This window comes from Magallana gigas, chromosome 7 (assembly GCF_963853765.1).
Source record: "Magallana gigas chromosome 7, xbMagGiga1.1, whole genome shotgun sequence".
In the NCBI taxonomy this organism is placed as follows: Eukaryota; Metazoa; Mollusca; class Bivalvia; order Ostreida; family Ostreidae; genus Magallana; species Magallana gigas.
Genome location: NC_088859.1, coordinates 22,916,880 through 23,452,858, shown reverse-complemented (window position 1 = coordinate 23,452,858; position 535,979 = coordinate 22,916,880). Strand labels below are relative to the sequence as shown.

General features: G+C 34.4%; 6 protein-coding genes and 8 long non-coding RNA genes across 37 annotated transcripts; 6 read left to right on the top strand and 8 right to left on the bottom strand.

The window, feature by feature from the left end:
• The first annotated feature begins 1,110 nt into the window (after positions 1 to 1,110).
• On the top strand, positions 1,111 to 5,509 carry LOC136270130 (uncharacterized). The gene is made up of 2 exons (XR_010707840.1): positions 1,111 to 4,736; positions 4,906 to 5,509. It is a non-coding gene; the product is annotated as an uncharacterized lncRNA (long non-coding RNA).
• Positions 5,510 to 46,056: 40,547 nt separating this feature from the next.
• LOC117690844 (uncharacterized) lies at positions 46,057 to 58,516 on the bottom strand. Of its 2 annotated transcripts, none has more exons than XR_010707821.1 (4): positions 58,369 to 58,516; positions 55,642 to 55,795; positions 50,581 to 51,031; positions 46,057 to 46,676 (listed from the first exon to the last, which is right to left on the bottom strand). It is a non-coding gene; the product is annotated as an uncharacterized lncRNA (long non-coding RNA). The 2 variants fall into 2 exon arrangements; XR_010707822.1 differs by lacking the exon at positions 58,369 to 58,516 and adding an exon at positions 56,943 to 56,960.
• Positions 58,517 to 70,223: 11,707 nt separating this feature from the next.
• On the bottom strand, positions 70,224 to 85,585 carry LOC105333816 (uncharacterized). 16 transcript variants are annotated; one of them, XM_066065120.1, is made up of 21 exons: positions 85,446 to 85,585; positions 85,036 to 85,111; positions 84,155 to 84,235; positions 83,979 to 84,059; positions 83,303 to 83,383; positions 83,125 to 83,205; positions 82,949 to 83,029; positions 82,773 to 82,853; positions 82,597 to 82,677; positions 82,420 to 82,500; positions 82,240 to 82,320; positions 81,704 to 81,784; positions 81,398 to 81,498; positions 77,916 to 78,009; positions 77,645 to 77,766; positions 77,391 to 77,541; positions 76,495 to 76,632; positions 76,278 to 76,373; positions 72,365 to 74,483; positions 71,586 to 71,741; positions 70,224 to 70,987 (listed from the first exon to the last, which is right to left on the bottom strand). In XM_066065120.1, exons 7-19 carry the CDS (start codon positions 83,010 to 83,012, stop codon positions 72,817 to 72,819), a joined length of 2,838 nt encoding a protein of 945 aa, XP_065921192.1. In that variant the 5' UTR covers positions 83,013 to 83,029; positions 83,125 to 83,205; positions 83,303 to 83,383; positions 83,979 to 84,059; positions 84,155 to 84,235; positions 85,036 to 85,111; positions 85,446 to 85,585; the 3' UTR covers positions 70,224 to 70,987; positions 71,586 to 71,741; positions 72,365 to 72,816. The 16 variants fall into 16 exon arrangements, with proteins under 16 accessions (XP_065921192.1, XP_065921193.1, XP_065921196.1 ...); XM_066065121.1 differs by lacking the exon at positions 83,979 to 84,059; XM_066065124.1 differs by lacking the exons at positions 82,597 to 82,677; positions 82,773 to 82,853.
• Positions 85,586 to 104,691: 19,106 nt separating this feature from the next.
• On the top strand, positions 104,692 to 516,361 carry LOC105340715 (multidrug resistance-associated protein 1). 6 transcript variants are annotated; one of them, XR_010707346.1, is made up of 32 exons: positions 104,692 to 104,846; positions 126,994 to 127,170; positions 163,765 to 163,890; positions 169,201 to 169,338; positions 188,367 to 188,486; positions 191,225 to 191,286; positions 229,581 to 229,712; positions 268,648 to 268,878; positions 285,377 to 285,554; positions 321,537 to 321,791; positions 322,044 to 322,109; positions 336,749 to 336,886; positions 337,908 to 338,054; positions 350,462 to 350,546; positions 359,750 to 359,822; positions 370,614 to 370,740; positions 379,279 to 379,455; positions 399,112 to 399,279; positions 406,039 to 406,228; positions 409,903 to 409,978; positions 412,554 to 412,779; positions 417,889 to 418,129; positions 432,045 to 432,355; positions 444,726 to 444,925; positions 469,406 to 469,532; positions 486,912 to 487,013; positions 488,338 to 488,484; positions 491,246 to 491,404; positions 497,054 to 497,220; positions 502,449 to 502,581; positions 506,853 to 507,125; positions 509,619 to 511,576. XR_010707346.1 is itself a non-coding variant. In XM_066065104.1 (31 exons), the coding sequence occupies exons 1-31, from the start codon at positions 104,799 to 104,801 to the stop codon at positions 516,283 to 516,285; spliced, it is 4,701 nt and encodes a 1,566-aa protein (XP_065921176.1). In that variant the 5' UTR covers positions 104,692 to 104,798; the 3' UTR covers positions 516,286 to 516,361. The 6 variants fall into 6 exon arrangements, 5 of the variants coding, with proteins under 5 accessions (XP_065921176.1, XP_065921175.1, XP_065921177.1 ...); XM_066065104.1 differs by lacking the exons at positions 432,045 to 432,355; positions 502,449 to 502,581; positions 506,853 to 507,125; positions 509,619 to 511,576 and adding exons at positions 443,289 to 443,599; positions 513,868 to 514,062; positions 516,174 to 516,361; XM_066065103.1 differs by lacking the exons at positions 502,449 to 502,581; positions 506,853 to 507,125; positions 509,619 to 511,576 and adding exons at positions 513,868 to 514,062; positions 516,174 to 516,361.
• Positions 169,350 to 172,425, top strand: LOC105342167 (uncharacterized). 2 transcript variants are annotated; one of them, XM_066065135.1, is made up of 7 exons: positions 169,350 to 169,673; positions 169,905 to 170,002; positions 170,212 to 170,331; positions 170,903 to 171,167; positions 171,321 to 171,460; positions 171,758 to 171,954; positions 172,157 to 172,425. In XM_066065135.1, the coding sequence occupies exons 3-6, from the start codon at positions 170,283 to 170,285 to the stop codon at positions 171,832 to 171,834; spliced, it is 531 nt and encodes a 176-aa protein (XP_065921207.1). In that variant the 5' UTR covers positions 169,350 to 169,673; positions 169,905 to 170,002; positions 170,212 to 170,282; the 3' UTR covers positions 171,835 to 171,954; positions 172,157 to 172,425. The 2 variants fall into 2 exon arrangements, with proteins under 2 accessions (XP_065921207.1, XP_065921208.1); XM_066065136.1 differs by having other exon boundaries at positions 169,355 to 169,669.
• Positions 172,819 to 174,548, bottom strand: LOC105342168 (uncharacterized). The gene is made up of 3 exons (XR_010707350.1): positions 174,360 to 174,548; positions 173,826 to 173,944; positions 172,819 to 173,559 (listed from the first exon to the last, which is right to left on the bottom strand). It is a non-coding gene; the product is annotated as an uncharacterized lncRNA (long non-coding RNA).
• On the bottom strand, positions 234,900 to 241,621 carry LOC109620294 (uncharacterized). Of its 2 annotated transcripts, none has more exons than XR_010707349.1 (5): positions 241,201 to 241,621; positions 240,881 to 240,955; positions 240,469 to 240,606; positions 239,032 to 240,346; positions 234,900 to 238,598 (listed from the first exon to the last, which is right to left on the bottom strand). It is a non-coding gene; the product is annotated as an uncharacterized lncRNA (long non-coding RNA). The 2 variants fall into 2 exon arrangements; XR_010707348.1 differs by having other exon boundaries at positions 240,469 to 240,603; positions 241,201 to 241,620.
• On the bottom strand, positions 254,057 to 261,789 carry LOC136269816 (uncharacterized). Its single transcript, XM_066065126.1, has 2 exons — positions 260,740 to 261,789; positions 254,057 to 256,116 (listed from the first exon to the last, which is right to left on the bottom strand). The coding sequence occupies exons 1-2, from the start codon at positions 261,374 to 261,376 to the stop codon at positions 255,050 to 255,052; spliced, it is 1,704 nt and encodes a 567-aa protein (XP_065921198.1). The 5' UTR covers positions 261,377 to 261,789; the 3' UTR covers positions 254,057 to 255,049.
• On the bottom strand, positions 263,395 to 266,433 carry LOC117684839 (uncharacterized). Its single transcript, XM_034458587.2, has 4 exons — positions 265,444 to 266,433; positions 264,968 to 265,346; positions 264,533 to 264,883; positions 263,395 to 263,710 (listed from the first exon to the last, which is right to left on the bottom strand). The coding sequence occupies exons 1-4, from the start codon at positions 266,053 to 266,055 to the stop codon at positions 263,490 to 263,492; spliced, it is 1,563 nt and encodes a 520-aa protein (XP_034314478.2). The 5' UTR covers positions 266,056 to 266,433; the 3' UTR covers positions 263,395 to 263,489.
• Positions 279,442 to 280,886, top strand: LOC117682136 (uncharacterized). Its single transcript, XR_004596632.2, has 4 exons — positions 279,442 to 279,897; positions 280,141 to 280,215; positions 280,482 to 280,616; positions 280,737 to 280,886. It is a non-coding gene; the product is annotated as an uncharacterized lncRNA (long non-coding RNA).
• On the bottom strand, positions 280,739 to 282,292 carry LOC136269818 (uncharacterized). Its single transcript, XR_010707355.1, has 2 exons — positions 281,852 to 282,292; positions 280,739 to 281,805 (listed from the first exon to the last, which is right to left on the bottom strand). It is a non-coding gene; the product is annotated as an uncharacterized lncRNA (long non-coding RNA).
• On the top strand, positions 323,116 to 329,337 carry LOC105325092 (uncharacterized). Its single transcript, XM_066065128.1, has 2 exons — positions 323,116 to 325,319; positions 327,577 to 329,337. The coding sequence occupies exons 1-2, from the start codon at positions 324,761 to 324,763 to the stop codon at positions 328,635 to 328,637; spliced, it is 1,620 nt and encodes a 539-aa protein (XP_065921200.1). The 5' UTR covers positions 323,116 to 324,760; the 3' UTR covers positions 328,638 to 329,337.
• On the top strand, positions 393,274 to 396,366 carry LOC109619686 (uncharacterized). Its single transcript, XR_004598581.2, has 2 exons — positions 393,274 to 393,556; positions 395,229 to 396,366. It is a non-coding gene; the product is annotated as an uncharacterized lncRNA (long non-coding RNA).
• On the bottom strand, positions 465,130 to 468,758 carry LOC136269817 (uncharacterized). The gene is made up of 2 exons (XR_010707353.1): positions 467,706 to 468,758; positions 465,130 to 465,426 (listed from the first exon to the last, which is right to left on the bottom strand). It is a non-coding gene; the product is annotated as an uncharacterized lncRNA (long non-coding RNA).
• Positions 516,362 to 535,979: the final 19,618 nt, after the last annotated feature.

The window sequence follows — 535,979 nt, the reverse complement described above, 5'->3', positions numbered from 1 at the left end:
TGAGTATTTTCTCTTCATTTCTCTCGTTCTGCTCTAATTTCAGCCTTACTATCTCTGTTTCAGTTAGGTGTTGAATCATGTCGGAGTTACCGTCGTGGGTTAATGATCAGATTAAGAAGGGGGCATCATTGTCTGATTGTTTAGAAATGTTGAAGTTGTTGAGTGAGAAGGACAGGGAAAGAGAGAAAGATTGAACGGGAAGAGAGGCAGGCTGAGCGTGAGATGAAGAAAGCTGCGTTGGAGCATGAGTTAAAGGTTAAGGAGTTAGCATTGAAAGAAGAAGAGTTAAAGGTAGCTAGAGCTAATGGAAGGAAATCAATTGGTAGTTCATCTGTCCAGAATTCTCATGTAAGCTTCTTAAGTTGGAAGAAGGTCAAGATATTGATGTGTTTTTGAGATCATTTGAGAAACTTGCAGCGTTGCATAAATGGGATAAGTCTGAATGGGCTATTCATTTGGTACAACTATTGACAGGTAAGGCAATGGAAGCTTACTCTCGTCTAAGCGATGGTGAAAGTGGTAAGTATGGTAAGATTAAGGAGGCAATACTCAAACGATATGAGTTAACTTCAGAAGCTTATAGAGAGAAGTTTCGACAGGCAAGGCAACAATCTGATGAATCGTTCAAGGATTATCAGGTACGTACGGAAAAGTATTTATCGCACTGGTGTGAAAGAGAAGATATTCATGGGCAATATAACAGTCTGTACGATTTGGTGTTGAGAGAGCAATTGCTTAAGTTTTGTGATAAAGATTTGCAGGTATGGGTTCATGAACATCGACCAAAGAATGTTAAGGAAGTGATCGATTTGGTTGAGGCCTATCAAACAGCTCACAAAAGGTTGACGTTCGGAGGGAACCGCAAAAATGGAACAGATCGAAATTCTCAAGGTAATTTCAATGTAAATCAGGGGCAAGTTAAAGCTGAACAAGGAGAAGGCCCGCATGTCAAAGACAGAGCCTGTTACTATTGTAAGAGGCCTGGGCATATCCAGAGAGACTGTTCTCTTTACAACCGAAGACAGTATAGAAAACCCGAGGACAAGAAGATTGGTAAGCTTGGGTTGTGTTTGTCAGAACACGAAAAAAGCAACATACAGAGGGGGGGGGGCTGACTTGTTTACAAGTGCAGCGTTGGTCAAACTCCCTGGTGTAAGTACAGGGAATACAAAAGATATAGATGATAATTCAGTACCAGGTTTGGATATTTCTAGGGGAAGTGTAGGAGGTAAAGAGGCAACAGTTTTGAGAGCTACTGGTTGTTCAACTGTATTCTTCCACAGTCGTCTAGTCGAGAAAGAGCAAATGACCGGGAGAGGAAGGAAGATAATTCTTGCAGATGGGTCAGAGAAACAATGCCAAGAAGCGTGTGTAGAGATAGATACGCCATTTATAAAAGGTAAATTGTTTGCTCTTATCTTAGATTCTCCATTTGCTGACGTCATACTTGGAAACGTAATAGACAAAATCGAGAAAATGGAAGTGGAGAAACCAGCTGACTGTTTGGCAGTTCAGACAAGAGCACAGACTCGATTGGAAGCAGAGGAAACAAAGCCTAGACCAAAGAAGACAGATGATGGTGAGCTAAAATTTAACATTTGTGATACAGAGACATTGATCAAATTGCAGGAAACTGATCCTAGCCTGACACGTGTGAGGGAAATGGCATTTGAAAAGCCAGACGAAGGTCAGTCATACTACTCTCTCAAGGACAAGATTCTCTACAGGGTATTTCCTCGTGAGGTAGGAAATGACATATTTCAGATTGTCCTTCCCCATAAATACAGGTTGTTGGCACTTGAAATGGCACATGACATTCCTATGTCGGGTCATATGGTAGTAAAGAAGACCAGAAACAGGATTTTACAGCATTTCTTTCGGCCTGGAATTTTTTCAGACACATCACAATAGTGCAGATCCTGTCCAGAGTGTCAAAATGGTACGGCGAAAGGAAGAGTGAAGAAGGTACCACTTGTAAGTATACCTACTATCGACGAACCATTTCAGCGAATTGCACTAGATTATGTAGGTCCTTTGCCATTGACAGAATCCAAGAACAGATTTGTTTTGGTATGTGTAGATTATTCTACAAAGTATCCAATTGCAGTAGCTCTAAAAAAAAACAAGAGGCGGAGACAGAAGCAGAGGCTTTGATGGGGATATTTGCTGACGTGGGTTTTCCAAATGAAATCCTCACAGATCAAGGCAGTAACTTTATGTCCGAGTTGATACAAGAACTATGTAGATTACTGAAGGTGAGTAAATTGGTAAGTTCTCCGTATCACCCTCAAACAAATGGCCTGGTGGAAAAGTTTAATGGCACTTTAAAGAAAATGTTGAAGGCATATGCGGTCAAAGAACCTTCAAAGTGGGACCAACATCTTCCTTATGTTCTATTTGCTTATAGGGAGGTTCCAAACGAAACCACTGGATTTTCTCCTTTTGAAATGCTTTTTGCAAGGCAGGTACGAGGTCCTTTAGCAGTCCTGAAAGATCACTGGGAAGAACCAGAGAATTGTCAGTCATCTGTTCTGAGTTACCTACTCGAAACAAGAGAGCGATTGAAGGAGTGCACAGAGCTCGCAAAAGAGAAGGAAAAAGTCGAAAAGCACAGGCAGAAAGTGTATTACGACAGGAAAGCTAGAACAAAACAATATGAGGTAGGTGACAAAGTTTTAGTATTGCTACCATCTAATACATCAAAATTACTTGCACAGTGGAAAGGTCCATTCGAGATAACAGAGAAAGGTGGTAATGTTGACTACAGAGTTAAGGTGAAAAGGAACAAAGAGTATTTCATGTCAACATGCTGAAAAAATGGTATGATCGTGAGGACAAATGTGAACAAGACTTGTCGGAAGAACATTTATCACTTATTGACATACTGGGAGGTGTGTATGAGAGTATGGACTACGATTCCGAATTTAACGACAGAGCATCACCTTCGTTAGAACTTCAAAAAGGGGCTGAAGATGTAATATTTTCCGATACACTGTCAAATACTCAGGTTTGTGAGTTAAGAGGTTTGTTGAATGAGTTTTCTGATGTTTTTAGCGATATACCCAACAGAACAGATGTAGTTCAGCATTCAGTAAAACTTAAGTCAGACGATCCCGTCCATAAGAAGCCGTATCCTGTGCCCTACGCACTGAGGGAACGCATGCAGAAAGAGATAGATAATATGACCGAGGTGGGTATTATTGAACCCTCAACTAGCCCTTATGCGCCACCAGTGGTTTTGGTAAGAAAAGATGACTCTTCTATCAGATTCTGTTGTGATTATAGAGCGTTAAACAGTATCACTGTATTTGATCCAAGACCTATGCCGCGCATGGATGACTTTTTGAACGAGGTGAGTAGAGCAAAATTTATCAGCAAAATTTATCTTACAAAAGGCTACTGGCAGATCCCGCTAGATGAGGACGCAAAGCAGAAGAGCGCATTTGTGACCCCAATGGGCCACTATCAATTCACGGTAATGCCGTTCGGTATGGTAAATGCGCCTGCAACTTTTGTCAGATTAATGCACAAAGTTTTCGATGGTTTGCATTCATTTGTTCAATGTTTTATAGATGATATTGGAATCTAGCTACAGTGAGACTTGGGACGATCATCTCCAGCATTTGAGAGTAGTTTTCCAGCGATTGAGGGATGCAAAGTTGTCTGCAAAGCCATCTAAGTATTGTTTTGGTTTGATCAACTAGAATTTCTGGGACATGTGGTCGGAAAAGGTATTGTCTCTCCTAAGCAAAGTAAAGTTCAGGCAATTCAGAAATTCCCTGTTCCTACTACAAAAAAGCATGTTCGATCATTTTAAGGACCATAGGCTTTTACCGGAAATTCATTCCACATTTTTCAGAACTAGCTTCACCTTTGTTTGATCTTACTAGAAAGAAAGGTTGTTCTAAGATAGTTTTGGCTTCCCGTACATCAGAAGGCTTTTGATTCGTTGAAGCATGCTATAGCTAGTAACCCAGTGTTCCAAACCCAGTAGTCCAGATTTTAGTAAGTTGTTCTATCTGCGCACTGATGCATCAGATTGTGGAGTTGGGGCGGTATTAGAACAGAATTTTGAAGATGGTAGACATCCAATTCTTTATCTCAGTAAGAAATTGTCAGATACTGAAAAGAGATACGCAGTGATTGAGAAAGAATGTTTTGCAATTATCTGGAGTATTAAGTCGCTCAGTTTTTCTTGAAGGTCGATCATTTGTGGTTGAGTCTGATCATGCTCCACTGCAGTGGCTAGATAGAATAAAGATGACAAATCAGAGGTTACTTCGTTGGAGTTTGACACTTCAAGAGTTCAATTTTGATGTTGTTCATGTAAAGGGAAAAGATAATGTAGTTGCAGATTATTTGTCGAGAATAGATTCATCCTCTTGAAATTGTGTAAATATTTAGAGATGGTTTGTTATTTTGATTTGTATGTTTGACCTTAAGTGTTATCAAGTTCGTTAGAGTTTTGGTCGGACTAATGGCATTAGTCTTCTAAATGGGGACGTTTGTAACGTACTTGATATGGTTGTAAATATATATATGTTTGAATTTCCCGCTTTTCTTTTTACTCTCTAAACCTGTCACTGGAGTGACGTGTTTAATTTTAAATACCGCACTCCAGTCCGTGCAGTCCAGCAGAGTGGACGTGTGCCTGTTTAGAGGCACGTGGTAGTCTCCAAGATTGGGAAACTTCTCCCTACTTTATACATTTCTGTGTGTTTGACACCAATTTCAAGGTATTTGTTGTTTAATGTTATGTATGTTTAATTGTTTTGTTTGCTATGTTAGAAAGCTTAGTTTTAAAAAACACGTGTTCGAATGGAAAATTGTCATTTTAGAACTGAACACTAACGATAAATTGTTTCAAGTATATTCCATTCTATTTGAAAAGAAATTGTGTTAAAGGGGATGACGGTTTATACAAGCTGAATTATGACAACAACTTCGGAGACGAGTACGGAGCGCCAGACCCGCCATTTTTCATCCATATCGGGGACACGTGGCGTCGATGTATGGTGACCGGGAGCGGTCTACGCTGGAGACGTTTGTATATGTGTATTGTGTTGTGGTGTCCTAACTGTCTACGTACCGGAACAACGGTTGTGTCATCTGTCCGTGTGTCCGTGTGTTTGTCTATGTGATGTCCGGGGTTTGGGTGTAAAGTCACCGGAAATATACCGAGGAGCCAGGAAAAGGAAAAGTGACGAAATTTATTGAAATTTCACTTTCATTGTTTTGAATATTTGTTTCTCATATAATTGAAGTGATATTTTTGTGAAATCAATTTGAAAGTTGATAAACGAGTTTAAGGAAGTTATTTGAAAATCTAAATATATTTGAATCAATTTAAGTGTTTAAATTTTGGAAAGAATATTTTGTTTTGAAGTCAATTTAAAGATTTGTTGTTGAAATTAGAGTCGACTCTCTCTTTTAGAATCTGTTTTAATATTTCTTTCATTTATTTTTTTCTTATATGTGTTTTTTTTCTTATTAAATATTTGTTTGTTTATTTTGGTGTTTTGGTTGTTTCTGATACGGACATCGGGCAAATTGTACATTTTCTTTGCCAATACTTTCGATTTCCACTAACATAGAGTTAAGTCCCTTATGGCGCTCTTCAACCACCGGAGTGAAAAAACGTACAGATCTCGCGAGATTTTCGGGACAAACATTCCTTGTTGCGAATGACGCTACTGGCAGGAGGATAAAACGTACGCTCAACTAGGACCCCAGGTCACCTGCTTATTCACAACTACCAAATCTGTGCACTCCGCTACAAAATGTAGTACATTACAACCGCAAAGTGAAAGTAGAATAACTAGTACCACTACTTAGCCTTTAGAAATGATATACAACAGGCAGAAATGTATATTTTTTTTAAAAAGAATAACCCTTAAAGTATTGGAAATACACTATAGAGGATAAAAATTTCAACATTGACTGTTATTTGAAAGATATATGATATACGTTATATAGACATAAGGTGACCTGTGGTCCTCCTAAGGATAAGTTAAATGTAACACAAAATCCTCCTCATTAAAATATCAAAGTACTTCACCTTCTTACTCTGTATACGTAGGTGTAGCCTGTAGAAAGATGTAGCCCCCCCCCCCCCCCCCCCCCCCAGCCACCAACCCATAGACTTTTTACTGATACTTTAATATAATGGTAAAATGATTTGATAATGAATTACATTAGATGACCTCTGGTTTCCGTAATGGATGCATGCCAAAACAGGTTTGTATAAAAAATATCTGACGTTTTCGAGCCCGTTAGTGATGAGAACTGTGTGATATTTTTTTTTTCATACAGAGCTGTTTTCGGCATACATCGTACTTAAAACACTGCTATTGAATTTCATTGTTGATTTACCGGAGACAGTCTGATTTTGAAGGATATCAGTACTGTAACCACGAGTAACGGTCTTATTCTAAGAAGCTCACTAAAATTAGTCTGCTGCATCAAAGGAATGACATCAAATTTGTGTTCTAACTAAAGTTCCCCTGTCTACAGGTGTTGCATGAGGGTTGGAGTTCACCACTCCCCGCTCCACCTACCACTTCCCTGGACTGGATTTTTACTCTTCAAATTAAAAAAAATATATATTTGAATTGCAAAAATAAACATAGTAAATGCGGACCTACTGTGAAATGCATCTGAGAAAAAAATGAAGACGAGCAATTCGTCACCCCTTTAACCCCCCCCCCCCCCCCTAACTTCCTCTGACGACAAAAAATAAGGAATAAATGTGATCGAAATGTGTACCGTTTTTGCTTATTTATAAAATCAAAGTCTGAACTTTTTTGTTCAGTAGATTAGAGTATAATTTTTCACACACCACATTTTTAACCTGTTGTCTCCTTATAAGTTATGCAATCTCTGGTCTCTCCAATGATGTACAATATATGGCGAACTCTGGTTTACGTACATGTATTTATTATCATCTTTATGTGACACCTGTTCCCTCAATTATGTTCTTCCTAATAAACAATATAAATATAGTGCATGATTTTCGTCTTTTAAAAAGACATAAGACAACCTCTGGTATCCGTATTGATTTTCTAAATATTACATTGATTTAGAAGCTAAGGTGACCTCTGGTCTCCTAATAGACATTGGTTTCTTTACAGTGGATGAATTCTGCATGGTAATTCTCCATCTTGTAAAAGAAGGTGGCATCTGGTCTTTGTATTGATGAACAATTTACTACAATAATTTAGGTCTAACGGTGACCTCTCATATCCTTATTGATAATTCATAAAATTTTATCCCTAGTCTCTCTACCGTGGATTACTTTGGTCTCTCTACAGTGGATTACTTTTGTATCTCCACCTTATAAAATGAAATAAGGTGACCTCTGATCTCAATTAACAAAATTATTACGACACATATCCAAGACCTAAAACGAACTCTGGTTTACCTACAATAGATGATATTTTATGATTCTTCATCTTGTAAAATAACATTAACGGATCTCTGATCACCGTATTAATTTACAGAATTAATAATTACTACATCAATTTAGATCATAAGGTGACCTATGGTCTCCTTTTTGGATATTTCACCTAAGGTGACCATTGGGTCCCCTACAGTAGATGACTTTTTTGAATCTCCATCTTGTAAAATGACATTAAGTGACCTCTGGTCTTCGTTATTAGTTAACAAAAATATCACGACATAGATCGAATACCAAAGGTGACCTTTGGTTTTCCTACAGTGGATGGCTTGTTGGGAATCTCCATCTTTTAAAATGACATTATCTGACCTCTGGTTAACGTATTAATCTTTGAATTAAATCTAAACCTTTTTGAAGCTAAGGTGACCTCTAAATTCCTTTTAGATAGTCCTCTTATAATTACCACTTGGTTTCTCTACAGTAAATGACTTCAGGTAAATGTCTATTTTGGAAAAGAAGGTGACATCTGGTGTTCGTATTTATCATCAAACTATTACATTGATTTAGGACATATCGGGACCTATCATCTTGAAATTCCATTCAAGCTGACCCATGATCTAACAAATGGATGACATCTAGTGAGTATACATCTTGTTTAATGACATTTGGGGACCTCTGGTCTCCTATTGATAAACAAAATTATTGCTACATTGTTGTAGGACATAATGGGACCTCAGGGCTCCTCATGGATATTTTACTAAATGTGACCTCTGCTCTCCCTACAGTAAATGACTTATTTGAATCTACATCTTGTAATATGACATTAGGTGACCCCTGATTTCCGTTATTAATGGACAAAATTATAACGACAGACATCGCTTTCCAAAGGTGACCTTTAGTGGATGGCTTCTAGGGATATCCATCTTGTTATGACATAAGCTGACCGTTTCTATATTAAAATTATTTTATTGATGAAGGACCTGAGGTGACCTCTGGTCTCCTTGTGCATATTTTCACTTCAGGTGACCCCTGATCTCCCTACCATGGCCGAGTACCTATCATGTAAATGACATAAGGTGACCTCTGGTCTCCCTTTAGATAAGGAAAATGATCAATAGGGGACATGAACTGACCTCTGGTCTCCTTATGGGTGTTTCTGTAAATGACATACGTTGACATCTGGACTTCATGTCATTTTAAGAAAATTAAAATGTCTTTAGACCTAGGTTGACGTCTGGTAACCTTTTAGATATTCACTTAGGGTGATCCCTGGTCTTCCCACCGTAGATGGTTTTGGTAAATCTTTACCTTGTATATTGATATTTTGTTAAAACTCAGGTCTCAATATTGAATCAAAGAATTGCAACGTCAATCTAAAACTACTGGTGACCTCTGGTCCCAATATCCATTTTTTACTTAAGGTGACCCCTGGTCACCCTACCGTGATTAACCTTAGTGAATCTCCATCTTGTAAAATCATCTGAGGTAACACCAGGTAGTCAAAGAATGGATAAAGACTGATTAATCTCCATCTGCAAGATGCATCTGCCGACCTCCAGTTTCCGTATTGATTTACAAAATCACTACGACATTTGTGTAGGAAATACATGTAAGGAAGTGACTTCTCTTTCTCTCATGATATTTCAATTACTACAGTGGATGACCGGTAGCTCTCAATCCTGTAAAATGACATAAGGGGACCCCTGGTCACCCTACAATGGATGACCAATGACTCTTAATAGTGTAAAATGACATAAGGTGACCCGTGGTCACCCTTCAGTGGATGACTGGTGACTCTCTATATTGTAAAATGACATTAGGGGACCCCTAGTCACCCTACAGTGGATGACCGTTCACTCTCCATCGTGTAAAATGACATAAGGTGACCCCTGGACACCCTTCAGTGGATGACTAGTGACTCTCTATCCTGTAAAACGACATAAGGTGACCCCTGGTCATCCTACAGTAAATGACCGGTGACTCTCTATATTGTAAAATGACATACGGGGACCCCTGGTCACCATACAAAGGATGACCGGTGACTCTGCATCGTGTTAAATGATATACGGAGACCCCTTGTCACCCTGCAGTGGATGACCGTTGACTCTCCATTGTGTAAAATGACATAAGGTGATCACTGGTCACCCTGCAGTGGACGGCCGGTGACTCTCCAAATTATAAAGTGACTCCTGGCCACCCTGCAGAGGATAACCGATACCTCTCCATTGTGTAAAATAATATAAGGTGACCCCTGGTCATCCTACAGTGAATGACCGGTGACTGTCCATCGTGTAAAATGATATACGGGGACCCCTGGTCGTCACCCTACAGAGGATGACCGGTGACTCTCCAAAATGATATAAGGTGACCTATGAGCACCCTACTGTGGATTACTGGTGACTCACCATCATGTTATATGACATAAGGTGAGAGTCACCGGTCATCTACTCTAGGGTGACCATGGGTCACCTTATGTCACTTTACAGGATAGTGAGTCATTAATTAGTCATCCACTGAAGGGTGTCCACGGGTCACCTTATGTCATTTTGCACAATGGAAAGTTACCGCTTTCCACAATAGGGTGACCAGGGGTCACCTTAAGTCATTTTACACTATGGGGAGTTAGCGGTCTTCTACAGTAGGGTGACCAGGGGTCACCTTAACAGAAATATCATGAGAGAAAGAGAATTCGCCTCTTTACCTGTATTTCCCAAACAAATGTCGTTATGATTATGTGAACCTTATGTTATATTACACGATGGAGAGTGACACGTCATCCATTGTAGGGTGACTAGGGGTCCCCGTATGTCATTTCAAAATATAGAGTCACCGGTCATTTACTGTAGGGTGACCAGAGGTAACCTTATGTCATTTTACAGAATGGGGAGTCACCAGTTATCCATTGAAGGGTACCCACGGGTCACCTTATGTTATTTTGCACAATGAAGAGTTACCATATATCATTTTACACAATGGAGAGTCACTCACCGGTCAACCACTGTAGAGTGACCAGGGGTCCCCGTATGTCATTTTACACAATGAATAATTGAAATATGCCTAGGGGGACCAGAGGTAACCTAAGTTATTTTATCACTGTTGTATTAATTTTTTATATCATTACGGAGATCGCGGCTCACCTTATGTCATATAACAGTATGGAGAGTCACCAGTTATCCACTGCAGGGTGCCCACAGGTCACCTTATATCATTTTACACAATGGAGAGTCACCGGTCAACCACTGTAGGGTGACCTGGGGTCCCCGTATGTCATTTTACACAATGAATAATTGAAATATGCCTAGGGGGACCAGAGGTAACCTAGGTTGTTTTATTCACTGTTGTATTAATTCTTTATATGAGTACTGAGCTCTCGGGTCATCTTATGTCATATTACAGGATGGAGAGTCACCAGTTATCCACTGCAGGGTGCCCACAGGTCACCTTATTTCATTTTACACAATGGAGAGTCACTCACCGGTCAACCACTGTAGGGTGATCAGGGGTCCCCGTATGTAATTTTACACAATGGATAAATGAAATATGGCTATGGGGACCAGAGGTAACCTAAGTTGTTTTTTTCACTGTCGTATTATTCTTTATATCAATACGGAGATCTCGGGTCACCTTATGCCATATAACTGGATTGAGAGTCACCAGTTATCCACTGCAGGGTGCCCACAGGTCACCTTATATCATTTTACACAATGGAGAGTCACCGGTCAACAACTGTAGGGTGACCTGGGGTCCCCGTATGTCATTTTACACAATGAATAATTGAAATATGCCTAGGGGGACCAGAGGTAACCTAGGTTGTTTTATTCACTGTTGTATTAATTCTTTATATGAATACTGAGATCTCGGGTCATCTTATGTCATATTACAGGATGGAGAGTCACCAGTTATCCACTGCAGGGTGCCCACAGGTCACCTTATATCATTTTACACAATGGAGAGTCACTCACCGGTCAACTACTGCAGGGTGACCAGGGGTCCTCGTATGTCATTTTACACAATGAATAATTGAAATATGCCTAGGGGGACCAGAAGTAACATAAGTTGTTTTTTTCACTGTCGTATTATTCTTTATATCAATACGGAGATCTCGGGTCACCTTATGCCATATTACTGGATTGAGAGTCACCAGTAATGCACTGCAGGGTGCCCACAGATCACCTTATATCATTTTACACAATGGAGAGTCACCGGTCAACCACTGTATGGTGACCTGGGGTCCCCGTATGTCATTTTACACAATGAATAATTGAAATATGCCTAGGGGGACCAGAGGTAACCTAGGTTGTTTTATTCACTGTTGTATTAATTCTTTATATGAATACTGAGATCTCGGGTCATCTTATGTCATATTACAGGATGGAGAGTCACCAGTTATCCACTGCAGGGTGCCCACAGGTCACCTTATATCATTTTACACAATGGAGAGTCACTCACCGGTCAACCCCTGTAGGGTGACCAGGGGTCCCCGTATGTCATTTTACACAATGAATAATTGAAATATGCCTAGCGGGACCAGAGGTAACCTAAGTTTTATTAACACTGTTTTATTAATTCTTTATATCAATACGGAGACCTCAGGTCACCTTATGTCATATAACAGTCTGGAGAGTCACCAGTTATCCACTGCAGGGTGCCCACAGGTCACCTTATGTCATTTTACGCAATGGAGAGTCACCGGTCAACCACTGTAGGGTGACCAGGGGTCCCCGTATGTCATTTTACACAATGATGTAATACAGTGATCCTACGGTGAATAACTTTAGTGAATCTTCATCTTGTGAAATGATCTGAGGTAACACCAGGTAGTCAAAGAATGGATGAAGACTGATTAATCTCCATCTGCAAAAAGCATCAGCCGACTTCCAGTTTCCATATATATTGATTTACAAAATTATCACGACATTTGCGTAGGAAACACGTGTAAGGAGGTGACTTCTCTTTCTCTCATGATATTCCACTTAAGGTGACCCCTGGACACCCTACAGTGGATGACCGGTCACTTTCCATCGTGTAAAATGACATAAGTTTTACAAAATTATAACGACATTTGTGTGGGAAATACATGTAAGGAGGTGACTTCTCTTTCTCTCATGATATTTCTGTTAAGGTGACCCCTGGTCACCCTACAGTAAATGACCGGTAACTCCCAATAGTATAAAATGACATAAGTGGACCCCTGGTCACCCTACAGTGGATAAACGGTAACTCTCCATTGTGCAAAATAACATAAGGTGACCCGTGGGCACCCTACAATGGACGACTGGTGACTCTCCTGTAAAATGACATAAGGTGACCCCTGGTCACCCTACAGTAAATGACCGGTGACTCTCTATATTTTAAAATGACATACATGTAAGGAGGTGACTTCTCTTTCCCTCATGATATTTCTTTTAAGGTGACCCTGGTCACCCTACTGTGGAAGACCGGTAACTCCCCATAGTGTAAAATGACAACTCTCCATTGTGCAAAATGACATAAGGTGACCCGTGGACACCCTTCAGTGGATGACTAATGACTCACCATCCTGTAAAGTGACATAAGGTGACCCCTGGTCACCCTATAGTAGATGACCGGTGACTCTCACCTTATGTCATATAACATGATGGAGAGTCACCAGTAATCCACAGTAGGGTGCTCACAGGTCACCTTATATCATTTTGGAGAGTCACCGGTCATCCACTGTAGAATGAGCAGGGGTCACCTTATCATTTTACACGATGGAGAGTCACCGGCCAACTACTGTAGGTGACCAGGGGTCCCCGTATGTAATTTTACACAATGGAGTGTCAACGGTCATCCACTGTAGGGTGACCAGGGGTCACCTTATATCCTTTAACACGTTGGAGAGTCACCGGTCATCCACTGCAGAGTTACCAGGGGTCCCCGTATGTCATTTTACACGGTTGAGAGTCACCGGTAATTCACTGTAGGGTGACCAGGGGTCATCTTATATCATTTTACACAATGAAGAGTCACCGGTCACCCTCTGTAGGGTGACCAGGAGTAACCTTATATCAGTTTACACGATGAAGAGTCACCGTTCATCCTTTGTAAGGTGACCAGGGGTCCACGTATGTCATTTTACATGATGGAGAGTCACCGGCCATTCACTGTAGGATGACCAGGGGTCACCTTATATTATTTTACACGATGGAGAGTCATCGGTTATCCTATACAGGGTGGCCAGGAGTCACTTCATGTCATTTTACATTTTGGAGAGTCACCGGTAGTCCACTGCAGGGTGACCAGTGGTCACCTTATGTCATTTTACACAATGGAGAGTCAACGGTCGTCCACTGCAGGGTGACCAGGGGTCTCCGTATGTCATTTAACACGATGCAGAGTCACCGGTCATCCTTTGTAGGGTGACCAGGGGTCCCCGTATGTCATTTTGCATGATGGAGAGTCACCAGTCATCCACTGAAGGGTGCCCACGGGTCACCTTATGTAAATTCACACAATTGAGAGTCACCGGTCATCCACTGCAGGGAGACCAGATGACACCTTATGTCATTTTACACGATGGAGAAACACTGGTCATCCATTGTAGGGTGAACAGGGGTCACCTTATGTCATTTTACACGATAGAGAGTCACCGGTCATCCTCTGTAGGGTGACCAGTTGTCACCTTATATCATTTTACGCCAGGGAGAGTCATCGGTCATCCTCTTGAGGATGATCAGTGACTCTCCATTGTGTAAATTGACATACGGGGACCCCTGTTCACCCTACAGTGGTTGACCGTTGACTCTCCATTGTGTATAATGTTATAAGATGACATGTGGGCACCCTGCAGTGGATTACTGGTGACTATCCATCCTGTTATATGACATAAGGTGACCCGAGGTCTCCGTATTGATATAAAGAATTAATACAACAGCGATAAAAAAAACGTAGGTTACCTCTGGTCCCCCTAGGCATATTTCAATTATTTATTGTGTAAAACGACATACGGGGACCCCTGGTCACCCTACAGCGGGTGACCGGTGAGTGACTCTCCATGGTGTAAAATGATATAAGGTGACCTGTGGGCACCCTGCAGTGGATAACTGGTGACTCTCCATCCTGTAATATGACATAAGATGACCCGAGATCTCCGTATTGAGATAAAGAATTAATACAACAGTGAATAAAATCACCTAGGTTACCTCTGGTCCCCCTAGGCATATTTCAATTAAAGGGGGATGGTCACGATTTTGGTCAAATTCTATTTTTCTATATTTATTTTTTTAGAATGCTTTAGACATGCATTACCAATGATCAAATGAAATTTGAGAGTCATTCGTGGAGTTGAAAGCAAGATACAGAGCTGAGAATTCTTTGTAATGTAAACAACGCCCGTGCCCTGTTTTTGTTTACATAGGTTCAATATACGAGTAAAAAAAATTGTAAACCTGATCTGTCTTTCTTTTAATTTATATTTTAAGCATAAATAAACAGTTTCATTTCATTGATTTAGGACCTTAGGTGACGTTGGCTCTCCTTATTGAAGTTCCACTTATGGTTAAGGTAGTCTCCTACAGTGGCGAACTTTTAGTGATTATCCATCTTTAAAAATGGCATTTGGTGAACTTGGTCTTCCAAGATATTACCAAAATTATAACAACACTTGATTCAGGACCTAAGGTGATCTATATTGATATTGTATTTATAATGATCCCTTGTTTCTCTACAGTGAATGGCTTCTGGTGAATCTGTATCCTTAAAAATCTATAAAGGTGACCTTAGGCACGTAGCATCGTTTTTGAAAGTGGGGGGGGGGGGGGGGGGGAGCGGCAAACTCATCCAAAAAATCTTGAAAATCGTGACAAGCAAAAAAAAAATTCCCCAGTCTTCAAAATCCTAATCCGTGGGGGACTGGGGGGAGCCCCCCCCCCCCCCCCCCCCCGATGCTACGTGCTTGGGCCTCTAATTTCCCTATAGATTAATAGAATTCATAGGTCCTAATATAATATGACCTCCAGGCATATTATGAATATTTCACTTAAAGTGACACCTGCTCTATTGATTACCAAAATTATTTTTCTCTCTTCATATTTAGGACCTAAGGTAACCTCTGGTCTCAAACGAACATTCCACTAAAAAACCCCTGTCTCTCTAAAATGACTGACTTCAAGTAAATATTAATCTTGTAAATTGTCATAAGATAACCGGATGATATCTCCCCATTGATATTACACATTAGGTGACCACTGGTCTCCCTACAGTGGATCACTTCTGATGAATCTCAATATTGTAAAACTGACACTAGGCAGATGTTAGGTAACTTTTGTAACCGTATTGATTAACAAAATGATTACGACATTGTTTTAGGACGTAAGGTGACCTGTGGTCTCCCTATGGATATAGAAAAAAAGAAAATAGATTTACATTCTTATCTTCACTTGTAAAAGAGTTCCATAAGTGCTCATTAATACACTCATTTTGGAGAACTATTTTCGGGGACCCAAGGTCCTAGTTGAGCGTACGTTTTATCCTTCAGCGAATTTTGCACTATTTTTTAAACCAAGAACGCGGCATCAAAATTTCCGGAAAACTCCATTTTTAAACCCCAATTTTTCTGTAATGCATCGTCCGATTTTAAAACGGATTTCAGTTTTAAATTAAGCTTAATAAAAGCTTTTTTGCTGCTTTATGAATAATATCAAATTTTTGGTCAGAAAAGAGTTAATATAAAAAGAATTAGTAGCCCTCCTGACCCCAAATTTGAGGAGTCAGCCCCTTTTTCTTCATATCAAATAAAAGGTCTCGCTAATATAAACATATTTTGTTCTACAAGTGTTCACGTATTGTAAACCGTTCTCGAGATATCTAAACAACTGTGTTTTAGGGGCCGACCCTTTAACCCCTTACCGGGGCCACTAACGACCAAATTTTTGTTATCATCTTGTTAAGAACATTATTTTGAACAATTTTTGTTCTACATTGCTTTTCAAAATATTTATCCTTTTTCAGATTTTAATTATCTACAATCTACATACATTCATCTACAATCCCTGAAAATTTCAAGCTTCTATCTTGATTAGTTTTGGAGGAGATGCATGGACCCTTAAAAATTTACAAAATCGTCAATATCTGAAACCGGAAGTGGCGTCATCATTTGAAAATTTAATATGTTGCACCGATCATGCTTTATCAGTCCTGATAATTTTGCGCATACTGGTTGTTTAGTTTTTGAGAAATAGCGCTCCAAAAAAGTCAGAAAAAGGGGAAAAAAGAATAACTAGAGCAAAGCTCGTTGCAAAGCAACGAGTGGGTCTTCCGTTAATATCGAGAGTAAAGCTATATGTTCCTGTAAGAAGCAGAGTTTTTAAACCAATAACAAGATCACCTAAAACGAAAAGAACAAAAATCGAATAATTCTTGGTACGACTTAACAAAATCCGAATGATTTTGAGTACGAATTAATAAAAACCTTTTCGATTTCAAGAACGACTTAACAAAAAAATCCGAATGTGTTCAAGTACGACTTAACAATTATTTTTGGTACGGGCTAATTTAACTTTTAACTTTGGTGGCAGGGGATAGTTTTTTTGGTCGAGGAAATGTGAGGCAGATAGTGCTCATATATGTGATTTAATTTTTCAGTGGATTTTTAAATTTGCTAAAATTGGTTTGCATGCAGGGGACACATGGTCCCGACTCTTGAGAATTTTTAAACACTTCAGAATAAAACAAGTACAACTTACAAATAGCACTATGTAGAATAGCCAGGGATGGTCTCAAAAATTTCTGAAATTTTTTCCTTTTTTCACATTTTCACGGGTCCAGCACCACGCTCCAGTCCCGAGCAACTGCCATAAACTACTTAGCTTAATGTATACCCATGCAAATAATCACTAGTTGATAGGGGGTCAATCACCTTCTTTTCGAGTGACATTTCGTGTTCTGAACCCACCCTACTTTTCAAGCACAAAACCGAAAGTGAAAATTTTGGCCACAGTTTCGCATTTTCATTCCATATCTGATGAAAAGTGCTACCAGCATTAAAGTGTCATATATCAATGAAATTGACATGAGCTCCTCTATCCACAAAATGAATGCAATAAATATTCTAGCAATTTATACACCTCAAATAACCAGCCAAACCTCAGGTTCCCCCTTTATTTCAAAATTTTGACCGGGACTTTCGTTCGAAACTATCCCCTGCCACCTTTACGCTATTTTTTAAACCAAGGACGCGGAATCAAGTTTTCCGGATAAATCAAATTTTAAACCCCAATTTCTCTGTAGTGCATAGTCCGATTTTAAAACAAATTTCAGCGTTAGATTAAGCTTAAAAAGTTCTTTGTGTTTGCTTAATGATCTATATCAAATTATCGCTAAGAAAAGAGTTATTATAAAAATACTTAGTAGCCCTTTTAGCCCCAAACTTGAGGGGCCAGCCCTTTTTTCTTTATATCAAATGAAGGTCTCGCAAATATAAACATATTTTGTTCAACATGTATTCACGAATTGTTAAACGTTGTCGAGATATCTGAGCAGTTGTGTTTTAGGGGCCGACCCTTTAACTCCTTACCGGGGCCACCAACAAAAAATGTTTAGTTGCCATATTGTTAAGAACATTATTCTTAACATTTTGTGTTCTACATTGTGTTTAAAGATATTTCTCCTTTTTCAGATATTATTTATGATCAAAGTTTTGAACTTCTGGCCCCTTGAAACCCCTAATTACGTAATATATGACTTAGCTATGATACTGTAAAGATAAACAGCTGTACAGTGAACATTGGCCCCTTTGCCCCTAATTTGAGGGGCCAACCCCTTTTTCTTGATATCAAATTAAAGGTCTTGCAAAAATAAACATTTTTTGCATTACATTGTTTAACAAAATATGTATAGATCAAAAGATATTTCAGAAAATGTTCAAAAATTTCGTGGAAAAATTTGGTGCTTATTTTCAGAATCAGGCGAGCTTCAAAGCCTTGCACAATTTTCCTAAGTGAAGGCAATGGGGTACATCTACATACATTCATCTACAATCCGTGAAAATTTCAAGCTTCTATCTTGATTAGTTTCGGAGGAGATGCATGGACAAAATGACCCTTAAAAATTTACAAAATCGTCAATTTCTGAAACCGGAAGTGAAGTCATAAGTTCAAAGTTTGATAACCTTGAGTATTTACGATACCAAAAAAGTTCTAAAAATTTCGTGAAAATCGGTTGAATAGTTTTTGAGATATAAGCCACCAAAAAAGTCAGAGGAAGAATAATAATGATGAACTAGAGCAAAGCTCGTTGCAAAGCAACGAGTTGGTCCTCCGTTAATGTCAAGAGAAAAGCTAGAAGTATCTGTAAGAAGCAGAGTTCTTAAGCCAAGAACAAGAGTAACTAAAACAATTTAGTATAAAATCGAATAATTCTTGGTACGACTTAACAAAAACTTTTTCGATTTCAAGAATATCTTAACAAAATAAACCCGAATGTGTTTATGTACGACTTGACACGATTATTTTTGGTACGAATTAATTTTTCATTTAACTTCACGCTTTCTTTTAAATCAAGAACGCGGAATCAAAATTTCCGGAAAAATCTAATTTTAAACCCGAACTTCTCTGTAGTGCATGGTCCGATTTGAAAACGAATTTCAGTGTCAGATTAAGCTTACAAAGTTCTTTGCTTTTGCTAAATGAAAAATACAAATTATCGCTTAGAAAAAAGTTATCATAAAAAGACTTACTAGCCCTTTTAGCCCCTAATTTTAGGGGCCAGCCCTTTTTTCTTTATATCAAATAAAGGTCTCGCAAATGTAAACATATTTTGTTCACATGTATTCACGAATTGTTAAACGTTTTCGAAATATCTGAACAGCTGTGTTTTAGGGGCCGACCCTTTAACTCCTTATCGGGGCGACCAACAAAAAATTTTTAGTTGCCATATTGTTAAGAACATTATTCTTAACATTTTGTGTTCTACATTGCTTTTCAAAATATTTCTCCTTTTTCAGATATTAATAGTCAAAGTTTTGAACTTCTGGCCCCTTGAAACCCCTACTTACGTAATATATGACTTTGCTATGGTACTGTAAAGATAAACAGCTGTACGGTGAACATTTTTGCTTCTATAATTAATAACAAATTTTTGTTCAGTAAAGAGTTATTGTAAGACGATTTTAGAGCCCTCTTGGCCCCTAATTTGAGGGACCAGCCCCTTTTTCTTGATATCAAATTAAAGGTCTTGCAAATATAAACATATTTTGTTCACCAAGTGTTCACAAAGAGTTAACCGTTCTCGAGATATCTGTACAAATGTGTTTAAGGGACCAACCCTTAAACTCCTTAATGGGGCCATCAACAAAAAAATTTAAGGTGGCATATTGTACAGAACATTATTTTGAGCAACTTTTGTTCTACATTGCTTTTCAAAATGTTTCTCCGTTTTCCGATATAAATGATCAAAGTTTTGAACTTCTGGCCCCTTGAAACCCCTAATTACGTAATATATGACTTAGCTATGGTACTGTATAGATAAACGGTTGTACAATGAACATTTTTGCTTCTATGATTAATAACAAATTATTGTTCAGTAAAAAGTTATTGTAAGAAGACTTTAGAGCCCCCCTGGCCCCTAATTTGAGGGGCCAGCCCCTTTTCCTTGAAATCAAATTAAAGGTCTTGCAAAAATAAACATCTTTTGCTTTACATTATTTAACAAAATATGTATACATCAAAAGATATTTCAGAAAATGTTCAAAAATTTCGTGGAAAAATTTGGTGCTTATTTTCAGGTTCAGGCGAGCTTCAAAGCCTTGCACAATATTCATAAGTAAAGGCAATGGGGTACATCTACATACATTTATCTACAATCCCTGAAAATTTCAGGCTTCTTTCTTGATTAGTTTCGGAGAAGATGCGTGGACAAAATGACCCTTAAAAATTTACAAAATCGTCAGTTTTTGAAACCGGAAGTGACGTCATACGTTCAAATTTTAACAACCTCGAGTATTTACGATACCAAACAAGTTCTGAAAATTTCGTGGTAATCGGTTGAATAGTTTTTGAGATATAAGCCTCAAGAAAATTCAGAGGAAGAATAATAATAATGAACTAGAGCAAAGCTCGTTGCAAAGCAACGAGTGGGTCTTCCGGTGGTGTCGAGAGTAAAGCTAGAAGTTCCTGTACGAAGCAGAGTTCTAAAACCAACTACAAGGGAAAATTAAAAAAAATAATTTAAAGATATCGAATAATTCTTTGTACGACTTAACTATATCTGAATGATTTCAAGAACGAATTAACAAAATCCTTTACAATTTCTAGAACGACTTGATAAAAAAAAATCCCGAATGTGTTCAAGAACGAATTTACAATTTCCGAATTATTTTAGGTACGAGTTAATTTGACTTTGAACATAACACTATTTTCTTAACCAAGTACGTGGAATCAAAATTTCCGGAAAACTCAATTTTTTAATCCCAATATTTCTGTTATGCATCGTCCTATTTTAAAGCGGATTTCAGTTTAAAATTAAGCTTAATAAAGGCTTCTTTGTTGATTTATGATTAATATCAAATTATTGGTTAGAAAAGAGTTTTATAAAAAGACTTTATAGCCCTTTTGGTCCCCTAATTTGAGGGGTCAGCCCCTTTTTTATATCAAATTAAAGGTTTCGCTAATATAAACATATTTTGTTCTACAAGTAATCATGAATTATAAACCGTTATCGAGATATCTAAACAACAATGTTTTAGGGGCCGACCCTATAACCCCTTACCGGGGCCACTAAGAACAAAATGTTCGGTATCATATTGTTAAGAACATTATTTTGAACAACTGTTGTTCTACATTGTTTTTCAAAATAGTTCTCCTTTTTCAAATATTAATGATCCAAGTTTTGTATTCTGGCCCCTTGAAACCCCTTATTGCGTAATATATGACTTAGGTATGGTAATGTATAGATGAACAGCCGTACAATGAACATTTTTGCTTCTATAATTAATAACAAATTATTATTCAGTAAAGAGTTATTATAAGAAGATTTTAGACCCCTCTTGACCCATGATTTGAGGGGCCAGCCCCTTTTTCTTGATATCAAATTAAAGGTCTCGCAAATATAAACATATTTTGTTCAACAATTGTATACAAAATGTTAACCGTTCTTAAGATATCTGTACAAATGTTTTTCAGGGGCCGGCCCTTTATTTCCTAAATGGGGTCACAAACAAAAATATTTAAGGTAGCATATTGTACAGAAAAATTTTTTGAGCAACTTTTGTTCTACAATGCTTTTCAAAATATTTTTCCTTTTTCAGATATTAATCAAAGTTTTGAATTTCTGGCCCCTTGAAACCCCTAATTACGTAACATATGACTTAAGTATGGTACTGTATAGATAAACAGCTGTACAATAAACATTTTTGCTTCTATAATTAATAACAAATTATTATTCAGTAAAGCGTTATGGTAAGAAGACTTTACAACCCCATTGGCCCCTAATTTGAGGCGCCAGCCCCTTTTTCTTGATATCAAATGAAAGCTCGTGGAAATTAAAACAACTCTTGTATTACATGTTTTAACAAAATATTTATACATCAAAAGGTATAACGGAAAATGTGCAAACATTTCGTGAACAAATTTGATGCTAATTTTCAGGTTCAGGCGAGCTTTAAGGGCTTGAGCAATTTTCATAATTGAAAGCATGGGGGTACATCTACAGACATTCATCTACAATCCCTGAAAATTTCAAGCTTCTATCTTGATTAGTTTCGGAGGAGATGCGTAGACAAAATGACCCTTTAAAATTTATAAAATCGTCAATATCTGAAACCGGAAGTGACGTTTACAAAAAATTTTACTAAACACATTTATCCCCTTCGATGTCCTATAAGTCCGGAAAATTTCGTGCAAATCGGGCGAATAGTTTTCGAGAAATAAAGCTTTAAAGAAGGCAGAAAAAAATGTTAAGAATAATAATAATAGAAAGAAACAGTAGAAAAACAAGAGGGTCTTCCGTTGGAAACGGAAGACCCTAAAAAGAATCCGAAGAAAAACAAAAGGGTCTTCCGTTGGAAGCATAAAAAGAATCTGAAGAAAAACAATAGGGTCTTCCGTTGGAAACGGAAGACCCTAATAAAGAAAAAGAAACCGTAGAACAACAAGAGGGTCTTCCGTTGGAAACGGAAGCCACTAACTAGACACGATCTCGTTGCGAGCAACGAGGAGGTCTTCCGTCCGATTTTTAGAATATGGAATAACCTTGCTCTTGATCATCGTCAACGAAACATATCAGGAAATGGAGGCGGGATCTAAGAGTTATGGATGAAAGACTATCTACCCCTTTGGTGTCCCTTATTTGAGGGATTAGCTCGTGTTCCTTCATATCACTTTAAAGGTATTTTTGTGTACCGCTCATAAGTGTTTAGAAATTGGTTACCGTTCTTCAGATGTCTGGGAAAGATCGTTTTGAGATCCGGTCATAAAACTCCTTGTAGGGTCCTGATAACAAACAATATATGGTTGTAAATTGTTAATCACATTAGTTTTAGCATCTTCTTTTTGATATTGCTTTACAGAATTTTCCTCCATTTCGAGATATTGAAGATCAAAATTTCGGACCAATGATCCCTAAAAATCCTTATTACGCAACGAAGGATTGAACATTTGCCATATTTAGATAAATTACGTTATGATTAATATCATTGCTTCTCTAACGTATTACAAATTATTTCAAAGTTAAAAGTTATCATTTAAAGACTTTACAGTCACCTCGGCCCCTAATTTGAAGGACCAGCCCCTTTTTCTTCAGTTCAAATACATGTTGTTCAACAAGTGTTTAGAAATTCTGTACCGTTCTCAAGATATATGTAGAAGGTCTTTTTAGGTACTCTGTAGCTCCTTGCTTTTCAGGATTTTCCTCCATTTTGAGATATTGAGGATCAAAGTTTTGGACTTCGGCCCCTTAAAGGGACTTGGACATGATTTGGCTTAAAATTTTCAAATTTTATTTTTTCATTTTCAATGTTTATACTGATAAATATAGAAGTTTTTGGTGCTATCTCAATATTTGAAAGTCAAATATCAAGTTATAAGCAAGATACAGAGTTCATAACTCTTTGTTTTGTAAACAAAGCTCGAATATTGACATTTTTTACATATGTGTTGTATTGGTGTAAGTTTCCATCAAATGTATCTTTCTTTTGTTGATACTTGTATTCATGAAGATATTGAGTTAGTTTAAATTGTTTTTACATGTCATTTTGTCTAAGAAATGGTAAATCTCTACATTACATATTTTGTAAACAACTATTAGACTCGAGCTTTGTTTACATAACAACAAAATCTTACTTCTGTATTTTGCTTGTAACTTGACTGTAACATTAAAAATTTTGGCTAATCATTTAAAATGCACCACTAAACTTCCAAGGAAGACGGTATTAAGAGTTGAAATAATTTACGGTCTCCGGGTTGTGCACTTCCTTTCCTTTGTGATTGGTAGAAAATACATGATTTGAAAATTTACATTTATTTCATTGGTTGAAAAACTGTTCGGCGCAAGGGAGATAATTTTCTGATGATCTTTTTCATGTACGACTTAACAAATTTCGTAATTTCAAATCTTAAAAAGTTAGAAAACGAAAAAGCAATACAAAATTGCTATGAATGGAATTCAGCCTTTGGTTTTCAGGTCCAACTAGTTTAAAGTAACATTCTATAATATCTACTGAAATTATTGTTTTTCTTTTAGCATTGTTATTCAAATATTTATACAAAATAAAAAATAAAATTGATGCGGTATGCCTAATATCGGTAAAGTTATTTGCACCTTAGATAGATAAATGCAGTGGTATAACTTTGATTTTATAAAAATAATACGAGTCTACGACCCTACCTAAGATCTCTTTTACCCTATAGTCGATCTCAACTTACAAGCTCGGGTACGCAGTTCTCAATTTTAGACACGAAGGCTTAAACGACACATGACATAAAATGTTCCAGTCGCCATGCTATGTAGAGGAAGGTGACATTTATATAAAAAGAATTAAACTGTCTTTGATAACCAATTGCTGTTTAGGGTTTGTTCTAAAGACGGTAAGCTTTTAAAAAAAAGCTAAACTTGTTAAAATATGCATTCACTATTCGAGTGTACATGCAACGCTTATACAGAAGTCCAGTCGATTTGAAAATCTCCGGAATCTACTACGTAGTATTTTTAACCATGTGTCCTCTACTCGCTCTTCTACTGTCCGAATCTAAACAAAACTTTTGCTCACCGAGTGTTAATAAACTTTTTTTTAAAACTCAAATATTCTTTTATATTCAATAACAAAAAAATGTAATTTAATTAAATGAAAGAATGAAATCAGCAATGAGTATGCATTTTATTGAATAGGAAGAGGTTAAACCAATAGTGTTATTTTTTAAGGCCTGAATGTAAATAAAACTTGTTCAAAAATTCATGGGTATATTAAAGAATTCGAAATAATCGCTGATTCCTTCCATTCCTTCCGTGCTAGCGGGCATCGGTTAGTGTTATCGTGCCTGCACCTACTGCAAGCTTGTAACATTGTAATACTTAAACTGCCATATCTCGAACGCTTTTTAAATGTATATCTTTTTAACTCACTTTACTTACTACACCTTGCTTAGTTCATGCTCCCCACCCCCTCTCTCTTATAACTCAAAAAAGACTTCTAATATTTGTTAAACCTACATTAATTATAACAGATTACAGATACATAAGATGTGTGTGTTGGTATAATCATGCTATGAATATCGCCTAGTAGTGGGTAGTGTAATGCATTAAATTCTCAGCACCAAAATGTAAGAAATATACAGATGTATTTATCTTTCAACTCGTACAAACGTTGTATTACACTCGTTGATGACATTTTTTATTTATTTTGATACGTACTATGATTTAAATCAATGCTTAATTAAAGGTGTGATGTGCCTATAGCCCATATAATTAAAAAAAACAATTTGACAAAGAATAAATGAATATCCAAATGAAACATGAGAAGCCTGTGTCTTGGACTACAGCAAATTGTTCGTCCACTAGCGCGGTATCTCTTCGGCCTTGTGCGAGTGATGTTGAACACCCAACGTGGTGGGTTTTAAATGTTTGCAGTTTGATAACATAACTGAATTCTATTTCCCAACAATAAATTATTTTCTGACATAGACAAGATCACAATGAACACCTTATTTCATAAACATTCGTACTAACTATCCTTCTTAAAATAGGAGACTAAAACAGCATAACTTCTTAAGTTAAGGTATAATCTTTTAGACTTACTCCTTAAAATCGGAATTCTTTGTGCTTTCGGCTAAATAAATTAACCAATGTGTGCATTACAGCAAGACGCAAATCTGGTGTATTGCATAACAGCAGCCCGCTCGCTAGTCCAGTTGCGACCTATTTCTTCGGCTGCGGGCAAGGAATCGTATACGCAATTGGTCACATACAAAGCTCGGAATCCAGTTAGATTTAAAATGCGACTCAAATGCATTGCATAGCTGCAATTCGTTTATCCATTATGTGTTTCACTATAGAAGAGGATGAACATGTTTATATTGTCCTTTTGATAAGATCAAGGAGGGCACTCTCATAGATAAGGAATCTTCTTTCTCTTAGAAGCTTCTGCTCATCATTGATGTCCTCACTAAAATTAACGAGGCCAGGTCTAATTTGTTCTGCCCTAGATTTTTTAATGAAATTTTTTACATGAATTTCTACTGATATAATTATTATTTTAAGATAAAAAATAAGACATTTACCACACCGTTTGTTTAAGGGTTCATCTCAAAGTTGGTTAATTTTTATCATAGGACCCTATGGGATTTTGCTTGAAATGTATCAATTTTGCACATTTTTTTTTTTTTTTTTACATTTTTTTAAAACTTCTACCCTATAGGGATTTTTTTTCTGTTCTACATTTTAAAGTTATTGCTTAAAGGCATCAAATGGTCAAATAAAAATCCTGGTTTGTTCCAGGGGTCTTATCAAAGTTGTTTTTTGTATGCCCAATTTCCCGGTTTGCCAGATAATGGCTATTTTTTATTTGACAAAGACGGAAATGGTGATCTTTATAGTATTATTAAAACATTCAGACTCATTTAAGTATTAAATAAATATATAAGATCACATACTAAGGGTCATTAATATAAAATACATGGTTACTGTCTTGAAATATATGAATTAAGCTATATTTGGGCGGGTTAAGAATACGTGACAGAGGGCTAGGCTTGCTGAACCCTCTTCACGTTTTTCGACCCGAGCCCAAATATAGCTTATACATCAAGACATTTATGTCTATTCCATAATATAATATCAATTTTACACATCAAATGAGCTATTTTCAACAAATTTCGCCGAATATCTGCAGTTAAAACTATCACGCCATGGGGTCAACAAAGCAAAAAGATGACGTCACAATACAAATGAAACGCTGCGCGAAAGCATGCGTACTCGTTATGTACTCAGCCACGTTAAATAGAATTCTTTGAAAGCGTCATATCATTAATATTTTGTTATATTTATATTTGCAAATATGCTTCCTTACTGCTAGCGCTGTCGAGCGCTAGCAACTACGTTAGTGCTTTTCACTGGAATACGCATGCTCGACTCCATAGTAGGGGATTCTGGGAATACTGTACTACTGTAGATAAACTGTACCATTTTAATTTTGTTTTATCATCTTCACGTGAAGTTTTGTGTTTTATCGTTAATGTCAAAAAGTAACAGTAGCTTCGGTCTTATAATGCAAAGTTATTTTCAATATTATAATAAATAACATGTAGATAGCTTTATCTTAAATTCCTAAAAGCTCGGAAGACAACTTCGGATATGTTTTCCGAGCTTGCCGGAAAGGCCCGAGAAGATACGATTGTTACAAAACAGTACCAATTAATGGTTCCTGAAAATGTTCACCTCGAATTTGAAATTACAGTAGATACATAATGATAAAGGCACAGCTATTGAGCTATGCCATTGCCGATGTGCAGCCCACTCTAGATTCACAATTCTAAATTGAGACCAACTCCAGCACAATTCCAGTACACCACTGTGCCTTCCTATTGTTAATTAATCGATTCAGAAATTTAAACCAATGTTTTAGAAATCTGCTTCTGTGTTTTATGATTGCTACAGCGCTAGCTCACCAATCCTTTTAAAAGATAAGCTTGTATGAACCTATAGAATAGCAAAATGTTCAATTCTGTGTGAACTTTTTCATGACGTCACAATGCTTATGAAACGATTTGCCTTTCTCAAATGTATATAAAGTAATAAACTGCAATGTTATGATATTTAGATATTATAGGATATATGAACTTCATTGGTGTGAGATCAAATCTTCTGACAACTTTGCTAAGCTCTATATAAAAATAGAAAGTTGATATACACATGAATGCTTTTTCAATCATAATTGTAGATTAAAAACAACCAATACAAAATTACTACTAGTAAGCATATATTACTTGATTTTCTATCATTTTGTGTGAATAGGGATGCCGACTTTGCTGTAACTTGCATCTATTAGTGACAAATCTATTACTTTATTGCAGGCACGTAGGATCAGGGTGGGCCGGGGGGGGGGGGGGCCTATGCATGTGCTTGGTTTGTTTTTTTTTGTTTTTGTTTTTTTTTTTTGCCTTGTCATCATGTACTTATTTCTAAGACAATCAGATACAACATTTTAATTACAAACAGTGAATAACACGTTTAGCATGACACATTCATAGAGCTGTCAGTGTAAAACGCTGTAACTCTGAGCTGAATCCGTCATCAAAATCCATATCTTCCTCGTGAGAGTTCTCCATTTATATCTGATACAGTAAAATATTTAACAATTAGTGAAACCAAAATTACAAAAAAATAATAATAATAACACTCTAAACAGAAATATAATAAGAATTTCAAAAAAAAGTATATGTTTGAATAAGCCTACCATCAGCTGTTTCGAAACAAAACATATATGGTGTGCAGCAAAGAAAATAAAAACCCTTTATAACACATTCCCATGGAAAACTCCATATAAAATAATTTTTAGTTCTTATGACCATGTAAATACACGAAACTTATATTTCTTGACCCAAACTTCTCCCCCATACACAAGTTTTACTTTCACTTTCTTTTATTCCGGGCATGCGCACTTCATACTTTGAGTATATTGTGCGGAAGAAAGAGGCCATGCGTTTTCTTCTTCTTCTTCTTTCAGTACAAATTCGGACTCTTCTTGAGTATATAAATGACTCTTGCTCGTTCAATCATGAGGCCTTCCCTCCTCACTTAATAAAAAAACTATTTACAAGAAAGTTATTTACAAATAAAACTATGAACATCTGGGGTCAAAGGAGTTCAAGGTGTGTGAAGCTCCTGTCAAGGCCTCTGGCAGGATGGTAAGGCTGGCCTTGAATTCTTCTAGTGTAGCTGCTGTTGTGGCTCCGGGTTTGTAATAATTAGAGGGGTCAATATCCACCAATCTATTGCGGATCATGTATGCCATGGTGAGTCGGTCTTTGCAGCGGCGATCTTTAAGAGGCTCCCATTTTAGTCTATCCATTAAGGAGCTGACACAGCCTGGGGATATGTCTTGGTATTCATTGTACACGAACCTAGCTGCCCTTCTCTGTACTTGTTCTAGGTTTTTTTCAAGGTTATCTTGATAAGGGTCCCATACAGTGGAGGCGTATTCCAGGGTTGGTCTGACCATGGCGATGTAGGCGTTGGCTTTGACTTCTGGTTTACACCGTCCTAGGTTCCTTCTCAGAAAGCCTAGTGTCCTTGATGCTTTGCCTACTGTCTGGTTGATATGTGTCTTCCACTGTAGGTCATGGTTTATGGTGACTCCCATAGCAGCATGCCTGTCGCGCTATACTACTGCTTTAGCATTATTTTCAATGGAGTAAATGTGTTGTGAAAGTAAAAAAAATACTTACTGCCTTAATATATGCAAGTTCGGAAAGGCTTTGCTCAGGATGGGAAAATACCGACTTCTCTGTTTATCTCGTGATGTGACACTATGACTGGCGATTCGAACGCGAACGTAGTCCAAGTAAAGAAATTTTATGTCTAAAATACTGCTTTTTATACCAGAATTTTGCTTGTCAGCATAAAATGCGTGTAATTTCATTAAATGTCTCACGTGACATGACTTTGTTCGTTTCGGAATTACTCGGTAATTTTTGGCCGTTTACACGTATAACGTTATACATGTATTTACATTCCCCAGTGTCTTTGCCTGTGATAACACTACGTATCGATTTTGTACTATATAACCCATAATACAAATGACGCCAAATTGAGGCGCCAGCGGGGTTTGCTTATTTATATTTATATATTTAATCATACGATGGCTTAAAGTTATATAGGTAATAAGGAATCATTCTTTGAATATTATGAGGTGATAATTTCGGTCGGGGCGTGATCAAATCTATCGTAAAGCCCTTCGGCCTTTTTTGGATTTGATTACGCCCCGACCGAAATTATCACCTCATAATATTCAAAGAATGATTCCTTATTCCTTATATACGTGACACTTATGTTTACACATGTACGGACAGAGCTGGAAATCATTCGTGCGTATCAAACCCGTTGGGTATACCCCGTTGTTTAACAGGTCGGGTACACTACCTTTTATGGATAGCAATTTTTAACACGAGACAGTATAGGATTTACGTCAAACAGATCCTCCAATCGAGTGAATGAGTTGCAATGCATGACGGTCTACAACGTGTTTAAGATTCAACAAACGCACGTGGTTTTTGTCTGTTTTATTCACAATTTTTAATTGCTTGCCGGAATGTTTGTACATCTTGAATTTTACTTTAGAAGTTAAAAAAGGAAAGATTACGTACCATTAACTTTGTTCCATCCTCACGTGGGAAAATACCGTTGTTTTAGTTGATCAATTGTTGCTTCAAAAAATGATCAGTATCAAACGACTGACAAACATACGCATACAAGTACAAACATATTTGGATAAGAAAAACCTCTAATTGTGTTTTGGTGACTTTATCATTGTACACTAGAAATAAATACAGGTAACTGTACAATTTTAACATACGTGAATAGCCACGGTAGTAGAAATGCACAAATATACAAACGCAGAAGCGCAAGCTATGTAGCATATAGTATTTTATTAGGCTAAGCATTCTGATGAATGTCCCAAAAGAAAATATCAACGCACATTCTACTAATGTTGTCCCAAATATTGGGTATCACGTGAAAAAAAAAACGGTACTCACTGCTTCAAATTCAATAGGACGTACCTCTCTTTTGAACATTGACAATGGGGTACCGGTATTTAAATAGGTTGATATAAGTCCTCATGTGCAATATTTTTTAAAAGTGAGCATAGAAATTAAAGTTCAGACATAATTGTCCAAATTAATTTCATAAATTCTGAAAAATCATTCAAAATGAGTTTCCAAAGGACAATTCAAAATGGTATATATTTTCAATACACTTTGTATACACTGAAACTTGTGGTAGACAACAGTGTCTTGCAACTAATTCACTTCAGTGATTGGTTTGTCGATAAAAGTAAACAGTTGGCTAATTTAGTATGCAAATTTTTGCCGACGTCACTAAAACGGCTAACTCGGATAACAATAAACTTGACAGCAGTAAGTTATCAAAGAATATTTCATTCTTTTATATATAAATGTCGCCTTCTTCATGCCATGGCTTCTGAATCTTTTTTTATGTTGGCCCTAAAATTGAGAAATATGTACAACGTGCTCGTTAGTTTAGATCGTCCATACTAGGTAAGAAGAGATCTAAGGAAGGTCTATTATTTTAATAAAATCGAAGTTATTACCACTACATTCAGCATGTTTAACTGATATTAGTTTTAACTGTAACTAATATGCAAACTTGTTTACATCACGCACGCACGCACGCACGCACGCACGCACGCGCGCGCGCGCGCGCGCACACACACACACACACACACACACACACACACACACACACACACACACACACATACATGCATTACCGACCATTCGAGGACTATGACACCCCACCTTCCTCCGAGGACCATACTTTCTAATTGAGCTATTGTTTCAAGATTCGGTACTTTAATAGGATATGGCTCTAGTTACACTATGGGAGGTTGCAGCATGCAGTATTTAGGTAATTAAAGCATGGTATTTTCACTATGCTTTAGAGGACGTTCCGGTTTCGTGAGAGTACGTTGTGTTAACTTGAGAGGACGGTGTGTTAACTTGAGAGGACGCTGTGTTAGCCTTGAGAGGACGTTGTGTTAACTTGAGAGGACGATGTGTTAGCTTTGAGAGGACGGTGTGTTAGCCTTGAGAGGACGTTGTGTTAACTTGGGAGGACGGTGTGTTAGCCATGAGAGGACGGTGTGTTAGCAATGAGAGGACGGTGTGTGTTTTAACCATGAGAGGACGTTGTATTTATCTCCCACAAAGCAATCAAAGTTTTTACTTTTGATCAATCTTACTATGTACTGTAAAAACGTGCGACATGTGTTCGCAATGATTTATTATTTTTCATGCACAATCGGGAGGTGGTATCAAAATGCGTAGGTAATATCCTGAAGTAGAAGGCACTTTTATTATTTCCTGAGAATTTTTTTTATAAAAATTGAATATACCTTAAAATGAACTAAACATATGAATGTAACCAATCATGGAAAACATAAGCTATGAAGGACAACAGTTCTGGAAATAAACTTAATAAATTTCTAAACTTTAAACAGAAAATATTCTTAAAATTACTTGTTTTAGGGGTTATTTTCCTATCAAAAAACAGTGTCGACAACAGTCGTCAATTTCAATTTTTTTCATAAAATCTTTGCAATGCATGTAGTCTATATTGTTTGATAAGAAATTCCTCTGAAATTGGTGTTGGAACTGAGCTCATTACATCAAAATTAGCATTTAGGATGCATGTCATATGCTAAATGTCATATGCAAAAAAAGCTTACATCATGAGATTTAACAATTCAGTGTATTTGATTTTAGAAAAGGAAAACCTCCAACATACTAGAAACCGATATGCTAAATGGAGTGGGTTTTTTTTTGTATGTTACTAGTACTTGTTGTATTCATGACTGCATGCCAATGTAAAATAGTGGATAGTAAATAGATATTCCCCTAAAAAAAACTCGATAGAGAAGTATTTCTCTCTGAAAACTGGCCCCAAAAAAGTAATCCCCGGAATAAATTGCACAAGAATTGTATTTTCCTTAAGTAAATCCAAACAAATGATTTTTATTTTTAAACTTTCCAAAAAAAAAAAGACAAAAGATATTCATATCCTATGAACAAAGAGGATGTTGCAGAAAATACTGCTAAATTAATCGAGAGTATGGGAGTATGGTGTTCCAATAGAGCCACTTTAAAACTTCGTTGTGTTAGCCGTGAGATGACAATTTGCAGTAACCTTTAGACGTTTTATCACATCCTTTATATTCTGCTTAAACGATAAAATAGCTACTATTTTCACAATACTTTTAGTACATCATTTTTAGACGCATGACGTTAAAATAAGAAAGTAAAATTGGTAAGTAAAATATGGTACTAACGAACGGTGTTCAAAATCAAATGTCCAAAGGAAAAAATACAAAACAGGAGCAGAGCAAACAAAAATCTCTACAAAAATTAAAGAGAGGATCAGGTGGTGATAACGAACAGTGTTCAAATTCAGAAGTCCAAAGGAAAATTACAAAACAGGAGCAGAGCGAAAACGGGCCTCTATAAGAAATTAAGAGATATGATCAGTTGCCATGGAGGAGTGAGCATCCTCTGCTGACCGGTCACACCCGCCGTGTGCTCTTTGTGGTAATCGGGAAAACGAAAAAACCCGTAGACAATTCGGTGATTAATAATGGTCTTACAATACGTATTTTAAAAAACCCTCAGTCAGCATTCGAACTAGCGGAAGTATTTTATCAAATTGTTTGTAAGTAGCTAACCTCGTTTTAGAAATTGTTCATAAGTAGAGCATGCCCTTGCGTATTGAATCAAATGAGAGACAAAAATTCCATATGCTTTTTTTCTTTCTATCTCTCGTATATAACTCTTTTGCAAATTATCATATATTTTTTTTTTGCACCAATACCATATATATGTGAAATTTTAAAAAAGCTTCAATAAAATGTTTCAAAAAAGCAAGTAAGCAAACTCCATATGCAGGTGATAAAGGTATATTGCTACGTAACTAAGGTAAGTTAACGATAGAATAATTGATGCATCATGTTTCTCATAGAGAATTGTTGTTATGTTATTATTAACGTCTTTATCTGGTAAAATATTTAAATATGAAATAGATGACTCAGACTGAATCCGGCAAAGTATAAATTGATCTGACAACCTAGTGTCTGGCTAGAGAAAGAGAATATATGCATGAATTCATGCAAAGCAACTTGAAATCGTAATTCTTTCCCGTTATCTTTTCTCTGACGGCCCAGATACAATATATTCATCACGTACATTGTCGACTTACACTGCGACACAACAATGTTACTGCCACTGCCAAATTATTTCTTGATTCAACCTATTGATATGTTGTTAGCTTTTATTAATGATTGATGAATATAAATTCACAAGTACAAGATAAATTACTACAACTGAAATAAATGATGAGTGACAACAAATGAATATACATGCATGTATCTCTGATTCACAAAAAATGGGTGCATCTTATTCAAGATATTTAAATGATACGTATATAAGGTCAGATAATCAAAATAATACAAGAGAACGTGATAAAACGTATTAACTAGACCGCATATTTAGATGGGGATAGGAGTGGTATGAATCCCTTCCCCCGCTTTTTAAGAGAGAGAGAGAGAGAGAGAGAGAGAGGGGGGGGGAGACCTTTCGATGCAATATTTAGCTACAGTGGCCAATGTTTCATCTTTTATCTTTCATGGTTTTTTTGTCCTTAATTGAATTATAGCTTATAATAGATGAATATTAAAATAATAACTTTCCTCCCTAACTACTAGTTACAATAAAAAATGTTTAATTTTCAATAATAAAAACAACAAGAGCAAAGCTCGTTGCACGTTGGTAATGGAAGACTCTAATAAGCGTGCGCTATTTAAGAATTTGAAAGAAAAAATGGGACTATTCGTATAGAATCAAAATAAAATCAATGTAATCTTATCAAATACATACAGTACCGATCAGACCCAACCTTACAAAAAGTAAACCCCAACTAAACCCTGGGTTTACTTTCTGGGTTTACTAGAGTGGAACCAGAGTAAACCCAGAGTAAACCCCAAGTAAACCCAGAGTGGACACAGAGAGTAAACCCCGATCAGAAGAATACCCCGAAAGCAGACGCTACATGTGTATTCGGAATATACAAGGGACAGGAATTACAGGCAGTAGGATGATAAGATAAAATACATGTCTGCTTCACACTTAAGTGCGTATAGTTGACTCCAAAAGCAATTTTCGAGTAAACCCAAAGTAAACCCCGAGTGCACCCAAAGTAAACCCCGAGTGCACCCAAATTTTCAAAAAGTAAACCCAAAGTACACCCAGAAAGTAAACCCGGGTTTAGTTGGGGTTTACTCTGGTGTTAGGTTGGGTCTGATTGGTACTGTAGTTGGGGTTTACTCTGGTGTTAGGTTGGGTCTGATTGGTACTGTATATAAGTCAGTGTAAAAAAGTACATGTACAATGTACATGTATTCTAGTTCATTGTTGTATCAATTAAAAATGTTTTTACGCCCAAGAATTCAGACACGTAGCAGAAGGGAAGGGGGGGGGGGTATGGGGGACTGCCCCCCCCCTCCCACTTTTTCTCGCAGCAGACACATTTCTTAAGTTACATATATAAAATTGAATTAAAGTGGTGTGCCCCCCACCCCCACTTTTTGGGGTAGCATATAGAAATAAAAGAGAATATAAGGACATCAAGAGTGAAAATGAAGGTAAAGGAATACAAAGTACCGCCCCCCCCCCAAAAAAAAAAAACAAAAAAAAAACTACGCAACCCCCCCCCCCCTCCCTCCAACGAATTAAGATTATCAAGATTTTGAGATTCGAGAATTTGCTTCTTCTTTTTTTCTTGTCAAGGTTTTTTTGATGAGGAGAAATCTTAGTATAGATTATTCTTATGATAGCTTTGGTTTTTGCAAAGTTTGACATGATGGACTTAACTTTTTCCTAAGATATTTCTAAGCGTATAAACTTTCTTAAGAATAATCTTAGCCTGCCTGACGGTCTTTTTTACAATTGACGACTACATTTGCAATTTGTGTGCAATTCTTTTTCTGCGATCGTGGGGGCAATATAAGAGTGTGTCATCTTAGGCGTTTACTCAATATAAGGTATGAGAATATTCACAATTATTTTACGAAGAAGCTCTCGTAAACATTAAAGAAAAACAAGGATGATGTCCTGTGGACGATTGCTCGAACACCGTCAATTGTACATACGATGATCAATAACCAGTGGTATGGAAATCACAGGGCTTCCTAAACCTAAGGTGGTATGGGACATCTGTCGATATTAATGTGGATTAAAGTACATTATGATTGAAATACTTTCACCGGTTTAGAATTTTTATATTTTACAATACCTAACCAAAAATACCTTTAAAAATATTTTGAAAGGTAAAAATTGCAAAACCCACAGTGGGATTCGAACTCATGACTTATAGAATCATAGTAAATCCTCTAACTCACTGCGCTACGCACTTAGATGACAAAATTGGTAAAGAAACTACTTATATAACTGCACTAAATTTTATTGTTTATTTCGATAAACAATACGTCACAACATGGAAGTGTCCCATACCACCTTAATTGAAAATGCCAAAGTGTACTGTACTCTTCCGGCACGGTCATCGCAGACCGATAAGGTAAAAACAAAGAAATTATATTCACAGTACGAATAACGGCTTACGAATCTTATATTAGAATGTGTATTAATTACAGGTATAAATAAACAAATCTGTCGAATGTCGAATAGCCAGCACTAGTATTACATGTGCGGTTCCAGGGGGGGGGGGGGGTCGCCCACCCCCCCCCCACCCCGAAAAAAAAATCTTGAACCGCACAGAGGCGAAGACTTCAGTGCGAAGTTGCGAAGGAGAAGGAGCGATAGTAGTATTGCTCCTTTGCCTTTGCAACTTCGCACTCTCGCCTTCGCATCTTCTCGCTTCGCCGTCGCATCTTCGCACTTTCGCGCCTTCGCCTTCGTACTTTCTCTTTCGACTCTTCGCATTCTACCATTTCGTCCCAGAGGCAAAAGTGTGAGGGTCGAAGTGGCCCCATCGGAACATCATTAAAAAAAACACACCTATTTAAACAAGACGATAAAAAAAACGTACGGTGTCGTGAGAAAAAAGGAACCATTCAATTTACTAGTTAAGATTCCAATTGAATTTAAACTGTTTGACAAAACAAGCTTACTTGTCTTATAATACGGATGCGAAGTGTGAAGCTATAAAATAAAAGTCTACAAATTATAGTACGCATCCATTTAATATTTTTGAAACATATATTTCAACTTAAAAGCTTCACGTCGTCATTGATGGTCAATGGAGAAACTGGTCGCTAACCTCTTTATATTTATGTATTTAATAGAATGGTTTCGTTTTGGAGATGCGAAGGCGAAAATGCGAGGGTGCGAAGGCGAATAAGCGAACTATTATAAGCGTATTATCGCTCTTTCGCATCTTCGCAATTTCGCCTTCGCCTTTCAAGTTTGTGGAGCCCTCAATCGTGCGGATCCAGATTTTTTTTCTAGAAGAGTGTTGGGGGGGGGGGGTAGGGGGGGTAGGGGGTGGGGGGGGGCGAATGATTATTGTATTTGCCGCGGTTAGGAGGGGGGTCCGAGGCATATTCTTAGTAATTTTAATTTGCGAAATTAATAATATTGAAATTTCCAGAGAGGGGGAGGGGGGTCCGGATCCCTCTTATCCATAAAATTTCGTGCATGAGCAAGGAATTCGAATGTCGTATAATAAAGTTCAATGTTACTGTGTTTGAACCACAGTATTGATTTAAGGTAAGAAGACAGCTGATAAGTGATAGAAATCTTGAAATCACTACCTTTTATAAGGAGAATATAATGATTAGACGTAGCCAACACTGGTAAACAAAAAAAAACCGCATTACCCAGTAAAATATTAATGAACATCCATTGAAAGCACTTTTGCTTATTATGATAATATGCATGCGTACCAATAACAAATTCATCGGCAAGCCTCGGGTGAGTACGGTATCCATACCATCACTGATGGTCAATGGAAAAACTGGTTGTTAACCTTTTTATATTAATATATTTACTAGAATGGTTCGTTTTTGGGATTAATTAAAGACGGCTCAAGAAACTTTAATTATAAATGTTCATATACTATATAAACACGTGTGCACACTGTAGTTCGTATACTACAGTTAACCTGTGGTTGTACTTGATCTGTACACATGCAGTCAGAGGACCCTGTGTTTGTACTTGAGCTGTACACATGCAGTCAGAGGACCCTGTGTTTGTACTTGAGCTGTACACATGCAGTCAGAGGACCCTGTGTTTGTACTTGAGCTGTACACATGCAGTCAGAGGACCCTGTGTTTGTACTTGAGCTGTACACATGCAGTCCGAGGACCATACATGTGTTTGTACTTGACCTTTATACATGCAGTTTGTGTTTGTACTTAAATTGTATACATGCAGTCAGAGGACCCTGTGTTTGTACTTGATCTGTATTCACATGCAACCAGAAAAGTACTCCATGTTGAATGTATATACCATATAGATAAGTATTCAAAACTAAAATAATTTTATTTAAAATTGGTAAGTAGATAAAAACAACAATAAAAACGCGTTTTGGTACAAATTTATACATATTGCAGTAATAACACTACCAACTACCACCAACCACCAAAATATTTAAATGAATCTCATTTTATATAAATGCTGATTTCCTGGTGATCATGATAATTTGGTTAATTCCATATCAGGTTCTTTTTTCAAAGCCCCCAAAACGGTATTCGATGTGGCTACTTTGATCTTCGCATTTTCGCCTACAGGGCGTAGATCTATGCGAGAGTGCGAAGTTGTGAAGGCGAAAGTGCGAAGTTGCAAAGGCGAGGAGTGAAGGTACGAAAATGCGACGGCGAAGCGCGAAGATGCGAAGGCGAAAGTGCGAGCTTGCAAACGCGAAGAAGCGAACTACTTTCGCTCCTTCGCACTTTCAAGTTTGTGGAGCTCTCTATCCTGCAGATCCAGATTTTGTTGTAGGAGAGGGTGGGGGGTCCCGAATGATTACTGTATTTGCCGCAGGGGGGGGGGGGGTCCGAGGCATATTCTTGGTAATTTTACTTTGTGAAATTATTAATATTGAAATTTCATGAGGGGTGTTGGGGGGGGGGGGGTCTTCCCCATCAAAATCCGTGCAAGAACAAGGAATTCGAATGTCGTATACTAAAATTCAATGCTACTGTGTTTGAACCACTGTATTGATTTAAGGTAAGCAGACAGCTGATAAGTGACAGGAATCTGGAAGTGCATATGTACACATTATGGCGAGCATTACCTATTATGTAGAGTACATAATGATTAGACGTAGCCAACACTGGTAAACACAAAAAAAAAATCCAATGCCCCAATAAAATATTAATGAACATCCATAGTAAGCACATGTGCTTACTATGATAATATGCATGCGTACCAATATCAAATGTATCGGCAAACCTCGGGCGAGTACGGTATCCACGCCGTCATTGATGGTCAATGGAGAAACTGGTCGCTAACCTCTTTATAAATGTATTTACTAGAATGCACACATCTGTAAACATGCAGTCAGAGGACCCTGTGTTTGTACTTGAGCTGTACACATGCAGTCCGAAGACCCTGTGTTTGTACTTGAGCTGTACACATGCAGTCCGAGGACCATGCATGTGTTTGTACTTGAGCTTTACACATGCAGTTTGTGTTTGTACTTGAATTGTATACATGCAGTCAGAGGACCCTGTGTTTGTACTTGAGCTGTATACACATGCAACCAGAAAAGAACTCGATGTTGAATGTATATACCATTTAGATGAGTATTCAAAATTAATCTAATTTTATTTAAAATTGGTAAGTAGATAAAAACAACAATCAAAACGCATTTTGGTACAAATTTATACATATTGCAGTAATAACACTACCAACTACCACCAACCACCAAAATATTTAAATAAATCTCATTTCATATAAATGCTGATTTCCTGGTGATCATGATAATTTGGTTAATTCCATATCAGGTTCTTTTTTCAAAGCCCCAAAAACGGTATTCGAAGTGGCTACTTTGACCTTCGCATTTTCGCTTACAGGGCGTAGATCTATGCGAGAGTGCAAAGTTGTGAAGGCGAAAATGCGAAGTTGCAAAGGCGAGGAGTGAAGGTACGAAAATGCGACGGCGAAGCGCGAAGATGCGAAGGCGAAAGTGCGAGCTTGCAAACGCGAAGAAGCGAACTACTTTCGCTCCTTCGCACTTTCAAGTTTGTGGAGCTCTCTATCCTGCAGATCCAGATTTTGTTGTAGGAGAGGGTGGGGGGTCCCGAATGATTACTGTATTTGCCGCAGGGGGGGGGGGGGTTCGAGGCATATTCTTGGTAATTTTACTTTGTGAAATTATTAATATTGAAATTTCATGAGGGGTGTTGGGGGGGGGGGGGGTCTTCCCCATCAAAATCCGTGCATGAACAAGGAATTCGAATGTCGTATACTAAAATTCAATGCTACTGTGTTTGAACCACTGTATTGATTTAAGGTAAGCAGACAGCTGATAAGTGACAGGAATCTGGAAGTGCATATGTACACATTATGGCGAGCATTACCTATTATGTAGAGTACATAATGATTAGACGTAGCCAACACTGGTAAACACAAAAAAAAAATCCAATGCCCCAATAAAATATTAATGAACATCCATAGTAAGCACATGTGCTTACTATGATAATATGCATGCGTACCAATATCAAATGTATCGGCAAACCTCGGGCGAGTACGGTATCCACGCCGTCATTGATGGTCAATGGAGAAACTGGTCGCTAACCTCTTTATAAATGTATTTACTAGAATGCACACATCTGTAAACATGCAGTCAGAGGACCCTGTGTTTGTACTTGAGCTGTACACATGCAGTCCGAAGACCCTGTGTTTGTACTTGAGCTGTACACATGCAGTCCGAGGACCATGCATGTGTTTGTACTTGAGCTTTACACATGCAGTTTGTGTTTGTACTTGAATTGTATACATGCAGTCAGAGGACCCTGTGTTTGTACTTGAGCTGTATACACATGCAACCAGAAAAGAACTCGATGTTGAATGTATATACCATTTAGATGAGTATTCAAAATTAATCTAATTTTATTTAAAATTGGTAAGTAGATAAAAACAACAATCAAAACGCATTTTGGTACAAATTTATACATATTGCAGTAATAACACTACCAACTACCACCAACCACCAAAATATTTAAATGAATCTCATTTTATATAAATGCTGATTTCCTGGTGATCATGATAATTTGGTTAATTCCATATCAGGTTCTTTTTTCAAAGCCCCAAAAACGGTATTCGAAGTGGCTACTTTGACCTTCGCATTTTCGCTTACAGGGCGTAGATCTATGCGAGAGTGCAAAGTTGTGAAGGCGAAAATGCGAAGTTGCAAAGGCGAAGGAGTGAAGGTACGAAGATGCGACGGCGAAGCGCGAAGATGCGAAGGCGAAAGTGCGAGCTTGCAGACGCGAAGAAGCGAACTACTTTCGCTCCTTCGCACTTTCAAGTTTGTGGAGCTCTCTATCCTGCAGATCCAGATTTTGTTGTAGGAGAGGGTGGGGGGTCCCGAATGATTACTGTATTTGCCGCAGGGGGGGGGGGGGACCGAGGCATATTCTTGGTAATTTTACTTTGTGAAATTATTAATATTGAAATTTCCAGAGGAGTGTTGGGGGAGGGAGGGGGGTCTTCCCCATCAAAATCCGTGCAAGAACAAGGAATTCGAATGTCGTATACTAAAATTCAATGCTACTGTGTTTGAACCACTGTATTGATTTAAGGTAAGCAGACAGCTGATAAGTGACAGGAATCTGGAAGTGCATATGTACACATTATGGCGAGCATTACCTATTATGTAGAGTACATAATAATTAGACGTAGCCAGCACTGGTAAACACAAAAAAAATCCAATGCCCCAATAAAATATTAATGAACATCCATAGTAAGCACATGTGCTTACTATGATAATATGCATGCGTACCAATATCAAATGTATCGGCAAACCTCGGGCGAGTACGGTATCCACGCCGTCATTGATGGTCAATGGAGAAACTGGTCGCTAACCTCTTTATAAATGTATTTACTAGAATGGTTTCATTGTTGGGCTTAACTAAACCCTGTCACACCAGGCTGCGTCCCCACGGCGTTGTAAAATTTTACAACTGGAGAAGTCACGGCGTCCTGACGGCGACCTAGGCGGTCTTACGGAGCTCCCACGGCGTATAACTGCGTTTCACGGAGTTCTACTTGGCGATTAACTGCGCTCTCGCTGAGTCTCCGCCGAGCGCTCATGACGTGCTAGGAGTTTTTACCGCGCGTCCACGGCGTGCTCTGTGCGCTGACTGCGCTCACAAGACGTTCTTTACTTCTTGGTAGGTTAATATTAATTTGTACAATTGTATGGGAAACAAATAAGAATTTACAACTAGTATATAAATGATTTAAAAATTGTTGTGATTTTATGATAAGGTACATTGTAATTGAAACATAGTGACTTCTAAACAATTTGTGAAGGACTAGCATTAAACTCTTAGTAGTCAGGTCTACAAAAAAGATCCGTTATTAGTTGTTAGAAAACATTGAAAAGATGTGAAAACATCAAAACCAAATGGCGTGAATTCCATCTACGTCCATCGATTGGTCTTGGAATATTAGCAAATGCTGCTTTTTACATAGTCATCTACATCCAGTTTGATACTGTAAATTCCTAATTAAACGCGAGGAATTAATATCAGCGTAAAATCGCGAGAAGCTCGTCTCGCGAATTTTAAAATCTCGCTTTTAATATTTCGACACATGTAAACTACATGAAACTATGATAAAATTTCGGCATTCGCGATTTCATGTTCTCGCGATTTAATGGAGAATCGTTGAATCGCGGAATTAAGTACTCGCGTAAAATAAAGAATCTACAGTAATTATTACATCGCTTGCTATTGTAGAACAACCATTTTTCGAGTTTTCGTGGTCCTGATGACAACGCACTAGAAACGCCGTGGGAGCCCAGTATAAACGCAGAAAAAACGTCACGAGAGCGCTATGAACCAGCAACAGCTCTTTGGGGTCGCTGAGTGAACGCAGCCAAATGGAAAACAACTTGTTCAAACGCTTTAGATGCGCAGTGAAAGCGCATTGAGAGCGCGATAGAGACGCAATGAGATCCCAAAGGACTCCGTTAGGTCTCCGTGCAAGAGCAATTAACTTATCACTGCGTCTACACTGCGATTAGCTGCGTTCCTTGAGCGCACCGACGGAGCTCTCGTGGCGCTGTTGGAGATCTTACGGCGCTGTCACGGCGACCTCACTACGCTTTTACGGCATGTTTAGAACGCCGAGCCACGGCGCGTATTTTGTGCATGTTCAAAGTGCGCGCCGTCGCATGGCGTTCTTAAATGATCAAGGCGATCCCACCGCGACGGACGAAGATGTAGTTATGTTGTTACAGCGCTGAAGAAGACTCTACTGCGTTTACCTTGGCGTTTTACATTATTTAAGGACGCAGCGGGATCGCCGTGAGAACGCAGCTCCTGTGTGACAGGGGTTTGAAGACGGCTCAGGAAAATAAAATTGTAAATGTACATGTACTAAAAAAAAATACTTGTGCACAGTGTAGTTCGTATACTACAGTTAATCTGTGGTGATCAGTACACATGCAATCCGAGGACCCAGTGTTTGTACTTGATTTGTACACATGCAGTCCGAGGACTCTGTGTTTGTACTTGATCTGTACACATGCAGTCCGAGGACTCTGTGTTTGTACTTGATCTGTACACATGCAGTCCGAGGACTCTGTGTTTGTACTTGAATTGTATACATGCAGTCAGAGGACCCTGTGGTTGTATTTGATCTGTATATGTATATGCATTCAGAGACCCTGTATTTGTACAATTACAATTTTCAGACCTACTGTGGTTTCATCAATATTCGTTGAATACCAATTTTCGTGGATTTCGTTGTTAAGTTGCTCCACAAAATTAAATGTTTATTGAAGTGCAATTTCTATTAACATTTTGTATTGATAGGTTCATTGGCCACGAATTTACGTCTCCTTGAAACTGTGATTTTTACTATATCCACGAAAATTGATACCCTTGAATATTAATGAAACCACAGCATATATTTACATTTTCCAGTGTCTTTGCTTGTGATAACACTACGTACCGATTTTGTACTATATAACCCATAATACAAATGACGCCAAATTGAGGCACCAGCGGGGTTTGCTTATTTATATTTTTACAATGTATATTTAATCGTACGATGGCATAAAACTATATAAATATAAGTAATAAGGAATCATTCTTTTAATATTATGAGGTGATAATTTCGGTTGGGGCGTGATCAAAGCCTTCGGGCTTTATTGGATTTGATCACGCCCCGACCAAAATTATCACCTCATAATACTCAAAGAATGATTCCAAGTTTAATAATATTCCTTATATATTTTCGAGAAAAAAAACTCCTAACTATACGTAAGAAAATCAAAGGTGGAATAACACATCATAACAAAATGGCTGACCTCTGAACGAAAGGATATTTCGTTTTATTAAAAGGATTTTATCGACGGCAACATGTAAGTTATCCAATAGCCGAATAGATAAAAGGTCGGACTTAAGATGAAGATAAGTGATAAATGTCCGTACATCACGAGTTCGAATCCTGCTGGGGCTTTTGTTGTTAACTTGCATGTACTTACTGAATTTTTTAGATATTCAATTTGTATCCCTAAACTGTAAATATTTCGCTTATTTGACATATGTACAGTTTATTTATCATTATATCTTTCATAATCAAATAATTCACTGTTTATTTGAATGACTGTTTCCATGTGGGTTATTCGACCTTATCTATGCTAAATTTTCTCATATTGGCAAGCGTAAATCGTCTTTTATCTTACATACTCGTTGAAAGTTTTCATTGCGTTCGTTAATGCTAAAATTCGTAGTTATCGCACAACCATTGTATATTTTCAAATATACATGCATGGTCTGGTAGATCGAGATTACAAATGAAAATTCGCTATAATACAAATACAATAATGAAATTACAGGCGTCGTTTAGATGAGTTATTGAATGGGCTTTCTTCTGCTATTACATGTACAGTATCATATTCCTACATGTACAGTACATGTACCTATTTCAACTCTACATTTAACTTCGGGTGTCCACGTTTTCTTTCGGGGGGTAGGGAGTAGGGGTACATGTACAACATACGTATGTTTAATATTCACAGGTTCACTGAATATTTAACACTGAGAAAACTTTAGATCAGCTTGTCCTTTGGTTGTAAATATATGTACATTTTCAGTAAGGGGGAACCTGTTGTTGTACTTAATATGTATACATTCAGTCAAAGGACTCTGTCTTTCTACTTGATCTGTAAACATACAGTCAGAGGACCCTGTTGTTGTACTTGACCAGTCTGTACATTTGCTATCAGAGGACCCTGTGTTTGTACTTGAGCTGTACACATGCTATCAGAGGACCCTGTGTTTGTACTTGAGCTGTACACATGCTGTCAGAGGACCCTGTGTTTGTACTTGAGCTGTACACATGCTGTCAGAGGACCCTGTGTTTGTACTTGAGTTATATAAATGCAGTCAAAGGACCCTGTGCTTGTACTTGATCTGTAAACACATGCAATCAGAAGAGTACTCGATGTTTGCATATACATGCCATTTAGATGAATATTCAAATTACAAGTTATAATTAAGAAGGCTTAATAGTCAGCAAATTACCAATCGCATATACATGTACCTTAAAAGTTGGATATAATTATATTAGACAGAAGCCATGATGACTTTACATTGTTTATACAGTACCGATCAGACCCAACCTAACAGAAAGTAAACCCCAACTAAACCCTGGGTTTACTAGAGTGGACCCAGAGTAAACCCAAGGAAACCCAGAGAGTAAACCCGGTCAGAAGTATACCTCTGAAAGCAGACGCTAAATGTGTATTCGAAATATACATAGGGCAGGAATAACAGACAGTAGGATAGTAAGATAAAAGACAGGTCTGCTTCACACTTCAGTGCGTAGTTGACCTCAAAAGCAATTTCCAAGTAAACCCAAAGTAACCCCAGAGTGGACCCAAGTTTTCAAAAAGAAAACCCAGAGTAAACCCCAAAAGTTAACCCGGTGTTAGGTTGGGTCTGATTGATACTATAGAGCTCCTTCTAAAGAAGATTAATAGAGTCCAAAAATGGCCATGACCATCGAACCCTCTTAAATGTTCTCCCACAATCCAACCCCTTAAGGCTATTTTTTATTAGTTGTTTTTCAAGACCTTTTTTTTTTAATTGGTCTGTAGATCAAAAAACATAAACATTAAAGACACATTTTGATACAAATTTATACATATTGTAGTATTTTTTTAAATTTTGGTCAGTCGTTCTTGAAAAACAACTAATAAAAAAGTGGCCCAATATACAATGAAAATGAACCTTGTTATTAGATTACATGCTTTTATTCTCTGTAACAAATTCATTCTTAAACAAAATTTAAATGATTTCAAATAAATATATTTCAGACATGTTCATTTTTAGAAGCTAAATTAATTATGATAATTTCTATGTACATGTAGTACTGTGGAATCATTTTTATTTGTGGGGGTCAATGTCTGTTGGTTACCAAACTATTCCTAGTTCATGGGGAGGTAATTTCTTCAGTAGCAAGTTCTATTTTATCAATAAATACTAAATATTTGCTTGTGTATACATTCAAGGGGATGTAAATTTGTGTGCAAGCCAGTTACTCACGAAAGCCATGAACATTGGTCCCCCACAACCACGATGATTCCACAATATAATATGTACTGACTACATACAAAAATAAACATTCACATGCAATTTTAAATTCAGCTTTGATAAAATTTCCCAAAATTAAATTAAGTTATATGTATGGACTGAAAACTTATCATTCCAATTTATCAAGCATGCAGTTATTATAAATTGCACGAAAGTGTTCAACTTCAAGTTGCATCTAGTATGGGCCATGGTGATTCTTTTCCATTTGTATTCCATTCATATCTTTGGTATTATGTCCAACTCTTTTCTTGAGATTTCCTAAAAAGAAATATTACAAACATTTAAACATAGTATTTTTACATCAACTTTAAAACAATAACTAGTAACAAATACATGTAACTATTAAAAAATAAAATTCTAGTTTTAGTCAATGTACAAATAAAAGGCCGTGTAGGGGTAAAAAAAGAAGAAGAGTATTTAACATTTGTACATGCAACTGAACTCAGGTTTTCAGTGTAATTTTGAGATTGGCTAAACATTGAATATAATTGACACATTTTCTTACATGTACTTATATGTAAATACATGTAAGATCGATGTATGTATACATACATGTAGTTGTATCCCAAACAGCAGAATTGTAGATGGTGAGATTATAAATTCAGGGATTCGGAAACTAACACAAAGTAGGAATCCTGACAGATGTTATCTTTTTAATCAATTTACTGTAGATTCCTACATGTAATTAAACACAAGGAATTGATATTCGCATAAAATGACACGAGAAGCACCCAAAGCGGATTTTAAAACCTCACTATTATTTTCTGAGAGTTTTGAACTATAAGAAATTAGGATAGAAGTTATTTTGCACTAGCTATTAAATACACAACTGCAATATCATGGAATTACATGTAAGTACTTGCATAAAATAAGAGGGGTTTGCACTAATAAGGAATCAACGGTATATATTTGAAAATACAACTAGATACAAGGTTTATTTTGAAATATTAACCGACTACAAAAATTTTCCGATACAAGTTTTTAACCAGTATACAAAATATCAGTTCTAGAATCAAATTAAGAACAATATAAAAGAAAGAATATAGAATGGTATTATATTGTACATGTATGTAATTGTATCATATTTGATACACAATACTAGCTTTATGTATAATTTGATACAATATTGTATGATATCATATGTTGTTATACTTTCATGTTAAATACTGAAATCTGATTGGTTAAGACGCAGTTCATAATATTTTCTATTACCCTCAGCGTTAGCAACGCACTTAGCAACGGGTAACATTAAAAATTGTTACATGCGCGAAAATAATGCGCGTACGGTTCGCTGTAGAATTCACGTTATTCCTATATAAAAGCAGTAAAATTTTCTTACAATTTTTAAAAAAGACATTCAGTATAACAAAATAAATAGTGCCTGTTTGGGAGGATAACAGTTGAAATAAACACCCCTCGAAAACCATTGTCAACCTCCGCTTCGCGTCGGTTGACTATGGTTTTCTCGGGGTGTCAATTTCAACTGTTACCCTCCCAAACAGGCACTATTTATATAATATCATATCATGTGACATAGTAATTCATTATATATTGTTATACTTTCATGTTAAATACTGAAATCTGATTGGTTAAGACGCAGTTCATAATATTTTCTATTACCCTCAGCGTTAGCAACGCACTTAGCAATGGGTAACATTAAAAATTGTTACATGCGCGAAAATTATGCGCGTACGGTTCGCTGTAGAATTCACGTTATTCCTATATACAAGCAGTAAAATTTTCTTAAAAATTAAGACATTCAGTATAACAAAATAAATAGTGCCTGTTTGGGAGGATAACAGTTGAAATTGACACCCCTCAAAAACCATTGTCAACCTCCGCTTCGCATTGGCTGACAATGGTTTTCTCGGGGTGTCAATTTCAACTGTTACCCTCCCAAACAGGCACTATTTATATAATACAATATCAAATTATAAAATTCTGTATCATATCTGATACAATAGCGGGTTTCGAACTCTTGCCACTAAAAGCATTGCGTCTTGAAGCCCAACGCGTTACTGTTATGCTACAGCATCCGATGATGCATCTGACGGTATTTATATATATAAAACGTACTAGAAACTTACGATTGACATCAAGCAATTGAAATTATTAATCTTTCCAAAAACATCTCATTATTGACGATAATTTTATAAGTTATATAAGTTTTGATAAACTTTTGAATAAATGGATTAAACAATTTCGAAAGAAATTCAACATGAGAATCACAAAAACGCTTTTTGGAATGACGCTTGATAAAGAATGTACAAGAACAAAATTCAATGAGATTTTGTCTGCTAAACATTTCGAGTTTTCTCGGTAAGGTGAAACGTTTCTCGTTTCTTAATTAAAAAGAACATAATCCTTTGTTGATTTTTTTTAATTGTACAACAACTTGTTGATTAAATAATCGATGAATTTGAAATCAATTGATTAATTTGAAAGAACAAACGCTAGCTTTTCCGGTGATTATTTTTGGGACAGGACAACACTCAAGCATCACAGCTACTTGTAGCAAAGCACGTCAGTATATACAACACTTGGCATAATAATTAATAACAATAGTGTTGTGTTGTGCATGTAACTATGCCTAAATAGTACCCTAGTCAGGGTTTGATACATAGTGCACTCGCCTCCGGCTCGTGCACTATGTAACAAACCCTGTCAGACTACTATTTAGGCATAGTACATGCACAACACAACACTATTATATAAATATTGTATCATATCATACAATACTATACATAACGATATCATGATACAATATCATATCATAATGTACAAACATTTGATACAATATCATATTGTATCATATTACTTTTTACAATATAATAAATAATATAATATTGCATCATATAAAACAATAGTGTATCATATCATACAATACTATATCATAGGAATCATGCTATATCATTTAACAGAAAACACATCCATCAAGCAGTTTGAGTGAGGTAGGAGCTTTTTTAAGCATCTTTGATAATGGAGATCAGGCTCTGAAGTTACCTCTGTGATTCATTTATATTATAGCTAAATCAACTATGCAAGCTATAACATGTATCTATAACTAAAACATGTGACCTGTTCCAAAAACTAAACTTCATCTCACATCTAAAACCTATGGCTCAGATTCAGCATTCAAACCTGTCAGGTGAATCAGCATCATAAGACACATCATCGATACAATTTTGGTGAAGTTAGGACCAGTAATAATAAATTACAAAGATATATTTTGTCAGCATCCTTGATAATAGAGATAAGGCTGCTTCCTCTGCGATACATTTGTATTAATAGTTAAATCAACTATGCAAGCTATTATCTATAAAACATGTGATCTGTTCCAAAAACTAAACCTCACCCTGCATCTGAAACCTATATATATGGCTCAGATTCAGCATTTAAGGCTGTCAGGTGCATCAGTATCATAAGACCCATCATCCATATGATTTAAGTTTGGTGAAGTTAGGAGCAGTAATAACTAAGAAAAAATCATCAGAGGGCACCTGATCCAAAAACTTTAACCAGCTATTAAAAATTAATCTCCTCCAGCATCCAAAACTAAGGCTCAGATTCAGCATTCAAGCCTGTCAGATGCATCAGTATTACATGTATAAGACACACCATCCATTCAAGTTTGGTGAAGTTAGAACCAGTAGTAACTTAGAAATGGCTATCAAAGGGCACCTGCACCAAAGACTTACACCTGCTCTACAAATCTTAACCTCATCCAGCATCTGAAACCTTAGTAATGGCTCAGATTCAGCATTCAAGCCTGTCTGGTGCATCAATGTAGCTCAGTGGTTAAACATTTTAAAGTACATGTATCTGCAGGCTTGTGAACTGCAGATTGTGACTTTTGTTCATATTTACTGAATTAGGTAATCAAAATTTTTAAATCATAATTTTTCATCAAGTATATTACATATTTTTTTGCCCATTTGTCAATCTTAGACTAATATCAGGGGTAGAAACTTCTTAAATATACAACTTGCAAATAATTGCGTGTACCAAAAATGAACCTGACGTGTATGAATTTGCTACGTACTTTTTAGATTAAATCTTAATAAATTAATGTAACGTTACCAATTAAGCAAGCTAGCTACCTTGATCAATTTAACTAAAATGGCATATTAAACACGTTAAAATATATATATAAAATACGTACCTCATAAGTTGATGTCTAATCCAATATCAGTCGCATGTTGCCATATTATTGATAAATTGTTTCACACTATTGATGAATCTTGACACTGTATGATTCTTAAATCTGTATCAAATTTGCATCCTAATCAATGCATTTTTGTGTATATATATATATTCAACTTTTTGAACACACTGAATATCATCCACACTTTTAACTGGTGAAATGGCTTTTTAGTTCTTTTATTGGAATCATTTTCTTGATCCTTCAGCATGTAATTTTTTTAGTCAGTTTCCTTAATTTAAAAAATCCACATCAACAAGAAAAGGTTGGTTACAAGGATTCCATGATACTCTGTCAATTATACTTCTTCCATCATCAGGTCATGATGAAATTCACCTCCCATCACACAGCTATAGATATGGTCCTATCGTCATATCCCCCAGAAAACAAATAGACTGGTCTGCTTATGTTCCTAAAAAATAAATTGAAAAGTGTTTTTTTTAATACGATCGGTATCTAGATAATAAAATTACAATTATATTACTTTATATGAATGATCTCCAACAAAAAGCAATATGTATAGGCAGTACTGTGAGTATGCCCTGGATCAAGTGTTTATATATTCATGTGTCATGCATCACAAGAATAAACATATGCTACTCAATAACTGTAAAATAGTTTCTTTGCTATCTGCCCAATGTGAAAAGTCATAGAAACCATTCACTGGCAGCATTTGATTTCCCTCATTTTTAATCTCAGAACACCTCTGTTGTAAACCCAGTTGCTATGTTAAATTCAAAGTCTGTTGATTGACTCTAATTTGTTTACCATCAAGAAAATCTGCATCACCGACAAATAAAGTTTTCTTTGGTACAATGTATAACAAGATATCTACAGTATTTACCGACTATATTCAGACTATAGCGAGTTAATATTGTCCCCCTTGACAGAACTTATTTCCCATGGCTTCACCTCAGGATATAGTTACTGTCTCAAGAGACAATAAACTTTTTTACCTTAATTTTCATTGCAAGTAAATGCAGTCACACTTAAAAAAATAAGTGGTTGTGATTTACAAATCACTTCGACATATCCATAATTGTATTTGAGATATCAGTGTATCGAAGTTCAACTGTAGGTATATTTTATCTAAACGATTTATTGCTTTCTTTTGGTGCTTCATTCTGGCTATGAAGGTATCTAGCGTTGCAGAAAAAAAAATACATGTTAAGGCAAGTTGTGTTTTTTATCAGCAATGCTAGGCTGTGTTATAACTTTTGCACAGTACCTGCAACATATTTTTTTACAATCCTATCCTGTCTTATCCTATCCTGTACAGTTTATCAATCCTATTGTATCGTTCGTATATATAACCTTCTACCGTGCGTTAATCCTAGTATCCTATCGTGTGTTAATCTTATCAGGTTTATATATTGTTCAATTCTAACAGTTTTTCCATTTATTCGATCGCGTTAAACCTTTGGTACCATTTTACATGCAAGTACTTTACTTTGAAGTTACAAGTCGTTCAGTGCACCGTATACGATAAGTTATCAAACAATTAATATACAATATACAATCCAGCATTATATCATACTAATTTCTAAATTCTTTAGACTAAAATAAAATAAAATATTACATGTAAATCACATTTTAAGCAATGGAAATGAAAGATTAATGTTAGCAATCAAAGTTCTTAGGAACAAGGTAACATATTTACCTATAGGTTGAATATATTAAATCGTACGCAGTGTATAACTGATCAGTAAGCATTAACTTGTATGTAATACAATTCGATCGTTATTTGATGCATTCTTTTTACAACAAGAAGGTACTTATAAACAATTTTATACTTATCTAAAACAAGAGTTTCATTTTAAGGTTCTAAGATCGTCAGCCTCAAAGTATTTTTTTCATATCATAACAATGATATTTTTCTATCAACCTTTATAAATGAAATAAAATGAATTTTTAGATGGTGTCCATGCATTTTACAAAGTTATTGCAAATTTGCCTAGCATGATGGATATAATAAAATGAAGAAAAAAGTTGAGCTAAAAAAAAAGTACTGGTGCATCAGTGGCATGCATGTACATGTATATTAGTGGAAGTGCTCCGTGGATCCACTACGCCATGAAGCATTTAGTTGTGTGACTAATGGTTATACTAGCCCACTAGTTGAATACTAATTAACATTGTGTGTAAAAAAAGTCAGATTTATGGTACAAATAAAAGAAATCCGGATAATTAAGAGTTATCGAACATATTGCTGAGGATCGGAGGTTGTTTACTTAAATAAACCTGCTATTTTCCATGTGATTTGATGTCGAGATGAGATATGTTTGCGGTGATTGGCTGGGGTGTTTGGTAATGAAAACAATGTTACCAATATTGATAAATTACTGATCATTTAAGCTCATATTTTTCCTTAATAAATTTTAACTTGTTATGTTTGTATATTCTATAAATGATGCAGCTAGGATTAAAAACTCAATAAATGTAAATAAAATTCTGTACAGTAATTATAAGGTATATTGTGAAGAGCATTTGAAGCAATTATGAACATCATTAATTTTATCTTTTTCTATCATGAATCAATCCAATCGTATCATGCGAGTATATACTGTTCTACCGTGCATTATAATCCTATTCAGAATCTATTATGCGTGAATACTATCCGTCTGTTAATCTTGTAAAAAATAACGTTGCGGGTATTGTATCCACATGACTCAGCACCAAAGAAAACATTTTATTGTTTAGAAATAGCATCCAACTGAGATCATCTGATTTGATATCGGACATGATATACTGTTTAAATCACATGAACGTCTTATATAATTACGTACCTTTTTTGTAATCATTTTATATTTATTTTAATGATTCCTTTACAATATCTGCACAAAATACAGTGTTAGATGAAAAATGAGTAACACAGAAAAATGAAAATACCAAATGCTAGTTATAACTATGGAATTTTTATAATAACAAATAGAATTTAAAGACCTTTATGACTATCAGTAGTATAAATTGGATAATTTAATCCTGAAACAAGGTTAGCTTTTTAAATAGCTAAGAAAGTCAGCCAGCGGAATTTTTGTTTTTTAGGTCCAAAGAGAATACACAATCTATTAAAATACAAGATAAATAGTTTCCAGAACAATAATAATATGCGGGTTCACTTTTAGTTTGCACCTTTATTTTTATATGGCTGTACATGTAGGTGAGGAGATAAGCGTGTAGTGGTGAAAATGCAATGTATGACTGCGCACCTACTTAATGCTTAAAGTTGTCACATTGCAAACATAGCTCTATGAATTTCATGGTCTCGTCGCAAACCACTACCAATATATTTACTTTCCAATCTCACTAAGAGGTCGGGAAATATACGGTACACGGAGTCTGGACTGTGGGTGCAGACAATTCCCATTGGCAGTCTTCCGATGCGCAATTTGACCTAGAAACTGACCAGTTTCATAACTTCTTCGAATTTCTCTAACACGAACTGTCTATATAATTCCTTCCCAGAATACCAATTTAAGCAAGCGCAATTGAAGTTTCATCCTAACTTAATTAGTCAGCCTGCGGGCTGACTAATAATAACAATTGGGTCATTGACTAAGATAATTTAAATATCTCTCTCTTCTCTCTCTCTCTGCTGCTACCCTCCCAAACAGGCTCTATATAATGTTCATTTATCATTTTATAGGGATCAAGTCATTTGCCATTATAAAAATCTTTAGTTACAGTTGTATCATATAAACCTTTCAGTTAGGTACAATTAGTTCGCCAATTTATTTGTTACCAATGAAACAAGATTTTATATAAAAAGGTTGAAATAAGGAATGCTATATATGTATATAAATGTATATATGTCAGAGGTGTTAAGTATGGACAACATCATTAGACAATGTTGCTTTAGAATATGTTTACTTTCTTTAATTAAAAAAATTATATTGGAATTTCATTTTTTCTGCATTGGATACTCGAGTGACCAGTTGAGTGTGTTACCAGTAAATACAGCTTTAATAGCTTATAAGTTTTTTTTAAAAAAGAAACTTTATATGTTTTGGGCTGCTCATTCATCTTTGTGGAATTTATTAGGTAATATACATTCAACATGATTCAAATATAAATTTTGTATTTTCATTCAATTACTGAATAATTATTTTTTTTAAAACAATGATTATACCAGTTATGTAAAAAATTTATATGTGACGGAAGATATCAAAGATGACGTTGTAAATTGCTAGTAAACAGAAATCCACGGACCTGGACCTGGCCAGATCACGCTCGGACGATCACTGCAATCAAACTTCATGGGTGCGATTGCTTCAAACTTGATTGACAAGCGGCATTATTTTGAAGTTTGTACAGGTAAAAAAGGGAGCGTTTGTAAAATGTTCGGCCTTTAAGTGACCAGCCGACTGAGTCTAGTGAGCAGCTGACATAATTAATCATTGACTCTTGCCAAGAAGGAAAATCTGACAGTATTTTAAAACAAGTACTGGCGTGCGACCAGTTCTCGTCGAGTACCATTTCTCGCCAGTACATTGTGATGTCATTTTTCGTCTATAATTTTATGTGTTGATAAAATGACGTCACAATGTACTGGCGAGAAATGGTACTCGGTGAGAACTGGTCACACGCCAGTATATGTATAAATTGCCTCACCCATGTTCAACAGCTGTTCAACATGTTCAAAGCATAAAAAATCATGTTTTATACACAGACATCTTCTATCAAATATGATTTAGGTCTAAAATATTAAGCCTTGAGGTTGAGATATGCTAACCTGTTTATGGATAAAGTTAATTCATGATTGGAAAATGTTTAAATTCATTCTGTTTACCGGTATTTCTTAATTTCACATTTACCAAAACCTGCAATTACATTACTCATACACTGTCATAGATCATGCATGTGTAGAAGTTCGTCTTGCACAGTTCAACATGGAATATATTATATTAACTGTTATTCCCTAGTAAAAAATGCAGGAACTTGAACAGCTGATTAACAAATATCATAGTATCAAGTATGTGTAACAGCTGAATATTGTAATCTGACCGAGTCTGACCTGCTTACGTTGCGAATGTAAACATGGCACCCGTCCTCCATCCCTAAATAATACACGAAAGTTCTTCATGATTTTCACTTTTAAAATAACCAGAATCCACAGTAACTTGTGATGCTATGGTCAACTGACAGTTTTCTCTCCCGCTGGACAGTGGCGGCGTTTCTGACGAAAAAAAAATTAATTCGTACTAGGGATGTTTCCGATATGTAAACAAACATGGGGATTGATATAATAATCAACTCGCCATTAATTCACAATATATATCTTGACATTTACATAGATGTAAATCTTTTACTTAATAGCATTATGTTAAAACGAATGTTTGTTAAAAGATTCGCGAAAATTCGGGCTGACAAACTATCGAGCCATGCACGGACCCTGCATTTTTCCACAATCAGGGGTGTAAGAGAATTTTTTTTGTGCAGTGGGAGTAAAAGAGTAAAATTCAATTAAAATGCAGAAATTTCCAGAGGTAGAGGGGGTACCCCTGATTCACTGTAGATCCGCGACGCACATGAATGATAGCCACAGTTTACAACTACAATAGGCTAAATTTTAAATAAATAAATGAATATAAATATATCTACATGTATTAAAAAATATTGTGAAATTAGTTTGTGAAATTAGTAAATTAAACGGTTCCGTTTTCTAAACATTCCCATGATGCATTTTGGTTTGTGTTTTCATTTGCCCAAAAAGAAATTAATTTTTTTACTTTGAATATTTCTAACTTTGAAAGGAGACCGACTCTGCTGGTGTAAATAGGAGAAAGTGCATAACTTTCTAAGATAATTGGTTTGTATGGAAAACTATTTGATACTGTAAAAACCAAAAAAATGGACAAAGCAGCTTTAAGGATTTTATATGACCAATATTTCTTTGAGATGCGTTAGAATTCATGATACTAACTAATTTTTAAAAAAGCACATGTTTTTCACTATAATTGATAAATTCTATAGTTTCTGAAAACAAATAAATATTAATGCCTTTATATTAATTATTAATGATATTAAAATAAATGAACATGTTTGTATATTATTTTCTGGTACAATATCAGTCACAGTATGATAGTGTTTTATTATTTATTTATTCAGGGGGGAGGGGCAGGAGGGTAGATGTCAGATCTTTTGTGAAATAATCCAGTTAATATTCTGTTTCTAACTCTGTTTTATCTTTGCTGTTTCGTTTTTAACACAAATTAACAGTTATCAGGGTTTGATACATTAGAATTTGTTTAAAAAATAATTACATTTTGAACTCGGCGTTTAATATGTAACCGAAATCATGGCTTGATATATGTTTATATAACTAGGATTTGTGAGCTCTCTATCACTTTATAATCCGACGAGTGAATCAATTTTTTGCTGGCTATGAAAACTCTTCAAAGAAGTATTCTAAACATCAAAATATGAAAATATTTAGCTAATGTAATGACCATGCCCTTCAAACAGCACATTTTCTCTCGTTTTGTAACTGAAATTATGGAATTAGTGTTTTGTAATTAAAAAAAATAAAGAAATGCTTTGTATGGTATATACTAATCTAATCGAATAAAGAATTTGAACTGGATAAAAAGATTTTAAACGATAGACTAAGCACAATGAAACTATAGATCAATATAATCATAGAGAGTATGTAGGTTTCAAAACATTTCATTTGGATGTGTTTACGTTCGCGGGGGTGTTAAGGAAGCATATGGGCAATTTAGCGTCTTATTTTGACTGTTATATTCAAAATCGTGAAATTTAATAATTATTTTGAATAAGATCAAACACTTAGTATTATCCTTTAAAATAGATGTCAGTGCAATAAAATCGGGTTGTACATAACTGCCACATTGGTGCATTATCACGTGACAACTATAAATAGCTTACGTATATTCCTTAACATAAAATGAGATAGAACAACACTACCCCGCGGTTTCAAAAATAAAATAAACATAACAAGTGAAAGCAAAACATCTTAGTTTAATCAAAACCCCTGCTAGAATTCTATGTTCTTCCTTATTAAAAAGTTATTTATCCGGTTCTCGAAAAACCTTCCCAACTTTTTTATAGTTTGCACGGAAAACGGCAAATTGCATCAAAACAACACACAACATGGGATTCTAGCTATTTTCAATTTAAGCATTGATCAAACTAACGATACGTATAAAATTTCAAGTTCAATATATACGGGGTAGTGTTGTTCTAGTCGGATTTTTATATCGTAAACAACGACAGAGGAAAGCCTGGCCGAGAAATAAAAGCAAATTTACATACCTTTTAGCGAATGATTGATAAAACTAACATCTCCCCAAGTATTCTTATGTTCAATTCTCAATAAATCACACCACAATACTTTATTAGAGTTCTTAGATTAGTTATATTTTGAATATGTTTACAATGTTTTTCGATCAAATTCACACGACATTCAACTTTTAGTCATGACGTCATCAATGTGTAAATCTACGTAATACAAACTAATTTCTGGAAAAAAAATTGTCTTCAGTATTTTTTATTTGTTTTTGATCTCCGTTTCGTTGCTTAGATATTTAAATATGTACATAATAACTAAGATTTGTGATTTCACGGAATTACATGTAACTCAGATTCCATATGCTTCCTTAACACCCCCGCGTTTGAATTACAACTAAACATGTATAAGAATATTCTAACTATTGTTAATTATCACTTTCGCTTCTTAAACCATTTATAAAACAATCTATATTATATAAAAATATTGTAAATACTTACTACGACCTCCAGAGATCTTGATTGATCATCACTTCCGCCGCCGAGATGCGCGCGCATCGAAAACAACAAGTGTGTGTTATGGCGTCCGATAAAACTGTGTGACCGGGAAACGCACATTCACATTTTACCGACCTTCTGAGGACTGTCACCAAATTTCACCACATGATATATTTCGTCATTTTGAGTTGATTGGGACAGAATCTTTCCGAGGACCCGAAAAAAGTCCTCGGGAGAAATTTACGTCCTCGGAGTAAAGGTGTTTTTATACACTCGCGTCCTCGGAGCATCGGTAAAACCAACACACACACACACACACACACACACACACACACATACGTGTAAGCGGTGCCAATCCAACACCTGTATTCCCCACCCTCCAAATGGACACTACCATTTATACTCACTCAAATAAAAAACGAAAAACACCATTGAACTCATTTTTGTTTCTGGATTTTTGTAATCGGTTGCAATTTCCTCTATTTTTACTTTTATTTTACCTTGACTTAGAACCTGCTAATATTAGAGTTACACATCCAATTGAACACCTCTTAAACACACGTTCAAGTGAACATCTCATATACACACTTTCAATACAACTCCACAAATTCATATACACCCAATCAACTGAACACCAATTAAAATTCGTCGAAAATCTCTTAATCACATGTATTTCGGAGTATTGCTTAAAAATAAACTTTATTTATTTTACAACGATTGATAAACAATTTCAACAACATGAATAAGTATCTTTTGTTGTCACCTATCTTAGTTCGAGTAGGTCATTGACATGGGAGCAAGCCGGAGACCCACGCGTCCAAGCGGGAAACCACCATATACATGTACCCTTTCACATACAACCACCTGTCGATCACACTGTTGCAGCGGTGATAAGCGAGTGCAATGTCCACTGCGCTACTTGACACCCAAGTACTTGGACAACTAAGTTTTCAATTATCAACATCAAGAGCCGACTAGATGTACATGTATGTGTACTCGTTTATGCTCCCTACATACATGTAGCATTAGAAAAAAATATTTCATTAGCTACAGCTGTACTTAAACATTCGGTTTTTGTTTTGTGAGGGAATTTGCTACACGATAGAATTTACTTGCATTGACTATTGTATACTAGTATATCTTTTAACACCATTTGCATATAATCATTATCTCAGTTTGAATATCACTGATAAAATAAAACAACTGTATCAATTTAATACGGAAAAATAAACTGTGTTGAATAAAACATTGATGGCCATTCCGTATGCCTTTAAAGTCCGTAAAATATTCTACCTTCCAAATTAAGTTGTGAACAATATACAATAAAAAACTCAAAACTTTCAGTGAGCAACAATTAATGGGTGAACGCTGAACGAAGGACCAAACTAAACAGCGATGGCCGTTCCGTGTACATGTACATGTTCAGTCCCTGAAACATTCTACTAGCCCAATTGAGCTGTGAGCAGCAATGAACGAACTTTTAATTTCTGTAAGCACACTGTTTGAACCCTGAACAGAATTTGATGAGCGCTTGGTAAGTGAACGGTAAGCGAATGAACACCGTGAACTAATAAGCGCAAAGTGAGCCTCTAACGCACAGTGAATGCAAGATGAAGCATTTGTTCGGAGTTATTCCGGATCCATCTCTAGGTTGAAACTAAACAAGAATTGATAAAATATTGAGTTTTGTTCACAGAATTCAAAAACAATATGCTTTCATTAAAACTTCGGTCCTGTCCAGGTTTATCAATGGTTGAAAACCCTTAGCAGACGTTTAAGTTATAAAAGCATATACTCAAGGCACAGGCACGTAGCATCGTTTTTGAAAGTGGAGGGAGAGGGGAGACTCACCCCAAAAATATTGAAAGAAAAAAAAAATAACAACAAACTTTCCAAAAAAAATTATCAAAATCCTAATCCGGGGGGGGGGGGGGGGGGGGCATATTTTACCTATAACTACAATTTCACAATTTCACAATTTCACTTTAACTTTTTTTTACTTTCATTACAATTTCTTGCATAGTCACAAAAAGTGAAGGGGGGGGGGGCTCCCCGATGGATGCAGCACCGTGCGTGAGGCATACTAGTATTGATATAAGGCAAATTCAATGTTCCTATTTTGACTTTATCTTGGGTAAAATGTGATTTTAAAAAGATACACTTTCAAATGAGCACTACAAATGAGCACCACTTTTACACACGCTCAACTAAACACCATTTATATGCAAGTCTAATTAAAATGCCTCTGGATATAATCAAGATTATCTATTTTTTGTTCATATCAGATTGTGAATCGTGTACCAATTTAAGCATACTCAAGTCATATCAATATTAAGCAAAGTTTCCAATTAATTTTAAAATGACAAATTAAATTTACACCTCCAAATGAACACCTGCTATACACACGTTCAACTGATCACCATTCACACACAGTCCTAATACAACACCTCAAATACACACTCACAACTGGAACACTTCAACGTCAAATCTATTCACCATCAATGAAATTATTAAAATTGCATGAATTTTAAAACTTATATAGCTCAATAATCCACTGCTAAAGCTCCACACAACTCACAAAAAGTCCGGAGAAATATTATTTTTACAGTGTATATGCAAATTCATGAGATAAATATCGCTGTCTAAAATTACATATGGGAATGTGTTATCCTCTCCAATAGATCAATGACAAATTGTTTGTTCTTGTCATGCATGTTCTTTGTTATTTGATAGATGCATCATCCAATATTTAATATCTTTAAAACATAAAATTTAGAATTTTTCGCTAATTTTATCAAATAATGGTTGTTGCCTAAACAAAGATGAAGCAATTCTTGAGTAGATGATTGGTACAAAAGAAAAATACTTAACAGTTTTCGTAACATTATGCATACCGTATACGGAACACTTATGGAGTTGGCTATTCTGTATGGTGTTCCGATGGGGCCACTTCGACCTTCGCACTTTCGGCTTTAGGGCGAAGATGCGAGAGTGCGAAGTTGCGACGGTGCAACGGCGAAGGAGCGAAAGTGCGAGGATGTGACGGCAAAGCGCGAAGATGCGACGACGAAAGTGCGAAGTTGCGAAGGCAAAGAAGCGCCTTCGCAAATTTGCACTATCGCCTTCGCATCTTCGCATCTTCGCGCTTTCGCCTTCTTCTTTTTATAAATGTGAAGCTCTCTATCGTTGAAAGACAATTTTAGCTGTATAAAATGACAATCTGAGACATAGACGAACTTTTTTTAGAATTTATTTTCAACAACCTGCGCAGATCCATAACTTTTTCGAGGGGGGGGGGGGGGTCGAGGGATAATTGAATTGGTCCAGGTGAGACTTCCGATGCTTATTTTGGAATTTTATTATATTTAATTAATAAAATTGAATTATCCGGGGGGATGGGATCCGGACCCCCTCCCCCTTTACTGTGTAGTTTTTAATATTGAATTTACCGGGGGACCCCTCTTCCCCTCTAGATCCATACATGAGCAAGGAATGAAATTAGAATGTAACTGTGTTTGATCCACGGTAAACAGACAGCTGGTGACAGGGGTCTGGAAGTGCATATGTATACATTATGGCGGACATTACATTTATGTGGAGTTTATAATGATTAAGCATTGCCAGCACTGGTAAACATATATGTCACGTGTACACATTAAAATATGCATCAAATTCTATGCAATGGACCGAGACTTTCTGAGTGCAATAAAAAAAAGCAAAGGCGAAAGTGCGAAGAAGACAAGAATGCGAAGTTGCGAAGGCGCGATAGTAGTATCGCTCCTTTGCCTTCGCACCTTCGTACTTTTGCCATCGCATCTTCGCGCTTCGCCGTCGCATTTTCGCACTTTCGCTCATTCACCGTCGCACCTTCGCCTTCGCACTCTCGCATCTTCGCCCTATAGGCAAAAGTGGTACCTCACTACAGCTACACTTTAAATGTTTTGTTTAAGTGTTTATATCGTTCGATTGGGTTGTATATCGTTGTAGGTCAGTGGTTAAAGTATTGGGTTTCTGAACCGCAGATCATGAGTTCAAATCCGCCTGGAGCTTTTGCATTCAGTTTATTTTTTATCCAAAATTGCACATTATTTGCCTATTTGACTTAAATACTTCTTATCCATTATGATATTTATCATAATCATGTAATTTTCTGCTGATTTGAGAAAATATTTCACGGTGTAGTGAGCCACCTTATTAAATTCCACTTGTTAACAGCATTGGGTACAAATGATTTTTTAAATACAGCGAATTGTCGTCAGCAAATGGTCTACACATTGAAAACATATAAACAGCCACATCATTGATATCTATTAAAAATAAAGTGGTCCTAACACTGATCCTTGTGGTACATCAACAGATTATTCTGATTTACTTCATGAAAGCGCCTTATAAATCACTTTCTGTGATACTAGAAAAACACGTAAGAAGATCACCAGATAATCCATAGTTTTGTAACTTGAATAATAGGCCGCTACGCCATACTCTTTCAAATGCTATTGACAGATCACAAAAAATCATGCATGAAAATTTACCTTCATCAATATTTTGAGCAATGCTATGATACGTGTCTAATAGTTGATGAACAGTGGAATGACTGGGTAAAAATTCGGTTTGATATTGATAAAATAGATTGTTTGGATAAAAATAGTTGTACAAATGACTTTTTACCGAATTTTTACCCAGTCATTCCACTGTTCATCAACTATTAGACACGTATCATAGCATTGCTCAAAATTGTTTAAAATTAATTCATTCTATAATCTTACTAACTCACGACAACAGAGATACCGGTGTCTATGAATAGAAACCAAAGAATGTAAGATTACAGTTATCATTTGCATGGTCTGATAATTTCGGAAGTTTTCCCCAGCTTGTATTTTAACAATGATATACCGGTATGTTAAAACCTTCTGATTTGTTTCTTTCATTTCCGGATTTTAGCAAAAATATGGGCTTTAGATTTAATAAATAAATTGGTCATACCTATGACAAGGTATATCAATTTGACTTCACAAATTACGAAAACAAAGTAACACTTACAAATGAGCCTTCTTTTACACACGTTCAACTAAACACCATTCACATAGTCCCAATTCAATTCCTCAAAATTACATTCACGAAATAACATTTTCATTACAAATCGATTCACGATCTCAGAAATTTGATGATTGTCTGATTGTTTGTCCACACGGTATACAGACCCCTTGAAACATTGCATTTTCCCATATGATCATCATCTGTGAGCAACGTTAGACAAGCAAACGGTGTCTGAACGCTGGACAAAATTTGATGAGCGGTTGGATCACGCAGAAGGGCGAGCTGAGTGGAAACACGAGCGAAATTTTGAAATACTAGTAATTAACAGTTAGTTGATAAATTTGACAATTTGATAGGATCGGGACGAAACACATTGCATAGATATATACATATAATAAGCACAAACATTGCAATAACTCTCAATTTGACATATACCTGCCCATAGTGAAAGATAAAGATATACATAAAGCACAGAGAAATTCACCTTATTGGAGCTCCACCTCTGCCCCGGCCGGGGCTTGAACTAACGACCTCTGGAACCCATTCTCCTAGCAGTGAGCGGCCACCGCGCTTACCATTTCATTTACTTACGAAAAAAAATTCCTAATTTTTTATGCATAAATATAATATCACACATGTGTTGTGAGTTCTGTGTAACTGTGTTCACACGAGTGGGTGACAGTCTGGTACCTTTACAAAAGCAAGCAGGAATGCTTTTTACGGGCTGACAGCTTGTGTATTAAATCCAGGAAGGTGTTATGTTTGTTGTGCATTTCCAATGTTTACTATCAAGTGCTATTTAAACACAAGCAGGCATGTTCACGAAGGTGTACAAAGTGCATGTATGTCTTCGGATACGTCTTACAGTGTAGTCTCAAGTCTGTTTCTCGAAGCTCTCCTAAGTTTAGGAACCGACATAATTTTGTCCTAACTTTAGGACATCACTTACTTTAAAATTTCCTAAAACCATCCCTATGTTGTAAAATCACGTGTTTTTTTTTATATTAGGACTTTAAATGTTAGTTTTACGTAATTTAGTGCAATGAATGTATACATTAGATTATAAATACGTCATAAAATGATAATTTGAAATAAAAAAAAATTATGAATTAAGTCCCGTGGGTCTAGATACTTGGGGTGGGGGATTATAAGGGGGGGGGGGGGGGGGGTTCTGTCCTCAAGCACCTGTCGTTACATGCCGGTGTGTTCCCCGAACGGCTACTCGCCAATTAGGCAATTGGACAAATTATGGGACCCTCTGATGGGGCATAGTTATAGAGTATGTCTATATTAACCTGGATCACAGGGGCATCGTATCCGCTCTACACTCTATGACATATATATAATAATACACAAGGGAAGAATCGAAAGTAGGACACGATTTGTAAACAATGTCAAAAAACAACTTACTTCACAAAAGTTACGCAAGTCCTCGCACACAATGTTGCAAATGTTGTCAAAAAACACGTTCACACTCAAATATTCCTAATAAACTCGGTTAAAAGCGTTTTTATAACATTAAAACAGCTGTCTGCTGCAGAAACCTAATCTCTTCGCCCAAGAAAAGATAACTCTGTACTTTCGCCATCCGAAAACTCTCGGGACTCTCTATATGTTCAGTAATGATACATAGTAAAATTCATCGAAACATCGAAATAAATTTTATACATCTGCAGATCTGAACTTGCAGCACGGGTAGGGGTGAATTTTGAATGATGGACAATCTTATTTTAAATAAATAAGTAAAATTCAATTTAAAATGTCAAAATATATGTATATTTTTTTAAATAATGCATATCTGCTGTCACAATTTATATTTATGGTGTATATATTTGTGGTCTTAAAGATACATGTAATGATAGGAAATAAGAGAACAATGAATATTGTTCGACCTGCCACTGCAATTACTTTATACTGACCACTAGAGAAAGACCATTTGATTTAGAAGAAAAAGACTCGTATATTTTAAATTTAATTAAGGAATTATTTTGTAATTTTAGAATGAAAATTAATGATGATGAAAAAGGGTTGAAACAGTATTTAATTTTAGATATTTTTTCTTCTCTAAAATGAAAAACTACGTTGGTGTTGACATATAATTTTTTTAATTATTTTTTTGTATTCAACAATTAAAATACTCATAATAATTCATTTATTGTCTTTGCAACTTATTCCTTCAAAATTAATTGTCGTTGCCTAGAATTTCAGCATTGTTTTATTGTCAATATCAAATATTACTAGTATATTTACATTTCTACATGAAATGATAGGAAATAGCCAATGTTTGTTTTTAAACAATTGTATATCAAATTACGCTAGTTAAAGTACATGCCAAATATATCGGAACGAATGTTATTATGCTTACGGTAGTTACATATTTTATTAGGACAAAAATTTCCCCAGTTTACCGCCGAAATTTCTATCATTACTGAACATATATATAGAGAGAGAAAGTACAGAGTTATCTTTTCTTGGGCGAAGAGATTGGGTTTCTGCAGCAGACAGCGGTTTTAATGGGATAAAAACGCTTTTTACCGAGTTTATTAGGAATATTTGAGTGTGAACGTGTTTTTTGACAACATTTGCAACATTGTGTGGGGGGATTTGCGTAACTTTTGTCAAGTAAGTTGTTTTTTGACATTGTTTACAAATCGTGTCCTACTTTCGATTCTTCCCTTGTGTATTATTTATATATATGTCATAGAGTGTAGAGCGGATACGATGCCCCTGTGCCTGGATTGTACAAGAGCTGATTATTTATTATCACATTCATCATACGTTGGATTTATTTTATTTCACTGTAACAGGTTAAGAGGAATAGACATTTTCTTAAACTAAGGTATTCCTTTCCATGTTAAGTGCTTTAAGTGTAGTATACGATAAAAGATTGGATATTTGATTATTTAAACCACTCTAAACCAAAGAAATCCGATTAAAATTGTTTTACAGGTATTGTAGTGCACGTTTACATTGAATTAGTTTCGGTTTAACGTGGTCTTCGTACTGAAAGAAGATGGGGAATAAGATGGCGCAAATGCCCATTCGGTTTAGTAGTGAAATACAATTTTGAATTTATTTTCCCCCAATAAAATCTATTCAAATATATTATAATACAACTTTGCAAAAGCAAAATTTCCAACTATAGTCAGTTTTTAATATATTTAACAAAAAATAAGAAAAAAAAATATTGTCGGAAATTTTGGTGGTATCGAACCCGTAACATTAAAACCCTAGATATATAAGGTTAGCTTATTCCAGGGACTCACTGAGCCATTTCAGACACAACAAAGGCGGCTTTAGAAATATTATGTGTGACTTAGGCCACGAACTACCGGACTTGTATTATTTTTTCAAGACGTTCAATTGTTAGGATACAAAATGATATTTTTAATGTATAGTGGGTCATCTCTCCACGTTTTTGTTGATTGAAATTGGTTTGTTTTCCAATAGACCTTAATTAGATTATGAGAAAAATATGGAGCACAGACCCACTCTATGAAAGAAAATGCCTTGAAGTTCTAAAAAATGACAGTATTTGCAGGTTTTGATACGTGTACGCCTGTTTGAGTCAACATATTCCAAGTATTGAACATACCTACAGGTTAAAAATCAATGATTCGTTAAATATATATTGTTTCAAATGATTTTTAAAAAACCCATCAGATTTACTGATACTTTAATTTTTCAGTAGCCTGTCCGACCGCGTATGGGCATTTTACACGCCTTATCCACCCATCTTCTTAGACAAATTTCTAATACAAACATGTATACATGTATAGCCATAGATAATGAAAATACATTTTCCGTAATTGTTAGATGCGTTGCCTAGGAGGTCTTTTTGATTTTGTGGTCGCTGGATCGAATCCACCAAGTAGCAAATTATTTTTTTTACATGAAAATAATAGAGAGATTAAGAACGATGTATCTTATCTTCTGATTTTTTAAGAATTATCTTGACTGTTTAGTTCAGTCCGAGTATAAGCATACCCAATATAAACAGTATGCATGTACTCAATTTACACTTTGATCCATTGATTTTTTTTAACTTATCACGGTTCAAAATATCAATAAACATTATACACAGAGTTTCCCGACTTTGTGATAAATCAGTTGTTACAGTTACCATTATAAAACCAGTATCTAGGTTTCGAAAATCATATTGCGACGACAGCTAGGTACCTGAAGCTATTTTTAGTAACAGGTACTTTCCGTCAAACACAGGTGTAGGCGAAATAATGGGAGAAGGCGCTATACCTCTTTATTATTCAAATTAAACATTGATGTCTTTTACACATATTCTACTCAACATTTTACATACCCACTATCAATATAACACCTCAATCACAAAACTATGTACATTCTTCCCGTAAAATGAACTATAATTACTGTATGACGATATCTATTTTGACCATGATATAATATTTATATAAGGCAGCAATACCGCTATTTATGACCAGCTTAGCTTCCAATGCATGCCTGTAATAATGATGAATGTGTTTACAAAGAATATACATGTATTCGCATGCAAATTGTATAACATGTATAATATTTATACTTGTATGTTGTAAGTACATTTACATGGTTTACATGTTGGTTTTCATGCACGTGTCCCCTGGCTGCATGTTTCTTTTATCATTAGCTGCTCATTTATGATATTCAATGCACTTCTTTAGATTATTGAAAGTCAGTCAATCCATCAGTCTGTGAGAGAGAGAGAGAGAGAGAGAGAGAGAGAGAGAGAGAGAGAGAGAGAGAGAGAGAGAGATATCCTTTACAATAAGTTCCAACAAAGATTACAAAAATGAATATTTATTAAACGTATAAGAATTCATTACTTATTGTACAACTTGAAATTCCTTGCACAGACAATTATACAAATATTGTAAAAATGACTAAATGACATAAAAATCAATGATTAGACTATTTTGAATTTTTCGTAACATTAATGTCATTACATAATTGTAACAACTTATATATCATAAAATTTTATAATATACACATTTTATACCTATAATGAAAATAGGCACTTCAGATTGTAAAACTGAATACATTACATATTTCGGCTAACTTTATAAACATGTACATGTATAAGTGTAGTACACGTATTGATTCCTAAAAAAGAGACACATTATGTGCAGTCTCTTTCACTACATTGATAACTTGTACATGTATGCCATAGCTTTGTAAAGCAGCAAAGGGTAAAATACAGTTTCTTTGTTAAAAAGGAAAAGACTAAAGACATGTGCAAGATCACTTACATGTAAATAATTCAATCATATAAATCTTTTTATCAATTTCATAGATATATATCAATTTCATAGATATATATATATATATATCTATGATATCCTTGATATATATATATATACCGTATTTTCCCGACGATAAGTCGGTATTTTTTTTCTCTGAAGCAGAGCACTCGACTTATCGTCTTGATCGACTTTTCTAAGGCTTGAGGTCAGAAAATTGTGAAAAACAGTAGTAAAAATCTTGGTTTTAATCATCTTGAGCTGGCTGTGTTATTGAAAATTACGTTGTAGAATTCAATGTTCATATTTTATTATTATCATTTTCACTCATCTGTTAACACTAGAATACATATTAATAACAGTTATTGAACAATGGTGCATTGTTTTAAATCAATTAAGTTTTACCGTTCTGTTTTTATAAACACATTGTCACATGATTCTATATATCACTCTAGTGGGAAGATAATATGGCGCAGTAAAATTGAAACCAAACTTGGATAGAAAAAAATATCGCAGTAGGTCCGGGGAATGTTTTAAAGTTTTATTATTTTATTAGTAAAGAGTTGTTAGTGGAAAGTATAAATAAGAAATATTTTATGGTCAAAATCAATCTTAAAATACGTAATCGGCAATTATCAACTCTATTGTTTATACGGTAGACTGATCCCGGTTGTGTTAATAATCTTGCTAAGGCTGACATCTATACGGCAATTTCATTCCCCGTGTACATAAAGAGTACCGTTATAAGAGTGATTATAGTTCATTAATTCATTATTGTCCAATTCTTTGATTATTGTTAAATAAAATTTTTAGGAAACGTATGTATGTCGTATATCGTCATTATCAAGTCGTACAAATGATCGATCTATTCTAACAGTGTCTCTGTAAAATAATAGCGTGTAACTGTATTACTGGATACAAAGTAAACAAGTTTCTCAAATCATAGTAATTGCTAAGCTTTCTGCACTTGAGATCCCCCTTTGAAGTCCGACACGAGACAGGTGCATGCCTCTGACACCGGAAATTGTTAAACAAACATTGACCACGCGCCGAGTCAACAGGTGGCTGGTTACGTAATGGCGAATACACTGGCGATGGTCAGAGTGGATAATTATTTTAATGCATGGGAATAAAATATTTCTGTCAAAGTAAGTTTAGTTTTGCATAACACGCGATATCGGGAATTGTTTACAATGCAAGCGACTTTGTAGATGTTGTCGGTATTTGAAAATATGATGCATAAGTATAAAAAGTAATTGTTTAAATGTTAATCATTAACAAGAATTGGTAGCAATATCGGGGACATTGTGGAATCATACACTGATAAAGTTACTGCAGTTTTATACACCATTTTGAAGCGATAAGTTCGACGTGTCGTCTGAATAGACGTATCGTAGGATTTTGTTAAAATTTTGGCTAAAAATGAGCAATTCGACGAGTCGTCCGCATCGACGAGTCGTCGGGAAAATACGGTATATATATATATATATATATATATATATATATATATATATATATATATATATATATATATATATAATTATATATATATAAATATATATTTATTTATCAAGAATCTTTATAAAATATTTAGTTTGCTATGATCTATTTTAAGATACATGTATACAAATTTTAATTTCAATAGACGTGTTTATTTGAAGAAAAAAAACCCCAAAAATGCATGTACGGTACGTACAAGCCCTGAACAAGAAAAGAAAGTCATACTTTTTAGTGGCATAATCACCAAGACCAAAACTATCTTATATACTTGAGTTCAAGTATGATTCTGCATGCAATATTGAATTCAATAAACTATACAAAATACAATTAATTGAAATAATAAGATTTATGTGCTTTGAATCTAAAATCAACTGATAAATGCCAAAGTTCAATTTCATAATAATTGTTACACTGGATTGCAATTAGAAGTTTGACAAAGCATTTTCATTTTCAATTGTACTGTATTCATTTTGATCATATTACATAAATGTACATATGCAGATAAGTACACTAAATCATAACAAGAAGAAACTCATATATACATTCAAGCAAAGCAAATAAATGTTGCAATTTAAATGATGTAAAATTAATGAAAACATTTAGGCCTTCAGTTCAAGTCTTGTATTGTTTCCTTTTTTGTGATGTTATCATATTTCTAACAGCATGCTTTATCTTGGACCAGTCATGTTTTGAAAGTATTGGTTCTTTGGCAATTGCATTTAAACAGGCTAATCGACCAGGTGTTTGTCCAGATTTGAAATATTCAGAAAACTGGCGCTCAATGGCATTCTTCTCACTACTTAACCAATGATGCCGTCCTCCATTGCTGCTAGTACCTTAAATATGAAATCAAAGTATGAGTATTTCAAAGACAAAATTTCATATTTAATATGTCTGTCCATCTGTCTGTCTGTAATGTGTTGTAACAGAAAAAGAAGAAATATGACGGTCCAGACCAGGATTCAAACCCATGACACCTGAATCTATTCAACTGAAACATCTATCCACAGGCATTCAAATTCTAGTCTGGTCTGTCATCTCTTTTTCTGTTACATTTGAACAGGACTGACTGTCACATTCCATCCCCTATAAATTGATCTTCACTCTAGAAGATAAACCTAGGTTATTTCTCTGGTAAGAGTTCACCTGTCAGTTCCAGGGGTTGGTCACGGCATCAAATGTAAATGAAAATATAACAGACCAGACCAGGCTTTGAACCAGGGACCCCTGAATCTCTAGTTAGGCGCTCAGCCAAACTGAGCTATCTGGCCACCAGCAAACAAACCAGTCTGACAGTCATAATGTTATGTAATAGATGCATATCAACAAAACGGTCTAATATTTTGGAAATGGTTCTCCAAAACCATGTAAAGTTATGTGTAATTAAGACAATTGATAAATGAAGATAAAAAATTGATATTTCTCAAAATTTACCTTTCTTTTGAGTGCCTTTTCTCTTTTTTAATGATATACAAGGGTCAGAGAATTCATAAACATCTTCATCCAACTCTTCATCCTCCATTTCAACATCATCATCATCATCATCATCATCAGACTTGTACTCGTCATCTTCTTGGATATCAACTTCAGCTACAAATTTTGACAATATGTATATTGATAAATTTTTGTCACTAGTAGAGAACTGTTTTTGTCTCTCATTACACTAATTGTTTTATTACTAACAGAGGTGTATATATTAGTGATGTCACAAGTAGTCCTGTACTCGACTATCACTTAGACATACAGATGATGGACTAAATTTTTCTTAGTCGATTACTTGTTTATAAGTAAAATCATGATGCCAAACATCTGAAACCAATGTCATAAAGCAAGGTTGTGTTCAATTTTCAAAGTGTAGAGCAGGAAAATGAAAATACAAGTGCATTTGATTAGTCTGTGTTACCATTTTATTTTCTAACGCTGTCATTTTGATATAATTTACTAGTAAATAGTGGCGATTATATATCCTGAGTTGGCAAATTAAATGGATAATGTGCATGCATGTATTCAAGAGATTTACATGTGTATTTCTTCTGATGTAATCAATTTAGTTCATTACAGAAATAAATTTATGTTTGTTCAAGTTTACATTTTAAAAAATCAAAAAGTACTTGACTATTGCTCGACCAAAGACCCAAATTAATCGGGTAAGCTCTCTGAGTAAAATTGACATCCCTGGTATATCTGTATTTGTGAACACATGAAATTATTACCTGCATTATCAAACTCGATCTCATCGAAATCCTTGTTTTTGTACTTGGCAATCTCACCAGTGTTGATTAAGTGTAGAACTTTGGCAACTTTGGCCAACTCAAGTGTAGAGTCTGGTAAACGATAAAATTCTCTATGGATTCTTATGTCGTGTCCCATGAATTTTGCAAGAATATCTTGGTTGGATTCGCTGAGTTCCAACACCTGACACATTGTTGCCAGGTGTTTTCTCAATTTGGTGGAAGTCAAGAGCTTGGGACATTTAGCACCACAGTTTACTGAACATTTTCTTAAACAGTCTGATCCTCTAATCGGTTTTGAATTTCTAGGTTTAATGAAAATGAACTCAGAGTCTATTTTCAAAGCCTTTCTAGCTTTCAGTAGAATTGTCACTAAATCTTTCAAAGTGCTTGTGAGAAGAATTGGTACTTTTGATCCTCTTTTTCCCTTGATTTCAATTCTTGTGTGGCTCTTTACATAGCTCATTTTCGAATTTGGACAAAGATTTTTCAATCTCCTTGTTCAAGGGTTTGTTGGTCAGTCCTTCGTTGTACTGGTTGATTGTTATACGAGCAGCCTCACCGCTTCTCTTTCTGTTAAATAATATGATCTGAGCCAAACAGACTTCCGCGAGCTCCGAGTATTTGGTTTCATCGACTCCATTCTTCAAACTTTCTTTCAGGGATGCAGCACTTGTACAGAGGTAGCTATTTAAAAGAACTACATCCTCTGCCAAAGGAACTAGTAGTGGCTTGTTAAATTTTTCATCATGCAGAGTTGCTAAGGCATGGGCAGATATTCTTTCTTCCCAGTCACTCTGATATAAAGTCAGAAAATTGTCCGCAATTTTTCTGTCAGCATCATTCTCTTCTATTATGGCGTTTGTCTTTAAGATCTTGGCACATTTACTTAAGCTATGACCTAGCTTTAAAGGAAGTGAGGGAGTCTTGTAGGTATTTTTTTTTTCATCAAGGCCAGCTAAAGTTTTTATACCATGAATAAGGGTGTCCCAATTGATTGGATTAATTGCAGTCCTTATTGATGTTATTTCTGTTTGATCTGACTTCAACTGAATAAGCAGCCTCCTCAATTCTCTCAGTCTTTGGGAAATGTACTGGTGTTGATGGAGATTGGCTCCATTTTTCTCATATAGCCTTTCTGCAAACTGCAGAACTAGAGGGTCCTTTTGGATTTCAAGTTTTACAGCATCATCTCTCATTTTGATGAAAATGTTCTCATAGAATCCTTTGCTAGTTCCGACAATTGGTAGGAGAAGTTTTCCCATCTGAATTGGGTTTGCTTTACTTCTTTTTTCACTACTCTTCAGTTCACAGTTTTTTTGGTATTTCCATGGGTCTGTTTTCTTGTAGGAACCTAAACAGAATTCGCAGGGTGCATAAGATGAAAAACAATTCTCTGGTTCTGGATTGTTTGTTGTATTTCTTGGCCTGTATTTTGGTACTTTCTCTCCATTACCATTCTTCATAACATCATAGTTGTGCTTGTAGTTTCCTTTATTAACAATCTCTTTCCACAATGTTTTCCTTTCCTTGCTCTTTTTTGGAAATGATAGAATTTTAGCTATTTCCATTTCTTTGTTATGCACTTGAATCAAATGTCTAGAAATTCTACTATATGGTTTCTCGCAATAATAACAAATATTTTGTTTTGCACTACGCCCTTTTGTTGTTTGTCTAGCCATCTGAAGCAAAATTTTGTTGTTACATGTAACACCAATGTTGGGAACGACGACTTCATTTTCAAAATCATCATCATTGTCATCATCTTCTTCACTGGTTCCAGGGATCCAATCCTGTGCAATGTCCTGTTTGTTCTTTTCACGCATTCCAACAACAAATGCTCCAACTAAATCTTCAGTTTCTGTTATATCATTATCTTCATTGTTTTTTCCATCATCATCTTCATCGCTTTTCCCTGGAATCCAGCCTGGGTCTTCCGTATTCTCATCACTGTCATCATAAGCATAGGCACCATCCTCTTCATAACACTGCATTTCTTCACTATCCTCTCCAATGTCACCATCATCTTTCTTGGGAATCCAGGCAGAGTTTTCATTATTTGGTGTGTCTTCATTAGCCCTTTTTTCAACATCACCTGCAGCTACAAAATCAAATCCATTCATTTTATTTTCAATTTATTTTCCTGCTTATGTCTCATCAGATATTCTGTCTCAATAATTATACTGCTTGATGGTATTTTCAGATGTCTAACTTATTTTAATCACCGTTAACTAAATAATATAAATACTGTAGATGCAGAAATATTCGTTGGGGATTTAATTTTGTTATTATCGTTGGTACAGTACCGATCAGACCCAACCTAACACCATAGTAAACCCCAACTAAATCCCGGGGTTACACTGGCTCTGCTTTGGGTATTGGGAATTGCTCTTGGGGTCAACTGCGTGCACTGAAGTGTGAAGCAGAATGGTCATTTATCGTACTACCTTTAATTCCTGCCCCATGTTTATTCTGAATACACAGTTAGCTTCAGCTTCAGGGGTATACTTCTGATCGGATTTTACTCTCTGTGTCCACTCTGGGTTTACTTTAGGTTTTAGGACAGACCCTTATATAACCCGAATTGATTTTTCAAAGATGAAAGACGATGATGCAATGTTGTGTTATGCGGTTATTGTGACCTTGAGCAATACAATTTAGTATGTCATTTCTTATATAAATTTAACTGTTTTGATGTAAAGTTTCACTGAAATAAACCTTGAAATAATTTTTTAGCTCTAAATAATTTTTCTTAGAGCTTATTTTCTTGATTAAATAGAAATACTGATCAGAAGAATTGAATAATCAAGTTTGTTGACATACACAAAGTTGGGAATGCTCGTTAGTTTGAATTGACTCGAATGAGGAACAGTTGTTGATGTTTTATAAAACAAACACTAGGCCTAGCCTAATGATAGCCCAATAGAAATAGTGAATAAGGATGCTTACTGCTGGTGGAATAAAAGTCTAGTAAACATTATTTCGGTAAGTTCTTGTATATGAACACAACCTTCTTTGCGTCGTTAGGATGAACTCCTTGATAGTTAACATAATTTGCAGTTTTATAAACTACACAAAGCAAATTGAAAGTTGGAAAGGGGCTAAACTTATAAATAAAATCTTGACAAACAAGAAAAAAGGGTCTTTTGGTTACGGTTATGTATAACTTTGCAAAGAAGTGGGGGGAGGGTGCTAAGCTCCCCCCTCCCCGGTTCCGACGTCTGTGCTGTAAATTTTTGACAAAATCCGTTTTATATCAATTTTTGTAGTAGATATAGTTATTTTGAAAGTATTAGCAAAATCTTCTAACTTCAAGATGGGTCTCTGAAGCGTTGAAGCGAGGGGCTGTGTCAAAAATAGTTCGGACCGGAAGTATTTTATAAAGCATCACCCGTTTGAAATAGCAGAGGTTTATCACATGGGTAATATACACCACACGTATGAAATAAAAAGAATTTACAGTACTTGAGAGACTATGATATGACGAAATAAATGCCAACAAAATTCTATTTGGTTCATAAAAATAACAAAATTTTAACCCAACAAATTTATTTGCTTCTACAGTACAACTAGTATTTTACTGTTTACAATCAATGTATAAAAATCAACAGTTTGTTGTTTTGTTTATTTTGATAATCTCTCTCATCTGGATAATCAGAGAACTCACATTGTATATATCTTGTATCATATCTTACGAAATATTTCATACAATAGTGCATTATATGATACAAGACAATACTGAATCATAGGATACAATACAATATCATATTATACAATACAATATCATACTTTACAAAACAAATAAGTTCTTGTATTTACTATGCTCATATGTTTATGATGTGGTCAAAGATTTTCCTAATTCAATGTCATTAAGGTGAACTTATATACAACATACCTAAATAGTCTGATGGGGAGTGAAGCTTCTGCTCAGCTATACAATCCATCAGCCAAGACAATGTTGTCGTTGAAATACCATAGATTTGTTTACAACCTGAATTTAAAGGAAATGATTAGTGAACTACAGACCCAAATCTGTAACGAATATCACAATGATTGACAAGGAAAATATGTAGCTGTACCAAATCTTGTATTTTAAAAGGTGTACTACTTACAGCAAAAGTACTTAAAATCTAGCTCAGAAACATCCTCCATTGTTTCCTCCGATGTTAACATGACAGCATTTGACAAGTTTGGGCTTAATGAATTCAATAATTGTCCTCCACTACAGTAAATGAGGTCCTCAACTTCCTCTGTAAAAGAACAATAGCTGCATAAATGTTGTAAAGTCAATTTGTATATCTTGAGGTGGCTTTATATACCTAGAGCTATTTTTTTTTCAAATCAATTAACTGAATACTTCTTGATTATGAACAATTGTATGATACTTGAACTCTGTATAATTGGTTAAATGGCCCAATATTTGAAATACATGAGTGTTTAATATGCATTCTGTGATCAGCATCAATGTACTTCATGTATAGAGCCATCAAGTACTTGGGATGAATTACTTTGCAACAAATGTCAAACAACAGATTATTTGCGAAAGTAAGTGCCAACTTAGTGAGTCACATGTCTCTCAACCTTGCTTTTTTAGTCCCAGATAATATCATGAAGCTAAATGACAGAGGGTCAGCAATATCTGGTCATTAACAAATTACCTATTCTAGTATCAATACATTTATCTAGGGGTAAGTTACTCTAACATCGTACTCAGTAAAACATGTTTATAGCAAAGTGCAATGGACAACCAAAAAATGTAATTTGTTATGACCTTTGCAATTCTAATGAGTTTAAGAATTAATGAAAATCAAACTTGATTCATCATAAGCATTCATTTGCTGAAAGCATATAATTATCCACATATGCATTTGTAATAACTTTGATGTTGGACCTGCTCCAAACACCTATAACCAAGCTCGAACGCTGATGCCAGTGGTAAAGCATAAGTAAGCTTCCCCCGATTTCATCTTAATAAACAAATAAAATCTTATATCGTAGTATTACCTACCCCTGGATATTTTTGATCTTTCATTAAATCCATGTAGATATATGGACATTGCCTGCAAAACTCCTGTTGCTGCCTCTGATGCTGACATTGGATTCCTTGGTCCAATAGCTTCTTCTCCAGAAACTGTATCTCCTCGAATCACATATTTCTCCTAAAATTAGTATAAAGAAAAATCTGAAATCAAAATATTTAACTTCAAAGGGGTGCCAGATATATAAAATCAGAGAATGAGTGTTGATTATCTTTTATCATACCTCAGGCAGCAAAAATCCTGCTTCTAACGACTTGTACAACCATTCACTACTCAATACCCAACATCCATGTGCAATGCCTTGAATATATTTCATTGTTCGATCACAGATAAAGTTTTTGCTATCTGAAAAAGAAATATGGAAAGATACAAAAAACTTTTCCATAAAAAGGGAAACAGAATATTATTTTTTCGTAAAAAAGGAAAATAAAATATTTTCTGTTACATAAAAATGATTAATTGCTCCAATTTTGATTTAGAACCCTCAGTGATACCTGTTATCATGACAACATGAGTAATGGTCTTGCTGAATTTCATATGACGTTTTGCCACTTCCTTGAAAAATCGGAAAAACTTGCAAATTTCTCTCTGCAAAAGGAGAGCACAATGTCATTAAACAATTTTACTTTCTTTCCTTCTTTTTTTTTTTTTGAAATGTGCATACTAATCTTGGTTTAAAAAAAATAAATTGAGAGGCCCAGGGGCCACATAGCTCACAGAGCAACAATTGTCTCTGGAATACATGTACATGTAGGTGAGCTAAATGACAAGCTAAATAATTTATACATTACATTACACATAACTTACAATAAGGCTTGGAGTAATGCTAAATCTAATGGTAATGCAATGCATTGCATGTTTTTGAAGTAATGCTAGTAATGTGTAATGCCAAAATTTTAACATTTAGTTACAAGATATAGTATTATCATGCATTACTTTCCCAAATCTAGTGTAATGCTGATATTGAAAGGCATTTCTTTCCATCACTATGCTTATTTATTTTTAACTATGAAAAATGTGTGTCAACAACAAAAATGTCCTCAGGATAATCTAAGTATCAAAACACTCTATTGTTTTAAAAAGTGCTAAAAACCCCCATCCCATTCTGCTGGCTGTGTTAAAGAGTATAAAAGACAGAAATGCACCTTTAAAAGCAAAAATGAATGCATTGTTCAACCATAATCTCTGGAAGCTTGAAAATCACTTCCAACATTAAATCCAATCTCTCTCTCTCTCTCTCTCTCTCTCTCTCTCTCTCTCTCTCTCTCTCTCTCTCAATAAGTTACTGTCGTTTTATACTTTACAGTCTAAAATGTAAAGCTACTTTAGCATATCAATGTTACTTGTTTCTATGGGAAAATGTATGTATGCATGCATGTTTCCATATTGAATACACACTTAGTTTTGTGATCTATGTGTTCTTTTGATAGTGTGTATGTGAAGTGTTCAGTTGAATGTGTGTAAAATGTGTGCATGCATAATTGGAAATTCATTAATTACATGTTTGCCTGATATCTACAAATGATACATGTAAGTACATGCATATGTATTTAAACTAGAAATCCTGATTAATTTTAAATATTCATTATTAAATTAAATGGTAATGTTGAAAGAAATATCTCTCTTTCTCTCTCAATATATTGGTGTTGTAAATTTAGTACAGAGTTTGGACCAATAGAAAATACAAGATTCAAGTATTTGTTCATTTTCTGCATGAACACTTCATATATCCTATAACTATAAAGAGAAAGACTGTCAAGCAGAGTATCTTTCAGTCTTAGCTTCCATTGCTCTTGTTGCTAGCGCTCTCGAGCGCAAGCAACTACGTTAGTCCTTTTCACTGGAATACGCATGCTCGACTCCATAGTAGGGGATTCTGGGAATACTGTACTACTGTAGATAAACTGTACCATTTGAATTTCGTTTTATCATCGTCAAGTGAAGTTTTGTGTTTCATCGTTAATGTCAAAAAGTAACAGTAGCTTCGGTCTTATAATGCAAAGTTATTTTCAATATCATAATAAATAACATGTACTAGCTAGCCTTATCTTAAATTCATTCAAGCTCGGAAGACAACTTCAGATATGTTTTCCAAGCTTGCCAGAAAGGCCCGAGAAGATACGATTGCTACAAAACAGGAGTACCAATGGTATCTGAAAATTTTCACCTCGAAATTGAAATTACAGTAGATACATAATGATTAAGGCACAGCCAATGAGCTATGCCATTGCCGATGTGTAGCCCACCCCCTCCAGCACAATTCCAGTACACCAGTGTGCCTTTCTATCGTTAATTAATCGATTCAGAAATTTAAACCAATGTTTTAGAAATCTACATCTGTGTTTTATGATTGCTACAGCGCTAGCTCACCAATCTTTTTTAAAAGATAAACTTGTTGAAGTTTATTTAATAAATAGCTGTGGGAGGTTTTTCAAACCTCACAGGATGCAGTTAAAAGTAGAACCTTTGAAACTTCAATGATCATTAAGTACAACAGCAATCTTGTTTAAGTCATTAAATTTGAACCTGATAGTGAACATGAACCTGTAAATATGTTTAAGTGTGTTTTATATTTGAAATATTTGAAAAACTCTTTAATTATTGTATAGTAGGAATTTAGCTCGAGGAGTTAATTTTCTTCGTGGAACCATAGCAATTATTTCCTTTGAAACATAAATTTGTCCTATATACGAGTACAAACAAAAGAAAACAAAGCATGTATATACTTCCTTTAAACAATGATGTTGGCCTATGTGTTTTCCCCTTAGGACAATTTTTAGTTTGCAAGCGTGTTATCCTATTTAAATTAAACATGCAAATGTAAGGGGATCGTGAATGACAAACATAATACGTACACTTACTACACGAATATATTTCAAATTAACCACTGTTATGCATATACAAAATCCAGATGGATATGTTATTAAGCAAACAATAATGGCCACCTAATTTCATGCGGATGTGCGAAATGAGGCCGGTTTCACTCTTCCTTCACCAATATTCATGAAATGGCATTGCTTTTCTGCCAGAAAATAAACAATTAAATTCTTTATCTTTGTAACAAGATGGAATTCACCATTGTAATTTTCAGAATATAGGTAACTTTTATAAGTAAACAAACACATGCATTTTCACTGTCATCCAAAACTGACAAAAATTATAGCATGTATAGCTTTATGTGGTCTATCATAATAGCCAACTGTAGCTATAGCTTAAATTATTAGTAAGCTGGAAAAACTGCATGATCCACCAACAGACTTTGAATTAGCAGACATGTTTTCATTTTGGGGTCTTTTCCTCAACTTATGGATTTGACTAAATCTAATAAGGCATACATAAGACAATTCATTCTTTTATGACTTCTTTAAATACAATTATCAAATTATCCACAAGAATTGTGCAAAACCTTTTCTTATTATGCACATTGTTCAAACTTCCTATTACATAAACTTTTAAAAAGAACTGCAGTAATCAAACATGACACTTTACAGGTACCCAAGCCACGTGCGGTAATACGCGACTAAATTCTGTCTGCCCAGTACTATTGGTAAATTTCAAAGCAATTTGACGGCTCAGAGTGTTTATACAAACTACTCATGAGTATCTGGCATGTGAAAAGGTGTGAAACTCAATTGATTATGCAAATTAATAATTTATTTTGTTGTTGTCTGGTTTAGATCTGCAAACATTATTACTTTTAAGCATTTTGATTATTAACACATGAATTACAATGACTTTTCGAAAATTTCTTCATTTTTGGGGGGTGCATATTATACACGGGAGAAGCATGCAGTCATTTCAGCATTTGAACCCAACTTTGGGGTGCGTATTATATGTTGGTGCATATCATACTTGAGACTTTAAGGTAAATAGATCAACTGACATTTTCAGAAAATCTTCAAATGCATAAAACATATCCTAATCTACTGCAAAATTTCAAAAAAACTTTTATTAAATGATTTTTTAAGAAATTTACCTTTTCTGCCAGAGTGGACTTGCCCGACACTATTATATGAATGTCATCAAGCTGACTACCAGTAGTTCCATTGTCTTCTTCTGCTATGCAAGAACAAGGGCCTTGAATTAAAATTTAGTACTTTATAATCAATGGTGGGGTGATTTACCTTTAATTTCAGTTGATTCATATAACATATTACATGTAATAGGTCTTCCACCAATCCTCTTCACCATATTAACGTGAAAAAAGGACAAAATGTCTTATATGGTTAACAGAAGTACATGTATCACAAGAGTTTTATAAATAAACTAATATTGTACATACCAGCAACTTGTCCACAGGAAGAGCTATTGAGGAATGGTGGGTCAATGCAAGAGGTGTCTTCCACCTGAATATCCTCTTTACCTTTATTGAAAAGAAAAAAGGACAAAATGTCTTATATGGTTATCCGAAGTACATGCATCACAAGAGTTTTATTAATAAATTAATATATTGTACATACCAGCAACTTGTCCACAGGAAGCGCTATTGAGGAATGGTGGGTCGATTCGAGAAGTGTCTTCCACCTGAGTATCCTCTTCAGCTTTATTGAAGAGAAATAAGAACAAAATGTCTTAAATATTAAACGGATGTACATGAATCATAAGAGTTTTATTAATAAACTAATATATTGTACATACCAGCAACTTGTCCACAGGAAGCGCTATTGAGGAATGGTGGGTCATTGCAAGAAGTGTCTTCCACCTGAATATCCTCTTTATCTTTATTGAAAAGAAAAAAAGACAAATTTAATGACTAATATGGTTAACAGAAGTACATGTATCACAAGAGTTTAATTGATAAACTGATATTGTACATACCAGCAACTTGTCCACAGGAAGCGCTATTGAGGAATGGTGGGTCAATGCAAGAAGTGTCTTCCATCTGAATATCATCGTCAGCTTTATTGAAGAGAAAAAAGGACAAAGTGTCTTATATGGTTTACAGATTGAAATACATGTATCACAAGAGTTTTATTGATTAACTGATACTGTACATACCAGCAACTTGTCCACCGGAAGTGCTATTGAGGAACGGTGGGTCAATGCGAGAAGTGTCTTCCAACTGAGTATCCTCTCCATCTTTATTGACGAGAAAAAAAGGACAAAATGTGTAATATGGTTTACAGAAGAACATGTAGCACAAGAGTTTTATTGATAAACTAGTATTGTACATACCAGCAACTTGTCCACAGGAAGCGCTATTGAGGAATGATGGGTCGATTCGAGAAGTGTCCTCCATCTCAATATCATCTTCAGCTTTATTGAAGAGAAAAAAGGACATAATGTCTTATATGGTTAACAGAAGTGCATGTATCACAAGAGTTTTATAAATAAACTAATATTGTACATACCAGCAACTTGTCCACAGGAAGAGCTATTGAGGAATGGTGGGTCAATGCGAGAGGTGTCTTCCACCTGAATATCCTCTTTACCTTTATTGAAAAGAAAAAAGGACAAAGTGTCTTATATGGTTAACAGAAGTACATGTATCACAAGAGTTTTATCGATAAACTGATAATGTACATACCAGCAACTTGTCCACAGGAAGCGCTATTGAGGAATGGTGGGTCAATTCGAGAAGTGTCTTCCATCTCAATATCATCTTCAGCTTTATTGAAGAGAAAAAAGGACAAAGTGTCTTATATGGTTAACAGAAGTACATGTATCACAAGAGTTTTATTGATAAACTAGTATTGTACATACCAGCAACTTGTCCACGGGAAGAGCTATTGAGGAATGGTGGGTCAATGCAAGAAGTGCCTTCCTACTACGTATCATCTTCATCTTTATTGAAGAGAAAAAAAACCAAAATGTCTTATATGGTTAACAGAAGTACATGTATCACAAGAGTTTTATTAATAAATTAATATATTGTACATACCAGCAACTTGTCCACAGAAAGCGCTTTTGAGGAATGGTGGGTCGATTTGAGAAGTGTCTTCCATCAGAATATCATCTTCAGCTTTATTGAAGAGAAAAAAAGACATAATGACTTATATGGTTAACAGATATACATGCATCACAAGAGTTTTATAAATAAGGCCTAACAAAAAAATAAGTTTGTTTCCGCTTTCCCGACCGAGCCTACCTTAAACCCGCCGACCCAAATTTTTTTTCTCGATTTTTTTTCGTAAATTTCCGTTTATATCCGTTTTTTGTTAAAATTTCGTTTTTATCCGATTTAAAAATTTAATGTGTCCTGTAAATCTAAGTCGTAAAAACGCTTATAGAACTTAATTAGATGTCATCAGTGTTTTGTAGATGTTTGTTATTTACAAATGGCAGCACATGTTGTTCCAGTTGAGCTCGAGAAATGTAAGATTCAGGGTGAAAGTAAATATTGTAATTTCTTGCACAGACAAAATTAAACAATGACAACAAAAACTTGGTTTTTTTTTTATCTTACCCAGTTTAATAAATAAATGGTTTAATATGCACAACTGAACAGATGGAGAGAGAGAGAAAAAAAAAGCCGACCTACTGACCCTAATTTTTTTCAGCCTGAAAGCGGAAACTAACCTATTTTTTTCCTAGGCCTAAACTAATATCGTACATACCAGCAACTTGTCCACCGGAAGCGCTATTGAGGAACGGTGGGTCAATTCGAGAAGTGTCTTCCATCTGAATATCATCTTCAGCTTTATTGATGAGAAAAAAGGACAAAATGTCTTATATGGTTAACAGAAGTACATGTATCACAAGAGTTTTATTGATAAACTGATATTGTACATACCAGCAACTTTTCCACAGGAAGCGCTATTGAGGAATGGTGGGTCAATGCGAGAAGTGTCTTCCACCTGAATATCCTCTTTACCTTTTTGTTGTAAAAAAAAATATAAACTAAATGCCTGGGCTTTTTATCTTTACAATGATCAAAACCAAAATAGTTTTCTTTAAGCATAGAGTTTGTTATGATATATTTGATCTTGCTTGGGACATTCCAGTTTATAGACAGACAAACAAAATGAATCTGTTTTACTTATATTTATAACAAGTGCAGTGAGGCTTAATGGTAAAAAATTGTATATAAGAACCAGTGAGAAAAGAAACTTTAAATGGACGTTTTAATTTTTATTGCTTCTTTGGGAACAACTAATTCTTTTCAAGAAGTTGATTTGACCATCAAATATATGTATCAATTGATGTTTTCAATGAATATTGCCATGTGCTTTTTCTGGACTCAAGAAATTGAAAGAAAACTAAAAACTTTTAAAACAAACAAATCGATACATATTTAAGCACTACAGGGTTAATTTAATTTGTCTAAAAATCTTTGATAACTCACCAATACTGATTACATTACAATTGAAAGAAGTTACCAATATTTTTTTCTAACCTTAAAGGTAAAATATCAACTACTGTACACAAAGTAACAACAATTTTTAAAAAAAAACACATCTTGATAAAGTTCAAGAATGGCAACAAAAAGAAGTATGTGTATTAACAACCTGAAATTGACTTTTATGCAACCAAGATAAACCAATTATTTGAAATGTTATTTTACTTACCAGAACTTTTGCCCATCTATACAAGAAGTTCATTTTAGAAATATATATCTTTGAAAGATGTTGACATGAAATAGCCAAATTGTGTATGTGAAACTTAAAAACTTACCAAAGTCAAATTGGAATTCCATGGGTAAGATTTTAACCCATAATCGTACAACAGTTCTTCTCCTTGCTGGATGTCTCTATAAAATAATTGAAATGATATTTAATTATCTACACATGAAAATATGCAACCCCCCCCCCTCTCTCTCACTCTCTCTATCTCAAATACCTTGTAGCAAAAAGACAAAGACAATCCCCACAGAGTTTCATTTTGCAGTTTATCTCTTTTTTAGTCCCATGATTGATGAGTCTACATAATCTTCCATCGTCTTTTGTTGCATCAATGCTAAAACAATTATATAAATATTAATGTTGCATCATAGATTAAATTGTATTATAATAATTATTATTAAACAACACTTGGGCTTAAGCTTTTTAAAAAACTAAAGTACCTGTCTACCTGACACATCTTACCATAAATCTCTGTAAAAATATCGGTATCCTGATGATTTTTTTCTCTCTCTTCTCTCGCCCTCTTTTTTGGATATAATTTGTCCTGAATACACTAGTAAAAAGTCTCCCCTTTGTCTGGGAATAGTACTCCTAACTCCTCTTCCTATATGAATGTTTATCATAATATTCATTTTACTACAGCTCAACATACATGTACATATATAGAATTTTTTTTTATCATGGTATTTAAGAACACTTGCAATCATGCGTGACAAGAACATATGGAGCATAGTTTTAGCAGATTGACAGCTAGAAACTCCATGGGCACATTCATCTTGATTTCTTGCTTCATTTAGAAAATACTCAGTCATAGAGATATATAGTCAACTGAGTTAATATGCAATAATCTGAATCACAAAATCATAAAATAACTGCTATTTAGTGTAAGTAAAAGTCAAGATGAAACATACAGTATATATGTCTAAATTTTATCAGCATATATCTTCATCGCATTCTAAGAAATCGAATAATTCTAACCTTTGTTTTCAAACACATCAATTTCAAATCCTGGTGGATCTGTTTTTACCCAAAGCTGGGATTCTTCAAAGGGATTTACCCTTTTTCTTCGCATTTTAGCTGTAACAAGCAAAAATTAAATAAATCTTTAAAACTAAGATGAAATGCAGCTTTTTATAAATTAATAAATTCCAGAAATATATTTTTTCTGAGAAAGAAGAGGATACATAATTTTAAAGGAGGGGACAGTTCCTTCATAGATACTTCCGGCAAGCTCATGAAAAAAAAACCCACCCAGGATATCTTTTCATAGTATGTTGGAAAGACATTAGAAGCGATTGATACAAATAATGGAGTACCACACCAGTATGAAAATATAATTTTTTCTCCTTTTTTGATGGAAAAGCCTGATTGTTATAAACACTGACACAATATTAAAGCGGGAAAATTTTACGTCACAGGGGCTTCAAAGCATAAACTTAAGAAAGATAATTTCTCATCATGCTCATTGGTCAACTTGGCTTGAGGATATCATACAAAAAAATTCAAGTTAATTAAGAAACATCATAGTTTCAAGTGAGAAAAGTTTACAAAATAATTCAATTGATAACGAAACCTCCCTCTGCGTGTATAAAAATTGCTACAACACTAGTTCACCTATCTTTTTTTAAAATATACGCTTGTATAATATATTTTTTCTTACTTCTGTTGCCTTTTTTTTTTCAACATTGATCCATTTGATAAATTAACCTTCATATTTAATTTTCATTTAATTCTTTGAATCATAAAATGATTGCACTACTCAATTACATTTGTAGATGATTTGAAAGCACCTTCCTTACATGGTGACATTTTTGAGCTCTTAAATTAGTCTCATCGTTTTATCAACAGTTACCAAGTCAAATTTGCTGCAATTGATCATAATGATTGAATGTCCATCTGTCTTTCATTTTGCCATTGCAAGTTAAATGCATTTGTTTTATCTACAGCCGACTTAGATAGACTGTTCAATTGTTAAAATGACAGATGTCCTAAGAACCCACTTTAAAGAGACAGTACAGCGCATCTTATAAAAAAACGACTTGAAAAAATTCATCAAAATTGATAACTACGTATAACCCATACATTTTTGCATCACTATGTGTTACATGGTTCAGCCTTCTATACTATTAGGAATAAGTATTGACAGTAACAAAACACATGCAGGGCTCGCGAAGATGCTTGTGGACATTTTTGTTGATAAAAATATGTCTCCTCTACTTCTCCTAGGTAATAATTGCTCAAAGTGTAAAAAATAACCACAGTTATTGTTTTGTAAGCAAGAATTTTGCGTTTTTATCAAACAAGTTGCTACAACCTAAATTCATTTTTGTAAATGAGGCCTCTTGAGATGTTATTTGACAAATTTATGTATGTTCATTTTATAATGAACCGAAATTGGTAAACCATTAATAAATTATTGAGAAAGTGATATTATGTTCCGTTTAGAGAGTCCCTTTAACCTCTTACATGATGACCGTAGTCGGACGAAGATCTTGTAGTGTTCAGCATGTGTTAATTACTGTCAATCAAAGTCCACGTGCAAATCAATGACATAAGATTATTCCAGTTTGTACGTCCATTAAATTTCCAGAAGCTTATAATTACGTTAACTAGGTATGTGAAAGGGATTTTTACGTATTTCACCTATTACAATAAACGATATATCTTATTTCCTAACAATATAATACTAGGTAAATCTAAAGTTATTCACACATGTGTTTTCAGCTGTACTGTCTCTTTAACAATAGAATTCGTCCCATATACTTGCTTCCCAGCGAATAACAAATTATATTACACTCTGTATCTCGCCTTAAATTTCATATGATATGTCTCGAATACCTACAATGTTGCTCTTTTATAATCCCATTTTACCATATTAACTGTTTTTACAACGAAATCACTGCCACTTTTAACACCTTGTTTACTGCCACTTTTAACATCTTGTTTGAAAATTCGCTATTTTCGGTCACCATGTTGATGATAAAATTGGAGACATTCCGAGTGCGATTTCCAAAAAAATGTCAGGCAAATTCAAACATAATACACATACTGCTTCTTTTAACATCATGTTTGAAAATTCGCTGTTTTCGGTCACTATGTTAACGATAAAATTGGAGACATTCCGAGTGCAAAATGGCAGGCAAATTCGAACATGTATATTAACAAAATGCCTTGGTACAACTCATTAAATGGATATTATGTAGACTTATCTACAAATGCATGTTCAAATAGGTTTATGTTCAAAAATGTATTTTACCCCTGCAGATTATTTTAACAGACTTAAAATCGACACGAAACAGATCCGCTTCACGGCTGCTACATTGAAAGTATATAGGACAAATTCTTAATGTGACCAGAGCGTAGCATGGTCACGGTAAGATTTTTCTTTCTACAGACGACTGAACCAGTGCTAGTCTACTGCAAAACAGATTGATTATAATATATATATTATATATGACTAGAGAGAATACATTTAGTGATAATACACATACTGCAAATAAATAAAAAATTACTTTTATAGTATATATGACTTTCTGTATCCTGTTTCTTGGGCATGTAAATTATTGCTTGGGTTGGTTCAGCTCATTGATACACCTGCCTGGAATTACAGTCAACTCGTAACCAAACTGACTCGTACCCAAACAGACTTGTAATCAGATTGTTGATTAAAAAATGACTTAAATTATAATATTATTATGCCTGCCTTCAAAAAGTGAGAAGAATTTATAAATTTGTCAACCTAATTAATCCGTTTTATAAGAAAAGGTTGCATGTAAACGGAAGTTTTCTATCAAATGTTGATATAGTGACCTCCATGGCAAACTTATAGGAGATCTCAAAAATTTTACATTCATTTATCTCATAATTTCTTAATTATTGTGATCATATTGAAACCTAACGTTAACATGTTATCTTTTACAGTTACAACCTAAGTATCATTGTTTACCACTGGAGCAATGGATCATTTGACTGTTTTGGTACGAGTCGGTTTGGGTAATCGACTGTATCACTGTTTATGTCCTCATTTAAAACAATATCATCATAGCCAAATATATGGCATTCTGCTGTTAAGTAGTTGCTTGAGGCACCATACACGTAGTAGAGAAATTTCGAACTGAGTAAATGAAGGTTAGGCCTATATACAATGACATTCGCTTATTTTAACTCGTCTTACCTTGTCTATTAATTAAAACATTTGCATGACATTTTATGAAGAACAATTTTTTTTAATGAATAACAAACCTTATTTCTTTAACATGTTCAAAACTTAAAACGTTGAAGCTGAAAGCACGTTGTCTGGTATTTTCACTACGGGTGTTTTCGTCCAACCTCATTTAGCCATAAGAATTGTTAATGTTAGATTAACACTCACATAAATTCCATAACTGTGTGATATGTAAAACGAATTTTAAAAAAAACCCAAAATAAAACAAATCCACACCAGCGACACTGCACTCCGCAGTCCGCTGCTCGATTTACCTAGCTTAGGCCTACTTGTACATATTTAGGATTTATTTAAAGTTAAAAAAACGAAAAATTTGTAATATTAATTTTGCTAAATTTTCGTATCATGACGTGTAGAAATATTCAAAACAATTGTATTTCTAAAAATCTATAATATATGTGTTTCTACAACAAAACAATAAATAAAAAGTTAGACCTCTTTGATTGGGTTCGAATACCGGAACAATATTGGAATTTTTTTTACTACATATTTCTTTTAATTACAATAAAAAGAATCTGTATATGGTTAATTTAATTATGACAGAATAAAGTTTTTCAAACGCTTGTTTATGTCATAATTTGCATGCATGTTTAATTTTTTCAACAATACTTAGTAGTGATGTCCCCGTTATAGACTTGAATTATAAACATTTTCTACTGAACAAGGGATTTCAAAACAATGTACACATCAATGTAGAAAGTTGTTTTTATAACCCCTTTTTAATGAAATAACAGGGTATGACGTTTTCAAAGATACATGCACATGTACAGGTTGTTAAAAGCCAAAAAAAAAAAAAAAAAATACACACATGTACATGTTTTTGTACTGATAAATCTGTTCCATCTTTTTATGTAGACGTTTATCTAGATACTAAATTCATGTCGGTATGTTAATTCAAAATACAGAATATATGGTCAGCTAAAATTCTTCCTAACTTTATTTATAAAAATTAAATGGTGGCCGCCATGTCCGATAGAAGTTCGCATAAAATGTGTATTACTTTTGCGCAGCAAAGATAATTGTCCCTAAATTTACCTTGAAAGAGTGAGAAGTTGGAGTCATATGCATGCTAGCCCCCCCCCCAACCCCCCCCCCCCCCCCCCCACGGATTAGGAATTCCATAATTTGGGGGGAAAAAATTTTGGTAGGTAAGAGTATCTGTTTGGAAGTATAGGTATAACCCCCCCCCCCCCCCCCCCATGGATTAGGATTTTTATGATTTTGGGAATTAGTTTTTTTTCCTCAATATTTCTGAGGATATTAGTCTAGCCCCCCCCCCCCCCCCCCCACACACACTTTCAATTTGCTTCCAACGCCAGTGAAATTTGACTCTCCAAGCGATACGGATTTTTGGAAGTTGATTTTAATCAACTGTCCTATGCAGTTACTCTGACAAACTGAAAGTGAAACAGTGTTTGGACCTAAGCACAAATCACCACCACTGACAAGACTTACATGTAGTTCTTGAAAATAATAGAAAAATTCGATGTAATGTATGCTGAAGCATTATTTTTCAAGGAAACTGATCTATAAACACTTTGAATATATAGCCAGATTTTATATAATACGAACAAATTAGATATTTTTGTAGTCTCATGTATTCCTACGCCAGAGTTAGTCTCGTTCAACCAAACGCTCGGCTGTCTCCGTAAATCTCCGACAAGCAAAGAGGCTCTCTTGCTTGTCGAAGATTAACGGAGACAGCCGACCGTCTTCGATATGAATAGTGCTTGGATCTATACTATTTTTAGAATTGTTTCAATTACTAATACATAGTTTAAAATCCATCTTTAAATATTACACAACATGATTCATATGCATGGGGTTTCTCGAAATTCTTGTCAGAAAAGTCTAAAAATCCATATTATAAAAAAGTGCGTAATTCAAATACAGACTAGAAACTAATTGCCATGCAAGATAAAATGATTTTTAAAATAAATGATAATCGATAAAATCATGCAACTCCCGTCAGTACTTCAGTACTTTGATTAAAGGTCGGTTCCACGTTAGGGAATCATTCCGCCTAGCTTTTTGCAACACCCCCTTTAAAAAGTGGATGTTAAAATTTTTAGTAAAATATTACACCCCCCCCCCCCTCCCAGCATTTTGTGAATAAAAAATATAATCATATGTGCCAATGTCATTCGGTAATGAGGTTTTTATGTGTTTTTATATTCATACATACAGACATACGACATTTTAGTAAACATAGTTACATAATGATTCATCTCACTAGTCTGAATTACATGCACCTGAAGTATGGATGGTGCTAACACCCCCTACCATCATATGTTTTTTTCTGGCCGGGGTATTTTTATGAAAAGGTGTGTATTTCCTGCTTACACATTCCCATTATATTGATTAATGTAGTTATTTAAATTTTTTTATCGTGTTTTAAAAAATTGCCATATACCGATAATAAAAAAAACACACAAGATAAATATAATATATATATATATATATATTATAATAATCAAACAAGGGGTCCCTTCTTATTCTCTAAGTTATTACAGCATAACCTAAGAAATTTTGGCGAGCGGTACGTCAGGACGATCGTTAATACAGGTCTCTTCGCCTTAGATTCCACATTTTGCCTTTTATTTGTCGCAGTGACGCGTTAACTAACCCGACTCAGCTTCACGTCTAAAGAAGGTCGCGACCTTACAAACTTGCATTTGTATTACTGATCGTGTAATAGAATTCTGTCCTTATTTAATACACGTATTTTTTAAATATACAATATTATCTGTACAAAGACTTTATTATCATAATACCAAAAGATATGGTGTAGAGTAGTAGCTTGAGGCGCCATGCATGTAGTAGTGTAGAGAAAATTCGAACTTTATAAGTGTCAATACATTAAATCAAAGATTGGCCTAATATACATGCATAGCGATTATCGTCCATTTTAGTCCGTCTATTCTCAGCTATTAACTATAAAAAAAATTGCATGCTACTATAAGAAGAACAATTTTAAAATGAATATCGCGTATCAAATTTTTTTTTTAATATATACTAGTAGGTGTCGACTTGTCAATCAGTAATGAGGTTTTATGTGTTTTGAAACTCAAGTACATGTACTATGCATTTCATACATTCATTAAATACGATATTTCAGTGAACATACCCTTAATTCTTTGATACATCACAGTGTCATCAGAAATGTATCCTAAAGGTCGTTTATAAATCACCGCGTATATCCATTGCACAATAACATCCGGTGTTCCGTTTACGCATGCGCGGATTTTTCTGTGTAAAGATGGAAAATACAGCAGAAAAATACACACACACTGTGTAAAAAAAATCAGGAAATCGGTTCCAAAGTAACACTCATATTTTTTTTATTTTTTCTGATGTAATTTAGTGAGAGGAACACGAAAATGACGTTATTTCAACTGAACACCTGAGTTCGGGTGTTCATTTGATTTTCAGGTGATAAGTTGATTGGTGTGTAAACTTGGTATTCGGCCAACTTCACTGGGCTTACACACACACACACACACACACACACACACACACACACACACTTGTTTCAAGTTATATATAATTCTACTACAGTTATTGCCGAGATCAAAGAGATGCCGCGGACATTATTCTCCAATATACCACGAACGTCATCAGTAAATTATCAGATCAGAAATACCTATTTGTCTCGCACTGACTATGAAAGTACAACTTCAAACCGTAAAAAGTTTTAAAACCATGTCAGTTTCACGTGTTAGTTCCAGTCAAAACGATGTTTATTGCCTCAAATGTTTATTTTTAAGAGATCAATGCGGCTGTTCCTTGCACCTCCCTAGCATTTTTTCACTGCATGTTTTTACATAAAATATATATCGTGTAGTAGTAATAATCGTATTAAATTGCCTTTATAATACTAGGAACATGATTCAAAGATATTTTATAAATAAGATAAGAGTATTAAAAAACCAAAGAAATTTCTGTCGTCTGCATGTGATTCCTTTGATCGATACACATGTAAACATTACCAACAAAACCATTGGGGTTACACGGAACAGCCGTCAAAATGACCTAGATCGTCCCTTTATAGGAGAAACGATCCGTAGAAATACTGGGCAGTTAGTAGAATAGAAATAAAGTTCTTGTTATCGTGAATGTTGCAGGATAACCTCCTCGGTCTCGAAATGTTGTTTGAAATATAAAAGCCTCGGCTAACGCCTCGGCTTTTATATTTCAAAACAACATTTCTCGACCTCGGAGGTTATTCTTCAACATTCACGAAAACTCGTACTTTATTTCTTAAATATATATATAATTTCCCAATGCAACAAAAAATAAATCGGCACAGTTTTAAATAATTTACGAATAATTTAAAAATAATAAATATCCAGAATAAAATCACAAAATGATCCTATTTACTGCAAACATTTTCGCCATTCCTGGCTCTTCAGGCAGTTATGTACGCCATTCCTGGCTCTTCAAGCAGTTATGATTAAATTTCGTAGTTCATCACTTATAGGGGCATGGTCACGATTTTGGTCAAATTCTATTTTTTTGTTTTTAGCTCACCTGAGCTGAAAGCTCAAGTGAGCTTTACTGATCACTTTTTGTTTGTCGTCCGTCTGTCTGTAAACTGTTCACATTTTCAACATCTTCTCAAGAACCACTGGGCCAATTCTAACCAAACTTGGCACAAAGCATCCTTAGCCTAAGGGCATTCAAATTTGTGAAAATTAAGGACCACGCCCTTTTGCAAAGGGAAATAATTATGAAATTATGAAAATTTTCGAGAAAGAATCTGGGGGAATAAGCCGAGGCAAAAAACCACATAGGTTCATTAAAAAAAATATTTTATTTCTAGCAAATTTCACTTTCGTTACATTTATTAAACATATGTGATCATATACATTCAGTGCTGCCATAACCCACAAAAAGAAACTTCACATTTAATTGATATTAAGACAACAAAATAGTTATATGCTAATTTGGCAAAAAAATGATATAGAAATCGGATGTTCAAATTATATTATTTCATAGAGTGGGTCATCGTACCATTTTTTAGAGAACGAATAATGCTAACACATATCAAAGTCTATCTTTTTCAATTTTCCAAAAAATGGTACGAAAACCCACTCTGTATATGGTAAAAAGTAAGTTTTCTTCTTTTAATTTTTAAGATTGGTCTTTAAATGACTAAGTCCAGTCGTTTGAGTAAAACTGATAACAATAGAATCAGCTATATTATATCATCTAAACAAGAGAATCGGTGGTGTAGCGGTAAGCGAGGAGTTCTTTAAACAAATGTAATTGAAAAAGAGGATGTTCGAATCGTACGCGTTATGGTTTTTTTTTATCTTTTTGTTTACATTGTTAGAATGTAATTTTCTTTTTTTACTTAATAATATACATTGTTAAAATGTAATTTTCCTTTTTTTCTTAATAATAAAAATTTGCTTGTAATAACTTGAAATTATTTGATATGTGTTTTCTACTACTTTTATAAAATATAAAATGTATGTTATTCTCTTTGAGATTGCACAATTTCATATTGTAAACAAATGTTTGTTGTGCATGCAAGAAACAATTAAATGGCAAGATAAAACGTTCCATCTTTTAATCCTTGAGAGTTTTGTTAACACAACAAAGACATACGCTGGACAAAAGCATGTAATTGTGCACAAAATGCAGAATACAAGCTAAGTCAAATGTACAGTATGCGCCTAAAGAAAATTCAACGATTAACTAGGCATGTATTTCACTTCCAATTGTATCGGCAGGAAAATCACTTTACAAATGCGTCTTTTGTTGTGGAAGAAAATAGCATAGTAGTTCTACCAAAAGACACAAAGACCACTAGGACCAATGACCAACACAAAGTTTGACCAGTGACATATGCAAGCCCCCTTGTTATACGTTACTGGTTTGACTATCGCTGTCTTCCGTGTGGTATATATCAACCGGGAGGGGGTGGGCTTAGGAGGACTATGCCCCTCCCCCCACTTTTTGCAAATTAATACATAGCAAAGACTTTTTTTTTGCTTGTCAAAATTTTTTATATGACAATACTGTCCACCGTTTAAATGCCCAGTTAACTCGTTCGTTTATTACTTCTTACAAGACGTATGAGAGGGTCGTGGGCATTTGCAATGGCTTATCCCCCCAGATTCTTTTCAAAACTATTTTTCTCACGAACCATAAGACCAGGAAAGCTGAAACTTGTGTGAAAGCATCCTCAGGTAGTGTAAATTCAAAGTTGTAAAAATCATGACCCTGGGGTAGGGTGGGGCCACAATGGGGGGTCGAAGTTTAACATAGGAATATATAGAGTAAATCTTTAAAAATCTTATTCTCAGAAACTAATCAGCCAGGAAAGCTGACACTTGTGTGAAAGCATCCTCAGGTAGTGTAGATTCAAAGTTGTGAAAATCATGACCCCCGAGGGTAGGGTAGGGCCACAATGGTGGGTCGAAGTTTTACATAGGAATATACAGAGTAAATCTTTGAAAATCTTCTTCTCAGAAACTAATCAGCCAGTAAAGCTGAAACTTGTGTGCAAGCATCCTCAGGTAGTGTAGATTCAAAGTTGTGAAAATCATGATCCCCAAGGGTAGGGTGGGGCCACAATGGGGGGGGGGGGAGTCAAAGTTTTAAAATGGAATATATAGAGTAAATCTTTAAAAAGTTTCTTCTCAGAAACTAATCAGCCAGATATTCTTTATAATTGTTAAGACTTTGGCCCCAGGACAATTCTTTGGCCTCACAAGAAGGTTCAGAGTTTGATGTAGGTTTATATCCCATATATAAACTATTGTTAAGGATCTTTTTGAGAACTGCAATACTCATCATGTGATATGACTATAAAATCATCTCCTGTTAGAAAAGGGACTAATGATTATAAACATAAGAATATACAGGGGGGTGGATTTTATTTATACAGGATCTACATGTATTATTGTACATTGTCCAGATAGTTTGCATTGTGACTCCATTAAGCTGATTTTATCATACCTATTGTTCCTCAGGTGAGCGATGTGGCCCATGGGCCTCTTATTATTATTTACAAAAATATGCCTTTCTTATGAACAAATAAAATTTGAGAGTCGTTCGTAGAGTTACAAGCAAGATACAGGGCTCACAATTCATGTAAACAAGGCTCGTGCCTGTTTTTGTTTACATAGGTTCAATTTACCAGTAAAAAATCTTTTTCCAGCTCGTTATAACTCAACTAATGACACTCAAATTCCGGTTGCCTATTAAAAATGCCTTTCTGAAGCATTATAAATATTAAAACCTGAAAATTAATATTTGACCAAAATCGTGACCATGCCCCTTTAACAAGATATTGATGTTTATAGCATGATATATATACGTAACATCGCCGCGTCGTGAATTTACGGGGTTTTTTTTGTTTGTGAGTTGATTTTAATCAACTCTCCTATGCAGTTACTCTGGCAAACCGAAAGTAAAAAGGTGTTTGGACCTAAGCACAAATCATCACCGCTGACAGGTCTTAGTTCTTGAAAATAATACAAAAATTCGATGTAATGTATGCTGAAGCATTGTTGTTCAAGAAAACGTATCTATAAACACTTTGAAAATAGTCAGACTTTATTTAATACGAACAATTTAGCTATTTTTGTAGTCTCATGAGCGTACGCTCTGAAGGAAAGTTAAAACAAGGTTCTTACGCCATGAGCTACTAGTATATATATCATAAAGCTACGTTCATGATTTCTTGAAGAGACCTCGACAAACTGATAGCATATTAAATAATATCCAATATATTAATCAATCGATTACAAAAAAAGTAATTAGTTACTTTATGAAAAAAAAGGAAAAAATGTAAAATAGAGCATCGTGGCTAATTTTCATAGAGTACTAAATTACGATATTCTACTAGAACGCCAAAGATCTAGAAATGACGTCGCTAGCGTGCGGCGGCTATCCTTGTTTCACGCTCTACAAAATATATTATCTTCAATAATATCTATCATAATGCATTAAAATTTTCAGATTTGAATTGAATTAGGTAAATATCTCAAAGCACACGTTTTTGTCACTTTACGTGAATTTTTAACGATTTTATCGCATCCGTGACATTACTTTTGGATCAACCCTCGTATAAGACGTTTTGAACTCGTGTTTGAACTCGTAGAAATTGTGAGTATTCTTGCATTAATCGTAAATTTTCGATTGATGGTTTGCCTTTTCTGCCTAAAATCCCAAAAATTTCAGAGTTTGTGGGGTGTATTATTCAGTCCATGTTAGATCTTCTTGAAATCTTCCAACTTTTAGATCGCTTTTTAGCATCACCCGAAGACGCGCGCCAGGATGTTTTATAATGACGAATACTTTTGTTTTCCCTTTATTTTTTAGTCATTCGCACGTTTTCCCCCTAAATTTGCGTAAATAAATGAAAAATTTCATCTGTGCTGTTTTTTTTTAGAACAGTGAAATAAAAGACTAACGTACAAAATAAAAAATATTAAAATTAGCCATCAAGTAAACGGCAGGCGTTTAGATTATCTAGGTACATGGTTTTTACTGATTTATTGTTTATCAGGTTTTTTGATGAAAATGATCATTTCTCTAGTTAGAAAATATGAAATATAAAAGAAAATATTAAAATCACCCATCAGGTAAGCGGTAGCTATTGTCTTGTACAAAGGGAAAGGTACATTTAACAATAGATAATAGTAATATTATTAAAATACTAATACAACTATGTTATATTTCGAGACTGGGCGTCTACCCTTATATCTTATTCGTATATATCGAATGTTGAAGTTCTGGTTTAAATTATTACAGACAGAAAATTGTATATTAAGAGCTGCTTATGGCTTGTCATATTGTATTTGTGAAAACGAAAAGCAAAATTATCAAAGCTGGGCAAAATTTATTTAGGACCAATTATGTAATCTGGGACTTGGCTACATGTGGATTGGTCAAAGTAATTTAAACAGTCGTATTTGTCTACCAATTATTCAGAAAAGACTTAAAGACAACTTTATTCAAACGCTGCATGGCAAGATGCAAATAGAAACAAAATGTTTTATTTACAAGCACTTAGTTGATAATTTTTGCTTACAATATTATTTAGAAAAATCAATACCAAGGTTGTATAAGAGGCCCAAGGACCACATTGCTCACCTGAGCAACAATTGCCTTAATTCTGATCAAATTAGCATTACAGTATCAAAATATCTTGACATTGAACTAAGTACAGTAGATCTTGCTAAAAATTTGAAAATCTGCCAATTTTTATCCACCTCTTTTTTTGGGGTATATACCAAGCCCCTTTTGTTGTTGTACCTGTAAGAAGATTTTTCTCTATTCCTATATACCCCCCCCCCCCATTTCGTGGCCCCACTTTTCTCTATGGAATCATGGTTTCATCAAACTTAAGGTAACTCCATACTCATAAAACCCTCTGATGAAAGTTGAAAAACAGATTTGATTTCAGTTTAATAGACTTAAATATCAATTATAAGAAAAAATATACATGTCATCACACTTTTTGAGATGTCAGATAAACATGAACATAAGCATAATTTAGCATCAGAAAACCGTACTTTTTTGTTACAAGTAAAATATTTGTAGGCAGAAATGTGTTTATCTTGTTTAATTTTAACTGTGTCAGGAAAGTAAAACTACAAAAACATTTTAAAATTAATTGTTGGGATAAGAAATTTTATAGCATTTAGACATACAATTGAGAGAACAGTCAGAAAAAGAGTTATTTCCCCTTAGCATAGATAAAATGTATAAAAAATTGGAAATTTGGGATAAAATTAAGCTGCAAAAATATCTTGAACATAACAATATTTCTAATTGCATCCATGCGATTATGTTCACATAAAATAAATAAAACTATCTTGCACAAATTTTATAGAATTTAAAGTTTTACAATAAAGCATGACGTCACAGAACACTGGATCTACTTTAAATCTGCATAACCTGTGCTTTCACACTAAGTACTGAGTTTAGGTCCAAAAACTTTTCCAGAATATTTTTATAAAGATTTTCTCTATGTAAAAATTCAAACCGCCATCACGGCCCTGCCCTACCACTAGGGACTGTGATTTTGCAAACTTGAATTTACACTACCCGAGGATGCCTCTACACAAGTTTAAGCTTTTCTGGCCAAATAGTCTTTAAAAAGAAGATTTTTAAAGATTTTCTCTATATTGGCCACACCCTACCCCTGGACAATTATTTAAACAAACTTGAATCTATACGATCTGAGGGTGCTTCCACTCAAATTTGGGCTTTCCTGGCCTAAAAGTTTTGAGAAAAAGATTTTCTCTATATATAAAATGTTATCCCCCTTTGTAGCCCCGCCCTGCCCCCAGGGACCATACTTTGAACAAACTTAGATCTACACTACCTGATGATGCTTCCATTTTAATTTGAGCTTTCCTGGCCTAATAGTTTTTGAGAAGAAGATTTTTAAAGATTTTCTCTATATAGTCCTATGTAAAACTTGATCTTCCAACTGTATCCCCACCCTACCCCCAGGGGCTGTGATTTGTACAAACTTGAATCCATACTACCTGAGGATGCTTCCATTTTCATTTAATCTTTTCTGGCCTGATAGTTTTTGAGAAGAAGATTTTTAAAGATTTTCTCTATATTTCCTATGTAAAACTTGCTTCGCCAATTGTGGCCCCTCCCTACCCCCGGGGACCATGATTTGAACAAAATTAAATCTACACTACCTGAGGATGCTTCCATTTTAATTTGAGCTTTTCTGGCCTAATAGTTTTTGAGAAGAAGATTTTTTAAAGATTGTCTCTATATATTCCTATGTAAAACTTGATCCCTCTATTGTGGCCCCACCCTACCCACAGGGACCATGGTTTGAACAAACTTGAATCTACACCACCTAAGGATGTTTCCACTTTAATTTGAGCTTTCCTGGCCTGATAGTTTTTGAGAAGAAGATTTTTAAAGATTTTCTCTAAATATTCCTATGTAAAACTTGATCCCCCATTTTGTGGCCCTACCCTACCCTCGGGGGTCATGATTTGAACAAACTTGAATCTACACTACCTGAGGATGCCTCCACACAAGTTTAAGCTTTTCAGCCCTAATAGTTTTTGAGAAGAAGATTTTTGAAAAATACCAACAAAGAACTATATATGATAAGAGTTCAATTTGGCCCCCATAATTCGCCATTTTTTAAGTGTTTCGGGTACAATAAAATGTAAACTAATTTTTTCAAAGAGTTGATATAAAATATATTTAAGGTCTTCCGTTTTCAACGAAAGACCTTGTACTGATTCTGTTGGTAATTCTTTTTATTCTTTTTTTCTTCTAGACGTTTTTTAAAACTCAAATATCTTGCTTGTTTGTTGTCCTATAAAGTTCAAATTTGCAGAGCTTATTGGTAGTTACTATTTGTCAATATCTAAGGAAAATCGTTGATATCGACACTTACGGTACCGAGTTATTCCCCTTTTTCCCCAAATATAGGCATTCTTGTGCACGCAAAGGCTCTGAAACCGCTCACAGCCTGTGTTACAAAGTCACAAATCTTCAAAATAGAGAGTTTGAACGTTGTCCTCCGAGTTTTGTTTTTACAATTTTCCTCCTTTAAAGTTTCAAGAAATCAATTTGAATTTGTGTTTCAAAAAATGCTGATTTTTTGTTTTGTTTTTGTTATGTAGCTCTTTAGTTTAAAATTTTCTCTAAACACATTTAGAACAAAATATGTGCAAAATGTCAAGGGCTTTCACTTGACACCATTGAAAAAGGGCTGGCCCCTTAAATTAGGGGTCTAGAGCCCTTAAAAGTCTTCGCTTTATAACTCAAAAATGGTTGATATTTCGCTATAGCTGTCGATAGAAAAGTTGTTCATTATTGTGTTATCAATGTCGTTACAAAACTATTTTGTACCGGTAATGCGTATTATGAGTGTAAAAAGCTTGTCTTGTTAACATGTACCTGTATTCATTTGGCAAGTAAGCGAATCGTCTTCGTGCGAATAACGTACATATATTAACAGCTGAAAGTGTACCAGCATATACGGGATGCTTTGATTCATTTGAAGAAGTGTCTAAAAAGTATACGTGTACATGTTTTTCTTACAGCCTTTTTTTGGAGTAACCTCTGTTTAGGTCCTATAGTGAACAACCGTTAAGAAAAACAAAAACGAGAAAATATAAACGTTCTTTTTCTTATCTAGTGAGATACATAAACTAGATTTAAAAAAAAATAACTTCCATGAAATAGATTTGAGTCATTTTACTGCAAGCATTTCAAATCGACCTAAATTCTTAGTTGTGTGCGTCATTACATAATCCATCTCGCCCGCGGCCGAGAAAATCAATCGCCAAGGTCGCGGCTGGACTACCTAGCGGTCAGCGGTTATCTAATACACAAGAATCACGTCTGTCATATGTGATTTTACTTAGCAGCAAACACAAGAATCGTACACAATGACATTAAAACTTACTCTTCTTAATTTGAATTAAACGATAGAGTGTCAATAAGAAATCGTTCTGTTTAATCATAAATTCGAACTGAAGCAGTATCAGACAGATAGATCAACAAATATAGGAAAAAAACTTATATTAATTAGAGTTTATTCATCATACTGCAAACATTGTAAATCTTCCTGGGTTCTGAGCTTTCTATGTGTGTTTTAACTTTACGTAAGTTATCCGATCCCTCATCCGCGGCCGAGGAAATCGGTCGCGGCTGCACTACCTAGAGGTCAGCGGTTATCTAATAACAAGATATATATACAAGAACTGTTTCAATTTTATGTTCTTTTTGTTCACCTTCAATTTATTGAATTAAACATTAGAATGTGAATTGAGAAGCCGTTCTAAAAATTGAGAAAAGCGATATTGTTCCAAATCAGAAACATCATCAGACATAAATCAATAGTGAATTTGTAATTCTAAAATGTTCTAAAAACTATACACGTACTAATAATGTTATAGATAAACAACGAAAAACCACAAAGATTAAACCTTCAAATGATGATCACCCCTAGAACATACCCAAGGAGATCCCGCGCGAGTGGACAAGTGATCCGCGGTAGCTTGTGTTCTTCTGCATGTACTTTATCACACGTGCATGTTTATTGATATTTTGTACGATTCCAACTATTTGTTTATTCGAGATTTTGACCGGTACATGTAAGATTGACTTGTGTTTCAATTTAAGATTTTTTTTTATTTACCCACGAATATTTCCGCTAAATACTGCTGAGAGGTTTTATAGATATCGTAGAAAGTAGTTGACGTCTTCATGAGGTTGCACATAAAATGAGAGAGAGGGGGGGAGAGAGAGAGCGCGCTCAAAATTTGAAGCATTATTTAGCCGAATTAAGAAAATGAAACAGTCTCCAAGCTTTCAAGGCAGGATAAACAAATCAAATATCAAATTAACACATGCGGTAGAGGCAATTGCAACTTCTCTGGCCTTTCTGGCAAGTTTGGAAAAACACCTCGAATGTATTAACATCACCGGATGTTAGAATATTATACAAAATGGAGTCGCTTCCCATTAAAATAAGTATCGGCAAGAAGTTTTGTATGTCGTTTCTGTGTTATATTTTAGTGTATATTGATACCTTTAATGAATCATAAAAAGATCATAAAATGTGTTGTAATTATATCAAGTTTTTAAAAAAAGGGGGGGGGGGGGTCGTCATGGACGCCTAGGTAATACATTCGATATATATATATATATATATATATATATATATATATATATATATATATATATATATATATATATATATATATATATATATCGAAAGTGTTTTTCCGAGCTTGCCAGAAAGGCCCGAGAAGTTGCGATTGGCGGTAGAGGCTGACACGATAGAATTGAGGGATTTAGTGATTATTTTTAGAATGTTCACATGAGTTTTTAAACAAAATTTGTTTAGATTTTATCGGTTTCATGATCACAGTGCAAGGGATTTTTTTTGTTTTCAAAATGTGGCGAAATTTTTTCATTTTCATATCTATTTACGAATGGGAAATATAGAGCGCATGCTTGAACAAGGAAATTTTTTCTGTCACATATCAGTCTTGGCTAGATACATCTCTGATTAAAATATTTTATTTGTTCAAGAATGCGCTCTATGTTTTCGGAAGGAAAAACTGCTTGAAAACAAGCTGTTTTACGCTAAAAATGCAAAAATGGCGGGAAAAGGTTCTCTTTACAATGTCATATTTCTAAACTGTGGGCACTTGAACCAAAATGATTATTATGTAAACACTTCACATACATATCTGTACTAAGAAAACAAAGAATGATAGTAAAATGATGATGTTCATTTTAGTGGGCCATTTTAGGCCCTTATCATATATAATCCTTTTCAATAATTCTCAATTATCTCCCCTATAAAGAGGGCATGGCCCTTCATTTGAACAAACTTGAATCCCCTTCACCTAGTGGTGCTTTGTGCCAAATTTGGTTGAAATCTGTCCAGTGGTTCTTGAGAAGAAGATGAAAATGTGAAAAGTTTACAACGACGACGCCGACAACGACGACAACGCCGACGACGACGACAACGACAGACAACGGACAAATTGTGATCAGAAAAGCTCACTTGAGCCTTTGGCTCAGGTGAGCTAAAAATGTATTTCCAAAATGAGGTTGTCCTCACATAATCTGCTTATTGAAACAGGTCGACATAAAAATATACCAAGAGACAAAAGATTTTGTAAAACTTGTATATTAACAGATATTGAAGACGAATATCATTTTATAGTTGTATGTCCAATGTACTTAGCATTACGATCAAAGCTTATAAAAAAAGTATTACTGGTGTAAACCATCCATGTACAAATTAATACAGTTACTAAGTGTTTTAAAACAATATTAAAGAATTGTGTAATTTAGGAAAATTCGTTTACAAAGCCCTCACACTCAGAATGGTTTGGCTATATCAAGAGTCATTTGCTGATTTCAATTGTTATTACTATCAATATATTAATATATATAATTATTTGTTATTTCATTCTCCAAATACAAATTATCCTATAAACATTGGAGTTTGTGCGCACGAGTCAAGATTTGTAAGGACTGACCGTTCATTATTGCCTATATATATTCATGTATTGTTCACCATTATAAGTGCTATAAGACGTATGTCTTTTGCAATGAAGAAATTGAATAGTAACTCAAATTTCACTGCATGATAGCTGTGTACTCTATATGCATTCTGCGTTTACAAGAGTTATCTAACTTGACCAACATTGAACATCTTTTGCTAATTTTGTGCTAAATAATTATATAAAGTAAACTTTTTATTTCTATGATCATTAATTTACTTTAAATAAAATATCAAAGAAAATATTAAAATTATCCATCAGATAAACGGCAAGCGCCTAGATTTTCTCGGCAGGCGTGTTTTCAACGCCAGGCGTATTTTAGTCAGACCCTTTAATTTTTCGTCGATAAATCCGTAATTAGATTTTAAAAATATTTTTTTATGTGAATTATGATTATTTAATCATATTTAATCACAATAAATAATTATTGTATCGATATATAGCCGCATTTGCCGTGGGACTTACGTGGGACTTGTTTTCTCCGTTGGACTTGTTTTAGTATCACCCTGACCAGCACCTTCCTTTTAGAATCACCCGGAGACGCGTGCCAGGATGTTTTATAGGCCTAACGACGAATACTTTTGTGATGGCGCATTTTGGGTATATTCTAGTCACTCTAATTATTACACAAACATTGATACTTGTTCAAATAATTATTTAAAGATGCATGTGCATCCTTCGAGAACGGTGTCATCTCGGCCCGACGGACGACACCTCGGACCAGGGCGGTTGACTCCTCGGCCAAGACGGGTCGGCCCAAATTTATTGACACGTTCGGCCCATGTAAAAGACACCTCGGCATAATGAAACATTTTGTTATAAATGTATGAAACAGTGATGGTCTTGCATATATCAAGGTTCAGGACGTCCTTTTATCAGCTCACCTGAGCTGAAAGCTCAAGTGAGCTATAGTCCAATCCACACTTTGCAAAAGTTGTTCCCATTTGCGGGGTCAACCCAAAGGTCAAAAGGGAGAAACACAACTTTTCCCTTCTTTATGCAATCAAATATTTGAGCGCCCTGTGAAGAAATCTCTCGGAATTTAATTTTTTCCTTCGATGTAGTGTGGGTTGCCCCAACTTGGGGCAATCCAAATTCATCGGTACATAGAATTACCGAAATACCCAGGATTTACCGAAATACCCGGTGAAAACACCGAAATACCCTTCAAAAACCCCAAAATGCCTATTATTACGCTTAAAAGAGTGTATGTTAAGTATTGTATATAGATATTGTATATAAAGTTAAAAGTATATGTGGCGTATTTGGAGTAAATTTTTTGACATGAGTTTTAGTAAAAATATACGCCGTGCTTCTTATAATTAGATGGTTCACAAACTCTAGGCCCGTAAAACATGTTCTTTCTTTAGTTATTTATCTCTAAACTTTGCTACACGTCTGATGAATATTAATGTGATCGGCCATTTGTAACGCCACTGCGCATGAGTGAGGGAAAACCTTTTATTGAGAACAGTTTGTTTACGAATTAGAACCACGTTTTTCATGTCTTAAATTAGATAATTCTTATATCAAGTAATACCTGAAGCAATATTATTCCGTCATTCATTAATGTAGAACGATATAAATTGCTAATCATGTGTAATAAACATGATAAAGATGGGGTGCGTCTTTTAACCCCAAGGAACCCCAAGGAAACCCCAAGGAACCCCAAGGAACCCCAAGGAACCTCAAGGATACCCCAAGGAACCCCAATGACAAAAATTAATAAATTTTAATACCCAAGGGGTCTTATTGGACTTCAAGGGTCACCTCTTAGTACCCCAAGGAACCCCATGGAACCCAAATGATAAAGTTATTAACCAGTGATACCCAAGGGGTCTCATTCAAATCAAAGGCTCACCCCAAGGTACCCCAGTGATAGAAATTGATAACTATTTATACCCAAGGGGTCTCATTTGAATCCAAGGGTCACCAAGGATACCCCAAGGAACCCCAAGTATACTCGTTAGAACCCCAAGTAACCCCAATAATAGAAATTAGTAACTAGTGATACCCCAGGAGTCTCATTATACCCCTATACCCCCACAAATGAAGTTTAGGGGGGTATATTGGTTTCACCCTATCCGTCCGTCTATCCGTCTCTCTGTAGATGCAACTTTGTCCCCCCTATAGAATTTTTTACTACTGCATGGAACAGTCTGAAAATTTGTACATATGTTGATCACCATCTGAAGATGTGCACCTGTAATTTTTTTTAGGATCAGACAAGATTTAATGATTTTATGACAGTTTTCATTTTCCTCATTCTATTTTTTGTTCACTGATGTTAGGTAATCCTTACAGATTTTATTAATTAATTTATAGCATTAAAACACCCTAAAATATATTTATATAAATACATTCAAATGAAGGTTTTTTGTCTTTATGCGTTAACTAAATTTATCTTTTATAAGTATTCTATCAACTGACAATGCAGATTTTTTGTTTGTCAATGATAAATTCTTAGGAGCTGGCTGAATTCATTTGTCCCAAGGGGGCCATTATCTGAGCCATGGTTTAGATGGAGCATGTGTGTATGGAAAATTGATAATCTGTAAAATGGGCAGTGGCTTTCGGGCTAATTTAAAAGGAAACAAATAATATCATTATTAGAATAAAGAAGTGAACTATTTTTAGAAGTTGTTTAAATTTATTAGTCATGCAAGTTGATGAAGTGACCCTATAGGGAATTTAATTTAAATTAGATTTAAAATTACTGTCGTGATATGATTGTAGTGTTTCTGCAATTTTAAAATTGTTTGTAATAATAATTTTCTTTCTTACATATTTTTACATAGTATGGTAATTATGGTAATGTTTTGGGAGTTTATTAAATTTAACTAGCCTGTCAAAGAAAATCATATATAAAGTCCTATGGGATCAATTTTCTGATATGGAGTTCCATTGAACCATAGCAGAAAGTGAGGAAAATTTGAAACAACTAACTGCATCTGTTAAGACTCTTATTAGAAAGATATTCAAAGTTTTATCAACAGAAGAGCATTGCTTGGCTACCGGTATTTCCATTTACTGCAAAGGGTGGGATTATTGTCATTTTGTTGGTTTTTCATTAAAACAATTAAATAAAAAAAAATATCATCAGATACATTAATTTGTAAATATATTACTGTTATACATATGTATTTAAAGTGATAAGTACCCCAAAGAACCCAAATGAATCCCAAGTATACCAATGAAAACCCAAAGGATACCCTTGAGAACCCCATAGATACCTCAATGTTGGAAAGTAAATTTGATGACCAAGGCTGGTCTCATTAAAAATCAACGGGTCACTCCTGATACCCCAAGGATACCCCAATTATAAAAATTGATAACTATTGATACCCCAGGATACTCATTGGAGTCCAAAGGTCAACTATTGGTACCCCAAGGATACCTGTAGGAACCCCAATTGCAAGGTACCCAATTGATAAAATTTAATAACCACCCCAATGGTTGTACTGTAAAACATATTACTAATTAATACCCAATTACTCAATGGAATATCATAAAAACATCTGGGCAACCCAAGGAACACTTGTGATACCCCAATACATACTGGTATGATAAAAATAATGTTTCTCCTGACTTAAAATATCTGTTCACTTTGGATGAATTTAACAATTAATGTTGTCAAATCGGTTGAAAATCATAATCGAGTACCGTTAATCGGCAGAATTTGTTGTCTCTTACCAACTGATGATCAGCCAATATTGAATCAGTAACAAATTATATCAAATTCATGAAAATAGGGCACTAAATTTCATGTCACCACAAGGAAGTCTGCAATTCTTCCGGTGAACCATTCATATGAACACTTAATATGACAATGTTTCTTCGGTGAAATTTTCAAATGAAGTGGGGAAAGATATTGTTCAGTTACAAAGACCCAAACTTGTTTTACTATTGACATAGGGGGTGTTACCCTTATTGGAGTACTTTTGAGAAAAGACAAGAAGTGATCATGGAAGTGTGGAGTGGGGCTATCTCCCCTTCGTGGGTACAACACAATGGATTGACCCATTATGCGCGCAGAATGTTCACCTGAGAGGCACCAAAATACCTGTTAATTGCAGGTAGACACCCGTTGTATATTGGTGGTAGCTCTTGGACAGGGATTAAAGGGCCAACATAACCCTTTACATGTAAACACAATGGCTTCACCATCACTGTTGCAATATATTTACCTACACCTACATCTCCTTGTTTATTGGTAGACAACCCTTGTGAATTTTGGGTGTCTTCCCACTTTGCTATAATTCTGAAATTTTTATGGGTGACTGTGGGAATGGTGCTCAGGTAAGGGTTTCAAAGAACAAAGGAAATTAATTACAGGTAAATTATAGTCTGTTCAATTATTGACCTTAAGCAAATTTTTAATAAAAAAAAATCACAGGCAGTTTTTTGAGATTATGTTTAATATAAAGTTTAAAAAATTAATTAGATACTTGTAATAGAAGTAAATTTTCATAATTAAAAAGGGTTTGTTCTATCATGTCCCAGAATTTAGAAATATGACATCGTAAAGACAACCTTTTCCTGCCATTTTTGCATTTTTAGCATAAAACAGCTTGTTTTCAAGCAGTTTTTCTTTCAGAAAAAATAGAAAGCATGCTTGAACAAACAAAATATTTTAATCAGAGATATATCTAGCCAAGGCTAATAAGTGACAAAAAAATTTTCCCTGTTCAAGCATGCCCTCTATATTTCCCATTCATAAAAAGATAAGAAAAATGTAAATTTTGGACTGATTTTGATTGAAATATAGAAATAGCGTCACTTCTGACATCATTTTCTGCCAGTGAGTGCAAAAAAAATCAAATAAATAGGTGAAAAATAAATTTTACATCAACTCTTCTAAAATATAACATAACATATTATTGTACCTGAAACACTTTAAAAAATTGCGAATAATGGGGGCCAAATTTAACTCATATCATATATATAGTTCTTTCGTACTTCAAATCACCATCTACCAGTTGAAGTGGGAAGATGGGAAGGTATCCCGGCCATTAAATGAAAGATTTTGTCCTCTCTGTTACAAAAAACGTATAGCCGATGAATTTCATTATATTTTAGAATGTGATGCAATATCACAAGTCCGAAACAAATTTATAGACAAAAATTTTTCGGCTAGACCAAATGTGTTTTAAAGTATTACATATTAGGGTATCCTTGGGGTTGTATGGTGTATCAAGAGTTATAAAATCTGTATGATTAGGATATCTTTTGGAGTTCCTTGGGATTTCTGTGGGGTTCCCTAGGGTTTATAGAGGTTTTTAGAGGCGTGTCTGGGATACCAATGAGTCCCAAGTGGTATCAAGAATTTTTAATTTGAATTATTAGGCTATATCCTTGGGGTTCCATTGGGTTCTATGGGGTATCAAGTTTTATGAATCTGTATTATAAGGGTATCCTTTAAGTTCCTTGGGGTATCCATGGGGTTCCGTGGGATACCTAATGGTGTCTGGAATATCAAAAAGCCCCGAGGGTGTATCCAGATATATAAAATTGTGTTATTAGGGTATCCTTGGGGTTCATTTGGGTATCAAAAGCTATATTACTGGGTATCCTTGGAGTTCCTTGAGGTATCCATAGGGTGTGTCAGGGATAACAATGGGGTATCTGTATTATTACTATTAGAGTACTATTAGGGTATCCTTTAGGTTTCTTGGGGTACCCATGGGGTTTCCTGGGATACCTTGTGATTTGTCTAGGATATCAAAGAGACCCAAAAAGTATCAAGAGATATAGTGTATCCTTGGAGTTCCAAAGGATATCAAGAGTTATAAAATTTATATAACCAATACATGTAAAAGAATATCCCTAAAGTTCCTTTGGGTATCCGTGGGTTTTGTCTGAGATACCAATGAGTCCCTACGGGTATCAAGAATTTAAATTTGTATTATTAAGTTATCCTTTAAGTTCCTTGAGGTATCCTTGGGGTTCTGTGGTGTATCAAGAGTTATGAATCTGTATTTTTAGGGTATTCTTGGAGTTCCTTGGGATATCCCTGGGGTTCCCTGGGATTCTTAGAGGTGTATCTGGAATACCAATGAGTCCCCAGGGTTATCCAGAGTTTTAGATTTGTATTGCAGCGTATTACGGTATCCTTGGGGTTCTATGGAGTATCAAGATTTATGATTCTGTATTATTAGGGTATTCTTGGAGTTCCTTGGGATATCCCTGGGGTTCCCTGGGATTCCTAGAGGTGTATCTGGAATACCAATGAGTCCCCAGGGTTATCAAAAGTTTTACATTTGTATTACAATGTATTAGGGTATCCTTGGGGTTCTATGGAGTATTAAGAGTTATGATTCTGTATTATTAGGGTAGTTCCTTGGGATATCCATGGGGTTCCCTGGGATTCCTAGAGGTGTATCTGGAATACCAATGAGTCCTCAGGGTTAATAAGAGTTTTAAATTTGTATTATTAGGGTATCCTTGGGGTTCTATGGAGTATCAAGAGTTATGATTCTGTATTATTAGGGTATTCTTGGAGTTCCTTGGGATATCCCAGGGGTTCCCTGTGGTTCTTAGAGGTGTGTCTGGAATACCAGTGAGTCCCCAGGGGTACCACGAGTTTAAAATTTGTATCATTAGGGTATCCTTGAGGTTCCTTGGGATTCCTATGGTGTATCAGGAGTTATAAATCTGTATTATTAGGTTATCTTTGGGGTTCCTTGGGGTATAATTGGGGTACCAAGGGTAAGGGGTGACCCTTGCACTCTAATGAGACCCCCTTGGGTATCAATAGTTATTCATTTCTGTTATTGGGGTATCCTTGGGGTTTCCTTGGAGTTCCTTGGGGTTTCCTTGGGGTTCCTTGGGGTTCCTTGGGGTTAAAAGACGTGCCGATAAAGATGAAACTATTTTAACATCAACGACACGGTAAAACGAGTTAATACCCCCTCTCCTGAGGGATGCATGTACCGAGAGTGTTTATTTATTCTTTATTCAAAAATTTCTCTAAACGAAAATCCACTTGGGGTTCATAACTTATAATTAAAGTAAAGACATGGAACACATTGAGCACGTACGAACCTGACTAGCAAAACTTAATTCTACAACTTCATGATTAAAACTTAAGTTTTATTCGGCTTTAATTCCTATTCCATCAATCTACATGGTCTCCGATGACAATCTTCCCTTTGTTCATATCCTTGTCAGTCTGTCTCTTTTTTCTTTCTTGGCCAAATCTGTCAAACTTAACGGTATTACGGGTATACCTATCTTTTTCTTCGTCGCCATTGTTGTTGTGATAGACTGAGCGTGATATCACGTGGTCGATTTAAGGCGGGGTTTATTCAAATGCTGTATTTATTGTGGACACGAAAATAATTATAAAAATTATTTATTAATTTCAATATCTTTTTAACCCGATTGATATAAACTGCGTAATTTATTGTGAAGATATGTCTTTATGTAACATATTTAAATAAATCAATCAATCAAATATTTCTTTGCATGAAAAAATACGCCACATATACCTTTAATTTATTGAATAAATCAGCCGATTTTCGTGGTTATTGATTAAAATGCAATTCTTCCGAGAAAGACAACTCTTTCATTAAATTTAGTTTTTAACCTGTTGATAAAAACCCAATGTAACTAAATCTATATAAATCTTTTTATTAATTTATTTCTTGTGAATAACAATAATTAAATTTATTTTGAATAATTCATTTGAACTGGACATAAATGTTTTCATCTCATTAGTTAACAGGTTAACAGGGTATATGGGAGGAAATAAAGATAGAATGAAAGGAATATTTATGGTATTATCATGTCAAATTATTATATTATATTACAAAATAAAAGCTGATGAACTGTTATTTTTAATTCTTAGTTATTTTATTCTGGGAATAAAATTTCACACCTCTATTCGAGTGAAATGCAATTCATGCAAGAGTTATCGTTCTTAATCCAATGTCTACACATGTTAAAAATTGCTATTTATGTCAAAATACTCACATTATCAAACTGAAAGTTGGGGAAATACATTTAATCACTTAGATTCAAACTATGATGTTAAATATTTGTGCTCAAATGAGGCATTTTGGTGTTTTTGAAGGGTATTTCGGTGTTTTCACCGGGCATTTCGGTAAATCACAGGTATTTCAGTAAATCTAGTTACCCCAGGGGAAACTGATTTCTAATGTCAAATGAGGAAGTTACAACCCTCTAAACTACAAAGGCTACTGTGAGAAATATATGGGTTTTTCCCCAAAGATGGCGGCCAAGGGACATACAAATACAAATATTTTATTGGCACAAACACAATTACAATAATTGGCAAAGGCCCAATGGATATCTAGGAACATCATTGTATGTTTACAATAATTGCATGTACAGTATATATATTTTTACTGATCTATATAGATCAGTTTAACATTTCCTTAGACTAATTGACATCTGTGTTCAAAGCAGTCATTAATGAATTTAACAATAATTTTTAAAATAGTATGTATTTCACTATTTAAACATACATGTAAAATGTATCTTTCTTTGTCCAAGTCATTGACAATATTTATTTTAATTATCTTATAAAAATTACTAAAAAAGCTGTTCCTTAGATGAGAAATCAGAATAGGCTTTACATTGAAAAAGAAAATGATCGAGTTTCATCTTCAATTGCACCAGTTTTACAAGCATTACAATATCTTTCATTCCTAAAGGTGGACATAACTTTTGTAAAGTGTGGATTGGTCTATTCTTATCACATTTTGTCGTCCATCTGTCTGTCCATCTGTCTGTCTGTAATTTTTTCACATTTTCAACATTTATAACAAGAACCACTGGGCCAATTTCAACCAAACTTGGCACAAAGCATCCTTAGGCAAAGGGGATTCAAAGTTGTGAAAATTATTGGGGAGTAAGGCTGGGACGATTCTGTACTTAGCCGATTCGTTACATATCACGATACATGAGATGCGATTCGATACATATCACGATACATTGCAACTAAATGAAAACATAAATAAGAGTTAAAAATTTATTCAATCTGTCGATGTATTACTGCATGTCCAGTTATTTTGATATATTTGAAATGAGCATTGCACAATTTACAAATTACTTAAGTCTCATATACACTACTTTTTCATAAACAAGTAATCCAAAAGTTGTCCACACTCCAGATTTAGCTACCTAACAGTTTTGACAACTTTACGAGGTTTTCCGCCATCTTTTTACTTTCATATTAGGCACGCAGACTAAAAATAGCCGATATATGAAGCTTGGATATTTTGGAAAATAAAAAAAGTTCGCTTAGGTATCGTTGTATTAATGGTAAATGTAAATGTATCGATCCAAATATCGTCAAAATAAATACCGTGATGCACCGGTGCATCGGTGGATCTTACCATCCCTATTGGGGAGATGATTAGGAAATATTGAAAATTTTTGAGAACTTTTTCAAAATTCTTCCAAAGAACCATTTGGCCAGGAAAGCTAAAACTTGTGTTGAAGCAGAGACATAAATAGCAGAGATTGGCAACTGATTGAAATCTTGCTAAATCTCGTGGTCCCTATTGTAAGGTACAGTGGCCTACGGGTATAACTAGATGCTGGGGACATCGTTTTATTTTTTTGTTACTGGGGTTTCATTAAAATTCAAGGGTATCAATTTTCGTGGATAAAGTCAAAATCACAAACTTCTGTCTTGTCATTACCGTATATACTCGCCTATAAGTATTGTTCGCCTATAAGTCGGTTGCCATTTTTCCAGTTTATTTTCAAGATTTTGCCATTGACCCTCTTATAAGTCGGGTAATTTTTTCTGGATAATCTGAGTCTACAGATTGCCAATCAAATAAACACATTTTATCAAGCATGACTATATTCTAGATAAAAAATATTGGTGTTTGACCCCTCTGTTATCATTTCTAGATGCAATGCATTTTAAAAGTGTGTTCAGTTAAGACATCAGTATCCTGGATGAATAACTTTCGATTTTGGACGCCATTTTTTTTTTATTGATACACTGATGAAAACTTGGTGTAAGCTATAAAAACATTTAAAATACTATTGAAAATAAAATGATAGTGATTTTGATCCCCTGTTGACTGATTAAGATGGTATAGCCCCTTTTAAAAGTGGTGTGTTAGCTTGTGTTCTTTTAGGTGACATGCCACCTACAGCCACCAATATAGCTATTATCACCTCATGTGTAATTTATTATGAATAAATATAAAACAATTTTTTTCTTTTTTAACAGACCAGCAATTATTCTTGTGTTTAATTCTTTAAGTATAAAACAGAAATTGGTGTTTTGTAATCCCACTAGATCGCTTTTAGACGCCATGTTTTTTAATAGTTTTCTGTAAACAGAGTTATCTTTCTTGAAGTTTGTAACTTACGATTTTGGACGCCATTATATTTTTTAAACACTCATTTCAACTAGATTATAGCTCAAAAACTATTTAAAATGCTACTGGAAATAAAATGACAGTGATTTTATCCCCTATTGACTGATTAGGGTTGGTAATTAGCCTCATAAACTCAGTGTTGGCTTGTGTTGTTTTAAGTACAGTTATACCTACAGCTATTATCACCTCAGGCGTAAATAATTGCCTGTTTAGATAAAAAATACTATTAAATACACCTTGTTCATATTTTAAGAAATACAGTTGAAACTTTCAATGTATCTATTAAGTGTTTATCTTTTAAGTAATTAAAAAATAAAAATGTCAAGTATAGGGATCGCAAGTCAAAAGTTGGAAGCAAAATGGCACCCAAAAACGAAGTTTTACTCAGTGGAAAAATTATCTGATTGTATGTCATGCCTATAAGTCGGACCCCTACTTTTTATTCAAATTTCTACTCCCAAAATACCGACTTATAAGCGAGTATATACGGTATCTTTAATTTCACCCCAAATTTTACTAAATTATTATCTCTGTCGAAATTTGATACCGTAACTAGGAATTGACACCGACTTATTGGGAAGGCCCAATGTCGGTAACGCTATATTAAGAGTCGCACGCTTTTCTCAACTAGACCGCTAACTCTCCCAAGCTTTCTAAATCTTGTTTTTATGGCGTCGAGTGAAGCTCGAAAGCCATCTAGGGATCGTACGTCCGGAAGTTTGCAAATTTTTAAGGAGCCAAACAACTCAAATGAGTGCAAAGTTTTCGTATGTGTTTGAAGAAAAATAGATGACATACTTCAATTTCGAGCAGAACTGTACGTCAACAAAACAAGTTTGCAGATTCGAAATGGTTGCCGTCTTTAAAAATGTTCACATTTTATTGAAAACAACATGTCTCGGTTTCAGCGGATGAATACATTAGCACCGAGACACATGCGATAGCTGGGCTTACATACTCAATTTGGTTATGAAATGTACTAGCCTGCAAAATAGATTATTTTGTATCCATATCGAAAATTGACAATGCACAAATGTTTGATCTTGTAGAAACAAAACTTCCTAATCTAGCGATAAGTACATCTACAACCAAAAGTTATTTTAAACCAACTAGTGAACTACTTTCACTTTGTAAACAATGTGAATGGGTGCTTTCTTTTATCTACCCCTGATCTTTTCGGACCGTGTCATTTGGACCCTTGTGAATTTTAGATGAAATTGATAATAAGAGACAGAGTGGTTATCAGCAGTATACAATATATAGAATTAAACACAATAATAATTTTAATATTTATTTCCATATAAATAGAGAAAAAAAATCTAAAAGTTTTTTAACTCCTAAGAAATTTCTATATTAAACTTCAATTTTCAATTGAAATTCAAAACTTTTAAAGAATTAGGTGAGCAAATTTTTAATGAATTGTAATTTTATTAGTTATGTGGTAAATAACATTTTTTATTTTTTTTCAAAGTTGCTAATGAATTTTTTTTTTATTTTCTATAATTAATGAAAAAAAATACCAGCTTTGGTCATTTTTTGGCAAAATATTGCATATAGGGTACCCTCATTGTACGGATAAGTCCTCCTACAGTTTTCAAAATAGGAAGTTGTTCTTTTGCAGATCAATTATACATATATCAGAGGTATGCATGTTGCTAGGATTTTGATTTTCGATAACTTATGAAAAAAAATACCAGCTTTTAAACTTGGTCATTTTTTGGCAAAATATTGCATATAGGGTACCCTCATTGTACGGATAACTCCTCCTACAGTTCTCATGATAGGAAATTTTTCTTTTGCAGATCAGTTATACATATATCAGAGGTGTGCTTATTGCTAGGATTTTGGTTACTGATAATTTATGAAAAAAATACCAGCTTTTGAATTTAGTCATTTTTTGGCAAAATATTGCATATAGCGTACCCTCATTGTACGGATAACTCCTCTTACAGTTTTCAAGATAAGAAGTTGTTCTTTTGCAGATCAATTATACATATATCAGAGGTGTGCATATTGCTAGGATTTTGATTACTGATAATTTGTGAAAAAAATACCAGCTTTTGAAGTTAGTCAATTTTTAGCAAAATATTGCATATAGGGTAACCTCATTGTACGGATAATTATTCCTACAGTTTTATAGATAAAAAGTTGTTCTTTTGCAGATTAATTGTACATGTATCAGAGGTGTGCATATTTCTAGGATTTTTATATCTGATTATTTATGAAAAAAATACCAGCTTTTGAACTATGTCTTTTTTAGCAAAATATTGCATATGGGGTACTTTATTTCACTGGATATGGGTTGACATGTATACAGTTCACATATAAAAAGAAAACCCGGTTAGCTGTCACATTGACAGCTTTTCACTTGTTTAAAAAATTATTTAGGTTTTTACTCTTCAAATTAACTTTAACTCGACGCCATTGTGGCCCTTCAGGCCTTTGATTTTTTTTTTTAGAATCTTACTCAAAGATATTCCATAGTCCTTTGCAATTACACTTTTTATTTTTAATTAATTCTTAACTATTTCTAAATAAGTCCTATTGTTTCTAGCGAAATTACTTTCCTTTTCTATACTTCGAAGCCATGACTGTTAATGTTGCAATAAAAACAACTCATCATTATTTCTGAATACTTTTAATTCATTGTCGTGTGTATACATACCTGTGAAAATTACATGGTCTTACCGTTAGTTACCTGGAACCAGCATGTGCAATCAAGCGTGCCGTGAGTACCTCGTTATATCCGATAGCGCTTACAACTAATGGGCAGAAACGTTTACATTGTAATATTCAGAGTCCCGTTATAAACGATCTCGTATCCAGAATTTTTAAAAAGGAAATAGTAAAGAAACTAGACCGTTCTCGTTGCGAGCAATGAGTGGGTCTTCCGTCCGATTTTTGAGTAAATGAGATAAAGTCCTTCACTTTTAAGACTAAATTGTTAATCAACGCCAAAAAAATTAGGAAAAAATAATTTCGGCACCCAGGGCTTGAACCCAGGTCGCCTGGGCACATGTCCACCACTGCTAATCGGACTCTAACTTTAGGAATTTGATGCTTAATATCTCGGGAACGCATCAATCGATTTTTAAAAAAATTTCATATTCTTAATCTTAATTCTTAAAGAGTCTCTATCAACCCGTTAGAAAAATTTATATCAAGCAAAAAGTTGAAAAAACCGATTTTTTATCTTTCCTTCTGGTGACGACCGGAAGTGACGGCCGACGATTTTATGACCATGTTGCAACAGGTTAAGTGGATGTCTATCTTCACTAAAAATTTCAGCCCTATATCTTTAATCGTTTTTTTTATCTCTAGCCGACAAAATTGACTTTTAAAAATCGTAAACGGACGATAACTTTCGACCGGAAGTGACTATCAAAAAATTGAAACAGCGGTACAAACTTCAGATACCGACACATCAACCCTCAAAATTTGAAGAAAATCGAATGAGTCATCTTCGAGAAATCGCCTGCACAAAATTTGTAAGACAAAAAAAGAATAAAAAGAATACCATATTTTTCGGGGCATAGGCCGGTATTTTTTTCCTCCGATGAGCGAGCCCAGGCCTATCCCCAGTGATCGGCTATTCTTAGACTCAAAGTTAAAAAAATTTAACAGTAAAATATAAAATCCACTGTTTTTATCCTTTGTACTGTTGTAGCAATTTATTATGAGGGTTGGTTTTTTTTCATCCGTTTGAACTATTGTTCGATAGTTGTCCCGTTGATAATTTTTGTAATGACATCGTGAGTAATAAAATGTACAGTACTGTACAAGGTATTTCTTTACAATCCCAATCAAAAGAATTTTTTCCCACGTTCGTGTATGAACCCTGGAAACTATTATTGCGTAGTAAAAAAGAAAACGAAACCGGGTAGAATGTAATATGACGGAATTTTGGTGAATTCTTCATTTCTGCGTTCGTAGGAATCGCTGGTCTTGGGTGTAGAATAAATCAAATGCTATGTGTTTTTACAATTAATTTTCTGTTGGATGAAATAACGGTATTCTGGTGTCGTGTGTATATACAAAGGTGTGAAACCCGTGACTAAAACACAGCCTGGGGGCACGTAGTGTACACCGTTACACTTCATTGCATTAACTGTGTTTTTAACATTACAACTTCTCTGCATAACGGCAAGTCACTATTTAATTAATTAATGGAAAGAACACAAATTTAATATTTTGTGTTTGGTATTTCGTTTTCTCATTCATAGCGATTACGGGGGATAACTCTATTTGGATATGAAACCACGTGTTGAGCTAATGGGCGCCATACCCCGTATTTACAAGTAGCTTTCAAAGTATAACTTGATTAAATGAGATTTAGCAATAAGGTATTAATAAAATATAAAAGGTTTGGTAAAATATTATACTTAGTTCTACCAGACAGAACCACGGAGGTTGGTGTTGCAATTAAATTTACACTATGTAAAATTACGATACACAACGATACACCGACGAATATGGAAGAGACCAAACAGCCACAAAACACAGATTAATTTTTAAAAATTGCTTGAAATATATATGTTAAGCAAATTTAATAACTTTAATTACTCTTTTGACTTTCTACATCGATATTCTGAAAGTATATACTTAATACGGTGACTTTCTTAATCAGCGGTCATACTTTCACTATAGTAATCATCGATTGAAAATTGGGTTATCCCCCAATTAGGCTAGTCTAAGGATTTTTCTTGAATTTTGTCTAAAAATTAGCAATTCGGCCTATGCCCCACATCGACATATGCCCCGAAAAATACGGTAATAAGAAAAGTGAAAAAGAAACAATAGAATAATAGTAGGGTCTTCCGCTGAAGACGGAAGACCCTAATGATTTGGGACCAAAATATCATCTCGTTTTAAGCTGTACCTCATAATATCCGAGCTCGTTATACCAGGATGCCACTGTATTTCCAGATTAAATCAGTATATAGGAAATAAACCATCATCAAACTCAGAACCCTAAGAAATGTCCAGGGGCAAAAGTCTAAAAAATTTAAAAGAATTAGCAATATGTCAAAATGATTGCGTGTACCGTAAGTAAAAATGTATATTATGACATTTCAGCTTTTGTGAATTTTAAAATGTTAATACCAATCACCTATATGGGATATAATAACGCTGATACTAAAACAAATATGACGGAGAAAACAAGTTCGCTATATTCGTAAATTTGTTATATCCGAATTTGTTATAACCGTAAAATTTTGCAAAGATTTGTTAAGCATTATACCGGAGACTCAAAAAAGCTTCGCTATATCTGAAAATTCGCTATATCCGTGTTCATACTAAACGAGTTTTTACTCTGTGTGTGTGTGTGTGTGTATATATATATATATATATATATATATATATATATATATATATATATATATATATATATATATATAGCGACTAGCGCACTAGTTTTCCTTCGTCATCGAAAGCAAGATTTTTGTCTTGCCTAGATGGCCCAGTGGTTAGTGCGGTGGACGCTCACTGCTAGAAGATAGGGTTCCAGAGGTCGTGAGTTCTAGCCCCGGCCGGGGCGAAGGTGGAGCTCCAAAAAAGGTGAAATTATCTGTGCTTTATGTATATCTTTATCATTCACTATGGGCAGGTATATGTCAATTTGAGAGTTATTGCAATGTTTGTGCTTATTATTTGTATATATCTATGCAATGTGTATCGTACCGATCCTCTCAAATTGTCGTTTAACTGCATTCCACCTGTATCTCAAACGACCGTGTAGTGAGCGACCAGCGCGCTAGTTTCCCTTCGTCATCGAAAGCAAGATTTTTGTCTTGCCTAGATGGCCCAGTGGTTAGAGCGGTGGCCGCTCACTGCTAGGAGAATGGGGTGGAGCTAAAAAAAAGGTGAATTTATCTGTGCTTCATATATATATATATATATATATATATATATATATATATATATATATATATATATATATATATATATATATATATATATAAAAACACACACACACACACACAGATTGCTTTATAACAAGGTTTTCACTAGTACTACTTCTATTAGTTGAAGTTCAATATACTTTGATTAATGCTTTAATTAATATTCTTTCAAAAATCACTCTTAAATTACTAAGAAAGTGCAAAAGGATATATTAAATTTGCTAAATTACAGTGTAATACCAGTAATTAAATATTAGCACTTCTGTTATGGTTAGAAATAAATAATGTTAGCTTACCTATATACGATGAAGTAAAGTTAAACTATGTATTAAAGGTCTTGCTAACTGTTGTCTCCTTTGCTTCAATATCAAGAATGTCTTAAAACACAAAGAACTTCTGGAGGGAAGTCCACAGACCAATAAAACCCAACTACACAAACTTAAAAACCAATAGATTCCCTTCATAAAAACACACCTTTTAACTGACCATATAAGGATCATATATCCTAAGGGCCTTAATTAACTTTAGCCAGGTAAACCTAGCTGTTCTACCTGGGTGATTTAATTTAGAAATACATGTATTGCCAAAATATATTATATCTTAACTTATCAATACTGTAATTAGATTTAATAATATAATAATTAATAAATCCCATGCTATTACATGTATATACTGTCTAGGTACTTAATAAATATAAAACATTTACTTTTATTATTAGCTCACCTGAACTTAAAGCTCATTGAACAAGTGAGCTTTCTCATCACATTTTGTCCGTCGTCCGTCTGTCCGTCCGTCCATCTGTAAACTTTTACATTTTGAACTTCTCTAAAACCACCAAGCCAATTTCAACCAAATTTAGCACAGAGCATCCTTATGGTAAAACAAATATTAATTGCAAGAAAGAGCGGACTTTTTTCTAAGCGGAGAAAATGTCGAAAATGTAGAAAAAGGGGGGTGCATTTCTTCTCAACTGAACTTGAACTTACAAGAAGATCAACGATCCCGCTTGATTATTTCAATTTGTTCATCAAGGACGAAGATAACCAGACAATAGCAGATGAAACCAATCATTATGCCGACCAGTTTCTTCAAAGAAATTAAGGAAACTTGAAGCTGTCTTCCCAATATCAACACTGGGTCAAAACAACAATGGCGGAAATGAAAGTGTTCATCGCAATGACTATCGCAACAGAATTAGTGGAACATCTGGACATTTTCGAGTACTGGACTACATCTGAAGTGAATTCAACGCCCTTCTTCCCTTCTATGATGCCCAGAGACAGGTTTTGGCTGCTTATGTGCTTTTTTCATCTGGCTGACAACAACCAACAGGTGCAGCGAGGAATGGCGGACGGTAATACACTTTTCAAACTCGGATGGCTTTACAAGAACATTGTGAGTGCCTCTGGAAGTGTGTTTTCGCCCCATCAGCATTTATCCTTGGATGAAGGAATGGTTCCATGTAGAGAAAATCTTTTCTTCTGTGTTTACAACCCTGACAAGCTGAAGAAATACGGAATCAAGGCTTACATGCTGTGCAATGTTGTGACTGGGTATTGTTCACGCTTCAAACTCTACACCGGAAAATCAGACATACCTGCAAGTTTGAATGGAGCTACATATAATCTTGTTATGGACATGATGCGAGGGTATTTTGGCTAGTGCTACATTCTTTACATGGACAATTACTACAGTTCACCACACCTGTACATGGACTTGCTCGTACTTGGATGTGGCGCAACAGAGACATTCCAACTTTTGAACTTAGTCATTTTTTAGCAAAATATTGCATATAGTGTACCCTCACTGAAGAATATAACGAATTAAATCAATTCACGAATAGGTTTATTCATGACACATGTATACAAATCCACATCATCCTCTCACGCACACACATATCATCAGCATGGCTATTTTCCTGTGCTCAATTCCCGGATGATACTCTCAAACAATACACACAAAGAATCATAACTCTTACTCACATCATACTCATATATTCATACACAAACAGTTACTTCCCTTAGATCATATAAATATACTACAATACCCCCCTTTGCAAGATTTAACTATTATACTGAAAAACATATTTATAATCAGATTTCTCATTCTTAATAAGATTACTGTCCAATATTTCTGAAAACATTCACAATTTTTTTACATTTAGTAATGAGTCACAGTTCACAGTCCATGATACAAATAATTTCACACGGAAACACACGGACACGGCTCACATTTTAAAGTCCTTAAAATGTTGCGGAACTGTCTTTACACGGGTTGACCTTCTCAAGACTGGCTCTGTTGGTTTTCTTGCGATAGGTTCCCTCACAGAAGGCTGTCCTTCATCACCTGTATCAGTGGATACAATGATCGGTTCACTGTAAGTCTCTGGAATATCGGACACATCACTTTCGGAAGTTCCCGGTTCTTGATACTTTTTCACAAACTCGCTATACCTCTTCAATGTGACTCCTTCTGGTGATTCAACAACACAGCTGTTTCCAGTTTTCTGTACCAAAGTATATGGCTCTGCATGGTACGGAGTGTCAATTTTGTCTTTGACTGCTTTCTTCAAAAGGACTGAATCTCCAGGCTCTAAGCTGCAATCCACTGCACCACGTTTCTCATCAACATACAGCTTGTTTCTGTACTTTGAATACACATCCTTATCTCGCATTTCTTCATCAAACACATTTTCTTGTAGATTCTCTACTTGCGGTAATTTTGTCCTCAGTTTACGGCGGAACATCAATTCTGCAGGTGACACCCCAGTTGTACTGTGTGGAGTTGTTCAAGATGCAAACAAGTATTTCCGGATTTCTTTCTTCCAATCCTTAGATTCTGCTTGTGCAATTCTAATCCTTTTCATCTGTAGCAGGTCAGTGCCGTATAGGTTTTTATCAGTACTTCGCGTTGTGTTTATTTTTGTTTTGTGACTGAATTTGACCTCTACATTACTAAACTTTACTAAATTATAAATAAGGTATGAAAACGACTTTACTCTCACTATAGATAAACCAGATATAATAAACCAAACCCAAAGTAAATGAAAACCAAGATTAACAACCCTTTATAAATTTATTATAACAAAATAAGAACACAAGGCAATAGCATATACTTAAAATCCCCCAACCCTAAAACCTAACTTTAACAGGGACCTTAAATAGACAGACGAGACGGGCCGGGACTCAGGAGAAAAGTAGCTAGCGAAACCAGCTGTCTCCCTCGTCAAATAAGGACTTACATGGGTTTATATATGGGACAGAACAATAGACAAATGTCATTAAAGTTATTGGTTATCGTATAAAGTGGGCGTTACCAAAGTAATAGAATAAATCACATCGGGATCGGAATACTAATAATAATAAATAGAAACGAAATCCCGATCTACCACACATCAATGACCGGTTTTGACGTTCAACTTCCCCGTTTGCAGCCGGATGTAATGGTGTAACTGCTCTGTGTTTGATGCAGTTATCTGTCAAATAATCCTCAAATAACTTAGACTTGAATTGTGGTCCATTATCAGATGTAATTTGATATGGCATTCCATGTCTACAAAACATTCCCTCTAGAGCATCAATGATTTTCTCACTTGTAATGTCGTTGGTAATTTCAATTTCATAATAACGGCTGAAGTAGTCCACTACAACTAACACATAATGTCCTGATGTTAATGGTCCCAGTAAGTCAATTGCCAATTCTTGCCACGGTCCCGTCGGTAAAGGTGTTGGACTGATTGACTCGGGTTTTGAATATGCACTAGTAATCTGACATCCATGACATGATTTCACGTACTTTTCCACTTCTTTGTCCATACCAGGCCACCAAACTTTCGTCCTAAGTTGTTGTTTTGTTCCAACAATGCCCAAGTGCCCCTGGTGTGCTAACTGAACACACTGTTTTCTCAAACTTCTCGGAATCACAATCCTAGATCCATGTAACACAATGTACAGTACTCTCAACGCGGATCCCGTATTTGACCGCGCTCCCCCCGCGGTTATTTAATCCTTTCCGTGTTACACCATCGCGGTTAATTCATCGCGGTCCTTGCTGCAGCCATGTTTAAACCGCGGTGGTGTGACCTACCGTTGAACAAGGTGATCAGAGATTTTTACCTGTATGCTTATAGACAATAAGACGGTCACCTAACACTGAGAGTCATTCTATACTGGCCATGTCTGATGTATTGTTTTCATTTCACATATTAAAATGATTGCGTATTTTTAATGCACGTTTTCAAAACTCCTTATCAATTATTTTAGAGATATTTTAATTAAAGAATCATCTGCACCCGTAATAATTTTCATGTAACTGTTGATATACCTATTATTTCAAAAACATTTAATCATTAGCTCACCTGAGCTGAAAGCTCAAGTGAGCTATTCTGATCACATTTTGTCCATCGTCCGTCTGTCCGTCCGTGCGTCCGTCCGTCACTCTTTTTTGTAAGCGCTCTCATGCCTACAAATTTTGACGGATTTTCATTAAATTTATACCAAATGTTTATATCACTATAACCTTGGTCAAGTTCGAAAATCAGCGTTAGTCGATACTTTTTGTTGGAGTTATGGGACTTCGACCACAGTAATGACTCAGTTTTATCCAAAAATTGACCTTGTAAGCGCTCTCATGCCTACAAATTTTGACAGATTTTCATTAAATTTATACCAAATGTTTATACCACTAATACTTTGGTCAAGTTCGAAAATCAGAATTGGTTGATACTTTTTGTTGGAGTTATGGGACTTTGACCACAATCATGACTCCGTTTTTTTCCAAAAATTGACCTTGTAAGCGTGCTCATGTCTACAAATTTTGACGGATTTTCATTAAATTTATACCAAATGTTTATACCACTAATACCTTGGTCAAGTTCCTAAATCAGCCTTGGTCGATAGACTCGATACTAGTATACTGCTTGACCGACGGGGGACCCTGGAATTCTATTCTTGTTGGATCCTGGGATGCAAGCGCATTATTTCATCTTTCATTCACACTTGCATGACTTGAAGTATGGAGCTTTGAAAACATAGAAAATATAGAATTTTAAATTTTAAATTTTTTAAGCACTTACTGAATAAAAAAATGACAATAGCAAACCGTCAACCATCTCAAAAATCCATAAAACGAAATACAAATTCAAAGCAGAACAACACTGACCTTCAAAAAGATAGAGGTAGGATCTGGAATTTTTACATATGAATATATAGAAAAATATCTTTCAAACTTTTTCTAAAAAAAATATTTGCCTAGGAAAGCTGTAATTTTAGTGAAAGCAACTTCAGAAGATAGTATAGATTCAAATTTGTTCAAATCCCTATCTTTAGGAGTAGTGTGGGGCCACATTTGGGATTCAGTTGTACAAAGGAAAATATTTTGATTATTCACAAAAACTAAAATGTTATCATATATGCTTTTACTAATATGCAAGCATTTTTATTTATTGCTGATTCTTTAAAATAATTATTGTTTAAACTTTGGCCCCTGGATGATTATTGGGCCTCAGAAGGGATTCAGAGTTTGATGTAGGTTTCTATCCTGTATATAAACAATTGCTAAGGATCTTTTAAATCATCCAGTTAGAAAAGGGACTTGATTATAAATATAAGAATATCCAGGGGGAATCAGATTTTGTTGTATAGGATCTACATTTATCATACCACATTGTCCAGATATTTTGTATTATGACTCCATGAAGCTGATTTTATCATGCCTATTGTTGCTCAGGTGAGCGATGTGGCCCATTGGGCCTCTTGTTTTAATGATGAAAGGGTTATGCAACACCTTCACCATACTTCAGATCGCACTCGTGTAGACTCTGTTTATAAGTACAGTTTTGTGCACTGTTTGCTGCTATGTACATGAAAAATTATGTTCCAGTTTCTTAACAAGTTCAGTGATTTTAACTGAGAGATCGGCCGAATCATCACAACGCAACATGGACTAACATGACCATTGCAAAAACCTTTTATCTAAACATGCTTCATCTCTTGACAAGTTTGTCTTTCTTCAACATTCAATTTATTTACCTAGGGTATAATTATGCTTATTGTTAAATTATTGGATAGTTCCAAGTAAATGAATTGAAGCAGAATTACGATCATAGAAACTGTTCATAGAATTTTATTAACCTTTGAAGGCAAAAATGACACAATCTGTAGATGCATGTGCACATTTACAAGAAAATTTGGATTCCTTTACTTTTATGGGAATTTTGCCCATTTTGAACGTGGAATTTTGCGATTTATTAAACAGTTTGTCAGAACAGCTCCTCTTAAACTGTTGCATAGAATTTCCAGAAATCTTTTACTTGCACAGTAATAAGGACACTATGTGTAGATGTGTATATTCCCAGGAAGTTTTTGTATTAATGCATATAACCTAAAATTTATAATTATGTGAAGCATTGTCATGTAATGTTGGAGCATGGGGTACTACAATGATCTTGTTAACTTTTAAATCTGTTTTGTTTTGCAGGATAACAATCAAACCTGGTATACAGAAGATCCCGATTTCACCAATTGTTTTCAAAAAACTGTTCTGCTGTGGATTCCCTGTGCATACTTGATTGTGTTTTCTCCATTTAGAGTGTACAAACTGTCTAAATGTCATAAAACACCTTTGAATTTTTCAAGGTTGAATGGAATTAAATCAGTAAGTACATTTTACTTCATTAGCAAGTTGAACTCACTATTGCAGAGTTTGTGTTCCACTTAATTTGATACTCACTAAGCTGTTCACCTTGTATCTCAGTTATTTGAGCCCCAAATGAAAATTTGAGGAAACACCATGTATACCACAACATGTGTGATGTATACTATGTTGTACATGGGGCATATGCTCTCAAGGTGGTGGAATGGAGGTCAAGCCACAAATTTTGTCTTATTTGTTAACTTATGGACTTATTTCACTGGTCAGAATGAGCTTACTGTATACAGAGGAAAGCATTTATTTAAGAATACATTGACACATTCGATTCCATCGTACATGTTCTGATTTTCTCAAACACCTCAACGCAATTCCGACGAGCATAGCAATTTTGACCATGCCAAATGTTTATGATCAAATTACTGGACAAAGCTTTGATTTAATATATATAATGTTTACATTATTTTCAAATATATCTCATCTGAATGTGTTTATGATCAAATAACAGGACAAAACTTTGATTTATTATATACAATGTTTATATTATTTTCAAAATTAATAAATCTCATCTGAATGTGTTTGTGATCAAATAACAGGACAAAGCTTTGGTTTATTATATATAATGTTTATATTGTTTTCAAATATCTCTCATCTGAATGTGTTTACGCATAAATTACATTCTTATAAAATCAATCGAATATAAAATTATTCGTAAAAAAACTGATGTTGTGCATGGGGTGTATACAACCTGTTGTACCAGGGGTGTATATACTCAGATTTTTTAACAAATGTTAGTGCAAAATTAAATGTTAACGTAAATTGCTACGCAAGGGTCAATAAAAAAATACGAAGACAATGTGGCTGTCATATATTTTTCATTAAAGTCATAACTAATAGATTAATTTATGTAACAATATTTATTTTATTGATATACAAATTTAAGTTTCATGCCATATGATGAAGAGGTATTTTTGTTACCCGATTTTAAAATCAATGTGTTTTGTCACCACGGCACACGGTAACGTTGAAAACATAATGCCAAGATGACGCACGCACAGGTAATAGAAATATCCAACGTTTATATCGCCTTGAGTCTTTTGTGCTTTTCACAATACAATTTAAATTGGCACTATATCACTTGATATCTAATTTGTTCACATTTGTTTGAAAATCAGAAGTTAGTTTCTCGAAGTTTTCTTTTTTTTTTACCACATGTCTTTTCGTTTACACTAAGAAAATTCCAGAATGTCAGATGACATTTATTCTTTTGATCAAATATCTAAGGATATTCTACTCTCTTTCGTACTGTTTGATGTTTAAAATACATTTACCGCAACCCCCACCAAATGTTTTGGAGTTAAACACAAATGTGCAAATTATTTTTGACTTATCTTTTTCACCATTGAGCAGTTTTAATTGGGTTTTTTCCCGAGTGTAATCCTTACTATTTATACTTTTAGGATTAATATTATTTGGTTTAAAGCCCAATTTATGAAGAAATTATTTTCAACATAATATGGTTTTTTATTACTGTTTTACCCTTGTGTGTCTGTCCATCTGTAACAAAAATTTCTGTCGCATTTATCTTACCAACTATTTATTGCAGATGCTTGAAATTTTTACACAGTGTTTGTTAAGGCATGCCATATTGTGGGATATATTTTTGTACCAATCGGACGTCAACTTCCTGTTAAATGACGACTTTGATTATTTTTTAACCAAAATTTTCAAACAAATTTTCATCAAAGATTTCTCAGCAACTATTTATTGCAGATGCTTGAAATTTGTACACATTATTTTTATAGGCATGCCATATCGTGGGATATATTTTTGTACCAATCAGACGTCAACTTTCTGTTAAATGACAACTTTGTTTATTTTAAGCAAAAATTTTCAAACACATTTTTGTCAAAGAATTCTCAGCAACTGTTTATCGCAGATGCTTGAAAATTTTACACAGTATTTGTATAGGCATGCTACAGTACCCGCAAGGTTAATAATAACAGATATTATTAGCTGAAATGATCAATCATTTGTATTGTTAACGTTGTTTTCAATACCGATCGGACAACCCAGCCGATCTTCGCGAACATTTTAGCCCGAGAGCAAACATAACATGTAAATTGCGGACTCAATGAAAATAAAACTCTTGCTCTTTATAAATATAAAATCTTTCGTAAATATATTTATTTCTGTATAAGAAATGATGCATTAAAAATAAATTACGTAACACGGATACACATTCCGCCTACGATTTGTTGACATTGTTTTCATTACTGCACACCCAAGGCGATCGCTGGGAACATTTTAGCCCGAGATCAAATATCACACAGACAATATAGCGGGTTCAATTAAGATAATACTTTTGTTTTAAGTAAATATTAATTATATAATAATTACTTTTGTTCCTATAAACAATCATGCATACAAAACGAATTATGTTACATACAAGTTAATGTTTACACAGGTATATACAGTTCGCGTACGATTTAATATAATTGATATACAGGTAAATATGTTACCTTGTTCCTAAGAACTTCGACAGTTTACAATCATTTTCACTTCCACTGCTTTCAGATATGATTTTCATGTACTACTGGTTAATTTGATCTTAAGAATTGAGAATTTAGTATCAGGATAGAATGCTGGATAGGAATTCACATTTTTTGTTCGATAAATGTCCCTATACGGCGCACTGATTGACTCGTAACTTTGAAATAACTGAACTTGCTTATAAAAAGGCATAAAACGATTAACACGATAGGATAAATGGAAAAACTGTTAAAATTAAACGATAATCCTGACAGGATTAACGCACGATAGGATAGGATTAACGCACGATAGCACAGTATACACGCACGATAGGATAGGATTGATACACGATACGATAGGATTGTAAAGAATAATGTTGCGGGTACTGTATATCGTGGGATGTACTTTTGTACCAATCGGACGTCAACTTCCTGTTTAATGAGTACCGTATTTTTCGGGGCATAGGCCGGTATTTTTTCTCTCCGATGAGCGAGCCCCGGCCTATCCCCGGGGATCGGCTAATCGTAGACTCAAAGTTTAACAGTAAAATATAAAATCCACTGTTTTTATCCATTGTACTGTTGTAGTAGAATTTTTTCCCACGTTCGTGTATGAACCCTGGAAACTATTATTGCGTAGTAAAAAGGAAAATGAAACCGGGTAGAATGTAATATGACGGAATTTTTGTGAATTCTTCATGTCTGCGTTTGTGGGAATCACTGGTCTAGGGTGTAGAATAAATCAAATGCTTTGTGTTTTTACAATTAATTTTCTGTTGGATGAAATAACGGTATTCTGGAGTCGTGTATATACAAAGGTGTGAAACCCGTGACTTAAACACAGCCTGGAGACACGTAGTGTACACCGTTACATTTCATTGCATTAACTGTGTTTTTAACATTACAACTTCTCTGCATAACGGCAAGTACCTATTTAATTAATTAATGGAAAGAACACAAATTTAATATTTTGTGTTTGGTATTTCGTTTTCTCATTCATAGCGATTACGGGAGATAACTCTATTTGAATATGAAACCACGTGTTGAGCTAATGGACGCCATACCCCGTATTTACAAGTAGCTTTAAAAGTATAACTTGATTAAATGAAATTTAGCAATAAGGTGTTAATAATTAAAAATATAAAAGGTTTGGTAAAGTATTACACTTAGTTCTACCAGACAGAACCTGGAGGTTGGTTTACACTATGTAAAATTTGATACGTAACGATACACCGACGAATACGGGAGAGACCAAACAGCCACAAAACACAGATGTATTTTTAAAAATTGCTTAGAATATATATGTTAAGCAAATTTAATAACTTTAATTACTCTTTTGACTTTCTACATCGATATTCTGAAAGTATATACTTCATACAATGACTTCCTTAATATATAACTCAAACCTAGCAAAATTTTGAGCTCATCTTGCTTATAATTCTATGATTGACGCTGAAATTATGGTTGATCATTAGAAATTCTATATGAATTAGAGTATGTTAAATACTTGTACACAAAAAAAATTAAAGAATGATATGCTGTATATAACTACTCTCTGGGGTCCCTCTTTATACAATGAATAATGTGAAATGTGAGTAAATAAAAACAACATCGTTAAAACAGTTTCCATAGTTCTGAGTCCAGGCTTGGTGTAATGCTAAATTTAATGGTAATGCATTACAATGCATTACATGTTTTCAAAGTAATGCTAGTAATGTGTAATGCCACAAAATTAGCATTACAAGTAATGGTAATGTAATTCATTACTTTCCAAAATCTAGTGTTATGCTGGCATTACATGGCATTACTTTGCATTACTATGCATATTTATGCATGTTCACTTTAAAAAATGTGATGAATAAATGAATAGTTGAAATTGAATTTGATTGAATTTATTTTCAAAGAAGAAAGAAATAATTCTTGAGACAAAAATGTTTTAATTGTACATGTATTATTAAAAAAGGTTTTAAAAAAAATCATTTTTAGCTCACCGAGACGAAGTCAGGGGGAGCTTATGCTATACCCTCGGCGTCGGTGTCGGCGTTGGCGTCTGTGTCCGGACGTGGTTAAAGTTTTTGTTGCAGGTCCTGTATCTAAGCTATTACTTGTCCTATCTTCACCAAACTTGCATGGATGATGCATCTGGACCTACTTATGGACTTGAAAGACTTGGATGCTGAATCTGAGTCCTAAATTTTAGATGCTGGAGGAGGTTAAGGTTGTTGGACCAGGTTAAAGTTTTTGTTGCAGGTGCCCTTTGACAGCAATATCCAAGTTACTGCAGGTCTGTACTTCACCAAACTTGCATGGATGGTGTGTCTTATGATACTGATGCACCAGACAGGCTTGAGTGCTGAATCTGAGCTATAGGTTTCGGATGCTGGAGGAGGTTAAGGTTTTTGGGGCTGGTTAAAGTTTTTGTTGCAGGTGCCCTTTGATAGCAATATCTAAGTTACTGCTGGTCCGTACTTCACCAAACTTGCATGGATGGTGTGTCTTATGATACTGATGCACCAGTGCTGAATCTGAGCTATAGGTTTCGGATGCTGGAGGAGGTTAAGGTTTTTAGAGCTGGTTAAAGTTTTTGTTGCAGGTGCCCTCTGATGATTATATCTTAGTTACTACTTGTCCTAACTTCACCAGACTTGCATGGATGGTGCGTCTTATGATACTGATGCACCTGACAGGTTTGAATGCTGAGTCTGAGCCATAGGTTTTAGATGCTGGATATGGTTAAGTTTTTTGGAACAGGTTACATGTTTAATAGATAATAGTACTTTTTCAAACTTGCATAGTTGATTAAACTGTAGTATGAATGAATCACAGAGGAAGCTTCAGATGCAGAGCTTGATCTCCATTATCAAGGATGCTAAAAAATATATCTTAGTTATTACAGGTCCTAACTTCACCAAACTTGAATGGATGGTGTGTCTTATGATACAGATGCACCTGACAGGCATGGATGTTGAATCTGAGCCATAGGTTGCGGATGCTGGAGCAGGTTAAGGTTTTATTGCTAGTGCCCTCTGATCATGATATCTTAGTTATAACTGGTCTGAACTTCACCAAACTTGCATGGAGATGCGTCTTATGTATACTGATGCACCTGACAGGCTTGAATACTGAATCTGAGCCAAAGGTTTCGGATGCTGGATGAGGTTTAGTTTTTTTGGAACAGGTCACATGTTTTATAGATGATAGCTTGCATAGTTGATTTAAGTATATTATAAATGAAACGCAGAGGTTGCTTCAGATGCAGAGCCTGATCTCCATTATCAAGGATTCTAAAGAAATCTCCTACCTTACTCAAACCTGCTCGATAGATAGATATGTTTGTTGATAAATGATATAACATGATTCCTATGATATAGTATTGTATGAAACAATATTGTTTAATATGATACAATATAATATCATATGTAATATTATAAAAAGTTATATGATACAATATGATATTGTATCAATTTTTAGCTCACCTGAACCGAAGGTTCAAGTGAGCTTTTCTGATCACCCGTTGTCCGTCCGTCCGTCCGTCCGTCCGTCCGTCCGTCCGTCTGTCCGTCCGTCTGTAAACTTTTCACATTTTCAACTTCTTCTCAAAAACCACTGGGCCAAATTTAACCAAATTTGGTACAAAGCATCCTTATGGAAAGGGGGTTATAAATTGTAAAAATAAAGGGCACAGCCCTTTTCAAAAGGGAGATAATTGCGAAACAGTAAGTATAGGGTGCATGTCTTTAAAAATCTTCTTCTCAAGAACCACTGCACCAGAAATGCCAATATTTACACAAAAGCTTGTATATATAGTGAAGATTTAAAATTGTAAAAATCGTGACCCTCGGACCAAAACTGGGGCCCCAGGCGGGGTTCAAAGTTTAACATAGAAATACATAGGAAAATGTTTTAAAAATCTTCTTCTCAAGAACCACTGCACCAGAAATGCCAATATTTACACAAAAACTTGTATATATAGTGAAGATTCTAAATTGTAAAAATCGTGACCCTCGGACCAAAACTGGGGCCCCAGGCGGGGTTCAAAGTTTAACATAGAAATACATAGGAAAATGTTTTTAAAAATTTCTTCTCAAGAACCACTGCACCAGAAATGCCAATATTTACACATAAGCTTGTATACATAGTGAAGATTCTAAATTGTAAAAATCGTGACCCTCGGACCAAAACTGGGGCCCCAGGCGGGGTTCAAATTTAACATAGATATACCTTGGGAAAATGTTTAAAAAATCTTCTTCTCAAGAACCACTGCACCAGAAATGCCAATATTTACACAAAAGCTTGTATATATAGTGAAGATTCTAAATTGTAACAATCGTGACCCTCGGACCAAAACTGGGGCCCCAGGCGGGGTTCAAAGTTTAACATAGATATACCTTAGGAAAATGTTTAAAAAATCTTCTTCTCAAGAACCACTGCACCAGAAATGCCAATATTTACACAAAAGCTTGTATGTATAATGAAGATTGTAAAAATCGTGACCCCTGAATAAAAAGTGGGGCCCCAGTAGGGGTTTAGATTTTAACATATATAGGAAAATGTTTTAAAATCTTCTTCTCAAGAACTATAGTGCAACTGTTTGGGATATTACTATGCATACATGTACATCCTTAAATAATGTAGATTCAAAAAATTGTAACTCCCGGACAATTGATGGGCACCAAGAGGGGTTCAAAATTTAAACATTTTAAAAAACATAAAGGAAAAGTTTAAAAATTTTCTTCTCAAGAACTACAATGTTTTAGTTTGTGGAATTTCTATGCCTTCGCTCATGTAGATTCCTAATTGGTAAAATCGTGACCCCCGGACCAATACTGGGGCCCCAAGATGGGGTCAAAGTTTATTATAGAAATATAAAGGTAACGTTAAAATATCTTCTTCTCGAGAACTACAATGCCTCAATTTGTGAGATTACTATCATGCATACAACCTTGGATAATGAAGGTTCGACAGTTTTAAAATAGTGACCCCTGGGCTAATACTAGGGACCCAAGATGGGTTTAAAGTTAAATGTAGAAGTATCGGTATATATGGAAAATGTTTAAAAATCTTCTTTTCGAGAACTACAATGCATCAATTTGTCAGATAACTACGTAAGCACCCTCAAATAGTGTAGATTCGAAATTATAAAAGCCGTGACCTCAATCTAATACTGGGGCCCCAAGAGGTGTTCAAAGTTTAGCATAGAAATATAGAGGGAAAATGTTGAAAAATCTTTTTCTAGGGAACTATAATGCTTCAGCTTGTGAGATAACTATGCAAGCATCCTTAAATAATGTAGATTCCAAATAATTAAAACTTTAGCCCTGGACTAATACTGTGGCCCCAAGAGGGGTTCAAAGTTTAACATAGAAAGATATATTGAAAATGTTTTTTTAAAAGTTTTTCTCGAGAACTATAATGCTACAGTTTGTGAGATTATTATGCAAGGATCCTCAAATTGTGTAAACTCTAATGTAGTGGAACCAAGAGTTATCTTTCTTGATGTTCTGTACAGTCTGAGAGTTATTTCTCTTGAAGTGGAACTCTGCTACTTTCAGTTTTTCAGGTTGTGTACGTGCGGTCCTACCGCAGTGCTACACATTTTCATTCCTATGTTACTGTTTATGTTGTTCAAGCCAACCATAAACCTCGGACCATAACTGGGTCCCCAGAAAGGGGTTCAATGTTTAAAATAGAAAAAGCATATGCTACGAAATGTAATGTTACAAGGAACTGCTGTTCAGGTGAGCGATGTGGCCCATGGGCCTCTTGTTTTGATATGTTATGTTATGATATTGTATCATGATATCGTTATGTATAGTATTGTATATTATGATACAATATTGTATAATATTATATTGTATTATTAATTTATTATTTAATCACATGATACTATTATATAAGATATTGCAAAATATAATATTGTATCCTATGATACTATATTGTATATTCTATAATATTGTATCATACGATTTTGTATAATATGATATTAGTTTCTGTAATATAGAATTATATCACATGAAATTGTATAATATGATACTGTTGTAATATATCATATCGTATCGTACGATATTGTATAATATGATATTGGTTTATAATATGATATATTATCACATCACATGAAATTGTATTGTATGATATTTTAAAATATATTATTATATCATATGATACAATATGTTTAATATAATATTGTATTATATAATATTTTTACTTTATCACATAATATTGTATCATTTGATATGATACAATGTTGTATCAAATAATATTGTATCATATGATACAATATCATAAATGATACAGTATCATACAATATCATACTATATTATACAATATAATATCATATGTTTCAATGTTATGATGTATTATGTAATATGATATTGTAATATAATACTATATAGTTTTATATATTATGATATTGTATTATTTGATCAAATACAATAACGTATAACACAATACAATGTCATATCATACGTTACAATATCATATCTCATCATTGTTTATTATGGTATTTTATTGTATTATATGATATATGTTGTAAATATGATAGGATGCAATATTTATTTTTATATTATTGTATTGATTAACATATGACATATGATTATCATACAATTTTTTAACAGATGATATACGATATTGTGTCAAAACAGAATCCATGGATATCCAAGATTATAATGTATGATTTTCATTTAATATGATAAAGGTGGTCTCATAACGGTGAAGTCTCATAAGGGTGATGTCTTGTCTCGGTGAGCTTTGTAATCTGTGATTACCTATGTTTGAATTGTTAATATTACTAAAGATAACAGCACAATTTCATAACATTTTTAAGAGTGTTGTTATTAAGAGTTTTTAATCATTTAAACAATTAGTTTGCACTTCAATAAGAAATGTGTCAACAACACACTATGCCCCCAGGATAATCTAAGTATCAAAACAATCTATTGTTATAAGAAGTGCTAAACACCCCAATCCCCTTCCCTTCGCTATGTCACAATAGAATAGGAGACAGACATGCACCTTTAAAAGCAAAATGAATGCACTGTCCATCCATGATGAAAATCAATATCACTTCCAATATTATAACCCATTTGAAAATAATCTTACTTATTTTCTCTGTCTGTCTCTCTGACTCTGTCTCTGTCTCTGTCTCTCTCTCTTTTGTATATTAATTACACTGTACATTAGTTTGGACTGATAGTAAATACAAGATTCATGTATTTAATCTATTATTGCACTTAATATATCCTAAGATAAAGATCGTCAAACAGTATTTTCCAGTCCAAGCTGGAATAGCGATAATTCTTTTATCCCCCCCAACAGAAATGTGTCAGAACTTCTGACACATTTCTGTTGGGGGGATAAAAGAATTATCGCTATTCCTAAGAAAATATTACAGCGGAAAATTATGCTGGTTTGTAGCCATTTGTTATTTTCAAATAAAAATGAAAATAATGGGTGGGCCATAGTAAATTAGAGTGATGTGCCTGTCAATACGGTAACATTGATTTTTATAGCTCTTTAACTCTTTACCCCTTAATGCCACCTTTTGACGCATAGGCCATATCCTTAACACTCTACCCTGGGCTACCCTTAGACTGTTTTCAGATGAACTGAAAACAGCTGGTGTGTGTTTTTGAATAGACTTATTAAAGGTCTTAGCAAATCCAACACATAGAAAATTATATATCAATGGATTTGTAATAAATTAAAATTTTAATATTCATTGAATTTTTTTTTTTAAGTCACTAATAATGCAATACAGGTGCTAACAGGTATATGAAAATAAAACTGAGTGTTCTACATTAAAGTTTTATTAAGAATAATTTCACAACAGATACTTGATAAACATATTTAAAAATGTATGTATTACAAATAATTATTTAATAATTTTTATAGAAAGATTCCATTATCATCATGGAATTCGTTTTTTGTACCTGTGGTTGACTTTTCATTTCATGTCTATCGTTTTCAGACTTATATTTACATTTTCCAATAAACATGATAAATGGTGTAAGAGGATTTGATAAATCTAGCATGTGAACTAAATAAGTGTGTTGACTTTTTGAAAAAATACAAATTTACCGGTATATTCATGTAGGGGTTGCAGGTAATGCACACCTTGTGTTCCGTTTTCTGTAACTACACAGATTTTTCCACAAAATTATGTCTCCCCTTTCAAAGGGGAGACATATTGTTTTTGTCGACTTTCTTATTCTTCTTATTAAGGTCTTCCGTTTCCAACGGAAGACCTTATTGTTTTCGTTCGGTTTCTTTTTCCCTATTATTAAGGTCTTCCGTTTCCAACGGAAGACCTTATTGTTTTCGTTCGGTTTCTTTTTCCCTATTCTTCTTCTTATTATTTTTCTTTTTTTTTCTTACAAATTTTGTGTACAGGATTTCTCAAAAACCACTCGACCGATTTACACGAAACTTTCAGATTTGATAGATAGTGGCCTGAACCTTATTGGAAATTTTTTTTTACCGATGACGTCACTTCCGGTTTGGAGTTATTCAAAATTTAACGATTTTCAGAGGGTCGGCTTGTCCAGGGGTAAACTCCTAAACGATTTAAGATATTGGGTTCAAAATTTCAGGGATTGTAGACAAAAGGTTGTAGATCTGACATGTGGTATATATATATTTTCCTGTGACCAAAAGCGCCGAAGCTCGCCCGAGCTCGAAAATCACGGTTAAAAAAGCGTCATGAATTTTCGTGGTTTTCTTTCAATATCTCTTTCCTCGATAATATTTTGTTATAACATGTAGAACAAAAAATCTTTATAAAGTCAAGGGCGTTCATGGGACATCAAGAAAAAGGGGCTGACCCTTCAAATAAGGGGCTGAGGGGGCTCTAAAGTCTTTTGATAATAACTTTTTACTGTGAAATATTTTGTGATACGCTATAGAAGCAATTATCTTCATTCTAACGTTATTCACCTACACATGGCAATTATTTACTCCTTTGTCACGTAATTAGGGATTTTAAGGGGCCAGAAGTCCAAAACTTTGATGCTCAATATCTTAAAATGGAGGCAAATTTTGAAAAGCAATATTGAGCAAAAGATGCTCAAAATATTGAGCTAAACAATATGCAGCCATAATTTCTTTGTTATGCGGTCCCTAAAAGGAGTTACAGGTTCGGCCCCTAAAACGGCCCTCTCCAAATATTTCGAGAACGGTACAAAATTTGTAAACACTTGTTGAACAAAATGTGTTTGAATTGACAAGAGCTTTCATTTGAAATCATAAAAAAGGGGCAGGCCCTTCAAATAAGGGGCTGAGGGGGCTCTAAAGTCTTTTTTTTGATAACTTTTTACCGTGAAATATGTTGTTGTACATTATAGAAGCAATTATGTTTATTCTAACGTTATTTACCTATACATGACAGCCATTTACTCCTATGTTTCGTAATTAGGGATTTTAAGGGGCCAGAAGTCCAAAACTTTGATGCTCAATATAGTAAAATGGAGGAAACTTTTCATAAGCAATATTCAACAGACGATGTTCAAAATATTGAGCTTAACAATAATCAACCATAATTTCTTTGTTATGCGGTCCTTAATGAGATTTACAGGGTCGGCCCCTAAAACGACCCTGTCAATATACCTCGAGAACGGTACACATTTGTAAGTACTTGTTGAACAAAAAGTGTTTGAAGTGACAAGAGCATTCATATGAAACCAAGAAAAAGGGCCCTTCAAATAAGGGGCTGAGGGGGCTCTAAAGTCTTTTAATGATAACTTTTTACTGTGAAATATTTTGTGATACGTTATAGAAGCAATTATGTTCATTCTAAGGTTTTTTTACCTTTACATGGCAATCATGTACTCCTTTGTTATATTGAACAAAAGATGCTCAAAAGATGCTCAAAATAATGTGCGACCGTATATTGTTTGTTATCTGGACCCTAAAAGGAGTTTTAGGACCGGATATCAAAACGATTTTCCCCCGATATCTCAAAAACGGTAACCAATTTTTAAACACTTTTTAGCGGTACACAAATATACCTCTTTACTAAAATGAATGAAAAGGAGCTGATCCCTCAAATAAGGGACACCAAAGGGATAGATAGTCTTTCACTCATTACCCTTAGATCTTTTATATCCCGCCTCCTTTTCAAGATACGTTTCGTTGTCAAAGATCAAGAGTAAGGTCATTCCATATTCTAAAAATCGGACGGAAGACCTCCTCGTTGCTCGCAACGAGATCGTGTCTAGTTATTATTATTTTTATTTTTTTTCCAACCAATTTTGTGTACGCGATTTCTCTAAAACTACTCGACCGCTTTACATGAAACTTAAAGGTCTGATAGATTATGATCGGAAGCTTATTGGAAATTTTTTTTAATGATGACGTCACTGCCGGTTTTGAGTAATTTACAATTTAACGATTTTCAGAGGGTCGGCTTGTCCAGGGGTAAACTCCTAAACGATTTAAGATATTGAGTTCAAAATTTCAGGGATTGTAGACAAAAGGTTGTAGATCTGACATGTGGTATATATATTTTCCTGTGACCAAAAGCGCCGAAGCTCGCCCGAGCTCGAAAATCACGGTTAAAAAAGCGTCGTGAATTTTCGTGGTTTTCTTTCAATATTTCTTTCCTCGATAGTATTTTGTTATAACATGTAGAACAAAAAATCTTCATAAAGTCAAAAGCTTTCATGTGACATCAAGAAAAAGGGGCTGGCCCTTCGAATAAGGGGCTGAGGGGGCTTTAAAGTCTTTTAATGATAACCTTTTACTGTGAAATATTTTGTGATACATTATAGAAGCAATTATGTTCATTCTAACGTTATTTACCTATACATGGCAATCATTTACTCCTATGTTACATAATAAGGGATTTTAAGGGGCCAGAAATTCCTAAACTTTGATGCTCAATATCTTAAAATGGAGGAAAATTTTGAAAAGCAATATTGAACAAAAGATGCTCAAATTATTGAGTTTAACAATAGTCAACCATAATTTCTTTGTTATGCGGTCCTTAAAGGGAGTTACAGGGTCGGCCCCTAAAACGACCCTCTCAAGATATCTCGAGAACGGTACAAAATTTGTAATTCCTTGTTGAACAAAAAGTGTTTGAATTGACAAGAGCTTTCATTTGAAATCATGAAAAAGGGACTGGCCCTTCAAATAAGGGGCTGAGGGGGCACTAAAATCTTTTAATGATAACTTTTTACTGTGAAATATTTTGTGATACGTTATAGAGGCATTTATGTTCATTCTAACGTTATTTACCTATACATGGCAATCATTTCCTCCTATGTTACGTAATGAGGGATTTTAAGGGGCCAGAAGTCGAAAACTTTGATGCTCAAAATTTCAAAATAGAGGAAAATTTTGAAAAGCAATATTGAACGAAAGATGTTCAAAATATTGAGCTTAACAATCTGCAACCATAATTTCTTTGTTATGCGGTCCCTTAAAGGAGTTACAGGGTCGGCCCCTAAAACGACCCTCTCAAGATATCTCGAGAACGGTACACAATTTGTAAAAAACTTGTTAAACAAAATGTGTTTGAATTGACAAGAACATTCTTATGAAATCAACAAAAAGGGGCTGGCCCTTCAAATAAGGGGCTGAGGGGGCTCTAAAGTCTTTTAATGATAACTTTTTACTGTGAAATATTTTGTGTGATACGTTTAGAGCCAATTATGTTCATTCTAAGGTTATTTACCTATACATGGTAATCATTTCCTCCTATGTTATGTAATTAGGGATTTTAAAGGGCCAGAAGTCCAAAACTTTGATCTTCAATATCTCGAAATAGAGGAAAATTCTGGAAAGCAGTATTTAACAAAAGATGCTCAAAATAATGTGCTTAACAATGTACAACCATATATTGTTTGTTATCTGGACCCTAAAAGGAGTTTTAGGACCGGATATCAAAACAATTTTTCCCAGATATCTCAAAAACGGTAACCAATTTCTGAACACTTATTAGCGGTACACAAAAATACCTTTTAACTAAACTGAATGAAAAGGAGCTGATCCCTCAAATAAGGGACACCAATGGGATAGATAGTCTTTCACCCATTACACTCATAGATTCCGCCTTCTTTCCGGATAAGTTTCGTTGACGAAGATCAAGAATAAGGTCATTCCTTATTCTAAAAATCAGACGGAAGACCTCCTCGTTGCTCGCAACGAGATCGTGTCTAGTTCTTCACATTCTTCTTATTCTTCTTCTTCATCCAAATTTGTCCAGGCCGTAACTTAAATACCCTTTGACATTAAGACTTCAAACTTGGAACATAGGTAGATGGTATTGAGAAAGAGTGCACGCCACCAAAAGTTTTGACCTTGACCTATTTTGTTCTTCAAGGTCAAGCTTTTAATAAAAAAATATTGTTCGGACCATAAAACAAGATTCCTGTAACATACAGACTTTTAACTTGTATCATAGATAGATGGTATATAACCTAGTTGAACCTTACCAAAATTTTTGACCTTGACCTAGAATTTTTATTTCAAGGTCATATTAGAAAAAACTTCATTGTTCAACTTCTGAATATACTTTGACAGAAGGACTTCAAACTTTAAACAAAGAACAATAATAATACACTTAGGTGTACTATTAAATAATATTTGACCTTGACCTTGTTTTACTCAAGGTCAAGTTAAGAAAAAAATAATAAAATTTTGTCTGGGTCATAACTTAAATACCCTTTGACATTAAGACTTCAAACTTGGAACATAGGTAGATGGTATTGAAAAGGAGTGCACACCATCAAAAGTTTTGACCTTGACCTATTTTGTTCTTCAAGGTCAAGCTTTTCATAAAAAATATTGTCCAGGCCATAACACAAGACTCCTTTGATATACAGACTTTTAACTTGTATCATAGATAGATGGTATATACCTTAGTTGAACCTTACCAAAATTTTTGACCTTGATGTAGAATTTTTATTTCAAGGTCGTATTAGAAAAAACTTCATTGTTCAACTCCTGAATATACTTTGACAGAAGGACTTCAAACTTTAAACAAAGAACAATAATAATACACTTAGGTACTTTTGAATAATATTTGACCTTGACCTTGTTTTACTCATGGTCAAATTAAGAAAAATATGATAAAATTTTGTCTGGGTCATAACTTTAATACCCTTTGATATTAGGACTTCAAACTTGGAACATAGGTAGATGGTATTGAGAAGGAGTGCACGTCACCAAAAGTTTTGATCTTGACCTATTTTGCTCTTCAAGGTCAAGCTTTTCATAAAAAATATTGTCCTGACCATAACATAAGACTCCTTTAACATACAGACATTTTTAACTTGTATCATAAATAGATGGTATATAACCTAGTTGAACCTTACCAAAATTTTTGACCTTGACCTAAAAATTTTATTTCAAGGTCAAATTAGAAAAAACTTCATTGTTCAACTCCTGAATATACTTTGACAGAAGGACTTCAAACTTTAAACAAAGAACAATAATAATACACTAAGGTGTACTATTTATTTATATATGACCTTGACCATGTTTTACTCAAGGTCAAATTAAGAAAAAGATAATAAAATTTTGTCTGGGTCTGGGTAACATATAGCTGACATCATTCTTTTTCAATTGTTAAATTTGCCCCATTTTACAATCCTTGGGGAGAAGGGGAGACATGTGTTTTTTGTAAAAAAAAAACAATACCCACTAGTTTTGCATGAATTTGACATCTGGCTTTCATCTTTTAATCTCGCTACCAATAAATCTAGAAAATTCTGCCTCTAAACTTGATCATAAACAAAAAGTGAAAACATATGCGATGTCCGCATCGTAGTCTGCCATCTTTGTTTATTGTAGTAATGCATCACGACACCATACACAGGTAAATCACGTGATATTTTTATTTAGAATGAGTGAACAACCATCCGTATATACCGGTCAATGTTTATAAAAAACAACAGGTGTTGAGGGGTCTAATTAAAAGCTGTATATAGGGTGCGTCAAAAGTCGTCATTAAGGATATGGCCAGGGTCGTTAAAACGCGTCATTAAGGGTTCGATAGAAGGAATCGATAGAAACCTCTAACGGGAAAAGAGTTAACATGTCACGTGACAACATTTTTCATTCCAGTGTATTCATCAATCAAGTGTGAGTAAAGTTATAAAAGTCACGAGTTTACGCGAGGTAAACAACGGTCATTTAATTATAATTATAATGGAGAAGACAAATTGTTGAATATTTTTGATTTGAGAAATTGAGCGCATTGAGGTGCAATTTTCTTCTTCACATATATACATGTAGGATTTTTTTGATAAAATACAATAACTATAATATTTAAAAAAAAAAAATAGAATAACTAGTAAGTAGTTGAGGAAGAAAATGCTCTCATATATTTTGATTGCTTTATTAAGTGGCGGAGGGGGGCAGAACGAAAATACAGGGAATTAGAAGTTATATAACAGTGTACCCCTACCAAATATTTAGTTCTATATCTTGCGTAGGATTTTCTTATTCTGTGGGAAAACAGTATTTCATGAAGGTACAATGTCAAAGATTATGTGTATGCAAAAATGAGTGTAAAATTCGAATACTTTACAATATTTATTTTTAGCTCACCTGAGTCAAAGGCTCAAGTGAGCTTTTCTGATCACAATTTGTCCGTTGTCTGTCGTTGTCGTTGTCGTCGTTAACTTTTCACATTTTCATCTTCTTCTCAAGAACCATTGGGCAGATTTCAACCAAATTTGGCACAAAGCACCACTAGGTGAAGGTGATTCAAGTTTGTTCAAATGAAGGGCCACACCCTCTTTAAAGGGGAGATAAATTGAGAATTATTGAAAATTTGTTGGTATTTTTCAAAAATCATCTTCTCAAAAACTATTTGGCCTGAAAAGCTTAAACTTGTGTGGAGGCATCCTCAGGTAGTGTAGATTCAAGTTTGTTCAAATCATGGTCCCTGGGGGTAGGGAGGGGCCACAAGAAGGGGATCAAGTTTTACATAGGAATATATAGAGAAAATCTTTAAAAATCTTCTTCTCAAAAACTATTTGGCCAGAAAAGCTCAAATTAAAATTGGAGCATCCTCAGGTAGTGTAGATTTAAGTTTGTTCAAATCATGGTCCCCGGGGGTAGGGAGGGGCCACAAGAAGGGGATCAAGTTTTACATAGGAATATATAGAGAAAATCTTTAAAAATCTTCTTATCAAAAACTATTTGGCCAGAAAAGCTCAAATTAAAATGGGAGCATCCACAGGTAGTGTAGATTAAAATTTGTTCAAATCATGGTCCCTGGGGGTAGGGTGGGGCCACAATTGGGGGATCAAGTTTTACATAGGAATATATAGAGAAAATCTTTAAAAATCTTCTTCTCAAAAACTTTTCGGCCAGGAAAGCTCAAATTTGAGTGGAAGCATCCTCAGATAGTGTAAATTTAAGTTTGTTCAAATCACGGTCCCCGGGGGTAGGGTGGGGCCACAATTGGGGGATCAAGTTTTACATAGGAATATATAGAGAAAATCTTTTAAAATCTTCTTCTCAAAAACTATTAGGCCAGAAAAGCTCAAATTAAAATGGAAGCATCCCCAGGTAGTGTAGATTCAAGTTTGTTCAAATCATGGTCACCGGGAGTAGGGTGGGGCCACAATTGGGGGATCAAGTTTTACATAGGAATATATTGAGAAAATCTTTTTAAAATCTTCTTCTCAAAAACTATTCGGCCAGGAAAGCTCAAAGGACTATGTGCGGTATGGTCAAATATCTGCCTACGATTTTAACCAATTTTTAAATAGTATTGTATATAAATCAAATCTTCACAAATCATTGTATGGAGGATGTCTATATCTTCAATCTTGATTTTAGTCATCATTGCTCATTCACTGTTTATCTATGACTCACCTAAATGACCTAATTCCTGCAAATTTGCAAACAAATGAAAATATTCTCATTTTTGCTCTATATTTTGTATTTGGAAGTATAAAGCGCAGGTCTGCTCAAGTGCGATTTTAACATATGTTTTTCTTCAGATAGTTATACACATTATGCTAAAAAATGGTACTTGAGCAAGCCTGCGCTCGGTGTTTCCCAGTCGAAAAACCATCGGAAAACACCCATATGTTGATACAAAACATCAATTTATCAAAATAATGCAATTTTCATGACGTCATTTCTACATTATGACGTCACTGTGGCGATAGCCTTTTACACTTTTATTTCCAATCTGATTTTAACTATCTTTCATCTTATTTTTAAAGCTCTTTCTAAAACTTTAATTTTTGGGGCAAAAAATGCATAAAACCGCACATAGTCCTTTGAATGGAAGCATCCTCAGATAGTGTAGATACAAGTTTGTTCAAATCATGGACCCCGGGTGAAGGGCGGGGCCACAATTGGGGAATAAATTTTTATACAGGAATATATAGAGAAAATCTTTATAAAAATTTCGTATAAAAACTATTTGGTCAAGAAAGCTCAAATTGGCGTGTAAGCATCCTCGGATAATGTAGATTCAAGTTTGTTCAAATCATGGTCCCTGTGGGTAGGGTGGAGCCACAATGGGGGATAAATTTTTATATATAGAGAAAATCTTTAAAAATCTTCTTCTCAAAACTATTAGGCCAGGAAAGCCCAAATTTGAGTGGAAGCATCCCCAGATCGTATAGATTCAAGTTTTTTCTAGGGGTAGAGGGTGAGGCCACAATGGGGGATGAATTTTTACATAGGAATATATAGAGAAAATCTTTAAAAATCTTCTTTTTAAAGACTATTTGGCCAGAAAAGCTTAAACTTGTGTAGAGGCATCCTCGGGTAGTGTAAATTCAAGTTTGCAAAATCACAGTCCCTAGTGGTAGGGCAGGGCCGTGATGGCGGTTAGAATTTTTACATAGGAATATATAGAGAAAATCTTAAAAAATATTCTGGGAAAGTTTTCGGTCCAAAACTCAGTACTTACTGTGAAAGCACAGGTTATGCAGATTTAAGTTTTCCTTCGAGAAAAGTGGGGCCTTAAAATGGAGGAGGGGGGGGGGGGGGGTGGGGGTAATATAGGACTAGAGAATAATCTTCTTACAGGTACAACAACAAGAGGGGCTTGGTATTTACCAAAAAAAAAAGGTGGATAAAAAATGGCAGATTTTCAATTTTTTTTTAGCAAGATCTACTGTACTTATTTGTCAAGATATTTTGATACTGTAATGCTAATTTGATCAGAATTAAGGCAATTGTTGCTCAGGTGAGCGATGTGGCCCCTGGGCCTCTTGTTGACATAAGCAATGGCTGTTGTATTGTCACATTTCACTCCAATGTGAACATTATGTTTCTCTTTAAAGAAGAATTTCAAAGCTAAATATATTGCTAATAATTCAAGGTAATTAGTGTGAAATTTCTTCTCCACTGATGACCAACTTTTTCTGAAATTCTTATCTCCAAATACAGCCCCCATGTCTTTAAGAGAGGCATCTGTCGCTATCTAGTAATCTACATGAGATAGTCCAATACGTTTGCCATTCTTTACCTCAATAATTTCTATCCATCAGGTTAGATCAAGTCTCCTTAAAGTAGATAAAATCGCCTGACCTTCATAATCTTTGTCATTTTCATTTTATGCCTTAAATTTATCCCTTTCTAAAGATCTATAATAAAGCTGACCTAGCTTGGGAGATGGCATTACATGCATGAATAATTAAACCAATGAGAGTAGCTAAATCTCTTATTTTGATATACCTTAATTTCTTCCATTATTTTTGTTGCTACTTCTAATAATCTATCAATTTTTTCATTTGGTAAAAATACCTTGAAACTTCTAGAGTCTATAATCAACCCCAAAAATTCAATAATTTGATTGGGTTCTGACACAGATTTATCAAGATTCACTTGAAATCCCAATGAATTTAATGTGTTCAGAAAAATCTGTGTATTCTTTCTACAATCATCTATATTTTTGTTCATTATTAAAGAATCATTTAGATAATATGCACATCTGATACCCATATATTGGATCTAAAATAAGCATAGACTGGCTTTAATATCTTTGTAAAAATTCTGGGTGCTGAAGACAATCCAAAAGGAAGTATGACAAAACAATAGAATCTTTCCTTCCATTGAAAACATAAAAATTTTGATATTCATCTGCAATAGGTACACTTAGATATGCATCTTTCAAATCCACACTACAAAAATGATCTCCTTTCTGAATGAGATTTAAAATTTGACACAAATTTTCCTGTTTAAACTTCTCATATGTAACAAATTCATTTAAAGATCGTAAATTGGTAACAGGTCTAAGCTTTCCATTTTTCTTTGGAACCACAAATATATTAGATAAAAAAAATGACTATCACAAAGGTGAATTTCTCTAATTGCCCCCTTTTCCCACAATTCAGTCACTTCTTCATCAACAAAAGATGTTTCGTATGATTGGGGATTGCGCATGCGTTAGGAATGGACAGTCAGAGTTTTTGAGAGGAGATTTATTTCTTATTTTACGGGGATATATCTGTGTCCGTGTGATACAAAACTCTTAATGCATGTCCCATAATGTCGGAGGATAATGAGGATAGCAAGAGACGGTTATCTTCGGATGGTTCAACACCAAAACCGGACAGTAAGTCAGCCAAAACAGGGAGGGGAGCCAATGGCTGGCAAGTCGGCACGTTCAAAAATACTCCACCGCCCGCACATTCGAACACTGCGCAACCAGCATGGGTGGATCAACTAATGATTCGAATCGGAGAACTTGACGCGAAAATTGACAAAGTAAGTACTGATTTGACTGCATTGTGCGACCGCATTGAAAATATACAGTCTAGAGTTGGCAATCTAGAGAAGTTTGCTGGTAACTTGGGGAACTCGATGGGGGAAATCAAGAAATCTCAGACTAACCTAAAAGGAGACGTTGAGGAAACAGTTAAGGAAATTAGAGAACTAAAGTTAGCGAATAAACAATTACATGGCCAAATTACAGATCTGCAGGCAAGAAGTATGAGGGACAATTTGCCTTTTGTTTGGACTCGCAGAATACCGCGGCAGTGGAAAGGAGAACTGTGTAACAACGATCAACGAGTTCTGTGAAGCAGAACTAAACATTGTTGGCATTAAAGATAATATCGAGCATGCCCATAGGATTGGACGATTCCAGTATAACAAAACAAGGCCTATTGTTGTGAAATTCTCCAACTTCAGGGTCAGGGAAAGTGTCAGGACATCTGGATACAAGCTCAAAAACAAGCAGTACAATATCCAGGAACAATTTCCTAAAGAAATTGTCGAGAAACGAAAGGCTTTAATGCCTGTATTGAGAAAAGCATTGGGAGAAAATAGAAGGGCTGTATTGAAATATGATAAACTATCATTGACGGCAAACTATACATGGAAGAGACAGGAAACACCATTAACACAGAGGCTGGCAGAGACGATCCCGAGGATGACGAACCTGGGGACATACTTACAGAGGACGCTGGAAACAGCAGAGGTGAAGCTTAGGGGCAATTGGAGGATGATTTCGTGAAGATAACCAGCTGGAACATAAACGGGGGTTTTGCCAGAAAATTCAGCGATAAAAAATTTCAGTGCTACATTCTCTCATACGACATTGTTCTCCTTACGGAATGTTGGATAGAAAATAATTTCTCAATTGACGTGGAAGGATTTCATAGCTTTGTTTTTCCAAGAATGCGTTCAAAATCAAAACAAGGAGGTTGTTGTGTTATTCTAATTCGTGAAAAACTTAAGCGTTATGTATCTTTTCTTGAAATTATGTGTGACACTATAATATCATTATATGGCTTAAGCTTGATAAATGTCTATTAGATAGTTCTGAAGATTTGTATTTAGCATGTATGTATATACCACCAAGCAGTTCAACTTTTTACCAAGCTTATGATTGTGATATATTTAGTGAGCTAGAAAACCAAATTGTTAAATATTTGACTTTTGGAAAAGTGATGTTGATTGGTGATACTAATGCAAGAACTGCAAATGCAAATGATTTTATATTGCATGATATTCTACGTTAAATGTATTGAGAGATTTAAGTGAAGTTTTATTTTATGGTTTAGACACGCGTCTTCAAAGTAGAAGTAATCCTGACATGGTCGTCAATGATTTGGGTAACAATATAACAACAAGTAATCTTTATGTAAAAGTAGTGGATTAAGAATTTTAAATGGGCGTCATATTTTGGGTATGGATAAAGATTATAAATTTGTTGGCCCAAGGGGCATGAGCGTTGTGGATTATGTTATAACTACCCCTGATATATTTTCAAAAATTGATCAGTTCATTATAGCAAATTTTACTATGTACTCTGATCATGCGCCTCTTCATATCAGACTGAAGTCTAAAATAGAAATTATTAGCATTTCAACTGTGCTTAGTGATAGTGAAAACCAATTGTTGTCGAAATTCGTCTGGAACCAGGAAATGATTCACCAAGCCCAGTTATCTTTAATAGCGAATTCTGTTGACCATGTGTCATGTTGCCAGAATACCCTGTGTGATACCCAGTCTAGTATTGACGAATCGGTCGATTTGTTTACATCACGCCTGAGTGACCTTATGTGACCCTTTTTCGAAATCAACAAAAGGTCTTTAAACCCAGTTCAAGACTCAAGTGGAGCAAGATCTCATTCATGCGTGAAGTCACCTGACAAACCTTGGTTTAATGAAGATCTCGGAAATAAACACAGGATATATCGATCAGCACTCACTCGTTTTAATAATACAAAAAGCAGAGTTAACCATTTAAACTTGATCGAAGTTAAAAGGAACTACAAATGTTCAGAAGCAAAACTTAAATGCCAGTATTTACGAAAAGAAGGCAACCTTCTTGATCATCTTTGTACTAAAGACAATCCGAAAATATTCTGTAAACATTTCCAGAAAAGAAAACCTATAAACCATACATCAATTGAACTGGACCTATTCCGAAAACATTTTGAAGATTTATCTACATTTACTACCAATATGGATAATGATCCCCCAGTGAACACCGGAACTGCCGTGTTTGAAGAATTAGATATTGAAATTTCTGTAAAAGAAATAGCAGATGCTATAGACAATCTTAAAAGAGACAAATCGCATGGTCTTGATTATATTTTGAATGAATATTTAATAGAATTCAAGGGTATACTTATGCCATATTTACATAGTATTTTTAATCGTATATTATCATCCAGTTATTTTCCTACACAATGGTCAGATGCAGTTATTGTCACTGTCTTTAAAAAGGGTGACCCAGTTGACCCCAACAATTATCGAGGTATAAGTCTTATCAGCTGTTTTTGTAAACTGTTTACCTCAATATTGAATCGTAGACTTATATTATGGGCATCTTCTAATAGTATTGTCACAGTTGCACAGTTTGGTTTTCAACCTATGTTAGGAACTACGGAAGCAATTTTTGCACTTCACTGTCTGGTTTCACAAGCGCTTCAAATTAAATAACGGTTTTATTGATTATAAGAGGGTCCTTGACTCTATCAATAGGGAGAAGTTGTACAGAAAATTAAAGTATTACGGTATACAGGGAAAGTTACTTGCAGTAATTCGTTCAGTGTATTCAAGAATTAGAACGTACATGTGTTAAATCTTCTGGTCGTATTTCTAATTTCTTTTAAAATCATGTTGGTCTTTTACAAGGAGAAGTGTTGTCTCCCATGTTGTTTGTATTATATGTTAATGATCTTGAAAATGAATTTATAAAAAAAGGTACTGCCCCTACTGACCTGCAATTATTAAGTCTTTATCTACTTATGTACGCAGATGACATGGTATTGTTTTCTGAATCAATTGATAAGCTACAGAGCATGTTGAATATTTTACAGTTCTATACAAATGAATGGAACCTTGATGTCATTATTGTATCTAAAACTAAAGTCGTTATTTTTAGAAATGGTGGGAATTACTGCACCAATGAGAAATGGCTTTATAACGGTGAATATTTACAAATTGTGGACAAGTTTGTTTATCTAGACATTATGTTCAATTATAATGGTAAATTTTTACCACTCAAAAACAATTAGCGGCACAAGGTCGCAAAGCCATGTTTGCTCTCAAATCAACAATTAATCAGCTTTATTTAAACCATTGTACTTTTTTTTCTGTTTTTGATACTTATGTGTGTAGCATTTTAAATTATGGATGTGAAGTTTGGGGTTCCCACAAGGGACAAAATATTGAAAAGGTCAACCTTGAGTTTTTATGCTTTGTGCTTGGTGTTCGTAAAACTACAAATACAACTATGTTATATTTCGAGACTGGGCTTCTACCCTTATATCTCATTCGTATATATCGAATGTTTAAGTTCTGGTTTAAATTATTACAGACAGAAAATTGTATATTAAGAGCTGCTTGTGACTGGTCATATTGTATTTGTGAAAACGACAAGCAAAATTATCAAAGCTGGGCAAAATTTATGAAGGACCAATTATATAATTTGGGACTTGGCTACATGTGGAATGACGAAAGTAACTTAAATAGTCGTATTTGTCTACCAATTATTCAGGAAAGACTTAAAGACAACCTTATTTAAACGTTGCATGGCAAGTTGCAAATAGAAACAAAATGTTTTATTTACAAGCACTTAGTTGATAATTTTTGCTTACAATATTATTAAGAAAAATCAATACCAAGGTTGTATAAAAAATGTATTTCAAAAATGAGGTTGTCCTCACATAATCTGCTTATTGAAACAGGTCGACATAAAAATATACCAAGAGACAAAAGATTTTGTAAAACTTTGTAAAAACTAAACTTTTTAAAAAAAGAAAAGAAAAAAAGATGAATATCATTTTATACTTGTGTGTCCAATGTACTTAGCATTACGATCAAAGCTTATAAAAAAGTACTACTGGTGTAAACCATCCATGTGCAAATTAATACAGTTACTAATGTTAACAATATCAAAGAATTGTGTAATTTAGGAAAATTCATTTACACCTCACACTCAGAATGGTCATTTGCTGATTTCAATTGTTATTACTATCAATATATATATAATATATACAGACCCTGAAACGTACTACTACACCAAAAAAGCGTGCGACTTTCGTGCGAGAAACGTTTCGTGTAAACCGTTTAGCGTTTCGTGTAAACCGTTTAGCGTTTCGTGTGAATCGTGAAGCGTTTCGTGTAAACTGTTTAGCGTTTCGGGCAAAGCGTGCAGCGTTTCGGGCAAAGCGTGTAAATCGTTTCGGGCAAAGCGTGCGAGAACCGTGTGAAACGTTCATCAGATTTCATTCGGAACTCTCTGACAATTTAATTGTTTCAAAATAGCGCTCGTGTTAAACATTACTTTAAACTGTTTGTGATTGGCAAAACTCCTTTGAGATATTCTCGTGAAAAAAATCTATAAGAAATAATATACTTATCTGTTTACAAAATTGAATTAATTCTTAAAAAACAAAAGAAAAGTACGCATATTGAAGAATACTAGTTACTGAGACTATTCGGCTGTGTACAACCAGTACACATAACCTCGGACATCGGGTAAGACCTGCACCTGGCTGAACCTGTCAATCAAACTCTGTGTATTCGTTTTCATTGGATGGTCACGCGTCTCTTTTTTGTCAATAGCCAATAGAAATTTAATGACTTCAAGGTAGTCGGAATCAGTATTTGATGATGCACACAATTTCAATGATAGATTATTTAACATTAATTTAACTTTTCATTTCTATGAAATGGGGAAGAAAATTCTTCTGAATCCCAATTAAGAATATTTCTACAAGTTATTTTTTTAATTATTTAAACACTGATTACGGAAAACAACAAGTAATTAACACACTGAAATTTTCCTAAAATGTACACATGCAATTAATTATTATGGGAACCTATATGGCTTGCATGGTACATGTACTTCATTCAAATAGATTATGATAGATATATTTTACGCCGTTATGCGGGGCGCCGGTTATGTATACGAATATTGATACAAAAATTTAAACCATTTTTTATGTTTTGTTCTTTCCGAAATCTGAAATAGTAATGACATCTTTCTTTATTGTTTAATCGATTGATTTTTTTTCTGTGATATTATGTATGGAACATTTATTTATGCGAATGATTCGACATAAGAAAAAAATTAATCGGTTGTTTTATAGCATTTTCTAACTTATGTGACTAATTTTATTTTACATAACTTTCAAAATTATCAATGTAAATAATTACGGATTTATTTACTGTTAGTATTTTTACATCGTATTCTCTAAAACCAATAAAAATATTAATGTGAGAAGAAAAAACAAATCCCGCCGATTACTGAAAAACCGATTTCAGTTTGTGACATGCGGATTTTATTTTTGGTATTGAATATTGTGTTACGGTAACTTTTTTCTTTGGAATTTCTATTATTTACGGCACTAAAAAGAATCATGGACATTTCTTTTGAGCAATAAATATATTAATAGAAGTAATATTGTTGGCTAATTCTGTGAAAAAATATTTTTTTGCTTTAAATATAAGTACCAAATTAATTTAAACTAGATGCTGTCATTAGACAGTAATACCCGCACCATGTGTTTGCCCCTAAATAACACTGTTTTATACCAGTTTAATTAAAAATGAAGGCTACATGCAAACTCCGGTAATACATTTAAAAATTATAATTTTCATAACTGAAGGATGAGATCCCTGCCCATATGATAATACACATCGTGACATGAGCAGCACTTTATGTGCAATTTGGGGTAGAACTGTTTGCAGTGAATTTTCAGTTAATCAATAATCTTAACATTTTATGTCATAGGAAGTATAATGGTCTATATAATTATTACAAACAAAATTAAAAATTAAATTATGCCCCCTCCCTGTGGCGGTTGCCGGTTTTAGATTTGCTTCTGTGTGCCTACATAAACATCATCGTATGCACAGATTTAGAGAAGGGGTGGGAGTGAGGGGTCCAGACCCCCCCTCCCCATGAAAATTCGTAAATTACCAAAAATACACCTTGGACCCCAATGCTCTTACAGACATGTAAACGCTCTAACCCATTGCGCTTCAATGTTAGGTAACATTATTTGGGGGGGGGGGGGGGTAAATATTTAATCAATAGTCAACATACTTTATTGTTTATCTCAATAGGAAGTATACATGTACATCACAATATGCAGGTGTCCTGCACCACCTTAAAGCTGTTATTTACCTAATAAAATAGTGCAAGTGGATTTGAAGAATAGGTCATAAAAATACATGCATGTTACAAATGACTGATCTTTGTCTGAAGTTACGTACACAACACAGGTTTGCATGTCTCATTAGCGGGTACTAGTTTTACCCAGCTCTTCGATTAGATGGGTTCACGTGTATACATACATGGGTGTTGCTAAAACGCGGAACGGAAAACGGAACAGAAGGAAAACGGAAAATCTTATCTAATGTTATTTACCTCATAGATTTGTTAAGTATGCTAAAACGATATACTTTATGTACCTTTTTAATTTTTTTTGAAAGATTAGCAATATTAGATTATTTATTCAAGAATATTTATTTCCTCAAAATTAACAGTACATGCATTGACCACTATATTCTGTCCCAAAATATCCTCGATTCACTTTTTGCTGTATATTTATATATACCTCAGGGTTCAAGCGATTCTCTTTTAGAAGCATTAAACATTCTCATTATTCTTTCTTTAAAACGTCCTCTCTAGCTTATCAGCTGGTATAAATACACGGCTAAACTGAAATAAAGAAGTCTACGGGGTTTTGCATTTTAACAGACCCGGATGATGGTGTTGAAAAATTGTGCAAGGTCTTCTGAGTGACTTCCAAATGGAGAAAAGATGTCAACATTTTCCAATATAAATCGTCCAAATGTGCTGCATGAATATTTTGGGATCGACAGACTATAGTCCCAATATATAATCGGAAAATCAAACCAGGCAACGTCTAGAGCTCTCTATTCGGATCATATGCATATAGCTGCTGGAATAAACAACTGCATGCTTTGTAATGCAAACGTAAACAAAATTGCATTGCTAAAAATACTAGTTTCACAAATTACCGGGTACTAGTTTCACAAATTACCGGGTATTTTAATGTTTACTGTATTTTAATTTTTTAATGTCGTCAGTCCTACAGTTTTTTTCTTCCATCTCAATGATACTGTATCGTCTGTATGATAAAAGATCGTCTAGAACACCGAAAATTCAATTTTGATGTAAGTATATACATGTACATCATATTTGAAAATAATATAAAAATACTCAAAACACGCATAAAACGCTTTCACTAACTGCGTACGTTACGCTAATATGCCAGCAATACCATATAAGAGAAATAAGTAAAAAGTTATAGCTAATTTGCTCGTTTAATTATGTTAATGTTTCACAATTCGTATACATTTGATTTTTCCGTTTCGTACACAACTAAAGCCGAATGAATACAATGCTATAATTGATAGACATTCATATGAATATTAATAAGATAGCAACATGTTGATAATCATTCATTAGATATAAATAAAAGATACAAAGTAAATCGTTTCTGGCCAGTCTATACCCTTTTTAAGGGATAAACGTGATGATATTTTCCATTCCGTTCCGTTTTCCGTTCCGCGTTTTAGCAACACCCATACATACATGTCTGTGTTTTCCGTATGCAGAAAAGGATTACGGTAGTTAAGATCAGCTAAAGGAATTCATTATTGTGTTTTAATTGGATTATCATTATGATGTTGACCAATTTAGGTAAGCATAATACATGTAGTAGCAGTAGCACAATATAATAAGATGCCAGCATGGGATTCCTGCCAGCATACATACACATGTATATAAGTTCTACTTTCACTTTCTAAATGTAATCTCCCTTTGACAGCATACTGTATCATCATCTTTTAATATTTAAATAAGCTTATCATCGTTACCTATCCTATCGCATTTGTAAAATTTCTGTCATTTTAGTTGCAAAAGTTATTTTTTTCATTTGTCAGACTGCATGCACTGTTGAGTTGACCCCATATTGACCCTGTATAAACAATTTCTTATTAAATTTGTGTATTTCATATGTAAGTAAGTGTAGACACTTATATTTTTTATATGAGTAATAATAGGAAGGAAGGAGTATTTCTTTCTTAATGTATTATAATGCATCAAATACAATGTAGGTCATGACCTTATGGGACTGTTAATTCTGACCCCACGAAACAGGAAAATACAAAATATCTTCTAAAGTCATTATGATGCATCAACTGGTGTAAAGTACATTAATGACCCCCAGGTGTTGTCTTTAACCCCCCCCCCCCCCCCCCCTTTATGAAATAGGAAATTATATGATACACTGTATATTTTGTTAACTTCTGAGATCTGAGATCCTCATCCCTAAACCGTTTAATTTATTTTTGCTCTTTGTGTCATTGCGCGTAAAATTGTATTGTAAGATTATGCCCCCTTGGAGACACCCTGACATTTTAGAACTAGAGATAATAATGTATTTTATCTTATTCATATGTTATACAGTAGTGTTTGATCCATGTGGGTAATTCCTAGCAAAATGATGTCACGTACTGCTTTGTTTAGGAGACTTTACAATTGCCCCAAATAGGTGAATACACATGGCAGTGATGCATATAACATTTTGTTTATAAATCTTAAAAATTGAATTAAGCAATTTCCAAAATGTTAATGTGAATCACGAGAGAAAAAGCAATCAAGAAATGATTTAAAATTTGCTACTGTACACATGTAAGAATGTATTAAGAAGACTGAATCTTTATAAGCAGGTTAGATTGGGGGGGGGATGAATGTGGAGTATAAACATTTATAATTTGAATCATTTATTGTTATTAATTAATTTTAACTTGTCAATGAATACTACTTATTGATCCCAAGGTAGAAATATGACCTCTGATCGTATCTCAATAGATCATTTGTCAATTATGCAAGGTGTAATGTAATTTTTTTTAAGAATAACATTTTTTACCAGTTTATAAAAGTTTTTAGACACCCAAATTATATTTTGATTTTAATAGATTATTCGACAAGGAAGGGGGGGGGGGGGGGGGGAGAGAGAGAGAACAGTTTATATTTGAGTTTGTTTGGGAGTGGGGGTTCCAAGTCATATATTTGACAATTTTTTAATGTAATTTAAAATAAGACTAAGCCATACTACAGTCATGAACATGAATAGTATAGAACAAAACACAAACTAATACATGTACATGTATATATACATAGGAAGTATTACAAAACAGATGATTGATCTATATCTGGGTTCTTAAATTGAATCATATATCATGTACATATTATATTATTGTTTCTTTGTTCAAGGCATTTAAGATGGTATGTAGGTCATGATCCCAAGTGCTCTTCCTGAAATTATCAAATATCATAAAAACCATTGAGATCCCCACCTTAATCCAAAGATATTATTCCTCCTTAGGTCATGCAGGCGCATCAGATCATTATGGCATGTAAGTCATGACCCTAAGGGGTCATCCTGACCCCCTTAGAATCAGAAATTGTCAATTATCTTTAAATTATTGATGTTTGATGATCCTATCTCTATTTAATCTTTATTAATTATTAAGTCTCCTGAATGAAGTTTGGAGACTTATTGTTTTTGTACGGTTCTTAATACATGTATATATTCTTCATCTTCTTTTTCTTCTTTCCCGCTCTGAACTTGTTTCTCAGAGATGGCTGAACATAATTGTACAAAACTCTAGGATATGATAGGCCTGCAAATCTAGTTGTGCACCCTGGTTTGATTTTTCTCATTTTGGGTTAGACAACCACTTTTCGGGGGAGGGGGGGGAGGGGGGTGTCAAAAGGGTGTGGGGTCTAACATTGAACCTTGTAGAAAGAATCATAGACTCTATTGTAAATGGTAACTTGAAAACGGACAAAGATAATAATATAGGGTTTTCATAATCATATATTGGCTGTTACTGGCAATATATAGGGTTTATTAGATCTGACCCCTGGGGTCATCCCCACCCCCCAGGAATTTGAAATTACCATATATCTCAGAAACTGTTATAATCATGACCCCTAAACCATATATATTCATGTTTCTGATGTCAAGGGGCATCAAATGTTATGTAGGTCATGGGCCCTGTGGGTGGTCCTGACGCCCTCAAACAGCAAGTCCCTTAATTTCTTCAAAACAGTTGAGATCCCCACCCTTAAACCATATATATTCTTGTACCTTATGTCAAGGGGCATCAAACGGTATGTAGGTCATGGGCCCCAGGGGTTGTCATGACCCCCCTTGAACAGGAAGTGCACGAATATCTCGAAAACGGTTGAGATCCCCACCCCTTAACCATATATATTCTTGATCCTTAAAGGGCATCAAAAGGTATGTACCGGTAGGTAATGGGCCTCAGGGTTAAATTAATTTTTCAAAACCGTAATGCACATCTATGGAACAGTTCCTTTCATATCCCAAGATATGATGTGTCTATCCATTAAATCATAAAAGGAGTTCTAGGATCTATGTTTTTTTTTAAGTGATAAACGTCAATTTTTCTGCTACATTTTGACTCCCTGGATGAAATTTAAATTTTGAAAACCTTACTGCACATCTATAGAACAGTCCCTATCATATCCCAAGATATGATTGTCTATCCATTAAATCATAAGAGGAGCTCTTGGATCAATGTTTGATTTTTTAGTGATAAACGTCAATTTTCTGCTACTATTTGACTCCCAGGATGAAATTTAAATTTTTAAAACCTTATTGCACATCTATAGGACAGCCCCAATTATATCCCAAGAGATAATGTAGCTACTCCAAAAGTTGTAAGAGGAGTTCTGGGAACCATATTTTTTTTGCCAAAAAACGTCATTTTTTGTTGCCCACTGATCCCCTTAATTAAAAAAAAAATTCTGGAACCTGATCATGCCTCAATATGACACCCCCAATCATATTCTAGAAGATCATTTGGCTACTGCTTAAAAAAAATGACGTTTTTTAAACCAGTTTTTTTGTAAAAAAACGTCATTTTTTAGCCATTAAATGACCCCCAGGACAAAATTGAAAATTCCGAAACCTTATTGCGCATCTATAGGATACCCTTAAACATATTCCAAAAGATGATTTGTCTACTTTTGAAAATGTAGGAGGAGTTCGAGGAAGAAGGTTTTTTGTGAAAAAACGTCATTTTTTACCAATTATTTGACCCCCAGGACTAACAGAGAATTTTTGAAACTTTTTTACAAAACAACATGATACCCCAAATCAAACTCCAAGAGTTCAGTTTGCTGGTTTATAAGATGTAAGAGCAGTTTGAGAAAGTAAAACGTGACAGACGGACGGACGGACGGACGGACGGACGGACGGACGGACGGAACAGGGTAACAACAATATACCCGAACTTTCTTTAGAAAGTGCGGGTATAATAATCAATTCAAAACTTATGTACATATATTTTTCTAATATCAGTATTTCTATTATTTCGTGTTTTCTTAAAATTATTTCTTACTAACAGAGTCAGGGTAAAATCCGAGAGGACCCGAATCGATCAGAATAAAAGCGTGTCCAAAGCGTGTGAAAAGCGAGCAAATCGTTTCGTGCGAGAATCGTTTCGTGTAAACCGTTCAGCGTTTCGTGTAAATCGTTTAGCGTTTCTGGCAAAGCGTGCAGCGTTTCGTGTAAACCGTTCAGCGTTTCGTGTGAACCGTTTAGCGAGCGTGTAGCGAGCGTGTGGTGTCAGGGTCTGTATGTGTTATTTTTGTGTGTATATTTCGGTAACCTGTATATCATTCGCCAAATACAAATTATTCTATAAACATAGGAGTTTGTGCGCACAAGTCAAGATTTGTAGGGACTGACCGTCCATTATTGCCTATATATATTTATGTATTGTTCACCAATATAAGTGCTATAAGATGTATGTCTTTTGCAATAAAGAAATTGAAATTGAAAAATTGTATGTATCAAAAGCTATTTGAGAAGGTTTATTTTTCTGATATGGTATTCATTAAAGGAAATTTAATAACCTTGAATTGTTTTCAACACCCATTGATCATTGGTTATATATATATATATATATATATATATATATATATATATATATATATATATATATATATATTTTCTTCCATTCATGAACGAAATTTTTTAGTCTCTCTACCTTACTCACATCTTTCTCTAAAATCTGTTCTTTCCTCTTCTGTCCACATTTCTCATCTCTCTGCCATATGCATTTCTTCCCCCTAAAAAAGGTCTGTCTGATCCTCTACCTCTACCATTATTATAATTGTAAGGGAAATTCTTTCTTCCTCTTGTGTTAGTATAAAAAGAGTTGTTCTTTGGCCTGTCTCGCTTGTATTTATCAAAGTCTGACAATTCTTTGATCTTTTTCTGAATATCGCCCCCAAATAATAGTTCTGATACGGGCTGAGATGTATTACATATGTCTTGGAATCTACTGGGTAAAACCCTTCTCATCAAAAATTGTCTCTTTTGAGAAATTTGGTAGATTGAATTACACAATGCGATAATTGACTGTTTTAACAGATTTCTTATCTCTTTGAACTTATCATTTGTCTTCATCATTTCTGCAATTCTGAGTAGAGGTGTAATACCACATCAATGGTGGTTTTTTGCACTGCTTGAAAACCAGAATCACGACTCTGGGCAAATTTTGGTAAATTGTTCCATATGTCTGTATTAACCCTTAGGTGCTACTAAATTAGTGCAATTAGCTGGCCTTGGATTATCTTCAATTATTTTTTATGTCTGACCTCCTTTAATACACAAAGTATTGACCATTTCTGCTAGACAGTTTAGAATCAACATCTTTCCCTTTCTGTGTCGGTAGGTATGTGTTCCTGACGAATATTACTGAATAAAGGAGTGGAGTTCATACTGTATGAAGGTTTATTAAATAACGCAGTGTCAAGACGCAATATTTTGACAATTTTGAACTTCAACACACACGCACGTTCTCATCACCTTGCACCTCTCATTCCTTCAATACGTGAAACTGTAATTAAACAAAGACTATAACTAATACTGTGCATTAATATAAACGTTACTGAATTATATAATAATAATATTTCATGTTTACACATATCTATATCTATACATACCTCCTTGCGCCCACTTATAAACAAAGGAACACATACACTGATACAGCTCTTTTGCACTCGCACATTCAAAATTCTCCAACACAAAAGAGTTACAATCACTCGTACGTATAATTAATCGTGAAATAACTTTAACCGTAACACTATCTTATCTGAACTTAACCAATCTTATAATGCCCAATCACTTAATTCCATGTCTTTCTCTGATTCATTATCAGCAAAGAAATGAAACTCGTTTTGATTTTCATTCTCACTAGAAATGCTCTCATGTTCTATTGACTGATTTGTACTCACTATCATGTTGTAAATTGTAAATACAACCAATTAAATCATTTATGCCCATGAGTTCCTTAAATTTATCTATCTCATCTTGACCCATGTTTACTAGGGCATTGGTAATATCTTAACCAGATAACTTGTCATCTTTCTTCGTTTTCTTTGTCTTATTTTTATTGCAATTTGCTTTCTTTCATTTTGTACCTTTAGAACTCTCTACCAGCCTCGCCAATGCACATTCACTCTGGTCATTATCATTATTGTTCAAGTCTTTGTTCACAGAACCTGTAGCAGAATTAGCTCTAGTAACTGCTTTAACTTCGTTCAATTTCTTAGCAAGCATTTTTTCTGCTTCTCAAATAGCGTCGCTATCGAAATCCTCAAACGTATCATTATGAGAGTCTGCTATTATAGAGAGGACTTCGTCCCAGATTTCGTTACAAGATGACATGTAAATTTGTCAACAAAGAAATTCACACGTGAACCACGTGTGTATAAGAAATATACACCAGCATGAAATTCAAGCAGTTAAGTCATTAAAAACGAACAAACACGTGAACCATGTGTTAACAAAGACAACGTCTCAGTTTTAATATGATAACAAACCGTAAGTTGAGCTGAGCCCGCACTTTGTGCGCCAAGAAAAATATGAGTGATAGATACATGGCAGTGCAATATATACAACTGACGTCACATGGTTTGAATTCTTTGAAGAGCGAGCCCGAGTATAATTAGTCAAGAATTATGCTATTGATACTCCGATATGCCAAAGGCTGTATGAAAAGAATGGCTTTAAAGGGGCATGGTCATGATTTTGGTCAAAAATTATTTTTTCGATTTTAATGTTTATAATGCTTCAGTAATGCATTTTCAATTGGCAACCAAAATTTGAGTGTCATTTGTTGAGTTATAAATGAGTTACAGAGCTTGCAATTCCTCGCTATGTAAACAAAGCTTTTGTTTACATTTTGAATGTTGAAGTGAAAATTCCAGTTTAAGACCTAAAATGAATGTGTTAATCGTTAGGAACTGTTTATTTATGCTTAAAAAGAATAAGAATATAGACAAATCATCTTGAAAAAGATTTTTACTGGTATATTGAACCTATGTAAACAAAAGCAGGGCACGAGCCTTGTTTACATGACGAAGAATTTTGAGCCCTGTATCTAGCTTAAAATTCATCGATGAGCACCCAAATTTCATTTGATCGTTAGAAATAATTTATTATTGTAAATAATAAAAACAGAAAAATAGAATTTGACCAAAATCGTGACCATGCCCCTTGAAAGCAACGGTACACAAATATTCCATACTCAAACTTAATTTTTACCTTCCCTTTGCTTTTTCATTAATTCTACCTGTGTATCAATAAGGTGACAAAAATAAAAGTGTGGTAATTTTTATTTTAACGTAAACTTACTAAAAATGCATTCTTATTAAAAGTTAAAAACCATTTCAGTTGACTTGAGTAAATAAAAACGACACCATTAAAACAGTTTTAATAGTTCAGACACATTTTTGTTATGGGGATAAAGAATGAAAATAAAGGCTCGAGCTTTGTTTACAAAACATAGAATATTAAACCCTGTAGCTTGCTGATACCTCAATTATTGACTTTCAAATTTTGACAAAGCATAAAATTACCCATATTAACCATTTTAGCATTAAAAATGGAAAAATAAAATTTTAACATTTTGAGCTCAGATCATGTCTAAGTCCCTTAAACACCCAATGCAAACGCCTAGAAATGGATGTTATTATGGAAATTCCAGAAAAGAATGTCGCATATTTTAATGAAATCAATGAACAAAGACTTTAAATTATACATTTTAGGCACTTGCAGGATGGATAGCTTTTCTTGCTGTTTTGGAAATTGGAAGAAGTGTTTATTTTTTGGGAACTGGTGTGATAGTTCCAATAGTAGACTTTGTATCTCCACTGATATTGTCTCTGACAATGGTAAGAAATTCATTTTTAGCTCACCTGAGCTGAAAGCTCAAGTGAGCTATTCTGATCACATTTTGTCTGTCGTCCGTCTGTCCGTAAACTTTTCACATTTTCAACATCTTCTCAAGAACTACTAGGCCAATTTCAACCAAACTTGGCACAAATCATCCTTAGGCAAAGGGGATTCAAAGTTGTGAAAATTAAGGGCCACACCCCTTTTCAAGGGGAGATAATTAGAAATTAATGAGAAATTTTCAAAAATTTTCTTCTCAAGAACCAGAAAGCCAGGAAAGCTGAAACTTGTGTGGAAGCATCCTCAGGGAGTGTAGAATTAAAGTTGTGAAAATCATGATCCCTGGGGGTAGGGTGGGGCACAATGGGGGGTCGAAGTTTTACATAGGAATATATATAGTAAATCTTTAAAAATCTTCTTCTCAGAAACTAATCAGCCAGGAAAGCTGAAACTTGTGTGGAAGTATCCTCAGGTAGTGTAGATTCAAAGTTGTGAAAATCATGATCCCTTGGGGTAGGGTAAGGCCACATTGGGGGGGGGGGGGTGTTGTGTTAAAGTTTTACATAGGAATATAAAGAGTAAATCTTTAAGAATCTTCTTCTCAGAAACTAATCAGCAAGATGATTCTTTATAATTGTTAAGACTTTGGCTCCAGGACAATTCTTTGGCCTCACAAGAAGGTTCAGAGTTTGATGTAGCTAAATATCCCATATATAAACAATTGTAAAGGATCTTTTTGAGAACTGCAATACTCAACATGTGATATGACTATAAAATTGAAGCAGGCAGCTATTTTTTCAATAGAATCTTTTTGTATTACTGTATTGAGTTATTGCCCTTGATTTATTGATTCTTGATTATTTTAATTAATGCATCCACTGTTATCCAATTATTGTGATGATTATTTTTATACAATAATAAATATTCAATGTATATAAGTTGTTCTGCATAAGTAGTTTTGGGTTAGGCCGGATTAGTTTGTTTATTTTTGATTTCCAATTTTTAGATACTATGAATTATTTTAGGCCGGCACATATATAGCGACAGTGTCTATTGAGTTATGTCGAGCGACTGTTTGGGGTTAAACTTGAACAGGTACCGATAGATTGAGTGTGCGGTCATCCCTGCTCTATCTAATCTTCGTGATTTCTAACCTATGATACAGAGTGTGCGGTCATCCCTGCCCTGTATCGCATTTATACAAATGTGCGGTCATCCCTGCTTGTATTGGTGGTGGTTGCGGTGGAGCACTAGTGTGTGATCATCCCTGCTGGTGTTCTGTCCTTTCTAGCACAAGTGTACGGCACTCCCTGCTTGCGTTAACATTGGTACCTGTTGAGTTGCGTAGGTGTGCGGTCATCCCTGCCTGCGTAACGTTGAGTCCCTATATATGTGCAGAAGCGGTGATTAAAGTCTGCTCTTGTAAAAGTCTGCTCTTGTAAATATTGGCAGCAATCAGGGCTATCCCAGTCTATCTCGGGTACTGGCCCGCGGGGATCACAGGCAGTGACCCCCTTGCACGTTACAAAATCATCCTGTTAGAAAAGGGACTAATGATTATAAACATAAGAATATCCAGGGGGAAAAATGGATTTTATTTATACAGGATATACATGTATTATTGTACATTGTCCAGATTGTTTGTATTATTACTCCATTAAGCTGACTTTATCATACCTATTGTTCCTCAGGTGAGCGATGTGGCCCATGGGCCTCTTGTTTCAAGTGACCAGAAAATACAGTAAAACCTGATTTAAAGGGGCATGGTCACGATTTGGGTCAAATTTTATTTTTCTGTTTTTATTATTTACAATGCTTTAGGAATGCACTTCTAATGATCAAATGAATTTTGAGAGTCAATCCTAGAGTTATAAGCAAGAAACAATGCTCACAACTCTTTGTCATGTAAACAAGGCTCGTGCCCTGTTTTTGTTTACATATGTTAAATATACCAGTAAAAATCATTTTCAAACTGATTTGTCTATCTTCTTATTCATTTTAAGCATTAACAAAAAATTCCTAATGTTTAACACATAATTTTTGGTCTAAAACTGTAATTTTCACTTTAACATTCAAAATGTAAACAAAGGCTTTGTTTACAGCAAAGAATTGTAAGCTCTGTAACTCGCTTATAACTCGACAAATAACACTCAAATTTTGGTTGCATATTAAAAATACCATACTGAAGCATTGTCAACATTAAAATCGGAGAAATGATTTTTGACCAAAATCGTGACCATGCCCCTTTAACATGCCACATTGGGGAAATTTGATAAGTGGCTACTAAAAGGGGCATGGTCACATTTTGGTCAATTTCTTTTTTATGTTTTTATTATTTACAATGCTTTAGAAATGCATTTCTATTGATCATATAAAATTTGAGAGTCATTCTTAGAGTTAAAGGCAAGATAAAGGGCTCACAATTCTTTGTCATGTAAACAAGGCTTGTGCCCTGTTTTTGTTTACATAGGGTCAATATACCAGTAAAAAATATTTTTCTAGCTTATTTGTCTATCTTTTTTTTTATTTTAAGCATAGATAAACAGTTTCTAATGTTTAACACATTCGTTTTAGGTTTAAAACTGAAATTTTTACTTTAACGTTTAAAAAATGTAAACAAACTCTTTGTGTACATAGCGAAGAATTTCAGGCTCTGTAACTCGCATATAACTCAACAAATGACACTAAAATTTTGGTTGCCTTTTAAAAATGTCTTTCTGAAGCATTGTAAATATTAAAATCAGAAAAATAATTTTTGACCAAAATCGTGACCATGCCCCTTTAAGACAGGTGGCCTTTAATTTTAGTTTGCACACAAAATCATGTAAATCAATCCATAAACACAATGCATAAAAGGATATGTTTTGTTATTACACATTTATGTACATATATTTAGCTGAAAGCTCAAGTGAGCTATTCTGATCACATTTTCTGTCGTCCGTCTGTCTGTCCGTCCATCTGTCTGTCTGCAAACTTTTCACATTTACAACATCTTCCCAAGGACCACAGGGCCAATTTCAACCAAACTCGGCAAAATGCACCCTTAGGCTAAGGGGATTCAAAGTTGTGAAAATTAAGGACCACGCCCTTTTGTAAAGGGAGAAAATTAGGAATTATTGGAAATTTTCAAGAAATTTTCAAAAATCATATTCTCACAAACCATTGGGCCAGGAATTTCAAAGCTGAAACTTGTGTGGAAGCATCTTCGGGTAGTGTGGATTCAGTGTTGTAAAAATCATTACCCTTGGGGGTAGGGTGGGGCCACCATGGAGGGTCAATTTTTTTACATAAGAATATATAGAGTAAATCATTAAAAATCTTCTTCTTAAGAACCATTCCACCAGGAAAGCTGAAACTTATATAGAAGCATCCTCAGGTAGTGTAGATTCAAGGTTGAGAAAATAATGACTCCGGAGGGTAGGATGGAGGTTGAATTTTTACATAGGAATATATAGAGTAAATCTTTTAACCTCAAAACCATTAGGCCAGGAAAGCATCCTCAGGAAGTGTAGATTCAAAGTTGTGAAAACCATGACCCTTGGGGGTAGGTCAGGGCCACATTGGGGGGGGGGGCACATTTTTACATGGAATATATAGAGTAAATCTTTAAAAAAATCTTCTTCTCAGAAACCATTTGGGCAGGAAAGCTTAAAATTGTATGGAGGCATCCTCAGCTAGTGAAAATTCAAAGTTGTGAATATCATGACCCTCGGGGGTTCGATTGGGCCACAATGGAGTGTTGAATTTTTACAAAGGAACACATAGAGTAAATCTTTATAAATCTTCTTCACAAGAACCGTTTGGGCAGGAAAGCTGAAACTTGTTTGGAAGCATCATCAGGTATTGAGATTTCAAGTTTATTCAAATCATGATTCCCAGTGGGTAGGATGGGGTCACAAGGGGGGAGGGGGGAGAAAATTTTTACAAAGGAATATATAGAAAAATATCTTTAAATCTTTTTCTAAAAAATCATTTGCCTAGAAAAGCTGTAACTTTAGTGAAAGCAACTTCAGATACTGTAGATTCAAATTTGTTCAAATCACAATCTTTAGGAGTAGTGTGGGGCCACATTTGGGATTCAGTTGTACAAAGGAAAACATTTTATTTATTCACAAAAACTGAAATGTTATTATGTATGCTTTTACTTATATGCAAGCATTTTTATATATTGCTGATTCTTCAAAATTGTTTGAACTTTGGCCCCTGGACAAGGGGTTTAGAGTTTGATGTACAATGTAGGTTTATATCCTGTATATAAACAATTGTGAAGGCTGTTTTTGAGAACTGCAATGCTGAATGTGATATGACTATAAAATCATCCTGTTAGAAAAAATGACTTGATTATAGATATAAGAATATCCAGGGGGAAACGGATTTTTTTGTACAGGATCTACATGTATTATACCACATTGTCCAGATATTTTTTATTATGACTCCATGAAGCTGATTTTATCATGCCTATTGTTGCTCAGGTGAGCGATGTGGTCCATGGACCTCTTTTTTTTAACCTGTGTACTGTGGTTTCATCAGTATTCATTGAATACCAATTTTTGTGGATATCGTTGTTAAATAAATGTTCATTGAAGTGCAATTTCTATTAAGATTTTGTATTGATATGGTCATTAGCCTTGAATTTACGTATCCTTGAAACTGTGATTTTCACTTTATCCACGAAAATTGTTACCCTTGAATATTAATGAAACCACGGTATAATAGTCCAAAATGGTTTTTTGCTTTTTCATGTTTAAGTCTTGGTGAAGTTTTAAGACCAGTTGTTTTGTACAGTTCTTCTTCTTTTTCTTTCTTGTCTCTGAACTTGTCCATCATGTTTCTCAGAGATGACTGAACAAAATTGTACAAAGTTCAGGATATGATAGGCCTGCATATCTAGTTGTGCACCCTGAGTTGATTTTATTTTATTAAGGGTTGGCCAACCACTTTTGGGGTGGTCAACCATTTTTTGTGGGGGGTCAAATGGGTGTGGGGTCTAACATTGAACCTCATAGACTCTATTGCAAATGATTATATCTTGAAAACGGATGAAGATTATAAAAAAGGGTTTTCCGAATCATATATTGACTGTTACAGGAAATACATGGGGTTTATTTGATCTGACCCCTTGGGTCATCTCCACCCCCCCCCCCCCCCCCCCCCCCCCAGGAACCAACATTTGTTTCAACGTGTTCTTGTCACTCAACACAATGCTATATCAGCCGGAGTGTATTCTCGCAAGCAAGATTTGCATTAAAAAAAGGATAAATGTTTAATGAAAATCTGTTCATTTGATGTATTTCATTTTTATTTTGTAGGTCACTTGCATTGTTTTGCTACAGTATGAAAGAAGAAAAGGGGTTTATACCTCAGGATTTTTGCTCATCTTCTGGCTTTTATTATCAGTTGCTGGAGTAATGCTATTTCAATCTAAAGTCAGGACAGCTATTAGAATGGTATGATTTTTAGGTCACCTGAGTAAACTCAGGTGACCTATTGCTATCTGTTTTCGTCCGTCATCGTGCGTCGTCCGTTAAGGCTGATAGGGGCTGTAAGTCTCGTTTTTAGTAATTTCCGGTGAAGCGCTTCCGGTGACAAACAAATGCAGAAATGGCGATATCGATACAGTACTGGGCTAATTATACTACAGACAAACCGAAGTTTATGCGAAAATCAGAGAATGCTGTATATAGCAATCATGTTTTGAAGTTTCTCTTCGACAACGAGACGAATATAGTTAATGCAGTGGTTCAGGCGTCGATGAAGAACAAGTCATACAAAGTAACAGTAAGTAAAGAAATACATGTCTACCTTTAATTTCGTGATTTTAATGTATGATAATGTGCGTAATTATTAATGTAACGTACGTAGTGTAATTTGTGTATTGCTTCCTAAAACGTTCCAAACTTAAAAGTTCAATTTTATTTCCAATAAATTTTGTCACACTGGAGGATAATCGGGTTTGATGGGGATATTACAATTGCAAATTTTATATTACAACCCGTTTTGGACATATTTGTAGGCAGCTCTAGGCGATGGCTATGCCGTATCTTCGACAAATTGTGAGTGTCCTTTAGGGAAGTTTGTCTGTCATCACGTTGCAGCAGCACTGTTGTATGGGTAAGTTCAATCAGTTGTCAATTGAAATGTACTACTGTGACTAGTTCAAGCAGGTAAATATGATGTGAAAATAGGAGGCGATGTAAATATGTTGCTTGACTTAGTAGTACTACATACTGATGTTCATTGAATTTAATGAAAATGTTTAATAACATGTGCCTGATTTACTATTAATTGTGAAATATTAATTCGAATACATAATTATACAGGTACAAATGTGTTAGTAAGACTGATGTGAAATGTGGATGGCTAAAGAATCCAAAGACAGCCATTAAAACAGATGTTAAGACAATGGAAGAATTATTTCCACCATCTCAACCTGATTATCAGTAAGTGTGAAATATTGGATTAACAAGTAAAAAAAATATGGATTAATTGTTCATGCTTTAAGAAGTAATTTTCTTGAATTTTAAGTGCTCTGCGCAGGCCATTCGATGATAACGACAGAAGTTTTTTTCAACAAGAGTTAGCAAAACTAGGCAGATTTATTGGTATAATTGATTGTTGCCAATTTGCAAAAAATGTTTTTACTAATCTGTATTCTGATCTATATTTTGTTATATCTTAGTGTTGATCATTTCATTTTCTGACAGAGTTGCTTTCATTTGAATATACTTTTTTTAAATATCAGTATTAAGTTTTTATGTTGTTTGATTGTTATGCATGTAAAATGAAAGAATAATTTGTAATATTTGATAGAATATTACAGAATTAGTGTATTTGATCACTGAAATTTTGAAATATATAAAAAATTCTGTGATGCTTACTACCTGTAGATAGGTGTAGACTTATTGTAGAAACTTCTAAATGTTTTACAATTACAAAACTTTCATAAATGTTTAGATACATGCATATTCATATATGCACTAGAAAAACAATAACATGTTTGTATATATACAGCTATGGAATGGATTCTTCAGCCAGAACCATGTGAGTCAGGCCCCCCTGCTCCCATCATAGAAGATCTCTTGTCCAGTGCAGAATTTGTTCATTCTGATATGCCCATGGTATGGTTAAGACGAGCTCTGATTTTGTCTGAAGAAGTCATAACAAATACTGCACTGGCAACCAAGGGTAAAAGAAACAATCCAATGTGGTCAATCATCAGAAAAAACAGGATAACAGCATCCAATTTTGGAGCAGTGCTCAGAACAAAGAGAAGACAGTAAACTATTATTATTATATACTTATCCAGCATGATTCATGAATTTATGCATCATGAATAGCATTTGATAATTCTAAAACTAATTATGTACAGGTTTCAATAATAACTGTGTACTGCTTATAAATGGCTAGTAATGGATGTTTTTAACTGCAGAATTACCATTTCTCTCAAGAAACGTCTCATGGCCTCATACAACTTAGAATCCATCAAAGCAGTTGCTTGGGGAATTACACATGAGGAACATGCACTGAAGAAATATGAACATGAATTTAGTGCTTCAGTGCAACAAACTGGTAATTTTTGTTCTTTAATATTGATCATTTCCGAACAGATGGCATTGTTCTTAAATTGACCATGACTCCATTTTTGAAAGGAACTTTTACCCAAATTTCTCATGAGAATTGTCCATTCTCATATAATTTTCAAGAAATGAAATCAATATATATTTTATTTGTTTGAGGTAAAAACCTAATTTACTTTATATCGATTTATCGATTTTATAAATATTAAATGAATATGAAATATAACAACATTTTCTTTAATATACCCGTTTCAATAAAATTGCAAATTTAAAATTTATTTTGATTCAGGGATTTGGCTGCACGAGTCAGGCGTTTTAGGTGCATCTCCAGATGGTTTGTCCTGCACCCACCAACATGTGATGTGAATTTCCAGACACCAGAGGCTCAAGATGCTGTTCCTGATATAGTTGAAGTGAAATGTCCTTACTCTGCAGCACATTTAACAATATATGAGGCAGTGCACAGTCTAAAGGATTTTTACCATGGTAAGTACATGTATATACCGATGTATATCAATCTAAATTCATGAAAGCACTCAAACTATAGAGTTCTGTGTTCTATTACTCTTTCAAAATATTTGTATATGAACCTCTATTAACTACATTTCCCCTGCTGTTCCAGTTATTGATATAAAGTTGTAAACCGTATTTGAATATATGTTTTATGCAAACTCTTTGTTGTATTTAGAATACAGAGAGGGCTTTTTCTACCTCAAGTCCAACCATCCTTACTTTCACCAGATACAAGGCCAGCTCCATTTGTGCAATAAGAACTGCTGTGATTTGATTGTTTGGACTACTAAAGACTGCAAAATTATCCGGATCACCAAGGACTCTGAGTGGACAAAGAACATTGCACAATAAATAGAATTTTATTTTAACACTTTCATTCCAGAACTAATTAAAAATTAACAAGATGTATTGAAATAACACATCTAATAAAACAAAAGAAATCAGTGCAGTCCACTTCTTTATCATTTGATTTCACATTCAAAACATAGATCAATTGTTCCAGTTATTGATATAAAGTTGTAAACCGTGTTTGAATATATGTTTTATGCAAACTCTTTGTTGTATTTAGAATACAGAGAGGGCTTTTTCTACCTCAAGTCCAATCATCCTTACTTTCACCAGATACAAGGCCAGCTCCATTTGTGCAATAAGAACTGCTGTGATTTGATTGTTTGGACTACTAAAGACTGCAAAATTATCCGGATCACCAAGGACTCTGAGTGGACAAAGAACATTGCACAATTAATAGAATTTTATTTTAACACTTTCATTCCAGAACTAATTAAAAATTAACAAGATGTATTGAAATAACACATCTAATAAAACAAAAGAAGTCAGTGCAGTCCACTTATTTATCATTTGATTTCACATACAAAACATAGATCAACAGCAATGCTAATTAAGTTTCATAATAGCATAAAAATGTTAACATGCATCCCATTCTACTTTAAAAGTGAACAATGTTGCATGAATAATTTGTTTCAGAAAAAATAAAAAATCAGATGGATTCATAATTGTAAATGCTCTATGAAATTTCTTTCAAAAGGGGTGCTTGCAAGTTGACCAAGGAGGAACAAAGTTGAAATATCTTGGTTGATAATGGCCTGTAGGTTGCTGGTATGTGGCGAAGTATTTCAAAGTTCTTTATCCTCTCATTAGCCCGTTCCACGTGAATTCTTGCTCTGGCTATTTTGTAACACAGTTCTGCTTCTTTCTTGGTAAACTGCCCTCTTGAGGATAAAAATGCTGGAATGTTCAAGCACACACCTTGGGGTAATTGATCATGGATTGTGAATCCCTTGTCAGTTAAAATCAGGTCTCCAGGTTTGAATTTCTCAAGAACTCTGCTGTGACGCACAATCGCAACATCTGATGTTGATCCTGGATATAAAGGAGAACAGTAAGTGATGGCACCATTTGGGGCGACACAAGTCACTGCTTTAACAGTGTGACGGCTCTTATATGAACTGTATGCCATGGCCTGTGTATCCAGGTGTCCAGGAATATCTTGGGTTGTCTCAATGGCATCCATGGAAGCCCTTGCAGAGGAAAACTCTGCAAATGACTTAGGCATAGAGCCTAAATGAAAATGGGTGTAAATCAATTAATTCAACAGTACTTTAAGTAAGATGTAAAGTTGGCTAAATATTTTCTGAATTATAGGGAAATAATTTAAGTCTACAATATAGCAACATTCTATAATTATTACATGTATATTATGTTAAAGCAGTCTGCATGATTAGATAGCAAATCAATGTTTGCAATATAGATAAAGAGTATAATGCATCAATATTTGCTTCATAATAGGATTTTCTATTCATGTGAATGTAAATCATCATACAAACCTTTGCATTTAAGCTGACTGGGGAAACATGTGTCAACAACACCCACATACAACATTTCATGGAGGGCATGAACCAATGTGTTAAACATGTTGGAAATTGTAGATCTGCTTACACAAAACCTGCGAATTGAGAGATAAAATGTATATTGTTATCAAAATATTACCATCCAAGAAAATAAGTACAAAAGGTCCAAGGGTCACATTGCTCACCTGAGCACTCTGCTTCATAGAGATGATCAGAGGTTTGGGATTAACAATATGTATATATTGAAGGGTATGGACAAAAGTAAACCTTTGTCATCTTCCAATATCCATGAATGAACATTCATCAATAGGAAAATAAGATTTAGATCTTGATACAAAAAAATATATGGTTTTTAGGGCGGGGATCTCAATAGCTAATGACAGACAACAGACAAATTTGATCAGAAAAGCTCACTTGAGCCTTTGGCTCAGGTGAACTAATATATACTGAATATAATTTATTATTTATTTCACATTCAAAAATTCATTAAATTAATGTAAGTTATTATACCTGTGAGCCAAGTCTATGTCTCTTAGGTTGAGCTTCAGCTTCATCAAAACAATCAGAAGCTGATTTTCAATATTTAGTGATGGTGACCAACCATTAAAGTAATTTAATTCAAAGCGACCAAGCAGTCCCACAAGCACTTCAAAGACATCATATTGTATTGATGTGTAAAGCAGCATCTGCAGAATAAGTCATAAATTTCACAAGAAAGAACCTTTGATAATTTTTTTTTATAGTATGTAAATTTCATTTTACCTCATCAACAATAATATATATTAACCTTTTCTTTGCTGTCCCTAATTTCCGCTACAGTCATGGGTTTTCTTTTATTGCTGTTGATCTTTAGAGCAACTAACTCTTCTTCCAACTTTTTAATCTCTGAAGAGAGTCGTTGCATTTCTATTGAACAGTTTCTTGAGCAAGATACTGTGTAGCTGTGATCTTACATCAACCTTAAGATAAATATATTTTCATTTCACTATAAGTATGGATATTGTATCTACTTATTTTTTATATAAAACACCATTTTAAAAAAGATGATTAAAAATATTTGCAAAATGATTGAGGAAGTTACATGTTCTACATCTTCACAATCAACAGCATCTTGTATCTGCTCTTTCTCACAGGATGGACGCTGGGTTATTGTTTTAATAGCTTCACAGGACTGGGACTGACACGTCTTCCTCCTTTTCCTGGAAGCATTTTTAATTAATATATTAATATATGAATATTAATGAATTGTATCTAAATAGCATAACTTTGTACATAATGTTTATTTTGTAATATCAACCACATCTAGCATTCAATGTTTGACAAATTAATTATAGGAAATATTAGAATTAGCCAATTTAGTAAATACTTCCATGAAACAATTTCTCTCACCTATCTGATTTTTCTGGATCAGGAAAATCCATGTACTTTTTGTTGTTCCATGCAAAGTAGACAGGGTCTCCTTCCTTTTTCCCCTCTTTGAAATGGCAGGAACAAATCCTGTCATTTTGATTTTCTGGTTGTCGATCAGCTCTTCTAAATAAAGAAAAGTCAGTTGTCTGTATAGTTTCAAAGCAACAGCATATACCGCAACTGTTATCTCTCATTGTATACACGAAATAGAGGTGCAATTCAATATACATGTATTGAATTTGACGGACAAAATTTATATGTACATCAGTATTACTAGTAGACTATGTACATCATGATGTGTATCAGTATATTTCAACAAGTGTTTAATTGATTTTAATCATGATAATAGACTATGGGCTCCGCAATTTACAACATGAATTCTCTTTATAACAGCTGAATAATGACTACTTAGACTATTACGAGTACATGTATTAACAATTCTACTTGTACTATATTAGGCATAAAAATATAGCAGTATTATAATTTACTAAATTAATTTTAATTTTTCATCGACAGTATCACTATGCTTATTGAACTTCGCAGGTGATGACACATGCACTTGTAATGGTCCAGTCTGTTTAAAATCAAACCTTCTACTAGCTCCTACTAGCTGCATTAATACTGACCTGCAGATCTTTCCCCATAACGTCCTTTTCTTTGTGTCAATCGGAAAACGATAGAACTTGCAACTATTTGCGCCACTTCTATGATTGCATGCAAACGCAGAGCAGATCACCATGTTTGTTTGTCACCGGAAGTATTTAAATCTCGCGCGCTCTCGTTTGCGAGCTTACAGCCCCTATTGTTACCAGTTTTGTTGTGAGGCTGTTGCGGTCTGGCCGATAGGCTTCAAAACACCTCCAGAATTTATAAATAAAAACACCAAAAGTAACGTTTTCACAATTTATGTAACATGAAATTTGAGAACAAATTCATGGGCCGATAGTGGTTAGGACACTGGTAGGTTGAGAAGACACCAAACTTCACTAGTCACTCCATTCCTGTACACTATTCACTATTCGGGACCTGCATACACAGAACATACACTTTAAGTTACACATACACATAAAGTTCCATACAAGTAATGACCCACATGACCACCATACATAACAGTGAGACAACATAGTACACGTGGCAGTGCTGCATTACATTTACTTGCATTTCACGATACATAATGATAAACCAAATTACTTTAGACGTAACTTAAAATACTGTAACGACATTTACTTGCCAATTACACTGTTAGAGTCACTAAACACAACACACACATTTACTACTCAAATTATGGCAGCCCTTTGAATATACTCTACTCACGACAATAGCTAACTAAAGAAATAATGAACTATATAACGAACATAATAAACGAATGACTTACAAAAGGGACATTCAAACAAACAAATTACAAATAAAACACATTGAAACAAAAAGTTATCCCAGGGCCATTTAATAAACAAATAGAATGAGACTGAATAAGTACATTGATTTACTCACCTTAGAGGCCATGTCTGTATTTATTAAATTAGACAATTAAACTACAGAAACTGACAATATCAGGAAGATCGTGTAGGTGATTTTACCCGGTCCAAAGAGAGCAAAAAACCTAAACTCAGTAGATATATACAGGTATTGAGGAGTACCAGAAAGGGTAATAGATTCAGAGGTCCAGTACAGGATAACTAAAAATAGAAGACAAATTAAAACAGCATCGTAAATGTAACAGAGGCACCTCTATGGTATTGTGAAATTCATGGCTCTACCACCTCTGGGGCACCCTATGTGGGGCCAAATAAGCACAAAAAAAAAAAAAAATTCAAAACAATTCTTCTCTACTCCCACACAAGTGAAGAAAAAAAGTGGTTGCATAGTTATGATGTCCATGAGGCCCTCTACCAAAATTGTTAAATTCATGGCCCTTGTGTCAGGGGTTCTGGCTCTAGGGTGGGGCCAATATGGCCATATAGTAAAAAATATATTAAATCTTAGAAAATCTTCTTCTCTACTACCATGTATATTTGTTAAAAGCTAAATGCATGCGTATGATATCCATGAAGCCCTCTCCCTAAATTGTGAAATTCATGACCCCTGTGTCAGGGGTTTGGCTCAAGGGTGGGCCAATATGGCCATATAGTGAACATATTAAATATTAGAAAATATCTTCTCTACACCTATATATATTTGTTAAAAACTATATGCATGATTATGATGTCCATGAGGCCCTCTCCCTAAATTGTGAAATTCATGACCTCTGTGTCAGGGGTTCAGGCTCTAGGGTGGGGCTAATATGACCATGCGGTAAAAACTTATGAAATCTTAGAAAATCTTCTTCTCTACTCCCATATATATTTGTTAAAAAATAAATGCATGATTATGATGTCCATGAGGCCCTATCCTAAGATTTGAAATTCATGACCTCTGGGTCAGGGGTTCATGCAGCTCTAGGGTTTGGCCAATATGGCCATATACTGTGGTTTCATCAATCTTCGTTGAATACCAATTTTAGTGGATTTCGTTGTTAAGTTGATCCACGAAATTTAATGTTCATTGAAGTGCAATATCTATCAACATTTTGTATTGATAGGGTCATTGGCAACGAATTTACATATCCTTGAAACTGTGATTTTCACTTTATCCACGAGAATTGAAACCCTTGAAAATTAATTAAACCACAGTAGTAAAAATGTATTAAATCTTAGAAAATCTTCTCTATTCTTATACTATACATTTGTTAAAAACTAAATGCCTGGTTATAATGTCCATGAAGCTCTCTACCAAAATTGTGAAATTCATGACCCCTTTGTTAGGGGTTCAGGCTCTAGGGTAGATTCAATATGGTCATACAGTAAAAATGTTTTAAATCTTAAAAGATCTTCTTCTCCTCTCCTACACATGTGGGCAAAAAACTGAATACATGCGTTATAATGTCCATGAGGCCCTCTACCAAAATTGTGAAATTCATGGCTCCTGGGTCAGGGGTTCAGGGGGGGGGGGGGGGCATTATGGCAATATAGTGTTAATGCATATAATGTTTTAAAATCTTCTCTATTCTCACACATCTGTATAAAAAACTGACTTACAATTACTGTATATACTCGCCTATAAATATTGTTTGTCTATAAGTCGGTTCCCTTTTTCAGGTTTATTTACAAGATTTTGCCATTAACCCTCTTATAAGTCCGGCAACTTTTCCTGGATTATCAGTCAACAGATTCTCAATCAAATTAGCACATTTTATCAAGCATGACTATATTCTAGATAAAATATATTGGTGTTTGACCCCTCTGTTATCATTTCTAGATGCAATGCGTTTTAAAGGTGTTGTGTTCAGTTTAGACATCTATCCTTGATTAATAACTTTCGATTTTGGATGCCATTTTTTTTATTAATACACTAAGAAAACTTGGTATAAGCTCTAAAACTATTTAAAATACTATTGAAAATGAAATTATAGTGATTTTGATCCCCTGTTGACTGATTAAGATGGTATGGCCCCTTTTAAAACTGGTGTGTTAGCTTGTGTTGCTTTAGGTGACATGCCACCAATATAGCTATTATCACATTAGGTGTAAATAATTAATTATAATTATAAAACGATCTTTATTTGTTTTAAACAGACAAGCATTTATTTTGGTGTTTAATTTTTAGCTCACCTGAGCTGAAAGCTCAAGTGAGCTATTCTGATCACATTTTGTCTGTCGTCCGTGTGTCCGTCCGTCCGTCTGTCCATAAACTTTTCACATTTTCAACATCTTCTCAAGAACTTCTTGGCCATTTTCAACCAAACTTAGCATAAATCATTCTTAGGCAAAGGGGATTCAAAGTTGTGAAAATTAAGGGCCACACCCATATTCAAGGGGAGATAATGAGAAATTAATGAAAAAATTTCAAAAATCTTGTTCTCAAGGACCATAAAGCCAGGAAAGCTGAATTTTGTGTGGAAGCATCCTCAGGTAGTGAAGATTCCAAGTTGTGAAATTCATGACCCCCAGGGGTAGGGTAGGGCCACAGGGGGGGGGGGGGGTCAAAGTTTTACATAGGAATATATAGAGTAAATCTTTAAAAATCTTCTTCTCGGAAACTAATCAGCCAGGAAAGCTGAAACTTGTGTGGAAGCATCCTCAGGTAGTGTAGATTCCAAGTTGTGAAATTCATGATCTCTGGGGGTAGGGTGGGGCCATGATTGGGGGGTCGAAGTTTTATTTAGGAATATATAGAGTAAATCTTTAAAAAATCTTCTTCCCAGAAATTTATCAGCTAGGAAAGCTGAAACTTGTGTGGAAGCATCCTCAGGTAGTGTAGATTCAAAGTTGTGAAAATCATGATCCCTGGGGGCAGGGTGTCGAAGTTTTACATAGGATTATATAGAGTAAAAATTTAAAAATATTTAAAAGATATTTTTGTAACTTGGAAAATCATAATTATATAAATAAAACTATCAAAAAATTAGAATTAAAAGGAAGTGGTATGATCTATGACCAGGCAGAAATTCTTAATGAAGTTAAAACTTTTTACAAAAATCTCTATGCAAAAAGAGATTCTGAACTATTGGACCTAGACCTCGAAGATATTATTCAAATCCATTTTCCAAAATTAGATATATGTCTCTCAGAATCATTGGACAGAAGTACCGTATTTTTCCGACGATTAGTCGGTATTTTTTTTCTCTGAAGCAGAGCACCCGACTTATCGTCTTGTTCGACTTGTCGTAGGCTTGAGGTCAGAAAATTGTTAAAAATAGCATTAAAAATTTTGGTTTTAATCATCTTGAGTTGGCTGTGTGATTGAAAATTACGCTGTTGAATTTACTATTCATCTTTAATAATAATCATTTTCACTCATCTGTTAACACTAAAATACATAATAATAACAGTTATTAAAAAATGGTACATTGTGTTTAATCAATTAAAAGTTTTACCGTTCCGTTTATATAAACACATCGTCACATGGTTCTATGTATCACTAGTAGGAAGATAACATTGCGCAGTAAAATTGAAACCAAATTTGAATGGAAGAAAATATTGCAGTAGGTCCGGGGGATGTTTTTTTAATTTAATTATTTTATTAGTAAAGAGTTGTTAGTGGAAAGCATAAATCAGAAATATTTTATGGCCAAATTCACACGTAATCGGTAATTATCAATACTACTGTTTATACAATAGGCTGACACCGGTTGTGTTAATAATCTTGCCCTAAGGCTGAGATCTTTGCGGCAATTTCACTCCCTGTGTATATAAAGAGTACCGTTATAAGAGTGATTATAGTTCATTGATTAATTATTGTCCAATTGTTTGATTATTGTTAGATAAAATTGTTAGGAAACGTATGTATGTCGTATATCGTCATTATCAAGTCGTATAAATGATCGATCTTATAATTTCTAACAATGTCTATGTAAAACAAAAGCGTGTAACTGCAAAACTGGATACAAAGTAAACAAGTTTCATCAAATCATAGTAATTGCTAAGCTTTCTGCACTTGAGATACCCCTTTGAAGTCCGACACGAGACAGGTGCATGCCTTTGACACCGGAAATTGTTAAACAAACACTGACCACGCGCCGAGTCAACAGGTGGCTGGTTACGTAATGGCGAATACACTGGCGATGGTGAGAGTGGATAATTATTTTAATGCTTGGGAATAAAATATTTCTGACAAAGTAAGTTTAGTTTTGCATAACACGCGATATCGGGAATTGTTTAAAATGCAAGCGACTTTGTAGATGTTGCCGGTATTTGAAAATATGATGCATACGTATACAGTGTAATTGTTTAAATGTTAATCATTAATAATAATTGGTAGCAATATCGGGGACATCGAGGCATCATACACTGATAATGTTACTGCAGTTTTATACGCCATTTTGAAGTGATAAGATCGACGTATGGTCTGAATCGACGTGTTGTAGGATTTTGTTAAAATTTTGGCTAAAAATGAGCAATTCGACGAGTCGTCCGCATCGACGAGTCGTTGGGAAAATACGGTATATCTGAAAATGAAATTTATGAAGTCTTAAAAATATGAAAAACAATAAATCCCCAGGTAGCGATGGATATACTGTCGAGTTTTTTAAATTCTTTTGGGTTGACCTAAAGGAATTTATTCTGAAGTCAATAAACTGTATTTTCTCCAAAAAGGAACTTCCTATTTCTCAACGTTTGGGAATTATATCATGTTTGTCGAAGGGAGATAAACCTACTCAGTAGACAATTTTTTAAAAACTGGCGACCGATTACACTTTTGAATGTTATATATAAACTTATTTCAGGTTGTCTTAGTTCGAGAATTAAATCTACATTAGATTATCTTATTTCTGACTCTCAGTCGGGCTTTATTAAAGGAAGATACATTGGAGAAAATACCAGATTTATATATGACTTAAAGCATTTCACTGAAGTTAAGAAAATACCAGGACTATTATAGATTTTGAAAAAGCCTTCAATTCAATTTCTTGGTCTTTTATTTACAAAGTCTTGAAGTTTTTCGGATTTGGTGAATACATTATACAATGAGTTAAGATTCTTAACACTAATTTCAAGGCAGCTGTTTTACAAAGTGGTTTTTTATCAGACCAACTTTGTGTTGAGAGAGGATGTAGGCAAGGAGACCCTGTTGCACCTTATTTATTTCTTCTTTGTGCTGAGATTCTATCAGCCTTGATAAAGGAAAATAATGATATTAAGGGCATTCTGATCGATACATGGTAAGGAACATAAAATAAGTCAATATGCTGATGATACATCTTTAATTCTTGATGGCTCACCTAATTCACTATTTACAGCTTATGATACTTTAGGATTTTTTTCAAAACTTTCTGGGTTGAAAGTAAATAGCTCTAAAACAAAAATAATTTGGATAGGATCGAAAAATTTTTCAAATCAGGTGTTTCATCACTCTAGATGGAAACTTGATTGGGGTTCAACAACATTGAACTTATTGGGTATCTGTTTTTCTGTTGATTTAGAACAAATTACTGACCTAAACTACTCTATGCAGATTCCTAAAATAAAAAGTATGATACATAATCATTCCAAAAATTAACCACTTATTTATATCATTGCCGACACCCAGAACGGAGACAATTTTATCTCTCAATAAAGACATTTTTGAATTTGTTTGGAATGCAAAGTGTGACAAAATAAAGCGTTCAGTTATAACTCAAGACTAATCAACAAGGAGGGTTAAAAATGTTAGAAATGAACAAATTTATTATGTCATTGAAATGCTCATGGTTGAAAAGGTTGATTATAGGTAAAAAATCATGGATGGATATTTTTGAAGCTATTAATGGTGTACAAATTGTTAACAAATTACTTGATTTTGGTGATGCATTCATATCAGAATGTGTAATTCCAAAAAATAATGTTTTTTGGCAAGATGTATTCAATTCTTTTCTCTGTGTTATAAAATCTTTTAATGGGAGTTTCGTCAAAGAAAACATCCCTAGTATTCCTGTTTGGTATAACACAAATATTAAAGTGGGTCTGAAAACACTATTTATAAAAAGCTGGTATGGAAAGGGTGTCAAAATAATCAGTGATTTTCTTGACGTGGATGGAAATCTTTTACCACATGATATTTTTCAACATAGATTCAATATGAATGTCTGTATTATGCAGTATAACAGTGTAGTAAGTGCCATATCAAGATATCTTAAATCTTTTCTTACAAAAAATTCATACCAAGGGTTTATTACTCCATACTTTCCAATATTATACATCTTTGTTGTTGCATAATAAATGTACTAATGTAGTGTATAGACAATTAAACTCTTGTAATGTAATTCCTACTTCCATATCCAAGTGGGAATCAGAGTTAGTTCAATATGGAGCCAAAATATGTGTTAATGATGCTTTTAATGTATGCTTTACAACAACCAAAGACACTCAGCTACAATGGTTACAATTTAGATTACTTCATAGAATTCTACCTGTGAATCATTACTTAAAGAAAATTAAGGTGGTGTCCTCTGACTGTTGCTCATTTTGTAAACATGAAGTTGAGACAATTCAGCATGTCTTCATAAACTGTGAAAAAGTATCCACAATATGGAGCAACCTAAGCTTGCATATTTACCATGCAACTTCCTTGGTTAAGACTTGATTTTAACGTAGTTAATATTTTGTTCGGTGAACTTCCAATGTCTAAAAACATTGTTTATTTATTAATTTGATTATTCTATGTTCGAAACATTATTTGTTTACTTGTTTAAAAAAAGGCAAACTGCCATGCCTTTCTGGTCTTTTATCTTATTTATTCAACAAATACAAGGTTGAAAAATATATAGCTTGTAAAAATTTCAAAATGCATAAATTTGTCAATACCTGGCAACCCTGGTATTCTATCTTTGACACTATGATTCAATCTTAGTCATGTTATTTGTCTTAATTAACACTTTGTTCATTAATTACCAATTTATGTGCTTTCATCCGTTCTAATATTCTTACTCTTTTATATTTACCTTATGATTTTGTTAGGGTCTTCCGTTTTCAAAGGAAGACCCTCTTGTTATTCTTCGGTTTTTAGCTCACCTGAGCTGAAAGCTCAAGTGAGCTATTCTGATCACATTTTGTCTGTCGTCCGTCTGTCTGTCTGTCTGTCTGTCCGTCCGTCCGTCTGTCTGTAAACTTTTCACATTTTCAACATCTTCTCAAGAACCACTGGGCCAATTTCAATCAAACTTGGCACAAAGCATCCTTAGCCTAAGGGGATTTAAATTTGTGAAAATTAAGGATCACGCCCTTTTGCAAAGGGAGATAATTAGGAATTTATGAAAATTTTCGAGAATTTTTCAAAAATCTTCTTCTCATGCACCATAAGACCAGGAAAGCTGAAACTTGTGTGGAAGCATCCTCAGGTAGTGTAGATTCTAATTTGTGAAAATCATGACCCCCGGGGGTAGGGTGGGACCACAATGAGGGGTCGAAGTTTTACATAGGAATATACAGAGTAAATCTTTAAAAATCTTTTTCTCATGAACCATAAGACCAGGAAAGCTGAAACTTGTGTGGAAGCATCCTCAGGTAATGTAGATTCTAATTTGTGAAAATCATGACCCCCGGGGATAGGGTGGGACCACAATGGGGTGTCGAAGTTTAACATAGGAATATATAGAGTAAATCTTTAAAAATCTTCTTCTCATGAACCATAAGACCAGGAAAGCTGAAACCTGTGTGGAAGCATAATCAGGTAGTGTAGATTCTAATTTGTGAAAATCATGACCCCCGGGGATAGGATGGGGCCACAATGGGGGGTCGAAGTTTTACATAGGAATATATAGAGTAAATCTTTAAAAATCTTCTTCTCATGAACCATAAGACCAGGAGGACTGAAACTTGTGTGGAAGCATCCTCAGGTAGTGTAGATTCTAATTTGTGAAAATCATGACCCCCGGGGATAGGGTGGGACCACAATGGGGTGTCGAAGTTTAACATAGGAATATATAGAGTAAATCTTTAAAAATCTTCTTCTCAGAAACTAATCAGCCAGAAAAGCTGAAACTTGTGTGGAAGCGTCCTCAGGTAGTGTAGATTCATAGTTGTGAAAATCATGACCCCCTGGGGCAGGGAGGGGCCACAATGGGGGATCGAAGTTTTACATAGGAATATATAGAGTAAATCTTTAAAAATCTTCTTCTCAGAAACTAATCAGCCAGTAAAGCTGACACTTGTGTGGAAGCGTCCTCAGGTAGTGTAGATTCAAAGTTGTGAAAATCATGATCCCCGTGGGTAGGGTGGGACCACAATGGGGTGTCGAAGTTTAACATAGGAATATATAGAGTAAATCTTAAAAAAACCTTCTTCTCAGAAACTATCAGCCAGGAAAGCTGAAACTTGTGTGAAAGCATCCTCAGGTAGTGTAGATTCATAGTTGTGAAAATCATGACCCCCGGGGGCAGGGTGGGGCCACAATGGGGGATCGAAGTTTTACATAGGAATATATAGAGTAAATCTTTAAAAATCTTCCTCTCAGAAACTAAACAGCCAGTAAAGCTGACACTTGTGTGGAAGCATCCTCAGGTAGTGTAGAAACAAATTTGTGAAAATCATGACCCCTGAGGGTAGGGTGGGGCCAAAATGGAAGGTCAAAGTTTTACATAGGAATATATAGAGTAAATCTTTAAAAATCATCTTCTCAGAAACTAATCAGCCAGGAAAGCTTAAACTTGTGTGGAAGCGTCCTCAGGTAGTGTAAATTCAAAGTTGTGAAAATCATGATCCCCAGGAGTAGGGTGGGCCACAATTGGGGGCCAAAGTTTAACAAAGGAATATATATGGTAAATTTTTAAAAATCTTCTTCTCAGAAATTAATCAGCCAGATGATTCTTTATAATTGTTAAGACTTTGGCCCCAGGACAATTCTTTGGCCTCATAAGAAGGTACAGAGTTTATGTACGTTTATATCCAAAATATAAACAATTGTTAAGGATCTTTTTGAGAACTGCAATACTCAACATATGATATGACTATAAAATCATCCTGTTAGAAAAGGGACTAATGATTATAAACATAAGAATATCCAGGGGAAAAATGGATTTTATTTATACAGGATCAACATGTATTATTGTACATTTTCCAGATAGTTTGTATTATGACTCCATTAAGCTGATTTTATCATACCTATTGTTCCTCAGGTGAGCGATGTGGCCCATGGGCCTCTTGTTTTTTATTATTATACTTTTTTTTTTTCTGACTCCTTTTCGGCTTCATAACTCAAAAAGTTTTTAACCGATTTTTATGAAAGGACTAAGTGCAGTTTTATGCAATTTTTGCCCCCTAAAATCAAAGTTTTAGAAAGAGCTTTAAAATAAGGTGAAAGATAGTTTAAATCATATTGGAAATCAGTGACGTCATAATGTAGAAATGACGTCATGAATATTGCATTATTTTGATAAATTGATGTTTTGTAGCAAAATATGGGTGTTTTCCGAAAATTAAATAAAGGTAGTGAAGATTCCAAGTTGTGAAATTCATGACCCCCAGGGGTAGGGTAGGGCCACAGGGGGGGGGGGGGTCAAAGTTTTACATAGGAATATATAGAGTAAATCTTTAAAAATCTTCTTCTGAGAAACTAATCAGCCAGGAAAGCTGAAACTTGTGCGGAAGTATCCTCAGGTAGTGTAGATTCAAAGCTCTGAAAATCATGGTCTCGGAGGGGGGGGGGGTAGGGTGGGGCCACAATTGGGGGGGGGGTCAAAGTTTTACATAGGAATATATAGAGTAAATCTTTTAAAATCTTCTGATGAGAAACTAATCAGCCAGTAAAGCTGAAACTTGTGTGGAAGCATCCTCAGGTAGTGTAGATTCAAAGCTCTGAAAATCATGGTCTCGGGGGGTAGGGTGGGCCACAATGGTGGGTCGAAGTTTTACATAGGAATATATAGAGTAAATCTTTAAAAATCTTTTTCCCAGAAACTTATCAGCTAGGAAAGCTGAAACTTGTGTGGAAGCATCCTCAGGTAGTGTAGATTCAAATACCGTTATTTCATCCAACAGAAAATTAATTGTAAAAACACAAAGCATTTGATTTATTCTCCACCCAAGACCAGTGATTCCCACAAACGCAGACATAAAGAATTCACAAAAATTCTGTCATATTACATTCTACCCGGTTTCGTTTTCTTTTTTACTACGCAATAATAGTTTCCAGGGTTCATACACAAAGGTGGGAAAAAAATTCTTTTGATTGGGATTGTAAAGAAATACCTCGTACAGTACTGTGCATTTTATTACCCACGATGTCATTACAAAAATTATCAACGGGACAACTATCGAACAATAGTTCAAACGGATGAAAAAAACCCAACCCTCATAATAAACTGCTACAACAGTACAACGGATAAAAACAGTGGATTTTATATTTTACTGTTAAATTTTTTTAACTTTGAGTCTAAGAATAGCCGATCCCGGGGGATAGGCCGGGGCTCGCTAATCGGAGAAAAAAAATACCGGCCTATGCCCCGAAAAATACGGTATTATTTTTTTACATCCGTGCAAACAAAGTTTGGGGGGGGGGGGTATATAGGAATCACTTTGTCCTTCCGTCCGTCCATCTGTGTGTGCAAAATTTGCGTCCAGTCCATATCTTTTTTATGGAGAGACATAGGAAGTTTTTACTTCACACAGAGATTGTTTATGACCTGAAAGTGTGTCATGACCTTGATCGGAGGTCAAGGTCATTTTGGCAGAAAAAGTGCAAAATTTATGTCTAGTCCATAGCTTTCTTATTGAGAGACATTAGAAATTCTTAATTCACTTAAAGATTGCCTATGACCTGAAAGTATGTCATGACCTAGACTCAAGGTCATTTGGACAAGTTCAAAGTCATTGTTTAAAAAGTGTTTAATTCTTATATATGCCATGTCTTGTACGAATGGAAATGATTAGAAAGTAAAATTTTACACAAAGCTTGCTAATTGTGTAAGGCGAAATTAATTGTATCATTCTTATCCTCGCCCATCCCTCTGAAAATGCATAGCGACACATTACACTGTGTGCATTTGTAGCTGGTCATATGGCCACATCGTCTTTTCCGCTTCTCTCCTGGTCTTAATGGGGGTAGCATCTTCCTCTCTACTGGTTCACAAACAACACAATGGCAATGAAGAGGTTTTTCTCCTTCCATCTGCTTGTCCAAAAAATGTCTCCCTGTAAGTCTCTCCAGAACTCTTGGGGCAGGTCGTCCAAGTGATGTTGAAATGCTCCCTCTAGAACTCTGGATGAGCTGTTCAACGAGCTTTCTCGAAATGGCGCTGCACCATGGCATTGTTGAAAATGCAATATTTTTTGTACAGTATGTAAGAATTTACAACTGCAATATTGATAATGTGAAAATATTGCAGATTCACATGTATTTAATGCTTGAAATCTGCCATCAAAAACTTTGAAACTTTAAAGCATTATAGAGTAAATGTAATATGTGTTCAGATATTCCCATATTGATATACTCAGTATACCAGTTGTTTACAATTATAGTAAACAAATGATATTGTCTTATACTGTCCATCTAGATCTGTTTCTGCTTGCAACGAGGCCATTGTGGCCCTTTATGCATTTGATTATATAAAAGATATCTGTTTACTTGTGAATATGCTTTGAATTTGTTTTTTTGTAGGGAATAGATGACTTGATGGCATTTACAACATTTAGCCTGTGTTTCCCTGCTGTTTTATTGGGGTTTATACTCTCTGCACTTGTTGATGGAAGGCAAATTGAAGATTACAATCATGACAAGGTAAAACACAATGCATATCTGTTAACCCTTCTGCATCTTGCAGGAGACTTCTGTATAAAGACTTGGAGCTCATTTCACTAAAAGTTGAACTTAAAACAAAACTTAAGATAAGCCTAGGGTGCCAATATTTAGTTTGGCGTGTAAATTGATGTATCAAATTAAGTTAAGGCCGGTCTTATTCCCTTGACAATTAGCCAGTTCACATGTGCATTCACATTTCTAACAAAGAAAGAGAGAAATTTGAAAATTGTTTGGATATGAACTTCAGTATATTCATTTATGTTACAGTACCTCTTGAGAGTAAGATAAAGCAAAACACAAATACATTTATTTGTATTGTTAGATAAATAGTATGTGTCTACTTTACATTACTTATATTTCTGTTAAGTCTCATGTATAGTACACACCAGTGTATAATACGCACCACCAGAAGTTTGGTTTAAAATGTGGAAAAAACAGCTGTTCCTATGTATAAAATGCACCCTAAAACTATAAATTTTTGAAGTCATCAATGTGCATGCCTTGATAATGTTTTTCAAGTTCTTAAAAGTAAATATGTTTGCAGATTTATCCAAAACAACTACAAAGTAATGTTTCAATTGATAATTAGGGCCCCGCTCTGTGGGCGCTCTATAGTGAGCAGTCTGTATGTCTATCCTTCAAACCGTCCGAGATCACTTGTCCAGATCATATCTTCTCTCCCCTTGGCCCAATCTTGCTCATGCTTCACACACAGAGGGCCTTTGGGTAAAGGGTTTGCAGTGACCTTGAACCATGTTTCTAGGTCTAAGGTTAAGGTCATAGCAGAATTATATATAAAATCCTTGCCTGGGGCATATCTTCTCTCCCCTTGGTCAAATCTGGCTCATACTTCATTTACAGAGTGTCTATGGTCAAAGGGTGTGCAGTGACCTTGAATGAAGTTTGTAGGCCAAGGGTCAAGGTCATATCAGAACACCAACAATTTTTTCAGAGGATATATTTTTTCCACTTAACCCTATTTTGTTCTTACATTTCAATCTCATAAATAGAGCTTTTGTGTAAATGGTGTGTTGTGACTTTGAACCATTTTGAAGGTCAAATGTGAAGGTCATAGCAGAATTATAGGAAAAATCCTTGTCTGGAGCATATCTTCTTTCCCTTTGCTCCAATCTGGCTCATGCACCACCCAAGTAGTGCTTTGATCAAAGGATATGCAGTGATCCTGAATGAAGTTGGTAGGTCAAGTGTCAAGGTCATATCGGATCACACAAAAATCCCTTTTAAAGAGCATATATATACTACTTAGCCCTATTTGGCTAATACTTAAACAGAGATTTTTGATTAATGGCGTGCAGTGACCTTGAACCAAGTGAAAGTGAAAGTCGTAGCATATCTCTTTATAATCAGTTTTAGACTTTAGATTATTTACCATTTGATTAATCTTGCTCAGATTGAACAAAAATGCTCGATGTAAAGGGTAACGAGATTGAATTAAAAGTTCTATGCCAGGTGGAAAATTGCTAAGTTATAGGTCAAGGTCAAAGCAAATTCTCTGAAATTCTTTTCATCCTATTGTCCATTATTTAATTGGGGACCATCTCAATGTTGTCTAGTTAGTCCAATTAACTGATACATGTAATTGTAAAATAAACAAGCACTAAAAACATTTTTCTGCTGTATTATGTCTTTATTAACTCATGCAAATCGTCAGTCTATTTTAACAGTGAATATTTCTAAAACATCTTAATTGGTAAATTTTCCTGTTCATGCAATTTAACTGTAAAGTCTGACACGAGACAAGTGTATTCTTCATCAAAATTTTTTAAACAGACATTGACCATGCCACAAGGTGTCTGATTACCTAATGGTAATTAAATACACTGTCAAGATCATTCATTATGCTTGGAATGATGAATATATTAAAATGCATGGGAGTTTTTAAGAATTTAAATATGAATCAAGCATTTTTGATGGAATAAAGATATAACTCTATATATGAATACTCATACAACTCACACCACATTAAATAACAGCTGTTTTACTTGTGCTTTATCCATAGATATGCCTTTATGTAATATGCACTTACTACTTTTGATTTGATTTTTGGCTGAAGAGAGTGCATACTAAACAGAAAACTTTATAGTAATTAATAATGCTTTCAAACCCAGTGAACAATTTTACGATATTAATTGTAAATAATAAAATGCTTTCTTTGGTGAATCATGCTGGAATGAGGGTAGTGACTTTGCAGAACAAATAACAAATACATAACCCTCTAATGCTACCATCATATCCCGCATGAATAACCAAGGAAAGCATTTAATTGTTTATGTGTACATTTTTATTATAACAAATTGATGAATAGATCGCAATTGAAAGAATAAGTAAAAGTAAGTAAATAATTGTTACGGTACATCAGTATTTTAGATAAAGAAATAGCCAAGTTGTCTTAAATGGGAATTAGAGTCTGACATCATAACAGGATTATTTCATGCAGTATGTGATTTTCTTAGGTTGCCAACCAATCGATAAACTGGTTAAAATAGGTCTTGAAGATGTTAGTCCTTTCATTTTTTAATAGGGCTATGATTCACAGTCGCTTTTCTTAAGAAATAGAGGAGAAAATACTTGGTAGATGTTAAATATTGAACAATGACTTTCACCCACTTTACATTTATGATTTTAAATCACACCTATTTAATCCAACTATGAAAGTACATTTTCCATAAATTAGGTAATCTGTCTGTTTTTTGTAGCACAGAAGTCCAGAAATGATGTCATCTATTTTATCCAGGTTAACTTTCTGGTGGTTTACAAGGTATGATCTCTAAAATGCTTGTGCTGTTATAAAGGCTCCACATCAAAATTTGGAGATTTATTTTTTTTAGCTCACTTGAGCTGAAAGCTCAAGTGAGCTTTGCTGATCACATTTTTTCTGTCGTCCGTCTGTCTGTCTGTTTGTGAACTTTTCACATTTTCGACATCTTATCCAGAACAACTTGGCCAATTTCAACCAAACTTAGCACAAAGCACCCTTAGGCAAAGGGGATTTAAAGTTGTAAAATTAAGGTCCACACCCTTTTTCAAGGAGAAATAATTAGGAATCGTTGAAAAATTTTAAGAAATTTTCAAAAAACTTCTTCTCAAGAACCATTAGGCCTGGAAAGCTGAAACTTATACGAAAGCATCCTCAGGTAGTGTTGATTCAAAGTTGTGAAAAATCATGACCCCCCTGGGTAGGGTGGGCAGTAAGTGGGACAAATTTTTACATAGGAATATAAAGAGTAAACCCTTAAAAAATCTTCCCCTCAGAAACTAATCAGCCAGGAAAGCTGAAATGGGGGGTGGGGTATATAGGAATAGAGAAAAATCTTTTTACAGGTATAACAACAAAAAGGGCTTGGTATTTACCAAAAAAAAGAGGTGGATTTTCAAATTTTTTTTTTAGCAAGATCTATTGTACTTAGTTGTCAAGATATTTTGATACTGTAGTGCTAATTTGATCAGGATTAAGGCAATTGTTGCTCAGGTGAGCGATGTGGCCCCTAGGCCTCTTGTTAAATCTTTTTCTCAGAAACTAATCAGTAAGATTTAAAGAATAAATCAAAAAAATTTTTTAAAAATCTTTATTATTAAGGTCTTCCTTCTTTAGTGGAAGACCTGACTGTTTTCATGTTTCTTATTCTTCATTAAGATTTGGTTGACAGCCCCAGTAAGGTGTTAAACTGTTAGCCCCTTAAACATTATTGTCCATATATCTCTATATGACAGCTGAAAAGCTATAAACACTTGTTGAACAAAATATTATGTTTATACCGTATAACGGGTTATTTTTACTGCTGTGATTTTTTATGAATTTGTCTTAAAATAGGGCGATTTGAATTTTTACGCGTAATTTTTTTACGAATTGGACATGTCTGTAAAAATTAAAATCATCTGTGGTAGAGTGGAACATTTCACTGTGACTTTGTTACAGATAACACTAATACAAATCATAAAATCGTTTTTCTGTTAACAAGTCCATTATGATGATTGTGTTTATTCATTTACCTTTATTTCATATTTGATATACACTTAACTCATTCCTATTAATCTGGGTATCATCATTGATGTACACCATGTGCTCGTCTCAGTTCGATTTACCGCGAAAAAAAGACAACACCATTTTAAAATTTTTCTCTCTCTCGGCACGATCGGAATCGGTGTATTTCGTATATATTTCCCCTTTTCAGTGTTCTTGGTGGAGAATTAGTTGTGGCAACCGATTTATTTAAAGCAGTTATAACTGCCTTTGGAATCAATTCACTAATCGATCCATTTGGATTTGGCATTGTAGATACTGGTTTAAAATAGCTTCGTATCCCCTCCATAGTTATTGATTGAGTGATTGAAATCTAGCTACTTACGTGGCATTATACATAGTTTTAAAAATTACTCAAGACTAAATAGAAATATCTGAACTGTTATCACCACATGACCAAAAACGCTCAAATATACCTACATTTACAGCCGTCAGGGACTGAACTGAGTTTTCATGAACATTGCTCTCATACATACGATGTAGAAAATTAACGTGCAGTGTTTTTTTTTTACTTCTGTGAAAATTTACGCGTTTAATAATTTTTACGGATTTATAAAACTCTTAAAAATTAGTAAAAATTAGCAGCATGTAAAAAATACCTGTTATACGGTATTTGCAAGACCTTATATTTGATAAAAAGAAAAAGGACTTGCCATTCAAATTAGTGGTGAAGAGGATTCAAAAGTCTTGCAATGGTAGCTTTTAACTGAGAAATAATTTGGTATACCGTATTTTTCGAAAATTAGGTCGATACGGTTTATTGCATGAAGGAGGCCGTTTTTAGCCAAAAAATAAAAAAAAGTATAAATAGATCGACTTCAAAGAATTGGTCGAAAAATTACCGCTAGTTCTAATGAATAAATGGTTTAAACCAATAACGTTATCATATAGTAACCTTTAATCTTATTTCACAGTTTTAAACAAAAGGGAATTAAAATGTATTTTTTGAAAACATCGTAAGAAAATGTCTGAAATTGCATCAAAATTTTCAAACCAATTAATTCAGTACGGCCGGTTTTAATTTAAGATCGTTTTTTATTACTTCCCTGCCATGTGTGCAAACTGTGTTAACCGGGGGATAGTAACCTAGCCTGGAGGCATGACTACGGTAGCACATGCCACCCTGTGTCTCTGTGTGACTTTTTACTGTGTACATACACACGAGTCATCCTCTGATCCTATTGAAGCCTGCGGGCATGAGTAGCACGTGCCGAGAGACGAGAGTTCAACTGTGTATAAACAAAGTAAGCGCTACCCAGACTGATTTCAGAGACACCTGGCTAAAATTTCATCGAAAGTTTTATGTTGAATATACAGAAAAAAAACTTGTTCATGTATTCTATTATGAAAACAAATTGGTTTTTTTTTTATTTCTTCCCGACGATATTTTTCCCCCGTAATTACCCTTTGTACGGTTCTCATTTTACTTTTACCGCGCGAAATCAATTTCCTGTTTATCGTAAGCATAGATCAAAATGCATGACTGCATATAATAATGATCAAAAGATGATTCAGTCAGTGATCTAAGTAAGAAATGTAAGAAGAAATAAATCTATTTACATTTAATTTTGTTTAAATGATAAATTACTACAGTATATTGATTAAAGGGGCATGGTCACGATTTTGATCGAAAATTATTTTTTCGATTTTAATGTTTACATGCAATGCTTCAGTAAGGCATTTTTAATAGGCAACCAAAATTTGATTGTCATTTGTTGCGTTATAAGCGAGTTACAGAGCTTACAATTCTTCGCTATGTAAACAAAGCTTTTGTTTACATTTTGAATGTTGAAGTGAAAATTCCAGTTTTAGACCACAAATGAATGTGTTAATCGTTAGTAACTGTTTATTTATGCTAAAAATGAATAAAAAGATGGACAAATCAGCTTGAAAAAGATTTTTTACTGGTATATTGAACCTATGTAAACAAAAACAGGGCACGAGCCTTGTTTACATGACGAAGAATTGTGAGCCCTGTATCTTGCTTAAAACTCATTGACTGGCACCCAAATTTCATTTGATCATTACAAATGCATTCCTAAAGCATTGTAAATAATAAAAACAGAAAAATAAAATTTGACCAAAATCGTGACCATGCCCCTTTAAAATCCATACGAATTTTACACAGAAATTCAAGCAGTATTATAGTATTAAACACTCATGATTTTATTGGACAGTTGCATTAATTTTTTCAAAATTTCATGTCAAATTTTCTAACCAAAAAAAAAAATACATAAATTGAGCGAAGCGATGAATTGGGCGAGGTCCACGTGTCTGGGGAAAAAAGTATCGACCTAATTTCCGAAAAATACGGTAAATCTTAAAAGCATAGAATGAATGTTTACCTTGAAATTATCCACCTTTACGATACCTTAATTTACTCATATCTTTTGTTTGGTAATTGGGGGTTTCAAGGGACTAGAAGTCTAAGTTTTGATCTTTAATATCTGTAAAAGTTAAAACTTTTGAATAGCAAAATAGAAGAAGAGAAACTAAGATTGAAGTTCTTAAAATATGCTGCCATTTAATGTGTAGTTAAAGGTCATATGAAACGATATCCTGACATATTGAGTTATATACGGGAATGAGTTCATAAGTGCCTATTTAATAAGACTGGCATTGTTTTTTGGATATTTTATGCAAAATATCAGCGCCACAGTCGATCAAAATTACTCAATCGGGAAAAGAAACATCAACCTATGCGGCTTACGTCCCTTACTTATGATGTCAGTAAGACCCAATCGCCTTTAGTTATAAAGCTCTGTTGTGAATACAAATATCCGTGTCATTTTGCAGTTGATTAAAAGAAAAAAAAATACTATTTCAAATAAAAACTTATATAATTATACAACAACCAACAACGGCAGTATATTTTCTCTCAAGAAATTAAACCTTGAACTATGCGTTTATTTTTATGGCTTACGGCCATCTAGTTGCCGGATAATCTTTACAGCAAAGAGTTCAGTTATCTGAACATGCGCGACAAAAAATAGTTCTATTCGAATGTTGCAAAGTTAACTGTTTGTTGTTCATAATAAATATCTTTAAGCAAGATTATATTTTTCATATGTTATTATCACTTATGTTATTGTAACCAATATGAATTGACTTTATTTAAATAAACTCGAAATCTAACGCGAATGAATATTAACTGCAGTGTTTTTGCATAGAGGTATAGGCCCCCGCCATGCATCACACAGTGCCGCCATGCTTTCCGCTATGCATACTTACATGTATTATAAGCAAATTATTTCAGATCCTAACAGTGATAAGTAAATGTAAAGTTGTCGTTATTTCGTTCAATCTTCATAAAAACGTTTGCACCCGCAGAGAGCGTCGCTTACTTCGATCGACATCGATCTCGGCAAGGGAGAAAGTGTTTAACGGTTAAAGAACTGAACTTATGATTGAGATATATTGAAACTGGGATTATAAATCGGTAATAAATGCATAAATAGAGGGGCAATTACTACTTGTTTTAATATAATGTGCCTTCTTCGACACCTCTGCCATTATCGAATGTTGGGGATTTTCCAAGATCTAAAAATAGCACAATGTTCCCTTGGTTGTGCTATGATTGAACTGTTTATTTGTCGTAAAAATATTGGAAACTTGAGACCAAATGTACTCAAATAAGAAAACAATATACAGTTAATGTTAAAATATATGACTTGCAATCAAGCTTTAATAATAACAGTTATTATTAAAGCTTGATTGCAAGTCATATATACGGAAGCGATGTCACATTACTATAACATAGAGACATCGTATAGTATGCCTCTGAAAATGACTGTGTACACATGTCATGTGAAGAGAGACTGACTGCAAAGTTATAGTGCAGTAATTAATTTTAATTAAATTTGGTGTCAAAACAAGTTTGCTGTAATTGCATAGTTTTGCCTTTTTCTTGCCCTCCCCCCTCCAAAGAGTTTATCTCTGTACAAAGGGAAAAAAATAGAATAGAAGGTGTTAGAACTGCCTTGTGAGTCTATATTTCTTATAAAAGCTTGTGAAGGTCAGCCTCTTAAAAAAGTAGAAAAAAACCCAGAAAAATATGAATAAATAATACAAATAAAATGGAATAATACTTGTTGGTGTAGATTTCATGAGAATTCATTAATTATAGTACATAACATGCAGTACATTTCATCATTTGGTTATATTATTTTTATGCGCAATGATTTCGCGCCGGCTGTGGCACTGTTACATCGCACCGTGCACCAACTCTTGCGCAAGTTCATAGTGCGTAGGAATACAAGGTATACTGATATTTGAGAGCATGTTGGTTTTAAGTGTTTTTGTGTCCTATATAGTTGAATGAATTTACAGTTAATGTACTTCAGTCGTTGGATAAAAGAAAGAAACACATTGTCTCATATTGGAGTTTGAGTCTGACATCATCATTATTATTTTATGCAGTCAGGGATCGACATTAACGGTTGCCCGATTGCCCGGGGCAAGTAAAATCTCTATTCGGGCAAGTGAAACTCTGGGTAGACTTGTCCGATCGGGCAAGTAAAATTTCTGATTAGAAGTACGTCTTTTGTTATGGTTACAAATAAATTTTATCATAAAATCAACATCCTTTCCGAATTGGAACTCTTTAGTCTTCTGCCTTAGCGTTCAACTTTAGGTAAGTCGTTCCATATGACATTCTTGTTACATTGATTTACAGATCGCGCAAATATATATCCATGTGCTCGATGACCGTTCTTTATCGTACAAGTTTAGCTTTTTAAAAAAGCTTACCGTCTTATGAGCGAACCATAAACAGCAATTAGTTATCAAAGACAAATTAATTGTTTTGTTATATAAATGTCACCTTACTCTACATACATTGTACCATGGCGTGTGAACACGGTGAAGCATTTTTATGTCATTATGTGTCTTTTAAACCTGCATGTCTAAAATTGAGAAATGCGTACACGAGCTTGTAAGTTGATATCGTGTATAGTAGAGCAAAAAAGATCTTAGGAAGGGTCGTAGACTCGAATTATTTTGATGAAATCAAAGTTATTCCGCTGCATCCAGCAATTTGTTTAACAAAAAAAACATGTGGTTTAACCTGTCTAAGATGCAAACAACTTTACCGATATTAGCCTATCCGCATCAATTTTTTTTTTTACATTTTTATATTTGAATAAAAATAATAAATGAAAAGCAAATAATTTCAATAGATATTATACATGTAGAATATTGCCTTTAACGAGTTGGACCTGAAAATCAAAGGCTGACTTTCATTTTAAGCAATTCGTATTGCTTTTTCGTTTTCTCACTTTTTAAGATTTGAAATCTACGAAATTTGTTAAGTCGTACGTGAAAAATATCATCAGAAAATTATCTCCCTTGCGCCGAACAGTATTTTAACCAATGATTTAAATGTACATTTTCACATCAATGCATTTTCTACCAATCACAAAGGAGAGGAAGTGCACAACCCGGAGACTGTAAATTATTTCAACTCTTTATACCGTCTTCCAAGGAAGACGGTAATTATGGTATGTGCTGTCACGATAAAGACCCAAACCATGTGCATGTCACGATATTCTGAAATGCATTTGTAGTACGACTTAATTATTTCACAAACACGTATGTTGATGGAAACGGAGAAAGTTCGGTTTTATTAAAAGTCATGGCATCGCAGTCTTCTCTTTTTAAATTATTTCGGGGGAAACAAAATGAAAGTAAATCAAAAGATTCTACTGAAAGTAAAAAAAAATACGAACTTAAAAGAAAACGGGGATTTTTTGTTTTTTGGAAATCTGAATTTGTAGGTTTATCTGATACTGACACAGGTATGGTCACAGAATTAGAAAACAACGAAAATTATGATATCATGAATGACAATCTGATTATCAAGATCCACTTGCTAATGTGCTGTAGAATAACATTATTGGCATATTACTACTTGTTTATATCAATAAAATTGATTTACAGTGTGTTTTTCTTCTTACTGAATTCGGGCAACCAATTTTAAGATTCGGGCATGTCAAAATTTAAGTTCACTTGCCCATAGGGCAAGTGAATTTTAAAGTTAATGTCTATCCCTGGCAGTCTATGATTTTCCTAAAAGCAATGGTGGTTTCAACCAATTGATAAAAGCGGCGTCTAGATTTCAATCCTGTCTGTTTCTGTCACTAAGGTTCAACCAATCAACAAATGGGGCATGTTTTTATGGGTCCTGTTAGTTTCTATAGATCTATGAATTACATGTAGCTAGTTACTTTCTATAGAGCTATAAATAAACTAAAGTTTCCGTAAGAAATAGAGGGAATCATACTCGATCCATGTAAATATAGTCATATCAAACCTGTAAGCCATTATGGCCCTTCAGTCCTTTGATTTTTCATTTGACAGTGTGTACATATTCAGTTTAGAGACTCTAGAATAAGTGATTTTTGCCATAGATCTACATGCATGTATAATATTCTTTGTTTCAATTTATAGTTTTAATGTAATTGTAAAATTCAAATAACCGATCGTTTTTCATCATTTGCATGTTCATGCAATTCACCATTTAATTTAATTATTTTTGGTAACAGAGAAATATCTTTAAATGTGTTGATTTTGAAACATGTACTAGTATGTGTGGTGTTTTGATTTTACAACGTTTATACTAGGGATGGGACGATCCACCGATGCACCGGTGCATCACGGTATTTATTTTGACGATATTTGGATCGATACATTTACCCTTAATACAACGATACCTAAGGGAACTTTTTTTTATTTTCCAAAAATATCCGAGCTTCATATATCGGCATTTTTTAGTCTGCGTGCCTAATATGAAAGTACAAAGATGGCGGAAAACCTCGTAAAGTTGTCAAAACTGTTAGGAAGCTACTTTTGGATTACTTGTTTATGAAAAAGTAGTGTATATAGTGTATACACTATAGTGTATATAGTGTAAAGTAATTTGTAAATTGTGCAACGCTCATTTTAAATATATCAAAATAACTTAGGACATGCGGTAATACATCGACAGATTGAATAAATTTTTAACCTTTATTCATGTTTTTATTTAATTGCAATGTATCGTGATATGTATCGTATCGCATCTCATGTATCGTGATATGTACCGAATCGGCTAAGTACAGTATTGTCCCAGCCTTAGTTTATACGTGCGGTGTTTACTCACAGATACCTTGTAACTCTCTTCTGCATTTTTCTTTCGGTCTTTTATTATCATTATACCCCCGCTCCGAAGAAGGGGGTTTGCTGTTTTACCCTTGTCTGTCTGTCCTTCTGTCTGTCTGTCCCTAACACAAATTTTTGCCAAAGATTTCTCAGCATCTATTTATCGCAGATACTTGAAATTTTAACACACTTTTTGTTTAGGCATGCCATTTAGTGGAATATACTTTTGTACCAATCAAACCTTCTGTCAAATGACAACTTTGTTTATTTTTAGCCCAAATTTTCCAACAAATTTTCGTCAAAGATTTCCTAGCAACTACTTATTGCAAATGCTTAAGATTTTAACACACTATTTGTTCAGGCATGCCATATCTTGGTATTTTATTTTTGTACCAATCAGATGTCAACTTCCTGTCAAATGACGACTTTGTTTATTTTTAGCCTAAATTTTCAAACAAATTTTTTGTCAAAGATTTCTCAGCAATTATTTATGGCAAATGCTTAGAATTTTAACACACTATTTGTTTAGGCATGCCATATCATGGGATATATTTTTTTACTAATCAGACGTCAACTTCCTGTTGAATGACGGCTTTGTTTATTTTTAGTCTAAATTTTCAAACAAATTTTCATCAAAGATTTCTCAGCAACTTTTTATCACAGATGCTTGAAATTTTAACACACTATTTTTTTCGGAAATATTTTTCATAAAACTCAAAATTGAATTGAAAACAACTCTGGTTGTTTTTGTTTGTGTTTTTACGAATTTTGTGAGGTTATTGATTACTCATTCACATTTGATGTTTTGCGAGAAAATTCACGGATGACTGTTTAGGTATTTTATTTCTGATTCACTTTCAGTGCTTTTATTGAACCTGTCTTTCACTGAATTTCAATTGGGTGAAAAACACGAGCTTTTTGATGAGCATGTTTCAGGGTTTTAAGTTTTGAAGGTTTTGTCATACCCGGAGTCAACCAAGGAGCCTTCAAAGTCAATTATTTTGTAACGTTTAGATACACAAGGTTCACATGTTTCAACTGCAATAGGTTTTAAAGCAGGTGTACTATCTGATGGACTTCCATCGTCAAAATAATCAAGCAGCAAATCTGAATTTCTGTGCATTTTGAATTTGTAATAGACAAGAATTTTATTAAAGGAAAGTTAAGAACTTGATCCTAGGTAACACTGAACCATTCTGTAGGAGTCAAACCCTACATTATAATGTTTTTTACCCAGGTTCGCTCTGCAATTTATTTATTCTGGACCAAGGTTAACTCTCCTGAAATAACTTAAAGCAACTTGTAATGTGTTCAACAATTTATTATGAAAAGACTTACAAAAATACTGAGACTTGCATGTAATACCTGATTCAGGTGGTAAAAGGTGTTCAGTAAACCTTGGCCTTGAATAGATACACTACTGATGTGTTAAAGCTTTGTCATGATTTAAATAGCCAAAAGAATAAAGAACTGAAAGTGACCAAAAAAACCCTTTCATGCTTGACTGACACCGATAGCCAGAGTATATCCCTCAATACAGCTGTATCTATACTGTCTACTGTATTAAAATAATAGACTCGAGTTTTAGGGCTTTAATACCGAGAAATTGAAAGAGAACTGTCTTTTGTTTTATATATTTTAAACATCAACAAAACAAGTTTGCAGATTCGAAATGGTTGCCGTCTTTAAAAATGTTCACATTTTATTGAAAACAATATGTCTCGGTTTCAGCGGATGAATACACTAGCACCGAAACACATGCGATAGTTATAGGCCTACTTACTCAACTTGGTTATGAAATATACCAGCCTGCAAAATAGATTATTTTGTATCCATATCGAAAATTGACAATGCACAAATGTTTGATCTTGTAGAAACAAAACTTCCTAATCGAGCGATAAGTACATCTACAATCAAAAGTTATTTTAAACCAACTAGTGAACTACTTTCACTTTGTAAACAACGTGAATGGGTGCTTTCTTTTATCTACCCCTGATCTTTTCGACCCGTGTCATTTGGACCCTTGTGAATTTTAGATGAAATTGATAATAAGAGACAGAGTGGTTATCAGCAGTATACAATATATAGAATTAAACACAATAATAGTTTTAATATTTATTTCCATATAAATAGAGAAAAAAAATCTAAAAATTTTTTAACTCGTAAGATATTTCTATAAACTTAAATTTTCAATTGAAATTCAAAACTTTTTAAGAATTAGGTGAGCATTTGTAATGAATTGTAATTTTATTAGTTATGTGATAAATAACATTTTCTATTTTTTTTTAAAGTTGACTAATGTATTTTTTTTTTTTTTTTTTTTTTTAATTTTCGATAATTTATGAAAAAAATACCAGCTTTTGAACTTGGTCATTTTTTGACAAAATATTGCATATACAGTACAGCTCACGAGTATCCCGACACCCACCGTGTAAAAAACACGGTGGAAAACGGTCTGTGTCGCACCGTGTACACGGTGTGACACTGTGTATGTGAATTGGAAAATTCAAGAAAAAGCACCGTGTCGCACCGTGGCCGCCTGTGTAACTCAGTGGCCACTGTGTTACTCCGTGGATATCGCTACCTGAGACGTTGATAGAAGTAGCGTATGTTTAGGAATAAATAAATTATGGCTAAACAAGGTTTAAAACATATAGATCCTTTTCATATTAAAAAAAAAAAATGTCGACTTAAGTTGCACGGACCCAGAAAATTGTTGGGGCTTTCAACGTGAAGTTAATTTTTTGTGATCTGAAAACTCAACGTACATGTAAATGGGTACCTTTTAATTCATTTGTTCTTAAATAAATTGAAATAAATTCACCAAATATATTTAATAATCAGTTGATATATAATCAAAATTCAAATCAATTTAATCGAGGTTTTTTTCTAAACACATGTGATGTTGTAACTGACGATCCGATTAAAATGTCGGGAGCTTAAACATCTTATTTTCTGTTATCTGAAAACACATTCTGATTTATTAATTAATTTACTGTCTTACTATAAACCAATTAAAAATGAAAAATGATAAACATTTCAGATCATGTTTTTTTTAAAAACACGTTGATGTGCTGTAGTAAATAACCCCATATTACCGGTGACTCGAATAATTTGGACTTCAGCTATTTATGTAGCAATAAGTAAACAAAAAATCACTTTTATATTATAGTTTATAGTTAAATACATGTACAAACCCTTGTTAAATTATATTCAAGCATTGTACAGGTACTAAAAATATACCCGCATTTCATAAAATAACTTTCAACTTTATTTCCGTATAGCTGGTAATGGCCTCGTGATTTCACATGAAAAATCACTCGTGCGATACACCTGTACGGAAGCTGATCAGATACACAACATTGTCTTTCATCTTGGGTTCTATACACAACAGGTGTTATTGTCTGTCTTGTTAGGTGTCATTGTAATTTACAACTAACTGTGTGTATATTTGGACGTCTGAACAGGTGTACACGAGATGCCGTTATTCACACCTTTCCACGGACACCTGTTGGGTAACTCATCACAACCCGTCGTGTGTATGGTCTGAATATATTTAACTTTTACTTTGATAGTTCCATGATTTTTCTAATCTCTAACAAACAAAAAAATTGTCTGTAGATATGTACACAAACAACTACACGTAAGACTATCGGCGCGTGGATCCGGAGAACAATTCAGCAACTCTATAAATGCGGGAATTTCACTAAGTATTAACTTGCGATAAGAAATTATTAACTGGGTACACATACATGTATGTTCGAAAAAACTTGATTGATTAAAAAGATGAATGAGATAATATCGGTAACGTTTTGCAAGCATTTAAAACAAACACAACTTTATTTACTTTATAACCAATCTAATATGTGTGATGTGAAATAGCGTCGAAATTTTAACGAAAAATCTTAATATTACATCGTGTACTTTACAAACTTTTAGTCATTGTGTTAAAATCGTTATTAAAATTATGGATCTAAAATAAATGAATTAAATTCATACAAATAGAACTCTTATAATTCAAAAATTGCACAAAAGTACACACTAAGAGAGAGAGAGAGAGAGAGAGAGAGAGAGAGAGAGAGAGAGAGAGAGATTTTACAACGCAATATTCCAACCCTCATACATGCAATATAAGAAGGAAGAAACTAAACATTTCAAACACTAAATACTTCATTGCTAAACATTTTTCTATTTTGCGGACTTAAAAAAAATAATAGAACGACATTTTTTCCTTATCATGGAAGGAGCACGTGGTCTATCTCGCGGGCTGATTTGATTGACAGGGATAGCACGTGGACTCTGCCTGCATAGATTCTATCGCAATTTTAGGGAAAAGGGTTCAATATAATGGAAACTATAAATCTAACTTATTACACTGAATTACAAGTAAAATGTACTTAAAATTAAACTCATGCCGGTATCTCTCTCTCTCTCTCTCTCTCTCTCTCTCTCTCATATGGCGATCATTAAACAATCAAACGGTAATTATTGCAATACTGAGTAGTTTCTTGGAACACTAATAATTTCTAAACCCAAGTTGCTTATAAAGATGAAATAAAAAAATTATCAAGTACCGATCCACGGACTCTAGGCGCTATGAATATGTACTGTGCGATACTACATGGACAAGTACATCACACATGTCTAAAAGAAAGAAAATTTGAAAATATATTAAATATAAAGCTGTATAATTATATATTTAGAGAAAGTACAGTTGCTTTCAACAACCCGTTATATTTGTTATCGTTGAATAGAGTAAAAGTGAGAGAAGATCACAGTTATGATTCTATGCACTATTGAAACTGCCAAACTACAGTAACTACGATTACTACTACGTTTAAAAACGGACTGAAACAAAAACTTATGGAACCGTGTATTTGAATTTTAAAAAGGAAAAGAAAGTGTTAGTGTTTTAATTGATCAAACCTTTATGTGGGCGATATCGATTTTTTTTTGTTCTTAATATCAACAAAAATCAACCGTAACAATCGCATACATCTGAAAATTGCGTGCCTAAAAATTTCATTTATTTATATATTTCTATTTTTTCTTTCTTTTTCTTTAATTCTCTTACGAACAGCAATAAATATTTTATTCTTTATAAGTTTTATTCCTAAATCCTCCTTTTTTTCACAGGTAAATACCGCGTGTTACACCGTGTAACTGTCCGTGTTGCATCGCGTTGCATCGTGTCGCACCGTGTTTTTTCTCGTTTCGTGGCCTCAACAGAGAACATTAGATCAAAGGTACCGACACTTCCACGCTCAGCGTGGACTTTCAAACACGGTGGTCGGTGTTTTTGTCGGGATACTCGTGAGCTGTACTGTAGAGTACCCTCATTGTACGGATAAGTCCTCCTACAGTTTTTAAAATAGGAAGTTGTGCTTTTGCAGATCAATTAAACATATATCAGAGGTATCCACATTGCTAGGATTTTGATTTTCGATAATTTATGATAAAAATACCAGCTTTTGAACTTCGTCATTTTTGGCAAAATATTGAATAGGGAACCCTCATTGTACGGATAACTCCTCCTACAGTTCTCAAGATAGGAAATTTTTCTTTTGCAGATCAGTTATACATATATCAGAGGTGTGCTTATTGCTAGGATTTTGGTTACTGATAATTTATGAAAAAAATACCAGCTTTTGAATTTAGTCATTTTTGGGCAAAATATTGCATATAGCGTACCCTCATTGTACGGATAACTCCTCTTACAGTTTTCAAGATAAGAAGTTGTTCTTTTGCAGATCAATTATACATATATCAGAGGTGTGCATATTGCTAGGATTTTGATTACTGATAATTTGTGAAAAAAATACCAGCTTTTGAAGTTAGTCAGTTTTTAGCAAAATATTGCATATAGGGTAACCTCATTGTACGGATAACTATTCCTACAGTTTTATAGATAAAAAGTTGTTCTTTTGCAGATTAATTGTACATGTATCAGAGGTGTGCATATTTCTAGGATTTTTATTTCTGATTATTTATGAAAAAAATACCAGCTTTTGAACTAAGTCTTTTTTAGCAAAATATTGCATATGGGGTACTTTATTTCACTGGATGTGGGTTGACATGGATTATGGATACAGTTCGCATATAAAAAGAAAACCCGGTTAGCTGTCACATTGACAGCTTTTTACTTGTTTAAAAATTATTTAGGTTTTTACTCTTCAAATTAACTTTAACTCGACGCCATTGTGGCCCTTCAGGCCTTTGATTTTGATTTTACAATCTTGCGCATGCGCATTACATTCACGCTAAATCATGGGAGGCTCTTTACTTTATGTTTCCACAATATCACATTTGAATGGATAAATTCAAATGATATTAAAAATACGTGTAAATTTTCATTGAAAATTTGTCATATATTCTGTTCATCAAAGGAAATACGGGAGATAACTCTAACTCAGTGCATTTAATATGAAAAATCCTGATATCCGAATGTCAACATGGTGTGTAGATTTGAAGCGAATTAAAAACGTTGGTGAAAAAGTGTTGAATTCTTCATTAATATGAATTAAAGTTTTAGATGAAAGTTATGTACAGCCTCAAAATGGTTTGTTATGAATAATATGACTGTTATTTTCAATGCAGCTTCATTAATTTTCTCAAAAATCGTTTTGGAGCAATTCTGCATTTTTTTGCTACATTACAGGTATATGGGAGGCGTTTTAACTGTGGTGAAGGCCCGTCCCGAGACACACTTAGATTATTCTTACTAAGCAGAGTGTATAGTGAATTTAATAGTATTATTGTAGGCTTAAAGCTTGGTTATGTAAATGTCAACAGTACGTTAATTAGTGTTCGATGTCATATGCAATGTCAACCCGTGCATGCACGGGTCAAAGTCTAGTTAAACAGAATACCTTTAATTCTATGGAGCGCCAAAAGTGAAATCTACTACACTCTCATTTTTGCTATTTCGGGCTTGTTTATCGAAAATGAAAGAAGGTTTTAAATTTATTTCTCAATAATTACTTATCAGATAAAATTCAATTATACCTTACAGACAAGTACATCATCTCATATGTGTTGAAATACCAAAGGTGTAAGCAAGTACTCTTGTGCAGGCATTTTGTAGTTTATTAAATTTGCAAAATGCCTTAATTTATAAGTATAGATAATAGGAAGGAAGGGGTCTTTCTTTCTTAATGTATTATATAATGCATCAAATACTATGTAGGCCATGACCCTATGGGATTGTTCTGACCCCATGTGGAGTATAAACATTTATAATTTGAATCACTTATTGTTATTAATTTTAACTTGTTAATGAATATTAGTTATTGATCCTAAGGTAAAATATGACTTGATCATATCTCAATAGATTCTTTGTCAATTATGCAAGGTGCAAGGTGTGATTTTTTCAAGAATAACATTTTTTACCAGTTTATTAAACTTTTTAGACCTCAAATTATATTTTGATTTTATTAAATAGATCATTCAACAATTAAGAAAAGTGTAAATGTAAGGTTATTTTCATTTTAAGCATAAATAAATGCAAGTTTTTTAAATTTCATTTTATTTATAGTTTGAGGAGGAATACATGCTCGGATTCAGAAAATTTTCCAGGGTGAAAGGGGGAAGGGGGCAAAAGTTTATAGTTGAGTTTGTTTGGGGTGGCATGGCTCTACATTTACTTTTTTTCCTACTTGTCCATTCGGACAAGTGACCAAGACATTTACTTGTCCGAACTTCAACTCCACTTGTCCGAAAAATTTTCAATATTATAGATCAAATATTGTCAACTTGAAAACTACAGTTCTGTATTACTAAAATAAATTTAGTCATTTATTGATTATTCTTGCTATAATTAATAACCTGACTTTTTAAATGGAAACTTAAAGTGTCTTTCTTAAATATATTTGTTTCGTATAACATTAAACATGCTTTGTCAGCTGTAGCTTTGTCATGGAAAATTACAAGATATTTTAAATTTAGCATCAGGTTTAAATATACATGTAAATGTTATATTGCATTCTGAGCTGTTTTTTAAACTAAACATGGAAAGTCATCATAGTCTATCAATGATGTATGAAACCTAATATAAATTACATTTTTTTCCATAATCCTTTATATTTGCTACCGTAGTTAATTTCTTCCTTTCTTTTTATTAACATTTGTGTTTAGTACTTTGTAAGAACTAAGATCCACACCTTAACAGTTGTTTGAAATTAGTGAACCTCAATCCAGATCAAGAGTAACTCAATTGCATTGCAATTTAATGTCGGGATCGAAATTCAAAATAACTAATCGATAAACTTGTAACGAGACTACGGATAAACTTATCACAAAACTTTCTTTTCTTTTTTTAATGTTGGAGACTTCTTTACATAAAAATGCACCTGTCCAGTCGTACAAGTGGCCAGCAATATTCACTTGTCCGTATATTTTTAGCTCACCTGAGCTTTTCTGATCACTTTTTGTCCGGCGGCCGTCTGTCTGTAAACTTTTTACATTTTCGACTTCTTCTCCTGAACCACTCGGCCAAATTCAATCAAACTTGGCACAAAGCATCATTGGGTACAGGGGATTCAAGTTTCTTAAAATAAAGGGCTACACCCTATTGTAAAGGGAAATAATTGGGATTTATTGAAAATTTGGTGATATTTTTTAAAAATCTTCTTCTGAAAATCATTTGGCCAGAAAAGCTGATACTTGTGTGGAAGCATCCTCAGATAGTGTAGATTCAAGTTTGTTCAAATCATGGTCCCCGGGGGTAAGCCACAATGGGGGTCAAAGTTTTATATAGGAGTATATAGAGTTAATCTTTAAAAATCTTCTTCTCAAAAACCATTTGGCTAGAAAATTGATACTTGTGTGGAAGCATCCTCAGATGGTGAGATTTTGAGAAGAAGATTTTTTAAAAATACATGTATCACAAAATTTTCAATAAATCCTAATTATTTCCCTTTACAATAGGGCGTGGCCCTTTATTTTACTCAGAACACGACTGGCCAGAAAAGCTATAACTTGTGTGAAGTATCATCAGGTAGGGTAGATTCAAGTTTGGTTAAATTATGAACCCCAGGGGTAGGGTAGGGGCACAATGGGGACCGGTTAAATCTTTACAAAGGAATATAATGAGAAAAACCTTTTTCTTAAAGAAAAAAACAACATTTTCTCAGAAAAAGTGCAACATTAGTGAAAGCAATCTTAGATAGTGCAGATTCAAATTTGTCAAAATCATATTTTGAGATATAAGAAAATATTGCAGTAGGTCCGGGGGATGTTTTTTAAATTTAATTATTTTATTAGTAAAGAGTTGTTAGTGGAAGGTATAAATCAGAAATATTTTATGGTCAAATTCAATCTTAAAATACAATATTTACACTTGCAAATGTTTTCCCTTATATAACACTGTTTGAGCAATCCGCCGTTATTTCTGCATAACATCATTATGGGTCAAGAGGTCAAAGTAGCGCATGAATAATATAGGTCACTACTTTTTCTATGTACACAAACTAATCGACTTGTGCTGAAACACACCCATTAGATATTGTAATGAAATTAACGTAATTTAGGCATAAAAAATAAACGTATTTGTATTTTGTTATACATTCATTCTAATAAGAAATATATCATTAATTGCGGGGATAAATGATTCATGTTAAATAACACGTTAGGCATGTAAACAGAATGTTTATGGTTCGACATCGAAACGAGGCGTTCTTGAAAATTACAATCGTAATTTGTCAAAGGAGTTAATTCAGTTAAAATTTATTTCTGATTTTATAACAAGCCTCGGTCAAAATTGCAAATGCAATATTACAGACCTTTCGTGTGTAGTACATTCACGGATCACGGTCAAATTTAACTCCTTGTGTTTTCTGTCCGATATGTTCCGTTAAAAGAACATCGAAGTTAAAATCGCTTTCCTCTATAATGTCGGAGGAAATCATTATGCTCTCGAAACTGATTCTGCGATAGATTTCCCCCTGAAAATGCCCAAGTATAACTCTAACTCAACTTCCAATCGCTTGTTTTTAAATTTCTAACCGCTCTGCGACTTCAACACAGGTGGTACTATTCCGCCAAGCTTCAATCAGTTTTTTCAATTGTACAAGTGAATTTTCTTTTCTGTTTCCCTTTTAAATGATAAAAAAGTGGTGTCTCCTCAAAAGTAGTGTCATATTCATTTATCACAATAATCAAATGCTTGCAACATTGTTGGACTATTTTTTGTTACGTCATTTTAATCGAGGCGGCTTTCTAGGTCATCACAAAAGAGGAAGTATGGAGCATTGTTATTGTCATAATTTGCAACAAATGTAAATATAAGAAATAAGATATCATTTTTGGATATCTATCGGGATATAGATACGGGTTGGTACATGATCAAATCTTCCATAAAGCCCTTCGGGCTTTATGGGATTTGATCACGTGACCAACCCATATCTATATCCAAATAGACATCCAAAAATGATACCTTATTTCTTAATAATCGGCAATTATCAATACTACTGTTTATACAATAGGCTGACACCGGTTGTGTCAATAATCTTGCCCTAAGGCTGAGATCTTTACGGCAATTTCACTCCCTGTGTATATAAGGAGTGAGTACCGTTATTGGAGTGATTATAGTTCATTGATTAATTATTGTCCAATTCTTTGATTATTGTTAGATAAATTTTTTAGGAAATGTATGTATGTCGTATATCGTCATTATCAAGTCATACAAATGATCGATCTATTTCGAACAGTGTCTATGTAAAACAATAGCGTGTAACTGCATTACTCAGGATACAAAGTAAACAAGTTTCATCAAATCATAGTAATTGCTAAGCTTCCTGCACTTGAGATCCCCCTTTGAAGTCCGACACGAGACAGGTGCATGCCTATGACACCGGAAATTGTTAAACAAACATTGACGTTAAACAAACATTGACCACGCGCCGAGTCAACAGGTGGCTGGTTACGTAATGGCAAATACACTGGCGATAGTCAGAGTGGATAATTATTTTAATACTTGGGAATAAAATATTACTGACAAAGTAAGTTTAGTTTTGCATAACACGCGATATCGGGAATTGTTTAAAATGCAAGCGACTTTGTAGATATTGCCGGTATTTGAAAATATGATGCATAAGTATAAAGCGTAATTGTTTAAATGTTAATCATTAATAATAATTGGTAGCAATATCGGGGACATCGTGGCATCATACACTGATAATGTTATGCAGTTTTATACGCCATTTTGAAGTGATAAGATCGACGTATGGTCTGAATCGACGTACCGTAGGATTTTGTTTAAATTTTGGCTAAAAATGAGCAATTCGACGAGGCGTCCGCATCGACGAGTCATCGGGAAAATACGGTAATTGAATTAAACACATCTTAAAGTTCTCAAATCTAAAATTTTATGGCTATAAGCTTATTCTAAGTAGATTTTTTTGCCCATTTACAGTAATGCTTTTTCAATAGGAAAATCATGACAACGTGTTTCACATACGCAACGTCATCAATCATTATTGTGAATTAGACGTAAAATACAGCACTTTGTTATCAGATCTTTTCACATTGCTGCATATAGTTGTAAGCTTGCATCTATGCTATTCATTTATTTCAGAAACAAAGGTTTGTTGTTATTTCTACTGTCAGAGCAGTTGTCTGCCAGTGAAAAGTGATTATTCCCCCCAAAAAATGGCGGTTGTTTAGTTTCAGTTTATTTGAGGATATCAACGAGAAACTAGTTAGTGGCGTATTCTACGTGATCATTTTTCATTTACATAAACACTGTCTTTTCCATATAAACAATCAATAGCTAAAATATATAAGTAGCTTTTGTTCTTAAACAACATACCGTAATCCGGTGAATATAATACGCACTTTTTTCCAAGCATTTTTTACCGTGAGAAAGGGGTGCGTATTATACATCCCTATAGGATTTGGACATATTTTTTCCCTAGCTGAAGCACGGGGTATCATACTGCCGTATTACCTATGCTGTTCACAGACAGGACCGCTACCCCTCTATACATCGTAACATTCCTTCATTATCACATATATGTTACTATGTAACCCTTAGGAAATCATTGTTATAGCATGTAATTAAAGAAAATGTACACTTTAAGTTTGTTAATAAATAAACTGTTTCAAAATGGCCTTTAAAAATTAATTTGAACTGCCTATTCTTTATCTCTGTGTACGCCGCCATTACAGCTGTTATTAATAGAATGCGTACTTCGATGGCCACGTGCTATTTGTAGCCGATCTTTGAAAACAGCTTACACATCATTTGGCTCAATTTTAACCATTTTCAAGTAATGCTAATTAATTTATTGCAAATAATTATGAATATAAATAATTCTATAACCTATTCCGTTAATTGAAGCCAGTGAAACAGTTGTGGTCCCCCACCGCTAACGCTTGACACCTTGGGTATCTCAGACACCCCCTTAGGCTATGTGTACTATACACAACACAACTATTTGTGCATATATTTTATTATGTTCCAGGCCTCTAATTGATCACTTTGATTGGAGTCATTTAAGAATTTAATTAGGTCCGTTATCTCCATACCTGTACATCGTCTGTTTTTCACTTCACAGGGATTGTAATGACTAAACAATTATATCACGCTTGTTAAAAGTAGTTGATTTTTTCACGGTAGAATATTTAATACAAGGCCTATTTCAAACATTGATTATGAATTAAAGATATTACTACGATGTATTAGTTACAATAAATCCGTATCTAAGAAAATATTGTGTTTTTCTTATTTACAGTAGCGTATTCCCGCGATGAAGTTGAGCGTGCATACAAAGTATAACTGCTTTGTTGATACTCAGGATAACTGTTTGGTCAATTTTTTTGATGCGTATTGTACATCCCAACAAGCTTTTTTTCACCACTTTCAGGCCCAAAGTGGGGGGTGCGTATTGTACACTACTGCGTATTATATTCACCGGATTACGGTAAATTATGCGTTTTTCGTGACATTATTCAATATGTCATATTTTAGTAATGAACTTTGAAAACAATATAAGAAGTAACGTATTATACATATTTTTTAATCATGATCTGTTGTACAACTTATTGATGCAATTACAGTAGCACTGAACTATTCTTTTGAAGTTTTCAGCACGGTAACTAGACTTTAACCTGTATACTCACAGATAAACACAATAAGAAAAAAGTATAGTTAATAATTAAGCTACCACTGCCAGGATCATGCCCTTTACACCCCACCAACCTTCCTGTTCAAAAGATTTTTTTCATTCGACTTTATGGAAAAGGGCACCCATTTCCTGGATCGGATGATATTCACCCCCATCCAATATTGATAAATTTCACATAATTTAAAAAGGTATTTTTTTTTTAGTGTATGTGGGATATTTTTACTTTCCTAGACACATTTTTTTTGGAACAACTGTGATCGTTTTTCTACAATTTTTAAGCCCCCCCCCCCCCCCCCCCCCCACCGCCTTTGCTTATTCACATTTCCGGCGTGCCCACACCTGAAAAAGAACATCCATCCACTTTTCATCTGTGTGTGTTGCTATTCCACTGCAAATATGTAGGTTTAGTATCATAGAGAAAACATGCAGTATGCAGAGATTGATTCGGTGTTTTGAATGTATATTTCACCATCGGTTTAAGATTACTATCAACCGTCCATTACCCATAATACAAAGCTTATGCATGCATATAAATACACTGTCAGTGCGCTGTATTCAAGCTGTATAATAAGTCTTTATGTATCCTACATGTACATATTTCAAAATCATTTGTAAACCTTACACACTTCATCAAAGTCGTAAATAATTTAATGAAACGGCTCTATCGACTAAAATAAATATGAAAATGAAGCCAAGGTTCTGACGGGATCGTGAAACTGTCTGATATTCTCAAGTTCTTCAGTAATTGTCACAAGAAAATGAAAATATATTGAGATTGGTCTTGACGATTACAAAGTTATTGATTAATTAATGCTAATCGAATTAAACATAAGTTCCAATAAAAAATATGAGGTATATTCAACGTTAATAATATTATACAGTTTTTTCGATCATGATTTATCGGTATTAATTAAAGCAGAAAATAGCGAGTCAATAATGTTATATATATGGTAGTAAAAATATGAGCTGTAATTATGATGTCAAACATTTTTAGTAATACATTATCACTAACTACTCATGTTTGAAAAAATATTCCGAACTCTTGCGACACCGTAGGTACTGGCACGATAACAGTTTCTCACTTTTTTTAAGCATAACGCGTGCGACTTAAAGAATCCTGTATATAAAAAAACATGCATAAACATAATGTACAATAAATTATTTTGTTTATCGTCTAGTTTTTGTTTGTAACGTATATTTAGAAATCATGTCAATGAAAAATTTGGAGGTAAAAGTAATCACTCTTTCCTTTTATCTATTTGTTACTATTTCATGACCATTTTTGTTCTGGCTCTTTGTTTAAATATATAACTTGAAATAGGAAGTTTTAATTTTTTTTTTAAAGTATAAGAGTATGATTACATCATTTCTGAATCATTCTCAGGAACGGACATCCAGATAGTGACTTTCTGCATATTTAAATTCACTAGTGTTCATTACATTGAACAGGACCACTAAAATATTGACTGTTTAACACCTTTAAAACACATACAACAGTATTAAAAACAAAATTGCCGATAGGAACATGATAGGAACATGAAATGGTGTTTTTATTAAGTTGTAATTTAGTTAACTTCTTTGTTTATAATCACATCAACCAAGTATGATTCCCTCTATTTCTAAAGAAACTTAATTGTAATTCATACTCTGTTGAAACTGACAGGACTGAAATGGACACGCTCCGTTTATCAATTGGTCGAAACATTAATCGACCTAGCTAGGAAAAATCTGGACTGCATGAAAGAATCATGATGAAGTCAGACTCAACCTCCCATTTAAGATGATTTACCCTTTCCGTTAATTTATTGTATTGATGTTTTAGTTAATTTTACCTACTCTTTATGAACAATTCATTAATCTGTTAAAATGAGGATGTAAATACAGTTAAACTTCGGTATCTCGAACTTGGCGGGACTGAGTAAAAACTTCGAGATATCCGAGGGTTCGAGATATCGAAGTTGATGAAAGTTGGTCTTTAATGTTTCTAGACACGCAAATGCACATATTTTTTTCTATACGTGTATACACACATGTATATAGTCATTTATGTTATCGTAATTCATAGTGTATAATAAAACACTCAAAGATTTAATGTGTTTTATTTCATTTGTATAAACCTAAAATGTTCTTCAATTATCTTGAAAAGCAATACTTTATAAAAAAAGACTTCCGATCGTCTTTGTTTGTCAGCAATTCTTGCAACTGGATATACATTATTCTAGGTAAATTGATAAACCAATTACGGTAAAAAGAACAAAAACGGAAAACGAAAATCAACATAACTTATGCCTTCTCGACTTCTGTTATAGTCTTGAATTTTGTTTTAATGGTAAGCACCATTGCTAGATCATCTAACTGTCTCCCGGGATTAAGACCGGGTCCTTCGTTAGATTGTTTATCAGAGATGATGGGTACCGAGAATTGAGTGTATAGTGTAAATTCAACTCAAGAAGTATTTGATTAATTTCTTGATTTCTTTTTCACTTTTATGTCTTTACAAAATAATCAGTCCAAGTTATATTTAATTATCGTGTCCTCCGATGTCACTATGTAAGCATCGTTGATAACCTGACTTGCATAATTATGAAGAAAGGGTTTCAACATCTTGGGACTGTTAAGGCGTGAAAATCACAGGTGACCTCGCAGTAATAGCACGTGCTATACTAACGGATCTGTTCAATAGACCGGAAAATCGGCGTAAAAGAGAGACAGTGCACTGAAGGTGTGAAATTACCAAGGCGGTTAATTGACTTGACTTCGAGATACCGCATGTCTTTTAGTGACTGTGGCCGTAAGTTTACTTCGAGATAAGCGGGGTATTCGAGATTTCCGTGTTCGACATACCGGGGTTTTTTATAATCATTTATATAGTAAAACTGGTCGGGACCACAGACATACCTCGAGATATCAGTGATATTCGAGATATCGGTGTTCGAGATACCGAAGTTTAACTGTAGAAACAACAAAATACTTTCATTGATGATTCATGCGGGTTATGACGGTAGCGAGCATCGCAGAAAAAATTACATAAACCTCTACGGTGTGTTATGTTAATTATATTTATTCATTTTTTTTTATTATTTTTTTTTTTTGCAATGTTGCCACCTTCATATCGTGCATAAATCACCAGAGAAAGCAATTATTTGTTCGATTTGGGCTTACTATACACACCAAGTTTTGCCTCTCCATTTCATAAAAAAGCATGTGTACTGAATCATAGCTCTATAGATACTGATAGAGCCGAAACCCTCACGATCCAGTTCTAAACATTAAATCCATCGGTCGAAAAAAATCATGGGCAGAGATAAAAATAATATATGCGGAAAAAGTGAGATTTAGCGCATTTTCAACAAATTCCCACAGTGCCTTCTAAATATTTGATAATATTCAAGACTACATAGGAAATCGGGGTCGTTAATATTTTTTTTATCTAAAAACAATTGATATAACAGTAAAACTTCATGCAAGATATTTCATCAAAATATATAGGATAGAAATAATTAGACTCGGCCTCGTTAAGGATAAAAACAAGGAAATGTGTTTTTAAAGGGCATACATGTATCAGATTCACTTGTACATGTAAATGCAGCGTTTTACTTAATATTAAGAGTGTGTGAGGAAACACAAGCACTTGTTATCTAAACTTATGAGAAACTAACGACGATTCAAGTACATGTATTTGTTACGTTCATTTTTTTTTTTGCTTTCTTAATCCACGCACTATAAGCGTAGATTCCTACGTATATTTAAACGAGAGGAATTATTATTCGTGTAAAATGGCGAATCTCGCGAATTTTAAAATCTTGCTTTTATTTTTGGACATATGTAATCTACATTAAACTATGAAAAAAATTCGGCATTCGCGAGTTTATGTTCTCGCAATTTGATGGAAAACTGCTGAATCGGGGAATTAAGTACCCGCGTAAAATAAGGAATCAGCAGTATATGGTCTGAATAATGATTTCCTTTCTTTAAAATAAAATTATTTTTAAAATTTCTTTTATATGTTGCAAATATGTTAATATCAATGCGCTTTAAAAAAAAAAAAAAAAGGGTGAAGCAGCCACATAAAATTAATAGCAAAATATTTCTGTAAAACTTCACCAAATCATATTGCCAATTTGGAGCAATAAGCTAATACGGAGAAAAACAGAAATACATGTAGTTTATCAAATGTGTGTGCAAATAGAGTATAATATTTTTAGAGATCATTTAAAATAATGTGAAAACTAAATTTAGAAAAAGGTATAAAAACTATACGCGATAAAAATGACAGGTTATATATTTTACGCTTTTCAGACAACGTTATGACGTAATGTCATGTTTGTGACGTTATTTCTCTGTTTTGTAAAATATGTCATAAGCAGCCTTTTGTCATGGGCGCAATCATATGGTTTAACTTATATGCAAGCATTTTGACATATTTTTGATTCTTTAAAATTGTTTAGACTTGCCTCTGGACAATTCTTGGGCTGACACAAGTTTGATGTAGGTTTATATCCCAGTTGATTTTGATCTTCTTGAGAACTGTAATGCTCAATATGTTAAATGACTATACTGTGACAAAAAGGGATCAATGATAAACAGAATATCCTGGGAAAAAATTGAGTTATAGCTCTTTAACATATGTGACAACATTTTTAAGTTAAGTTTATTCATCAATCAAGTGAGTAAGGATATGAAACGTCATACAAAATGATTCATGCCTGTTAATTGACAATCGTTTATAATGGAGAAGGCCAATTCAATTTTTCAATGAATTGAGCGCATTCATTCTGGTGCATTGAGGTACACTTTTCTTCTTTCACATATAGGATTTTTAAAAATAAAATACAATAACTAGTAAGTAGTGAGGGGAGAAAATGTACCTTTATGCTCTCTGTATTTTAATCGCTTTATAAAGTGATGGGGGGGGGGGGGGGGGGGGGCTAAAATAAAGGAAACTGGAAGTTAACCGTGAACACCAACTGAAAATTTAGTTATTTATATTGCATATCATACATGTTAACCTCCAGTGATGAAAAATAGGTAGATTTTGAACTCAAAAGCGGTAGCATTGCGCACGGTTTCAATTTTCATGTGAAGCTAATGGCTACAATAAGGAATATAAAGGAATGCAATAATTGAAACAATAACACTATTATTGTTCTGTCGCGTATGGACGCCCTGGTCTGGTCTTGCACAGAATGTTTAACCTCTTACAAGTACATTAACAACAACTCCCAGGAAGATTGCCAATGTGTATTTGGATTTCGATTTGGTAAAAGACTGAAATATAAACAAAGGATACAATGAAACACTTTGAATTTCATACAAAATAGATTTACACACCGTTATTAAGTGATGATAATATATGGTTATCAATAATAACACTATACATAAAGCTTATGACACTTATGGGCTTCCATAGAAATAAAATTTTGCAGCATAACACTTGGAAATACAGTTAACCACAAATATTAGCTCAAATCTATCAGAAAACATTCAAGATAACTTGTAAAACTATCAATATAAAGTTTAGCAAATAATTCACAGAAAGTTGTTCAAATGAAAACAAGCCTATGTTTACATTTGTTGCAGACGACAACACTCCAATAAGAAAGCTTCAATTATTACACATAAAACTGATTATGGCTTCTGTAAAAGCTATAAACATGTTGAAATCATCTTTTTACAGAATAATGAACAAGTTTTAAATCATTACTTACTCTGTGGTAGGCTAAACTTAGCAAAACATACAGAGCGCGGTGTTCAACCGCATAAACAAATGGCGGGCTTCGTATAACAATTTTACCGAAAAACATAAGAGAGTTCTAAAATGAAAAATCAATAATTAAAGAAAGATAACTCTAACATTGGACAGAACACTCCCCGCTTAATGACAACGTCATCACTATATATTTACATTACTTAGACAATAGACATATAGTCTATATAGGCATTGACATATTAACATGGTAGCAATAGAACAAGTTCAGCAATTGGACGAGTGTATAAGGTTGAGCGTCCATCTCTTACTACGCGCACTTCACACTTGCGAATTAAACCGTCTGAAGATGGGAAAGTCTTATGAATAATTCCTAACGGCCAATCATTTCTTGCTGTCTGTTTGTCTCTCACTAAAACAACATCACCTTCGCACAAGTTTCTTTTAGGTTCATGCCATTTCTTCCTCTGTTGAAGTGTCTGTAAATACTCTGCTTTCCAGCGGTGCCAAAACATATCAGCCAGGGCTTGTACTCGTTTCCACTCCTTTCGGAAAAGGTCTTTACTATCAGACGTTTCTGTAACAGAGGTAATTTGCTGAGGCTTCTGAGTGAGCAGCAACGATGGCGACAACGGCACAGGGTTTTCTGCATCTGTGGTGAGAGGAACTAGTGGTCTTGCGTTCATAATGGCGGACACTTCAGCAAGAAAGGTTGATAGAAGTTCATGAGTCAGACCTGTCCCGGGAATCCAAGATCCTTCTTGAAATTCCAATAACCCTCTCCCAGACCCCACCCATGTGGGATGCATGAGGTGGGTTAAACAGCCAAGTACATCCTTGGGAGTACAAAAATTGTTTCACACTGCTGTCTTCTACATTGATGGCATTGATGCCAAGGTTGTCTGTTGACCCAACAAAGTTTGTCCCTCGGTCTGATCTGAAAAGTTTGACCTGACCCCTGATTGCCATAAATCTCCTCAAGGCATTGATAAAGGCTGAAGAACTTAGCTCTTCCACTACCTCTATGTGAACTGCACGAATAGTTAGGCACGTGAACATCACTGCCCATCTTTTGCTGCATGCTTGACCTCCACGTGTCTTCCTTGTTACAATTTGCCATGGGCCAAAACAATCCACCCCAACATTGGTAAATGGCGGCCCGGTTTCCAGTCTGTCCGAAGGAAGGTCAGCCATCTTTTGACTGCCGAGGTTTCCTCTAAGTTTCTGACATTTAACGCATTTGTAGATTACAGAGGACACTAATGACTTTGCTCCTGTTATCCAGAACCCTGCCGAACGAATGGACCCTTCTGTGATGTGTCGGCCCTGGTGTTTTATCTGCTCGTGATAATGCGGACGATAAGTATGGCGATGTGGTGACGTCCAGGAACAAGGATAGGATGTTTTTCTGGTTCTGTCAAACTTGAGTGTTTCAGTCTGCCTCCAACACGCAAGAGACCATCATTACCAATAAAGGGTGACAATTTGGATATTGAGCTGGACTTTGGTAGACATTTCCCTGCTTGGAGACACTGAATTTCATTCTGATAGGCTTCTTGTTGAACTTCAACAAGCAGATGTTTCTGTGCTGCTTCAAAGGCATCTACTGTCTTCCACTTGGAACATACGTGCCATCCTGAACAATCTGCGCCATTAACCGATTGAGCTATGTGTTGTAGGTGAGCGATAGCTTCAACAAGTTTTCTCCAGTTAGAAAATCTACTAAACCGGTGAGTTCCAAGCTGGTCATGAGGTTGATCCATCATGCTAGTTTTTAAGACAACTACTTCAGCTCTAACTTCTTTGTCCTCATCTGGGTTCTGCAACTCATGCGCATCCTGTGTAGAAACATGTTCGTCCAGGAGAAAGGCTGGTCCTACTAACCAAGGATTGTCCTGCATTTTACTAGCTGCTACAGAGCGTGTTGCCTGGTCTGCTGGATTATGATTTGTCGACACATAGTGCCACTGTTGAGGTCGGGTGGAAGCTCTTATCCTCTCAACTCGATTGGCTAAATATGTGTAAAATCTTCTAGTGTCATTTTGAATGTAACCCAGAACCACTTTGCTATCACTGTAGAATGTAAAGTCCTTAATGTGAAGATCTAGGTGAGTAGAAATGGATTCTGCTATTTCCACCGCAAGTACTGCACCACAAAGTTCCAACCTGGGGATGGTGTGACCATGCTTTGGTGCAACCTTTGACTTCCCTAAGATGAAACCCATTTCCATGTTTCCATTTTCTCCCTGATATACAAGATATCCAACAGCGGCTACTGCTCGTTCGGATGCATCTGAGAAGATGTGTACGGATTTGTTGCGTGCACTTGTCCATGACACAGAAAGGTAAGTGCGAGGGATACTTAAACCATGTAGATCTTTCAAAGAGTTGACCCAACATTCCCATGTTGCCGAGTACTTTAAAGGTAGGGGTTCATCCCAGTCGCTGGTACATCCTACTAACTGGCGCATGAGTAACTTCCCGTCAATAATGACTGGTGCTAAGAATCCTAAGGGATCAAATATGGAGTTGATAGTTGAAAGCACTCCTCGTCTTGTGAATTGCTGTTCTTCAGTTGAGATGCGGAACAAAAAGGCATCGGACTCCAGGTTCCAAGAAACACCAAGAGTATGTTGGACCGGTAGAATTTCATTGCCAAACTCCAGGTCCTTTAAATCTTTTGACAGGTCCTCAGGTGCGAATGCTTGCATGACTTCATCTCGGTTTGAAGCTATCTTGTGAAGTCTCAAATTTCCTTCAACTTTAAGTGCTTTCTGTGTTCTCTGAAGCAGGTCTATGGCTTGTTCAACTGTAGGTAGTGATTTGAGTCCATCGTCGACATAGAAGTCTTTACACACAAAGTCGCTGACATCAGAACCAAGACAACTGTGATTTACTGCAAGTCTAAGGCCATATGTGGCTATCGCCGGAGAGGCTGTGTTACCAAAAACATGTACGCACATGCGATATTCAACAAGAGGTTTGTGAAAATCGTTTCCTTCATGCCAGAAAAATCTAAGGTAATTGCGATGTTCCTCGTTGACTTTAAAACAATAAAACATCTGCTCTATGTCAGCGACAATGGCTACTTGTTCCTGTCTGAAGCGAAGTAACACACCTAGGAGGCTGTTTGTTAGGTCTGGACCTGAACATAATACATCGTTCAAGGAGATGCCATTATGCTTCACAGCTGAGTCGAATACGACACGTACTTGATCTTTTTTCCTTGGGTGGTAAACACCAAAGATCGGCAAAAACCAGCATTCTTCTCCTTCTATACGGGGTGGCGCTTTTTCAGCATGGCCTCTTTGAAACATCTTTTCCATGAATGCTAAAAACTGCTCTTTCTTCAAGGGATTCTTTTCCAAGCTCCTGTCTAAACTCTTAGCTATTTTCAATGCTGAATCATAGTTGTTCTGTAGCTTTTGACGATTTGGCTTAAATGGCAGTGGTGCGGTCCAAAAGCCATCTTTGTCCTTTTTGAACTCGGAACTCATAGTCTCTAAGAATGCTCTGTCATTTGCAGACAAGCCAGGTTTTTCATCGTCTTCCGTTCTCCTGAACAAGTTGTCCATGTGTGGTTCATAAATGGAGTTTTTCTCAGACAGTAGAATGTCTTGTTTTTCACATAATCGAAATTGATTTTGGCAAGGGTTTAGCACAGTACCACGTCCATCATCAAGAATGTTAGTTTTTGTGACGTTGATCTCTTCTGGCAAGTGAGAACTACCTAAACAGGTTTCACCTATGATGGCCCATCCTAATGGGAGTTTCTGTGCGTAGGGGGTATTAGCTGGTCCAATAGTTGGTCCAGAACATGGTGAGCTTGAATGACATCTCTTCCAATCAATAGCATGATTTGGGCACTTTCATCCAGGGGTGGAATGTACTGGGCAATGTCAAGTAAATGAGCGTAGTTCTGAGCTACCTCCTGTTTTGGAATTTCCTCGCGATTGTTAGGAAGATGGCTGCATTCAGTGACAGCAGGAAGTTTAAGTCTGACATTCTGATCCATAGATTCCACTACTACGCCGTAGGCTCTCCTCCCAGCAACTCGTTCCTTTCCTGCACATGAGGTAAGTATATATTCCACATCCTGTCCTTCAATTCCGAGTGAATCGAAGAGTTGTGAACTGGCTAAAGTATGGTTACTTTGATCATCTAGCATGATGTATGCACGCACACGATTGTCAGGACGGTCTTGCAGATGTACATAGGCTAACAGAATTTTAGCACAAGATTTTCCAGGAAATCTACCACATATCTGAGTGCACTTTGAAGTAATGTCAATTGGAGCCTCCCCGCTGTGAGCTAATGCAGCTGTATGAAGTACTGATGGCGTATCGATTTGTAAGGCTGTAGGATGACTGCTACTGTTGCATTCTTCGCATGACACTATCTCCTTACAGTCTTTTTTGATATGAATGGTTGAGGCACAACATCTAAAACATATTCTCTTTTCTCTTAAGAATTTCATTCTTTCCTGAATACTCTTTGATCTAAAGGCTCTGCACTTATTCAGAGGATGGTCAGTATTGTGTATCGGACACTTTCCAGGTACAGAAATATCTTCAGTTCTACTTGCTGTGCTCTGAACTTCATGATGAGTGTTAGTTTTCTTCACAACAACAGAGTTTTTCTGAACATAGTTCGACACATTTGTATCCTTCCTGATGAATGTTGTTTCATAGAGAAAACTTGGGTTATTCCTGATGCGACTTTGTTCTCGTAGAAATTCAGCGAAGTGGGTGAACGGTGGATATGCTGCATGATGTTCGTTTATGTATCTAATCGCTGAGGATGTCCATTTTTCCTGGAGATTGTGCGGCAATTTATTTACGATGGGGTTCACACCAGTTGAAGAGTCATAATGACCAAGCAGCGATTTCATTCGTTCATCACTCTTAATGGACTCAATTTCTGAAACTAAGTCTGACAGTTCATAGAGTTTCTTTGAATCCTTTGCAGTTAGCTTTGGGAATGTCTCCAGTCTTCTCTTTAATGACGACTCTATCATTTCTGCACAACCGAATCGTTCCTCTAGTCTCTCCCATGCTCTCTGTAGACCTCGTAATGGGTCAGCAATGTTTGCCGACTTTATGCTTAAAACAAGTCAAGCTCTTCAATAGGGGAAGCATCTAGTTCACTCATCACTGTCTTGAATGATACTTTCCAAGTCATGTAGCTTTCCGGTCGATCATCAAAGGCTGAGAGTCGAGAAAGCAGTAACTCCTTCTTCAGGAGATAACGTGTGAAATCACCTGTGACAGAGTTGTTTGGTGTGAAGGAGGAAGCTTCTGGGTTTAACTTTCTGATAGGTTCCGCTAAAGGAGGTACACAATATCTGTCATTTTCACTCTTTACATTTGAATCATATGTATCCTGAATATGGGGTGTGTTGGTAGAACACATTCTTGCACAATTATCTTCTTCGACATAGGCTTTTGTTCTAATAAAAGGATCTGCAGGTTCTGTATCTGGAAGCAAACTCCTTGCAAGTTGAGATTCTTGATCGAGAGCATCGAGAGCATTTGCCTCCGCTTCAAGTGCTGCTGTTTCTCGTTGCTATGCAAGTAGCTCTAAATTTACTGAAAGTTCAGCTTTTTCGCGTTTCACTTTGGCTTCGTCAAGGGCCATCTGTTGATCCAATACCGATTGTTTCCTTTTCAAGTCAGATTCCATCTCAGTAAATCTGAGTCGTGCTTTGGCTGCTTCTAGCTTAGCTTTGGCTTGAGCGATAAGCGAGCTCATATCGCTTCTTGAGGATGAATGTTTGGAATTCCGTGAGGAAGTTGACGCACTGTCGTTTTCCTTATCTCCCATAGCTGATTGCCTGAGTACGAGATCTTTTACTGTTCTGTCGCGTAAGGACGCCCTGGTCCGGTCTTGCACAGAATGTTTAACCTCTTACAAGTACATGTACATTAACAACAACTCCCAGGATGTGTATTTGGATTTGGATTTGGTAAAAGACTGAAATATAAACAAAGGATACAATGAAACACTTTGAATTTCATACAAAATAGATTTACACACCGTTATTAAGTGATGATAATATATGGTTATCAATAATAACACTATACATAAAGCTTATGACACTTATGGGCTTCCATAGAAATAAAATTTTGCAGCATAACACTTGGAAATATAGTTAACCACAAATATTAGCTCAAATCTATCAGAAAACATTCAAGATAACTTGTAAAACTATCAATATAAAGTTTAGCAAATAATTCACAGAAAGTTGTTCAAATGAAAACAAGCCTATGTTTATATTTGTTGCAGACGACAACACTCCAATAAGAAAGCTTCAATTATTACACATAAAACTGATTATGGCTACTGTAAAAGCTATAAACATGTTGAAATCATCTTTTTACAGAATAATGAACAAGTTTTAAATCATTACTTACTCTGTGGTAGGCTAAACTTAGCAAAACATACAGAGCGCGGTGTTCAACCGCATAAACAAATGGCGGGCTTCGTATAACAATTTTACCGAAAAACATAAGAGAGTTCTAAAATGAAAAATCAATAATTAAAGAAAGATAACTCTAACATTGGACAGAACAATTATCACATGCAAAGAAAGATTTATTTGTGTTCATTGGTGTAGGATTTTGTAGCTAGCTTTGATTTTCTTGAGTGGTCTTTTCTGGAATTGATTCAAAACAACTTTTGTTATTATTTAACTTGGTGGCCAAAATTGAAGATATATAGTGTCATTTGATAGTTCAGATCTGAAACTTGTCTGTATTTTTTCAAAGTTGACTGTTGAAATCTGCGCTTGTATGAGTCCCTGTGTTTCTCCGTGTCTCTGTGTTCCCCCCCCCCACCCCCCCATGGCTTAGTGAGAAATCGGTATGACAAAACGTACAAAACGCATACTGTTCCCCTTTTTTGATCTATGAAGAAAGTCAAATACTTTCAGCCAGTCAGCGTTAAACTTTTAATAATATCTTTTCCTTTTTCGAGGTGGTGATGTCGATGACATTTTTGTAACTAATGTAATCAATGAGAAGTGTTCACCACTCATTGTCAAACGCATGCTTGAAACCCACATTATTATCGCTATGTAAAAAACGTCTGAATGTTCCCGACTCAAGATATCTAAAGAACTAGCAATATTTTATAGCTAGAATGACTTCCAAAATAAATGGCTACCAAAGCGAGGCAAAATTGAATTTTTGAAAAATCGGTAGATTTTCAATTAAAAGCGGTAGGCGGGAAATGGGGTAAAAAAGCGGTAGGCTTCCGCGAAAATCGGTGGAGTTAACATGTATGCATATGATCTTATGTTTGGCAAAAATGGTATTATATGTCAAAGTATGTATTATATGTATTATATGTCAAATATGTCAAAGATTAAGTATATGCAAAAATAAGTGTGAAATACGGATAATCATTTTTGTTTAATCTACCGACGAGCCGCATGGCACAATATCCTTTGAACGCCCATAAATAGCCAGTGTTGCTGAGGCGAGCGATGTGGCCCATTGGGCCTCTTGTTTGTTGTTGAATTTTGTAAGTGAGATAAGGAATATTGGTTTGACTGCAAAAAGGGTATTTGAGCTTAAAACTTGGTCTCATTTGATGTGCAATTTTAATTATGAATATATACATGCCAGAGATGGTGTAGTCAAGTCTTTAGTTTTTTAATTTAAAGAAGTTTTTGAAAATTTAAATTGTTATTCTTTTATATCTTTCAAATCTATCGATAAAATCCAATATGCTGACAAGTAATAACTTTTTAACCGGGTTTTTCAATGGAAAAATCCGGTTATTAAAATGGTGAAAATGGCGGGCGGGCGGGTGGGCGGGTGGCTGCCAAAAGGGTACCCTCATTGTACGGATAACTCCTCCTACAGTTTTCAAGATAAGAAGTTGTTCTTTTGCAGATCAATTGTACATATATCAGAGGTGTGCATATTGCTAGGATTTTGATTTCCGATAATTTATGGAAAAAAAACCCCATCTTTTGAACTTAGTCATTTTTTGGCAAAATATTGCATATACATGTAGGGTACTCCATTTCACTGGATATGGGTTGACATGGATTATGGATACAGTTCACATAAAAGAAAACCCGGTTTGCTGTCACATTGACAGCTTTTCACTTGTTTTTGTTAGTGACTTTGACCTTTGGTTTTTTTCAATCTGTAGTTTCTGCATTTTGCGTCTTTATGCACATTTGACATGTCACAAATCGAGTTAATCGACAAATGTAAAGTCTACATGTTTGTCGAATTTTGACATGACCTTATTTGTCAAAATTTGCCATAATCGCAGGAATGGACCAAAATAAAACAATATTCACTAAACTGCAACAACAAGCTTTGGATCGAAAATATTATTTAAAAAAAAAAAAAGATATTGAGGTATGATTAAAACTGGACCAAACAAGAAGAGGTGCATGTACCGTATTTTTCGGGGCATATGCCGATGTGGGGCATAGGCCGAATTGCTTATTTTCAGACAAAATTCAGGAAAAATCCATAGACTAGCCGAATTGGGGGATAGGCCGATTTTTAATCGATGATTACTATGGTGAAAGTATGACTGCTGCATGATGAAGGAATTTAAGTTGTCGTATTAAGTATATACTTTCAGAATATCGATGTAGAAAGTCAAAAGAGTAATTAAAGTTATTAAATTTGCTTAACATATATATTTTAAACATTTAAAAAAAATATAATTGTGTTTTGTGGCTGTTTGGTCTCTTCCGTATTCGTCGGTGTATATCGTTAGGTATCGTAATTTTACATAATGTAAATTTAATTGCAACACAAACCTCCGTGGTACTGTCTGATAGAACTAAGTATAATATTTTACCAAATCTTTTATATTCTATTAAAACTTTACTGCTCAATTTCATTTAATCAAGTAATACTTTGAAAGGCTACTTGTAGATCGGGGAATGGCGTCCATTAGCTCAACACGTGGTTTCATATTCAAATAGAGTTATCCCCCGTAATCGCATGAATGAGAAAACGAAATACTACACATAAAATATTTCATTTGTGTTCTTTTCCGTTAATAAATTAAATAGTGACTTGCCGTTATGCAAAGAAGTTGTAATGTTAAAAACACAATTAAAGCGGTGAGGTGTAAGGGTGTACACTACGTGCCCCCAGGCTGTGTTTTAGTCACGGGTTTCACACCTTTGTATATACACACGACACCAGAATACCGTTATTTCATCCAACAGAAAATTAACTGTAAAAACACAAAGCATTGATTTATTCTTCACCCAAGACCAGTGATTTCCACGAACGCAGACATGAAGAAATTCACAAAAGTTCCGTCATATTTCATTCTACCCGGTTTCTTTTTTTTTTTTACTACGCATTAATAGTTTCCAGGGTTCATACGTGAACGTGGGGGAAAAAATTCTTTTGATTGGGGTTGTAAAGAAATACCTCGTAAAGTACTGTACATTTTATTACTCGCAATGTCATTACAAAAATTATCAACGGGACAACAACAGAGACGTATATACTTACGGGCTAGATGTTATATCTATGCATCTGCAACTATCGAACAATAGTTCAAACAAAAAAAAAAACAACCCTGATGATAAACTGCTAAAAACAGTGGATTTTAAATTTGACTGTTTAATTTTTTCAACTTTGAGCCTACGATTAGCTGATCCCGGGGGATAAGCCGATGCTCGCGCATTGGAGAAAAAAAATACCGGCCTATGCCCCGAAAAATACGGTATGTAAAATTGGTGTCGTTGTCACATAATATTTTGATACCGTGAAATGTGTTTTGGAAATGAGACGGATCAAGAAATTTCTGATGGGGATGAATGTATTATGGGCTGCATGGGGTGTAAGGAAATTCTCAACCATAGAAAATTGGAAAGGATATTTAAGCATTCATGTTCAGTTTCAAAATGTCTACTTTGATGATCTGCATCACAATTAGCTTTACCGAGAATATGAATTGCTGATAGCCTAATATTTTTATCAGAAGCTCACAACCATATCTTTCAAGCTTCGTTGCATGCAAAGATCTGCTGCTCTTGCTCTTTTATGTAAGCCACAGCTATAATGTTGTCAATCAAACATTTTACATTTAAAAAAAAAATGCTTGTCCTTGCAGAGATAAAAGGGAAAATTAAACGGTTTTCAGCTTATATAAGCACATTATGTAAAAGTTATTTTATCCTTCTTATTACCCGCTGTAAAACATGGAATTCTATGGATATTCCATGGACATTTCAAGGAACTACCCTCTCACCTTTCCATGAAACTACATGGCATTTCCCTGGGAGGTCTTTCATGGACAGTCCATAGAAATAGCATGGAAATCATTGGCTAACTAAAATAACCAGTAAGCAGTATTTATAAAATGATTTTGGTATAAATGCCAGATGGTGAAGGTAAACTTGCTGAAAAGATTGAACTTGAATATTGCTGATTTTCTTTTTGTTTTGTTTTTTGTTTAAATGCCCACAGGGAGAGTTTCTGTCTGCCCCTATGGATGGGGGATGGGAGATTGTTTAAAATAAAACATGTTTTAAATAAAACATGTATACTAAACACCTTGTTTTAGTTTATCAATGAAAACATATACACATAAAACCTATCTTGAAAGTTGACAAATATGGGAAAAAAATTTCTATCAGAATCATGCACCTTTTAAATATTAGGTCATTCACTCTATGATGATCTTTTAACTAAAACTATAGGCTTCACAATCCTTTTTGAAAGATTTCAGGCAGGGAGTTGGTCATTATTACAATATTATAATTTTTTACTCCAGAATGAAACATAATTAAATGCATATATGAGATTCCTTGTCAGTCTGTGTATGGGCTATAGTACTTAGGTGACCATTAAGGCCTGTTGGGCGTATTAGCCTCTTGTTTTAAAATGAGTATTTCAGTGACAATTTAAAAAAATTACCCATTGGGACAGTTCACTTATATTCTAGACACTGAAAACAGTTTAAAAACCTTTACAAGGACTACTGAAAGCATTCCTGTAAATTTTAATTTCTTTATTTTATTTTGTTGATGAATATTGCTGAAGATGTTCAATATATTAATTTTGCAGAATGGTTATTAAAGGATTTAAACATTCCCTTGTATTGGATGATTTGTGGTATCTCAATCAGAAGGATTCATGTGCTGCAGTTGTGCCGCATTTAGAAAAGCATTGGAAGAAAGAACTTGAAAGAAGGAAAAGGTAAGATTTGCATTTTACTTTAAATATAATTATGTTTTGCTCAATTAACCTATTGAATTTCTTATTAAGAAAATACACTCATGCATAAACAATTACCGGTACTAAAAATGTCCAAATGTGGAGGGGGGTAAGGAGGAGATAGTGAATAAACAAGCTGATTCAAATGCTTCAAACTTCATTTTTATGGGAGGGCATATTGCTTTGCTGCTGTCTGTCGGTCGGTCCACCAACAGTTTCTGTTCATTTTCTTTGCAAAGGATAAACATATTGAAATGAAATTTGGTATACAGGTTTATCTTGATAATATCTAGGTCAAGTTTGATTACTGTGGAATCATTAAATTTCGTGGGGGCCAATTTTCGAGGATTGCTTAAATTTTACAGGTTCGTAGGGACGGAATTTCGTGTATTCTCTTAAACCCACAAAGGAAATGTGTCTTATACCCTAATTTATTAAATCGTGGAGGATGTTAATTCGTGGATGAGAGGTACCCACGAATTCCACGAAATTTGAGCCACCACGAAATCTATTAATGATTCCACAGTATTTGGTAATATCGAGCAATCTTCAACAGAGTTATGGCGTTTGGACTTAGAAAAATTCGAGTTATTTGCAGTTTCTGTTCATTTTCTTCGCATAGGATAAACATATTGAAATGAAATTTGGTATACAGGTTTATCTTGATAATATCTAGGTCAAGTTTGATATTGGGTAAGATCGAGCAATTTTCAACAGAGTTATGGCGTTTGGACTTGGAAAAATTCGAGTTATTTGCAGTTTCTACTCATTTTCTTCTCATAGGATAAACATATTGAAATGAAATTTGGTATACATGAGGTTTATCATGATAATATCTAGATCAACTTCAATATTGGGTACGATCAAGCAATTTTTGACAGAGTTATGGCGTTTGGACTTAAAATTCAAGTTATTTGCAGGTTCCGCTCATTTTTTCCGCAGAGGATGAACATATTGAAATGAAATTTGGTATACAGGTTTATCGTGATAATATCTAGGTCAAGTTCAATATTGGGTACGATCAAGCAATTTTCGACAGAGTTATGCCCCTTGGACTTAGAAAAATTCCAAATATTTGCAGTTTACATTCATTTTCTTTGTGGATGTTTCCAAGGGAGGGGGGCATAAGTGTTTCACAAACATCTCTTGTTGGTAGTTGATTTTAATCAGCTCGTCTTTGCAGTTTCTGGCAAACTGGAAGTGAAACTGATTAGCAGAGTTTCTGAAAACCAGAAAATTATATCAGTCATTATATAGGACTGATGACTTAGTGTGTTTTACTAGTCAGGAGCGAGTCTTATCAGTCCGAATAAAACATTTACAAGTGTAACAGTAGTAGTTTAGTGTTATGTAATTGTTAAACAAAATATGAAGCGTAAACATTAAATAAAATCGGTCTTTAAAATTTGATGTTTTTCTTATTAGATTAAGGTCCCCCATACCAAATGAAAGTGGCAAATTACATGCAACAATGAGTGATGTTTGATAATTGTTGTTGTCGAAAACGCGGCCAGTATCGCATTAATGTATTAATACTTAACGCTTACTTGCACAACTGGTCGTGAGTTTCCTATATGGTTAATTCTGTGGAAATCGTAGCTGTGATCTCAATCCACACTTTACAAATGCTGTGTCTCTTGGCCGTCATCTTTTAGTGAAAACCCAAAGATTTATCACTGTAGCTTTGTAGAATAGATGTTTGTATCTATATTTTGTATCTATATGTTTGTATCTATGTCAGTTGACATTAAAAACCTGTTTTCGGTAATACTATTTATTTTGATTGCCCCAGAATGACTCATTAAATATGTGGGTTAAAATTGCCACCACATATTGAATGAATAAATCAAATCCAAAGCGATTTCATTACAGTACGCCAAATATTTGATTGTTTGAAGAAGGGGAATTTTGGTTTTTTTCTCTTTTGACCTTTGGGTTGACCCCGCAAAGGGGAACAACTTTTGAAAAGTGTGGATTGGACTATTGTGCTTTAAATATATGTTGTAGATTTCTCAAGTAACGAGAACAAATAAAGCTTTGATTTGATAAAATACTTATTTTTACTAACTATTTGGGCATACATATAGTATGTTAATTGTCCCTCTCGACAGCATTTCCCCTCAATTTCTTCACGGGAAAAAGTTGCAGTCTTGTGGACCATCACACTTGCTTTTGTCCTCATAGTCAGTTAATACATTTAGGTGTAAAGAAAACGGAATGGGTTTACAAGAACCTGTTTGATAAAACTAGTATTGCTTTTGGAATGCACGTCATCATGAAACAGAAGAGTCAATCAATATTTTATCTTCCACTTTAGTGGATTATTTCCATTTGCTCACAACGAAAGTGAATGAAAATTTGAAAAAAAAAATCATACAATATTCAGTCGCAGCAATTTCGTTAATCAAAGTTTTAAACATTTGTTCTATTGTATTTAGCTATAGATTTATTCAAATCATTTGAATGAATTCGGGAAAGTCACATGTGTATTTTATCGCTTCTCGTTACACTTTAACACGCATAAATTACTTGCTACATTTAACTTTTTTAGTAATCTTACAACAAATATTGATTAATTATACAAAATAAGTTTTTAAAACACCAAAACAAATAATATTCAAGTTGAACGCACGTTTTTCTTACCGTACAGCTGTGTATATAAAGAAGATGGGGGAATAAGATGGCGCAACTGCCCATTTGGTTTAGTCGTAAAATACAATTTCAAATTTAGCATTTTTTAAATTAAATATATTAGAGATGTTATAATACAACTTTACAAAATGGTAATTTCTAACTATATTCAGTTTGAAATATTTCAAAAATACGATAAGAAAAAAATAATAAATCTTTAAGTTTTGGTGGTATCGAACCCACAACCTAAAAACCCAAGTTCTATAAAGTTTCCTAATGTCTGGTGCTCTAACCACTAAGCCATTTCATTCAGAATAAAGTGAGTTGTTTAAGTGCTATATGAGACATTAGCCACGAATTTACGGACTTGTATTATTTTTCTAAAACGTTCAATTGTTGAGCTACAAGATGACATTTTTGAACTATAGTGGGTCATCTCTCCACATTTTTGTTGAGTAAAATCGGTTTAAATTCCATTAAACCACATTTAGACTGTGACAAAAAATATAGAGCTCAGACCCACTCTATGAAAGAAAAGGCATTGAAGTTATAAAAAAAAACACTATTTGGAGGTTTTGACACGCATATGCCAGTTTAAATCAATATATTGCAAGTTTTTAAAATATTTAAAGGTTACAACCCGATGTTACGTTAAATATACATTGTTTTTAATTATTTTTTTAAAAAAGTATCAGATTTAATGATATTTTAATTTTGCCGTATCTAATCATTCCTCATATGGGCATTTCACGCGCCTTCTTTGATTTTATTCTTTGCATGTACTAGACAATAGATCTAGGGTTCGCAAATCCCGGCAATATTTTCAGAAAGCTATAGTTCTGTAGCTCAGCAGAATTCTACAGTCATCTATGAAGCACATTTTTTTGCCTTCATGTTTCATTATTTTTTTAGCAAATATAGCATGGATGTATACGCTACGGCCGATGTAGCATTGCGTTAAGTGACACTTTCTAACCGGTGTTTATTTCAATTGCGAGTCGCAACACACTGGCTTATTTATGTAGGCCCGCAGATTTGTAAATGCATGTTGACAACATGATGCTAACACTTGGAAACAAATGTCAACGAAAGTTCATAATAGAGATGTACTCGCGAGTTAAAAATTATTTGAGAACAAACGGGGCGATGTTTACGTACATATGTAAATAATGTTATCTGTAAGTGAAAAAATGCCCCAAAACCAAAGAAAAGATTCTCTAATACATTAAGCAGGGACGGGCGCATATGAATTAAAGTCACTATTTGTACTTCGCTCATCGAATTGCGTAATTCAGTTCATTGTGAAAAAATTCGACAGAAACTGTTTAGGTAACAAAATTATTATATCTTACATTACCGTTCACAATGTACCATAAATGTATATATGGAATATCGCATGAGTTGAACCGATTCTTTTTTCTCACAAAAAAGCTAGCGTTTGCTGCAAATTAGAGATACGCGAGCTGACACGCCGTGAAATCCATAAGCCGTTTTACAGCATATGTAAAAATAAATCTGAACTGAAAATCTTTGAAACATCGTAAAATATAGTTTATATACATGTAAAAAAGCGACTCGATCGCGATTTGCACGTGAATTTTACAATCCGACGTCGATTAGCGTGTTTGAGACAAAGTCAACAGCAAGTAAAGCGTCAACATCAGTAGTAAATATTGTCTGGTGAATATTGAGGTGCCTGTAATAAAATTAATGTTTCTACAGACTGAGTGAGGTACAAAATAAAGTACATTGTAAATCACAGGTCAGTCCAAAAATTAAACACATTTGTATCGTAAATTTAAAGTTTTTTGTGTGTTTGAAAACACACGCACACTTGTAGAAGAAAGTGTGCCATTGATCGGTTGAAGTTCAATAAAATGTAATTTATGTAATATTCATTGTCAGTATCTGTAGTGAATTCTTTGGAATAAGCTACAACAAAATAAATATACTGCTCAACTAAAACTTGTGCGTTGAAAATGACTGAATTTATCGATGAAGCATGCTGAAATATGAAATGGCAATCCAGTTTAAATAGTGTGTTTCTGACAATTGTTTACATCATACAATTCATACATTATTTAAATGTACATGTTTGTACAAAATAATAAGCAGCTATAACGCTTGAAATATCTGAATTAAGATGAAAATTAATTCTCATACTGAAATCGACACGTAGATAAAACATTGCCTGTAACACTGCATACATGTACCTAAAAGAGTTATCGTTTCTTATCCGCTAGGGTCCCAGTGAGAAATACTCTTCCGGTCAGGACCGTAGCAATAGACCGTGGCTATTTATAGCCACCGTCTAAAAAAAGCACTAAAAAGTTATACCTATAAGCCCTTAAAAAAGTTACAAAAAGTCATAACTAAGTTAGCACAATTTGGAACCATCTGATCAATTATGGTTCCAAATTAGCATCAAAAAGTTATACCTATATTGTAACTTTTTGCTTAAGTACAAAAAAGTCATAACTAGAGTGTAACTATTGACAATTTATTTTTTTCATAAATTTTAAAATAAAATAGGTATAAAAAAGTTATCAAAAAGTTATAATAAAGTTATCATGTAGGTACAAAAAAGTTACAAATTAAAGTTACAGAAAAGTTATCATTTAGGTACAAAAAAGTTATACATATAGGTACAGAAAAGTTATCATGTAGGTACAGAAAAGTTATACATATAGTAACAGAAAAGTTATCATTTAGGTACAGAAAAGTTATACGTATAGTTACAGAAAAGTTATCATTTAGGTACAAAAAAGTTATACATATAGGTACAGAAAAGTTATCATGTAGGTACAGAAAAGTTATCATTTAGGTACAGAAAAGTTATAGATGTAGGTACAGAAAAGTTATACATATAATTACAGAAAAGTTATCATTTAGGTACAGAAAAGTTATAGATGTAGGTACAGAAAAGTTATACAAATAGTTACAAAAAAGTTATCATTTAGGTACAGAAAAGTTATGGATGTTGGTACAGAAAAGTTATACATAAAGTTACAGAAAAGTTATTGTTTAGGTACAGAAAAGTTATAGATGTAGGTACAAAAAAGTTATCATTTAGGTACAGAAAAGTTACACAGAAAAATTACAGATGTAGGCAAAAAATATCTATCTGTATCATAAACTTCAGATAAAAAAAACCCCAGGTACATGTACAGGTGTTATACTGATGAAAAAAAGTCCCTAATGTTGACATAAAGAACTTTTCATCAAATTGTTTTTGCTCTTGAATAGGAATTTTAAAAACAGCTCTGTTCATGTGAGCAAAAGAACACAAGTCAATGTTTTTGTTAATCAATATGTTTACTGAATTATATTTACATCTAATGAATATGCTTTCCTCCATTTCTTATGGAAACTTATAGTTAACGCCTTGTTTAACGATTGGTCGAAACCTACAATGACCTTAGAAAAATCACTGAAATAATCAGGATGATATCAATGCAGACTCACATTCCCATTGAAGACAATTTGGCTGTTTCTTTTAGCTAACGTACTGATGTACATTAAGAATAATATAGTAAATTTAACTTACTCTTCCCATACCAAAACATTCTCACAATTTGCTCATGAGCAGCTCATGTGAGGACTAACAAGATTTCCTCACGTGAGTTGCTCATGTGAGTCTTATGTGCAATTTAACATGCAAATTAGGTAAAATGCTCACGTGAGAAAAATTCTGCACACGAGCATTTTTTGCTCACGTGAGGAATAGATCTGCTCACCAAGAGTTTTGCTCACATGAGGCTCATGAGGCTTATGAGACTCATGAGGCTCATGTGCAACAGTTGCTCACTTCAAAGACAATGGACAAAAATTGAAATTAAAATCATCAATATATATTTACATCAGTCATTTTAAAAATACAATTTCATACATTGTTTAACATTACATTTACATAAATCTTTAGAAAGTTTACCAATAATAAATGCTGGCATGTTGAAACTTGTATTGCAGTTTGATCACACAAAGCAGTGTAACACACAGACGGACTTGGAAAAAAAATCACAGTTCACAGTAGGCAAAGTTCAATTTAAAGGGTACCTGCAGCTCAGCCGATGTGAAACATATGTTAAAGAGTTTATTTACCAAAATTTAATGCAAAAAACCGCATCGAAATTGGTGCAAAAATAATGAAGTTACGCCCCTTCAAAGTGGATATTTTTACCTGCTTTGGGAAATCTAATCAAGAGAAAACAGAATTAGGCGATAACGAGGCTTCAGCGGAAGTGACGTCACGAGGTCAACACGACGGAAATTTCCTTACAAAGCTATACAAATTAAATTCGATTTTTCAGCCAAAATGATTGATATAGGTCTGATGTTTTGACGTATTTTGTTAATTTAAGTATTGTAGATCTAGAAATTTGTATCCGTTATTATTTTATTACAATCTGATTTCTTTTTAAACGATTTTAAAATTTGTTATTCTCGTCGCCTTTTTACCGATGAATACGATATCTTAAAACGCTTACATGGGCAAATTTATGTTCATTATTCATTTTATTGATTACATAATATCCTTTCACACACGAGTGATCCGAGATAATGACACAGGTAAACAGGTAAACTAACGAAGCCACTGCTCCAGACACACGTGTATCTGGGGTATGTATACACAAGGTACACGAGTCTGGTGAACAAAGAGAGGGTTTCACACCTCTAGACTGGTAAATTGATTTGTGTATAATTAGCTACTCAATTGTTAAAAGATAAAACAGAAAAATAAATTAGACTGTGTAAAATCAAGCATTCGTCAGCTAAAACATGTGTATAGTCCGACAATCAGTGATTAAAGAAGCATGCATGATACTATTGAATAGTAAAACTAATGTTCAAAGTAAATGCCTTTATTGTTACTTATCTTATCACTTAAATAATGACAAAAATTTACAATTCTGCAATTGAAACCTTTTTTATGTGATCAAGTAATTATTTCGGATTTATAATTTTTTATTTAATAAAGTGCAACTTTTTTTGGAGCGCTATGGTCAGCAATTAAACGCTTTATAACTCCGTATAGCTTAAATTGTAATACTGACAACGAATCATTATGAAATCTAAATAAACTGGAACATTTTGACAAAGGATGTAAATAAATGTAAAATTAAATTCCAATATCGTATTTTTAAAAGAATACGAGACAGACATAATCATGCATGCAGCCATCTTGGACTTTCGCCTTGATCCGTTTATAATCCCGTGTTTGTTTGTTAAAGAATGCATACTATTTTGATTGTTATTGGTCCGATATCAATATTATTGAATAATCGGGCGACATCATTTGTAATGTTATGCCTTATACGAGGAATATACCCCGAGTTACCTTTTACGAAATATCATTATGTATCATCAATATTATTATTATAATCAGTTAATAATGTCACCGAGAAATCATTCGAAAGAATGACAATATTAACAAAATATGTTTCGTATAACAATAATGCTTTGATTAATTGTCATTTTGCTACATATGGTGTGCATTTATATGTAAAATGTGTTACACATTTGACGAAATTCATGAAGCAAACAATTGTCCAAATTCGGCATTTTTGTTCGATAAAATACGGGTTAAACTCAAACGACAGTATGTAATTAGTCATCCAGGGTTGATACGGAAACAAAATAACAGAAAAAAATATTCATATATCGATTAAACAATGCAAGAAAACGAACAGTTTTCATACGATATTCCTGTTTCTCATACAGCGGCGTTGACCCCGTGACGTCACAGTTCATCTCGCGCCAAAACGGCTTGATTCAAAACTCGTTCAGGTGTGAAATCGGGTTTTCCCCAAATATCTCGAAAACTACTTATGCGATCGATGTAAAATTTTCAGGATGATGTTTTTACACATAGATCTCCATTATATCAAAAATTGACCGGCACTGCAGGTACCCTTTAACCATACAAAGTAGTTCATAAGTACTGCACGAACACTGGCTGCATTACAATCGATCGAGGCATTCGTCTCCAACATTCCAAATGTCCTTTCTTTGACAGTCTCGTGTCTCGCATGCTCTCTGATTTCACACATAAACTGTAAACCACACAAACAGCTGACTACCAGAACATCACAATAATATCCAAATGGACACAACCAGACTTCAGCATGTATAACTTCTCCATTACTTAAATTACGTCTTCAATTTTTTTGTTGCATCATTCATAAAATCAGCGAGCTTTTCATGGTTTTCTTCAGGTCTGTGCAACTCAGGGCAGGCCTATTGGAAAGATGAATAAATTTGATATCAGTGAAATTGTTAAAAGTTTTCATATTTCAAGCAGTTTTTAAGAAAATCATTATATAATACTGCAACTATTAATATTATCAGATTCTACACAAGAAAAACATAAACTCTTTTCTTCGTGTCATAAAATTGTTAATCAGTGTTAATAATAATAAAAAATGTAGTTAGAATTATTTGTTCAAAAATTATTGTCAGATAAAATGTCAAAGAAAAAAATAACTTGTGTGTTTTACATTCGAGACACCGGTATTTGCCCGATGGTCAGTTGGAAATTGTTCAACCCCGTTTTAAAGGTAGATGCTAAGATCACAGTATTTCGTTTCATATTCATTCTAATTACAAACACGTTTAACTGCCATTCAAGTGATTCAAAGAATATATTTGAACAAGTTAATGCTCAACTTACTTGAAGTGCTCATACAGAAGATGCAGGGGGTGTCGACACTCGATTCATTCATTCAGATTCTTCCTCTGTTCAGCCGTGGATTTTTCACACTAAAACACTCCATAGAAGAATACCCCATTGACAACGTAGTTTTTAACCTTATCAACTGGTAGTACCGTACAGAATCAGATAATTCCCTTTTTAATTCATTTCACCGTCATCTGTGATGGTAGACAACATGGCGGAATCGAATATGAAAATTGGCGGCTGGCATTTAAGCGACCAATGAGCGCGCGCGTAGCTTAGACTGGTTCCCCCGCCACTGCGTTATTTACTTCGTTTTGGGCGAGAGCGAGAACCAGACTAGCGGGTAACTTTACATTAAAACAAAAGTAAAAGTAGAAACAAACAGCTTACGAAAAATCACAATATCAAGCGGTTTTGTCAAATTCTCATATCTAAATAGTAAGTTGAGTGATAATTGAATTTAGGAAAAAAAGAATATAACGTTACCAAAAAAACCCAAAAAAACCTGACAGTTTGGTGTTCACGAGAAAAATGGGGTGGGGGAGGGGGTGTCAAAATGTACCTGTTAACAAAATTTTGCAATTGCTTACGTGAGGAAAAACTTGCTCATGAGCAATCAGGTGAGCAAATTTTTGCACATGTGCAATTTGGTTAGTATTTTCCTCCCTAACAGAGACTAACAATCTGCACATGAGCAAAATGAATTCCTACCTAATTTGCATACATTTCTTACTAGATTCTCATGTGCTTCTCATGAGCTGCTCATGAGCATTTGTTAGAATGTTTGGTACGGGTTTACAAACAATTTATTAATTTGTTAAAAGAAAGATGTAAATATAAACAATATAATGCTTTCTTTGACGATTCATGCAGGTAATGAAGGGAGAAAAATTTACATAACTCGCTAATGCGGGTAATGTATTTTTTCTGCAATGTCGCTACATTCATATCCCGCATATATCACCAAAGAAAGCATTTTATTGTTTACATAATTATCTCAAATCATTACAGACCCTATATGCAAGTTTTTGAAATAAAGCAATAATCTAACATAAAAGCATTTGGGATTACATGTGTGTCTAATGTTCTTGCTAAATTTGAATAGAAAGTTTGAAAAACATTATTTTGTAAACCAAATTTGACCAAAACCTTCATAAAGCATGTTTTAGGTTAAATTCCTAACATATACTAGCATGATTTTGTTCCAAACATACTAGTATGATTTTTAAAACAGTCCTGGTTCTAGATGATACCAATGACCTGCGGTAATTTATCAGCAAACAACTGGATCTGTTTCTTGAATCTGTTCCTAAAATGTATAAAAAAGAATGTTTCATTATATGGCAATTTCTTACTACATGTACTTTCATTGTAACTGTTAAAATCCTTGACAACTACCTTATACTTAAAACAGAAAATTATATAGCATACCAAGTTGAATATATATTTGACCAGCACCTGGCAGGTGAAAACTGGTTTCTGTTTACACGGCTGCATGTATTTCTATGGGAACGGTTGCTCTTGCATCTGATCTCTTTCATAGTATTATCGTCGTCCTCCATTAATCTACTTTAAAGAAGGCAATAAAATTTAAAACATGATACTGTTTGACAAATTTCAATATACGTAGCATAAATTATTATTAAATATCAGTAAAACTTTTCAATTCTCTGTTGACCTGGTACCCCCCCCCCCCTCCCCCCTTCTCTCTAAAAAAAAAAAGTCAACATTGATACAGCAGTTGCCATTATATTTTCAGATTTACAATAATCATTTACTAAAAGATATACATAATATATGGTTAAAATCTGTATATCTTTACTTGATAAACACACACACTTACTTTTTTCATCTTGTATTAATGATGTATCTTCAATCTGGTGTACAGTCTGCTAGCTGGACTTGGTTGGGATTTTTTCTGCAATACAATGATACTTTTCTTAAAAGAGTCGGCCATAATTTGATTATATATAGAATGTACATCACTAGATATACATGGCTGCATAAACTTTGATATAGATGATAAAATCATGCACTTCTTATTAGAATTCTAGAAATATTCCAAATGAAATTCATTTCTAAGTGCAAAGCAATAATATAGAAATTGAGATAAGCAAACACAAATGAATTATTTAAAATGACTTGTTTGTATATCAGACTTACCCTGAATGGAAATGGTCATCCACAACTAAAGCCATATCATCCAGGTCTTAAGCATGTCTATCTTTATGAAACCACTGCTTGCAGTTTCATTACTACATACAACACGCTGTGATTCTGCATATTTCTTAAAAAAATCAGGAAAATCTTCACAACAACTCCTGACTTCTTTGCCCATTTCAAAATTTGATGGCAGAATGGCAATTGTCCAATCAGAGTTCACGAAAGTCAAAGTTTGAAATTTTGGCCAATCACAATATTATCTAAAGAATTCTGCATTAAAATGAAACAAATTTTAGTAATATTTTCTTTCCTTACAACCTGTTAGTTTATTAACCGATCATCAAAACTGGGCATTTCCGGTCTCAAGAGCCGCCATTTTGAATAATTTGAGGGAATTTTAAAAACTAAATGAATTTAAATACCAATGCATTTGTACAATTGATGAATATCTAAACCAAAATTTATAACATCTTTTTTAAATAAAACATGTTTCCCAAAGTTTAAAACACTAGGCCTTATAGCTATGTGCTGTTATTAATTACGATGAGAGATAGGCTAGTACTGGGAAAACGTACAGATGGAAATAGCAGTACTGTTCTTTGTTAACAGCATGTCTATTAATCAAATATGTGAATAAATATGGTGAACCCATCTCATAATAACAAACAATGCTACCTGCACCCCTCCCACCCACCCCCCCCCCCCCCATGCATTCGATGTCGTGGGAAAATTCTAAATCAATTTCTAGAAATCTACTCTATTCCTTTATTCATGGGGTAGGCCATGAAAAGTTGGAAAAATTTTCAGTGATAATATAAAGTTGATGCTACCCCTTAGTATTTAACAGTGTTTAAACGAAATCGTAATATGTCTAATGATGTTCAACAGACAGATAACAAAATAATGCTTGCAGGAGCAAAATAAAAATGTCTGCTGGTTAAAACACACACATAAACTTTTTATCTTAAACAAACATCAGTGTCATCACAGCACGGACTAATCATGACCTCTTTAGACACCCTTTACTGTTAACCTGGGATGTGTGTGCGTTCAGGCGGAAAGTGATTTCCTGTTTCTGCCTTATAAAAACAATAAAATTTTGGACAGGTGTTTGTGTTGCAATTGATGGACTGGATTCCCGTTATAATGGTTATGTCATTGTTTTCAAACAAATCTTAGTGATTTTACTAACCTACATCATCTCCCCCCCCCCCACTTATGGTGTTTTTTATAAAAAAAAACAAAAAAAAAACAAAGTTATAACGATATTTTGTATTAGTTTTTAGATTTATTGTGATTAAAGTCTACTTTAGACTTGAACCTCTTGGATAAGATACACTTAAATTTTTAGTGTAAAAATGACAAAGTCCAAACACATTCACAAATTGACTAAGTTCAATGTAGGTACATTTCAGTTATACTGAACATTTTCTAAGTTCAATGTAGGTACATTTTAGTTATACTGAAAAGTTTCTAAGTTCAATGTAGGTACATTTTAGTTATAGGGCAAAAGTTTCTAAGTTCAATGTAGGTACATTGTAGTTATAGGGCAAAAAGTTTAAGTCCAATCTAGGTACAAAAAAGTTATAACTTTTATGTGCCTAAATCTTAGGTACATAAAAGTTACACTTAAGTTACAGAAAAGTTATGACTAAGTGTAACTTTTTTTTGTATGGGCCCCTCTTTAAAACGCGGTGAAAATTCCAAAATCACAATCAAACTGGTTCAAGTTTTTCTAAGTGTATTTCTTTTCGGTGTTTATAGGGCATGTGAAGCCATATAATTTGTAAAATAAAAACGAATTGATGGACGGATTGTTTGAAAGATTATAATAATGGTAGGGCATTTCCACATTTCCAAAATTGGATGAGGAATTTGAATTCGTCTTATATTATATTGCTCTGAAATATGGATGATTTTTATGGCGTCGAGCGAAGCTCGAAAGCCATCTAGGGATCGTACGTCCGGAAGTTACATTTTAGGAGCCAAACAACTCAAATGAGTGCAAAGTTTTCGTATGTGTTTGAAGAAAAATAGATGACATACTTCAATTTCAAGCAGAACTGTACGTCAACAAAACAAGTTTGCAGATTCGAAATGGTTGCCGTCTTTAAAAATGTTCACATTTTATTGAAAACAATATGTCTCGGTTTCAGCGGATGAATACACTAGCACCGAGACACATGCGATAGCTGGGCTTACATACTCAATTTGGTTATGAAATGTACTAGCCTGCAAAATAGATTATTTTGTATCCATTTCGAAAATTGACAATGCACAAATGTTTGATCGTGTAGAAACAAAACTTCCTAATCGAGCGATAAGTACATCTACAACCAAAAGTTAAGTGAACTACTTTCACTTTGTAAACAACGTGAATGGGTGCTTTCTTTTATCTACCCCCGATATTTTCGGCCCGTGTCATTTGGACCCTTGTGCATTTTAGATGAAATTGATAATAAGAGACAGAGTGGTTATCAGCAGTATACAATATGTAGAATTAAACACAATAATAATTTTAATTTTTATTTCCATATAAATAGAGAAAAAAAAATATAAAAATTTTATAAGTCCTAAGATATTTCTATAAACTTAAATTTTCAATTGAAATTCAAAACTTTTTAAGAGGTGAGCAAATTTGTAATGAATTGTAAATTTATAAGTTATGTGATAAATAACATTTTCTATTTTTTTTTAAAGTTGACTAATGTATTTTTTATTTTTTTATTTTCGATAATTTATGAAAAAAATACCAGCTTTTGAACTTGGTCATTTTTTGGCAAAATATTGCATATAGGGTGGTCATTTTTTGGCAAAATATTGCATATAGGGTACCCTCATTGTACGGATAACTCCTCCTACAGTTCTCAAGATAGGAAATTTTTCTTTTGCAGATCAGTTATACATATATCAGAGGTGTGCTTATTGCTAGGATTTTGGTTACTGATAATTTATGAAAAAAATACCAGCTTTTGAATTTAGTCATTTTTTGGCAAAATATTGCATATAGCGTACCCTCATTGTACGGATAACTCCTCTTACAGTTCTCAAGATAAGAAGTTGTTCTTTTGCAGATTAATTGTACATGTATCAGAGGTGTGCATATTTCTAGGATTTTTATTTCTGATTATTTATGAAAAAAATACCAGCTTTTGAACTAAGTCTTTTTTTAGCAAAATATTGCATATGGGGTACTTTATTTCACTGGATATGGGTTGACATATGGATACAGTTCGCATATAAAAAGAAAACCCGGTTAGCTGTCACATTGACAGCTTTTCACTTGTTTAAAAAATTATTTAGGTTTTTACTGTTAAAATTAACTTTAACTCGACGCCATTGTGGCCCTTCAGGCCTTTGATTTATTATTTTACACAAATGAGGAATGTATATACAGTGGAGCCTCACTTATCCGGACACTTTTGTCCCCAGGCCAAATCGTCCGGATAGGTGAAGCGTCCGGATATCTGAATTGTGATATTTACCTTTAATATTTATGGAAACATAACTCATAAATTAATTATACAATTAAATATTTTATTTTGATAGCCATAAGCACTACAAAAAAAGTTTAGTTTTTTTTTAAATTAACAAAACAAAATATTGTTAAAAACATTATTTAAGGTATGTTTTTTCCACATGAAACCAAGCACTACATTCTTCAAGGCAACACATGTACATGTACATAACAATCACTGTATTAAACCGATAATTTAATTACATTCGCATAACAAAGCGAAGAGAAGAGAGTCGGTGTTCCACTTTACGCTGACAAATCTTTTTCTTCAAGCTAGCGGTGATCACAACTCTCGCTCTCTTGGCCGGTGGTGTTGACATGTTTGAAGCTGCTCAACATTTGATGATTAAAATGGGTGAAAATCTGTATATATTCCCTTATTGATAATTGTCCAAGCTATTTTTTCATTGACGGAACTTACCCAAGCTAATTTAACGTATCCATCTTTCTATAGAGTTAATTGCACGAGAGCGATATTTACAAGTAGCGTGAACAATCATCCACGCCATGTTTGGCATAAATTATTATTACACTGTTAATTGAACACACGCTATAGAATTAATGTCGATAAGCTGAACATCCCAAGCTGTCTTAATAACTATCGTAAACAGAACTCAAATTATCAAATATTTCATTTCAATTACGTTTTAAAATGAATAGGCGTACGAACGATCTAATCACACTACGATTAATAGAATTTTAATTCAATCAATAGTTGACTTTTTTAAACACAAATTAAACAATTTTCATGACATTTTAATCAAACAATAACAGTTCATAAGTTAAATGGCGACAATTAAACATGTCGCATCCATGGTTATCATTATATCCTCGGCCGAGTACATAACGTGACCAGGTGACCCCGATTACCGGACGAAGGCATTGTTTAAAACCAACAACCAGTGTCAGATGTTTTTACACCAATTTGCACTTGCGCATAAAAAACTTTTGTGCCCCCGAACACTTAAATGTGACCGTCCGGTTAAATGAGGTAAAATTTAAAGGAAAATTGTATTATGTGGTAAAATTTGACCGTCCGGATCCGGAACGCGGAATTCCGGATAAACGAGACAAATTATTGTGTAAAAATTCCGTTCCCAATAAAAATCGACCGGTAAGTGAAGCGTCCGGATATCTGGCGTCTGGATATCTGAGGCTCCACTGTACATCCCTTATTGTCTCTAATTTTATTTACAGACCCTGAAACGTGCTACTACACCTCTAAAACGAACCGTACCGTTCCGTTCACAAAACGAACCGTACCGTTCACAAAATGAAACGTACCGTACACAAAGCGTACCATACCGTTCACAAAATGAACCATACCGTTCACAAAGCGAACCGTATCGTTCACAAAGCGAACTGTACTGTGCAAAAAGCGTGCAAGATAATTTATGCAAAACCCGCCTCCAGACGGACAAAAAAGCCTACGTCTGTCCGTCTGTCTGTAGACGCAACTTTGTCCCCCCCCCCCCATGGAATTTTTTACTACTGCATGGAACAGTCTGAAAATTTGTACATATATTGATCACCATCTGAAGATGTGCACCTGCAATTTTTTTGAAGATCAAACAAGATTTAATGATTTTATGACAGTTTTCATTTTCCTTATTCTATATATTGTACATTGATGTTGAAAAGTAAGGGAGGTAATCCTTAAATATTTTATTAATTAATGAATAGTATTAAAACTCTTTTAATATATTTATATAAATACATCCAGATAGAGGCTTTTTTCTTTATGTCTTAATTAGATTTATTTTTTATAAGTATTCTATCAACTGACAATGCAAAATTTTGTTTGTCAATGATAAATTCTTAGGAGCTAATAAGAACATCAAAAACAAGTGTGGCTAAATTTATGTCCCAAGGGAGCCATTATTTGAGCCATGGTTTAGATGGAGCATGTGTTTAGGGAAAATTGATAATCTGTAAAATGGGTGCTGGTTTTGGGACTATTTGAAACTGTTTTATGTAAACCAAAAGTTTCTATCATTATAGGGAAATCAATAATATCATTATTAATAAAGAAGTTAACTATTTTTAGAAGTTGTTTAGATTTATTATAGTCAAGAGTATTGATGAAGTGACCCTATAGGGCATTAATTTAAATAAAAATTCAAAATTACTGATATGATTGTAGTGTTTTGCCAATTTTAATTGTTTGTAATATTAAATTTTCTTTTTTACATATTTTACATAGTATGGTAATTATGGTAATGTTTTGGGAGTTTATTAAATTTAACAAGCTCATCAAGGAAAATCATAGTCCTATGGGATCAATTTTCTGATATTGGAGTTCCATTGTACCATAGGAGAAAGTGAGGAAAATTTGGAACAACTAATTGCATCTGTCAAGACTCTTATTAGAAAGATATTCAAAGTTTTATCAACAGAAGAGCCTTGCTTGGCTACTGGTATTTCCATTTACTGCAAAGGGAGGGGTTATTGTCATTTCGTTGGTTTTTCTTTAAAACATTTTAATAAAAAGAAATATCATCATATACATATATTTGTAAATGGTTTACTGTTATACATACTAGGTATTTACAGTGAAATTCTGACAATTTTGATTTTAATTTTTCTTTGTTAACTAATTTTTTTTTTACAATTCTAAAATTTATTTAGTTGTATGTGCTCCAAACCTTTATTATTCAATTCAATTATTTGTCCCATTTGAAATTAGCCTTGCGGGGGTATTAGTCCCATTAGGCCAGTTCTAGTTTAAATAAATAATTGTATAGAGGAGGATATCTAAATATTATTTTCATATAAAATAATATGATAAAGGTGGTCTCATAAAGGTGATGTCTGCTATAACCCCTGCGAGATGATCATGAACAATTCATGATTTTCCCTTGAATGATTCATGAATTATATTCATGAAATGTTCATGAAAAGTTCATGAGGATCCCATGAACTTATTATTGGACATTTTAAAGTCATGAATTTTTGTTCATGAGAAAATGTTGATGAATATTCATGAACATACTTTTTCATGAATAATTCATGAACAGTTATATTCATGAAGCTTCATCAATTGATGAATGTCCAATAATAAGTTCATCGGATCTTCATGAACTGTTCATGAATAAGTTTAATGAATCTTCAGGAACTGTTCATGAATATCATTATGAATTTTATTCATCAATAATCCATAAATAAAATTCATGAGCTATTCATGAAAATTCTTACCTTCTACATTTTGTATATAAAAAGGTAAAATATCCTAAAAAATCAAATATAAAATACTTTATTATAATAAATTGAAGAATAATGAGACAATATCTTAAGTATCACACAATTCTTATGTACTGACTATTACTTTTAATAATCAGCAAGTTTAATAAAGTTGTTTTAAAAAACAACAGGTAATGATACTCATTAGCTTTAAAGGAATGTTACAATATTAGAATTGACATACCATAAATATGCAATGATTTGAAATATAAGCGACATTAGAATATGATTATTAGTTGATAACTATCAATATGTTCTTTATGAAATCTTCCTTTGTTGCATCTTCCTTGCCTTTGCTCATGTTGATTTCACTTGTATTCCATATATTGCAATGTGCATTTACTGTATGGTAGGTAAAATGCTCCATGATCCTTTAAATGATTATTTTCTACAAACCCAGAGTGTCTTGGTGACAATACTTCTTGGTGGCTATTCTTCAGGCTTCACATATAGCCCCTTCGGTGGCAGAAGAGTTGTACCTCTGTACTGTACAAAAATAATATGACAAATAGCAGTATAATTATGACATGTCGTTTAAAACATTTGGAACATCAACTAATCATTCAATCATCTCATTTAATTTTTATTTCGGGATATTTTTATCAAATGATAATGCTGAAATTGCACTAGAGCTTAAGAATGAGAGTACTTACCCTACAAAAAGTGATATCGCAGAAAAATAAAACAATTAAGATGAAAAATTCAGGAGAAAACATAAATAGGCATTATGCCTGCTGTTCAATCCATTTCAATGTATCTATATACTTGAATAAAATACTTCTTAAATTGATTACGATGAAACTATAGCTGTTTTAAAATTTGTAAATGATACTGGCCATTCTATTAAAAATTTTCAATGACGTGCAATAGCATTGAATAAAATAGTTCTTAAACTAAACTAAGAAGCGTACGATTTAATATCGTTCGGTTTACACAAGTTGTCCACTATATGCACGAAGACTATTCGCTTACTTGCCTAATGAAAACAGGTACAGTCAGTTTAAGCATATCTTTTACAACTGTAACGGGATGGGAGGAATAATGACAGACCAGACCGGGATTCGAACCTGGGTCCCCTGAATCTCTAGTCAGGTGCTCTACCAACTGAGCTATCTGGCGCCAGTATTTGAAATGGTCTGACCGTCACATTCCTCCCCCCTTAAATGATCTTTGCCCTCAAAGATCACCCCAGGCTCTTCCCCTGGCAGGAGTTCAACTGTCAGTTCCATGGGTTGGTCACGACACCAAATGTAACGGGATGGGAGAAATAATGATGGATCAGACCGGGATTCGAACCAGGGTCCCCTGAATCTCTAGTCAGGTTCTCTACCAACTGAGCTATCTGACGCCGGTATTGGAACGGGTCTGACTATCACATTCCTCCCCGCTTAAATGATATTCGCCCTCGAAAAGATCACCCCAGGCTCTTCCCCTGGCAGGAGCTCACCTGTCAGTTCCAGGGGTTGGTCACGGCACCAAATGTAACAGGATGGGAAAAATAATAACGGACCAGAGTGGGCCCCCTGAATCTCTAGTCAGGTGCTCTACCAACTGAGCTATCTGGCACCGGTATTTGAACCGTTCTGACCGTCACATTCCTCCCCCCTTAAATGATCTTTGCCCTCAAAGATCACCCCAGGCTCTTCCCCTGGCAGGAGTTCAACTGTCAGTTCCATGGGTTGGTCACGACACCAAATGTAACGGGATGGGAGAAATAATGATGGATCAGACAGGGATTCGAACCCGGGCCCTCTGAATCTCTAGTCAGGTGCTCTACCAACTGAGCTATCTGACGCCGGTATTCAAACCGGTCTGACTGTCACATTCCTCCCCCTTAAATGATCTTCGCCCTCGAAAAGATCACCCCAGGCTCTTCCCCTGGCAGGAGTTCACCTGTCAGTTCCAGGGGTTGGTCACTGCACCAGATGTAATGGGATGGGAAAAATAATAACGGACCTGACTGGGCCCCCTGAATCTCTAGTCAGGTGCTCTTCCAACTGAGCTATCTGGCGCTGGTATTCGAATCGGTCTGACCGTCACACAACATACACCATAGCATATCATTGAAATCTCATAGCATAGCATTGGAATCTTATACCATAGCATACAATCTCATTCGTCATATCATACCATAGCATACCATACAACATTATTTTAACTCGGTTTTAAATGTTTTTATTTGAAAAAATAAATGTTCACATTGCAGATTAGTGGTAAACTTTGGCTCCTTATCATTTTTTTTCGAAATGTGTGGAACTCTTCTATGTATGGAGGCGATTTTGTTCAAATCTCATAGCATAGCATACCATATCATTTAGCCCTTTATTTTAATTTCATAGCATACAAATCTCATAGCATATCGTTGAAATCCCATAACATAGCATTGGAATCTTATACCATAGCATACAATCTCATAGAATCTCATTCGTCATATCATGAAATAGCATACCATACAACATTATTTTTACTCGGTTTTAAATGTTTTTATTTGAAAAAATAAATGTTCACATTGTAGATTAGTGGTAAACTTTGGCTCCTTATTATTTTTTTCAAAATGTGTGGAACTCTTCTATGTATGGAGGTGTTTTTGTTCAAATCTCATAACATAGCATACCATATCATTTAGCCCTTTATTTTAATTTCATAGCATACAAATCTCATAGCATATCATTGAAATCCCATAACATAGCATTGGAATCTTATACCATAGTATACAATCTCATAGAATCTCATTCGTCATATCATGAAATAGCATACCATACAACATTATTTTTACTCGGTTTTAAATGTTTTTATTTGAAAAAATAAATGTTCACATTGTAGATTAGTGGTAAACTTTGGCTCCTTATTATTTTTTTCAAAATGTGTGGAATTCTTCTGTGTATGGAGGCGTTTTTGTTCAAATCTCATAGCATAGCATACCATATCATTTAGCCCTTTATTTTAATTTCATATCATGGCATACAAATCTTATAGTATATCATTGAAATCTCATAGCATAGCATTGGAATCTTATACCATAGTATACAATCTCATAGAATCTCATTCGTCATATCATGAAATAGCATACCATACAACATTATTTTTACTCGGTTTTAAATGTTTTTATTTGAAAAAATAAATGTTCACATTGTAGATTAGTGGTAAACTTTGGCTCCATATTATTTTTTTCAAAATGTGTGGAATTCTTCTGTGTATGGAGGCATTTTTGTTCAAATCTCATAGCATAGCATACCATATCATTTAGCCCTTTATTTTAATTTCATATCATGGCATACAAATCTTATAGTATATCATTGAAATCTCATAGCATAGCATTGGAATCTTATACCATAGTATACAATCTCATAGAATCTCATTCGTCATATCATACCATAGCATACCATACAACATTATTTTAACTCGGTTTTAAATGTTTGTATTTAAAAAAAATAAATGTTCACATTGCAGATTAGTGGTACACTCTGGCTCCTTATCATTTTTTTTCCAAATGTGTGGAACTCTTCTGTGTATGGAGTCGTTTTTGTTCAAATCTCATAGCATAGCATAGCATAGCATACCATATCATTAAGCCCTTTATTTAAATTTCATAGCATAGCATACAAATCTCATAGCACATCATTGAAATCTCATAGCATAGCAGTGGAATCTTATACCTAAACAGTCAATCTCATTAGTCATATCATACCATAGCATACCATAGAATACCATACAACATTATTTTAACTCGGTTTTAAATGTTTTTATTTGAAAAAATAAATGTTCACATTGCAGATTAGTGGTAAACTTTGGCTCCTTATCATTTTTTTTCGAAATGTGTGGAACTCTTCTGTGTATGGAGGCATTTTTGTTCAAATCTCATAGAATACCATAGCATAGCATACCATATCATTAACTTCTGTGTATGGAGGCATTTTTTTTCAAATCTCATAGAATACCATAGCATAGCATACCTGATATCATTAAGCCCTTTATTTAAATTTCAAAGAATAGCATACAAATCTCATAGCATAGCATTGAAATCTCATAGCATATCATTAAAATCGCATAGCATAAAATTGTAAAATATATGCATGAAATGACTGTTCATGTTAACAAGACAAGCTTTTTACACTCATATTATGCAATACCGGTGTCATATAATATTTTGATACCGCGAAATATTGAACTCGGGTTCAATACATTATGCGATATTGTGAACCCGGGTTCAAAACATCACTGCGATATTTTGAACCCCACTCTAATTTTCTTTGCTATTGGAGAGGGGGTTCAAAATATTATGGCCGCGATATTTTGAACCCCCTACCTTTTACTAATTCCCATTGGAAAGGGGGTTCAAAATATTATGGCCGCGATATATTGAACCCCTCTCCTATTTCCAATTCCCTTTGGAGAGGGGGTTCACAATATTATGGCCACGATATTTTGAACCCCCTCTAATATATATTGCTATTGGAGAGGGGGTTCAAAATATTATGGGCGCGATATTTTGAACCCCCCTCTAATTTTCAGTGATTTTGCCACTTGAGAGGGGGTTAATATATTATGGGCGCGATATTTTGAACCCCCCCCCTCTAATTTTAGTGCTATTGCTACTGGAGAGGGGGTTAAAGATATTATTGGCTGCGATATTTTGAACCCCCCTCTAATTTTCATTGCTATTGGAGAGGGGGTTCAGAATATTATGACCCCAATATACAGTACAGCTCACGAGTATCCCGACAAAACACCGAACACCATGTTTAAAGACTACGCTGAGCGTGGAAGTGCCGGTACCTTTGATCTATTGTTCTCTGTTATGGCCACGAAACAAGAAAAAACACAGTGCGACACGGTGCAACGTGATGCAACACGGACAGTAACACGGTGCAACACGCTGTATTTACCTGTGAAAAAAGGCGGATTTAGAAATAAAACTTATAAAGAATGAAATATTTATTGATATACGTAAGAGAATTAAAGAAAAAGACAAAGAAATAGAAATAAATAAATACAATTTTTAGGCACGCAATTTTCAGATGTATGCGATTGTTACGGCTGATTTTTGTTGATATTAAGAACAAAAAAAAATCGATATCGCCCACATAAAGGTTTGATCAATAAAAACACTAAAACTTTCTTTTACTTTTTAAAATTCAAATGCACGGTTCCATAAGTTTTTGTTTCAGTCCGTTTTTAAACATAGTAGTAATCGTAGTTACTGTAGTTTGGCAGTGTCAATAGTGCATAGAATCATAACTGTGATCTTTTCTCACTTATTCACTTTTCAACGATAAGAAATATAACGGGTTGTTGAAAACAACTGTACTTTCTCTAAATAATTTAATTATAAAAATATGGTAATTATTAGTCGTTTTAAACCCATGATGCCAGCTATTCACGATTTATTAAAGGCTAAAATAATTTGCACTTAAGAAAAATCTACAGCTTAAAATTTAATATATTTTCAAATTTCCTAAAAAATCTTTTTATGTGTGATGTACTTGTCCTTGTAGTATATGCGGTACATATTCATAGCGCTTAGAATCCGTAGATTGGTACTTGATAATTTTTTTATTTCATCTTTATAAGCAACTTGAGTTTAGAAATTATTTGTGTTCCAAGAAACGACTCAGTATTGCAATAATTACTGTTTGATTGTTTAATGATCATCATATAAGAGAGAGAGAGAGAGAGAGAGAGAGAGAGAGAGAGAGAGAAAGAGAGAGAGAGAGAGAGTACCAGTATGAGTTTAATTTTAAGTACATTTTACTTGTAATTCAGTGTAATAAGTTAGATTTATAGTTTCCATTATATTGAACCCTTTTCCCTAAAATTGCGATTGAATCTATGCAGGCAGAGTCCACGTGCTATCCCTGTCAATCAAATCAGCTCGCGAGATAGCTAGACCATGTGCTCCTTCCATGATAAGGAAAAAATGTCGTTCTATTGGTTTTTTAAGTCTGCAAAATGGAAAAATGTTTAACAGTGAAGTATTTAGTGTTTGAAATTTTTAGTTTCTTTATTCTTATACTGCATGTATGAGGGTTGGAATATTGCGTTGTAAAATCTCTCTCTCTCTCTTTATACACTTACAAGTAACAAAGATAAAGATTAAGATAAGGTTCCACTTTTATATACCATAAACACTCCATCAGAAAATCACAAATACATACATTGCATCAACTTGTACATACATGGTAAAATATACCTGCATCATAAACAATAAACATATCTTTGGCGTCTTGGGGGCTACTCATTTCAACCATCAAAATAACTACCTCTAACATCTAAAAACTAGCTACCACTATTACTGTGTACATAGAATAATCAATTCCAAGCTGATCTCGGAAGTACTACAAAGTGCCCGGGGCTGATCCCACAGGCTAAATAAAATCCGGGCTGATCCCAGAGAAGTACTACAAAGTGGCCTGGGCTGATCCCTGCAGGCCTAATAAAACTCTGGGCTGATCCCAGGAGAGTAACGATGGTGCCCAGGGCTGATCCCTGTAGGCAATTTAACTCCGGGCTGATCCCAGGAGTAGCAGCATAACGATGGTGCCCAGGGCTGATCCCTGCAGGCAATTTAACTCTGGGCTGATCCCAGGAGTAGGACAAATGCCTGGGGCTGATCCCAGCAGGCAGCATAAAACTCTGGGTTTATACCGTAGATTTGACGCATTGCCCAAACTGAGAGGAGCAAGACAACCCATATCAACTACAATCTAAACTAAATACCAAACTATTGATTGTTCAAAACAATTATCTACATGCTACACCAGCCTAGTCTAGTTAACCAACCAAATTACCTATATGTTATATAAGATTATAATAACTATTTCAAATGTCACTAGAATTGACCTTGGGGGCAGAATTCCCCAAGGAATGACCACCAAATGAGCGAATAAAATGAGTGAAGCCCCCAAGCAAAGGAAAAGGTTAATTAAGTATTTGACATATAGTTATGGTGTAATAAAGTATTACACTGTTGTACAATGATGAACAAGAAAAAAAAAAAATACAAATAGAATACATATATATTCCTATTGTTCCACTAACTATAAGATGACAAGCTTGATGGCGTAAAGCATTTAGTATGACCAGCTATGTCTATTACACAGTACATGGTGACGCATTGCACATGTTGTTTTGAGCGTTTTTGATTATTTGACGATCGGTACGAATGTATCTCACATAGCAATCAGATGACCATCTGCCTAGTTCTTTGATGACATGATCTTCAACGCCAGCTGCTGCCGCTGTAGTTGCTGCTCCGATGCGGAATGAATGACCCGAATAGTTCTGCTCACGAAAACTGCTTCTGCGCAAGAGTTCCCTAAGATGTTGAATGAATTTGTCTCTAGTTATGGGCAGGCAACAGTGTTCACTTTTGATAAACAATGGTGAAGATTGGTCACAAGCCGACAACTTTCGTGATTCCAGATACACAAGCATATTATGTACAGGTTTAAAATATACATTTTCAAAAATTGTGATATCTACGCCTTTAGAGAACGGATCTGTTTTAGAATTCCGTAATCTTAATACAAAAGTGTTGTTCCCATCATGAAAACTAACATCTTCTATTCTAACAAAATCTACAGAAGAAGCATTCTTACATGTAATTTCTCCACATCGAAGGAATCCAAAGAAGGCACATAAGAACATGCATTTTAACATCGAGTCAAAAAACGGAGAAAAAGCTCCGTTATCTAGCAAAATGACCAACTCTTTCAAAATCTGTACTGTTATAGGTAGACGCTTTACAACTTGATTTGTCTGGGATTTTTTAACACCTCTAAGAACATAATGCAAGCGATGACAATTATGTAATACATCACCTAAACCTGCTACAATGTAATAATAACGAATGCCAGCTAGATACAGTTTCATCGTTTCGTACTTCAGCTTTAGAACTGATTTACAATGAGATATAAAGTAAACAAGTGTGGTCTCAGTAATAGAGGGTAATGATGTTCTAGAACAAACTACGCCATTCATACACATAAAGGTAATAAAACACTGCAAAGCTGAACTGTAAGTCTGTTTCGTAGAAGTACTCAGAGAAGCATCTAAGAGTTCTGTCACTTGCTGGTCTAGACTGTCAACATCATAGAGTGATGGATACAAGGAGTTGGATTCGCCTCTGCTCCAGGAAGTAGAGCCCGGAATTTCTCCATCTGGTAACGAGAAAGTGCGTCAGCTATACAGTTTTTGTGACCTTCAATATGTTTGGCATGTAAAACATAGTGATTTTTTGCAGCATGAAACGTTAGTGTTCTCATTAATTTCATGATACTAGGAACTTTAGAGCGTCCTTTCTTAATTATTTCAACTGTCGCCATATTGTCACAATGAAATAGTATACGTTTCCTGTTCCAATTATGTCCCCACAGAAGACAAGCCATTACTATTGGGTAAAGTTCAAAGAAAGCCATTGATGTTTTTTCCTGCAATATTTCTACGGGGAAATCTCCTTGAAACCATTGGTTTTCATATGATCCTCCATATGAAATAGGAGTCGCATCAGTAAATAACTGCATATCTGCTGCCTCTGTTATGTTGTCATCGATAAAGAAAGACACACCATTCCAAGATCTTAGAAATTTGAGTCACATGCTCAAGTCCGCTCTACACATACGATCAATTTTGATATGGTAATGCAATGGTTCAACGGTAGTGGACAAGGCAATAAGGTGAGAAATAAATGAGCGACCTGGTAATATAACTCTGCATGCAAAGTTCAAGTGACCTAATAAACTCAAGAGCTCTCTTTTAGTACATGATTTCTTGTACTGAAATGTTTCTAGCAGTTCTGTTATTCTGGTAAGTTTCTCTCTAGGTAATCTTGTTTCCATCTTTGCTGAATCTAAGTAGAGTCCAAGATATTCAATTTCATTACAGGGACCTTCTGTCTTTTTTGATGATAAAGGAATACCTAGTTCTTTAAAGATATTGAGAAATCTGTGCATAACTTCGAATGCATCTCCCCATGGAGGTACCACTACCAGAAAATCATCTAAGAGATGCAGAACGTTGGAGATATCGAATACATTTTCCGCAATCCAGCAAACTGCTGTTGATAGATAGTCAAAGATCTTTGGACTTGAACGACTTCCGAACACTAATCTTTTGTAAAAATAATAATTGTCTTTCCACTTGATTCCATGAAACGGCCACAACTCCTCTAGAATGGGTATATTCTTGAAGGCATCAGTTATGTCTGTCTTAATAAGAAAAGATCCCAAGCCCAAGTGTTTTATGAGGCTAACTGCATCATCAATCTTCACGTAAGTCAAGGAAAATTCTTGTTTGTCTATCAAGTTGTTTAAACTCGGAATATCTTCGTTATCATGGGGAGCGGACATATCCACAATAAGACGTTTCTTCTTTGAATATTTTCCTTCGGCTACACCAATAGGGTTTATTCTATAGTTTTTAAAAGGTATGTCTCTAAACGGTCCCAAAAGATATCCTTTGTTAACTTCCTGTTGAATGAGGTCTCCAACACATTCTGAGTGTTTTTCAGCTGATCTTAAGTTTTTACATTCAAATGGTGTTTCTGGAATTGTCTGAAAACCGGTGTGAAAACCAAACTGCAAACCATTAATTAAATATGACACAAATTCTTTATCTGGATGATCTTTAAGCCACAAATGTAGTATGTCTATGTTGACAGGAGTATTCACAGAGCTCATGTAGTTGCCATCTACTTTGGATGGGTCTGAGGCCCCAAGTGTTGGGGCCAGTTGCCGTTTTTTGCTAAGGTACAATTCTGCCGAGCATGTTCACCTCTACAATCTAAACAAATATGAGCATTTCTACATCTAGATAGCTGGCATCCTCTTGTGCCATTAAAGTTGTTACAGATCTCCTTTCCTGCATGATACAGTCTTTTCCTGCCATAGGAATCGACTTCTCTCTCCAGTTGCAATTTTTCTGTTTTCTGCGTGGCAGCCATAGCACAGAAATTTGTAAGATGAAGAGTGCTATGACAGTGTGTACAAGACTGTGCTTTCGCATTGGCAAAGATATTGCAGAATAGTGTATTGTTTCTGACAGACCAATCCACCATGATATTGTTAAATCTTAAATGAGAAGCTGCCATCAAACTAAACTGCCTATGATATTCATAGAATCCTTTTCCAGGGTATCTGGTTGCCATGTCGATGATGTCCCTCTCATAGAGATCCAGTTCGACTCGTCTCTGTGGGTATGCTTCACACATCACATTTTTAGCTCACCGAGACGAAGTCAGGGGGAGCTTATGCTATACCCTCGGCGTCGGCGTCGGCGTCCGGACCTGGTTAAAGTTTTTGTTGCAGGTCCTGTATCTAAGCTATTACTTGTCCTATCTTCACCAAACTTGCGTGGATGATGCATCTGGACCTACTTATGGACTTGAAAGACTTGGATGCTGAATCTGAGTCCTAAATTTCAGATGCTGGAGGAGGTTAAGGTTGTTGGACCAGGTTAAAGTTTTTGTTGCAGGTGCCCTTTGATAGCAATATCTAAGTTACTGCAGGTCCGTACTTCACCAAACTTGCATGGATGGTGTGTCTTATGATACTTATGCACCAGACAGGCTTGAGTGCTGAATCTGAGCTGTAGGTTTCGGATGCTGGAGGAGGTAAAGGCTTTTAGAGCTGGTTAAAGTTTTTGTTGCAGGTGCCCTCTGATGATTATATCTTAGTTACTGCTGGTCCGTACTTCACCAGACTTCCATGGATGGTGTGTCTTATGATACTGATGCACCTGACAGGCTTGAATGCTGAATCTGAGCCATACGTTTCGGATGCTGAAGGAGGTTAAGGTTTTTAGAGCTGGTTAAAGTTTTTGAAACAGGTGCCCTCTGATGATTATATCTTAGTTATTACTTGTCCTAACTTCACCAGACTTCCATGGATGGTGCGTCTAATGATACTGATGCACCTGACAGGTTTGAATGCTGAGTCTGAGCCATAGGTTTCAGATGCTGGATATGGTTAAGTTTTTTGGAACAGGTCACATGTTTAATTGATGATAGTACTTTTTCAAACTTGCATAGTTGATTAAACTGTAGTATGAATGAATCACAGAGGAAGCTTCAGATGCAGAGCTTGATCTCCATTATCAAGGATGCTAAAAAATATATCTTAGTTATTACAGGTCCTAACTTCACCAAACTTGAATGGATGGTGTGTCTTATGATACAGATGCACCTGACAGGCATGGATGTTGAATCTGAGCCATAGGTTGCGGATGCTGGAGCAGGTTAAGGTTTTAATTGCTAGTGCCTTCTGATGATGATATCTTAGTTATTACTGGTCTGAACTTCACCAAACTTGCATGGAGATGCGTCTTATGTATACTGATGCACCTGACAGGCTTGAATGCTGAATCTGAGCCATAGGTTTCGGATGCTGGATGAGGTTAAGTTTTTTTGGAACAGGTCACATGTTTTATAGATGATAGCTTGCATAGTTGATTTAACTATATTATAAATGAAACGCAGAGGTTGCTTCAGATGCAGAGCCTGATCTCCATTATCAAGTATGCTAAAGAAATCTCCTACCTCACTCAAACCTGCTCGATAGATAGATGTATTTGTTGATAAATGATATAACATGATTCCTATGATATAGTATTGTATGATATGAAACAGTATTGTTTGATATGATACAATATGATATCATATGTTATATTATAAAAAGTTATACGATACGATATGATATTGTTTCAATTTTTTTTTTTATATTTTATGATATGATATTGTATCATGATATTGCTATGTATAGTATTGTATATTATGATACAATATTGTATAATAATTGTTTTTTTAATTTATTATTTTATCACATGATACAATTACATAAGATATTGCAAAATATTATATTGTATCCTATGATACAATATTGTATATTCTATGATATTGTATCATACAATATTGTATAATATGATATTGGTTTCTGTAATATAGAATAATATCACTTGAAATTGTATAATATGATACTGTTATATTAATATAATATCGTATCATACGATATTGTTTAATATGATATTGTTTTATAATATGATATATTATCACATCACATGAAATTGTATTGTATGATATTGTAAAATATATTATTGTATCATATGATACAATATGTATAATATAATATTGTATTATATAATATTTTACTTTATCATATAAAATTGTATCATTTGATATGATACAATGTTGTATCAAATAATATTGTACAGTGCATCATATGGTACAATATCATATTATGTATCAAAAATGATACAGTATCATACAATATCATACTATATTATACAATATAATATCATAAGTTTCAATGTTATGATGTAATATGTAATATGATATTGTAATATAATACTATATTGTTTTATATTTTATGATATTGTATTATTTGATCAAATACAATAACGTATAACACAATACAATGTCATATCATACGTTACAATATCATATCTCATCATTGATTATTATGGTATTTTATTGAATTATATGATATATGTTGTAAATATGATAGGATGCAATATTTGATTTTATATTATTGTATTGATTAACATATGAACATATGATTAGCATACAACTTTTTAACAGATGATATACGATATTGTGTCAAAACAGAATCCATGAATATCCAAGATCATGAAGTATGATTTTCATTTAATATGATAAAGGTGGTCTCATAGAGGTGAAGTCTCATAAGGGTGATGTCTCGTCTCGGTGAGCTTTGTAATCTGTGATTGCGGTTTGTCCTCTGTGGGCACATAATAAGGAATAAGAATTGAAGCTAAGTTTATGTCTTTACCTGCCGTGATTTGTTGTCTTAACTGTGGAGAAATTGTTTCAACTAACGGAAGCGACTCAGCCGAGAACCCAAATCTTGTCCTTTTGTACGAAGGTGCTGGTTGTTGGTTCGCAATTCCAGTTGTTGTAGCACTAGGTCCACTCACTGATGAAGACATAGCTGCCATGGCTGAGGACAGAGTAAAGTTGGACGTATTGTTTACGTCGTTCGATGACGAATTCGCTTGGTTAGTCTGACCGCCGGATTGAATGTTATGATTAATTTCTGTGCTGACCGATGAACTCGTAGTCTGGGTGTTCATGGAATTCACACGCGATGTCAGATTTATCACGTTTTGCTGCAGACTCTGTACTGTAGACGAAAGCTTCGACACTAAGTCTATCATCACTCGCTGATCGCCGCCATTATTGTTTTGAACTGGGGCATCTTGGGAAGGGGCACCTTGCGCGTCCAGCGGGGATCCTGGTCTATTAATAGAATTCTCTTCCACCAACCGAATCAAATGGGATCGTTTTGCATTGCTTGGATAAATAATGCCGCGGTTATTCAAAGCTTGTTTTAAACGAGAAGTTGTCCAATTTTCTGGCAAATCCGGGTCGTAGGCATAAGGCGAATGCCTCGTTCGTTTAGGTCCCATATTTTTGGTACTGTAGAAGTCAGTCAGAACAAATTCCTGAATTAGGTAATAGTTAAACACACACGTCGAATAACGATGATCAAAACACTAGGACATCACATCAACGAATCATCCGACAGTAAATTCACTTGAAATGAAAGTTATGTTCAATATTAGGAAGACAAAATATAGCTCTTGAACTCAAAGCGTTCACGCTGAAAACATCTGTATCAATACCAGACTCCCCCCTCTAGGCATCAATGCCCCTGGCTGCTCTCCCCTGATTGGTCAATTCAATACCGATACTAAACACGTCTCAAATTACATGATAACACATTGTCTTAATTACATGTATGTACCCGAATATTTTACTACGAATAGATAGCAGCAGGAATTAACTGGTGTATAAATAATAATTTAATCTACAATTAAATTTCAATCTCTCTCTCTCTCTCTCTCTCTCTCTCTCTCTCTCTCTCTCACAGTGTTTACTTTTGTTCAATCATTTTAGAAATATAAGAGTTCTATTTGTATGAATTTATTTCATTTATTTTAGATCCATGGTTTTAATAACGATTTCAACACAATGACTAAAAGTTTGTAAAGTACACGATGTAATAAGATTGTTCGTTAAAATTTCGACGCTATTTCACATCACACATATTAGATTGGTTATATTTTAGTAAATAAAGTTGTGTTTGTTCTAAATGCTTGCAAAAAGTTACCGGTATTATTTCATTCAACGTTTTAATCAATCAGGGTTTTTTTCGTACAAACATGTGTACCCAGTAAATAATTTCTTATCGCAAGTTTAATAATACTTTGTGAAATTACCGCATTTATAGAGTTGCTGAATTGTTCTCCGGATCCATGCGCCGATAGTCTTACATGTAGTAAATTGTTTGTGTACATATCTACAGACAATTTTTTTGTTTGTTAGAGATTAGGAAAAATCATGGAACTAACAAAGTAGAAGTAAGATATATTCAGACCATATACACGACGGGTTGTGATGAGTTACCAAACAGGTGTCCATGGAAAGGTGTGAATACCTCGATCTCGAGTACACCTGTTCAGACGTCCAAATATACACGTAGGTAGTTGTAAATTACAATGACACCTAACAAGACAGAAAATAACACCTGTTGTGTATAGAAGCCAAGATGAAAGACAATGTTGTGTATCTGAACAGCTTCCATACATCACATGAGTGATTTTTTCATGTGAAATCACGAGGCCATTACTAGCTATACGGAAATAAAATTGAAAGTTATTTTATGAAATGCGGGTATATTTTCAGTACATGTACAATACTTGAATATAATTTAACAAGAGTTTGTACATGTATTATCTATAATCTATAATATAAAAGTGATTTTTTGTTTAATTATTGCTACATAAATAGCTGAAGTCCAAATTATTCAAGTCACCGGTAATATGGGGTTGTTATTAACTACAGCACATCAACATGTTTTTAAAAAAACATGATCTGAAATGTTTTCATTTCTCATTTTTAATTGGTTAAAGTAAGGCTGTAAATTAATTAATAAATCAGAAAGTGTTCACAGATAACAGAAAATAAGACATTTAAGCTCCCGACATTTTAATCGGATCGTCAGTTACATCACGTGTGTTTAGAAAAAAAAACACGATGAATTAAATTGATTTGAATTTTGATTAATATATCAATTGATTATTATATATGAGTTGCGTCAAGCGAAAAGGGACCTTCGTGACAAAATTTTGGAAAATGGATTTTTGCTGGTTTATTAATAAGCAAGTCTTTCTGAGTATTTTGATGCCAAATGTTTAATCAAATCACTCAATTTAAGACTAGATAAAATGCATTTGAAATGCACTAACTAATGCAAGATAACGTCATAAAAACGTTGCAAAACGTCATAGAATATCAATGTCATTAGAACGTCATCAAAAATAAAACAACGGCATTTCTTGTCCTGAAGGAATATATTTCACTAAACTAATTGACATTTTCAAATGTTTAAAATGTTCAAATAAAACAAAATTCAAACGTGTTGGAAAACGATAATAAATACACTTTCAATGTCATTAAATGAATCCTAACAATACATTATGTTTTCATTTAAAACCGTTCATTTTATCATCATCTTCATCACTCTTCAGCCTCTGGACAGGTAGTGTCCTTAAAAGGATCTCGTACGAAAGGGCGAACAACACGGAACAGGTAACGTTGCCTCTCTGAGGTCATCCCGCCGGGAGGTAGAATGTCGGGCATCACTGACCCTGTTGTTTTGTCTTCCGGACTGATACTGGATTTCAGAAGCGTGATTTCTCGTTCACTGTCATCGGCGTGACTTTTGACGAACAGTTTTCCTGTATAAAAAAGAATAAATTTATTTCAGTACATGTACCTTTCACAGTTAATATACGGACATTATACATGTATATTTTTTTTTACAATTTATTTGACTGTATTGATATTGATTAAAAAGAAATATATATAAACTTCAAGATACATAAATAGTCTGTCGATCAGATGGAATTACCGTATATCAGGTTTTTTCCGCGTCATGTTTTTTCCGCGATTTAGAACCTAGAACGGTATATAAAATTTACGCAAATCAAATTTTCACTATTTCAAAGTCATAGTGAAAATATAATTCAAGATTGTTTAACCCTGTGAAGTAAGAGGATAAAAGTATCTAAATTGCCGCTCTTTATAATAAAAAATTCGGACAAACCATTTACACCATTTCCTTAATGTTAAATAATTACCGATAATTATGTTCAGAGACGCAAACAGTCATAGATAAATAGATCATTTACTGTTACATATTCCAGTAGCTCAGGTATAATTAGACATTGGTTTACGCAAGAAAAGCGACCGTTTTAATTAGCTTGTCAATGGATTATTGAATAAACTATGAGGCTTACTTACCTATTATCTTGCGCTTGTTTCCGATCCTGCAATTTCTACTCTAAACTTACTGAACACAGTTCATTGTATTTTTACATACCTGTTTACTTCATAAGGAAATAGAGAACTATATCATAAGAACAACACTTTGTATCAAATTTACGCTGATATATTTTCCGCGATTCGGAAATCGTCGCGAACAAAGCGGAAATTGGATACACGCGGAAAAAACCCTGATATACGGTATATGTTTTACATACATGTAACTAAATACATACCCGGTGATAATAATGAAAATCTAAAATGTCGCATTTTCCGGATGCCTTTCACGTTTGTGAAGAACGTGCTGGTAAACGACTTCCAATCATACCACTCCCAGCTGTGTTCTCCAGCGTCGTTGATGTAGGTAACGGGAGAGTTTGATCTGGCGCTTTTCCTAACCACCTCAACAAGACCGGAAAGGCTATCTACATCCGTCCTGTGGTACAGCTGCTTTATGTTAGCAAATCCGGCATCAACAAGACATCGGCCATGGTATGGAACCTGCATTGACAGCTGAATATCGTGATGCAAGCCCATGAGAGTTCGCCACATCAGATATCCCAGAACATATCTGTTTTTGTTTTCTCCTAAAAATAAAAAATATTAATGTTTCCTACAAAACGACAAATAATAGTTCGTGTCATTCTGTTTATTGTTGGTGCGTGCTTTACCTGCACAATTGTCACAGTGTATCACACATGACTTTTCTCCGGAACCGTAGGTTGTAAGGCAGTGGTGAAGCATGGAGACAACACCATTGGCACCTTTGATCCCTGCACCATTTTCCCCGATGCCTTGGTCCTCATCAATCAGATAATTGATTTGATGGTGCTGTCCTTCAATTGCAACGCCAAACAACTGAACTTTTCGGGGAGTCAGGAAATACAGTGGTCCTTCTTGGCGTGCGTGATGAGGGATGGAGAGAGCCTGGGAAAAGTCAAAAGTGTAGTGAACTTCCATAAGGTCGGTTGAACAAGGGGGAATTACTCCAGCAGGCCTGTGATGTAGCTCCGTTTCTTTTCTCGCATTCTTTACTGCATTGTTATACACCTACAATGGATAAAATTAATAATGTCAAACAATAACATAGACAAATTACAGAGAAATACATAAACATTATTGATATATTATCAAAATGTTTAACTACCTGACGCTCTTTCTCCACCATTAACAAATGCTCAGTGAAAGCCTGCAGATGCTCCTGTTTTTCCTGTTGTCCAGCAGCTGTAGATATGTTGGCCCGATGATTCTCACATTTTGGACAGATGTCGGACCGTGGAGTCATATACTTGATATGGGGACAGCAGTCTCTCCACAGAAGCTTAAATGTTGTAAGACCAACGTGTCGTTTGTTTGCATCAGTACATGATGTGACGTAGGTTGAATGCAGAGATGACTTGTTACCAGATGACGGCAGAAAGATGTGAGGATGTCCTTGGTTTTTCACATTGGGCTGAGGGAGTCCAAACTCTTCAGCGTAATTCTGGATAAAGTCTATTGCATTTTTCAGGTCATCAAAGCAGAAAGCATTGCTAGGGCGTCTATTCTTGTTTTTGTGCGTTCTTGGTATGCACCCATTTTCGTTCATGTGGGACACAATATTCTTCACATATTTTGAACCAACACCATATGCAAAAAGAAAAGACCCCCTGCAAATTTCCTTATTCCTGAAAAAGTATGTGTATCTTTTCCTTTTTCTTTCCTTTCCTCTCTGTGTACAGCTATTCGTATTGCACGAAAGTTTCCCCATGATAAACATGTCTCTTTCCTCTCTTGAAAGTTCTCTTAATGCCAAGATCGAGTTCTGGATATCATCTAATGGGACACTGTCTAAGCAATTTTTTCCACATGAACAAGATGTCAAAACCTTTTCTTTCAAACTCTGTATATCACTGTTTCCATTACATGATACGTTGTCGTCGTCTTCACTTTCAATCTCTTCGCTATAGTCATCGCCATTACTTCGAGTAAACAGGTCTATTCGTTCTCTTAAAACATCATCATGAACGCGGTTACTGTGTATTAACTCGTCCCTATCCGAAGCGCTATCACTTTCTTCATCAGACGGTGCACTTGTCACTTGTCTATGACGAGGGAGGAACTCATCAATCAAGTTGTATAAAGCCTGTTGATTTTAAAAAGTTTAATTTGTTTAGTTCGTGTATTGAAAAATTAAATTAGGATAGGACCCTTTACATAATTCATCGGATTGCCATTAATCAACTGACAGCCCCCCCCCCCCCCCCTTTTTTTTTTTTTTTATATATTCTTTGTATCAAAAAAATAATATCTTCATAAGAATGAAAGTAAAGCAGTTAACTGATAACGGCATTAATAAGCAGAAAATAGTTGCAAAAGGGAAGTTAATATCTTCCATTGTTAAAATTTTCACTATGCATCACACTACAACAAGGGCTCGATTCTGGTACCTCTGACATTAGAGGTAAGACTCATACCCCTACGCTATGGGGTCTTGGATGTGAGAGGAGTAAATATTGTACACATCTATCGAAATGAATATTTCATGATCGTTGTCATGACAAACTATTCCGCTATCAAATATATTTGGTTTAGCAGGAAGAGAAAATAAATATTTCATACCAAAACATTGCATTAATGACTAAGTCTATAGATGCCGCTAACAATTACTTAAGCTACAGTACGTTACATTACGGGTTGACAGTGCGTACTTTACTTCTTGATCAACATGCATATTTCAGTGACAGCAAGATGTCCACGATTTCTGCTGTCAAATCCTATGAACGGAAGGAGCTATTAATTGCTATTTTATTGGAATTGCATTTGTTTGAAATGAGTAATGTTACCTCTAACGATTTATGTACAATAAGTTAACGTCTGACAACTATATAGGCGTATAATTATCATATAGGCCCTATACATGTATGTTGTTTTTATGAAGTGTCATATAAAATAAATGAATATGTAATGAAAATAAATAAGTTACCTGTAAATCCATGAAAGTTGAATACAGCAGGATCGATGGTCACGCTTTTATTTACATTACATATAGATATGATACGATCATAAACGTTGTGCGTTTTCTTCACCTTCTTCCGGTAAACAAGCAGACGAAACGTCACGTCTTTGCAGCGTTATTGTGACGTATTTATTCTATGTCACGAAGGTCCCTTTTCGCTTGACGCAACTCATATATATATAATTAAATATATTTGGTGAATTTATTTCAATTTATTTAAGAACAAATCAATTAAAAGGTACCCATTTACGTCGAGTTTTTAGATCACAAAAAATTAACTTCATGTTGACAGCCCGGACAATTTTCTGGGTCCGTGCAACATTCTTTTTTTTTTAATATGAAAAGGATATATATGTTTCATCCCTTTTTTAGCCATAATATAATTATTTCTAAACATACGTTATTTCTATCAACGACTCAGGTAACGATATCCACAGAGTAACACAGTGGCCATGGAGATACACGGGCGGACACGGTGCGTTTTCTTGAATTTTCCAATACACATACACGGTGTCACACCGTGTACATGGTGCGACACAGACCGTTCTCCACCGTGTTTTTTACAAATTACTATACTATTGCAGAAGGGGTTCATAATATTATGGCCGCGGAATTTTGAACCCCTTCTTCACTAACAATGAAAAATAAAGGGGGGTCCAAAATATCGCGGCCATAAAATATTGAACCTGAGGTTCATTATTTTATGGGGGGGTTCAATATATCACAGCGATATTTTGAACCGCGGGTTCAATATATCGCGGGGTTCAAAATATTATATGACAGCTGGAACAAAATGATTTCGTAACAACATTGATAACACCATAGTAAACAACTTTTCTATCAACAGCTGTAGCAAAATATTAACCATTTTTGATTTATAAAGGGAAAACTTTTAAGGGCTCTAGGCCCCTAATTTAAAGGGCCAGCCCTTTTTCCATGGTGTAAAGTGAAAGCCCTTGATATTTGGTTATAACAATGATGACCATTTTTATTTTTTATTGTAGAAATATCTTTCTCAACTAATTTTTCACATCTTGTGTCATCATGACATCATATTTTTTGTGTATGGAGGACTAATTGCACCATAAATAAAATTAAGTAAATTTTTACAGTTCATAAATACAAACAGGTGGCTTCTTAAAGGTTGGGCTCTGTAATTTTTTATTACCTTTGTTTCTAATTTTCAATCTGAACAGGTCAACAAATATTACAATGATAAATACATTATATTGAATTGCAAATACAATGCAAGATTTTCAACTAATCTTGTCATTTTCATGGTTGCATAAATCATAAATGATTTTCATAAAGTGAGTGAAAACCCCTATAAAGCTTATAAAATATTTTTTTCAGTAAACAACGAAAAGTCCATATCTCAGAGTTGCCATTAAAAGCGGAGGTAATTGAAATGGAGGCCTCTGAAGGGGATAAAGGAGAGGTTATAATTGAAAGCTACAACCATACAAAGACTCCAGGAAGGTTGTTCCGTGCAATGGTTTCAGCATATTTACCATCTGTTTTATTTACTGCTCTTCTTAAGCTGATTTATGATGTGATGCAGTTCATAAGTCCATTACTTTTAAAGTAAGTTTTTATACCTGCAATATCTAAAGAAAGTTTTTAGTTATCTTGTTCTGTCTGTCTGTCAGCTGACACTTAGCTCACCTGGACCCAAGGTTCAAGTGAGCTTTTCCGATCACCTTTTGTCCATCGTCTGTGCGTCCATCCGTCTGTCTGTAAACTTTTTACATTTTTTACTTCTTATCTAGTATCACGTGTCCAATCAAATTGGTAATCTTCAAGTACCAATGATGTTTAAAGTATATAAAACAAAAGACAGTACTCATCCGATTTCTTGGTTCTTGGTAAAGCTGAAAAATTTGAGTCTAGTATTTTAATATAGTAGTGTAGAAGTGCTAACAAATTAAAGAGGTGACATATACATTGTTACATTTTGTTTAATAAGGTATGATTGTGCGTTGAAATTCTTCTATTTAAAATCATGTTTAGACAAGAAAATAGATTGAATTGTATGCATTAGCTTCGCTTCTTTTACAATTATAACTTCTGTATTTTCAACCAACGATCTAACAATTAAAATTCATTTGACTTTAGCTAATCATCGTATACGATTACAAACATACAAACTATGACAATAGTTGATGGTAATTTTGCATTTATTGGCTCAGAGTTTTATGAAAAGAAAAATAGCCATTGTTCTTCTCTTCACAACCTTACATTATGTGCATTCGATAAAATCATAATTATGTCTAATTACCGTAATATATCGTGTATAATACGCACTCGTGTATAATACGCACCCCCCAAAGTTGACCAAAAAATGGCGAAAAAACAGCTGGTCCTATGTATAACACGCACCCAAAAAATGACGAAATCAAGGGCCGCCATTTCCCCCCAAAATATCAATGTTTCATGATTATTTTATAATCCATGCGTAATTTCTTTAATTATAGCACAGCGATGAAAATCGACGGCCACCATTTTTCCAAATAACTATCGATGTTTAATGATGATTTTATAACCCAAGCGCAATTACTGCAATTTTGTGATCGGAACATGGCCCAAGCGAAATTAGAGTCAAAGGTCTTACAATTTTACGGCATGATTTACATGGGCGGTATCAAATCTTTGTAAAGAGTTTCTTATACAACAGCGGAGAAATTGAAGATCATCATACGTAGAGAAGAACGGCAACCGAACTTAGTGCTTAAAAGTAATAATGTTTGCAGATATAAACCAAAACAACATGATAAGAAATTATTTAATTAATTAAATATAGTCAAACTCATTGATTGTTGTTAAATAAACATTGTGAAGAAAGGTATGTATGTCGTATATATATCGTCATTATTGAGTTGTACAAATGATCGATGTATTTTTAGCAGTGTCTATGTATAGCAATAACGTTTATCTGCATAACTGGAAAAGAAGTAATCAAGTTTAATAAAATCAGAATAATCGCTAATCTTCATTTACTTGAAAACACCATGTGAAGTCCGACACAAGACAGGTGCATGCTTCTGACACCGGAAACTGTTAAACAAACATTGACCACGCGCCGAGTCAACAGGTGGCTGCTTACGTAATGGCGAATACACTGGCGATATTTTAACTTGTTTGATGCAAGAAATAGTGTTGAGAGAGGATCAATATTTCAATACATGGAAATAAAACTAAGAATAAGGTATTTTCTGATGCAGTAAATTTAGTATACACTGATACAACTTGCATAACACGCTATTTCGGCAGTCACTACTCCCGTCGTATCAAGAATCGCCGCTTGAAAAAATGGGGTAAAATTTTAGTCTTATGTACAACACGCACCCCCACTTTTGATCAAATTTTGGCTGAAAAAAAGTGCGTGTTATACACGCGACATTACGGTAGTATTTATATGTTCTAATGATGAGTAAATAAGATAGTCTTGTCAATCAATGCATTTTTATGCCCCCCTTCGAAGAAGGGAGGGCATATTGCTTTGCTGCTGTCTGTTGGTCTGTCGGTCGGTCTTTCGGTCCACCAACAGTTTCCGTTCATTTTCTTCGCAGAGGATAAATATATTAAAATGAAATTTGGTATACAGGTTTATCATGATAATATCTAGGTCAAGTTTGATATTGGGTACGATCGAGCCATTTTCAACAGAGTTATGGCTCTTGGACATAGAAAAATTCTAGTTTTTTGCAATTTCCGCTCATTTTCTTCGCAGAGGATGGACATATTGAAATGAAATTTGGTATACAGGTTTATCATGATAATATCTAGGTCAAGTTCAATATTGGATACAATCGAGCCATTTTCGAAAGAGTTATGGCCCTTGGACATAGAAAAATTCTAGTTTTTTGCAGTTTTCGCTCATTTTCTTCGCAGAGGATGAACATATTAAAAAGAAATTTGGTATATAGGTTAATAATGATAATATCTAGGTCAAGTTCGATATTGGGTATGATAGAGCAATTTTCGACAGAGTTATGGCCCTTGGACTTAGAAAAATTCGAGTTATTTAAGTTAACGTTCATTTTCTTTGTGGATGTTTCCAAGGGAGGGGGACATAAGTGTTTCACAAACATCTCTTGTTATTTTTTGGTTCTCGGATGTAAGAAAATGTTGACGACGGGCTAACGTTATATTGAAAATAAAAGGTTTAGTGAAATCTTTTAAGTCTTTAAAGTTGTTTTGCAAAAAATTGGCTGAAAACACATATTGATTATTTTATATGAATTGATTCAACTTTATCTCTTCTGTTATTGTGTTAAGTAAAATAAAGTTCCTCTAAATCATTTAAAAGTTTGAGTCATAGTTCTGAAATGCTTTCTCTGATTAGTATATGCAATTTACTATATATTTCATTGAAATGGCGTTGCTTGATTTTATTAGTGACACCGTGTTTGAAACACAAGAACATTATAACCACGCAGACGAATCTCAAATAAATTTTAGAAGTAAATTTTTTAAACCTATGGATCACGTGTACACATTTTCAGGGTAGGTTTTCTTGCAAGCAGTAAACCCGCGAGCTACCTCAGATAAAAGTAGGTGTACTAAGTTAGTACACCTACTTTTATTTAAGCACCCCCAGATCCTTGGCGATACATGCAGTTTGGATGAATTACAGGAGGAATTTCTGGACTATCAGCTAACCCCAAAAGAAGAGCTATTACCTGCTGACTTAGGAGCTGACAAATTCTGGAGCCAGATGGCCAAAGTTATGGAACCATATAGTAGCAAATGCAGATTTGGACTACTGGATAAATTAGCTTTAGCTTGTTGTGTGATACTTGTCAGCAATGCTGATCCAGAGATTATCTTTTCCATGCTGAAGAAAATTCAAACAGATATGAGATCAGATTAAACATTGACACCATGTGTTCCTTAATTTGTTCTGAACAAAATCAAGATGTTTGTCGTTTTGAATACAAACCTAATGGCCGAAAAACAAGCTGTAGTTACATAACTGCAGTCTATGAGTGCAAGTAAAGATGTTTAATCTGTGTTTGGTTATTTTTTAAAAGTACTATCACTGGTTTTCTAACGTTGAAATGTTGTGAAATGTCATTACGTGAAATCTCCCCCTTAGTCAAGTTGGCTGGGGGGGAGATTCGCCCACATAGCAAAATTGAAAGCTAGGTTAACAGGTATGAATTTGTAAATATTCAATATATCCAAACAAGCTAACAGATATAAAACAAGAAAAGGTGTATTTCTTTAAGTAATCAACAAATGTAAAACTTTCATCAAGTGTGCTTAAAATTCAGGTCCATGGTAAAAGAATCTGCAACCAGGAAACATATGTTCTCTTCCTTTAGACAATGACCTACAATAAATATGATAGTACATGTATTAGATAATATCCTGCGCAAGTGGAGGAAATAAGGGTTTACATATTACCGTAAAGTATTGTGTATAATACGCACTCGTGTGTTATACACACCCCCCAAACTTGACTAAAAATGGTGAAAAAACAGCAGGTTCTTTGTATACCATTTGTTACGAAATTGGGTCGAACGGTTTTATAATTATGTATCACTTACAGCTCCCATGATTATCCATTAATCGTTGTTTATTATTATCATGCTTGAATGAGTTGTCATTTGTTCATCCCATATCAATTGTTCATATGCATACTTTGTATCTTTTTTAAGATATTGTCATTTAAATGCATGTTTTATCATCGGGTCCGAATGGCCTCGATCGTCCATTGTATGTTTGCAATCATTTATCACGTTTTATCATTGAACATACGTATGTCTTTGCTTGTATCATTGTTATAGTATAAACGCTACTTGTACTTATCGTATTTTATAGATTTGACCCTATATTTTAGTAGAAATAACTCATATTCTATCCAAGAACTTCACCGCTTGCACTTTCCTTGGTCTGTTTATTCTGGAAATGGGGTAGGGTCGTTTCGGTTCAGCTATTGGCTTATTGAGGTTACCTAGGAGTACGTAAGGGTATATATCTATATCTATCAATATATCAAAAAAGGGGAACAGTATGCGTTTTGTACATTTTGTCATACCGATTTCTCACTAAGCCTTGGGGGGAAAACACAGAGACACGGAGAAACACAGGGACTCATACAAGCGCAGATTTCAACAGTCATCTTTGAAAAAATACAGACAAGTTTCAGATCTGAACTATCAAATGACACTATATCTTCAATTTTGGCCACCAAGTTAAATACCGTATTTTTCGGGGCATAGGCCGGTATTTTTTTCCTCCGATGAGCGAGCCCCGGCCTATCCCCCGGGATCGGCTATTCTTAGACTCAAAGTTAAAAAAAATTAACAGTAAAATATAAAATCCACTGTTTTTATCCGTTGTACTGTTGTAGCAATTTATTATGAGGGTTGTTTTTTTTTCATCCGTTTGAACTATTGTTCGATAGTTGTCCCGTTGATAATTTTTGTAATGACATCGTGAGTAATAAAATGTACAGTACTGTACAAGGTATTTCTTTACAATCCCAATCAAAAGAATTTTTTTCCCACGTTCGTGTATGAACCCTGGAAACTATTATTGCGTAGTAAAAAAGAAAACGAAACCGGGTAGAATGTAATATGACAGAATTTTGGTGAATTCTTCATGTCTGCATTCGTAGGAATCACTGGTCTTGGGTGTAGAATAAATCAAATGCTATGTGTTTTTACAATTAATTTTCTGTTGGATGAAATAACGGTATTCTGGTGTCGTGTGTATATACAAAGGTGTGAAACCCGTGACTAAAACACAGCCTGGGGGCACGTAGCCTAGTGTACACCGTTACACTTCATTGCATTAACTGTGTTTTTAACATTACAACTTCTCTGCATAACGACAAGTCACTATTTAATTAATTAATGGAAAGAACACAAATTAAATATTTTATGTTTGGTATTTCGTTTTCTCATTCATAGCGATTACGGGGGATAACTCTATTTGAATATGAAACCACGTGTTGAGCTAATGGACGCCATACCCCGTATTTACAAGTAGCTTTCAAAGTATAACTTGATTAAATGAGATTTAGCAATAAGGTATTAATAAAATATAAAAGGTTTGGTAAAATATTATACTTAGTTCTACCAGACAGAACCACGGAGGTTGGTGTTGCAATTAAATTTACACTATGTAAAATTACGATTCACAACGATACACCGACGAATACCGAAGAGACCAAACAACCACAAAACGCAGATTAATTTTTAAAAATTGCTTGAAATATATATGTTAAGCAAATTTAATAACTTTCATTACTCTTTTGACTTTCTACATCGATATTCTGAAAGTATATACTTAATACGGTGACTTTCTTAATCAGCGGTCATACTTTCACTATAGTAATCATCGATTGAAAATCGGCTTATCCCCCAATTAGGCTAGTCTAAGGATTTTTCTTGAATTTTGTCTAAAAATTAGCAATTCGGCCTATGCCCCACATTGACATATGCCCCGAAAAATACGGTAATAATAAAAGTTGTTTTGAATCAATTCCAGAAAAGACCACTCTAAGAAAAGCAAAGCTAGCTACAAAATCCTACACCATTGAACACAAATAAATCTTTCTTTGCATGTGATAATAGTGTTATTGTTTCATTTATTGCATTCCTTCATAGTATTCCTTATTGTAGCTATTAGCTTCACATGAAAATTGAAACCGCCGCACACCGCGCGCAATGCTACCGCTTTTGAGTTCAAAATCTACCTATTTTTCATCACTGGAGGTTAACATGTATGCAATAGCCCTTTGTAAATTGTTGAGAAAAAGGTCATTCCCCAACTTGGATAGGTGGGTACCGTCACTATGAAAAAGTTGGGTATGACTGATTTAAATTTGAGGATGCTTGATGTAGTCCCCTCCCAGGCTCACCATGGTTTTAATTGCTTGGCGGTCAACTCGGGTTGGGGTTTGGTTCATGGCCCTTGAGTTTGTTGAGTAGCGCCATGTTATCCTTGGGAGGGTAGAGGACCACACAAATTTGGTTTTTGGGAATAATGTTTTACATTGAGACAGAATGTCATGTACCATGGGCAAAAGCCAGTCAAGACGAGTTTTGCCAACATTATTGGCTCCACGATGAATGACAATAATGTGAGGAGGACTTTCCAATTTGAGGCCTTTGAGGTACTTGAGTTTAGGGACAAGGTCCAAAAGTTTCATGCCACTGTACCCCTGCCACCATATGTTGGCATTTGGAATGGATATGTTGGTTCCTCCGATTCTTTGTGAAGATGCTTTTGTAGCTTGTTTGATAATTGAAGATCCCAAAATCTCCACATTAACTGGATCTGCAACCACTTTGATTAAATTGGTTTAGGAATGCAAAAAATTTTGTTAAAATAATGACAGATACAAATAGCCAATTAAAATGAAGATCTTAAGGATGGGAACATGATAACTGTGGGAACATGATAACTGATTGCCAACAGGCGGTTGTTAAAGCTGCTTGGTCCGATTTTATATCAAATTTTATGCAAGCTCTTAAACGATGGCTATGCTTAGTATATGTATAATAATAGACATTGCAGTAGTTTTACCCGTCAATTATGCCAAATTTCAATGAAGAAGAATACGTACAAAAGTTGCTAACAAAACAAACGACATTAAAAGGTACCGCGTTATTTCGCCTCATGTTAAATTTCACCCCTGACGACGAGACGGGTATGGTTGTATTACGAATTTGACACCACTTTAAATAAAGGTCGAAATGATCAGACAAATTGCAAATAAACATGTGTACGTTTGGTTCGCTAATATTTCAAAAGTCTGCTTTCTTTACAATCTATGCATAGCATGCGGGTTGAATAACCCCAATCATTCGGGGGACGAAACCAAGCGGTTTCCTTTTCTAAACATTCCCGTGATGCATTTTGGTTTGTTTTTTCGTTTGCCCAAAGAGAAATTATTTTTATTTACTTTCAATATTTCTAACTTTGAAAGGAGACTGATTCTGCTGGTGTAAATAGGAGAAAGTTCATAACTTTCTAGGATAAATGATTTGTATGGGAAAAAAAATTGATACTGTAATTACAAAAAAATCGGACCAAGCAGCTTTAATTGAGTGAAGGGGAATGCTGAATATGCATTACCTAATGTAAGACCTATAGGCTTGTGAATCTAGGCTTGCATGGCTTGTTCTGATAGGCCCTGCTGTGCCAGAATGGTAGCTGCCCCTATCCTGAATGAATGAGATTTGTAGTACTTGCTGTTGATTCCCAAAACTTGTAGGGCTTTTGCCAGTACTGATGAGAACTGATAGCGGGTTAGAGGTTGGCCAGAGTAGTGGCAAAACAGGGGGCCTGTAACATTTGGGCGAACTTGTAGATAGTTGTTCATTTTTTTGATCGTACAAAATTGGGTGTCAGTTGCATTGATGCGCAAGGGGGTTCCTTTGCCTAGTTGATTGGTTTTGGAGTATTTGATAAGCAGATCGATTGATAATAGAGTGACCAACCATTCAACGAATGTAGAAAATGTTTCAAAAATTTTACGAGAAATTGAGCAGCCAAAGGGCAACATTTTATCGAAATAGTAAGCACCCCCAAAGAAAAGTCCTAGCAGTTCAAAATCCCCAGGGTATATGGGTATTAGCATAAAAGCGCTTTTTATTTCCTCTTTTGCTAACAAGGCCCCCCTTCCCAATTTGCTAATGGTATTTACGACTTTGTCGAAGGAATTAAGTGTAGGTTACTGTTGCATTTTTAGGGTCTATGTATGTATTTATGCGAGACGACGGTGGGTAAGATAAATGTGTTATCATTCTCCAACCGCCGCCGCTTTGGGAACTAAACCAATTGGCGAGACATGAATGTTGGGCATAGGTGGTTGTAGGAAGGGGCCGGCCATGCGGCCCTCATCCACCTCCTTAGAGATTTTTGTTTGCAAAATATCTGGATATTGATTGGCTGATATTAAGTTGTGAGAAAAAATAATAAGTCTGGGTCCTTCGTACATCAATTTAAATCCTTCCTTAAAACGATACGAGTATCTAAAGTTTGTGTGGCTTGCCTATCTGGGTAATGTTGTAAATACTGTGAAATGGACTTTATGAGGATTGGGGTGCTTCCCAGAGACCAAATTAAGGCAATTATTCTTTGGGGTGTCGAGAGAATATGGCTGTGGGGTTTTTATTGTATTGGTAGGGGGGTTGACCTTGGTTTTGTGTGTTGAAGCGAAATGGCCTGTTAACTTTGGCTGCTTGTGTAGGTGTACCCGAAGAGCAGGTGTTAGAGGATTGTGCATTATTGCACCTAAGGCATCTGTGTACATATTGGCAGTTTGGTCTGGTGCATGCACCTTTGAAGTTGAAGTCAAAGCATTTGTCGCTGTTACCCTTTTGTTTGAGGTGTTGGTTGTATGTGTGGGTCTGGGGTGCAGTGGGTGTCATGTAAATCATCCATAACTCAGGATCAACTACACCCCAATCTGTGTTTTGGTTAATGGAGGCCCTAATGTGGTACTGTTTGTCATATGTGAGCCAGCCCTGTGATCTCTGGCTTCCTAGCCTAATGTCATGCATGTACTTTAAGAATTGTTGTATTTTTACTAGATGTGCTGCAGTGAAAATGCTCATGAAGACAATGAATGCATCTGTTCAACGATCAATGTTTTGAATTTTGTGCTGAGGTTTAGGTTGGGCAATTAATTGGCCGGTTGCATCTATTGCAAGAGTGGAGGAAACATGAGATTTGTTTGGGTCCCTAACGAGCAATGTCCCCAAGTTAATGTATTTACCAGATATGATCTAATCCCTACCCATACAAAAAAAAGTTACACTTAGTCATAACTTTTCTGTAACTAAAGTGTAACTTTTATGTACCTAAGATTTAGGCACATAAAAGTTATAACTTTTTTGTACCTAGATTGGACTTAAACTTTTTGCCCTATAACTAAAATGTACCTACATGGAACTTAGAAATTTCTTAGTATAACTAAAATGTACCTACATTGAACTTAGAAACTTTTCAGTATAACTAAAATGTACCTACATTGAACTTAGAAACTTTTCAGTATAACTGAAATGTACCTACATTGAACTTAGAAAATGTTCAGTATAACTGAAATGTACCTACATTGAACTTAGAAACTTTACAGTATAACTAAAATGTACCTACATTGAACTTAGTCAATTTGTTAATGTGTTTGGACTTTGTCATTTTTACACTAAAAATTTAAGTGTATCTTATCCAAGAGGTTCAAGTCTAAAGTAGACTTTTATCACAATAAATCTAAAAACTAATATAAAATATCATTATAACTTTGTTTTTTTTATAAAAATCACGATAAGTGGGGGGGGGGGGGGTAGATGTAGGTTGATCACACACTGGGTAATAAAATCACTAAGATTTGTTTGAAAACAATGACATAACCATTATAACGGGAATCCAGTCCATCAATTGCAACACAAACACCTGTCCAAAATTTTATTGTTTTTATAAGGCAGAAACAGGAAATCACTTTCCGCCTGAACGCACACACATCCCAGGTTAACAGTAAAGGGTGTCCAAAGAGGTCATGATTAGTCCGTGCTGTGATGACACTGATGTTTGTTTAAGATAAAAAGTTTATGTGTGTGTTTTGACCAGCAGACATTTTTTATTTTGCTCCTGCAAACATTATTTTGTTACGGTCTCTTGAACATCATTAAACATATTACGATTTCGTTTAAACACTGTTAAATACTAAGGGGTAGCATCAACTTTATATTATCACTGAAATTTTTTCCAACTTTTCATGGCCGCCCCATGAATAAAGGAATAGAGTAGATTTCTAGAAATTGATTCAGAATTTTCCCACGACATCGAATGCATGCGAAGAAAAGGGGGGGGGGGGGGCTGGGGAGGGGTGGTAGCATTGTTTGTTATTATGAAATGGGTTCATCATATTTATTCACATATTTGTTTAATAGACATGCTGTTAACAAAGAACAGTACTGCTATTTCCATCTGTATGTTTTCCCAGTACTAGCCTATCTCTCATCGTAATTTATAACAGCACATACATGTAGCTATAAGGACTGTGTTATAAACTTTGGGAAACATGTTTTATTTAAAAAAGGTATTATAATTTTTGGTTTAACATATTCATCAATTGTAAAAATGCATTGGTATTTAAATTGATTTAGTTTTTAAAATTCCCTCAAATTATTCAAAATGGCGGCTCTTGAGACCGGAAATGCCCAGTTTTGATGATCGGTTAATAAACTAACAGGTTGTAAGGAAAGAAAATATTACTAAAATTTGTTTCAATTAAATGCAGAATTCTTTAGATAATATTAAGTAAATAATATTGTTTTTTAACCAAAATAAATTTTAAAGATTTATCCCGGTATTAATCGTGGCTGTTTCGTGATTGGCCAAAATTTCAAACTTTGACTTTCGTGAATTCTGATTGGACAATTGCCATTCCGCCATCAAATTTTGAAATGGGCAAAGAAGACAGGAGTTGTTGTGAAGATTTTCCTGATTTTTTCAAGAAATATGCAGAATCACAGCGTGTTGTATGTAGTAATGAAACTGCAAGCAGTGGTTTCATTAAGATAGACATGCTTAAGACCTGGATGATATGGCTTTAGTTGTGGATGACCATTTCCATTCAGGGTAAGTCTGATGTACAAACAAGTCATTTTAAATAATTCATTTCTGTTTGCTTATCTCAATTTCTATATTATTGCTTTGCACTTAGAAATGAATTACATTTGGAATATTTCTAGAATTCTAATAAGAAGTGCATGATTTTATCATCTATATCAAAGTCTATGCAGCCTTGTATATCTAGTGATGTACATTCTATATGTAATCATTATGGCCGACTCTTTTAAAAAGAGTATTATTGTATTGCAGAAAAAATCCCAACCAAGTCCAGCTAGCAGACTGTACACCAGATTGAAGATACATCATTAATACAAGATGAAAAAAGTAAGTGTGTGTGTTTATCAAGTTACAGATATACAGATTTTAAATTTTTAACCATATATTATGTATATCTTTTAGTAAATGAATTATTATAAATCTGAGAATATAATGGCAACTGCTGTATCAATGTTGACTTTTTTTTTAGAGGGGAGGGGGGGGGGGGTACCAGGTCAACAGAGAATTGAAAAGTTTTACTGATATTTATAATAATTTAAGCTACATATATTGAAAATTGTCAAACTGTTTTCAATATTATTGCCTTCTTTTAGATTAATGGAGGACGAGGATAATACTATGAAAGAGATCAGATGCAAGAGCAACCGTTCCCATAGAAATACATGCAGCCATGTAAACAGAAACCAGTTTTCACCTGCCAGGTGCTGGTCACATATATATTCAACTTGGTATGGTATATAATTTTCTGTTTTAAGTATTAGGTAGTTGTCAAGGATTTTAACAGTTACAATGAAAGTACATGTAGTAAGAAATTGCCATAATGAAACATTCTTTTTTATACATTTTAGGAACAGATTCAAGAAACAGATCCAGTTGTTTGCTGATAAATTACTGCAGGTCATTGGTATCATCTAGAACCAGGACTGTTTTAAAAATCATACTTGTATGTTTGGAACAAAATCATGCTAGTATATGTTAGGAATTTAACCTAAAACATGCTTTATGAAGGTTTTTGTCAAATTTTGGTTTACAAAATAATGTTTCTCAAACTTTCTATACAAATTTAGCAAGAACATTAGACACACATGTAATCCCAAATGCTTTTATGTTAGATTATTGCTTTATTTAAAAAACTTGCAAATAGGGTCTGTAATGATTTGAGATAATTATGTAAACAATAAAATACTTTCTTTGGTGACATATGCGGGATATGAATGTAGCGACATTGCAGAAAAAATACATTACCCGCATTAGCGAGTTATGTAAATTTTTTCTGCAATCATTGCTCCCTTCATTACCTGCATGAATCGTCAAAGAAAGCATTATATTGTTTATATTTACATCTTTCTTTTAACAAATTAATAAATTGTTTGTAAAGAGTAAGTTAAATTTACTATATTATTTTGAATGTGCATCAGTACGTTAGCTAAAAGAAACAGCCAAATTGTCTTCAATGGGAATGTGAGTCTGCATTGATATCCTGATTATTTCAGTGATTTTTCGACCAATCGTTAAACAAGGCGTTAACTAAGTTTCCATAAGAAATGGAGGAAAGCATACTCATTAGATGTAAATATAATACAGTAAACATATTGATTAACAAAAATATTGACTTGTGTTCTTCTGCTCACATGAACAGATATGATTTTAAATTCCTATTTAAGAGCAAAAACAATTTGATGAAAAGTTCATGTCAACATTAGGGACTTTTTTTTCATCAGTATAACACCTGTACATGTACCTGGGTTTTTTTTTTATCTGAAGTTTATGATACAGATAGATATTTTTTGCCTACATCTGTAATTTTTCTGTGTAACTTTTCTGTACCTAAATGATAACTTTTTTGTACCTACCTCTATAACTTTTCTGTACCTAAACAATAACTTTTCTGTAACTATATGTATAACTTTTCTGTACCTAAATGATAACTTTTCTGTAACTATATGTTTATACCTTTCTGTACCTACATCTATAACTTTTCTGTACCTACATCTATAACTTTTCTGTACCTAAATGATAACTTTTCTGTAACTATATGTATAACTTTTCTGTACCTAAATGATAACTTTTCTGTACCTAAATGATAACTTTTCTGTAACTATACGTATAACTTTTCTGTACCTAAATGATAACTTTTCTGTAACTATATGTATAACTTTCTGTACCTACATCTATAACTTTTCTGTACCTAAATGATAACTTTTCTATACCTATATGTATAACTTTTTTGTACCTAAATGATAACTTTTCTGTAACTTTAATTTGTAACTTTTTTGTACCTAAATGATAACTTTATTATAACTTTTTGATAACTTTTTTATACCTATTTATTTTTATGAAAAAAATAAATTGTCAATAGTTACACTCTAGTTATGACTTTTTTGTACTTAAGCAAAAAGTTACAATATAGGTATCACTTTTTGATGCTAATTTGGAACCATAATTGATCAGATGGTTCCAAATTGTGCTAACTTAGTTATGACTTTTTTGTAACTTTTTTAAGGGCTCATAGGTATAACTTTTTAGTGCTTTTTTTTGGTATGGGTAGTGCTAGGGTCAACATAGTATCCCAGCGAAAATTGTGTAGACCCTACAGGTAAGGGCAGGATTGTGTGGTTTGAGTCAAGAGGAACCAGAGTTAAATTACCTGTGGGCATAGTTGGTCCAGTGACTGGTATTGTGCAAACACTGGTTGTGGGCGCCTGTGGCGCTGACTGTTCAACTTGGCTTGTAAGTGCCTGTGGGGTTGCCGCCTGCACTACTGTCAGCTGGGCCGCATCCCTAGCTGCGGCGTGAAGTCGGGGTCGCCTGGACGTCCGCTCAATGGGGGCTGGCCTTGCCTTAGTCTTGGGCATAGTTTGCGTTGATGGTATTACAATAAACATATAAAAAAATTGTTAAATTATTGTAAATGAAAAAGTGTCTAATTAAACAAGTAAATAAACGGTACTGACATGTAATCAAAAAGAAGCGTGGCCCGATAGCCCACGTTGTAACAATGAATATGGCGTGTGTGAAGGTCACAGTAAAACAAGTTTGGGTAAAAGACAACAATCCGATAAGATTAACTGCCATCTGCAAATCCCAACAACGAATAATAATTTAAAGTACCGTAATCCGGTGAATATAATACGCAGTAGTGTACAATACGCACCCCCCACTTTGGGTCTGAAAGTGGTGGAAAAAAGCTTGTTGGGATGTATAATCAAAAAAATTGACCAAACGGTAATCCTGAGTATCAACAAAGCAGTTATACTTTGTATGCACGCTTGAAATACACTACCGGAAATAATTAAAACACAATATTTTTTTAGATACTGATTAATTATAACTAATATATCGCGGTAATATCTTTATTTCATAATCATGTTTTGAATAGACCTAGTATTAAATATTCTACCGTAAATAAAATCAACTTCTTTTAACAAGCGTTATATAATTGTGTAGTGAAAAACAGACGGTGTACAGGTATGAAGATAACGGACCTAATTAAATTCTTAAATAATTCCGATCAAAGTGATCAATTAAAGACCTGGAACATAATAAAATATGTGCACAAATAGTTGTGTTGTGTATAGTACACTTATAGCCTAAGGGGAGTGTAAGAGATACCCAAGGTGTCAAGCGTTAGCGGTAGGGGAGCACAACAATGGCTTCTATTACAGGAATTGGTTATAGAATTATTTAATCTCATAATTATTTGCAATAAATCAATTAGCATTACATGAAAATGATTAAAAATGAGCCACATGATGTGTAAGCTGTTTTCAAAGAGCACGTGGCCATCCAATCCTGCATTCTATTAATAACAGCAGTAATGGTGGCGTACATGGAGATAAAGAATAGACAGTTCAAATTAATTTTTAAAGGCCATTTTAAAACAGTTTATTATTAGCAGACTTGAAGTATACGTTTTCTTTAATTACATGCTATAATAATGGTTTCCTAAGGGTTAAATAATAATATATATGTGGCAATGAAGTAATGTTACGATGTACAGCGGGGTATCGGTCTTGTCTGTGAACAGCATAGGTAATACTGTAGTACGATATCCCGGGCTTCACCTAGGGAAAAATATGTCCAAATCCTATAGGGATGTATAATACGCACCCCTTTCTCATGGTAAAAAATGGTTGGAAAAAAGTGCGTATTATATTCACCGGATTACGGTAAGTGTATGCAAAGAGATGTATAAACTTTGAATGTTATTTTTAAGAAATTGTTAGGCAAATAATGATAATTTATCAGAGAAAATTTTAACCTCTGCTTGATGATGTGAAGATTGAAAAGGAGGATATGACGTAATATAGAAAAGTACTTAGTAAAAAAGCTATTTTGGAACTCAGCATGCACAACCTAGATAAATCCGAAATGAGCATGGAAGGTATACTAAGATAAATGCGCATATTCTGAGACTGCGCTTTAATATGTGCTATTATTTAAAGTGTTTTTAGTCAAAGTAGTTAGCCATTTGTTGCTTAGGTGAGCGATGTGGCCCATGAGCCTCTTGTTATAAACACATCATCACATGGCATCCATATAGTACTAGTGTGAAGGTAACATTGCACAGTAAAATTGAAACCAAATTCGAATAAAACATATTATTGCGGTAATTTGTCCAGGGAATATTTCTAACAGATATTAAAGTACCGTATTTTGTGAAAAATAGGTCGATACTGTTTATTGGGCAAAGAAACCCGTTAAAGCAAAAAAATTAAAAAAGTATAAATAGGTAGACTTCGAAGAATTGGTCGAAAAAATACCGCTAGTTTGAATGAAAACATGGTTTAAACCAATAGCGTAATCATATAATAGCCTTTAATCTTATTTCACAGTTTTAAACAAAATGGAAATAAAATGCATTTCTTAAAAACATAGAAAGAAAATGTCTGAAATTGCATCAAATTTTCAAACCAATTTATTCAGTATGGCGGAATTAATTCTTAAGAGCGTTTTTTTTATTACTTCCCTGCCATGTGTACAAACTGGTGTTAACCGGGTATAGTAACCTAGCCTGGAGTCATTAAAACGGTAGCACATGCAACCCTGTGTTTCTGTGTGACTTTTTACTGTGTATATACACACAAGTCAACCTCTGATCTTATCGAAGCCTGAGCATGGGCATGAGCAGCACGTGCCGAGAGTTCAACTGCGTATATACAGTAGGCGCTACCCAGACTGATTTCGGAGACACCTGGCTTAGATTTCATCGAGAGTTTTATTTTGGTTAATCAGAAAAAAACTTAATAATAAATGTATTCTATTATAAGAACGAATCGTTTTTTTTTTTTTATTTCTACCAGGCGATATCCCCTAATATATCGACCTAATTTCCGAAAAATACGTTACTTATTACTTAATGTCATATAAATGGCTTAAATAAAGTACATGTATATCCTTAAAGCGACTAGAAGTCATCTTTAAGCCACCTTAAATGCTTAGGAATGCAGTTTTTCACCTAATGTACATTGATTTCTTTTATTTCCAGGCTGTTGATTCAATTCATTGAAGATAAAACAGAATACAGTTGGCGGGGAATGTTCTATTCTGTGCTGATGTTTATTTTGGCTATGATTCAGTCATTGATATTGCATCAATATTTCCAAGGTTGTCAGTTACTTGGAATGAGAATCCGCACATCAGTAACCTGCCTTATATACAGAAAAGTATGTTTTTTCTTGAGCTCACCTATGCAAAAGGATCAATATTTGTCTGTTGTCTGTCATTGTTGTAAAAATTTTACATTTTCATCTTTTCCAAAACTTGGCACAAATTTGGTTGACACTGGATATTGAGATTCAAGTTTGTTCAATTGAAGGGGCACCCCCTCTGTAAATGGTAGATGATTTAGAATTATTGAAATTTGGTGGCATTTAAAAAAGAATCTTCTAACCAAAAACCAATCGGCAAGAAAAACTGTTACTTGTGTGAAAGCATTCTCAAGTAGTGTATGTTCTATTTTTAGTTCACCTGAGCTGAAAGCTCAAGTCAGCTATTCTGATCACATTTTGTCTGCCGTCCATCTTTCTGTCTGTCTATAAACTTATCACATTTTCAACATCTTCTCAAGAACCACTGGGCCAATTTCAACCAAACTTAGCAGAAAGCATCCTTAGGCAAGTAGATTCGAAGTTGTGAAAATAAAGGCGAACACCCTTTTACAAGGGGAGATAATTAGGAATTATTAAAAATTTCTGAGAAATTTTCAAAAATCTTCTTCTCAAGAACCATTAGGCCAGGAAATCTGAAACTCATGTGAAAGCATCATTAGGTAATGTAGATTAAAAGTTATGAAAATCATGACCCCCGGGGGTAGTGTGGGTGGACAATGGGGTCAAAATTTTACATAGGAATATATAGAGTAAATCTTTAAAAAAAAATTCTCAGAAACAAATCTGCCAGGAAAGCTGAAAATTTGTGGAAGCGTTGTCAGGTAAGGTAGTGTAGATTAAATGTTGAGAAAATCATGATCCATGGGGATAGATTGGGGCCACAATGGCATCCGAATTTTTACATTGGAATGTATAGAGTAAATCATAAAAAATCTTCTCAGAAACCATTTGGCCAGGAAAGCTGAAACTTGTGTGGAAGCATTCTCAGGTAGTGTAAATTCAAAGTTGTGAAAATCATGACCCCCGGGGGTAGGGTAGGTCCACAATTTGGGTTGAATTTTTACATAGAAATATATACAGCAAATCTTTAAAAAATTTCTTCCCAGGAACAATTTGACCAGGAAAGCTGAGACTAATGTGGAAGCATCCTCAGGTAGTGTAGATTCAAAGTTGTGAAAATCATGGTAAGGTGGGGCCACAATAGGTGGGTCAAATTTTTACATAGAAATATAATTTATAGAGAAAATTCTTTAGAAATACCAATCTGCCAGGAAAGTTGAAACTTTTGTGAAACATCGTCAGGTAGTGAAGATTTAAGTTTGTTCAAATCGTGATCCCTGGGGATAGGATGGGGTCAAAAAGGGGAGGGGGGATTTTTACCTAGTAATATATAGAGAAAAATCTTAAAATCTTTTTCTAAAAAAACATTTTCCTAGAAATGCTTAAACTTTAGTGGAAGCAACTGCAGATAGTGTAGATTCAAATTCGAAAAAAATCAAAATCTTGAAGAGGAGTAGGGTGGGGCCACATTGATTATCCAGTTGTACAAAGGAAAACAATTTAATTATTCGTAAAAACTGAAATGTTAACATGTATATATGGTTTTACTTATATGCAAGCAGTTTTACATGTTGCTGATTCTTTAAAATTGTTAAGACTTTGGCCCCTGGATGATTCTTGGGCCCCACAAGGGGTTCAGAGTTTGATGTACCGTAGGTTTATATCCCATATATAAACAATTGTTTAGGATCTTTTTGAGAACTGCAATGATCAACATGTGATATGACTAAAATCATCCTGTTAGAAATAGGACTTGATTATAAACATAAGAATATTCAGATGGGGAATGGAATTTATTTATACAGGATCTACATGTATTATACAATATTTTCCAGATATTTTGTAGAGTTTGGTATTGCCAGTGAAAACCATTTTGTGATATATTGCAATACAGAGGGTTTTGAAAAATTATCAGATTAACCAATTATTAAATTAAGCAATTTAGTGTTTTTGTTGGTTTTTGATTTTGGTATAGAATAATATATACCTTGTTTCAAGACATACTGGTAATTTATCAATGAGAATTTTTAAAGATATAATCTGTATGTCAATAGTTTGAAATGCAATAATTTATCTTGCATTAGCAATAAAATAGCATTTTAGTCTTTATTTTGTTTGTAAATGTTCAAAAGAAAATGTTTTTCTTTGCTATTACGATGGTTTCAAAGTGGCCACTATTTTGACAGCAAGTAATAAGAGGAAATGGCTAATTGTCCGAACAGTCCCTCTTTTCACCTGGACAATTTATTAAGGTCATCCGTTTTCAACTGAAGACCTTATAGTTTTTGTACTGTTTCTTATTAAGGACGTTGTTTACTCAGGGTTTGAGTTCTCAAATCCGGATTGTTGAAAAGTTCAATTTCCTGAGTAAAATTTATTTTAAATACAAAAAGTATTTATGAAATGAATTATTATTGACATAAGGCCAGCATTTTTTTATTTTTAGATTTACGAAATATTTTTCAAATTATTTGGTGAGGAGGAGGGAAAAAAAATAAAAATAAAATTGAAAAATTTGTCCGTCAAGAAAAAAAATGAAAATAAAACAATTTTTCAACAATATTTTTTAAGGCGTCGAGCTAATGCTCGGCAGCCTTCTAGCGATCGTCTGGATTGGCAATCGTCCAAAAATTCATGCACTGCACCGCCTTTTTAATGCGCATAAAAATAAGTTTCTTGAAGTATTAAACGTATTACAAGATTTGTATTCCTTTTATTCAACTAAATTGTGTACAAAAAAACCAACTTGGCCTCCCTGGTTATTGACAACTCATTGCATTAGTATAAATTTGCTTAATCAAGAAATAGCGGATGAATACAATAAGGTGCAATGTAAACATTCACTAAATATTATTTAAGTTTATCGCTTACATTTTGATTGGAGACCGTGCCCGATAGAAATAAAATTTGATATTGTAAATTTATTTGCTATCGGGCATGGTCTCCAAAATAAATGTAAGCGATAAACTTATGTAGAGATTTTGTTGCAATTAATAACCTGATGATGCAATTGGATTAGATAGCACGTGTTGTGGATTTGTTTGTAAACAACCATACCATAGGTAATCTTGTTTCAAACGGGAATCGAAAAAAATAAAAGTATGTTTTAATATGTTTTACGGTGCGACCGTTGGGGCGAGCGCAGCAGGTGATCAAAAATGAATTATGATAAATCAATAAAAATAAAAGTAGTGACGTAAAGTACACGTAAATGAAGAATGCAAAATAAAATAAATATACCAATTTTCCAGTAAATTTTTATTTTTCATAATTCATAAGATTTTTTATTTATTTATATACCAATCTGATTAAAATCAGATCTTAATAACGCTCCGAAATTCTGATAGTCGCTGAACAAAGTGTAGCGACATCACAATTTGTCGGAGCGGATCAAAAATCTGATTTTGATCAGATTGTTTACATACTGGTCGCACGCCAGTATAGAATTTATCTCAGATAAAATGTTGAATAATAAAGATTTTAACATAATGTTTTAACATAATATTTCCTCTTTTCTTGCAGCAGACATTTTTCTTAAACAAATAAAAATTGACTTATCACAGAATCCCCCCTCCCCCGTTTAAAAAGAAATCAAATTTACGTATAAAAAAATTTGGTGATCACATAAGGAAAATGGATCCCCCGGTAGCATGTAATACCGTAAATAGTAGTGAAAATAAAGACACTTTTGAGCAGCTAAAGAGCTAAATGCATACCACGCACTCCCCATTCCTCACCCCGATTAGATTTTTCCTGATTAAGAGAATTTTATTTTTCTTTTTGCTTGTGAAGATTTTTTGAATGATGTTGCCACGCCCCATTTAAAAAAACGTTCCTGGAAAATACCGTAAATACAGTGAAAAAAAAGAAATGTGAGCATTCATCCAAAATGAGAGCAAGTTACAGCTGTTTCCTATCTCTGAAGAAATGTCTCGATTCGTTAGCTCTGCAAGATTTTGAGAAGATTTTGGTATTTATATTTCAGCAGATTTACAATAACTACTTAGAGTTGTTTCCCCTTATTGTGACGTCAAAGTTCACGTCGGTCAAGTGTAGTCTGTCTCTTTGAAAACACACTAGACAAAACTACGCGAAAAATATTAATTGTTTACTTAAAAAGCATGATGTTCTGGAAATTACACAATTTATCTGTTTCTCAAAAGTTTTACTTTGATTCTCGCGAGATGGTATCCAGTCTAGTGAGATCGGCCGACATTGAGGAATTGCATTGTGGGTCAAAATTTACTGACTCCGAAAAATTCTGTCGGATCAATGTGCAAGAAATCCATTGTGACGTCACTCGAAAGGACGATAACTCCGTTAGTCTTAAAAGTAATGGAAATTGGCGTTGTGTTATTTACAATGCATGTACATAGTCTTTTATCTTGTTCTCGTGAGAGTGTGAAACGGGAAACCATAATTACAGGGAACTACTGGGACGATTAAAACAAGGCAATACTGGTCCGATTTACTGACGCCAAAAAAATCCGTTGAATGAATGTGCAAATAGTCCGAATTTTCTATTCACACACGCCTTGCCGGTAGAGCTCGCTTCGCGCCGGTGAGCTGCGCTCGCTATTATTTTAATTATGTATTCAAATTATGAGCCTGTGAAAATTTAAAGCAGAAAGAAAATAATTTATTTTTGAACTTTGAAATTTTTTCGATTTTTGTAACCATGATGAGTTATTGTATTATAAACGCATCACTACCTATTTTTAAACAAAATATAGTGATTTTTGTTTTTAAAACAGCACAAAACATAATTCATTTCCTTTTTTATTCTAATATTATTTTATATACAACTATTAGTAAAGAAATTCAAATTATTGATATCATTCTATATAAAAGAAAATGTCAGCTCGACGCCTTTGTGGCCGTTCCGGCCTTTGATTTTATTTTTAAAATAAAAACATGTGTCTAGGAGCTGCCATTTTTTTAAAATATCTAAGTAATTTTGGTTGTTGGTGATGTTCTTATCATAACATATTTTATCCATGGGCACTGAAAATTTGTGTTGATATATTGTACATGCATGTATAAAAACGAAGGTTTTTTTTTTTATAAATACAAGTACATACTGTACATATACATTAAGACCAAAAAAAATAAGGGAGTTTTCACTTCTTCCTTGCAGAAAAATAGGAAGAAGTTTGAGAAAAGATTTATATGATTAAATTAACAATGCTATTCACAAATTCAAAATTTAAAATATTGTTACTGAAAATAAATTGGATTAGAAGCATGTCCATAAATGTCAGTAAAAAATCAAACAAGTTTTTTTATTTAAAAAAGACTAAATAACTTTTAAAATTTTATTTATTTATGTAACTATACCTTTAATAAAGGAAATGTTTCGTTATTTTGTTAGCTTTAACCTTAATCACAAATAAAATCATTCTCTTTCCTTCAGTCATAAGACCTGTGTTCAGTGTGTTTAGGGTTATTAGTCCAACCCTATGACCCACTTACAACCGTTATGTGAGGTATAGAATAGGGTACTTTTTATATCCTATAACCAGGCACTATAACCAGGATGTGCGCATGCGTGAACCAACTTTCCATCGGGATCGGTAAACGATTGGGAGGAAATTCGAAAGCTATTTGGAGGAACTTCGAACTGATATATGTGCAATTTAAAAATGCGATTTTTATATGAAAAATATGATCAGAAGTGATAAAAATGTTATGTACATTAGATTTTACACCAAAAAATTAAATAAATAATTGAGAGAACAATCAAAATCAATGCTACAGGAAAACAACAGGCACTTAGCATCGGAGGGGGGGGGGGGGGGGTTGGAATGGGGGCAGGGACAGGGGGACGGGACTGCCCCCCTCCAGCACACGTTTTCTCGCAGCAAATATTTTTCTTGAATTTACTTATAAAAAAGTAAATTAACATACAGTTGCACCCCCCCCCCCCAATGTTTTTGGGACCATGTAAAATTTGAAATGAAAGAGAGGAAATAAACTGTGAAATTGAAGTTAAAGGTACACTTAACCCCCTACCCCCACGGATTAGGATTTTCAATTATTTAAACAGTATTTTTGAGTTGTTTTTTTTTTTCAAGGCAAGATTGGATGAGTCTGCCCTCAACCCACTTTGCTACGATGCTAGGTGCCTGAACAAAATATCATGGTTTCATTACATACATGTATGCTAGTATAAAGACTTTATGTAAACCAATATTATCTCGTGCATTGTTCCATTCATCAGGTTCTACAAACACCTTAGTCCAAAATAAATAAAAAATGCAAGACTAGGAGGGGAAGAAAGAAGAAATCTATTTTCCTTTTTTTTTTTTTACTCAGGAGCTATTTTGTTGGGGGGGGGGGTATTAGGGGTGAACAGGTCACTGACCCCTTGTAGATCTACCCATGACCTATCACCAGGGTCTGTATACACATAACCAGGGTCAGTATACCTATCATCATGGTCTCCAGGGTCAGAGTACGTATCACCAGAATCTGTGTGCCCATCACCAGAGTCTGTACACCCATAACCAGGGTCAGTATACCCATCACCAGGGTCTCCATACCTATCACCAGGGTCAGAGAACGTATCACCAGAGTCTGTGTGCCCATCACCAGGGTCTGTATACCCATAACAGGGCCAGTATACCCATCACCAGGGTCTCCATACCTATCACCAGGGTCAGAGTACGTATCACCAGAGTCTGTGTGCCCATCACCAGAGTCTGTACACCCATAACCAGGGCCAGTATACCCATCACCAGGGTCTCCATACCTATCACCAGGGTCAGAGTACGTATCACCAGAATCTGTGTGTCCTTCACCAGAGTCTGTACACCCATAACCAGGGCCAGTATACCCATCACCAGGGTCTCCATACCTATCACCAGGGTCAGAGTACGTATCACCAGAGTCTGTGTGCCCATCACCAGAGTCTGTACACCCATAACCAGGGTCAGTATACCCATCACCAGGGTCTCCATACCTATCACCAGGGTCAGAGTACGTATCACCAGAGTCTGTGGGCCCATCACCAGAGTCTGTACACCCATAACCAGGGCCAGTATACCCATCACCAGGGTCTCCATACCTATCACCAGGGTCAGAGTACGTGTCACCAGAGTTTGTGTGCCCATCACCAGGGTCTGGATACCCATAACCAGGGCCAGTATACCCATCACCAGGGTCTCCATACCTATCACCAGGGTCAGAGTACGTATCACCAGAGTCTGTGTGCCCATCACCAGGGTCTGTATACCCATAACCAGGGCCAGTATACCCATCACCAGGGTCTCCTCACCAGGGTCTCCATACCTATCACCAGGGTCAGAGTACGTATCACCAGAGTCTGTGTGCCCATCACCAGGGTCTGTATACCCATAACCAGGGCCAGTATACCCATCACCAGGGTCTCCATACCTATCACCAGGGTCAGAGTACGTATCACCAGAGTCTGTGTGCCCATCACCAGGGTCTGTATACCCATAACCAGGGCCAGTATACCCATCACCAGGGTCTCCATACCTATCACCAGGGTCAGAGTACGTATCACCAGAGTCTGTGTGCCCATCACCAGAGTCTGTTCACCCATAACCAGGGCCAGTATAACCATCACCAGAGTCTCCATACCTATCACCAGGGTCAGAGTACGTATCACTAGAGTCTCTGTGCCCATCACCAGAGTCTGTACACCCATAACCAGGGCCAGTTTACCCATCACCAGGGTCTCCATACCTATCACCAGGGTCAGAGTACGTGTCACCAGAGTCTGTGTGCCCATCACCAGGGTCTGGATACCCATAACTAGGGTCAGTATACCCATCACCAGGGTCTTCATACCTATCACCAGGGTCAGAGTACGTATCACCAGAGTCTGTGTGCCCTTCATCAGAGTCTGTACACCCATAACAAGGGCCAGTATACCCATCACCAGGGTCTTCATACCTATCACCAGGGTCAGAGTACGTATTACCAGAGTCTGTGTGCCCATCACCAGGGTCTGTACACCCATAACCAGGGCCAGTATACCCATCACCAGGGTCTCCATACCTATCACCAGGGTCAGAGTACGTGTCACCAGAGTTTGTGTGCCCATCACCAGGGTCTGGATACCCATGACCAGGGTCAGTATACCCATCACCAGGGTCTCCATACCTATCACCAGGGTCAGAGTACGTATCACCAGAGTTTGTGTGCCCATCACCAGGGTCTGGAGACCCATAACCAGGGCCAGTATACCCATCACCAGGGTCTTCATACCTATCACCAGGGTCAGAGTACGTATCACCAGAGTCTGTGTGCCAATCACCAGGGTCTGTATACCCATAACAGGGCTAGTATACCCATCACCAGGGTCTCCATACCTATCACCAGGGTCAGAGTACGTATCACCAGAGTCTGTGTGCCCATCACCAGAGTCTGTACACCCATAACCAGGGCCAGTATACCCATCACCAGGGTCTCCATACCTATCACCAGGGTCAGAGTACGTATCACCAGAATCTGTGTGTCCTTCACCAGAGTCTGTACACCCATAACCAGGGCCAGTATACCCATCACCAGGGTCTTCATACCTATCACCAGGGTCAGAGTACGTATCACCAGAGTCTGTGTGCCCATCACCAGGGTCTTTATACCCATAACCAGGGTCAGTATACCCTTCACCAGGGTCTCCATACCTATCACCAGGGTCAGAGTACGTATCACCAGAGTCTGTGTGCCCATCACCAGAGTCTGTACACCCATAACCAGGGCCAGTATACCCATCACCAGGGTCTCCATACCTATCACCAGGGTCAGAGTACGTGTCACCAGAGTTTGTGTGCCCATCACCAGGGTCTGTATACCCATAACCAGGGCCAGTATACCCATCACCAGGGTCTCCATACCTATCACCAGGGTCAGAGTACGTATCACCAGAGTCTGTGTGCCCATCACCAGGGTCTGTATACCCATAACCAGGGCCAGTATACCCATCACCAGGGTCTCCTCACCAGGGTCTCCATACCTATCACCAGGGTCAGAGTACGTATCACCAGAGTCTGTGTGCCCATCACCAGGGTCTGCATACCCATAACCAGGGCCAGTATACCCATCACCAGGGTCTCCATACCTATCACCAGGGTCAGAGTACGTATCACCAGAGTCTGTGTGCCCATCACCAGGGTCTGTATACCCATAACCAGGGCCAGTATACCCATCACCAGGGTCTCCATACCTATCACCAAGGTCAGAGTACGTATCACCAGAGTCTGTGTGCCCATCACCAGAGTCTGTTCACCCATAACCAGGGCCAGTATAACCATCACCAGAGTCTCCATACCTATCACCAGGGTCAGAGTACGTGTCACCAGAGTTTGTGTGCCCATCACCAGGGTCCGGATACCCATAACCAGGGTCAGTATACCCATCACCAGGGTCTTCATACCTATCACCAGGGTCAGAGTACTTATCACCAGAGTCTGTGTGCCCATCACCAGAGTCTGTACACCAATAACCAGGGCCAGTATACCCATCACCAGGGTCTTCATACCTATCACCAGGGTCAGAGAACGTATTACCAGAGTCTGTGTGCCCATCACCAGGGTCTGTATACCCATAACAAGGCCAGTATACCCATCACCAGGGTCTCCATACCTATCACCAGGGTCAGAGTACGTATCACCAGAGTCTGTGTACCCATCACCAGAGTCTGTACACCCATAACCAGGGCCAGTATACCCATCACCAGGGTCTCCATACCTATCACCAGGGTCAGAGTACGTATCACCAGAGTCTGTGTGCCCATCACCAGGGTCTGGATACCCATAACCAGGGCCAGTATACCCATCACCAGGGTCTCCATACCTATCACCAGGGTCAGAGTACGTATCACCAGAGTCTGTGTGCCCATCACCAGGGTCTGTATACCCATAACCAGGGCCAGTATACCCATCACCAGGGTCTCCATACCTATCACCAGGGTCAGAGTACGTATCACCAGAATCTGTGTGTCCTTCACCAGAGTCTGTACACCCATAACCAGGGCCAGTATACCCATCACCAGGGTCAGTATACCCATCACCAGGGTCTCCATACCTATCACCAGGGTCAGAGTACGTATCACCAGAATCTGCGTGTCCTTCATCAGAGTCTGTACACCCATAACCAGGGTCAGTATACCCATCACCAGGGTCTCCAAGGTCAGAGTACGTATCACCAGAGTCTGTGTGTCAGTCACCAGAGTCTGTACACTCATGACCAGGGTTAGAATACCCATCATCAGGGTCTCCATAGCTATCACCAGGGTCAGTGTACGTATCACCAGAGTCTGTGTGCCCATCACAAGTGTCAGTATACACATAACCAACAATAAAAAATCCAAGACAAGGAGAGGGAGAGGGTGAAATCTATATTTTTCTTTTCTTTTACTCAGGAGCTATTTTGTTTGGGGGGGGTATAAGGGGTGAACATGTCACTGACCCCTAATAGATCTATCCATGGCCTATCACCAGGGTCTGTATACACATTACCAGGGTCAGTTACACATCACCAGGGTCTCCAGGGTCAGAGTACGTATCACCAGAGTCTGTGTGTCAGTAACCAGAGTCTGTACACCCATAACCAGGGTCAGTATACCCATCACCAGGGTCTCCATACCTATCACCAGGGTCAGAGTACGTATCACCAGAGTCTGTGTGCCCATCACCAGAGTCTGTACACCCATAACCAGTGTCAGTATACCCATCACCAGGGTCATCATACCAATCACCAGGGTCAGAGTACGTATCACCAGAGTCTGTGTGCCCATCACCAGAGTCTGTACACCCATAACCAGGGCCAGTATGCCCATCACCAGGGTCTAAATACTTATCAGCAGGAATAGTTTACGAATCAATTGGGTCTGTGTGCCCATCATTAGGGTCAGTATATCTATCACAACAGTCAGTGCACTTATCATCAGGGTTTGTACATCCATTACCTTGATCAGTAGACTTTCACCAGGATAACTGTACCTATTACCTATCACCAGAGTTAGTTTACCTTAGCCGTGTCAGTGTACGCATCCGTGGGTCTGAGGCCCCATCTCCAAGGTCAGTATACCTATCACAAGAGTCAGTACATTTATCACCAGTATATCTATCACATTCTCTATCACCAGGGTCAGTATACCTATCGACAGAGTCAGTGTACGTATCACAAGGGTCTGTAGCCAATCACAGGGGTAAGTATGTATCCATCACCAGAGTCGGTATACACAAAAGTGTAGATATTATAAGGTCAGCATACGTAACACCAGAATCTCAAAATCTATAACCAGGGTAAGTATAACCATCACCTGAGTCAGTATACCTATCACAAGGGTCATGAGTGTACGTATCACCAAGGTTTGTGTAATCTTCACCAGGATCAGTATACCTATCACCAGGGTCACTCTACTTATCAACAGGGTCAGTATTACCTGACTCAGGTAATGGATATACAAACCCTAATGATAAGTGCACGGACTGTTGTGTTAGGTATACTGACCCTGATGATGGGCACACAGACCCTATTGATGTGTACACTATCCTGTTGAAAAGTATTAAGACCCTGGTGAAGGGTAAACTGACCTTTGTTATGAATATACAGACCATGATGATGGGCACACAGACCCTAGTACTACAAACACTGACCCTACTAAAAGGTATAATGACCCAGGTGATATGTTTACAGTTCTGGTGATACGTACTCTGACTCTGGTGATAGGCATTATGACCCTGGTGATAGGTATTGAGACCCTGGTGATGGGTATACTGACTTTGGCTACGGATGTACAGACCCTGGTCATGAGCACACAGACTCTGGTGATACGTACTCTGACCCTGGTGATAGGTATTGAGACCCTGGTGATGGGTATGCTGACCCTGGTTATGGGTGTACATACCCTGGTGATGGGTATACTGACCCTGGTTATGGGTGTACATACCCTGGTGATGGGTATACTGACCCTGGTTATGGGTGTACAGACCCCGTTGTTGGGCACACAAACTCTAGTGATGGATATAATGACCATGGTGATAGGTATGGAGACCCTGGTGATGGGTATACTGGCCCTGGTTATGGGTGTACAGACTCTGGTGATGGGCACACAAACTCTGGTGATACGTTCTCTGACCCTGGTGATAGGTATAGAGACCCTGGTGATGGGTATACTGGCCCTGATTATGAGTATACAGACACTAGTTATGGGCACACAAACTCTGGTGATACGTACTCTGACCCTGGTGATAGGTATGGAGACCCTGGTGATGGGTGTGCTGGCCCTGATTATGAGTGTACAGACCCTGGTTATGGGCACACAAACTCTGGTGATACGTACTCTGACCCTGGTGATAGGTATGGAGACCCTGGTTATGGGTATACTGACCCTGGTTATGGGTGTACAGACTCTGGTGATGGGCACACAAACTCTGGTGATACGTTCTCTGACCCTGGTGATAGGTATGGAGACCCTGGTGATGGGTATACTGGCCCTGATTATGAGTATACAGACCCTGGTTATGGGCACACAAACTCTGGTGTTACGTACTCTGACCCTGGTGATAGGTATGGAGACCCTGGTGATGGGTATACTGACCCTGGTTATGGGTGTACAGACCCTGGTTATGGGCAAACAAACTCTGGTGATACGTACTCTGACCCTGGTGATAGGTATGAAGACCCTGGTGATGGGTATACTGGCCCTGATTACGGGTGTACAGACTCTGATGATGGGCACACAGACTCTGGTGATACGTACTCTGACCCTGGTGATAGGTATGGAGACCCTGGTGATGGGTATACTGACCCTGGTTATGGGTGTACAGACTCTGGTGATGGGCACACAGATTCTGGTGATACGTACTCTGACCCTGGTGATAGGTATGGAGACCCGGGTGATGGGTATACTGACCCTGGTTATGGGTGTACAGACTCTGGTGATGGGCACACAGATTCTGGTGAGACGTACTCTGACCCTGGTGATAGGTATGGAGACCCTGGTGATGGGTATACTGGACCTGTTATGGGTGTACAGACTCTGGTGATGGGCACACAGATTCTGGTGATACGTACTTTAACCCTGGTGATAGGTATGGAGACCCTGGTGATGGGTATACTGGCCCTGATTATGAGTATACAGACCCTGGTTATGGGCACACAAACTCTGGTGATACGTACTCTGACCCTGGTGATAGGTATGGAGACCCTGGTGATGGGTATACTGGCCCTGTTATGGGTGTACAGACTCTGGTGATGGGCACACAGACTCTGGTGATACGCACTCTGACCCTGGTGATAGGTATGGAGACCCTGGTGATGGGTATACTGGCCCTGATTATGAGTATACAGACCCTAGTTATGGGCACACAAACTCTGGTGTTACGTACTCTGACCCTGGTGATAGGTATGGAGACCCTGGTGATGGGTATACTGACCCTGGTTATGGGTGTACAGACCCTGGTTATGGGCACAAAAACTCTGGTGATACGTACTCTGACCCTGGTGATAGGTATGAAGACCCTGGTGATGGGTATACTGGCCCTGATTACGGGTGTACAGACTCTGATGATGGGCACACAGACTCTGGTGATACGTACTCTGACCCTGGTGATAGGTATGGAGACCCTGGTGATGGGTATACTGACCCTGGTTATGGGTGTACAGACTCTGGTGATGGGCACACAGATTCTGGTGATACGTACTCTGACCCTGGTGATAGGTATGGAGACCCGGGTGATGGGTATACTGACCCTGGTTATGGGTGTACAGACTCTGGTGATGGGCACACAGATTCTGGTGAGACGTACTCTGACCCTGGTGATAGGTATGGAGACCCTGGTGATGGGTATACTGGACCTGTTATGGGTGTACAGACTCTGGTGATGGGCACACAGATTCTGGTGATACGTACTTTAACCCTGGTGATAGGTATGGAGACCCTGGTGATGGGTATACTGGCCCTGATTATGAGTATACAGACCCTGGTTATGGGCACACAAACTCTGGTGATACGTACTCTGACCCTGGTGATAGGTATGGAGACCCTGGTGATGGGTATACTGGCCCTGATTACGGGTGTACAGACTCTGGTGATGGGCACACAGACTCTGGTGATACGTACTCTGACCCTGGTGATAGGTATGGAGACCCTGGTGATGGGTATACTGGCCCTGGTTATGAGTATACAGACCCTGGTGATGGGCACACAGACTCTGGTGATACGTACTCTGACCCTGGTGATAGGTATGGAGACCCTGGTGATGGGTATACTGGCCCTGTTATGGGTGTACAGACTCTGGTGATGGGCACACAGACTCTGGTGATACGCACTCTGACCCTGGTGATAGGTATGGAGACCCTGGTGATGGGTATACTGACCCTGGTTATGGGTGTACAGACTCTGGTGATGGGTACACAGATTCTGGTGAGACGTACTCTGACCCTGGTGATAGGTATGGAGACCCTGGTGATGGGTATACTGGCCCTGGTTATGGGTGTACAGACTCTGATGATTGGTACACAGTTTCTGGTGATACGTACTCCGACCCTGGTGATAGGTATGGAGACCCTGGTGATGGGTATACTGGCCCTGGTTATGAGTGTACAGACTCTGGTGATGGGCACACAGATTCTGGTGATACGTACTCTGACCCTGGTGATAGGTATGGAGACCCTGGTGATGGGTATACTGGCCCTGATTATGAGTATACTGACCCTGGTTATGGGCACACAAACTCTGGTGATACGTATTTTGACCCTGGTGATAGGTATGGAGACCCTGGTGATGGGTATACTGGCCCTGATTACGGGTGTACAGACTCTGGTGATGGGCACACAGACTCTGGTGATACGTACTCTGACCCTGGTGATAGGTATGGAGACCCGGGTGATGGGTATACTGACCCTGGTTATGGGTGTACAGACTCTGGTGATGGGCACACAGATTCTGGTGAGACGTACTCTGACCCTGGCGATAGGTATGGAGACCCTGGTGATGGGTATACTGGACCTGTTATGGGTGTACAGACTCTGGTGATGGGCACACAGACTCTGGTGATACGTACTTTGACCCTGGTGATAGGTATGGAGACCCTGGTGATGGGTATACTGGCCCTGATTATGAGTATACAGACCCTGGTTATGGGCACACAAACTCTGGTGATACGTACTCTGACCCTGGTGATAGGTATGGAGACCCTGGTGATGGGTATACTGGCCCTGATTACGGGTGTACAGACTCTGGTGATGGGCACACAGACTCTGGTGATACGTACTCTGACCCTGGTGATACGTATGGAAACCCTGGTGATGGGTATACTGACCCTGGTTATGGGTGTACAGACTCTGGTGACTGACACACAGACTCTGGTGATACGTACTCTGACCCTGGAGACCCTGGTGATGTGTAACTGACCCTGGTAATGTGTATACAGACCCTGGTGATAGGTCATGGATAGATCTATTAGGGGTCAGTGACATGTTCACCCCTTATACCCCTCCCCCCCCCCCCAAACAAAATAGCTCCTGAGTAAAGAAAAAAAATATAGATATCACCCTCTCCCTCTCCTTGTCTTGGATTTTTTATTGTTGGTTATGTGTATACTGACACTTGTGATGGGCACACAGACTCTGGTGATACGTACACTGACCCTGGTGATAGCTATGGAGACCCTGATGATGGGTATTCTAACCCTGGTCATGAGTGTACAGACTGGTGACTGACACACAGACTCTGGTGATACGTACTCTGACCTTGGAGACCCTGGTGATGGGTATACTGACCCTGGTCATGGGTGTACAGACCCTGGTGATAGGCACACAGACTCTGGTGATACGTACTCTGACCCTGGTGATAGGTATGGAGACCCTGGTGATGGGTATACTGGCCCTGATTATGAGTATACAGACCCTGGTTATGGGCACACAAACTCTGGTGATACGTACTCTGACCCTGGTGATAGGTATGGAGACCCTGGTGATGGGTATACTTGTCCTGATTACGGGTGTACAGACTCTGGTGATGGGCACACAGACTCTGGTGATACGTACTCTGACCCTGGTGATAGGTATGGAGACCCTAGTGATGGGTATACTGACCCTGGTTATGGGTGTACAGACCCTGGTGATGGGCACACAAACTCTGGTGATACGTACTCTGACCCTGGTGATAGGTATGGAGACCCTGGTGATGGGTATACTGACCCTGGTTATGGGTGTACAGACTCTGGTGATACGTACTCTGACCCTGGTGATAGGTATGGAGACCCTGGTGATGGGTATACTGGCCCTGGTTATGGGTGTACAGACTCTGGTGATGGGCACACAGACTCTGGCGATACGTACTCTGACCCTGGAGACCATGGTGATGGGTATACTGACCCTGGTTATGTGTATACAGACCCTGGTGATAGGTCATGGGTAGATCTACAAGGGGTCAGTGACCTGTTCACCCCTAATACCCCCCCCCCCCCCCAACAAAATAGCTCCTGAGTAAAAAAAAAGGAAAATAGATTTCTCCTTTCTTCCCCTCCTAGTCTTGGATTTTTTTATTTATTTTGGACTAAGGTGTTTGTAGAACCTGGTGAATGGAACAATGCACGAGATAATATTGGTTTACATAAAGTCTTTATACTAGCATACATGTATGTGATGAAACCATGATATTTTGTTCAGGCACCTAGCATCGTAGCAAAGTGGGTTGAGGGCAAACTCATCCAATCTTGCCTTGAAAAAAACCCCAACTCAAAAATACTTTTTAAATAATTGAAAATCCTAATCCGTGGGGGTAGGGGGCTAAGTGTACCTTTAACTTCAATTTCACAGTTTATTTCCTCTCTTTCATTTCAAATTTTACATGGTCCCAAAAACATTGCGGGGGGGGGGGGGGGGTGAAACTGTATGTTAATTTACTTTTTTATAACCATTCCAACCCCCCCCCCCTCCGATGCTAAGTGCCTGTTGTTTTCCTGTAATATTGATTTTGATTGTTCTCTCAATTATTTATTTAATTTTTTGGTGTAAAATCTAATGTACATAACATTTTTATCACTTCTGATCATAATTTTCATATAAAAATCGCATTTTTAAATTGCACATATATCAGTTCGAAGTTCCTCCAAATAGCTTTCGAATTTCCTCCCAATCGTTTACCGATCCCGATGGAAAGTTGGTTCACGCATGTGCACATCCTGGTTATAGTGCCTGGTTATGGGATATAAAAAATACCCTATTCTATACCTCGTTATGTAGAGGATCTATTTCCAAACGGTTAAATTATGATTATTCTAGAATTTATTTTGCAAAAATGTTTTTTTTTTAAAGTAACTTATCATTTTCTTGTCAATGAGGTGTTTTTTTTTAATTTACAGAATTGTGATAGAAAAAGACTTCAACTTCTCTTTATTGAGGAAATTCTGGCTAAGTTGCCGATCACAAAACTTAATAGAGTCGTAAATTGTAGGGTTGGACGAAAGCAAACAGGAGTAGGCCCTTTGGTGGTTTTTTGTGACTTCTAGTGCCTGTGACTTGATCGGAAAGAACTTGGTCTTTTTATTAAATCAATGCATGAACAACAATAATTCAGACTACACATACGTGATTGCATCAACATTTATTTTTATTTTTACCAGAAAGAAAACTTCGGGTCGGAGGAAAAAATAAAATAAATAGCTAGTTCAGGTCCTTTTATTTTTATTTGAATTTTTAAAAAATAGGGTCGACGGGTTTGTAAATCGAAATTTTAAAAAATGCTGGCCTAACAATCGATATTTTTACTAAATTATGGAATTAGGCTCTTACAAAGTTTGACTTTTACCAAAACAGAAGAAATTGGGACTAATTAAATTTTTCAGATTTTGTTTTTAGCTCACCTGAGCTGAAAGCTCAAGTGAGCTATTCTGATCACATTTTGTCCGTCGTCCGCCTGTCTGTCTGTAAACTTTTCACATTTTGAACTTCTCTAAAACCACTGGGCCAATTTTAAACAAATTTGGCACAAAGCTTCCCTATAGAAAGGCGATTATAAATTGCAGAAATGAAAGACCAATTTTTATTTAAAACAGAGAAAACCTCGTAACTGTAGAAAAAAGGGGGTGCATTTTAAAAAATCTTCTTCTCATTGACAAGAACTACTGAGTCAAATTCAATGTAATTTTGCATAAATAATCCTTATGGAAAGGAAAATATAAATTACAAAAATTATCGGCGAATTCTGTATCAAATTTGAGTAATTTACGAAAATAAAAATAGAGATAATCGGGTCAATTAGTTTATAATTCTCAATGAGCCTCAGTCCTCTATCTGAGGATATCAGATTGATATCTTACAAATTTCCTCTATCAGTTTTCAAATTACTACCCATTTTTGATTCAATATAACAAAAAACTGAATGATGTTAAAATATTTATAGTATTAAACTAAGTATATTGACCTTTGTCTGCTGGCATAAAATTTATATAAGGTCAATGATCAAAATTTTGAGATATGGTGTATTTTATCATTTTTAAACATTTTTAGGTCACCTGAGTCACTCAGGTGACCTATTGCAATTGGTCTTCGTCCGTCGTCGTGCGTTAACACTTTTACATTTTAACTTCTTCTTGAAAACTACCAGGCCAATAGTTACCATTTTTGGTGTGAAGCATCTCTATGGTAAAAAGAATCTAAATTGTGAAATTTATGGCTCTACCACCCCTGGGGTGCCACGGGCGGGGCCAAATATGAAAAAAAAGCAAAATTTTCGAAAATCTTCTTCTCTACTCCCACGCATGTGAGGAAAAAACTGGTTGCATGGTTATGATGTCCATGAGGCCCTCTACCAAAATTGTGAAACTTATGGCCCCTGGGTCAGGGGTTCTGAGGCTCTAGGGTGAGGCCAATATTGCCAAATAGTAAAAATGTATTAATTCTTAGAAAATCTTCTTCTCTACCATCATATATATTTGTTAAAAACTAAATGAATGATTATGATGTCCATGAAGCCCTCAACCTAAATTGTGAAATTCATGACCCTTTCATCAGGGGTTCAGGCTCTAGGGTGGGGCCAAGATGGCCATATAGTAAAAATGTATTAAATCTTAGAAAATCTTCTTCTCTACTATCATATATATTTGTTAAAAACTAAATGCATGATTATGATGTCCAAGAGGCCCTCTATCAAAATTGTAAAATTCATGACCCATGGGTGGGGGGGGGGGGGCAATATAGTGTTAATGCATATAATGTTTAAAAATCTTCTTCTCTATTCTCACACATCTGTATAAAAAAAACCTGACTAATAATTATGTTTACCAGGAAGTCCTCTACTGAAATTTTAATTTTTCATGTCCCCTGGAGAATGAATTTTGACTTTGGGGCAGGTGCAAAATGGATGTATAGATGTTAATGCATATAACATTAAAAAATTATCTTCTTTACTCCCACACACCTGAAAGGAAAACTGAATTCATGATTTTGTAGACCAGATCTTTTAGTTTTTCACCAAAATTATAGGTTTCACAGTCCTTTTTAATTAAATGTGGTCGTCATTACAAATTTATAATTTTTCTACTCCAGTATGAAACCTAATTAATTAGATGCATATATGAGACTCCATGACAAGTTTGTGTATGGGATATATGCTACTCAGGTGACCGTTAAGGCCAGTTGGCCTCTTGTTCAATATTTTTGTAGTGTGTGCCATACGATTATCTAAACGAAAAAGCAAGATAAAACCAACAGAAAATATGCAAAATTATGTCGACTAACAAATAAAATCTTAACTTTAAATATTATAGTACTACAAACAAGAGGCCCATGGGGCCACATCGCTCACCTGAGCAACAATGGCTTTATATGGGTGTACAAAGGATACTGTGCCATAATTGGGCCTTCGGTAGAAAAAAAAAACCCATAAAATAAACTGTATCCAAATTTTACACTTATTTTCCTACACTTAATCTTTGACATTGTACCCTTATGAAATACCAGTTTTACCGAAAATAAGATCCTATGCAAGATATAAAACTAAATTTTTGGTAGGGGTACACCGTTAACTCCAATTCCCTTTTTAGCTCACTGAGACGAAGTCAGGGGGAGCTTATGCTATACCCTCGGCGTCGGCGTCCGGACCTGGTTAAAGTTTTTGTTGCAGGTCCTATATCTAAGCTATTACTTGTCCTATCTTCACCAAACTTGCATGGATGATGCATCTGGACCTACTGATTAACTTGAAAGACTTGGATGCTGAATCTGAGTCTTACATTTCAGATGCTGGAGGAGGTTAAGGTTGTTGGACTAGGTTAAAAATTTTGTTGCAAGTGCCCTTTGATAGCAATATCTAAGTTACTGCAGGTCCGTACTTCACCAAACTTGCATGGATGGTGTGTCTTATGATACTGATGCACCAGACAGGCTTGAGTGCTGAATCTGAGCTATAGGTTTCGGATGCTGGAGGAGGTTAAGGTTTTTGGGGCAGGTTAAAGTTTTTGTTGCAGGTGCCCTTTGATAGCAATATCTAAGTTAGTGCTGGTCCGTACTTCATTAAACTTGCATTGATGGTGTGTCTTATGATACTGATGCACCAGACAGGCTTGAATGCTGAATCTAAGCCATAGGTTTCAGATGCTGGAGGAGGTTAAGGTTTTTGGAACAGGTCACATGTTTAATAGATAATAGTACTATTTCAAACTTGCATAGTTAATTAAACTGTAATATGAATGAATCACAGAGGAAGCTTCAGATGCAGATCTTGATCTCCATTATCAAGGATGCTAAAAATATATCTTAGTTATTACAGGTCCTAACTTCACCAAACTTGAATGGATGGTGTGTCTTATGATACAGATGCACCAGACAGGCTTGGATGTTGAATCTGAGCCATAGGTTGCGGATGCTTGAGGAGGTTAAGGTTTTAATTGCTAGTGCCCTCTGAAGATGATATCTTAGTTATTACTGGTCTGAACTTCACCAAACTTGCTAGAGATGCGTCTTATGTATACTGATGCACCTGACAGACTTGAATGCTGAATCTGAGCCATAGGTTTCGGATGCTGGATGAGGTTTAGTTTTTTTGGAACAGGTCACATGTTTTATAGATGATAGCTTGCATAGTTGATTTAACTATGTTGTAAATGAAATGCAGAGGTTGCTTCAGATGCAGAGCCTGATCTCCATTATCAAGGATGCTAAAGAAATCTCCTACCTCACTCAAACCTGCTCGAAAGATAGATGTGTTTGTTGATAAATGATATAACATGATTCCTATGATATAGTATTGTATGGTATGAAACAATATTGTTTAATATGATACAATATAATATCATATGTAATATTATAAAAAGTTATATAATACAATATGATATTGTATCAATTTTTTTGATATTTTATGTTATGATATTGTAACATGATATTGTTATGTATAGTATTGTATATTATGATACAATATTGTATAATATTATATTGTATTATTAATTTATGATTTTTATCACATGATTTTATTACATATTAAGATAATGCAAAATAAAATATTGTATCCTATGATACAATATTGTATATTCTATAATATTGTATCATACGATATTGTATAATATGATATTAGTTTCTGTTATATAGAATTATATCACATGAAATTGTATAATATGATACTGTGATATAATATAATATCGTATCATACGATATTGTATAATATGATATTGGTTTATAATATGATATATTATCACATCACATGAAATTGTATTATATGACATTGTAAAATATATTATTGTATCATTTGATACAATATGTATAATATAATGTTGTATTATATATTTTACTTTATCACATAATATTGTATCATTTGATACCATACAATGTTGTATAAAATTATATTGTATCATATGATACAATATCATATTATGTTTCACAAATGATACAGTATCATACAATATCATACTATATTATACAATATAATATCATATGTTTCAATGTTATGATGTATTATGTAATATGATATTGTAATATAATACTATATTGTTTTATATATTATGATATTGTATTATATGATCAAATACAATAACGTACAACACAATACAATGTCATGTCATACGTTACAATATCATATCTCATCATTGTTTATTATGGTATTTTATTGTATTATATGATTTATGTTGTAAATATGATAGGATGCAATATTAAAATTTATATTATTGTATTGATTAACATATGAACATATGATTATCATACAATTTTTTAACAGATGATATACGATATTGTGTCAAAACAGAATCCATGAATATCCAAGATCATAAAGTATGATTTTCATTTAATATGATAAAGGTGGTCTCATAAAGGTGAAGTCTCATAAGGGTGATGTCTGGTCTCGGTGAGCTTTGTAATCTGTGATTACCTATGTTTTTAGCTCACCTGAGCCAAAGGCTCAAGTGAGCTTTTCTGATTACAATTTGTCCGTTGTCTGTCGTGGTTGTCCTTGTCGTTGTAAACTCTTCACATTTTCATCTTCTTCTCAAGAACCACTAGGCAGATTTAAACCAAATTTGGCACAAAGCACCACTAGGTGAAGGGGATTCAAGTTTGTTCAAATGAAGGGCCACGCCCTCTTTAAAGGGGAGATAATTGAGATTTATTGAAAATTTGTTATTTGGTATTTTTAAAAAATCTTCTTCTCAAAAACTATTCGGCCTGAAAAGCTTAAACTTGTGTGGAGGCATCATTAGGTAGTGTAGATTCAAGTTTGTTCAAATCATGGTCCCCGGGGGTAGGGTGGGGCCACAATAGGGGGATCATGTTTTACATAGGAATATATAGAGAAAATCTTTAAAAATCTTCTTCTCAAAAACTATTCGGCCAGAAAAGCTCAAATTAAAATGGAAACATCCTCAGGTAGTGTAGATTCAAGTTTGTTCAAATCATAGTTCCCGGGGGTAGGGTGGGGCCACAATAGGGGGATCAAGTTTTACATAGGAATATATAGAGAAAATCTTTAAAAATCTTCTACTCAAGAACTATTAGGCCAGGAAAGCTCAAATTTGAGTGGAAGCATCCTCAGATAGTGTAGGTTCAAGTTTGTTCAAATCATGGTCCCCGGGGGTAGGGTGGGGCCACAATTGTGGGATAAATTTTTATATAGGAATATATAGAGAAAATCTTTTTAAAAAATTCTTTTAAAAACTATTTGGCCAAGAAAGCTCAAATTGGCGTGTAACCTTCTTCAGGAAGTGTATTTTCAAGTTTGTTCAAATCATGGTCCCTGGAGGTAGGGCGGGGCCACAATGGGGGATGAATTTTTATATATAGAGAAAATCTTTTAAAGTCTTCTTCTCAAAACTATTAGGCCAGGAAAGCCCAAATTTGAGTTGAAGCATCCCCAGATCATATAGATTCAAGTATGCGTAGTGGACAATGCACTCGCTTGTCACCGCTGCGACCCGAGTTCGATCCCAGTGATCGACAGTGATGGTATGTGATAGGGTATGGTGGTCGCCCGCTTGGACACGTGGGTTCTCTCCGGGTTCTCCGGCTTCTTCCCACACCAATGCCCCCCTCGCGCTAACATCCGTGCCATTGAGAGATATTAATATAAGTTGCTTAGAACTTGCTTATCAATCGTTGTGAAATAAAGTTTAGTTTTTTTTATAGATTCAAGTTTGTTTAAATAATAGTCCAGGGTAAGGGTGAGGCCACAATGGGGGATGAATTTTTACTTAGGAATATCTAGAGAAAATCTTTAAAAATCTTCTTTTTAAAGACTATTTGGCCAGAAAAGCTTAAACTTGTGTAGAGGCATCCTCGGGTAGTGTAAATTCAAGTTTGCAAAATCACAGTCCCTAGTGGTAGGGCGGGACCGTGATGGCGGTTTGAATTTTTACATAGGAATATAAAGAGAAAATTTTTTAAAAATATTCTGGGAAAGTTTTGCAGGTTATGCAGATTTAAGTTTGATGAAACCATGATTCCCTTGAGAAAAGTGGGGCCACGAAATGGGGGGGGGGGGGGGTATATAGGAATAGAGAAAAATCTTCTTACAGGTACAACAACAAAAGGGGCTTGGTATTTACCAAAAAATAAGAGGTGGATAAAAATTTGCAGATTTTCAATTTTTTCGTAGCAAGATCTGCTGTACTCAGTTGTCAAGATATTTTGATACTGTAATGCTAATTTGATCAGAATTAAGGCAATTGTTGCTCAGGTGAGCGATGTGGCCCCTGGGCCTCTTGTTTGGTTCTACCCCCTCACTTTTTAAAACGATCAAATTATATATGAGAAAATGCATATATATAGGTACATATTCATCTTCAACTACATTATGCTAGCTAAATATTGTATTTTATTTTTAAAAGATTTCTACACATGAAAGAAGAAAATTTTACCTCAAGGTGCTCAAATTAGGAACATTCAAAAATTTGATTGGTCTTTCACATTATAAATGATTGTTGCTTACCAGCATGAAATTGTGTGACGTTTTATAACCTTACTCAATTGATCGATGAATACACTCGAATGAAAATGTTATCATGTGAAAATGTTATCATGTGATATATCTTTTTTTGGCAAATTCAGATATAGCAGTATTCAATTTTTTTTTCCTTTTTTGCTTGTCAAGATTTCTGATAAGGTCTAGCCCCCCCCCCCCCCCCCCCCCAAAAAAACTTAATGCTTTGTATCTTAATGTCAGTACCATTCATAAACTGTATTTCGTTTATTAAGGAGTTAAGCAATTTTTATTATTTTCACAATTAAGAAAACCTCAATCATAGTGTAAAATTTTTATGGATTTTTCTTAAATTTTCAAAAAATATTCAATGGCCATTAACTTAAAAAGTAGGTCATTGACCTACTTTTTTGAAAGTGAAGAATAACTCTACCATGTAAGGTCTATAACACACAAAAGTTGGTTTTTCATTATCATCCGTGGATTTTTTTTTTCATTCTGAGTAAACGTCATCCTTAAGGTCTTCTGTTTCCAGCGGAAGACCTTATTGTTTTCGTACTGTTTATTAAGGAAGGAGTCTTCTCGTTATCAAACATACCTCTTATAATAAGAAATTCATGACACAGTCAAACGGATCATATTACCAAATTATTCTATCAGTTTAATCAAATTTGACCTTTTTGTTTTTGCATCAGGTCAAGGTCACTACCTCTTTCCTCAGCGTAAAGGATGATAAAAATCAGTGTAGCTCTTTGTAGTTCTGTAGGCATTTGTTTAAGATTTTAAGATTCTATTCGTCAATGAAATGATAGAATTTCAGAATATCTATCAGCTTATACTACTAAATTGGACTAAATATTTAAACTAAAATTGATTTTGCTTAGCCTGCATTTCCTCTAATTTTCTAAAATTTTGAAGAAATTTTGATTATTTTTTTATGTTTTCAATAATGAAATATTTCTGATTATTATGTATAATAAAGACTTTATATAAAGATATAAATTGACAGAAAAGCTAATATATTGACCATTTTGTTAATAAGAGAGAAAAACTGATTTTAGTGATTTTTTCACAAAATCAATGTATAGAATGGGTGCTTTAAAAAGCTTATTAAAATCTAATTTGATAGGCAAATCATATTTTAAAAACATATTCTGAAACCCAAGTATCATATCATTACATGTAGTTCACATTACTAAAAAAATCCAACATTAATGTTATTGTTTTAAAAATGCTAAAACCGACACGTAAATCTGCAGCAATTGTGAATTGCGAAACATGTGATATTTTCCTATGCCAATAGTATGCCAAAAATATAGTCCTTGTTAGATTCTAAACATTGATTACTTTTTCTATGTAAAGTTGTATGATAATAAAAAAGAAAGAAAAATATACTATCGTATCGTGCGTGTATACTGTTCTATCATGTGTTAATCCTATTGTGCGTTAATCCTATCAGGCCCCAGGAGAATTATGGCCTCACAAGAAGGTTCAGAGTTTGATGTAGGTTTATATCCTATAATTATATAAACTATTGTAAAGGATCTTTTTGAGAACTGCAATACTCAGCATATGATATGACTATAAAATCATCCTGTTAGAAAAGGGACTAATGATTATAAACATAAGAATATCCAGGGGGAAAAATGTATTTTATTTATACAGGATCTACATGTATTATTGTACATTTTCCAGATAGTTTGTATTATGACTCCATTAAGCTGATTTTATCATTGTTCCTCAGGTGAGCGATGTGGCCCATGGGCCTCTTGTTTTAATAAACTTGAGAGGGACCATCATCATATTTTAGAATTTAAAATTTTTATGTGTAGACCGGTTAATCAGACATCAGATTGTTTACATGAACCTGCGCAAAATCTGATGCACTAACAACATAATTATAATTGTAAAATACTATTCATTATGTTTGTACATGTAATTCGGTACCATCTCTACGAAATGGTTGATTAATATAACATGTTTCATTAGCTCACCTGAGCTGAAAGCTCAAGTGAGCTTTTCTGATCACATTTTGTCTGTCGTTCGTCTGTTTGTCCGTAAACTTTTCATATTTTCAACATCTTCTCAAGAACTACTGGGCCAATTTCAACCAAACTTGGCACAAATCATCCTTAGGCAAAGGGGATTCAAAGTTGTGAAAATTAAGGGCCACATTTTTTTTCAAGGGGAGATAATTAGAAATTAATGAAAAGTTTTGAGAAATTTTCAAAAATCTTCTTCTCAAGAACCATTAAGCCAAGAAAGCTGAAACTTGTGTGGAAGCATCCTCAGGTATTGTAGATAAAAAGTTGTGAAAATCATGACCTCCAGAGGTAGGGTGGGGCCACAATGGGGGGTCAAAGTTTTACATACGAATATTTAGAGTAAATCTTTAAAAATCTTCTTCTCAGAAACTAATCAGCCAGGAAAGCTGAAACTTGTGTGGAAGCATCCTCAGGTAGTGTAGATTCAAAGTTGTGAAAATCATGACCTCCAGAGGTAGGGTGGGGCCACAATGGGGGATCAAGTTTTACATAGGAATATATAGAGTAAATCTTTAAAAACCTTCTCAGAAACTAATCAGCCAGATGATTCTTTATAATTGTTAAGACTTTGGCTCCAGGAGAATTCTTCGGCCTCACAAGAAAGTACAGAGTTTGATGTAGCTTTATATCCCATATATAAACAATTGGTAAGGATCTTTTTGAGAACTGCAATACTCAACATGTGATATGACTATAAAATCATCCTGTTAAAAAAGGGACTAATGATTATAAACATAAGAATATCCAGGAGGGGGGGGGGGATGGATTTTATTTATACAGGATATACATGTATTATTGTACATTGTTCATATAGTTTGTCTTATTACTCCATTAAGCTGATTTTATCATACCTATTGTTCCTCAGGTGAGCGATGTGGCCCATGGGCCTCTTGTTAAGAAGCTCAGCAATTTCAATCTAAACGGAGATTATTATCGCTGCTAGAAATAGATATGTTAGTGTTAAATCTAGGATTTGAAAAGGGCATGTTAAATAATGGTAAAAAGGGCACTTCTCTCCGGGGAAAATAATTATAAAACCTTGAAAGGGGCATCCTTTTCTATGGTAATATTATAAATCATCAATCCTTGAAACAAGCGTATTATAAGGAAAATTTTGCATCATAAAACTCATAAGTGTGACCTCGAGATCTGTAATGAAACAAGATAATTGAACAGTAAATGATTTGCTTTTGCATTCACATAAGTCTTATTCAATATTGTATTTTCTGAATCAATCTTTTTTTTCTTTCTTAAATTGATTCACATTTATTTTTATCCCTTAGAACAGTCATGGCATTGGTCTAACTAGTTTTAAAGTAATTTAAAAATGCATTAAAAATTCTTTATTTCATATAGGCTTTATGTAATATGTGAACTTAAACACATCTGTATCCAGTAATGAATCATAGGACATGTATAATGTAGACAGTATTATCTTTTTAGAAGTGGACAGGAATAGCATTGATGTAGGCTATGCCTGTCCACTTCTCAGTCAAGAGAATATGTAGACAACTGATGGCAAAATTATTAAACCCTTTTTACCACAGAAATTTGGATATTTAAATTGTTGTTTTAAGCTTTTTTAAAATCAATTTGCATTAAAATCTGCATAACAATCTTTATTGTGAATTAAGTTTCTGCATCCTTCAAGGAAAGAGTTATGTTTTTTGGGAAACAGAGAAAATTCTGGTAAATCAGACGATTGTTTAAAAGCTTAAAAAAGAATAAGAAAACTTCACATCTACATTTTTATTCAAATGTTTCGTTAGTCAAAACATGGTTTTAGGTGCCTCAGTGTTAAAATTTCAAATTATCTTCATGAAATATATTCTTTTGTGTTAATTCAATTTATAGATAACCTTACGATGTCTCAATGATAAGCTATATAGCTTGTACAATTAGCCTACTAATTTCAAGGAGATAATTCAGTTGTTATTTATCAAATTATTGTACCAGTAATTAGATGTCAAATCACCCATTCATACAGGACAGCTGTGTATACCCCCTCAGCTTGGGCCTCTCTAGTTTACCTGTATCGTCTGTTGTCTCAGGTCACCCGTACGTGAAGTCCAGCGCGTGTTGGTTTAATAGAGGCTAGGGCAATGGTGGTTTTGAATTAAATTTACTTTAAATAAAAAGGGCATTACTTTTATTTATTATTAAAAGGGCATGGCGTTTAGAAAAAGGGCATGGCGCTGATAAAATGGGGCATGGTGCCGCGCCACGCTAGTTCGCTTTAGATGTAACACTATATGTATAGATATGATGAAAAATAATTTGTGTTTTTTCTTTGTTTTAGTGCATTTTTTCTCTTGTTTTAACTGTTTACAATTTTCAATTTACTAACCTGAGAGTCAAGCTTCGAGCTATATAAAGCAAGATACAGAGCTTTGTGCACAATGCTACTGAATGTTTGTACACAAAGCTGAGGTCATGCTTTAGTTCATTTATATTTTAAATCCAGCTATGGTGAATAGAAAATACCAAAATTAAAAATCGTAAGTTGAATTTAATAACTCGTGTTAACAAAAACATGACTCAAACCAAGCTATGTATCTTGCTTATAATTCTACGATTGATGCTGAAATTTTGGTTTATCAATTATATTGAAATGTCTTGCTAAAAGGATTATATGTTGTAACTTCTTTCTGGTGCCCCTTCTTAAACGATGAATTGCATAAAATCTACATAAATTGAGAGTTTTTCTAACTCAAGTAAATACAAAACGAGTTCTTTTTAACAGTTTCCATAGTGCAAACACATTATTATTATTATGAGGATGAAAGCATTATCATTGTTCTTTAAAAAAATATTGCAACGGAAAATCATCTTTGCTTGTTTAATAAAGATGAAAATAAATGGTGGGTCTTGGTACAATAGAGCGACATGCCTGCCAATACATTGATTTGAAATATAGCTCTTTAACATATGTGACAATATTTTTCAAGTTTATTCAGTCAAGTGAGTAGGGATATGAAACGTCATACGAAATGAATTCACACTTTTCTTCTTTTACATATAGGATTTTTAAAAATAAAATACAATAACTAGTAAGTAGTGGAGGGAGAAAATGTACCTTTATGCTCTCATGTATTTTAATCGTTTTATAAAGTGGACACCAACTAAATATTTAATTATTTATTTTGCATATGATCTTATTTTTGGTAAAAATAGTATTCCATAAAGGTAAATATGTGCAAAAATAAGTTTAGAATTCGGATATTCATTATTGGTTAATCTACAGAGGGGCCATATGGCAGGATGCAAGATGTTTAGAGACTAAGACTTTTCGTGACCTAATGTTAAAGACGTTTCGAGACCTTTTGGGACTTAGAATAATTTTTTTTGGGACTTGATGAAAGGCTATGATGAAAGATGTAACTTAGCTGCATAATTAATCCATGATGAAGCCGTATTATTATCAATTTTTAAAAAATAATGAATCGTAACATGGCATACTATCCTTTGCATGCGGGTCCGGTAAAAGCTCTATAGGTGAGATATCGATCCTTATCAAATTGTCTGAGTGATCTGTAAAGTGTGGTTGATTTTAATGAAAACATTAATTTAATGATTAAACATGTAACATGCAAATGAAAACCAGGAAAAACTCCTTTCTTTTTTGTTTTTTGCCTACTTGCGTTGAGTCATATAACTGAGTAAAACTATTTTTTCCCAAAATGGCATTTTGTCGACGAAAAAAATAAGGGTACAGGAGCCTGTACCAAAAAGGGTCAAGTTAATAAGCCCCGACAGTAATATTAACAGTTGATCTATTATACGGTTACCTCAGCCATTATTTCATACATTTACTAGAAATATCCAAGGAGGGATCGGGGCTACCGATAATTGTTATAAAAACAATCAGATCACACCTTTTAGCCTGACCTGTGGATAGGTGTACCCAGGTGTTAATTATGAGGAGACTAATGAAGATCTTATTCTAAGTCCCAAAAGATCCAGGACCCAAAAAGTCTTAGTCCCTAAACATCTTGTCAGGTCACGAAACGTCCGGGTCCCTTAACATCTTGGTCACGAAACGTCTAGAATTCATATGGCACAATATCTTTTGAACGCCCATATAAAGCCAGTGTTGCTCAGGTGAGCAATGTGGCCCATTGGGCCTCTTGTCTATTTATCTTACATGTGTCGTATTAACCGTTTATAGTAAAATCCTATCCAGCATTCTATCATGATACTAATTTCTTCATTTTTTAGATCAAATTAACCAATAGTACATGTAAATCATATCTGTAAGCATTGAAAATAAAAAATTTATGTAAACAATCGAAGTTCTTAGGAAAAAGTACGTAACATATTTACATATGTATCGAATATATTAAATCATACGCGGAGTGTGTAGCTGTGTAAAGTTTAACTTTTATGCAATATTATTTGTTTTTTATGCATCAGATTTTACAGAAACAAAATATTTATCATATAATTTTATTTAGTTAAAACCAGAGTTGTATTTTAATTGAACCCGTTATTTTCCGTGTGATATTAGAATTTGGGCTGAAATGTTTTGGCAATCGGCTAGGGTGTGTGGAAATAAAAACAATGTTAACAAATCGTATGCGGAATGTGTATCTGCAAAAATATCTATTTAAATTGTATGCAATATAATTCGTTTTTAGCTCACCTGAGCTGAAAGCTCAAGTGAGCTATTCTGATCACATTTTGTCTGTCGTCAGTCTGTCCGTCTGTAAACATTTTTACATTTTACACTTTTTATCTAAAAAGGCTTGTCCAATTTGAATTAAGTTTGGAACAAAGCAGCCTTATGGGAAGACAAATATAAATTGCAGAAATGAAATACCGATCTTTTTTTAAAGCAGAGAAAACCTCTAAACTGTAGAAAAAGGGGGGTGCATTTTAAAAAATCCTCATCTCAAGAACTACTGAGTCAAATTCAACGTAATTTTGCAAAAATAATCCTTATGGGAAGAAAAAATATAAATTGCAAAAATTATTGGCGAATTCTGCTTCAAATTTGAGTAATTTACGAAAATTAAAAAAAAGAGATAATTGCTGTCTATTAGTTTATAACTTTTGGTTCGGTATTCCATATCGAAAACGAAAGTTCATTGTTTAAGGCAGCCATGTTTGAATGTAGACGCATGACAAACGGGTCAAACTGACAAAGATGAATTTGCTTGTTGTTTACATGTGAAGGGATACTTGAAACATGCTAAATATATCTTTGCTGATTTCGTGAAGTGAATTGAGGTTAAATCGTTCAATGCGTTGACATTTTTTACTCGTGACCTTGTTTTTACGTTGTTTTGAATTTCGTTTATGCTTTTTAACTTGAGGGAAAATATCGCATGTATTTTGGAATTTTTACATATCGAATCAAATATAGACTTCGTTAAATCAGACAGTTAGTTGTTTACCTGCGCAAGATGAGTGAAATCTGATGCACTAACAACATATTATATTATAAATACTATACATTCTATTGGTAATTCGGTATAATCTCTATGTTACTGGCACTGTACCAGTTATCGGCTATAATTTTACGTTTTCTTTTCGTGTTTCCTTATTTCTTGATATATTTGAATAAAACTTGACATACTTTGAATGGTGAACTCCTTATTTATATATCTGTTAGAATTTATCACAATTTAGAACCCAAACATATTGTTTTCGTGCTATTTAGCCGAGTTTTTACGATTTACTGTACCAATTATCGGCTTCGTGATAATAACCCAGTAAAATTCCTTTACATGTTGATTTCATATTCTGCAAAGTGAAAATTGAATTATGTTCCTTGCAGGGTCAACCTGTAGGTCGTGGGGGTTATTATACATAAACAAAACTCATAAAATTATCCGTTTATCATCATACGGTAATACATAAAAACGTATGCTGTTCAATACATAATTGTGCAATCAGGTGTTCAACTACCCTATTAATCCTTCAGAATTTAGTGAATTCCTATTGTTGAGAAATTTAATATGTATTGATATTATATGTCAAATCAAAGAAAGGATATAATAACGTATCACAAAGAAGTCATATTCTATTTTTAACTTATTACGTCACTTCCCCCAATGCTGAAAGTGCAAAGATGTAAATCAGCGGTAAACAATGATCGTTAAAGCTCATGTTTAAAACATATTCAAGAAAGTTTTCAAGCAAACTTACTTTTCTTTATTCGAAACAGACGACTGAATTTAAAAATCTCGGATAGTCGCATGCTGTAAACCCAAACTCTCAGTTTAGCCGATAACTGGTACAGTACCAGTATGGTTGATTATAATGCAATGTGTTTTGTTAAGATGCTCTGCATTTTCAGTCTAAACGGAGATTGTTTTTACTGCTAGAAATATATAGGTATATATATGTTATGAAAAATAAATTGTGCATTTTCTTTGTTTTAATGCATGTTTCCTCTTTGTTAATTGTTTACAATTTTCTCAAGATACAGAGCTTTGCTCACAGAACTGAGGCCATGCTTTTGTTCATTCTGAATAGGAAATACCAAGTTTAACTAGAACTTTTTTTATACCCCCGCTCCGAAGGAGAGGGGGTATACTGTTTTACCCTTGTGTGTCTGTCTGTCCGTCCGTCTGTCCGTCCGTAACAAAAATTTCTGTCGCATTTATCTCAGCAACTACTTATCGCAGATGCTTGAAATTTTAACACAGCGTTTGTTAAGGCATGCCTTATCGTGGGATATATTTTTGTACCAATCGGACGTCAACTTCCTGTTAAATGACGACGTTGCTTATTTTTTAACCAAAATTTTCAAACAAATTTTCGTCAAAGATTTCTCAGCAGCTGCTTATCGCAGATGCTTGAAATTTTTACACAGTATTTGTATAGGCATGCTATATCGTGGGATGTATTTTTGTACCAATCAGACGTCAACTTCCTGTTAAATGACGACTTTGTTTATTTTTTGCCAAAATTTTCAAACAAATTTTCGTCAAAGAATTCTCAGCAACTTTTTATCGCAGATGCTTGAAATTTTAACACACTATTTGTTATGGCATGCCATATTGTGGGATATATTTCTGTACCAATCGGGTGTCAACTTCCTGTTAAATGACGACTTTGTTTATTTTTTGCCAAAATTTTCAAACAAATTTTCATCAAAGATTTCTCAGCAGCTATTTATCGCAGATGCTTGAAATTTTTACACAGTGTTTGTTAAGGCATGCCATATTGTGGGATATATTTTTGTACCAATCGGACGTCATCTTCCTGTTAAATGAGTACTTTATTTTAGCCAAAATTTTCAAACAAATTTTCGTCAAAGATTTCTCAGCAGCTATTTATCGCAGATGCTTGAAATTTTAACACACTATTTGTTTAGGCATGCCATATTGTGGGATATATTTCTGTACCAATCGGATGCCAGCTTTCTGTTAAATGTCGACTTTGCTTATTTTGCATATTCACATCATAGCGGGGGTATCACTAGTGAGCATTGGCTCACAGATTTCTTGTTGTCTTCAACAAAAAGCAAGGGCTTTTCGACAGCCCCATTATCCCTTTTTAATTGAATGTTCAACAAAAATATTCTAAAAAGTTCTAAACGCCTTGGTATCCCCAGTTGCTTAGATAGGAACTTATGAGTAGTGCAATGTGAAAAGAAAGATAACTCCAGAACTTAACAGGTAGCTTCACTTCTAATTTCCAGAAGAATATTTTCAAAAAATCATATTGAAGTAAGTATTCATTCCCCAAACACCAAATTTGGTATGCCTACAGTATTTATGCTCTATATTCTTGGAGCAAAGCGAGATAACTCTTTCTGAAAATGTTTTTGAAATTTAAACAAGTTGTGATCTTCAGGCCTTTCAAACCCCTATAAGGAGTCAAAAAGTGGCCCACTCGGACCATAATTTTAAGATTGTACTCTTTATTCCAAACAATAGACTGAAAAGATTTTGAAAATCGGAAGAGAAATAAAAAAGTTACAGCAAAAGGGCTGTTTTCAACGTTAACCCCTACAGATCCCTAATGTTTCAAAATTTTGTACCCAAAACCTTTTCCGGTCTGCGCATTGTTTGTTTCATTATACTAGTGAAATATTGTAATGTTAACTTGAAAACTTTTTGAGAAAACTTGGAACGCGTGATTTCAATTTAACATTGAAACTCCTATAGACAATTTTCATCAACCCATAAAACCGGAAGTACTACATATTTTTTGTTAAGACTTAAAATGTATGTTAACTACTGCTACGTTAACAATATGAAGGCGTCTTCTTAAATTTCTAAGGTCATTTGATTTTTTTTTTGATTTTTTATCCCCCCTTTTCTCAAGTTTAAGGTCAAATATCTTAAAAACGATAAGATATAGAAAAATGTTACTGACAAATTTGTACAACTTGACAAGATACATCTTATTCTAAAATTTGAATACTCTAACTCAAAAAGTAAGTAAGATATTGCACTTTATTCAATTTTTAGTGACATCCTTGTAAAAACCAGAAGTAACGGAACCGGAAGTTCAAAACCTTACATACGCGTGTCATCAACAATTGCTTTAAGACAGTTGCATAATTGTTTCAATATGTCTTTTCGTTTTAAAAAAATCGCTGACACAAATTCTGTCGAGAATGATGATAAAAAAAGACGAAAACAATAGGTCTTTTCGACCGAAAGTCGAAAAGCCCTAAAAAAATCTGAAGTTGAATGTAATTAACTCTTGTAAACAACAAAATTGACTCAAACCAAGCAAAATTGTGAGTTCTGTATCTTGCTTATAATTCTTCAATTGACGCTGATATTTTGATTTATCACTAGAAATGTCTCACTAAACGTTAAATACTTGTACAAAAAAATTAAAAGGATGATATGCTGTAACAACTTTTTGGGGCCCCCTCCTTATACAATGAATCTACACCAATTTGTTGGTTTTTCAGACACAAATCAAAACGACCTCTTTAAAAAGGCTTAAAACATTACTGTTACGGGGATAAATGTATTTTCGCTATTCTTAAGAAAAAAATTACAGCGGAAAATCCTCTTGATTTTTAGCCATTTGTTAACGTTGATTTTAAATAAAGGGTGGGCCTTAGTAAAAAAAGAGCGATATGCCTGTCAATACATTGAGGCTCATTTGGGGGGGGGGGGGGGGCTAGACCTTATCAGAAATCTTGACAAGCAAGAAAAAGGAAAAACAGATTTTGGGTACGGCTATGTTTAACTTTGCAAAAGAAAAAGTGGTGGGGGGGGGGGGAACCCCCTCCCCCTTCACCCAGTTCCGACGCCTATGCATTGATTATCTATGTAATATGTAACATCATTTATCCTTTCCTATATATGTAATATGTTACATCATTTATCCTTTCCTCTCGTGTATCAACCCTCTCCTATTGTGCGTGTATACTGTTTTATCGTGTGTTAATCCTATTCTATTGTGCGTGTATACTGTTCTAACGTGCTTTAATCCTATCCTATCGTGCGTGAATCCTATCCTATCGTTTATCTTGTAAAAAATAATGTTGCGGGAAATGTACTTAATATTAGAGTATATCATATTTCTGCGAGACATTTATACACCTGTAAATGATTGCTTTTGTCTATTTAGATGTTGATACTTTCCAACACAGCCAAAAGATTATCAACAGTGGGGGAAATTGTGAATCTAATGTCAGTGGATGCTCAGAGATTCATGGACCTTATGACATATGTTCATACAGTTTGGTCAGGTCCATTGCAAATTATTGTAGCATTGTATTTTTTATACATGGAACTTGGTCCAAGTATATTTGCTGGATTTGGAGTAATGATAGTTTTAATACCAATCAATGCTTTGATAGCAAAAAAGACAAGGGATTTGCAGGTAAAAACGAATTTTGTGGATTTGTCTTTGTATTTTTGGAAAATAAAAATTGTGTTACTTACATTTAAAAGTATTAAAAATGAATTCAAGGAAGTTTTTTTGTGCCATATTGGCTCAGTTTTTAAAAAATTGTGTTACTTACATTTAAAAGTATTAAAAATGAATTCAAGGAAGTTTTTTGTGCCATATTGGCTCAGTTTTTAAGAGTTTTATTCTAAACAATATCACAAATCTTGTTATTTTGAAATTCAGGTAAAACAAATGAATTTGAAAGATAAAAGAATAAAAATGATGAATGAAGTACTAAATGGGATTAAGGTAAGAAAGTTAACGTGTGTTTGTATAAATTAAAAAATTCACCAATTTTTATATTTATTTTTTTTTTTAGCTTACCCAGGCCAAAAGCTCCAGTGAGCTTTTCTGAATGAAATTGCTTTGTTTTCTTTCATTGTTATTGTTGTTGTGAGCAGCATCAGAGTTGCAAACATTTCACAATTTCATTTCTCCAAAAACCGTTTAGCACTCTCTGAGAGTTGTTTTATTTCACAAAACAACCTTAAAATGATATACATAACCCTTTTCTTAGAGTTTGTGCAGTACTTCTAATGAAAAATTGAAGAAAAATAATGACACACCACTCTTTGGCATGTGCCCTCGTAGAATCAAAGTCGATGGCATGGTCCATTGGAAAATGATATTAATTCCAAATTATTTTAAAAGTATCAGATCCATATTTCAATTTAGAAAATCTCTTGTAGAATTTGTAAAAAAATTATTATACCCCAGCTTCGAAGGAGAAGGGGGTTTACTATTTTACCATTGTGTGTCTGTCTGTCTGTCTGTCTGTCTGTCTGTCCTTCTTTCCTTCTGTCTATTTGTAACAAAAATTTCTGTTGCATTTTTCTCAGCAACTATTTATTGCAGATGCTTTAACTTTTGACACACTATTTGTTTAGGCATGCCGTATCTTGGTATTTTTGTACGATTTGGACGTCAGTCAACTTCCTGTTAAATGACAACTTTGTTTATTTTTAGCCTAAAACAAATTTTCGTCTTAGATTTCTCAGCAACTATTTATTACAAATGCTTGAAATTTTAACACACTATTTGCTTAGGCATGCCATATCATATGGGATATATTTTTGTGCTTGCAATCAAATGTCAACTTCCTGTTAAATGATGACTATGCTTATTTTTAGCCTAGATTATCAAACAAATTTCCATTGATCATTTCTCAGCAACTATTTATCGCAGATGCTTGAAATTTTATCACACTATTTGTTTAGGCATGCCATATTCACTGTCGTGTATCCGCGCCGGTAGTGACATGTTTGGATAACATGAAAATGGCGGCACCATTTGTTTCTTGATAAGTTTTCGTGTTATTTAACGCTTACATTGTTTACTTTTACATTAATGAGATCGTCAAATCTATTTAAAAGCATATTCAATCTTTAAATTTCTTCGAAGTTTATGTGAAAATTATGTAAATAAGCAGTTTATGTCGATTAATTGTGAACAACGGAACAGGTTTGGATGACCTTGTTTTTCCAAATAGGATCGGTTTGGATGCGCATCTGATACGGTTTGGATGTGGTTAATACATAAGAATTTAAACTGTTCTTTTAATTATATTTTCGCTAAGGGGATATTGCATCGCTACTGTGCGATATACATGCCCTCACTGCAAAGCATGCTTTAAATATTATGGAGATCGTCGTGTGACATTTGACCTTTGAATTAACATTGTTTAAAGAAATAAACATACACGTTGAAAGACTTGCATATTTAAGTCAACAAAACTTTATATACCGTAATTTGAATTTCAATTTTACACAATGCAAGCTCAAAATAACTTGGCTTAATTATAAAAATTGCATACAGAGTGTTTTAAAGATACCGGTATGTTAAGTCTGTTGCATAATCATTCAATCGATATTAATTTAGAAAGATTCAGCCTTACCAAAATCTTTACGACACAAATATAAACATGTGTTTACGACAGTTTTGATTAAGTTGGCTAACTTTATATGCTGTAAACGATGTCTGGAAAAAAAATTCAAAAGAGATCAGTCAAAAGACAGAATTATACCAACTCCAATATCAGCTTGAGGGCCATAGGCCCGAGGGATGATATTGGTCAAGGGCTGATGCAGGCTGTGATATGGAAAAGGGGTATCTATTATCATATTTATTACATACTTAGTAATAATTTTTTTCTTTAAAATGAACTTGAACAAATTGATTTTAAATATCATGTGAAAGTAGTATGTACATATATTATATAAAAATATATGATCTAATTGTTTTAATAAACATATAGCTACTGAACTGGAATTTCCTCAGGCTTTAAAAGTTAACTGCTCCAAAACATTTGCTAGCATTTGAAGTTTTCAACTGCACTTAAAAATGTTGACTGTAACAAATGTTTTATTTTTCGTCTGTAAACATGCTTAAATGCCGAAACGAAAAAAAAGGCAGAGGAGTTCCGCGAGGGGTGTGATACGGATCCGTATGAGCCCTAGGGCTGATAACCTGTATCAGCCACGGAGGCCGATACGAGTTGTGTGATGTCATCTGTATCACATATGCCTAAAATCTGTATTTATTAATGTAATTTAATGTAATTAAATGTTGTTTATATAAAATCATGTAGAGCAGATCGTATTTCATCTGTGTTGGATCACGTGTTACGCTAAGCCAATCATATGATCGCAGCAGCCTGTTTGTAGCTTGCAGTTGAACAGTAAACACTCAAAGTATTTTATACCGATTCCTTTGGAATATACCCTAATTCATTTGGATTTATCGTCGATATTAACGCGGAACATAAACAACATTGTGAAAGATGTTAAATATATAGTGAAAGTAACTAACGTTAATCCACGTGTGTTGTGTTTACAAGACACGGCTGAGTGCCTTCAGCCCTTGACTTTTAACCTCTTACATGTGATATTAATAGACTAGACATGACTGGAAGAAAGCGAAAACAGGCAAACCAACCCGTTAGAAATGTACGTACACGCGGTGAAATTCCACGATGGGATGAAAATGAGCCTGAAAATTGGTCGGTGACTGAGTTAATTCGGAGACTTAAAGAGGCAAGTATCTTGGTGCCAGCTTCTTTGAAAAAGTCGCAATTGATTCAGATATATCGAGACAATGTTTTGAATTCAAACCAATCGAGTGACAGAACAATACCAAGCGGGGAAGGAATTGACTCTAACGCGATTCAAAATGGCGACGTCTTACCCGTACTTCCGGCAACTTCATCTGATGTTATCGAAAGTGAGGCTGGGCGGATGTCCACTGAAGCGAAAGTAGACTCGCTCACCCACGCTGTAGAAAACATACAACAGTCATTGGTATCATTGACGAACGCAGTCAGCAGCATTCAGGCTCACAACGGGAACAGAAACCAGTCATTGACGTACGGAACAACAACCGACCTAAACACACGGGTCTCTTCGGATTCTGTTCCGTTTATAGAGACGGTGTCCACAACTCTGCGCAACAACATTATACAAGGTAAAGATGTTAATTTGGCTACTTTACTTTTGCCCCGTGAAAATGAAGAACATAAAATCCAAGATAACGAGGGTCAAGTCATATTAATCAAACCAAATCACGATGTCAGACTGCAGAGAAATCTATCAATAAGCGAATTTATCCTGGCCTTCTCCAAGTTTAAAAACGTCATGTGTGAGGTTTATCCTGAGAGACGACAAGAGTTGGATGCATATGAGAGGGACATCGTAGAGATGGCATCCATGACGCGTGGGCCAGCTTTTTACGATTACCACAAGGCATTTTCCGCAAGAGCAAGTGCCCTGCTCCATCAAAGAAATATAAGAGTCGATTGGTCAGTTAGAGACACGAAACTGTTTACTTCCATATTCGCGGGTCAAACTGTGATTAAATGTGACAGCTGCAACAGTATGACGCACACAGCTCATTTTTGCCCAAAAGCTAAATTAAATCCTGTCCAAAATAACCCTGTGCATTCTAAATACAGAGGATCGTCCAATCAACTTGATGTTCAAGGCAGACCGCGATTAACACACAAAGGAAAAGAGATATGTAACAATTTCAATGGAGAAAATGGCTGTAACAGACAATCCTGTAATTTAGTTCATATCTGCTCAGCCTGCAAGCTAGGGAAACATGCATCTATTCAGTGCAAAACTGCTGTTAGACAAAAAGACGGAAATACAATGGAGAAACAGTGACTAGAGAATACATCTACAAAAACGGATTCTTGTGGGAAGAGAAATACATGTGTAACGCCAATTAACATCTTGAATTACAACACCACCCAGATAGAGATTTTGTGAATACTTTTATCAATGGTTTGAAAAGAGGATTTGACACAGGAATTGCCCAATTACCAGCTACAACATTAGAATGCAAAAATCTAAGTTCTGCTAGAAAGAATCCTGATGTAGTGGACAATTTACTCAAATATGAGTTAGACAAGGGATACTTAGATGGTCCGTTTGAAAAGCCACCCTATGACATATATCGTATAAGTCCGATTGGTGTGGTGGAAGGAAAATATTCGAAAAAATATAGATTGATAGTCGATCTATCATCACCTCACGAACACATTTCTGAAGTCAGTATCAACAGTCTTATTGATAAGGAAGATTACTCACTCCAGTATGTTCGAATTGATGATGCTATTAATATTTTGAAGATATTAGGTGATAATTCACTTATGTGCAAGACAGACATTGTGGATGCTTTCAAATTATTGCCTTTATCGGCATCTGTGGAACCCTACTATGGAATAAAGTGGAGAGATAAATATTATTTCTACAAAAGATTAGTCTTTGGATGCAGAAGTAGTCCGAAAATCTTTGACATGCTTTCTCAGGCTGTTTGCTGGATTTTGAACAATAATTACCATATTAAGCATATATTACATTTGTTAGATGATTTCTTGACTATTGACCCAACAGGCGATGAAGGATTCCGAAGCATGGCGATACTGACAATGGTGTTCAATAAATTAGGAATTCCAATATCAGAGAAGAAAACAAAAGGTCCATGTGAGGAGATGGAGTACTTAGGAATAATATTGGACTCATCTAAGATGGAAGCACGCATACCTTTAGAGAAAGTAGAGCGCCTATTCTTCCTCATTGGGAATTTAAAGTCAAAACGTTCATGTACAAAACGAGAGCTTCTTAGTATCTTAGGCCATTTCAACTTTGCAGCACGCATAATACCAGCAGGAAGATCGTTTACTTCCTATTTATTAACATTGGCACATTCTGTAAAGAAATTACATCATCATGTGAATTTAACGAAAGAATGCAGAAATGATCTGGTTATGTGGGAGACATTTTTAAAGCAATGGAATGGAAAGTCTTTCTTTTTGGATGAAAATGTGACCAGCGCTTCTGATATTTGCTTATATACAGATGCTTCTTCTACCATGGGATTTGGAGGCTACTACGATGGTAAATGGTTTCAAGGAAAATGGCCGTCAGAAATTCAAAATTTAGGAGATGACCCCTTATCTATGGCTTTGTTGGAACTTTATCCTATCGTGGTTGCAGCTGTATTATGGGGCCACAAGTGGTCGGGGATGAGGATAAAATTCTGGTGTGATAATCTTGCCACTGTTCAAATCATTAAAAAACGTAGATCAAAATCACCAATGATTATGAAATTACTTAGAAAACTAACTTGGATATCAGCCATTGACAATTTCATAATTTTATGTGACCATGTTCCAGGAAAGATAAACATTATAGCTGACTCTTTATCTCGATTCCAGATGTCACGATTCCGCGAAGCAGCTCCGGCGGCAGCAGCAACTCCAACCCCAGTTCCACCCATACAAGAGTTAATCCTGTATTAGAAAGAGAATCTAGGATGTTATGTGAGGCATCCATTAGTGATAATACCAGGAGTACCTATAGAACTGGATTTACTATGTTTTGTCAATTTCTATCGTCCATTGGAATTGAAGCAAGGGATTATCATCCTCCAGAAATTTCTGAGCAGATCTTGATATACTTCGTTACCCACTGCTGCAATATGCTCAATTTGAGTCACAGTACTATCAAATTGTATCTTGCAGCGGTGAGATTCCATTACATCAAGGCTGGAGTGCCAAATCCTTTGTGTTCGGCAACAGATACTTGTATGAGGTTACAAACAGTGATGAGAGGAATTCAGAAGCAAAAGTGCACAAAGGAGAAAAGAAGACCCATAACATATAGTGTGTTAGTTCAAATCCATAATGCATTAAGAAGAGGAATGTTCGGAGTATTTCTTGATACTATGTTGCAAGCGGCTTGTTCCACAGCATTCTTTGCCTATCTTCGATGTGGGGAATTTACCATAAACAACGCAAAACAAGACAATATACTGCGTACGGAAGACATGGTTATGGATACTGAAGAAACAGCTTTTACTCTCATTCTGAGAAGATCCAAAACCGACCCTTTTCGAAAAGGAATACAAATCCGTTTATTTCAATCCGGTCAAACCGTGTGTCCAGTGCAGTGTATGAAAAAGTACTTGATGTTCCGACGAAGCTGGTTCAACCGTAATGTGTCCTCAGCATTATTCGTAGATGAGAGTGGAAATCCTTTATCAAGACATTTATTCATATCAAAACTAAAACAGATTCTAAAATCGCTTGGTTTTGATGATGAGAAATTCCAGGGACATTCATTTAGGATTGGAGCAGCTACATCCGCGGCCGCAGGACAGGTAGAGGATCACCTGATCAAAACCTTGGGAAGATGGAGTTCCGATTGCTATACCAGATACATTCGCTCCGATGACCAAACTTTATCGCGTGCTCAACAAGCTATGTGTTGTCTTTAAATTCTAGAACTATGTGAGTCGAGTGTATGGACTTTCAATTGATTACTTACTTTGCATATGTATTGGCAATATCTCACGATTGTTGAAATGGACTGATGTTTGTTATTGTTATGTGTAGCTTAGATAATGACTTTGCATAGAGGTTATCCTTTAACTGCAGTTACTATGTACCGTACTTATTTGTTGCACGATACAATGTTTAATTATTTTGCGAAATTTGTACTGTTTGTGTGTCGGAATGTTTCTTATATTAGTTGATGAAGGTGTATTAGTCATGAAGGTGTATTATCAGATCAAGAGTGGTGGTGATCAACCCAATTCCTTTTGGGGCTCTCAGCTATTACAATTAACATTTATAATAACTTCGTTTGGGCATTTCACACATGGTCAATTGGCCATGTGTTATTATACCCCAAAAGAATTGTACAATGTTCACTCATTTTGTTATTAGTACAAACACACGCACACAGGCCATCGGCCTTCCACATCAGCCATCGGCTACTACATATCAGGCCATCGGCCTTCTACATCACATCTCAAGCCATCGGCTACTACATATCTTTTCTAGATATTGCAGGCCTTATTGCCTCATTCTGTTTCTAATATTTTGTTTGCGTGTGTATTTTTATATTACTGTATGTTCTGTTGCTTAATAGCTGAGTAGTGCCCAGAAGGCAATTTGAATAAATTTGTAAATCTTTATTTTGGTTGGTTTTATATAAAATGTAATTTAATGTAATTAAATGTTGTTTATATAAAATCATGTAGAGCAGATCGTATTTCATCTGTGTTGGATCACGTGTTACGCTAAGATACGGATCCGTATGAGCCCTAGGGCTGATAACCTGTATCAGCCACGGAGGCTGATACGAGTTGTGTGATGTCATCTGTATCACATATGCCTAAAATCTGTATTTATTACTATTTATATACACTTGTCTAATTTTTTAAATTAATAATTGAAACGTCTCCAAACAACTTTTTAGATTGCAACAGCCTTAAAACCGCGCTTTGGCAAATTTTTTATGATGAAATTTTTAGCTCACCTGAGCTGAAAGCTCAAGTGGGCTATTCTGATCACATTTTGTCTGTCGTCCGTCTGTCTGTCTGTCTGTCTGTCTGTCCGTAAACTTTTCACATTTTCAACATCTTCTCAAGAACTACTAGGCCAATTTCAACCAAACTTGGCACAAATCATCTTTAGGCAAAGGGGATTCAAAGTTGTGAAAATTAAGGGTCACACCCGTTTTCAAGGGGAGATAATTAGAAATTAATGAAAAAATTGGAGAAATATTCAAAAATCTTCTTCTCAAGAACCAGAAAGCCAGGAAAGCTGAAACTTGTGTGGAAGCATCCTCAGGTAGTGTAGATTCAAAGTTGTGAAATTCAAGACCCCCGGGGGTAGGATGGGGCCACAATGGGGGGTCGAAGTTTAACATAGGAATATATAGAGTAAATCTTTAAAAATCTTCTTCTCAGAAACTAAACAGCCAGGAAAGCTGAAACTTGTGTGGAAGCATCCTCAGGTAGTGTAGATTCAAAGTTGTGAAATTCATGACCCCCGGGGGTAGGGTGGGGCCACAATGGGGGGTCGAAGTTTAACATAGGAATATATAGAGTAAATCTTTAAAAATCTTCTTCTCAGAAACTAATCAGCCAGGAAAGCTGAAACTTGTGTGGAAGCATCCTCAGGTAGTGAAGATTCAAAGTTGTGAAAATCATGACCCCCGGGGGTAGGGTGGGGCCACAATGGGGGGTCGAAGTTTTACATAGGAATATATAGAGTAAATCTTTAAAAATCTTCTTCTCAGAAACTAATCAGCCAGGAAAGCTGAAACTTGTGTGGAAGCATCCTCAGGTAGTGAAGATTCAAAGTTGTAAAAATCATGACCCCCGGGGGTAGGGTGGGGCCACAATGGGGGGTGTCGAAGTTTTACATAGGAATATATAGAGTAAATCTTTAAAAATCTTCTTCTCAGAAACTAATCAGCCAGGAAAGCTGAAACTTGTGTGGAAGCATCCTCAGGTAGTGTAGATTCAAAGTTGTGAAAATCATGATCCCTGGGGGTAGGGTGAGGCCACATTGGGGGAGGGGGGTGTTTAAATTTTACATAGAAATATGTAGAGTAAATCTTTAAAAATCTTCTTCTCAGAAACTAATCAGCCAGGAAAGCTGAAACTTTTGTGGAAGCATCCTCAGGCAGTGTAGATTCAAAGTTGTGAAAATCATGATCCCTGGGGGTAGGGTGGGGCACAATGGGGGGTCGAAGTTTTACATAGGAATATATAGAGTAAATATTTAAAAATCTTCTTCTCAGAAACTAATCAGCCAGGAAAGCTGAAACTTGTGTGGAAGTATCCTCAGGTAGTGTAGATTCAAAGTTGTGAAAATCATGATCCCTGGGGGTAGGGTGAGGCCACATTGGGGGGGGGGGGTGTGTTAAAGTTTGACATAGGAATATATAGAGAATCTTTAAAAATCTTCTTCTCAGAAACTAATCTGCAAGATGATTCTTTATAATTGTTAAGACTTTGGCTCCAGGACAATTCTTCGGCCTCACAAGAAGGTTCAGAGTTTGATGTAGCTAAATATCCCATATATAAACAATTGTAAAGTATCTTTTTGAGAACTGCAATACTCAACATGTGATATGACTGTAAAATTGAAGCAGGCAGCTATTTTTTCATTAGAATCTTTTTGTATTACTGTATTGAGTTATTGCCCTTGATTTATTGATTCTTGATTATTTTAATTAATGCATCCACTGTTAACCAAATATTGTGATGATTATTTTTATACAATAATAAATATTCAATGCATATAAGTTGTTCTGCATAAGTTGTTTTGGGTTAGGCCGGATTAGTTTGTTTATTTTTTATTTCCAATTTTTGGATACTATGAATTATTTTAGGCCGGCACATATATAGGGACAGTGTCTATTGCACTATAATGAATGACTGTTTAGGGTTAAACTTGAACAGGTATGGATAGATTGAGTGTGTGGACATCCCTGCTCTATCTAATCTTCGTGTTTTATAACCTACGATACAGGGTGTGCGGTCATTCCTGCCCTGTATTGCAATAATACAAGTGTGCGATCATACCTGCTTGTATTTGTGGTGGTTGCTGTGGAGCACTAATGTATGGTCATCCCTGCTGGTGTTCTGGCCTTTCAAGCGCAAGTGTGCAGCACTCCCTTCTTGCGTTAGGTTGAGCTGTTGGCGAAAGTGTGCGGTCATCCCTGCTTGCGTTAACGTTGGTACCACTTGAGTTGTGTAGGTGTTCGGTCCCTGCCTGCATAACGTTGAGTCCCTATATATGTGCAGGAGCGGTGATGAAAGTATTGGCAGCAATCAGGGCTATCCGAGTTCCAAGGGGGAAAAATGGATTTTATTTATACAGGATCTACATGTATTATTGTACATTGTCCAGATTGTATGTATTATGACTCCATTAAGCTGACTTTATCATACCTATTGTTCCTCAGGTGAGCGATGTGGCCCATGGGCCTCTTGTTATTATTATACTTTCATGTTTAATACCAACGCTAATTTTGTATTTTTCTGCAGTATCGCCACCTTAATTTCCCAAATGAGTCACCAAAGAAAGAATTTTACTTTTCAATAAACTAAATTATAATGTTGTAAATTATGTTATTAGTTCACTTTCTACGCATGCACTGTACTTAGGTGCATATGTCCTCTTCGTAAGCATTAGCTTCCATTATTTGTCATTGCAGTACAAAAGAACTAAATATTGGTTATGGATTTTAACTAACATGTTCATTGTTTTATTTTACATGTACAAAATTATGAACAGAATAGCAATATACATTGAAAATGAAATCAGCGCAATGTAAAATACCGGTATATTGTGTAATCAATTTTATTATTTTAGTTTGTTCATTGAAAAAATCAACAAAACTTCTTGATCAGTAATATATATAGATTCATATTTAGCGTTTTGATTTTCTGGTGAAAATTATGATTAAAAAAAATGGCGACGTTAAAAACTCAGGTCTCGTCATCGTCATCACTTGGATTTTTGGACCAACTATTTTTAACAACAGAGTAAATATGACTTAGCAGACCCACAGTTGCACACCGATAAAAGGCAAACTGTTTCATTTTTGTCTGAAATATAAAAAATGCTATATCTTCAAATTATTTAAACCGTACCATTTGCACAATTTATATTTTAGCATCCAATTAAGCATTGAATCATTATTTTTTGAAAGATGTGGTCTCATAACTGCAACGGTGTGCATACAAATTGAATAATGCGCGCTAGCGCGTTATGAAAATTTGTTTGCACACACCGTTGCAGTTATGAGACCACATCTTTCAAAAAATAATGATTCAATGCGTATATTTACGTTTTTAAACATTTTTTCCCTTTCTGCAAATATATTTATTTTTAAAAATTTCTGCCTTATTCAACGAGTAATGGGCAATTAACGAAAGAGCCACTGGAACAGTCGAATTATGCTGACAAAAATAGTCCACAGCGTTTTAAATCATTGTACTGTAACACAATTTGACTTTTCATTCTGTAATCTGATGAATTTACTTTTGGTATACTAAAACAATAATCAACTGAAGTTATTTAACAGTTAGAAAATATTCACAACAATGAAATATTAATCAGCGTAAGTATAATATCAGGTCGTAATCCGGTTTGAAGTCGCGAGGAAAGTCAGTCATGTTCTTTGAGAAATACTGAATGTATTCATACGCACCAGATTTGGTGATTGGGTCTTCTGTGTTATGCATAAACATCACTCCAATCAATCAATGCAATTTAATAGGGAAAAAGAAAGTAAATGTAAATATACCGGAATAATTCGTTAATCCAAACCGTACTTTTTATTTAGCAGGTGCATGAAGTAATTGCTATTTTTATACATATTAGTGTATTAAAAATATATTGAAGTGATTTCATTTGGTTATAGTAATCCTTCAAATTAATTTTGGCTGCTTCAGATTTTTAGTATGTGTTATATTATCTACGTTATCTCGAAATAGATCTTGGTTTTAGCGTTAAAATGGCACGTTAACGATTGATATTCGTACAAACAAGTCGTTTTCATTTACGATGAACAAAAATAACACTCACTCTTTTCAATTGCAAAACCGTAAGAAAAATATGAACGACTGTTATGATTGTTTTAATTAATATTTACCTCATTGTCGATAGATAAAAGAACACAACACTCATTGTTTTTGCAATGGATACGCCATTTTCATGTTATCCAAACATGTCACTACCGGTGCGGATACACGACAGTGATATTGTGGGATATATTTTTGTTACATTGGACATCAACTTCCTGTTAAATGACAACTTTGTTTATTTTTATCAAATGATTAATCAGCAACTATTTATTGCAGATGCTTGAAATTTTAACTTACTATTTGTTTAGGCATGCCATATAGTGGGATATATTTTTGTTCCTATTAGATGCCAACTTCCTGTGAAATGTCGACTTTGCTGATTTTGCATATTCACATCAGAGCGGGGGTATCACTAGTGAGCATTGGCTCACAGATATCTTGTTTTTTCTCTAACAAGAATGCTTTTCCTCAAAATGTTCAGTTGAAAAAGAGTAGTAATGCAAACATTTTTAGTTCATCTGAGTCACTCATGGTCATTATCATTTGTGACAGTGAGACCGGTTCGAATACCAGCACCAGATAGCTTAGTTGGTAGAGCACCTGACTAGAGATTTAGGGAACCTGAGTTCGAATCCCAGTCTGGTTCCTCATTATTTCTCCCATCCCTTTACATTTGGGGCTGTGACCAACCCCTTAAACTGACAGGTTAACTCCCGCCAGGGGAAGAGCCTGGGGTGATCTTCAAGGGTGAAGATCATTGAAAGGGTACCTGCAGCCCAGCCGATATGAAACTTATGTCATAGAATTTATTTGCTAGAATTTAATGCAAAAAACCGCATCAAAATCGACACAAAAGTAACGGAGTTACGCCGCTTCAAAGTTGCTATTTTTAAATGCTTTGAGAAATCTAATCCAGAGAAAATAGAATTAGCCGATAACAAGGCTTCAACGGAAGGGGGGAAATTTTCTTACAAAGCTATACAAAATAAATTGGATTTTACAGCTAAAATGATTGGTATAGGTCTGATGTTTTGACATATCTAGTTATTTTAGTTAAGTATTGTAGATTTAGAATTCATATCCATAATCATTTTGGTACAGTCAGTTTTCTTTTTAAAGGATTTTAAAATTTGCTATTCTCATCTTCTCGTTTTTACCAATAAATACTATATCTTAAAACGCTTGCATGGGCAGATTTATGTTCATTATTCATTTTGTGATTACATAATACCCTTCACACACGACTAATCTGAGACAATGACATAGGTAAACAGGTAAACTAACGAAGCTATACTGCTCCAGACACATGTGTATCTGAGGTATGTATACACATGGTACACAAGTCTGGTGAACAAAGAGGGGGTTTCACAACTCTAGGCTGGTTGATTTGTGTATAATTAGCACAGTTCATCTCGCGCCAAATTGGTTTAATTGATTAAAAAATCATTCATATGCGATGGCAGTAACATTTTCAGGATGTTTTTACACAAAAATCTCTATATTATCAAAAATTGACAGATGCTGCAGGTACCCTTAAAGGGGGGAGGAATATGACGGTCAGACAGGTTCGAATACCGGCGTCAGATAGCTCAGTTGGTAGAGCACCTGATTAGAGATTCAGGGACTGGGTTTGAATCCTGGTCTGTCATTATTTCTCCCATCCCGTTACACATGTTTTAGATTATTTTTACTCTGGAATGAAGCTTTATTAAATGTGTATATGAGATTCCTTGACAGGTCTATGTATGGGCTTTGGTGACCACTAAGGCCTGTTGGCCTCTTCTTTTTTAAAAATGTAGAAACAGCTAGATTACAGAACTGTTGTTCAGATGTCAATGAGTGATGTGGCCCATTGACCTTTTGTGCAATTTAAAATGATATGCTATATTTTGTATTATTCTACATATATGATAATTATTCCCTCGGGTAACTTGTTGTGCAGGGGATTAGCATCGCTGCTGTGCATGTGTGGGTATGTATATGTGTCCCATGCGCGGATCCAGAAAATTTTTCCAGGGGGGGTCCGAAGGATAATTGTGTTTGCCAGGGGGGGGTCCGAGGCATATTTTCGCGATAATTTTACTATGTAAATTTAATAAATTTTCATTTTCCAGGGGGGGTCGGGACCCCCCCGACCCCCCCTCTAGATCCGCGCATGTGTCCATTTCAAACTTTTTAGCAAGATTCATGGAAAACCCTTGGATGCATGTTTATTAAACTTCATAAACATGATTAAAATACAACACTCTATTCATTTTCCAGAAATTCTGTTACAATATTTATTAACATATTATTAAATTTACAACACTTAAAACAGAAATTTTATGTACGACTTGACAATAGACATTTCTGGTTTATGAAAGTAAACATTTCACAACTGATATTTTGTGGAATATAAAGGTAAGAAACAAACACTTTAAAGAAATGGGGAGTTAGATGGATGTCCAAAGTGAAAAATTGAAGCAAGCAGAATTTCATCCCAATGTAATCAAAACAAGCAGCCGTCTGAGCCATATTTCCCAAATTGCTAAGAGAAGAACATGTTTATTATTCAGAAGAGACGTTGACAAATATTGTCAACATTATTAACCAGGAATTCATTTCATGGTAATCATTGCACTGTAAAAAAGTTACTTTTTAAAAAATTTTGACATGTTAACTGTTATCTCAAATTTTCCCATAGAGCAGATCTGCTAGATCTTAGCTAGGTTTCATCTTCAATATGAAACTTAAAAGTTTTAAAAATGTGCTTACACTAATTGTCAAAATGTGTAATGTATGTCCTTGAATAAAGACAATAAAACTATATCATTTAAGTTTTAAATATTTTTGGTGTTTTTTCGCGAGCAATGGGAAGAATTGTACAACCAGGTAAATGTACCCCTCACAATATTTCATTTCGCAGGGGGATGCTCTGCTTTGCGGTGCCCTTGATTATATATTGTTCACTATCTTTTCTCACTATGCATTATTGTATCTGAAATTTCTATATACAGGTTCTAAAACTTTATGCTTGGGAACCATCATTTGAAGAACAAATTCTGGATATTAGAAAAAAAGAACTTAAAGTACTGAGAACAATGGCTTTCCTAAATGCCTTTGTCTCATTTACTTGGACAACAGCACCATTCTTAGTAAGTACTGTATACAGTACCTGGCCCCGCCATCACCAACTTTCCTCAATCAAGTCTGAGTATTGACCTCAAAGGACTATATATGATATGGGCCTAAAATGGCCCCCTAAAATGAACATCGTCATTTTACTGTAATTCTTTGATTTTTTAGTTCAGATATATATATGTGTGATGTGTTTAAATAATATTCATTTTGATTCAAGTGCCCAAGTTTCTTTTTTTGGTAACCAAAGGAATTATTGAAACATTGCAAAACCGTTCTACTTTTATCCATATAATAAGGTGTTATCCAATAATTTAAGCTATCATAGATGTCAATAAACCTTCATTATATTGTCATGTTTCATATTATAGAAGAAATCAATTAAGAAACCGAAACTATCAAAATGTGATTTTTTTTATTCTTTATCAACCTAAATCTGTAGCGACAATCAAAACTTGTCATCACTATCGTTGTTCTTATCATATTCATACTATGAAACTTGACAACTGTTGGTATGATTACAAAGACACTTAAGACAATTATAGGAAAAATGAAATGGGTGAACAGATTTAGCATTTTCTCAAATTTAACTTTGGTTTTATATTAAAATTAGTTATCACTTCAACAAATAGTTATCACTTCTAAAAATAGCTGAACTGTCATGTCACAAGTCATATAGAATACTTTTTCCCAATTGTAAAAGATAAACATGGCAGGCCCGCGGCCCTGTATATCTGAAACAACAGGGAACTTGTACTCCAAATATTACATACTGCAAAATCAAAAAATATCTGGATACCGGTAAGCAATATTGAATGAATTCCATCTAAAGAACATGTGACCTAACATTGATTGAACTAGTTCCAAAAAGAATGTATTAAATTTTTCAGAAATCAGAAAATTATTTGACAGCAATATTTACCAAGGACAAGAAAACTGTTTTACAGTTAACAGTATTTGTCATTATTATAAATATATATATAGATGTAACATAAATCAATTTACCTGCTAATTTGTTTTTTTGTGCTTGTTTTGTAGGTTTCATTGGTTACATTTGCTGTATTTCTTTTGTCAAACACTAGAAATATTTTGGATGCAGAGAAAGCATTTGTTTCCTTATCACTATTTAATATACTGCGGTTCCCAATGTCTATGCTTCCACAAGTTATTTCTAACATTGTACAGGTATTTGAATTTAAATATTTGCTTTTAGATATATTAATGCATTTAGTGAGGAAATAAGAATTAAAATTACATTCAGATCAAATTTGACAAAATATATTATTGAAAAGAAAGTCTGGTCTGATAAGTGGTAAAAAAAGACTTTTAATGGCAACAAATTATTATTGGTCCAGCATTGTTTTTTAAATCATAGTTAAAGTGTTATGAGTCTGAAAAAAATATGCTGGCCTTCATGAAAATGGCATTAAGTAGGTCAAAATGGCAATTTAAAATTGAGGACAACCAAACTTTAACGTCTCTTCATTAATGACAAACAATAATCGTTTTCAAGTTTAAAAATATTTTTTATAAGTAAAACCTAACTTATACTTTGTAAGATGATCTTTCAGTTGAATTACACTTTGTAACCACTGAGGAATTGTCTGATAAAGGCTTTTATACATATTCATGATCTTATCTTGAAAAACATAGTTTCCAGTCGGAAAATGACAAGCAAAAACCGGCCACAAATTGTCATCTAGTATCTGCTGTTATTTATTAGGGCTCGATCCCTCTGCGGCACCCTGTAGTGATCAGTCCGTTCGTCTGTCTGTCTTTCCATCCGAGATCTCTTGTCTGGAGCATATCTTACCTCCCCTTGGCCCAATCTGGCTCATACTTCACCCACAGAGTGCCTTTGAGTAAAGGGTTTGCAGTGATCTTGAACCATGTCTCTTGGTCAAAGCTGAAGGTCTGCAGCACTGTGAAGGTTTATTTTGTGGTCGCGCAGACCAGAAAGTACGGGAAATGTTAACTAGGACATCATACAAAACAACAAGTTGTCAAAAATGCTAATAAATAGAGTAATTTCAAATTGTTATGGTTACAAAAACATTCAACTATATTAAAAATCACCTATATGTGCAATTTTGTAGTCAAATTAGTCTAACAACGATAAATATAAATAACTGACTGTTCGCGGTGGACTTGTCGATGTGACGTCATACTGGAAATTTTGACACATATTTTGTGTAGAGAGAGGTGGATCAATCAATTTTTTAAAATGGAAAAATGCATTTAATAAATGAACAGAGCATGATCTTAAAACAATTATTATACCATTAAATCCTATCTATTATGCTTGTTTTAATTCAACATGTAATTATTTTTTTAGAGCGGGTATTTCCGTATTTTTCCGACGATTGATTAGTCGTTATTTTTATTCTCTGAAGCAGAGCACCCGACTTTTTGTCGTGATGATTGTCTTGTCTAAGGCTTGAGGTCAGAAAATTGTTAAAAATAGTATTAAAAATCTTGGTTTTTATCATCTCGAGTTGGCTGTGCGATTGAAAATTACGTTGTTTCATCTTTGATAAGTATCATTTTCACTCATCTGTTAACACTAGAATACACAATAATAACAGTTATTTCAAAATGGTACATTATCACTAGTGGGAAGAAAACATTGCGCAGTAAAATTGAAACCAAACTTGAATGGAAAAAATTATTGCAGTAGGTCCTTGGAATGTTCTAAGTTTTATTATTTTATTAGTAAAAAGTTGTTAGTGGAAAGTATAAATAAGAAATATTTTATTGTCAATTTCAATCTTGAAATATGTAATCGACAAATATCAATACTATTGTTTATACAGTAGGCTGACACAGGTTGTGCTAATCTTGCCCTAAGGCTGAGATCTATCATCTATACGGCAATTTCACTTCCTGTGTATATATAAAGAGTACCGTTATAAGAGTGATTATAGTTCATTTATTAATTATTGTACAATTCTTTGATTATTGTTAAATAAAATTTTTAGGAAACGTATGTATGTCTTATATCGTCATTTTCAAGTCGTTCAAATGATCGATTATTTCCAACAGTGTCTATGTAAAACAGTAGCGTGTAACTGCATTACTGGGATACAAAGTAAACAAGTTTCATCAAATGATAGTAATTGCTAAGCTTTCTGCACTTGAGATACCCCTTTGATGTCTGACACGACAGGTGCATGCCTCTGACACCGGAAATTGTTAAACAAACATTGACCACTCGCCGAGTCAACAGGTGGCTGGTTACATAATGGCTAATACACTTGCGATGGTCAGAGTATATAGTTATTTTAATACATGAGAATAAAATATTTCTGACAAAGTAAGTTTAGTTTTGCATAACACGCAATATCGGGAATTGTTTACAATGCAAGCGACTTTGTAGATGTTGCTGGTATTTGAAAATATGATGCATAAGTATAAAGTGTAATTGTTTAGATGTTAATCATTAATAATAATTGGTAGCAATATCGGGGACATCATGGCATCATACACTGATAATGTTACTGCAGTTTTATACGCCATTTTGAAGTGATAAGGTCAACGATCGTCTGAATCGACGTATCATAGGATTTTGTTAAAATTTTGGTTAAAAATGAGCAATTCGACTATTCGTCCGCATTGACGATTCGTTGGGAAAATACGGTATTTCTATTCTAGTGTGTTTAATGTACAAGTTCGATGTGTTTGACATCGGGAAGCCTATCTAAATCCACAATTCTACAAGGGCATACACTTAACAGATCATTACAATATTTTGGATCTTACAGACCCTGAAACATACTACTACACCAAAAAAGCATGCGACTTTCGTGCGAGAAACGTTTTCGTGTAAACCGTTTAGCGTTTCGTGTAAACCATTTAGCGTTTCATGTGAATCGTTTCGTGTAAACCGTTTAGCGTTTGGGGCAAAGCGTGCAGCGTTTCGGGCAAAGCATGTTAATCGTTTCGGGCAAAGGGTGCGAGAACCGTGTGAAACGTTTATCAGATTTTATTCGGAACTCTCTGAAAATTTAATTGTTTCAAAATAGCGCTCGTGTTAAACATTACTTTAAACTGATTGGCAAAACTCCTTTGAGATATTCTCGTGAAAAAAATCTATAAGAAATAATATACTTATCTTTTTACAAAATTGAATTAATTTTTAACAAACAAAAGAAAAGTACGCATATTGAAAGAAGACTAGTTACTGAGACTATTCGGCTGTGTACAACCAGTACACATACATGTAACCTCAGACATCGGGTAAGACCTGCACCTGGCTGAACCTGTCAATCAAACTCTGTGTATTCGTTTTCATTAGATGGTCACGCGTCTCTTTTTTTGTCAATAGCCAATAGAAATTTAATGACTTCAAGGTAGTCAGAATCAGTATTTGATGATGCACACAATTTCAATGATAGATTATTTAACATTAATTTGAACAAAATTAAATGTAAACATAGAAAATATACTGTTCATTTCTATGAAATGCAGGAAGTAAATTCTTTTGAATCCCGATTAAAAATATTTCTAAAAGTTATTATTTTAATTATTTAAACACTGATAACGGAAAACAATAAGTAATTAACACACTGAAATTTTCCTAAAATGTACACATGCAATTAATTATTAAGGGAATCTATATGCATGGTACTTAATTCAAATAGATTATGATAGATATATTGTACGCTGTTATGCGGGGCTGGTTATGTATACGAATATTGATTTTTCTCTGTGATATTATGTACAGAACATTTATTTACCCGAATGATTCGACATAAACAGAATTAGTCGGCTGTTTTATAGCATTTTTCTAACTTATGTGACTAATTATATTTTACATAACTTTCAAAATTATCAATGTAAATAATTACAGGTTTATTTACAGTAAGTATTTTTACATCGTATTCTCTGAAACCAATAAAAATATTAATGTGAGAAGAAAAAACAAATCCCGCCGAATACTGAAAAACCAAATTATCAATGTAAATCATTTAAATCACAGGTTTATTTACAGTTAGTATTTTAACATCGTATTCTCTGAAACCAATAAAGATATCAATGTGCGAAGAAAAAACAAATCCTGCCGAATACTGAAAAACCAAATTATCAATGTAAATCATGTAAATCACAGGTTTATTTACAGTTAGTATTTTAACATCGTATTCTCTGAAACCAATAAAAATATCAATGTGCGAAGAAAAAACAAATCCCCTCGAATACTGAAAAACCGATTTCAGTTTGTAATCATACGGATTTTATTTTTGGTATTGAATATTGTGTTACAGTAACTTTTTTCTCTGAAATTTTTATTATTTACGGCACTGATAAGAATCATGGATATTTCTTTTGAGCAATAAATATATTTATAGAAGTAATACATGTATTTTTGGCTAATTCTGTGAATAAATAATTTTTTGCTTTGAATATAAGTAACAAATTAAATTTATCCATCAATTCAATACTTATGTACATATATGTTTCTAATATCAATATTTCTATTAGTTCGTGTTTTCTTAAAATTAATTCTTACTAACAGAGTCAGGGTAAAAATCCGAGAGGACCCGAATTGATCAGGATAAAAGCGTGTCCAAAGCGAGCAAATCGTTTCATGTAAACCGTTCAGCATTTCGTGTAAATCGTTTAGCGTTTCGGGCAAAGCGTGCAGCGTTTCGTGTAAATCGTTCAGCGTTTCGTGTGAACCGTTTAGCGAGCGTGCAGCGAGCGTGTGGTGTTGTAGAACGTTTCAGGGTCTGTAATAAAGGAAATGACTATAGAATGAATTAATAAATACGTAAAATATTAAGCAAAAGTCATATAAATTCTAACCGGAGCTCATTTCTTTGATATCTATTCTTATAAAAGATGAACTCTATGCAAAGCAGCAGCACTTTTCAGAATCTACCTGAGAGGAGTAGAATTTAATCATCATTTAAATTTTTAATTCAAATAAGGGTATGCCCTTGTAATATTGAAATTGGTTAATGACCTCCAAATTATCAACACATATCACATGACTGACTGTCAATTCAGGGGACCACACCTAGTGTCGTACAAAGTAGCATTTACTATACTGTTTCATTTAAGGTCAGACGACACGTTCCTCGAGCATTTGTTTTTGTATCTCCTCATTATAAAGAGTTCCAGTAAACTTATTATTATTTAAAATCGACTTTAATTTTATTTAAATTTATATATATAGATATATGCCTAGATGGCCATGTGGTTAGAGCAGTGGCCGCTCCCTGCTAGGAGCGCAGGTTTCATAGGTCGTGAGTTCAAGTCCTGGCCCCATTGAAGCTCCAATATTGGGGAATTCTCTGTGCTTTATATATTTTTAGCTCACCTGAGCTGAAAGCTCAAGTGAGCTATTCTGATCACATTTTGTCCGTCGTCCGTCTGTCCGTCTGTCCGTCTGTCCGTCTGTAAACTTTTTACATTTTGAACTTCTTCTCTAAAACCGCTTATCCAATTTCAACCAAATTTGGCACAAATCATCCTTATGGGAGGGCGAATATAAATTGCAGAAATAAAAGTTTGATCTGTATTCAAAGCGGAGAAAACCTTGAAACTGTAGAAAAAGGGGGGTGCATTTTTAAAAATCTTCTTCTCAAGAACTACCGAGGCAAATTCAACATAGTTTAGCATAAATTATCCTTATGGGAAGGAAAATATAAATTGCAAAAATTAAGTGGAAATTTTGTTTCAAATCTGAGTTATTACGAAAATAATAATAAAGGAAATGCGTGTTTCAATCAGTTTAATAGCTTCGGGTTCGGCATCCGGTAAAATGATTCCATACTTCTAAAACGAGGTTCTTTGTTTAAAGCAGCCATGACATTATACGAAAAAGGGTCGATCTGACTATGATGAATTTGCTTGTTGTGCAACAGTTCGCGTATGAAGGGAAATTTTGAAACATACAAAATATATTGGTGCCGATTTTGTGAAGTAAATTGAGGCTAAATATTTCAATGCGTTGACAGTTTTCACACATGACGTTGGTGTTAGCTTGTTCTGATTTTCGTTTCGTTCTCATTATGCTTTGTAACCTGGAAACTATCGTCTGTATTTCGTGATTTTTACGTATCAAATCAAACAGAGACTTCGGTAAATCAAACAGTTAACTGTTTACCTGCGCGAATTAAGCAAAATCGGATGTAGGGGACGGGTACTGAAATACAATTCATTCTATCGGTAATTCGGCATTATCTTTTGCGTAATGGTACATGTAGATTAATGCAATAGGTTTTGTTGAGATGCTCGGCATTTTTTCGAGTTTATTCAGTTTAAATAGAGTTTGATATCGCTGACGGAAATATGTAGGTATATACATGTATATATATATGATTCATTTCGAAAAAATAAATTGTGTTCTTTATTTGTTATACATGTAGTGCATGTTTCTTGTGTTTAATTGTTTACAATTTCTATTTACTAACCATATTTGAGTGTTAAGCTTCGAATTATAAGCAAGATACAGCGATTTGCTCACAATTCTATGTTTGTACACAGATCTTAAAAACTAAAGCTTAAAAAAGTAAAATATTTGTCAATATTTATTAAGAAAATTTTCAAAGTCTGTTCTTCCAGAAACCAACTTTAACAACTTATTGTATTGTAAACTTAACCTTTTTAGCTCACCTGAGGGTGGGGCCACAATGGGGGGTCGAAGTTTAACAAATGAATATATAGAGTAAATCTTTAAAAATCTTCTCCTCAGAAACTAATCAGCCAGGAAAGCTGAAACTTGTGTGAAAGCATCATCAGGTAATGTAGATACAAATTTGTGAAAATCATGATCCCCGGAGGTAGGGTTGGGCCACAATGAAGGATCGAAGTTTTACATAGGAATATATAGAATAAATCTTTAAAAATCTTCTTCTCAGAAACTAATCGGCCAGGAAAGCTGACACTTGTGTGGAAGGATCCTCAGGTAGTGTAGATTCAAAGTTGTGAAAATCATGACCCCCGGGGTACGGTGAGGCCACAATGGGGGATCGAAGTTTAACATAGGAATATATAGAGTAAATCTTTAAAAATCTTCTTCTCAGAAACTAATCAGCCAGGAAAGCTGAAACTTGTGTGAAAGCATCCTCAGGTAGTGTAGATTCATAGTTGTGAAAATCATGGCCCCCGGGGGTAGGGTGGGGCCACAATGGGGGATCGAAGTTTAAAATAGGAATATATAGAGTAAATCTTTAAAAATCTTCTTCTTAGAAACTAATCAGCCAGGAAAGCTGACACTTTTGTGGATGCATCCTCAGGTAGTGTAAATTCATAGTTGTGAAAATCATGACCCCCGGGGGAAGGGTGGGGCCACAATGGGGGATCGAAGTTAAACATAGGAATATATAGAGTAAATCTTTAAAAATCTTCTTCTCAGAAACTAATCAGCCGGCAATGCTGAAACTTCTTTGGAAGCATCCTCAGGTAGTGTTGATTCAAAGTTGTGAAAATAATAACCCCTGGGGGTAGAATGGGGCCACAATGGGGGGTCGAAGTTTAACATATGATTAAATAGAGTAAATCTTTAAAAATCTTCTTCTCAGAAACTAATTAGCCAGGAAAGCTGAAACTTGTGTGGAAGCATCCTCAGGTAGTGTAGATTCAAATTTGTGAAAATCATAACCCTGGGGGTAGGTTTGGGCTACAATGGGAGGTCGATGTTTTAGATAGGAATAAACAGAGTAAATCTTTAAAAATCTTCTTCTCAGAAACTAATCAGCCAGGAAAGCTGAAACGTGTGTGAAAGCATCCTCAGGTAGTGTAGATTCATGGTTGTGAAAATCATGATCCCCAGGGGTAGGGTGGGGCCACAATGGGGGGGTCAAAATTTAACAAAGGAATATATAGGGTAAATCTTTAAAAATCTTCTCAGAAACTAATCAGCCAGATGTTTCTTTATAATTGTTAAGACTTTGGCCCCAGGATAATTCTTTGGCCTCCCGAGAAGGTTCATAGTTTGATGTACGTTTATATCTAATATATAAACTATTGTTAAGGATCATTTTGAGAACTGCAATACTCAACATATGATAAGACTATAAAATCATCTTGTTAGAAAAGGGACTAATGATTATAAACATAAGAATATCCAGGGGAAAATGGATTTTATTTATACAGGATCTACATGTATTATTGTACATTGTCCAGATAGTTTGTATTATGACTCCATTAAGCTGATTTTATCATACCTATTGTCCCTCAGGTGAGCGATGTGGCCCATGGGCCTCTTGTTTATTTTTATATCAGCAATTCAAGTGTATTTTCAAAAAGATTATATAGTAGATTGCATATAACTAAAATTTTGCAGAAATGCTTGGTAAGGTATCCTGATTTTTTGCAAGAAATCTTGTTAAAGTAGTAGTAAATCAATAACAAATTCCTGGGAAAAGTATATAAAATTGAGGAACGTGTCATCTGACCTTAATATCACATTAATATCATGATATTTACATTTTCCAGTGTCTTTGCCTGTGATAACACTACATATCGATTTTGTACTATATAACCCATAACTTCAAATGACGCCAAATGGAGGCGCCTGCGGGGTTTGCTTATTTATATTAAAAATTTAATTGTACGATGGCTTAAAATTATATAAATATAAGTAATAAGGATTCATTCTTTGAGTATTATGAGGTGATAATTTTGGTTAGGGCGTGATCAAATCCATTTGATCACGCCCTAACCAAAATTATCACGTCATAATACTCAAAGAATGATTCCTTATTCCTTAAATAATATAACTTTATATGAATATTTTGTAATAATAGATGCATCGTTTAAATCTGCTGATATTTTCATAGTCAGTCTTAACAGTGCTGGGTCATAGCAGAATGTATGAAAAATACTTGTCCTGAGCATATCTTCTTTCCCCTTTGTCCAAACTGGCTCAAACTTCATATACAGAGTGTTATGGACAAAGGATGTGCAGTGACCTTGAATGAAGTTTGTAGGTCAAGGGTCAAGGTCATATTCATGCAAACATTCTTATAAATGAATGGCAACTTAAAGAATCAAACTTCTTTGTCAGACCAATATGTAGTGGTGTGTAACTTCATCAAGTGTAGCATATGCTACACTTGATGCAGTTACACACCACTACATATATATACGATGTGTTGAAAAAATATATGCAATAATAGATTACATCAATTGTCTGAATTTATTATTAATTCTAGCAATCTATCCATTATTCAAATTGTATTGTGTCTACATTTTCTTGCCTTTTTTTCTTTTTTTTCTATAAAGTAGTTTAATGAACTGCTTCTTCATAGTATATATAATGGATCCCATAATGTCTAGCAGGACTAATTATGACCTCTTTAGACACCCTTTACTGTTAACCTGGGATTTGTGTGCGTTCAGGTGGAAAGTGATTTCCTGAGTTTGTGTCTTATATAAATAATGGAATTTGGGACAGGTGTTTTTTAGCTAACCTGAACCGAAGGTTCAAGTGAGCTTTTCTGATCACCTGTTGTCCGTCGTCCGTCTGTCGATTTTTTTTGTGAAATGCAGATATGTAAGTTTTCTCAAATTTGAGAAAAAACTCAAATATATGAAAGATTTGACTTGAGTTTTTAGCTTACCTGAGCTGAAAGCTCAAGTGATCTATTCTGATCACATTTTGTCTGTCGTTCGTCTGTCCGTAAACTTTTCACATTTTCAACATCTTCTCAAGAACTACTGGGCCAATTTCAACCAAACTTGGCACAAATCATCCGTAGGCTAAGGGGATTCAAAGTTGTGAAAATTAAGGGCCGCACCCGTTTTCAAGGGGAGATAATTAGAAATTAATGAAAAATTTCGAGAAATTTTCAAAAATCTTGTTCTCAAGAACCATAAAGCCAGGAAAGCTGAAACTTGTGTGGAAGCATCCTCAGGTAGTGTAGATTCAAAGTTGTGAAATTCATTAACCCCGGGGGTAGGGTGGGGCCACAATGGGGGGTCGAAGTTTTACATAGGAAAATATAGAGTAAATCTTTAAAAATCTTCTTCTCAGAAACTAATCAGCCAGGAAAGCTGAAACTTGTGTGGAGGCATCCTCAGGTAGTGTAGATTCAAAGTTGTGAAAATCATGACCCCCGAGGGTAGGGTGGGGCCACAATGGGGGCTCGAAGCTTTACATAGGAATATATAGAGTAAATTTTTAAAAATCTTCTCAGAAACAGCCAGATGATTCTTTATAATTGTTAATACTTTGGCTCCAGGACAATTCTTCAGCCTCACAAGAAGGTTCAGAGTTTGATGTAGCTTTATATCCCATATATAAACAATTATTAAAGATCTTTTTGAGAACTGCAATACTCATCATGTGATATGACTATATAATCATCCTGTTAGAAAAGGGACTAATGATTATAAACATAAGAATATCCAGTGGGAAAAATGGATTTTATTTATACAGGATCTACATGTATTATTGTACATTGTCCAGATTGTTTGTATTATGACTCCCTTAAGCTGATTTTATCATACCTATTGTTCCTCAGGTGAGCGATGTGGCCCATGGACCTCTTGTTTTTGTGAAATTGGAGCCAGAGTAAGTAGTCGAGGAAGAAAATGTACCTAAATGCTCTCATATATTTTGATCGCTTTATAAATTGGAGGGAAGGGGAGGGCAAAATGAAAACAAAGGGAATTGGAAGTTAACAGTGTAAAAAGTTAGGTTTTATATCTTGCATAGGATCTTCTTATTTTTGGTAAAAATGGTACAATGTCAAAAATTAAGTGTATGCAAAAATAAGTGTAAAATTCGGACACTTTACTGTATTTATTTTTGGGAGATGATTTTTAATCAGCTCTCCCTATGCAGTTACTGTGGCGAACCGGAAGAGAAACAGTGTTTGGACCGAGAAATACAAAAGACCTGAATGACCTGAAACTTAAGGTAGCTAAACACAGTTTCATATAAAATCCAGGGGGGTTTTCTATTGGAAAAAGCATGATGGATAGGGATTTTCCAGCTATTTTTATTTGGTATACTTTGTAAATTTAAATTCTCAATTGCATAATTTAAAGGTTTATCTTTTGAATACATGAAAAAAGTATGTAGAAAACTTTAAAAAATTAATTTTGTGAGACTCAAAAACAAAGGGAGGTAACTCCAAAAACATCCGGATTTTACACGTGCAGAGTTTTATGAATTTTTTAGCAGGTAATATAGCTCTATAAAAAGCTGGCGAATGTACCATGAAAATACCATAAAACGATGCCTAAGGACTTGCTCCTGAAAATGCACAGAAATTAAATGGCTGATTTATTTGCATTCTGCTGTTAGGGGGAGCCTAAAATGCATGGGTGTACTGCATTTAGAGACATCCTTTTGTCTATTTTCCTCTTGTTTTGAGTGCCAAAAAAATTCTAGCATTAAGTTAGATGTTATTAATTTTAAATACCAGTATTTTAAAAATTCACAATTTTATTTTTCTATTGATACATAGATATATATAAAACATGTTTTTACAATTTAATTTTTATACCGGTCAGTTTTGCTCACCCCTCATCTAAGAACGTCCTTATAGCGTTACAAATAAAACTTTGTTTTGCACCCTTATATAAATGATATACTTTTATGTTTTGCGTCAAATAAAATGACTTTGTGTGTGTGATTATTATATTTCCATATGAAATGCGGTAGAAAAATATCATGAAATGACATCCATATGAAATGTTTACGCAAAAATATGAAAGACTTGATTTTTAATCAACACTCCAGTGCAATTACTCTGGCAAACCGGAAGTGAAACAGTGTTTAGACCAGGACATAAGAACATCTGTAGAAAATTATGAAAATCTAATTCATGATCGAAAACATGATCTATTTTACACATTGATTGTCCCATTATTTTGGCTCTGACTTCATAAAGTTTATTTTTTAATTCTAGTGTTGCTCAGGTGAAAGATGTGGCCCATGGGCCTTTTTTTTTTCCCAATCATAATCTTGCATAGGTGTGCTCAAAGTGTGAATGTGAATAGATTTGATCGAGTCGTGTGTTCAAGGCTTTGTTATTCATGAGGTCAAGACAGGTTGAAATTCGAAAACAATATACCTTTACCATAGAGACAAACATACAAGATTTTGTACTTTTTAAATAAAAAACATGAGCACACAACTGTTTTGATTTCTTTCCACGATTAATTGAAATGTTTTCATTAACCGAGTTTTTGACAACTTAAAACATTAATGCGCTTACATTGATGTAAACAGCATATTCCTGCTATTAATTGAGACATTGCCTAATTACAGTGTCAAGAAAAAAGATGAAAGGAAAGTGAAAGATGAAATTTAAATTTAAAAACCTCAATGTTTGAATAAAATGATGAGACAGTAATATGTAGGAAACCTTTAATTCCTATGCAAATTAAAGTGGGCCAATTTTTGACGCTCAGAGGATTTATTCTTTTAAAGTTTGGCTGTTCACCATTATAAATCCTGAAAAATCATGCTTGACCAATTAAAAATTATCTGCCATTAAAACATATTTCTTTTCAACCCTTTTAGAAATCAGGCCTAGATTAATGAATAATTGTTAATGTTGAAAATTATAAAATGTAACAGTAACTTGAAGAAAATACCAGTTTGAATGTTGAAATCTTGTATTCATTTTTAGACCTCGGTATCTCTGAATCGTCTGCAGAAGTTTTTGAACAGTTGGGAACTGGATGAAGGTGCAGTAATTAAAGAAGAAAATGGCAGTAAGTTATTAAACTCTTACTGGTAAAACTTGGCTTGGGGGGGGTCTTTATTCTGGTTTGTCAGTCATTCTGTCCAAACTTTGTTTATCAGACTATTTAGGTCACCTGAGTGACTCAGGAGACCTATTGCAATTGTTTTCATCTGCCTTTGTGCATTGTCCATCATTTAACATTTGGACATTTTCAACACCTTCTCAGAAACTTCTAGGGTTTTCTTGACCAAATTTAGTGTCCAGCATTTTGTAGTTTGACAGGCGAGGGAGATAAACTAAATGCATTTGTTCTCAAGTCCTCATCCTAAATTGTGAAATTCACTGCCCATTGGGCAGATGCTCAGGCTTTTTGTTTGGGTAGGTAAGGGGACAAATATGGCCATATGTAGTAAGCATGTATGTTTTTAGGTCACTTAGTCACTCAGGTAACCTATTGGTGTTGGTTGTGTATTGTGGGTTAAAATTTTTACATTAGACTATGGTACATCAGGTGACCGTCAAGGCCTATTGGCTTTCAACTTGTTTGTTATGGTTTGGCAAATTGATTTCAAACTCTTGTGTTGCTTCATAATGATGCCCCACAGAAAGAGTTTTACTTTTGATACTCTTAATCAAAAGATATGTGTGTAATATTCATATGAAATATGGCTCTTATTTACGCTTGGGTTAGATCAGTATTTCTATAAGGTGAGAAAAGAGAAGACAGGTGTTTAACATTAACTCTTTTCCCCCTGATGCCACCATATGACGCATTTGTCATTTCCCTATAAGGTTTTCTTAGCTTCCCCCTGAATTTTTAACCGGGTTTTCCAACGGAAAAATACGGTTATAAAAATGGTGAAAATGGCGGGCGGGCGGCTGCCAAAAGGGTACCCTCATTGTACGGATAACTCCTCCTACAGTTCTCAAAATAGGAAGTTGTTCTTTTGCAGATCAATTGTACATATATCAGAGGTGTGCATATATGCTAGGATTTTGATTTCTGATAATTTATGAAAAAAATACCAGATTTTGAACTTAGTCATTTTGGGGGAAAATATTGCATATAGGGTACCCTCATTGTACGGATAACTCCTCCTTCAGTTTTCAAGTTAGGAAATTGTTCTTTTGCAGATCAATTGTACATATATCAGAGGTGTGCATATTGCTAGGATTTTGATTTCTGATAATTTATGAAAAAAATACCAGGTTTTGAACTTCGTCATTTTATAGCAAAATATTGCATATAGGGTACCCTCATTGTACGGATAACTATTCCTACAGTTTTGAAGATAGGAAGTTGTTCTTTTGCAGATCAATTGTACATATATCAGAGGTGTGCATATTGCTAGGATTTTGATTTCTGATAATTTATGAAAAAAATACCAGATTTTGAACTTAGTCATTTTTGGGGAAAATATTGCATATAGGGTACCCTCATTGTACGGATAACTCCTCCTACAGTTCTCAAGATAGGAAGTTGTTCTTTTGCAGATCAATTGTACATATATCAGAAGATTGCATATTGCTAGGATTTTGATTTCTGATAATTTATGAAAAAAATACTAGATTTTGTACTTAGTCATTTTTTGGTTAAATATTGCATATAGGGTACCCTCATTGTACGGATAACTCCTCCTACAGTTTTCAAGATAGAAAGTTTTTCTTTTGCAGATCAATTGTACATATATCAGAGGTGTGCATATTGCTAGGATTTTGATTTCTGATAATTTATGAAAAAAATACTAGCTTTTGAACTTGGTCATTTTTTTTGCAAAATGTTGCATATAGGGTACTCCATTTCACTGGATACGTGTTGACATGGATTATGGATACAGTTCACATAAAAGAAAACCCGGTTTGCTGTCACATTGACAGCTTTTCTCTTGTTTTTCACTGTTTGAGTGGTCTTGTTTTACCCTAGTTATTGACAAGAATTATTGTCAAACCATACCATATGATATACCACTGTGATCGGGAAAGATTGAACTTTAACATTATAACTTTAGAGTACACAAATAAATTAACAGAAATTAATTAGGTGAGTTTATTCAGGTAATTTTACCTGTACGTTAAAAGAAATTACTGTAAACATAAAAATTAATGAATGAAATTTTAACATATGATCAACTTTTGTTCAAAAATATTTTTTCATGTTTTGAATAATGTGTTTCTTGTTTTATTTTGCGAATTAAGACCAATACACAACAATCAAGATTTAATCAAAAGTATAGAAATTCATCCCTAGAGTAATATTTTATCAAACTATCATGGTTCATGTATCACTGCAATCAGAATTTTTCTAAGTTTTGCATTTATTATTATTTTTTATATAACTTATATCAGATACCGGTATTAAAGGTACAGAAATTCAGGTAAAAATCCCTGTACACTATTGTATCTATTGTCTGCACAGTTACATGTATAAAACAATATTTATTTCAAAATAGTTATTGTAATTCAGTCAAAACATTAAACTATATTCAAAGGGGGATTTCAAAACATTTAGTTCAGACCCAGGTATGAGCTAATAATTTACCGACTTCGACAAGTTTCGTTTTTTGGCACCCCCCCTCCCCCCCCCCCCCCCTTCCTTCGCCGATGTATAGCATATACGGCATTGTATATTAGTTTCTATTGGGTTTTATTTCTTAAATACTTTTATGGAACAGTATAACTACAAAATACTGGGAAAGATCCAAAGTTAATGTGTTGAATTTAAGTTAGATTATGCCCAGGCTGACCCAATGCACATGTGCCGATGTTTGGAGGCCGCCATTGTTGTTGTCATGCAGGTGTCGTGAATTAGCCCTAATTCACTGCTAATCAACCAAATTCTTGTCATAAACTTCAAAGGAAGTGGATTGGTCATGTTTATTTCCACTTGGGGGTAATTTTAAACACACAGAATCATGTAGAATATCTAAACCAATCTCTGTCATGATCGTCCGATGCCGCCATTTTTTTAAAACTTCACAGGTGTGTGTATCACGTGATATCTGTCAAACCATTGCATAACCTGACTGTGTATAATCGTCTGTGTAAGGTAGACACTATTAGGTGTTATTTGCCACTAAATTTTGCTTCAGACAAGTAAAATAAACAAAGAAAATTGGGGTTCTATACGGACGCGTCATAAGTCGTCATTAGGGAAATGACCAATGCGTCATATCGTGGCATAAGGGGGTAAAGGGTAAAATGCTTCAGGGGGAATAGAGTTAAGATCCCTCTGTACCATTTCATTTAACACAGTAATTGTTTGACTTTTGTTACCTTATATCATGAAGTTTTAAAGATCTCTCATAATTATAATCGGGTAAGTGCTACACCTGCTTGGACCTAAATGAACCCAAGGGACGCACAGATGATAAAGAAAATAATTTCAAACAACTCGTTTTTTTACTCGCCTGAGCTGAAAGCTCACTGATCACTTTTTATCCATCTTTCTGTCCATCTGTTCATCAACTGTACATTTCAGACTTCTTCTCCAGATCCACTGGGCCATTTTCAACCAAACTTGATACAGTAAAACTCGCTTAGTACGAACACGGATATAGCGAATTATCGGATAAGGCTAAGTTTTTTTAAGTTCCCGGTAAAATTCTTATAAAATCGTTGCAAAATTGTACGGTTATAACGAATTCGGATATTATATATTTACGGATATAGCGAACTGATTTTGAGTCCCGTAGAGGTGAATAATAACATAATTTAACACTTTTATAGTGAATTTCTTGACGAATTAAATAATTGCACTATCGTTAACAGAATAGTTTGAATAACTTTATTTTCATATAAATTTTTGCGGATATAACGAATTACGGATATAACGAAGTAAATCAATTGGTCCCTAGCACTTCACTATAACTGAGTTTTACTGTACAAATTATAATAGGATGAAGGGGATTCAAGTCTTTAAAATGAAGGGCCATGCCCTGTTTCAAGGAAAGATAATTATGAATGATTGAATATTTGTTGGTACATTTTAAAAATCTTCTCAAAAACTGTTGAACCAGAAAAGCTGAAACTTGTATGGAAGCATCCTCAGGTAGTGTAAATTCAAGCTCTTTCAAATCATGATTCCCCAGGGTGTGGGATGGGGCCATAATGGGGAGGTTGAATTTTTACATAGGAATATAAATAGAAAAATCTTAAACCTTCTTCTATAAAACCAACAAAGCGGTAACTTGTGTGGTAGCATCCACAGGCAGTATTCAGTTTTGTTTAAATCATGATCTTTGGGGTTAGGGTTGGGCCACAATGGATGGGTGGGGTGTCAAATTTTTACATAGGCAAATACTAAAAACAAATCGGCCACAAAAGCTGTCACTTGTGTGGAATCATCTTTAGGTAGGGTAGATTCAAGTTTGTTCAAATCATGATCCCCAGGGGTAGGATGGGGCCACAATGGGGGTCAAATTTTTACAAATTAAAGAATATATAATAGAGAAAAATTGTCAATCACTCTTCTTAAACCCATTTGCCTAGAAAAGCTGTTACTTTAATGAAAGCATACACAAATTATTTAGATTCAAGTTCATCAAAATTGTGAACTTTGGGGGTAGGGTGGAGCCACATTGGGATTAGGGATCCAGATTTTACATAAATAATAAAAAAAAAAATTATTATTCTTGAAAACCCAAATGTCAAGAGGGGGGGGGGGGGGGGGGGGGGGGAGAGGTCAAAATTCGTACATAGGAATAAATAGAGAAAAATCTTTGAAAATCTTCATCTCAAAAAGCAGTCAGCCAAATAAGCTTTAACTTAATTATTTGGAAGCATGCAATCCTAAGGTCGGGTAAATTAAGTATGTCTTTGCTGGTATAGTGGGGTTACATTTTGGGTCGAATTTTACGTAACAGAAATGTTTAAATTATTTTCAAAAACTTATGATTTAATGGTATATCATATGGTATTTCTTATATGGAAGAATTGATTTTCAGTTGCTTAGACTGTGTCCCCATCAAAGGTGCTTGAGAACAGGGTCGACTACCCTCCTCCCCCTTCATCCCCCATCCCCAAGTATCTAGACCCCTTGGACAATATGATTTTTTTTCAAAATGTTTATTTTAAGTAATTTTATGCAATGATTGTATACATTAGATTATAAATATGTCATAAAAGGAAAAAATGAGAAAAGTCCCAGGGGTCTAGATACTTGGGGGTGGGGGGGATGGAGGGGCGGTGGTCGGTCCTGTCCTCTAGCACCTGTGGCCCCCACGACAATTCCCTAGGCCATTTTTTAATTGGTTGGTTTTTTTTTATAATAGTGGGAAAAAATGAAAACTCCATTAACCTTTTTTGAATACCGCCAACTGAATTTATAGTCAATCATTTTTTTTTTAAAAATCCGGAATTGTCCGTTCGTTGTTTTAATGTTACATATTGAGGTTAACTGGTTTATGGTATTAGCCAAGTTCATGCTTGAAAGAAGTATTATCTCAGATTATATATGTTCACCAACCGTGAGTCTAAATTTATGTTGCTGTTGGTTGCTTTTTATAGTGTAGATTCATCTTCAAGCAGTGCGCTAAAGTTTGTATTGTAATCCTACTATCTTTGGCCATTTTCACAGACTTTCTAGCATTCTACTGTACATATAAACACATATGCCTACAGTATGCACCATGATATGTGATGGATTGGATCGTGTGAATAAGTTACAATACTGAATAATGAAAAGTTCTTAACACTGTAATTCTCTGATGCTGAGAATTGGATTTGTGTCCCTGCAAACATTAGGAAAGTAGTACATGTAATGAAAAAACTATACTTGGAGAACAGAACGTCCCTTAGTAGGAACGCTGAAATTCGGATGAAGAAAAATGTGTCGGATGATGGCACCATGACTGCTGATACTGTTCCTCCGAATGTGTATTCCAACATAGAGGATTAATAAGACCCCACTTCGTGTAGAATCGGAAAGACAAGTGTCATCTAAGCCTCATGAAATTTTGTCTGGATCAAGATCCAGCTTGTCGACAAAAATGGTCGCTGCAAACAACGACTGTGTAGCTGAGCATGGTTTGTATGGTACACATTTAGATATAAGCGACAAGCTTAGGACAAAAATTTGGGAAGGGAAAGATGTCAGTCTAGCAGAACTTTTAATGCCTAAGTATGAGTTTCAGTCAGCTAAATCTAACATCACAATCAATCTCATTAAAAACAAGGATCAAAGACTATACAAACAACTCTCAATTGCGGAATTCATCACTGCTTTTGGGAAACATAAAAGAGTTAAGTGCCAAAACTGAATATACACTTTCCAAAGCAGCCAATCAGATTGCAGCAACATAATTTTAGACTTGTGTATGGTGAATATGTAATATGTGAGATAATACTTCTTTAATTTCCAGCATAAACTTGGCTCATACCATAAGCCCCAATTTATGTTGGAAAGAAAACTAGGAGGCTGGATGAATTGTACAACATTTTTAAATTAATTTAAACTTAACATTCAAAGAACACACACATATATTTAGAACATATTAAAGTATAACAAACAATATACAAATTTACTCTGGCATCAGTAGGGGCAGACTCAGACTGTTATTTTTCTTAAATAAATGGTAACCAGTTCAAAGCAGCAGTCCAGTTGCAAAAGCAGTTGCTGAAGAACGGTTCAGTTCAATTGTTCCAGTAAACTCGGTGCAACCAGAGTGTCTTGAGACCAGTCTGTAGCCTAGAACTGGTTTCTTACAGCCTTCCACAGCTGCTACACTGAGTTGAGATCCACTGTAAGTAAGACTGGTCTCATTAAAAAGAGATTAAATACACATGGTCTGTATGTGAACAGTGAACCATGCTTTTTCACGACATAATCTTTAAATGTTTCAATAAGAATGATAAATATAGAACAGTTTAAAAGAATGTGGTGGAGGAGATCTTGGTTTAAAACATATTGTAGTAGTTGGGGCTATAGGGAACGTGGATATCGACCTGGATAGCTCAGTGATGGAGCTCCTGACTAGAGTTACAGGGGTCCCTGGTTCGATTCCCAGTCCAGCCATATGTTTTCAATATTCCTCCTTTCCTATTACAATATGAATCTGGTGCTGGTCCCCTCCATCTGTCACACATGAGTCTTTACTTGGGGCTTTTGGCATCATGGACACAGCATGAAGTTTTTGACAGTTAATTTTCGCCAAAATCATATGTTTTATAGTTCTTTTTGAAAGATTTCAGGCAGGGAGGTGGTCGTCATAATTACAAATTTATAATTTTTCTACTCCAGAATGAAACCCAATTAAATAAATATATGAGACTCCTCGACAAATTTGTGTATGGATTATATGCTACTCAGGTGACCGTTAAGGCCTATTGGCCTCTAGTTCCTAATTGAGATTGTCAATCGAAACATAATTCACAAATTTTTCTCTAAACCTTTGTACTTCATTAAACAACAATCAAATTTTTGGTGCTGGTAGGGGACATGTATTTCATATGCAGTACTCTTAGAATGCTTGTTTTATATGCTGATATGAGGCTTTGATATTGAATAGAACTAAGATTTGTTTAGTATGCAATGAGTAATTAGGGTCTTCTGTTTTCAATGATAGACCTAACTTACTGGTAGTATGAAAATGCTGTTTTGCCCTTTGTAAGTTTTTTTTATTCTTTTTATAGATTTTGTAGAAATAAAAAGCATGTAAATTTAAGTTCACTGAGTATGGACTAAGTGGTTGGTCACGTGATCAAATCCTGTGAAGCCCGAAAGGCCTCTCAGAAGATTTTATTTGATATTTATGACACGATATATGGCAGCATTGATGTATGCCAATTTTTGATCTGATAATAAAGTTTTAATTACTTTTCTTAAAAGCTTTAGAACTTGACAGCTTCACATTAAAGGGACTTTGACACGATTTGACTTAAAATTTTCAAGTTTTTCAATGTTTATACTGATATATACAGAAGTTTATAATGCTATGTAAAAATTTTAAAGTCAAATATCAAGTTTTAAGCAAGATTTAGGCAATATTGTCATTTTTTACATATGTGTTGTATATGTGTAAGTTTCAATCTAATGTATCTTTCTTTTGTTGATAATGGTATTTATGAAAATACTGAATTAGTTTGAATTGTTTTTTACATGTCATTTCGTCTAAGAAATGGTAATTCTCTACATTACGTTTTTTGTAAACAACTATAAGACTCAAGCTTTGTTTACATAACAATCAATTCTTACCTCTGTATCTCCCTTGTAACTTGACTTTAACATTCAATATTTTGGTCAATCATTTAAAATGCACCAGTAAACCATATTAGACATAAAAAATAAAAATAAATCTTTTGATCTCAAATCATGTCCAAGTCCCTTTAAAAACATACAAAAGGCAACAGCTGGTGTTCAATACAAATATGTAGTCACTGTGCTATGTATATGCTATGTATGACGTTTCAATTTCGGCCCAAATAAGATATATGCACTTAAGTTTTTAGCTCACCTGAGCTGAAAGCTCAAGTGAGCTTTTCTGATCACATTTTGTCTGTTTTCCGTCTGTCTGTCCGTAAACTTTTCACATATTCAACATCTTCTCAAGAACTACTGGGCCAATTTCAACCAAACCTGGCACAAATCATCCTTAGGCAAAGGGGTTTCAAAATTGTGAAAATTAAGGGCCACAATAGTGGGTCAAGGGGAGATAATTAAAAATTAATGAAAAGTTTTGAGAAATTTTCAAAAATCTTCTTCTCAAGAACCATTAAGCCAGGAAAGCTGAAACTTGTGTGGAAGTAGTCTTAGGTAGTGTAGATTCAAAGTTGTGAAAATCATGAATCCCGGGGGTAGGGTTGGGCCACATTGGGGGGGTGTTAAAGTTTTACATAGGAATATATAGAGTAAATCTTTTGTAAATCTTTTAGAAATCTTCTAAAGGGGAGGGGGGTGGATTTTATTTATACAGGATTTATATGTATTATTGTACATTGTCCAGATAGTTTGTATTGTGACTCCATTAAGCTGATTTTATCATACCTATTGTTCCTCAGGTGAGCGATGTGGCCCATTGGCCTCTTGTTTAAAAATTGATATTGATAGATATTGCATTTTCATCTAACCATTTTTGTTATGTCTGACCTATTGAAATTAAGCCTTGTGCCTTTCTGCAACAATTGCTTGAAATGGAATTTTAGAGTCAAATTTGAACAGCCTATTTGAGTTGGACAGTGTTTGAGTTTTAGTTGCTGCACTTGACCTGTACCATAAAAATATGATTTTATTTTAAGAGTATGCGGTAATGATTGAAAATGGCACATTCAGTTGGGAAAAAAGCTGTGAGTCTTCAATTACATTAAAGAGGTATGTATTATGTGACTTTCACATGTATTCATTAACAGTATTTACTAGTGTTGTTACGATAGTCGCCAACTATCGAAAAATCGTCGCTGAAGGCAGCAGGTCGGTGACAATAGATTGTAAGTTTATATCATCAATAGTCACTAAAATTCAGTCACGTGATAGATAACCTTTTTTTGCGTTAATGATTAAAGTATTAATATTATACAGTGACCAAACTAGGGGGCGACTTGCTATGTGATCGGTAACTTTGCCAGAATTTCCTCTGAAAGAAAAGTTGAAGTTGCCCTGTATTCTGAGTTTACAATAGTGTTAATCAAACCCAAAGGCATATAATGATAATTATCAAATTGATAAGATGCTTTCACAAGCTCAGTTTACCCCTGTTGTGAATAGTAACTTGCGACTGTCTTATCTTCATGGGTTATAAAAACGGGTGATACTGTGCATTGAAAATTACAACCGATGTTTATTACTTTTCATTCTGATATTACAATTATAGTTTGAAACTTGTAATTAGTTAATAATACTGCCAAATTATTGCTAACATAATCATAAAACCATTTGTTTACAGCTGTCTTCAAAATTAAACAGATCAGCTACATAATGGTTGTAATTCGGTCAAAGGGTTGCACTTATACCTCCAAAATACACGGAAGAACATGGACTGATTTTATTTGTCATTTGACTCACAGAATTACTAAACATTTAAGGCCAGCATTTTTTTATTTTTAGGTTTACAAACAACAAAATGATAAAGTTCCGTAGGAGGAGGAAATAAAAAAAAAAAAAATCTCTTTTGACCTACAATTTTTTTACTTTTAGGTTTACGAACCACAAAATTGTAAAGTCCTGTAGGAGAAAAAAAACCTTTTATGACATCATCTTTATTCTAATATTAATATAATGAATGACAACTTCATGATAGTGGTGTGTAACTGCATCAAGTGTAGCATGTGAAAAGTATGTCATCTGTGTAACATATCTCTGAAATAGTACAATAGAATATTAGACATACAGCTTTGATATTACATGTACATATAGCAATGTCAGGGGTGTGCAATTACAAAATTTGGCCACAAAGTTACTAGCCCAAGATTCAAAGTTACTAGTCAGACTATTGTCGGATATGTCAACATTTCATTAAAAAAAACCCTAAATTTTATGTACCGGTACATAAAGTAATAATGTTTTCTCCTGTATGATACTAGTATATAATTATTAATATACAAAATATTTATTACTTTCATGTTTTCTGCAGTTAAAAAATATTCAACTTCATTGATCTCCCACATTTTATTTACAAAATTGGTTTGGGTGTTTATATGTGAGAAAACTCAAACATAACATTGTGAATGTGAACAGACTCTATAAAATCACTGCAACTATATATGTGCATGTATTTTATCCTGTTGAATTTCCATGTACAAAGTACAACTATGCGATTAATTATGTAATGGTAAATTTTAATTGAAAATAACAGAAAATGCACAAACAATAATATGATTTTTTTAAATTCACTAGGCAGGTCACTTTAAAATGTGTTCATGAGAATAGTTACTGCAGAAATTTATAATATCTCTAATACATCTCTCTCTCTGTAAAATTTTTTAAAAAGCCAATGAATACATATGCCAATTCAACACAACAAGAAAGGAAATCATTTTACAGTGATGTACTTGAAAACAGCTGCACAGGTAACTATCGAAGCCATGTTCAGTGAGGTGTGACTATCTCGTCTAGCCACTGGTCAACACTGTCGGTAAAACTTCAAAGTATGAAACTTACAGCAGAGTGTTTGTAGAAGCTTCTCTGAAGAATGTAGCACGAGAAAAAGATGCGCAAGAAATTTTTAGGCTATCATGACACAAAAAGAGCAGATTTTATGCCTCTGTGATAACAATGACGATACACTTTTTCTACTAGGAAAAATTTGCTGTCGGGGAGAAAAAAAAGATCTTTTTTGTAATTTTATTTTTTTTCTAAAAACTCAGAAAACCGAGCGGCGGGTTTGTAAACCTAAAAATAAAAAAATGCTGGCCTAATGTATAAAATGTATGAATGTATGAGATCAATTAAATTTAGCAAATTGGATAAGTTTTTACAAATTTTAAAAGTTGTTTTATTTTTTTGACATGCTTCTTTTCCAATTTATATTAAAATTTCGCCTTAGGTTGGTCCCAAAGTATAATATTTAATTCATTTGAAGATAAGTTCATTAAAAAAAACTATTGATATATGAATTATAAATTTTTAAAAAGTATTGTTTTTGATGCTGGTATCTTTCAATCAGGATGAAAAAAAAAATCTTTGTTGGAATTTGAAATTTTACATAATCGATTTTTATAATCGATTGTGAGCTGCCGATTCAATTTGATTATCGATAGTAAAATTGGTCCAATTTTACAACACTAGTATTTTCATCTACTCAGTAATTTCTCTTGTATTTCTTAAGAAAACTGATCATAATTCATAGCTGCACAGTTTAGAAAGTGACATACATTCATTTCTAACCAGTTTATTGATTAGTCGAAATGTTATCAATCTAAGACAAATTAAGGAATACACGAAATAATTATGATGATATAAGAGTCTGATTCTCGTAAAAAGCCTCAATCAAAACTGTGCGTGCATGTTTAGTGACCGTGCTTGTGCTACGGTCGATATTAAGTCAAGAAAATAGTATTGAAGTGATTGCAATCGCATCGTAAGACAAATGAACATTTGACATGCCAATTGTAGGTGTTTTGTACGGTTTAATTTGGAGACTGGTTGGATTAAACAAGTTTAAGGTCCTTCACTACATCGAGACTTATACTTTTTAAGACACTACATCACAAGATGGCCATTTAAATGTTTTGTTAAACTGTTTGTATCAATCGATTTAGATGTGTATCGTCATAACTCCGTGGTTAAGGTTTCATGCTTGTGAACCGCAGGTCATGAGTTCGGCTGGGGCTTTTGTTCATGTTTACTGAATGACATTTTTGAAAATATCATTTATATCTAAAATTGCACATTTTTTCGCCAATTTGACATATATACTGTGGTTTCATCAATATTAGTTTAATACCAATTTTCGTGGATTTCGTTGTTTAGTTGATCCACGAAATTAAATGTTCATTGAAGTGCAATTTTTATTAACATTTTGTATTGATAGGGTCATTGACCACGAATTGACGTATCCTTGAAACTGTGATTTTCACTTTATCCACGAAAATTGATGCCCTTGAATATTAAAGAAACCACAGTACTTCTGGTCCATCATGCTTTCTATCATAATCAAGTAATTTTCTGCTGATTTGAGAAACTATTGCAAGGTGTAGAAAGGCACCATAAGGACGTTGTTTACTCAGGGTTTGAGTTCTCAAATTCGGATTGTTAATTATAATTAAGTTCAATATCATAAATAAAATTTGTTGTAAACACTAAAAGTATTTATGAAATGAATTATTTTTGACATACCATTTGATATTTTTACTATATTACATTGTATAATTAGGCTCAAACAAAATTGGACTTTTAGCAAAACAGAGGAAATTCTGACTGTAATTTTCAGATTTTGTTTTTCACTGAAATATTGTTGGTAGTACTGTAATATTCAAAGTTAAGATTTTATTTGTAAGTCAACATAATTTTGCATATTTTCTGTTGGTTTTATCTCACATTTTCATTCGAATGGCAGACAGTACAAAAGTATTGAAAAATGCTTAAAAACAATAGAAAACACCATATTAGTATTATCATCATTCAGTTTTTAGCTCACCTGAGCTGAAAGTTCAAGTGAGCTATTCTGATCAAATTGTGTCTGTCGTCCGTCTGTCTGTCTGTAAACTTTTCATATTTTCAACATCTTCTCAAGAACCTCTGGGCCAATTTCAACCAAACTTGGCACAAAGCATCCTTAGCCTAAGGGGATTTAAAGTTGTGAAAAATATGGACCACACCCTTTTGCAAAGGGAGATAATTAGGAAATAATGAAAATTTTCGAGAAATTTCCAAAAATCTTCTACTCATGAACCATAAGACCAGGAAAGCTGAAAATTGTGTGGAAGTATCCTCAGGTAGTGTAGATTAAAAGTTGTGAAAATCATGACCCCTGGGGGTAGGGTGGGGCCACCATGGGGGGGGGGGGTCGAAGTTTAACATATGAATATATAGAGTAAATCTTTAAAAATCTTCTTCTCAGAAACTAATCAGCCAGGAAAGTTGAAACTTGTGTTGAAGCATCCTCAGGTAGTGTAAATTCAAACTTCTGAATACCATGATCCCCAGGGGTAGTGTGGGGCAACAGTGGGGGGGGGGGGGGGTCAAAGTTTAACAAAGGGATATATTGAGTAAATCTTTAAAAATCTTCTTCTCGGAAACTAATCAGCCAGATGATTCTTTATAATTGTTAAGGCTTTGGCTCCAGGACAATTCTTCAGCCTCACAAGAAGGTTCAGAGTTTGAGGTAGGTTTATATTCCATATATAAACTATTGTAAAGGATCTTTTTATGCCCCCTTCGAAGAATTTAGGGCATATTGCTTTGCTGCTGTCTGTCGGTCGGTAGGTCTACCAATAGTTTCCATTCATTTTCTTTGCAGAGGATGAACATATTGGAATGAAATTTGATATACTGGATTATCAGAATAATATCTAGGTCAAGTTCAATAATGGGTATGATCGAGCAATTTTGGACGTAGAAAAATTCCAGTTATCTGGGGTTCCGCTCATTTTCTTCGCAGAGGATGAACATATTGAATTGAAATTTGGTATACAGGTTTATCATGATAATATCTAGGTCAAGTTTGATAATGGGTATGATCGAGCAATTTTCGACAAAGTTATGGCTCTTGGACGTAGAAAAATTCCAGTTATTTAGTTTCTGCTCATTTTCTTCGCAGAGGATGAACATATTGGAATGAAATTCGATATACTGGTTTATCATGATAATATCTAGGTCAGTTTGATAATGGGTATGATCGAGCAATTTTCGACCGAGTTAAGGCCCTTTGACGTAGAAAAATTCCAGTTATTTGCAGTTTCCCCTCTCATTTTCTTTGTGGATGTTTCCAAGGGAGGGGGCATAAGTGTTTCACAAACATCTCTTGTTAAGAACTGCAATACTCAGCATATGATATGACTATAAAATCATCCTGATAGAAAAGGGACTAATAATTATAAACATAAGAATATCCAGGGGAAAAATGGATTTTATTTATACAGGATCTACATGTATTATTGTACATTGTCCAGATAGTTTGTATTATGACTCCATTAAGCTGATTTTATCATACCTATTGATCCTCAGGTGAGCGATGTGGCCCATTGGCCTCTTGTTTGTTAAATTGAAACAAAAAAGGATAAGAATTTGAAAACTGATAGAGGAAATTTGGACTGAAATATTTATAAAAATTGTGAATGAAAACTTAATGCTTTGTGTCTGTTTATTGTCACTGCCATTCATAAACTATATTTCATTTTGAAAAGAGTTTAGCGATTTTTATTATTTTCACAATTAAGAAAACCTCAATCATAGTGTAAAATTTTTAGGGATTTTTCTTAATTTTTCAAAAAATATTCAATGGAAACATTGACCTACTTTTTTGAAAGTGAAAAATAGCACTATCATGATTTTGAGTTCCCTGTCATATGTACAAACTGGAGTTAAACAGGGAATAGTAACCTAGTCTCGGGAGGCATGAATATACAGTACAGCTCACGAGTATCCCGACACCCACCGTGTAAAAAACACGGTGGAAAACGGTCTGTGTCGCACCGTGCACACGGTGTGACACCGTGTATGTGTATTGGAAAATTCAAGAAAAAGCACCGTGTCGCACCGTGGCCGCCCGTGTAACTCCGTGGCCACTGTGTTACTCCGTGGATATCGTTACCTGAGACGTTGATAGAAATAGCGTATGTTTAGAAATAAAGAATTTATGGCTAAACAGTGTTTGAAACATATATATCCTTTTCATATTTAAAAAAAAAAGAATGTCCACTTAAGTTGCACTGACCCAGAAAATTATCGAGGCTGTCAACGTGAAGTTAATTTTTTGTGATCTGAAAACTTGACGTAAATGAGTACCTTTTAATTCATTTGTTCTTAAATGAATTGAAATAAATTCACCAAAAATATTTAATAATCAATTAATATATAATCAAAATTCAAATCAATTTAATTCAACTTGTTTTTTTTCTAAACACACGTGATGTTGTAACTGACGATCCTATTAAAATGTCGGGAGCTAAAACGTCTTATTTCTGTTATCTGTGAACACTTTCTGATTTATTAATTAATTTACAGCCTTACCTTCATAGCAATTAAAAATGAGAAATGAAAACATTTAAGATCATGTTTTTCTAAAAACATGTGCTGTTGATGTGCTGTAGTAAATAACAACCCCATATTACCGGTGACTGAATAATTTTGACTTCAGCTATTTATGTAGCAATAAATAAACAAAAAATCACTTTTATATTATAGATTATAGATAAATACATGTACAAACTCTTGTTAAATTATATTCAATCATTGTACATGTATTAAAATATACCCGCATTTCATGAAATAATTTTCAACTTTATTTCCGTATAGCTCGTAATGGCCTCGTGATTTCACATGAAAAAATCACTCGTGCGATGTACGGAAGCTGATCAGATACACAGCATTGTCTTTCATCTTGGGTTCTATACACAACAGGTGTAATTGTCTGTCTTGTTAGGTGTCATTGGAATTTACAACTAACTGTGTGTATATTTTGACGTCTGAACAGGTGTACTCGAGATGCCGTTATTCACACCTTTCCGCGAACACCTGTTTGGTAACTCATATCACAACCCGTCGTGTGTATGGTCTGAATATATCTTACTTCTACTTTGTTAGTTCAATGATTTTTCCTAATCTCTAACAAACAAAAAAATTGTATGTAGATTGTACACAAACAACTACACGTAAGACTATGGGCGCGTGGATCTGGGGAACAATTCAGCAACTCTATAAATGCGGGAATTTCACAAAGTATTAACTTGCGATAAGAAATTATTTACTGGGTACACATACATGTTTGTACAAAAAACCCTGATTGATTAAAAAGATGAATGAGATAATACCGGCAACGTTTTGCAAACATTTAGAATAAACACAACTTTATTGATGTGAAATAGCGTCGAAATTTTAACGAAAAATCTTACTACATCGTGAACTTTACAAACTTTTAGTCATTGTGTTGAAATTGTTATTAAAACCATGGATCTTAAATAAATGAATTAAATTCATACAAATAGAGCTCATATAATTCTAAAATGATTGCACAAAAGTACATAGAGAGAGAGAGAGAGAGAGATTTTACAACGTAATATTCCAACCCTCATGCATGCAGTATAAGAATGAAGAAACTAAAGATTTCAAACACTTAATACTTCATTGTTAAACATTTTTCTATTTTGCGGACTTAAAAAAACAATAGAACGACATTTTTTCCAAATCATGGAGGGAGCACGTGGTCTATCTCGCGGGCTGATTTGATTGACAGGGATAGCACGTGGACCCTGACTGCATATATTCTATCGCAATTTTAGGGAAAAGGGTTCAATAAAATGGAAACTATAAATCTAACTAATTACACTGAATTACAAGTAAAATGTACTTAAATTAAACTCATACTGGTATTCTCTCTCTCTCTCTCTCTCTCTCTCTCTCTCTCTCTCTCTCTCTTATATGACGATCATTAAACAATCAAACAGTAATCATTGCAATACTGAATAGTTTCTTGGAACACAAATAATTTCTAAACTCAAGTTGCTATAAAGATGAAATAAAATATTATCAAGTACCGATCCACGGATTCTTAGCGCTGTGAATATGTATCGTGCCGTACTACATGTAAAAGTACATCACACATATATGTATAATAGAAAGAAAATTTGAAAATATATTAGATATAAAGCTGTATAATTATATTATTTAGAGAAAGTACATTTGTTTTCAACAACCCGTTAGATTTGTTATCGTTGAATAGAGTATAAGTGAGAAAAGATCACAGTTATGGTTCTATGCACTATTGAAACTGCCAAACTACAGTAACTACGATTACTACAACGTTTAAAAACAGACTGAAACAAAAACTTATGGAACCGTTTATTTGAATTTTAAAAAGGAAAAGAAAGTGTTAGTGTTTTAATTGATCAAACCTTTATGTGGGCGATATCGATTTTTAATATTAACAAAAATCAACCGTGTCAATCGCATGCGTCTGAAAATTGCGTGCATAAAAATTTTATTTATTTCTATTTCTTTGTCTTTTTCTTTGATTCTCTTACGTACATCAATAAATATTTTATTCTTTATAAGTTTTATTCCTAAATCCTCCTAAATACCGCGTGTTACACCGTGTTATCGTCCGTGTTGCATCGCGTTGCACCGTGTTTTTTCTCGTTCTGTGGCCGTAACAGAGAACAATAGATCAAAGGTACCGACACTTCCACGCTCAGCGTGGACTTTCAAACACGGTGGTCGGTGTTTTTGTCGGGATACTCGTGAGCTGTACTGTACCATAGCACATGCAACCTTGTGTCTTTGTTGTTGATTGAGTCTAAAGACACCCCCGACACCCCCCCAAACGAAGTTTGGAGGGTATATAGGAATCAGCTTTTCCGTCCGACCGTCCGTCCGTCCATCCATCAATTCATCTGTCCGTCTGTCTATGCAAAATTTGTGTCCGGTCCATATTTTTCTTGAAATATTGGCAATAAAAAAGAAAGGGGGGGTTCAAAAAGCATTTTGACAAAGTAAAATGTGACTCTGTAAGTGTAACCATACAACGTGCATTACAAAAAATATCGACAGTCTTACTCCCACTGTGTCTAGAATCATGGCCTGAAAAAAAAATAAGGTAAATTATAATACATTACTCCCACTCTGGATGTAATATTGGCAGAAAAAAATGCATATTTATTTATAACAAGACCTAACGGTATTTGATACTGAAAAGAGTTGCAAGTTGGGAGTTATATTCATAGTTGTTTATTAATAAATCATAAGCAACGAAGGAAAATTAATCGATAATTGACCAGTGATTATCCCTCATAAGGCCAATTACCGTATTTTCCCGATGACTCGTCGATGCGGACGACTCGTCGAATTGCCCATTTTTAGCCATAATTTTAACAAAATCCTATGATACGTCGATCTCAGACCATACGTCGATCTTATTACTTCAAAATGGCCTATAAAACTGCAGTAACAATATCAGTGTATGATGCCACGATGTCACCGATATTGTTACCAATTATTATTAATGATTAACATTTAAACAATTACGATTTATACTTATGCATCAAATTTTCAAATACCGGCAACTTCTACAAAATCGCTTGCTTTTTAAACAATTCCCGATATCGCGTGTTATGCAAAACTAAACTTACTTTGTCAGAAATATTTTATTCCCAAGCATTAAAATAAGTATCCACTCTGACTATCGCCAGTGTATTCGCCATTACGTAACCAGCCACCTGTTGACTCGGCGCGTGGTCAATGTTTGTTTAACAATTTCCGGTGTCAGAGGCATGCACCTGTCTCGTGTCGGACTTCAAAGGGGGATCTCAAGTGCAGAAAGCTTAGCAATTACTATGATTTGATGAAACTTGTTTACTTTGTATCCAGTAATGCAGTTACACGCTATTGTTTTACATAGACACTGTTAGAAATAGATCGATCATTTGTACGACTTGATAATGACGATATACGACATACATACGTTTCCTAAAAAAATTATCTAACAATAATCAAAGAATTGGACAATAATTAATCAATGAACTATAATCAATCTTATAAAGGTACTCTTTATATACACAGGGAGTGAAATTGCCGTAAAGATCTCAGCCTTAGGGCAAGATTATTAACACAACCGGTGTCAGCCTATTGTATAAACAGTAGTATTGATAATTGCCGATTACGTATTTTAAGATTGAATTTGACCATTAAATATTTCTGATTTATACTTTCCACTAACAACTCTTTACAAATAAAATAATTAAATTTTAAAAAAACACCCCCGGACCTACTGCAATATTTTCTTCCATTCAAACTTGGTTTCAATTTTACTGCGCAATGTTATCTTCCTACTAGTGATACATAGAACCATGTGACGATGTGTTTATAAAAACGGCACGGTAAAACTTTTAATTGATTAAAGACAATGTAACATTTTTTAATAACTGTTGTTATCATTATGTATTTAAGTGTTGACAGATGAGTGAAAATGATAATTATTAAAGATGAACAGTGAATTCAACAACGTAATTTTCAATCACACAGCCAACTCAAGATGATTAAAACCAAGATTTTTAATGCTATTTTAAAAAAATTTCTGACTACGAGCCTACGACACGTCGAACAAGACGATAAGTCGGGTGCTCTGCTTCAGAGGAAAAAAATACCGACTAATCGTCGGAAAAATACGGTAATAAGTGACAGAATTAAGGGAGATAATTCTCACTAATTATAAGTAGTTGGTTCTTTCCATTGCGGCAGGTTTACAGAATAGACAAGATCCGGATTGCACAACATTTTTAAAACATGAAATGATATGAAAATGTCAAGGGACTGAATTATTTCACTGGATTGGACAACATGCCAGAATGCACAACATCCGGATTCAACAATTTTAAGTTTTACTGTATCTAAACAATTAAATAATATCTGAAAATGTACGTAAGATCTTGTTAAGTTGTTGACCACCCAGCCTTAAAAGATCTGTATTATTAGATGTTCATAAACATGTCAGATGTATTTTTTATTATACAGAATCAATATATGTATCCCTGAAGGCAGCCTAGCTGCAGTTGTGGGACCTGTTGGCTCTGGTAAATCTTCATTCCTGTCAGCATTATTAGGAGAAATGGAAAAAATTCATGGAAAAGTTGCTGTCAAGGTTTGTTGAATATGATTAAATGGAGGAATATGGAGAAATGTCCTTTGACTAATATACCATTATTAGTCAAAGTGACTCAGGTAACCTATTGTTATATGTTTTTGTTTGTTGTCGGGCGTTGTTCGTTAGTTGAAAACATTTAAACATTTTTAGCTTCGTCTCTGGAACCACCCGATCAATTTCAACCAAATTTGGCATACCGGTATAGACTTTATGGGTGAAGGGGAGTAAAAATTGTGAAATTCATTGCCCCTGCCCTTATGGGGCCTGATAGGTGGGTCTAAAACCATCAAAATTAATGCAATCTTTAAAAAATCTTTTTTTTTACTCCTAAACATCAAGCAGTCAAACTGCTGGCATGATTGTAATACTGTAAAATTAAAAATTAATTATCCGCGTTAAATAGCTTGAAGAACATCTCACGAATTTTAAAATCTCGCTTTTATTTTTAGGACAAATATAAACTACATGAAATTATAATAAAAATTCAGCATTTGTGATTTTATATTCTTGCGATTTGATGGAAAACTGTTCAAAACTGTTGAATCGCATAATTAATTACTCGCGTAAAATAAGGAATCTATAGTAAGCATTGAACTCTTAACAAAAATTGTGAAATTTATGGTTCCAGGATCAGGGGTTATGGCGCTGCGTTGGGGATCTAATAATTATTAGCTCACCTGAGCTGAAAGCTCAAGTGAGCTTTTCTGATCACTTTTTGTCCGGCGTCTGTCTGTCCGTCCGTCCGTCTGCAGGGTTTGACATTAAGTTTTTTATTTACTAGACCATGCAGTCGGGCTACCTCAGCAATTTTTCACTTTACCTGACTCTTTTACTACTAGCCCTGACCAATTTAGACAAAAATAAACTAAAAGTAATGACAAAGATAAAATATTAAATACCTGTTTCTGTTTAATTGTATTGGTTTATGTTTACCAATAATGAATCATTCGAACACTATAATTTAAGATTTAATTTGTTCAAACTGTACTTATAATGATACAAGTATTCAATGGTTGACCAGGGACCAACAAAACTTTAGTGAGACTTCCTTAAAAGAGAAATATGGAGAAGTTTGAGAAATCGGGGAGACTTTCATTACTTGATAATGGCATAACAATAATGATGAGATACACAGATTTAACCTTTAATATTTTAAATTAGATTAGAAACAAGTCTTCATGATTAAAAAATAAAATAAATTCAAAAAATAAAAAATAAACTATCAAGTTTGTTAAATTTAATTTAATGATGTATTCATACATTTTATAGATCAAATGTTTTGTAAATGTGTTGACTAAAATGACAAATTATATCAGTCTCTGTTTTGTAGTGTATTTTGGTGTCATTAGTCCAACCCAACCATTATGTTGAGGATTTTGATTTTTTTTTTTTTAAAGATATAACTGTAAACAAAGGGTTTATGATTATTTTTGCATAAATTTGGCAGTCTTATTAGCTAATTACAAGTTACCAACCAATTCACTGTTTTATCAACACTAGCCTTAAACATCGTTTTGTACAGCATGTGGTTGCATCACCCGTATTTATAACCCCTAAAGGTAAGACAGACTCGATTAATTAATAACAAGAGGCTGAGTTTGTGAAGACATCTTTAGAATTGATAATTATCATTTTATTGCCCATGGGGTTAATTTACACGATTATGAACTCTGTGTACAAGGCGACTTGAAACTTTTGGTTCGGAGATATAATTTTGACAAAGTTACCAATCAAAATGTGAGACTCAGTATTTCCCCCACTTCATCCTCTAGGTTAGTCCTTGGGTGGTACTTAAATGACAGTTTGTAGAATGTATGCCTGTTAGGAAAAGAGCTTTTACTTCTATTAATATTAATATTACAGAAAATTATGTGCACACTCTTTTTCACAGGACCAGTCAGGCTAGTACACAGTCATTTTAACCCGACCGGACCTATCGTTTACTAGACAAAGTCGGTCGGATGTGCCTTAGTGTCAAACCCTGGTCTGTCTGTAAACTTTCTAAATTTTCAGCTTCTTCCCCAGAATCGAATTTCAACCACACTTGGCACAAAGCATCATTGAGTAAAGGGGTTCAATTTTGTTAAAATGAAGGGCCACGCTCTTTTTCTAGGGGAGATAAATAGGATTTATTGAATATTTGTTGATATTTTTCAAAAATCTTTTTCTCAAAAACCATTTTGCCAGAAAAGCTGAAACTTGTGTGGAAGCATCCTCAGATAGTGTAGATTCACGTTTGTTCAAATCATGGTCCCCAAGGTGGGGCCACAATGGGAGGTCAAGGTTTTCCATAGAATATATAGAGTAAATCTTTAAAAATCTTCTCAGAAACCAATCAGCCAGGAAAGCTGAAACTTGTGTGGAAGCATTCACATGTAGTGTAGATTTAAAGTTGTGAAAATCATGACCCCCAGGGGAAGGGCGGGGCCACAATGGGGGGGTTGAACTTTTAAATAGGAATATATAGTGTACGTAATGTAAATCTTTAAAAATCTTTTTCTCAAAAATCATTTGGCCAGAAAAGCTGTAACTTGTGTGAAAGCATCCTCAGATAGTGTAGATTTTTCACTAATAATCATGGTCCCAGGGGGTAAGGTGGGGCCACAATGTTTTACATAAGAATATATAGTGTAAATCTTTAAAAATATTCTTCTCAGAAACTAATCAGTCAGGAAAGCTGAAATGTGTGTGGAAGCAGTACAATGTTGTAAAAAAAGAAAATCATGACCCCCAGGGGAAGGGTGGGGCTACAATGGGGGGGGGGGGGGGGTTGAACTTTTACAGAGGAATATATAATGTAAATCTTTTAAAATCTTCTTATCAGAAACTAATCAGCCAGGAAAGCTGAAACTTGTGTGGAAGCATCCTCAGGTTGGGTAGATTCAAGTTTGTCCAAATCATTATTCACAAGGGTAGAATAAGGTCACAAAGTTGGGGGGGGGGGGGGGGGGCAAAAATTTTCATAGGAATATAAACTTTTTAGAATATCTTTATCTAAAAACCACTTGAAAAGCTTTAACTTAACTCAAAGCAACCTCAAATAATGTAGATTTAAACTCTTTCAAATCAAAATCACGAGGAGTAGGGTGTGGCCACAATTTTGGGGATCCAATTTTGCAAAGGAAAATATTATAATTATTTACAAAAACTGAAATGTTATGATATTTTGTTTTAAGCCACATAGAAAAATTGATTTTTAGATTCTTCTCCCCACCCGTACCTCCGAAAATGGCCCGCCCCAATGCAATGCAAAAAATTGGGCTCAGTATACAAAAAATTCAAAACATTGTAATGGCTGACTAAACGTGTTATCATATTAGGATACAATTGTTTTTATGCATTAACAGTTAAATTGAAATAAAATGGAATTAAAAGATTACTACAAGTGGGATTTTGTACTCATATTAGCATTAAATTAACAATTTAAAATTATAGAGCTGTTGTTATTTCTAAAGCATGAACCGGGAAATAGGTTCTTTAAAAAAAAAAAGTACTGTAAAGTTTCGTGTATAATACTCACTCATGTATATTACACACACCCCAACATTGACCAAAAAATGGCAAAAAAACAGCAGGTTCTATGTAAAACACACACCCAAAAAATGGTGAAATTAACGGCCGCCGTTTCCCCCCAAAACTATCGATGTTTCATAATAATTTTATAATCCATGCACAATTCCTTTAATTTTGTGATTGGAACATAGCACATAGCACAGACGATGAAAATTGACGGCTGCCTTTTTTCTCAATAACTATCATTGTTTAATGATAATTTTATAACCCAAGTGCAATTACTGTTACAGTAATTTCGTGATTGGAACTTGGCCCAAGCGGTATTAGAGTCAAATTTCTTATAATTTTACTGAAAAAGGATAGCATGATTTACATGGGCAGTATCAAATATCATTTGACACTTTGTAAAGTTTCTTATACAACATCGGAGAAGTTTAAGTTCATCATACGTAGAGAAGAACGGCAACCGAGCTTAGTGCTTAAAAGTAATAATGTTTGCAGATATAAACCAAAAGAAATGATTTAATTGATTAATTATTGTCGAACTCTTTGATTGTTGTTAAAAAAAAACATTGTGAAGAAACGTATATATGTCGTATATCATCATTATCAAGTTGTACAAATGTTTGATGTATTTTTAGCTCAACTAAACCGAAGGTTCAAGTGAGCTTTTCTGATCACCTGTGGTCCGTCGTCCGTCTGTAAACTTTTAACATTTTCGACTTCTTCTCAAGAACCACTGGGCCAAATTTAACCAAATTTGGTACAAAGCATCCTTATGGATAGGGGATTATGAATTGTGAAAATAGAGGACACAGCCCTTTTCAAAAGGGAGATAATTGCGAAACAGTGAGTATAGGGTGCTTGTTTTTAAAAATCTTCTTCTCAAGAACCACTGCACCAGAAATGCTAATTTTTACATAAAAGCTTGTATATATAGTGAAGATTCTAAATTGTATAAATCGTGACCCTCAGACCAAAACTGGGGCCCCAGGCGGGGTTCAACGTTAACATAGAAATACATAGGAAAAATGTTTAAAAAATCTTCTTCTCAAGAACCACTGCACCAGAAATGCCAATTTTTACATAAAAGCTTGTATATATATATATAGTGAAGATTCTAAATTGTAAAAATCGTGCCCCCCTCGGACCAAAACTGGGGCCCCAGGCGGGGTTCAAATTTTAACATAGAAATACATAGGAAAAATGTTTACATGACTTTTGTTCCATTTATTCAACTAAATTGTGCACCTAAAAACCCAACTGTGTCTCCCTGATTTTTGTCAACTGGTTGTTTAATCAAGAAATGACGGATGAGTACGATAAGGTGTAAAAATTCACTAAATATTATTGTAGTTTATTGCTTACATTTTATTTGAATACCCTGCCCGATAAAAATGAAAAGTAATATGTAAATTTATTTGTTATCGGGCACGGTCTCCAAAATAAATGTAAGCGATACTTCTTAATCCCCTAGAATATTTAGTGATTTCACAGTAATTGTTAATCTCTATTGTCAGTGACACTGCTCATGGCACTGGGCACTCATAAGTGTTAGTTAGGGTAAACAAAACCACTTTGACTTCTTCACATCAAAGGGATGACACTGATAACTTAATTTTTTGATTAGCCCTAAGTGACAACTTTACCTTAGGCAATTCATAGAGAGAGAGAGAGAGAGTTAGCTTTGAGACTTCGGACTGAAAGGATGTAGGGCAAAGCTAGGAAATCATGTAGAGTGTTAGGAGACAAATTTCTAATTCATCTGTTTAGGCCCCTTCCTCTAAATTACAGTTAGGAACAAGACTTGCTCCTTAATGTTGTTACCTGAGTGTGTAGATTGGATTATTTAACATTCAATCTTTAATAAACATTTCTCATATCCTGCCATTTGGACTTTGTGTATTCTTAATTTACTTTTTCCCCTTGAGCTTAATTCCCCAAATGAATGTGCACCATTGCCTAGTTATGTACCAGACATCCGGGCGTGGTCACATAGACGTGTAGATTCAAGTTTGTTCAAATCATAGTCCCCAGGGGTAGGATGGGGCCACAATGAAGGGGGGAGGTGTCAAACTTGTAGTACCGATCAGACCCAACCTAACACCAAAGTAAACCACAACTAAACCCCGGGTTTACTTTGGGGGTTTACTTGGGGTTTACTCTGGGTTTACTTAAAAATTGCTTTTGAGGTCAGCTGTATGCACTGAAATGTGAAGTAGACACATCTTTTATCTTACCATCCTACTGCCTGTCTGGGTCTACTCTTGGTTTACTTTGGGTTTACTATGGGTTTACTCTGGGTCCACTTTAGTCAACCCTGAGTAAACCCAGAAAGTAAACCCAGGGTTCAGTTGGGTTTACTTTCTTTTAGGTTGAGTCTGATCAGTACTGTATATACAGGAAGATGAATAGAAAATCTTTTAAAATCCTCTGGAAATCATTTCAGCAAAAAAGCTGAAACTTATGTGAAAGCATAAGTTGTGCAAATTAAAGTTTCATCAAACCATGATTTCCTTGAGAAAAGTGGGGCCACAAAAGGGTATATTTAAATCACTTCTAATGCAAAGGAATAGCAAAAAATCACAAATACTTAAACAACAAAGGGGCTTGGTATTTACCATAAAGATATGTGCAAGATCTACTGTACTTATTTGTCAACAAATTTGTAATGCTGATTTGATCAGCTTTTGTTGCTCAGGTGAGCGATGTTGCCCATAGGCCTCTTGTTATATGCTACATTCAAACACTGCCACCGTCTATCAGAACTCTCAGTACTTTGATTTTACATTCTACCATAGTAGTCTAGACGATAAGTAATAACTCAGCTGCAGTGAACATTCCTCCACTGTTCAAAAGGATAGCTATTTTTTAATAAAATGACGCATGTCATGGTGAGAATCTCTTTTTATTATACCCCCGCAAACGAAGTTTAGGGGGGTATATTGGTTTCACCCTGTCCGTCTGTAGACGCAACTTTGTCCCCCCTATAGAATTTGTTATTACTGCATGGAACAGTTTGAAAATTTGTACATATGTTGAACACCATCTGAAGATAAGCACCTGCATAAGATCAGACAAGATTTAATGATTTTATGACAGTTTTCATTTTCCTTATTCTATATATTGGTACACTAATGTTGAAAAGTAAGGGAGGTAATCCTTACAGATTTTATTGAGTAATTAATAGTATTAAAACACTCTAAAATATATTTATTGTCCCTCGCCGCAATGTGGAGCGGGGACATAGAAATGCTGGGCGTCCGTGTGTCCGTCCGTCACACTTTTTTGTAAAATTTTGACAGATTTTCATTAAATTTATACCAAATGTTTATACCACTATTACCTTGGTCAAGTTCAAAAATCAGCATTGGTCGATACTTTTTGTTGGAGTTATGGGACTTTGACCACAATGATGACTCCGTTTTATCAAAAATTGACCTTGTTAGCGCTCTCATGCCTACAAATTTTGACGAATTCTCATTAAATTTATACCAAATGTTTATACCACTAATACTTTGGTCAAGTTCGAAAATCAGCATTGGTTGATACTTTTTGTTGGAGTTATGGGACTTTGACCACAATGATGACTCCGTTTTATCAAAAAATTGACCTTGTTAGCGCTCTCATGCCTACAAATTTTGACGGATTTACATGAAATTTATACCAAATATTTATACCACTAATACCTTGGTCAAGTTCCTAAATCAGCCTTGGTCGATACTAGTATACTGCTTGACTGGCGGGGGACCCAGGAATTCTATTCTTGTATAAATACATCCAGATGGAGTTTTTTTTGTCTTTATGTCTTAATTAATGAAAAATATTATTTTTTTATAAGTTTTCTATCAACTGACAATGCAAAGTTTTTGTTTGTCAATGATAAATTCTTTGGAGCTAATAAGAACATCAAAGGCAAGTGTGGCTGAATTAATCTGTCCCAAGGGAACCATTACCTGAGCCACGGTTCAGATGGAGCATGTGTTTAGGGGAAATTGATAATATGTAAAATGGGTGATGGTTTTGGGGCTATTTTAAAACTGTTTCATGTAAACCAATGTTTCTATCATTATAAGGAAATAAATAATATCATTATTAAACTATTTTTAGAGGTTGTTTAAATTTATTTGTCAAGTAAATTAATGAAGTGACCCTATTGGGCATTAATTTAAATGAAATTCAAAATTACTGATATGATTGTAGTGTTTTGGCAATTTTAAAATTGTTTGTAATATTAAATTTTCTTTTTTACATATTTTTACATAGTATGGTAATTATGGTAATGTTTTTGGAGTTTATTAAATTTAACAATCTCATCAAAGAAAATCATAGTCCTATGGGATCAATTTTCTGATATGGAGTTCCCTTGTGCCATAGGAGAAAGTGAGGAAAATTTGAAACAACTAATTGCATCTGTCAAGACTCTTATTAGAAAGATATTGAAAGTTTTATCAACTGAAGAGCATATTGCTTGGCTACCAGTATTTCCATTTACTGCAAAGGGAGGGGTTATTGTCATTTTCTTGGTTGTTCTTTAAATCAATTAAATTTTTAAAAAATATATCATCAGATACATACATTTGTAAATGTATTACTGTTATAGATATGTATTTACAGTGAAATTCTGACAATTTTGATTTTAATTTTTCTTTGTTAACTAATTTTTTATTTTTTTTTAAATTCTAGATTTTTTTTTTTTGTATGTGTTCCAACCCTTTATTATTCAATTCAATTATTTGTCCCATTTGAAATTAGCCTTGCGGGGGTATTAGTCCCATTAGGACAGTTCTAGTTTAAAATTCTTGCAGATTGTACGTTACTTATTTCATCCTATACTACATTTTTTTCTTTTTTAGGTATTTAAAATTGATATATTCAAATTGTCTTGTGTTATTATTTCTTGTGAAATATTGATTATGCTAGCTCCAATTGCCAATCTGTGTCAGAGCATGAAATATTACTTTGTCAGGGAATGACAGTTTGACATGTATGATTCTTAGAACTGTGTTATTATTTTGACAGGGCTCTCTGGCATATGTTCCCCAGCAAGCATGGATTCAAAATTTAACTCTCAGAGAAAATATTCTTTTTGGAAAAAACTTTTCTGAGCAAGAATATTCCAAAGTATTACAAAGTTGTGCATTGCAGTCCGACTTAGAAGTTTTGCCAGCTGGAGACCTGACTGAAATTGGTGAAAAGGTAAGCAAAAAAAGTATATTTACATGTCAAATTAGGATCCTTCCACCTTTCAGGTGAAAGACCTATTGTATTACTTTTGTTTTGTTAAGGCGTTGAGCTAATGCTCGGCAGTCTTCTAGCGATTGTCTGGATTGGCAATCGTCCAGAATTTTCTTCTGCACCAGCTTCTAAATGCGCATAAGAAATGAGTTTCTTAAAGTGTGAAAAGTATTACAAGATTTTTATCCCAATAATCAACTAAATTGTGTACAAAAACCCAACTTTGTCTCTCTGTTTATTGACAACTCATTGTATAAGAATTAATTTGATTAATCAAGAAATGGCGGATGAATACAATAAGGTGTAAAAATTTAAATATGATTTTAGTTTATCGCTTACATTTTAAACTAGAGACCGTGCCCGATGGAAATAAAATTTAATATGTAAATGTATTTGTTATCAGGCATGGTCTCCAAAATAAATGTAAGCGATTAAGGTATCAAGTAATTTTGTTGTAATAATTAAACATTATAATGCAGCTGGTTTGGTCGAGCATTATAGATAGCATGTGGTGTGGATTTGATTTTAAACAACCATACCGGAAATTGAAATAGATTAAATATGTTTTATTATTATAATTAGGGACACACTGTTTTTGTGTTGTATCCTCGTATTTAGATAATGAATCTGTAAAAATTGTTCATTATGTAAAGGGTGTTAAGAAAGTTTGTTCTGTTTGAAAATTGACAAAAATTAAATTGATAAAAGCATTTTTTTTTTAATATTTCTGTTTCAAATTCACACTGGTTATATACTAGAGGATTTTCTCTCAACATATCAGCAGTTATCCTCCCCTATGTGCACTCTCTGGTGGTGTCATAGAGTGATGTAAACAGTTATGTCTATTACGTCATCAAACAAAATGACGAGTTCGGTGAAAAAACAGATGTCTTGCACAAGTGTCAATACTGTCAATGAATGAGCCCAGGCGGCTTTATTAGATGCAGGATTAAGTGTGAAAGATGTGGCTAAACAACTGTGTAAAAGTGAGCGATGGGTAACAAAGTGGAGACGCAGGCAAGAGCAAAATAAACAGCTCACCGACCAACCGAGATCGGGCCAACCGTCGAAAATAGTAGGCAAAGTAAAAAAAGAAATTAAAGAACATACCGTATTTTTCGGGGCATAGGCCGGTATTTTTTTTCTCCGATGAGCGAGCCCCGGCCTATCCCCCGGGATCGGCTATTCTTAGACTCAAAGTTAAAAAAATTTAACAGTAAAATATAAAATCCACTGTTTTTATCTGTTGTACTGTTGTAGCAGTTTATTATGAGGGTTGGCTTTTTTTCATCCGTTTGAACTATTGTTCGATAGTTGTCCCATTGATAATTTTTGTAATGACATCGTGAGTAATAAAATGCACAGTACTGTATGAGGTATTTCTTTACAATCCCAATCAAAAGAATTTTTTTCCCACCTTTGTGTATGAACCCTGGAAACTATTATTGCGTAGTAAAAAAGAAAATGAAACCGGGTAGAATGTAATATGACAGAATTTTTGTGAATTCTTCATGTCTGTGTTCGTGGGAATCACTGGGTGGAGAATAAATCAAATGCTTTGTGTTTTTACAATTAATTTTCTGTTGGATGAAATAACGGTATTCTGGTGTCGTGTGTATATACAAAGGTGTGAAACCCGTGACTAAAACACAGCCTGGGGGCACGTAGCCTAGTGTACACCTTTACACTTCATTGCATTAACTGTGTTTTTAACATTACAACTTCTCTGCATAACGGCAGTCACTATTTAATTAATCAATGGAAAGAACACAAATTAAATATTTTATGTTTGGTATTTCGTTTTCTCATTCATAGCGATTACGGGGGATAACTCTATTTGAATATGAAACCACGTGTTGAGCTAATGGACGCCATACCCCGTATTTACAAGTAGCTTTCAAAGTATAACTTGATTAAATGAGATTTAGCAATAAGGTATTAATGAAATATAAATGGTTTGGTAAAATATTATACTTAGTTCTACCAGACAAAACCACGGAGGTTGGTGTTGCAATTAAATTTACAATATGTAAAATTACGATACATATAACGATACACCGACGAAAACGGAAGAGACCAAACAGCCACAAAACACAGATTGATTTTTAAAAATTGCTTAAAATATATATGTTAAGCAAATTTAATAACTTTAATTACTCTTTTGACTTTCTACATCAATATTCTGAAAGTATATACTTAATACGATGACTTCCTTAATAAGCGGTCATACTTTCACTATAGTAATCATCGATTGAAAATCGGCTTATCCCCCAATTCGGCTAGTCTAAGGATTTTTCTTGAATTTTTGTCTAAAAATTAGCAATTCGGCCTATGCCCCACATCCACACATGCCCCGAAAAATACGGTAAATATTAAATACAAAAGAGGAAAATCAACAAGAAAATGCAGCAAGGAACTCAAGAATTCGGGCTTTTATCTGTTTCATGTTCTGAACCGACAAGACGATGTTGTTTTGGGGTCCCAGTCGGATGAGGTACCCGACGTCAGCTGCGTCAAGTCAAGCGCCAAAGTCATGATCTGGGGTGCAATGGAAGTGAATGGTTTGTCAAAGCTACACATTGTTCCATCCGGCAAAACTATAAATGCAAAATATTATGTGGATAAAATTCTTCAAAGAGAACTTAAACCTGCACAGAATCGACAAAACAACACTGGCAGAATTGATGAACGATAGTTGGTTCAATATCCAGGACATGCTACACTTGTTAAAGATGGTGAGACACCTCTTACTGCCCTAGTAACACAGAATTGGTGTAAAGATAATTTACCAAACTTTATTTCGAAAGAAGAATGGCTGGGCAATTCCCAGATCTAAATTGCATAGAAAATCTCTGGAGTATTCTGGACAGTGAGGCCTACAAGGATCTGCGCCCAACATCCATGGACCAATTACGCCACCGTCTTCAACAAGCATGGAGGGAGATAACTCAGAAATATTTGATTTCTTTAATTCATTCAATGCCAAACAGAATTAAAAATGTACTAAAAAGCAGAGGTGGTCTATCTGGTTATTAATAATTTAAAAGATTACACACGAGTTGTTTTTTAATGAATCTTGGCTAAAGTAAATCATGGAACGAACTTTCTTAACATCCTTTATAAGTTACTAATAGAGAGAAATCAAACAAACATTAGGGTACTTGACTTGAAAAGTACTTTCAAAATAAGTATATGTACCGGTAATATACATGTATTCAGTCAAATAATTAATATGGTTTTACTATTTTATTGTTTTTTGCATCCATAATTATTACAAAAGTGATGAACTGCACATCGTTATATGATTCATGAGGATGATTTGAGGAAAAAGGAACGAAACATTTATTGACTTAGACGTTTGATTTCAGACACCATACATGAATTCATTTTAAGCTAATTTAAATGATGACTTAATGGAAACTTAAGCTTGACAAGTAATTGTTATGACACTGTATGATATATAGAAATGAAGTTGTTTGATACATTGCTGAAACCCCGAGATATAATACCAAAAGGAAAGGTTCAGAGTGAAAGAGGATCAATGTGATCAGAATGAAAATCCAGAAATAATACAATGTTCACTATAACCCTATTTGTTTATAACATTAAAACTTATTACCAAAGTATGGTACATGTTCAATTAGATTGAAATGAAAGAGTATGGTACATGTATATATTAAAGAAAGAGACTTTTGGTGACCATCTTTTATTTCTATCCTAAGAATTTGGTGAATTTAACTTTTACCATATGTCATGTAGAATTAGATCAAATATAAAAGCTATGTATACTAGCCTGTCTAGATCATGCAATGCAAGCAATTTTTTACCAAGACAAAATGTCAATGGAGATCAGTTGTTTTACAACCTTCCTCATAGGGAAAAATCCAATGATAAGGATTATAAATACAAGCTTATCAACACATACTGGAATAAAAGAAGAACCTGCTGGATTGAAGCATCCACGTGGTAGAAGCTACCCGATGTGTATGACATCGCCACAACGATAGTTGTTGAACCCAGCAGGGCATGTGACAAAGGTTGGAAGATCTACGAGGTAGAACTTCGTCAGTACGAGAATACTGAGACGGACTGAATTTGTATAAGCAATTGAAATGATACAAGTAATGATATTGCAATTAGCAAATGAATACTTAATGGGGAAAAATATGAAATATTAGGGCCAAAACTCAGGAATGAAGCATGAGTGACTGAGAAGCAATTATCTACCAAGACAAATTGTCAATGGAGATCAGTTGTTTTACACCCTTCCTCTTTAGGGAAAAATCCAATGTTGAGGATTATAAATGTAAAAATACATTTGTAATAGAATATTGCAATGGAAGAGATATAATTGAATGGTAAATTGACAATATACAGTTAAGTTATTAGTCCCCTACCGGTTTCACCGGAGGGGACTATAGCTTTCCTCTGCGTCCGTCAGTCTGTCCGTCTGTCTGTCTGTCCGTCCGTAAACTTTTCACATTTTCAACATCTTCTCAAGAACTACTGAGCCAATTTCAACCAAACTTGGCACAAATCATCCTTAGGCAAAGGGGATTCAAAGTTGTGAAAATTAAGGGCCACACCCGTTTTCAAGGGGAGATAATTAGAAATTAATGAAAAATTTCGAGAAATTTTCAAAAATCTTCTTCTCAAGAACCAGAAAGCCAGGAAAGCTGAAACTTGTGTGGAAGCATCCTCAGGTAGTGTAGATTCAAAGTTGTGAAATTCATGACCCCCGGGGGTAGGGTGAGGCCACAATGGGGGGGTCGAAGTTTTACATAGGAATATATAGAGTAAATCTTTAAAAATCTTCTTCTCAGAAACTAAACAGCCAGGAAAGCTGAAACTTGTGTGGAAGCATCCTCAGGTAGTGTAGATTCAAAGTTGTGAAATTCATGACCCCCAAGAGTAGGGTGGGGCCACAATGGGGGGTTGAAGTTTTACATAGGAATATAGAGTAAATCTTTAAAAATCTTCTTCTCAGAAACTAAACGGCCAGGAAAGCTGAAACTTGTGTGGAAGCATCCTCAGGTAGTGTAGATTCAAAGTTGTGAAAATCATGATCCCCGGGGGTAGGGTGGGGCCACAATGGGGGGTCAAAGTTTTACATAGGAATATATAGAGTAAATCTTTAAAAATCTTCTTCTCAGAAACTAATCAGCCAGGAAAGCTGAAACTTGTGTGGAAGCATTCTCAGGTAGTGTAGATTCAAAGTTGTGAAAATCATGACCCCTGGGGGTAGGGTGGGGCCACAATGGGGGGTCGAAGTTTTACATAGGAAAATATAGAGTACATCTTTAAAAATATTCTTCTCAGAAACTAATCAGCCAGGAAAGCTGAAACTTGTGTGGAAGCATTCTCAGGTAGTGTAGATTCAAAGTTGTGAAAATCATGATCCCTGGGGGTAGGGTGAGGCCACATTGGGGGGGGGGGGATGTTAAAATTTTACATAGAAATATATAGAGTAAATCTTTAAAAATCTTCTTCTCAGAAACTAATCAGCCAGGAAAACTGAAACTTTTGTGGATGCATCCTCAGGCAGTGTAGATTCAAAGTTGTGAAAATCATGATCCCTGGGGGTAGGGTGAGGCCACATTGGGAGGGGGGGGGGGGTTAAAGTTTCACTTAGGAATATATAGAGTAAATCTTTAAAAATCTTCTTCTCAGAAACTAATCAGCAAGATGATTCTTTATAATTGTTAAGACTTTGGGTCCAGGACAATTCTTCGGCCTCACAAGAAGGTTCAGAGTTTGATGTAGCTAAATATCCCATATATATAAACAATTCTAAAGGATCTTTTTGAGAACTGCAATACTCAACATGTGATATGACTATAAAATTGTAGCAGGCAGCTATTTTTTCATTAGAATCTTTTTGTATTACTGTATTGAGTTATTGCCCTTGATTTATTGATTCTTGATTATTATACCCCCCGCAAACAAAGTTTGGGGGGGTATATAGGAATCACCTTGTCCGTCTGTCCGTCCGTCTGTCCATCCGTCTGTCTGTGCAATCGTGTCCGGTCCATATCTTTCTTATGGAGAAACATTAGAAGTTCTTACTTCACACAAAGATTGTTTATGACCTAAAGGTGTGTCATGACCTTGACCCAAGGTCATTCGGGCAAGGTCAAGGTCACTGGCAGAAAAAATACAAAATTCGTGTCCCGTCCATATCTTTCTTATGGAGAATTATTGGAAGTTCTTACTTCACACAAAGATTGCTTATGAGCTAAGGGTGTGTCATGACCTTGACCCAAGGTCATTCGGGCAAGGGCAAGGTCGTTGGGAAAAATAGTGCAAAATTTGTGTCCGGTCATTATCTTTCTTATGGAGAAGCATTGAATGTTCTAACTTCACACAAATATTGCTTAGGACCAAAGGGTGCGTCATGACCTTGACCCAAGGTCATCTGGGCATGGTCAAGGTCACTGGCAGAAAAAGTGCAAAATATATGTCCGGTCATTGTCTTTCTTATGGAGAAGCATTGAATGTTCTTACTTCACACAAATATTGCTTAGGACCAACAGTTTTAAAAAAAATAGAGCAGTTGTTATTTATAGAAAATGGACGGTGAAATAGATTCATCCAATATTTTCTATAATTGGAAAAATACACGCATTATGATTTTTATCTTAGCGGGGGGTATCAATTGTGAGCTTGCTCACAGTACCTCTAGTTTTAATTAATGCATCCACTGTTAACCAATTATTGTGATGATTATTTTTATACAATAATAAATATTCAATGTATATAAGTTGTTCTGCATAAGTAGTTTTGGGTTAGGCTGGATTAGTTTGTTTATTTTTGATTTCCAATTTTTAGATACTATGAATTATTTTAGGCCGGCACATATATAGGGACAGTGTCTATTGCATTACAAGGAGCGACTGTCTGGGGTTAACCTTGAACGGGTATGGATAGATTAAGTGTGTGGACATCCCTGCTCTATCTAATCTTCGTGTTTTCTAACCTACGAAACAAAGTGTGAGGTCATTCCTACCCTGTATCGCATTAATACAAGTGTGCGGTCATACCTGCTTGTATTGGTGGTGGTGCGGAGCACTAGTGTATGGTCATCCCTGCTGGTGTTCTGGCCTTTCTAGCGCAAGTGTGCGGTACTCCCTGCTTGTGTTGGGTTGAGCTGTTGGCGCAAGTGTGTGGTCATCCCTGCTTGCATTATCCCTGCTTGCGTTAACGTTGGTACCTGTTCAGTTGCGTAGGTGTGCGGTCATTCCTGCCTGCGTAACGTTGAGTCCCTATATATGTGCAGGAGCGGTGATTAAAGTCTGCTCTTGTAAATAATGGCAGCAATCAGGGCTATCCGAGTTCCAAGGGGGAAAAATGGATTTTATTTATACAGGATCTACATGTATTATTGTACATTGTCCAGATTGTTTGTATTATGACTCCATTAAGCTGACTTTATCATACCTATTGTTCCTCAGGTGAGCGATGTGGCCCATGGGCCTCTTGTTTTTGTATAATTACAATCGGGTTCGCTATCGGGTTGGTCTGTTGATTCGGGGTACAGAAGACGGTAAGAATGATATTCTGCATAACAGTACATTGTTTTCACAAATTTCTACAAACCGGTAGGGGACGTGTATTGCTTATGCAATATTCTCAGAATGCTTGTTGAATAGAGTATTGAATATACGATCTGAAACATATGAGATTATGTTTGATTATATATTTAAAGACACTGAAATTTAATATTTTGAGGCTCTCTTAATACAAGGTTACATGAGTAACTTTAATTTGGAATTACGATACACTAGCACCATGTTTACAATGTTCATATTGAGAAAAAACAAACTGATTTTCATACATTTATTATATACGAGGGCTGTCCAAAAAGTTTGTGGACAATCGCGTTTTTGTCATTTTAAACGGGTTTATTTATGCATATTGTATACCAAAATATTTGTCATAAAATTCCAAATCAGATTAAAGTGGTTTTGAATGTTTTCATTAAAATTAAACTTAAATTTTACTGTATTAAAGTGTCGCGAAAAGCACGAACGGCCCATTGTCAAAATTGTCCAAACTTCGAGATTGAGTTTTAAGATATGAATATTAACAGTATTTTTAATGCAGGTAAAAGCGTCAAAATATTCAACTGTGACGTAGTCAGAATTGTGAACGTCATTTTCATACGTCATTTAAAGCCGTTTTTAATTGAGCAGAGGATATTTCAAGGAGTATACGGCAAGAACATGTCTTTGAAAACGCCAGAAAAAGCGACGTCGGCGTATCGCATGGAACAGCGCGCCATCATTAAATTCTGCGTAGACTCGGGGAAAACACCTATCGAAACGAAACAAATGATGGAGAACACAAAAAGGCATCGACACATATCAAGATCACTAGTCTACAAGTGGCACAAACGATTTACGGATGGAGTTTGCGATTTAAAAGACGCAGAAAGAAGTGGAAGGCCTTTGCTTTGTGACGATATAACGAAATCCTGCATTCATGACATTGTCATGAAGGACAGACGTCTGACGTTAAGAGAAGTCGCGTCAATAAGTGATGTTAGCAAATCTTCGGTTTTTAATATCCTCACTGAAGACTTCTGTATGAGTCGTGTTTGCGCAAGATGGGTGCCCAGACTTTTATCCCATTAGCACAAAAAAAGACGAATGCAGACAAGTAAGGCTTTCATACAGAATTTCAAAAGAGGAGGAGAGAAGTGGCTTGACAGAATTATTACTACGGACGAGGCTTGGCTGCATCATTTTGATCCAGAAACAAAAACAGAATCCAGCATTTGGAAACACCGGGGTTCACCAGCACCGAAAAAAGGCAAAGGTTGCGAAATCCGTGGGTAAACAAATGTACATTTTCTTTGCTGATCGGCACGGAATGATTTTGGTCCACGCTGTATCCTCCGGTCAGACGGTGAATGCTGCATACTACTCCAAGGTAGAGAACTACCCATTTCATCACATTTAAATTGTAATTACAGATTTAAAAACGTCCATTTCGCTACATTTAGCATATCGTAATTCATAAATTTAATACCCAGACATTCTAATCTTAATTTTGATTTATTTAATTACTATATATATGAATAAATTCACATATTCTAAAGCCACATACAGTGTACCAAACGAAACATTGGTTTTATTTATTACAGGTGTTACGCCGCGACTTAGTTAAGGCAATTAAGAAAAAACGCCCTGCCATGGCTGTGGACCTTGGAAATATCATCCTACACCAAGATAATGCACCTGCACATACGGCAGCTTCCACGTGTCTGGAAATCGAACTCCTAGGATTCGATCTTCTTGAACACCTGCCATACAGTCCGGATCTTGCTCTGGTGGATTTTGCAATTTTTCCTTTCATCAAATCACAGCTAAGAGGAGTAAGATTTGAGGATTCTGATGAACTTAAATATGCTACTCGAACCATTGTATCTAAAATCGACAGTAAATGGTATTCGGATGTGTTCGATTCATGGCTAAGAAGGTGTGAGAAGTGTTTGCAGTGCAAAGGTGTTTACGTTGAAAAGTAACAGAAACCAGCGCGCTACGTACGACGTTATAAAAACATCGTGTAACCGTCAGACTGGGCCGTGCGGCCTGTACAGGCAATGTTTTTGTAGTGATAACTACATTATGAGAATGTACATTGTTCTGATTTTTATACACATGCATTATTATAGTCTATATTAAAATATTTTAATACTTTTCTAAAAATAGCGTCGTTATTTAGAATGAAATTACATGTGTCCACGAACTTTTTGGACAACCCTCGTACTTACCATATATGTATTAGTTGATGCATTGGAATGGGTCCCGGTATATGTGAATCATTATTGATTATCTCTTCAGAGCTTATTATCAGAACTGACGTCTTCATGAAAAGACAAATGTTGCATGTATTTACTTGCTAATGGTGTTTAGTATATACGATACTACAAATTTAAAACAGATTTTAGATTGTTTCTGGTAATATTCAGAATTTGAAACAGAATAGAAAATATTAACTTTACAGATATATATATATGTTAAGACATTGTGTGAACATTAAGGCTATGTAGTACATGTAGCTGCAACAGAAAATTAAAATGATGGGAAAAACTTTTAAAAATTAAAGATGATTGAATTTCTTTTGCAAAGGATTGAGAAAGGTCTCTTTCTGTATTTTCTAATTGTGTCATATTGATTGAATATATGAATTAACAGGGGTAAAAATGTTAATTTATATTTTCTTTTACTTCATATTATTAAAATTTGATTATAATTAGTTAGTGAATGTGTTTAATCATATCACTCAAAGGACAAAGATATTATATTACATTCTACTACAGTTATTTCCAAGATCAAAGAGATGCCGCGGACATTATTCTCCAATATACCACAAACGTCATCAATAAATTATCAGATCAGAAATACCTATTTGTCTTGCACTGATAATGAAAGTACAACTTCAAACCTTAAAAAGTTTTAAAACCATGTCAATTTCATGTGTTAGTTCCAGTCAAAACGATGTGTATTGCCTCAAATGTTTTTTTTGTAAGAGATCAATGCGGCTGTTTCTAGGACCTCCCCAGCACATTTTCACTGCGTGTTTTTACATAAGATATATAACATGTAGTAGTAATAATCATATTAAATTGCCCTTAAAATATTAGGAATATAACTCAAAGAAATTTCATGAATAAGTGAAGAGTATTAAAAATCCAAAGAAAAATTCTGTCGTCTGCATGTGATTCCTTTGATCATTACACATGTAAACATTTCTAACAAAACCGTTGGGGTTACATGGAACAGCTGTCAAAATGACCTAAATCGTCTCTCTAAAGGAAAAAAGGCTGTTAGTAGAATAGAAATAAAGTTCTTGTTTTCATGAATGTTGCAGGATAACCTCCTCGGTCTCGATATGTTGTTTGAAATATAAAACAACATTTCTTAACCTCAGAGGTTATTCTGCAACATTCACGATAACTCGTACTTTATTTCTTAAATATTTACAATTGAAGAAATGTTTACTCTTATTTAGCTGCTGGCATTTATGTAAATAATGTTACCATGATTTGCACGAGCGATACACATATAGAGTATCACACTGTTGTTTTGATCTCGGCCCTGGTATCAGCCCGAATGGTTGGCATTGGCCCAAGCCCGAAAAAACTTTTTTTTCAAATTCAATTTCCAAATAAGGAATATGATTTATCATCAAAAAGCTATAGCTTTTTTTCTGATTTACAAAACTTGTTTGTTTTTATTCCTTTTTTATATGTGTTAAGAACTTGAAGAGTTGTCTGACTTTGTTTACAAACCATCGTCATTTGAAATACCGTAGAATGGTGTCTGTCATTTAAAATGAAGCACTATCTTCTAGAATTCAAAATTATCGAAAGAAAAACTTCAATCCTACACATAAAATCCATACTGTTATAGCAAGTTGTTTGAGAACGTTCATAAGCGCGTCTATAACTTTAACCATTTAAATTATTTTTCATAAATGTCACTTCTGAGATAATGTGAATACACGTAGCAACGTTATTGTTGACAAACAACATGCACGATTCTGATACACGAACGATCACGCACGGTACACGAACGATCACGCAAGTTACACGGACGATCACTAACTTACTGAATCTTCACGATACACGAACAAAAACGATTAAACACGCAACCGAACGATTCTACACCATTAAACACGCAAAATCAAAATAAATTTTTAAGATTAGAATTAAGGAAAGGTATTACTTTAATTTGTATTGATTTATGTTTGTGTTTTATTGAAAAGCGGCATGTACTTTAGTCATGCTCTGTTTTGTATTTTACGAGTTAACATTTTTACACATCCATACACAAATATAAAGGATTCACACACAAATTATTTTTTTTTGTCTCCGTAACGAATATTAACTTCTATCATAAGTTAAAGAAAATAACGTGTAATAGAAATGAAGATAATGCATAAAGTACACAAAATTATTTACATACGAGTTGAATCTTTATGTAATTTAATTCTCTTACGTACGATTTAATTATGCGGAATACAGGTAAATTTGTTACCTTGTTCCATAGAATTTCGATTTTTCACATCCAATATTTTCATAATTTACAGTACATAATTGATTTATTTCTATTTATTCTAAATTTTAAAGCGTCTAAATAAATTTTATTTCAAACAAATGTGTATACAATCTATTAGATAATAATGTGTATCATATTCTCATCTGAAAGAAAAACGTTGGGAATAATCGTTTAGTTTATAACGGGGAATGGGTAAGCCTGGCCACTTTCACTCAACGTGTCGCTTTTGCTAATATGATTGAAATTATTTGTCAAGACACAATTGATGCTTGATCTAGGCTGATAAAATTAAGCAAAACTAACTCGACCGAACAAAGGATTGAATGAACTGGAAATACAAAAATGTACAAAAGAGAGAATGAATGTAAACAACTGTCAATGTTCTTATATAAAAACAAGTTTTATTAAATTCTTATTGTTTTACAAAAACTACTTGTCTTTGTTTTAAGAATAAATCCTGGCATTCTGTAAAAAAAGTTACAAAACGAAAAAAACGCACGAACACGCACGATAAAAAACGCAAACCAATTTTCCTGATACACGCACGATCCCGCACGTTACACGAACGATCACCCACGTTACACGAACTATTTAACACGATTGGCTTGTCAACAATAACGTTGTTACCACTGTAGCACTGCGCAGCCGCAAAATCATTGAACTGCGAGCAGCCAAAGTGACAAGGTGTGGTCTTGATCGCTCTTTGCTAATTATACTTATTGTGTTTTTTATATTGACGAGGTCTATATATTTATATACTTTTTTAAATAGTATATAAAAGAATTCTGACGTGGTCAGAAATTTAGTTTTGTGAATCAATTGGCTAATTGTGTCATGGTCAAAAACTCGTGGTGTTGTACCGAAACCACGTGCGTCATGGCGGACGCTAATATGGCCGTAGAGTCTCACTTAGATGAGAAAGCTGCGAAAGGGAAAAAGAAAGTCCCAAGTAAAGGTGCATCTATGGAGAAGACCAGCAGTACATGTTCTGCTTCGAATTCCACATCCACGAGTCCTCGTGTGCTTAGTGATCACAGCAACAATGGCGGTGGACATGACAGTGCCCCAAACGCCTAGATACTCAGTATATTGAGAACAATTCAAGAGAATCAAAAGAAACAAGATGATAGAATGGCCGAAATAGAGAACATGTGTTGTGACTATCAGTATCAAGATGACTATGATGATTACGGCGATTTTAATGACGACCCAGGAACTTCAGGTGAACATGAGGCGGCTTTGAGGAAGCGTGCATCTGAAGATTTTGATACATGTACTGACAACAGGTATGTCAACGCAGGCAAAAAACTTAAAGTCAAAGAAACGTGTGATAAACCTATCGATGACGAGCTTGCTAATCTAGTGACAGATTGGTTCCGCGAGGGAATCGAAGAAGAACGGTATGGTGAATTACTTAAAGCATTAAATCGCCCTAAAAACTGTCAAGCGTTACTTACGGTCAAAACAAACCAAATGGTGTGGGATTTTTTGAGCCCAATGACCAAGTCTTCTGACAAGAAGATGCAGAATATTCAAACTTCTTTAGTTAAAGGTGCATGTGCACTTACGAAACTTACATATTTACTCGGCAAGTGTGATAATCCTGAGATATTGGACCTGGTGGGAAATGCCATGGAATCATTGGCATTACTTGGACATGCTAATAGACAGTTGTGTATGTTACGCAGGGAGTCGATGAAACCTGACATGAAAGGTTAATATACTCACCTTTGTTGTAATAATTTAAAGTACACGGACTATTTGTTTGGTGACGATGTACCAAAGACAGTCAAAGACATTACTGAAAGTTCTAAAATTAGTAACAAAATTGGACTTGGCTTTAGAGGAGGGTTTCGTGGCCGTTCAACTCGAGGTCGATTTGTACGAGGTGCTGCAAGAGGTCGTGGACCCTACTCTAGTTCGTCAGCATACTCATCTGATGCAAAAAACTACCAACGAAGAGGCCTGCAGAGTCACCTCCAGAAGTAGTTGAGAAGGTATGTACCTCTAGAAATAAGTTTAGAGCAGGTGTACTGAAGAATTTTATTTCTGAATGGGAACAGTTAACATCAGACAAAACTATTTTGGATATTGTGAAAGGTTGTCACTTAGAGTTTGAGAATAATAAGGCTCCTGTGCAAATTTCAAAACCTTTTGAACCATGTTTTAGTGCAGCTGAATCATGCGTGATAGACAATGAAGTTAAATTGTTATTAGAAATGAATGTAATGGAGGAGTTGTTTGAATATGCTGACTTAAGTGATAGTTTCATTTCCACCATTTTCACTAGACCCAAAAGGAATGGTAGTTATAGAGTTATATGAAACTTAAAAGAGTTTAACAAAAATATTGTGTATCATCATTTTAAAATGGACACTTTTGAAAGTGCTCTTGAATTAGTAAATCAAGGTTGTTATTTTGTTAGTGTTGACTTTAGTAATGCATACTATAGTGTGTGTGTGGCAGAAGAACACAGAAAGTTCTTGAGATTTATTTGGAGAAATAAAGTTTATCAGTATACCTGTCTCGCCCAGGGGTTGGCTAGTGCACTTAGAATTTTTACAAAATTACTGAAACTTGTGTTTGCTATTTAACACTAAGAAGATTAGGACATGTCATTATTGGGTATATCGATGACTCGTTACTGTTAGGGAGTTCTGTGTAAGAGTGTTCAGATCATGTCTCTGAAACTTTGGCCCTAGTAGAAAGTCTAGGTTTTGTAGTCAATTATGAAAAATCTGTTCTAGCACCAAGTACTAAAATCACTTTCTTAGGAAATGTTATTGATTCTAAATTGATGATAGTTTTTCTTACAGACGAAAGAAAGTTGTCTATTTTAGAGGCATGCAAAAAATTAAAGACAAAAACAAAAGAAAAAATTAGGGAAGTTGCCAAAGATTGTTAGTGGCTAGTTTCTCAGCAGTAGAATTTGGTCAGTTGTTTTATCGTGAATGGAAAGGGCAAAGACTGATGCACTTGTACACTCACAGTATGACTATGATGCTTCAATGATTATAACACAAGAAATTAAAATAGAATTAGATTGGTGGATTTCTAACATTTCTACAGCAGTAAGACGAATTATACATGAACCATATGAAATCATTATTACCTCTGATGCTTCTCACCTTGGATGGGGTGCAGTAATGAATGATTTAAAATCAGGGGGTAGATGGACCATTGAGGAAGCTAGAAATCATATCAATTATTTAGAACTGCTAGCTTGCTACTTGGACTTAAATCGTTTTGCTCTGCTGTGACGAAAAAGAATATTAGATTATTTATGGATAACACTACAGCTATATCATACATCAATAACATGGGGGGTATTACCTCAATAAAATGTGACAAACTTGCAGAAGAAATCTGGTTCTGGTGTATGAAAAGGGAGTTGTGGTTAAGTGTATGGCATATACCTGGTAAAGATAACTTGACAGGGGACAATTTGTTGCGCAAATTTGATGATCAGATAGAATGGATGTTAAGTAAATCTGTGTTCAACAGAATTATGTCAAAATGGGAACAACATGAAATTGATTTATTTGCCACACGATTGAATAAGCAAATTGATATACATTGTTCTTGGCATCCTGACCCAGATGCTCGCTATGTCAATGCATTTAGTTTTTCTTGGACAAATATGTATGGTTATACCAATCCTCCTTTCAGTCTCATTGAACGTGTGGTGAGAAAGATTTGTCAGGACCAGACAGATTGCGTTCTTGTGACTCCAGTTTGGCCAACACAGCCATGGTTCAACTGTGTACTAGAGATATTGGTGGATCATCCATAATTTTACCAGTGACAGACAATCTGTTGACTCTTCCGGGCACAGATGTGCAGCAACCTCTGAAGAACTCGTTAGTGCTGATGGCATGTTGATTGTCCGGTTGCAGTTCCAAAAACGAGGAATTTCTCGCCAAGCAGCCTCCATCCTATTGGGATCATGGAAGTCCGGAACCAAGAAACAATATAAAACGTTTTATAAGAGATGGTTTCAGTACTGTGGTGAAAAATCGGTTGATCCATTTAGTACAACTATAGAAACTGTTGTTGAATTTTTAGCATATCTTTTTCACCAAGGTTTAGGTTATAGTGCTATTAATAGAGCCCGAGGAGCTTTATCTTCTGTTGGTTTGATTTTTGATGGTTTTGCTGTTGAATGTCATCCATTGGTTATAAGATTTATGAAAGGTGTTTTTGACCTGAGACCATCAAAATCAAGATATGTACATACATGGGATGCATCTATTGTTTTAATTAAAAGTACCTGAGAAAATTGTCACCTGTTAAATTTTTGAGTTTGAAAAACTTGACATTGAAGTTAGTTATGTTGATTAGTTTAATTTGTGCAAGTAGAGTACAAACTATTTCATGTATGAAACTTAGTAATATGACAAAAAGGAAGAACAGTTTTGTCTTCACTTTTAGTGAACTTTTGAAAACATGTAGACCTAACAGTAGCATGTCTGACATGGTTTTAAAATCTTATCCTCCAGATAGGAGGCTTTGTGTTTACCTTGTTTTATGTGAGTATATATCTCGGACTGCAAGAATAAGAAAGAAATGTGATTCATTGTTCATTAGTTATACTGTTGATACCACTATTTTTAAGGCTCACAGTGTTCGAGCTGCTTCTGTGTCCAAAGCAAAAGGGAACTTTGTTCCTGTTGATGATATTTTGACAAAAGTAGGATGGTCCAATGTTGAAACCTTCCGAAAGTTTTATGATAAACCTGTTGTCAATAATGACAAGTATTCAAATGCAGTTTTGAAATGGAATTAAAGAGTTTGTTTCATATAGAAATTTTTTTTTAATTTGTGTTGTGCTTTAAAGATTCACATTATCTCGGAAGTGACATTTACGAAAAATAATTAGAAAATTAAACGAGACTTACCTTGGTAAAGGCGAAGTTTGATTCTAATTATTGGAGTGAATAAAAGGCACTGTAGAGATAAGGTGCCTCCCTCCCACCCTGCAGGTGGTGTAAGTTGGAGCAAAAATGAACAGAATTATATGTGGAATGTATCAACCCCCAAAAAATTTTAACTTTGAAGCAATGATTTCGCGGCTGCGCAGTGCTATTCACCTTATCTCTACAGTGCCTTTTATTTACTCCAATCATTGGAATCAAACTTCGCCTTTACCAAGGTAAATCTCGTTTAATTTCCTAATTTTACAGTCTAATCTCTGGTTTTCTAAGATTAAGTCTCGTTCCACCCTTCTCTATATCCTCCATCATTTAAATGTTGATTGATATTAAATAAAGCCTGCTATTGTTCTAAATACACAACCATTGTGTAGGTTACCTCCCCTTACTTAGATACTTTTCACTCTTTGGCGCTATTTTTGAATGATTATTTTTGAATTTTCAGCAATGAATAAATATATTCAGACTTGTAAGGTGATGCTTTGTATTATTTTTTTGTTATTCTATCATTATTTCACAAACTAGTCTTAATTTAAAGCAGATGTATATGGAAATTATAGATTTCAAATTTGAGGGCAATACACCCCCTTGACCACGGGCTGATCGAGACAGAGAAATATCAGCCCCTAGGGCGATACAGCCCTAGCTTTCAGTTGCTATCCTACCTAGTCCAAAAAACGTGTATCAGGGCTGATACACTACTAGGTATATGATATATATATTGTATGATAGAAACAGAGGACCAGTTTGTGCTCAAAATCCACTCCAAGAGTGCCGATGACAGCAAGGGTCTTCTCGTTCGCGAGCTCAATAAATATAAGACAATTGAAAAACAAACTGGGTTTTTCTCAGATAGTTACGTTCATTAATACGGAACAAGGTTTGTAGAATTCATGGGTAGCATGAACAAAAACTACTTTGATCTGTTTTATTTTTTAAACATCAAGAAAAACTTAAAAAATATATGTGTAAATAAAGACGAGATTGTTTAACCATTTCAAGATGGCAAATACACAAACAAAAGCTGTTAATGCATGCACTATTTTCTTTAGTGCATGAATAATGTTGTGCAAAATTTTCGAGAAACGGCTATGTTAACAAGGACTCACTCGCTTTGTAAGCCGACTCAAAATGTTTGTTGCCTACCTCTGTAAGAAATATTTTTGCAGGTAGAAAATATCTCAACTATTTACAAAATCAATCAATAAACTGTAGAGATATAAAATTCAATTGGTTGGAACAAAATGAACAGATTATTTTAATATTAATTGACATTTCTTAATGTCTTCCTGTTATGTATACTAAACAATTATTCTAATGTATTAATTAACTCATACAGTGTATCACGATACACATGTGATGATACGATTTGTGTATTGTGGGCTGGCTCTCATGATTTATATGATCAATAAATCGCCATATCATTTTACACCTCAATTAAATGTGATGTTTAAACAAAAAAATGCTTTCTCTTGTGATTCATGCCAGATATGAGGGTTACGACATTGCAGAAAAAATATATTAGCAGGTTATGTAATTTTTTTCTCCATTATTGATCGCTACCTTCATAACTGGTATGAATCATCAAAGAAAGCATTCTTAGTTTATATTTACATCTTTCTTTTAACTTAGTAATAAATTGATTATAAAAAGAAAGTAAAATTCACTAAATAACTGTTGAAGGGGCATGGTCACGATTTTGGTCAAAAATAATTTTTCCGATTTTAATGTTTACAATGTTTTATCAAGGCATTTTAAATAGGCAACCAAAATTTGAGAATCATTTGTTGAGTTTTAAGCGAGTTACAAAGCTTACAATTCTTTGCAATGTAAACAAAACTTTTGCTTACATTTTGAATGTTAAACTTAAAATTCCAGTTTTAGATCTAAATTGAATGTGTTAATAAAACTTTAAAAACTGTTTATTTATGCTTAAAACGAATAAGAAGATAGAAAAATCTGCCTGGAAAATTTTTTTTACTGGAAATTGAACCTATGTAAACAAAAACAGGGCACAAGTCTTGTTTACATGACAAAGAGTTGTGAGCTTTGTATCTTGCTCATAGCTCTACGACTGACTCTCAAACTTCACTTGATTGTTCGAAATACATTCCTAAAGCATTGTAAATAATAAAAATATTAAAACTGAATTAGACCAAAACATGAACATCAGTAGGTTAGCTAAAAGAAACAGTCAAATCACCTCCTGTGATACTTTGAGTCTGACATCATCATGATTATTTCGTGTCATGCTTGATTTTTCTAAGGTCGCTTTAGGTTTTGACCAAAAGATAAACAGGGCATGTAGATTTCAGTCCTGTTGGTTTCAGCCACTAGATTTCGACCAATTGATAAATGGGGCGTGTTGATTTTTAAGTCTGGCTGTTTCCATAAAGCTATGAATTAACGATAAGTTTCTGTAAAAATAGAGGGAATTATACTCGGTAGATGTAAATATAAAATCATAAAAATAACTGTTTTTTAAACTTGATTAAAACTCTTTATTACCTTTTCATTATAACCTTTATACAAATGTTTACTAGGTTTCAAAAGTAAACTTCAGTGAACTTTATTTAATACATGTATGAGCATTATTAACCACATATCTTTTATTGAAATAGGGCATAAATCTTAGTGGTGGTCAAAAACAAAGAGTCAGCCTGGCTCGAGCAGTTTATCAGAATGCTGATGTATATCTGTTAGATGACCCACTTAGTGCTGTTGATGCCAATGTGGGCAAACACATCTTTGAAAAAGTTGTAGGACCAAATGGAATTCTCAACCACAAGGTAAGGTTTGATTTTTAATTATGCCCCCTCCCCCCCCCCCCCCCCCCCCCCCTCAAAGAAGGCATACTGCTTTGCTGCTGTCTGTCGGTTGGTATATCTGTCTATCGGTCCACCAACAGTTTCCGTTCATTTTCTTCGCAGAGGATGAACATATTGTAATGAAATTTTGCATACAGGTTAATCATGATCATATTTAGGTGAAAAATGACAATAACAAACTGTCAACTATATCAAAATCTATAAAATGAAATACAAATTCAAAGCAGAGCAACATGGACCTCTAAAAAGATAGAGATAGGATCAGGTGCCTAGGAGGAGTAAGCATCCTCTGATGACCGGTCACTTTGTCGCAATTGGGAAAAAACGGATAAGTCGGTAGACAATTAGGTTTAATTATGGTCTAACAATTAGTATGAAAAACGTCAGTCTACATGCGACCCAGTGTAAGATTGTATTTGCTAATAATGTTGTTGTATCGACCATAGAACTTACGAAAAAATGACTTCAAACGAGACTGTTGATAGTCCTGTTTTATCAACTTATTTGTCAGTAGCTTGCCTCGTCTTAGAAACTGTTCATAGGAAGCATGCCCTTATTGAATTAACCGAGAGACAAAAACACCATATGCAGGTGATGAAGGTATATTGCTACATAAGTAAGGAAAGTTGACTATAGAAAAATTGAAGTCATCATGTTTATCATAAAGTTTTGTTGATAGGTTACCATCAATGTCCATTTCCAGTAAAATATCCAAATATGAAACAGATCACACAGACTCTGTGGTATCTTTTATTTCATTTTCACTGGGATATATCGAGTTGACGTAAGTATGGAAATAACAATTGTTAATTGATAATATGTCGTCGATGTACCTGAATGTTGAGTTGAAGGCCACAGCGAGTGATTTATTTTTTCATGTAGATTTTTGAATAAATTCTGCTTTATAAGAATACAAAAATAAGTCTGCTAACAATTGGGCACAATTGGTAACCATGGCAATTCCAATAGACTGTTGGAAGATTTGATTTCCAAAAATTACAGATTTTGTCTATCAGAAACTCAAGCATCTTTTTCTTTAAAAAGATGCTTGAGTTTCTGATAGACATGGTCACGATTTTGATCAAATTTTATTTTTCTGTTTTTGGGAGTTGATTTTTAATCAACTCTCCTATGTAGTCACTCGGACAAACCGAAAGTGAAACAGTGTTTGGACCTCAGCACAAATCATTGCTCCTGACAAGACTTAGTTCTTGAAAATAATTGATGAATTCGATGTGATGTATGCTAAAGCATTGTTTTTCAAGGAAACTTATTTACAAATACCTTAGAAATAGTCAGATTTTAAATGGTACGAACAATTTAAATATTTTTTGTAGTCATATGTATTTCTACGCCAGAGTTCAATATAGTCTCGTTCAACTCGACGCTTGGCTGTCTCCGTAAACCCTTGTCGGAGATTTACGGTGTCAGCCGAGCGTTTGGTTGAACGAGACTATAGTTCAATATTGCTTGGATCCATACAATTTTCGAGAAATATTTCTACCACTGATACATACTTTGATTGAATTAATTTTATCTTTAAATATTATTTAACATGATTCATATGGAGGTTTCTCGACATTCTAGTCGAAAAAGTTAAAAAATTCATATTATAAAAATATGCGTAATTCAAATTAGAAACTACGTATACGTGTACTTGTCATGCAAAAAAACATATCATTGATTTTAAAATAAATAAACATCGACAAAATCAACTCCCGTCAGTTCTTCAGTACTTTGATTATTATTTACAATGCTTTAGGAATGCATTTCCATGGTCAAATGAAATTTGAGAGTCAGTTGTTAATTTATAAGCAAGACACAGGGCTCTCAATTCTTTGTCATGTAAACAAGGCTCGTGTCCTGTTTTTGTTTACATCGTCAAATATGCACAAAGCAGGTACATTGGAGTGACACAATGGCAATTTTTCTCTCACGTTTTCAATATATGGTACTATAATTTTTTCAACATAATCACACATGCTCTCTGAGTTGGACCAGTGATTTAACGTATGGGTAATATGCCAATCATCGGGGAATGGAAATTTCGGGTGAACCTGATTCGTTCCGCCTGCGTAGATAACTTGAGGGGGAGTAAGTAGCCCGACATGGTACAGTTATCTGTCTTTTATCTTCAAGTCCAATAATAGGCACCTGTTTTGATCCTTTTTCCTCTAATGTGTAATCACCTACAGGCACAATGTAAACATTTGTCTGATCGAAATTGATGATCAGGTCATCGGGAGTACAGTTTTCTGTAACGATTTCTTCAATTTTTGACAAAAACAATTCTTTTTGTGCTGGAAAATTTTCGGTTAATTTTCTTGCAGCTTTCGTACCCTTGCGTTGGACAAAATTTAACCATTGGAGAAATGATTGAGCCCAGGAATTGTTTAAATCAATAGATCCGCCAAATTCAACCAGTTGTTGACGATTTTTAGCCATAATAATACCACAAGGAGCAGCGATAACAATTGGTCTATTGACAATACCTCCCGAAAGTCGAAGATTTTTTATGTAGTCGATAACATCTTCCTCAAACGTGCCCAACAAAGTTGGTCTTCCGCGTTTGTTGCACGGGAGTCCGTCCTGGAATTCATCCGATTCTGTCGTAACTTTTTTCAAAATGTAAGATTTTTTCATTGTTCTGATGCTACTCTCATTTACTGGCTTTCCCAACACTTTACTAAAATGTTTAGAAGCTTTCATTACCCCATTTTCCACAGCGTACTTTGCCATTTTATATCTCTGCTCCGCGGAATAATGATTGTATTTGCCTCGTTTTCTCTTAAGGGATTTAGACACTGCTTGTACGACAGCCCCATTTGCTGCTGAAATTTCCACAGATTTTTCAGGTGTTAGACATGGGTTGGGTAAATATTCATCATGTGGTGTTTCACAAGACGATTTTAGCCAGCGTCGTAACATCTTGACGGCTAACTAATGACTACCGACCAGTGCACAACCGATAATTACTGTTCACTGTGAACAGTTCTTACAATTTAAGTCCAAAGTTGGACAAAATCTCGGTAATGAAAATCACCCAGAACTAAATTTAATAATAGTTACTAGTATTTAAATGATTTTTTTTTCATTCAAAGAACCCTCGGATTAAACTGATATTGTGATTCCGCGGAATTATGACCCCATGGAAAAAAATACGTCTACAGTATGTTCAATATACCAGTAAATAAAAATTGTTGAAGCTGATTTGTCTACCTTTTTATTCATTTTAAGCATGAGTAAACAGTTCCTAACCTTTAACACATTCATTTTGGGTCTAAAATTGCAAGTTTCACCTCAAGATTCAAAATGTAAACAAAAGCATTGTTTACATAGCAAATAATTGTAAGCTCTGTAACTCTATTTTAACTCAACAAATGACACTAAAATTTTGGTTGCCTACTTAAAATGCATTACTAAAGCATTTTAAACATTAAAATCAAAAAAATCATTTTTGCCTGAAATCGTGACCATGCCCCTTAAAGGACTATATATATGGTATGGGCCTAAAATGGCTCCTAAAAGGAATATCATTATTTTACTGTAATTCTTTGTTTTCTTTGTACAGATGTGATGTTTTAACTTAATGTTCATTTTGATTCAAGTGCCCACAATTTAGAAATACGGCATTGTAAAGATAACCTTTTCCCGCCATTTTTGCATTTTAGCATAAAAAAGCTTGATTTGAAGAAGTTTTTCTTTCAGGAAACATAGAGCGCATGCTTGAACCAACAAAATATTTTAATCAGAGCTGTATCTAGCCAAGACTAATAATTGACAAAAAAACTGTCCTGGTTCAAGCATGCGCTCTATATTTCTCATTCGTAAAAAGATGAGAAAAATGTCAATATTGACTGATTTTGATTGAATTATAGAAATAGCGTCACTTCTGACGTCATATACTGCGAGTGAGTGCAAATAAATCAAACAAATATGTGTAAAATATATTTTATATCAACTTTTCTAAATTATAACATAACATTTTATTGTACCCAAAACACTTAAAAAAATGTTGAATCATTGGGGCCAAATTTAACTCTTACTAGTATCATATATAGTTCTTTGGAATGAATCAAGAATAATATAAAAAATCCAATAGATGTGGACAATTCGAACATACCGGGTATATACCCAAATAGATTAAAACAGTTGCAACCCAAAAACTACTCTCTCAATTGTATGGTTTTTTCATATCCAATAAGCAATATCCAACAGAACTTAGACTTGACAAACCCAATATATAGCCTAATGTGTGTCCGTCCGTCCGTTTGTCTGTCCGTTTCTTGGTCTGTCTATCTATCTGTCCATTCGTAATTTTTCTATTTTTCAACATCTTCTCCATGCAGAACCAGTAGACTAAGATTAATTTTAACCAAACTTGGCACAAGGCATCCTAAGGTAAAGGGAATTCAAATTTGTGAAAATGAGGGTCCTGCCCTTTTTCAAAGAGATATAACTAGGAATTTTTGGAGAAATTTTCAAATATCTTTTCCAAGAACCTTTTGGCCTTGCAACCTAAAACCTTTGTGGAAGTATTTTCAGCTAGTGTAGATTTCGTATCTGAAATTCTTATTTGGGACAGTGATTAAAATTATAATGTAATTTGACCTAAATTAGACATAAAGAACAGAATTTAGAGACATGACACATAAAATGCCTACTAACTGGTTTGAAATAACTTAAAGTTAAAAATAGTCTTTTCAATCCTGCAAAAAAAAGAATTAATGCCACGTACATGCATATGTATATAACATCAATTTCAGTTTAGATATTTCACCCCTGTCAGCTCCTCTAATTGTCTAGCCATGCAGTTCGTTTTTTTTTAATAGTTAAGAAAGTGATTAAGAAACAATTGGACACAGAATATATACAATAATGAACAATAAATATAGTTCAATATATTAACATTGTATCATATTATGTGTAAAGTGTTAATTCCCCCGCTTGCACAGGATATCATCTAATAGAAGGTATAATAATGACAAGTTAAAAAATTTTAATAAAAATTATGACCTTTAAATGATCACTAAATTAGCTGTATTCAATTGTTAGCATTGTTTTCATTACCAAACACATTAGCAGATCACCGCGCACATATCAGCCCGAGATCAAATCACATGGAAAATGACAGGTTCAATTAAAATGCAGCAACTCTTGTTCTGAAATATATAAAATCAATTATAAATACATTTCTTTCAGCGCAAAAAAATGATGCATTAAAAACAAATCATATTACATACACATTCCCAGTGTGACTTGTTAACATTGTTTTAATTACTTCACGCCCTTGGCAATTACCGAGAACATTTCAGCCCGAGATTAAATCACACAGAAATTACAGGGTACAATTAAAATACAAATTTTATTTTAAGTAAATATGAATAAATAAATAAATAAATAAAAATTTATATCATTAATACTTTTGTTTCTGTAAAAAATGATGCATTAAAAAGGAATTGTATTGCATACAATTAAGTTAATGTCTATCATGCAGGTATACACTCTGCAAACAATTGATATACTGTGGTTTCATTAATATTCAAGGGTATCAATTTTCGTGGGTAAAGTGAAAATCACAGTTTCAAGGATACGTAAATTCGTGGTCAATGAGCCTATCAATACAAAATGTTAATAGAAATTGCACTTCAATGAACATTTAATTTCGTGGATCAACTCAACAACGAAATCCACGAAAATTGGTATTCAACGAATATTGATGAAACCACAGTATTTGATATACATGTAAATATGTCACCTTGTTCCTAAGAACTTTAAAGTTTAAATATTTCATTTGCACTGTTTACAGATATGATTTACATGTAATATTTGTTAATTTTGAGCTAAATGATTAGGAAATTAGTATTACGATAGAATGCTGGATAGGATTTTACCCTTCTTGTTCGATAGATTTTCGTATAGGGCACACTGAACATCTTATATCATTCTTTGAAAAAAATTTACTTGCCTATGAAAAGGCAAAAAACGCTTAACAAGAAACAGGATAAACGGAAAAACTTAAAATTGAACGATAGACCTGATAGGATTATTGCACGATAGAACAGTATACACGCATGATACGATAGGATTGATATATGATACAATAGCATAGCATTGTAAAGAATAATGTTGCGGGTACAGGAACTCAAAATTGCAGCTGTATACACACATCACCACAAAGGTTTTAAGTAGTTACACGTGGACATTGCCTGGACAGCAGCAGTGAAAGCAGGGGGCTAGCATGTTAGTGTTAATTGGTTGAATACAATAGTAACACCACCCCTTGCTTCTTTCAATGTGGTGACAATTATTTTGTAGATAAACAATTTCAACATCTTGTGAATTTACCGGTATCCTAAATCACTCTTTTCTTTAATATTCTATGAGATGAATTAAATATGGAAAACAACAGTAATACATGTAGTAAAAACACTTTTATCTACTCAAAACTAAGTTCTGTATTGTTGAAATGTAGTTAAGTAGCTGAAAATACGAATGAACCGTGTTGAACTACTCTACCATATGTTATAAATGTAAACTCCTGGCTACAATAATTTAATTTAACAAATATGATTGGAAGAGTAATTTCTGGATTGTTTTAAACTTTTGGTCTATCAAACTCTTGATCTCTCAAAGTTTAATCAAGGTCCCCTTAAGTTTGAGTTATTGAGAGTCATCTGTAAAAATGTGTACATTTATATCAAATGTTGTTTTTTGTAGACACGCATTCTTGTGACACATGGATTAACTTGTCTTCCTCAAGTAGATGTTATAATTGTTTTAAAAGAAGGAGAGATTGTCGAAGTTGGGTCTTTTGAAGAACTAATAGGTCATGCTGGGTCTTTTGCGGAATACATGAAAACCTATCTATCAGAAAAACTTCAAAATGATAAAATAGGAACTTTGAAAGGTTTGTTGTCTTCGCCAAAGAAAACTTTAGTGAATTAAATTGATATAGTTAATACTAGTCATTTCATTGTAGAAAATGGTGTGAAATATATTTATTTTTAGCTCACCTGAGCTGAAAGCTGAAGTGACCTTTTCTGATCACATTTTGTCTGTCATACGTCTATCTGTCTGTCCGTCTGTCTGTAAACAAAAACAGTTTTTAAATTTCGATAAATAAAAATAAATAAAAAGACTTGTTAATTGTAAAGTAATAAGTAGTATACTAGCCACCTTGTTTTAGTTTATCTATGAATTTCAAAACATTTTAACATAAAACCTATTTCGAAAATTGACATACCTGGGAGAAAAATACCTTGTATGGATGCTGTGTGCCTTTTCAGTAGTAGGTCATACACTCTGATACAAGTGATAGGTCTTGTGCTAAACTATTGGATTAAGAGTCCTTTCCAAAAGAATTCAGGCAGGGATGAAACTCAATTAAATGCATTTATGAGACTCCTCTACAACTTTGGGTATGGGCTATGGTACTCAGGTGACAGTTAAGGCCTACTGGCCTCTTGTTTTCAAAACAGTTTTTTATCCAACCATCACATTTGGGACAGGGATAACAATTTTAGTAAAATTTGAACCAAAGAACAAAATTAAGACTAAGGTAAGATTAAGACTAAGATTAAGATTAAGACTAAATACCCACTTAATGGTTTTAAAAAAATCAATGCAATCATTTTCCACTCAGCTGCAACAAAAAAGAATTAAGGATGTGTTCATGTAATCATCCAATTCAGTTTAAATTTGTCATCCCTTTCCTAAATATCCAGCTATGCATTTTGTTTGTTTTTTATTTACTTCAACTGTAAAGAATAGGTTAAGAAAACAATAAAAAAAAAAAAACAATTCAGACACGATACATACAGAAAAAAATTATTCAACATTATATTTGTTAAAGGGACTTTGACACAATTTGACTTAAAATTTTCAAATTTTATTTTTCCATTTTCAATGTTTATACTGATAAATAATGCTATGTCAACATTTGAAAGTCAAATATCAAGTTATAAGCAAGATACAGAGTTCATAATTCTTTGTTTTGTAAACAAAGCTCGAATATTGTCATTTTTACATGTGTTGCATTTGTGTAAGTTTCAATCAAACGTATCTTTCTTTTGTTGATAATAGTATTTATGAAGATATTGAACAAGTTTAAAATGTTTTTTACATGTAATTTTGTCTAAGAAATGGTAATTCTCTACATTACATTTTTTGTAAACAACTATAAGACTCGAGCTTTGTTTACATAACAATCAATTCTTACCTCTGTATCTCGCTTGTAACTTGACTTTAACATTCAATATTTTGGTCAATTATTTAAAATGCACCAGTAAACCATTGTATACATAAAAAATAGAAATAAAATTTTTGATCTCAAATTGTGTCCAAGTGTTAATTTCCACACTTGATGGGTTATCATTTGGTATGATGTAAATTTTAAAAAAAAATTCTTCTCAGAAACTAATCAGCCAGGAGAGCTGAAACTTGTGTGGAAGCATCCTTGGGTAGTGTAGATTTAAAGTGTGAAAATGATGACCCTGGGGGTAGGGTGAGGCCAAAATTTGGGGGGGGGTGTCGAACTTTTACATAGTTATATATAGAATGAGTCTTTGAAAATCTTCTTCTTAGAATCTAATCAGCGAGGAAAGCTGAAATTTGTGTAAAAGCATCCTCAGATGGGGAAGAGTCAAGTTTTTAGCTCACATGAACCAAAGGTTCAAGTGTGCTTTTCTGATCACCTGTTGTCCATCTGTCTGTCTGTTTGTCTATAAACTTTACACATTTTTGACTTCTTCTCAAAAACCACTGGGCCAATTTAAACAAACTTGGCGTAAAGCATCCTAATGAGAAGGGGATTCCAAATTCAAATTGTTTAAAAAAGGACTAAACCCTTTTAACAGGTAGATAATTGCGAAACAGTGAGTATAGGGTGTGTGTCTTTAGAAATCTTCTTACATAAAATATGTATCAGAAATCCCAATATTTACTCAAAAGCTTGTATATATAATGAAGATTCTAAATTGTAAAAATCATGACCCCCGGACCAAAACTGAGGCCCCAGATGGGGTTCAAAGTTAAACATATCAATACATAGGAAAAATGTTAAAAAATCTTCTACTCAAAAACCACTGCACCAAAATGCCAATATTTACATAAAAGCTTGTATATATAGTGAAGACTCTAAATTATAAAACTCGTGACCCTCAGACCAAAACTGGGGCCCCAGGTGGGGCTCAAAGTTTAACAAAGAAATGCATAGGAAAAAATGTCTGGATCAACACTGGGGCCACAGAAAGGGGTTTAAAGTTTAGAATAGAAATAGCATATGCTATGAAATGAAATTTACTAGGAATTGTTGTTCAGGTGAGCGATGTGGCCTCTTGTTTTAAATCATGATCGCTGGGGGGAGGGGGGGGGGGGGGGGGGGCTACAATGGGGGTCAAATATTTACATAGGAATATTTTTTTTTAAAGCTTTAAAAAGATATAATTTTTTCTAAAAACCATTTGCCTAGAAAAGCTGTTACTTTTACTGAAAGCAACCTCAGATAATATAGATTAAAATTCTTTTGTATCAAAATCTTCAGCAGTCGGGTGGGGCTACATTGGGAATCCATTTAATAAAGGAAAATTATTCTTAAAAAGTGAAATGCTATGATATCTGGTTTTACTTATATGCAAACATTTTTACATATTTCTAATCCTTATAAATTGTTTAGACCCTGGATGATTCTTTGGCCTCTCAAAGGGTTCAGAGTTTGATGTTGGTTTGTATCCCATATAATAATAAACAATTATTTAGGGTCTTTTTGGGAAATGCAATGAACAACAGTAGATATCACTATAAAATCATCCTATTAGAAAAGGGACTTGATTGTAAACATAAGAATATCTAGGATGATAAAAAATGTGTTTTTATTTATACAGGATCAGCATGTACTAGTATTAATCTATATTGTCGGGATGCAAATGTAGTTTGTATTATGACTCCACTAAGCTGATTTTATCATACCTATTCTTCCTCAGGTGAGCGATGTGGCTAATGGGCTTCTTGTTGAAAGTTTATCGTCTGTTTTCTTGAACAATAATTGTGAGTTTGTTTTTATTTCTGTTCTTCCTCCCATTTTCCTTGTGATTTTTTAAATATTTTTTTTACAATATTTTTTTTTATGTATTGTAGATCAAGGAATTCTTATATTCCTCTAAATCTGCCATATTTCTGTTTTCTCTATACGTTTAAATAATCATATTTCCGACATTTGTACACAATTAATTCCTCTTTGAGAAAACATGATGCAATTTACAAACAGATGGTGAATAATTACATTCCTTCACTGTAAAAATATATAGACAAATATCTGTAAAAAAAAAATTCTTTTACACATCGATCACATTTGATAGAACACATTAAACAAATAGGCCAAAAAAGTTGAATTTTTTTGAAAAATCCCTAAAATGTGTACATATTTGTTTGAATCAGGAAACCAAGGAGAAGTGTTGACCACAATCAGAATTCAATATAGTGTATGATTAATATTCAAAATCATCTTTAGTATTCTTCTCAAGACAATTTTATTAAAAAAATACACTTAAGTCTTATAATTGCTTTCTGATTTCTTGTTCAAAGATGATAAGTTGAGTGAAGACATGGTATCTATTTTTGGGTCAGTATTGAATGAAGAAGAGAGGACACTTCTAGAAAGGTATGAAATACATTTTTTTCAGAAATGTAAGAAATGTCATTTAAGCATTGATAGCTTATTTTTGGATGTTGTCAGTCCTATAACACACCAAGCGGTGCAAACAAAGTGAATACCACGCGATAGTGCAGTATGATAATTTGTCTGCACCGCTTGGTGCGTTATAGCACTGATGACAATTTATACTGATTTTTATTTGTATGAATTATCAGTGTATCATCACTATAAAGCCATTATATACGCTTTTAGTCAGGGATATGAAACATACATTGAACAGCCATATTAACATGTTGTAAAGTTCGCTTTCGTGACTTAAAATTTGCCATAAATGCCATAAATTTTGTCAGAATTTTTTTTTTATTGACAAATAGATATCATTATTTTCCATTAGTACATATCAAACTGGTAATGTAAGTTTGAACAATTCATTTAATCTTACAATAATCAATATACTAAAAAAACAAATTAGCCAAGTGTTTTCACAGGAAATTGAACGACACATATTTCCAATGCAGACATAAGGGAAATATGCACTGAATGTAAATATACCTAGATATATTTCTCTGTTATGTAGCAACACTTTAATATGTGCTGTTTGATGCTGCTATCTAAAGCTTGTAATTGCATATATAACACTGCAAGAATGTTTTCCTGAAACTATATTTCACTGGTTTTCTAAAGAAAATTGAAAATAAAAAGTCATGTAATTTTTAGCTCACCTGAGCCAAAGGCTCAAGTGAGCTTTTCTGATCACAATTTGTCCGCTGTCTGTCATTGTCGTCTTCGTTGTCGTTGTTGTAAACTTTTCCCATTTCCATCTTCTTCTAAAGAACCACTGGGCAGATTTCAATCAAGTTTGTTCAAATCATGGTCCCCGGGGGTAGTGAGGGGCCACAAGAGGAGGATCAAGTTTTACATAGGAATATATAGAGAAAATCTTTAAAAATCTTCTTCTCAAAAGCTATTTGGCCAGAAAAGCTCAAATTAAAGTGGAAGCATCCTCAGGTAATGTAGATTCAGGTTTGTTCAAATCATAGTCCCTGGTGGTACGGTGGGCCCACCATGGGGTAATCGATTTTTACATAGGAATATATAGAGAAAATCTTCTCAAAAACTATCAGGCCAGGAAAGCTCAAATTAAAATGGAAGCATCCTCAGATAGTGTAGATTCAAGTTTGTTCACATCATGGTCCCTGTGGGTAGGGTGGGGCCACAAAAGGGGGATCAAATTTTACATAGGAATATATAGAGTAAATCTTTTAAAAATCTTCTTCTCAAAAACTATTAGGCCAGAAAAGCTCAAATTAAAGTGGAAGCATCCTCAGGTAGTGTAGATTCAAGTTTGGTCAAATCATGGTCCCCAGGGGTAGGGAGGAACCACAAGAGGGGGTTCAAGTTTTACATAGGAATATATAAAGAAAAATCTTTGAAAATCTTCTTCTCAAAAACTAATAGGCCAGAAAAGCTCAAATTAAAATGGAAGCATCCTCAGATAGTGTAGATTCAAGTTTTTGGGGGATCAAGTTTTATACAGGAATATATAGAGAAAATCTTTATAAAAAATTTCTTTTAAAAACTTTTTGGCCAAGAAAGCTCAAATTGGCGTGTAACCATCCTCAGATAATGTAGATTCAAGTTTGGTCAAATCATGGTCCCTTGGGGTACGGGGCCACAATGGGGGATAAATTTTTATACATATAGAAAAAATCTTTAAAAATCTTCTTCTCAAAACTATTAGGCCAGGAAAGCCCAAATTTGAGTGGAAGCATCCCCAGATCATATAGATTCAAGTTTGTTTAAATAATAGTCCAGGGGTAGGGTGAGGCCACAATGGGGGATGAATTTTTACATAGGAATATATAGAGAAAATCTTTAAAAATATTCTGGGAAAGTTTTCAGTCCAAAACTCAGTACTTACAAAGCACAGGTTATGCAGATTTAAGTTTGATGAAACCACGATTCCCTAGAGAAAAGTGGGGCCACAAAATGGGGGGGGGGGGGGGGGGGGGTATATAGGAATAGAGAAAAATCTTCTTACAGGTACAACAACAAAAGGGGCTTGGTATTTACCAAAAAAAAGAGGTGGATAAAAATTGGCAGATTTTCAATTTTTCTTTAGCAAGATCTACTGTACTTAGTTGTCAAGATGTTTTGATACTGTGATGCTAATTTGATCAGAATTAAGGCAATTGTTGCTCATGTGAGTGATGTGGCCCCTGGGCCTCTTGTTTAAAATTGGAATCGACTAAGCATTTTACTTTTTCCATGCATTCATGTTTTTTACAATAGGGGAATATAACTTAAATTATAAATAATTACCCATAAGTTAGGGGGACCCGGTATAAATGGAATAAATAAGGTCTGATTTGAATGCTTAAAATCTCATCTCTTCTCTCTGTATTGAATGGAAATATATGGAAATATTTAAAAATTGTTCACAAAAGACCCCAGAATGAGAATAAAAATACTGGGACTTCTTGCTTTTACTTTGTGTGAGCTATAGGTCTAAAGTGACAGTGAAGTATGTGGGCCTCTTGTTTTTAAATGGCTGATGTTAATGCTATGAGTTGTTTTACAGACAGTTATCAGAAAGCGTAGATAAGTCTGTGCATACTGGAGAAGTATTAACGGTCCCAGAGTTTAAAAATTCCAACTCAGATGATTCACAGTGCTTACCGGAATTGGAAGATATTCAGAAAACATCATATATTGTTGGCCATGAGACAGACAAACTTGTTGAGAAAATTACACAGCCAGAACAAGGATTGAAGCTTATATTGGATGAAAAGGTTGAGCATGGCATGGTAAGGGCAGTTGATATGTCAACTTGAACTTTATGTCTCTCATTCTAAGTTTTAGACATGCACACATATAATTAACTCCTATCAATTTTTGTATGTTTAAAGGTTAAAAGTAAACCAACTTTTGTATTGTAACTTCTGCTCTAAAACTTCCTATTCATTGTACTAAACATCATTTGACTCATTAAAGGACAGGTGACACAAAATCATTTTCTTCTAAAAACATTTTCTTTGATAAATATAACAATTTCCCCATTTGACTAGCATCAGATAAGAACACACGGCTTAATTAAGTGTGCTGAAAATCCCAGCTGCAGCAGATCTCCGAGTTTTGCAGATCTTTAATGAGATAAGAAATCCCTGTGTGTTATTCGTCAAAGATGACATAGTCAGCAATCAGCTACATAGTAAACAGAGCAATGGACGAGGATTTATTTACACAGGATAGTGTATTTGTGTTGCAAATTATAATTTTGAAATAAAGCAGTATCAGAGTAATGAGAATGATAAATTATTCATAGGCATATTTTATTGAATAGCTTTGTGTATGAAAACAAAGGAGTAAGATTATAAAATGTACAAAATTACATGTTGTATTATTAGTTATAGTTAACATGGTTAATACATGTATAGCTTTTGAGAAAATTTGTGTACATAAGATACCGGTAATAGAAAATAAAAAATTAAATTAAAATTAATCTGAATATTACATGTTGTATTATTAGTTAACATGGTTAATATAGCTTTTGAGAAATTTTGTGTACATAAGATACCGGTAATAGAATATAAAAAAAATTAAATTAAAATGAATCTGAAAATTCTGTGATTGATAATAGGAGATTATCATCCTGTCAGCCAGACAGGCAATGACATGCATGTTAATAGACTCTCAATATTCAGTAAAGTTCAAAATACTAGTATATTGTTTGAAAATGCATATTGATCCAATCTTGCAGATCCAAAACATTGATTTGAATAAGGTTGATATAATTAATCTAAATATTTTTTCTTTAAAAAAACTCAACTATGAGCACGATGAGTTAGGTTTTTATTATATCACATATAAATCATTTTTTGTTTACTATTTGTAACAATAGGTGTTGCTGTAAAAAAAAATCATTAATTGTCCATCTGAATCTAAAGTCAGTATAAAGGAAGTCATCAGTGTGCATAAAAGCTTGTTTTTTGGATTTTTTTAAAGGTTTGATCAATAGAGAATAAATTATACACAACTCAGAAGTACCACCAAAAAATGGTCTTCATAAACTATTAAAAGAAAGATCAAATTCTATTTGCGTAAAATTCAAGGAGTCTGAGATTAATACATTTTTAAACACCTGAATATCATGTTAAAAAACTAATGTTTCAGTCTTAACTGATTATGAAAATTGGTAGTTCTTTTAATTAAATTTCAATAAACAAACATGATCAAATAACATACTCAAAAATGAAATTAAAAGATGTTTGAGTTATTAGTATTATGATAAAGGTATAGATCCCTAATTTTGTGGAACTCAAGAAAATTACATATTTGCTTACATGTACCAGGATTTCTGGTAATACTTCTTAAATCAAAAATCCTTTATTAAGTCCAATTAACTTAATTAGGGTTTTTGAACCGGTGAATTCCTGGTTACAAAAAGTCTTTACACGTCATTATCACTTACTATATGTGTTGACAAAACAACATCCTTTCTATAGCAACAATGATTCCATATTTTTGATGACTTTTATTTTTTGAAAATCCTTTAAAGTGGGTAATATTTGTCGAAAAATTTGGTTTATATGATTTATGAAACTTATTATGTCTACCTAAATGAAACCATAGATTTATGCTAAAAAGAAAAAAGTATCGAAACCTTGATTTATTTCAGTTATTCTTGAAAAGACAGTACGGCGCATCTTATCAAAAAACTGACTTGAACAAATTTTGTGTGTGTCCATTGTCAGCTCTTTAGCAAAATTCCAAGAAAACCCTCCAATGAATATTCATCAAACTTTGTACACTTCTTTGCCGTGGTTAAAGGACAACCCCTTTTGATTTTCAAGTCAATTGATTCAATACTTTTTAAATTATCGTAAAACAGCGAAGTTAAGACATGAATTTTATGTACGACTTGACATTAAACATTTACGGTAGATTTATGTTTGACTTTAAGTAAATCACTACCGTATGCAGTTCAAATCAACAACTTGATTTTTTAGAATTTTAATCTAGTAAAGGTAAAATTTGTAGTATTGGAGGGTTAGAATATTGTCCGTATGTAACAGTTGAAGCGGGCAAGAAATTAAAGTCATCCGATAAACATCGAAACAAGCAGTCGACTTTCAGACAAATTTTCCCGTATTACTTACAATAGAACTAGTCCAGAATTCAGAAGAGACTTTGATAGATATCGCACATTCATCACACGAAGATTGTTTCATAAGCTTCATATCTACTATGAGTTGACATACCACAAGCAATAGAATTGTCCATCAGAGCAGACTACAGATACAGTACCGATCAGACCCAACCTAACACTAGAGTAAACCCCAACTAAACCCTGGTTTTACTTTGGGTTTACTTTGGGTTTACTTTTTGAAAATTTGGGTCCACTTGGGGTTTACTGTGGGTTTACTTTGGGTTTACTCGAGAATTGCTTTTGGAGTCAACTATACGCACTGAAGTGTGAAGCAGACTTGTATTTTATCTTATCATCCTACTGCCTGTAATTCCTGCCCCTTGTATATTCCGAATACACATGTAGCGTCTGCTTTCAGGGTATACTTTTGATCGGGGTTTACTCGCTGTGTCCACTCGGGGTTTACTTTGGGTTTACTCTGGGTCCACTCTAGTAAACCCAGAGTAAACCCAGAGAGTAAACGCAGGGTTTAGTTGGGGTTTACTTTCTGTTAGGTTAGGTCTGATCGGTACTGTAGCTAGATCTTCAGCTACGTTTCATAATATATACGGACTGTTTATGTATGCTTCTATAAAAATGAATGTCACTTAATGAATCAAAATTATTTAACTTTAAAGCATATGTGTACATGTGTTGAATTTCTGCCAGGAATAGGAAAACTGCAACCACGTACATGTAAATGAATCCCCCCTCCTTCCCCCTATTTATACACCACAAAGCTTGGGGATTAGGATAAAATAGATAGTATGAATTTAATGTGGTTTTTCGAAATACATGTACTTGTGTCATATTTATTTTGATCTGATAAATTTTTATCTGAAAAATTTACATGTATTTTCCAAAAAAATGCATTTTCCCCTACAACAAGTCATGTCGTGAGGGGATGGTCCGCTTTGTGGTGCCCTTGTTTTGTAAGCGTGTATTTTTCGTGTTTATCATAGGAGTTGCTACAACCTAAATTCATTTTTGTAAATGAGGCCCCTTGAGGGGTTATTTGACATATTTATGTCTGTTCATTTTAAAATGAACCGAAATTGGTAAACCATTTATAAATTATCGAGTAAATTAGGAAATGTTCCGCTTAGAGAGTCCCTTTAACCTCATGTACCATGAGGACTTTAGTCGGACAAAGATCTTGTAGTTTTCAGCATGTGTCAATTCCTGTCAATCAAAGTCCACGTGGTACAAATAAATGATATAAGATTATTCCAGTTTGTACGACCCTTAAATTTCTGGAGGCTCATAATTATGTTAATTAAGTATGTGAAAGGGATTTTTATGTATTTCAACTACCGTAAATGGGTAATTTTTACTGCTGTAATTTTTTACGAATTTGTCATCAAATAGGGTAATTTTTTTTACGGGTTATTTTTTTACGAATTGGACATGTCCGTAAAAATTAAAATAATCTGTGGTAAAATGGGGAAATTTCACCGTGACTTTGTTACAGTTGACACATACATATACAAATCAGAAAATCGTTTTTCTGTTAACGATTCCTTATATTTATAGCTAGGGATGTCAAATTGGTCAATTTTTAGTACTCGGTTACTCGGACGTTTTAACGATCAAGTACCCGGGTACTCGGTAAGAGTGTAAATAAATATGAACAAGTACATTGATAACTGTAAAAACTTGGTCACTTTTGTAGAAATTCCTCCTTATGTTAAAAGACAAATGTGATTTAACATGTTTGTCGTTCCCCCCGTATAGAATAAGCTAGTTTACTCGCACAGCTGATATTTTACGTTTTTTGAATCTTCAGTTCTTTTAAAATATTTCCAGACCTTTGAAGTTTAGGTCTGTTCAATTTCTCTACTGTGTGCTATCTAATTTATATAATAGAGAATATAAATGGCGATGTTCAGTGAAAACAAATCATTAAAGTAAGCCAAAAAATAAGGGTCGAAGACAGCCAAAGGTGAGAAAAGCTAGGTAACAGGTGCTTGGTCACGATAATTACTATATAAACACTGCCAAAGGCGATAACGGTCATTTAGCATATTTAGAGGCTTAGGAAATCCTAATAACTGTATGTACAAGTGCAATGGACGTTTTAAATTTTAAAACCGATGTTTAAATGCATTATTAAATAAACTTAGAAATATTAAAAAATATACATCCGAGTAACCGAGTACCGATTATATTATTCAATATTCTGACGTTCGATCGAGTACCCGGTTAACCGGGTACTCGTTGACATCCTTACTTTATACAGTTACCTTTATTTCATATGTGATATACACTTTACTTATTCCTATTTATCTGGGTGTCATCATTGATGTACACCATGTGCTCGTCTCAGTTCGATTTACCGGGAAAAAAAGAAAGACAACTCCATTTCGAAAAATTTTTCTCTCTCTCTTTCTCTCCCAACCAAAAAAAGACATCTAGCTACTAACATGGATTTATACGTAGTTTTAAAAAATACTCAGACTGACTGAAAGATCTGAACTGTTATCACCACCTGACCAAAAACGCCCAAATATACCTACATGTACATGTACAACCGTCAGGGACTGAGCTGAAGGTCATGAACATTACTCTCATACGTACGATGTAGAAATTTATGTGCGGTGTTTTTTTACTTCTGTTAAAATTTACGCGTTTAATTTTTACGGATTTATATAACTCGTAAAAATTAGTAAAAATTAGCAGCACATAAAAAATACCCGTTATACGGTATCACCTTTTGTCTATTTTGTAGGTGAAGTTTGCAGTGTTTTGGACATACTTGAAGTCAGTAGGAGTTGTTTTGAGCATGATGACTGTAATTCTTTTTGTGTTCTTCAATGGTATCAGCATTTATTCCCATATTTGGCTCAGTGAGTGGAGTAGTGATCTACCAATATATAGAAATGGAACCAATGGCACAATTTTCAAAGAAGTAGACATACCCCAAAGAAATATGCGATTGTTGGTTTATGGTGCATTAGGACTTTTGCAAGGTAATTGTATTCAAATTGCATGTAAACTAAAAGTTTTGTGACGTGTTCTGCAGGACTGGTATAAAGACAATCTCAATTTGTGTCTGATATACGACCTTTCTGCCTTGGATATTTTGTATTTTTATGTTGCAAAAAGTTAACAAAAGTATTCAAAAACTAAATACCGTATTATAGGTGTTTTCAGCGGTTGATAGCTCACCTGAGCTGAAAGCTCAAGTGAGCTATTCTGTCACATTTTGTCTCTCGTTTGTCTGTCTGTCTCAAGAATCATGATGCCAATTTCAACCAAAATTGGCATAAAGCACTCTTAGGCAAAGGGGATTCAAAGTTGTGAAAATTAAGGCCACACCCTTTCCCAAGAGGAGGTAAAGTTGTGAAAATCATTACTCCGAAGGGGTAGGATAAGGCCACAATGGGTGGTCAAATTTTTAAATAGAAAGATATAGAAAAAAACTTAAAATCTTCTTCACAGAATCCATTCAACCAGGATAGCTGAAACTTGTGTGGAAGCATCGTCAGGTAGTGCAGATTCAAGTGTTATCAAACCATGATCCTTGGGGGTATGATTGGGTCACAATGTGGGGGGGGGGCAAATATTTACATAGGAATATATAGAGAATAATCTTAAAATCCTCCCTAAAAACTGTTTGCTTACTATAAAAGCTGTAACTTTAATGAAAGTAACTTCAGGTAGTGGAGATTCAAATTCATTAAAATCAAAATTTTGAGCAGTAGGGTAGGGCCACATTTGTAATCCAGTTGTACAAAGAGAAACATTTTAATTATTCACAAAAAATGGAATCTTACCGTATTGCTGATTCATTAAAATTGTTTAAACTTTAGCCCCTGGATGATTCTTGGGCCTCACAAGGGGTTCAGAGTTTGAGGTGTGTATCCCGTATATAAACAATTGTTTAGGTTTATTTTGAAAACTGCAATGCTCAACATGTGATATGATTAGGAAATTATCCTGTTAGAAAAGGGACCCGATTTTAAACACAAGAATATCAGGGGGTTGGGGGGGATGGATTTGTATTTTTACAATATCTACATGTATTATACACGTACTACATTTTCCAGATGTTTTGTATTATGACTCCATTTAGCTGATTTTATCATGTCTATTGTTGCTCAGGTGAGCGATGTGGCCCATGGGTCTCTTGCTTATTTTTTTTTTTGTGGAATTTGGGGGTATGTTTGAAAAATTACCCAAAAATTAAAATCACAATTTATTCTGAAATCTTTCAGTAGATGCAATGATTGCTGTATCTACCAGTTGTAGTCTCGACTGTTGTCAGTATCATGCAGCAGTATCTTACTAAGTAGTCTGTATTCCGTTATTCCCTGTGTTTATTTATTTAAACAATATTTTATTATGTAAAAAATATTACATAATAGGATTGGGCAGCAGGCAATCTGCCTATTTGAGCCCTCTCCTTTAACAGTCAATTTGACAAACATTGATGGTACAATGTAACAATAGAATATAGTGGAAAAAAACAGGAAAAATAAGTGGAATTTTAAAAGATGCTTGGTATTGGGTAATATTTATGTACAAAATGAAAAATAGTTGTAGAAAGCTAGCAGTTCAGCTGTTTAAATGACACTGTGAATAATGCATTAAAACTTAAATCTTTTGGTAACTAATACATATTCCCTGTTTCATTTGTAAAATCATTTCGGTTTATTATCATTTGGGTGGAATAGTTTGTAAAATTCAAACTATGTCGATGTATAATGCCAGGGACTTATCTTCACATATAATCTCCAAAATACGGAATCAAAAAGTACAAAATTATCAGACATGATTTATTTTTTAGGTTACATGTATCGATCTGTGTGTGCAGATATTGTATTCCACGCGCTTGTATCAAATTTATTTGCTAATCACATTAAAAACTAACAGTCTTAAACGATAATAGCCAAATTAGTTGTCAAGTATCTTCAATGACGATCGGTCATTATCAAAGGTAAAATGAAAACGCGTTAATTGATTGTGAGTCACAAGAAGTTAAAAACGAATCTGATTTTATTTTAGAATAAACACTTGTAAATTATGTAGATATTCTGTGACATTCGACATGAAACAAATGCATGCTTTACTGGAAATTGTTAGATGAACATAGACCACGCGACAATAACTTAAGCTAAAGTCAACATGTGGCTGATTACGTAAATGGAAATTAACACCCTCATTACACATGGTGTCGGAGGTAATGTCCCAAATCTGAGTCCTAAAAAATGCATGAAAGTCAGAGTCAAAATTGAAAACTACATAGAATACATACTTTGTTAATTTATTTTTGCGGTCTTATGTTATTGCAGAAATAAATTTTGATGCCATTTAGGGTCTAAATCGCAAAATTTTGAGCTGCAGAAATACCCATTATACGGTAGATATAGAAAATGGGGATCTGCCCAGTTACAAATAATTAACCTAAACTCCAGTGCAAAATGATGTTAAACATTCATTTTTAGCTCACCTGAACCAAAGGTTCAATTGAGCTTCGCGGGCATGTTAAGGCTTCCCGCTTGTCTGTACTTCATACGATATGACGTCATAATTAACTTTGACGTCACGATCTGCATTCCTGTCGATAGTTCTCAGGGAATGTATCTTAACGTTAAAAGTGAATTATATCAAACCAGTATAATACCGCATGTTTCCTTTATATAGATGCTGCAGTTAATTCTAGACGTACAGAATTCATTCATATTAAAAACCAGTATCAAATAATCGGCAGTTTTAAAGCTTCGTTTTAAGTAAAAGACTATTTATAAACTAGTGGTTTGGAGACTCTCCCTGCTACGTGTAAACAACTGAATGAAGAAATTTTAATGCATGTAAGACCAGCTTGGCGCAGGTGAAAGATCAACACAATTTTAGAATATTTTACGAATATTGGTAGAGAATATAAGTACCAATGTGAATCGTGCTTGGGAAACCTACGGATTTACCCCAATTTTTTGTAAATCGCTTTTGATTAGTAAAAATGTGCATTATTTTGATGATTTTGTGTAATGTTTGTTGAAATCATGATCCCCATAGACAGGGGTAGGGGAACATGGGGATGGGTGGGGGGGGAGACAGGGTCAATCTCCATACGAATATAAATAATAAAATCTTTAAATATCTTCATCTGAAATAACATTTGGAATGTTTAGAAATGCGGTAAGTTCAGTGAAAGCAACCTTATATAGTGCAGATTCAAATTCATCAAAATCTTCAGGAGAAGGGTGGGGCCCTATAGAGGCTCCAATTTTACAAAGTAAAACATTTTTAGTTCACCGAGATGAAGTCGGAGGGATCCCGACGTCGGCATCCGCACCTGGTTAAAGTTTTTGTTGCAGGTCCTGTATCTAAGGTTATTTCTTGTCCTATCTTCACCAAACTTGCATGGATGATGCATCTGGACCTACTTATGGACTTGAAAGACTTGGAAACTGAATCTAGGCCATGAATTTCAGAGGCTGGAGGAGGTTAAGGTTTTTGGTGCAGGTGCCCTTTGATAACCATTTTAAGTTAGTACTGGTCCTAACTTCACCAAACTTGCATGGATAGTGCATCTTGTGATACTAAAGCATGTTAGAGGCTTGAATGCTGAATCGGAGCCATAGGTTTTCAGATGCTGGAGGAGGTTAAGATTTTTGGAGATGGTTAAAGTTTTTGGAGCAGGTGCCCTTTGATAATTATATCTTAATTATTACAGGACCTAACTTCACCAAACTTGCATGAATGTTGTGTCTTATGATACTGATGCACCTGACAGGCTTGAATGCTGAATCTGAGCCACAGGTTTCAGATGCTGGAGTTGGTTAAGGTTTTGCAGCAGGTGTCCTCTGATGATTATATCTAAGTTATTACTGCTCCTAACTTCATCAAACCCGCAAGGATGATGCATCTTATGATATTGATGCACCTAACAAGCATGAATGCTAAAATCTGAGCCATAGGTTTCGGATGCTGGAGGAGGTTAAGGTTTTTGGAGCTGGTTAAAATTTTTGGAGCAGGTGCCCTCTGCTGATTATTACTGATTCTAATTTCACTAAACTTGCATAAATGATGCGTCTTATGATACTGAAGCACCTGAGAGGCTTGAATGCTGAATCTGGGCCATTGGTTTCGGATGCTGGATGAGGTTTTGTTATTTTGGAACAGGTCACATGTTTATAGATAATAGTACTATTTTAAACTTGCATAGTTGATTTAACTATAATATTAATACTGAAAAATGCAAAGAGTGATCTCTATAAGGATGCTAAAAAAATCTTCTACCTCACTCAAACCTGCTTGAAAGATGTGTTTGTTGTTAAATGATATAGCATGATTCCTATGAAATAGTGTTGTATGATATGATACACTTTTATTTTATATGATACAAAATTATATCATACTGTGGTTTCATCAATATTCGTTGAATACCAATTTTCGTGGATTTCGTTGTTAAGTTGAACCACGAAATTAAATGTTCATTGAAGTTCAATTTCAACTAACATTTTGTATTGATTGGATCATTGGCCACGAAATTACGTATCCTTGAAACTGTGGTTTTTAGAAAATCCACGAAAATTGATACCCATGAAAATTAATGAAACCAACGTATAATATATTGTAAAAAGTTATTTGAAATGATATAATCTTTTATCATTTTTTGTACATTATGATATGAATCTGTATTATGATATTTTTATAGTATTGTATATTATGATACAATATTATATCACGTGATACCATATTGTATAATATATGATATTGTATCATAAGATACGATATTGTATAGAATGGTACATGTATTGTATGATATAATGCATGACTATATCACATGATATTGTATTATATGATATGATGCAATATGGTATCAAATTATGTTGTATCTTGTGATACAATATTATATTATGTATCACATATGTTGCAATATCATGCTATACAATATCATACATAATATACAATAAAACATCATATGTTACAATATTGTGATGTTTTATGTGATATGTTATTGTATCATATTACACTATGTTGTGTCATATATTATGATAATGTTTTAAGTGATCAGATATAAAATGATACAATGTCAAATCATGTTATAATATCATATTGCATCATTATATAATACAGTATTATATATTGTAAATGTTATGCTGACTATTGTATACTGATGTGCCTCACTTTAAGTAGCCGTGACGTTTGAGTGTTGTGTAGTCCCTAAAAATAATCTTAGGAAAAGCAAATGTTTGCTCTTTCAAATTAATCAATTGATTTGATTGATAACTTTGTCAACAATCACACAAAAGGAAAAAAAACAAACTTTTGTTATTCCTTAGAAATTAGACACGATTGACCTTACCGAGAAAACTTGAGTTTGTTTAGCAGATGAAATTTCATTGAATTTTTTTCTTGTACATTCTTTATCCAACGTCATTTAAAAAAGCGTTTTCATTATTCTCATGTACAATTTCATTGTAAAATGGTTAAAGGAAGTGAACATGAAAAAATTATCAAGGGCTTAAATTTGTCTGTTTGGTGTGTATAATGATATCTGAAAACCATTTAGACCCAGCTTTCCTCAGTAAGAAGATATACCACTTAGAATAGCTAATTCTTGCATTCCATGACCCCAGCTGGGTTATCTCTAAGCATCTAAGAGAGGGCAGCACCAATGCTGACGTCAGTGAGACACATTGCATTTTTACACACGTTTAATTAGTAACAGAGATAAAATGCCATCAACAAAAAAAATGTGAATTGAAACTTGAAATGGATGTAATTTAGAGTTGTCATTTTGAAACATAGTTTATGGAGGAAGATTTTGGATCTCAGAATGATGCATTCCCACCAGCAGTTAATGTGACATGTAACTAGAATGGAATGTCACTGGATCAGTGTTATTGTCACCTATTTTTTTTTGCACTCGGGAATTTCTTAATGTGTTGTTATGAGTTTGAACATTATGTGTGCTACATAAATGAGTACACAAGGTGCATTGCTCAGCATCCTGATTTTTAAATAAGTGTCGTATAGTTCTGTTATTCTTCTGACAGCATAAACCAACCTGGCTTACGTATCATCAAGATCTAATCTAATATAAAAACAAAGATTTCTAGAACATTTCAATAAAAATTAATGGTAAGAAACCCCACAAAGAAAATGAAATTACATTTTTATATTCATTATACCCCCGCGAACAAAGGAATCAACTTTTCTGTCCGTCAGTCCATCCATCCATCTGTCTGTGCAATCGTGTCCGGTCAATATCTTTCTTATGGAGAAACATTGGAAGTTCTTACTTGACACAAAGATTGCTTATGACCGATGGGTGTGTCATGACCTTGACCCAAAGTCATTTTGGCAAAGTCAAGGTCACTGGCAGAAGAAATGCAAAATTCATGTCTGGTCCATATCTTTCTTATGGAGAAACATTGGAAGTTCTTACTTCATACAAAGATTGCTTATGACCTAAGGGTGTGTCATGACCTTGACCCAAGGTCATTCGGGCAAGGTCAAGGTCACTGGCAAAAAAATTGCAAAATTCGTGTCCGACCCATATCTTTCTTATGGAGAAACATTGGAAGTTCTTAGTTCACACAAAGATTGCTTATGACCTTAGGGTGTGTCATGACCTTGAACCAAGGTCATTCGGGCAAGGTCAAGGTCACTGGCAGAAAAATGCAAAATTCTTGTGCGGTCCATATCTTTATTATGGAGAAATATTGGAAGTTCTTAGTTCACACAAAGATTGCTTATGACATAAGGGTGTGTCATGACCTTGACCCAAGGTCATTTGGGCAATGTCAAGGTCACTGACAGGAAAAATGCAAAATTTGTGTCCGGTCCATAACTTCCTTATTGATGAGCATTGAACGTTCTTATTTCACACAAAGATTGTTTATGACCAAAGGGTGTGTCATTACCTTGACCCAAGGTCAATTGAGGAAGTTCAAGGTCATTGTTTCAAAAATGCAAAATTCTGTCTTATGTCATGTTTTGTATTAATGGATATATTAGAAGCTAAAATTTGACACAAAGCTTTCTCTTCTTAGGCCGCATAATATTATTTTTAGATTCTCACCCCCGTCTTTCTGAAAATGGCCTGCCCCGATGAAATTTTTTTGGGGGGGAAAAATGTGTGGAAAATTTTTATGGAAAAAATCGGGCTCAGTTTACCAATAATTCAAAATGTTTAAATATTAAATGGCTGCTTGACATGTGGATTTCGTTTGATTCGAGTCATGGTTGTTAACGGAAGGATGCAAATGTCCTCATGCATTAACAGTTAACTTAAAATAAAATGGAATTAAAGGATAGAAATTGGTTTGTTTACTCCATTAGCATTGTTATTTATAGAAAATGGACAGTGAAATAGATTCATCCAATATTTTCTATAATAGATAAAATACACGCGTTATGATTTTTTTCTTAGCAGGGGTATCAATTGTGAGCTTGCTCACAGTACCTCTAGTTTGAAATATACAAACAGCATTTTATTTATGTAAACACTGACTTCCACATCTCCGTACAAACATCTGGAATGTGACGGTCTCATATTTCACAAATTATATCTATTCATTTTTTGCACAAATCATATAGAGTTACCTAAGGTTCATTTATAGAAATGTACTTAGTCTAAATCCTTGTCCTCTTATCATGCTCATGACAGTACAACATTTTGCTTCACATCCAGGCATAATTTTCTTATGTAATTTTTATCAACTCTGTATAAACACTGGCCCAGTTCTAACATTGATCCAGTCACCAGCAGCAATGTGGCTTATCTACGTCAGGGAACAGATGCATGCTGGGGAAAAAATGGATTACCTCCATAAACCTTTCACTGAGAGTGTTAAATTGATAAAATCTCATGATAGAAATAAACAAAAAGGTTACAGACCTCATTTTTAAGTTTGAAAAGCCTTTTAAAATTTATTAAGCAACAATTATTTTTTTCATGTTCACTTCCTTTAATCAATTTGTTGAAAAGTTTACCAGAAACTTTAACTTTATAAACCCCATCAATATTCAATAATATGGAGATTTTGTAAAAATTAACAAATTTAATTGCTTGATGTCAATTGTATGTATCTATGTTTTATATACATGTACAGAAAATCCACCGCTTATACCATCGACTGCTGTGGCGTAACAGTAGTGCGTTGCGCTAAAGGACGTAACGATTTTAGAGTCTTGAGCTCAAAATCCTCTGTCGGCCTTTTAAGGTTTTCGTTGAAAACATTTGCCGTGCTTTTTTTTTGGCATAGTTTGTTAACGCTACAAAAACCCTTTGTATACTATGCGAAAATAGATAAATATAGAATATATAGAGACAAACCGACAGGAGGCATAATAATATACAATATAATATCATGTTACAATATTGTTATGTATTATGTGATATGTTATGTTATTTTGTTATACTTTCATGTTAAATACTGAAATCTGATTGGTTAAGACGCAGTTAATAATATTTACTATTACCCTCAGCGGTTGCAACGCACTTGGCAACGGGTAACATTAAAAAATGTTACATGCGCGAAAATTATGCGCGTACGGTTCGCTGTAGAATTCACGTTATTCCTATATAAAAGCAGTAAAATTTTCTTAAAAATTTTAAAAAAGACATTCAGTATAACAAAATAAATAGTGCCTGTTTGGGAGGATAACAGTTGAAATTGACACCCCTCGAAAACCATTGTCAACCTCCGCTTCTCATAAAATGTCTCATAAAGGTGATGCCTAATAAAGGTGTTGCCTTGTTATGCTGCAATACAAACTTGTAAATTACAATATTTTGAAAAATTATGGGATAGTTGGAAAGGTATCTTTGATGCTGAGATCTTATTTATTTCATTATGACTATTTTTTCTATTTCTTTTTTGTCACTTAAAGCTGAACACCACTCGTAAATAGGCACTGTCCGCCATATTTCTCTTTAATCACTGCTGTCCCTACAACCCTTATATAAGGGACAGACCTCTAAACAGTTCAAAGTACTTCGCTGTAGAGGTCTCACCTGTGTGGACGTACATTTTGCCTCGCCGTGTTACTCGCTCACGATGAAATTATCAAATTTTACGCACCCAGGAGAATACTAACATCAAATAAATTGGTCAATGCATTATTTACGAACAGAAAATGAACAAAAAATGCATAAAATCTAAAGACCACGAAAGGAATACTACATGTCGGCCACGAGTTTCAGGTGTGCAATCGGGTGTAACGAAATCGAAGGGTTTATATACCAGGTATCTGTGTGACGGTGCCTATATATGAGCGGTGTTCAGCTTTAAACTTTCTTTTTTTTATTCTTTGTTCTTTTCATGTAGGCAAGTAACCACTAAATAATACATTTAGGTGTTTTTTCATATGTGTGGGTGTGTATGTGTGTGTGTGACTGAATGTCTGTTCTGTATGTCTATTCCTTGAAAAAGAAATAAATTATAAAAAAAAAAAAAAAAAGGGTGTTGCCTCGTCTCGGTGAGCTTTGGAATCTGTGATTACCTATGTTTAGATATTTTAAAAAAATCATTTCTTTTTTCTATGGTTATACTAATATGCAAGCATTAAGACAAATTGTTAATTCCTTCAAATTACTTAGACTTTGGCCCCTAGAAAATTCCTTGGCCTCACAAGGGATTCAAAGTTTGATTTACATGTATATGTTTATATCTTATATACAAACAACTGTTTTAGATCTTCTTGAGAAATGCTGAATATGTGATTTGACTAGTTACCCTGTTACAAAAGGGTATTAATGATAAACATTAGAATATTCAGGTGAAAACTTTTTGAACTTTTTTTACTGATTATATTAAACTTCATTGTCCAGATGTTTTGTATATGACTTCATAAAGCTTATTTTATTATGGGCATTGTTGCTCAGGTGAGCGATATGGCCCATGGGCCCCTTGGTTTGAATAGAAATCAGTTACTAAAGACAGATAGTCCTCTTGAAAAAAAACTAAACAAATTGATGTCACCAACGTTTTGGCGCAACTAGAGATACAAACAGGATGGATTTAACTGGGGAAAAGCCTATACAAATTGTATAAATGCTCAATGATGCAAAGTACGAGGATTGTCCAAAAAGTTAGAGGACAATCATGGTTTTTTTTTGTCATTGAAAATGGATTTATATGTGCATATTGTATACCGAAATGTTTGTCATAAAATTTCAAATTAAACTAAAATAATTTTGGATGTTTTCCATTAAATTAACTAAAATTTAATGTGTCAAAGAGTCCGAAAGAAGGCACGGCCCAGTGTTAAAATTGTCCAAACTTTGTGATCGAGTTTTTAGATATGAATATTTACAGTTTTTATAAAACATGTCATAACTTCATAAGCTTCTATTGTGATGTAGTCTTTATGGTCTACGTAATTTTTATACGTCATTTTAAACCGTTTTCAGACAAGCGGAGGACTTTTAAAAGATATAAAGGCAAGAACATGCCTTTAAAAACGCCAAAAAAGCGACATTGTCATACTGCACGGCACAGCGCGCCATCATAAAATTCTATGTTGATTGAGGTAAAACACCGATAGGAAACAGGAAAAACATCGAAATAGTTTGAGTTTACCTATCTACAAGTGATACGAGCAATTTTTTTGACGAAGCATGCGATTATATACTCTCTGGTCAGTCGATGAATGCAGCATATCACCATCGGGTAAACCCAGAACTACGAAGTTATAGAAACGGTGTTATAACTCAACGTCGGACTGGGCCGTGCGACCTTTGTAGGCATTGTAAATATAATGATAACTCCAATAAAAAAAATGCACATTGCTCAGATTTTTATACATGTATATACTTTATTAGGCCAGTATTTTTTTATTTTTAGGTTTACAAACAACAAAATGATAAAGTTCCGTAGGAGGAGGAAATAAAAAAAAAAATAAAAATCTTTTTTGACCTACAATTTTTTTATTTTTAGGTTTACGAACCACAAAATTGTAAAGTTCTGTAGGAGAAAAAAAACCTTTTATGACATCATCTTTATTCTAATAATATAATGAATGACAACTTCATGATAGTGGTGTGTAACTGCATCAAGTGTAGCATGTGAAAAGTATGTCGTCTGTGTAACATATCACTGAAATAGTACAATAGAATATTAGACATACAGCTTTATATTGTCTGATATTACATGTATAAATATAGCAATGATCAGGGGTGTGCAATTACAAAATTTTGCCACAAAGTTACTAGCCCAAGATTCAAAGTTACTAGTCAGACTATTGTCGGACATGTCAACATTTCATTTTGTAACTATTTGTGTACTATGCAATTAATTATGTAATGGTAAATTTTAATTGAAAATAACGGAAAATGCACAAACAATAATATGCAAAATGTGGTTTTTTTTAATTCTCTAGGCAGGTCACTTTAAAATGTGTTCATGAGAATAGTTACTGCAGACATTTATAATACCTCTAATACACACTCTCTCTCTCTCTCTCTCTGTAAAATAAATTTTTTAAAAAGCCAATGAATGCATGTGCCAATTCAACACAAAAAGAAAGGGAATCATTTTACAGTGATGTACTTGAAAACAGCTGCACAGGTAACTATGGAAGCCATGTTCAGTGAGGTGTGACTATCTCGTCTAGCCACTGGTCAACACTGTCGGTAAAACTTCAAAGTATGAAACTTACAGCAGAGTGTTTGTAGAAGTTTCTCTGAAGAATGTAGCACGGGAAAAAGATGCGCAAGAAATTTTTAGGCTATCATGACACAAAAAGAGCAGATTTTATGCCTCTTTGATAGCAATGACGATACACTTTTCCTACTAGGAAAAATTTGCTGTCGGGGAGAAAAAAAAAGATCTTTTTTTGTAATTTTATTTTTTTTCTAAAAACTCAGAAAACCGAGCGGCGGGTTTGTAAACCTAAAAATAAAAAAATGCTGGCCTTATACTCTATGTTAAAATATTATAATGCTTTCATGAGAATGGCGCCGTTATTTTGAATAAAATTTTATGTGTCAACAAACTTTTTGGACAACCCTGGTATAAAACTTATTTGCACATTTGTGTATAACGATAATACATTATGTGGGTGTAGTGGTTCTGTGTTTTGGACATCAACCAGCCCGACAGAAAATAGAATATCTGTAAATATTTGATCAGAAGAATGAGTAACGTCATCTGACATGCAGGGTTTTCATTCTGTTAACGAAGAGACATACGGTTAGAAAACCTGAAAACTTATAAGAAATAACTTGAGATTCTCGAAAAAATGTGAACAAATAATATGTTAAGTGATAGAGTGCCAATTTTAGTTGCAAGATGAAAAACACAAGAGACTCGGCGTGATATAAAGATTGGGTACGAGCGTCATTTTGAGGTTTTTAACGTTACCGTGCGACGTGGTGACAAAACGTGTCGTTTTGGTTAGATGTAGCATGTGTAGTGCTCTTTTTTTTATTTAAAAGATATAAACACTTGTAGAAGTTTGCTTATACTGATACTCTTTATAAAGAAATCATTTTCTTATAGAAACAATTAACTAAGTCATGGAGTTAGTACATTATAGGAGCATGTGAGGGAAATTTTTAACCAATTAATTAGATCAATCAATACTATAGTCAGGGTTCGACACTAACCTTAGTCTGTTAGTCACAGACTAATAGATTTTAATTCAGACTAACAACTTGTGTAGTCAGTCCAGTCGGATTTATAAAATTGTGTAAATTATCGATGTGCAATTGTCAACATTTTACTTGAAAACCCTGACTTTATCTTTAGTATCTAGCACGATTCAAATTAATATGATGCATAGTGGTGATTATAGAGTTACAGAGGGAAATGAACAAGGCTATGCAGGTATTATGGGTCACTTGATTATTCCTTTGCCCTACTTAGATGTTCGATTAAATCGGTGACAAGCACAAGTGTTCACAACAATGACTTTGATAGGAACGCATAGGTGTTTAAAAAAAGTGAGACGGATTTTCTGTGAGTTGTTTAAATTAAATGAATTGTGTTTAAATAATTTGTCATAAATTGCAAATTGTTTTTAACTGATTTTAAAGAACTCAGATTACAAAAACAAGCTCAAAGCCCAGATCTATTGCACAGATCTATTTACCAGTTTAACATCTGTAATGACATCATACACCATGTAAATGAAGATGGTAAATACGCAGCTCATTGTTATGTGCTGAATAGTTCAATACAAGTAAGCCAGTGCTTCACCTGTAAAAAAAACAAATGAAAATCACATTGTGGTGAATATTACACACTCCTTTCTTATAGGTTCTATTAAAAAGTGTGTATTATATTAGGCAAAATACTGTTATGTTTTTGCCGTCCAAATAAAATTGCCTGGGGACTAGTTTAAGTAAACAGACACTTAAGTCCGGCTGGACTAATGAATGAAAAAGTTTGTGTCGAATCCTGCATATTCAAGGTTATTTTTTTATTGCCCAATAGCCTTAATTGTTTCAAAAATTGAAAGGGAAAGGGGGTGAAGGGAAGTGAATTATGTGGGGTTTAATATAATGGATAGAGTAATTTGAAAATGTGTGTTGATAATACTAAATTCCAAAAGTGTTTCATATCAAAGATGAAATCGTTAATTACTAATCAGAAACCCCTTCTACATATAGAGTGTTTAAAAGTATGTGCGTTGAAATATACGCAAAAAAGGCCGTGCGCAATGCTACTGCTTTTGGTTCTAAACCTACCTCAATTTTACTGGTATGGCATTTCATTGAATGTTTTTTTCCACATCCATTTGTATATAGTTTATGTTTAATTTAAATTTCTTTATTATTTTATGTTGTAATTATATTAATTTAAGCTAACAGAGGATGACTGTTTGATTTAAAAATGCATTTCACGAAGTGATTGTTGAGGCTCATGGGTCTCGTGTATATTTTTTGAAATGTAATTTATGTAAACCGATTTTTTTTTTCAGGTATATTTACTATTTTTGCAAGTTTAGCACTTTACGTCGGCAATATCTATGCAGGCAGAGCTCTCCATGACCATTTGGTTAATAATATTCTTGCAAGCCCGATGATGTTTTTTGATACTACTCCTACTGGACGAATTCTGAATAGATTTAGTAAAGATGTGGATGTATTAGACACTCAGATTGGCCGTATATATGAATCTTGGCTGTCGTGTCTCCTAAGAGTTATATCTGTGCCCATAGTGATAGGATACAGCACACCATACTTTTTGATTGCCTTCCTTCCACTTGCAATAATATATATTGCTGTACAGGTGATTATTAATAATTAATTTTTATATGTTATTGTTTCATTAGGTGTGAGAATTTAATATAACATTGATCAGAATGTATACTAGTATTGAAGTACTGTAGAAGCAGAAATATCTGTAGGGGATTTAATTTCATTCTTTTCGCTTGCAGTATAAATCAACGAAATCAAACTAACGACGAATTTTTAACCAAATTATTCATGAATACAAAGAAATTACATTATGGCGAAGTTAAATGCCAACGGAATTTCCAACGGTTAAAAAACAATGAAAAAATATGTGCTTCTACAGTATTTCAAATCGAAAAACAGATACGTGAGCTTTGCAATTATTAGAGCATTTCTCTTTTGACATGTCTGCAGTGTAGATTTCAAAATATAATTACATAGTGTATGTATGTATTTATACATGTACTACTTATGACAATGCATAAATCTGACATACCGTGATACACACACATTTTTAGACATTTTTTTTTTATCAACACTTTGATTTGACTTGTAGAAAAAAAATATTGCAATGACAAGACCTTTCCAATGATATCAAGATAAAGGTCATTCCATAGTGTCTTTTTGGTGCTAGATCCATTTTTTATGCTTAGAAAAATTAGCGATTTGTTTCAATCATGTTCATCACATTTAATTAGTTACATCCATTAGTTACATTACATAATGGCAATAATAAAACACTAAAATACCGGCTTTCATAATATACATAGTTACCACAGCATTGTTCATGAAAGAGTACATGTTGGCGAATCATCATATTGCATACTGTTATTTGCTTGGTGGGTGTAAATACAAAATTCAGATAATCACAGTTTTAATAAACTGAGTGGATGCAAAGACAAAAATCATAATATTACATATTAGTTAATTTAATCTACTCCCACCCACAAAATTTACAGAACCAAAGTTGCAATTTACTGGGTGCGTTTTAAAACCAAAATTAAACAAAACGACATATTGTAATCTTCTTTAATTATTCATAATTGAACACATATCTAGCGAATTAAAAGAAGAGTTTTACTGAATTGAATAGTTCATCGTGTAACCACGTATACAAACATTCTTATTAAAACATAATATTGTTAATATTGATTTAAAAAAGAACGGAATAAAATGCAAAAAGTTTAATATTAATAAAATAGTTATTACATACATGTATGTATATAATTATATATGTAAAATTCGATGAATAATAATTTAAAAGTCTCATTTTTTTGTTTGCCTGTTAAAACATGTAAACACGTAAATCTAGAGAATAATTATGTAAAAACTGATAACTTTTAATTACACTAGTAGACTAATTGTTCTCGAACAATTAGAGGTCTTTCCACCTCATTATTAGTCCCCTACCGGTTTCACCGGAGGGGACTATAGCTTTCCTCTGCGTCCGTCAGTCTGTCTGTCTGTCTGTCCGTCTGTCCGTCCGTCCATCCGTCTGTCCGTCTGTCCATCCGTCTGTCTGTCCCACTTCAGTTTTCCACTGTTTCTTTCTCTATGGGTTTGACGAATGACATGAAACTTGCTGAGCAGCTTCAAAATGTCAAACTACAGATCAAGTTTACACTTTTGTAGCGTCTGGTTGACATATTTTCGAGAAAATTAATTTTTTATATTCAAATTTTTTAATGTTCGGGTTCGTTATCGGGCTCGATGTGTATCAAATAAATTTCTACAAACCGGTAGGGGACGTGTATTGCTTATGCAATACTCTCAGAATGCTTGTTTTTTTATGTTTTGTTTCAATATAATTAATACAGGTAAATCATTTTCTCTGTTACTATATGAAAAAAAGTCATAAACTTAAATATGCATATATATTTTTTTTTTACCTTGACCTTTGACCTTTATGTCATATTGACTTGCAAAGGTCAACATTACAATTTAAAGTGGTTTGATGCATACGGCCCTATGATCTAAGGTTCAAAAGTTGTAGGTGTTTTTATAAAACTTAAGAAACTTTAAGGGGCTTCCAACTGTTGGAAGGGGGCATCGGGCCCTTTTGGTATGAATAGATTGAAGAAGCCTAAATTTACTGAATACATTAGTAAAAGTTTGATGTCTCTACCTCTAACGGGTTAAGTAGCGATAACAAGCATTTTGTACAATAGGGGCAATAACTCTATAATTGTTTCAGGATAGGGAAGTCCTACTAGTACCATGAAAACGTTTTTCTGTACCATCCTTAACAAAAGAGATCTAAAAACTCAAATAATTAACGTATTTTTAAATGACCTTGACCTTTGATCTTTATGTCATTTGCTCGGCCAAGGTAGATACTTCCATTCCAAGTGGTCCGAAGTCTGTAAGACAAATTTCTTAGAATTCGATTGTGCCCGAATATTGAGTGCGAATTTTAAATCAAAATTTTCCCCACGTTTTGATCATTTTATCAGTTTATATTTTATTATAAGTGGTAGAGTATTTAAAGTTCTCTCCAACAAAATCTAGAAAAAGAGGATGTCCCCTTTAATTAGGGGCCAAGAGATTCTCTTACAAATAACTCAAAAAGGATCAAGATTTCGTAATGCATTATAGAGGCAAAGTTGTTCATCGTAACAATATCTCATTTTATTTTTAATTCATTGAGTTAAGGGGGGGGGTTAATTCTGAAATTATATCAAATTTTATTTTGTATTATTTTAAATAGAAAGTGCATGGAAAACCTACTCGTAACTCATTATGAGATCGTATCTAATCAAGGTCTTCCATTTCCAACGGAAGACCTTTTTTTTTTTTAAGGTCAGACGACACGTTCCTCGAGAATCTTTTTTGTATCTCCTCATAATAAAGAGTTCCAATAAAGAATATTAATTTTATGATTACTTTAAGAATGAAAATTTACTTGGTATGGTTATATGTCTAGATGGTCGAGTGGTTAGAACCGTGGCCGCTCACTGCCAGAAGCGTATAGGTGCTAGAGGTCGTGAGTTCAAAGCCCCGCCCCGGCGGAGATATAGTTCTACTATAGTGAATTTTGCTGTGGTGTAGATGTATTTATTTTTATATCAGCAATTCAAGTGTATTTTCACGAAGATTATATAGGAAATTGCATACTCTAGTATTTTGCAGAAATGCCTGGTAAGGTACCCTAATTTTTTGCAAGAAGGCTTGTCAAAGTAGTAGTAAACCATTAACAAATTCCTGGAAAAAGTTATCTAAAATTAAGGAACGTGTCGTCTGACCTTAAGTTTCTTTCCCCCTGCTATTAAGGTCTTCAGTTTTCAGCGGAAGTCTTTATTGTTTTCGTTTAGTTTCTTTTCTTTTAGAAGAGAAAACGTTTGTAGTGAAAATCTTAATCGATTTCAATATTCAAAGCACCAATATCTGTCCCCATTAAGGGTCTACAGGGCTGGCCCCTAAATTATTCAATAATTTGCATCTCAAAAATGAACAAAACTTTTAGATGGGTGTAAGAGAATTTAGTATTTGTGAGACTTTTTGTGTGAAATCAAGAAAAAGGGACTGGCCCCTTTAATTAGGGGCCAAAAGACTCGTAAACTTTATTACAGATAACTTAAAAACGACCAAGATTTTGTAATGCATTATAGAAGCAAAGTTGTTGATCGTAACAGTATCTTTTTGGGAAAACGCATTGCTACACCCATTTATGGCGTAATTAGGGATTTCTAGGGGCCAGAGTTTTCAAACTTTGACCCAATTTATCTAGAGAAGGAAGCTTAATTTCTTAAGCATTGCAGAGGAGGAAATGCTTGTATTAATGATTAAAATCAATTCCATTAATCAAAACACCAATGTTTGTCCCCATTAAGGATCTACAGGACTGGCCCTTAAAATATTCCATCATTTGTATCTCAAAAATGAACAAAACTTTTAGATAGGTGTAATGAAAAGAAATGTTATTATTCGTGAAACCTTTCGTGCGAAATCAAGTAAAAATGCCTGATCCCTTTAATTAAGACCAAGAGACTCGCAAAGTCTATTACAGATAACTTATATTAAAAACGATCAAGATTTTGTAATGCATTATAGAAGCAAAGTTGTTGATGGTAACAATACCTATTTGGAAAGAATATGGAAAGAATATACATGTACCAGTATAAAATCTTATATATGTTTACTATACAATGTTAAATAAACAAACATATTCTACTTCCGGTAAGGTAATATTATCAAATATCTTGGGTAATTTTCCTTTCGACAAATTTGATACCCGCGAGATTTTAGTCACTGTAAGTGAATGAGACACGAAGCTTTCATGAATGATAGACAATTGATTGAAGATGTGTGTTTATCGAGTTTTATTTTCTCAACTGTCATTTCCGGTACTTACCGGAAGAGTTCAAATTCATGTTTTTAACAAGTTTAACAGAGTTTTTTGGGTTTTATCTAGCCTGATAAACAGTGATGTACACCAGGCAAATGTACAAGAAATACCAGCTTTTGTTTTTAGCTCACCTGAACCTAAGGTTCAAGTGAGCTTTTCTGATCACCCATTGTCCGTCCATCCGTCTGTAAACTTTTCACATTTTCGACTTCTTCTCAAAAACCACTGGGCCAAATTTAACCAAATTTGGTACAAAGCATCCTTATGGAAAGGGGATTATAAATTGTTAAAATAAAGGGCACAGCCCTTTTCAAAAGGGAGATAATTGTGAAACGGTGAGTATAGGGTGCGTGTCTTTAAAAATCTTCTTCTTAAGAACCACTGCACCAGAAAAGCCAATTTTTACAAAAAAGATTGTATATATAGTTAAGATTCTAAATTGTAAAAATCGTAACCTTCAGACCAAAACTGGGGCCCCAGGCGGGGTTCAAAGTTTAACATAGAAATACATAGGAAAAATGTTTTAAAAATCTTCTTCTCAAGAACCACTGCACCAGAAATGCCAATATTAACACACAAGCTTGTATATATAGTGAAGATTCTAAATTCTAAAAATCGTAACCCTCGGACCAAAACTGGGGCCACAGGCGGGGTTCAAAGTTTAACATAGAAATACATAGGAAAAATGTTTAATATATGACTTTTGTTCCATATATTCAACTCAATTGTGCACCAAAAAACCCAACGTTGTCTCCCTGATTATTGTCAACTCATTGCATAAGTTTATAAGGTTGTTTAATCAAGAAATGACGGATGAATACGATAAGGTGTAAAAATTCATTAAATGTTATTTTAGTTTATCGCTTAAATTTTATTTGGATACCGTCCTCGATAAAAATAAAAATTAACAGGTAAATCTATTTGTTATCGGGAACGGTCTCCAAAATAAATGTAAGCGATAAATTTATCTTGTGATTTTGTTGCAATATTGCAGCTAGTTTGGTTGAGCATTATAGATACGGCAGATCAACGCATGTGGTGTGGATTTATTTGTTCAAAGAGTGTTTAAAGCAGAAAGAAGATAATTTATTTTTGAACTTTGAAATTTCTTCGATTTTTGTAACCATGATGAGTTATGATTCATTGTATTACAAATGTATCACTACGTATTTTATAAGGAAATATACTGAGTATACAATCACATGGTGATGTTAAAATTGCATATAAAAATATAGTTGCATATTGTGATATTTATGGACTTATTGTACGTAAGACCTGACTCAGACAGCGCGTGCAGGAATCTCTATCTCGTGGGCTCCCTGGTCGAGGACGGGTGTGTCCTGGTGCATGGCGAGGGCTATTGTGAACTCTTGTTGATGAACCCTTGTTTTATGTGTATTTGTATGTTGTCTGCTTGGCAATAAATACTATTATATGTACGAATTTAGTTACACAAAATATTTGATATAGGACTATTGGTACAGAAATTTAAATTAATGATACCTATATTAAAGAAAATGTCAGCTCGAGGCCTTTGTGGGTGTTCTGATCTTTGATATGTATAGTGAAGATTCTAAATTGTAGAAATCGTGACCCTCGGACCAAAACTGGAGCCCCAGGCGGGGTTCAAAGTTTAACATAGAACTACATAGAAAAAATGGTTAAAAATTTTCTTCTCAAGAACTACTGCACCAAAAATGCCAATATTTACCGGTACACAAAAGATTGTTTATATAGTGAAGATTCTAAATTGTAAAAATCGTGACCCCCTGGACAAAAAGTGGGGCCCCAGGAGGGGTTTAAATTTTAACATATATAGGAAAATGTTTTAAAATCTTCTTCTCAAGAACTATAATGCAACAGTTTGGGATATTACTATGCATACATGTACATCCTATAATAATGTAGATTCTAATTTGTAAAAATCGTGACTCCCAGACAAATAATGGGGCACCAAGAGGGGTTCAAAATTTAAACATTTTAAAAAATATAAATGAAGCGCTTAAAAATTTTCTTCTCAAGAACTACAATGTTATAGTTTGTGGAATTATTATGTATGCATCCCTGGCTTATGTAGATTCTTAATTGGTAAAATAGTGACCTCCGGACCAATACTGGGGCCCCAAGAGGGGGTCAAAGTTTATTATAGAAATATAAAGGTAACATGCTAAATAATCTTCTTCTTGAGAACTACAATGCTTCAATTTGTGAGATTACTATCATGCATACATGTACAACCTTGGATAATGTAGGTTCGATAGTTTTAAAATAGTGACCCCTGGACTAATACTGGGGACCCAAGATGGGTTAAAAGTTAAATGTAGAAGTATATATGGAAAATGTTTTAAAATCTTCTTCTCGAGAACTACAATGCTTCAATTCAAAATTATAAAAGCCGTGACCCTCGATCTAATACTAGGACCCCAATAGGTGTTCAAAGTTTAACATAGAAATATAGAGGGAAAATATTTAAAAATCTTTTTCTAGGGAACTATAATGCTTCAGCTTGTGAGATTACTATGCAAGCATCCTTAAATAAAGTAGGTTCCAAATAAATAAAGCTTTGGCACTGGACTAATACTGGGGCCCCAAGCTGGGGTTCAAAGTTTAACATAGAAAGATATATTGAAAATGTTTTTAAACGTTTTTTCTCGAGAACTATAATGCTACAGTTTGTGAGATTACTATGCAAGGATCCTCAAATTGTGTAAACTCTAATGTAGTGGAACCAAGAGTTATCTTTCTTGATGTTGTTCTGTACAGTCTGAGAGGTATACCTCTTGATGTGGAACTCTTCTACGATCAGTTTTTCAGGCTGTGTATGTGCGGTCCCGCCGCAGTGCTACACATTTTCATTCCTATGTTACTATTTATGTTGTTAAAGCCAACCATAAACCTCGGACCAAGACTGGGGCCCCAGAAAGGGGTTCAATGTTTAAAATAGAAAAATCATATGCTACGAAATAGAATGTTACAAGGAACTGCTGTTCAGGTGGGCGATGTGGCCCATGGGCCTCTTGTCATTAATCACTTCTGTTCATCCGTTTTCGGTCCAAAACGAAAACTATATACAGTTTTTAATATATTTAACAAAAATTAAGAAAAAAATATTTCCATAAATTTTTGCGATATCGAACCCATAACATAAAACCCCTAGATATATAAGGTTAGCTTATGTCAGGTACTCTAACCACTGAGCCATTTCAGACACAACAATGTACCAAAATATAAGGCCTCTGACGAACGGCAAGTTCAGAATTCGTATGCAAATTAACTTCTGGCAAACTGTTTGCTGCAAACTTGCAGCAAGTTCAGAAATTGTATGCAAATTAGCTTTCGGCAAACTGTTTGCGGCAAATTTGCCGCAAGCTTACAGATGAATATAGGAACTTTAAGATATTACAACATAAGGAAAAACAATTAATGAACACTAAAAATAATTTAATAATGAGTTACTAATACATGTACTATGCTTTTTAATCAATTTACAAATAACTTCTACTGGTGATTAACAGAGATGTTAAACTTAAACAGTTGCAGCAAAATTAGAGATAAAGGACACAAGTTAAAATTATTAAATTTTACACATTTTATAAATTTAAAAAATAGACACAAAATGATGAACAAACCATAATGAAATTTGACAAATAGTACTTAACCAATCGGTGATAATTTGTTGCTGCAGATCGATAAACTTGAATGCAGTTTGATCACAACATGCATGCACAGATGGACTTGGACAAAAGTTCACGATGAGCGAAGTTCAAACCAAATAGTTCACAATTAAGCCCTACAAGATCACTGGTCATACCGGTATTACAATTAATCACAGCATTCTTGATGTCTTTTTTATGACAGTCTCCTGTACGTGCTCTCCAATTTAATTTCACACATAATCAATATCACACAAATAGCCGAATATCACAATAATGTCCACAATGGAATGGTCTGTCTTCAGCACTGTTGTTTATATGCTTTTCTACGTAGTGAAGTCACACAAATTCTGTCTTCACTCTTTTTTGATTGCATCATTTGATCATAAAATCAGTGAGTTAGTTGTTAATGCATGGTTTTCTTTAGGTCTGTGTAACCCGGTCACCGGGGCAGACACCTATTGGGAAGATAAATGGATTTCATATAAGCACAATTGTTTTCAAATTTAAAGCAGTTTCTAAGAAAAACAATTAGCCTATCATATACTTACTCCATCTATTAATCTATATAGCTACAAATTTGCACTACTAACTCTTGACTATGTGAGTAGAACATGAATTTTAATAAAAATGTAAATCATATAAAATGTACTTATACACTATGTAATGATAATTTCCTAAATTTGACGTTGTTTAAATAAATTTTTAATTTAAATTATTTGTTCATGCATCACAACAATGTCAATCACGAGCGTTTTGCTAATTGATTCGACACCCGGCATTGTCATAGGGACGGTCTTAAACTGTTAAACTCATCACAGTCTTTTGTTTTATATTCCAATAACTTTTTAAACTGCCATTCAACGAATATATTTTCATTACTTCACTTACTTTTTCAAAAACGTGCTCATGATCATACATGAAGAATTTTCCGTATGCTGTTCAGTTAATGTTAAGCTACGCGCGCTGATTGGTCGATCAATAGCTAGCCACCAATTTTCACATTCGATGCTGCCATGTTGTTCGCATCACCGAGATGGTAAAATGAATGAAAATAAGGGAATAAGGCTGTGCACAAGGTAAAAGAAAGATTGTCAATGGAGTGTTTACTTTTGGAAAATCCACGGCTAAACAGAGGACGAATATAAGTGAATGAATCGAGTCTCAACACCCAAGGCCACTGCATGCACCATCTCATGCATGATCATGAGCACGTTTTTGAAAAAGTAGGTGAAGTAATGAAAATATATTCGTTGAATGGCAGTTTAAAAAGTTATTGGAATATAAAACAAAAGACTGTGATCTTTTATAATGTGCTTTTAAGGAGTTTGCCAAAAGTTTGCCACTACTGGCGAAGAAGCTGCAAACATAATTGGATGTCTGGTAAACTTCTGGCAAAATAAAAGAGGTTTACCAGAAGTTCGCTACTTACTGGCAAAGATTGGCAAACAAGTTCCAAAGTTTTCTGGTAAACTAATCAGTTTGCCGAAAATTTGCTGCAAATTTGCAGCAAACAATTGATTTTGGTAAGGGTAGACTGTTTAAATATTATGTGTGACTTTGACCACAAATTTATGGAATAGTATTATTTTTTCATAACATTCAATTGTTAGGATAAGAAAATGATATTTTTTAATGTATAGTAGGTCATCTCTCCACGTTTTTATTGATTGAAATCGGTTTGTTTTCCAATAGACCTTATTCACCCCTGCGAATGTTATTGTCATTCAAATTTTAGACCATGTGGATTTATTTGACCTTTTCAGTTTCGCAGTAAAAATCGTACCTCGTGTATAAAGTCTATTTCACAGCTGATCTAGGTTCTTGTAGTCAAATATAAAATTTTAGAGGTTTATTGATTTTAAACTTTATCTTCATTAATTGGTGAATAAAATGTGTTCTAGAAATAAATGTGACTATACAAAAATGAGTTTTTGTCTGCTGTTGCAACAGCTAACATGCTTAAAAGAGATCCCTCCTGGGGAATAATTTTCGATCCGCGCCTGACCTAGTAATAACATCAATAGTGAAACAGACTATACCATTTTTTGCAGAATGTTCCTTGAAAATGGCCCGATAAACTAAGTTTTAATGCAAAACAGACACCCATTAATTTTTTTAAAACATGGTATTGCACACCACAAGCATCAAACATGGCTATGATTTTATTAAGCAACCCAATGTTTATATTTTCAACCACTCTACACGTGGTTGAACACGAACGATAACTCTGTTCTGAATATTATTGTTTAATATAAATAACCGCTAGATGGTGAAATTAGACAATACATCTTGAAAGCTTTTCCCGTTTTAACATAAATCAAAGTAGGATATAATATGAAAAACGACCAGTACTTACGTATTTTGAGAATATTATCCGAACACTTATACTTCCGCTCGAAATTTCACAGGAACTGAACAAATCTCGGTGAAGTCTCGTGAACTTTCATTCGAGCACCTCTGGATTTATTACGTACTTAGCAACGATAAAGAAAACATTTCGAACACATTCGCAGGGGTGTTATTTAGACTATGAGAAAAATATGCACAGACCCAAGAAAATGCCTTGAAGTTCTAAAAAATGATAGTATTTGCAGGTTTTGATACATATACACCTGTTTGAGTCAACATATTCCAAGTATTGAAAATGTTTATAGGTTAAAAATCAATGATATGTAAATTGCATATTGTTTTAAATGTTTTTTTTTAATAAAAATATCAGATTAATTAATACTTTAATTTTTCAGTAGCTTGTCCGACCGTGTATGGGCATTTTACACGTCTTATCCACCTATCTTCTTTATGATTAATACTTTTACATGCGTTTGATTTAAACTGTATAATAGTTTATAACTTTTGTGGCTTAATGTAAAAATGCAAACATTTCTTTCTTTTAAAGTTTTCATTTCAAACGGCATATATACATTTAAGAAAAAATCTTTACTGTAATAAAGTGTTTGAATAACCAGTTTTTTTCTTCTGAATGCCAGGTGTCCTAGCAGCTGTCGTGGCTTTGTCAGTGGCATTTGGTGGTATAATGGCTTCAGACACTTTATTTGTTGGATTGTTGACGAATCTTGTACATTTACCAATGCAAGTTTACCAACAGCACTCTATGGGACAGTTTATAAATCGCTACTCATCTGATATAGCAGAAATTGACTTTGTGATGCCCTACTCTGTTAGATCGATGGCAAACATCATACTTCAACTTTTATCAGTTGTTGTAATAATTGTGTATGCAGCACCAGTATTGGCAATTATTGTCCCTGTGTTGGCCATATTGTACTATGCCATTGAGGTGTGTATGTGTGTGTGTGTATGTATGTATATATATATATATATATATATATATATATATATATATATATATATATATATATATTATAAAATCCAAAATGAGTAAAGTTAATCCACACAAGTAATAAATAATAAAAAAATAACAGAAAGCCGAATCAAAACTCTACTGGTTTCATTATAATCTTCAGGAGTTTTGAACAATCACCATAGATACATAAGTACATACATTTCAAATGATCATTGTGACGTCATATAACATCAAATATATGTTGCGCTTTTCAGAGTTCATTATGACGTCATAGTATAAGCGTTTTGTAATAGTACGGGAAAAACATATAATATATTCAAATATTCTATAATTGTACAAGAAAAACATAAAATATATTCAAACATTCATAATTATAATGCATTCAGTTTTGGTTTATATAATGAAATGAAATGTTTTTCTTTTGTTTCACGCTCTTTTTCGGTTGTTGTTTTATAAAATTTATAGATAGGACACATTGTAAATTGATTGTTTTGCAGATCAATTGTACATAAATCAGAGACATGCTTATTACTTGAAATTTCATTTTTGATTTTTTTTTTTGATTTTTTTTTTTGCAGAACATTGCATATTGCATATACTCCATTTCTCTGGATAGGTAGTGTTTATCAATACTCATTTCTCTGGATAGGTAGTGTTTATCAATTCAGGGTTAACAAATAGATTATGGATACTGTTCACTTAAAAGAAATCCAGCTTGCTGTCACATTGACAGCTTTTCACTTGTTCAAAAATCAAATAATCAAACGGGATAACAGTCAGAGGAGTCTAAGATTAAGGTTTTGACTTCAAAATGAAGCTTAAAATGCAAACACCAGACTCTCTGGCATGTGAATCTAAGGGCAATGGTACTCAGGAGATTGCCAAGACCTGTGGGCCTCTTATTCAAATGTGCTTGGAAGGGGAAAGGCAATAAATACACAAATTGGTCAACATTTAAAAGAGTGTTTAAAAAATAATTATGCATTGTGTTGGAGTTCTGTAAGTTTGTCATTGTTACTTTTGTGAGCAATGTAGCCTCTTGGTCCCTGTTATTGTATTCTAAAAGAACAATGTTTCACATTTGCCTCTTCTTTTTAAGAGATTTTATGTTGCAACATCAAGACAACTAAAGAGATTAGAATCAACTCTCAGATCACCAATATATTCCCACTTTGGAGAGTCAATAAATGGAGTGGCAACCATTAGGGCCTTTGGACAACAAAACGTATTCATACAAAGTTCTGAAAATAAAGTAGATGAAAACAATAGATGTTATTACCCTTCCATTGTTGCAAACAGGTTTGTATTTTATGTTATTATACCCCCTGCAAATGAAGTTTGGGGGTATATAGGGATCACCTTGTCTTGTCCATCCGTGTGTCTGTCTGTGAAAAATTTGCGTCCAGACCATATCTTTCTTATAGAGAAACATTGGAAGTTTCTACTTCTAACAAAGATTGCTTAAGACCTTAGGGTGTACCATGACCTTGATCCAAGGTCATTTGGGCAAGGTGAAGGTAACTGGCAGGAAAATGCAAAATTTATGTCCAGTCCATATCTTTCTCATGTATAAACATTCAATTGGAAGTTCTTATTTTACACAAATATTGCTTATGACTTGAGGGTTTGTCAAGACCTTGACCAAAGGTCACTTGGGCAAGGTCAAGGTTATTTACAGGAAAAGTGTAAAATGTGTGTTCGGTCCATATCTTTTTAATGGACAAACATTGGAATTTCATATTTCACACAAGGATTGCTTATGACCTGAGGGTGTGTTATGATCTTGACCCAAGGTCATTTGGGGAAGGTCATGGTGACTGACAGGAAACAAGAAAAATATTTGTCTGGTTTATATCTTTTTTATGAAGAAACATTAGAATTTCTTTCTTTCACACAAAGATTGTTTATGTCCTGAAGTTGTGCCATGACCTTGACCCAAGGTCATTTGGGCAAGTTCAAGGTCATTGTTAATCAAAATGCTTAAGGTGTCCCACTTCTCAATGTTCTTGTATCCAGAATTTTTTAAGAATTATACCATTGAAATCTGTAGATAAAACACACTTAAAAAATACAAAGATAATGGGAGGTCAGTGTTCATCCCTCTGAGTTATGGCCAATTTAATTTGACCTTTTTGCACCTAAAATGCAATTTCAGTCTGATTAGGATTTGTTGTCAGTATTTTTGATTAAGCAAACTTTTTTCTTAAAATATTGTTTTTAGTTATGCACAATGATCACACTGAATAGAGGGATTACGAGAAAAAAAAATTCAACAAAGCTGCATAAATTTTCTGTGACCTTTTTGCACTTAAAATAGACGATTTCTATAATAGTTACAATTTGATTTAAAATAAAAAACATTCTGAATATCAAGAATTTTATAAGACTAATCCAGTTTGCCTAAATATGTATTCAGTATCATTTTAACATAATAAAACATGGGGGTCAGTGATGTCAAATTTTAGATATATGGCTTCAAAGGTAAAATTCTTGCAAAATTTGGCTTCAAAAATTTTTGACATATTCTATATATTTGCATGATTTTTTGCTAAATGTCTATCACTCTCTCAAAATTTTGTTTTGTACAAGTCACACAGGACCTATAGAACATGTCAAACCTATCATATGTTAAGCATGTGAATAATGAATAAAGTATAATAAAAAGAAAAGGATATTTAAAATTCATAAAATTGCTTGTTTCTGTAATTGTTGACTAAAAAACATTCCGCACGAGAAAATAGTCCCCCCAAAACTCTTTTGTTTCTTGAATTTGAGTGGATTTTCTTTATAAATGTTGTGTTATTATGAAATGGTGATCTTTCTGTGATCTCATCTGTGCATTGAAATAAAAACGTGAGGAGTGGGATACCTTAATTCTTGTCTGTGTCATGTCTTATACTAATGGAAATGTTTTGAAGGTAAAATTTGACACAAAGCTTGCCCGTGTCAAGTCACATAAAATTAAAAGAAATAGAGCAGTTGTTATTGATAGAACACGGACAGTTAAATAGATAGCATCCATCATTTTTTGTTATAGAAAAATACTTGAGTTATGATTTTTGGGAGTTGATTTTAATCAACTCTCCTATGCAGTTACTCTGGCAAACCGAAAGTGAAACAGTGTTATGACCTAAGCACAAATCATTACCACTGACAAGACTAAGTTCTTGAAAAATTATAGAAAAAAATTCGATGTAATGTATGCCGAAGCATTGTTTTTCAAGGAAACTTATCTATAAACACTTTGAAAATAGTCAAATTTTATATACTACGAACAATTTAGATATTTTTGTAGTCTCATATATTCCTACGCCAAAGTTAATATAGTCTCGTTCAACCAGACGCTCGGCTGAGAGGGGGCTCTCTTGCTTATCGGATATTATCAGAGACAGCCGAGCATCTAGTTAAACGAGACTAGAGTACGATATCAATAGTGCTTGGATCCATACAATTTTTAGAATTGTTTTGATAACTAATACATACTTGTAGTTGAAATCTATCTTTAAATATTATACAACATGATTCATATGGGGTTTCCGAAATTCTTGTCGGAAAAGTCTAAAAATTCATATTATAAAAAAGTGCGTAATTCAAATACAAACTAGAAACTAATTGCCATGCAAGATAAATTGATTTTAAAATAAATGATAATCGCTAAAATCAACTCCCGTCAGTACTTCAGTACTTTGATTTTTCTTAGCGGGGGGCTTCATTTGTGAACTTGCTCAGAGTACCTTTAGTTTGATGATCATTGCAACAGTTGCATTTGTAATTTGTCAATGTCAGAAGAACATAGTAAGTATATAAGCAAACCAAAAATATCCCATCAAGTAGAATTTATGTCTTTGTGCCATTTATAACAAAAACAATTTTTATATAAAGATTGATGTGAAATTATGCCCTGAGTAAGTGGACCAAAGATATAACAGATGATATTGAAAGGGACATGGTCGTGTGTCAAAATTTATTTTTCCATTTTGATAACATTTACAATGCTTAAATTTATTAGACATTTCTTAAAGTCAACCAAAATTTGAGTGTCTGCCGTCAAGTTATAAACGAGATAGAGTTTACAATTCTTTCTTAAGTTTTTTAGCTCACCTGAGCTGAAAGCTCAAGTGAGCTATTCTGATCACATTTTGTCCGTCGTCTGTAAACTTTTTACATTTTGAACTTCTCTAAAACCACTGGACCAATTTCAACCAAATTTGGCACAAAGCATCCTTATGAGAAGGCAAATATAAATTGCAGAAATGAAAGACCGATCTTCATTCAAAGCGGAGAAAACATCGAAACTGTAGAAAAAGGGGGGTGCATTTTAATCAATCTTCTCCTCAAGAAGTATTGAGTCAAATTCAACGTAATTTTGCATAAATAATCCTTATGGAAAGGAAAATATAAATTGCAAAAATTATCGGCGAATTCTGTTTCAAATTTGAGTAATTTACGAAAACTAGATCGTTCTCGTTGCAAGCAACGAGTGGGTCTTCCGTCCGATTTATGAGTAAATGAGATAAAATCCTTCACTTTTAAGACTACCGTATTTCACGGAATTTAGGTCGATACTTTTTTCCCCTGACATGTGGACCTCGCCCTATTCATCGCTTCGCCCAATTTATGTTTTTTTTTTTTTTTGGTTGGAATTTTGCAAAAATTTATGCAACCCTCCAATAAAATCATGAGTGTTTACTATTTTACTGCTTGAATTTCTGTGTAAAAATCGTATGGATTTTAATCAATATACTGTAGTAATTTATCATTTAAACAAAATTAAATGTAAATAGATTTATTTCTTCTTACATTTCTTACTTAGATCACTGACTGAATCATTAAATGCTGTCATGCATTTTGATCGTGTGCTTACGATAAACAGGAAATCGATTTCGCGTGGTAAAAGTAAAATGAGGTCGGGTAGAAATAAAAAAAAAACAATTTGTTTTCATAATAGAATACATGAACAAGTTTTTTTCTGTATATACAACATAAAACTTTCGATGAAATTTTAGCCAGGTGTCTCTGAAATCAGTCTGGGTAGCGCTGACTTTGTTTATACACAGTTGAACTCTCGGCACGTGCTACTCATGCCTGCAGGCTTCAATAAGATCAGAGGTTGACTCGTGTGTATATACACAGTAAAAAGTCACATAGAGACACAGGGTGGCATGTGCTACCGTAGTCATGCCTCCAGGCTAGGTAACTATCCCCCGGTTAACACCAGTTTGTACACATGGCAGGGAAGTAATAAAAAACGATCTTAAATTAAAACCGGCTGTACTGAATTATTTGGTTTGAAAATTTTGACGCAATTTCAGACATTTTCTTACGATGTTTTCAAGAAATACATTTTATTTCCCTTTTGTTTAAAACTGTGAAATAAGATTAAAGGCTACTATATGATAACGTTATTGGTTTAAACCATTTATTCATTAGAACTAGCGGTAATTTTTCGACCAATTCTTCGAAGTCGACCTATTTATACTTTTTTTTATATTATGGCTAAAAACGGCCTCCTTCGCCCAATAAACCGTATCGACCTAAATTCCGTGAAATACGGTAAATTGTTAATCAACTCAAAACATTAGGGGAAAAAATTTCGGCACCCGAAGCTTGAACCCGGGTCGCCTGGGCACATGTCCACGACTCTAACGACTGTGCTACTCGAACTCTCGCTTCAGGACTTTCATGCTTAATATCTCGGGAACACATCAATCGATTTCAAAACAAATTACATGTTCTGAATCAGTAAAAGAGTCTCTATCAACCCATTAGAAAAATATATAAAAAGCTGAAAAAACCGATTTTTTATCTTTGCTTCCGGTGATGACCGGAAGTGACGGCGGACATTTTTATGACCATGTTGCAACAGGTAAAATTAATGTCTATCCTCACTGAAAATTTCAGCCCTATATCTTTATTTGTTCTTTGGATCTCTAGCCGACAAAATTGACTTTAAAAAAATCGTAAACGAACGATAACTTCCGACCGGAAGTGGTTATCAAAAAAAGGAAACGGCGGTACAAACTTCAAATGCCGACACATTAACCCTTAAAATTTGAAGAAAATCGAATGAGCCATCTTCGAGAAATCGCCTGCACAAAATTTGTAAGACAAAAAAAGAATAAAAAGAACTAGACACGATCTCGTTGCGAGCAACGAGGAGGTCTTCCGTCCGCTGAAGACGGAAGACCCTAATAATAAAAGACTGTTTTTGTCTAAATCTTAATTAAAGAGTGTTTTTCAACTTGTACTACAGTCCAACACCCTTTTATGTTGAATATTTTAGTTAGAAAATTAGATAAAAAGGAGAGAAAGAAATGGAGAGAAAGAACAAATCTTTGCTCCGGCGAGATTAGAACACACAGTCTTTGCAGGTGTCTCAAAACATGGCTGAAGCGAAATAATTCCCGAATTTGTCTTTGAATTTTGGGAGTTTCCGCCCGGGAGAGGAGCTGAGTTTTTGTATGAGATGAAAAACAACGTGTAAGATGTCTGACTATTCAGGTTTGGTAACAGTGCGAGGTCATTTGAAATATTGATGCGTGTTTGTGTCTGGAGGGGGATGAAAAGAACCCGAGCTTGATTTTCGTCTTAAATAAATAGAATTTTGAGGTGTGGATCTCGGATTCGGTTAACAACAATTAGGGGAAGTCCTAAAACAATGACTGATGCATTTTACCCATGTATTTCAGTGTTGAGAATGTTTTTTCGTGTCATTTACTATTATGTTTGACTGTTTTATTTCAGCAGGATTGATAAAATCTTTATAAATGTAGAAATAACGAAATCAGTAACACGTAAATTTATTCGGTAAAAATTTGATGACAATAATTTCCACAGTTCAAACATTCATAAGTAGTTCACACGCTATCGTAGATACAGACTAAACGGAAAACAAGAAATATACATGCAACAGAAATATTACGCGGCTGCTTACATCCCTTGTACTGTGTAAATTATAAGTCCTCGTACATGTTATACTCGCCGTTTGATCTCGGGAATTTCTTCTTAATTGTTCAATCCGCTGCATATTTCACAGACAATAAGAATGGGGTCCGAGGTACATTTACACAAAATTTCATTAGGATTGAGTAAGGGGTTCGGGAGTTAGAATTTTTTTCTACAGTACATGTCAAGCACGCCAATCGAAACTCGAATGCCCAAAAATTCATATCTCTCTTAAAAATAGGTCTGGTCATTAGTAGAGTAATCTAGAAAATAAAGGTTCAAGATGACAGATCTTGTAAAATCAGGCCAGGTAAACTAAATGGTTTTGTGAATAGGAAGAGGCGGATGGGGGGGGGGGGGGGGTCGGTGCGTGTACTGTGTAAATTTAATTTCCAGGTATAGGCAATAAGCGCCGTTTAATTTCAGGAATTTTGTCTTAATTGTTCAATCTGCTGCATATTTCACAGACAATAAGAATGGGGTCCTAGGTTCATTTTCACAAATTTTCATTAGGATTGAGTGAAGGGCTTGGGAGTTAGAATTTTTTTTATAGTACATGTCAAACACGACAATTGAACTCAAATGCCAAAAACTTCATAACTCTGTAATTAATGAGCGAATTGGTCTGGTAATTAGTACAGTAATCTAGAATGGTAATTAGTTAAAATTAAAGGCCCAAGATCAAAGATCAAGTAAAATCGGGCCAGAAAAACTAAATGATTTTATGAATTGGGAGGGGGGGGGGGGCGGTCGTTGACTGCTATATTAAACGTAGAATATTAAATTCTAAATATCACATATTACACAATTTCTAAATAAAATACATATGTTAGAACAATATATAAGCGTTGTTTGAAAGATGTAACTATTGATTTTTTTTACATCTATTTATTCTTAGGCTCAAACACTCATAAATGGGTGGTCAGTTTTTAAACCTTGTCGCAGTCACCCGTTCGTTTGTATAGTTACGTGTATAAACTTCGGAGGCTTTTCTTAATCCCGACAGGCAACAGATTTGTATCAGTATATAGACATGCACAAAAAAAGGAAAAAGTACACCATCTTTAATAAAAATGACTTTTTAGCGTTGACTTCCAATCAGTAAGAAGACAATCATTTAACAATGAATTTCAAATTATTTGAATCCTTAGACATTATCCCGTAACTTGATATGAAATATGTATAATTTTTGGACGCCAATGTACATTTAGCTTCTATCCAATTTACTCCACGTTACCTGTACTAGTTCTTATTCAAATGCTAAAATATTTGTACGAGAGAGAGAGAGAGAGAGAGAGAGATTACATAGCGTGTTATAATGTTCAGGAAATCAATATATAAGCAACCTATGTCAATAAACGCATGTATACATGCATGTGTGTATCTATATATGGGATTAAATACTAAGCAGTCCTCCTTTTTAAGCCGAGTAGAATAACGTGGGTGCATTGCTGAATGTTGTGTGCATACAGTCATTGAGATGGCGGCATTTCTTTGATGCCGGCAAAGCGACCCAGCGAACTCTAATGCGGTCGAACTGCAGGGGCACTTCGGCGGCATGTCTTTGATGTCGGTGATGCGACGAGCGTCGTAATTTAGAGAGCTGCTGACAGAAAAGAGCTCTATATTTGTACTAAAAAGAGCCGCTATTTTTTTTTATTTATGACAAAAATAAAACGGAAAACATTCAAATCCATCATTTTAAAGATAAACCCATTAATCAAAACACAAATAAGAGAGAAAAAAGATTCGGCACTCAGGGACTGAACCCGGGTCGCCTGGGCACAAGTCCACCACTCTAACGACTGAGCTACGCAGACCCTCGCTTCAGAACTTTGGAGTCCAAAATCTCAAGAATGCGTGGATTGATTTTAAAACGAATTTCATATTCTGAAGTTTTGAGAGCGTCTCTATCGAATGAAAAAATAAAAAAAATTCAAATCCAAAAAATTTAAAAATTAAGGTTTTTCATTTCCTTCCGGTGACGACCGGAAGTGATGGCGGACATTTGGATATGCGAAGGGCACTGCGGCCGTTCACTCTCTACCTTCTCTGAAAATTTGAAAGTCATATCTTGAATACTTTTTGAGAAAAATTGTGAACAAGCAAAAACATAAAATCTTTAATATCTCGGTACCGGAAGTGACGACCAAAAAAATCTCGTGTAATTTTCTTACAAATTTTGTCATAAATAAGATCTGAAAGTTTCACGAAAATCGGCTGAAGCGTTTTTGAGAAAACGTGACAGAAAAAAAAAAAAATAATAATAACTAGACACGATCTCGTTGCGAGCAACGAGGAGGTCTTCCGTCCGCTGAAGACGGAAGACCCTAATAATAAAAGACTGTTTTTGTCTAAATCTTAATTAAAGAGTGTTTTTCAACTTGTACTACAGTCCAACACCCTTTTATGTTGAATATTTTAGTTAGAAGATTAGATAAAAAGGAGAGAAAGAAATAGAGAGAAAGAACAACTCTTGGCTCCGGCGAGATTAGAACACACAGCCTTTGCAGGTGTCTCAAAACATGGCTGACGCGAAATAATTCCCGAATTTGTCTTTGAATTTTGGGAGTTTTTGTATGAGATGAAAAACAACGTGTAAGATATCTGACTATTCAGGTTTGGTAACAGTGCGAGGTCATTTGAAATATTGATGCGTGTTTGTGTCTGGAAGGGGGGGGGGGGTGAAAAGACCCGAGCTTGATTTTCGTCTTAAATAAATCGAAAATAGAATTTTGAGGTGTGGATCTCGGATTCGGTTAACAACAATTAGGGGAAGTCCTAAAACAATGACTTATGCATTTTACCCATGTATTTCAGTGTTGAGAATGTTTTTCGTGTCGTTTACTATTATGTTTGACTGTTTTATTTCAGCAGGATTGATAAAAACTTTATAAATGTGGAAATAACGAAATCAGTAACACGTAAATTTATTCGGTAAAAATTTGATGACAGTAATTTCCACAGTTCTAACATTCATAAGTAGTTCACACGCTATCGTAGATACAGACTAAACGGAAAACAAGAAATATACATGCAACAGAAATATTACGCGGCTGCTTACATCCCTTGTACTGTGTAAATTTTAAGTCCCCGTACAGGCTATACTCGCCGTTTGATCTCAGGAATTTCTTCTTAATTGTTCAATCCGCTGCATATTTCACAGACAATAAGAATGGGGTCCGAGGTACATTTACACAAAATTTCATTAGGATTGAGTAAGGGGCTCGGGAGTTAGAATTTTTTTCTACAGTACATGTGAAGCACGCCAATCGAAACTCGAATGCCCAAAAATTCATATCTCTCTTAAAAATGAACGAATAGGTCTGGTCATTAGTACAGTAATCTAGACTTGAACTAGGTTGAAAATAAAGGTTCAAGATGACAGATCCAGTAAAATCAGGCCAGGAAAACTAAATGATTTTGTGAATAGGAAGGGGGGGGGGTTGGTGCGGGTACTGTGTAAATTTAATTTCCAGGTATAGGCAATAAGCACCGTTTTATTTCAGGAACTTTGTCTTAATTGTTCAATCCGCTGCATATTTCACAGACAATAAGAATGGGTTCCGAGGCTCATTTTCACAAATTTTCATTAGGATTGAGTGAAAGGCTTGGAAGTTAGAATTTTTTTTATAGTACATGTCAAACACGACAATTGAAACTCAAATGCCAAAAACTTCATAACTCTGTTATTAATGAACGAAGTGGTCTGGTAATTAGTACAGTTATCTAGAATGGTAATTAGTTAAAATTAAAGGCCCAAAATCAAAGATCAAGTCAAATCGGGCCATAAAAACTAAATGATTTTATGAATTGGGAGGGGGGGGGGGTCGGTCGTTGACTGCTTTATTAAACGTAGAATATTAAAATTCTAAATATCACATATTACACAATTTCTAAATAAAATACATATGTTAGAACAATATATAAGCGTTGTTTGAAAGATGTAACTATTGATTTTTTTTTACATCTATTTATTCTTAGGCTCAAACACTCATAAACGGGTGGTCAGTTTTTAAACCTTGTCGCAGTCACCCGTTCGTTTGTATAGTTACGAGTATAAACTTCGGAGGCTTTTCTTAACCCCAGACAGGCAACAGATTTGTATCAGTATATAGACATGCACAAAAAAGGAAAAAGTACACCATCATTAATAAAAATGACTTTTTAGCGTTGATTTCCAATCAGTAAGAAGACAATCATTAAACAATGAATTTCAAATTATTTGAATCCATAGACATTATCCCGTAACTTGAAATAAATACATGTATAATTCTTTGACGTCAATGTACATTTAGCTTCTATCCAATTTACTGCATGTTACCTGTACTTAGTTCTTATGTACTTTAGAGAAAGAGAGAGAGAGAGAGAGAGAGATTTTCTAGTTTTTTGTAGTGTTTAGGGAATCAGTATATCAGCAACGTATGTCAATAAACGCATGCATACATGCAAGCGTGTATCTATATATGTGAACAAATACTAATCAGTCCTCCTTTTAAAGCCATGTAAAATAACGTTGGTGCATTGCTAAATGTTGTGTGCATACAGTTATTGAGATGGCGGCATTTCTTTGATGCCGGCAAAGCGACCCAGTGAACTCTAATGCGGTCGTACTGCAGGGGCGCTTCGGCGGCATGTCTTTGATGGCGGCGATGCAAACTGCTAACAAAAACGAGCTCTATATTTGTACTAAAAAAGCTGCTATTATTTTTATTTATGATAAAAATAACACGGAAAACAATAAAAGCCATCATTTTAAATGTAAAATCGTTAAACAAAACAAAATTAGGGAAGAACAAATAATCGGCACTCGGGGATGGAACCCGGGTCGCCTGGGCACAAGTCCAACACTCTAACGACTGAGCTACGCGGACTCTCGCTTCAGAACTTTTGAGCTCAAAATCTCGGGAATGCCTGGATCGATTTTAACACGAATTTCATATTCTGAAGTGTTTTAAGCGTCTCTATCGAATAAAAACATAAATAAAATTCAAATCTAAAAATTTGAAAAATTAAGGTTTTTCATTTCCTTCCGGTGACGACCGGAAGTGACGGCGGACGTTCGGATATGCAAAGGGCACTGCGGCCGTTCACTCTCTACCTTCTCTGAAAATTTGAAGGTTCTATCGTAAATACTTTTTGAGAAAAATCGTGAACAAGCTAAAACGTAAAATCTTTAATATCTCGGTACCGGAAGTGACGATAAAAAAAAGCCCGTGTACTTTTCTTACAAATTTTGTCATGAATAAGATCTGAAAATTTCATGAAAATTGGCTGAAGCATTTTTGAGAAAACGTGACAGAAAAAAAAAAACAATAAAAATAATAGTGAAAAAGAAACAAAGCAATAACAATAAGGTCTTCCGTTGGAAACGGAAGACCTTAATAATAATAGAGGAAAAGAAACAAAGCAAAAACAATAAGGTCTTCCGTTTCCAACGGAAGACCTTAATAATAAGAAAAGTGAAAAAGAAACAATAGAATAATAGTAGGGTCTTTAGCTGAAGACGGAAGACCCTAATAAAAATAAAGAGATAATCGCAGTCAATCACTTTATAACTTCGGGTTTCGGTATTCCATATCGAAAACGAAAGTTCTTTGTTCAAAGCAGCCATGTTTGAATGTTGACTTATGACAAACGGGTCAAACTGACAAAGATAAATTTGCCTGTTGTGCAACAGCTTACGTACGAAGGGATACTTGAAACATGCTAATATATTTGTGCCAATTTCGTGAAGTAAATTGAGGTTAAATCTTTCAATGCGTTGACATTTTCACTCGTGACCGTGTTTTTACGTTGTTTTGAATTTGGTTTATGCTTTATGGAAATATCGCCTGTATTTTGGAATTTTTACGTATCGAATCAAATATTGGCTTCGGTAAATCAGACAGTTAATTGTTTACCTGCGCAAAATGAGCAAAATCTGATGCACTAACAACATATTATATTATTAATTATACTATACATTCTATTGGTAATTCGGTACGATCTCTACATTATGGTTGTCAATGATTATAATGAAACGTGTTTTGTAAGATGCTCAGCATTTTCAGTCTAAACAGAGATTGTTTTTGCTGCTACAAATATATAGGTTAATAAATTGTGAAAAATAAATTTTGCTCTTTCTTTATTTTTAATTTAGTGCCGTGTCTTTTGTTTTAATTGTTTACAATTTTCTCTTTACTAACTATATTCAGCTGTGTCAAGTTTCAAATTATAAGCAAGATACAGAGCTTTGCTCACAGAACTGAGGCCATGCTTTTGTTCATTTTGAATAGGAAATACCAAGTTATGTATCTTGCTAATAATTCTATGATTGACCCTGAAATTTTGATTGATCAATAGAAATGTCTTGCCAAAAGGATGATATTGCTGTAACTACTTTCTGGTGCACCTTCTTCAACGATGAATTGCATAAAATCTACACAAAGAAGATGGGTGAATAAGGCGAGCAAAATGCCCATATGAGGAATGATTAGATACTGCAAAATTAAAATATCATTAAATCTAATAATTGTTTTAAAAATAATTAAAAACAATGTATATTTAACGTAACATCGGTTAGTAACCCTTAAGTATTTCAAATACTTGTAATAGGTTGATTCAAACTGGCAAATGTGTCTCAAAACCTCCAAATAATGCCATTTTTATAACTTCAATGCATTTTCTTTTATAGAGTGGGTCTGAACTCCATATTTTTGGTATAGTCTAAATGCGGTTTAATGGAATTTAACACAGGGCGAAAAACAATCTTTAAGCAAGTCCGTAAAGGTGGCTTAAAGGAGATACAATCTTTAAGCCACCTTTAAGTCACCTTTAAGCTGAGCTTAATTCTTGCAAGTAGTTTTGTAATTTCTATGTTATCATAGGTGCACATCAAAAACTCAAATCATTGTTTACTTGGAGATATTTAATAAAGCGTTTTTCATCCTTATATTCGACATAATTCAATAATGACAAAGGGAAATAACTCTTTTCTATTTTCCTGTAAGTGATATATCTAAATGCTATAATTTTTCTAATTCAAACAATTTTTATTTTTTTCATAATTTATTTTAGTTTTCTGGCATAGTTAGCAATGAAATTTAAATAGACAAACAAGTATCCATCCACTTATATTTAATTTTTAAACAAAAAAAGTGTGATTTTCAGATGATAATTTCAGCCTTTGGTTTTTATTACCTTACATCTTAAATAGTATGGAAACATAGACATTTTATTCATTTTTTGATGAAATTCAAGTCCAATAAGTTAAAAAAAGTTAAGTTTTTTAACTTTGAACCCATAATTTTATTGGTACGGAGTTACCTTAAGTGGCATTTACGCTCCCTTTAAGTTGTCTTTAAACCATCTTTAAGTTCCCTTTAAGTCAGGTTTGATCAAACTGAACAATAAAAACATGTATTAAATGCAAAAGCTCTTTTATAGGGAGGGGAGGGGGTGATCCGCGTGATGATATAATTTCCAAGGAAGGGGAGGGGATGTTCCAGGCGGTTTTATTTTTCGTGCCATTAAACACATATCGCTATCATCAACACCGCTCCGATGGACACAGATTGCCGTTATAAAATTCTTTATAATTTTTTTTTTCAAAATTATTCAACATTATTGTAGGGGTGAGCGCAGTCTCTGTATCTAAATTTGTGTATGAAATTATATTTAATTATGTTTGTTTCCTATTATAAATTAATCGGTGAAATATCTCTCTCTCTCTCTCTCTCTCTCTTTCTCTCTCTCTCTCTCTCTCTCTCTTAGTTCATCCGGTTCTTAAACAAAATAAAGATAATGAACCAAAACTGCATGATTTAATTTAATAATCAGTTGAAGGTATGTATTTTTTTCAATTTTAATTATTTCTAGGTCTAATTCTAGATCTGCTAGATACATGTTAAAGATGAAAATACTCTCAACTGCCTTTGTTATATCGGGCAGGATATTACTGCTTTGTTTGTCTAGACATAGTTTTGTTCGTTTGTGTATATCTAATTAGAGTCTATTGTTTGTCCAACTTAAGAAAAACCCCGGAACTAACACAGAATACACAAGATATACACAACAGTTGTGTCTTGTGCCCAGGTGCATGTTTGTGTATATCTAATTAGAGTCTATTGTTTGTCCAACTTAAGAAAACCCCTGGAACTAACACAGAATATACAAGATATACACAACAGGTGTGTCGTGTGCCCAGGTGCAAGTCAGTGTTTCTAAAGGCATTGAATCTTAGTATGTACGTGTATACGATAATTCTAGTGAATAAAAGTTTATTTACATTTGTAATTCATTTTCAAAGAATTATTTCCCAACTCTGTGTTTTAAAATGTTACGTCTACAAATTAAAGATACATGTATGTAAGAGTAAAATCTAGAGGCTAATTAATTCCTGTATCGGTGATCATAAATAGGGGTTAATTGTTTAAATATATGTATAAGAGTAAATATGTCACATACCCGGCCTGGTACATCATACAATTGTATGTACAAGTATATGTATACATCATTTGCAATTGCCACATGCAGTAAATACATCACCCGTTATTGGTAATATTGTTTGTTATAGAATTGATAGTCTAAAAATCATGTATACAAGTAAATGTTTAAACATACTGGAACGGCGCCATGATCATGATAACCGGGAAAATTGCATAGAACTAATACCCTAATAGTTTCAATGCATTTAATAAAAGAAATAATTTCATATTCTTCCTTGCATTTCATTTAGCTGTGAATTAGATGAACGTTTATCTACTCGGTTTAAATTTATTTCCTAAATAAGCCTAACGGTTTCCATTATGGTATAATATATTTTTTTTTCACTGAAGACCAAGTTCCGTATTTCATTCTAAATATATGCATGCATGTAATTTATAAATTAGATATAATTGATTGTTACAATTTGAATGGAAGTCAAAATCTTTACAGGTAAAAAATACACATTGAATACATTGATTCAATATCCACTGATATATAGAATATAAAAACCTCCCTAGATATGTAAGAAGCCGTGGCGCAGAGGAAGTGAGGTGATGCTGGTAAACGAAGGGTCGCGGGTTCAATCCTCATCTTGGGCGCTACGATTATTTTTTTTTTCATTTTATTTTCTAGAACAAAAACCGTTTTTAATACCTTATCTTTCATTATCATATAGTTAATATATTTTGTTGGTAAATTAAGCACAACATTGAATTAAAAGATTTTTAATGGCTTAAAGGTGGCTTAAAGATGGCTTAAAGGTAGCTTAAAGGTAGCTTAAAGAAGTTTGGACATTAAGGACCTATAAGTTGTCCTTAAAGGTGGCTTAAAGGTGGCTTAAAGATAGTCTTTAAGCTGCCTTTAAGCCATCTTCACGCTTTCTTTAAGACATCTTTAAGCAACACATATAGCTTAAAGGTAGCTTAAAGGTGGCTTAAAGATCGTCTTTAAGCTACCTTTAAGCATCTTTAAGGAGAACTTAAAGATGGTCATTCATCCTGTGTAAACCGATTTTAATCAACAAAAATGTGGAGAGATGACCCACTATACTTTAAAATGTCATTTTGTAGCCCAACAATTGAACGTTTTGGAGAAAAAAATACAAGTCCGTAAATTCGTGGCCAACGTCTCATAAAGCATTTAAACAACACACTTTGTTGTGAATAAAATGGCTCAGTGGTTAGAACACCAGACATGTGGTAACTTGATAGAACATAGTTTTTTAGGTTGTAGGTTTTATACCACCAAAACTTTAGGATTACGGTAATTATTTTTTTCTTATCATTTTTTGAAAAATTTCAAACTGAATATTGTTAGAAATTACCCTTTTGTAAACTTGTATAAAACATATCAAATGTATTTAATTGAAAAAAGTGAAAAATTTGAAGTTGTATTTTACTACTAAACCAAACGGGCAGTTGTACTATCTTATTCCCCCATCTTCTTTTTGATAGTTTTTCGAACACAAGTATATGAAAACGACTCCTTTTAAACAGTTTCCATAGTCCTGACACGTTATTATTATTATGAGAATAAAAGCATTATCGCTGTTCTTAAAAATTATTGCAACAGAAAATCATCTTTGTTTGTAGACATTTTTTGTTTTTTAATAAAGATGAAAATAATGGGTAGGCCTTGGTACAATAGAGCGACATGCCTGCCAATACATTGATTTGAATTATAGCTCTTTAACATATGTGACAACATTTTTCAGTGAAGTTTATTCTTCAATCAAGTGAGTAAGGATATGAAACGTCATACGAAATGAATTCATGCCTGGTAAATGGTAATCGTTTATAATGGAGATGGCCAATTAAATTTTTTAATGTTTTTAATTTGAGGAATTGAGCGCATTTATTCTGAAGCATTGAGGTTCACTTTTCTTCTTTCACATATAGGATTTTTAAAAATAAAATATAATAACTAGATCGTTCTCGTTGCGAGCAACGAGTGGGTCTTCCGTCCTATTTTTGAATAAATCAGATAAAATCCTTCACTTTTAAGACTAATTTGTTAATCAACGCAAAAAATATTTCGGCACCCAAAGCTTGAACCTGGGTCGCTTGGGCACATGTCCACGACTTTTGACTAACGACTCTAACGACCGAGCTACTCAGACTCTCGCTTCAGGACTTTGATGCTTAATAACTCGGGAACACATCAATCGATTTCAAAACAAATTACATATTCTGAATCAGTAAAAGTGTCTCTATCATTAGAAAAATATATTAAAAGCAAAAAGTTGAAAAAATAGATTTTTTATCTTTCCTTCCGGTGACGACCGGAAGTGACGGCGGACGTTTTTATGACCACAGGTAAAACTGATGTCTATCTTCACTGAAAATTTCAGCCCTATATCTTTATTCGTTTTTTAGATCTCTAGCCGACAAAATTGACTTTTAAAAATCGTAAACGGACGATAACTTCCGACCGGAAGTGATTATCAAAAAATTGAAACGGCGGTACAAACTTCAGATGCCGACACATCAACCCTTAAAATTTGAAGAAAATCAAATGAGCCATCTTCGAGAAATCGCCTGCATAAAATTTGTAAGACAAATAAAGAATAAAAAGAATAACTAGAGCAAAGCTCGTTGCAAAGCAACGAGTGGGTTTTCCGCTAATGTCGAAAGCAACGCTAGAAGTACGTCTAAGAAGCAGAGTTCTTAATCTAGAAACAAAGAAACCTAAGTACAAAATGATAAAAAAAAATCGAATGATTCTTGGTACAACTTAACATGATCCGAATGTTTTTAAGTACGACTTAACCATAAACCCTTAACCATTTCAAGAACGACTTAACAAAAAAAAAACAATGTGTTTAAGTACGACTTAACAAATTTGACTTCATTTTAGGTACAAGTTTTTAAGTACGACTTAACCAAAAACCCTTAACCATTTCAAGAACGACTTAACAAAAAAAAAACAATGTGTTTAAGTACGACTTAACAAATTTGACTTCATTTTAGGTACAAGTTTACTTTACCTTGAACTAACATCTTTTTTCTTAACCCAGAATGCAAAATTAAAATTTATGTAAAAAATCAATTTTGTTTAAAACATAATTCTGAGCAACTTTTCCTCTTCACTGCTTTTCAAAATTACTATGAACCAGACAACATTGAAATAGTGAACATTTCAAAGGGCCCCGCTTATGTTATTTCAGAGAATTCTGCTTTGACCTTGACCAATAACTTGAAATTTTTCCAGCTGGCATAGAACTTTTAATTCAATTTCATTCCCCTTAACATACATGCATTTTTGTTCAATCTGACCAAGATTAAGCATATTTGGAAAATAATCTACTATTTAAAACTAATTTTAAAAAGATCTGCTATGACCTTCACATTGACAGACTTGGTTCAAGGTCACTGCACGCCATTAACCAATAAACTCTGTAAAGGTAAAATATTAGCCAAATAGGGGCTAAAAGGAGAGTATATCTATGCTCTTAAAATATGGATTTTAGTGTGATCTGATATGACCTTGACTCTTCATCTACAAATATCATTCGAGGTCATTGCATATATTTTGAACAAAGGCATCATGTGGGTGAAGTATGAGGCTGAATGGAGCAAAGGGAGAGAAGATATACTCCGGACAAGGATTTTTAAAAATATAATTCTGGTATGACCTTCACAGTTTCTTTTCACTGAAAATAGGTTCAAGGTCACTACACACCCTTTCACCCTTTACTCAAAAGCTCTGCTTATGTGAAGTCTGAGCCAAATAGGGGTTAGTAGAAATTATATATGCTCTCAAAAAAGGATTTTTGCATGATCCGATATGATCTTCACCCGTTACCTAGAAATTTCATGCAAGTTCACTGCACATCGTTTAACCATAGAGACACTCTGTGAGTATTAGCCAGATTGGACCAAAGGGAAAAAAGATATGCCCCAGACAAGGATTTTATATATATAATTCTGCTATGACCTTAACCTTATACCTAAAAACATGGTTCAAGGTCACTGCACATCCTTCAACCAAAGGAACCCTGTGGATGAGGTATGAGCCAGATTGGGCCAAGGGGAGAGAAGCTATGCTCCTGTCAAGCCATCTCGGATGGACAGACGGACAAATTGATCACTAGAAGGCGCCCGCATAAACATGCCTTTTTATCTAATTTAAAATAGTATCCATGCTATCTGCCCATGGTGAATAGTCATCAAAACCATTCATCAGCAGAATTTGATTTCCCTCCTTTTTAAGGTGGTATGGGACATCTGTCGATATTAATGTGGATTAAAGTACTATATAATTGAAAACTTTTCACCGGTTTAGAATTTTCAAATTTTACAATATTTAACCAAAAAATAGCTTTTAAAAATATTTGAAAAGGTAAAAATTGTAAAAACCCCAGCGGGATTCGAACTCATGACTTACTGGTTCCTAGTAAACCCTCTAACCCACTGTGCTAAGGAGTTAGGTGACCATTTTTGAAAAGAAACTACATGTACTTATATAATTACACTTTATTTTATTGTTTATTTCGATAAACAATACGTCACAACATGGAAGTGTCCCATATCACCTTAAACTCGGAACACCTCTGACCTAATAAGATCGCCGCATTAAATACAAAGTTTGATTTAACTCTACTTTGTTTATCATCAAGAAATTCTGCATCCCTGACAAATAAAACTTTTCTGTATAATGAAATACCAATTAACTGACTATTCGGACAATTGCAAGTTTATTGTCCCATTCCACAGCAACTATTTCCCTTGGCTTTGCCTCATTAAATAGTTGCTGTCTTGGGGGGACAATAAACTTGCTATTGTCCTCATACCCAGTAAATACTAAATAGGCATATAATATCCCATCCACCTACATTTCATGTTATATAACCTCCCGTTTGTAACCTTCAATTTCACTGTAAAGTCAACATATCTGTCATAGCCGCAAGTTTCACAATTTATTTCTGCTTCTCATGTACTTAAAATTAGGGGCCTTAATATTGCTTACCAATTCCAACAAGAGACATCCCTCTAACTATTGATAATCATTAAAATTCATTTCATGAATCTACGCAACAATGATAAACCTTCAAGTACAGTCACTCTCAATTTTACAAAAATATTGACGGTACATGTACTTTATCCGAAACTGTTCCTTGTATCTTTAACTTAGTACACTAACATTTTTATGAAAAGACAGTTTGTCTTAGAATAAGAAAGCTAATGCAATTCTGAGAAAAAGAATACCACATATTGCCAATTCCATTGAGGTTTAATAAAAATATGGCCATTTAAGTGAACCCACCATTTCCAATTTCCTTTAGTAAACACAGATTTACAGGGTTCTCCATAGTAAAACATCTTTACCTGACCTTTTAGAGGTCAACTTTTGTTCAACCACCTTTAAAAAGAAACCTTATTCAATACAACATATGCCTACATGATATAATCATGATAAAAGCTTCACATCACTTAGAAATACCCTTACATGTATACCCCCCACCCCCCAATCTTTTGATTTTCATAAAAAGTCATGGTTTGAAATGTTTTACCTAATTTTATGAAACGTGTGGCAATTTCCTTGAGTCATTTCTCACACATATTTGAAAACAATCATCAATGATTCTAAAATTTGATCTTTATTTGTTTATTGTATGATTTGTACCATTTTAATTAACAAATAGACAGCTGTCCTGCTTGTGATTTCTTGTTTTCATGAAAAAAGTAAGCTAACAATCATATTTAGTGAATATCTAATCTATTCTGATTTCTAGTCTTCTTCTAACCATGCTAAAACAGTAAGTTACAACCTACAAGTTAGACATCTGCCTTAAATTAGAATTAAATTCAAACACACCCAGGTAGCTGGAGACAGAGTTGATTTCAATGAAAAATGTTCAAATTTGACATGTTTTTCTACTTTTTTATGCATATATACCTTAGAAAGGTAGAAATAGGTTGTTTCTTGTTCATTTCAAAAGTAATTATCATAGCAGATGTTATTTCAAAGTCAAATGTACATTTACATATCCTACATGTAATTTTAATGCAGACAATTAAATAGGGGGGGGGGGTTCAATTATGTAAACACATCTAAATATCTTTATGAAATAAAAAATAAAGGAAACATAATTGTATACTTTTATTGAAAAACAAATTTTCACAGCAATTATGAATTTCTTTAAACAGCCTTAATTTTGTTTTCATAATTTCTTATCAAACACAAACCACAACATGGCATGATGCTTTCTTCAAGTTCCATTATTGTTCATGCATTATCGGATTTAATTTGAATTACCAGTAAATAGTCTGTAGAACACAAGGAATATGCATGTGGATAGAGGTGACAGGTTAATCTCAGGAGCTGACCCACAAGAATCAACAGGTACCGGTAAAAGCCATGTGGTAACAAGAGTCTGTTTTGAGCTGAAATAAATAAAAAAAATAATTAGCTGTGTTTACATACATGTACTAGTAATAGCTGTGTTTACATTAACATATGCATAGTATTTCTGTAAAAAATACACTGACCATGCAGTGTAATAAATATGACATATCCCAATACATGACATAACATTTAGGCAGTACAAGATCAGAAATTTGCATATCAAGTCATAATATAATATTAAAAAATTTTCATAGGTATAAACACTTATCAAATTGAGAAAGAGAGAGTTTGAGAGAGAGAGAGAGAGAGAGAGAGAGAGAGAGTTTATTACCGTACTTGTAGTGCAACAGTCAATATTTCAATTCGTAAATTACAAACGAATATTACCCACCGAACAGCGTCAAAGTACATGTACTGGTATTAGCTTCTGGTATACCATTTTTTATCAATTCTACTGTGTTTTTTTTTTTTTGCAAATAAATTTAGCGAGGGTTTTTGTTTATTTTCTTATAAATTACATGTTTTAAAAACAATACTACGTGTAATAAGCATAAAACATGTAAGAGTAAACTTAATGAAGAATTTTTAATAGATAATTTTTCAAAGAATGTGGTACATTACATATATGTCAATCTTTATAAAACTAGCGTATATTTAGTGCGCCATAAATTGCAAGTTTTTTGTAAATATCATTTACTTGCACGATAGGTATATATGGTCTAACCAAAATTTTCTTCATAAAGCTACAGCTGTATGTACCACACATATGTTTTGTCACAAGTATACATTTAAAAAAAAAATACCCAAATTCCAACAGTTTAAATAAACTCAACTCATTCTCTGATAAGTTCATTGTGTTTTGTGCGTGCATATCTTATTTGTCTGCTGCAACAGTAGCCAATCAGCGGTAAGCTGAATCCACAAAAAGAAAGTTTGTGTTTTAGGAGCGGGTAAATTGTTTATGCGACACTGTCAAGAAAACCACACCAAATAATAACAAGAAACATAAATATTCACTTAAATGTATTCTGTTGTAAAGTAAAGGTTTTTAACACTTATTGCATCTTGCAAAACATGTGATGACCTTAATCATCTGTCATATATCTGATATACATGTATATGTAAAAGATGGGAGAAATAACGACGGAACAAAGTGGGATTCGAACCTGGCCCTCTGAATCTCTAGTCAAGTGCTCTACCAACTGAGCTACATGTATCTGGCACCGGTATTCAAACCAGTCTGACCGTCACATTCCTCCCCCTTAAATGATCTTCACCCTCGAAGATCATCCCTGGCAGGATCGAGTTAACCTGTTAGTTCCAGGGGTTGGTCACAACACCAATATTGTAACAGGATGGGAGAAATAATGAAGGACCAAACCGGGATTTGAACCTGGGCCCCCTGAATCTCTAGTCAGGTGCTCTACCAACTGAGCTATCTGGCACTGGTATTCAAACCGGTCTGATCGTCACATATATAAAGAATTATTTTAAACAATGTTGTTCAATAAAAAATAACACTCGCAACCTTCAGTTTTTGTCTGTAATTAATCAATATTGGCGTGCGATCAGTTCTCGCCGAGTACCATTTCTCACCAGTGCATTGTTACGTCATTTTATCAACACATAAAATTATATACGAAAATATGATGTAACAGTGCACCAGCGAGAAATGGTCCTCGGCGAGAACTGCTCGCACTCCAGTACTGCCAGTAGTCAGATTAAAAAAAGAGAATAAAAAATTACATTTAAAACATTAACAAGGACAATTTAAGTACACATCATAACTGCTAAACAAGAACAATTATGTGAACTGGTAGAATGGTAGGCATAGTTCTAACTTTTAACCTACATGTACAAGTACATGTACCGGGTACCCGTTGGTCTGCTAAACCTCTTTAATGATACAATGATCGGCATCATAAAGATATTAAAGTCATGTTTTAACTCTGAAGTCTGAAGTATACAATTTTATTTACTTGAAGTTATGTCTACAGGGTATTCATGACTACATTTGGAGTCTTCTGCACAAGAATATATGATACGTTTCTAATTAGACCCTGCTTTGAATTTTGAGTTGAAAATTCACAATCTGTTATTTTTTTAAATAGATAAATTCAGTTACCCTTTCCAGTCCCCCATGAACCTCGAGCGAGTCTAAACATCCATGAAACATGTAAAAATTACACGTTTGTAAACAAACACCCACACCATAACAAAAACATCTAACAGTGTGCACGTACTTGCATGTACATCTATACTATATACTAAATTTTAACCAGTTAACAAGAAACTTTTAAAGGAGTAAAAGCCTCACCTTGTTCAGTAACATCCACATTAATCACACACTTTAATGTCCATCTTTTCTCCTTTATTACTCGTAGCTTATCAACGGCTGATCGTCGACAGAAGTGTGGCTGTCAGAATTTCCTCGTAAACGATTCACACAAGAAAAATATCCTCCTTAAACAAATATGTAGTATTGTTCCCTGTGCATGTTCATATGTTTCACAGTAACTTGAAAATGCATGTGTACACCGAAAGAATACACAACTTCTCTTCTGCATTACGGCTCTCTCTTTTCTACAATGCCGTTCGTTACTGTTTACATTCGGCGCGCGCGCGGGGGTTACAAACAGGGGCGCCCCGACAAATAGTTGCACATAGAACGTTTAAATAATGTGTGTTCATTGAATTCATAAATGATATAGATGAAAAAAATGAAATTGAATCACAACAATTTATCTAAGACGCAACACAACGTAATGCAGTAAATTCCTGGGCCTTAATGTGGCATTTGTTCGCTTGTGTGTCTATGTAGACATATTAACTCGTTCATGTACGATTCTCACATATTTGTTATATGAAATTTGAAAAAAAATATAGCACAGAACTTGTTTAATTTGATACCAAATGACATTATTTAATATATTAACAATAACTGAATTAATTTTTTTTCATAAAATGATAACGATTTTTGCTATCAGAAAAATACGTGTATGAGCTGCTGACCCCTAATTATAGGGGCCAGCCCTTTTTTCTTAATTTTAAATGAAAGCTCTCGTTATTCTAAACAACTTTTGTTCTATATGTATTAACAAAACATTTTTAGTTTAAAGGTTATAATACAAAAAGCAACAAAATTTCAGCCCCGAAAAAATCTTAAACTTTGGCGACAAATAGCTCAAAAACTAACAAAGAAATTACCAAAATTTTCATGCCAGCAAAACTATAAAATGTTACCGACAATTTCGCCAAATTTCATGCATCTATCATCTGTAGTTCCCGAGATCAACTCTGGACAAAAGACCCCCCAAATTTCAATTAAAGGGCAATAACTCATAACCGGAAGTGAATTTTAAAAATTTGAAAAAAACGTCAAGAGATATTATCATCTACATACCCTGAAAGTTTCATAGCAATCAGACAAAAAATGTTCGAGAAATCTCGTGCACAAAATTTGCGGGAAAAAAAAAAAATAATAATAAGAAACAGTAGAATAACAGAAGGGTTTTCCGTTGAAAAACGGAAAACCCTAATAAGAAAAGTGAAAAAGAAACAATAGAATAATAGTAGGGTCTTCCGCTGGAGACGGAAGACCCTAACTAGTTTAAACGGCCATATAAAGCCAGTGTTGTTCAGGTGAGCGATGTGGCCCATTGGGCCTCTTGTTTGTTTACTTTTTATGTGGTTGAATAGAAAATTCCAAATCGATATCTAAAATGAATATAAAAATGATAAGATCTGTTAATATATGTTTAAAATGAATTTATTTAGCAGATAGAAAATCGGTTTGGAAAAGATCTTTACATGTATATTGAACCAATGTAAACAAAAACAGGGCACGGGCCCTCTTTACATAACAAAGAATCTTGCTGATAGCCTCACTACTTACATTTAAGTTTTGGTTGATCATTAGAAATAGAAAAATAAAATTTGACCAAAATCATGACCACCCCTTTAAATTATAACATGTATATTTTGAAATTTTAGATTAATTTTAATTGTATTTTATAGATGGCTGGCAGTTCGTCTAGAATTTGTCGGCAATAGCGTTGTCTTCTTCGCTTGTTTATTTGCTGTTTTTGGAAGAGCTACGTTGACAGGTGGAACAGTTGGATTATCAGTGACATATGCTTTGAATGTAAGTTCAATAAACTTAGACTTTGGGAAACTTGAAAAAGGATAATAAATTAAACACATATGCAGAATATCTAATGCCTTTGTAATCATTATGGTCCCCCTGTGCGGGCGCCCTATAGTCATCATTCTGTCTGTCCATCTGAGATTGCTTGTCCGGAGCATATCTTCTTTCCCCTTGGCCCAATCTGACTCATACTTCACCCATAGAGTACCTTTGGGTAAAGGCTGTGCAGTGATCTTAAAGAATGTTTTAGGTCTAAGGTTAAGGTCATAGCAGAATTATATATAAAATCCTTGTCTGGGGCTTATCCTCCTTCCCCTTGGTCCAATCTGGCTCATACTTCACTAACAGAGTGTCTATGGTCAAAGGGTGTGCAGTGATCTTGAATGAAGTTTGTAGATCAAGGATCAAGGTCATATCAGACCACGCAAAAATCCTTTTTTCAGAGCATATATATTCTTTCTATTAAGGTAGTATGGGACACCTCTACGTATTGTTATGACATATGGTTTATCGAAATAAACAATAAAATGGAGTAAAATTATATAAGTAGTTTCTTTCTCAATATTGTCATTTAACAGCGTAGCGCAGTGGGTTAGATAGAGGGTAAACTAGGAATCTGAAAGTCGAGAGTTCGAATCTTGTATGGGGTTTTACAAATTTTATCTCTTCAAATATTTTCAAAATCTATTTTGCTGAAATATTGTAAAATCCTAAACTATTTAAAGTATTCTAATTATTATGAAGATTAATCTACATTAATATTGACAGAGGTCCCATACCACCTTAAGCTCTATTTTGGCTCATGCCTCACATAAACAGAGCTTTTGAGTAAAGGGTGTGTAGTGACTTTAAACCATTTTTTCAAGGTCAGATGTGAAGGTCATACCCAAATAATATGAAAAATCCTTGTCCAGAGCAGATCTTCTATCCTTTTGTTCTTATCTGGCTCATACTTCACCCATATGGTGCCTTTGATCAAAGTATATGCAGTTGATTTATACAAACATCTATTCCAATAAATTACTGATAATAAGAAACACAAATTGTTCTCAAGAACATGTCTGCCTAAGTAAATCAAAAAAGATTAATCATTAGCTGCTTCAAAAATACACCAGGGACATCGATGAAAAAGAGTGTAACTTACTGATCAAACATGTCGAGAAAAGAAAAAAGTTATCTTAGTAGAACAAAAACTGCCTTGTTATGAAGAATGAATAATTTTAAATTCTATTCACTTTATTACGAGTAATTGATTAAGAAAAGGACTATATATGGTTTAAGCCTAAATTGGCCCCCTAAAATGAACATTGTCATTTTACTGTAATTCTTTGTTTTATTTGTACAAATATACATTTGAAGTTTTTTCATAATTTTCATTTTGATTTAAGTACCAACAATTTAAAAATATGACATCAAAAAGTTTACCTTTTCCCGCCATTTTCTCATTTTAAGCATAAAACGGCTTGTTTTTAGGTAGTTTTTCTTTAAGGAAACATTGAGCGACTGCTTGAACAAACAAAATATTTTCACCAAAGATGTATCTATCCAATACTTATAAGTGACAAAAAGTTCGTTCTTGTTCAAAGAGTCGCTCTATGTTTCCCATTCGAAAAAAGATAAGAAAAATGTCATTTTTTGATTGGTTTTGATTAAATTATAAAAATAGCGTCACTTCTGACGTCATAAACTGCCAGTGACTGCATATAAATCAAATAAATAGGTGAAAAACATATTTCCTGTCAACTCTTTTATAAAATAACACAGCATATTAATGTACCTGAATCATTTTAAAAATAGCGAATTTTGGGGGCCAAATTTGACTAATATCATATATAGTTCTTTTAGTAGAATATTGGTTTAACTGAGCGATAGTCGAGTACTCGATGACATCCCTAATTTATTCACCTACAGACAGTAGAATCTAAATAACAATAGACAGGGCATCATTAGACTTTAAAAAAAATATAAACAGATGAACTATATATGATTTTAGTCAAATTTGGCCCCCAAAATTCGCTATTTTTAAAATGATTCAGGTACATTAATTTGTTGTGTTATTTTATAAAAGAGTTGACATGATATATGTTTTTCACCTATTTATTTGATTTATATGCACTCACTGGCAGTATATGACGTCAGAAGTGACGCTATTTTTATAATTCAATCAAAATTAACCAAAAATTGACATTTTTCTTATCTTTTTTCGAATGGGAAATATAGAACGACTCTTTGAACGAGAACGAACTTTTTGTCACTTATAAGTATTGGAAAGATACATCTTTGGTGAAAATATTTTGTTTGTTCAAGTAGTCGCTCAATGTTTCCTTAAAGAAAAACTGCCTCAAAACAAGCCGTTTTATGCTAAAAATGAGAAAATGGCGGTAAAAAGTAAACTTTATGATGTCATATTTTTAAATTGTGGGCACTAAAATCAAAATGAAAATTATGAAAAAACTTCAAATGTACATTTGTACAAATAAAACAAAGAATTACAGTAAAATGATAATGTTCATTTTAGGGGGCCATTTTAGGCTCAAACCATATATAGTCCTTTCCGGAATTAAACATACACAAATACGTAATAGATATACCACATCTCCATAGTCCATCTGTCTTTCTGCATGTTCATCTGTAAATTTGTCACATTTTTTACTTCTTAAAGGGACTTGGACACGATTTGACATAAAATTTTCAAATTTTATTTTTCCATTTTTAATGTTTATACTAATGAATATAGAGGTTTATAATGCTTTGTCAAAATTTGAAAGTCAAATATCAAATTATAAGCAAGATACAGAGTTCATAATTCTTTGTTTTGTAAACAAAGCTCAGTATTGTCATTTTTTACATGTGTGTTGTATTGGTGTGAGTTTCAATCAAATGTATCTTTCTTTTGTTGATAATAGTATTTATGAAGATATTGAATTAGTTTAAATTGTTTTTGGCCTGTCATTTTGTCTAAGAAATTGTAATTTTCTACATTACATTTTTTGTAAACAACTATAAGACTCGAGCTTTGTTTACATAACAATCAATTCTTAGCTCTGTAACTTGCTTGTAACTTGACTGTAACATTCAATATTTTGGTCAATCATTTAAAATGCACCAGTTAACTGTTTTATACATAAAAAATAAAAATAAAATTTTTGATCTTAAATCGTGTCCAAGTCCCTTTAAGAACCATTGGGCAAAATTTAATAAACCGTTGTTAAATCAATATTCGAAGGGAATTTTACATTGTTAAAATAAAGGATTAAACCTTTTTCAAAGAAAAGATTGATAATAGCATGAGTGTCTTCAAAATATTCTTCTCTAAAACCACTGCACAAGAAATGCCAAGATTTACACCAAAGCTTACATGTGTATTAAGTGAAGACTCGAAAAGGTTAAAAATTTGCCCCTGGCCCAATACTGGTTCAACATAGAAATATTTTGGAAAATTTTTTCAAAAATTGTCTACTCAACAACTACAATGCTAAAGTTATGATCTTACTACATGTATACAAGGTAGTCCGTTTTCCTGGCTTTTTTTATGTTTTTGGTATTTTATTTGCCAGCATAACAAAAGAAGGAAAACTGGAAATTCATCCCCTCTAACTGGAAATGGTATTCTACGCTCAATTTTAAATAGATGTTTATTTAAACTCAATAATACAGCTTGAAATATATTTAATTGCACATTTTGATAATCACATTGATAAACAATAGTGGTGTTGATCTATTTTCTCACAAGATTTCAAAAATGTAGGAAATCAAAACAATTCCAACAGTTCAATAGAGTGTGTTCAACAGCCTGTTTATGGGATGTAAACTTGTTTAGCAGACCAGTTGTACTTGTATCAGAGGTGTGCATATTGCTAGGATTTTGATTTTTCATAATTTATCAAAAAAATTTCAGCTATTGAACTTAGACATTTTATGGCAAAATATTACATATAGGGTACCCTATTGTCAAATATCTCCTCTTACAGTTTTCAAGACAGCAAGTTGTTCTTTTGCAAATCAATTGTACATATATATCAAAGGTGTGCATATTGCTAGGATTTTGATTTCTGAAAATTTATTTTAAAAAATACCAGCTGTTGAACTTAGTTTGTTTCTAATTAAGTTAAACAAAACAAAAAGACAAAATATCAATTTTTGAGTACTTTCTGTGACAACTGGAAGTTACGCCGGATCATACAGAACATAGTAAACATATCTTCATACATAGTCTTGACTTTCCACAAAGTTTGGATGTTCAAGTTTTTGTTAGTTATAATATCTCGTTGAGAAATGGCTCTTTAGTTTATGTTTCCACAATATCACATTTGCATGGATAATCTCAGAAACGATATTAAAAGTACGTTTAAATGTTCATAGAAAATTTGTCTTATATTCTGTTCATCAAAGGAATACGGGATATATCTAACTCAGTGCATTTAATATAAAATATACTGAGAGTTCCAAATGTCAACATGGTGTGTAAATTCGAAGCGAGTAAAAAACATTGGTGAAAAAGTGTTGAATTCTTCATAAAAATGAATTAAATTTTTAGATGAAAAGTTGACTGTTATTTTCAATGCAGCCTCACTAATTTTCTCCAAAATCGTTTCGGAGCGATTCTGAATTTTTTTTGCTACATAACGAGTATATGGGAGGCATCTAGTTCCTTTAGCTAGGGCGCCTGTAAAGTGCGAAACGAAATCGAAACGAAACGAAACGAAACCAATCGAAACGAAACGAAATCAAACGAAACGAAACGAAACCAATTGAAACGAAACGAAATCAATCGAAACGAAACAAAATCAAACGAAACGAAACCAAAAATCGAAACGAAACGAAACGGAATTTAAAGAAAACTAATATCAATTTTGACTACATAAAAGTGAAAATAAATTCATTGAAATAAATTTTTGAACCATAAAATATACCTACCTGTATGTTTCAGATTGGCGCTGTAAATTTTTAAGCCGATTATCCGAAATTTGCAAAAATTATATAATTATGTAAATAAGTGATGTACATTCCTATACCTTTTAATGTTTCTTATTTGTTTCATTAAATGATTAAAAAGATATTCAGACGTTTTGAGAGAGAGAGAGAGAGAGAGAGAGAGAGAGAGAGAGAGAAAGAGAGATGCCTTAAAACTTATCATCGACATCATATAGCAAAGTATATATGCAAGTTTGGGAGAGAGAGAAAGAAAGAAAGAGAGATAGAGATATGATGATGATACTAAAGGGGACATTCTAACATCAATTTTCTTTCTGTCGATTTGAAATATTGTAAAAACGAAACGATCGAATACAATGTGATTTAGAGCATACTGGTTGGTTACCTGTAGTTTCTAACATATAATAAGAATTGTTGTAATATGTATAGCATGAATTTGGACGTCGTAATTTGACAAAATTAACTTTCAATATAAAGATGATTATACTGTAAACGTATTCTAAAACTGTCTTTACCCCTTTGGCTATGTATTCTATTTTGTGATTTTGGCGGAAAACGGCGTCCGCAAAATCAAGTACATTGCCAAATGTAAAATATATATGTAGATAAAAAGGTAAATTCAGAAATGCGCTAAATCAAATCCATGCTAACTTGTTGAAAAATTATATTCCGCCTAATATTGTACATCCTAAATATAGTGCGTTTACAGTATTTACGGAGACATTCCAACTACACGATTTTTTTTTATATCGATATGAAATATTGTAAAAATGATTCAAATAAATTGTCTTTGCGTGTGAAAGGGAGAGAAAGAGAACAGGTAAAAAAACCCTTTATATTGCACTTTAATTTTGTCAAACTACGACGTCCAAATTCTTGCTATACTTTCTTATTATATGTTAGAAACTGGTAACCAACCAGTATGCTATAAATCACATTGTATTCGATCGTTTCATTTTTACAATATTTAAAATTGATAGAAAGAAAATTGTTGTTAGAATGTCCCCTTCAGTATCATCATCATATCTCTGTCTCTCTCTTCCAAAACTTGCATATATACTTTGCTATGTGATGTCGCTGATAAGTTTTAAGCTCTCTCTCTCTCTCTCTCTCTCTCTCTCTCAACAGGTCTGAATATCATTTTTATCTTTTAATGAAACAAATAAGAAACATTAAAAGGTATAGGAATGTACATCACTTATATACATAATTATATAATTTTTGCAAATTTCGGATAATCGGCTTAAAAATTTACAGCGCCAATCTGAAACATACAGGTAGGTATATTTTATGGTTCAAAAATTTATTTCAATGAATTTATTTTCACTTTTATGTAGTCAAAATTGATATTAGTTTTCTTTAAATTCCGTTTCGTTTCGTTTCGATTTTTGGTTTCGTTTCGTTTGATTTCGTTTCGTTTGGATTGATTTCGTTTCGTTTCGATTGGTTTCGTTTCGTTTCGTTTGATTTCGTTTCGTTTCGTTTGATTTCGTTTCGTTTCGTTTCGTTTCGATTTCGTTTCGCACTTTACAGGCGCCCCTTTAGCTATGCCATTAGGGTAAATACAATAGTGTCGAAAGGACATTTCCGAAAATGGACAATACAAGTGACCCAGGATAAGTTCTTTGTTTACGATCTCTGTTATAACGCTAGCCGAGTTTAATGAGGCTGACTTTATATTTTTGCATTCAAGAGAATTTTTTGGAAGCCAGTTTGAAAGCCGAAACGTAAACCATTCATTAAATATTCTGTAGAATCGGTGTCGAGATGATCTTGTAGAAGGATTGAAGACTGTCTATGTTGATGGGCTTTATTATTTTCTTATCAAAGTTGGTAATTTCATTTTTTTGAAAGCCCCATTTGTGTGGGGCTGCTGGGAGTTTTTTGAGCTACAATTTTGTTTAGAGTGGTCTCCTCTGCAGTTGATGCAGATGTAAGTGTTCTTTGCATCTAAATATGTGACAGTCTTAGAAGCCATTGATTCAAATTTCTCTATCTTCATGAAATTCTGTCCGACGTCCATAGTAATACATTTCACTGTTTCTCTTATCTTTAACTTTGTCATTAACGAGGCAAAAGCCTGTAGAGTGCAGCGTAGTCTTGCAGGTTGCACATGACCCAGGTCTGGCATTTACAAACAAATTCCAAAATAAAGTGTTGCTCCGCACAGACCAGTCAATTAGAATGTTATTATTCTTAAGATGCGAAGCTGCCATTAGACTAAATTACTGATGGTATTCGTAAAACCCATTGCCTGGGTTACAGGTGGTGGCCATTGTGATTATGTCCCTTTTGTATAAATCTAAGTCCTGCTTTCTTTGGGAATAGGATTCCGAAAGTTTGAATGAGCTCGCCGATGTTTAACAACTTCTGTAGTCATTTGAAGAATAATGACCCCCGTAGATAAATGACCGGGTGTCATTTTTCGACGTAGAATAATGACCCCCCTTGCTGAAGAATAATTGGATTTTTCTAAAGAAAAAAGACCCAGGGTTATTTTTCTTTATGTTAAACATGAAGAAAAATGACCCCCGTGGAAGATTAACCCCCGCTGTAAACAAGAATAGAAATTGGTTACTCCGTATCCAAGATAAGACCTTGAAATTACTTGAATTTTCATTCTGTTCAACTGATTAACACCGAATTTGTAAATAAATTCGCTGTATATAGTTTTCCATATCCGTAGCAAGCAAACGCAGAACACTCTTACATCGCCACAAATTGATTGTTAACAGTTACGTCACTTCTCTCGTTGACATATGGCCGTTAATGACGCAAATAAAGAAAAACAAATTCATATACAATGAGGATATTGTGTGATAATTAACGAACAATAATCATGAAAGAATAATTGTTGTAATAATATAAGTAATATTCATTGGTGAATGAAATGTCAATTGAAGAATGATACATGTATATATTTTATATGGAAAAAGACTAAGGAGGCAGGTAACGTAGGAATAAGAATACTTCTTATTTACATTTCTGGGGGAAAGTGATTTTTTAAAAATTATTTTATGTTAGTTTTGTTTTCTTCTACGTTATACATAAACATCGATATTCTAAATATTTGTTGTAATGTGGTATTTGTGTTCATGAATAGACTTTATTCTTTTAGAGCAAATGTGTGAAGAGTACCTGACTATAGTTATTCTTAAATAGATAACACTGATCGATTATAATAAGAAGAGATTGTTTCTAAAAGCGTCGATAAGGGGTTCGAGCTCATATTAGGGGTTTATGATCCCCCTTGATTTTGATCACATGATCTTTACTGCCTCCGAAGTTGTCAATGATCTACAAACAATTGATGTATTAATCATCTTGATATTAATTAATGTATGCCGATGATAAAGTAAAATTTATTTTCTGTTGGAGTACTCTCAGTACTTTGACGATTTTCCTTATTGGCTGTTAACTTCTACTGGCGTAATGGCTGCTGTTAGTGCCTGCTAACTTCAGCTTGGTTATCATGCCTCACAGTGGAGTAAACTTTTTATAATTTTGGTTTCATCATTAATTCTGGGTGATGCACTTGCATACCCAGTAGTTTGTAGTAGGGTAAAATCGTCAATGCAAGTATAATTCATGAACAATATGGAGTCTACTCTTTCGTCGCAAATAAACATAATTTTGTTTTATAGTGTCACAATTCAATTTTCTTTGTGTTGATCACTTTCTTCCCATCTCTCACCATTGCGCTCTTTTCTATTCATAGCTTGATGAATGAGAGCTTAAGGTTCCTCACTACACCGTGAAATTGTTTCTCAAATCAGCAGAAAATTACTTGATTATGACAGAAAGCATGATGGATAAAAAGTAAATATGTCAAATAGGCGAAAAAATGTACAATTTTAGATAAAAAATGATGTTTTCAAAAATTTCATTCAGTAAACATAAACAAAAGCCCCAGGTGGATTCGAACTCATGACCTGCGGTTCACAAGTCTGATACTTTAACCACTGAGCTATGACAATATACATCTGAATCGATTGATACAAACAGTTTAACAAAACATTTAAATCGCCATCTTGTGACGTAGTGTCTTAAAAAGTATAAGTCTTGGTGTAGTGAAGTACCTTAAGGTATTCAATGTATAATGAAGGGATATTAAAGAATTTTGAATCATTTTAAACCAGTTAAATGTGTATTGCTAAATAACAATGAAAGTGAAATAAACCAAATTCACATGACTGACAACATATAAGAAGCCGGTCATTTTGCACCTTAAAATTTTTTAAAGAGTTATCTCCCCTTGTTGAAAAAAAGAAAATTTTAATTTCGTCAAAATATCTGCGGTAAATGATTAATTTTATTTCATATTTTAATAAAGAAAAAATTTATGCATGTATTAACCAAGAGAGTTTTAAAAATTTCAAGTTACTTTTTACAATATTATATTAAAACATACGTTTCCCATAGACTTCAATGCAAAATTCAATGTGTACTTAGTTGGACCATAATCAATATTTTGAAAATTCCTTTGGTGGAGAATTTTTATATGATAACACCTTCAAAATGACATAATGATTAAGAATACCGGACCATTCATTAATTAGGTACAAAATGTGGTCGTTATACATCGAATACCTTAAGTGCGTCCTATACTTTTTGCACAGACTCAATACTAACCCATTGGCTGTGCATCAATATCATAATGATTTTTAGTTTTATATATACCATACAAAACAGAAATACATGTATAAATGGTGCAGAAGATTAACATTAGCTATAGTAGTATTTTTAAAAAAATTGTATTTTTAACCCCTAAAATTTAAATTTTAACAATCATTCATGATGTGATTTTATTTATTGGATACAACCATTTAATATACATGTGTATATTCTTAAATTCTTTAATTAGAGGCAAATTTAATCAATATAATGAAGAAATATCAAGAACGATAACTCCAAATAACAAAGAAGGATAACTCTAAATATTTTTCTGGCAAAGTGTCAGGAAATGAAATACTGTAGACGTACATTTGTCCGCGTTGTATTAATTTACGCTATGAACGCGGGAACAAATTTTCCGCGGAATTTTTTCCTAGTGTACTTAAAGTGCATTTAATTTCAAAAATTTATTCCTAATAGGAATAAATTTTTGAAATTGCATTACATGAATAAGGATAATCGGAAGTTTCTACATTATTTAACACTTGCATATACGTGTACCCAATGTATATCGTTTTTATCCATGCAAACTGTCAAACAAATTTGTATTGAGAATTCACATAATAAATAATTTAATCTCTTAAAGAATTGAATTTTCTGTAAATTTACTTGCATGAAATTTAAAATTCTCCCAGTTTGAGATAACAGCACGTGTTAGACGACAAATAGCCTCAAGCGGGTCTGTCTTTCAATGACCCAATTAACTGAGGCTAAGACCCGTGTTTTTACTGCAATTTTAGATCCCTTTGTGCTCTGACCTTTAATGGATAAAACTGATCAACTCATAATTTAAATAATCATTATGTGGTGTTTCACAAGACGATTTTAGCTGGCTTCATAACATCTTGACGGCTAACTAATGACTACCGACCAGTGCACAACCGATAATTACTGTTCACTGTGAACGGTTCTTACAATTTAAGTCCAAAGTTGGACAAATTCTAGGTAATGAAAATCGCTCAGAACTAAATTTAATAATATTTATTCAAATGATTTTTTTTTTCATTCAAAGAATCCGCGTAAATTTTTACCCGCGGATTAAATTGATATTGCGATTCCGCGGAATTATGACCCCGTGGAAAAAAATACGTCTACAGTATACATAAACGTCTGCAAGAATAATTAATCGTTTTCTCAATGGAATCGGATGAGCACGGAGATTTCAAAGTAAGACTAGAAATGGAAGAAAATGGTGAAAATTTAGATTTTCTGCAAGAAATTGATGATGATTTTTTTATTGATGAGATAGTTGATCCTTTTTCCACAATCAATGATGCTGGTGCGTCCGAAAATTCCGAAAAATTAATTTCCGAAATGAAAAGAACTCTAGAAAACGCAAATTCTGAGAACACATCGATGAAAAGGTTTAAAACAGTTTCCGAGGACAACATTAAAAAGTTTCGGGATAGCCGGCAAACGGAATCCACAAAAGGCAACACAAAATGGGGTATTAAAATCATACAAGGTAATCATTTTTCTTTTAAAGTATAAAAATATCTCCTAAAGTTAAAATTTGGTGAAATTTATAATTTAATTAAACATATCACAGCAGTATCTGTTTGAACTTTGTTATATTACCAAAAATACAAAAAGGTGGCCAATGTGAATGTATTGGGGGGGGGGGGGGGGGTGTCAACTTTAGAAGCTTGAAAACAACCCTAAATTTTGAAATCACTTACTTGGCTTATTTTTTCTACATATGAAACATATTAATATTATTAGATTAAAAATATACATACAATGTATGAATATTTTTTTTAGAATGGAGTACAGAAACGTTTGGTTTTGAAATCGATTTTTTCACCATTGAAGCAGCTGATCTCAACTCCAAATTATCCAAATTTTATGCTGAAGCCCGATCAAAAATTACAACAGAAAATACTCAGTCTGAATATCACAAAAATATCATGAAAAACATTCGAGCAGCCATAAACAGACACCTTTCAGACCTGGAAAGAGACATGAGCATCTTAAAGATAAAGAATTTAAAAGTGCAAATGATACTCTGGATGGAAAATTGAAACATAATGTGAAATGTGAAATTTCTAAGCCTACAAAGCACAAGGAAGTCATTACTCCTGAAGATCTGATGAGAATCTGTGAGTACCTTTACTCTGTCGACAACCCAGTAATCTTGAGATACCGTGTCTGGTACGATATAGCAATACATTTCGTAACCCGTGGCCTAGAGTTTCATGAACAGCTGAAACAAAATTCATTTGAATTTATTACCGACGAAAATGAACATGAATATGTCGTCCTGTCCTATGAAACAAAACAAAATACAATTCAAGGAGGGTTAACAAACGAAGAAGCAAACAACGATAAAAGCAAACACCAAACAATGTCCAGTCGCGTCACTGAAACTACTCCTTAGCGAAACTGACCCCAATGCAAAGGCTTTATTTAATCACTGTAAAACAGAAGCATTGAATGATCTCAACGAAAATATCTGGTTTTCATATAGACCAGTAAAAAAATATCAATTCTCAAAATCTATGTGTGATATATCCAAAATGCTAAGTGTAAACAACGGTACACAGCACACTGCCTCCGAGCAACTAGCATTCGGGCGCTTAGTGACGCAGGAATAGAACTTCGTCATATAATGTTTATGAGTGGACTCAAAAACGAATGTTCTATCCGCAGCAATGCGAGAAAATGCTCGGGAAACCAGAAACTTGCAATAAGCAAGACTCTCTCCAGCTTGGCATCAGTGAGCAATGGCGGTGCGGGGCCCAGCTATCCCAACGACCAGGGCAGTGAGGGTGCATACCTGTTTCAACAATCGCTGTTCAAAAATCAAACCTCAAATGTATCAGCAAAATCTTTTATAAACAATTCTGTTTTTCAAAATTATTCAATCAGTGTAAATGTAAAGCCAGGTCAAGAGTAATACACAATAAACAACTCCTCGAGTAAATCACGCCGCGTAGTAATTTCATGACCTTGTTTGTTTCTTCTTAACTTTTACAAATAAATTTCGCTTAAATATACAACATTTGATTGTGTTTGAAATTGAATTATAAGCATTGACAGTATAAATTTTTTTGCTCAACGACAAATGAATCTCAAAACCGCACCGCAAACTTTTTTATGAAAGCCTTCAGCTTTCATAAAGTTTGCGATGCGGTTTTTAGATTCATTTGTCGATGAACAAAAAAATTTATACAGTCATTCCTATATTGTATCTCGAAAAATTTTAATGTGTTGTCACTCATAATAATGAGATTCATGTAAATGTAATTGTTTAAATGACAACCATTCCCTGATGCAATACGTCAGTATCTTGTTATAACGGAAGAATTTTTATTTTCTAAGATATATCCCTTCTATCACTTAGTTTATTTGAATATGAATTACTGTTTCTGTTACTTTCTGTAAACTGCAGTGAAATTTACAATATTGTAAAGACTATTTCACAAATAATAAAAAAAAATATACTGAAAAACTGTAATCTGTAAGGTAGCAAGGGACAGTTTTGGACAAAGTACCCGTCAATATTTTTGTAAAATTGAGAGTTGCTGTACTTGAAGGCTTATGAGTGTTGCTAAAATTAATGAAATGATTTTGGGAGTTGATTTTAATCAACTCTCCTATGCAGTTACTCAAACAAACCGAAAGTGAAACAGTGTTTGGACCTCAGCACAAATCATTGCTGCTGACAAGACTAATTGATAAATTCGATGTAATGTATGCTAAAGCATTGTTTTTCAAGGAAACTTATTTATAAATACCTTGAAAATAGTCAGATTTTAAATGGTACGAACAATTTAAATATTTTTTGTAGTCGTATGTATTCCTACGCCAGAGTTCATTGGTCTCGTTCAACTTGACGCTCGGCTGTCTCCGTAAATCCTTGCCGGGAATTTACTGTGTCAGCAGAGCGCTTGGTTGAACGAGACTAAGTTCAATATTGCTTGGATCCATACAATTTTCGAGAAATATTTCTATTACTGATACATAGTTTGAATGAATTAATATTATCTTTAAATATTATTTAACATGATTCATATGGGGGTTTCTCGACATTCTTGTCGAAAAAGTCCAAAAATTCATATTATAAAAATTTGCGTAATTCAAATTAGAAACTACATGTACTTGTCATGCAAAATAACATATCATTGATTTTAAAATAAATGAACATCGACAAAATCAACTCCCGTCAGTTCTTCAGTACTTTGATTAATGATTATCAATAGTTAGAGGGGTGTCTCTTGTTGAAATTGATATGCAATATGTAGGCCCCATATGTTAGGTACATGAGAATCAGAAGTAAAATGTGAAACCTGCGGCTATGACTGTTGTGTTGACTTTACACAGTGGAATTGCAAGTTACAGACGGAAGGTAAAATAACACAAAAAGTAAATGGATGGGATATTGTAAACTATACACCGGTAAGTTTCTGACATGTGATAGTGTAACATGCACGCGGTACGGAAGGTCAACCCTCTGCAGGGAATAAGCTGGGGGAGGTCTGAAAAATTATCAAAAATTAGCAAAATATGAAAAGGTCGAAATCTCATAAAAACCAGTGTGTAGAGAATTTTACAGGTTTTGACTAGTAATTTTGTTCAGAAATTGGTGATTGGCCTTATAAAGAGTGAATTAAAGGTATTTGTGCTGAATGGGAACTGAGGAAATTCTAGTTACAGAGTCCCGAAGACATGCATCCCTTGGCTACAATGAATTGTATCAAAAAAACTGTCCCGTGCCACCTAAGATGGTCATTATTCTACAGGGGTCACTTTTCTTCATGTAGAGTGGGCTCATTTTTATGAAAATGACACTTTATTACTCTTCAGGCAAAAGGGACATTTTTTTACATAGAATAATGACCGAGGGGTCAGTATTATACGTCGAAAAATGACCCCCAGTCATTATTCTATGGGGGTCATTATTCTACGTTACACCGGCTTCTTTTTGTTATCTTTTTCGTCAGAGGGAGAGAAATAAGGTATTAACAAAGATGCTAAAATAATATCTTTACCTGGTAATCTGGTGGCGCAATTGTGGAGAGATCCTCTCTACTTGGGGGAGAGATTCTGCTGCGAAACCCCGTCCTCTTCAGTTCTGGGCCCTGTGTTGGCAATTCTGCAGCTTCAGCCGGAAATACGAGCAAAGGCCGTGTCCAGTGAGGAGGAACTTTCGGGAAAGAAGTGCAATTGATATCAATTAAAGGGAAAATTTCCAAGACAACTTCATTCATAATTATCATTTTTCCCTCATAAAAATTCACAGGAGATTTATAAAGGAGAATGTTGACATCTTTTCTCCTTCCAGAAGTCACTGATAGTTATCACCCAGGTACCTTCTTCTTTTTAGCAATGGAAAATCCCCTTAGACTTTTTATCTTTAGACGTGAATTGAAATCTGACAATTAAGCTAGAGTGGGCGTTTAAAAGGGGGAATCTTGAGATTTTTTCATACTATTGAATGAACATTGTTTGAACCAAGAGGCATGCAATCACAGAATATATACAGGTAGACAAATAAATATGATTTCTTTCGTTTGAGGGACGAATTAGACAGAAATCAATTTCTCCTTGGTATAATAATGAATTAATTATCCGGATATATAAGGTTTTCATTCGAATACCTGTTTGTGTCACCTGGTTCTTAAGAACCGGTTTATAAGCAAGGCTATATAAAGAATTGCTCAGGTGTTAAATACCAGTTTAGGACGACACGTACAGCGGAAAGTTTAAATTTTCAGAATTGTTTTATTAAATAGATAAATCATGTGATCCAACTTTATGCCATAATTATGTGTGTGTACATTTAATATGCCAAATATTAAATAGCTGCACATGTCGTTGCTAATTCCACACAATGTGTTGTTATTTACTAGTATCATAGTATTCAGCTTTCATTTGGAAAGTAATGAATGGATTTAAAGGAGAAATAAAAATTGTTTATAAAACATATAACTTAACACACTTAAATTTAAATTTCTGACTCAGGACCTCAAATTTTAGCACTATAAAATCCAATAGAGAGAGAGTTGGAGAAAAATTAATCAGAAATCAGTTTAGAAATTGATTATCTTTTAATCTGATGCTTTCATATATCGATATTTTTCTTTTTGTCTCAAGTTTTATCTTTGGGGACTAACACTTTGTGATTGAAAATTCTGCTAAGTAGGCATATAAAAATAAAAAAGATGTAGTATCGTGAATGATTCCCCTCCCCTCCTCCCCCTCCCCCAAAATTTTCCTGAATCCACTCAATGCCCCAATGTTATATGTATGTCTAAACAATCCATGATCAGCAGTCAGTTAATAAAATACGAAATATATGAATTTCGACCCCGATGTGAAATCGCGTTATGGATATAATAAATACCGCTTTTGGGCGAACATTGCATCTACAGTACCAATCAGACCCAACCTAACACCAGAGTAAACCCCAACTAAACCATTTTGGGGTTAATTTTGGGTTTACTTTTTGAAAATTTGGGTCCACTCGGGGTTTACTTTGGGTTTACTTGGAAATTGCTTTTGTGGTCAACTGTACGCACTGAAGTGTGAAGCAGACCCGTCTTTTATCTTTCCATCCTACTGCCTGTAATTCCTGCCCCTTGTGTAATCCGAATACACAGTTAGCGTCTGCATTCAAGGGTATACTTCTGATCGGGGTTTACTCTCTGTGTCCACTCTGGGTTTACTTTGGGTTTATACTCTGGGTCCACTCTAGTAAACCCAGAGTAAACCCAGAAAGTCAACCCAGGGTTTAGTTGGGGTTTACTTTCTGTTAAGTTTTATCTGATCGGTACTGTATGTAGTCCTAAGTAAATAGTAACTTAGGCAGATTTCAAATGATTATAATCCCTAGGCACCCTGTCGTATTGATTGCTCAAGTATGATATTTAGGTCAAGTTCGATTTTGGGTACGATCAAGCAATTTTCAATTATTTGCAGTTTCCATTCATTTTCTTCACAGGGGTTGTCACATTTTGAAATGTAATTTGTTATACAGGTTTATCATAATAATATCTTGGTCAAGTTTAACATGTATTGATAGTTTGATCAATGCTTAAATTGAAAAATGCTGCTAGAATACTGTGTTATGTGTTGTTTTGAAGTTGGTAAAGTTTTTTGAGAACCAGATGAATAACTTTTTGATTAAGAAAGATAAAGGACTCTTATAGCAGCAGTTTTGATAAAACTGAGATGTTTTGCCGTCACTTGATATTTTTATTGTTTTGTGGAAACCGCAGGTTGTGGTTTTCTATCTCATTTAATGTTAAGGAATATACATAAGCTATTTATAGCTGTCACGTGATAATGCACTGATGTGACAGTGATGTACTGCACGATTTTATTGCTTAGACATCTATTCCATAGGATGATACTAAGTTTTTGATCTGATTCAAGAAAGTTATTTATTTCACAATTTTGAATACTGTAGATTCCTAATTAACCACGAGGAATTAATATCTGTGTAAAATCGCAAGAAGCACCTTTCGCAGATTTTAAAATCTCGCTATTATTTTTTAAGAGTAAAAAAACTATAAGAAATAAGGATGGAAATTCTGTGTTCGTGATTTTATATTTTCTCGATTTAATCCGAAACCTCGAGATTGCAGAATGAAGTACTCGCGTAATATAAGGAATTTACAGTATAATAGTTAAAATAAAATGCTAAATTGCCCATATGCTCCCTTAACACACCTGCGTGTCAGCACCAAGTCTTTGATAGATAAATCTTTTATGAAAATATTTTATAAGAAAGAAAAGTTCATACATATTGTATTGATTATATAGGTCACACAGACACTCAACTGGCTTGTCAGAATGACCACGGAACTAGAGACTAATATTATTGCTGTCGAAAGAGTTAAAGAATATTCAGAGATTCCAAGAGAGGTAATATGTTCGATAATGATAAGATTCAACTATTTTTATTTATCTGAAAAATCATTATATTCTATAACTACATTGTAAAATTCAGGAATCAGGAACCAACTCTTGAATGAAGACAAGGTTCATAAATATGTATGAAAGACTGCTCTTATCACAGGGATTCATCAGCACCTTCTCTGGAGCCGAAATTTGGCCCAATTCCCGATTGAAAATAGCTGTTCAATTTTTCCCAATATTGCAGTTTTTTTCACAGATGGTGAAAAGTGCTAATGTTGATTTCTGTCGGAAAGATACTTCCTAAAATAACCAAAATGTCTTTATAAATTTTCTCTGTTTAACTCGTTTAACAATGCTTCAGTCATAAAATAAGTTTAGAAACTCACTTTAAATGTCGCTACTTTTATTCCAAATTTCCTCCGTTTTTTGTTATTATGTGGTATACTGTAAATGTATCATGTTATATACACATAGATAGAGATAAGCATTCAAAGTTATTTCAAATGGAAAAATATATTTTCAATGCATTTTGGATTTTTAAAGGGGATGTTGATAAATTGTGTATTTCTTTAAAAATGTTTATTTCAGGAAAAGACTTGTTCTAATGACCAAATATAGGAATCTTATATATGTATCTGTATGATGAAACTGGAATCTTTTTCAAGGTCTAGCTCTTTGGTTGTCCAAATTCAATAGTCTACATGGACTACACCCTGAAATCATGATCATGTATGCAACATATGAAATTTTTCCCAAATTCATCAATGTTAATCCATTGTCCCAATTCCCTCAAAATGGTGTTTCCCAAAATAGGCTGATAAATCCCTGTATCAGCAACACAAAATTAAGAAAAAAATAGAATTCCAGTGTTCATTTTCTTGTGGGTTTAAAGGTTATATATTATTTAAAAAGTTGTCAGTAGCAATATAAAGAAATGAAAAAAAACTGCAAAATGATAATTTAAAACTGCTTTAGGTAAATAAAATGAAGAGATGTACACAAGTGACTTTTGACAAATGTAATTCAAATTTGATAAATGAATGCATATTTGAATTAATGCCCTTTAGGTCAAAAAGAACAAAACTCTTATATTTTTATGTTGATTCTGTAGACCATGAGAACATTGAATGTGGTATTTGTGTGAACATACCCATTGCTTTTTAGCTCACCTGAAGGTAGATTCAAGTGAGCTTGTTTGACCTCCTTTTTTCCAAAGTCTGTTTTTATATCATATAGGTAAAACATAATCTTACTCTTAGAATGATTGCATTGTAAAACTATTATTGATTCGCATAAGAACATGCAGGCCTAATATATGTTGTTTTTATAGGCACCTTTAATAATAGCAGAGACCACACCAGAAAAAACATGGCCTCAAAAAGGAGAAATTGTTTTCAGTAACTATTGTGTAAGGTACAGAGATGGTTTGGATTTGGTTTTGAAAGATATCACTTGCAGAATTCAACCCTCTGAAAAGGTATAGATTTTTTTATCTTAATATTAAGTTGATAACAAGAAAAAATACTTAATGGTTGTAGTCAGGGTGGGCCTATATAGTCAAACATGAAACAGTGATGAAATAAAAAATGAAAATATTATGTGACAAGCCAGTTGTCATGTGTGTGCATACGTATGTGTTACAAGGGTTTACAAAATACATTATGAGGTTTTTAATCCCTGATCATGTTTAATGATACATACATGAACAACATTTAAAGGTAAAAATCCTAAATATAATTTCTTACTACTTCATCAGCTGTACTTCTCTCACATGCTTCTCACATGCTGTAAGGTTTGTACCAATTTCTCACATGGTACGGTAAGCTTCTTGTACGATACGATATGTTTCTCACATGGTCCGATACATTTTTCATACGCGCTTTTTTATACGGTTTGTACGATATCTGTACAATTCCCATTTTTCATAACAATTGATGATCAATTACGTTTTTAAAACATCTAGATCACATGAATTTTAAAGTTAAAGCTGACATGAATTCATAAATACGCATTATTTCCCTTTTATCTCCGACTACCGCCATATTAGTTGTCGATTTCTATTGTTCTGCTCATCGCTACACACACCCTATATAAGGCCGAGAGCACTATCCATGCTTCACCGCATTCAGGAATTTCATACACCCGAACACGTTACCTTGGACGAAAAGACTTGTAAAAACGCGTTTTGAACAAAAACAATATGACAACCACTGCACTGGCAAGATATATCCAATAAACGACGAAAAAAGACAGACTGAAATCCAGGCGCAGATACTTCAAAAATTCCTCAATAATTGTAGACCGTTTTCCTGTGTATGTTATAACATCGCACATGCGTGAACCACACACTGTGGCAGATCGAGCAATGTCAATTATCGCATGGATTTTAGCAATGGGGCGTTTTTGTAGGAACGGATGGAAACGTTGTTACTTTCTTGGATTTACTATCATTTAGCTACTGTGTTGGATGTAGTGTCGCCGGGGTTTTCATGAAGATGCACTCTGTATGAACGACACATGTGTTCGATGTGCATGCGAAGTAAGGCAGCACTGTCTGTGCAAAATAATACGGATACCTTGGACATCCTTTCAAAGAATAAATATATTTTGTATTTCATTGATTGTTGTTTTCTTTATTCTTTTTTACTACAATGTGTAGTTCATGCATTTAGAAGTCCGTGCAACGCGAATGCCTCGATCGGAAAGCAACCGACCGTAACTTTCTCAACCGGTATATATACCCCAGTGGCAGTAGAGGAGCGATCGAAACTAATATGGCAACCAAATGCTTTTATGAATTCATGTCAGCTTTAAGATTAGAAACAGCAAATGAAATTGTCTTTTACAGCTATCTTTTTTTTCAAAATAATTAAAAATTTCATGCCTACAATATTCACACTGCACAAGATAATACTATCTATTAGATAATTCATTATTAAACGAAACATTTTAATGCTGACTTTCTCAAAAAATTTATTTTGATTTTACATACTAATGGTTTTTTGTTTCAATTATTAATTATTTTTTCTTTTCTTTTCAAAAGGAAAAATAGGCAGTTAAAAATCTGTGTATCATATTACTCTAGTAGGGTTTCATCTTAAAAACACCTCTATATTTTTCTAAGATTTAAAACACACGCAAACATTACAAATTAGAATTCTGAAAAAGAGAGAAATAAAGAGCAATGTGCTGTGAACATGTACTGTCTTTTTCAACACGGTTTCTTGTGAAGTCACCTTAGATGAAAAATGGTATTAATAAACAGCGATATGTTTTTTTCATTTATTAATTTCTTCTGTTAAAAATACCTTTATATACTTTTTTTTCCTTTTGATTTTATTTTTGTAGCAAAAATAATACCATGAATCTATAGAAATACAAAATGTTTGGGAATATGTATTAATTATATTGAATATTTGATAGAATTGTCTATATGATTGACAGGAAAAATCATTAAAAGCTAGTCTACATGAAATTTGAATGCTTACTCTATTTTTATATTATAGATGAATAAAAATCACTTGTTTGAAAAGAACTAAATATATTAAGAGTTAAATTTGGCCCGCATAGTTTGCCATTTTTTTAAGTGTTTCAGGTACAATAAAATGTTATGTAACATTATATTTTAGAAGAGTTGATGTAAAATATATTTTTCACCTATTCATTTGATTTATATGCACTCACTGGCAGTATATGACGGCAGAAGTGACGCTATTTCTATAATTCAATCAAAATCAATCAAAAATCGACATTTTTCTTATCTTTTTATGAATGGGAAATATACAGCGTATGCTTGAACAAGGATATTTATTTTGTCACATATTAGCCTTGGCTAGATACATCGCTGATTAAAATATTTTGTTTGTTCAAGCATGAAAGTAAAACTGCTTTAAAACAAGCTGTTTTATGCTAAAAATGCAAAAATGGTGGGAAAAGGTTGTCTTTAAGATGTCAAATTTCTAAATTAAGGGCAGTTGTATCAAAATGACCATAATGTAAAAACACCACATATATATCTGTACAAAGAATTACAGTAAAATGATGATGTTCATTTTAGGGGGCCATTTTAGGCCCTTATCATATATAGTCCTTTTGTTTATTTTAATTTTAATGCCCTCCTTCGTAGGTTTGTATTTTGAATATAACGTTAAACACGGACAGCCTAACTTTGGACAGCCTTATTTAGGGAGTTAAGAGTTCAAGGATAACTTAAACATTATTTTTATGATGTTTACTAGATTGGTATTGTTGGAAGAACTGGAGCTGGAAAATCTTCATTACTGCTTGGATTATTCAGAATAATAGAGAGTGCAAGTGGCAACATTTATATTGATGGGGTAGACATATCCAAATTGGGACTACATCATTTGAGGTCCAAACTCACTATTATACCCCAGGTAATATATGCTTTATAGTTATTGTTAAGTGTCTCCACAGACAGTCTTACATGTCCAGACTTATTTCACATGTCTAGACCATAGGTTCTTTCCCATTGGCCAAACTTGGTTCGTATTTTCAACCACAGAGTGAATTTGGGTAGAGGACGTGCAGTGACCTTCAGCCAAGCTTATATTAAGCCATTAATGAGGTCATGACCTACTCCTTAACCTAGAACATATTGATCATTACCTTACCAAGTCAAAGCACAACTACCTGGTACTCATTTAAGAATGTGTCTTTTTGCATCAATTTGTATATAAACCTGCAATTCTAGCCATTCACTCACTAGAGAAATTCTATATTCAGCAGCAATTCATTAATGGTGGTGTTTGTAGCAGATCACAAAATATTGTTATTTTTTTGTCAATTCTATATTGTTCATATTATAATGCCGATGATCTAATTCTATTAGTTCAGTGATGATTTTTTTTTACCACAGTGGCCAACTATACATATGTACGAAAGCCGAGAAGGATCATTCGAGATTCGAAATACGAGATTCGAAATACGAGATTCGAAATTCGAGATTCAATATCTAAATTAACCAATCAAATCATGGATCTGAAACCTGTATCCTAGCAACATCAAACTGTTCTAAATAAAGATCATTCGTACATGCTCTTTCCTACAAATAAATGTCTTAATAGCTCTTATATAGTGGTTATAACATGGTTAAATTAACATTGATGAATTAACCCCACACAGTATAAACAATTAAAATTAGAAATAACACTGTTGGCTTTGCGAATCTAAGTGGTTTTGTTTGCCCTGTATGTATTTCCCCCCGAACAATTTTAACCCGAAGTGTATTCGCCCCAACTGTGTAAAAATCGGCTCGCGAAGAAAGATCTGTTTAATCTAAATGTTTTAGCTATGAAACGAAACTCAATGAAATAATCGACATGTCAAAATATAGGTTATGATAAAGTTTTAAACCGTAGAAGATATAATGATTTACAACCTCAAAGACAAAAATCCAGATAAGAATAGTGTATTGTAGGGTATGGCAATGCCATTGTCGATATGAGAGAGAGAGAGAGAGAGAGACAGACAGACACAGAGAGAGTTTTGTAGTGTCAAATTCAGTTTTGATTTAGAATTTGAAATTGATTTGATTTGTTACAAGCATATATAGACAATAATTAAGCCTCTAAAAGGAGAAAAGAGAGGAGGTAGCTAGGGTAGGGCAGACCAACAAGAAGCTTTAATTTTAACGGTGTTAGCGCACCTGTGATTTTCATCCTCTCTCTCTCTCTCTCTCTCTCTCTCTCTCTCTCTCTCTCTCTCTCTCTCTCTCTCCCTTTCTCTCTCTCATATCACCTAGCATTTCCTTTTCCGTGAGGGGGTTTGGGGTATTTGTGATGTCTTACATTAGCTAGCGAAAATGATAAAAAAAAACATGAAATTTTCTTTAAATTGTGTGCGGATGTTGTACTCCAATAATCTGTTTTCAGTATATACATTTCAAGAGGGGGGGGGGGGGGGCTATAAAGTCCTAATTAGTTTGCCAGTTATTCTGTCCCCACTTTGTTTTCTCTTCGTTTTCCAGGTTTTTTAGCTCACCGAGCTGAAAGCTCAAGTGAGCTATTCTGATCACATTTTGTCTGTCGTCTGTCTGTCTGTCTGTCTGTTTGTCCGTCCGTCCGTCCGTCCGTCTGTCCGTCCGTCCGTCTGTCCGTCTGTCTGTAAACTTTTCACATTTTCAACATCTTCTCAAGAACCACTGGGCCAATTTCAACCAAACTTGACACAAAGCATCCTTAGCCTAAGGGGATTTAAATTTGTGAAAATTAAGGATCAAGCCCTTTTGCAAAGGGAGATAATTAGGAATTTATGAACATTTTCGAGAAATTTTCAAAAATCTTCTTCTCATGAACCATAAGACCAGGAAAGCTGAAACTTGTGTGGAAGCATCATCAGGTAGTGTAGATTCTAATTTGTGAAAATCATGACCCCCGGGGGAAGGGGTGGGGCCACAATGGGGGGTCGAAGTTTTATATAGGAATATACAGAGTAAATCTTTGAAAATCTTCTTCTCATGAACCATAAGACCAGGAAAGCTGAAACTTGTGTGGAAGCATCCTCAGGTAGTGTAGATTCTAATTTGTGAAAATCATGACCCCCGGGGGTAGGGTGGGGCCACAATGGGGGGTCGAAGTTTTACATAGGAATATACAGAGTAAATCTTTGAAAATCTTCTTCTCATGAACCATAAGACCAGGAAAGCTGAAACTTGTGTGGAAGCATCCTCAGGTAGTGTAGATTCTAATTTGTGAAAATCATGACCCCCGAGGGTAGGGTGGGGCCACAATGGGGGTCGAAGTTTTACATAGGAATATATAGAGTAAATCTTTAAAAATCTTCTTCTCATGAACCATAAGACCAGGAAAGCTGAAACTTGTGTGGAAGCATCCTCCGGAAGTGTAAATTCAAAGTTGTGAAAATCATGATCCCCGGGGGTAGGGTGGGGCCACAATGGGGGATCGAAGTTTTACATAGGAATATATAGAGTAAATCTTTAAAAATCTTCCTCTCAGAAACTAATCAGCCAGGAAAGCTGAAACTTATGTGGAAGCATCCTCAGGTAGTGTAGATTCAAAGTTGTGAAAATCATGATCCCCAGGGGTAGGGTGGGGCCACAATGGGGGTCAAAGTTTAACAAAGGAATATATATGGTAAATCTTTAAAAATCTTTTTCTCAGAAACTAATCAGCCAGATGATTCTTTATAATTGTTAAGACTTTGGCCCCAGGACAATTCTTTGGCCTCACAAGAAGGTTCAGAGTTTATGTACGTTTATATCCTATATATAAACAATTGTTAAGGATCTTTTTGAGAACTGCAATACTCAACATATGATATGACTATAAAATCGTCCTGTTAGAAAAGGGACTAATGATTATAAACATAAGAATATCTAGGGGAAAATGGATTTTATTTATACAGGATCAACATGTATTATTGTACATTGTCCAGATAGTTTGTATTATGACTCCATTAAGCTGATTTTATCATACCTATTGTTCCTCAGGTGAGCGATGTGGCCCATGGGCCTCTTGTTTTATTTGGCTCGGCAAATTAATATAAAACTTTTTGTGTAGCTCCATAACGATGCACTGTAGATAAATTTTGAGTAGTTTTACTTTTGATAAACAGGTACATATCCGTACTTGATTTTTAATTTGACTCTTATAATCGGATTTAATATTCCAATAAATATAGGGTAGGAAAGAGTAGACGGGACTTTTTTGCGCATATCCTACTGTACCATTCATTCAACACAGGTATTAGCACTCATCGAGTTCGACTTGCTTTCCTTTTTTTCATCCACTGGATTTAAAGCTATTAATTTTTGAAAATATTTTGAAATTATGGCCTGATTATATATAAATAAGACTTGCGCTGGTGCATCTATTTACCCAAATGGACCAAAATATAACCAAATGAATCTAAAAAAATTGACAAAATTAGTTTTAATCGTACGACTCTTTTTCAATTCTAATCGGGTATGTCCTTTAGAAAAATCCACACACATTTTAGCAAATAAAACGACAATTGTTTCATTTTTTTATGGGGAGGGAGGTGGTGCCGGTAAAGGACATGTAGTGCTTGTGGCAGTTGTGCTATACTCTCATTTGTTATAATAGGTAATACTACATATTGATATAAAATGAAAGTTTCAAATTACACTGTACATAGCTTCTATCATGCATTTTGACCCGTGCGATAGTTTAAAACAATTTTCAAAGCATTTAATGTAATTCCACCGATCATTTTTGAAATTCAATTTTCTGGATCCCCGCCTGATACGTCCGCCTTCTTGTATATTAGAATTACATGTACGTTGACCATATGTACACATTAACTTAATCGGCTATGTTATGGGACGATAACATTTTTTATCAATGTTTTTGCAGGATATGTAACAAATAACAGTTTATTTGTTGGTTTTTGCACTGATTATTTGAGATAATTTGCCGCCATCTTTTATGCATTCCACACACCACTCACAGTTTCTTTATTTGGTGTTCTGTGTGTATGGCGACAAATTGGTAAATTTGCACCACTCACCCCTTGTAGCTTCATCCTGATTACATTTGATTGGCTAAGTGTAATATAGTAGTATATTAAATACACACATCTTTGTTAGCAGTGCTTATTTACATCCTTAGAGATTTACTTACAAAAAAAGTAAACATTTGTATGACTTATATGTTATTATTGGCAATTTTGGTGCGGGAGGGGGGGGGGGGGGGGGGGGGGTAGGAAACAACAGAGAAACTTAACTTGGCTGTGAAGCATATGCTTTTAATCTTTCTTATTGATATATCAATGAATGAATTATAACAAAATACATGTACAACAATTAATTTTGAAATATTTATGCACAATCAAATTTTTAAAAAGTTTTACTGTTCTCTGCACAAGAAATCGGCAATGTGAACAAATTGGCACCCTAGCTATCATCCCCACCTTTAATTGTAGAGAGTAGGTATCCTTCTATATTGAAAACAATTCCAAAAGTAAGACTCATAATAAGTTGTTTACTGAGGAAAAGAAAAAAAAAATTGTATTTATTAATAATTCCGTATAATGTGATAATATCTCAATGATTTGTTTATAATCATAGTACTAGTGTATCACTGTATGCATACATAAAAACGATAAGTAATGCTTATATTTATTAGTGAAACAGGACAGGTTATTTATATTTAGATTATTTAGATACATGTACTAATCTTCATGCGGGGATCTAGAAAGGAGGGGGTCAGGGGATCTGGACCCCCTCCTCTGGAAAATTGGAGCTTATTAAATTTACATAGTAAAATTTTTTTAAATTGGCCTAGGACCCCCTACAGAAAAAATTAGCTATGCTTATGAAGTTCCATACCATAACCGCATTTTTACACAAAAGGGGTGAATAAACCCGGGTTTTAAACTATTACTGGTGGTGATATACCCCAGGGTTCAAACGCATCAGGTGGAAATGCACCAGGGCAAACAAAATCACTTAGATCCGCGAAGCACACTGCATTATTACTAGTCTACTTAGATATTCTGTGTAAAAGTGAATACACATAATTATTTAGTTAGGTAGGGAGAAGTGAACATAGCATTTATTAAGAGCTATAAAGACATTTATTTGTAGGAAAGAGCATGTACGAATGATCTTTATTTAGAACAGTTTGATGTTGCTAGGATACAGGTTTCAGATCCATGATTTGATTGGTTAATTTAGATATTGAATCTTGAATTTCGAATTTCGAATCTCGAATCTCGTATTTCGAATCTCGTATTTCGAATCTCGAATCTCGAATGATCCTTCTCGGCTTTCGTACATATGCCTTTCTTATAATTCTTTGTCAAATCTTCTCTTTATTTTTAGAGGCCCTAGGATTATCTCATCTGCCTATTTGCAAAGTAGATCAATTGATTTCATGCTTTACAAAATCATTGACTGCATTATGATTGTAAGCCAGTTCTGATATCAGTTATAAAGTGTTAAAGGCCCATGGTATATAAAGAATTTTTGATAAAGTTTATATAATTTATGTTTAGAATTTTTGCATACATTCAATTTGATTAAATTTTTGACACATTTTCAGGAACCTGTTCTTTTCTCTGGAACCTTAAGAATGAATTTGGATCCTTTTGATGTTCATTTAGACACCACTATTTGGAGAGCGCTCGAGCATGCACATCTGAAGTCATTTGTTGAATCTTTGCCAAAAAAATTATATCACAACTGTACTGAGGGTGGAGAAAATCTGAGGTAATGTTCAAACAAAAATAACCAAAATTATTAGATATTGTTGAACTTCGATATCTCGAACAATGATATCTCGATAACAATGGATATGTCGAAGTCCCAACCTTCTATTTTTTAAAACTATTTTACCCTCCATATCTCGAATACTCCAATACCTCAAAGTTTTTAAACAGGCCCATCTGGTTCGAGACAACAAAGTTTAGCTGTAAATGTTTTAGAGATGGCCTTTAACACAATTTTTTAAGGCCTCTGAAATTAGTTATATCTATTTGAAATGTTGAGATAATAAGTATCGGTGATTGACATGCCTCACACCTCTGTTTCAAGAATTTCTAAAATACAAAACTAATTAACTTTAAATCTAATATTAAGTACCATGTGATATGGAAATCATATTGAAGAGTGTGCCTTTATTTTGAGAATATGCGCAGGGAATTTGAATCACATGGATTAAAAGTAGAGATTCATCTTTAAACATTTTTATTTGAAACAAAAGAAGGGTATGCTCATGATGGTTGTTTGATTTGTTAATTTTTTAGCTCACCTGAGCCAATGGACGAAGTGAGCTTTTCTGATTAAAATTTGTCCATCTTCTTCTTCTTCTCTATTCCAACACATGTTGAAAAAAACTAAATGCATGGTTATGATGTCAATGAAGCCCTCTACCAAAATTTTGTTTCAGGGGTTCAAGGCCCTTGGGTAAGGCCATCATGGCCCTACCCATAATGGCCTCAGAGTGAAAATGTATTAAATCTTTGAAGATTTTCTTTCCTTCCCTAAACCTTATTTTAGGTTTTTAAGTCACCAGAGTCACTGAGGTGACCTATTGCAATTGGTCTTCGTCCGTCGTCGTTTTTACATTTTTACATTTTTAACTTCTACTTGAAAACTTCAAGGCTAATTGTTACCATTTTTGGTGTGAAGCATCTTTATGGTAAGAAGAATATAAATTATGAATTTCATGGCTCTACCACCCCTAGAGCGCCAAGGGCGGGGCCAAAGATGCAAAAAAAAAACCAAATTTTCAAAAATCTTCCTCTCTACTCCCGCACATGTGACGAAAAAACTGAATGCATTCATGGCCCTGGGTCAGGGGTTCAGGTTTAAGGGTGGGACCAATATGGCTGTTTAGTAAAAATGTATTAGATCTTAGAAAATCTCATATAGTGTTTAGGGTTAGGATTTTTGCCAAAAGCATCATCATTTAGTGTTAATGTATAGAGGATGTTTAAATAAGGTCTACTGACACAGAATAAAAACTGACTGCATGTTTAGAAAAAAACATTAAGCTGTCATCGTCAATAATATTTCATGCCACCTACATGTAAGGCAAGTGTTATGGCTAGAGGGGGCGGTGGAGTATATTTGTCTTATTTTTAGCTCACCTGAACCGAAGGTTCAAGTGAGCTTTTCTGATCACCCGTTGTCCGTCCGTCCGTCCGTCTGTCTGTCTGTAAACTTTTCACATTTTTTACTTCTTCTCTAAAACAACTGGGCCAAATTTAACCAAACTTCGTACAAGGCATCCTTATGGGAAGGGAATTATAAATTGCTAACAAAAGGGCTAATCCCTTTTTAAAAGGGCGATAATTGCAAAACAGTGAAAATAGGGTGCATGTCTTTAAAAATCTTCTTCTCAAGAACCACTGCACCAGAAATGCCAATATTTACGTAAAAGCTTGTATATATAGTGAAAAAAAAAAGCAAAAATTGTGACTCCCGGACCAAAACTGGGGCCCCAGGTAGGTTTCAAAGTTTAACATAGAAAAACATAGGAAAAATGTTTAAAAATCTTCTTCTCAAGAACCACTGCACCAGAAATGCCAATATTTACACAAGAGCTTGTATATATAGTGAAAAAAATAAATTGCAAAAATTGTGACCCCCGGACCAAAGCAGGGGCCCCAGGCGAGGTTCAATGTTTAACATAAAATACATAGGAAAAATGTTTTAAAATCTTCTTCTCAAGACCCACTGCACCAGAAATGCCAATATTTACATAAAAGCTTGTATATATAATGAAAATTCTAAATTGCAAAAACCGTGACCCTCGGACCAAAACTGGGGCCCAAGACAGGGTTCAAAGTTTAACATAGAAAAACATAGGAAAAATGTTTAAAAATCTTCTTCTCAAGAACCACTGCACCAGAAATGCCAATATTTACACAAGAGCTTGCATATATTGTGAAAATAATGAATTGCAAAAATTGTGACCCCCGGACCAAAACAGGGGCCCCAGGTGGGGTTCAAAGTTTAACATAGAAATACATAGGAAAAATGTTTAAAAATCTTCTTCTCAAGAACCACTGCACCAGAAATGCCAATATTTACACAAGAGCTTGTATACATGTATATAGTGAAGATTCTAAATTGCAAAAATCGTGACCCCCGGACCAAAATTGGGGCCCCAGGCGGGGTTCAAAGTTTAACATGTATAGGAAAATGTATAAAAATCTTCTCAAGAACTACAATGCAACAGTTTGAGATATTACTATGCATACATTTTGGCTATTGTAGATTCTAAATTGTTAAATTCGTGACCCCCGGACTAATATTTGGGCAACAAGAGGGGATAGAAATATATAGGAAATATGTTTATAAATCTTCTCGAGAACTAAAATGTTACAGTTTTTGAGATTATTATGCAAGGATCCTCAAATAGTGAAAATTCTAAATTGTAAAAGCTATGACCCCCGAACCAACACTGGGGCCCCAGAAAGGTTTCAAAGTTTAACATAGAAGTATATAGGGAAAGTGTTTAAAATCTTCTTCTCAAGAACTACAATGCAACAGTTTTAAGGATTACTATGCAAGCATCCTCAAATTGTCAAGATTCTTATTTGTGTAAGCCGTGACCCCAAGACTAATAATGGGGGCCCAGAAGGGGTTTAAAGTTAACATAAAATATATAGGGAACATGTTTGAAAATCTTCTTCTCAAGAACTACAGTGCAACAGTTTGTGGGATTATTATGCAAGCATCCATGGCTATTGTAGATTCTAAATTGGTAAAATCTAATACTGGGGCCCCAAGAGGGGTTAAAAGTTTAACATAGCATGAAGTAAATAGGCAAAATGTTTTAAAATCTTTTTCTCGAGAAATGCAATGCTACAATTTGTGAGATTAATATGCATGCAACCTTGGATAATGTAGATTCAATATTTTTAAAATAGTGACCCCTGGACTAATACTGGTGACCCAATACGGATTCAAATTTTAACTTAGAAGTAGATTTGTAGATTCTAAATTATTAAAGCCGTGACCCTCAATCTAATACTGGGGCCTCAGAAGGGGTTCAAAGTTTAACATAGAAATATATAAGGAAAATGTTTTAAAATTTTCTTCTCGATAATTACAATTCTACAGTTTGTGAGATTACTATGCAAGCATCCTCAAATAGTGTAAATTGTTAAAGCTAACCATAAACCCTGGACCAATACTGGGGCCCCAGAAAGGGTTTCAAAGTTTAAAATAGAAATAGCATATGATACCAAATTTAATGTTACAAGGAACTGTTATTCGGGTGAGCGGTGTGGCCCATGGGCCTCTTGTTTTATTCTGCTGAGGAATTTCAATGAAAGAAATGAGATAATTCACATACATGTGTATTTAGAAAAGAATGAAGCTGTGTATAAGTTAAGATATTGTGAAAGTAAATTGAGTTATCGTCCCTTGCTTTTTATAATGGAGTTATTTTCCCTTGCTTCTTCAAAATGAAGATATTAATCATTAAATATAATGTAATTTAAAAGGAGTTGTATGATATTTTTATTTATTGAAACAAAAACAGTTTTTGAATTCTTTAAACAAACAAATATATCGAGACTCATGCATTAATAGTAAACTAATAATTGGCTAACCAAAATCACTGATATAAAGTACATGTAAAATGATTTTGGTATAAATACCAAATGGTGTACACAGGTATGCAGTGATAGAAAATTCAGATGTTGGACCAGATATACTGTACAGTACATTTTTGATTCATCATTTTTGTAAGCTGTTCTCTTTCATGTTTTTTGTCTAAATGCCCACAGGGAGAGTTTCTGTCTGCCCTGGGGATGGGGGATGGGAGGTTGTTTTAAATAAAACAACTCTACTAGCCACCTTGTTTTAGTTTATCTATGAAAACATATACACATAAAACCTATCTTGAAAGTATAAAAATTTATCCTCGACTATTTTCTTGTACATTTTCAATATCAAGTCATGCTCTCTAATATGATCTTTATAAGTTTTTCGCTAAAATTATAGGTTTCATAGTCCTTTTTCAAAGATTTCAGGCAGGAAGGTGGTCATCATTACAATATTATATTTTTTGTACTCCAGAATGAAACTTAATTAAATGTATATATGAGACTCCTCGACAAGTTTGTGTATGGACTATGGTACTCAGGTGACTGTTAAGGCCTATTGGCCTCTTGTTTCCACGGGTATCCAATTTCCACTTTGTTCGTGATGATTTCCGAATCGCAGAAAATTAAGCAGCGTAAATTTGATACAAAGTTTTGTTCCTGTAAAACAGTTCTTACTTTCATTTTTAGGCGGAAGCGCCTATTGCAATTGCTTTCATGACCTTCTACGTCAAAGGTCAAATTCCTGCCCTTTTTCGTGGTAAATCTATTGGATGTTATTTAAACTAAGGGCACACAACTCTCTACCCCCCCCCCCAATGTTCGACCTCCGTTCAAACTTCGTTTTTGATAATAGAACTGTGGTATGTCTCTAAATGTTTACTTCATCGTTTTTAATTATCCATTAAAATGCCTATAGCAAAGATAGCAAGTGGTAGATCTATGAGTTTATGTTTTTGATAGTACAGAAACGAACGATAACTCTTGCGATGGTATGCGACATAAACAAAGGATAAGCACAGAGTCTGATGCCTGTAGATGAAATTGCGAGGGAAAAAATAGTTCAATTTGAAATTGCGTGTTTATGATTAATTGATAGGGAAACAGGTATTGAATGCTTTTTTATAAAAAACAACGGTGTGAATTAATCTATTTAAAAAAGATTATTAGCATGATACCATGCCTATAAATTATTTGTAAACATACCAACGTTTCGCGTAGTAATATCAGACAATACTGCATATATGCAGTGTAAAATTTTTGTCAACAAACCCACGTTGAGAACAACTGGTGACTGTCCATCTTCGACATAGTAAGGTAAGTTAGGAAACTAATGTGTTATTTCTCATTGTATAAACGTTTGCCTCATCATTTTAGATTTTTGTGTTACAATAATGGTGATAACTCTCCTTCGCCACTGCGCACATGTACAGAGTTCGACAATACTCGGCCAACCGAGGGATGAACTAGATTGGAAGAAGAAGATAATGTTTTCTTGATCAAGGAGCTGGTACATTCTTAATCCGAAATTCCTCTGACTCTAATCCCCGCTTGTATATTGTGACGTGCGGGGGAGACATGTCAAAACATAAAAGCGGCGGTTAGAATCAGAGAAATCTCGGATAAGTACATAAATTTTATGAAAGGATTTATATTGTTTGTGTTAGGCATTCATTGATAATTCTGAAATGTTGGTCTATAGTTATGAATACTGTAGAAGACGAGGCCTATATATAGGATTTCTTTAAAGATTAAAATTTAGCACAATGGAATCGCATATAACGGAAGAAAACATTTCCTTTTTTTAAACCTTTAATATTTTGTGACACCTTTTTAGATCTATTATTACTTATTAAGTAAGCTTCGCTTCGCCATCTATGAGATTGATCAACCCAATATATTTCTGTAGTGAGTCAGTAACTAACCTAATAAGTGTTTTGTGTTTCCCGAGGACTATCAAGCGACATATTTATTCACAAATAGCGATGATCTACATAAAGCCATGTACAAGATGTCTAACATCTCGTCCAATTTAACTCATTTAAACTCTTCAAAATTTTCAATCTCACCTTTCAAATATTCTTTAAAAATCCTTGCTTCACCCATGTTTACTTAGGTGGCAGGGGACAGTTTTTTTGATACGGTTCATTGTAGCCAAGGGATGCATGTCTTCGGGACTCTGTAACTAGAATTTCCTCAGTTCCCATTCAGCACAAATACCTTTAATTCACTCTTTATAAGGCCAATCAACAATTTCTGAAGAAAATTACTAGTCAAAACCTGTAAAATTCTCTGCATACTGGTTTATATGAGATTTTGACCCTTTCATATTTTGCTAATTTTTCATGATTTTTCAGCTTTTTAGACCTCCCCCAGCTAATTCCCTGCAGAGGGTTGACCTTCCGTACCGCATGCATGTTGCACTATCACATGCAAGAAACTTACCGGTGTATAGTTTACAATGTCCCATCCACCTACTTTTCGTGTTATTTTACCTCCCGTCTGTAACTTGCAATTTCACTGTGTAAAGTCAGCACAACAGTCATAGCCGCAGGTTTCGTATTTTACTTCTGATTCTCATGTACCTAACATAAGGGGCCTACATATTGCATATCAATTTCAACAAGAGCCACCCCTCTAACTAATGATAATCATTAAAAATCATTTCATGAATTTTAGCAACACTCATAAGCCTTCAAATACAGCAATTCTCAATTTTACAAAAATATTGACGGGTACTTTATTCGAAACTGTCCCTTGCTACCTTTAACATACACTAACATTCTCTGAAAAGTCATCTTGTCTTAAAATTAGAAAGCTTATGCTATTCTGAAAAAAAGTACACCACATTTTGCCAATTCCATTGAGGTTTAAGAAAAATATGGCCATTTAAGTGAACCCACCATTTCCACTTTCCTCTATTTAACACAGATTCACAGGGCTCTCCATAAATAAAGCATCTTTACCTAATCTTTTAGAGGTCAACTGTTGTTCAACCTCCTTAAATAAGAAACCTTATTCAATACTACATACATCTGCTTGATATAATCATGATAAAAGCATCACATCACTTAGAAATACCCTTACATGTATACCCTCCCCCTATCTTTTGATTTTCACAAGAAGTATTAGTTTGAACACTTTAACCTAATATTATGAAACTTGTGGCAGTTTCCTTGAGTCATTTCTTACACATATTTGAAAACAACCATCACTGATATTTAAAATTGATCTTTGTTTGGTAAATGGATGATTTGTAGCATTTTTATTCACAAAAAGTCATGTCGCCCTACATGTGATTTCTTGTTTTCATGAAAAACTAAGCCTGTAATCATATTTAGTGGATATCTTATATATTCTGGTTTCTAGTCTCCTTTTAACTTTGCTAAATTAGTAAGACCTACGAGTGTGATGTGTGCGTTTAATTAAAATGAAATTCAAACACACCCGGGTACCTGGGGACGGATGAGAATTCCATGAAAAATGTTCAAATTTTTCATGTTTTTCTACATTTTTGATGCATTTATACAATAAAAGGGTAAAAATATGTTGGTTTTTGTTCATTACAAGAGTAATTATCATAGCAGATGTTATTTCAAGGTCAAATGTACATTTACATATCCTACATGTAATGGTAATGGAGTCCATTGGAAAGAGGGGTTGGCTTTTTCAATTCTGTAAATACATCTAAAATACCATTTTTTGATAGGAAGGAGCAAAAACTTGACTTTTTTGACATATTGTATACTTTGATAACTGCATTTGTCTACATGTAAAGTTCATTTGAAATAAAAATATGCTGTTTTAAAAATATTGGGTGATATAAGTCAGGGGGCTTAATGTTATTTCATAAAATCAGACAGCAAAATGGCTGCAAATTCATAAATTTAATGATTTAATCGATAAAAACTGTTTTAAAGTATTTATTCTTATCTCAGCAATTAACTTAAGCCTATTAATTGTCATCAGGATAGGAAATACCTACTCTCTTAGCCAATTTACTCTATTGGTGGTCATTCTACACATTTAAGAGGGAGTTACTCCCCTTGAATATTTTAGCTAATAAATCATGTAATGACATCTATAGCAAAGAAAATCATCCATTTTCACAAAATGTATTACTTATGGTACAAAATCCACTCAAAATTCCACTTAAAGGAGAAATATGAAAAAACCATGTAGTCTTGAAGGTGGCAGGGGACAGTTTTTTTGATACGGTTCATTGTAGCCAAGGGATGCATGTCTTCGGAACTCTGTAACTAGAATTTCCTCAGTTCCCATTCAGCACAAATACCTTTAATTCACTCTTTATAAGGCCAATCAACAATTTCTGAAGAAAATTACTAGTCAAAACCTGTAAAATTCTCTGCATACTGGTTTATATGAGATTTTGACCCTTTCATATTTTGCTAATTTTTCATGATTTTTCAGCTTTTTAGACCTCCCCCAGCTAATTCCCTGCAGAGGGTTGACCTTCCGTACCGCATGCATGTTGCACTATCACATGCAAGAAACTTACCGGTGTATAGTTTACAATGTCCCATCCACCTACTTTTCGTGTTATTTTACCTCCCGTCTGTAACTTGCAATTTCACTGTGTAAAGTCAGCACAACAGTCATAGCCGCAGGTTTCGCATTTTACTTCTGATTCTCATGTACCTAACATAAGGGGCCTACATATTGCATATCAATTTCAACAAGAGCCACCCCTCTAACTAATGATAATCATTAAAAATCATTTCATGAATTTTAGCAACACTCATAAGCCTTCAAATACAGCAATTCTCAATTTTACAAAAATATTGACGGGTACTTTATTCGAAACTGTCCCTTGCTACCTTACAATGTTTTGTTGCTATTCAATTTTAAATGTTTTTCTCCCTTTCCTCTGCAGAGATTTTAGCAATTTCGACGCTGCCATTTTGTTCTGCTCCAGACTAAACAATGTGACGTCAATATTCTAAGGGCAACTACTCTAATTTTAAAGAATTTCAAAGGGCAACTACTCCAAATACTTTAAGAACTTACGGCATGCGGTTTATGTATTAAATGCTATGAAATGTCGAAATGAGTAAGCGAAGCGTCGACCATTGACGGCCATATTGCCTAATATTATTTCTCACAGAACAAATATAGAGATATATGAGGCAATCATGTGCTACCAATGAAAATGTAACATTTCAGTCCAAGGGAAAACAGATGTTCATATGGTGATTTTATAATACGTTACGAACTGCACTCTATGATATAGGGTTCATTCATTTTGCTTACAAAAAGTTACAATATTCAGCTTGGTTTTAAAATGACTATTGAATAATGCAAATGGATTTTCTCTAAAAATATCTCAAATATAGCTTTTAAGTATCACACAAGATGCAATTGATTGGTTGATATAATAAATATTCCAGATAGGCTATTACAAAGATATTTAATTGAACATTTAAAAATCAAAGTTAACATGATTTATCCTTTTACCTACTGTATTTACTTGTATCTCAGAATTACGTTATCATTACTCTATAAAGAAAGTGACTAAAATTTCCTATGGAAATTTCTCTACATCATAATTTATATGATAGTTTCGATGACTGCATCTTTTTTTTTTAATTTTAAAATTTTCAATTCATGAGAACTTAGACTATATACCAGAATATCTTTGATCTACCATGTTCATGATTAATTGCAATTCCAAAAAGACTCACTTATATACCTGACAATGATTATAGAAAATAACCTAACATATATCTATTTGTTCTATATGTATTTGTTAAATTCTTTCAGATGAATGTCAAGAAACTGATTAACATTAACTGACAACAGGAGACAATGAGAGCCCAACATCATTCTTCATCTCTGGTGAAGGGGAGAGTTGCTAAATTTGGGCGCACAGCAAAATTCAAGCAAAACAAAGAAAAAGACGGATGCTATAAATGCGGTGTTGGCTTCCCAGTTCAGCGCTTTTAAAGAGGGACAAACATTGCATGTTTGCAACTTCTAAATGGAAGCAGGGTATCTAAAATTTGCTGGAATCCTCATCTTAATGGCCTTAAGGAGGTGATTGCAAGGGTCCTTGAAAAAAATCTATCCAATCAATTTTTCTCCTTTCTACATATATTTTACCTTATATGAGTAGTTAGAAAATTTCAACTATAATTATCGTTGATTTAAGGGTGGTATGGTTGCCATAGCAACCACATTTTTTCCAGTATTTTATTTTAATTGGGTTATGATTAAATACGCCAGGTAAAAAAATTATGAATTACAAAAACAAGCAATAACCATCAATTATTATTTAATACCATTCACAGTAAATAGAAATATAACTTTCATTCAAAATAATCATACAAATTACAATGCCACTGCCTTGTATAATACATACTCATCATAAATTGAACACATTTTCATAGTCTGGAGACATGTTTTTTGATCCTCAAAAATTTAATAACCAATCAAACTTCTTAATTTTAATAAATGTTGTAAAACATATCTGTAGTAACATAAATACAAAATATCAAGTGAGGTATTCGAGTTACTTTTTACACGACGTCACAATACTTGTACCCTCCCCCCTCAATTTTCAGACTTTTTAATGCATTTTGCTCATGAACCAATACATGATGTTGACAATCATAATAAATGAACATTCAAGGTGGGAAATGCAATAAATCTATGTTATAATAAAATTTCAATCAAATTTCATATGATTTTTGGCAAGTTTGCTACAACTTTTATGACCACAGAGTTGATTTATACCATTAGACATGACTCCTACCCTTTATTTACAAATTCAATGTAGGTTAAATTAATCTTTCCCTAAAATACATATAATAAATCATTGGTCTGACATTACTGGATGTCAATTCAGTTTTAAATGTTGCATAGTATTTCAAACATATTCCATTTTTGTGTATGATATATGGAAGATTATATACTAGTAAGTGCAAAAAGGTCATTTTGATACGTTTCATATAAACGTTATCCTACATAAAAAATTATATAACAAAAATATTGTCACATAACCAGTTAATCAATACAACAAGAGAAAAGATGCTACTGTGACAGAGAACTGGGTATTTGTGTTAACAGATCCATAACCGATTGTCAACCCTGAATTGATAAATACTACATATCTAGAGAAATGAATTACTCTATATGCAATATTTTGCAAGAAAATATGTAAGTTCAACAACTAATATTTTCTTAAAAGTTAAAATAATACACAAATGAATCCACATCTTTGGTTAATGCACAAATGACCTGATAAACAAACACTTCCTATCAGTATCTTGAAAACTGTAGTAAGAATTATCTGTACAGTAGGGGTATACTATATGCAATTTTTACAATAAAAGTTCAACAAATAGCATTTTTTCACAACTTATCAAAATTCAAAATCCAAGTAAAATGCACATCTCTAATGTATGCATGTACAATTGATCTGCAAAATAATTTATTAGAGTGTGTGCATACATTTAATGGAGATAAATAGTTTTACAGAACACAATACAATTAAATTTAATTACGATATTCCCCGTGGCTTTCTTGTTTAAGTATGAACTAATTATACTCATGCTCGGAAGGAGAGGGGGTATATTGTTTTACCCTTGTGTGTCTGTTTGTCTATAACACAAATTTTGTCAAAGATATCTCAGCAACAATCGCAGATGCTTGAAATTTTAACTCAGTCTTTGTTAAGGCATGCCATACAGTAGGATTCATTTTTCAAAATATTTGATGTCAACTTCCCGTTGCATGTAATGTTAATTATGTTATTTTGTATACACACCAAAGCAGGGGTATCACTAGTAAGCATTAACTCACAGATATCTTGTTGTCATATCTTTAATAATATAGTAATATTCTTGTTCTAAATGCCATTATAAACTGAAGAATTTTGGAGAAAAAACTTTTATATACAGTTTAATCACTATATTTTCCATTACTTGACGTACAGTACCGATCAGACCCAACCTAGCAGAAAGTAAACCCCAACTAAACCCTGGGTTTACTAGAGTGGATCCAGAGTAAACCCAGAGTGCAGATGCTACATGTGTATTCGGAATATACAAGGGGCAGGAATTACAGGCAATAGGATGATAAGATAAAATGCAGGTCTGCTTCACACTTCAGTGGGTATAGTTGACTCCAAAAGCAATTCTCGAGTAAACCCAAAGTAAACCCTGAGTGGACCCAAATTTTCAAAAAGTACACCCAAAGTAAACCCAGAAAGTAAACCCAGGGTTTAGTTGGGGTTTACTCTGGTGTTAGGTTGGGTCTGATCGGTACTGTATGTAATATACCAAAATAACCTTACAAATATTAATAATTCATATCGTGTGATCTTCTTATATATCTAATCCTTTATTTGCAAAATACATGTATACTTTTGAAAATAAATTATTTTAGGTAACACACACATCAATTCAAAATATTTTATAGATGAATTTTATTTTTAAATCCATGTTTTCTTTATTGGAGGTCAGATATATTATAATGAAATATTGCTTGATAACATATCCATTATTCATTTTCATTAACACATTTTAGAATATCCTGCTGAAAAAGACAGCTGTCATTGGTATAATGGATGCAAGTGAATTGAAATGGAACACTCCAGGATTACCCGCTTTCCAAATACACAATTACGACATGCAGCTATAAAGGGATTCTTTGGAAGTCTATGTTCTGTAATGGGGAATTCCATTCGTATTAAAATAAAAACTTAAAAGTTAAAAGTTCAAATGTCTTCAGTACTAGAGACCTGTGATATGACAGTACAACATAGAGCAATTGTAAAGAACACATAATTTGTACATAATTGAATACCAATCTATAGTTATCCCTAAATTACTTGGCTTTTACATTGTATTGTAATTCTCAACATTTGCATATATGTTTGATCTTTGTAAAATATGTTTGGTGTACAGTACAGTAAGTAAATACATTCTTTCAAAGTTTTAAACATTTGTCACCAAAATGTATGAACTGCAATCTGAGGATCATTTAGAGGTCTGCAATACTCCACAGTCATGTAAAATGACATAGAAATCATCCTGTTACTGTTAAACTTGAGAAAATTTTAAGATAACTTCAAAATCTCTTTATTGATTACCTTTTTACTACACATTGTCCAGATATTTTGTGTATTATTCTATAAAGCTGATTTCTCAATGGCTATTGCTTCTCAGGTAAGCAAAATGACACACAGATTACTTGATTGTGTAAAATACTGTAATCAAGTGTAACTTCTGTATTTTGGTGAAACATTATTGTTAAGAATAAAATACTGCAGTTTCAGAAGTTCAGTTTACTAAATTCTAATACTATAATATTCTTTCATCATTTTGATGTCAGAATGACTATTTTTGATAAATCGGCATAATAAATGAAAATGTATTCCTGTAAGTTCAGCTTGCATATAAGTATCAACTGTTTTATAATGTACTTCAAAAAATAATTGTGTTGATGTTTAAATTGCTTTTCTCATCTAATCTTTATTTAAGGCATGACTCAGACTAATATGGTGCAGTAGCTGAGTATTTCCACATTTACTACATGTATATACCTTAACTGATATATTAGAATAGTGTTTTCTGTTATCAAACTAATTCGTACGGAGAAAATAGTTATAATAACACTATGACATCGACAACTTGCAATCATGCTTCCGCCTATCAGTACTTTCAGTACTTTGATTGAGTAAACAGGTAATTAAGTAGAAGTACAGTGAACTGTGCTCAGTTAGTTTCGTTAGGGGTATAAATTGCGGGAATGGGGACAAGTCATTTGTTGTACATTTTAATCCTGAAAATTACAAGGCAAATTGTCACTTGGTCATTTTAATTATGTTTTATTTTGGGAAGCCTCTCTGCTTTATATTCCTGTGCATTGTATGATTGTAGAAGTTGATTTTATGCATGTTGAGTGCATTATAAATGAAACGGAACATTATAAAAGATTGACTATGAAAAGCCTGCAGGTCTCTTACCAAAAGTTTACAATTTTCGGCCCCTGGAGCTAGGGTATAGGGCTAGCAAAATACACTGCTGTGTGGTACAATGATTTTTGAATAAATGTCAAATGTCACAAATTTGATTGCCTTGTGAAATGAGAGAGTAGCAAAGACTGAAACCATGTTTGCCTAATTTTCCTCCGAGTATTGCAAAGATATAACTGGCATATTCTGTAAGAATTAATTAACATTAGAATTGGAAGAAATTTAGTATTGAGGTACCGTACATTATTGTTTGTGGCATAAGCTGAAACCTCAAATGAGCCTTTCTGATCACATTCTGTCTGTCGTCCATCTGTCTGTTTCAGTATACTTGAAGTTTCAAGGTAAAATGGGAAGGTCATAGCAGAATAACATGAGAAATCCTTGTCTGGAGCATATTGATGCCCCCCTTTGAAGAAGGGAGGGTAGATTGCTTTGCTGCTGTCTGTCTGTCAATCCACCAACAGTTTCCATTCATTTTCTTCGCAGAGGATGAACATATTGGAAGAAATTTGGTATACCAGGTCTAGGCAACCTCCGTTTTTGGAGGATAGATTTTATCCTCCGTTTTTGGAGGATAGATGTATGCGCCCCCTGGTGGATCTTTACAGATGAAGGGCAATTAACTCTGTTTTTACAAAGGGAGTTAACTATGAATAAAATATAATTAGTATACTATAAAAATATCACCTTATTTAGCTATTAATAATTATAATTATTGATAATATTTAATAAATATTTAAGTTTAAATAATTGCAGGGCTGATTTTAAAGAAAAATATTTTATGTGAAGACTCTCACATTTTTTTTCAATATTGTGGATAATTGATATCTATAAATGGTATTTTGATTAATAAAATTTAACAATGTCTTTTTGTGTGAAGGGATTAAATTTAAATGATACTTAATAACATGTGAATTAATTAGAATAAGAGCTACAAAGTTCCTAAGGTATATGCAAACATTTACTTTGTACATGTACAATATAGCAGATCAAGATATCTATTGTGTGTCTCTAAACGTGAATGAACTAATTAATGTTTTAATGAGTAATAAACATCACTATTTTGTGATTTTTATTAAATGAAACATGTAAATAGTCTATGTCATTTGTAAAACTGAACACAGGAAGTACACACTTTCAAAGCATATTGTGAAAATACTATACATAGAATTTCAAATCGCCGCATACAATCATTAGTTTATTCCCTTAGCTTTAATTCCCATATGGTCTGGTGCTTGCATTTTCTCATTAAAGATATGCACGAAGCCTTTGAAATATACCCATGCTATCCTCCAAAAATGGAGGATAATTTCACCCACAATGCAAAGTGACTTTCCATATATGGTAAAAATCAGCAGCCATCTTGAAATTGAGCTATCCTCCAAAAACGGAGGTTGCCTAGACCTGTATACAGGTTTATCATGATAATATCTAGGTCAAGTTTGATATTGGGTACGATCGAGCAATATTTGATGTGTTATGGCCCTTGGACATAGAAAAATTCCAGTTATTTGCAGTTTCCATTCATTTTCTTCGCAGAGGATGAACATATTAGAATGAAATTTGGTATACAGGTTTATCATGATAATATCTAAGTTTGATATTGGGTACGATCAAGCAATTTTCGACAGAGTTATGGCCCTTGGACTTAGAAAAATTCCAGTTATTTGCAGTTTCCGCTCATTTCTTCGCAGAGGCGGTGCACGTATTGATATGAAATTTAATATACAGGTTTATCATGATAATGTCTAGATAAAGTTTGATTTTAGGTATGATAGAGCAATTTTCGACAGAGTTATGCCCCATGGACTTAGAAAAAATCCAAATATTTGCAGTTTACGTTCATTTTTTTTTTTTGATGTTTCCGAGGGAGGGGGGCATAAGTGTTTCACAAACATCTCTTGTTTCTCTCTGTTTGGTCCAACCTGGCTCATACTTCACTAACAAGGCGCTTTTGACCAAAAAGTATGCAGTAACCTTGAATGCTGTTTGTAGATGAAGTGTCAAGGTCATATCAGATCAATCGAAAATCTTTTTTTAAAGAGCATGTATACTCTCCGCTTAGCACTATTTTGCTCATACTGCACATAAGCAGAGCTTTTGAGTAAAGGGTATGCAGTGTCCTTTAACCAAGTTTCAAGGTAAAATGATAAGGTCATAGCAGAATTACATGAACGATCTTTGTCTAAAGCATATTTTCTCTTCTTTTGGTCCAATCTGGCTCATACTGCATGTACAGGGTGCATTTGATCAAAAAGTATGCAGTTAGCTTGAATGATGTTTGTTTTTGTAGATCAAGTGTCAAGGTCATATCGGATTATACAAAAATTCGTTTTCTTTAAAAGCATATATATTTTCCACTTAACCCTATTTGACTCATACTGCACATTTTAACAGATATTTGGGATTAACTGAGTGCAGTGACTTTGAAGCAAGTCAGTGTGAAGGTCGTCCGATCTCTTTATAACTAGTTTTAGACCATATATTATTTCCTATTTGTTTAATCTTGCTCAGTTTGAATGAAAATGCCTGTATGTAAGGGGTAATGAGATTGAATTAAAAGTTCTATGCCAGCTGGAAAATTTGGTCAAGGTCAAAGCAGAATTGTCCAAAATGCTTTTCATCTCATTGTCCATCAATTAAGCAGGGCCTTTTGAGATGGTCACGATCTCAATGTTGTTTAGTTGAATCTATTGCCTGCTTGATTCATTTGGACTTGCTTTACTTAGCAAAGTTGCTGATATGCTCTTTGTTTGACACAAGTAATGACTGATGAATTCTATTTGTGCTTATTTACAGTGTTGGTCAAAGACAACTTATATGTTTGGCAAGAGCACTTTTGAGGAAAACCCAAATTCTTATACTTGATGAAGCAACAGCAGCAGTTGATATGGAAACAGACAAATTGATTCAAGAAACAATCTGGCAAGAATTCGAATCGTGCACAATTCTTACCATTGCACATCGTTTAAACACAGTCTTGAACAGTAACAGGTTAGTATGTATTAAATAAGAATTATGTAAACAAAATATAAACGGAAGAATTAGCATGCAATGCTAACAGTTATTAGTTTGAATTGTGACTTTTTCTGATAAGGAAGCTAAAATAATCGGGTAATCTATTGCTATATTGGGTTGTCTATCAAATTTACTGAAACCAAGATCACTGGACCATGATGACTCCCTATGAATGATGCTAAATTTAGCACAGATTATAAAGGAAACTAATTTCTTTAAAAAACCACATGCATTAAAATTAGAATATTTAACACACACAATCATACTTATTATGCATTTGGTGAGTTCTATGGGCAGCGGAAAGAGTGAAAAAGACGCTTATGCAAAACCAATAAATACAAGACAGACTAGCTTAAGACAAAACCAACAGGCTCTTTTGCAAAATCAACAGACATTTTGCAATACAAACAATCACCGATACAAAAGAACAGTCATGCACTGAATTAATGATGGATGGCAAGCAAAGAGGCATCAGGAGAAATTGTACCCCGAAGAAATCGCAACCTGAAGAAAACATACCTTTGTATTACAGGGAACGTTTTATGGGCGGATCCAGAATTTTTATCGAGGGAGAAAGGAGTGGTCCGAGGGATATTTAGGTTTGCCACCAGTGGAGTAGTTGTGGTGGTACAGGGGATGGAGGGTCCGAGCCATATATTCGGAAATTTTGCTTTGTGAATTTAAGAAGTTGAGTTGAGTGGTGATGGGGGGGGGGGGGGGGGTCTGGACTTTATCTTATCTACGTAGCAAAGACTTTTAAGCTCTGTATTTTGTTTGTAACTTGAATTTCAAAGTTTGGTCAAACATATAAACCATCAATTTACCATTTTAGACATAAAAATTCAAAAAATAAAATCTTATTGGGGGAGGGGGCTCAAAACTTCGTCTTCTTATTGTAACGGGTCTATCCAGGGATAAGTCCCATAGATAATCCAAGTTCGGATGGATAAAAAGAATAACAAGCTTAAGAATTTCAGGGTTTAAAGAGTTACATTTCATTTTGTGTAAATCACAATCATGCCAAACAAGCCTAAAAGATATAAAACAATGTCATATAAAATCCAAGAATGTAATAATTACCATTATTGTAGGTAGAGATTTAGGCCTAAATCCCTGTAATACGTCGAATTGCTAATTAATAATCTGCAAATTGTTACTGATTAAACAAAATGTTGATGCACATATTATACAGTGTACATGTATAACAATACTAAATACCGTCCAAATACTATAGACTCCAGTGCGGCTAATATATATGGATACATAGATGTATAGACATAAAAGATATACGGATACACAAAGAGCACACGGCGGGTGTGACCGGTGAGAAGAAGATGCTCACTCCTCCTAGACACCTGATTCTACCTCTATCTTTTTAGAGGTCCGTGTTGCTCTGCATATGTTTTTCGTTTTGTGGAATTTTGAGATGGTAGACGGTTTGTTATTGTCATTTTTACATACACATGATATATAAGTGAATCCACACAATCAAATATACACAAAGCATCACATTATTCTCATCATTGTTTTCATCTTTTAATTCTCAAAAGGTCAAAGTTGTCGTTGTAAACGCATGTCGATGTCTTCGCATCTATACAAATTTCTTAAATAAAATACAATAACTATTATAATAATTTTTTTTTTAAATACAATATCTAGTAAGCAGTTTAGGAAGAAAATGTATTTTTATGCTCTTAAATATTTTGATCGCAACATTAAGTGGGAGAAAGGGGGGGGGGCAGAACAAAATATAGGGAATTGGAATTTAACATTGTACCCCTACCAAAAGTTTAGTTTTATATCTTGCATAGGATTTTCTTATTTTCGGTAAAAATGGCATTCCTTAAAGGTGCAATGTCAAAAATTAAGTGTATGCAAAAATAAGTGTAAAATTCGAATACTTCACAGTATTTATTTTTTGTTACTCTACCAAGGGGCTCTAGCGATACTTTAGTGCATGCCTGTTGGTATTGCATCGATGAACATCTGTTTTGCAACGGTGTTTGGTAAACAAATCTAAACTCCATGTTACCAACACTTAGTACATGTTTGTTATTTTTCACAAAAAAAATTTTTGTATGTTTTAGAGTAATGGTATTAGATGCTGGACGTATCATTGAATTTGACAGTCCATCGAAGTTGCTGAGCAATGCAGATAGTGTGTTTTTCAAGATGGCCTGTGATGCAAATTTGGTGTGAACGAAACTTGTATTTTAAAAAAAATATATTGATTGTACACAAAATGAAGAAATAAAGACTGTTTTCACCTTGAAAATGTTGCATTTGAAGCTCACTTCAGTTAAGTATAAAAGCCCAGATGGCTCATTCGAGATTCGAAATACGAAAATCGAATTCAAAATTCAGGATTCGTTATCCAAATTTAAAAATCAAATCATGGATCTGAAAGCCTGTATCCTAGAGACATCATACTTGTCTAAATACATGCTCTTACTGACAAATAAATCTTTTGCATTCCAAACCAGCTGAGAAGTTTTATGATTATTCCCTCTCGCAACTTGTTGCGAAGGGGATATAGCATCGCTACCGTGCGTGTGTGTGTTCGTATGTGGGTATGTGTGTGTGCACTCCATTTCAATTTTCTAGTAAATTAAAAAAAAAACTTCCAATAGAATGTCCTCAACCTTTGCACAAATATGCCTCATTGTAAAAAATTAAAACAAATGCAATGTCATATTAATTGGTCAAATTTTTATGAAACTCAGATAAAATTACACCATTGTAAAGGGACAAAATTCGTTCAAAACTAAAAATATTTATCATAGATTGCACACTTCTGTAAAATAACAAATAAAAAATGCATGTGCCTTTCCAAACCATTAATACTATTACAAATTATTATTTCATTAAATCAATGTCATAATCAACTTTGTATACGAGTTATCAATCGAAATTTCTGAGTAAGAGACACTAAGAGTTATCAATCACCCAGAGCGAAAGTAGCGTGACAGAACAACGTTACGGTGAGTTAATAGAGTTAATAGCTTAATGTGTGTTTGAATGTTTGTTATTATCCCCTCGCGCAACTTGTTGCGAGGGGATATAGCATCGCTGCTGTGTGTCCATTGTCAGCTCTTAACAAAATTCCAAGAAAACCCTCTAATGAATATTCATCAAACTTTGTACACTTCTTTGGCATGGTAAAAGGACAAACCCGGTTTGATTTCGAAATCAATTGATATAACATTGTTTAAATTATCGTAAAAAAGCGAAGTTTAAACATGAATTTTATGTACGACTTGACAATAGACATTTCCGGTAATTTAGTAAGTCGCTACCGTATGCAGTTCAAATCAACAACTTGAGATTTTAATCTAGTAAAGGTTAAAAAAAAAAAAACTCCAAACGTTTTGTAGTATTGTAGGGTTAGAAGATTGCCCATAGGTAAAAGTTGAAGCGGGCAAGAAATTTAAGTCATCCGATTGACATCGAAACAACCAGTCGACAAACGGGCAAATTTTCACGTATTACTTACAAAAGAACTTGTCCAAAATTCAGAGGAGACTTTGACAGATATCGCACATTTATCACGCGAAGATTGTTTCATATTAATAATAGCTGCATATCTACTACTATGGGTTGACATACCACAATTGCACAAGCAACTAGAATTGTCTATCAGAGCAGACTACAGATCGCTAGATCTTCAGCTTAATTCATAATATATACGGATCATTTATGAAAATGAATGTCACTTAATGAATCTAAATTATTTAACTTTAAAGCATATGTGTACATGTGTTGAGTTTCTGCTAGGAATAGGAAAACTGCAACCACGTACATGTACCCCCCCCCCCCCCCTCAAAATTTATACACTACAAAGCTTGGGGATTGGGATAAAATAGATATAATGAATTCAAATTGGTTTTTAGAAATACTTGTGTTATATTTAATTTGATCTGATAATTTTGATCTGAAAAAAAAATACATGTATTTTCCTAAAAAATGCATTTCCCCCTACAACGAGTCATGTCGCGAGGGTATGCTCCGCTTTGCGGTGCCTTTGTTTATTCAGAATTTATTACTAGATAAGTAAGAATGTAGTGTGTTTTGCGAATCAAATTTATTGTATATCCCATCGTAATGTGTTTTAACACAGATAAATTTCACCCTTAATACATTTAAGGGTCTTCACTACACCGAGACTTATACCTTTTAAGACACTACGTTAGAAGATGGCGATTAATATGTTTTGTAAAACTTTGTATCAAACGATTTAGATGTGTATCGTCATAGCTCAGTGGTTAAAGTATCAATCTTGTGAACTGCAGGTCATGAGTTCGAATCCACCTTGGGTTTTTGTTTATGTTTACAGAATGAAATTTTTGAAAATATCATTTTTTATCTAAAATTGCACATTGTTCGCCTATTTGGCATAGATACTTTTTATCCATCATGCTTTCTATCATAATCAAGTAATTTTCTGCCGATTTGAGAAACTATTTCAAGGTGTAGTGAGGCACCCGAAACCCGGGGCTTTTGAACACCAGGATGAAGCTAGCAGTCACAAAGCCCGTAGAAGCCAATAAGAAAATCATCGAAGTACAGAGAGTACTGGAACAGAAAATTATATTTAACTTTATCACTTGCAAATTTAATTAAGATCAAAATGCTTCATGCGTCAATAATTTGTATGAGCATTGACAACTTCGGAGGCAGTAAAGCTCGCCTGAATAAAAAAACAAATGCGTTTGTAACTAATGACATTTCATTTAATATTGGTATTTGTCTATATGTATACTTAAGATTGATCTCCAAGTCTGTTTACTTTTCTCTGGAAATAACATGCATCGGGAATTAAAAAAATCCTCGTATTATCACAAAAATGGAACGATCAGACATCTTGCATTGTGATTTTATTCTCATTAAAAAATAAGCCTCTATCGCAAACCAAAACGAAAGAAATCCAAGTATGAATTTGGGATTATTTTGTGTCAGCCATGTTTTGACATGAATCTTCCAGAAAAATATAAAAAGACTATGTAGCTCACCCGAACTTTGACATTTTTTAGCATTTCTCAATAATATATTGGTAAAAAGTGGTCATTATCTCTTTTTTGTCTGAAATGTGCACCAAACGGATCTCAGGGCAGTGTAGGGTACCTATGGGATTCTTATTATCCGGTCTCAAATTGGGGCTGATGGGGTACCACAAAGTTGCTCCCAGGTGTTCGACTCATTTTAGGGTCTTATATCTCACTTGAGTTTGATAACAAGAACTTGTAAAAACTGAGGGCACATATGATCACTAAAAGGCTCCAGTTAGCTCACCCAAACTTTCGCAATTTTTAGCATTTTTCAATGATAAAGCGGTAAAAAGTGGTCCATTCTCTTTCTTATCATTTAAGTGTGCATCAAACGGATATCAGGGCAGTGTAGGGGATCTATGTGGCTATTATTTTTCGGTCTCAAACTGGGGCTTTAAGGGTACCACCAAGTGGCTCCCAGGGGGTCAGGCTCATTTCAGGGCCTTAAATTCCACTTAGCTGGAGACAGAGAATTCCATGAAATATGTTCAAATTTTACATGTTTTCCTACATTATTTTATATATATATATATATATATATATATATATATATATATATATATATATATATATATATATATATATATATATATATATTATATTGTATGATATTGTATTGTATGATACTGTATCATATTTGATAAATAATATGATATTGTATTATATGATACAATATAATTTGATACAACATTGTATCATTTCAAATGATACAATATCATGGGATAAAATAAAATTTTATATGATTCAATTATATTATACATATTGTATCATATGATACAATGGTATATATTACAATATCATAAAATACAATTTCATGTGATATGATAATATATCATAAAATCCAATATCATTTTATACAATATCGTATGATACGATATTTTATAATATTACAATATCATATATACAATTTTACTTGATATAATTCTATATTACAGAAACCAATATCATATTCTTGATAATGGAAATTAGGCTCTGCATCTAAAGCAACCTCTGCGTTTCATTTATAATATAGGTAAATCAACTAATCAAGCTATCATCTATAAAACATGTGACCTGTTCCAAAAAACTAAACCTCATCAAGCATCATAACCTATGGCTCAGATTCAGCATTAAGCCTGTCAGGTGAATCAGTATCATAAGACACACCATACATGCAAGTTTGGTGAAGTTAGGACCAGTAATAACTAAGATATCATCGTCAGAGGGCACCAGCAATTAAAACATTTACCTCCTCCAGCATCCCCAACCTATGGCTCTGATTCAGCATCCATGCCTGTCAGGTGCATCTATAGCATAAGATACATCATCCATTCAGGTTAGGTGAAGATAGCAAGTTTGGTGAAGAAAGGACAAGTAATAGCTCAGATACAGGACCTGCAAGAAAAACTTTAACCAGCTCCGGACGCCGACGCCGGGGGTATAGCATAAGCTCCCCTTGACTTCGTCTCGGTGAGCTAAAAAGGCGAAAGCGCGAAGATTCGAAGGCGAAAGTGCAAATTTGCAAAGGCGAAGAAGCGATAGAAGTATCACATCTTCTCCTTCGCAACTTAGCACTTTCGTCTTCGCATCTTCGCGCTTCGCCGTCGCATCTTCTATATTCTTCATATTGTTCATGGATTATACTTGCATTGAGGATTTCCACTATTACAAACTGCTGGATATGCAAGTGCATCACACAGAGTTAATGATGAAACCAAAATTATGAATAGTTTACTGCACTGTTAGGCATTATAACCAAGCTGAAGTTAATAGGCACTGACAGCAGCGGCCAATAAGGAAAATCGTCAAAGTACTGAGAGTACTCGTACAGAAAATATATTTTACTTTATCGTCGGCATACTTTAGTAAGATTAGTTAATATCAAGATGATTAATACATCAATAGTTTGTATGAGCATTGGTAACTTTGGATACAATAAAGATCGTGTGATCAAAATCAAGGGGGATATAAACCCCTAACATGGGTCCTAACCTCTTATCAACGCTTTTAGAAACAATATTTTCTTATTATAATCGATCAGTGTTTATTATCTATTAAGATTTACTATAGTCAGGTACTCTTCACACATTTGCTCTAAAAGAATAAATTATATTCATGATCTCAAATACAACATTACAACAAATGTTTAGAATATTGATGTTCATGTATTACGTAGAAGAAAACAAAACTAACGCAAAATGATTTTTTTAAAATCACTTTCCTCAAGAAATGTATATAAGAAGTGTTCATATTCCTACGTTACCTTCCCCCATAGTCTTTTTCCATAAAGATATAAAAATGTATCATTCTAAGATTGACAATTCATTCACCAATGAATATTGCTTATATTATTCCAACAATTATTCTTTCATGATTATTGTTCGTTAATTATCACACAATATCCTCATAGTGTATGAATCTTTCTTTATTTGCGTCATTTCCCGCCGTATGTCGACGAGAGAAGTTACGTAACTGTTAACAGTCAATTTGTGGTAATGAAAGAGTGTTTTGGGTGTGCTTCCTTCGGATATGAAAAACTATATACAGTAAAACTCGGTTATAGCGAATTCCTAGGGTCCAATGAAATTACTTCGTTATATCCGTAATTCGTTATATCCATATAGTGAATTCGTAATATTATCTATAGCGAATTCACCATATACATGTACATGTTTTCTTTCACCAGACTATAAATTTCGCTAAATGAGGCTTAAAATAAAAATTCATTACTCTGATACCTTTAATAATCGAATTATGAATTGAAAAAAAATCTATAAAAATAAATTCTTTCAAACTATTTTATTAATTGGTAGTGCTTCCTTTTTTAAACTATAACGAAATTCGTTATAAAGGTGTTAAATTTCGTTATATTTCATATCTACGGGACTCAAAATCAGTTCGTTATATCCGTAAATTCGTTGTATCCGAATTCGTTATAACCGTAAAATTTTGCAAAGAGTTGTTTAGATTTTTACCGGGGATTCCTAAGAAGTTCGCTATATCCGAAAATTCGCTATATCCGTGTTCGTACTAAACGAGTTTTACTGTACAGCGATTTATTTACACATTGGTGTTTATAACTTCAAAATCAGGTGAACAGAGTGAAAAATTAAGTAATTTCAAAGTCATATCTTGGATACGGGGTAACCAATTTCTATTCGACATGTTTACGGGGGGGGGGGGGGGGGCATTTTTCTATGGGGGTAATTTTTCTTCATGTTTCACATGAAGACAAATAACCCCTGGGTCTTTTTTCTTCAGAAAAATGCAATTATTCTTCATCTAGGGGGGTCATTATTCTTCGTCGAAAAATGACCCCCGGTCATTATTCTACGGGGCTCATTATTCTTTATTACACCGGCAATTCAGCAATGAATGGAGTAACCTCGGTTTGAATTCCAAGTACCACTCTTGGTAGTGCTTCTTGTGTCGGTAGGCCTATCAAAATATAGAACGGTCAGCAACTTCACTGAGCGCTGGTTTCAGTCCTCGTAATGGGTTCTGGATCCTGGTTCCTAAAAATTAACATGGGCGCCATTGTCGCAGGGTCTTGTGTGAATAAATAACGCTGAATCCCTGGTACTGATTTCAGCTATACACTGGTTCTTTAGTTCGAGGATTATATTAATGAATAAAACCTATAAGTGCAAACACACTCACACTCACAAACAGTTGCACTATTCATATGCAACATCGTACGGTAATTTAGAATATTTGAATAAAATGAATTAAAAGTAATTTACAATTAATATATTTCAATTACAAGGTAAACGGAAGCTTACCAGGTATCCAGATCTATGCGTTTACAAAATATATGAAATATCTTGTACAGGTAAGGTAAAGTTACACTTCACTGTTTCTACCATAAAGATAAAAGTCGTGGGGTTGGGGAATTGGCGGGATTTTCGCTATTTATAGTGAGTTAGTAAAGTCATGCATATTAATGAATTCAGTTGTAAATTTCTATTGGTCAGCTGTAATATAGTAGTAAAGAATGAAGACGTGGTCAACAAAATCCTCACGTGACTTACCAAAACTAATTCATACATTCATACATTCACTCATTCACATCTCATACACGCTCGATAGCAATGCGTGCCAAATATAAATGCGCAAAATATAAAAATTTTAAATAACAACTGCGACATATCTTTTAAAATTAGTATCTTTTCAACAGTGCCCTTTCATCCCTTTTTACAAATAAAAACATATGTGAACAAATTGTAGATAAAGTGCATGTACTTTTATGATATACTGAGCATTATGGATATTTGAATTCTTGTTTCACTGTTCGTTTTGTTAAATAAAATCTGAATTTTATATCATTTAAAGTTGAATGAGTTGTTAATTCTATCTCTAATTTCATTCGCTCGTATCGACCAATAGAATTGAAGCAAGTTGGATATAAATCACATGGTATTCAAATTAAATTAGAGCAGTGTACCATTTTCAGAAGTTTGTATCCAGTCAATATCTCTATCATCTTAAGGTTTGGGATTTTTATATGAACTTATGTTTTACTTGCCGATGTTAAACGTACGGTTTGTTTTTGTTTTCATTGCATTGTTCATACTTTAGTATATTTTTGCAGTTAAAGTTGCAACATGGTTTAGAACCATTTTAACAAAAGCTTGGACTTTGGGTAGTTGTGTCAAACAGCAATGCGACGTAGGCCTGTCTATTTCATTGCTGGCCACTGAGCCATGGCTCTCTGAAATCAACAAGATTTGTCTGGCTTTTGAACGAAGACCACGCAATCGGTGTATATTACGCTTGAAACCAGCGTCATTTTAACTTGTTTTGACGCAAGAAACAGGTAGTTACATCCTACTGAAAGTACAAGGCCGTGTTAAAATGGTTTTATATAAGAAGGATCTGCTTAAACGTACATGTATTTATATTACTATATTAAAATAGTAGACTCGAATTTTTTAGCTTTAATAACGTTATATATATTTAATAACGTTATATATATTGTTTTATATATTTTAAACAGTATTGGTACTTGAAGATTACCAATTTGCTTTTATTTTTTCTCAATCAAGCTTTGTTAATTAATAATCAACGAAAATTCCTCAAAAAAATTCCGGAAATCATCTTAATTTTTTGGATTTTACAATCTTGCGCATATGCACATCACGCTAAATCACGGGAGGCTTTTTATTTTATGTTTCCACAATATCACATTTGCATTTAGATAAATTTGGAAACGATAAAACAAATGCGTGTAAATTTTCATTAGAAATTTTGTTTCTGTTCGTCAAAGAAAATACGGGAGATAACTCAAACACAGTGCATTTACTATGAAAAAAATCCCGAGAGTTTCAAATGTCAACATTGTGTGTAAATAACGTTGTTGTTGAAATATGTTGAATTCTGCAATTATAGAATTAAAGTTTTCGAAGAAAGGTATTTACAGCTTCAAAATGTTTTGTTGTTAACAATTTGACTGTTATTTTTAATGCAACTTTATTAATTTTCTCCAAAATCGTTCTGGAGCGATTCTGCAATTTTCCGCTACATTGCGGGTATATGTGAGGCATTTTAACTGTGGTGAAGGCCTTTCCCGAGACACAGATTATTCCAACTCGGCAGAGTGTAGTGAAATTAATAGCATTATTGTAAGCTTGAAGTTTAGTTATGCAAATGTCAACAATATACGGTGTTTCGATGTATCACATTTTATAACATATGCAATGTCAACCCGTACACGCACGGGTCAATGTCTGGTTAGTTTTAAGATAAATGTAAACGAAAATTTAAATTATCACAAAATGATAATTTGAAGCACGTCAAAATTCGTGATTGTAAGGCAATGATTAACAACCAACATTACTCACACGACTGAAAAGTAAAATCGTAATGCAACGATTGAAATTTAAAATTTCATTAAAAATTGATGGAAAATTCATTAACAATTTTGAAAGGGGGGAATTAATAAAAAATAAAAAAATAATAATAAAATAAAGTTATAAAAGCATATACATTTTGTTTAATTCTGGGTGTAAGGCTTTTTCTAATCATTGCTACAAATAAATATTGACTTCATTCCTTAAGGAGGTTGGCACCAGAAATACTATAGTAATGTCAATCATCCAAAAACCATTTGGATATAAAGATGGGACCTAAAATGTTCATTTGTTTTATTTGTGACCAACGTCACATGCTATTTTTTGGCAGTATAGGGCTCCAAACAGAAATGATAACTTTCTTGAAATTTTTGCTAATTTAGCATGGAAATTAATTATTTGAAGAAATCAAACAATTATTTACAGTTTGACATATTATTTAATTATGATTTTGATACAGTATGAAGTTGAACACATGTAGTGACTATAAAAGTAATATCTAAGTCAACGTTAAAAAATCTTGCTTTACTGGTTGGCTTTAATTGCCAGTACATAATGAAAACATGTTAAAATTATTACAAAATTTCAGAGTAATCAAACTATAATAGAAATTTAAAAAATATTAGTAATGTCATTTTTCCGAAACTTTGCATACAAGAAGACATACATTTAATGTATCATGTAACAGTAAAAAAAGTAGGGGTCACATCTAAAAAAAAAATATGAGATATAGCATGAAATAAGCTAATTTGAGGACAAAATTGGAGTTAATTTTTTTCTTAACTTCTATGAAATATAAGCTAAATATGCTAAATTATATCGATAGATATATCAAAATATTGTTCAAATATGTTTTTCAGGACATCATAAATGTATAAGGTATAAGGAATCCTTCTTTGAGTATTATGAGGTGATAAATTCGGTCGGGGCGTGGTCAAATCCAATAAAGCCCGAAGGGCCTTATGATAGATTTGACCACGCTCCGACCAAAATTATCACCTCATAATAATTACAATTTATACACTTTAAAACAACATTATTTTAAGACCACTATCTTCTTATGTAGCACATGCTATGTATTACTACGCGTCGCAGCCAATACCGCTTCTCGGTTTAGCTATAAGACAGGCCCATTTTGTGTCACTCATGTTTTATGAAGTTAATGGGTTTTAGGGTTGAAAATGTAAATATATCGTAATACACAAACTATCTAGAAGTTGTTCTGCGTTGAAAATTATGAAGCTAAAGTAACAGTACTCTAAAACTAATAAGTTATAAAATTGTTTATTTTCTTTTTGAAAACCTTCCGCCACAAAATATAGTCCCTTACTAAACCCTGTACAAATGTAACTTTATTTTTAAAAATTTATTGAATAGAGTTTATTTGGCATTGTAAAATATAAATATATTACTAGAATTAATATGCATTGCAGAATTTCCAGGCTAGAGGTGACCCAGAATGGCAACCTCAAACCTGAGGACCGAACCTTTTTAAGCACAATGCAATCCTCTTAATGTTTAGATGAAACATTTACTTTAAAATACTTAATTTTATCTTTATATTTCAAACATGGAATCTTTTATCGTGCAACTATCCTTGCATTGACAAAATAATAGGAACCTTATAGCCAAGCTGATTGATTCCCTAATATACAGTTAAGTTATTTTTTTACACGTTAATACCGAAGCACTGGGGACATACATTTTTCAAAGCTACAATCGTATGGAGGGTAATCGTGCTCAAAAATCCAGAGATGTAAACTTGTAAATCCCAATATGCAATCGTGTTGGTGTGTGAGCCTAAGTATAAATGAGTGTAATTTTGATCGTATAACCTATAAAACCGCAGACATTCAATCTAATTTTTCCTACAGATGCATAATTGCAGCTGTAAAATGCTGATTGTTATTTACATGTAACTTACCACTGTAATACACACTTTTCATATGTAGTCTCTGCATTTGTATCTCGTTTTCTGAAATAGCACGGCTGACATGTACAAATCGACAAATGTAAAGTCTACAAGTTTGTCGAACTTTGACGTGGCCATATATGGAAACAGTGACGTCGCCGATAGAAAAGGCTAGCTGCAGGTAAATGCATGCCGTAATCGCCGGAATGGGGACGGAATAAATAAAAAGAAATATTATGTAGGCCTATAATCATATTACATGTATCTTTGAATAAAAACTTTTCTTAGGAAGTATGATTTTTAGGAAAAATAAATTATGAGCTTGGTGCACATTTTATCAAGAGAATGTATAAAAGATGCGAGTGAAGAATTCGATCGACTTCAGATATCTCCTTAGAACTGAAAAAATATATACATAAAATGACTTTGTTTGAATATACACAAAGTTGGGACAAGACCAACCCCCCCCCCCCCCCCCCCCCCCCCCCGCGGAAAAAAAAATAACACGGGGTCAGCCATGCAGCTGGTCAATTAAAGCAATATGAGCTGTATAATTTAGAATCTAATTTTGCTGCAAAAACCTGCTAGTATGATTAGTGTGCATGTAAATTAAACTCTTATGATAAAAAGGTTTAAAATACTCATTGATTTTCATCAGAAGAAAGATTTCTCTTCCAAGGAATATATAGCAGATCAATTTTTGTACAGGACGACAATAATTCAATTTTGGTTCATTGAAGGCTTCTTTACGGCTTTTCCAATAAAAATATGGCTAACAGAACTTTATCAACCATGATATTTTGTCATTTTATTCGAAAATAACATTTTTCGTAAAAAAAAAAATTCAGCATGAAAATTGCAGCTCATATCGCTTTAAATAACCGAGTTTCAAAGTTATTAATAAGAAAAACAAACTATATCTAAAGACATTGGTTTTAAGATTTTGATTAATATGAGACATAAGAAGCGACACCCCACCCCCTTTAAAAAAAATTTAAAATTCCAAAGATTAAAGGTTAACTGTCGTGAAATTAAAATGTGTATAAATTATTTTAAAAACGTTTCATTTTGCATTGTCAGCAATATATAGGGGAAAAGCCTATCATGCAGGTGAAAATTGGCAATTTTATTTTTATTTCAAGCAATTATTACGAGATATGAGTATGACGTCCTGAATGTCGGTTCAATTAATGAAGTTGGTTGATAAAAATTTTCCGGAGAACTATCATAATACAGCTTTACAGCCACTTGTGAACATGTACGGTTTACCATAAAGCAGCTGCTAATTTTGTAAAAAAATACACAATTACAAAAACATAAACATACTAGTATACCCTTACTACAAGTATTTCTTTAAAACTTTTCAATTTTTAACACTTCTTTTTACAACAGTTTTAGATTGTTTTATTATTTAACTTGCACTTGCACAGCAAAATCATTTTGATATTTTAAAAAAGTAGAAAAATATGTATAGTAACATACATTTTTCCACGAAAAATAACCATATCTTTGCAAGTTGTTTAATTCTAACTAATTCAGAAAAATAACAAAGAGAAAAGCTGTCAATGTGACAGCAAACCGGGTTTTCTTTTGTGTGAACAGTATCAATAATCCATAATCTATTTGTCAACCCTGAGTTTATAAATACTACCTATCCAGAGATATTTTGTACTCTTTTGCCAGAAATGTTAAGTTCAACATAATTGCCCAGTATAATTGAATAATGATAATTGGACAGTAGGCGTTCGGAGAATCAGCCCTTGCCACGATGGTTACATGGTATATGGTGAAACTGGACAATTTCCTCTGTATATAACCATTTTTACTAGAATGATTTCATTCTGGGCCAACATAATCAATAGCAGTGAAAACAAGTTAAGCAAAATCATATATATGTATGTACGTATTCTTTTTGATAAGGGACAAATATTAAATCCATGGCTATGCTCTTTAAAAAATGTTTTAGATAAATGCGGGCTTTCAAATTTATGGTGTGATCATGAATCGTACCATTATAACTCCAGTTGGATTAAGACAACTATTAACCAAAGGTTAAGAGATCAATTTTTACAAAAATGGCATAACGATATTCAGGAATCGACTAAGGGTGTTATATATAGAATTTATAAAACAAATTTTGAATGTGAACGCTACTTACTCTTGTTACCCAGTAAATTAAGAAAAATACATGTATTAGTTAAGTTTAGAACTACAAATCATCATCTTCCGGTTGAAATAGGAAGGTGGGGTATTGTTGAAAGAAGTAAACGTTATTGTAATTTGTGTAATTGTAACAAAATTGGTGATGAATTTCATGTTATATTAGAATGCAAGGCATTAAGTAAATTAAGAAGTCAGTTTTTAGATACATATTACTGTTCTTCTCCTAACATTAAAAAGTTTTATGAAATCATGTCTTCAGTCGATTATATCACATTAAGAAAACTGTGTTTCTTTATTTCAAAAATTAATCATATTGTTCGTTCACCCCACTTACTTTCTTGAACTTTACAACTATATTGTATATATGTAAATATGTTTGTTCTTCTTATGTACCTCTTGTACCATTATATGGTGTTGAGTGAAAATAAACTGAACTGAACTGATGGTAGCACCGTAAAACAAACCTGTATTTCATATAACATAATTATTATCTAATCAATTAATGCACGTGATTATGTATTTAAAAACCCCAGCGAATGATACAATGTTTATAGTATAATTTATTGTGTTGCTTCCCAAAATATTTATCAAAACTATTAATAATGATTATCCTAGGGAACGCGTTCTCCAAGAGAAAAACGTACATGTACTCGTACGCGGGTACGTTGTCCCCTGGGTACGTTTTCTCTTGGGTACGTTTTCTTCAGCATTCGGAATACAGATTTACTTGTATATTTATATTTGAACTTGTGTTATATACGTGTGCAAGAGAAAGGAGCGATTCTGATAGAGAAAGGAATATTTATAGTATAATCTTGTCAAACTATTATATGATATTAAAAATAAAAGTTGGTAACCTGCAGACAATGGGGACAAGCAATATCATGATATTTCACAAAAAAGATTAACCGATGCATGTTTAAGATGTCAGCAATTCACAATTGATGAAAATGTTAGATTGCATGTAATAAAAACAGCGAGCAAGAGTTTTCAAGTAATAGGGACGTTCACCATGCAGTACACGTGTGTAAATAGATCAGCATTCCACCATATTTGAACGGTGAAAAAGGGGGAGGGGGTCAACGCAACAAGTTGTCACATATTGTCTATTACGGTACAATGTAAGTAATAATTGGTGTTCATAGTGTTGGTTTTCATTATTACAAGAGAGTCATCAGTTTGGATTAAAACAAATATATATATATATATATATATATATATATATATATATATATATATATATATATATATATATATATATATATATATATATATATATATATATATATATATATAAGAGAGTCATCAGTTTGGATTAAAACAAATATATATATATATATATATATATATATATATATATATATATATATATATATATATATATATATATATATATATATTTATTTTTTTTTTTTTTCACGTGGCCTCATAAAATTTTCTTTGAACAATGTGCAGATTTCAACTCGAATTTCCTCCGTTCGTACACGTTGTCTAAGGAGCTCGCTACGGCGCCGCCTCGCTGCGCTCGCTATTATATCTTGTGAACCTAAATCCGTCACCCACATGCTCTATGATAGGGCAGGGAATGAAGACACATTAACAATTTAGTTAAAACTCCATTTGTATCTAGGCCAAGTTATACCGAGCGCAGCGAGAGGCGGGCGAAGCCCGCCTCGCGAAGCGAGGATTAATGATAAAACGTATATATAAGAAAATCAGTGAAAAGTGAAAGTTGAATCAGGGGTACTAAGGCCAAAAAAAATTTCTTCCAGCCCTGGGCGCCGCCATCTTGGCAGCCATTTTGTTTTTAAAAAGTTAGTTCGATCATTGATTGATCGGTACTTATCGATGTTTGTTGCCCCTAAACTCGATTAAATAAGTTCCAGTGTTTCAATAGAAGGTAATTCGAATTAAAAGAAATTAAAAGGGAAACCAGATAATTTTCAATAGTGCTTTAATCAAGAAATACGACTTGTTCTATGTATATCAAATTATCAGATGGAAAATAAAATATTAAGGTCAATTAACTGATCTTTTAGATACCGAATAAAGTATTTAATTTTATTACAGTGACATTCATATGAATTAAATTGATGAAAGATGAAAGAAGAAATAAAATAAAAGTTCGGAATAACGTAACTCTCTTCGGCTATTTCCGAAGACAAAACTTGAACGTTTTACGTCTAAAATATGACGTCATAATGTAGACTGAGCACGCGACGTTTAGTTAAACTTCGGCTAATGATTTGAATAGGCAAACAGGCGGATCCTACTGTGTGCGTTTCACATAAATTTTATTCTACAAAAATCAAACTGCACTGTGTTAAAGGAAGTGAACATGAAAAAATTATCAAAGGCTCAAATTTGTCTGTTTGATGTGTATAATGATATCTGAAAACCGTTTAGACAGAGCTTTCCTCAGTAAAAAGATATACCACTTAGAATAACTAATTCTTGCAATCCATGAGCGCTGCCATATTGTTAAAATCATTACCTCCCTGCTGGGTTATCTCGAAGCATCTAAGAGAGGGCAGCACTGATGCTGCCGTCAGTGAGACACATTGCATTTTTACACACGTGTAGTAACAGGGATAAAATGCCATCATCAAAATGTGAATGGAAACTTGAAAGGAATGTAAAGAGTTGTCATTTTAAACAGTGTTTATGGAGGAAGATTTTGGATCTCAGAATGATGCATTCCCACCAGCAGTTAATGTGACATGTAACTAGAATGGAATGTCCGTGGATCAGTGTTATTGTGACCTATTTTTTCTTGCACTCGGGAATTTCTTGTTTATGAGTTTGAACATTATGTGTGCTACATAAATGAGCACACAATGTGCATTGCACAGCATCCTGACTTTTAAAAAGTGTCTAAGTCCTGTTATTCTTCTGACAGCATAAACAGAACCGGCGTACATATCATCAAGATCTTATGTATAAAAAAAAACAAATCAGAAAAATTTCCAGGGCATTTAAATAAAAAGTAACGGTATATAAGAAACCCCACATGGAAAATGGAATTACAATTTTATATTAATTTAAATTGAAATCTAAAAACAGCATTTTATTTATGTAAACACTGACTGCCACATGCATCTCTGTACAAACATCTGGAATGTGATGGTCTTATATTTCACAAATTAATTTATCTATATTCATTTTTTGTACAAATCATAAATAGTTATCTGAGGTTCATTTATAGAAATGTACTAAATCCTTGTCTTCTCATGACAGTACACAAAGTTGTTCTTCACATCAAGGCATAATTTTTCTCCTCAACTTTTATCAACTCTGTACATAAACACTGGCCTAGTTCCAACATTGACCCAGTCACCGGCAGCAATGTGGCTTATCTACGTCAGAGAACAGATGCATGCTGGGGAATAATGGATTACCTCCATAAACCTTTCACTGAGAGTGATAAATTGATAAAATCTCTTGATAGAAATAAACAAATAGGTAACAGACCTCATTTTTAAGTTTCAAAAGGTTTTTATAATTTATTAAGCAAAAATTATTTTTTTCATGTTCACTTCCTTTAAATCTGCGCTCGGTCTAACGGTCACACCGTTTACATATTAATAAGTAAAAATGGGGCATACAATTTAAATTGTATTTAATTTCATCGAAATGAAATGATCGCCAGAATAAAAAATGGGTCCATGTAACAACAATCATAATGGTCTTTTCAGAATGTATGGATGCCGTTTGATTTATGTCCTTACATATTTCAAAAAAAAATTATATTTTAATTAATAGCGAGCGCAGCGAGGCGGCGCGAAGCGCCGCTCGCGTAGCGAGCTCCATAGACAACGTGTACGAACGGAGGAAATTCGAGTTGAAATCTGCACATTGTTCAAAGAAATTTTTATGAGGCCACGTGAAAAAGTTCTACTATCCCAATGATCCTTTGCGGTGCATAGCAACATGGTGGAACAAGAAGCGTTTCTAAGGAAAATTCTTACCTCTTAATCGTATACATCTATTTCATTTATAACAACAAAAATCCTTTAAAAACACTTAAGTAAACAACACATATGCTTACGTAAAAAAATATGTACCTATCTGAACTTTTTGTTGACATATGACGTCATTTCCTTTCCCGAATTTTTCCGACAATATACGAGAACTGTCGATCGCAAAAGAAAGTTAATTATGACGTCACAGTGATTTCGCGCAATATAAAGGACTATGTGCGGTATGGTCAAATATCTGCCCCCGATTTCAACCAATTTTTAAATAGTATCGTATAAAAATAAAATCTTCACAAATCATTGTATAGAGGATGCCTATATAACTTTAATAATGATTTTAGTCATCATTGCTCATTCGCTGTGTATCTATGACGTCACCTAAATGGCCCAATTTCCGCAAATTTGCAAACAAATGAAAATATTCTCATTTTTGCTCTATATTTTGCATTCGGAAGTATAGAGCGCAGGTCTGCTCAAGTGCGATTTTAACATATGTTTTTCTTCAGATAGTTATACACATTATACTAAAATATGGTACTTGAGCAAGCCTGCGCTCGATGTTTCCCAGTCGAAAAACCATCGGAAAACACCCATATTTTGCTTCAAAACATCAATTTATCAAATTAATGCAATATTCAAGACGTCATTTCTACATTATGACGTCACTGTGGTGATAACCTTTTACACCTTTATTTCCAATATGATTTTAACTATCTTTCACCTTATTTTAAAGCTCTTAAGTTTCTAAAACTTTGATTTTGGGGGGCAAAAATTGCATAAAACCGCACTTAGTCCTTTATAGAGGTGGATAAAGCATATGTACACGGTGTTACGTGTAGTAAGTACCCAGTATTAGTGTTATGGTGACCTTCGGCTGATTAGTTTTGTTTTGATCATATTTTTTGGCTTAGTAAATACACATGCTAGTTCCATACTTAACTGACTGTCATATGCGTAAGGTAGGTGACAAAAAATTATTTAAAAAATGTCTTCAATTCATATATATACTATATAAAAATTTACAAAATTATAAGCGATTTGATGATACAGAGGAAAATAACAACAAGGAACAAAATGGGAAATAACACACTCAGACAAGCGTTTTATTGTTTACTGATTTTAATTATCATTATTAAAAAGTAAAGGAATGATAAAACATGATTGTCTTTTTATTAAAAAAAAAAATCAAACGGCTTTGATTCAACATATTTTAATAAGTCTGTTTTACATTTAATTTATGCTCAGTGGTAGTTTGTTCAAGTGTATTAGCCTAAAATGGACAATTGGAATAAATGTTTGATAACTTCGGGTTCCTTGCGATGATAAAAGTTTTCGAGACAAAGACAAAGTTTTTAAGCTGGGGCAAGTCAACGGGTTAACGTTGCAATTAACAATGATGAGAGATGTTTGGTTCCTTCTGCGCTCGCCCCAACGGTTACTCCGTAAAACATATTAGCGAGCGCATCTCGCCGGCGCGAAGCGAGCTCTACCGGCAAGGCGTGTGTGAATAGAAAATTCGGACTATTTGCACATTCATTCAACGGATTTTTTTGGCGTCATTTAATCGGACCCCAGTAATAATGCCTTGTTTTAATCGTCCCAGTAGTTCCCTGTAATTATGGTTTCCCATTTCACACTCTCACGAGAACAAGATATGAGACTATGTACATGCATTGTAAATATACTGCTGACACAACGCAAATTCCATTACATAAGGCTAACGGAGTTATCGTCCTTTCGTGTGACGTCACAATGGATTTCTTACACATTGGTCCGACAGAATTTTTCGGCGTCAGTAAATTTCGACCCACAATGCAATTCCTCAATGTCGGTCGATCTCACTAGACTGGATACCATCTCGCGAGAATTTGAGAAACAGAAAAATTATGTAATTTCAAGAACATCATGCTTCTTGTAAACAAAACAGTATATTTCGCGTAGTTTTTTTCCAGAGTGTTTTCAAAGAGACAGACGACACACGACGACGTGAACTTTGACGTCACAATAAGGGGAAATTACTCTAAGTAGTTATTGTAATTCTGCTGAAATATAAATACTAAAATCTTCTCAAAATCTTGCAGAGCTAACGAATGGGGACATTTCTTCAAAGATAGGAAACAGCTGTAACTTGCTCTCATTTGGATGAATGCTCACATTTATTTTATTCACTATATTTACGGTAATTTCCAGGAATGTTTTTTTAAAAGGGGGCGTGGCAACATCATTCAAAAAATCTTCGCAAGCAAAAAGAAAAAAGAAATTCTCAAAATCAGGAAAATTCTAATCCGGGTGAAGAATTGGGAGTGCGTAGTATGCCTTTAGCTCTTTAGCTGCTCAATATAGTTACTTTATTTTCACTTCCGTTTATTACATGCTCCCGGAGGATCCATTTTCCTTATATGATCAGCAATTTTTTTTTATACGTAAATTTGATTTTTTTTTAACGGGGGAAGCGGGGACTCTGTGATAAGTCAATTTTTTATATGTAAGTTTAAGGAAATTGTCTGCTGCAAGAAAAGAGGAAATAAATTGTAATGTACATTATGTTAAAATCTTTATTATTCAACAACATTTTATCTGAGATAAATTCTATATATAAATAGATAACAAAATCTTATGAATTATGAATAATAAAAATTTACCTGAAAAGTACGCATGTTTATTTTATTCTGCATTCAAATTCATTTTTTACTTTACGTCGCTACTTTTATTTTTATTGTTTTCTCATAATTCATTATTTTATCACATGCTGCGCTCGCCCCAGGCAAAAGTGCAAAAGTATCGACATGAGCGATTTGACGTTATCATCAAGAGTAGTGCATAAAGGCTATTGCGGACTGAAAAAAATGTGTTAATTACCTTAATCAAAAATGTATTACATGTGAAATGTTTCATCTTGACCTCTCTAAAAATGGCTGTCCACCGTAAATGGTAGAATGGGCCCGCATGTCAGAAATATCGATATTTT

What these genes read in the sequence shown, in the direction of transcription:
- LOC105342167 (XM_066065135.1), top strand. Translation starts at nt 170,283, where the DNA reads ATGTTAAGACAATGGAAGAATTATTTCCACCATCTCAACCTGATTATC. An exon ending in CTCAGAACAAAGAGAAGACA is followed by an intron (nt 171,168 to 171,320) that starts GTAAACTATTAT and finishes TTTTAACTGCAG; the next exon opens with AATTACCATTTCTCTCAAGA. An exon ending in TGCTTCAGTGCAACAAACTG is followed by an intron (nt 171,461 to 171,757) that starts GTAATTTTTGTT and finishes ATTTTGATTCAG; the next exon opens with GGATTTGGCTGCACGAGTCA.
- LOC105325092 (XM_066065128.1), top strand. Translation starts at nt 324,761, where the DNA reads ATGACTGGAAGAAAGCGAAAACAGGCAAACCAACCCGTTAGAAATGTA. An exon ending in GCGCAACAACATTATACAAG is followed by an intron (nt 325,320 to 327,576) that starts GTAAAGATGTTA and finishes TCTCGATTCCAG; the next exon opens with ATGTCACGATTCCGCGAAGC.
- LOC136269816 (XM_066065126.1), bottom strand. Translation starts at nt 261,376, where the DNA reads ATGGGACCTAAACGAACGAGGCATTCGCCTTATGCCTACGACCCGGAT. An exon ending in AAGACAACAAATCACGGCAG is followed by an intron (nt 256,117 to 260,739) that starts GTAAAGACATAA and finishes TCTCGTTACCAG; the next exon opens with ATGGAGAAATTCCGGGCTCT.
- LOC105333816 (XM_066065108.1), bottom strand. An exon ending in TCATGTTGTCATGATAACAG is followed by an intron (nt 77,767 to 77,915) that starts GTATCACTGAGG and finishes TTTCTTTTTCAG; the next exon opens with ATAGCAAAAACTTTATCTGT. An exon ending in CAGGATTTTTGCTGCCTGAG is followed by an intron (nt 77,542 to 77,644) that starts GTATGATAAAAG and finishes TACTAATTTTAG; the next exon opens with GAGAAATATGTGATTCGAGG.
- LOC105340715 (XM_066065104.1), top strand. Translation starts at nt 104,799, where the DNA reads ATGTTTTATAGGCCTAACGACGAATACTTTTGTGATGGCGCATTTTGG. An exon ending in ACTTTCTGGTGGTTTACAAG is followed by an intron (nt 191,287 to 229,580) that starts GTATGATCTCTA and finishes TTAATTTTGCAG; the next exon opens with AATGGTTATTAAAGGATTTA. An exon ending in GAGAGGACACTTCTAGAAAG is followed by an intron (nt 409,979 to 412,553) that starts GTATGAAATACA and finishes GTTGTTTTACAG; the next exon opens with ACAGTTATCAGAAAGCGTAG.
- LOC117684839 (XM_034458587.2), bottom strand. Translation starts at nt 266,055, where the DNA reads ATGTTTATCATGGGGAAACTTTCGTGCAATACGAATAGCTGTACACAG. An exon ending in TGGTGGAGAAAGAGCGTCAG is followed by an intron (nt 265,347 to 265,443) that starts GTAGTTAAACAT and finishes TATCCATTGTAG; the next exon opens with GTGTATAACAATGCAGTAAA. An exon ending in ATTTTCATTATTATCACCGG is followed by an intron (nt 263,711 to 264,532) that starts GTATGTATTTAG and finishes TTTTTTATACAG; the next exon opens with GAAAACTGTTCGTCAAAAGT.